At 39.7% G+C, this 576,716-nt stretch overlaps 2 protein-coding genes, 1 non-coding gene and 1 pseudogene across 5 annotated transcripts; 2 read left to right on the plus strand and 2 right to left on the minus strand.

Annotated features, from left to right (window-relative positions):
* Window positions 1-117,468: 117,468 nt before the first annotated feature.
* Window positions 117,469-352,387, minus strand: ANO6 (anoctamin 6). 3 transcript variants are annotated; one of them, XM_005206409.5, is made up of 21 exons: window positions 352,152-352,387; window positions 298,784-298,843; window positions 256,168-256,247; window positions 210,992-211,120; window positions 194,827-194,892; window positions 193,772-194,059; window positions 193,437-193,550; window positions 190,148-190,263; window positions 183,027-183,161; window positions 171,138-171,243; window positions 166,450-166,510; window positions 158,146-158,288; window positions 154,373-154,450; window positions 147,976-148,201; window positions 146,772-146,941; window positions 146,463-146,560; window positions 139,952-140,082; window positions 132,566-132,771; window positions 128,099-128,298; window positions 126,063-126,168; window positions 117,469-120,578 (listed from the first exon to the last, which is right to left on the minus strand). In XM_005206409.5, exons 1-21 carry the CDS (start codon window positions 352,222-352,224, stop codon window positions 120,369-120,371), a joined length of 2,796 nt encoding a protein of 931 aa, XP_005206466.1. In that variant the 5' UTR covers window positions 352,225-352,387; the 3' UTR covers window positions 117,469-120,368. The 3 variants fall into 3 exon arrangements, with proteins under 3 accessions (XP_005206466.1, XP_002687401.2, XP_059742903.1); XM_002687355.6 differs by lacking the exon at window positions 298,784-298,843; XM_059886920.1 differs by lacking the exons at window positions 117,469-120,578; window positions 132,566-132,771 and having other exon boundaries at window positions 126,080-126,168.
* Window positions 199,490-199,563, plus strand: TRNAR-ACG (transfer RNA arginine (anticodon ACG)). Its single transcript has one exon. It is a non-coding gene; the product is annotated as a tRNA-Arg (tRNA).
* Window positions 234,543-235,767, minus strand: LOC784769 (mitochondrial fission factor-like; annotated as a pseudogene).
* A 181,993-nt stretch (window positions 352,388-534,380) lies between the features above and the next one.
* On the plus strand, window positions 534,381-571,575 carry DBX2 (developing brain homeobox 2). The gene is given in 4 exon segments (NM_001075461.1): window positions 534,381-535,101; window positions 551,796-551,891; window positions 563,452-563,639; window positions 570,997-571,575. Coding segments are annotated over 4 exon segments (1,023 nt in total). The 5' UTR covers window positions 534,381-534,701; the 3' UTR covers window positions 571,336-571,575.
* The last annotated feature ends 5,141 nt before the right edge of the window (window positions 571,576-576,716 follow it).

Consider the following 576,716-nt stretch of genomic DNA (forward strand, 5'->3'; position numbering starts at 1 on the left):
ACATAACTATTGTGAATATTAAATGCATTTGCAAAGTGTAAAATGCTAAACAAAACATATATGCATTTATCAGTGGTTCTCACCTTAGGGTGCTTTGCCCCCAGTAGAACCTTTAGCAATGTCTGGAGACATTTTAGGATGTCAGAACTTGGTAGAGGGGGATGCTGCTGGCATCTAGTGGGTAGAGGACAGGGATGCTGCTAAACATCCTATAATACACAGAACAGCTCCCACAACAAAGAATTACCTGGCCCCGAATGGCAATAGTACCAAGGCTGAAAAACCCTGAATTAAAAGACTCTGATACAAAAAGCACAAACTGAAGCTCGCTCAGTAGTCATCCTCTCTCTTCTCCTTTCCCACGTGCAGTGGTGCTTATCAATACTTTCCTAGTTTTCTCTCTTGTGGGCAAGCTGAATGAGGGAACAAAATGCTAATTGAAAGTGCGACTGCTTCACAAGGTTAGTAGGCAGAGGGAGCAAATTTGATAAACATACTTTGAATATTATTAATTAACAAATATCAGGTAGATGATTTTTGGTTGCTGGAAGGGCCAGGATGAGCAGTTATTCTATGTTTTGATTTCCATGTTCTGGTTTATCTTTGGTAGAATACCTAGTCCTTAAAGAAAACATCCTCAAACCCAGGGTGGTGGTCAGAGGAATCTGTTTCACCTTCTATAGGTCAGTGACTAAGTCATCAAGACAAAGTGTCTAATCTCTTTCCCTGTTAGTTGCTATTTTAATAGCAATGATAGCATCTATTGAGCAATTATAGGGTTCAGGGACTTTGTATACATTATTTTGTCTTCACAATAACCTGAAAAAGAGTTATATCATATTAGTCAAAGTTTTAGATAAAATTTAGAAATAAAACTTTCTGCAGTTGAAGCTCGCTTCTGCTGCTTGTTTAGTTCTCCTGAAATGGTCAATCACTCAATCAATATTTGCTCAGAAGTTTCTATCTGCAGAGCATTTTGAAAATTCAGAGAGACTTCTTTCAAGAAACATGAGCTTTGGCTTGAACACTACAGCCCAGATCTTTAAACTGTATAGTGAGACCTCCCTGGTGGTCCAGGGACTAAGATTCTGTGCTCCCAATGCACGGGACTTGTGTTCGATCCCTGGTCAGGGAACATGATCCCCCATGCCACAACATGCTTCAGTTAAAGATCCTGTATTATGCAATTAAGATCAAAGATCCTGCATGCTGCAACTAAGATACAGCCCAGCCAAATAAATACATAAATATTAAAAAAACTGTATAGCTAATACATTCTCTCTCTGCATATTTTATAATGATCTTGTAACATTCCAAAGAGCAATAAAATTATATCTATTTAAAATACACAATAGAAATTAATAACAGCTCATGAAAGCCATGTAAAATACAACTTATTACAAAGTGGCAATAATAAACCAAATAATAGCTCATATTAATTGAATGCATCTTGTGTATCTGGTATGGTTCTAAGCCTTTTACCAAAATGAATTTATCTAATGATCACAACAGCTCTGAGATTAATCCAATCCTTAGTCCTGTTTTGCAAATGAGGAAACTGAGGCACGGAAAAACCAAGTAATCTAATGTCACAGAGCTCGTATTTGGTTTAGTCAGGACTTGACTTTCAAATATTCTAAAATCAATAATTTTTCTGGGTATGATTAGAATCCATTTCCATTGCATTTTGTAGACAAACTCTTCATGTGGAAAAAAGGTTTTTCTCTTTTGTGTATGAACAGAGAAGAGAGGGCATAAGAGGTTAGAATAGATGTGCATTTCATTGGTCATTCAATGTGCATTCTCAAACACCTGCCACATTCAGGCAGTGTTCTGGAGACACAAGACACACGTCTTGGCTTCCATAGAGTTTACATCTCAATGGTGAAAGTCATCAGAAGCAAATAAAGTGGGAAAATGTGGGGAACACAGCATTTGACCCTTAGGGATATAACAAACCAGGGGTTTAGAGAGCTGTATGAAATGTATATTTTGTAATCAAGTAAAGTGTTACTTTGATAGATAACAGGAAGAAAAGTGTTCTAATGTCAGACCCATCCCTGATGCTGTATTATTAAAAGAAGGAAATTAAACTTAATGGCACCAAAGGGAAAATGGTAAAAACGATTTTCTGGTCACGTGTTATTAGCCATAATAAAATAGATAGAGGGATGGTAAGTGGGGGAAAGGACTGGGTTATTCATATCCTCAAGGCATAGCACAGTTTGCAGGAGATGAAAGCTGCTTCTTCTCTCCAGCTTAACTCTTTCCTGGGCTTTACATAACACCCAAAAATGTATTTGTGGGTTTGGTATTCCTGGGGGCATAAAGTCCACCTTAAATGATTCTCATACAAGCCTCAGAGTTATTTTCTGTTGTCCTTGGAGACAGAAAATAAGCTTTTACCTCTCTTCTGGATTCATTTTCAAAAATGATTCTTGGAAATGAGTTTTCCTTAGACACATTTATATATAATGACAGGCTAATATCTTATACACCATTACTGTATGTAATAACAGTGTGACAAAACCGACAAGAACTAGACTCTAGATGTAAGGCACTTAGCTGTGGAGGGAGAGTTATCCAGCAGAAAGGATGAGCATCATCATACTGTGTGGTGTCTTAATGGTTACTGAGTGATGAATGTGGACATCTCCTGAGGCAAAACTTCAAATAATTGAAATTTGTCCTTATGGCCCTACTTTTCTTCTCTGACACACGCTTTCTCACTGCCACGCCTGCCCTGCCATGGAGAAAAGTCCTAGTCCAGAGACCTGACACTTGGTAGATGATCGATAGCTATTACAGAATGGACAGATGGACTCGTTCACTGTAGGGGATAAGGAGATTTCTTATCACCTGTTTAAGTTTGGGACAGTGCTTATGGCAGGAGTGAAGTGTTAATGATGGGATTTTAGGGATTAGGAATTGGATGATTTCAAATGGAAAGGACTTCTTTCCAGTACCCTTCAGCTCCTTGTGCAGCGTAGCTCTGGGGAGGAGAGGTCGAGTGAGCAGACTGAAGCTGGGCTGTCTTGGATTGCATCCCAGGCTCACTTTCTAGCTATGTTGTCTGGTGCATTTTCCTCGGTTGTGATATGGGCTCGTCAACCTATCTACCTCATAGGGTTGTTTTGCAGATCAAATGAGTTAATTCCCATAGAGCCTGCCATATAGTTAGAGCTTGGCTCACGTTACCTCCTCAGTTGCATTGTATGTCAAGAGGATTCATGGATGATGAAGGTTCCAAAGAGAGTGAGCAGTGAGGAGGGAGCTCTTCCTACCTACAACCAGCACAGGACTTGTGTGGCACCCTCTCTCCTTCCCCTTCTTGTAAGAGCCCAATTACACGGCAAGTCATTTTCTCCCCACGGGATAGATAGGGACCATCTCCTCTTGTTCCTTGCTCATGCTACTCCACTTGCACTGCTTCCTTCTTTTCCTTAAACACACTGTACATGAGCCCCAGCTCCGCTACACCCCAAAGCCGGGCGTCATACTAGCTATTTCCTCTGCCCAGAATGCACTTCCTGAGACATCCCCGGGGCTGATTCCTTCACCCCTTCAGGTTTGTGCTCCAACATCACCTTCTGCTTGAGTCTCACTCTGACCCCCCTATAACAGTTGCACCCCCGTCTTACCCTCACTGTTCCTAATACCATTTACCCTGCTTTTTAAATAATTTTATTTTTTATAGTTGATTTACAATGTTGTGTTGTGTTAATTTCTGCTGTACATCAAAGTGATTCAGTTATACATATATATATATTATATATATATACACACATTCTTTTTCATATTCATTTCCATTATAGTTTATTACAGGATATTGAATATAGTTCCTTGTGCTATACAATAGGACCTATATTATTTATTATGCATATTGCTTATGCATTAGAAAGTAGGAAGTAAGCTCCTACAGGGCAGGGATTTTTGCATTTTGGGTTCATGATGTATCCCAGGTGCTGTGACAACAGTCAGCCATCTAATAGGCACTGGACAAATGTTTGGTGAATAAATGAATGAATGAATTACAAAACAGTTGCAAGTCAATAAAAATATAAAGTAAAAGGAGAGCCCTTGCAATCACCTAAGCTAGAAAATCTGGGGTTCATCTTTGAATCCTTCCCTTTCTTTCCATATCCAGCTAATCATGAAGGCCTGAGATGTCTGCCTCTGAAACATCCTTCAATTCACATGCTTTTCTCCATTTCTAAACCTGCTGCTTCATTCATTCTTACCAGCTTTTCTAATCCCAATATTCTGTCTTCTCTTTCAGTTCTTGCTACATTCTGACTTAAGAACTGTTTATGTAAAATGCAGATTTGTTTATGTCACTGCAGTGCTTAAAAACTTTCAATGCCTCCCTACCAATGCAGGATAAAACTCAAAGGGACTCTAACCTAACAACTCTGCCACTAACAAGCCATGTGAGGAAGGCAGAATAATCACCCTCCATGTACCACACACAGAAAGATGTCCATGCTGTAATCCCTAGAACCTGAAAATATGTTAGGCTGCATGGCAAAGGGGAATTAAGATTATAGATAGAATTAAGATTGCTAATTAATTGACATTAAAATAAGGAGATTATCCTTATCTGGGTGGGTCTAATATAATCATAAGAGTCTTTAAAAAGTGGAAGCATGAGAGGGAAATATGACTACAGATAAAGGTTAAGAGTGATGTAATAGGGAGTTTACTGGTTGTCTAGTGGTTAGGAATCTGCCTGCCAATGCAGGAGACACAGGTGCAATCCCTGGTCTGCGAGGATCCCAGATGCAGCAGAGCAACTAAGCCCATGCACAGGTACTGAGCCCAGGTGCTGCAACTACTGAAGTCAGCTCGCCTAAAGCCTGAGCTCCAAAAACCAATGAGAAGCCAGCACACAACAATGAAGACTCGCCCCCGCTCACCACAACTAGAGAAAAACCCACACACAGCAATAAAGACCCAGCACATCCAAAATAAAGAGCGATGCAATATGAGAAGTTGACCATCTGGCTTTGACGATGGAGGCCACCACCCAGAAGCTGAAAGTCAAGGAAATAGATTCACCCATGGAGCCTCCAGGAAGGTATGCTGCCCTACTGACACCTTGATTCTAATGGAGTGAGATCTGTATCAGAATTCTGACCTCTAGAACTGTAAGATAGTAAGTTGTATTGATTTAAGCAACCAAATTTTGGGCAATTTGTTATAGCATGAATGGAACATACTGTAACTTTTTTTTTCTTGCCTCTTTGACGCTATACTGTAAAATGGAAAGCATGATACCAACCTTTTAAGGCTATTGTGAGCATTGAATATGATGCCATTGACCCCAGAACAGTGTGGGAGTTGAGGCAACAATCCTCTATGAAATTTAAAATCTATATGTAATTTTATAGTCAGCCCTCTGTATCTGAGTTTCCACACCCACGGATTCAACCAACCATGGATCATGTAGTGCTAGAGTACATATCATTGGAAAAAATTCTGTATAAGTGGATCCTCACCATTCAAACACACGTTATTCAAGGGTCAACTGTATTTGCAAAATGCCTAACCATGCCCTACACATAGCAAGTGCTGAGTAAATGATAGCTTTTAACTCTCATCATCATTTCCTTCCAAGCCACATTGTCATTTTCCAACCTATCATTCACTCCTTGATATACCTACAGGAAATGCTTTCCTAGTGAACTTCTCGTCCTTTAGGACTCAGTTTAATAATTCCCTCATTGGACAAGTCTGTTCATCCCACTTCCATACCAGGCAAATATGATCTGCTCTCTGCTTCCTCAACTCCGTGATGGTACACTAACCACGTGCGGTATGTTTTACTATTCCTAGACGCTTGGGTGAAGGTGAGGCAAGGAAAGTGCCTAGGGTACAAAATTTAAGGAGACACTCATTCTCCAGTTTGTGCCAGCGTCTTGTGTACCTCACCCTAGTCTTCCTGGTTAGTCTCATTTTATTGAGGATGAAACCCAGGTGCAGGAGATGAAGTGTCTTGCTGTCAGGTCGTAAAGGAGACAAGGTCTATGTTCTGTCCTTACTACCCACAAGCTCTTAGAATAGATCCTGGCACACAGATGATGCTCAAGAATGAATAAGATGGGTAGCAAGTTGACCTGATATTTGATGTTGTAAAAATGATGGTGATGATGATGATGATTTTAGTAAATATCCAACCTCTACCGCATGTACTCTCAGTGCCCTGCATACAACTCTCCTTACAGCAACTGAATGAGTTAGGCACTATTGAATACTTGTCTCACTCAGAATAAGAAAAGGCTAGTCATCCACCTAACACAGCTCTAAAGTTTCAAGGATCTAAGTGTGTTTCAAAAACCTCTCTAAGGAGGATAGGGCTGTCTGATGTCAGCAGGGCTGAAGCAGGAATGAAATATTTGAGGAGGCACTGAAGCTGAAGCATAGCAGACATGTCAGCTGTGTTCTTGTGAAGTGTGTTTTCTCATCTGTTAGGAGTTCACTCTAATGCAACTTTACTTTGGGTGTAATAAACTGTATTAACTTTATGCTTGAGTGAGTTATCTCTCAAAATAGAAAAATGTGTATTTCCAGGAGTCTTCTTTCATTTACACATGGAAGTCTATGTGAGTTTAAAAAATGGATTTTAGGAGCCTCAGTGATGGCTAAGAAATTGCTATTTCAGTCTTGAAAATTGCCTTTTCTACCAGAAACACCAAGCAAGAAATCATACCATCTGATTTTTCTGGGTTGGAAAAACTTACTCAGACACCAAGATAGCCTCTGAAGTTTGATCCCCTTTCCTCTTGATGGTATGATAAAAATTAAATCTCAAGTTTCATCATCAGAATACCTAATACAGAGGAGAACACTAGAATCCAAACTGTATCATTACTTTTCAAGAAAGAAGGCACCCAAGGTTCTTATTTCCTTTATTGTGGTGAGATTCAGATAATTCTATTGAAGAGTGTGGTGGAAACTAGGCCTAAATAAGCTTGTGATTTTAATATTAGCTTCCTGTATGCAAAGAGGTTAATCTCCTATCTTTAGACCACAGATATGTTACTTAAAACAGCTACAATGATTTGTCTATATCCCTTAATTTGATTAGCCCAAGTTCTCCAACAATGCCCATTTATTCTTCCTCTTAAACAGTACAACTGTGGAAAGTCATCAAATTCTCTCCAGTTTGGGAAGAAGTGTATTTTTCCAATGATTGTCTTTTGCCCGTGATTGCATGTACTTGCCGTCAACATAATTTTTGATCACCTTGTGGTCATCTGCCACCTACTGGCCCTGCCTCTACTGCTTCATCCAAAGCATGTTTTTTTTTTTCCTTCTTTTTAAAAGCCCCTCTGACAATGCTATAGGATGTAATGGACTTTTACTGAAAGGCAGGGACTCAGTGAGAAATTAAAGCATGGAACAGGATGCAATCCAAAAATGAATATTAGAATTTATGGTTTCCAAATAGGATGTAGAAAGCTGGAAAGAATGTTGCTCCCATTCTACCAACAAGAAAAGCTTTAATAATTGACAAAACCATAAATTTTCTTTAATCTGTCAGAAAAATTGAGTTCACAGAGAAACTAGCCATCCTGAAGTCAAAGGAAGGCCAGGGTTCCCCAAGGAGAGGCAGGGTGCAGTCCTGGCACAGATCAGCAGCCGCCGTGCCAGCAGGTAAGAAGAATTAAGTTAAATGTTGTAATGAACTGCTAGCAGCTAAGGATGGGTTAGTGTGACAATACAGAACACCCAGACACCACATGAGCAAGGAAAATCTACATCTACTCATAAGCCCTTCTTTACCAATGCTCACAAGAAAGATTAAGTGTAGGTGGAAACCTGGAGAAAGGCAACATCTGTGATGCAGGATTAGAGGAGGAAAACAGTTCCTTCTATGGAAAAGCCATGAAGCTCTGCCTGGATCCTTTTTTATTTAGAAGGATGAAGTCATTAAGGCCCTGGAGGGAGAGCCTGAAACCCCTTAAGACACTGAACACCTCTGTGGTTGAAGGGTTAGTAGGAGGGGAAAAAGCCCTCCATTTCAAGGGAAGGGACAAGAAACCAACTGACCTAGGCCTTTAGAGGTCTCTTATGCCTCATACCTGGGTGAGAGGTAGGATTATTAAAAAAGTCTTACCTCTGAGATGCGGGGACACAGAGTTTGCTTGAGAGTGAGGCTGGATGCGGAGAAGGCAATGGCACCCTACTCCAGTACTCTTGCCTGGAAAATCCCATGGATGGAGGAGCCTGGTAGGCTGCAGTCCATGGGGTCACTAATAGTCGGACATGACTGAGCGACTTCACTTTCACTTTTCACTTTCATGCATTGAAGAAGGAAATGGCAACCTACTCCAGTGTTCTTGCCTGGAGAATCCCAGGGACGGGGGAGCCTGGTGGGCTTCTGTCTATGGGGTCGCACAGAGTCGGATACGACTGAAGTGACTTAGCAGCAGCAGCAGCAGCAGAAGCAACTTAGCAGCAGCAATAGCAGAGCCTGGATGAAGACAACAATCTCCTTCCTCTTTCCCCCATCCCCCACTCCCAACAAGGTGAAAAGCACCAAGAAATAAGCAACAGCAGTCTTCTTGGGGAGGGGCAGGCCCTTTCTAAGGTACAGGTCCAGAGGTAAGATGTAAAGCTGAACAGGAAGTTTTAGGAATGTTGAGAAAACCCCTCTGCCAAGCCAGTCTCCACATAAGTACAGGTGAAGCTAGAGGAGTTTGAAAAGAGTGGCACATTGAAGATAATCAGAACAGAGATAAAACCTAAACCCAGCTCAACCCCTGACTAGACCCACTATCTCCCTCTTAGCACCACGTCCACCTCCCCTACCACGCACGTGCGCGCGCGCACACACACACACACACACACACACACACACACACACACATACACAGCCCGAAGGCTGAGAAGGAGTAAAACTGTACTCATTTTCAAATTCCAGGCACAAATACTATTTACCTCAGTCTCTACTTTGTTATATATGATGTCCAGCATTCAGTGAAAAATTACAAACACGCAAGAAAGAGAACTCACTCTTAAGAGACAAAATTATCAACACAGTCAGACTCATAAATGACTCAGATGTTGGAACTATTGAACAGAGAATTTAAAGCAATTATGATTCATGTGGTAAAGGTTCTTTTGGAAATAATGCACAATATACACAGTCAGGGAGATCGGCAAACACATGGAAACTATAAGAAATAGCCAAATGGAAAAAGAACCTGAAGGTAGATCTATAGAATTTACCTAAACTGAATATAAAGAAAGAGAAGTGGGAAAAAAAGAAAACTATAACTTGGTATCTAAGATCTCTGGAATGATATTAAACAATCTAAGATATGTGGGGTTTTTGGAGTCCAAGGAGAAGAGAGTGAAGATGAGATAGAAGAAAACTTTGAAGAGATAATGGCTGAGAATTTCCAAAAACAGTGAAACAATTAAACAAAGAAACCCAGAGAATGACCAAAGGGATAAATTCATATCTAGACCATCATATTCAAGCAACTAAAAATCAAAGATGAGAAGAAATCTCAAAGGCACCCAGAGAAATAAAATACATTACATACAGAAGAAAAAAATAAAAATTCACACGTTTTAGCTTGCTAGGGATGCCATAACAGAATATCACAGACTAGGTGGCTTAAAAACCAGAAGTTAATGGTCTCAGTTCTGGAGGCTGAGGGACCAAGATCAAGAGGCTGGTAGAATTTCTTTCCTCCAAGATCTCTTGCCTTGGCTTTTAGATAGCCACCTTCTTGCTATGTCTCATGTGGTTTTTCCTCTAAGCATTTGCATCTCTGGGGTCGCTATGTCCACATTTCCCGTCATTTTAAGGGTACCAGTAGAATTGGATTAGAGTCCACCCCAATGGCCTGATTTTAACTTTATTTTCAAATACAGTCATATTCTGAGATAATGGAGATTAGAGCTGCAACATATGAATTTAGGAGGGACACATTCAGCCCACAACAATTGACTTCTCATCAGAAACTAGAAGACAATTGAGCCTATAAAGTGCTGAAAGAAAAATAGTCAATCCAGAATTCAATGAAAGTATCAAAAAACAGAGAAGAAATAATGAAGCAAAGTGTTTTGGTGAACAAAAAAAAAAGCTGAGAGATTTCTTTGCTGGAAAACCTCCATTACAGTAAATGTTAAAGGGAGCTCTTGAAGTTGAAGGAAGATGATATCAGATAGAAACCTGGATCTACATGGGGAAATGAAGATCTTAGGAAAGTAAATATGAAATACATTTTTCTTATTTTTACTTGCTCTAACAGGCAAATAGTATCTGTAAAAATGTAGCAATATAGTTTGGTTTAAAAGTAAGATATATGAAAACTTCTTTAAAAAGATGGGAGGAAAACTATGGGAGTATACTGTTGCAAGGTTAAGTTCTGATACTAAACATGAAGCAATCTTATTTAGAGTTGTATACATTATAAGCCCTAGGGTAACCACTAAAAATTTTCCAAAAATGCCAATTGTGGAGATATAAAGCAAGAAGAAAAATGCAGGAAGAAAGGAATCCAGAATAGACAAAGCAAATAGAAAGCAGCTAGCAAAATGATTGACTATCAATCATATCATTAATTACATTAAATGTAAATGATCTGAATACACCAATGAAAAAACAAAGATTGGCAGAATGGATTTAAACAATGACCCAACTGTCTATAAGAAACTCATTTCAATAATAATGACATGGGTAGATTGAAAATGAAAGGGTAGAAAAAGACAAACCATGCAAACACTGATCAAAAGAAAGTTGTAGTGGTTATATTAATCTCATACAAAGTGAAATTCAGAACAAGGACTGTTACCAGGGATAAAGAAGAAGATTATGTGATGATAAGGGGGTCAGTGTATCAAGAAGGTACAAAAATGAAAGTGTTAGTTGCCCTGTCATGTCTGATTCTTTGCAATCCCATGGACTGTAGACTGCCAGGCTCCTCTGTCCATGGAATTCTCCAGGCAAGAATACGGGAGTTACCAGAGATAAAGAAGAACATTACATGATGATAAGGGATCAGTGCATCAAGAAGATGTAACAATCCTAAATGTGTATACACATAAAAATAGAGCCTTGAAAATTGTTACAGCTAGAAGGAAAAATAGGGAAATTTACAATTACAGTTGGAAGCTTTAGTACTCCTCTCTCCTCCATAATTGGTAGACCAAGACAGCATAAAATTATTAAGGATATATAGTACTGAAAGAACTCTATCAACTATGACCTAATTGACATTTATCATACAATAAACCCTTCATGGGAAATAGATGGGGAAACAGTGGAAACAGTGTCAGACTTTATTTTGGGGGGCTCCAAAATCACTTCAGATGGTGATTGCAGCCATGAAATTAAAAGATGCTTACTCCTTGGAAGCAAAGTTATGACCAACCTAGATAGCATACTCAAAAGCAGAGACATTACTTTGCCAACAAAGGTCTGTCTAGTCAAGGCTATGGTTTTTCCAGTGGTCATGTATGGATGTGAGAGTTGGACTGTGAAGAAAGCTGAGCGCCAAAGAACTGATGCTTTTGAACTGTGGTGTTGGAGAAGACTCTTGAGAGTCCCTTGGACTGCAAGGAGATCCAACCAGTCCATTCTAAAGGAGATCGGTCCTGGGTGTTCTTTGGAAGGAATGATGCTAAAGCTGAAACTCCAGTACTTTGGCCACCTTATGTGAAGAGTTGACTCATTGGAAAAGACTCTGATGCTGGGAGGGATTGGGGGCAAGAGGAGAAGGGGACGACAGAGGATGAGATGGCTGGATGGCATTACCAACTCAATGGACATGAGTTTGAGTGAACTCCGGGAGTTGGTGAGGGACAGAGAGGCTGGGCATGCTGCAGTTCATGGGGTCGCAGAGTTGGACACGACTGAGCGACTGAACTGAACTGAACTGAACTGAAACCCAATAACTTTCCCTGGTGGCTCAAGACAGTAAAGAATCTGCATGCAATGTGAGAAACCTGGGTTCCATCCCTGGGTTGGGAAGATCCCCTGGAGGAGGGCATGGCAACCCATTCCAGTATTCTTGCCTGGAGAATTCCGTGGACAGAGGAGCTTGGCAGGCTGCAGTCCATAGGGTCATGAAGAGTAGGACATGACTGAGTGATGAAGCACAGCACACACCCAATAGCAGCAGAATACATTCTTTTCAATGCACGTGGAACATTCACCAAGATAGACTATATTCTGGGCCATAAAGCAAACCTTTAAAAATTTAAAATAATTGAAATCATACAAAGTAATTTTTCTGATCATAATGGAATTAAATGAGAAGTCAACAATAGAAAAATATCTGGAAAATCCCCAAATATTTGCAATAAATCAACACACCTCTAAGGAATCCATGTATGGATCAAGGAGAAGGTCATGAGGAAAATTAGAAAATACTTTTATTTGAATAAAAGTGAAAATAAAGTATATAGAAATTTGTGGAATGCACCCACAGCAGTATGTAAAGGAAAATATATAGCATGTAAATACCAATAAACACATTTTTCCTATTTTTCTTTCCCTATCATTTTGGCCATGACCTCTGATACTGTATCCAGTAGTAGGTAACACTGGTCTCCTTACCTTGTTCCTAATCTTAAAAAGGATGGGGAACACATGTATACCTGTGGTGGATTCATTTCGATATTTGGCAAAACTAATACAATTTTGTAAAGTTTAAAAAAAAAAAAAAAAAGTATGACTCTAAAAGTCCTTCATTAAGTATGGCATTGTGGGTTTTGGTATAAAACTTTTACCAAGGATTTTTTTTACTATGCATAGCTTGTTATCATTATTATTATTTTTTATCTTAGTAGGCATTAACTTCATCAAATGTTTTTCTGTATAAAGTGAAAGTCGCTGTCATGTCCAACTCTTTGTGACCCTATGGACTGTAGCCTTCCAGGCTCCTCTGCAAGGAATTCTCCAGGCAAGAATACTGGAGTGGATAGCCATTCCCTTCTCCAGGGGATCTTCCCAACCCAGGCATCAAACCCAGGTCTCCCACACTGCAGGTAGATTCTTTACTTCTGAGGGAAGCCCAAATTGAGATAATCACATTATTTCCCCTTTATTAATGCCACAAATTACAATAATATATTTTCCTATATTGATTTTCTGATGGTGTTCCTTACATTCTTGGCTATATTATTTTGATGTATTTTATTGTTTATTCTATAATTTTATTACATAACTAATTAATCCATTTTATGCATTAGATACATTTAACATTGTAGATGGTGATTGCAGCCATGAAATTAAAAGACGCTTACTCCTTGGAAGGAAAGTTATGACCAACCTAGATAGCATATTCAAAAGCAGAGACATTACTTTGCCAACAAAGGTCCATCTAGTCAGGGCTATGGTTTTTCCAGTGGTCATGTATGGATGTGAGAGTTGGAGTGTGAAGAAAGCTGAGCGCTAAAGAATTGATGCTTTTGAACTGTGGTGTTGGAGAAGACTCTTGAGAGTCCCTTGGACTGCAAGGAGATCCAACCAGTCCATTCTAAAGGAGATCAGCCCTGGGATTTCTTTGGAGGGAATGATGCTGAAGCTGAAACTCCAGTACTTTGGCCATGTCATGCGAAGAGTTGACTCATTGGAAAAGACTCTGATGCTGGGAGGGACTGGGGGCAGAAGGAGAAGGGGACGACAGAGGATGAGATGGCTGGATGGCATCACGAACTCGATGGACGTGAGTTTGAATGAACTCTGGGAGTTGGTGACGGACAGGGAGGCCTGGCGTGCTGCGATTCATGGGGTTGCAAACAGTCAGACACGACTAAGCAACTGAACTGAACAGAACATTGTAGAATTTGTGACTAATATTTTATTTAGGATTTTTGTACCTACATGCAGAGGCAAAGTGGAACCATAATCTTATTTTTATATTCTCCTTTCTGTCTCCCTCTTCAGCTGTCACCATCTTGTCATACTTTTTCCAACAAAGTTGCTTCTCCCATCTTCTTTCTTCCTCAAATCTAAAAATCTTTCTTCTGGGAATTTTGGTACAAGCAGAAAATTTTTCTTAGTTACTATGCTGAGAAATTTAGTTTCCTTAACCTCAAGTCTCATTCCAAGACAAACCCAATGTGTTGTCATTCACAGTCAAAATCCCATTAATGTGTTTCCCTAGGTTCCTTTTTTAAGCTCTCCAAAGAACCAGTGGAAGCTTTGAAATGACAGCTTGTCTTTAAATACTTCAAAATTCAAGATCATATTTAAGAACAGGCTCAGGTTGGAGAACTTTTGCTTTTCTTTCCAATTTACAGTCACTGTAAGTGGAAGGGGCACCAGATTTTATCCATTTCCAGAGCAAATACTTGGAGGTGTGCCCCGATCATTACGTCACAAACAAGTTGGTCATTCAAGTGGAAAAAGGATATAATGAGGAAAGCAGTCAAATGCTGAGTTGAAAGACTTGTTTTCATTTCTTTAAAAGAAAAAAAAATTTGTCTTTCATTTCTTGAATGGAGTGCATTCATTCATTCTTCCATTTAACAAGAATTTTAGGGCCTACTATGTGTCAGGCATTTTTCTAAGGCTGATGCTAAAAAGCAGAGAACAAAACAATAAAGGAACTGGGTTCGTGGCGTTTACCATGGAGTGAAAGAGACAGACTCCAACGTATACATACATAGTTTAAAACAAGGTAGGAGAAGGCAATGGCAGCCCACTCCAGTACTCTTGCCTGGAAAATCCCATGGATGGAGGAGCCTGGTAGGCTGCAGTCCATGGGGTCGCTATGAGTCCGACGCGACTGAGCGACTTCACTTTCACTTTTCACTTTTCCTTGGAGAAGGAAATGGCACCCCACTCCAGCGTTCTTGCCTGGAGAATCCCAGGGATGGCGGATCCTGGTAGGCTGCAGTCTATGGGGTCGCACAGAGTTGGACACGACTGAAGCGACTTAGCAGCAGCAGCAGTCGTAAATGCTTGTGAGGGAAAAATGGTAAAGAAACAAAAAAAGTGGCATGAAATGTGTTTATGAATTATGGTTTAGAAAGGGCTCTCTGAGGCCTTCTTTTTCAGTCCTTATTCTACTCCTTATTACATATCTTTCCTTCATCTCTAAGGAGTTGACATTTGAACCAATACCTGAATGAAGTGAGGTAGCTTGCCATACAGATGTCTGATTGAAGAGTTGTCCAGGCAGAAGGAAGGAGAGATACCCTGATGCGTGTGTATGCTTGACTCTTGTGAGGAACAGGAAGGTGGGAGGTGTGGCTGGAGCAACGTGGGAGAGGAGAGATGCAGGGTAATTGGGTTTGACACACAGGCTGGGGCCAGATGGTGTAGGACCTTGCAGGCTCTAACAAGAGGCTTTGAGGGTGCCTGCTTTCTCCGAAATGCCTTGGGGGACTATTCTTGGACATTTACAAACAGGAACATGCTTAACTGTAGTGTCCAGTGGAGTCTGGGTTTGGAGGACGTTGTTTTTTTGTGTGTTTTATTGTTACAAGAAGGCCTTTGTGCGGGTACAAGGGGCAATTATATGACCTGGGTAAATGCTCAGATTCATTGCTGGCCCTGAAAATACCCCAGGAAGGCAGAGGCCTGGGATCAATGTAGGTAAGGGCTGCTTCAGGGGGATTTGGATGAATATTATGTGCTTTAGTTCTGGGTGCTGTAAATGGGGTCACTCTGGAGTTAAAAAACAACAACAACAACAACAACATTATTTTTTTCATCCACATTACTACTGGTTTCCCTCTTCTAGCAAAAGAGACATCTGTTTCTATGTGTAGAAAAAGGCTTAAGGCTCTGAATTATAGTGTGGTAATTCATGCTTAACTGTTTGAATGGCTGCATAGCCTTCAGCCCTGAATCTACTAATGCATAAGATACTAATTATTAGACTATAGTTCACACTGTGTGAGTTCTTAGTGCTTGCTTTCTTGTAGGATACAGATAGCTGGGAACATATAGTGCCTTTGAATGACCTGCGTACTCACTCAAATAACGTTAGGTAAGCAGTTCTGCACTGAAGAAGAGAGAGTAAAGAGAAATAACAAAATGGCTTTTGAGACACAGCGATTGTTTCCCACAAAGTGCATTAACTAATTGACAGGAGTGGCAAAGGTACACGGCCCACTCATATGAGAATTCTCTATAGAAACTTTAGTTCCTCTAGTGAGGAAAAGGCCTTGTAAACAAAACATACAATCTTTAAAAGAGATTATAAAAAGCATTGACATTTGCCTGTGAATTCCCCTACAGATCTGTCAGGCCTTTCGTGATGGATTTGGGAAACCTATTATTTTGCCTTAGCCTAAGGAAAAAACTGTGGTAGCTTTTGATGGTTCAAAAACTAGAACTTGTGAAACCATGGGAATAATACGAATTGGTAGAAAACAATAACATTCTCACAGCTGGACCATCTGGTAGATTATTCAGACACAACCATGTACATCACTGAATGGCTCTCATAAAACACCAGATGAAGATAAGAGCTGGCATCTACTTCTAATTTTCCAAGGCTTAAATTGTCTTTAGTTCCTAAGTTCTGGAAATAAGGACTTCATTTGCACTGGTCTCAGCATCTTCCAAAATGTAATCTTTTAAAACAAATTATGATGCTAGTAAACTTTAGGCTGAGAACTTTACATCATTGTCAGTAAAATGTGTTCTTCATATAAATGTCATGTACTCTCTTATATACTGTATTAAGAACACCTTCTGCTTTTATTTATCTTGTTTTTTAAAGCTCTTCTTTCTTTAGCGACTCCTTTGTGGTACTACTATTATATAGCAGTCACTGTTCTAGATGTTTTGTGTAGTCAACAAACAGGTATTTATGAAGGGTCTCCTGCATGACAAAGGGCTTGGGAATGCAGCTGTGCACCAAACAGACTAGATCCCTGCCCGATGAAGTAGTTATTTTTAGCATTATTTTGTAGGTGAAAAAGCAGAAGCCCCATGCATTTAAGTAATTTGCTTTAAGTGGCAGAGTCCTGAGGAGCTGTCTGCTTTGAAAACCCATGTTCTAGCCATTATGTTTTGTTCTCTTGTTTGGTTTAATGCCTACAGTCTTTGAGATTCAATTCTATAATTCACATTTGGGACTTTGAACACCATAAAGCACACTGTTTGTGAAAGTGTTAGTCATTCAGTCGTGTCTGACTCTTAGCAACCCTGCAGGACTGCAGCCCACCGGGCTTCTCTGTCCATGAAATTCCCAAGGCAAGAATACTGGAGTCAGGAGCCATTCCCGTTTCCTACAGGGAAAACATAGGCAGAAAGCTGTCATTAAATGCAGCAATATTTGGGGGACTTGTCTCCTAGAGTAATGGAAATAAAAACAAAAATAAATTGGACCTAATTAGATGTAAAAGCTTTTTGCACAGCAAAGGAAACCGTGAACAAAATGAAAAGACAACCTGCAGACTGGAAGAATATACTTGCAAATGTAGCTGCTGACAAGAGATTTATTTCTAAAATACACAGACAGCTCATACAGCTTAATAACAAAAAAACAAATACCCAATCAAAAAATGGGCAGAAGACTTCAACAGGCATTTCTCCAGAGAAAATATACAGATGGCCAACAGGCACATGAACAAGTGCTCAATAATGTTAATTATTAGGGAAATACAAATCAAAGCTATATTGAGGTATCACCTTGCACCAGTCTGAATGGGCGTCATTAAAAAGTCTACAAATACTAAGTGCTGAAGAAAGTGTGAGCAAAGAGAACCCTTCTACACTGTCGGTGGGAATGTAAATTGGTACAGCCACTGTGGAGAACAGTATGGAGGTTCCTTAGAAAACTAAAAATAAAGCTACCATATGATCTTTCAGTCCCACTCTTGGGCATATATCCAGAGAAACCCTTAATTCAAAAATAGCCATGCGGACACCTCCACGCTCTGGTGCGGAGGGGCACCGGCTGCGGGAGAGCCCCGGCGGCGGTAAAAAAAAAAAAAAAAAAAAGAGCCATGCATCCCAATGTTCATAGCAGCACTATTTGCAATAGCTAAGACATAGAAGCAACCTAAATGTCCACTGACAGGTGAATGGATAAGAAGATGTGAGATATATGTATATACTCCATTCCATTGTGTATATATACACAATGGAATATTATGTGGCCATAAATATATATATACACACACATGTTTATAATGGAATATTACTGAACCATATAAAGAATGAATAATGCCATTTACAGAAACATGGATGGACCTACAGATTATCATGCTAAGTGAAGTAAGCCAGACAAGGAAAGGCAAATATTATGTGGTATCATTTATATGTGAAATCTTTAAAAAATGATACAAGTGAAGTTATTTATAAAACAGACTCATAGACATGGAAAACAAATTTATGGTTACCAAAGAGAATAGCAGGAAGAGAGTTAAATTAAGAGTTTTGGGATTAATATATGCACACTATTGTATCTAAAATAAGCAACAAGGACCTACTGTGTGGTACAGGGAACTATATTCAATATCTTACAAGGAAAAAGTCTGAAAAAGAATATATATAACTGAATTATTTGCTGTATACTGAAACTAACACAATATTGTAGATTAACTATACTCCAATAAAAAAATTGTTTTAAAAAAGCAAGAACAAAAATCCATGAGTCATAAAGGGGAGTGGGATGGAATAAGAAAGCTTTTTTAAAAATGAAGAATGCCAACTAAGTTGTAGACAGAATAGAAAATCACTATTTTATAACCCCACAACTTAATAACTGAGTAAGTTCAGTTCAGTTCAGTCACTCAGTTGTGTCCAACTCTTTGCAACCCCATGAATCGCAGCATGCCAGGCCTCCCTGTCCATCACCAACTCCCGGAGTTCACTCAGACTCACGTCCATGGAGTCGGTGATGCCATCCAGCCATCTCATCCTCTGTCGTCCCCTTCTCCTCCTGCTCCCAATCCCTCCCAGCATCAGAGTCTTTTCCAATGAGTCAACTCTTTGCATGAGGTGGCCAAAGTACTGGAGTTTCAGCTTTAGCATCATTCCCTCAAAACCCAGGGCTGATCTCCTTCAGAATGGATTAAGGATTAATAATCTTAAAACCACTGGGTAAAAGTTTTTGGGGAACTAGTTATTCAGAATATCACCCCACAGATTACTCACTTGTTATAAAGGGAAAAGTTGCCTTTCAGTTCAGTTCAGTTCAGTCGCTCAGTCGTGTCCGACTCTTTGCGACCCCATGAACTGCAGCATGCCAGGCCTCCCTGTCCATCAGCAACTCCTGGAGTTCACTCAGACTCACGTCCATTGAGTTGGTGATGCCATCCAGCATAATCTTTGCTGCTGCTGCTGCTAAGTCGCTTCAGTCTGACTCTGTGCGACCCCACGGACTGCAGCCTACTAGGCTTCTCCATCCATGGGATTCTCCAGGCAAGAACACTGGAGTGGGTTGCCATTAAGGGTCAAACTTAGCATCTCTAATGAAAAGTAAGCTCATTTTATATGATGCAATAAGGAATACACAGCATTGTCTATGTAGTACTTTTGCAATATTTTGACTCTAATCATGAGGAAACAACCAAATCCAGAATCTAAAAAAGATAAGCTGTGGGACAGTTGGCCTAGGTTCTTAACCAAAAAAAGGCCATGAAAAACAAAAAGACAGCCTATTATATATTAAAACAAACTAAAGAGATGTAATAACTAAATGTAATGCTAAAACCTTGATTGGATTCTAGATCAGAGATTTAAAAATAGTTATGAAAGACATTTTGGTGTCAAGTGGGAAAATATAATAATATTGGATTATATTTCTTTAATGTGGGATTATGAAGGAGACTATTTTATTCTTAAGATAAACTTGCTAAAGTATCTAGGGTTATGTGTCATGACTTCTGCAATTTAATTTTAAATGCTTCAGCTCAAAATTGTGTGTCCGTGTGTGTGTGTGTGTATGGAGAGAGCGGATTAAGCAAGCAAATGTGACAAAACATCAATAATCTGGGTAAAGTGTGTAAAGATTTTTGTATATTATTCTTTTAACTTTCTGTGTGTTTGAAAATTTACAAAATTAGAAGTTGGGTGGAAAATAAAAACACTGGAGTTTTAAACAGACAGAGTAAAGCAGCAATGTAATGCTTCTGGTAGCAAAGCTAAGCAAAGATCGGATTCCTTCCTTTGGTTCTAGAAGAAGGTGCCTACTCCACAATCCCTAAATAGGCATGTTTTTACTTCTATTGATGAACAGAGTTTAATTAATGTCTCTGAATCCAAATCTCTAGAAGTAGAACCTAGTTAATCTAATTTTGGTTTGAATTCAGTCTAGTTCTGGATGAATCACTGGTAATCAAGGTGTTTGGATCTTTTTTTAGATAGCAGAACCTTGTGGTGGGGCATGTCCCTGAACACGGGAGGAAGATTGAAGGTACTTGATGGTCAGTCTCCATGGAAGGGGCCCTGTGTGACAGAAGCAGGGCTCATGGATTTTATTGGAGTAAAAGATGAGTACAAGTTTGCCAGTTCAGTTCAGTTCAGTCGCTCAGTTGAGTCCGACTCTTTGCGACCCCATGAATCACAAAACGCCAGGCCTCCCTGTCCATCACCAACTCCCGGAGTTTACTCAAACTCATGTCCATCGAGTCGGTGATGCCATCCAGCCATCTCATCCTCTGTCGTCCCCTTCTCCTCCTGCCCCCAATCCCTCCCAGCATCAGGGTCTTTTCCAATGAGTCAACTCTTTGCATGAGGTGGCCAAAGTATTGGAGTTTCAGCTTTAGCATCAGCCCTTCCAATGAACACCCAGGACTGATCTCCTTTAGAATGGACTGGTTGGATCTCCTTGCAGTCCAAAGGACTCTCAAGAGTCTTCTCCAACACCACAGTTCAAAAGCACCAATTCTTTGGCGTAACTCTCACATCCATTCATGACCACTGGAAAAACCATAGCTTTGACTAGACAGACCTTTGTTGGCAAAGTAATGTCTCTGCTTTTCAATATGCTATCTAGGTTGGTCATAACTTTTCTTCCAAGGAGTAAGCGTCTTTTAATTTCATGGCTGCAGTCACCATCTGCAGTGATTTTGGAGCCCCCCAAAATAAAGTCTGACACCGTTTCCACTGTTTCCCCATCTATTTCCCATGAAGTGATGGGACCAGATGCCATGATCTTAGTTTTCTGAATGTTGAGTTTTAAGCCAACTTTTTCACTCTCCTCTTTCACTTTCATCAAGAGGCTTTTTAGTTCCTCTTCACTTTCTGCCATAAGGGTGGTGTCATCTGCATATCTGAGGTTATCAATATTTCTCCCAGCAATCTTGATTCCAGCTTGTGCTTCTTCCAGTCCAGCCTTTCTCATGATGTACTCTGCATAGAAGTTAAATAAGCAGGGTGACAATAAGCATCCTTGACGTAACTCCTTCTCCTATTTGGAACCAGTCTGTTGTTCCATGTCCAGTTCTAACTGTTGCTTCCTGACTTGCATATAGGTTTCTCAAGAGCCAGGTCAGGTGGTCTGGTATTCCCATCTCTCTCAGAATTTTCCACAGTTTATTATGATCCACATAGTCAAAGACTTTGGCATAGTCAATAAAGCAGAAATAGATGTTTTTCTGGAACTCTCTTGCTTTTTTGATGATCCAGCAGATGTTGGCAATTTGATCTCTGGTTCCTCTGCCTTTTCTAAAACCAGCTTGAACATCCGGAAGTTCCCGGAACAGGTATTGCTGAAGCCTGGCTTGGAGAATTTTGAGCATTACTTTACTAACGTGTGAGATGAGTGCAATTGTGCAGCAGTTTGAGCATTCTTTGGCATTGCCTTTCTTTGAGATTGGAATGAAAACTGACCTTTTCCAGTCCTGTGGCCAGTGCTGAGTTTTCCAAATTTGCTGGCATATTGTGTGCAGCACTTTCACAGCATCGTCTTTCAGGATTTGAAATAGCTCAACTGGAATTCCATCACCTCCACTAGCTTTGTTCCTAGTGATGTTTTCTAATGCCCACTTGACTTCAAATTGCAGGATGTCTGGCTCTAGGTCAGTGATCAAACCATCGTGATTATCTGGGTTGTGAAGATCTTTTTTATACAGTTCTTCTGTGTATTCTTGCCACCTCTTCTTAATACCTTCTGCTTCTGTTAGGTCCATACCATTTCTGTCCTTTATCGAGCCCATCTTTGCATGAAATGTTCCCTTGGTATCTCTAATTTTCTTGAAGAGATCTCTAGTCTTTCCCATTCTGTTGTTTCCTCTATTTCTTTTCACTGATCGCTGAGGAAGGCTTTCTTATCTCTCCTTGCTATTCTTTGGAACTCTGCATTCAGATGCGTATATCTTTTCTTTTCTCCTTTGCTTTTTGCTTCTCTTCTTTTCACAGCTATTTGTAAGGTCTCCCCATACAGTCATTTTGCTTTTTTGCATTTCTTTTTCTTGGGGATGATCGTTATCCCTGTCTCCTGTACAATGTCATGAACCTCAGTCCATAGTTCATCAGGCACTCTATCAGATCTAGGCCCTTAAATCTATTTCTCACTTCCACTGTATAATCATAAGGGATTTGATTTAGGTCATACCTGAATGGTCTAGTGGTTTTCCCTACTTTCTTCAATTTCAGTCTGGATTTGGCAAATAAGGAGTTCATGATCTGAGCCACAGTTAGCTCCTGGTCTTGTTTTTGCTGACTGTATAGAGCTTCTCCATCTTTGGCTGCAAATATAATCAATCTGATTTTGATGTTGACAATCTGGTGATGTCCATGTGTAGAGTCTTCTCTTGTGTTGTTGGAAGATGGTGTTTGCTATGACCAGTGCATTCTCTTAGCAAAACTCCATTAGCATTTTCCCTGCTTCATTCCGTATTACAAGGCCAAATTTGCCTGTTACTCCAGGTGTTTCTTGACTTCCTACTTTTGCATTCCAGTCTCCTATAATGAAAAGGACATCTTTTTTGGGTGTTAGTTCTAAAAAGTCTTGTAGGTCTTCATAGAACCGTTCAACTTCAGCTTCTTCAGTGTTACTGGTTGGGGCATAGGCTTGGATTGCCATGATATTGAATGGTTTGCCTTGGAAACGAGTTTGCCAAGTAAAGAAAACTTATTGAATAGCATATTCGGATACAAATAGATTGTGCTTAGGCATTATTCTCTATCTTTTTTAGAGGATACTGATCATAATTCATTTAACTTCTAGGTTATTGAGACTTCCCATTGACCAGTCATTGCTAAAAGAGTGGTACAATCTACATATTAATAAGATGTAACTCTCAGAAAAGAAAACAAAGAAGAATACCCATCCAAAATATGTGCATATTTGTTCATTATTTTCCCATTTATTGTTTTCTACTGATATTTTCTGATATGAAACACTCACAAAGGTAGAAATTAACATGCATGAGATAAAATTAATTATAAATTAGATCATATTTCCTTCTCTCACTCAATTGTTTTGTTATGTACTCTACTTTGCAACCACTGTCAGTGCTTGATGCTTAACACTGAGACTCATGTATGGGTATCTAGATGTATATTTCTTTAGCAACATCTGAAAAAGCTTTGTTTGTTTGTGTATTTATTTTTTATTTTTATTTTTTTAAATATAATCTTATTTATTTTAATTAGAGATTAATTACTTTACAAAATTGTATTGGTTGTGCCATACATCAACATGAATCCGCCACATTTGTGTGTATTTAGACAATACATTTAATTTTACTTATTCATGTTTGTATTCTTAAGTGAAAAATACTGCAAAAGTCTCAGTCTTGAAGACAACTCTGTGCTTTTGAACTATCAAACTGTGGTGCTGGAGAAGACTCTTGAGAGTCCTTCGGACAGCAAGGAGATCAAATCAGCCAATCCTAAAGGAAATCAACCCTGATTATTCATTGGAAGGACTGATGCTGAAGCTGCAGCTCTAGTTACTTTGGCCACCTGATGCAAAGAGCTGACTCATTGGAAAAGACCCTGATGCTGGGAAAGATTGAGGACAGGAGGATAAGGGGCCGACAGAGAATGAGATGCTTAGATGGCTTCGCTGACTCAGTGGGCATGAGTTTGAGTCAACTTCAAGAGACAGTGAAGGACAGAAAGCCTGGCATGCTGTAGTCCATGGGATTGGTCATAGTTCAGTGACAGAACAACTTTATCCTGACTAGGATTATGTTACAAAAATTCTGAGATGATTTGGGGTGAGCATTCTCAGCTCAGACTCCAGGAACATATGTACACTCAGCAACTGCACAGTTATGTTCTTTCTCACTGTATGTCTTCACTCATGTTATTCTTGTGTACAATTTTCTCACCATTTTCTTTCTGTCTACAAAAGTCCCACCCAAGCCAAAGGGCCTATCTCTATAGTTCATCTCCTCGTAGAGTTCTTTTCTTATCTGCAAAATATCTGTTAACTTTCTCCTCCCCTAAAATTTTGCCCTCAATTTCGCAAGGTGTTATGTTGTTTAGGTGTTATGTCGCAAGGTGTTTATTTCATATGAATCTTCAAAAAATTCTTTCTTTTTACTTTAAATATAATCTGAAGAAGCTTTTAATTTTATTTTTTAAAGCAGAAATGGAAACTTTTAAATTCATGAATTAATACTTCAGAATAAATTAAAGTTAAAAGTTAAATTTTTTTTTTTTAAAGTTAAACTTCTTTGTGACCCCCACTTTGGTGGTTTAGTCGCTATGTCGTGTCCAACTCTTACAACCCAGTGGACTGTAGCCCACCAGACTCCTCCATCCATGGGATTCTCCAGGCAAGAATACTGAAGTGGGTTGCCACTTCCTTCTCCAGGGGATCTTCCCAACCCAGAGATCGAACCCAGGTCTCCCGCATTGCAGGCAGACGCTTTAACCTCTGAGCCTCTACTCATAGGGTCAGAATAAATTATGTGTATTATTTTCCCCTATCAATATCTTAAGGTCATCAGTATCCGTGAAAGTGTTAGTTGCTAAGTTGTGTCCAACTCTGTGACCCCATGGACTGTAGCCCACCAGGTTCCTCTGTCCATGAAATTCTCTAGGCAAGAATATTGGAATGGGTAACCATTCCCTTCTCTGGTGAAATCTTCCTGACCTCTTTCCTCAGAATACAATAGGTACCTTAGCTTGCTTTCCTTCCCATTTATTTTCTGCTTCTCTCTCCCACCTCCCCTCCATTTTGGTATACACTATAGTTTTCACTGAGTTTTCCTCATAGCTCAGTGAGTTAAAAAAATCTGCCTGCAGTGCAAGAGACCCAGGTTCAATTCCTAGGTCTGGAAAATCCCCTGGAGAAGGAAATGGCAACTCACTCCAGTATTCTTGCCTGGAGAATTCCATGGATGGAGGAGCCTGGCAGGCTACAGTCCACTGGGTTGTAAGAGTTGGACACGACATAGCGACTAAACCACCAAAGTTTTCATTATGTACTTTCAAGGGTATATTACTTAGTCATTATTTAGTTTAGTGATCTGCAGACTTTTTGTACTGGATCTTAGTCAAAAGACCAAGAAGTGATTATCAACTTTTTGATCATGTGCCCATATTAGTAAACAAACAAACAAAAAATTCCACCTGTGACCATTTGCATGTACACACAATTTTAAATTGTTACCCTATATTAATAGATTGTGCACATTGTAAAAGTTTCACTAAGATGAGATTTTTTTTAGAAAGGATATTAAAAATAAATGTAAGTAAATGTTTTAATATCTTCTTATAGCACATCACCTGTATCCATCAAGGTATGGGCATGCACGATTGTGGAGGCTGGCTGGTCCAAAATCTATAAGGAAGCTGTCAAGCTAAAGACTCAGGGAAGAACTGATGTTGTAATTCAAGTCCAAAGGCAACCTTCTGGCAGAATTTCTTTTTCCTCAAAGATGTCAGTCTTTTTTCTTAAAACCTTCAACTGATTGAATGAGGTCTACCCACATCATGGAGGGTAATCTGCTTTATCATGGCATCCGGTCCCATCACTTCATGGGAAATAGATGGGGAAACAGTGGAAACAGTGTCAGACTTTATTTTGGGGGGGCTCCAAAATCACTGCAGATGGTGACTGCAGCCATGAAATTAAAAGACACTTACTCCTTGGAAGGAAAGTTATGACCAACCTAGATAGCATATTGAAAAGCAGAGACATTACTTTGCCAACAAAGGTTCATCTAGTCAAGGCTATGGTTTTTCCTATGGTCATGTATGGATGTGAGAGTTGGACTGTGAAGAAGGCTGAGCACCAAAGAATTGATGCTTTTGAAGTGTGGTGTTGGAGAAGACTCTTGAGAGTCCCTTGGACTGCAAGGAGATCCAACCAGTCCATTCTGAAGGAGATCAGCCCTGGGATTTCTTTGGAAGGAATGATGCTAAAGCTGAAACAACAGAGAATGAGATGGCTGGATGGCATCACTGACTCAATGGACGTGAGTCTGAGTTGGTGATGGACAGGGAGGCCTGGCGTGCTGTGATTCATGGGGTCGAAAACAGTCGGACATGACTGAGTGACTGAACTGAACTGAACTGAACTGATACCATTGTTAACCTCATTGAAAAATACCTTCAAAGCAACATTCAGACATGTTTGACTAAGGATCTGTGTACAGTGGCCTAGCCAGGCTGATGCATAAAATTAACCATCATACCACCCTAACCTCTTGAGTTGACCTGGCTTTCATTTGTCCCTTTGAAGTTCATTGATTTGACAAACAGTAGTATATATCTATTTATGCTATTTCTTTCTCTCTCCAGTTTTACTTTCTCATTGGATTGCTTCCCCTAAGTGTACTTTCAAAGTGATTCACATAGGAACTTCTTGACTATGCTTGATAATATTTTTATTATGCCCTCACATTCAAAAAGTACTTTATCTGGACGTAGAATGGTAGCTTCAGTGAATGCTGTTTTCTACACAACTTTGAGAACATTACTCCATTATCATCCTGTCTTGAGTGTTGTTGTTTTAGAGAAATCTAATAGCAATCTGATTCTTGCTTGTATGCGTGGTTTGCTTTTCTCACTAGCAGTCCTTTAGAATGTTCTCTTTGTCCTTGATCTTAAATTTTACTATGATGAATCTAGTTGTAAGCTTTTTTTTTCTGGTGTTTTCTATGAGTTCTAGAATCTGTGAGTTCTTTAAAGTTGGGGTCTTACATTTCTCTTTCATTCTTGATCATTATTTCTTCTAATAGTTCCTGCCCTGCCTTCCTACTCCAATCTACTTTTATCTCCTACTATGGCTTCTATTATATTGATCTTGACATTTTTATTACTTTCCTCCATATCTTTAAATTGTTTTTTATGCTTTCTCTCTTTTAGTCCTTTATGATGTTTTTCAACCTGGTTTTTTGGCTAACCGATTTGTTCTTTGGTTCTATTTATTCTGCCACTCAGTTTATTGAGTTGTTTTTTATATCAAGTGTCTTCAATTGGTTTTTCCTTCAAATTGCTTCTCCTGGCTCATGTTTTAATGCCCTCTCTAATGTTTTATCTATTCTCTGAGGATTTTTATTTTACATATTTTAATTCTTGTTCTATCTTGATATTTATTGAGATAATTCTTGTTCTAGTCGATAAAAATCAATTCTGCTTTCTCTTACACAAGTTGTATGATTTGTCATTTTTCTTTCATAGGACTTATGCTCCTTAGGTGTCTTATTTAATCCTCTTGGGAGTTCATGTTCACTGTGGTCTACCATGTACCTTGGCTGATGCTGTGTATGTGGGGACAGACAAGCAGAAAGCACAGGGCTTAGCTTGAATCCACCTAAATGCAAGGGGGGAGAGCGGGAATTAGGAGGTAGGATCTCTGGTATTGCAATCATTCTTTTTTCTTAATTGCTCAGCCGTATCTGACTCTGCGACCCCATGGACTGTGGCCTGCCAGGCTCCCCTGTCCATGGAATTCTCCAGGCAAAAATACTAGAGTGTGTAGCCATGCCCTTCTCCAGAGCATCTTCCCAACCCAGGGATCAAACCCGGGTCTCCTGTTTTGCCAGGCGGATTCTTTACCTTCTGAGCCACCAGGGGTCATTCTCTTTCATCTCCCCCTAAACACACACACACACACACACACAGACACACACACACAGACATACGCACACATACACATACAACAAGTGTTCTGTTCCCCAGGGAACCTCCCAGTAAAATCTTGCCACTGCTCTTTTGCCAAGGCTATCTCCCCATATTTTAATTGTCTGACCCATAGTGGGGATCAGAGAAGATGCATAGGGGCCAGCTAGGCTGCCTGTACCTGCTGCCATCACATCCCAACCAGGATCTACTGCTCCCCTGATTTTATTCCATCCTCTGGCTAGAGTTGGGCTGATGTTGCCATTTTCAACTTCCACAGTAGCCATAGGACAAGCCTAGAAGAATGTGGGGCCTACAAAAGAATTATGGGGCCTATCCATCTCTGTAGCCACTGCTGCTCAAAATCTAGTCTTTAACTGAGAGCGTTCAATTGTTTTCACTTTTTCTGGTTCAAGGGTTTTTGTTCTGACCTCTGTTTAGGCTGTGAATATTCTAAAGTTATACATAAAATTTGAGACTATATGGATGAGGTTTGTAACCTTTATCTTATATTGAAAGGAACCTTCATGCTTTGAAAAGATAAGCTTTAATACCCCAGTTATTACCACTCCTATTTGCTGTTTCACAAATGGATTTGCCAGAACCCCTGGGGGTGGACTCTTCTCTACAAAATGTGGGGAAAGATTACCTGTAGGAGGAGAAGGAGGAGAGAAATGCAGTGAACACAGGCCAGTAGTCTAGTGGTAAAGAGCATGGGTTTGGTGACTAGATTCCCTGGGCTTCCCTGGTAGCTCAGATGGTAAAGCATCTGCCTACAATGCAGGAAACCTGGGTTTGATCCCTGGGTCAGGAAGATCCCCTGGAGAAGGAAATGGCAGCCCACTACAGTATTCATGCCTGGAAAATCCCATGGACAGAGGAGCCTGGTGGGATACAGTCCATGGGGTCGCAAAGGGTCAGACACGACTGAGCAACTTCAGTTCACTTCTTCCCTGGATTTTGAATCTTGCTTTGGCCATTTATTCTGTGCTTATTCACAAATTACTTAGCCTCAGTTGTTGTAAAATGGAAATAATGATCTTTAATATATCTTAGGGCTGCTTTGAAACAAAAGAAAATTAAAAAATAAAAAACACATAGCCCAATGCTGGCATCAAGTATGTAATTGCGATCAGTTTTATTACTACTAAAGCTCCGAAGTTTCTAATTTAGGGGAATGAGAAGACTATGGTGCCATAAGTAATCATCTTTGTATTTTGTATAGGCCCACTCCAGTGCCTTCCACATCAGAGGAATTCTAAAAGGTTTGTTGAGTGGGACACAATTAAACCTCTGGATTGAATTCTGGAAGCCTATGCCCATCCTCGGATTCAGTTGACAAATCTTTTTCCAACTCACCCTCTCTACTTTAGGACACTCCATTAGACCTCTACAAACCAGAGAGTCTGGGAACCAAGCTGGGGGCATGATAGGATAGGAAGAGAAAAACTAGGGAGGTCCATGTTTATGCATTAGTCAAACTACTCTTTTAAAAACACCTAAAGGACTCAGATCATGAACTCCTTATTACCAAATTCAGACTTAAATTGAAGAAAGTAGGGAAAACCACTAGGCCATTCAGGTATGACCTAAATCAAATCCCTTATGATTATACAGTAGAAGTGAGAAATAGATTTAAGGGCCTAGATCTGATAGATAGAGTGCCTGATGAACTATGGAATGAGGTTCGTGACATTGTACAGGAGACAGGGATCAACACCATCCCCATGGAAAAGAAATGCAAAAAAGCAAAATGGCTGTCTGGGGAGGCCTTACAAATAGCTGTGAAAAGAAGAGAAGTGAAAAGCAAAGGAGAAAAGGAAAGATATAAACATCTGAATGCAGAGTTCCAAAGAATACCAAGGAGAGATAAGAAAGCCTTCCTCAGAGATCAATGCAAAGAAATAGAGGAAAACAACAGAATGGGAAAGACTAGAGATCTCTTCAAGAAAATTAGAGATACCAAGGGAACATTTCATGCAAAGATAGGCTCGATAAAGGACAGAAATGGTATGGACCTAACAGAAGCAGAAGATATTAAGAAGAGGTGGCAAGAATACACAGAAGAACTGTACAAAAAAGATCTTCACGACCCAGGTAATCACGATGGTGTGATCACTGACTTAGAGCCAGACATCCTGCAATGTGAAGTCAAGTGGGCCTTAGAAAGCATCACTACGAGCAAAGCTAGTGGAGGTGATGGAATTCCAGTTGAGCTCTTTCAAATCCTGAAACATGATGCTGTGAAAGTGCTGCACTCAATATGCTAGCAAATTTGGAAAACTCAGCAGTGGCCACAGGGCTGGAAAAGTCAGTTTTCATTCCAGTCCCAAAGAAAGGCAATGCCAAAGAATGCTCAAACTACTGCACAATTGCACTCATCTCACATGCTAGTAAAGTAATGCTCAAAATTCTCCAAGCCAGGCTTTAGCAATATGTGAACCGTGAATTTCCTGATGCTCAAGCTGGTTTTAGAAAAGGCAGAGGAACCAGAGATCAAATTGCCAACATCTGCTGGATCATGGAAAAAGCAAGAGAGTTCCAGAAAAACATCTATTTCTGCTTTATTGACTATGCCAAAGCCTTTGACTGTGTGGATCACAATAAACCGTGGAAAATTCTGAAAGAGATGGGAATGCCACACCACCTGACCTGCCTCTTGAGAAATCTATATGCAGGTCAGGAAGCAACAGTTAGAAGTGGACATGGAACAACAGACTGGTTCCAAATAGGAAAAGGAGTACGTCAAGGCTGTATATTTTCACCCTGCTTATTTAATTTCTATGCAGAGTACATCATGAGAAACGCTGGGCTGGAAGAAGCACAAGCTGGAGTTAATATTGCCGGGAGAAATATCAATAACCTCAGATATGCAGATGACACTACCCTTATGGCAGAAAGTGAAGAGGAACTAAAAAGCCTCTTGATGAAAGTGAAAGAGGAGAGTGAAAAAGTTGGCTTAAAGGTCAACATTCAGAAAATGAAGATCATGGCATCCAGTCCCATCACTTCATGGGAAATAGATGGGGAAACAGTGTCAGACTTTATTTTTTTGGGCTCCAAAATCACTGCAGATGGTGACTGCAGCCATGAAATTAAAAGACGCTTACTCCTTGGAAGGAAAGTTATGACCAATCTAGATAGCATATTGAAAAGCAGAGACATTACTTTGCCAACAAAGGTCCATCTAGTCAAGGCTATGGTTTTTCCTATGGTCATGTATGGATGTGAGAGTTGGACTGTGAAGAAGGCTGAGTGCTGAAGAATTGATGCTTTTGGACTGTGGTGTTGGAGAAGACTCTTGAGAGTCCCTTGGACTGCAAGGAGATCCAACCAGTCCATTCTGAAGGAGATCAGCCCTGGGATTTCTTTGGAAGGAATGATGCTGAAGCTGAAACTCCAGTACTTTGGCCACCTCATGCAGAGAGTTGACTCATTGGAAAAGACTCTGATGCTGGGAGGGATTGGGGGCAGGAGGAAAAGGGGACGACAGAGGATGAGATGGCTGGATGGCATCACTGACTCGATGGACGTGAGTCTGAGTGAACTCTGGGAGTTGGTGATGGACAGGGAGGCCTGGCGTGCTGTGATTCACGGGTTCGCAAAGAGTCGGACACAACTGAGCGACTGAACTGAACTGAACTGAAAGGGTGAGAAGGAAATGAAAATGTGTTAGTCGCTCAGACATGTCTGACTCTTTGTGATCCCATGGACTGTAGCCTGCCAATCTCCTCTGTGTCCATGGGATTCTCCAGGCAAGAATACTGGAGTGGGTAGCCATTCCCTTCTCCAGGGGATCTTCCTGACCCAGGTCTCCTGAACATGCAGGCATATTTTTTACTGTCTGAGCCACAGAGAAGCATCAACAAAAGGTGAATCATGAAAGTTTTATGTAGCCTAAGATAAAATGTATTTTTTAAAAATATTTTCTAATGTAAGTCTATGAACAAGCATTTTGAGCACTTCTTGTATTCAGAGATTGCTATGGGGAAAAAAGGGTAAAAGCAGCAAACACCAAAGACATTGAGAACTTGGTTTCTGTTTGTATGAATCAGGATGTGTTGGTGAGAAACAGGACTAGTAGGATGTGTGTATATTTAGAAAGAGATTTACTTTAAGGAATTGACTCCTGTGATCATGGAGACTGGCAAGTCTAAAATCTGCAGAGTGAACTGGCAGGCTGGAGGACCAGGGAAGGGTACATGCTGTGGTTAAAGTCCGAAGGCTATTGGACTAAAGACCCAGGAAAGAGTCGATATTCAAGGTCAATTCCCTCTTCCTCAGAAAAAGTCAATCTTTTGTTTTATTCAGGCCTTTAACTGATTCAATGAGGCCCACCCACACTATAGAGAACAATCTGCTTCATTCAAAGTCCACTGATTTAAATACTTATCTTATTATCCAGAATATGATCCCTCAACACCCAGAATAATGTTGGCCCACATATCTGGGCACCATGGCCCAGCCACATTACACAGAAAATTAACTATCACACTTTCTTAAAGTAGTTAAAGAGAAAAGCTTGTATTCACACACAGAGCAATAAAGAAGAGTGAAAAAGGGCAGGTTTTGGATTCTAAAGACTTGAGTTCAAATCCTGATTCCACCCTTCATTAACACAGTGGGGACCTTGGGGAAATATAACAGATGCTCAAATCAGGCAAATTTGAAATTATGGTGAATTTTCACTTTTCTAGTGAGAGGGCCTCAAAAATATGTTTTTGGTCAACTTAAATATACAAACATAAGAAAAAAGATTTAATTTGAAGATGTAACTTATAATATTTATATGTTTGGTTACACACACATGTTTAAATTCTGTTACATATGAAATAATGTTAATTTAGAGGTATTGCTTTTTTTCAGTCTCACATTTCATGAAATACTTAGACTCAAACTCTTCCCAGGTATCTTTGTCATTCCTTTGGCCACTCTCTGAGTTGCTGTACACCATCTTTTGGAGTATATCTTCCCATCAATCCAATTGTGAAAAAATGAAAGCTTCCTGAATCTAGTTGATGCTGTCACTAGAAAATGTATCCCACTCTGTAAGTATAAATTTGCATAACATTGGGAGAGTGGATTTTTAAATTCATTAGGTGAACCATAATTATGTTTTAATATAACCTCTTAGAGTGATTAAAAATACCTGAGTCATGAATTTTATTAGTGGTCCCACAGGAGTGATTAATAAATCTGGGTTAAATATCTTTGACTCTTAAAAAAAAAGTCCTATTAGATTACTTCCACAAGCATCAAAACTAGCACCAGTTATGATCATTTCAGGTAAATATGTCTTTCTCATACTGTTCTGATGTTCAAAATTCAGTAACTAATAAACAGTGCCCCATAATATGGGAGAACTTTCTATGGAACTGAATATGAAGGGACTTTTTCTGGTTGACAATTTGGGGAGAATATATTATTGGACATATATAGTATTTATTTTTATTTTATGGGGACAATGGCAATAATTACCTCATTGGGTTGTAAAGAAATCCAAATGAGATACTTTAAGTAAATTCATGATAAAATGCCCAGTGCATTGTAACTTCTCTAAAAGGTTAATTATTATTATTTAGAATAGCAAGTAGAAAGGGATAATGTGGAAGCAGTGACAGATTTTATTTTCTTGAGCTCCAAAATCACTACTGATGGTGACTGCAGCCATGAATTTAAGACATGCTTGCTCCTTGGAAGGAAAGCTGTGACAAACCTAAATAGTGTATTAAAAAGCAGAGACACCACTTTGCCAACAAAGATCCATATAGTCAAAGCTGTGGTTTTTCCAGTAGTCATGTACAGATGTGAGAGTTGGACCATAAAGACGGCTGAGCACCAAAGAGAAGAATTGATGCCTTCGAATCGTGGTCCTGGAGAAGACTCTTGAGAGTCCCTTGGACCAACTCAATGGACATGAATTTGAGAAACTCTGGGAAATAGTAAAGGACAGGGAAGCCTGGGGTCCATGGAGCCACAGAGTCGAGCGTGACTTAGAGACTCAGCAAGAATAAAGTGACAGTGTATTATAGATGCTCCCTTCTTATTCCATAGTGACTGAGAAACAAGAGGGAATGGACTTGGAATTCTTTTCTTCTTTCTCCAGTATAGATTAGTTTCCAGGCTTGGTTTGACTCTGCAGTCTTCCTCAAGTCTGTCAGATTTCACCAGTGTCTGTATGGCATCACGGATGTGATCACCAGTTGCATCCTCCTGCTTGTATCTCACTAAGAAACTATAAGAACTGGTTACACCCTTACTTATCTTGCTGTATTCAGACAGTTATATTTCCTAAGTAACAGCCCGCTACTTGTAGGCAGTTTAGACTTATACACCAGGATCAGAATTCTGGGAGTAAGATTATTGTGTGTGCTCAGTCACTCAGTCATGTCCGAGCCTTTGCGATTTTCATGGACTGTAACCTGCCAGGCTCCTCTGTCCATGGGATTTTCTAGCCAAGTATACTGAAGCGGGTTGCCATTTCCTACTCTAGGGGATCTTCCTCACCCAGGGATCGAACTCGTGTATCTTGTATCTCCCGCGTGGGTAGGTGGATTCTTTACCACTGTGCCACCAGGGGGTATGACTAGTTACCATGAAAATAGTTTTCCTCCCCAGAAAGGGTGCAGATTTCTTTTTTTTCCTCAACTCCATAAGCAAAACTGAGCTAGATAACAACAACTTTAGAAATCTTTTTTGTTAAAACCTCTCAAAATACAGATAAAGAGAGGAAAAAATCCCTGAAACAACACTGATAAAAGTAACAGTGGCAAAGTCATTATTTTAACACCTCTTTTGTTCCAGTTTCAAAGGGAGTGGGAATCACTCCTGTCACCCTGTTGGTCTATTTTTATCCTGAAACTATGAAAAGACCAGCCAATTACAAGAATGACAGCCAACTTGGAATTTTTCCCGTAACTGTTATCTTCTTCATCCCATAAATTTAAAGATCAATCTGAGAACAACTTGTGTTACAGTGTGATTCAAGTTAAGTGCGATTATTAGGATGAATCAGGAGAACCTGACAATGTGATTTCTTGTCACATTAAAGGAAGAACTATCCTTATGGTTCATAGAATGAAGGGTACTTTCAGGCAATTTGGCTCAAGTTGGAGAATATTTCACTATGAGAATGGATTTTAGTTTGACGTGGACAGCAGGCAGACAGATGTGTATCAAATAGCATCTACGACATGTGAAAATTAATTTTTCACTGCCAGTAAGATATAAATATAGTAATATTTCTCATTTTAAAGTTTCATTTACATCAACTAGGAATGCGATATATTAGGGAAAAAAATTCACAGTCTGTCAATAGTATTGCCTTGAGTCCTCATCTGTGGGTAGACGGACAAGAGTGGTTGGGATTCCTTTCTCTGAATATAAGCTTAAGTTGACTGTCCCTGCAACATTTACATTTGGTTGTCTTGGAAGCACACTTTTTAATTGAAGAATGGTTGATTTACAGTATTATGTTAATTTCTGCTATATAGCAAAGTAACTCAGTTATACACACATATGCATTCTTTTCTATATTCTTTTCCATTTTGGTTTATCCCGGAGACTGGATGTAGTTCCCTGTGCTATATGGCAGGATCTTATTTATCCATTCTAAATGTAATAGTTTGCATCTGCTATCCCCAAACTCCAGGTCCATCCCTCCCTCTCCCTCTTCTTGGCAACCACAAGTCTGCTCTCTGTGTCTGTGAGTCTGTTTCTGTCTTATAGGTAGGTTCTTTTGTGCCATGTTTTGGATTTCATGTATAAATGACATCATATGGTATCTGAATTTTTGTTTCTGACTTACTTCACTTAGTATGATGATCTTTAGTTACATCCGTGTTGCTGCAAATGGCATCAGCTCATTCTTTTTTATGGCTACGTAGTATTCCATTATATGTATATTAAACACACACACACACAAGCACACCACATCTTCTTTATCCATTCATCCATCAATGGACATTGAGGTGGTTTCTCTGTTTTGGCTACTGTGACTAGTGCTGCTATGAACAAAGGGGTGCATGTATCTTTCTGAATTATAGTTTTGTCTGGATATATGCCTAGAAGTGGGATTGCTGGATCAAATGGTTACTGTATTTTTTGGAGAAAACTTCTTACTGTTTTCCATAGTGACTGTACCAACATACATTCCCAACAATGTAGGAGGGCTCCCTTTTCTCCACACCTTCTCCAGCATTTATAATTTGTAGACTTTTGAATGATGGCCGTTCTGACTGGTGTGAGGTGGGCTCTCATTGTAGTTTTGATTTGAATTTCTCTAATAATTAGTGATGTTGAGCATCTTTTCATGTGGTTTTTGGCCATCTGTATCTCTTCTTTGGAGAAATGTCTATTTAAGCCTTCTGCCCATTTTGAAAGCATATTTTACTCATCATCCTCTCTCCCAAACTTGATCCTTTTCCTTCATTTCTTCCTTTGTACATGGCATTTTTATCCATTTAGTTGAACATAGATTAAACTCAGAAGTCAACTTAGATACCTCACTCTTTCTTACCTCCTTATCTAATCCATCTTAACTTTTCTGTAACTGTGCTTTTTTCTCCATCTCCACTGTTACCACTTTAGTTGAAACACTATCAGAAGTCACTTTTCTTACTGCCCTAGCCTTGTGTTTTAAAATGTACCTAGCATTTGTTTCAGTTGGGTATGGTAAGACCTGCTGATAGAGATGACTGTTGTGAAGGGTCTATAGTCACAGGTCTCTAGAAACAGGAAGCGTGACATGCCACGCAGGGGGCCCACATGGGGAAGCACCAGGACTGGTCAGGAGCAGAGGGAGTGAGGGGAAATTGTGGGCAAGAGCCTTTACTGTGGTTTCCATGGGAAGAAATGGGTGAGGCAGGGTAAACAGGCATAAGAAGTGCTACTTTGATTCCAGTGGGCTTTGAGACATAGCAGATATCCCTGGTTGTCTGACACCTGTTCCTCGGGCGACTGGGGCAGGTGGATAGTGGCCAGGCCTGTAAGAGCTGGTAAAGGTGGTTGGGGGTTGGACTTTGGTTTGGTTGGTTTGCATGTGAGAGGAACACTGGCAAGGGAGTCCTTTACTGTCTTTAGAAATTATCTCGAATTTCTAGATAATTCTAGAAATTATCTCTTCCTGGGAAGAGCAGTATTTCCAGGATCAGCAAAGTGGACGTTTGACTCAAATGTCAAAACCTCATAAACACCTGGTTAATACACCTTGTAACTAGTCTCCTTGTATCTCCTCTCCCTAGCCAGAGTGAGAGATCCTTTACTAATACAAGTATGAGAACATTTGCTTCTTAGTCCCAAATCCATCAACATTCCCCATTGTTCTTCCTAGGAATTGATGATATGGTCCCTACCTACTTATTAAGCTTCATTTTGCACCCTCTTCCTTTTATGAACCCTAGTCATGCTAGCTTGCTTTCAGCTCTTTAAATGTGCCACATTCCACCCGCCCCCCCACCAGCCCTTGGCGTGTACAGTTCTGTCTGAGTGGAACATCCTAACTCACTTCTTCCCTATGTTGCCACCTAACTGCTCTGGAGCTATCAGCTTGAGCATCACCTCCTCCATGAAGACTTGCCCCCATCCCTGGATTTGGAAATGACACATTCCCTGTTTTAGACTCTCACTGCATTTCCTGATCCTCCTCCAGTGTACTTGTACTTATCAAAGCTTGTGATTATATGCTGATTTGTCTGATTAATATCTGATTCCTTGGATTCATGAAGGCAGGATTGTGCCCATTTGATTCACATTTTGTTCCTGATTCTTAGCAGAGTGCCTTCATAAATGTAGAAGCCTTTAATAAATATATGTTGAATGACTGAATAAATGTCAATTCTAGTTTAGGATATAGACAATATATTCAACTTAAATACTGAGTTGGAAAAACAGAAAAGGTCTTCCTGAGACTGCTTTTTAAAAAGCATGTGAAGCCAATATATAATTGCTCTGAGTGATGTGTTATCGGAAGTGATGGGAGCCATATCAAACTGTCTCTACTGGGCATTGTGTGTCATGGCAATAAGACATCTGACATGATTTTGAACATGAAGGAAATAGATTGTGAAAAGTCATAAATATATGGAAGGTTTTCCCTTTCTCGTGAGGATCATCGGAAAATTGCTCTTAGTGGCCAGTGGCGTGTTTTATGGTTCACTCTTCAGGGAAGATAAGAAAACGTGGTCTGTGGAAAGATCTTTTTAGATCATATAAAGAAAGAGAAACTTTGACTTGCTTTTCTTTTCATTGTGCTTTATAAAAATTTATGAGAATGCTACACAATGTTAACCACTTCCCAGATGTTTATTATGAGGAAAGAATCCTAAAAAAAAAAGACAAAAACAAAAAAAAGCAAGCAAGCATCTATACACTGGATTAGTTAAAATTAGACTTGAGCTCTGGATACTCTAGAAAGAATGATAGGATTTCAAATTTTAAAAAATATAGAGATTGTCAAATGTATAACCTGGAATAACTAAAGTGCCACAGAACAGAGCAGACAATTCCCTGTCAAGAAGGCTCTACTATTCTAGCGGGAAATGTCAAAGTTTTTTTTTTTTTTTTTTTTATATAATTTCAGAAGGCACAGTGGAATTTTAAAATCTTTTTTTATAGAACAACTTTCTACTTCCTCACGTATCTACTTCTTCCTCTCCAGGGCTTATTTTCTCTTTGCATAGGGGAAGTAATACAAAATTTTGATCAGATGAAGCAGAGAATTGAAGTAATAAACCATGTTGGATGTTGCAACTGGATGATCATGATGGCTGTGGTATATACTTGACCGGCAGGATTCTTCTGTGTGTCCTGCAAAGGGTGTGAAGTTTTGTGAATCATTTGAAACACTTGAAATTAAAAGACTACACATTACCATTTATACTTTAATTGAAAAATGTGACACCCTGGGAGTCCTGAGCTTGTGTTTCTACAGCAGCCCTGTTGCTGTTGCTGAGTGGAGCCTTTAAACAGTGCACATGCTTGCCAGCGTGCCAGTATCCCTGCATGGCCCTTGTCACATGTTTGTATTAACTGTCTGGCCCTGCAGGCACTTGACTTTGTGATTCTTAAAATATACGATACAAGCAATTACATTAATTCTCCATTTGCTCTGACTGTAGTGAAAGTGAAAATGCCAGTTGCTCAGTCGTGTCTGACTCTTTGTGACCCCATGGACTGTAGCCTACCAGGCTTCTCTGTCCATGGGATTCTCCAGGCAAGAATACTGGAGTGGGTTGCCATTCCCTTCTCCAGGGGATCTTCCCGACCCAGGAATCGAACCCAGGTCTCTCACATTGCAGGCAGATTCTTTATCATCTGAGCCACCAGTGAAGATCTGACGGTACAGAGGGTCTTTTTTTTTTTTTTTTTTCTTTTAAAATCTTTTTTGAAGTGGACCATTTTTAAAGTCTGTACTTAATTTGTCACGATATTGTTTGTTTTATGTTTTGGGTTTTTTTGTTTTTGGCTGCCAGGCATGTGAGATCTTAGCTCCCTGACCAGGAATTGAACCGGGACCCCATGCATTGGAAGGCGAAGTCTTAAGCCACTGGACCAACAGGAAAGTCTTTTTATAACCGAATTCACATCAAGAGCTCCCTCCTGAAATCCAGAAGACTAGCACAATTTACAGTGAGCAGAGTACAGTGACTTATCTTGTGGATCACTTCTCTGTGAAACTTTAAATACCTAATTCCCTAAGATCTTATTTTCTTAAAAAATTTTAAAAACTCTTACAAAATTGTCAGATGTTTGTCTTCATATTTGTGGCAAAAGAAGAAAAATTACTGGGTTACTTAATTCCTAAGATATAAAAGATGACACGGTGGCTTAGTCACTGAGTCATGCCTGACTCTTGCGACCCCATGGACTGTTGCCCGCCAGGCTCCTCTGTCCATGGTTTTCCTAGGCTAGAACACTGAAGTGCATTGCCATTTCCTTCTCCAGGGGATCTTCCCAACCCAGGAATCAAACTTGGGTCTCCTGCATTGCAGGCGGATTCTTTATACTGAGTCACCAGGGAAGCCAAAGCTGGCATGCAATGGCTATTTATAATGTCAGAGGACCACTGCCCTATTTTTTGAATACTCTAAGTAACTTAGCTTGTGACTACTCTAAGAATATAAGAAAAATCACAAATGGGCAAATGATGACCTCAAAGCTAGTTCATGACTGTTTGTTTTACCTTTCATTTCTATATTCACTTTCAAATAACTGGCATTAAAGTTAGAATAATTAGGCAACCTAGAACAACAAGGCACTCCAGTACTCTTGCCTCGAGAATCCCATGGACGGAGGAGCCTGGTAGGCTATAGTCCATGGGGTCACTAAGCGTCGGACACGACTGAGCGACTTCACTGTCACTTTTCACTTTCATGCATTGGAGAAGGAAATGGCAACCCACTCCAGTGTTCTTGCCTGGAGAATCCCAGGGACAGAGGAGCCTGTTGGGCTGCCTTCTATGGGGTCGCACAGAGTCGGACACGACTGACCCAACTTAGCAGCAAAACAACAAGGAAGTAGAACCAAAATATGTACCAGGAGAAAATATATATAAATAAATCAAGAAATACACCATATTTGTTGCTCGTATTCCATGCGATGAAACCTTTCAAATGCTAGTGTGTCCCTACTCTTTTTACTTATTTACATAGTGATGAGAAGTTGAATTCATGAAAGTAGAAATTAGATTATTTTTCCATTGTATCTTTAGCACAGAGAAACTAGAACTTGATAAATATTCACTATAAACATATACACACACACAAATGAGCTATAGTCATTCTTGTGATGGAAAGATCAAGGTTATTGAAGTAAACTTAGAGACAAACTTAGAGGTAACTTAGAGTATTTAAAAAACCCTGAATTTAATAATTGGATAAATTGACTTGGTTTATGTCCCCAAACCCTTAAACTCCAAAAATGGATATCTATCCACCCTCATCCACAGACCTTTGATTCTATGAAAAAAGCACCTCTTCTTCTTGTGCCATTCTTTACATTTAACCTTAGAACATTCCTCTGTATTCAGTAGTATCTCTTATCTCAGTAATTGCTTACTGGCAAATTATTCTCAGCCTCATCCAATAATATTGTCAGCAAAAAACTTGTGTGCAGGGCTACTGATTTGGTTTGGTCTTGCACAAGGCCGTCTGGCCAAGAGAACTTGAAATCTGGTGTCTTGGTGGTTGTAGAAAACCTTACCATCTGATCTGTCTTTCTAATTGATCACCTTCCTTCTCCTCTTGTTACTTATCTTGTGCTTTGACCAGTGTGGCTGCCTCAGCCCATTTCTAGAAATTATTTGCTTAGGTGTCTACACAGACTTGAGCTTTCTTCTGTTTCTAATTCTACATGGAAGGAGGTTAGACGTCATTGCTTAATTCTAACAATAAGTAAAAAACTTAACCGATTGGAAAATCAGCAACTCTTCTAGGATCTGTTAGAAAACAGAAGATACAAGGCAAACTGCTACCTCCAAGTTTGGAGAGACAAACAGACTAATTTAAGGAGACACGGCTTACTGGAGCAGAGCCTCACAAGCAGAAACTGCTATAGGAACCAGTGCTGGCTCTGGAAATCCTGAACTGTAATGGGTAGATATTAACCAAACTGTATTAATAATTACTTTCAACAGCAATGTTCTAAATGCATTAATTGAAAGTGAGTGATTGCCAGAACGTATTAAAAAATAACATCTCTATATATATTGTCTACAAGAAACTACCTTTAAACATAAAGACTCCTATAGATTAAAATAAATGGATGGAGGGACTTCTCTGGTGGTCTAGTGGTTGAGGATCTGCCTTGGAATGCAGGGGACACAGGTTCTATTCCCGGTGGGGGACCTATGATCCCACATGCCACAGAGCCCATGAATGCTCCACAACTACTGAGCCTATGTGCTCTGGAGCCCACAAGTCACAACTGAGAGCCCATGTGCCACAACTACTGAGCCTGCACACCACAACTAGAGCGTCCACACCCCACAGTGAAAGATCCCACATGATGCAGCAAAGATCCTGCATGCTGCAACTAGGATCTGAGGCAGCCAAATAAATAAATAAATGTTTTGAAAAGTAAAGGGATGGAGAAAAATATGCCATGCTAATTCTAGTCAAAGGGAAGCAAGCATAGGCATATTAATTTCAAACAAGAAAAATTATGAATAAAGGGTTAATGCTCTAAGAAGATATAACAATTATTAACATGCATGCACATAAAAAAACTATATGCATAAAAACTGATAAAACTGAAAGAAGAAATAGATGAATCCACTATTATAGTCAAAGACTTCACTACTCCCTTACCAGAAATACACCAGCAGAAAATCAGTAAGGAGATAGCTGAACTCAACAGTATCTTCAGGCAACACCGTATAATTGAGAACTATAGTCTACTTATTCCAACAACAGCAGAATGTATCTTATTCTCAAGCTCACATGGAACATCAGCAAGGTAGATCACATTCTGGAAGATAAAATACACCTTAGCAAGTAAAAATTATAACATCTGGTTTCAAATCACAATAGAATCAACCCAGAAATCGATAATGGAAATATACCTGGAAAATCCCCAATAAGTGGAGATTAAATAAAATAATTCTAAATAACACAGGGATCAAAGAAGAAACTTCAAGATAAAACTTGAAATGCATTGGACTAAATGAAAATGAAAACACAACTTATCAGAATTTGGAGTATGCAGTGAAAGCAGTGGTTAGAGCAGACTTGATAGAAGTCAATGTGTGTATTAGGAAAGAAGAAAGACCTAAAATCGGTCATCTAAGTTTCCACCTTAGGAAACTAAAAAAAAAGAAGACCAAATTGAATCCAAAGTAAGCAGAAGAAAGTAAATAATAAGAATCGTAGGAGAAAACAGTAAAATTGAAAACAGGAAATCAGTGGAGAAAATCAATGAAACCAAAAGCTGTTTCTTAAAAAGATCAGTAAAACTGATATGCCTCAGACCAGGGTAGCTAAAGAGAGAGAGAGAGAGAAGACATAAATGAATAGCATCAGGAGTGAAAGAGGGACCATCACTACAGATCCCATGAACATTAAAAGAATAACAAAACAAATACTATGAACTATGCCCATAAATATGATAATCTAGATGAAATGGCCCAATTTTTAAATGGCAATCTGTTAAAGCTTACTGAAGAAGAAATAGACAATCTGACATCTATTAAATTTAATGAATAAACAGCAACAAGCCCAGATGTGTTCAGTGGTGAATTCTACCAAATATGTAAGGAAGAAATGATCACATATATGTACCAGGCTTCCCTGGTGGCTCAGATGGTAAAGAATTCACCTGCAACACAGGAGACCTGGATTTGATCCCTGGTTTGGGAAGATCCCCTGGAGGAGGGCATGGCAACCCACTCCAGTATTCTTGCCTGGAGAATCCCATGGACAGAGGAGCCTGGCGGGCTAAGTCCATGGGGTCACAGAGTCAGACACAACTGAGTGACTAAGCACAGCATATACACCACTGTGTATACAATTAATAACTGAGAATGTACTCCATAGCACAGAGAACTCTGCTCAGTGCCCTGTGGTGACCCAAATGGGAAGGAAATCCCCCAAATACGGGATATATATATGGCTGATTCACTTTGCTGTACAGCAGAAACGGACACAGCAGTGCAAAGCAACTGTATTCTATTAAAGAAAAAAAAAAAAACTGAACAGGAGGATGGGCTTCCCTGGTGGCTCAGCTGATAAAGAATCCACCTGTAATGAGGGAGACCTGGGTTCGATCCCTGGGTTGGGAAGATCCCCTGGAGAAGGGAATGCTACCCACTCCAGTATCCTGGCCTGGAGAATTCCATGGACTGTACAGTCCATGGAGTTGCAAAGAGTCGGACATGACTGAGGGAGTTTCACTTCACTTCACTTCAGGCTTAAGTGTGGCTATATAAATATTTACATTAAATATAAATATACTGATACTTTAATTAAAAGGATGAGACTGTCAGGCTGAATAAATAAGAAAAAATATTTTAAATGTAAAGAAACCAGTTGAAAATAAAAAGGTGAAAAAAGTTATATTATGCAAACACAAAACACACACACCAAAGAAATTGTACAGGTTCGGGGCCTAAATTTTTAAAGAAATTGAAGGAACAAACAGAAAACAGCAAGTCCAGATGTGTTCAGTGGTGAATTCCACCAAATATGTAAGGAAGAAATTATACCAGTTCTCTAAAATCTCTTTTGGAGAATAGAAACAGAGGGAATACTTCTGACTCATCAAATGAGGGCAGCATTATGCTAATACTAAATGGAAAGACATTACAAGAAATGAAAACTATTGACCAATATCTCTCACGGATAAATATAAAAATTCCTCAACAAAATATTAGCAAATTAAATTAAAAATGTATAAAAGAATTATATACTATGACTGGTGGATTTATCACAGGTATGCAAGGCTGATTCAATATTTGAAAATCAGTAAATATAATCTATTACATTAACAGGTTAAAAGAAAAAAAAAACACAAAACCATGTGATCATACCAATCAGATCAGATCAGTTCAGTTGCTCAGTCGTGTCTGACTCTTTGCGACCCCATGAATCGCAGCACACCAGGCCTCCCTGTCCATCACCAACTCCCGGAGTTCACTCAGACTCACATCCATCGAGTCAGTGATGCCATCCAGCCATCTCATCCTCTGTCGTCCCCTTCTCCTCTTGCCCCCAATCCCTCCCAGCATCAGAGTCTTTTCCAGTGAGTCAACTCTTCGCATGAGGTGGCCAAAGTACTGGAGTTTCAGCTTTAGCATCATTCCTTCTAAAGAAATCCCAGGGCTGATCTCCTTTAGAATGGACTGGTTGGATCTCCTTGCAGTCCAAGGGACTCTCAAGAGTCTTTTCCAACACCACAGTTCAAAGCATCAATTCTTCGGCGCTCAGCCTTCTTCACAGTCCAACTCTCACATCCATACGTGACCACAGGAAAAACCATAGCCTTGACTAGACGAACCTTTGTTGGCAAAGTAATGTCTCTGCTTTTGAATATGCTATCTAGGTTCGTCATAACTTTCCTTCCAAGGAGTAAGCGTCTTACAAATAGCTGTGAAAAGAAGAGAAGCAAAAAGCAAAGGAGCAAGGGAAAGATATAAGCATCTGAATGCAGAGTTCCAAAGAATAGCAAGAAGAGATAAAAAGCCTTCTTCAGGGATCAATAAAAATAAATAGAGGAAAACAACAGAATGGGAAAGACTAGAGATCTCTTCAAGAAAATTAGAGATACCAAGGGAACATTTAAGATGGGCTCGATAAAGGACAGAAATGGTATGGACCTAACAGAAGCAGAAGATATTAAGAAGAGGTGGCAAGAATACATAGAAGAACTGTACAAAAAAAGATCTTCACGACCTAGGTAATCATGATGGTGTGATCACTGACCTAGAACCTGGAATGTGAAGTCAAGTGGGCCTTAGAAAGCATCACTACGAACAAAGCTAGTGGAGGTGATGGAATTCCAGTTGAACTATTTCAAATCCTGAAAGATTATGCTTTGAAAGTTCTGCACTCAATATGCCAGCAAATTTGGAAAACTCAGCAGTGGCCACAGGACTGGAAAAGGTCAGTTTTCATTCCAGTCCCAAAGAAAGGCAATGCCAAAGAATGCTCAAACTACCACACAATTGCACTCATCTCACATGCTAGTAAAGAAATGCTCAAAATTCTCCAAGCCAGACTTCAGCAATATGTGAACCGTGAACTTCCTGATGTTCAAGCTGGTTTTAGAAAAGGCAGAGGAACCAGAGATCAAATTGCCAACATGCTCTGGATCATTGAAAAAGCGAGAGAATTCCAGAAAAACATCTATTTCTGCTTTATTGACTATGTCAAAGCCTTTGACTGTGTGGATCACAATAAACTGTGGAAAATTCTGAAAGACATGGGAATACCAGACCACCTGATCTGTCTTTTGAGAAATCTATATGCAGGTCAGGAAGCAACCGTTAGAACTGGACATGGAACAACAGACTGGTTCCAAATTGGAAAAGGAGTACGTCAAAGCTGTATATTGTCACCCTGCTTATTTAGCTTATTTGCAGAGTACATCATGAGAAACGCTGGACTGGAAGAAACACAAGCTGGAATCAAGATTGCCGGGAGAAATATCAATAACCTCAGATATGCAGATGACACCACCGTTATGGCAGAAAGTGAAGAGGAACTCAAAAGCGTCTTGATGAAAGTGAAAGTGGAGAGTAAAAAAGTTGGCTTAAAGCTCAACATTCAGAAAATGAAGATCATGGCATCTGGTCCCATCACTTCATGGGAAATAGATGGGTAAGCAGTGGAAATAGTGTCAGACTTTATTTTTCTGGGCTCCAAAATCACTGCAGATGGTGACTACAGCCATGAAATTAAAAGATGCTTACTCCTTGGAAGGAAAGTTATGACCAACCTAGACAGCATATTGAAAAGCAGAGACATTACTTTGCCAACAAAGCTTCATCTAGTCAAGGCTATGGTTTTTCCTGTGGTCATGTATGAATGTGAGAGTTGGACTGTGAAGAAGGCTGAGTGCCGAAGAATTGATGCTTTTGAACTGTGGTGTTGGAGAAGACTCTTGAGAGTCCCTTGGACAGCAAGGAGATCCAACCAGTCCATTCTAAAGGAGATCAGCCCTGGGATTTCTTTAGAAGGAATGATGCTGAAGCTGAAACTCCAGTACTTTGGCCACCTCACGTGAAGAGTTGACTCATTGGAAAAGACTCTGATGCTGGGAGGTATTGGGGACAGGAGGAGAAGGGGACGACAGAGGATGAGATGGCTGGATGGCATCACTGACTCGATGGATGTGAGTCTGAGTGAACTCCGGGAGTTGGTGATGGACAGGGAGGCCTGGAGTGCTGCGATTCATGGGGTCGAAAAGAGTCGGACACGACTGAACAACTGAACTGAACTGAACTGAACTGATCTAGGTTGGTCATAACTTTCCTTCCAAGGAGTAAGCGTCTTTTAATTTCATGGCTGCAGTCACCATCTGCAGTGATTTTGGAGCCCAGAAAAATAAAGTCTGACACTGTTTCCACTGTTTCCCCATCTATTTCCCATGAAGTGATGGGACCAGATGCCATGATCTTCGTTTTCTGAATGTTGAGCTTTAAGCCAACTTTTTCACTCTCCACTTTCACTTTCATCAAGACGCTTTGAGTTCCTCTTCACTTTCTGCCATAAGGGTGGATCATGGAAAAAGCAAGAGAGCTCCAGAAAAACATCTATTTCTGCTTTATTGACTATGCCAAAGCCTGTGACTGTGTGGATCACAATAAACTGGAAAATTCTTCAAGAGATGGGAATACCAGACCACCTGATCTGCCTCTTGAGAAATCTGTATGCAGGTCAGGAAGCAACAGTTAGAACTGGACATGGAACAACAGACTGGTTCCAAATAGGAAAAGGAGTACATCAAGGCTGTATATTGTCACCCTGTTTATTTAACTTATATGCAGAGTTCATCATGAGAAATGCTGGACTGGAAGAAACACAAGCTGGAATCAAGATTGCCGGGATCATACCAATAGATGCAGTAAAAGCATTTGACAAAATGCAACAGCCATCCGTAATAAAAACTTTCAGTAATGTAAGAATAGAGGGGAACTTCCTCGAGTTGATAAAGACTATTTACAGAAAACCTACAGGTTACATCATACAATGGTGAAAGTCTCAAAGCTCTCCCCCTCAAATCAGGTACAAGGCAAGGATGGGCTCACTTTTTTTTTTTTTTGAATCCTCCTTTTTTGGGGTCAGATACTCACTTCTTACCCATTCAATTGTAATGAGAAGATTTATAGAGTGCACTAGTCAGCAGGAGTTATGGGTAAGGCAGGATATAATGGTATCATAGTCCATCTGGACTGAGAGTAGGCAGCTTCCAAACAACAGAAATTTAATTCTGACATTTCTGGAGGCTAGAAGTCTGAGATCAGGGTACCAGCACAGTTAGATAGAGTCCTCTTCTGGGCTGCAAACTTCTCATTGTATCCTCAAATGGCAGAAGGGGGTAGAGTACTCTGTGGGGTCTCTTTTATAAGAACATCAGTCCCATTTATGAAAGCTCTGCCTCATGACCTAGTCACCCCAAAGGACCCACCTCCTAATGCTGTCACTTTGGGGGTTAAGTTTCAACTACGAATTTTAGGGAGACAAACATTCATACCATAGCAAATAATGTAGGTGAAAGTTTGAGCTGGGTGACCGCTCTAAATCTAGCTGGAGCTAAAAGACTACAGCTACTTCTCCCTCCAAGAATATAATTGATGGAGAACACCACTAATCTAACCCTGTATGGGGCTTGAGGAGCAATGCAATTCAAGAATGCAACAATCAAATGTGGACAAGGTTTCCATTCACTACTGGCAGACAGAACTATAATATTCAAATTATATTTGAATGATGATGATGAATGGAGATGATTTGAATGGAGATGATGAATAATGGCAGCATCATGACGAGTCAGACCATTAGTACTCAGAGAAGTGAGAATCATTGTGGACAGAGGAAAGTCTCCTCTGCTGTAGCAAAATCAATAGTGACTGACGAGATGGAAATTTGAAACTGGGCAATTCAGATGCTCTTAATGTGACTTAAAGCAGTGCTACTCAAGTGTGATTTGGGAACTGGTTGGAAGTGCACATTCTCAATCATAAACTTTGACCTAGTGAGTCAAAATCTCTGGTGATAAGGGACGGATTCCCCAGGTAATTTGGGTGCACACTCAAGTTTGAGAATTACTGGCTTAGAGGATAGAGGCTTCCCTACCTGATGGAAGAATTCTTAGAAGACAGGGTAGGGAGGAACCTGAGAGGAATGTGAGGGGGCTTGAAGAGACAGATCCTCAGAGAAAATAGCAATTTAAAAGTGGCACTCAGGATTTGTAAGGGGAAGCCCATTTACTCTTAAAAGGATGTTGGTATAAATAAGGAGCCGAGCTTCTGGAAAAAGAAAAACTTCTGCAAAAACACCTCTTTCTACCCCAGGAGACTCTGAACTGACTCACAAGGTCAGAAATAATGATGTCCTCCAGTTACGCCCACCTGTGTGGGATCAAGGACATGACTCGGCGGTTCATGGACTTCTAGACACAGATACTGCACTTACCAGTTAACATTCTGTGGGGGCCCCAGCAGGATTTGCCAGCTGTAGCAAATGCTCAAGAATTTCCTCTGTAACATGAATTTTTATGAAAGCTGTGGAATGTAAGGCTATATTTCTTTTTATAGGGGATGATCATTATAAAAATCTTTCTAATTTTCTCTGAGGGCCTGGGAATATGTAGATAAATAATTGTTTAATACTCAGAGTAGATGTTGTTTTTCATCTGCACAAGTTTATTATGTAGAATGAGATATCTATGAACCAGGCTGGGCACTCTCCTTTGAAGCCAGGCTACTTCACAGAATTTTTAAAAGCTACAGGTCACTGCCATTCTCTACTTGTATTTCCTGATCTACCTCACTCCCAAAATAAATTCAGAGGACATCGGATAATATCCCGTTGCCCTTAATACCATGAAAATAAACAAGATGACCCAAAGGCTTCCTACTTTGTATGATTCCATAAACATCAAACTGAATCAGAGCTTTGCTATTTCTACCAGTTACAATTATTATATCTTCATCAGTTCTTCAGTAACATTCTATCCTGGCTTGGCTAATAAAATTGATGGACTTTGACATGTAATATTCACAAATGCTAATAAAGCTATGATGATAGCTATGGTTATGATAAATTGTTTTTGAAGATGCATATTTGGGAGGATGCTGTATTGTAAAAATGCTACTCTTTAAGGCCATGTCTACATCTGTCTGCAGCTCAGTCTCAGAAAATATTGATTTTAAATTAAGTGTGACATTTAATCTTTTCTATCAAAACAGAAGACCATATGGAGACAAAAAGGGAGACAGAGGTTGGACTTTTGAAAAGAAATGAAAAGGATGTGACAGTAGCTCTATATAAAACTGGGTGGTATTTTAAAAGTAACCCATTCAAGAAATAGTGAATTTAGATGACTTATCTTTTTAAAAATTAGCTTATAATCTAACTTTTAAATTATGTGAACAATTTTAGTTGATGAGACAGAATATGGAGAGAATCAAATTGCATTTATAATTTATCATTTGAGTTTAACTATCTTTAGACAGTGCTGTATATGAGAGGACATAGAATTCTACTATTGTTTCTCCAAGATCCAAGTAATGGGATCTCAGGCCACAGACATGGCCAGTGGGTAGATTCAGTAGGTCAGTTATCTCTCCAAATCTACTTGATGGAAACCTAAAGTAATACATTATTTTACATAAATAAAATCTTTAAGAACCATATGAAAAATTTTATTCTTCCAGTCAGGCCCACCCAAAAACTTTGCTTTGGACAAAATGACCACTCTTTAAAGCCTTAATGCTGGACTATGAGTGACCATCATTAATAATTTGATGGTTCAGTGAAGTTCCGTGCAACATATTTGAGGGTGCAAGACCCAGATATATCATGCTTTAGGCCAGAATCCTTTGTATCAGACTGAGGGAAGCTGGAGCTGGCCATTTTCTCTTCCTGATAAAGGACATCTAGATATGAATTAGGGAACCATGGTACCAATATCTAATGATCAATCCATCAATACTTGCCAAACAACTCTACCTGGTGTATGGCCACATGGGTTGTACTTTCTGAAATTTGATCAAAAAAGTTATTGAATCTATACTAAGTGCTGTGTGCTATGCAGGCATCAAATACAATAAAATACACAGTAGGGTTTGATATAATCATGACAAGTTGCTGTTAGGTCCTCATTGTTTTCAAAGTACTGGCACATTCGTTCTCTCATTTGATCTTCTCAACAATCTTACCCCTCACAGTGGAGGATACTGAGGCCTGTGAGGGGTGGAATGGCTTGCAGTGGTCATTGGTGAGCAGTCTTTGATGACAGAACAAAGCCTAGAATAACTCGCATACTTTCTTGCCATCATTCTTATTTCTGCCAAACTAGCAATTGATTTGTTGCCATCCACCCTTTACTGATGAACACCAAGTGGTGGAAAACATCACTGACACAGGATATCCTGGTGGCTGGGCCACTCTTCACCGCAGACGTGAAAGATGCTGCCTGCCAAGTGGAATTGCCCTGGAAGGCGAGAGGTTTGCAGTATTAACAGGTGCTTGTCATAGCATCATCAATCACAGTCACAGCACTGCTCTCACGCTTTTAACCTTGCTCCAAAGCGTGATGCCTTTGTTAAGACTTGATCTTGAATGGAAGAAGAATGCCTCTCCTGAAGAGAAACTCGCTTTATCAAATGCATTTTCGGACAGGACAAAATCTACTCCCTGACTTTGTGTGAAGTCTTCTCCCTAGAGCAGACTGGAGATTCTTACCAAAGTCCACCAAACATTAAAAATTGTCTTCTTATTAACATTTAACCCCAAACCTAGGAAAACTCTATGATACTCTCTCTTTTATTTTGTTCCCTTTGCTTTTACTTCCTCTTTTTTTTTTTTTTTTGGCTTCACTTTGTGGCATGTGGAATCTTGGTCCCTGACCAGGGATGGAACCCATGTCCCCTACATTGGAAGTGAGGAGTCTTGACCACTGAACCACCAGGGAAATCCGTCTTTACTTTCTTATCTAAGCCATTAATCGGAGAAGGCAATGGCAACCCACTCCAGTACTTTTGCCTGGGAAATCCCATGGACAGAGGAGCCTGGTAGGCTACAGTCCATGGGGTCGTGAAGAGTCAGACACGACTGAGCGACTTCACTTTCATGCACTGGAGAAGGAAATGGCAACCCACTCCGGTGTTCTTGCCTGGAGAATCCCAGGGACGGGGAGACTGGTGGGCTGCCATCTATGGTGTCGCACAGAGTCGGATATGACTGACGCGACTTAGCAGCAGCTGCTAAGCCATTAATAAGTCCTTATGGCTCATTCTTCAAAATCTATCCCCTCTGTTTGACCTTGTCCCCTCCTCTCTCATGACCCTCTAAATTCAAGCTACCAATGCCTCAGCCTGCTGTTCTCTGTCAGGATCCATGGTTCTAACAATTCCTTCTCCCTTCATTTGTGGTCCTTTTAATGTCTAGCCTCCAAAAAAAGGGACCACAGAAACGCTTTTAAAAATTTGGACTCTGTGGGAGAGGGTGGGATGATTTGGGAGAATGGCATTGAAACATGTATAATATCATATAAAAATGTAAACCTTGTCACTCCCTATTTCCTGTTTAAAATCTTTCACTGACTACCCATTGATATTGAACTTAAAACCTGAATCCCTTATCTTGACCCACCCCAGGCCCTGACTACCCATCAGCCCTAATGGTCCCCACACCTCTCTCTGTGCTGTCACCACAGCTATTAGAAGGCTGAAAACACTCCCTGCCAAATGGCATGTCCTAATCACTGAAACCTGTGAATGTTACCTTCAGTTCAGTTCACTCAGTCATGTCCGACTCTTTGCAACCCCATGGAATGCAATACGCCAGGCTTCTGTTCAGCACCAACTCCCGGAACTTACTCAAACTCATGTCCATTGACTTGGTCATGCCATCCAACCATCTTATCCTCTGTCATCCCCTTCTCCTTCTGCCTTCGATCTTTCCCAGCATTAGGGTCTTTTCAAATGAGTCAGTTCTTCACATCAGGTGGCCAAAGTTTGGAGTTTAAGTTTCAGCATCAGTCCTTCCAATAAATATTCAGGACTGATTTCCTTTAGAATGGACTGATTGGACCTCCTTGCAGTCCCAGGGACTCTCAAGAGTCTTCTCCAACACCACAGTTCAAAAGCATCAATGCTTCAGCACTCAGCTTTCTTTATAGTCCAACTCTCACATCCATACATGACTACAGGAAAAACCATAGCCTTGACTAGATGGACCTTTGTTGGCAAGGTAATGTCTCTGCTTTTGAATATGCTGTCTAGGTTGGTCACAGTTTTTCTTCCAAGGAGCAAATATTTTTTAATTTCATGGCTGTGGTCGCCATCTGCAGGGATTTTGGAGCCCAGAAAAATAAAGTCTGTCACTTGTTTCCACTGTCTCCCCATCTATTTGCCATGAAGTGATGGGGCCGGATGCCATGATCTTAGTTTTCTGAATGTTGACCTTTAAGCCAAACTTTTCACTCTCCTCTTTCATTCTAATCAAGTGGCTCTTTAATTCTTCTTCGCTTTCTGCCCTAAGGATGCTGTCATCTGCATATCTGAGATTATTGATATTTCTCCTGACAATCTTGATTCCAACTTGTGCTTCATCCAACCTGGCATTTCACATGATGTATGTACTCTGCCTATAAGTTAAATAAGCAGGGTGACAATATATAGCCTTGATGTGCTCCTTTCCCGATTTGGAACCAGTCTGTTGTTCCAGTTCTAACTGTTGCTTCCTGACCTGCATACAGATTTCTCAGGAGGCAGGTCAGGTGGTCTGATATTCCCATCTCTATAAAGTAATGTTACCTTATATGGAAAAAAAAGATGTAATTTTTTTGCAGATGTGATTGTGTCTTGAGACGGAGAGGTTGATGATTATCCTGGATTATCTAGTGGGCTTTAAGTCCCATCATGATGTCCTTCTAAGAGGTAGATTCATCAGACAGATACCGAGGAGAATATTTGAAGATGCTAGTCTTAATGATTAGAGAGATTCAGACATAAACCAAGAAAATCTGGTAGCCACCAGAAGCTGGGAGAGGCAAGGAATAGATTGTCCCCACCACCTCCAGAGAAAGCATGGCTCTGCACACACCTTGTTTTCAGACTTCTAGCCTCTGGAACTGGGAGAGAATGAATTTCTGTTGTTTCAAATCACCAAGTGTGTGATAGTTTTTTACAACAGCTGGTAAAGAACCAACTGGCCAATGCAGGAGACTTGGGTTTGATCCCTGGGTAGGGAAGTTCCTCTGGAGGAGAACATGGCAACCCACTCCAGTATTCTTGTCTGCAAAATCCCAGGGACAGAGGAGCCTGGCAGGCTATGGTCCATAGGGTTACATAGTCGGACACAACTGAGCGACTTTGCATGTAGGAAACTGATACACCATCTTAAGGCTTTTATGGTTCCTTCTGCTTAGAACTTATCCTATGAAACCTTCTGCCTCTCTCGTGTTCCTGAGGACTCAGCTGAAATACTAGCTCTTCAGGGAGGACTTCAACCCAGACATTCTTTATCATGTCAACTGTTTTATATTCTTCATCACTGTTTGGAAATTATGTTTATTTATTCTTTGACTTGCTTATTATCTTACTCTAGCACATAAAACAGTATCTGACATGTAATAGATGCTTACTAAATATTTGTTAAAGGAAAGAAAAAAAGGAAAGAATATTGCTAACTGTTTGATAATAAAGAAAATGCTATTTAATAAATAATATCTAGGCTTTCAAAAAATTTTGGGCTACTATGGTGAATGTCAGGTGGTCTGGTATTCTCATCTTTCAGAATTTTCCAAAGTTTATTGTGATCCACACAGTCAAAGGCTTTGGCATAGTCAGTAAAGCAGAAATAGATGTTTTTCTGGAACTCTCTTGCTTTTTCCATGATCCAGCAGATGTTGGAAATTTGATCTCTGGTTCCTCTGCCTTTCCTAAAACCAGCTTGAACATCTGGAAGTGCATGATTCACGTATTGCTGAAGCCTGGCTTGGAGAATTTTGAGCATTACTTTACTAGCGACATGAGTTTGAGTCAACTCTGGGAGTTGGTGATGGACAGGGAGGCCTGGCATGCTGTGATTCATGAGGTCGCAAAGAGTCGGACACGACTGAGTGACTGAACTGAACTGAACTTATGGTGAATATCTTCTACTAGATAAGGTTGCCCATATACAGTCTTACAGATAAAATACAGGGCACTCCATTAAGTAGGAATTTCAGATATGCACAAATTATTTTTGTTTTAAGTATGTCCGCCTAAATATTGCATGGGGCATACTTACATTGAAAATTATTTAAATTTAAAATTCAAATTTACCTAGGCATCTTGTTTTGTTTGTCTAATTTTTACTACATCTGGCACTCTAACTATAAGCCTCTCTGTTGCAGATAGAGATTGTTATCCTGTCCAGGAGATGAAAGGATAAAATTAAAAAGAAACAGAAACCTTCCCTTGAAAATCTTGTCTCATGCAATTATTCTTCAACATCTTAGAACTACACAAATATCAATGTTTATTCTTCTCTTTTTGAAGGAAAACTAAAGAAGTTGTGCTTGTTTACTCACACCATCCAGAGAAAGACAAACACTCGTTCTGCTAGTGGAAAGCCCTTATGGTTTCATATATGAATCTGCATGAGTAACCCAGAAATGGGCACAGAGCAATTCTGCAGAGTGGATCTGTTTCCATATGTGAAGGCAATGTGAGTAGCTGGAATATGTTTTCATTTCCCGTATAAAGGGCTTTGGGGGAAGTTTGTGATGAGATTTTGTGCATTCATCTGTTACTCTCCATCCACTCCAATTTTATTCCCCAGGATCCTGGCTGGTAAATGAGAAAAGATGTGTTGCTAGAGGGGGTGATATATTTCTAGGACTTTCTGATCATGTCTACCTTAGAGACTAGGGCTCCCTCACCACCCATCCCAATGGAAGACAGCAGAACTGCAGAGCATACTCCCACTTGTCCAGGCTGAAAGGTAGAGTAGACATCTGGCAGCCCTGGCAAGGGCAGCTCCCTTGGACCATACTGACCCAGAGAGACTAGAGGAGCAACCCTGTGCCATGAGAGTGGAGAACACACATCACATGTGCAGTGGCTCTTGGCACACCTGGTCCACTCAGTGGAGAGTGTGACCTGATAATCGCAGTCTGATAAGCCAAACTCTTCCCATGGTGAGAAGAAGTCAGAGGAAGATGGGGGGGATGCTCCTCTCTAGCACCTCCTTGTCACAGAGAAGTGTTTGTGGACACTCCCTTCAAGGAATACTAGAAGAGGAACATGAATACTTCTCCCTAAAGAGAGGGGAAACTGCTTCAGGTAAAGGAGTTATTTATAGGACTAGGTTGTCAGTATTACTGATGAATGTGACTAGCCTTTCAGCCTGCTAACATAAGAGATTCACTGTGAGAACCAAAATGTTTACACTGGGCAACAGAACTATCTGAACATCCCCCAAAGCATACTCCAATAGCTGTGTTCACCTTGAAATTCCTTGCAAATCTAAAAATAAGTTCTGTGGTGAAAGGTTTGCCATCAATAAGAAAACAGAGGATGTCAGCCATTCAAATGAAGAGCCCCAAACGACCTGCCTCAGTTTACCTACTGTTACACAGCAGAGGCTTGCTTCTGCTCAGCTTGTCTCAATGAATTCAACCATCACAATATAGGAAACCATTCTAGAAGAAGAGGTTCTAACAATGACTAAAAATATAAATCTGTCACTAGGGGCAATCTTGTTTTCTTTTAAATTCACAAACAACATTCTTCTGAACCATTTCAGGAGAAAGGACAAAAAAAGTGTCTTAATAAGGACCCGCCCCCATTTTTCACAGATTTCCTTGGACTTTTGTTTTAAAGAAGACCAGAGGCTCTCACCGATACAGTTTCTTTTCAGCTCAGCACCAACTTAGAATAGGTTTTGTGATCTTTTTGTTTTCTAAAACACATTAACTTCACATTTTAAAGAAGATACTGAGCCCTAGTGGTTACAAATAGAATTAGGTATATTATCAAAGATTCAAACTTCAAGAACTGAGCCTGAGATAAATTCATTCTTCTGGATCATTGCTTAATATTTCCAATGGATAATTTGTCTAACACTACTCATATTCCTCAAAGTAGTAAAGGTAAATCTACTGGATGAACCAGTGAAATTGGATCATTTTATTTAATTTAAAAAGCCATAATATCTGGATTGAGGTATGGACAAGAAATTCCTCAAGTTTAGCTTCAAAATACATTTTATATTATTTTTCTTCTAGACATTTTAAGCAATATTTGAGATTCTTTAAAGTTTTACACATTGGAAAACTTTCTATAATGTTGATGATCAGTCTCTCAGTCATGTCTGACTCTTTGTGACCCCATGGACTACAGCACGCCAGGCTTCCCTGTTCTTTACAATTTCCCAGAGCTTGCTCATGTCCATCGAGTCGATAATTCCATACAACCATCTCATCCTCTGTCATCCCCTTTTCCTCCTCTCCTCAATCTTTCCCAGCATCATGGTCTTTTCTAATGAGTTGGCTCTTCACATCAGGTGGCCAAAATATCGGAGCTTCAGCTTCAGCATCAGTTCTTCCAAAGAACATTCAGAATTGATTTCCTTCAGGATTGACTGATTTGATCTCCTTGAAGTCCAAGGTACTCTCAAGAGTCTTCTCCAACACCACAGTTCAAAAGCATCAATTTTTATCATTTATCCTTATTTATGGTCCAACTCTCACATCCATATGGAAAAACCACAGTTTTGACTGTATGGACCTTTGTTGGCAAAGTAATGTCTCTGCTTTTTAATACGCTGTCTGGGTTTGTCATAGCTTTTCTTCCAAGGAGCAAGTGTCTTTTAATTTCATGGCTGCAGTCACCATCTGCAGTGATTTTGGAGCCCAGCAAAATAAAATCTGTCACTGTTTCCATTGTTTTCCCATCTACTTGCCATGAAGTGATGGGACCGGATGCAATGATCTTTGTTTTTTGAATGTTGAGTTTTAAGCCAACTTTTGCACTCTCCTCTTACACCTTCATCAAGAGGGTCTTTAGTTCTTCTTCACTTTGTGCCTTAAGGGTGGAGTAACAGGCAAGTTTGGTTTTGGAGTACAAAATGAAGCTGGGCAAAGGTTAACAGAATTTTGCTAAGAGAATGAACTGATCATAGCAAACACTCTCTTCCAACAACACAAGAGGTGGCTCTACACATGGACATAACCTGATGGTTAATATGAAAATCAGATTGATTATATTCTTTGCAGCCAAAGATGGAGAAGCTCTATACAGTCAGCAAAAACAAGACCAGAAGCTGACTGTGGTTCAGATCATGAACTTGTTATTGCAAAATTCAAACAAATTGAAGAAAGTAGGGAAAACCACTAGACCATTCAGTTATGATCTAAATCAAATTCCTTATGATTTTACAGTGGAGATGACAAATAGATTCAAGGGATTCAATCTGATAGACAGGGTGCCTGAAGAACTATGGATGAAAGTTTGTAACATTGCATAGGAGGTGGTGATCAAAACCATCCCCAAGAAAAAGAAATGCAAAAAGGCAAAATCGTTGTCTGAGGAGGCCTTACAAATAGCTGAGAAAAGAAGAGAAGCAGAAAGCAAAGGAGAAACGGAAAAACATATCCATCTGAATGCAGAGTTCCCAAGAATAGCAAGGAGAGATAAGAAAGCATTCCTAAGTGAAAAATGCCAAGAAATAGAAGAAAACAATAGAATGGGAAAGACTAGAGAGCTCTTCAAGAAAATTGGAGATACCAAGGGAACATTTCATGCAAAGATGGGCTCGATAAAGGACAGAAATGGTATGGACCTAATAGAGGCAGAAGATATTAAGAAGAGGTGGCAAGAATACACAGAAGAATTATACACGAAAGATCTTACTGATCCAGATAATCACAATGGTGTGATCACTCATGTAGAGCCAGACATCCTGGAGTGTGAAGTCAAGTGGGCCTTAGGAAGCATCACTACAAACAAAGCTTTTGGAGGTGATGGAATTCCAGCTGAGCTATTTAAAATCCTAAAAGATGATGCTGTGAAAGTGCTGCCTTCAATATGCCAGCAAATTTGGAAGTCTCAGAAGTGGCCCCAGGACTGGAAAAGGTCAGTTTTCATTCCAATCCCAAAGAAAGGCAATGCCAAAGAATGTTCAAACTACTGCACAATTGTACTCATTTCTATAAAGTATAATCAACTAATTGAAAGGATTAATTATAGGGGGTTTCCTTGTGGACCAGTGGCTAAGACCCTGCTTCCAATCCAGGGGACCTAGGTTGGATCTTTGGCTAGGGAACTAGATCCCACATGCTGCAACCTAAGATCCCATGTGATGCAACTAAGACCCAGTGTAGAAAAGGAAATAGATAATAAAACGGTTAATTATAAAAATAAATCTTATAGATTTCAAATTTTTGTTCCTAATTAAAAATAATATGTATGTTCATTGTAAAAATCTCAAAGTTTTTAAAGTAAAAAATACAAATTTACATTCCTTCTACTCCAACCCTATACTCCAGAGATACCATGGTTAATAGTTTGACATGTATCTTTTCAGATTTTGTTTTCCTATTCCCATAGAAACACATATGTGAATATATTTTAGTTTACTTTAATATTTATTATGAAAAATTTTGAAGCTGAAGAAAGTAGAATATTATAATGGGAACTTCCTTGGTGGCTCAGACGGTAAAGCGTCTGCCTGCAATGCGGGAGACCTGGGTTCAATCCCTGGGTCAGGAAGATCCCCTGGAGAAGGAAATGGCAACCCACTCCAGTACTCTTGCCTGGAAAATCCCATGGATGGAGGAGCCTGGTAGGCTACAGTCCATGGGGTCGCAAAGGGTCAGACACGACTGAGTGACTTCACTTTCACTTTAATGAGCCAATATATACCTATCACCCAGCTTCAACCACTTTCAATTTTTCGTCAATCTTGCTTTATCCATTTTCCCACTTACTTTTTCCCATCCCTCACTGGGTTATTTGTAAGCAAATCTAAGACATAATAATTTATTAACAAAAACCTCAGTATTTATGTCTAAAAGACAGGGACTTTAAAAAAAATATTACTACACCTAAAATTTTCTAAATAAATAATTCTTAAGTAACATGAACTACTTCATGTTCAAATATCCTAAATATTTGAAAATATAATTATATATATAACCATATGTATATAACTATATGTATGTCTAGTATATTTAGCACATATGAAACATAGTGCTATATTTCTGCAGGAAAAGTTAAACTTGAGGAATAAATAATAGATCAGTGTTGTTCAGATCCACTGGAAATTTTGAGCTTATGTCTTTTACTCCTACCTATTAATATCTAGAATTCTATTATCTGAGTCAGGCTTAAGACTCACTTCCTCCATAAATCACAAGTAACATCAAATATCTTTTCATATACATATTTTCCATTCATATATCCTTAGTGAAATGTCTCTTAATGTCTTTGGCCCATTTTTGAATTGAATTATCTTTTTGTTTGTTTCTTTGTTTCACTGTAGATTTTTGAGTGTTCTTTATATCTTAAGATATGAATCCTTTGTCAGATATATGGCTTGCAAATATTTTCCTCCATGCTCTAGCTGTTATTTTTGTCCTAACAGGCCCTTTCACATGGCAAAAGTTTTTCATTTTTATGTTGTCTAATAGGGATCACGCTTTTGCTATCAAGTTTAAGCCTTGGATCACCACAGTTACTCTTATGTTATCATCTAAAAGTTGTATAGTCTATGTTTTGCATTAAGGTCTATGATTAATTTCAAGTTAATTTTTGCATATGAATGAGGCATAGGTCAAAATAAACTTTTTCCATGTATATTCAATTGCCACAGTATCACTGGTTGAGAAGACTACCTTTTCAAAAATCGTTTCTTGCATCTTTATCAAAAATCAGTTGACTGCTCTTGTGTGGGGTTATTTCTGGGTTTTCTATTTCATTCCATTGATCTCTATACCTTTTGATTAATATAAATTTTGTGTAGTGTTTCTAAATATTTCCCACTATACAGCCTAGTCACCTTCCCACTATAATTCATTGCTGTCCTCAGCCACGGCCTCTTAATCATTGTATTCCTGGGGTAAGTTTATTTCATTTGTGAAGAAGATACAGAGAATCCTGAATATGATGGATCTGTTCTAATGGTACTGTGTGAATTTCTTTGTGAAAATATCTAATCTGTTTATTAAAAATTTTTTGAAGCTATTAAAAACAAGAAAAATTTGAGTTTATCTTCATGTCACTTCTTATCTGATGTTTACAAAATCCAAATATCTCACATTTCATTTCCCTTTAATGCCCAACTTTCTTTTTTTTTTAAAGTTAAGGAATTTTAAATCATGAGTTCATTTCTTTTTTTTTGTTTGTGTTTTTTTTTTTTTTGGTCTTTCTTTTTTTTTTTTTATTTTTAAACTTTACATAATTGTATTAGTTTTGCCAAATATCAAAATGAATCCGCCACAGAGGAGAGTTCAGGACGGGGAACACATGTAATGCCCAACTTTCAACAGTCTGAAGCTCCATTTGCCTGTAGAAATTCGATTCTTTCTCTCAGGTCTCTGAGAACACTCTCTCCTGCTTACCTGTCCCAACAGTGTACCCCAGCTATGTCACTTTAGCTGGTCATCTGGTCCTGACCTCTGTTTAGCTTTTCTATAGGCCCCTCTCACTGCCTTGAGATGGGTCTTCTTCTGCCAAAGTTCTCTCTATACTGCTTTGCTTCAGGTATAGGAACAGATGTGCAGGCCAGTCCCTACATTTCCAACATGGTAGCTGGGACCAGGCTGCCTACTTAACAAGACTTTATTAAAAACTGAAGTGTCGTGCAGAGGATTGTGGCATAGACCATTTGAAACACATGAAAATGCCCTTCCACAGGCCCCCTGCCAGACTCTCACTAGTCCCTGGCCTGCCCTGAAGTTGTGAAGGCTCCCTGCTCTTACCCTTGGGCATCTCTCCTTCTATAATTCAAGATACCAAACTCCTTGAAGCTCCAGAAAAGAAACTTTATTTTAGAGCACAGTTTAAGGCCCATCTTGAAGTAATTTTTTCCTGGGCAAGGTTAACATCTTGAAACATCCTACCTTTCTAAAATTTTTTTTCTTTTTTAAAAAATAATTGGAGGATATTGCTTTACACTATTGTGCTAATTTCTACCATACATCAACACGAATCAGCCATAGGTATGTGTGTGTGTGTGTGTATATATATATATATATATATATATATATATATATATATATATATATGTCACCTCTGTCTTGAACCTCTCTCCCATCTCCTACTCCATCCCATTGCTCTAAGTTGTCACAAAGCACGGAGTTTGAGCTCTCTGCATCATACAGCAAATGTCCACTGGCCATCTATTTTACATATGATAAAATATGTGTTTCATTTGTTACTCTTTCGATTGTGTGTGTCTCTCTCTCTCCTTTCCCCACTGTATCCACAAGTCTGTTTTTCTAAATATTAAAAAAAATTAATTACTGTATTTGGTTGTGCCAGGTCTTAGTTGCAGCATGTGGGATCTTTAGTTGCAGCATGTGAAATCTTTGTTGCGTGCAGCATGTGGGGTCTAGTTCTCTGACTAGGGATCCAACCCAGGCCCCCTGCATTGGGAGTGCAGAGTTTTAGCCACTGGACCATCAGAGAAGTCCCCAAACACCTATTTTTATAAGGAGAACTTATTTTTATTCAAAGGAGTTGGCCCTAAAGGTCCCACAAAAGCTATCTATAGTTTAGAATGTATAATAAGTAGCCTGATTCTACTGATATTTGCAGAACATAGTCTTAAGCCTCATACTTCCTTCTTCTCACATCCCACATCTGGGAAAAAGATGGAGCAAGTCCAGTTGCTCCTTCCTTCAGGATGGTAGGTGGTTCAAAAGATGAGAACCTTTGCCTTTGCAGGGACAGCCTCACCCCAGATCCATCCCCTAACCACAGTAACTGCTCAAAGTCAGTCCCATTTTCTTGCTGTCTTGAGCCATTTTGGGCCTGCCTGGGATGCCTGCCCTGCTTGCCCCAGAAAGCCTGCAATTGTGTAATAATAAATCTCTTCATACCCTTTTGGTGTTCTTGTGACAACATCAATCTTGACAGACAAATCACATTTTGGATGGGGGTCCATCCTGCTGTGGCTGGTTTGGATATCATGACAACATCAGAATATGTCTTAAAAACACACCAGAAAATAGCTTGAGTTAAGTTTTGGCAGTTCTTGGTCTTTTGGCAGTCCAGTGCTCTTCATAATCAAGAGGTAAAGATAAGATTTCGCACCTTGTTTTGGTTATGCAAGACACACAAACATTTCCAAGAACAAAAATTAAATTTCAGAGCTTATAGAGTCTAAATTTCTATTTAGCATGCACTAATCTTCCTAAGGGCTTCCCAGGTGACTCAGATGGCAAAGAATCTGTCTTCAGTGTGGGAGTTTGATCCCTGGGCTGGGAAAGTCCCCTGGAGGAGGGCATGGCAACCCACTCCAGTATTCTTGCCTGGAGAATCCCATGGACAGAGGAGCATGATGGGCTGCCGTCCATGGGGTTGCAAAGAGTCGGACCTGTCTCTTTGTGAGAGACTAAGCACAATCTTCCTAAAGGACGCAGTAGATGGGAATCAACTCTACTCACAAAGAAATGACCTTTTGCATTTTTATACAGATCAGAAACCCTGCCTCCTCTGGGATATCAACTTTACCTTTTTATAACCTACAGTCTTATTAAATGTGCCCCCCCGCCACATCAAATCCCTCCAAAAAAAAAAAAAAAAAAAAAACCAGAAGTACAACGTTAAATCAAATCTTTGCCTGTAAAGAAAAAGAAAAATACTTTGAAATTTTAAAATAGCAGGTCTGGACTTCTCTGGTGGTCCAGTGGTTAAGAATCCACCTGCCAATGCAGGGGACATGGGCTCACTCCCTGGATGGGGAAGATCCCTCATGCCACAGAGTAACTGAACCCGAGTTCTAGGGCCCATGTGCTGCAGCTACTGAAGCCTGAGTGCCTAGAGCCTGTGCTCCGCCACATGAGAAACATCACAATGAGAAGCTCAAGCACCGCAGCCAAGAGGAGCCTCTGCTCTCCGCAGCTAGAGAAAGCCTGCGTGCAGCAATGAACACCAAGTACAGCAAAAAATAAATACGTAAACTTAAAAAAAATAAATTGTGAAATGAAATAAAATAGCAGGTCTTACTCTGCTTGTGGGTTTCCTTGCCATCAGAGTAACAAGTAGGATAAAACCACCTCCACCAAAAGCTAACCCAAATTCCTTTATTCCTTGACCTTTCACGAAGTACAAAACTACCACATTTAACAAAAAGCGTTATCCTCTTCAGTGAATGCATTCTTAATTTCCCACCTTGTGAGTTTCCTTAAATGATTAATCAAGGCTTATTCAAAGTTGATATAGATAAGATTGAATTCTTTTAAAAGCAAGAGGCGTATAATTTAGGCATTAATTTACACAGAAATTCCAGAAGCATGAATATTCTCCAACAAAGTTGGCCTCTAATAGGTACTGTACCTTGAAGTCTGTCTGTAGAACTTGACTTACTTAAGCTATTACAATGTCATTTTGCTAGGAAAGCTAATGCCCGAACTAGGTAAGACATGAGAACATGGAGTTTAAGAGCTTTGCCCTTAACTGCCATAATCAAGATGCAATTAACAGAAGTAGTAGCCACAGAGAGGATAGTAGGGAGTCTCAGTCACAAAGATGAACACACACAACTAAAAATCATTAACCATGTAAGGAAAGTAACACCTTGAAAGAGATTCATCAAATAAACTTAAAAGTCAATACCTGAGTGTTAATAGAGTGCATAAATATATTTTAAAATGCCAAGATTAATATCTTCAGAGAATATATTATACCCACAAAACAAGAAGACCCTACAATTAAAAAGAGCCAATTGGGGATACTATAAATATAAATACAAAAATTGTCATGAAGATAAATGATGTATAAATTGTCAGCAGAAGAACAAGATGATTAAAGAACCAATTAGATAGTGGGAATATTGAAAATTATTAAGGAATTCTTCCAGATTATCAAGCAAGAGAGTAAAGATAATATATGAGAGAAAAATACAGACATGGAATATAAGCCCATAAATTTCAGTATCAGTATGATGCATGTAGCAGAATAGCAGGTGTTACAGAAGAAGAGAAAAAGAATTGAGAGGAAATAATCAAAAGAATAATAGAATATTCCCACCTAGACAGAAATCTTCAGTTTGAGAGTGTCCACTGGAAGCTGGGCAGATGACACATCACAGTAAAATTTTCCATGTCAAAGACAAACTCAAAAAAATTTTCAGTGAATAGCGAAAACAAAACAAACAAACAAAATGAACAAAATATCAGGTTATCTACAAAGGAATAAGAATCAGGATGTTATACCATAAAAACCATACCTCTTTCAGAGAACTAATTTTTTCTCCCCTTTCATCAAAAGAGTTATGAAACCTATCATGTTATTTGCTTTTTGGCCCTGGATGACAGGAAACTATCATAGTGATTAAACACTGGAGCCGTGTTAACCTAATGTGCTAGAGTATTTTAATTTTCTTTTTTGTTTGTTTCTGGTTGTCAGTAGCTTTGTCTATTTTACTAAGATTTTTTTATAAGTCTTACTTTTTTAAAAATTGTAATGAAATATGTAAGTACATAAAATTTACCACCTTAGCCATTTTAAGCATACAGTTCGGTTTTGTTAAGGATATTCACATCATTGTGCAACAAATCTAAAGGATTTGTTTCATCTTAAAAAACTAAAACTGTGTACGCATAAAAAATGAATTCCTTCCTCAATCTCTAGTAACCACTGTTCTACTTTCTGTCCCTATGATTTTGACTACTCTAGGTACCTCATTCACTGCTTCCACTTTTCCCCCTTCTATTTGCCATGAAGTGACTGGATGCCAAGATCTTAGTTTTTGGGTTTTGTTGTTGTTGTTTAATGTTGAAGCCCATGAAAGCTATGACAAACCTAGACAGAGTATTAGAAAAGGCAGAGACAAAAGGCAACAAAGGCCTGTATGGACAAAGCTATCTGTAGTTTTTCCAGAAGTCATGTGTGAATGTGAGAGTTGGACCATAAAGAAGGCTGATGGCCAAAGAATTGATGCTTTTAAATTTTGGTGCTGGAGGAGACTCTTGAGAGTCCCTTGGACAGCAAGGAGACCAACCAGTCAGTCCTAAAGGAAATCAGTCCTGAATAATTCATCAGAAGGACTGTTGCTGAAGCTGAAGCTTCAGTATTTTGGCCATCTGAGGCAAAGAGCTGACTCAATGGAAAAGACCCCAATGTTGGGAAAGATTGAAGGCAAAAAAGAGAAGGGGTAACAGAGGATGAGATGCTTAGACAGTATCACCGACTCTAGACAGCATCACCGACCCAATGGACATGAATTTGAGCAGTCTCCTGGAGATAGTGAAGTACAGAGGAGCCTGGCGTACTGCAGTTCATGGGGTCACAAACAGACACAACTTAGCGAATGAACAACAATCAGGTACCTCATATACATAAATTCACACAGTATTTGTACTTTTTTTCATGACTACCTTATTTCACTTATCATAATGTCTTCAAAGTCCATGCATATTTTACTGTGTGTCAGAGTTTCCTTGCTCATAGAGAAAGAATTGTGGATACAGCAGGGGAAGGAGAGGGTGAGATGAATTGAGGAAGTACCATTGACATATATACACTGCTATGTGTAAAATAGAATAGTGGGAAGATAATGTGTAAAATAGATAAAAATAGACATAATACAGGGAGCCCTGCCTGGTGCTCTGTGATGACCTAGATGAGTGGGATGGGGAGTGGGTAGGAGGGAGGCTAAAGAGGGAGGGTATTATATATAGACAGTTATGACTGATTCTCGTTGTTATACAGAAAAAATCAACCCAACATTGTAAAGCAATTATCCTCCAATTAAAAAAGAATTTCTTTGCTCTTTAAGGTTGAATAATATTATATGCATATACTACATCTTGTTTATCCATTCATCTGTTGAAAACTTGAGTTGCTTCAACCTTTTGGCTATTTTGAATAAAGCTACTATGAACTCAAGTATACAACTCTCTCTCCAAGACCCTGCTCTCCATTCCTTGAGGTATACACCAAGAGTTTGGGTTGTTGGGTCACATGGAAATTTTGTTTTCTAATTTCGAGGAGCTGCCATACTGTTTTCCATAGTGCCAAACCATTTTAGATTCCTACCAACAGTGCGCAAGAGTTCCAGTTTATATTCTCACCAAAATTTTATGTTTCTTTACTAGTAACCATCCTATTGGGTATGAGGTTTTATCTCACTGTGAGTTTGATTTATATGTTTTCTAACAATTAGTGATATTGAGCACATTTTTATTTTCTTCTTGGTCAATTGTATATCATCTTTGGAGAAATGTCATATTTGTATATCTCCTTTGGAAAAATGTCAAATGTCTTTGCCATTTTAAAAAATTGAAGTGTAGTTGATATACAATGTTGTGCCAATCTCTGCTGTATAGCAAAGTGATTCAGTTACATACACATCGACATTCTTTTTTTAAAATTCTTTTTCAGTATGGTTTATCACAGGATATATAGTTCCCTGTGATATACAGTGGTACCTTGTTATTTATCCATCCTATATATAATAATTTACATCTGCTAATCTCAAACTCTAGTCTTTCCCTCTCCCTCCTCCTTCCCCCTTGGCAATCACAAGCCTGTTCTCTATGTCTATGAGTCTGTTTTGTAGATAATTTCACTTGTGCCATATTTTAGATTCCACATGTAAGTGTTATTATGTGATATTTGTCTCTTTTTGACTTCACTTACCATGATGATCTTTAGTTACATCCATGTTGCTTCAAATGGCATTATTTCATTCTTTTTTATGGTTGAGTAGTATTCCATTGTGTGTATCTCCATGTATACAGACACACACACACACACCACATTTCTTCATCCATTCATCTCCTGATGGACATTTAGGTTGTTTCCGTGTTGCTCTTGTAAACAGTGCAGCTATGAACGTAGGGGTAATGTGTCCTTTTGAATTATAGTTTTGTCTGGGTATATGCCCAGGAGTAGGATTGCTTGATCTTATGCTTATTCTATTTTTAGTTTTCTGAGGGATCTCCACACTGTTTTCCATAGTGGCTGCATCAACTTACATTCCTACCAACAATGTAGGAGGATTGCCTTTTCTCCACACCCTCTGCAGCATTTGCTATCTTTAGACTTTTTAAAGATGGCTGTCCTGATGATGTGAGGTGGTATCTTATTGTTTTTGACTTGCATTTCTGTAATTGGTGATGTTGAGCATCTTTCAGTGTGCCTATTTACCATCTGTATGTCTTCTTTGGAGATGTGTTTATTAAGGTCTTCTGCTCACTTTTTGATTGTTTTTGTTGTTGTTGTTTGTTGTTGAGTTATATGAGCTGTTTGTATATTTTGGAGATTAAGCTCTTGTCTTTTGCATCATTTACAAATATTTTCTCCCATTCCATAAGTTGTCTTTTTCAAATGGCTTCTTTTGATGTACAAAAGCTTGGAAGTTTGATTAGGTCCTGTTTATTTATTTTTCTTTTGATTTCTATTGCCTTGGGAGACTGACCTAAGAAAACATTAGTCAGAGAATGTTTTGCTTGTGCTCTCTTCTAGGAGTTTTATGTCTTATATTTAAGTCTTTAAGCCATTTTGAGTTTATTTTTGTGCATGATATGAGCGTGTGTTCTAACCTTCTTTTGCTACTTTTTAATCAAGTTTGGGTGTTTGTTGTTGTTGCTGTTTATGCCAGTATCACAATATTTTGATTACTATAGTTTTGTAGTAAGTTTTGAAATGCAGAAGTGTGAAACCTCTAACTTTATTATTTTCAGGTTTGTTTGGACTATTTGGGTCCCCTTGAGATTCTATTTGAATTTTAGGATGGAATTTTCCATTTAAGAAAAAATGTCATTGGGATTTTGATATTGATTTTATTGAATTTATTGATCCTTTTGGGTATATACATATGCAATACATACATCAATATATATATTACATAAGTAAATATGTAAATATGTTTTTGATGTCTTGCAATTCATGAGTATATATTTCCATTTATCAGTGTTTAATTTTTTTTACCAATATTTTGTAGTTTTTAGTGTAAAAATCTTTTGCCTGCTTGGTTAAATTTATTTCTAAGGATTTTATTCTTTTTAATACCATCATAAATAGAATTGTTTTCTTAATTTCCTTTCAAAAATTATTTATTGTTGGTGTTTATAAACACAACTGATTTTTGCAGATTGATTTTATATCCTGTGATTTTGTTAAATTCATTATTAGTTTTAATAAGCATGTGTGTGTGTACATGTGCACACATATGTTCATTATCTTTTTTACATATAAAATCATATTATTTGTGAACAGAAATAATTTCACTTCTATCTTTCCAATTTGATGCCTTTTATTTCTCTTTCTTGCCTAATTGTTCTGGCTAGGACTGCCAGTACTATGTTGAATGAAAGTGATGAAAGTAAACACTCCTATCCTATTCCTGATCTTAGAGGTAAAACTCACAGCTTTTCACCATTAAGTATGATATCAACCCTGGGCTTTTCATATGTGTCATTTATCATGTTATTTTAATTCCTAGTTTGTTACATCTTTCTATCATGAAAAGGTGTCAAATTTTATCAAATGCTTTTTCTGCATTAATTGAAATGATCATGGGTTCCTCCCTTCTTTATTCTGTTAATGTGGTATATTCAACTGATGAATATTTGTATGATGAACACTTCTTGCATTCAAGGAGTAAATCCACTTGGTCATAGTGTGTAAGGCTTTAAAATGTACTGTTAAGTTATGTCTGCTGATATTTTCTTGAGGATTTTAGCAGCAGTATTCATCAAAGATATTGGTCTGCAAATTTTTCTCTTAGTGTCTTTGTCAGGATTTGGTGTCAGTGTAATGCTGACATCATAAAATGAGTGTGGTATTGATCCCTCCTCTTCAGTTTTTAGGAAGATTTTGTGTTTAGAGAATTAGTGTTAATTCTTCTTTAACTGTTTGGTAGACTTCACAAGTGAAGTTTTCTGGGCCTGGACATTTCTTTTTTGGAAGTTTTTGATTACTGATTCAATCTCCTAACTAGTTTTGGGTATTCAGACTTCATATTTCTTCATAATTCAGTCTTGGTAGGTTTTATGATTCTAAGAACTTGTCCATTGCACCTGGAATGTTCAATTTGTTGGTATGCAATTATTTATACTATTCTCTTACAATAATTTTTATTTCTGTAAAATTTATTTCAGTATCCCTTCATTCACTTACAATTTCCATTGAGTCTACGGTTCTGCAGTCTTCTTGCAGCTCTCAGGCCCCACCACTTCTTCCAGAGACGTCCAACATAATACCCAAACTAAGCTAGCATTCCCATCTGTGCTCCAAGTAATGTGAGAAAGAAACCAGAATTCCAGGCATCTCCCACACAATCCAGAACATTGCAAGTAAGCTCCACTCTTTCCTTGCTGTCCCAAGGGAGCAACCAGAAATTGGTCACCTTCCTCCCAACATACCACACTGCCATGAGCAGGAGGTGGGGCAAGAGTGAGCAGAAGTGCCATGAAATTTCCTGCCGTTTTAAGTGTGCCATTTTCTTGGTTAGGCATTTGCTTGTTGCAACTTTTTTTAACTTGTTTCTGGAATTCTTGCAAAGCTGTTTTGGTTTGTAGGTTGTTGTTTGTTTAATATTGTGGGAGAATGAGGGTGTAGAGCTTATAGTTCTTCCATCTTTTTGATGTCACTCTCCTGTATAAATCTTTTAAAAAAGTAAGTAGCCCTGTATCTTTTTTGGAAATATGTCATAAATAAACTGAATAAATAAAATTACATTCACATCATTTAAGAGGGAAACAATTATAGAATATTAATAATTTTGTGTTTCAGATTGTTGAATAGAAGAAATAAAGATTTTCTTGAGAGTTTAATGCCCAGAGAAAGGGCAAAGAGGTGCCAAAAAACCCAGTAAATTTCGATGGTTTAAATAGCTATAGACCCAGGGACCCAGAAGTTAAAAAAAGAAAAAAAAACTTCTAAATAATCTTCAGTTAAATGGAAAGTAATAAGATACTATTTAGTGACTGTGTTGTAACATTTGGAGATTACTGAATTGGTGCTTAAGAATTTTTATTTTGTAAAGTAGGCTTTGTACCAGTTAGGCATATGTTCATTTCCAAGAAAAAATATTATCCATCAATGGTTTAATAAATCTGGTTATATTTTCTAATATAAGAAGCCTGGAGATGATAGATTCAGGCTTCAGTTCATCAGTTCAATGACGCCAGAATGTGCGTTGCAATTCTTCTAGTCTTACACTCATGGGGGCTAATAAGTTCCCACTACCCCACATTCAAAGTTGGAAGAGAGAAAGTTGGTGCCAGTTATCAGACTGTCAGACTGCTGCTGCTGCTAAGTTGCTTCAGTCGAGTCCGACTCTGCTCGACCCCATAGATGGCAGCCCACCAGGTTCCCCCGTCCCTGGGATTCTCCAGGCAAGAACACTGGAGTGGGTTGCCGTTTCCTTCTCCAACGCATGAAAGTGAAAAGTGAAAGTGAAGTTGCTCAGTCATGTCCGACTCTTCTTGACCCCATGGACTGCAGCCTACCAGGCTCTTCCATCCATAGGATTTTCCAGGCAAGAGTAATGGAGTGGGGTGCCATTGCCTTCTTCAGGAATATACATAAATTTCCCAGGAACCCCCGGGAGACTTCAGGTTACAGTTCATTGGCCATAACACGGTCATACGGGCTTCTTTGCTACAGAGGATACTGAGAAAGTTAATCTCCACATTTTTCAGTTTATGCTGTGAAAAATGGCAAGAGAGGAGAGAAGTGGGGTGGGACTTACCCTGTTGGGTAATCAGATCCAGCAGTGTTTCCCCAGGGGTACTTAATGAGTAAAATCCAACTTGGTCCTCAGGTAAATAAGCAAGTAATTCTGTGCCTTTATTTTATCACAGACTTCCTTTCTCTCCAGAGCATTCTTACAGAGAGATGCATTCACAAAGTATATTCCTCAGTGTCGATTTTAAGACGAGGCTTCCTAATTTGGAACAAAAGCATATATTCCTTTTCACACCTACTAACAATTTTAATAATATAAATACAATTTTTATGAATTCATTCAATCAACATTTATGAGGTATGGAAAAAGCAAGAGAGTTCCAGAAAAACATCTATTTCTGCTTTATTGACTATGCCAAAGCCTTTGACTGTGTGGATCACAATAAACTGTGGAAAATTCTGAAAGAGATAGGAATATCAGACCACCTGATCTGCCTCTTGAGAAACCTGTATGCAGGTCAGGAAGCAACAGATAGAACTGGACATGGAACAACAGACTGGTTCCAAATAGGAAAAGGAGTACATCAAGGCTGTATATTGTCACCCTGCTTATTTAACTTATATGCAGAGTACATCATGAGAAACGCTGGGCTGGAAGAAATACAAGCTGGAATCAAGATTGCCGGGAGAAATATTGATAACCTCAGATATGCAGATGACACCACCCTTATGGCAGAAAGTGAAGAGGAACTAAAAAGCCTCTTGATGAAAGTGAAGGTGGAGAGTGAAAAAGTTGGCTTAAAGCTCAACATTCAGAAAACAAAGATCATGGCATCCAGTCCCATCACTTCATGGGAAATAGATGGGGAAACAGTGGAAACAGTGTCAGACTTTATTTTGGGGGCTCCAAAATCACTGCAGATGGTGACTGCAGCCATGAAATTAAAAGACGCTTACTCCTTGGAAGGAAAGTTATGATGAACCTAGATAGCATATTCAAAATCAGAGACATTAGTTTGCCAACAAAGGTTCGTCCAGTCAAGGCTATGGTTTTTCCTGTGGTCATGTATGGATGTGAGAGTCGGACTGTGAAGAAAGCTGAGCGCCAAAGAACTGATGCTTTTGAACTGTGGTGTTAGAGAAGACTCTTGAGAGTCCCTTGGACTGCAAGGAGATCCAACCAGTCCATTCTGAAGGAGATCAGCCCTGGGATTTCTTTGGAGGGAATGATGCTGAAGCTGAAACTCCAGTACTTTGGCCATGTCATGCGAAGAGTTGACTCATTGGAAAAGACTCTGATGCTGGGAGGTATTGGGGGCAGGAGGAGAAGAGGACGACAGAGGATGAGATGGCTGGATGGCATCACTGACTTGATGGACGTGGGTCTGAGTGAACTCCGGGAGTTGGTGATGGACAGGGAGGCTTGGCGTGCTGCGATTCATGGGGTTGTGAAGAGTTGGACATGACTGAGCAACTGAACTGAACTGAACTATGTGATAGTAATTATGATAGACACTGATAATTCAGAGATGAATAAGATAAGATCCATAGCCTCAAGTAGCTCATAGTCCAGAAGTTAAACACTTTGAGTAGATAATTATATATATATAAATTATAATTTATTTATAAAAAGAGGATTAATGATCATATATGATAGTATGTTTATCCAGCTTGATGATAACATATTCTGAGTCTGTGGACGGGGCTTCCCAGGTAGCTCTAGTGGTAAAGAACCAGACTGCCAGTGCAGGAGCTATAAGAGATGCATGTTCGATCCCTGGCTTGGGAAGATCCCCTGGAGTAGGAAATGGCAACCCACTGCAGTATTCTTGCCTGGAAAATCCCATAGACAGTGGAACCTGACGGACCATAGTCCACAGGGTCACAGAGAGTCGGACACAACTGAAGCACACACGCATGCAGTCTGTGGAAAGCCTTTTGAGTTTGATGGTTTTGCTAGGAGATCTGGGGAGAAGGAAATGGCAGCCCACTCCAGTGTTCTTGCCTGGAAAATCCTAGGGACGGCGGAGCCTGGTGGGCTGCCATCTATGGGATCACACAGAGTCGGACATGACTGAAGTGACTTAGCAGCAGACAAAACTCAAAGTTCCTTAAGCAAATGTCCTTTTGTAATGACAGCACCTTTGTTTAATCTTTGTATTGTCCCTGATGTCACTGAAGTCTGTCAGTCTTTAATAAGGCTAGCTTACCCAACTTGATGATAATGCAGAGGTTTGAATTTAGGTACCACGGTGAGGGACAGGGAGGCCTGGTGTTCTGCAGTCCATGCGGTCGCAAAGAGTTGGACATGACTGGGTGACTGAATGACAACAACCGGTGATATACATGACAACTAAGAATGTGATCAGTATTTAGCTTTATATCTTAAAAGAACTGATGAGTTACTAGGTCTAGTTCACTTGATGTACCTGGGTTCTGAGTAGGAAAAAAAATATGAGTCAGAACCGCACCTGGCAGCCTAAGGCACTCCCTTGCAGAGTCATTGAGATCTGCTGCTCCCAAACAGACAAAAGAGAATGGTTCCACCTTTCCTTCACTTCTTTCAGCAGCTCACAACTGCCTGGAATCATGAGAAACTTTCATTTCTTTTTTTGGCTAGGAATATTTTCCCGTTTGCCCCATTGGGTTATAAGAGATTACCACATGGCATTAAACCTTGCTGTCCTTTACCTATACTTATAACTCTGTATCTCTATGGAAAAGTCCTTTATTTAGAGTAGAAATCCACGAACTTCAGTCCATGGGACAAATCCTGTAGTCATACGCCCTGTGAACCAAGAATGGTTTCTGATTTTTAATTAGTTGAAAAACACAAAAGGAGGATTTTTTGTGACATGTGAAAATTATATGAAATTCAAAACTCTCTGTCCACAAATTCATATTGAAGCACGGCCAAGTTCACTTTTTTACACATTGTCTGTGGCTGCTTTTGAGGTATAATGGCCTAATTAAAGAGTTGCAACAGAGATTGTATAATTTACAAAGTATAAAGTGTTTACTAAATGTTTACTAAAACTAAAATGTTTATACAATGTTTACCTTTATAGGAACATTTATAGGAAAATTTTGCCAGCCTCTGATTAAGAAGAAAAATCTCCACTTTTGCATATAGAGTAGGAATCTATAATCACACTGCTATACTTCACTGAGCAAATTGGGATTGTATATCACTATCAGTCTACCAGGTGTAGGGGCATTGGCATCATGGCACAGCACAGCAGTAATCAAACAGTTTTAGCAACAGAACTGTCTTTTGGAAGGGTCTCTAAGGTCCCTCGGGTGGCCTGTAGGTTCTGTAGCTGTATGTTTGCCTGAGTCTCAGCCTCATACCGTCTGTGTGTTAGTTAGGACTCTGTGTCATTGCTAGGAGGAGCTGTTCAACACCCAGAAGTTTCGTTGTTTCCATCTCAGTAAATGCCACTGATCATAAAACGAGTCAAAACCTATTGTCACCCATGACCACCTTTTCTCTCCTTTATCCACCCATTCAATCCACCACCAAGCTCTCTCAGGACCATCTCCTAAACGTCTTGCTCAAGTGTCCTTATCTTGCCCTTCATATGCTACCTCATTACCCTAAGGTTACTGGCATCTGGACTCCTGGAGAATCCTCCCGATGATATCATTATTCACTCCCACTCACCAGAGCAGAAGTCACAAGCAACCAGTTGTTGTTGTTTAGTTGATAAGTTATGTCTGATTCTTTGCGACCCCATGGACTGTAGCCCACCAGGCTCCTCTGCCATGGGATGTTCCGGACAAGAATACTTGAGTGGGTAGCCATTCCCTCTCCAGGGGATCTTCCTGACTCAGGGATCAAACCTGCACCTTCTGCTTGGCAGGCAGATTCTTTACATCTGAGCCACTTGGGAAGCCCAAGCAACCAGTATGGCCTTTTAAAAACATAGATTTGGTGCAAGATTCCCTGGTTTCATACCTCTTGAGTGTTTTCCCATTGACTGCCCCTTCAGGCCTCTCTTCTCTCTCTCTGCCTAGAACCCAACCCCAGTGGTCTCCATATAGCTCCTTTATTGAGGAGCGCTCTGTTCTCCCTCAGGGCCCATGCACACTGTTCCTTGCCTTCTCATTCCCTTTGCCTAACTATTCCATTTTATCTTTTAGTTCTTGGTTTTCATTTATAAAGTAAAATATTGAATACTTATTATGTTCCAGCCACTGTGTTAAGAACTCACACTACAGGTATAGAAAAGACACAAGTGTCCCACAGACCTTAGAATCTAATAGGGGATACATATGTGAAGCAAATTATCCTCAAATAATGCATTAATTACCAGTGTGATAATCTTGATGTTTAGTCGCTAAGTTGTGTCCAACTCTTTGCAACTCCATGGATTGTAGCCCACCAGGCTCTTCTGCTCATGGGATTTTCCAGGTGAGAATACTAGAGTGAGTTGCCATTTCCTCCTCCAGGAGATCTTCCTGACTCAGGAATCAAACCCGTATCTTTTGCGTCCCCTGCATTGGCAGGCAGATTCTTTGTACCACTGAGCCACGTGGGCTTAGAAAACTGATACACAGGAAGATTCCAGAGAGTAAAACAGGGACCTTAGTCTAATCTTGGGGGCACAGAAAAACCTTTATGGAAGTGATATTTAAGCTAAACCTCATAGAATAATTCCTGAGATGAGAGAGAAGAAAATTCCAAGCCAAGAGAAAAGCGTGTACAAAGGTCCTGAGGGTAACAAGAATTGAAAGAGGTTCAGTTCCAGAGCATGAAGAGTAAGAGAAACAATAGCTTGTCATAAGCTGAAAATAGGGGAGGGTCCGACCATACAGGGTCTCATGGGCCCTGTTAAGCATTTTGGCCAATTCAGGTAATTTACACATACATGTTTCCTTCCTCCAGAAAGCTTCCTTCACTCTCCAGTCTGGGTGAGGCAACCAGCCCCATCCACAGCGCTGACATTTAAATACATTGTCCCATAGTTTCTTTTCTTTGCTGGCCTCACTGCCATGCCTTGTTTTCCCTGCTAGTCCAAGAGTTTCATGAAGGTAAAAACCATGTCTGTCTCGTTCATTGCTATTTCCTCTGCGCCTGGCACAGTGCTTGGAATATAACAAGAGCTCAGTGCATACATGTTGAATGAATGACCCTCCTTCTTTTCTGTCTCTCTACAATCATGGGCTCTCCTAGCGCTTCCCAGAAGTATGACTGTCACCAGCTGTTCTGGCAGCGGCCCTACTGATGGATCATTCACCTTCATATTGGGGTGACCTTTTGCCTGCTCTCCTGATTTCCATCCTCTTGCCTCTCTAGTCCATCCTCCTCACTGCTACCTAAACTACTATCCTAGAGGAAAATTTGGACCATGTCTTAAAAAAATTTTTTTTAATCCCTAAACACCCTCTCTCAATCCTACTGCATGCGGAATAAAATTCAAACTCCTTTGCTGCTGTTCTTAGACCCTCCATGAATCGGCCCTGACCCATTTTTCCAGTCCTACATATTCCTTCTTTCACATGTCCTGAACTCCAGTCATAGCAGACTTTCCCTAGACCTTCAGGTATGCTCCACACTGATCACTGTGTCACCAGGAATTCTCTCTCTCTTCTCTGCCTTTCCACATTTGACTCATCCTTTGCCACCCACCTGAATCCTAGCATTCTGTTCTTTTGAATCTATTTCCATAGCCCAGTGGTTCTCAAAGTGTGATTCCTGAGACCAGCAGCAAACGTGTTAGATATGGGAATTCTCAAGTTCCACCACAGACTTACTGGAAAATGCAAAGGTTGGGGCAATCTGTGGCTAAACAAGTCTCCCAGGTGATTCTAATGCACACTAACATTTGAGAGTCACTGCCCTGAACATATTGCTGTATTTCTAGTTTAGGGTTTTATTTCTACTTTATTATTTTTATTTCATAGATAAGAAAAATGAGACTTAGAAAAGTTAAGTACTTTTGCTTAAAATTGCCCAGTTAGGAATAGAATTTTAACCCAGTCCAGGGGATCTGGACTCCATTTAGTTTAGGAGTTTAGATCACATTGAGTTCTGGTTAGTTGTTTATTTGTCAGCATCCCTTATTAGAATAAGTAGCCTAAAGGCAAGGACCACATCCTATCTATTTTATCTCCACCACAATGAAATAAAGTGGTAACAAAGTACCACTGTGTTGGATAGTTGAACAGTCCTTCTACTCCTTACACAATTTAGGGGTTCCTCCACTGCAAATCTCCCAGATTCCTGGGAGAAATATCAATAACCTCAGATAAGCAGATGACACCACCTTTATGGCAGAAAGCAAAGAATAACAAAGAGCCTCGTGATCAAAGTGGAAGAGGAGAGTGAAAAAGTTGGCTTAAAGCTCAACATTCAGAAAACAAACATCATGGCATCCGGTCCCATCACTTCATGGCAAATAGATGGGGAAACAGTGGAAACAGTGGCAAACTATTTTTGGGGCTCCCAAATCACTGCAGATGGTGACATGAAATAAAAAGACCCTTACTCCTTGGAAGGAAAGTTGTGAAGAACCTAGACAACATATTAAAAAACAGAGACATTACTTTGCCAACAAAGGTCTGTCTAGTCAAGGCTATGGTTTTTCTAGTAGTCATGTATGGATATGAGAGTTGGACTATAAAGAAAGCTGAGTGCCGAAGAATTGATGATTTTGAACTGTGGTGTTGGAGAAGACTCTTGAGAATCCCTTGGACAGCAAGAAGGTCCAACCAGTCCATCCTAAAGGAGATCAGTCCTGAATGTTCAGTGGAAGGACTGATGATGAAGCTGAAACTCCAATACTTTGGCCACCTGATGCGAAGAACTGACTCATTTGAAAAGACCCTGATGCTGGGAAAGATTAAGGGCAGGAGGAGAAGGGGATGACAGAGGATGAGATGGTTGGATGCCATCACTGACTCAATGGACATGAGTCTGAGTAAACTCTGGGAGTTGGTGATGAACAAGGAGGCCTGGTGTGCTGCAGTTCATGGGGTCACAAAGAATCAGACATGACTGAACGACTAAAATGAACTGAACTGAACCTCTGCAAATAAATTTATTTGGAAAGGAAGAATATATTATATTTACTACATTTTATTGTGTTATTATAGGGGAAGCCCCTATAATGTGGCTCAGTGGTAAAGAATCCACCTGCAATTCAGGAGACACAGGAGATGCTGGTTCGGTCCTTGGGTCAGGATGAGCTGCTGAAGGAGGAAAAGTAAACCCACTTCAATATTCTTGCCAAGAAAATCCCAAGGACAGAGAAGCCTGGCAGGCTACAGTCCATGGGGTCACAAAGAGTCGGACACAACTGAGCAATCGAACATATTATTTTATTAGTACATTACATTACAGTATACTATGTTACATACATATCTCACTATAGCAATTCATTCACCTGTAACATTCTTGATGATGAATCCTGGACTTGAATTTTAAGAACTTGATAAAAAGAAATTGTTCTAAGGGGAAACTGATTTGTCTTGCCTAATTAGACTTTAGGATTTTCAGCAGTGCTTTGTGGACTTTAATGTGAATATGAATAACCTGGAGATCTTCTAAACTATAATTTCCTGACTTAGTAGGTCTGTAGGAGGCCTGAGAGTCTGCATTTCTCACAAGCTCCCAGGCGATGCTACTGGTCTGAGTGGACCGCAGAGGAAATTTTACAGACTATCTTCTTGCAAACTGGCTCTGTAGTTTCTTCTGGCAGAGTTTAGTGTATGGTACAACTTCTTTGTGGTATTTTTAATCAAGCGTGGGTCAAAGGCTCCAGCCAATGGTTTTCAACCATAGCTGCACTTTTGAGTCACCTGGAGGTGCTTTTAAAAAACACCAGTGCCTAGGTTCTGCTGAGAACTAGATTTAATGAAGCACTGCCCTAGGCAATGAAGTAAAACAGATGCATAAACTTCTCTTATGTTTTACACAGCAGATCTATGACAAGTCTGCCCTTGAGAAGTTTTTCAAAATGATAAGATGGTACAATGCATATTATGAAGGACTTAACATTTAAATTATTAAAAGGAAAAATAAAAGGCAAACCTTGTTTTGCTATAAAATATGATAGATTACCTGCTTCTTAAGATGAAAACCAAACTGTAGCCCTGCTATTATGTGCATCTGTCTCTGCAGACACTTCTAAGGAAATTGTTATTAAGAAGAAGAGAATTCTTGATTACTTGCCTGGATAATGAGGTAGGTCATCATTATTTGTGTAGCATGGTGAGTTTTCAGATATTAAGCTGTAGATTGGATTATGTTCCTATCCTTTATTCCCTTCCTTGTTATAGAATTCAAGACTTCCAGGCAGTGCCTTCCACAAGAGTAAGGAGAGCATATTTTCTTGTCTCATTGATGTTGGGCAGGGCCAATGAAATGTCAGGACACGGAGACTTGAAATGTTCTTAAGTGGTTTTGGTTGGCTTCTTGTACTCCTGTCATTCCACAAGATCACACCCAGGATAGCTGAGGTTCTGATCGACCCCTAAAAGATCTGGAGTACAGCTCAGACATCTGCATTTGTTAGATATTACAAACAGGTAATTCACTGACCTCTGGTTTTGAAGGACTAGAAAGTAAAACAGATAATGTAAATGCATTTTCTCCAGTACACTTAAGATCTCAGTCCATTAAACTTCTGAAATACACTTCATCTGATGATTTTCTATGATGAAGTTGTCACTGTTTAATTGTCAAATAAGGTGGTTAGGGTTCCATGAAGTCTAAGTATTTAATATAAAGATTTATTTTGAGAATGTGATTCTTTTGTTTAAATTGTTCTTTCATTTATGAAATGATGGAGATGGTTGGTTAGCTATTTTTTTGTTACTTAGAAAAATTAGAAGTTGGAAATTGAAAGTTGAAAAGGTTACATACATTCCTAACTTTGGTGGGATACAGGGGTGAGTGCAGACATTTTATGGTATAAGAATCCAAAAGCTAGGGAGCATCTTTACAAACTATTAACTTGACTCAGTGTGGATAAATCAAATGGAAGCAGAGGATTAGGCCATTCCGTACTTAAGGGTCCCTCCCAGTGGGATGGACCTATCCTACTGGGGTTAGGATAGGGTCCCTATCCTACTGGGGTTAGGATAGGGTCCCTATCCTAATGGGGTTAGGATAGGGTCCCTATCCTAATGGGATAGGCAAAATATGCCCTAAAAGAAACCCATACTAATTAGGTGCTATCCCTTAGGAGCATATTTGTCATTTGTGTGTGTGTGAACTTTGCGTTAAGGTCTTAAGTGGGTGAGGCATCTCTGCAGAAATCAAGGATGGATAGACTTTAGCTAAGCAAATGCAGTATTTACAATAAGCCATAGCTAATCATATGAAAGTATCAAAATCACTCTTCCTAATAGTGTTATGAAGTGTGATAAAAATTATAAGCTGTTAATTCCTCTTTCTGGGCTTTCTAGCTGACTGTCAAAATATAGTAATATCACCTGATGTATTTTGAGTATTAAAAAGATTGGCAACATCTTCACAAATGCTCAGGACTGTAGAACTGAGACAAATTGTACTGGTTGGCTATGAAAGCTTCCCCTGTTTACTTTTTGGAGTGGCATGGACTCCTTCAAAGCCAGGAGGCAGACGTGGTGTGGCAGAGCCCACTGCACAGGGCCAGGCAAGACCTGGCCGCCTCTGTGTCCTTGGACACGTCACTGAATCTCTCTGAGACTCAGTGTATCTGTAAAAGGAAGGGTTTAGACAGGTGGTTTTTAAGAAATTTACCAGATATGAAATTCTATGATACTGTTTTACATTTGTATAGTAACGTCTCCAAGTGAAGAAAAAAAAAATGAGGTTGTTATTGTTGTTCGGTTGCTCAGTCTCTGTGACCCCATGGACTGCAGCACACCAGGCCTCCCTGTCCCTTACCATCTTCCAGAGTTTACCCAAGTTCATATTCATTGCATCCGTGATGCCGTCCAGCCACCTCATCCTCTGAAGCCCTCTTCTTCTTCTGCCCTTAATCTTTCCCAGCATTAGGGACTTTTCCAATGAGTCATCTGTTTACATCAGATGACAAAATATTGGAGCTTCAGCATCAGTCCTTCCAGTGAATATTCAGGGTTGATCTCCCTTAAGATCAACTGGTTTGATCTCCTTGCCTAAGTTTGGCCAAATTATTCCTCCCCACTTTCTTGGTAAAGGCAATATTTTTGCAAATGAGGAAACAGAGCCACAGAAGGGTAATTAACATGCCCCAAATCACACAAAAACTTTATACTTGGTCTTTTGAATCTAGAACTTTGAAATATATATAGATCTATTTTTCCAGAAGAGCATCTCCCAAAAAGTGCCCATTATCTAGATTTTACTTTGGGCAGATATTAAAATTATTTTTACCCTTTTCACATAGATTATTAGATCTGGGGGAAATTTTCTGTTTTATAATGAAAATAAACTATTTCTAAGTACTAAGTATCCTGACTTTAAAAAGTCTTTACATCTTCTCTTTAAAAGATAAAAACCAATTCAATAAGCTAAGCAACAACTTCTTGTGTTTTTTCCCCAGTTGTTATTACAAGTACATGTATGTATATGTGACAGAGGGGAAGAGGTAACCTTGTTTAAGATAATCTTGTTTCTCCCATCACTTTTTACTTGAAGTCATTATAATATAGGAATTACCTGAGATCTATAAAACATTGCCCAGGTGAAACCCTGCTGCCCTCAGTGTTTGGATAAAGAGATTGAAGCTCAGAGGTATTAACTGTGCTTCTCAAGGTTAACTGACTTTCTCAAGGTCACACAGAAAATTATGGTCAAGGCTGGGATTAGGATCTAAGCTTCCTGACCCAGATGCTTTAATTCCATTAGGATGTTGTTCTTTCCCAGAGGCAGTTTAGATTTCCAATTCCTTTGCAGAACTTAGAGACTCTGAGGAAATGCACCCTTAATAATCACAGAGGCACAAGTGGCATTTCCAGGAACAGATGATAGGTTTTGAACAGGAAGTTAGGAAATTTAGAGCATAAATTCACAGGAAAATAAACAAACATGGAAGGACAGCCTGGATTTTCACTAAGAATCGAGCCAGAACTTTCACATGGATTCAATTTTTTCCCCCTGGGTTGACCATTCCACTTCCACCAAGCATTTGTTTTTAGCCTGGTGCTCATCCTGGGACTAATTCAATGGCATAAAGACCTTGTTTCTTCTGGGTTTTGGAGTTTTTTTTGTTTTTGTTTGGCTTAGTAAAAGCAGATTTCTGCATATTTCATAAAAACTCCTTTGACAGTACCACACAAATAGTATTCAAACAAGTTTCCCAACCCTAATTAGAATATTGTTTTATTACATTGCACATTTCCTAAATCTCACACTAATTAAATGTATATTGTACTTACTTATTACCAACGACTATCTGTGCTCAAGATTTATGGTCGTGTACCGTGGTGGTTGACGACTGTATCAGCATTTCAATTTCAAATGTGTTTCAGAGGTTCAGGGCTTATCTGGAAAATTAATTGCAGCTGAAAACCTGGCACAGCCTATTCTTCTAAAGACCAGCCTGGGGCCCTCCTCCAGCTCCTGACTTCTTTTTCTGGAACATCTGCAGGGGGAGTGGAGTGAGGAGTGGGAGAGAGGGGAGGGAAAGAGAGACGATGGGGGAGCGTGGAATGCCATCCCATTCTCAGAGCTTTCCTTCCGATCTCTGGAATCTGTCTGCAGGGGAAATGAACATTCTTGTCTGCCTAATGCACACAGTAAGTGAACAGAGGCCCTGCTTCCCAGCTCTCCATTAGCAGGAAGGCCATGTGTTGGCTGCTGAAAACACTGGTGGCTTTTCCCCTTTATTATTTTTTAAGCAAGGATTTCAGCTTTTTGTTTGTTTGTTTGTTTTTGTTGAGCTCAGCTGTGGGCATTCAAGATATGGATATATTTATCGGCTAAGAATCACACAGATGACCCTTGAAGGCAATTGGATTTTTCCTGCCAGTTTGTCTCTCGACTTTTCCACAGGGACGTCAGGGAACAATAACATAGTTACCCTGGCTAGTGGACTTGCAACACAAGTATTCGACATTTTTGCTTTATAAGTTGTTCTGTTGTTGTTGTTTATGGGTTTTTTTGGCTGCACCATGCGATTTGCAGGATCTTAGCTCCCCCTTGACCAGGGATCAAACCCAGGTCCTCAGCAGTGGAAAGGTGGAGTCCTAACTTCTGGACAGTTGGGGAAGTCCCTGCTTTGTAAATTTAATTATACTCTATGAGTATAAAAGAACAGTTTGAAAAAAGGGACAGTTCACATATTTTTGTTTTCTTACTAATTTACCAGGAAGGTCCTGGTAGTAGACTAGGAAATATCTTAGGTTATCATGAACATTGAAAAGCAAAGAATCCCTGTTAAATTCAGGGGACATTTGGTTACAAGCAGCAGAAACTAATGGACAACAGTTTAAGCAAATGGAATCTGAGACCTGAAAGGACAGCTGAGACTAATGAGAGTCTGGAATTGGAAGCTAGAAGGTGTTCATGAAACAAAATTCCAGTTCTTTTCATCTCTCTGTCTCACGCCCATGCTTAGCTTCTCTTTCTCTCCATGGTGTATTTTGTTTCCTCTCTCCTAGGACATCTGCTTTGCCCTCTGCTTCTTCCTGTGGTCTGGCTGTCTTGATTTACTCATCCATCTGCATCATCCCCAAACTCTTAGCCTCGAGGGTCTCCACTTCCACTCTCTGCTCCAAACTATCACTGATTACTACAGTTTTACTTTCTCAGTTTAAATTATTGAGAGGCTTTGATTAACTCAGTTTGGGTCAGATGTACAGCTGATGCTGAATCAGTTTTGATGGCAGTGGTGGCACCACGATCACTAAATCCATTGCTTACTTTTGTAGAATCTATGAGGGCAGCATTGCCAAGGAAGGGAAAGCTGGCTGGGAATCTAGCCATCCATCCCAATTGTGACAGAGTAGGATCCAGTGTTTCTTTCTCTCTGTCTGTCTCCCTCTCACACACAGAAAATGGCTCAATGACAAGTAGGTGGCGTCTCAAAGAAATATGGCTAAAACAAAATACTTGAGTTCAATTGTTCTTAGTCATTTCTCTCTTAAAGAGCATACATACCCTAGGAGGGCCTGTTAAAAATGCAGATACCAGGGCTTGCTTCAGAGATCCTGACTGAAACATGTATCAGAGCTTTCTAATAAGCTCTTCAGGAGAGCCCACTTAGAGTGGTCCACACACCTCATTTTGAGGAAGCCCTGGTTTCTCACTGATTCTTAACATGTGTTCAGGTGTAACAGTGATAGTGGTGAAGGAATTTTTGGACACTTAGCTATGGTAGGGCATAAGGACTTCTGACTCACTCGTAATGACTGTAACAGATTAAGTAGTGAAAATGAATTGCATCTTACATCTAAGCTTCAACTGGGATTTAGTGATGTAGGTGTATCAACAGTTCAGGGGTCTAGTCAAAGAAACCCCAAGTGCTCTCATTTCACTAGACGTAGTTCCTGTCTGTAAAATAAAAGGTAAATTAATTATGAAATAACACGATTGTATTAATAATGCCATTCCAGTCAGCACTGTAGTGAAACATACCAGAACTGATTTCATTAGCTTGCCTGAGAGGATTGACACTAACCTGAGGATTGATACTAAACTGCCAGGATTCTTCCAATCCGTGAAGATGGTATATTTCTCCATCTATTAGTGTCCTCTTTGATTTCTTTCACCAGTGTTTTATAGTTTTCTATATATAGGTCTTTAGTTTCTTTAGGTAGATATATTGCTGGGCATACACACTGAGGAAACCAGAATTGAAAGAGACACGTGTACCCCAATGTTCATCGCAGCGCTATTTACAATAGCCAGGACATGGAAGCAACCTAGATGTCCATCAGCAGATGAATGGATAAGAAAGCTGTGGTACATATACACAATGGAGTATTACTCAGCCATTAAAAAGAATATATTTGAATCAGTTCTAATGAGGTGGATGAAACTGGAGCCGATTATACAGAGTGAAGTAAGCCAGAAAGAAAAACACCAATACAGTATACTAACGCATATATATGGAATTTAGAAAGATGGTAATAATAACCCTGTATACGAGACAGCAAAAGAGACACTGATGTATAGAACAGTCTTTTGGGCTCTGTGGGAAAGGGAGAGGGTGGGATGATTTGGGAGAATGGCATTGAAACATGTATAATATCATATATGAAACGAGTCGCCAGTCCAGGTTTGATGCATGATACTGGATGCTTGGGGCTGGTGCACTGGGACGACCCAGAGGGATGGTATGGGGAGGGAGGAGGGTGGAGGGTTCAGGATGGGGAACACATGTATACCTGTGGCGGATTCATTTTGATATATGGCAAAACCAATACAATATTGTAAAGTTAAAAAATAAAATAAAATTTTAAAAAAAAGGAAAAAATAAAAATAAAAAAATAAACTCTCAGGAGTGACATGAGAGAGGTGCTGCCAAGTCGCTGCAGTCGTGTCCAACTCTGTGCGACCCCACGGACTGCAGCCTACCAGGCTTCTCTGTCCATGGGATTCTCCAGGCAAGAACACTGGAGTGGGTTGCCATTTCCTTCTCCAATTCAGAGGGGTAGCAGTGCCATTATTCCAACCTCACAGGAGCACCATCAGGAAGGATAATTTAATTTCTCTCACCCTTTTTTCTAGGGTTTCATACCTTCCTGAAAATGCTCATTTTGAAGAGCACAGATTTATAATTTTTTATTCCCAAAGTTAAAAATACTCTTCACATTCGCCAGCTTACTGCTTCATGTGTGGCTTTGGGGTTTGCCATTGGGCCAAATATCTACCTTACAACACCCAGGGTTCAGCATGCTTTATTGGATGGAAAAAGCAAAGCGGTAGAGGAAGAATGAAATTAAAAAGAAATTAAGATATGAGGTGTATACAGCCAAGTACATCATCTTTTTTCCACATGAAGCACAGAGGGTGGTTTTTCCAGGCACTCACAGGCACATGGCACCTGTGTTCATTTAAATGATTACACATTCAACAAAATTTGAATGTGTGATGTGCAATCATTTAAATCACTCATTATACATTAAAATAAACCAACACAAACACAACTCATTTTCTGCTACTTTTGAGAAACTAAGTAAATTAAATGAAAGAACAAAATGAAGATGATGCCAGGCTGAAGATCATTCTTTGACCATGATCAAACTTTTAGCGGTGGTGTGGGGTCAGAAAAGGAGTAAAAGAAAGGAGAGTGTCTCCTCTTGCCCAGAGTCACCACGCTCCCAGACCACTCCTCCTCACGAGGACCATATAGCACAAAGGGAAACAGTAGGAAAAAACAGTTAGGAAAAAAGGCAAGTGGAAAGAATATAGTCTTTTGGAGAAGTGCAGGTGTTTTCCCCAGCTCTCCCATTATAATCGTCTATGGTTGCTGTGTCTTCTTTTTTTATGGTTAATGATTTCTACAACCTACTTGAATGGGGCTTCTGTCCACATAAATACATAGACACTATTTCAAGGTTTATCGTCTTGCCAAATACAAATGTCCCTTTCTTATCTTTCTTGACCTGTCAGCATTTGAATGAATGAGCCCCTGGCTCCTATCTGAAACATCCTCTCTACCTTCCACAGTCAACATGATTCTAGTTTTCCTTGTGATAGTTCAAAATCTCTTCCTCCCCCTTCCATGATCACTGTTTAAATGATTGACAAGTGCCAGACTTTGGTTTGCAGTGGTCTTCTTTTCTCCTCCTGGGGGATCATGTTCAGTCTTACACAAGCATGCAGATGAATCCAGACTTACATGTCTAAGTTGAAAGTCATCCCTGAACACACAGTCATCCCTGAACCACCACAAACATATATCCAATGTTTCCTTGATATCCTGTCTCAGAAGTCTTATTAAGATCTGAAACTTAAAACCTGGTAAAAACAGAACTCTTTGTACTGACTTCTCTAAACAGTTGGGCTTCCCTGCTGGTTCAGTGATAAAGAATCTGCCTGCCAATGCGGGAGACGCAATTTCGATCCCTGGTCCAGGAAGATCCCCTGGAGAAGGAAATGGCAACCCACTTCAGTATTCTTGCCTGGAGAATCCCATGGACAGGGGAGCCTGGTCTGCTACAGTCCATGGGGTCACAGAGTTGGACACAACTTAGCTCCTGAACCACAGCTCTAAACAGTATCTTCTTCATCTACCCAGTTGCTCTGGCAAAAAAAAAAAAAAAAAAGTAAGAGTTTTTCTCAACTCCTGTTTCTCCCTGTATTCATTCTACATCTCATTAATTAGCAAGTCCATTCAAGACTACTTCCAAAATGTTTCCCAAAGCCATTAAGCTCCATTCACTCTGATGACTATGTTAGCAGTCTAACAGGTTTCTCTCCTTCCAGCAGTAGACAGAATATTCTTATTCCTCATTTTTCCCTATCTTTTCTGAAATCCCTCTTGTCAATCCACCATCATATTTTCCCTGACTAATATCCTAACTCTGCAAGAGGTCCTCTAAAAATACAAATTAGTTTTGATGTTTCCTATAGTAGCTTCCTATTACATTTAGGATAAGATTTGAGATTATCATAGCATACAAAGCCTTGAAAGATATATTTCCAAATTCTATGACCACATTTTCTACAATTCTAATTTCACAGAATGTTCTTTGAAAAATTTAAATCAGATTTTATCATTCCCCAGATTAACAAACTTCAAAGTAGGGTAATCTTTGCCACATTGTACAATGCTATATCTGTTAAGAATCTTTTTGGCTCCAAGTAGTGGAAAAACTGATCAATGACTACTTAAACAAAAAGGGATTAATTTACCTCCCAGAACAAGTAATCCTGAGTAGGAAGTTGGTGCTATTGGTGCAGCTGTTTAATGATTCCACAAAGTACTTAGTTTCTCTCTTTTTTCTCTTATTATGTTAGTATTTGACCTTATTGCCTATTGTCTCATGTACCCAAGATGGCTCTTATAGTTCCAAACATCACATGTACCACATCCATGTTCAAGGTAAGAAAAATGTAGGAGAGATAGGATTGCTGCTGCTGCTAAGTCGCTTCAGTCGTGTCCGACTCTGTGCGACCCCATAGACGACAGCCCACCAGGCTCCCCCGTCCCTGGGATTCTCCAGGCAAGAACACTGGAGTGGGTTGCCATTTCCTTCTCCAATGCAGGAAAGTGAAAAGTGAAAGTGAAGTCGCTCAGTCGTGTCCGACCCCCAGCGACCCCATGGACTGCAGCCTACCAGGCTCCTCTGTCCATGGGAGTCTCCAGGCAAGAGGACTGGAGTGGGGTGCCATTGCCTTCTCCAGCAAACTCATTCCTGATATAGGGCCTTTGCACTTATTATTTCTTCCAGTTGGAATGAGTTTTGCTGATTTTCACACAGTTTGCACCTTATAATTATTAAAGTTACAACACAAACATCATCTCAGGGAGTTGAGTTATTAATTCAATGTAGTTGTTCTTGTTGTTTAGTTGCTAAGTCATGTCTGACTCTTTATGACCCCATGGAGTGTAGCCCACCAGGCTCGTCCATCCATGGGATTTTCCCGGGCAAGAAGACAGGAGTGGGTTGCTATTTCCCTCTCCAGATGATCTTCCTGGCCCAGGGATCAAATCTGTGTTTATTGCATTGGCATATGGATTCTTTTTCCTCTGAGCCACCAGGGAAGCCCCAATTCAAAATAGTACATCCTGATATTTCATGATAAGTATCTGTTTGTTTGTTTTCTTATTGAAATTTTATTAGTTTGGTAGAGCTGCTGTAACAAAGTATCACAGACTGGTGACTTAATGTCTTATTTCAGGCTGCTGTAACAATAAATACCACAGATGGTAGTTTACTAGACAGAAATTTGTTTCTCAGAGTTATGGAAGCTGTGGAGTCCAAGATCAATGTGCCTGCTGATTTGATTCCTGGTGAGAAGCCCTTTCATGGTTTGCAGATGGATACCTTTATGCTATATCCTCACAAACCAAGGAGATAGAGAGGAAGAATCCTGTGTTTCTTTTTATAAAGACACTAATCCCCTCATGGGGGCTATACTCCCATGATCTGATTACCTCCCAAAAGCCCCTCCTCCAAATGTCATCACACTGGGGACTAGGTTTCAATGTAGGAACTTAGGGGTCATTCAGTCCATAGCACTTAAACAATTAAAATTTATTAACTTGTAGTTCTGGAGGCCAGAAATCTGAGATTAAGGATTTGGCAGGGCTGGTACCTTCTGAGTGCTGTGAGGGAAGGAGCTGTTTGGGTCTTTCCCCCCTGGTTTGTAGACAGCCATCTTCTCCCTGGGCTTTCAAGTCATCTTCTTTTTGTCAGTGATCGTACCCAAATTTCCCATTCTTATAAGGACATCAGTCATGTTGAATTAAGTTTCATCCTAAATGACTGCATTTTAACTTGATTACCTCAGTAAAGACTCTATCTCCTAATAAGGTCATATTCTGAAGGACTGGGCTTAGTAATTCAACACACAAATTTGGAGAGAGGGCACAACTCAACTACAACAAACAATAAATATGTGCTGAATGGGTAGATTTTGACCATAGCCACCACTTGTTGAATGCTTGTAATGTGCCATGTCCTACATGAAGTACTTTATCCTATCTTCTTTAATTAGCACAATGATCCAATGAAGAGGGTACTACATGTGTTCTTTTAGAAATGCAAAAACCATAGTGAGAGAGATAGTGAGTAGCATAGCAGGAGTGTGGAGGCAAGGAAGAAAACAAAGGCTGGGATGTCGCCAGCAAAATGGTAAGGAAACATCCTTTGAGACCTCTTCATTACCTTTGATTGGTCACATTGGATCATAAGTAGACAGAGTCTAAAAGAGAGAGTTTATATAGGGGTCAACAAATTTGTTTCCTTAAAGTACATATTTTAGCTTTCCAAGTCACATGGTTTCTGTCACAGCCACTCTGCCATTGTAGTATGAAGCAGCCATAGATTATACATAAACAAATGACTGTGGTTGTGTTCCAATAAAACTTTATTTATAAAAGCCAGTGGCTACCCAGATTTTGCCTATGGATCATAGTTTACTAAAACTTCGGAAAAGGAAATTTTCACTTGATTTTCTTTCCTTTTGTTTTCCCCAATGTAATGTAAATCTTATGAATTTAGAAAAACTGTGCTGACTTGATGTCTTTGAGATGCCCAGCATTTGCTTCTATTTTTTAGAGAACATTATACTAAACGATACAAAATCTGTGAGGAACCTTCAAGCCATAAACGCCCTCCTTAATGTTCTCTTCTCTGGGAAATTCTTCATCACTTCCTGTTACAGTGTGAACTTATGTCCTCAGTGGTGGCGGAAGAGAGGTGTGCAGACAGGGGAGAGATCAGAAGACAGAGGTACAAAGCCTATCAGTCTGGAGTTTCATTCCTGGCTGAGCGATGAATGAACATGTGGTTTGGGTGCCACATTTCAATTCACCATGAGTTGTCTTCTTTCCTGATAAGATCAGAAAACAGGTTTTACATATCTGAGGATGTATTCCTTATTAAATCTTGAGATCATCTGGATAAATACACTTGATAAAAGGGCAGTGTAAGAATGCCCTGATTTAGGGGTGCTGAAGAATTCTCCCCACACCTGAATATTTATATGTTTTGAACTTGTGATTCCCTGTGCCCTTCATCAGCCTAATTTTTCCCTTCTTTTCATGATCTACCCTGCCTCACTCTAGTCTTTAGAGTTCTTCCTTTTTCAGATTTAGACTCATAACAAGATGAAGTTTCCATTTGCTTTACCCTCCATCCACCATAGCAGTGTCCTTAAGGACCCAGGCCTATCTCATTTTTGAGTAGTTTACCACGAAAACAACCTGGGAAACAGAGAAGAAATAATAGAAGTGAGCATGGGGGTTAGATGTCTGATAAAGATCTTACAATAGTGGACCCTGATCAGACTCTGCCATGTTTTCATTCTCTTACTCTAAGGGGGAAAAAAACTTCATTTTTTCCTTATTACAACAGTAACTTATGGGCCTATAATTCTGGCCATATGGTAGGCTAAATATCCTGAAAACCCACCCAGTACAAAATCCCTTAACATGCTAGATAAAATACAGCAAACATTCTTTAAACACAGAGCTGAAATCATAAGACTATGAGAGAAATCTCCAGGAGCCAAAAACAAAGAAGGAGCTAGAAACCTCTGTGGCAAGTTCATCCTGAAGCACTGGCTTTCCAGGGAACATTTGCCAATTCTAATAACCAAGAGGCTTTCATTTTAACAGTTGAACAGGGGATAAAAAATGAAGCTTTAGATCCATGCAGATGGGGCACTGGAGCTTATCAAGACCTCAAGAAATACATTAAGAATGGACTAGAAAAAAATCACCTGCCGGCAAAGAGAAATGACAAGGACATTTATTTGTCATGGTCTAAAATGGTTGAAAAAATGGTCCAGGTTGAAAAAATTTTTTTCCTGATATAATCAAGGCCTTTCCACGTGAGGGCTTGGGAACTGAATTTATATTACCTGAATGACTAGGGAACTCTAGACTGAGGAATTAAAGTGGTTCTTGTTTGAGAGGACCCTGGGGCACCTAGCAAAAGCAAATGAACATCCCCCAAGGAGACTTGTCTCCTTACTCAGGCTCTGCAGGATTCTTACAGATTAAACCCAAATATGACTTCACATTTCAAAACACATAGTAAATACACCACTTTGTGTGATAATGTTAGCAGAAACAGCACAAAGCTAATTAGATACCCAAAACCTGATATTGAATGATTAGACACAGGATATCAGTTAAGTAGATACAATATGTCCTTTTGCCAGCACTGATTTCTACACATTTATAGTTATAGTTTCTTGTTTAAAATCAAGAAGTATGAAGCCTCTAACTTTGTTCTTCATTTTTGAGATGTTGTAAATATTTAGGGTTCTCTGAAATTCTATATGAATTTTAAGATGGATTTTTCTAATTCTGCAAAAAAAGTTTTTGGGATTTTGACAGGGATTATATTGAATCTAAAGATCACTCTGGGTAGTATTGACATATTAACAACTTTATATCTTTGAATCCATTAACATGGGATGTCTTTCAATTTATTGATGTCTTTAATTTCATTCAGCAATAATTTCTGGTTTTCAGTGTACAAGTCTTTCATCTCCTTAGTTAAGTTTGTTCCTGAGTATTTTATTTTGATGCTATTATAAATAGAATTATTTTCTTAATTTTTTCTGATTTTTCACTGTTAATGCTGCTGCTACTGCTGCCAAGTCACTTCAGTCGTGTCCAACTCTGTGCGACCCCATAGACGGCAGCCCACCAGGCTCCACCGTCACTGGTATTCTCCAGGCAAGAACAATGCATAGACAGGCAACTGATTTTTGTTTAATTTTGAATGTTGTAACTTTGCTGAATTCATCTATTAGTTTTAATAGTTTCTTTGTGGAGTCTTTAGGGTTTTCTCTGTATAAGATCGTGTCATCTGTAACCACAGATAATTTTACTTCTTTTCTAATTTGAATGCCTTTTGTTTCTTTCTCTTGTCTAATTGCTTGGGCTAGGACTTTTAGTATTATGATGAATGGAAATGAGGAAAGTTGTAACTCTTGTTTTACTGCTGATCTTATAGAGAAAGTTTTCAGTCTTTCATCATTGAGTATGATGTTAGTGCTGGGCATTTCATATGTGTCATTTATTATGTTGAGGTAGTTACCTTTTATTCCTGGTTGTTGAGTATTTACATCATGAAAAAGTGTTAAATTTTGTCAAATGCTTTTTTTTTCCATTGATTGAAATGATTATGGATCCCCTACTCTCCTTCATTTTGCTAATGTGGTGCATTATGTTGATTAATATTTGCCTGTTGAACTATCTTTGTACTCCAGAAATAAATCCCATTTGGCCACAGTGCATAATCCAGTTAATGTGTTGCTAATTCTGTCTGCTAATTACTTTCTTCAGGATTTTAACAGCAATATTTATCTAGTCTGATATTGGTCTGAAATTTTCTTGTAGTGTGTTTGTCAGGATTTGGTATCAATGTAAATGCTGATCTCACACAATGAGTTAGTATAAAAAATATTCCCTCCTCTTCGGTTTTTTGGTTTGTTTGTTGTTTTGGAAAAGTTTGAGGAGGATTGGTTTAATTTTGTGTGTGTGTGTTTCTAGTAATTTTTCTATTTCATCTGAGATATCTAATTTGATGTACAATTGTTCATGGTACTCTCTTATGATGCTTTTTATTTATGTAAAATCTATTATAATGTCCTCTCTTTCATTTCTGATATTGAGTTCTTTCCCTTTTTTCATCACTTTAGCTAAGATTTTGTCAGTTTTGTTGATCTTTTTGAACAACCAACTCTTGGTTTCATTGATTTTCTCTATTTTATTTATTTCCCATTTTGTTTATCTCTTTTCTAATCTTCACTCTTTATTTCCTTCTGCTAGCTTTGGGCTCAATTTTTCCTCTTTTTTAGTTCTTTAAGGTAAAAATTTGGCTTTGGCTTGATATTGTTCTTATTTTTTAACATAAGCATTTACTACTATGAATTTCCTGCTTAACACTATATTTGCTGAATCCCATAAATTTTGGTATGTTGTGTGTTTTCATTTTTATTTGAGTCAGGATATTTCTAATTTTCCTTGTGGTTTCTCCATTAACCCAAACATTAAACTGTGTTGTTTAATTTCTACATATTTTTAGATTTTCCATTTTCCTTCTGCTACTGATTTCAAATTTCATTACTGTGTTATTAGAAAAGATTTTTAGTCTAATTTCAATCTTTTAAAATTCTTTAAGGCTGTTTCACCTGACTTATGGTTTATCCTAGAAATTGTTCCGTGTACATTTTTAAAAAAATTATTGAAAAATAGCTGGTTTACAATGTCATATTTCAGGTGCACAGCAAAGTGATTCAGATATGAATATATATATATATATATATATATATATATATATATATATATATATACTTTGTACAGTTCCCTGTGCTATACAGTAGATACTTCTTGGTTATCTATTTTATATATGCTGCTGCTGCCTCTAAGTCACTTTAGTCGTGTCTGACTCTGTGCGACCCCATAGACGGCAGCCTACCAGGCTCCCGTCCCTGGGATTCTCCAGGCAAGAACACTGGAGTGGGTTGCCATTTCCTTCTCCAATGCATCAAAGTGAAAAGTGAAAGTGAAGTCGCTCAGTCTTGTCCGACTCTTAGCGACCCCATGGACTGCCCCCTACCAGGCTCCTCTGCCCATGGGGTATTCCAGGCAAGAGTACTGGAGTGGGGTGCCATTGCCTTCTCTGATGTTATATATAGTAGTGCATAAATGTTAATCCCAAGCTCCTAAAAGTTTCACATATATTTTAGGAAAACATATATTCTGCACCTGTTGAGTGAAGTTTTCTATATATATCTTTTAGGTTCAGTTCAGTCGCTCAGTCGTGTCCGACTCTTCGCGACCTCATGAATCGCAGCATGCCAGGCCTCCCTGTCCATCACCAACTCCCGGAGTTCACTCAAACTCACGTCCATCGAGTCGGTGATGCCACCCAGCCATCTCATCCTCTGTCATCCCCTTCTCCTCCTGCCCCCAATCCCTCCCGGCATCAGAGTCTTTTCCAATGAGTCAACTCTTCACATGAGGTGGCCAAAGTACTGGAGTTTCAGCTTTAGCATCATTCCCTCCAAAGAAATCCCAGGGCTGATCTCCTTCAGAATGGACTGTTTGGATCTCCTTGCAGTCCAAGGGACTCTCAAGAGTCTTCTCCAACACCACAGTTCAAAAGCATCAATTCTTCGGCACTCAGCCTTCTTCATAGTCCAACTCTCACATCCATACATGACCACAGGAGAAACCATAGCCTTGACTAGACAGACCTTTGTTGGCAAAGTAATGTCTCTGCTTTTGAATATGCTATCTAGGTTGGTCATAACTTTGCTTCCAAGGAGTAAGCATCTTTTAATTTCATGGCTGCAGTCACCATCTGCAGTGATTTTGGAGCCCCAAAAAATAAAGTCTGACACTGTTTCCACTGTTTCCCCATCTATTTCCTATGAAGTGATGGGACCAGATGCCATGATCTTTGTTTTCTGAATGTTGAGCTTGAAGCCAACTTTTTCACTCTCCACTTTCACTTTCATCAAGAGACTTTTTAGTTCCTCTTCACTTTCTGCCATAAGGGTGGTGTCATCTGCATATCTGAGGTTGTTGATATTTCTCCTGGCAATCTTGATTCCAGCTTGTGTTTCTTCCAGTCCAGTGTTTCTCATGATGTACTCTGCATGTAAGTTAAATAAGCAGGGTGATACTATACAGCCTTGACATACTCCTTTTCCAATTTGGAACCAGTCTGTTGTTCCATGTCCAGTTCTAACTGTTGCTTCCTGACCTGCATACAAATTTCTCAAGGCAGGTCAGGGGGTCTGGTATTTCCATCTCTTTCAGAATTTTCCACAGTTTATTGTGATCCACTCAGTCAAAGGCTTTGGTATAGTCAATAAAGCAGAAATAGATGTTTTTCTGGAACTCTCTTGCTTTTTCCATGATCCCGCAGATGTTGGCAATTTGATCTCTGGTTCCTCTGCCTTTTCTAAAACCAGCTTGAACATCAGGAACTTCACAGTTTACGTATAGCTGAAGCCTGGCTTGGAGAATTTTGAGCATTACTTTACTAGCGTGTGAGATGAGTGCAATTGTGCGGTAGTTTGAGCATTCTTCAGCATTGCCTTTCTTTTAGGTTCAGTTAGTCTATAATATTGTTCAGGTCCACTATTTCTTTATTCATCTTCTGTCTGGTTGTTCTGTTATTCAAAGTGGGATGCTGAAATTTCCCACTATTATTGTAGATCTGTCTACTTCTCCTTTCTAACCTGTCACTGTTTGCTTCATAAATTTTGGAGCTCTGATATTTCCTGCAAATATGCTTATAATTATATCTTCTTGGTGAATTAACACTTTTGTTATTATACAATGTCTTTATTTATTTCTTATAGTAGTTTTGACTTCAAGTTTATTTTGTCTGATATTAGAATGGCATCCCCTGTTATCTTCTGGTTACTATTTGCATGGAATATCTTTTCCATCATCTCATTTTTAGCCTGCATGAGCTCATGGATGTAAAGTTGGTCTCTTATAAACATCACATAGTTGGATCCTCTTTTAAAGTCATTCTGCCTATCTATGTTTTATGATGGGGTAATTCAGTCAATTTTGGTTTTAAGTAGCTGCTGGTAGTGAAGGACTTATTATTGCCATTTTCTTATTTGTTTTCCAAATGTCTTACAACTTTTTTTTTTTTTTGGTTGCTTATTGCCTTCCTTTTATCGTATTTGATTTTTTAAAGTAGTTACACATTTTGATTCCCTTCTTATATTCTTTTGTTTTGGCTGTGCCATGCAGCACGTGGGATTCTAATTCCCTTACCAGGGGTCAAACCTGTGACCCCTGCAGTGGAAGTGTGGAATCGTAACCACTGAATCACGAGGGAAATCCTAGATATTCTCTTTATGGTTTCCATGGGGATTATATGTAACATCCTAAAGATATAATGGACTTCTCAGGTGACATTAGTGGTAAAGAACCTGTCTACCAATGCAGGAGACTTAAAAGACGCCAGTTCAATCCCTGGATCTGGAAGATCCCCTGGAGGAAGGCATGGCAACCCATACCAGTATTCTTGCCTGGAGAACCCCGTGGACAGAGGAAACTGATGGGCTATAGTCCACAGGATCACAAAGAGTCAGACAGGACTGAAGCAACTTGTCATGCACAAAGATATAACTATATTATTTTCATTGAATTATAATTAACATACAATGTTATATTTGTTTCTTGTGTATAACACTGTGGTTTGATAGTTTTAAAAGTTATTAAATAATCATATAACTATTTGAAACTGTTACCAACTTAGACACATACAAAATCTACTCCTTTATCTCTCTGTTCCTGTTATTTTTCACAAACGAAATCTTTATATAATGTATGTTTATATATATGTATATAATATATAAATAATGTATAATATATGCATATTATATGTATACGTATCTATAATGTATACATATTATAAGTATAATTTATGTTAAAGCTTTATGTAATATGTATATTGAAATAGATTTGTGACTTTTTTGTGTATTTTCTTTTAAATCTGTAGAATAAAAAAAGTATAGTTATAAAATAAAATTATGGTAATACTACTTTTTATATTTGTCCATGTATTTACCTTTAACAGAAAGGTTTATATTTTTGTGTGGCTCCTTTGTTTGAACTCGAAGAGCTCTTTTAGCTTTTCTTATAGGGCAGGCTTGTTGTTTAGTCACTCAGTCGTGTCTGACTCTTTGTGACCCCATTGACTGTAGCACACCAGGCTTCCTTGTCCTTCACTGTCTTCTGGAGTTTACTCAAATTCATGTCCCTTGAATTGGTGATGCCATTCATTCATCATATCCTCTGTCGACCCCTTCTCCTGTTGCCCTCAATCTTTCTCAGCATCAGGGTCTTTTTCAGTGAGTCAGCTCTTCACAGCAAGTGGCCAAAGAATCAGAGCTTCAGCTTAAGTATGAGTCCTTCCAATAAATATTCAGGGTTGATTTCCTTTAAGACTGACTGGTTTGATCTCCTTGCTGTCCAAGGGACTCTCAAGAGTCTTCTCCAGCACCACAGTCTGAAAGCATCAGTTCTTCCATGCTCTGCCTTCTTTATGGTGCAGCTCTCACATCCACACATGACTACTGGAAAAGCCATAGCTTTGACTACACAAACCTTTGTCAGCAAAGTGATGTCTTTGCTTTTTAATACACTGTCTAGATTTGTCATAGATTTCCTTCCAAGAAGCAAGTGTCTTAATTTCATGCCTGCAGTCACCATCCTCAGTGATTTTGGAGCCCAAGAAAATAAAATCTGTCACTGTTGCCACTCTGTACCCTTCTATTTGCCATGAAGTGATGGGACCAGATGTCATGATCTGTTTTCTAAATGCTGAGTTTTAAGCCAGCTTTTTCACTCTTCTCTTTCACCTTCATCAAGAGGCTTTTTAGTTCCTCTTCATTTTTTTGCATTAGGGTGGTATCATCTGCACATCTGAGGTTGTTGGTATTTCTTCAAGAAGCCTTGATTCCAGATTGTGCTTCATCCTGTCTGGCATTCTGCGTGATGTACTCTGCATAGAAGTTGAATAAACAGGATGACAAGACACAGCCTTGTACTCCTTTCCCAATTTTGAACCAATCAATTGTTCCATGTAAGGTTCTAACTGTTGTTCTAACTTGACCCACATACAGGTTTCTCAGGAGACAGGTAAGGTGGTCTGGTATTCCCATCTCTTTTAAAAAAATATTTATTTACTTATTTTAATTGGAGGCCACCTCTTTAAGAATTTTCCATAGTTCGTTGTGATTCACATAGTCAAATGCTGTAACATAGTCTTGAAACAGAAGTAGATGTTTTTCTGGAGTTCCTTTGCTTTCTCTATGATCCAGTGAATATTGTAAATTTGATCTCTGGTTCCTGTACCTCTCCTAAACCTAGCTTGTACATCTGGAAGTTATCAATTCTTGTGCTGTTGAAGTCTAGCTTGAAGGATTTTGAACATAACCTCAGTTGTATGCGAAATGAGTACAATTGTGCGGTAGTTTGAAAGTTCTTTGGCATTGCCTTTCTTTGGAATTGGAATGAAAACTGACTTTTTCCAGTCCTATGGCCACTGCTGAGTTTTCCAAATTTGCTGGCATATTGAGTGCAGCACTTTATCAGTATCATTTTTTAGGATTTGAAATAGTTCAGCTGGAATTCCATCACCTCCACTAGCTTTGTTGCTGATAATACTTCTTGCTATTCTCTGGAACTTCACATTCAGGCAGGTATATCTTTCCCTTTCTCCCTTCCTTTTTGCTTCTCTTCTTTCCTCAGCTATTTGTAAAGCCTCCTAACACAGCCACTTTGCTTCTTGCATTTCTTTTTCATTGGAATGATTTTGATCACTTCCTCCTGTACAATGTTATGAACCTCTGTCCATAGTTCTTCAGGCATTCTGTCTACCAGATCTAATCCCTTGAATGTATTCATCACCTCCACTGTATAACCATAAGGGATTTGATTAAGGTCAGACCTGAAGGGCCTCGTGGTTTTCCCTATTTTCAATTTCAGTCTGAATTTTGCAATAAGGAGTGGATGATTTGATGCACAGTTAGCTCCAGGTCTTATTTTTGCTGACGTATAGAGCTTCTACACTTTCAGCTGCAAAGAATATGATCAATCTGATTTCCGTATTGACTATTTGGTGATATCCATGTGTAGAATCACCTCTTGTGTTGGTGGAAAAGGGTGATTGCTATCACCAGTATGTTCTTTTAACAAAACTCTGTTAGCCTTTGCCCAGTTTCATTTTGTACTCCAAGGCCAAACCTGCCTGTTATTCCAGGTATCTCTTAACTTTCTACTTTTGCATTCAAATCCCCTGTGAAAAAAAGGATATCTTTTTTTGGTGTTAGTTCTAGAAGGTCTTGTAAGTCTTCATAGAACTAGTCTACTTCAGTTTCTTCAGCATCAGTGGTTGGGCCTAGACTTGGATTACTGGGATGTTGAATGGTTTGCCTTGGAAATAAACCAAGATCATTCTTTTGTTTTTGACACTGTACCCAAGTACTACATTTAAAGCTTTTTTGTTTAAAAGGCTATTCTTTCAAATAGCCTAGAGGGCTATTTCACTATGAGGGCTATTCCCTTTCCTTCTAAGGGATTCTTGCCCAAAGAGGTAGATATAATGGTCATCTGAATTAAATTCGCTTATTCCAGTCCATTTTAGTTCACCAATTCCTAAAATGTCAATGTTCACTCTTACCATCTCCTGCTTGACCACCTCCAATTTACCTTGATTCATGAACCTAATATTTGAGGTTCCTATGCAATATTGTTCTTTACAGCATCAGATTATACTTTCACCACCAGATACATTCACTGAGCATCTTTTCTGCTTTTGCCCAGCCACTTCATTCTTTTTGGAGATATTAGTAATTGCCCTCAACTCTTCCCCAGTAGCATATTGAACACCTTATGATCTGAGGGCACTCATCTTCCAGTGTCATATCTTTTTGCCTTTTCATGCTGTTCATGTTCATGGGGTTCTTGTGGCAAGAATACTGGAGTGGTTTGCCATTCCCTCTTCTAGCAGACCACATTTCATCAGAACTCTTGACTATGACCCATCCATCTTCAGTGTCCCTGCACGGCATGGCTCATATTTTCATTGAGTTATGCAAGCCCCTTCACCATGACATGGCTGTGATCCACAAAGGGGTTCCCTTATTACATCTTTTCTCTTTAATCACTTTGGTACATGATTTATAGCATGTTTAGCACATGCAGTTAGAGAAATATCATACAGAATAAATGGAACTCCAGAGCATCTTTTTTATTTTAATTTTTGTAGTTTATTGAGATATAATTGATAATAACATTGTGTAAGTTTAAGGTATATAACATGTTGATTTGATATGCTATATATTGCAAAATCATTATCACCATAGTGTTTGCTAGCATCTCCATTATGTTATGTAATTACCATTTTTTCTTGTGTATGTGTGTGTGTGATGAGAACATTTAAGATATATTTTTCTTAGCAACTTTCAAGTATACAATACATACTATTAACTATAACCACTGTACTGTACATTAGATCCCCAGAATCTATTCATCTTATAACAGAAAGTTTGTACTCTTTGACCAACATCTTTCTACTTCCCCCATCCCCAGTCCCCAGTCACCACTATTCTAACTTTCAGTTTCTATGTATTTGGCAATTTTCAGGTTCCACAGATAAGTGATATCATATAGTATTTATCTTTCTCTGTCTGACTTATTTCACTTAGCATAATGCCTTCAAATTTCATCCAAGTTGTCACAAGTGATGGGATCTCCCTCCTTCTCATGGCTGAATAATATTCCTTTGTACCATACCTTCTTTATTTATTAATCTGAGGAAAGACAGTTATGTTGTTTCCATATTTTAGGTACTGTGAATAATGCTACAGTAAACATGGGAGTTCAGATATCTCTTTGAGATCTCGTTTTAATTTCTTTGGGATGTATAACCAGAAATTGGGCTGCCGGATCATATGGTTTTTAATCTTTTGAGGATTATCTATACTGTTTCCTGTAGTAGATTCACCAACTTCCCACCAAAAGTACCTGAGGGTCACCTTTTTTCCATATTTATTATTGCCAACATTTATTATTTATTTCTTCCTTCCTTCCTTTTTTTTTTTTTGATGAAAGCCATTTAACAAGTGTGAAGTAATATCTCATTCAGTTTTGGTTTGCATTTCCATGATGATTAGTGATGTTGTACCTTTTCATGTCCTAGTTGGCCATTTGGATGTTCTCTTGGGAGAAATGCCTATTCAGATCCTTTGCCCATTTAAAAAAATTTAATTATACTTGATTTACAATGTTGTGTTAGTTTCTGGTGTACAGAAAATTGCCTTTGGTTTTCTTTATGGTTATTTTTGCTATGCAAAAACTTTTAAGTTTAATTAAGTTCCATTTATTTATTTTTGCTTTTATTTCCACTACTCTAGAAGATGGATCCAAAAAAATACTGTGACAGTTCATGTCAAAGAGTGTCCTGCCTAAGTTTTCCTTTAGGAGTTTTATAGTATCCAGGCTTATGTTTGTTTAAGTTTATGTTTGTTAAGTTTAAGTTTATGTTTGTTAAGTTTGTTTATGTTTGTTAAAGCTTATGTTAAGTCTTTAATTCATTTTGGTTTATTTTTGCGTATAGTGTTAGAGAATGTTCTAATTTCATTTTTTTATATATAGTTGTCCATTTTCCCCAGCACCACTTACTGAAGAGACCATCTTTCTTCTATTGTATATTTTTCCTCTTTTGTTTTAGATTAATTAATCATAATGGTATTGATTTGTTTCTGGGCTTTCTGTTCTGTTCCATTGATTTATATGTTTGTTTTTGTACAAGTACCATACTGCTTTGATTATTGTAGCTTTGTCGTATATTCTGAAGTCAGGGAAAACAATTCATCCAGCTCTGTTCTTCTTAATCAAGATTGCTTTGACTATTCAGGGTCTTTTGTGTTTCTATGCAAATTTAAAAAGAATTTGTTTTAGTTCTGTGAAAAATATCATTGGTATTTTGATAAAGATTGCATTGAATCTGTAGATTGCCTTGGTTAGTTTTTTTAACAAAATTGATTTTTTTTTCAATCCAAGAATGTGGTATATCTTTCTGTTTGTGTCATCTTATTTTTTTCATCAGTGCCTTACAGTTTTTGGAGTACTGATCTTTTGCTGCTTTAGGTAGGCTTGTTTATATTCTTTTTGATGTGATGGTAAATGAGATTTTTTTCATAATTTCTCTTTCTGATATTTCATTGTTAGTATATAGAAATGCAACAGGTATCTGTGTATTAATTTCATAACTTGCAACATTACCAAATTTTTTCTGGTGGTGTCATTAGGATTTACTATGTATAGTATGTCATCATCTGCAAACAATGACAGTTTTACTTATTCATTTCCAATTTGGATTCTTTTTATTTGCTTTGCTTTTCTGATTGCTGTGGCTAGGATTTCCAAAACTGTGTTGAATGAAAGTGGCAAGAGTGGGCATCCTTATCTTGTTCTTGATCTTAGAGGAAAGGCATTCAGCTTTTCACTATTGTGTATGATGGAGAATTTTAAAAATCATAAATGGAAGGCAAATTTTATCCAAAGTTTTTTCTGCGCGTATAGAGATTATCATGTGGTTTTCTTCAATTTGTTAATGTGATGTATTTCATTTATTGGTTTGTAGATATTGAAAAATCCTGGCACCTCTGAGATAAATTCCATTTGATCATAGTGTATGATCCTTTGCAGGTGTTGTTGGATTTGTTTATCTGGCTTCCTAGTATTTTGTTGAGGGTTTTTGCACCTATTTTGTTGTTGTTCAGTTGCTCAGTCATGTCTGACTCTTTGCAACTCCATGGACTGCAGCCTGCCAGGCTTCCCTGTCCTTCAGTGATACTGACCTGTAATTGTCTTTATTTCTTTTTTTGATTGTCTGGTTTTGGTTTCAGAGTGGTAGTAGCCTCATAGAATGAGTTCAGAAGTGTTCCTCTGTCTGCAATTTTTTGTAATACTTTCAGAAGAATAGATGTTAACCCTTTTCTAAATTTTTGGTAGAATTGACCTGTGAAGCCATCTGGTCCTGGACCTTTGTTTGTTGGGAGTGTTTAACTTACTGATTCAAATTCAATACTGATAATTGATTTGTTCATATTTTCTATTCCTTCCTGGGTTAGTCTTGGGAGGTTGTACTTTCTAAGAATTTGTCCATTTCTTCTAGGTTGTATGTTTTATTGGTATAGAGTTGCACATAGTAGTCTCTTACAACCCTTTGAATTTATGTGGTGTTGGTGATAACTTCTCCTTTTCCATTTCTGGTTTTATTGTTTTTGGCTATTTCCTTTTTTTCTTGATGAATCTGGCTAAAGTTTTTTCAATTTTGTCTGTGTTTTCAAAGAGCCAGTTTTTAATTTAATTGTTCTTTTCTGTCAACTTTTTCTATTTCATTTTACTCCTACTCTGATCTTTAAGATTTATTTTCTTTACTAACTTGGGGTCTTATTTGTTCCTCTTTCTCTAGTCTCTTTACATGTAAAGTTAAGTTGTTTAGTTGATTTTTTATTGTTTCCTAGGTTAGACTTGTGTCACTATAAACTTCCCTCTTGGAACTGTTTTTCTGACTCCCATAGGTTTTGGATCATTGTGTTTTTGTTTTTATTTGTCTCTGGGTATTTTTTACTTCCTCTTTGGTTTCCTCAGTGATTCACTGGTTGTTTCCTAGTATACTGTTTAGCCCCCACATGTTTATGGGATTTTTTTTTGCAGTTTTTTTCTAATAGTTAATTTCTAGTCTTGTAGCACTGTGCTTGGAGAAGATACTTTGATACGGTTTCAATCTTTTTAAATTTACTGAGACTTGTTTTGTGTCCTAGCATGTGATCTATCCTGTAGAATGTTCCATGTGCACTTGCAAAGAATGTGTATTCTATTTCTTTCAGATGAAATGCTCTATACGTCAATTATGGCCATTTGATCTAATGTTGTTATTTAAGGCATAGGTTTACTTATGGATTTTCAGTCTGAATGATTTGTCCATTGATATAAGTGGTGTGTTAAAGTCTCCTACTATTATTTGTGTTACTGCCAATTTCTCTGGAGAAGGCGATGGCACCCCACTCCAGTACTCTTGTCTGGAAAATCCCATGGATGGAGGAGCCAAGTAGGCTGCAGTCCATGGGGTCGCTAAGAGTCGGACACGACTGAGCAACTTCACTTTCACTTTTCACTTTCATGCATTGGAGAAGGAAATGGCAACCCACTCCAGTGTTCTTGCCTGGAGAATCCCAGGGGTGGGGGAGCCTGGTGGGCTGCCGTCTATGGGGTCACACGGACACGACTGAAGTGACTTAGCAGCAGCAGCCAATTTCTCATTTAATATCTGTTAATATTTGCCTCATATACTGAGGTGCTCCTGTGTTGGATGCATCTATATTTACAATTTTCATATCTTCTCACATTGACCCCTCAATCATTATGTAGTGTACATGTCCTTCTTTCTCTCTTGAAAAAGTGTTTATTCTAAAGCCTATTTTGTCTGATATAAGTAGTAATACTCTGATTTTCTTTTGATTTCCATTTACATGGAGTACTTTTTTCCATCGCCTCACTTTCAGTCTTTATGTGTCTCTAGGTCTGAAGTTTATGGCATCCAGTCCCATCACTTCATGGGAACTAGATGGGGAAACAGTGGAAACAGTGTCAGACTTTATTTTTTGGGGCTCCAAAATCACTGCAGATGGTGATTGCAGCCATGAAATTAAAAGATGCTTACTCCTTGGAAGGAAAGTTATGACCAACCTAGATAGCATATTGAAAAGCAGAGACACTACTTTGTCAACAAAGGTCCGTCTAGTCAAGGCTATGGTTTTTCCAGTGGTCATGTATGGATGTGAGAGTTGGAGTGTGAAGAAAGCTGAGCGCTGAAGAATTGATGCTTTTGACCTTGAGAGTCCCTTGGACAGCAAGGAGATCCAACCAGTCCATTCTAAAGGAGATTGGTCCTGGGTGTTCTTTGGAAGGAATGATACTGAGGCTGAAACTCCAGTACTTTGGCCACCTCCTGTGAAAAGATGACTCATTGGAAAAGACCCTGATGCTGGGAAGGATTGGGGGCAGGAGGAGAAGGGGACGACAGAGGATGAGATGGCTGGATGGCATCACCGACTCTATGGACATGAGTTTGAGTAAATTCCGAGAGTTGGTGATGGACACGGAGGCCTGGTGTGCTGCAATTCATGGTGTCGCAAAGATTTGGACATGACTGAGTGACTGAACTGAACTGAACTGAACTGATGCTCTCATTGACATCTTGTTAATTGTTTTGGATTTATTTTTGTAGGTCTCCCCACGCTGCCGCCGCCCCCTCACCTTTTTCGTTTCTTTTCTTGTGATTTGATGACTATCTTCAGAGCTGTCTTAGAATTCCTTTTTCTTTTTTGAGGGTATATCTATTATAAATTTTTGTTTTGCAGTTACCCTGAGGGTTTTATAGGAGTATATGATTGTTTTATGTTGCTGATTTTTTATTTTTGAATGTCTTTTTAAAAATCTTGTATTTATATTTTCTTCTGCTCATGATTATTGTTTTTCATATCATATTTTACATCTATTTGTTTTGTGTATCCCTTAACTACTTATTGTGGATATAGTTGATTCTAGGACATCTGACTTTTAACCTCCCTTGCAGTTTTGAGTGTGAATGATTTCTTACCTTTACTGTATGTTTGCCTTTACTGGTAAACTTTTTCATTTTGCAATGTTCTTATTTCTAGTAGTAGACTTTTCTTTTTCACCAAGAGAACTTCCTTTAACATTTGTTGTAAATTTCATTGGATGGTGCTGAATTCTTTCACCTACTGCTTGTTTGTAAAGCTGTTGATTTTCCCACCAAATCTGTATGAGAGACTTGCTTGCTTGAGTACTCCTGGTTGTTAGGTTTTGCCCTTTCATCACTTTAAATACATCATGCCACTCCCTTCTGACCTGCAGGTTTATCACATTTATCAATTTGTGTGTACTGAACCGTATTCACATCCTAGGATATATTCCACTTGATCATGGTGTATGATTCTTTTAGTGTGTTGTTGAATTCAATTTGCTAAGATTTTGTTGAGAATTTTTGCATCTTTATTTATCAGGAATTTGGCCTGCAGTTTCTTTTTCTTGTAATGTCTTTAATTGGTTGTGGTATCAAGTAAAGCTGACTTTAGTTCAGATCCATAAGGAAGAAAACACATAGGTCCTCTTTCCTAACATGAGCAACTGGTTCCTACAAAACCCTGGGAAAATGCCCTTCTTCCAATAAACAGGAAGGGCAGGTCTAATTTGGTCCTGCAGGGTCTAAGCAAAGCTGGACAAAGCCTCAAAAGCCATTATGGCAGCAGCTTCAGTATGCATCTCCCCTGGAGCCAGCCCTATAGAGCTTCTGAAATCCTTAAACCCATCAGTGTGGCCACTGAGACCTTTGTAAAACTAATTAGGTAGTGTTCCCTCCTCTTCAATTTTTTGGAAGAGTTTGGGAGGTGGATACATGTTAATTCTTTTAAGTATTTAGTAGAATTTACCATTAAAACCATCTGGTGCTAGACTTTTCCTTTGTTGTGAAATTTTAAATTATTCCGTCTTCTTAGTTACTATTGGACTTTTCATATTTTATATTTCTTCATGATTCAGGTTTGGTAAATTATATGTTTATAGGGATGCATCCATTTCCTTTTGGCTATCCAATGTGTTCGCAAAAAATTATCCATTGTAGTCTCTTATTCTGCCTGGAGAATCCCAGGGATGGGAGAGCCTGGTGGGCTGCCGTCTACACAGAGTTGGACACAACTGATACAACTTAGCAGCAGCAGCAGCAGTCTCTTGTTCTTTATTTATGTGACATTAGTTGTAATGTCTCCTCTTTCACTTCTTACTTTACATTTTTGGTGTTCTTTTTTCATAGTTTACCTGGAGGTTGTCAACTTTATCTTTTCAATAAATAGCTCTTAGTTGTGTTCTTTTTGTTTTCTTGTCTCTGTTTCATTTATTTCTACTCTGAGCTTTGTTGTTTTCTTCCTCTGATAACTTTGGGCTTAGTTTTTATTTATTTATTTTTCTAGTTTCTTAAGGTGTAAAGTTAGTTTGTTTGAGATCTTCTTCCTCCTTACCTCCCTTCTCCTTCCCTCATTTTTTCTTCCTTCTTTCCATTCTCCCTCCGTCCTCCCCTTTCTCTCTCTCTCTCTTTCTCTGTTATAGATATTTATCACTATATACTTTCCTCTTTGAATTGCTTTGCAGTATCCAATAGGTTTTAATATGCTATATTTCTATTTTTGTTCATTTCAGGATACTTCTGGATTTCAAAACATTTCTTCTTTGACCCAGTGGCTGTTCAGTAGCATTGTTTAATTTTCATATATTTGTGAATTTTCCAGATTTCCTCTTATCACTGTTTGCTAGCTTCATACCATTGTGGTTGGAACAGATACCTACCATGACTTCAGTCTTAAATTTTGTAAGCCTTGTTTTGTGACCTCTCATATGATATATATGAGAATGTTCCATGTACACTTGAGAAGGATGTCTTTCCAGCTGATGTTGGATGAAATGTTCTGTGTATGTCTCAGATTCATTTGGTCTAAAGTATGGTTCAAGTCCAGTGTTTCCTTCATGATTTTCTGTTTGGATGATCTATTCATTATTGAATGAGGGGTATTGAACTCTTTTACTATTAGTTTATTTTTCTTATTTCTCCCTTTAGATCTATTAGCATTTGCTTAATATATTTAGGTGCTCTAATGTTGTGCACATGCACACACACATATATACAATTTTTGTATCTTCTTGATGAATTGATCCCTTTATCATTACGTAATTACTTTGTCTCATTACTGTTTTTGGCTTAATTTCTATTTTGTATGATATAAGTATAGCAACCTGTGCTCTCTTTTTGCTTCCACTTGTACTGAACATCTTTTACCATCCCTTCACTTTGAGCCTATGTTTGTTCTTAAGGCTAAAGTGAGTCTCTCGTAAGTGATACATACTTGGGTCTTGATTTTTAAAAAATGTATCCAGCCACTCTATGACTTTTGATAGGAGAATTCAATCCATTTCTATTTAATTATTGATAGATAAGGGCTTTCTAATCCCATCTTGTTTTCTGGCTGTCTTATAGGTTATGTGTCCAAGATTTCCAACACCACTTGCTGAAGTTACCTTTTGCCATTGTATATTCTTGCCTCTTTTGTCAAAGATTAATTGATGATAGGTGAGTGGGTTTACTTCTGGACTCTCTGTTCCATTGATCCATATGTCTGTTTTTGTGTCAGCACTGCACTGTTTTGATTACTGTGGCTTTGCGGTATTATCTGAAGTTAGAGAGGGTTATCCTCTTGCTTTGTTCTTTTTCCTCAGGACTTCTTTGGTGATTCTGGGTATTTTATGGTTCCATATAGATTTTAGGATTATTTGTTTTAGTTCTGTGAAAAATGTGTCATGGGTAATTTGATAGAGATTGCATGAAATCTTGAGAGAGTCAATTCCTAGGCGGGTTGATAAGAAGTCTGGGGGTCCCTGAGGAGAGAGGGATCTGGGGTTCTCGAGGAGATAGGGGTCTGGGATTCTCAGTTCAGTTCAGTCACGTCCAACTCTTTGCGACCCCATGAATTTAGCACACCAGGCCTCCCTGTCCATCACCAACTCCTGGAGTTCACTCAAACTCATGTCCATTGAGTCAGTGATGCCATCCAGCCATGAATTCTCAAGGAGGAGGAAAGGACACATTTTTTTTTTCTCTGCATTCCCTAGTCATAGTCACACAAAACAGTCTTTTTCTTTTTTCTTCCTGGGACTGATGATTACACAAAAAACAACTCAGTTTAAACTCTTTACTAGGGATTATATGGGCTTCCCTGGTGGCTCAGATGGTAAAGCATCTGCCTGCAATGTGGGAGACCTGGGTTTGATCCCTGAGTTGGGAAGATCCCCTGGAGGAGGAAATGGTAACCTACTTCAGTACTCTTGCCTGGAAAATTCCATGGATGGAGGAGCCTGGTAGGCTACAGTTCATGGGGTCACAAAGAGATGAACACAACTGAGCAACTTCACTGGTTCACTGGTTTAGGGATTATATAATAACAATGTATCCTACTTGAGGACAGTTTCTCCTTCCTGAAAACCTTCTGACTAATACTGATATCTTAGAATGTATATTATGGGAGTAGGTCTGGTAGGATCTTTCTCTTGTTAAGTTCTAACCCTGTAATCCTAAAATGTAAATTGTGGGAGTGGGTCTGGTAAACTTTTTACAACCTGAGACATTCTTTTGATTTATTGTAATAACTAATTAAAAAGTATATAATTCCCTTGCTAAAGATTAGCGAGGGGGCACTCTCCACCCACCTTCTGATGTCTGTGTCAGAAGCTTTCTCTGTCCCTTTTCTTACTTTAATAAAACTGCTACACAAAAGCTCTTGAGTGATCAAGCCTGGTCCCTGGTCCCGAAGCTAAATCTTCTTCTTCGGAGATCACGAATCTGACATCGTTCACCATAAGCTATCAATTTGTAGATTGCTTTGAGTAGTATGACAACTTTAACAATATTAATTCTTCCAATTCAAGCGCATGGGATATTTTTCTCTTTCTTTGAATCACCTTCAACTTTTCCTTTATTAATGTTTTATAGTTCTCAGCATATAAGTCTTTCACTTTCTTGGTCAGGTTTATTTCCAAGAATTTTATTTATTTTGATGCAATTTTAAAAGGTATTTTTTTATATCTCCCTTCTGATATTTCATTTTTAGTATAAAGTAATATAACCAATTTCTGTATGTTAATCTTGTATTCTGCTACCTTGCTGAATTCATTTATCAGTTTGGGTGGTTTTTGTGTGGAGACTTTAGGGTTTTCCATATGCAGTGTCAATTGTGATTTCCATTTTAACCTTATTCTACATTCTGGGGTATTTTTCCTAAATTTCTTGAATGGAAAAACTTGGTATCAGGGAAGGTAAGGCATTCATTCATTCATTTATTGATTGATTCATTCAGCCAGTATTTATTGAAATTCTACTGCCACATCTGCTTAGAAACAATGAGTAAGTACACTATCCTCCTTTTTAAAAATATTAAAAGATCATTTTTAATGGCAATTCTCCTTGCATATGGTTTATAGGATCAGTATTCAATCATGTTTTTCCAATGGGCCTCTTAATGGCACCAGGATATGTAGTTCTGGCTACTTTTGGCATCTAGCCCACTAATATTGTTGGTCACACTTCTTCCTCTGGGACCCCAGGATTTCCAAAACAGGCTGGAATCCAAAATATATACAGAAATATGTGCTGAGTGTGGCAGATACACAAAAGAAATTGCAGCAGTTCTCATCAAACTGTGCAGCCCAGGACAGACATCTGGGAAGCAAGATCAAGAGTTCTGCAGGTTTCAGGCAAGGATAAAAGGTTTGTCAGAGCAGAAGTACCAATGCAGTCTTGTGCTGGAGCTGGGCTTTAATAGAAGTCATTGATAGTGACCACAAGATGCATTTTACATGCATTGAGAGTTGAAAGGGCACACTGTTTTTTTTTTTCTGACACTGTCACACTTGGAGTTTTACTGTCCAAATCCAACACGAATGTGATGTTTGGCTCTGACTCATATTTTTTATTAGTATAAAGCAGTAGTTCTCATCCTTGTTCTCATCATCAAGTCTCTTCACAATCTTAAAGTATTATAAAGCAGTTTTTGGAGCTCCAAAAAGCTTTTATGTGAATAACATCTATTAATATTTAATATATTAGAAACAAAAACTGAGAAATTTTTAAAATTTACTTAATTTAAAAATAAAACCCTATGGCATGTTATACATAAAATGTTTAAATGAAAAATAACTATTTTTCTAAACAGGAGAATCTCTCTCTCTCTTTAGTCACTAAGTTGTGTCCGACTCTTGCGACCCCATGTACTGTAGCCTGCTAGGCTCCTCTGTCCATGGGATTCTCCAGGTAAGGAATACTGGAGTGGGTTGCCATTTCCTTCTCCAGGGGATCTTTTGATTCAGGGATTGAACCCAGGTCTCCTGCATTGCAGGCAGATTCTTTACTGACTGAGCTATGAGGGAAGCCCTAAAATGAGAGTATAGTATATTGTTTTATAGTTTTCATGTCTGGTTTACAGCTGGATGCTCATAACTGCTTCTGTGTTCAATCTGTGGCCAAATCTCATGTTCTGTAGCCTCTGGAAACTCCACTGTACACTTGTAAGAAAATGAGAGTGAAAAGGGCTAAAACTATTTTCACATAATTATGAAAATAGCTTTAATTTTGTAGACTTCATGAAAAAGTCTCAGACTCTCCTAAAGGAATCTAGACCACACTTTGAGAACCATTCTTCTCAAATCTTATGGCTGACAAGGTGCTTTCAAACTATGTCAATATTTCATAGACATTTCCAGCCAAGTTCCCATGAAGAAAGGAAAGTATAGGTATGACCTAGGGGCCTAGATGAAGCAGCTCACCATAAACATATAATTCCTTTGAAGATTGCTATTTCAAATTAAAAATGCACTCACATTTTGCATTCAATGCCATAGCATATCTGTGATTATTTTGATAGAATAATTTCTCCCTTAATCATTGAAACACTCACCTCCAAGAAGATGCCTTGTATTCATCCTGTGTTTTTTTTATACTTCCTGGCACACTGAATTCAGTGTGACACACTAGGGACTTCAAAATGACACTTACTGGTGGAACTATTTAGGCCCATTTCATGGTAGGAAGCTAGAGCTTAGGTTAAATAATTTAGTAGCAATAAAGACCACTCAAGAGGGAGAGGGCTTATGTATACCTCTGGCTGATTCATGTTGATGTATGGCAGAAACCAATATAACATTGTAAAGCAATTATCCTCCACTAAAAAATAAAGAAAAGAAAAAGACCAACTAAATGAGAAAAAGCAAAGCCTATTTATTCTGAGCTTGCTGTAGCAAAGGAATTAGTACTGTCACATGTGTTTTGGCAGAGACTCAAAGGCAGGCAGAGGAGTGGTATATAGTGGAAAAACAGGAAGACTTCAGGTGCGCTCTGATCGGAGGCAATTCGTATGGGGAAGCTGGAGGTGGGTAATAGAAGAGGGCATCCTGCTTGATTGGTGAGAGGTGCATATTTGGCTTTCTCTGGTTGGTCCTAAGACAGAAGTAGGGATAAAAATTAGGGAAGCTGTCAGTTATTAATCAAGTCCTGGATATTTGGGGCTGATTGTTTCAGAGGCTATTGTTTGGCATCCTGGCCTGTCACTAGAAAGAAAATAGTCTGACTTCCTACAAGTCTGGTTGGCTTCCTAGACTGATTATTACAGATAAAGAGTTGGTTTCCTAGGCTGGCTGCTGCAGGTGGTGGGTCAGTGTTGTATTTTTATGTATGGTCTGGCCATTGTCCACTTGCACCTTCAGCCTCCCAGTAGAGGGGTCACATGGGAGATCGTGGGTTTGTGAAAGGAATCCTCTAAAGAGATGAGCAGGAGAAAGAAGAGTTTGTAGTTCCTCCACGTATGATTTCCTGGTCATGGTTGCAAAACTGTAGTACTTAGAAAGGAAACAGACTGAACAAAACTTATAACTGTTATTTCAGATAGTTGAAAGCATTTCATTAAGTTTGCAAATGGAGCCAAACATTCAGAAGTCTTTTTAAAACTGGTAAAATTTGCTAAATTTATGAAAAGAATAGGATTTGGGCTCAACTTCAAAGTTTAAAGAAAAGAACTAGCTTTTATGATCTGAAACCTCAACACACTGACTATACTTTGAAAGACAACAACAACAAAAACCAAAGAACATCTCTGAAGTCTCTTTTGGGCAAACAGACTGCCCTTGGTGGTCTTAACTCATACTTCCTGGGACCTCTGGGGAGTGGCCTGGCCTGAGCTAGGGTAATAGCAGGACTTAGGTTTCCTGTTCAGCCACCTTGTATAACTTGAGATTTTCTTCTTTTAACATGTGTATTTCTTTTTTATTTGTTTTAAATTTATTTTTTATTGAAGGATAACTTCTTTATAGAATTTTGTTTTCTGCCAAACCTCAACCTAAATCAGCCATAGGTATACATATATCCCCTGCCTTTTGAACTTCTCTCCCATCCTCTGTCCATCCCACCCCTCTAGGTTGATACAGAGCCCCTGTTTGAGTTTCTTGGCCATACAGCAAACTCCCATTGGCTATCTATTTTACACATGATAATGTAAGTTTCCATGTTACTCTCTCCATACATCTCACACACTCTTTCCCTCTCCCCAAGTCCACAAGTCTATTCTCCATGTCTGTTTCTCCACTGCTGCCCTGTAAGTAAACTCTTCAGTACTGTTTTCCTAGATTCCATATATATGCATTAGAATATGATATTTATCTTTCTCTTTCTGACTTACTTCACTCTGTATAATAGGTTCTAGGTTCATCCACCTCATTAGAACTGACTCAAATGCATTCCTTTTAATGGCAGAGTAATATTCCATTGTGTATATGTACTACTTCTTTATCCATTCATCTGTTGATGGACATCTAGGTCGCTTCCATGGTCTGCTACTGCTGCTAAGTCACTTCAGTCGTGTCCGAACCTGTGCAACCCCATAGACGGCAGCCCACCAGGCTCCCCCTCTAGCTATTGTAAATAGTACTGCAATGATTAATGGGATACATGTGACTTTTTCAATTTTGTTTTCCTCAGAGTATATGCCTAGGAGTGGGATTGCTGGGTCATACAGGGTTTTATTCCTTTTTTTTTTTTTTTTAAGGAATCTCCATACCTTCTTCCATAGTGGTTTTATCAATTTACATTCCCACCAACAGTACAAGAGCATTCCCTTTTCTCCACACCCTGTCCAGCATTTTTTGTTTGTAGACTTTTTGATGATGGATGGCCATTCTGACCGGAGGCAAGTGGGCCTTAGGAAGCATCACTACGAACAAAGCTAGTGGAGGTGATGGAATTCCAGTTGAGCTCTTCCAAATCCTAAAAGATCAGATCATGCTGTGAAAGTGCTGCACTCAATATGCCAGCAAATTTGGAAAACTCAAAAGTGGCCACAGGACTGGAAAAGGTCTGTTTTCATTTCAATTCCAAAGAAAGGCAATACCAGAGAATGCTCAAACTACCGCACAATTGCACTCATCTCACATGCTAGTAAAGTAATGCTCAAAATTCTCCAAGCCAGGCTTCAACATTATGTGAACCATGAACTTCCAGATGTTCAAGCTGGATTTAGAAAAGGCAGAGGAACCAGAGGTCAAATTGCCAACATCCATTGGATCATTGAAAAAGAGAGAGAGTTCCAGAAAAACATCTACTTCTGCTTTATTGACTATGCCAAGGCCTTTGACTGTGTGGATCACAACAAACTGTGGAAAATTCTTCAAGAGATGTGAATACCAGACCACCTGACCTGCCTTGAGAAATCTTTATGCAGGTCAGGAAGCAACAGTTAGAACTGGACATGGAACAACAGACTGGTTCCAAATAGGAAAAGGAGTACATCAAGGCTGTATATTGTCACCCTGCTTATTTAACTTTTATGCAGAGTTCACCATGTGAAATGCTGGTCTGGATGAAGCACAAGTTGGAATCAAGATTGCCAGGAGAAATATCAATAACCTCAGATATGCAGATGACACCACCCTTATGGCAGAAAGTGAAGAAGAACTAAAGAGCCTCTTGATGAAAGTGAAAGAGCTTGAAAAAGTTGGCTTAAAACTCAACATTCAGAAAACTAAGATCATGGCTTCTGGTCGTATCACTTCATGGCAAATATATGGGGAAATATATAAAGTGGAAACAGTGGCTACTTTTATTTTGGGGGGCTCCACAATCACTGCAGATGATGACTGCAGCCATTAAATTAAAAGACGCTTGCTCCTTGGAAGAAAAGTTATGACCAAGCTAGACAGCTTATTAAAAAGCAGAGTCATTACTTTTCCAACAAAGGTCCGTCTAGTCAAAGTTATGGTTTCTCCAGTAGTCATGTATGGATGTGAGAGCTGGAATATAAAGAAAGCTGAGCCCTGAAAAATTGATGATTTTGAACTGTAGTGTTGGAGAAGACTCTGAGCGTCCCTTGGACTGCAAGGAGATCCAACCAGTTCATCCTAAAGGAGATCAGTCCTGAATATTCATTGGAAGGACTGATGTTGAAGCTGAAACTCCAATACTTTGGCCACCGGATGTGAATGACTCATTGCAAGATACCCTGATGCTGGGAAATACTGAAGGCAGGAGGAGAAGGGGATGACAGAGGATGAGATGGTTGGATGGCATCACTGACTCAATGAGTTTGAGTCAACTCCGGGAGTTGATGATAGACAGGGATGCCTGGTGTGCTGCAGTTCATGGGGTCGCAGAGTCTACTGAACTGAACTGAATTCTGACTTGTGTGAGGTGATATGTCATTGTAGTTTTAATTTGCATTTCTCTAATAATGAGCGATGTTGAGCATCTTTTCATGTGTTGTTAGCCATCTGTATGTCTTCTTTGGAGAAATGTCTATTTAGGTCTTTTCCCACTTTTTGATTGGGGTCTTTTGTTTTTCTGGTATCAAGTTGTATGAGCTGCTTGTATATTTTGGAAATTAATCCTTTGTCAGTTGTTTCATTTGCTATTATTTTCTCCCATTCTGAGGGTTGACTTTCCACCTGGCCTTTAGTTTCCTTTGCTGTGCAAAAAGCTTTTAAGTTTAATGAGGTCTACTTTGAACATGTATATTTCTTTTAAAATCACGTACTGTCATAATTTTTTAAAGTTACTTAAAATTTCCTTGTAATAAAATCATGTTGGCAGTGAGATCATGTGTAAGTAAACAAACATCTGGCAGAGTACCTGATGGGGTCAGATAGATATCAGTTATTGAAGATTTCACCATTTTCCCCAAATAAGAAGGAGGTGCTTCTAAAGAATTTCTAGTTGCTCCTTTACTGGACTTAAAATATTTGAAGGGACAAGAACATCATCTGTACCTGTCCCAAGAGCATCATTTAAGAATCAGAGAAAACACTTTACCCTGTTTGTCCAGTTATGGACACTTTTTGACTTAGTTTTATTGGAAGCCTAATGAGATTTAAGCTGGTCCAAAAAAAAAAAAAAAAAATCAAAGGATGGAATGAATTAAAATCTGGATTCTATGTTGTATTATAGGATTAAAAAAAAAAAGGTTGGTTTTCTAATGAAAAATTCCTTTATATTCTTTCCCATAATTTTCCCTTCTGTACTCAAAGGCCACAGCAGATCCAAACACAACATTTCTGAGCCTTATTAGAGATGTGTCCTGTCTGGGTGACACTGCCTCATGTCAGGTGACATGCCCCAGGTTTAGAATGCTGCTGCTGTTGCTAAGTCGCTTCAGTTGAGTCCAACTCTGCTCAACCCCATAGATGGCAGCCCACCAGGCTCCCCCGTCCCTGGGATTCTCCAGGCAAGAACACTGGAGTGGGTTGCCATTTCCTTCTCCAATGCATCAAAGTGAAAAGTGAAAGTGAAGTTGCTCAGTCGTGTCTGACTCTTCTCGACCCCATGGACTGCAGCCTACCAGGCCCGTCTGTCCATGGGATTTTCCAGGCAAGAGTACTGGAGTGGGGTGCTATTGCCTTCTCCGGGTTTAGCATGCAGAAGCACCTTTATACCTTTAACAGGAAGCACCTCTTCCTACTAGCTGATGCAGCACAACACTGGCACATCTGGTCTCCAGTTGGTGCCCTATGAGGGCCTCAGTCCCAGCAGTTTCTGCAGAAGCCCTGACTGAAATCCTACCCCTCATTTTCCCCAGAAAAATCATATTTTAAGTAAGTATAGGTTATAAAAAACATAATTTTACATATATGCCACATAAAAGTGCACATGTTATCTGAGTGACATAAAACCGGTAAACAGATACACATTTGCTTTCTTAAAAACATTATGACAGTTGCATACAGAGTAGGCCACAGTATTGTTTTAAAAATGAATTTATTAAAATGCTCATAATTATAAAAAGAATATTAAAATGCACAGAAATTTGCAAAATATTACAAACTTTACATCTTATGCCACAGTGTATGAAAAGCATCATGAATATTTCAGTTTTACTTAAGCTGTTCATACATTTTAACTTTTCAAACATCTTAAAATATAATATGGACACAAGAAAACGGTACAAGAAGTGTTTCAACAAAGAGCATGTCCTGCTCCCCTATTGTGAATTAATGTTTTCTGAAATTCAAGATGCACGTGCAATTATAAGGGAAGACTTTCAGTGATAAACAGTTTGCAAGATGGTTTTGTTTAGTTTTCAAACAAAAACGAAAGCTTTCCCATCCTATTGACATAACTAAAATATCAGGGATATTTAGAGAAAAATCTCCTGAGTATTTTGGTCTAATGCTTTGATCTGTTAAAATTCACAGGCATCACAAAAGGATACAAAGTAAAATTTCTCTAGTGGTTAACATGGGGCAGGTCTAGGGCCAGATTTTCCCTTCATGGGTCCACTGCCACACCCCTCCATTTTGCCAGGGGGCTGCCTCTGCTCGCATTTACAGATCCAGCCCACCAGTGCCTGCAGGCACAGCCCCACATGTTCATCACCGGCAAGTCAGCACTAGACTTACATGAACAGCGTCGGTGTCACAGATGACCCTAGGTCTCCATTGCAACCTGGCCATCTGGGGAGTATTGGCAGTGTCGTACTTCACATTTGCTGCCTTTAAACACATAGAGGTTTTTTTCCCTCCTGTCCACAGAAGCACATTTTGAACTATGAAGACGATTTATGAAAACAGAAATGCACAATTCAAGTTCTATTTTATATACAAGGAGATAAGGCAAGAACATTTCCTTGTTTATAGTTCCACACACAGCGAGTAACTGCCAAATCCAACACTAGGAGATAGTCCTACACTTCAGAGAAGAGAAGAGGTAATACGAGAGGAAGAGGCACCACTTTCAGGAGCAGCGTCCCAGGTGAGCAGGGAAGGGACGAGAATGCTTCCCCGCTGGGAAGAAATGCATTTCTCGCTCCGTCTGTGACTAGACCTCATGTGGCCTGTCACGAGCACTCTTTGATCACACATACCCTTAACATTATCAAGAAAGTTAGTGAAATGATCCTGATCCACTGGGACAATTCAAAAGTCCAGAATACTGTTTCGCTGAATCCTACATTAATACTTTTTTACCCCCGTGGTTTGTTAACATTCATGGCAGGCATTTAGAACTATGACCTGGAGTGAAGCTGCCATAGCAGCTATTATAGCAAGCCCGTCAATTTGCTCACTGAAAAGTGTTTCCTTGTTCTTCGCTGCTGGGATTCTAAGTGCCTCGGCTCCTGTGGCACCTGGGCATTGAGCAGCATCGTAATGGGTGGCGAGTGGCCCATTTAGAGAGAGCGGGGTGCCAGACGCTCTCTCTGCACCCAGCTCTGCTCTGTCACCAGTAACTGGTGAGGGGTACAGGCCCTGTGTCTTCTCTAGAGCCTATAGAGGGCTAGGCATCCAAAAGGCAGTAAAGTGCAGTAAAGTGTGCTGAACTGAATAAACCGAGGGCAAGATGTGCACAGTGGGACAGGAGTTCAACAGGAAGTTACCTACAGCTGACAGCAGGGCTTGTGACCAAACCAATTGGTTTTTTTTGACCCTTAATTGCCTGATTGGCTCGATAGGAGGCTGAAAATTCAAATCAAATCCAGTCTCTTTTCTTGTTTGGGAATAATCTGGGTATCCCCCCGTTTCTCCGTCTCCCTCCCTAAAAACACTCCCTGGGTGCAAACATGCAATTACAAACAAGTTACTGGGCAGACAGTGAGAGAAGGGAGGATGTGCTGAGCTACCTTCTCTATGGCAGATGCTTTGGCAGGCTGATCACCAGGGTGTGCAGAACCCCTCTTAGGAACACGGTGAGGTCACACCGAGGAGACCTGCTGTTCTCTTGACGTGCGCAGCACTGTGCTGTTACGGTGGCTGTGAGCCAATCACAAGGGTCCTTGCAATACTGTACTTCCTAGATCTAACAGTAAAGGACAACTGGTGGCAACTCGATAGGCTCATCTTTTCCAAACCATTATGTTGATAAATATGTAATTTTAATCACTTGATTTCATTTTTTTCAAGATACGATGTATCTTTGGATGTAAATTAATCATCCTGATCAATAGCACAAATATGCTCAGAAATGCAATCTTCATTTCAATCCATTAAGAGTATTTCTCTGAGACGGAAAGATAGGCCAAGATGAAGACTGAAACTATTTCCTCTTATTACCTGAGGTTTCCTTTTCTATAGGAACATGATAATACACCTAAATATTGTAAAGTCTTGGGTCTATCTGCAACTTAATACAGCATTCAAACTGAATTCTGTGTTAGATATTTTTAATCACACAAGAGCTAGCATGTCTAGCCTTTAATGATGGTACTGTAATGGAAGGATAACTCTGGAACAGGTCTAGCAAGAGTGAAGAAACAAAACAGTGCCTAAAAATAAAAAAAGATCATGTGCTTCAGAACAGAAAGGAATGAAAATAATCAGATGAGGAAAAAACTCCACTCTGCTTTGCTAGATGTTGTTTCTTTAAGCACATGAAGAGAATTCCTGTGTATGATTAAAATTCCAATTTATCCCAAAAAGTAACATTTTTGGTCTTTCTGGTGATTAGTTTTATGCCCTTCTTCAACTCAATTTTACATTTTCCAGTTCCTGCATCACTAGCTGAAACTGAAAAATAATCTGCATGAAAATGGCGATAGTTAAGACTCCTATTTGCCAAAGTGATTTAACTTAAACATTCTCATTAGTGATTCATAGTAAATTTTGACAGAGCTAAATTCTTTAAAGTGCTTCTCAGAACATAAAGCTCTTAATCGGATTTTGGTCGTAAATTGTTATCTACGACTGCTCCTATCATCTTCTCAGCTATGACTCCTATATTTTTGGTCATGTCTTTGAGGTGATTCTCATGAAGAAGCTTCTGGGTTAGGTATTTTTCTCTCTTGATCTTGCTCTTCGTGCTTTTTGATACATCTGGAATTGTATATGAAATGAAGAACTTCACAGAATAGATGATATGCTGAGGGAGAGAAAAAAAAATGTCAGTCAGTCACAAAGAGATGGAGGGGAACACAGAGTTTCTTCCATTTATTTTTGCCGGTCGTTACAGCAGTGTATCAGGCAGGGTGGTAGGTGTTCAAGCTCTACCTCCATGGTGTGGTTCTGCCATGGATCTACATTTTGTTACTTCATAAATTTCAACCATACTATTTGCTATGTAGAGAAGAATATATCTCCCTAACATCTAGAACGTTCACCATGGCACAGATGATGTTATGACATTTTTATGTGTGTTTCTTTCCTGTCTTCTTCCCAGGCCTCATCCCCAAAGGTAAACACTAACCTATCTATCTGAGTATATGTAGATCATTTTCATTTATTTTTGAATAGTTTAACAAAGTATGTATATATCCCCCAAAAAACATCTTGTTTAGTTTTACTCACTTTAAGCCTTATGAAAACAGTAATGGTACTGTATGGTATAATCTTTTGAAAATTGCTTTTTTCTATTCAAAGTTAATTTTTAAGATTCATCAACGTTACTATGTATAACTATAGTCCATTTTCACTTCTTTATAACATGCCACTGTGCAAAAATACTTTATTTGTTCCGCTATCAAAAGGTATTGGTCTAGTTCCTAGGTTTTGGATTAGAAACAATGATGTTGGGAACACTCATACACTTGGATTCTGGAGAATACCTGTGAGAGTTTCTCAAGAGCGGCAGCTGGGGTGGAACTGCTGAGACCCTACGTTACATGAATGTTCGATTTTACAAGATGGTACCAAATATTTCCACAACAGCGGCACTACCGCCAGCAGTGTGTGGTGATTTCAGTCACTCTGCACTGTTGTCTGCACTTATTATCATCACTTCTTTTTTTTTTCAAATGAACATGATGACTATGCAATGAACTTTATTTCACTTTGAGCTTTCCTCACATTTCCCTGATGACTAATGAGCTTGAAAACCTTTTTATTTATGCACCATTCAAAAACCCTAACCTAGCAAGAGGACAGAGATAATACAGAATAGACATAATTAAGAACAAATAAATTACACATAGCCTTAAAATGTGTAAGAACTATGGGGAAAACAAGAGATATAAGCTAAGTAAAGCAGAGTAACAGTTATGAAGAGTGTTATGGTGGGAGATAAAGTTTATATAGATTTTATGTAGATCAGTTTAGACAAGCCTCACTGAGCAAAGACTTTAAGGAAGTTAGGAAGTTAAACATCAGGAGAAAAGACATTTTAGGCAGAGGGAATACCTAGCACAGAGTCCACATGGGGGAAGCCTACTGGGTGTATTCCAGGGAGGCTGAGTGAGTTACCATCAGGGAAGTAATAGAGCGTGGCTAGATTGTGCTGGGCTTTGAATGCTATTATAAGGACTTTGGCTTTTACTTGAAGTGAGCTGTGAAGACAACAGGGAGTCCAATTAGTAGACTGCTGCCCTAATTTGAGCAAGAAATGATGGTGGCTCCAACTTGGGGGCAGCTGCAAAGCTGGTAAGAAGTGGTCAGATTTGTGACATATTTCAAAGCAAAAGCTAACAGGATTGGATGTGAAATAAGTGACAGAGAGAAAACAAGCGGGGCTTCAAGAATTCTGGCCTGAGCAACTGTTCAGATGAACTGCCATAATTGAGGGGAGGGGCAGAAACTGTGGTCAGAACAGATTTAGGGCAGGGTAGGGGGAGAATATTGAGTGGATTTAAGAAAATATGGGAATCTAGGGCAGTAGATTTGAGGTATCTGTTATATATCCATGCAGAAAGGTCAAATATGCAGTTGGATTGATGGGTTGAACTCAGTAGAGAGGTTTTCCTGGGATATCCATTAATGAATCACAGGCATACAGATGGCACTTAAAGTCTGCAGACTGCATGAAATCACCAAGGCTGTGAGTAAAGAGAAAAGACAACCAAGGAATGAGCTCCAGGATCATTAAGAAGAAAAGGAAGGGCTGGCAAAGAAGCTAAAAATGGGACTGCCTAGTGAGGTAGGAGGGAAGGCAAAACATGTGTGTTCCTGGGAGCCAAGTGAGGAAGACTTTCAAGGAGGAGTGATCAGTTGTGTCAAATGTTTCTTTAAGTTAGGTGGTGTGAAAAATGAGTATTTTGAGATGAGAGAGAGATTAGTGAGTGGGAATGATAGAAATCATATAGTAGTAATAAGGCAAAAACTGAAGTCAGAAAGAGATTTAGTTAGGTTTATTTCCCCCCATTTATTTCTGAGGTAGGTAATATTTATGGATATGAGTATTTTCTATTAAACCACGCTTGTGTTTCTGGGACAAAGCCAATGTGGTATGATGTTATCTTTTGAAAATATGTTGCTAGATTCAGTCTGCACATTTTAAAAAGACCTTTGCATTTTATGTATTGAGTAAGACTAACTTATAATTTCCCTTTCTCATTCTATTGTCTGATTCTAGTATCTAAAAAGAGATGGAGAGTATTTCCTCTAACTTTCCACCTGATCTCTGGAGGAGTTTGTATAAGATTGAAATAAAGTATTGTAGAAAGTTTGGTATCATTCTCCTAGAAAGCCTGGCCTGGTGTTTTCACTGTGGTCAAATTTTCCAGTTACTCAAAGTTTTGCTATCACTGGAGTTTACGTTACCATCTTTAGCATTTTGAAGATATTAGACCCCTCTCTTCTGGCTTCTATGCTGTTGTTAAAAAGTCTACTCTCATTCTAACCTGAACTTTCTTTGTCATCTTTTTTTCTCTGGTTACATAAGATCTTCTCATAGGTGTGATGTATTTTCCTTACAATGCATGCAAAATAAATGTGGGCTTCTTCAGTTAGTACTTCTCCATTATCCTTTTTTTGACTTTTTTTGAAAGTTAGCTTTTCTCCTTCTGTCTTAACTTCTTTTTTTGTATTTCCGTATCTTTCTGTGATGTGCTAGTGACAATTTTTTTCAGATTGGTCTTTCATTTCACTAATTCTCTCAAGCTGAGCGCAGAAGAATTGATGCTTTTGAACTGTGGTGTTGGAGAAGACTCTTGAGAGTCCCTTGGACTGCAAGGAGATCCAACCAGTCCATTCTGAAGGAGATCAGCCCTGGGTGTTCTTTGGAGAGAATAATGCTAAAGCTGAAACTCCGGTTCTTTGGCCACCTCATGCGGAGTTGACTCATTGGAAAAAACTCTGATGCTGGGAGGGATTGGGGGCAGGAGGAGAAGGGGACGACAGAGGATGAGATGGCTGGATGGCATCAGTGACTCTATGGACACGAGTCTGAGTGAACTCTGGGAGTTGGTGATGGACAGGGAGGCCTGGTGTGCTGCGATTCATGGGGTCGCAAAGAGTCGCACATGACTGAGCGACTGAACTGAACTGAACTGAAACTTCTGTTTTATCTGTATGTGAATATTTTCATTTCAACAACTATCTATATTTCTAAAAGGTCTATTTAATTACTTTCCAAAATTGCCTTGTAATTTTTTATAGTTTCTTATTGTTCATTTTGGCTTGGTCATTTATTTAAACGTTTTCATATACAGTTAATATATATTCCTTATCTGATAATTCAAACTCTTAAGAGTTCCTGAGAGTCCCAATCAGTTTTCTCAGGTTTTATTGGCTAAATCTCATTCATTTTATTATTTAAAATTTTCCCTTTGTCATTGTTAATCGTTGATAATTAGTTCATATTTGCTTATCCCAATCTGGGGAAAAAAACTGAGGTCTAAATTAAGGATACTTTTCTTCAGAGAAGATGTACATTTCCAACTGCTCTGAGACAAATCTAGCCTTTTGTGTGGTCCCTGGCTGAATCTAAGGGTCTGAAGTTCAGCTCTTCTGGCTCACTCTGACCCAAGGCTTGGTCTCTTTGAACCATTAGTTGGAGGCCTAATAACAGAACTTGTTCTCAGAGCACTCCTGGACTTCAGAGGTGCTCACTACTCTATCTTAAGCCATTATCTTTTTTTCCTCTTTTTATATTCTCTTTCCTTCTAGTAAGCTTAAAACTGCAAAGGAAATTATGTTTCTAGCTGGTTCTAAATGTTTTATAGTGAGATGGCCCCTCACAGTATCCAGTCCATCATGATATCAAATGGAGCCGTCTAAACACTGGCAACTACATATTTGAATATAAACTAGTAACTCTTGTCAACATATCAGACACTGCACTCTACTTGTGATACAGTAAACTAATGAACTACTTTCCTCAGTTAATTTTTGATAACTGTTTAAAAAAATACTAGAAAAATTATCTAAGCCAAGTAGCCTGTCCCCAAACCAAATACCTCCTGTTTCAGCCTGTTTAGCTGCTAAGAGGAACCATGCGCTTAGTTCTAGTCACTGAGATGCAGGTGAAGGTCTGCTCCAGGGGCTTCTGGCAAAACTTTTTCTTTCCTAACATAGGAACAGGTATGGCTAGCATCACCCTTTTTCCTTCTTCCTGCCTAGAACATAAATGTGTTATTTGGAGTTGTGGTAGTCATATTACAACCACAGAGTGACATATAATGAAAGTAAGCCTACAGAAGACAGATACATTCCTTATACCAGGGATTCGGAGTTGATCCAGGAGTACCCACCTGCTTCCAGTGAAATCTGCTATGTGGGAAAAAAATCAACTCTTACTTGTTTAAGCCACTGTAGATGGGTTTTTTTTGTTTCTTGCAGTTAAACGAAATCCTAACTGACCACACCAATCAAGTAACTTTTGAACCTTTAGAATTTAGTAGTAGTTATTCACTCAGTGTAAGAAGTAAAGTTGGCTAGATCAATTTCAAATTGAATAGCTGCCTTAGTATTTTTCAGAGCTGGTAAATTTCAGGGATGTAAAAAACTATTCTAAGAAGGTTTAGTGTGAAAATGCAATACAAATAAACTATTATAGCCATAAAAGTTTCTCCAGGAAGATATCTTACTTATCTTGAATAAACTTCTTCATAGCCTAATACGGAGCCCAGTTCCCCAAATAAAAAGGCCTTCAATTAATACTGAACTGAAAGGAATTGAATCTCCCTAAGCCCACATGCCAGAGAAGGCAATGGCAGCCCACTCCAGTACTCTTGCCTGGAAAATCCCATGGATGGAGGAGCCTAGTAGGCTGCAGTCCATGGGGTCGCTAAGAGTCGGACACAACTGAGTGACTTCACTTTCACTTTTCACTTTTATGCACTGGAGAAGGAAATGGCAACCCACTCCAGTGTTCTTGCCTGGAGAATCCCAGGGACAGGGGAGCCTGGTGGGCTGTGGTCTATGGGGTCGCACAGAGTCGGACACGACTGGATTGACTTAGCAGCAGCAGCAAGCCCACATGTTTTTAACTTTACAGCAGATAACCAACTTGATTTAATTACTGAGAGCATTATGGGTATTCTCAGGTCAAATATAACAAATGTTATAGAAATAATCATTAGCAAGAGATAAGACATATTGTGTATTTTAAGTCAGAAGTGACAACACTTAAAAGTTAATAAACAGTCTGCAAAAACACTGCCTTATAAACTATTTCAAAGTGAACTTTTCTTACCTCCATGACAATGATAAAAGCCAGCTTGGCTGCAATCACATGCCAATAATAGATGTTGTGTTTATACTCTTGTGGGTGTCCAGGAGGGTACCGGAAATCACGATACCTGGAAAAAAGATGGGGGCATTTAAGGAGATCATTCTTTCTAATCAAAAGTAAACAAGGGCCCATTAAAAAGGTCATACTTAATGCAACACTCTTTTAAATTGGTCATCTCATAAATTTTCTCCAAGGGTTTCTGGGTTTGTTTTTTTTTTTTTTTTGGCCATGCCATGTGGAGTCTCAGTTCCCTGGCCAGAGACTGAGCCTGGGACCACGGCAATGAAAGCCCTGCATCATGACCATGAGGCTACCGGGGAATGCCCAGATTTTCTCTGGGAGTTTAATTTGATGACAAAACCCTGAAATAACTACTCTAGTAATATTTCATGTAACTTACAAGATGGTAATGATGGTTTCCATCTTTGTAAAAAAAGAACAGAAATATCAAAATTTATCCCTGCTTCCTCAAAAGAGTGTAACTAAAACAAATTACCATATTTTCAGAAACATACTACAGAGAATATTACCTATTTTTTATAGTTTTCTTACCTAATTTCCTTGTTGTCAGACATCATATGCTATTGCTTGAGTGTATCTCCCTTAGGCAGCAAATCTCTAGCTTTCCACCTGTAACCTATTAGACCTGGAAGTTTAATTACTCTTTAGAATTATGTAAAGTAAGAGTAAGCCAGATGCAATGTGTGATTCTGAAGAGGCTTTTCTATGTGTAATCTAGAAACATTTATTTGGGGCTTATTTATGGTTTTTTCATTGTGTTGTAGAGAATGTGAATAGGAGACAGCTTTGAGGAGTTTAAATTTTAAAGTCTCTTTAGGTTTTAGACTTTGATTGAAAAAAACAAAACTACGATACCATACAGTCAACAAACTTATCAATTAGTAACTTAGTTGATATACACTGTCCACAGTTGATCTTATCAGCCATTAAAATCAATGCAGAGAGCTTTGGAATACTTTTAGAGAACACTGCTAGGCTGGGCTGAGGTATCAACTGTTTTTGTCTCTGTATTGCTTTGTTAAGTGATGATACTATTTTGTCATCATTCAGTACCGTCAGGTTGTGGTTGAATAAAATATTAGTTGTAACAACTGAAATATCTTGCCTTTTGGAACTCTCGGAGTTTCTTAATTTCTAAGATGTAAGACTTTCCCCCGAATAAGTCTTTCGGTAATCATTTGAAACTCTCATTTTAACATCGTGCCTTATGGGGGTTTCCCTGGTGGTACAGTGGTTAAAAATCTGCCTGCCAATGCAGGAGACAGGGGTTCAATCCCTGGTCCAGAAAGATCCCACATGCCATGGAGCAGCTAAGTCCCTGCACCGCAACGTCTGAGACGGTGCTCTGCAATAAGACAAGCCACCACCACGAGAAGCCTGCACACCACAAGGAGTAGCCGCCACTCGCCGCAGCTACAGAAAGTCCAGCAGCAGCAATGACAGTCCAGCACAGCCAAAAATAAGCAAACAAATCTTTTAAAAAGTTATAGGTATACTTTACAATTTGTAAAAAATAAAATACAATCCTGCCTTTAATACAATCAAGACTTTAAAATTTAAACTCCTCAAAGCTGTCTCCTATTCACATTCTCAACAACACAATGAAAAAACTATAAATAAGCCCCAAATAAATGTTTCTAGATTACACATAGCAAAGCCTCTTCAGAATCACACATTGCATCTGCTTACTCTTACTTTACATAATTCTAAAGAGTAATTAAACTTCCAGGTCTAATAGGTTACAGGTGGAACGCTAGAGATTTGCTGCCTAAGGGAGACGCCTAAGGTTTGGCTTGAAAGTTCTAATCTTAATCTATAGTAACTTTTATATTTTACACTTTTTTAAGTCTGATTGAAAAGAAAGCGAGGAAAAAAGAAATCTAGCAACTTCACTTAAATACCAAATAGAATGATATTACAATGAAAGTCCTTTAAAAGAAGACATGTATTTTTAAACACTTGGAAGTAGAACTTGCCTGCACGTGTCATATTTAGACCCAGCGTATGGGTTTTCCTTGACTCTGCTTTTGAAGTCGGCAGTATTGAAGATGGAGAGGCTTATGTTGATGTATCCTTCCATTGAGTAGTCTGGGTGGTCCCCATATGGCGGGATGGAGAAGGACCAGTAATACACCAGGCGGGGGATCATGTCTGATGTGAATGCAATGATCATGGCCTGTGTTGGAAGAAAATGGTAGAGAGGGTATTAATTTAGAGCCTTTATAGCTAGGGTTAACAGACATGCCAAAATTACATTTTCATCAGTTGAGTTTTTTAAATTAAAAATTCAGGAATTGTCAAATGGATATAAGTAGTGAATGTCCTAAAACTTTCGAGCAGCTGCTTTAAAGTAGTTTGTTTGCTTTTGGTCTTTGAAGGGAATGTCCAGCAGTTCACCTGCAGTTCAAAAGCAAAGCCCTGATAGTTGCCTATTATGTATCTTAAGTACAGTAAGAATAATTGTAGACTAGGGTATTGTGGATAACTCGAGAGCCACTTGCATATGTTACATGTAATATATTTTTTAAAATAGAATATAATAAAATTCAATCAACCCTGGAGCACTACTTGATATAATTTTTATGATTTAGAAAGTCCTTTTGCATGTGAAATACTAAGATCAATATTATGGAAATAATCTGGCTTTATATGATTCCTTTGTAGATAAATAATTGATAAAAATTGCTTTTTTAATCATTGTCTCTTAAAAATAGAATACTAACTGATAACAAATATTTTCCTTCAAATTTATACTTTCTCCCCTATAGTATCTTGACTTGTTGAGATAACTCAACCCCACAGTCTGATTTAAACTTTCAGTATATACTTATGTCTGTTGCTTCATTAGAGAGCAAGAATTCTTTACTATTCAATAAAATATAGTAGCAAGAAACTGTGTTGGGATTGTTCTATTCACATAATCAAGCAATGATATCTATTTTGTTAGACTTAGTGTCTAAGCCTTTCAAATTCCAAAAGGTTAAATGGATAAAGACAGAAAGATTATAGTTATCAAAAAACTTTAAGAGAGTTTAGTGTGTTTCCAGATTAAAGGAATAAATATGGATCAGTCTTAAATCTGAATCTGTGTCAGGAAGACTTTCATTAGGATCTAAAGCTATTATTAATTACATGAATTCTCTCCAGAGTTCAAATTTGGGCTTCAAACTCTCCAACATGTAACACTGGTGTCACGGAAGGAGAAAGTAATGAATATGCTTCAATCCAAATTCTATGTGAGTAAACAAAGCTAGATGTTTCAGTCATTTCTGAAGCAGAAGAACAGACATGTTTTGCACAACACGATTTTAACAGTATTCATCTGAACATATGGTTTAGACACAGTGAGACCACAAGCCAACAAAGATCTCATGCAAAGCAAGAAAAACAACTGAGGGGCTTTTCTATTGCAAAATTTCCCCTACCAGAACCAGCTTTGTCATTTCCTCTGATGTAAAGTCTCTCTGGGTGTGTATTCTTGCCTGTCGGTGAAGGTGGTGGTGGTGTAAGGCAAGACTATTTTACTTCTCCCAGAGTTCAATAGATTAAAATTTCCTGTTATCATTTAACTCAACTAGAGCTTTTTACAGAATCACCTGCAGATGTGCTTCAAGAAGCTATGCAAATTCCAATACGGAAGATAATTCTATTGTCTTTTGACAAGATACTTTTTCCTCCTGAATTCAGCTGCTCTAAGACACATCGCAGGAGCACAAATAAATGCAGTGTGCTTCATTTCCCATGCTGTTCCAAACACAATTTTCCATTTATATCAAAATAAATTAAAATTGGTCATCAATAGCAGATGCTCTGGCATGACACAACAATGTCAATTCAGCTTATTTATTGAACCAGCAGCTTTAAAATGAATGATTTTATACCAAACTCTGGCTTGATGCCCTTTCAAATCCTGAGGAGCTGTTCTCTTCTTCCTCCTTCCTAAAAGTTCCCCTATTATGGAAAGCTAGCTGTTACTGAGCATGTGAGGTTGGGAAGGCACAAATTAGGTATGTGAGGGGATAAAATACATGTTTAATTCTTATAGAATTATATGCAAGCGGACCTGCACCTTGGAATCTCTAGCACCTTAATACGGAAAAAAGGACTGTCCATAGTTTAATTAGGCTTCCCTGGTAGCTCAGATGGTTAAGAACCTGCCTGCGATGCGGGAGACCTGAGTTCAACCCCTGAGTCGGGAAGATCCCCTGAAGAAGGGAATGGCAACCCATTCCAGTATTCTTGCCTGGAGAATTCCATGGGCAGAGAAGCCTAGTGGGCTACAGTCCATGGGGTCGCAAAGAGTTGGACATGACTGACCAACTAACGCTAGTCACTATAGTTTAATTGATAATTGAATAAACAATTTTTCTAGTGTATAATAAGCCAGCACCTGAATTATAAGAACAAACAACTACTGGATGAGAACCAGTAGAACCAATCCGTGGGTACATGTGTGCCCACCCACACATGCAGGTAGAGCAGCCTTGAAGATACGGCCAATATTCCATCTGCATTAATGGTGAGGAGCCATGCTTGGTTGACGAGGAAAAGGTGCCTCATACAATTAAGACAGGATGCTTGAGTAATGGGGAGTAGGAGTCAATTGAATTTTCTGGTTAGCTGAAGGTCAAACAAAAACCTTTTAGTTCCAAACCCTGTTGCTAAAAATTTCCTTAAAGCACGTAACTCCACGTTCCAGCCTGGCTTCATGTCATATAGTATATTGAACATGACAGACTCATACTTTTCTGACTGTGGAGCTTGAAAGGCCTCACTGTCGTATTTCTGAACATCAGCCTGTTTTGCAGCGCGGTGGATGCTGAAGGTGGGGGCTATTTGGGTGAATGGAGATGGATGTAACCTCACAGTTGTTTTTGTGTGTGTGATTTACCAACTTTCTCCAAAAAGGAGAGACAGCAAGTGATCCAAATAAACTGAGGGTTCTTGGGGGGTGAAAGCTGGGTTCCACATAATTTACTGTGTAAAACTGTGACCATGGTCTAGACAGTGACATATTGTAAAATTCTTGTGCCTCTAGTTTCGACACCCGGCAAAGCTTATGGAGTTGCTGTAAATGATGCTGTGTGATGAAGATGATAACAGAGTGTGTGCATGCATGCGTGCTAAATCACTTCAGTTGTGTCTGCCTCTTTGCGACCCTATGAACTGTAGCCCACTAGGCTCCTCTGTCCATGGAATTCTCCAGGCAAGAATACTGGAGTGGCTTGTCGTGCCCTCCTCCAGGGGTGATTAACAAGAGTAGCTGCTAATATCCCAAGGACCAGGCTCTGTGCATCCCATGCACTGACTCACTGAATTCCCCATACCCCCTTTGTGGTATATAATAGTCTGAAAATATGTGACAGGAAATTATTCAATCTACAAATTGTAAAATGAAGCTCCGAAGTGTTAAGGTCTGGGCAGACGCCCCTCAGCCGGGAGCCTGACTCACAGGCACTGCCAGACTCTTTTCTCTTTCTACAAGGGCTTGTGGGAAAAGGCAGGGGACTCAAGGCAAGTGGGACTTGATTAAGAAGTTAAAACTGGAATATTATTTTGTTAACCTGGGAGTGAAATTGGCAGTGGAATAAGGCAGGAAATAACCTTGAGTGTCTGGATATTTCTGGGGAAGGAGGTTCCCTGATGGGCTGGCACTGTGAACTGCTCTGCTTGACAGCTCCCTGCAGACCTGTGGGGGCAGCAGTAGGGAAGTAGACAGACTGTTCAGACTGGTCCATAATCAGTACAGATTGCAACAAGTGAGTTCTATTCCCTCATCACTCAGACACATGCAGGACACGAAGGTGCTTAGCTAATGACTAACACTGGACAGCGAAGACCAAGGGTGGGGCGAGGAGGAGAGTTGGAACCTGCCCTAAGTCCACTTCCTTGAAGAACCTCTGTCCCATGACACAAGGAAGGTAAGGAATGACGGGGAATGCACAAAGCACATACTTCTTCATCAAGTAGTTACTAGTTTAAATTGATAATTTGGAATATACAGTAAAATATGGTGGAATGACTGTTCTTATTTTAGGGTCTACAAACTCTAAATGGATAGATTTCTATTTCCATTATAAAAGTACTATTTGATAATTCCTTTTATAGTCATGCGAGGATTAAAAGAGTTAGTACCTACTGTTAATACTATTACCATGTTTCTATTGAATAAAACTAATAAATGAGCAACAAAAGCATAATAGTCACTATTCTTAGCAACGGCCTCTGTAAGAGGTCTTGTAAGTCACCAACAATAATTATAAACAAAATATATTAAAAAATAATAACAATTACATTTACAGCAACTATGTTGTTCATGTGATTGAAAGTATTAGCGTCTTCCTCCACATTATGAAATACCAAACACTGGATTCCTTAGGCAGCAACACTAATGCAGTTTTGGACTTTTCAAGGTTTTTACCCTGCGAAGCCTATTTACTCACATTGGTCACCACAGCCAGAATTGCTATTCCTTGCATGATGGGCTGCCATGCTCCGATGTCCTGGGCTTTTTCTGGCACCATGCGTCTATACTGGGTAGTCAGTTTCCACGCGTCCACTCTTATTTCCAATATATTGTTCACCAGAGCCAACAGAGGGGCCAGTGGAAAAGAGGCCACAAATAAGGTGACGAACCCAAACTGAATAACTGTCAATGGAACGGACACACATCATGGAGTGGTGGATGGATGGAAGGACAACACGTATTCCTTTACTCTTATAAAGAGAAAGGCAAACAGTGAACTCAATCCCAAAGAGAAAAGACTTTCATGGTAATAATAATGTTCAACAGTGAAAGAATCAAAACAAAAGACAAATATAAAGTCTCTGGAAAGAAGTCTAAATATAGCCTGTTTACTTCACAAATATACACAATAGGAATAACATATTTAAAAATCTTTAATCAACTACAATTACTTGTTGGCAATAAACCTGGGGCACTTTAAGTAAATTATTCATTCCCAGTGTAGAAATAGAATGTTGGGAGAGGATTTGTGATTTAGGATTAAAAAAAAAAGAAAAAGAAAGAAAAGGGATATTGTGGAAATATCTAAAGTTAAAAAGAAATAAGAAATGTACCTTTGGGAGAATGTTTAGAGAATGTTGGAGGAAATATACGGAAAATAGGCAAATGAGCAAGTTCCCCTGAGTCTGTGAATGCAAGGGCAGCACACTCTGAGAATTTGTGATACTACAAATCATGGAAATGTATGCAATAAGTGTCTTAATAAGTCAAAATATAATCCTTCAGGAGCTTTTATTTTGATATTGTGGCAGTGTGTGTGGTCCCAGTAAGTTAAAATTGTGCTGGTGGCTTAGAGATTCTTTTCTCTTTGTCTGAAACCTATGTGGCTTTGCTATAGGTGGGCAGCAGAGATCTGGGGGGGCAGAGGGGCTGGACCACAGGGAGGGAGCAGTGAGCTGTGATAAGGCCAGGGATCTAACTGGCAGACCTTCGAAGTAAACTACCATAGGTATTTGTAACCGAGACAGTGGATGAGAGGAAAATTTGCAGCCCCTTTAGGACTACTGCTCAGCCAAGGGGCATGGACCACTCTGGCCAAGAAGGGCAAGACTGTGGAGGTATAGCTGGGTAGGAGAAGCTGACATTTGCTTCTGATCTGAGAGGCCAGAATGTATTGCAGAAAAGCAGTCAGGGTTGGAAAGACTTGGCGGATCTACAGGCCAGGCAGGTGCCACTGTATTCAGGGAAATCAGACAGGCAAGGACCACAGCTGGGGACATCACAGAGCGTGGCACCCACAGTGATGCCAACACCCATGACTCACCCAACCCTAAAGGAACTCATCTGCCTCCAGGGGCCAGGCAAGTAACAGAAATGTGTGGCATGGGTACAGTAACTGGCAAAGTGGCAAGTGGATGTCCTAATGAAAGGTACCATATTGGAATGAGGGCCCCATGCTGCCAGGTCCCCTTCATACTCAAGAGAAGTCAGAAATTAGGACTTTATTAGCCACAAATCCAGTTAAAAATCCAAAAGAGAAAAGACATAGTTTATAATGAGAACAAAGGCACAGACTACTTAGAAATAAATTAGTGAGAAATGTTAAGATGGTATGATAACTGACTTAAAAATAGAGAAAAACAAGTAATGATGAATGAATGGTATGATACACCATACTCTTAATTGGAAAGATTCAAGTTTGGGGACATATTAAATTCCTTCCCCAAAAATAAAATTTAGAATTTGAATGCAAATTTAGTTAATACTTCCAAGTGGATTTAAGGAACAAAAGCTGAAAGTTGAGGCTAAAGTTCTTCAAAAAATGTATACAAGTACCCAAGTGAAATAATGTGGAGGGATGTTTAAAGTAACAGTGTTAGGGACATTTCTGCAAAAGGATAAAATAGGACCACCTCTAACAGATATTAATGTATATTATAAAGCTATGGCAATGGAAACAATTCAAAACTAGTGCATTAACAGACAGTACGAATTAAATAGAATAAATCTCAAGAACATATGGAGATATTCATGGGATTTCAATATATTATAAAAATGATGTTTCAAATCATTAGATTCAAGTATTGAAGTAATTAGCTAAATCATTAGAAGAGCTGGTATGGAGTCTTCACTCTTGATATCAAAAGGAATTCCAGATGGATTAAACTTTTTTTTTTAACTAAAAAAAAAAAAAAAAAAAGCAGAAAAAACCAAGATAGTTTAATCTCTTCTGATATTCAGGTGAGAGGAACTTTTCTAAACAACTTTTGAAACCAAGAACAACCAAGGCCTATCAAAGTAGCAAGGCAAAAAACATCCATCGAAAAAACAAAAATAACCCTCGCCTGAAACTTGCTCATGATCCTGAACTGCCCTCTGATATGCTTTCTTTTTTATTTATAAGTCACGTTTCTTGAAGAAGTCCCAACATTGATTACTTCTCTGCCATTCCAAGCTCTACGTCTTCTGCGGCCCTCACCATGGCACTGAGACTCGTCTTGCTCACTCTGTTGGTGGCTGCACACGCCAAAGCCAATGTACAATTCAGTCCTTGTTTATGATTACTAGGCAGTTCTCTCCCACCCCACGCAGCTGTTGACATGGCCAAATATTTTCTTCTCTGTGGAATGTTTTTCCCTGTTGATTTTTGTCTACTTAAATAATTTTTAAAAACCAAGGTAGAAGTGTGTGTGTACATATATACATACGTACACACACACACACACATTTTACTTTTAACTGCTGGATAATTACAATATTGTGATGGCTTTTTGCCATACATCAACACGCATCGGCCGTAGGTATACATTTGCCCCCTCCCTTTTGTACCCCTCCTCCCACAACACATATTTTTAAAGACTAACTATAGTGCTTCTTATATTTTTCCCCATAGTCCTAGCAATTATGGGGCCTTGAGCTCTTGTTTTTTTCCTCCCTGTCCATTTTCATTATGCTCCTTTTAGTCAATGTTCATATCCCTCTCAAGTAAGGTTATAGATGTCTCTTTGTTCACACAAGTCTCCGCCAGTTTTCTCCCAACTGTTCTGCTGTTCTTCTCTTCGTGGATTTCTTTCCCACACTTTACCCTTTAAATGCCCCCTTTCTCCAGGGCCTCCACTCTCCACTTGGCAGGCCTGAATCATCCCAATGGCCTCAGCAATAGCTTGTCTTAGCTCCTGACTGGTGAATCCAACTTAATAATGGACCTCACCTCTCTGATGTCTCATAGACACCTCACGGTCAAAATATCCAACTTAGAACCGTTTCCTCAAAACCAGCTCCTCTCCTTGTATTCCATCCAGGGGACTTGTATTCACTCTCCTGGAAGTTATCTCAACAGTTCTATTCCTCACCTGCCACACTAGTCATCTCTGTAACACCTATCAAATCTGTCTCCTTCACCTAAGCCCATAGACTCCACTTAGGTGCTTTTGTCAGGTTATGGTGTGGCCCCCTTATATATCCTCTTCCCACCAAATATGGGCACAACATAAAATATTATCTTTCATTCTGCTGCCAGAATAATTGGATCTTCTTCACATACACATTATGCAATTTTCTTGCTTACAAATATTCCAAAGTGTCCGTATTTCTTTAAGGATAAGTTCAGGTGTCCTGGCTAAGCACACAAGACCCATGAGGGTACAGCCCTTGCTCACCTGATACTTCCACCTGATATTTCTATGGCTCCTTTGTTCTAGCCATACCTTGTTTACTTGCCGTTCTCTGAACTGGCCAAGCTGTTTCGTGTCTTTGTACCTGTGACTGCCTCCATCTCTCTGCATGAAATGTCCATTCTCTCTATCACACTTTTGATAGCTACCTTCCAATCACCCTTCCAAAATCTAGTTTATCACCTGTTCTAGAAGTCTGATATGTGCTCACCTGCTTAGCAACCCACCAAGCACTTGCTATCCCTCGCTTGGCCCTGGGAGGCCAGACACCAAGTTTTACTTGGCTTGGTATCCCCAGCAACTGATCCAGGGTTTGGCACAGCAGTTGCTCAATGTTTGTGAGATGGATGGATGGATGAATGAATGAATAAGTGATTAAGAGATGAGAGGCCTACAAATAGGTTCCATTTTGGAACGTTTATCCTGCAAAGATGAGGAAGCATCAGGGCAGGTGGTAGGCAGAAACAGAGCAGAGACGGGGGAGTGGGGGAAGACAGGCCTGGCTCTGGAGAGTGTAGGGGATGCCTGGGTGGGTGTTGCACTGTAGAGGGAAAGAAAGGAGTAGGTACAAGGAGATGTTGAAGAACCAGTGATATTAATTACAGTAAATTAAATGGAGAAAATAATTCATGAAGGTAAGATCAAGTGAACATGCAAGGATGGAAGAGGCAGTACCAGAGACGAGCAGAGCCCACTTCATCACGTCCCTGCATTTCATTTATTGCACCTGCACACTGGGAAGGCACCACTAAGGAATCAAGAGACTGGTGTTTATGCTGTATAGTGTTCTAAGTACAAAACGGTACCCTATGGCTTTTAGATTTTAAATCTGACAGACAATTCTTTCACCTATGTCCTGTGTCTGAGTTCTCAGAAGTCAGGACCATATACTTAGGGAAGCAATTTTGGATAACAACCGAGAATTACTCTAATCATCTCAAAGGATGGCGGGGAATTCACTATCAAAATAAAAGAATTTCACTAAAAAAAAACATAGGCCATACAGAATCTGGTGGGGGCTGCTGGGGCAATGCTACTATTCACCCAGTTAACAGCTGTATTTGTGTGTGTTGAACTCCAAGCTCAAGTCACTTAAATAAATATTCATGAGGGTCCAGGCAGCAGTGCTCCAGGTGAGGACTGGAAGATGCAGAGGCCCGAGTGCTACTTCCAACAGGATCAGTCCAGCTTGGGAGAGAAGCATGCACACAACCACATACCGTCAGGACAAGAGTCAAGTGCTACTGATGCCCAGAGAAGAGAGCAGGAAATCTGTTTGAAAAGTTGATGGCTCCTGCTGAGGCTCGGGAGGAATCTTTTCAGGTAGAAAAGGGAAAAGTTTGTCCAGGCAGAGGGGAGTTCTAGTTCCCTTCATGGGGACCAGAGCTGGTAGCTGGTCGCGAGTCCTAACCAAGCATGAGGGGAGGCCTCCAGGGTTGTCTGTCAGAAGACGGTCCCCTTCAGCAGCTAAAAAGGTAGATGGTGCTATCATTAATGAGTAAACTGTGGGGATGAGCTCACCACCACAGGCACTCTGTGTTAACTTTAGAGCAACAAAAATAATTCAAAAGGCATGTGGAAATTCTATCTCCCATAAACCCAAAGAACAAAACATAGATTTCACTCTGGTTCCGAATACAGAATAACAGACTGCCTATGCTTGGAAACTGATTACTTTTCTAATTCATTAGAAATTATGTGAATAATAGGAAAACAATTTAATAAATCTAAAAAAAATTGGGGGAGGGATAAATTAGGAGTTTGAGATTAGCAGATAACTACTGTATATAAAATAGATAAATGACAAAGTCCTACTGTATAGCACAGGGAACTATATTCAATATCCTGTAATAAATCATAATGGGAAAGAAAAAAAATTTAAAAATCTCTCTATAACCACTGTTATTTCATCCTGTCTCATGCAGGCGGGTGAGGCTGAATTATTATCTTTATTATTTTTTTAATATAGTTTCCTGCATGAAAACAGCAAAACCTTGTTGTTTATTTTATATAAAGTAGTATGTATCTGTTAATCCCAAACTCCTAATGTATCCCTTTCCCTTTCCTCCTTTGGTAACCATAAGTTTCTTTTCTATGTCTATGAGTCTGTTTCTGTTTTATAAATAAGTTCACTGTATCATCTCTTTAGATTTCACATATAAGTGATATATTTGTCTTTCTCTGACTTACTTCACTTGGTATGATAATGTCTAAGTCCATCCTTGAGAGGCCAAGTTATTTAGCTGGTAATTATTTTAATGAGACTATGAAATTCTAAAAGTCCTATCAATTTCTCCCCAAAGCATGACCATATAACTTTTGCTTTCTATACCATTTATTTGACTAACTACAGAAAAATAATTTTTTTCCAAGTTTTTTTGGTGTTAAAATAACAAATGGTATTCTGCCCCATAATATTGTTGTTATTAATGCTGATAATGACTCCAGTAAGAAATATTTACAATTATGACTCATTTTGGAATACAGATAATTGTCTTGTAGTCCTTTTGAAAATAAACAGAATAAAGAAAGATAGCGTCTACATTATGGACTGCGGCTACACCCTTAATTGAACCTGGTCATGAAACATAACAAAAGCAGAAATGAAATTCAAATCAGACTTCTTGCTGCAAAGCATTGTTGACTAAAGAAACTACAAGAGGAACCATTCAGAAGCAGATGCGTTTCCACATATAATGTATATTTTTAAAAGCAATTATTTTATATATAGAATGTGACTTAATAAAAACTTCCCTCTATATGCAGACTTATAAAGGAACCACAAAGGGGTGTCTCTGCAAATACACAAACCCGCATGCATAAATGCAAAACCTGTCAAAATCCTTTCCTGTTTCCCTAAGCTTAAAAAACTGTAATTCAATGCAATGGTGAGCTGAAAGGGCACAGATACAAAACATGTCCATTGTTAGCCTTCTATTAGATAAAAGTGTGTCATGCATAATAGAAAAGATGGTGTTTCCAATGGAAATCTATTTTGAGATGCATTCATTTAAAGGCAACCGACAGCTTAAAATCAAGTTCAAGTGAAGAGAAAGAGAGCCTAAGCAAATACTACAGAAACAGACAGAGACATCCAAGAAGGAGGGAGCCTGTATTAAATCTTAATTCCAGACCAGCAAAACAGTTTCAAATTCAAGCCAGTGATTTGCCATGAGGTCACTCAAGGAATTAGGCAGAAACCACCAACCAGAAGCAATAGATACAATGTCAAAGGCAAGTGTGAGATGTGGAGGGGGTTGGGGGGACCCTGTGACCCTTGTTCCCATGGGCTACTTGCACAGGCTTGCTCACACGAGTCTGTTCAGAAGGAATCAGCCAACAGCTGTGCTGCATGAACTCCAGCCAGGGCTGAGTCACAGCTAATAATAGCTCTGAGTTCATCTTTAGACAACAGCCTAAGTATCCTCAGAATTAATGGTGAAGATGTACCTCAATGAATATTCCATTTCATCACTGTGTAATACATTTTCAGCTTTGTGTAACACAAATATTGACAAAGATACACACAGTCACTGTATTTGAAAGCCTGATGGTATTTTACCTAGTGGAGAAAAATGGACTCCATTTCAATAGGCTAGATAATAATTTGGCTCTATAATCGATGCTTTGGGGATCCAAAGCATGCTCCAATATATTTCATGCAACCCCAAATTTCACTAGTGACTTACTCATTTCAAGATATTCATAAAATAACCCCAGTTTGCCCATGGGCTGCAGATGGTAGTCTTGTTCCCATCGTGGGGTTCTCTTTTCTGCTCCTGAAACGGTGCGACACCGTCCAAACACGTTCATGACCCAGCTGCCAAAAAGATCAAATTATCAGTCAGAATACTGTCAGACCAAGAGCATAAAAGTATTACTGACATTTTGAGCTGAACACATCATCTTTCCAAGAATTCAATTTCTTGTTTTCATGCTAAATTTATTTTTATTTCTGCCTCTCTATCCCAAAATATTTTGAAGAATAATATTGACTACATACCTGGTTTTATCTCAACTGTAACTATGATTTGTCCTCCTACCTTCTATTCATGTGGGCATTTTAGTTTTTTCAAAATACTTTTCCCCATTTGATTAACTTTAGCTCCGCCCCCTGCCCCCACCATTTTCCTGCTCTTATCCAAAGTGATCTTTGCAGACTGAAAATTACCAGAGAAAATAAACAAGGCATAGAGGCCAGAGTGCGTGTGTGCTCAGTCACTTCTGACTCTTTGCCTGGCAAAATACTGGAGTGGGTTGCCGTGCCCTCCTTCAGGGGATCTTCCTGATCCAGGGATCAAACCTGCGACTCTTGTGTAGCAGGCAGATTATTTACCTGCTGAGCCAGGTAAGTCTGGAGGCCCATGTGGTCCAGGGCAAAGAGAAAAGTCAGTCTGTTGATTGTGGGGGTTGGAGCCTAAGAGACCACAGTGAGGTTTTGGGCATTATTTTACACTGAAGGAAGTGGGGAATCATTGAGGGCACTGTGCAGAAAAGTGACATCCTTTGACTTTGGATAAGACAGATCCAAGGCCCTATTTTCAGCTGAACAAATTAAAGACCAAAGATGTGACATATTTCCTCAAAGTCAGTGCAGAGCTTGGAGGAATCCTGGCCCAGTGCTGGAAGCTGCCCCGCAGAGCAGTCCTGTGTTTCCTCTTGGGTATGTGTTTTTCTTTCTCAGAAGATTCTGGGCCAGCTGAATGCCCCACCCCCTCTACCCCTTTTAATGGCAATTTCTCTTGAAAAGAAATTGGAAACAGTTGGCATTGAAACAAGGTGTGCAGCTCTAGCTTATAGGGCTGTTGTCCCCTGAAATAACAGCTGGCTTGTGGTTTACTTGTCGAGTTCATCAGAAGATGCACCACAACAGCAAAAAACGTAGCATCTGGTTAAGCTCTGGCTGATTACACAGCACATTTATAAGGACTTCACTGTAAAGACCACTGTATGTGTTGCACGTGAACACCTGTATGTACACACATACCCACGCACCCACACAGAGTGTAAGATGTGAATTACAAATAGCTGACCATGCTGGGTTTCCCAGTGCTCCTGATCTCAGTGTTAACTGCTCACTGACACTTCCCCAGGCTTGCTAAGGGGAGATTTCTCTACAAGCAACGGTGCCGTTGGCTTCACAATCTTTCCCTACTTCTTTCTTCTTTGACATTAGGGGAAGAGCAGGAGGCTGTGGAAGTGGAGGGGATATGGATTCAGACATATCCCTGTATCTGAATCCACACTTCTTATTCGTTATAACGTTAGTCAAGTTTACATAAAATGGGGTGATAAAACCTACACTGCCCAGGGTTGTTGTCAGAATGAAATGACTCAGAACAGATGAGGATTTAGCAAACTTCCTAACACATCAAAACCCCCTGTGTGAGATTTTCTTTTGACGAACAGAGGCTAATTGGCTGAGGCCAACAGTAAATGAGAGCGAAGTTATTTAGAGTCTTGGCTTGCATCTCACTTCAGCACTTACAAGAATGACGTGGAGCACTTGTTGCTGGTGTTACTTCCGAGGCCGCAACCCGGAGCTCTGTAATCAAGTCTGAGGTTTGGCCGGGAATGCACCGTTCTTCAGACATTCCAAGGGCCCTTGTGGTACACGTGGCAACAAAGACCACACACATCCATCTCCCTTCGTGACACCCAAACTCAAGATCACTGGGTTCTACTGGTTTAGTTTTTGCTCTGCCCTCACACTTTCAGCCTCAGCCTCTCGCGAAATCCTCTCCAGGCTCCAGAGAAAACGGTCTTTCACGGTCAGGGACCCAAATCCATCATGACTTGGATTCAGGATGAAACTTCTGTCCTGGCAGCCACTTGCATGACTGACTCATCTGGCGCTTGTTCCTTGTACTGTATTGCCTCCCACCACCAATCCTATTAGGTCAAATCAGAAGTCCCGACTAGCCTGCTTTTCTGAGCTTCATACTCTGAGCCTCGTGCTCAGTCTGAGTTGAATGGCTCATCTGTAGCAGGAAATCTTGGTTTGAACTCCATCTGTTATTGTTCGTGGTCTTTTGAGTTTTTCTATTGGGTTATGATTCTAGTACAGGAATATCAATTTAATTGCCCATGAGAATCACCTATAAAACTTGAAAAAAGTATAGACACACTGGATGCTTCTTCCCCTGGTCAAGGCTGGGGAAAAAGATTCTTCCTCTAAGCGTGGGTTACAAAGTAATTTTCTTAGGAATGGACCATGCATATTAGTCAAACACTATCATAAAAAAAATTGCCCTTTATTGAGTATTTACTACATGTAAAGTGTGGTATGAAACACTTTACACCTCATTTTGTCTTTGTCTCTTTATTACCACATTTTATCCATATATTATAGATCATCACCATTTCTGTGTAGGATATTTCCACTTGCTAATTTTGAATACAAGCATCCTTCACTATCTGAATCTATTTGACTCCTGAGTTTACTGTTCCTGAATTTTAAGGCTGAGCGTGTAGAGTGAAGAATACCCGTACTTAGGATTCTCTTATTGTATGTCTCTCATTCATTCTCTAGTCAAATTATATGTTGACAAGAGATATTTCCTCTTGTAAAAAGTCTGCTTTTTCTTATTATCTAAATAGTGAGTGTTCACTGTGGAAAATACAGAAAACATATAAAGGAAGAGAATTACAGCCATCCATTATCTAAACACCAAAGGACAATGCTAAGGCGTTTTGGATGTTTAACTCTGTTTTTTTTTTAACATTTTATCATAAAATTTCTTCAGAGTTAGTAGCTTAATGCAGGAACTGTACTAGTTTTTTGTCAAGTGCAGAATAAAACTCCCAGGAATGCTACAATTATCAAAAAAGGAAGTGAGGCTGGGAAGGCCAAAGGGCTCTAGGCTTGTTCTCTGGGTCCAGTGAACAATTCCATTAATTTACTGACGTTTGTATTTGAAGCACATGAGTCACTCATTCACTCAGCTGGCTCTACTGAGGACCTACTAAATGCCACATGCTCATGCATGTGCTAGAGCGATCTCCCCAGCCCCCTAAAGGGAGCTAGATCTGCTTCTGAGAACCCTAGGCAAGGACCCCAAGTGGAGCTGAGGGTGGAAGCAGGTAGGTTTATGGTGAAATTCATTTCATGGGTCACTCAGACAGTAAAGAATCTGCCGGCAATGCAGGAGACACAGAAGAGATGTGGGTTCGATCCCTGGGTGAGGAAGATCCCCTGGAGGAGGGCATGGCAGCCCACTCCAGTATTCTTGCCTAGAGAATCCCCATGGACAGAGGAGCCTGGCAGGCTGCAGTACGTGGGGTTGTAAAGAGTTGGACATGACTAAGCAACTAAGTATGCATGTTCCTTTTGACATATTTAAATGGTGTGAAAATAGCCACTAACTTTTATAAATTTTCTTTCTCCTTTCTATGTGTTTTTGGAATAGGTGTAGTTCTGATAGCAAAAGAAACTGATATATCTATGTTAGAATGTTGTATGAAAAAGGAAGGAAGGAAACTGGCACCTTTATAAAGAGCAGAAGCTATTCTCTAAATGGCCTAATTTTTAAAAAAAGTCATCTATTTATTTGGCTATGCTTGGTACTAGTTGCAGCACACGGGATCTTTGATCTTCACTGTGTCATTCAGGACCTTTGTGGCAGCGTGTGGGATTTAGCTCCCTGACTGAGGATAAACCCTGGCCCCCTGTACTGGATGCATGGACTCTCAGCCACTGGACCACCAGGGAAGTCCCGAACTTGCCTAACGTTTAGCACTCCCAGTTTTCAGAGAAGGGAAACAGAATTCAAAACACATTACCTAAATATTCTAGGTGAGTAATAAAAATACTTGAAGGCAAAGTTCAGCTCACAAGAATTTACAAAAATCTGTTTCCTTAAAGTGAAGGTATAGACAAACCACTGATACTATAATGTATCCTTTATTTTTAACTATTTCACATGAACAAATTCCATTTTGTATGAATTTCTCAGTACTGGTTTAGGAAATATACCCTTCTCCTTGATTGTTTAAATCAGAAAGTAGCTCACTGATGAATTATTCACTAACACTCAGTGTTAGGTAACTAACCTATTTCCTTCAGAAAATGCTTTTTTTTTTTTTTTGGTAATCTGAGTTAAGCTTTTCCTCTATTTGATACATTCATTTTCATATGGAAACATAGTATTATTTGCACACAACCTACTTTTACTCATCTGGAAAAAATCTAACTGTGAGCCCAAGGTAAGGATTGTCTACTGCACAGTAGGGCAAAAAAGTATTCATTTCACAGCTAAGATCAGAATCTGTTTTTGAGGGGGATGGATGGAACTGGAGAAAAGAGGATGTCCTTATTTACAGACAGACCCTGATAATTCACACTGAAGATAGAAGATAAAGCTCCAGTGAAGAAATGTGGAAGGACATGCTGAAACCCAAAAGGTTTTGCTCTTCAAAAACAGAAAAGAAAAAAAAAAAAGTCAAGAAATTAACTGCTCTACAAAGAGAATAAACAGAAACTTGGTAATGAGGGAGAGAGAAGAAAGGTTAGGAGAGGGAGAAGAAAAGATGAGAAGGAAGCTGGGTGTGGTGGCAGGAAGACAGGGCAGAATGTTCGTATTCTGGAGCCTACAGAGAACGGTAATAAGTAAACAGCAACAGCAAGATCCTAAGTAGTACAGTGGGATGAAAGACTAAAGAGATGGAGTTTGCATTTCGAGAGTCAAGTTGCCTAAGTTTCTCCTCCACGCCCCAAACATCAATAAGGCCTGCTCGTGTGAGTGGTTTTGGAGGACGTTGAGAAGGTTGCATTCAGCATTCAGGCTGGCAAGAGCACAGTACCGATGTGGGAGCAAGACAAGAGAGGGATCAACAGTTTTGTGACAACAGAAACTCAGAGCCAGAAATCATCTTGAAAAGGGTAGTGTGGCAGGCAGGAAAATAGTCTTCCCAAAGATGTCCAAATCCTAATCCCCAGAACATATGAAAATTATGGGTGCAGATGCAGGTAAGGGTGCTAATCAGCTGACTCTATGAGAGACAAGACTTGATTATCCAGGGGGGCCCAGTGTACTCAAAGGGTCATTAAAAGTGCAAGATGGAGGCAGAAGAGAAGGTAGAGAGGGGTGTGGGAGGGAGGTGTAACCACAGAAAAGAGTCAAAGACAGGCAACCTTGCTGGCTGTGAGATGGAGAAAAGAAGTCCTAGGTCAAGGGATGCAAGTAGCCTCTAGGAGCTGGAAAAGGCAAAGATACAGATTACCCTAGAGCCTGGAGGAAGCAGCCCTGCCAGCACCTTGATGTTAGCCCAGTGAGACCTCTGCAGACTTCTGAGTTTCAGGACCCACAGGATATTAATATTCAATTTATTATTTTGTGGGGCTCCCCCCTCATTTTCTTCCAATAATCATTAACTGTGGGGATATTTGTTAAAGCAGCAATAGAATGCTAAGACAGTAAGCTGAAATATGTAGAAATTGCAGATGGCATTGGAATTGTCCACTCTGATATGGGATTGGGTTTCATTGAAAAAAAACAGAGTGACCTTAGCTAACATCTGTTCTCATTTCCAGGAAAAGAACTGTAAGTCAAAACCTTTGTAGTTATTTTTGACAACTGTCTCCTAAACTGCTACATAGCATGGTGCTTTAGGACCATAAATGAACCTCTGTTCTTAAAAGCACATGGATTTGGAGCCATGGGGTTTTACACTTGAACCCACAGTAGCCTCTTATTGGCTGTGTGAACTCGGGCAAATCATTTAACCTAATTAAGACATAGATTCTTTACCTGCAGAAGGGAAATAAAAATAAGCATTGTTTGCATGATTAAATGAGAGAGTATATAAAGCACTTAATACACTGACTGGCACATACTTAGAACTCAACAAATTATTATTACTGATTTTTAAATGCATGTATAAAAGGTGGAGAAAGTTGTAACAAGCTGTGAAAAAACATAGTCTGAAGCTCCAACAAGGGCCATCTCTCAGAGGGCTATGATCCATCAGCCCCCAAGGATGGGCTATTAGGCAGAAACTATAGCAGATGGGGATTTATGTTTAATAGAAAGGTTTTAAAATATCATTATTAAACACTGAATACGTGCACACTGTTGGCTGGATAATAAGCAGAGAGTCTCCTCCACGTTAGAGGTGGGCATGCAGCAATGTGGACATGCAGGGAAGTGAGTGTGATGGGTGGGCCGTTCTATCCTCAAGATTACACAACTCGGTACTCACGGAAGTAACACTTCTTGTATGTTATTCCAGATTGCTTTTCCTCCCATGATGATTATCAGCTGCGTTGTCAGTTCAAGTAGACACCCACCTGGGTCACACTGAAATATTAAAGAGTCCCATTTAAATTTTAGATGGATCTAACATGAAATAGTCATTAATTTTATTTATTTTTCTAAAATTCTAGTTTAGGCTAAAAAAGATTGTAAGGAATATACAATGAAAATGTAAAGAATATACTTTTCATTGGGCAACTAAGAGAAAACACGCAACAGCTTAAATTGCCAAGAGAACATAACTCTATATTCACACCTCTTCATTTCTGTATTTTCCCAGCCAATAAACTGGATCTCCTGGATAACCCACAAATTTGCCCTTAAAGAATGCGATGTAGAAACACGAAGAGTAGTAGTTGACAAACTGGAATAAGAACATCTTCATGGTTAAGCTGTTCTCATAATCAGTCTGGGTCCTTGGGAGTTCTGTAGTTAAAAGAAATGTTAAGATTTTAAAATTGCTAACAGCTTTGAGACCCTAATCAAAATCATACTGATACATGAGTTAACATGATTAAAAAAATACAATTCAGTTTCCATTTCAGCTGTTCTGAATTTCTTAATGTAGCTACAATGTTAATTCCAAGTTTACACATTGTTGAGTTTCCCCCCTAGGAGAAACAATATCCCAAAGGGCAGAAAAGTAGTCAACTGTTCCTTAAAATTTATAACCACAATGATATCAAATAGGCAAGCACTATCCTTTTTCAGTGTAAGACAGAAAATTAATGTTGAACAGTATGCTGAATGACATTCTCTTGTCTTCCTGAACTGCAATAAGGTAGGTCTGTTGGAAAGGGAAAGTTTGCTGGAAGCATTTGGGGGAAGACAAAATGGGTTGTCCTCTGAGTTTAGAATTTAAATCAGTCTTATCATTTTCAGAAGATGACCACTGAACATAACATTTTGGAGAACGACCCAGCCACATGCAGTGTGTAGGAAGCACTTAACTCTGGCTACTAAGCAGCTGCCTGGGATACAAGCCAGAAAGAAGAAACATTTACAACAATCGCCAGAGCTGATGAGAGTGGAGCTATATTAATATGAACAGCGTGGGGGGAAGACACATAACAATCTAACGGTTTGTCCTCTCGGCAATGCGGGAACAGATTTACCACTGGCATTATGACCCTCTTCCACTTATTTGCAATAAAGAGACTATTTACTTTCAACAATAGGGTACATAATACAATGTAATTGAAAATATTATTCAGCACTGATCTGTTTACACAGAGCTTGGACATCATAATGACTGTCTTTGCTTTGTCCCTTTTACTAATGCAAACCTGGAGATAATTCATTTCTTGGACAGGCTGGATAAAATATGTTTACACTTGAAATTTTCTAAAAATTGTAACATACCGTAATTGGAATGCCTAAAATATACAGTCCCTGTTTTTACTTGGTTCTAAAAATGGCTTAGAAAAGACCCATGTTATAGATATATAGCAGGACCTTACCAAAGTTAGTAATCATGATTGCCACTTTCTCATATATAGTGTTCAGAATCATGATGATGATAAAGCTGATGAGGGAAGCAGTGATGGATGTGGCCATCTGTGGAGTTACATACTTCTGGATTGGGTCTGTTCCATTAGAGATCTTGCGAAGGTTTACAGAAAATATAACGAACACTGAGAGCCTGTAGACAATGATCCCAATAACGGAAGCAATGATCAACAGGATCTGAAAACACAATATATTAACACATCAGTGTGAGACTCGTCAATAATTACACTTTTACACTTAAAAACCGGCCCCATGCTGAAATGGACAACATGTGTTGCAAAGTGATGTAAATCTCACATAAGTGCCACAAGAGGGGTGAAAATCAGAATGTTAAATTTCAAAGAAAGCAGAAGCAATGATAGTAAGTCAAAAGAATTGGCACACCCACTAACGGGTGATGCTAACAGCAGGAGCCGCTGTGAGCAGGGAAGGAGGGTCTGTGGGAACTCTGTACTTTCTGTGACTTTTCCTGTAAACCTGAAACAGTTCTAAAATAAGAAGCCCTAACAAAAAGAGAGAAATAGGGAGAGTCTTTACAGTATCTTCAAAATGGAGTGGTAGCATGTTCTGGTAGAAGAAAAAAAAATCTGTGATTGCAGAACCAGTGAAAATATCCCTTCTAGGTATGGAATTACTTAGGTTATAAATGAGCGGTTTTTGCTTAGTTGTAGTCCATGGCAACCCACTCCAGTATTCTTGCCTGGAGAATCCCCATGAACAGAGGAGCCTGGTGGGCTGCAGTCCATGGGGGTTGCAAAGAACCAGACACTATGGAGAAACTAAGCACAGGACAGCATAGCCCAAGAAAAGGATATGTTTCCTTCCAACAGAGAACCTCTCACTGACTCGAGGGGGTGGGTGAGCAGGTGCTGGTTGCTGTCTTCATCCCCACAGCTGAGGAAACCCTGAGGAGAAGCAGTGAAGCTGCAGAGGTGCCCCGAGGTCACTACCGGAAACGGCAGCAGGCAGCTCTCTGCTGACAAACGCTTCACACGCGTTTTATACTTGGATCTTGAGATCTTAAACCGGCAGTTATTTATACCTGCACCTGCACAAGATTCATTTCCCTAATCCATTGTAGTTTGACTGCACAGACCCAGGATCAGTGGGGGTGTCAAACACAGCAGACACTTCCTCACTAGGTGGGTTTTCTCTGGCCTCTGAACGGGGCACGCTGAAGGTTCCATTTTTAAACTGCATTCCTTTGAATCTACCTTCTTGGACACATTCCGGAAGCATGTATTCAGTGTCTCTGATGGCCTGTGATGACTGCCATGATAGAGAAAGCTACAGTGAATGTGAATTACGGGGCCAAGCAAATTATGTTGTTTACAGTCACAGAGGGGAGCTGGTTTCTACCATTTGGGGGCATTAGAGGGAGCGATCACCAGCCTGGCCGCACTCCAGAGTTCAAATCCCAGCTCCTCCGCCTAGTGCAAATTATTTAGCCTTTGGGGCATTCAATTTCCTCACCCATATAATGGGGGGATAATAACAGCAACTAATCGATAGGATTATTGTGAGGCTTCAGTGAGTTACTACAGGTAAAAACAGAGCATTAAGCCCAGGCACATGAAAAGCACTATCTAAAGTTTAGCTATGATTATGGTGGCCCAAAGAGTTAAAAAGATGTTTTCCTTACTTTTGAAGCCATCAGTTTGTGGGTAAAGCATTCTACTTCCTGCTCTAAACTCTCTCATTATCTCCTTTTCTTCACAGTTAAGGCTTCACACTTGTGAAAGGAAATAATACTGTGCGTGTATGTGTGAAAATTAGTTAAGGCTGAGAGAAATGTACAACACACACAGGCCACTCACTGAAATAGTTTTTTTTAAGTCTGCTAGTAATTTTTAAAATTCAGTAATCATTAATAGTTGAGATTCTTTAAATGCTTACTATTGCTTCAGCATCCACATATTTTTTAAAATCCTCACAACTGTCCTGTGAGGTAGGTAGTATTGTATTTCTTTTTACAGATGAGGAAATAGAGCCACAAAGAGATGAAGCAATAAGCTCCCAATTAAGCAACTAGTGAGAGAACTGAGATTCTCAAGTCCAAGAAACAGGAAATTCTATATGGCACTGCCTCCTACATGGTTGAATTCTAATTCATTTCAGAACTTTTACAACCTTGACATGTTTCCATTTTTCTTTAGAGCACTTAATGGGTTCAATACTTCTTAAAGAGACAGGGAAACTTTTCATCCTTCTTCCAGTTTCTTACATTTCATTTTTTCTGATCATGACTTTAATGTATGTTTTTAGAGCAAATTGGAAAGTACCCTGATTGTGGACACTGGACACTGGTTGCTTCTGCTGCCTGGGATCTGTTCCCTGTCTTAGAAAAGCACCTAGTTTTGTTTTAGGGTAAATAACCTCCTCTCTTTTTTTATTCTAGTGGTTTGGGCTCTACTGCCCACCCTCCCTGGGCTCCACACGTAGATCCCAATTGGTTTGAGATAAGTGTCTCATCCTATTGGCTCAGCACCTGATTCAAGGATTGGCAAATAACCTACTAAGAGCCACCGAGATGTGAGGACATAATGCTAGTACCCACATGATAGATGAGCTTCCTCTGTCAACATGGGAAACTGTTAAGTAGACCTTTATTGGCTTGGATGTGACGTGAGATCTGAAGACTGCAGCCATCGTGTGCCCTTGAGGGATGCCTAGAAGCACTATACTGGGACGCCACTGGACACAGACTGAAGTCAGAACACAACCAGCCTTGACATCATCTGGGCTACAATACCCTTGACTGAAGTCACACCTCAGACATGAGATTTTTCAGTTATAAGAACCAAGAAATCTCACCCATTCCCATTTTTTGATTATTGTTTAAACCAACCGGAGACTGATCTTCTGTCACCTACAATTGAAAGACTCCAAATATCAAAATGAATAAAAGATAAAAATAGGAAAGAATGCATCTATATGTAGGCCTAATTCCTTCAGAACTATGTACTCTTTGCATCTAAAAGTTATTTTACATATTAACTTTGTTCCTAAGCCCATCATAATCTTAACATTTTTAAAGGTCATAAAGTATTTTTGTGGACATACTTTTTCATGGCTGTCCAATATTCTACTGTATACAAGGTGGAAGGAGGACATTTTTGGCAGAGATTTTATATATGTATATATAATATTTATATATGTACATGAAATATATATAAAAATGTCTGAGTAAATCCATGCTGATTTTTATCATTTTGAAATACTTCCTGATTAAAAGTTTTTAAAAGCTGAATTAGTAGATTAAAGCATAAGAATATTTTTGACTTTTGATATGTACTGCCAAACTGCTTCCTAAGAAGGCTAGAGCAGTGTATAAATCCAGTAGTCTAGGTATGAGAGTAGATGCTCACTTGGCACTTCATCCTTAGAGTCTTATCATCTGAGAGGTGAAAAACTGTATTTCATTTTCATGTGCGTTGATTGAATTACCACTGAGGCTTGACATCTGCCATTGGATCTTTTTCCTTTCTGAATGCATATTCATCTCCTCTGCATTCTTAACTCCCGAGATTTTTGGTGTTATCTTAGAAGTGCTCTGAAGTCTTTACGTATTGAAGGAACTAGCCCTTTGTCCTATTTGTTGACAAATATTTCCTCTGGATGTTCTGTTTAAATTTAGGGTGCTTTTGATGCATAGAAACTGGGAAATACTTTCCTCTGAAACTTCTTCCACATCTAGAAATTGTATATAACAACTGAGCGACTGAACTGAACTGATATCAATATTTACTTCTAATTTTTTATGATGTTACCTTTTTAATGTTTCTTTTCTGGAATTTATCACAGAATGTGGTTTAGAGTATGATTTCAATCTTTCCTTTCTTTTTTTCCCAAATAGCTAACAATTGTTTCATTGCCACTTACTGAATAATCTTTACTGATCTCCCTGATTTGTAATGCCTTCCTTTTCATATGTTAAATTATTATTGAGCTCATATCTGGGCTTCATGTCCTATTCTCTAACCTGGTTATCCTTAAGCTAATGTTGTACCATGTGCTCAGTTGTGTCTGATTCTTTGTGACCCCATGGATGGTAGCTTGCCAGGCTCTTCTGTTCATGGAATTTTCCAGGCAAGAATACTGGAATGGGTTGCCATTTTCTTCTCCAGGGAGTCTTCCCCACCCAGGGATTGAACCTGTGTCTCCTGTGCCTTCTGAATTGCAGGCAGATTCTTTACTGCTGAGCCAGCAGGTAAGTCTCTTGAGCTAATAAAACTCATTATGTTACTAATATGATTTTATTAATAATAAGCCCCCAAAAGATGGACAGAAACAGCAAGGACCTAACAGAAGCAGAAGAGACTGCGAAGAGGTAGCAAGAATACACAGATGAACTGTGCAAAAAAGGTCTCAATGACCTGGATAACCATGACGGTGTGGTCACTCACCTAGAGCCAGACATCCTGGAATGTGAAGTCAAGTGGGCCTTAGGAAGCATCACTACAAACAAAGCTTTTGGAGGTGATGGAATTCCAGCTGAGCTATTTAAAATCCTAAAAGATGATGCTGTGAAAGTACTGCACTCCATATGCCAGAAAATTTGGAAAACTCAGCAGTGGCCACAGGACTGGAAAAGGTCAGCTTTCATTCCAATCCCAAAGAAAGGCAATGCCAAAGAATGTTCAAACTATTGCACAATTGCACCAATTTCACATGTTAGCAAGGAAATGCTCAAAATCCTTCAAGCTAGGCTTTAGCAATAAGTGAACCAAGAACTTCCAGATGTACAAGCTGAATTTAGAAAAGTAATAGGAACCAGAGAACAAATTGCCAGCATCCACTGGATCATAGAAAAAGTCAAGAGAATTCCAGAAAAACATCTACTTTTGCTTAACTGAGTAGGCTAAAGCCTTTGACTATGTGGATCACAATGAACTGTGGAAAATTCTTAAAGAGATGAGAATACCACACCACCTTACCTGTCTCCTGAGAAACCTACTTCCAGGTCAAGAAGCAATAGTTAGATCTGGACATGAAACAACAGAATGATTCAAAATTGGGAAAGGAGTACGTCAAGGCTATATATTGTCCTTCTACTTATTTAACTTATATGCAGAGTACATCACGTAAAACGCTGGGCTGGACGAATCACAAGCTGGAATCAAGACTGCCAGGAGAAACAGCAACAACCTCAGATATGCAGATGATACCCCTCTGATGGCAGAAAGCAAAGAACTAAAGAGCCTCTTGATGAAGGTGAAAGAGGAGAGTGAAAAAGCTAGCTTAAAACTCAACATTCATAAAACTGAGATCATGGCATCTGGTCCCAACACTCCGTGGCAAATAGATGGGGAAATGTGGAAACTGTGACAGATTTAATTTTGGGGGCTCCAAAATCACTGCAGACAGTGACTGCAGCCATGAAATTAAAAGATACTCACTCCTTGGAAGAAAAGCTATGATAAACCTAGACAGCATATTTAAAAAGCAGAGACATCACACTGCCAACAAAGGTCCATATAGTTACAGATATGGTTTCTCCAGTAGTCATGCATGAATGTGAGAGGTGGACCATAAAGAAGGCCATAAAACTGATGCTTTCGAACTGTGGTGCTGGAGAAGACTCTTCAGAGTCCCTTGGACTTCAAGGAGATCAAACCAGTCAATCCTGAAGGAAATCAACCCTGAATATTCGTTGGAAGGACTGATGTTGAAGCAGAATCTCCAATACTTTGGCCACCTGATGGGAAGAGTTGACTCATTGGCAAAGATCCTAATACTGAGAAAGACTGAGGGTAGGAGAAGAGGGCGACAGAGAATGAGATGGTTAGATGGCATCATTGACTCAATGGACAGGAGTTTGAGCAACTCTGGGAGATGGTGAAGGACAGGGAAGCCTGGTGTGGTGCAGTCTATGGGGTCACAAAGAGTCAGACACAACTTAGTGACTGAACAGCAACAATATGATTTTATTAATAATAAACACAAAATTACTTTAAGTTCTGATATTTTAGAAGCACTGTCTTTTTATCTAGAATCATTTAAGATTTCATGTCTTTTAGAAGTTTTATTTTTGATAGTTCCTATTATCTTTATATTAAGGCTACTCTTGGAAAATTTTAGAATACTTGATGCCTCCCATCTGGTCTTTCTATTAGAAACTGGAAAACCTGAACCATGGATCTGACTTAAAGAATAGAGGTAAAAAAAAGCTGGAAGAGCCATGCGTAGTGGGAGTTACTGTGAAACCTTGAGAGCCACTCCATGTGGTGGCTTAATTGTTCTCTGGAATCAATCTTTTTTATGAGACTGCACAGTTTCCAGCTCGACTTTTCAGTTTTCTCAACATTTAAAATTAGATACTGAAAAACACCCGTTGCAGACTCTTACCCAGAAAAAGACAGCACTGGCACAGAGGGTTACACGTATACACTTTCCCCATGTGGTAAAGGGAACACGCTCTTCTTCCTAATTAAAAAAGAAAAAAAAGTCAATCAAGGATTTCAACAAAATCATTTTTCTCCTAATTGGTTTGCTGTATCCTAGGTTTAATTTTTTGTATGTAAATGTTCACAGAAATTTATTCATAATAACACAAACTAGAAGAATCCCAATTGCCCATCATCAATCTATTCAAAGGATAAACAAATTGTAGTATATGTATGTAATGATAAGTTACTTAGTAAAAGGAGAACTAAGAATACACCAAGCAGTTTGGGTGAATTTCACAAGGATTGTGATAATTAAAAGAAACTAGACACAGAAGACTATATCCTAGTCATTTTCATTTATATAAAAATTCCACAAAAAAACAAGACTATAGGAAAAATCACTTTTTCCTATGGCTATAGGAAAAAATGATCAGTGCTTGTCAAGGTGAGGATTTCAGGGAGGATCTAGAATCCAAAATTATTAATATACAAGGGGACACTTGGCATAAAAGAATTGCTCTATGTTTATGTTTGTGGTGGTGGTTACCTTCCTGTATATGTACACGTTTCAAAATTTATCATATTGTACATTTAAAGTTGATAAACACACATACATACACATATAAACATATACACACACACAGTGAGTGTGGAGAATCCTTAAAAAACTGGAAATAGAACTGCCTTATGATCCAGCAATCCCACTGCTGGGCATACACACCAAGGAAACCAGAATTGAAAGAGACACGTGTACTCCAATGTTCATCACAGCACTGTTTATAATAGCCAGGACATGGAAGCAACCTAGATGTCCATCAGCAGATGAATGGATAAGAAAGCTATGGTACATATACACAATGGAGTATTACTCAATGGAGTATTACTCAGCCATTCAAAAGAATACATTTGAATCAGTTCTAATGAGGTGGATGAAACTGGAGCCGATTATACAGAGTGAAGTAAGCCAGAAAGAAAAACACCAATACAGTATACTAATGCATATATATGGAATTTAGAAAGATGGTAACGATAACCCTGTATGCGAGACAGCAAAAGAGACACAGATGTATAGCACAGTCTTTTGGACTCTGTGGGAGAGGGAGAGGGTGGGATGATTTGGGAGAATGGCATTGAAACATGTATAATATCATATGAGAAACGAATCGCCAGTCCAGGTTCGATGCATGATACAGGATGCTTGGGGCTGGTGCACTGGGATGACCCAGAGGGATGGTATGGGGAGGGAGGTAGGAGGAGGGTTCAGGATGGGGAACACGTGTACACCTGTGGCGGATTCATTTTGATGTATGGCAAAACCAATACAATATTGTAAAGTAATTAGCTTCCAATTAAAATAAATAAAAAAAAATAAAAAATAAAGATAAAATCATTAACTTATCCTAGCCCCTATAAACAGCAATGATACAAAATTAACATTTGACTTCCAGGAAAAATGCATTCTTGGGTGCTCTTAAAAAACACACGGTCTCAAAAGCCTAGGCTTAATTTTTTAAAAAAATTAGTTTTCAAACTCAGCCTCCTTATTCAAAATTGCATGTTTTTTGTTTTTTGTTTTTTTTTTGGTTAACAATTTCAAACATACACACAACAAAACCAGTGCAGTGTTTATTTTACTAACAGTTTCTGAGAAGGCAAGTGTGAATAACATACTGTTTAACTGCTATGATTTGAGCTCAACAGTCTGGGTGTCTGACAACGCTATTCCTGAGCTTGTCTCAGATTTCAGAAGTGACTGCAGTGATAGCAAAGAGCCTGTGCAGGACAGAAAGTTTCGCAGATACCTGCAAGTACCAGGTATCCATTGTAAGTTTCCTGACTGAACTTTTGTATTAATACAGTGTAACTCGAGTTTTTAGCATTTCTATTTTATCGTTTATATGAATATACTGAGATTGTTTTTAGAGACCCAATCAACCATGTCATCATAGCTGTAAACATATACATGGCATTTCCTTTGTTCCAGGTGTTATTCCAAGTAGGTTCTATTCCTTAACTTCATCAGCTTACCACAATCATATGAGGAAACAACTCTTGTATTTCTGTTTTACAGCTGGCTAAACTATGGCACAGAGAAGTTAACAAATTTCCAATATCACTCAGCTAGTAAGTTGTTGTGTTAGGATATGAATTCCATACGTTTTATCCCCAGGGCCTCACCATAACACTGCTGGCCTCTCTATACAAAGGAGGGTGTGTTTGCAATAAAAGCAAAGTGAGGAATAAGAAGGGAAAAAATGAACCTTCATCTTTAATTTTTTACCAAGCAATGCTACAATGGAAATTTAACTTATTAGCTGGCAATTTTAAATTTAAAATGGGTAGGTTTAAATTTCTAAAATATCTTTTCCTCAGTATTTTTCATACGTTGCCAATAACATAGCCGTTTGTTTTTCAGTACTCAAAAACATTATGCACATCTGATTTTGTCTAAGTTTCAGCCTTCTTTTCTGAATGTACAATCTTCCACAAATACATGCTTTGACCCCCGTCTTTCATTGTAAACAAGAGAACTATTCATAATGGAAATTATTTGAAGCCTGTTACATTATAAAATACAACTGTCACCTTCTGTTGGGTAACTGAACCTCACTTTTTTCCCATTTATAAAATGAGGGGGTTGAACTGCTCTCTCCAGACCCTTTTAGTGCCAACATTCTGTAAATCTGTGATTCAATTTATAAGTCTATAGCTGGAGCCATTTTCAGATGCTCTTGGTAAAAAGCATTTTCTTCCCAAGAGTTATTCGTATTCAAAACCTACTGTCCTTATACGGATGACTGCAAATACAATTGGCTCTAAATTTTCTATGTTGATGGAAAGAAGCAATAATGCAGATGATTTTAAAAAATCATCTTTCACTGACTTTGAAATGTTTATACAAAGAGATAGTCTTATTTTTAAATTCTGCAGCAACCATAAAAGCAGCATGTTTACCTTTCTAGTTATACAAAATGCCTAACATGGGGCCTGAATATAGTGGGATCTCAACAAATGTTTCCCCTTTTCATCCACTCTCCGGTTTTAGGATAACAGTCACACTGTTCTGTGCACATTCCAACCGGAAGAGGGAGCAGTGGCTGAGGCTTAGTGCAAGACAGCTAGTCTGATGAAAAGTGAGCTGTAGGGACCTCCCTGGCAGTCCAGTGGTTAACTTTGCCTTCCAATACAGGCTGTGTGGGTTCAATCCCTGGTCAAGGAGCAAAGATCCTACATGTCTTGTGGCTAAAAAACGAAAACATGAAACAGAAGCAATATTGTATCAAATTCAATAAAGGCTCAAAAAAAAAAAGAGAGAGAGAGAGAGAGGGCTGTAATAATGAAGGTACATGTGAAAAATTGAGAATCAACTATGAAAAGCAATGTGTCTATTTTTTTTTTTTTTACTGGTATGGAAAGATACAAATCAATACATCTTTTATACATTTCTTTCAGAGTTTATGTATTTTTCATTTTACTGTTATTAAGAAAGAAAGGACCACAGTTGTCTCCTGTGTCCACTATTCTGAACCGTGCTCCTTCACTTTGGCTGTACATTAAAAATCACCAAAGAAGCTTTAAAAAAAATTTTGTGCCAGAATGCATCATGAGTGTACATAGACAGAAGCTGGGCATCAACATTTTATAAGCTCCTCGGTGATTCCAGTGTGCAACCAAGTTTGAGAACCCCAGCAATATATAGATTGAACTGCACGCAGACGACATCCTACTTACCTGAGTGATCTCATTGATCACCACGTGAGTGCACCGTGCCTCGTATTCTGGTCGGGCTTGCTCTTCCTGCTGCAACTCAACGGTGTCCCATTCGTACTCCAGTTCTGCCTGGCGCCGCTTCCAAAACTCCAAAAACAAGGTTACTAACAAAGAGAAAGAAAAGCATCATGTGGCTCTTCAAGGATCAGTGATGCTTCAGAAATCTGTACTGAATAATAGTAATTACAACACTTTTGTACATGGTCAATAAAATCCGATTTTAATTATAGATGACACTAATACTTAAAAGAGAAAAGTGAGCTAATGTTTGTTTTTTAAGGAAAATGTTGATAATTTATCCAACTTGTGAAACCAGGCTATATCATGGGGAGGGTAGTAGTGTGATGGTCAGAAGGAATGTGATCGTGTCTACCACTAAAGCATCTGCTACTAGCACATTACTGCCAATAAAAAAACAAAGGCAACTATAATAATTCAAAGCAGTCCATGGTCCATCTTTTAGTCTGCTTCTCCTTGCATTCCTCTCCCTCATTCCCTCCAAAGGGCCTGGGGGATGAGAATACTTTAGTGGTCCCCAAATCTTTATTTTCTACCGCCCAAGTCACCCCAATTAAAATAATGTTCTTAAATATGGAAATATATTTTTCAATTTGTATAAAGTATGAGTAAAACAATTTTTAGAAATCTTTATTATTTTTCAAGACTAGCCACTTCAAATACTAGACAGAAACAATACTAAGTGTTCATTGAAAATATGGTTTCAGGGTAAATCCCCTAGGCACTTCTTCCAATCAGACCGTTACCATTAGCCTTTTCTGCACAGAAATTCTGCAATAACCAGTTACACCCACAAATATTTCTGAGTCTCTACTGAGAATAAAGAGGAAAAAAGATACGGTGTCTGCTTCAAGGAGCTTCTAAGTGTATAGGAATGACAGTGAAGTGCTACTTACAGTGGACTTTTAAGAGGGCTGTGATCTAGTTAAGTGCTGGGTGGTCTGGGCACAGAGTCACAATGTATCAATAGCAAGGCTGTTCCGGAGGAGAGGGCCTCTGGGGTGAGTTCTGAGATGCCACAGAGCTGATCAGGTGAAGGTAGAATGTCAAGGCCATTTCCCCCAGGGAGCTGTGTGTGCAAAGGCAAGATGCTAAAGAGACACAGGAGCACTACTTTCCAGGAAGTTCAAATAGTCCAGAACTGAGCCCAGAGTGTGGTGAGATGGGTGGGGCCGCCAGGTGGACAGATGGCAGGGGAATATCACAAAGGACTCTGTGTGCCTTAAAGATGGAGGAGACATCAAAGGCGGTCAAGAAGGAGCAGAGGCAGCTAGACCCAAGGGCCGGTCCAGGATTCTTCAGCTAGGAGGTGAGAGAAGATGGCATCTTAGCAGGTAGACAGATTGGATGCAGGTGTGATGAAAGGGGACGATCAAGGATGCTTGCCAGGTTTCTGGCTTTGGCAGTGTCCTGAATTCTAGTGTCACTCCCTGAAATAAGGGCAGGAAAAGGAGCAAGTCTGAGAGAAGACAACTGATTTGGTTCTGATCAGCTGCCTGCGGGCCCCAGGAGAGATGTCCGGTAGGCAGATAAAAGTCTAGAACTCGGGAGAAAGACCCAGACTGAGCAGAGAATTTGTCCTGTTTCCAGCGGTAACTGGGGTAAGAGTGGACGAGCTCTGCATGGACTATGGAGGGGCAGTTCTCACTCTGGCTGCGGGAGAAGCACTGAGAGCTCTTAAAATGTTTTGAACCTGGGCACCACCCTCAAGGTTCTGATTTTATCGGTCTGGCATTGTTTCTGGTCTTTGGAAAGCTCGACGGGGCAGTCAGGGTTAAGAATCAACCTGCAGACAACAGGGAGCCTTTGGGTAGAGGGCAAACAGAGGCTGTCTTGAAATCCTGCAGACCCTGCCACGGGCAGCTGGACATGCGGGGGAAACCTCGGGATGCGCCATGAGGAAGGTGAACGCAATGCTTCCCGATGGCAAGGACAGCGGAAATGCTCAAAACACCCACCTCCTGGCAGTGTTTGTTCTGACTTCACTGATGTTCCAACAACAGTGAGTGAGAGTAGAGATAATCTGGACTTTGGAATCAAGTCTGAATTCTGGTTGTGACAATCACTAGATGTTTGACTACCGGTTACAATGTTTCCACAGCCTGAGCTACTGCTTCCCTCTATGGAAAATGGGGGAAATAGGAAGGAGCTTACAGGCTGTCCTGAGCTAAATGACATAACATTTATAAAGACCCTCATGACCCTCTGAGGTAACTGCTATTACCACCCCCATTTTGGACATCAGGAAACAGAGGCACAGAAAACTTCAAATACTTGCCTGAGATAAGGAGTCAGGTATCGAACCAAGGTATGCTTGGCTTCAGAGCCCAAGCCCTTCTTACAAATGAGCCTAACTGCTCCATATCCCACCTCCCGCTGGCTCTGTTCCAGCACCCACTCTGCTGAGATGTCATCACTGCTTGCCTGCCCAGTGTCTGATTCTCCTCCTCCAGGACATAGAGCTAGTAACTGCCCTCTGTCCCAACACTGCCTCTGTGGGTACACTAACCCTCATGATGCCACTGCTGTGATCACCTCATGTTCACAAGCATATATGGGTGGCAGCCTGGCTTTTTCCCACAGATGCTGCTGTCAATGGAGGCAAAGAGCACAAAGTGGGGGAGGCCACTAATCATCTGTGCGGTTGGGAAGCTAGAAAGATTTCAACCAGTCCCCAGAGTGGCTCCTGCTTTCAGGACAGGCCCTTCTCCTTTTACATGCCCTTCCTAGAATGAAGGAGTTTGTTCCTCATTTATGGGTAAGACAGCACTTTGTGACTCCTTGACCAGAACCTTCAAAAACAAACCATTTTGCTGAAACAGAAGCATGGTACCACAGCTCAGTTACTCTACAACCTCATCTGGGTCAGGGCAAGGGATCCACAGTGGTGAGTGTTCCGTACAGAGAGCGATGCCTCCACCACTGAGAACCTGCCCAGCCATTCGCACTTTTCCCCCATCCGGGGGGAATGAAGTATCCATGGGATGAAAGCCTTGAGGGCACCAGCTAACTGTGGACTAAGCTGTGACTGACTGGCCCTGCTCCCCATCTGACCCATGCTCACCTCACACGCAGATACTCCAAAAAGAGACCCCAGCTTTGGAGAATGAGCCAACTCTCCTCGGGCTGCACATGAAGCAGAACCAGCACCCACTTACTAAAGACCCCTGGGCTCATATGACCACACACCTTATCTAACAGAAGACCCCTACTTTTTAATTTGAGAATCCTATTTCCAACATTGCATTACACCTTCCACCCATGAAGTTCTTTCCACTCTGTCTTCCCCTCTGCAGCTATGAAATCAGTCCAGAGTGAGTGTACACTCTGCAAAAAAGGCACACACTTTATTCCCTACGCTGATCTACACTTGTGCACGTCACAATGGATAGCACTCACACATCCTGACCTTTGTCTGCTCCTGCATTTATCATTTACGATGTCCATGAGGGCAGGGATTTGGTTTAGCCCATGGCTGAAACACTAGCAAACAGCAGGCACTGGGTAAGTATTAGCTAAATGAATGTACTGTGGGAAGTCATTCCAAAAACTGGAGGATGGCCACTGCCTGGGACAGCTGAAGGATGTAATCATCTACTTGGGGAGCCAAGCTCGCTCCAGCCGCTCCCTGCTATGCCTGACTGACCACTGTCTACCACTCTCTGCTCTGCCCATCTTGAGGGCCTGGAGCAGCTGAGAGGAGGATGCAACTGTTGATGGGTGAGGTTGTGGTGGCTCCGGCCCTTTGAGTGCTGGGAGTTATTCAGGAGAGAGATACAGAAAATATCACATGTACCATCCTGTCCCATGGTTCACTTGACCCAGGACCACTCACCAGGGGACATGCTGGCCCTTTCCAACCTCAAGAAAGGGACTGTGGGTGGGTGAGAAGATAGTATCTTTCCTTTAATAGCCACTTTACAAGGCTAGCCTGGAAAAAGCTCTCGAAAGCCACTTTGGATACTTTCCCTGTGTTTATGGAATCTCTCTAAATTTTGTCACTTTAATTGAAATATGAGAAATACAGCTATTTTTGAAATTTTTATTTTTTTTCAATGAAGAAAATTCTTATTTTCTTCTTCTAAGTAAAGAAAGTTACTTTTCACTTCATTTGAAAGAGCAGCTTACTTTCACGAATTTATATCTTCAAGCATAACTATTTTGAAAAAAATCTGTGATGCAGGACATGAAAGCCCTACTGTGTTTTGGGACCCACAAGCAGGTGGATAAAATGAACAGGACTGATCTCGTGAGGCTGGGCTTCCTTACTCCTGATCCAGAAAGAAGGGTCTATACCTGCATAGGTGAGGTAGGACCAAGGTTGTAGAACCATTATTTTCTAGCCCATTTCTCAGATCCCCAGATAAGATAGTGTAATTATATCAAATAAATACTTCCATATCCTTTTAAAAGTCTGTTACAACTTTATTACTATTCCCTGCATTTTGTCACTGATTTAAGGGCTGACGACAACCAAAGTACCTACAGAGCTCTGATTCTGTGATTGTCACTTTTTGTCTTTGGGGCCTCTAGTAATTTGCTGCATCTGCCTGAGTGTCATTTTCCTCATCTTTAGAATGGGAGCGTAACAGCCACTCATTTGCTCAGTAACAATCTAGTGACAGTATTAGCAGGAGATGAGTTATGAAAACTTCTCTTCTCACAAAAAGCAAGAGAAGCAATTTAATCAGTTGCTATAAGGAAAGGACAGTGAATACCCTTCCCCTTCCTCCCTGAACTTGAACATAAAATGGATGCTTTTTACCAAATCCTGAAGTTGATGCATTCTGAGTGGAAAGTGGTAGAACTTCTGTGCAAGCCTGAAATGGCCTGATGAAAAATAATGCTGCTGCTGCTGCTGCTGCTAAGTCGCTTCAGTCGTGTCTGACCCCATAGATGGCAGCTCACCAGGCTCCCCCATCCCTGGGATTCTCCAGGCAAGAATACTGGAGTGGGTTGCCATTTCCTTCTCCAAGGCATGAAAATGAAAAATGAAAGTGAAGTCGCTCAGTCATGTCCGACTCCTAGCGACCCCATGGACTGCAGCCTACCAGGCTCCTCCGTCCATGGGATTTTCCAGGCAAGAGTACTGGAGTCGGGTGCCAATGCCTTCTCTGGAAAAATAGTGAGTGGGCAGCAAATCCTCGGAACCTTGGAGGGCTGCAGGAATGGGTGGGAGTTTCTTAGTTCCTCATGTCATAGAGCTGAGAACTCAGCAGGGTCTATGACATGTAAGGATATTATACAGCTAAAGAAAATATCCATCTGATGGAAGATTCCAATACACAGTGTAGGTGGTTGTATCCAGCAATGTCTAAGGACAAGGCCCACTCTGTAGCTGGGATCGTTCTGGTTGCTTTAACAGTTTGCTGCTAAAGGCCTGGCAGGTTTTATTGGGTCTTGAAACTATTCAGACTTCTGTAATCACTCACAAAGGTAGATGAGTTTGCTTAGCCTAGATTCCTACTTCCTAACTGAAAGACTACAAGGCTGAAGATACATTTCTCGGGATAAATAACAAGGTCATACTGTATTGTACAGGGAACTATATTCAATATACTGTGATAAACCATAATGGAAAAAATATGAAGAATTCCTGTATATGTATATTTGAATAACTGTGCTGTACAGCAGAAATTAACACAATGTTGTAAGTCAACTATATTTGAATAAATTTTAAAAATTGTAATTCTAAAAAAAAATACATCTCTCAGACTCTCCTGCAGCTAGGATTCCAGATGTGGTTTTTAAAATGCCCATCAGATGCACCTGTGTGTCATCAACATCAGAAATGCAGCTGGATGGAGACAGAGGTGGTCACAGGAGTTGCATCATTTTGCTAGTGTGGATGCTGCCACAGAAGCAGAGACCTGAAACGAACAGTTGTAATAGTCACTTTCTGATCTCCAAGTGAAGCTAGTCAGGGTGACGGCTTCCTGAAATCCCCCTTCTTATGAGCTAGGTGTCTGAGTTTTTCTAGGAATCACTAGGCCCACCCTAGAACTCAAAGGTGAAAATTAAAAATGGCAGTCATGCAGCCAGCCAAGAGGCTGGTGGGGAGCATCAAAGAGAAGTAGGTAAGAAACGACAAGGAATGGGGAGGGGAAAAGGCTTTCAGAAGCTCTACTTCCACCGGGAGTAGTTGGTGTTTAGCACTCTAGGAGTCAGTAGGAGCAGATGTACTGGCTTGGCCTAAAAGGGGGGATATTTTTCAAAGAAGTACATGATTTATGCAAAATTTATTATACAAGGTTTTCTCCTTTCAACTTTTATAGTTTCCAGGGAGAAGAAAAATACTCTGCAACATACATCTGGGCACAAGAGATGGTACAGGAGTATGATGATGGTGATATGAAAACTTCAGTTTTGCAATTGCAGGCTTTCTGTAATGAGGTTCCCAGCAGTAGTTCTCATCAGGCAGAGGTAACAAGAAAAGCAATAAGGCATTTAAAATAAAAACTTCATCATACACACACATATCCTTAAAGATACACATATGGTGCCGTGAGCAGGGCTGAAATGTTTTCTGCATTCTAAAATCTGATGAAATAAAATCAGCAGCTCAATATGCCTGTCACTTCTATAAACATGGTGTAGTTTAATGATCACAGAAAGCAGAGCTGGTTAGGAAATTTGAAGCTTTTCTTTTGTGTCAAAGTAATTTTTGCTTCATTTAAGAAGTCTCTTTTAATTAGGGCTATCAGCTCTATTAATATACAGAGTTCAATAGATGTGTTTGAATTTTATAGATTATGAATTAGTGTTGAGACTGAGGTTTGGGCAGTTTAGTTAAAACTGCCTCTGCCCACATGTTCAGCACTCACCCTCTTACAAGGATAAAAAAAATGAAAGGTGTATTTCACAGTGAAGGAGACAGAGAATCTTAATATATGAACTTGATCTTTATTCTTCCGTGTGGCAAATATTAGCTACTGTTTGGTCTCCAGCCAAAACATGCTAAATGTCTGAATGACAATGTGACTTATTAGGTACATTTGGCTATCTTACAGTTTACTTCATGCAGGAGTGGCAACTAATATCTCTTAAAAGTGTCCAAAGTAATTGGCCTGCCTGTTTTGTGATTCATTTGGGGACCCTTCATAGGCACAACCACTGCAAAAGGGAAATACCACCAGGGACACCTATAAACAATGGTGTCTGTATGTAAGGAGCATGTGTTGACAGGCTGTCTTCTCCAAAATAAGAAACTTGGTTCCGTTTCCTCCCCCACCTAGCTACACCCTGAACTGTTTTATCCCAGACTCACACAATGAAATTGGAAATGCATTATCTTTGAAAATGAACATTTTTTTCTCCTATGGTAGAACATTCACATCAATTAAACATGTCAAAGTCTGTATAAAATGATAATTGCCTCATTACATTAATGATGCTTTTCAAGATAAATAATATATAGTGTTAAAGCTTCTATATACAAATTATATTCTTAAGGATCACATCTGTCCTATTTATTAAACAGAATGTTGTTATGATAAGAGTAGCAGCATGTATTCATTATCTAGTTACTCATACAGAAGTATATAAACAAGAAAGCTTACCTGGAATCCCCACGTTGCTGCTTTTCCTGAACCCCTACCCCATGAAAATTAGGTTGGATCACAGCTAGGGATGCTATTACAACAACAGCTGCCAGTGAACCATGCCTCCCTGTATTATCTAAGCCCTTAAGCTGTCCTCCCATCTCTTCACATTGTTGTTGGGTTGACCATGACATGCTTTGGTTGATGGAACATTTGCAAACTAGATGCAAATGTAGGCTTAAAAAATGCCTGGTGTGTACTTTTCCTTTCCTGCTTCTCTTTGGAACCCTGAACTGTCATGTGAAGAATGCTGGTCCAGCTCCTGGAGGTTGAGAAACCATGCAGACCAAGACGAGGTGGCCCGGTTGAGCCCTGTACAACCCTGCTTGGCGAATTTCCCACCTGACACGAGAACCATGAGAAATAATACATGTGGGTTTTAAGCCACTACATTTTGAGGTAGTTTTTTTATGCAGTAATTGATACAATGGCCCTAAGAACTATAAATGTGGAGTTCCAGGGGAGCTGAAGCTTGGGCAATCCAAGAGACTGAAAGTGGGTTGTTTTGATAGTCTCTGTATATAAAACCGTATAAAGATGTTAAGTTCAGTACTTATGTGATTTTAGGGTTTTTGTTTGTTTGATTTCAGTTAAGAGGCAAAAGGAAACTGAAAAAAAAAAAAATATATATATATATATAACTTACCCCACACCCCCATAAATACTGCAAAGACTAGGGTTCCAAAACTGTCAAAGATGCACAATTTCTGTAAAATACAATAATGACATTTACATGAATTATCTTCTTCACCTACTAAATTCATCAAATATGCACTGCTTTGTATATCTTACAGTCTGGAAATTTCTTTTAAATCTGTTGCCTAGTTTGACAATCACCATATCTACTACATACTTACAGACGAGATTTCTCATTCTCCTGAAAGCACATAGCTTTTACCAGACTACATTTTCCAAAGGAATCTTTCTGTGTCTTGATAAAGAAATAAGCACAGCTGCTAAGATTCCATTTTGCTGAAAGCCTCTAACATACTTTTGAATAACAGCCTCTTTTTATGGACGATCAGAGTGAATTTGAGGAAACAGAATGGCCCAAAGAGTACAATGAACTCCAAACAACTTTGAGATTTATGATTTGCATCTTATCATCCCACCCTGGTCAGAGGGCAAGTTCCCGAATTCCTGGTTTTCTTGTTAAGAGAAGCACAAAACTGGCGTTTACTTTAAGATGGCTCTCCTCCAGAGCTTGTTTTCCTCAAATCCAATGATGACTTTTCTATCATGGCTGACAGAAGCTTTCATCAGGATAAAGATGCAAAAGTGCTTTTGCTGACATTACAAAGGGTACAATGATCACGAATGAATACACTACATACTCTATTTACTAGCTTACTAATTTTCAAATTTTTGCTAATTGTCTCCCTCTATTAATTCCTGAAAAATTTTCCAATTAGCTACCAATTTTTCATCAGTGAGCATTTTTATATCTCCTAAAAAGGTCTATAAAATTAGTAGAAAAAGTGGCAAACACAATATCAACTTTATGAAAGAGCTTATGAAAAGTAAAGAAGACATGCTAGAAAAGGAAGCTATAGGCTAAAAATAAATAAAAGCAAACTCTTCAGTGCCAAAGAAAATTCAAAGCTGCTTCTAAGTAAAGAACTTGACTTTTTAAAAGTTCTTTCTGGGTTGCCCTTATACTGATGCAAAATGAATAAACTTCCATCTAAATGAAATATAAGTTAAGGTTATTTTTGTAAAATAATATCCACCTACCCATCTTCCTTTTTTTTTTTTTTCCAATAATAGGACTATTTAATTAAACATATGAACGTACTGATTTTGTACAACACGCATTTCTTCCTTTCCTCTGCCCCAGGAAGCCAGCGCTCTAGAACCCCATGTTTATAAAAACACACTTTGGCAGCTACTATGCAAGGTGAAAAGAGTGCAATTCCCAAAGTAACAACACGTAACCAAAGTGGGCAACAGAAAAAGGCAGAGGGGAGTGGGCCCAGTGCTGCCCATCTTCTTTTTTTTTTTCTTCTTTTCTTTTTTATTTCTTTCTTTTTTTTTTTTTTTCTCTTTATTAGGTTGGCACTAGTTTTTTTTTTTTTTTTTTTTTAATTTAATATATTCCTTACAAATTTAAGAACCCATCCTGAACCCTCTCTCAAGAGGAAACGATTTAAGAACAGAAACTCTTGAGCATTATTTAAGCAGTACTGCCCAACTCTCTTGGTAGCATCTCTCTTTCAATTCCATTTATCTTGATGTTGTAACTAACTAATCTGTTACTTCTTTAAGAAATTCTGCCCTAGTTTATATCCTTTTCAGTGGCCCACATCCCTTTGAGCTTCAAAAACACAGAAGTCGCTCAGTCCTGTCTGACTCTTTGCAACCCCATGGATTGTAGCCCACCAGGCTCCTCAGTCCATGGGATTTTCCAGGCATGAATACTGGAGTGGGTTGCCGTTTCCTTCTCCACCCATCTTCTTATATATCCTTTTCCAAATCATGTAGATGCCCCTCAATCACACATATATTTCCTGAGCAGAAAGAATAGTCCCAAACTGTCATTCAGTTACTCCTCTCAAAAATCCAGCTTAAGGAAGACAGAATTAACAAATGAGTGATCAATCTGGGGAACAATGCTCCCCACCTACTCTAGTCCTAGGATTACACAGAACACAGATTTCAAATCTTTTAGCTTGGACTCTCTTGAACCATCTTTTCCAAGCTCTCTTTTAATGTCATGTCTCACCCTTCATTGAAAAATTATTAGAGGAAAAGCCCTATGAAATACAGTTCTGCGTGTTATAATGTTAGTACTGAAGATTCTGTTCAGTGTTACCTCTCTTCTAGGAATCAGTGCAAACTTCTCTCTATGTGATACCTCCCTATTTGCCCTGATGCCTCTACCCTCCCACTCAAGTAAGAGAAAATCTTATTATGCTGACAAAAAGCCACTAAAAGCACATCTGTCAATACCAGAGAAGTGGGAGGGAAAGGAGCAGCAAGAAAAGGCAAGTGTACTGCTAAGGCCAAGCTCACCGCAGCTGCTGAGCTCAAGACATCTTGCAAAGCAAGATGTGTCTGGCACTCCTATGAGAGAGAGTTAGGTGGCTCGGAGGAAGTTACCATTTTTGCCATATGGGTAAGAATCAAGGAACTGAAAGTGTAAGATGGTTGGCCTCTCTGCTCTACATGCCCCAGAAACAACATGGAAGCAGGAAGTAAGGCGGAAGATAAGCAAAGAGTTTTCTTGGTAAGAAGCTTAGCTTAGCTTGCTTGGCAGGATGGCAGAGAGGGAAAGCTGGCTGTGCTAACAGTGGCCCCGAGTCAGCACACTGCTTTAGTCATGTGGAGCAGGAAGGCAGAGAGAGCTGTACATGCGGGCATGATGATTTTAAGTGGATGATAGAAATCTAGAAAAGTGACAATTTGCTATGCTTTCTTCCTGCAAAGGAACAAAATCAAAATTATGTAACAATGCATTTCAAAGACCTAAACGTTATAACTTAACCATATTTCCTCTTTATCTTGCCAGCTAAAAAGCTAAGAACTTTAATGCTCAGTCACAAAACCAGTATCAATCCTGATTATTTCCATAACTGTTTCTTCATTTCCTTGATCCTGATTATCTATTTCTAATTTATTAATAATTCTGGCATATATATCTAGTGAATTTTCCATCACTTTCCAAAAGGAAAGAAATGACTATAAATAAATGAAGAAATGATTGAATTAACCAACAAACAGGAAAGGTGTTTCTCTTTTTTCCTTTTTTACCTTATTTTTTCATTTCATTCTTTTATTTATATTCTTTTATACACTTCCCTCCCTTTGTAAATCACTCTGAAAAGACTCAAAGGATTTTTTTTTGAAACTGGAAGAGAATGATTCACTTTTTTTCCCCAAAACATGAGAGTATGAAAATTTCTTAAGGAAAATGGAATTTCCATTTGTACTCTGTGGAGTACAGTTTGCCTCTGGTCTTATCCCCCGCACTTGCCTTAAATCCTGTGACCTGGGGATACACACTAAGGCCCTTTATGAGTCAACAGTACTGGAAGGCAGCTTCTCTCTTACTACCTCCAAGTCTTTCACTTTGAGCGACCTCTGATGGTTATTTATAGTCTAGAACTTGTGTTGGTTGAAGGGGAGTGGGCGATGAAATCTAATTTAACTCATAAGGTATAAAAATACATGTGTTGACAAGATCCTGAGATCCTCTTAATTAAGTGGTGGAGCAATTTTTCTGAGTTTGATTCAAGAGTGAAGTGCATGGTCATACAGTCAGCCAGTGAGGAACATGGTAATAGCAAGGAAGGCAGATGTGTTGTCATTTTCTGGCTTGTCTCTCACTAGGCGGGTGGTTGAGCAAATTATTTAATCCTGCAGATTCAGTGTTCTAATCTGTAAAATAGAGGTAACACCTGTTCTGCCTGCCTTACAGCACTGTTTTGTATGTCAAGTGATAATACAGGTATGAGTATAACTTGGCGAAGTCTGAACTATAAAGTTGCATCACTATATTAGCTGTGTATTCAGTTAAAGTAAGACTTACATGGAGCAGATCAGAATATTCTGAGATGATAGAAATATTCCTAAACTTTCAGAGCAGAGTGAGGGGACAGAGAGATCAAGACAGGGAAGAATTCTATGAAGGTCAAAGTTATCAGGAAAACCTTCTGAAGCAAGCCAACCATCTTTCTTCCTGTCTAGCCTTTCTGGCATGCCTTTCAGGAAGCTTCCTCCAGTCTCAATGCCTTTGCTAAACCTCCTGGATTTTAAGAAGTCATATAGCTCAAGACCATCTATCTGCATGTGTAAGGGGAACCAGATGTGTTTGGTAGGAATGTTTAGAGACAAAGTGAATATCTGTTACCATTTGAAGACAAAACCTTTCTTATGCATTTTTATAAATACAGTCTAAATCTGATCTGCAAAGTCTTTAAAAATCCAAGGAGAGTTTCAGCATACTTTCAAAGTGGAAAAACAAGTACAGATTTCAGGTTTCCATTCACTTGAATTAAGGAAAATACTTATAACAGTAAACCTATTAAATAGTATTTATGAGATAAGACAGGTTTGAGAAATCTGCTTTGATTACTTGAAACACTCAAGCAGTTTCAATTCCACAGTTCTTCACTGACCTTTCAGGAGATTATTGATAAGGCTTTTAATTTCAATGTATTATTTATAAACAAGGAATAGCACATGTATTTTATATCTATCTTTGAAAATGAAGGCTTAGCTGAAAATTACCTTTCTAAATTCCTCAAGAGGAAAAAAATTTAAGCACTATGTTGTACTAAATATATTAGAAGGCAAAAAAAGCTTTCATTACTTGTAAATGTTTGAAAGAAATACCTTTGAGGACTCGCAAGTAACATTGAGTGACCAGAATGGACACTCATTATCACATTGAGGACACATTATGATCTGGCCGCCAATATTAGGATCACAAACTTCTTTGCTAAAGAAAAGAGAAAAATAAAGTTTAATTTTTAAAAATTTAATGAACAAGACTTTTTATCAGAATGATAAGATCCAACATCCATTCATGATAAAAAACTAACTAAATTCTTATAAAACTAGGAGTGGAAATGAACTTCATTAACCTGATAAAATCTTGCTGTATAAAACCTATAAAAGACATTATACTTAACAGTAAAAGGCTGAAAGTATTTCCTTTACATCAGAAACAAGATAATATGTCCCACTACCACCACTTCTTTTCACTGGTTGTGATACCACTGCCAACATAGTTAATAAAAAAAAAATAAACAAAAAAAAACAAAGACAGGGGGAACGGCAAGGAAAAAAACCTGCTATCCCTAATAAATTACATAATTGTTTATACGGACAACTCAATAAAACTTGCAGATAAATTATGAGAATAAATGAGTTTAGTAAGTTTGCTGGACACAAAATCGGTATATAAAATATATATATATATATATATATATATATATATATATGTATATATATATATATATGTAGGGTCCCAAAAAAGAAATTGTGTCTCTAAAGATCTGCCACAGTTAAGAATTTTAATTTTTTATAACTGTTTTTCAACAACTTAAAAATATGAAGAGCCCAGGAACAAAAATCTAATTCAAAATGTACAAAATTTATATGGGGAAAATGTTAAAATGGTTGTAAAAGAGTGAAGAACCTATATAAATAAGTAAATTATCATGTTCATCATTTGGAAGAATCAATACTTGAAGATGTCATTTCTCCCTTATTTGAGCTATAAATTTAATAGAAAAGCAAAGCCTCAGAACAGTCAGGACATCTCCTAAAGAACAAGGTGCTACTGGGGTTGTTTAGTTGCTAAGGTCTTGTGACTCTACAGACTATAGCCCACCAACTTCTGTTCATGAAATTTTTAAGACAAGAATACTGGAGTGGGTTGCCATTTCCTTCTCCAGGGGATCTTCTCAACCCAGGGATCAAACCCACATCTCCTGAATTGACAAGCAGATTCTTTACCAGTCAATCACCTGGGAAGCCCTTTAAGTTAAGAAAAACTGAGCAAAAGAGAAAAACAGAGTTCAGCAAGAGACCTCTGCATACACCAAAACTGATATATAATAGGCACCATCGACCCAGCAAACCAGTAAGGTAAAAACTGATGTTTGAATAAACAGGGCTGCTGCAGTGGAATATCCATACAGAACAAGGTGAAAGAGAACCCCTAAATCCTATTACATATAAATCAAATTCCAGGTGGAAAATAAAACTGCAAAAGTACCAACTTACAGAAGAGTATCTAGATAACCTTGGGGTAAAGGAAAATACTACTAAAGAAAAACAAAAAAGCATAAATCATAAAGAAAAATATTAATACATTCAAAATCTTTTAAAAGTAAGAACCTCATTAAAGCACTACAAAGAGAGGGGGAAAAAAACAGACTGGCAGAAGTTTTGCAATATACAGGAATGACAAAGGACTACTCACAAGTTTAAAAACTCCAACAAGTTAGTAAGAAAAACCCAGCAAACTATTAATAACAACAGGTTGCACACTGCTCACTCTAGGAGAAGCTATGCAGATTGACTTCAATGTGAATGGGATTGGAATTGCAGAATTAGTTAGCACTGCAAATAACTCAGTAAAAAATAACTGGGCATGAGAAACACTTCAAGAATATCTGAGTAAAGATCTTGGAAAACATGCCCCTCCACAAAGCAAAGAACTTGACAAAATCTGTCAAAATTAACCTCTGCAGAACTGCAGAAACTAAACAAAGGTTTCCAATAGTATGAGAAGTGTTTATTTGAGAAAAAACAACTAAATATTTTCCATAAAATAGTGAGTTTTGTGGCATTTTAACTTGGCTTATCCCCATCCCCATAACCTCAGCTTCATGTTGCCCATTAAAGCCAACAGTCTCACAACCAAGGTATCCTCAGTTCAGTCCAGTTCAGTTGCTCAGTCATGTCTGACTCTGTGACCCCATGGACTGCAGCACGCCAGGCTTCCTTGTCCATCACCAACTCCCAGAGTTCACTCAAACTCCATGTCCATCGAGTCAGTGATGCCATCCAACCATCTCTTCCTTGTCATCCCCTTCTCCTCCCGCCTTCAATCTTTCCCAGCGTCAGGGTCTTTTCCAATGAGTCAGTTCTTCACATCAGGTGGCTAAAGTACTGGAGTTTCAGCTTCAGCATCGGTCCTTCCAATGAATATTCAGGACTGATTTCCTTTAGGATCTCCTTGCTGTCCAAGGGACTCTCAAGAGTCTTCTCCAACACCACAGTTCAAAAGCATCAATTCTTCGGTGTTCATTCAGGTTTCTTTTGGTTCAACTCTCACATCCATACATGACTACTGGAAAAACCATAGCTTTGACTAGATGGACCTTTGTTGGCAAAGTAATGTCTATGCTTTTAAATATGCTGTCTAGGTTGGTCATAGCTTTTCTCCCAAGGAGCAAGCATCTTTTAATTTCACGGCTGCACTCACCATCTGCAGAAAGCTCAAGAAAATAAAGTCCGTCACTGTTTCCATTGTTTCCCCATCTATTCGCCATGAAGAGATGGGACTGGATGCCATGACCTTCTTTCTTTGAACGTTGAGTTTAAAGCCAGCTTTTTCACTCTCCTCTTTAACTTTCAAGAGGCTCTTTAGTTCTTCTTTTCTTTCTGCCATAAGGTTGGTGTCATCTGCATATGTGAAGTTATTGATATTTCTTCCGGCAATCTTGATTCCAGCTTGTGCTTCATCCAGTCCAGCATTACTCATGATGTACTCTTTGGCTTTACAGATCCAGATAAACTGATAGTGAACATAACAACTGCCTGATGGAATGCTGAAGACATTCCCCAACATGCAAACACAGAGCCACCTGGCAAAGACTCAATAAAATGATTGATTCCAGGCATTTAAAGAAATCACTGTCCAATCATTAGCAGATAACTAAGCTTTTGTATACAGACCTCGTGGCCGTGCATGATAAACAATATAACTTTACAGAATTTGTTCAGGAAACTAACTAAATAAATCCTATCATCAGCAGCAATGACAATAGAAGCAATAATAAGCTCTGAGGAGGGGTAAAATCTGGTTTTCAGATTGACCACATTATAATTAAAATGCCCAGTTTTCAACAAAAAATTACAAGGTACATAAAGAAACAGAAAAGTTTGGCCATGACACAGGGTGAAAAAGAAGCCAATAGAAACTCCCTGAGGATGTCCAGACATTGGACATACTAAATGAAGACACAAATAAGCAATTATACATATGTTCAAAGAACTAATAGAAATCACACCTAAAGAAATAAAGTATGTGAGCAGCTTACTGTACAGAGAATATGAACAGATAAAAATTACTTGAAGACCAACTAGAAATTCTAGAGATATAAATATAATGAGTAAAACAAAAAATTCACTAGAGAGGTTCCTTTGCAGAATGAACTGGATGAAGAAAAAGTCAGCTAACTTAACATTAGGTCTATTGAGATTATCTTGTCTGAGAATCACAAAGAATAAGGAATGACAAAAAATGAATGTAGCCTCAGAGATGAGTGGGACACCATCAAAAATACACATAATAGGAGAGCCAGAAGGAATGAGAGAAAGAAAGAGGCAGAAAGAATATGTGAAGAAATAATGGCTGAAGAACTTTCAAAATTTGATGAAAGCAAATTAATATAAATTAATTTGTATATCCAAGAAGCTCAACAGGCTCAAAGTAGAATAAACAGAGAAATCCAGACATAAGCACATCAGACTCAGTGTATCAAAAGTCAAGAACAAAGATAGAATTCTGATAGTCGAAAGAGAAAAGTCATTCCACATATACAAAGACTCTTCAGTAAGATAAGCAGTTGATTCCTAATCAGAAACCATGGAAACCAGAAGGCAGTTGGATCATACTGTCAAAATGCTAAAAAAGGAAAAGATTGTCAACCAAGTAGTCTATATGCTGCAAAACCATTTTTTCAAAAACAGAGGAGAAATGATGACACTCCTACAAAAATAAAATCTGAAAGACTCCTTTGCTAGCAGACCTGCCCTACTAGAAACACTAAGAAGAATCCTTCAGGCTTAAATGAAAGTACACTAGGCAGTAAGTCAAACTCACTTGAAAAACTAAGGATCGCTGGTGAGGTAACTACATAGGTTAAAAAACATATATAATATATATAAATACATTTTTACATAATATATATTTATATATATTAAGTGCAACAAGGTGCAGATACCCAAATAACACAATCAGCTATATATTACTATATTGTAATAGGTTTATAATACTTTCACACAAATAAGACATAAAAAACAAACACAAAAATAAAACAAAACATTTTTAATCTTACAGTAATACAGTACAACAGCTGGCATACAGGGGCTGGCATCGAGTAAGCAGATAAAGATACTGCACTACTGTACTTACTGTACTCTATACAGTACTGTAAGTACGGTAAAGTACTGTAAAGTACCCAAAAGCACCATCACTTCTAGACAACGCATGCCTGTGACAATGTATCCCAGACATGTTAACTAACTTACATGACTGGATATGCAAATGCACGTTTGCATCTTTGAAAGCTCACAATTTGAATGTTCATATGTAGGGGACTTACTGTAGTAAAATGGCAGATTTAACTCCAATGTAATGCCAACTTAATCAGAAAGTGAAGTGAAGTGAAGTCACTCAGCTGTGTCCGACTCTTTGCGGCCCCATGGACTATCCAGTCCATGGAATTCTCCAGGCCAGAACACTAGAATGCCTTTCCCTTCTCCAGGGGATCTTCCCAACCTAGGGATCAAACCCAGCGTCTCTCACATTGCGGGCAGATTCTTTACCAGCTGAGCCACAAGGGAAGCCCTAATCAGAAAGTACTTTGATGTAAATAAATTAAATATTCCAATCAAAAGACAAAAGGCAGAAATAAATGGAATACAGAATAGATAAGCAACAGAGAAAAATCAACAGTTGGTTCTTTGAAAAGATCAATAAAACTGACAACTTTTAAGCTAGACTATTCAAGAAAAAAAGAAAGAAGATTTAAATTCCTAAAATCAGAAATGAAAAGAGGAACATTACTATTGACATTACAAAAATAAAGAAGGGAATGTAAGGGATTACTGTTAATAATTATATGCCAACAAATGGAATAATCTAGGTGAAATGGATAAGTTCCTAGAAAAACATAAATGACTGAAGTTGACTCAAGAAGAAATAGAAAACCTGAATAGATCTATAATGAGTTAAGAGACTGAATTAATAATCAAAGAAATGTCAAGGCCAATATAGCTTCACTGGTGAATTTTATCAGCCACTGAAAGAAAACTGATACCAATGCTTCACCAACTCTTCTAAAAATAAAGGGGGTAGAAACCTATCTCAATTTATTCTATGAAACCAGTATTACACCAATACCAAAACCAGACAAAGGCATCACAAAAAAACTACAGACTACTATTTCTTATGAATATAAATGCAAAAATCTTCAACAAAATATTAGCATATCAAATCCAGTAAATCAAATCAAGTGGGCTGTATCCAGGAATGCAAGGATTGTTCACTGAACAAAAACAAATTTATATAATATGCCATACTGATAGAATAATGGATTAAAAACAATTAACAGAAGAGAATGTCCTCAGCTCGATAAGGGGAAAAAAACACACATAGCAAAGATTATACTTAATGGTGAAACTCTGAACAGATTCCTTCCAAGTTCAACATTGTACTAGAGGTTCTATTCAGGGCAACCAGGTAAGGAAAATAAATTAAAAATCTCCAGATTAGAAAGAAATAAGGAAAATCATTTCTATTCCAGATGACATGATATTGTACATTAAAATCCAAAGAAATTTACCAAAAATCTGCTAGACTTAATAAGTCAGTTCATCGAGGTTATAAGCTGCTGCTGTAAGTCAACTTCAGTCGTGTCCGACTCTGTGTGACCCCATAGACGGCAGCCCACCAGGCTCCCTCATCCCTGGGTTTCTCCAGGCAAGAACACTGGAGTGGGTTGCCATTTCCTTCTCCAGTGCATAAAAGTGAAAAGTGAAAGTGAAGTCGCTCAGTCATGTCCGACTCTTCGCGACCCCATGGACTGCAGCCCACCAGGCTCCTCCGTCCATGGGATTTTCCAGGCAAGAGTACTGGAGTGGGGTGCGATTGCCTTCTCCGGAGGTTATAAGACAAATCAATATATTAAAAGTAATTATATTTGACTTTTTTCTTGTTTCTTGAGGTATGCCTGTATTGCTATGAGCTTTCCCCTTAGCACTGCTTTTACAGTGTCCCATAGGTTTTGGGTTGTTGTGTTTTCATTTTCATTAGTTTCTATGCATATTTTTTATTTCTTTTTTGATTTCTTTTGTGATTTGTTGGTTATTCAGCAGCGTGTTGTTCAGCCTCCATATGTTGGAATTTTTAATAGTTTTTCTCCTGTAATTGAGATCTAATCTTACTGTATTGTGGTCAGAAAATATGCTTGGAATGATTTGCACCTAGATGTCCATCAGCAAATGAATGGATAAGAAAGTGGTGGTACATATACACAATGGAGTATTACTCAGCCATTAAAAAGAATACATTTGAATCAGTTCTAATGAGGTGGATGAAACTGGAGCCGATTATACAGAGTGAAGTAAGCCAGAAAGAAAAACACCAATACAGTATACTAATGCATATATATGGAATTTAGAAAGATGGTAATGATAACCTTGTATGCCAGATAGCAAAAGAGACACAGATGTATAGAACAGTCTTTTGGACTTGGTGGGGGTGGGGGATGATTTGGGAGAATGGCATTGAAACATGTATAATATCATATAAGAAACGAATCGCCAGTCCAGGTTTGATGCAGGATACAGGATGCTTGGGGCTGGTGCACTGGGATGAGCCAGAGGGATGGTATGGGGAGGGAGGTGGGGGGGGGGGGTTCAGGATTGGGAACACTTGTATACCTGTGGCAGATTCATGTTGATGTATGGCAAAACCAATACAATGTTGTAAAGTAATTAGCCTCTAATTAAAATAAATACATTTAAATTAAAAAAAGTAATTATATTTCTATACATTAATGAATAATCTAAAAATAAAATGAACAAAATAATTTCATTTACAGTAGCATCAAAAATAATAAAAATACTTAAGATTAAATTAGAGAAAAGAAGTGTGAAATATATATCCTGAAAAATACAAAATATTGATAAAAATTAAAGATGACCTAAATAAATGGAAAGCTATTGTGTGTTCGTGAATTAGAAGCCTTAGTACTGTTAAGATGGAAATAGCTCTCAAAGTGACCTACAGATTCAATGCAATTCTGGCTTTTTTGCACAAATGAGAAAGCTGATTCTAAAATTATAGAAATGCAAGGTACCCAGAAAAATCAAAGCAATCGTGAACTTACTAAAAAGCTGTAACAATCAATATAGTGTGGGACTTGCATGAAAGACTGCCATATGTATTGACAGAAAAGAATTGACAGTCCCTAATAAACTCATGTTTATGGCCAATTATTTTTGCACTTTATTAATACTTTGTACTAGTAATTAGTAATTAATACTTTGGCCACCTGATGTGAATAGCTGACTCATTAGAAAAGATTCTGATGCTGGGAAAGATTGAAGGCAAAAGTAGAAGAGGGAAGCAGAGGATGAGATAGTTAGACAACATCACTGATTCAAAGGACATGAGTTTGGGCAAACTCTGGGGGATAGTGGAGGACAAGGAAGCCTGGTGTGCTGCAGTCCACGGGGTTGCAAAGAGTCGGACATGACTTAATGACTAAATGACAATAACGATTTTTGACAAGGGTGCTAATGGGGAAAGATTATGTTTACAAAAATGGTGCTGGAACACTAGAATATACACCTGGCAAGAAAGAAAGTTGAATCTTTATTTTATACAGTTTACAAAAATGAAATCATAGACCTAACACTAAAAAAAAAAGAAACTTTTGGAAGATAAACACTGAGAAAATCTTCATGACTTTGGCTTACCAATGCTTTTTAAGATATTACGGTAAAAGTACAAACAACAAAAGAAAAATCTCAGGTAAACTGGACTTCATTAAAATGAAAAGCTTTTGCGTTTCAAAGGACAACATCAAGAAAGTGAAAAAGAGTCCATGGAATACAAAAAAATATTTGATAAGGGGATTTTATCACAGTAGATCAGTTGGTAAAGAATCCACTTGCAATGTAGGAGGCCCTGGTTCAATTTCTGGGTGGGGAAGATCCTCTGGAGAAGGGAATAGGTTATCCATTCCAGTATTCTTGGGCTTCCCTTGTGGCTCAGCCGGTAAAAAACCCACCTGCAATGTGGGAGACCTGGGTTTGATCCCTGGGTTGGGAAGATCCCCTGGAGAAGGGAAAGGCTAACCACTCTAGTATTCTGGCCTGGAGAATTCCATGGACTGTATAGTCCATGGGGTTGCAGAGAGGTGGATGTGACTTTCACTTTCACTTTTTTACCACAAAATACATAAAGAATACTTAAAACTCAACAGCTGTACTGAACACTTGTAAGAGATACAAGTGGCAAAATAAGCACATGAAAAGATGCTCAACATCACTGGGAATTAGGGAAATACAAATCAAAGTCAACAATGACATACCACTTCATACCCATTAGAATGATACACACACACACATACACATTTACTTGTTTGCTTATTTATTCAAAATTCAGCAATAACAAGTGTTGATGAAGATGTGGAGAAATCAGAATACTTATTCATAGCTACTGGGAATGTAAAATGGTGCAGTCACTTAAAAAAAATGCTTTGGCAGGTCCTCAAAATGTTAAATCTAGAGTTATCATATATCCCAGCAATTCCATTTTTTTGTATATTCTCAAAAGAATTGAAAAAATATATTCACACAAAACTTGTACATACTTGTTCATAGCTATTCATCATAGCTAAGAAATGGAAACAACCCAAACATCAATTGATGGTTGGATAGATAATGTGGTATATCCATACAATGGCATATTAAAGTAAAGTGAAGTGAAGTCGCTCAGTTGTGTCCAACTCTTACTGACCCCATGGACTGTAGCCTGCCAGGCTCCACTGTCCATGGGGTTTTCCAGGCAAGAATACTGGAGTGGGTTACCATTTCCTTCTCCACAATGGCATATTATTTGACCACAAAAGGGAATAGAGTACTGATGCATGCTATACCATGAATGAATCTTGAGAACACTGTGTTCATGCATGCAAAGCTGCTTCAGTTCAGTTCAGTCACTCAGTTGTGTCTGACTCTTTGCGACCCCATGAATCGCAGCACGCCAGGCCTTCCTGTCCATCACCAACTCCCGGAGTTCACTCAGACTCACGTCCATCGAGTTGGTGATGCCACCCAGCCATCTCATCCTCTGTTGTCCCCTTCTCCTCCTGCCCCCAATCCCTCCCAGCATCAGAGTCTTTTCCAATGAGTCAACTCTGCTTCAGTAGCATCCAATTCTTTGCGACACTATGAACCATAGCCGGCCAGGCTCCTCTGTTCATGAGATTCTCCAGGCAAGAATACTGGAGAGAGGTGCCATGCCCTCCTTCTGAGGATCTTCCTGACCCAGGGATCGAACTCACATCTCTTACATCTCCAGCACTGGCAGGTGGGTTCCTTACCACTAGCACCACCTGGGAAGCCCCCTTGAAAATGTGCTAAGTGAAAGATGACAAAGATGGCACCACATACTGCACACGCAGTGTGGTTCACTTATAATGAAATGTCCAGAAGAGGCAAATATGTAGAGACAGAAAGTAGATTAGTAATTGCCAGTGGCCAAGGGAAATAGAAGTTAGGGAATGACTTCTAAAGGATACTGGTTCCTTACGGGGTGATGAAAATGTTCTAAAATTAGATGGTGGTGAGGGTTACAGAACTCTGTGGAAGTACATCAAACCACAAATTGTAAACTTTCAAAGGCTGTATTTTATGGTATATGAATTATATCTCAATAAAGTTGCTATTTTAAAGTATGTATAAGCTTTAAGCCTTTTATGGAAGAGGAAATACCTACAGTATCTTCCACTTATGCACAGATATTTTCAAAAGCACACAAAATTATATTTTATAGGGGTACAAGTACATATGAAAAAGAACATACAGTGTATGATAAAAATAAAAATTTAGTATAGTTATTATTTCCAAAGTGGAAAGTGAGGGGATACAATTGAGCAAAGAACTTCCTGGGTAACAGTTATGTTTTCTTCTTAAACTGGGTAATGGATTATTCTTCCTTACATCTTAAATCTATCTTCTATTCTTGTGAATCTACTCAGTTCATAATAAAATTAACTGTAAACACATATAGGAAGTATGTGGGGTGACTGTATGGTGACTTAATAAAATAAATTATAATGAGAAGCACCACCATGCAAGAACTATATAAAAATGCTACTTTTTCACTCTGAAAGCTGAGATACCTTTTTTTGGTTGGAACAATGGAGAAGCCAAAGACAAAATCAGGGAAAAAAATATCAACATTCAGCCTTTAGCTCTAAACTCTTTTTCAGTGAAGAGAGACAAGTACTTCAAGGACCACCTGCAGCTTTCAAGCTAACAGCCATAATGGGCACCAACACTCAGAATCCTTTGTTAAATAGAATGGATAATTACGCCTGTACATCAGAGCTGCCATGTACACTTCTGCCTCTGGAGTCAGGCTCATACGCTGCAGGCTAGAAAAATTTGGTCATCAGCTTGTCACTGTTGCCCAGAAATTCTGATCTGGCTGTCACACCTGGATAGAGGCCAGAGGAACAAGAGAAAAGGCCTGGTTCAGTGCCACACCCATTCTGGAGGTTGAGGTCACCAAAAGCAAAGGACCAGTAACATACTTCAGATCAGAGATGGTGAAATTCAGTGTTTTGGCATCCACGTTTCCCTTCACACAGTATAGCTGGTATTTTAGTTTCAACGTCAAGCACAAACTCATTCTTTATTACTTTTTTACCCCTCTAACACTGTGGGTTTTTTTTTTAAAGTAAACAAAAAGTATCATTTACTCGAGTTTTATGATATATACTTAATATATACAACAAAGTCATAGACTTCCCTGTGGTCCAGTGGTTAAGAATCTGGCTGCCAATGCAAGGGACATGTGTTGCATCCCTGGTCAGGGGAGATTCCACATGCCAAGGGGCAACAAAGCCTGTGTGCCACAACTAATGACGCCTGAATACCCTAGAGTCCGTGTTCCATGACAAGAGAAGCAAAAGTGATGAGGAGCCTGCAAACTGCAACTAGAGAATAGCCTCCACCTGCTGCAATCAGAGAAAGCCCACATGCAGCAACGAAGACCCAGTGCAGCCAAAAATAAGTAAATTAAATAAATCTATAAGAAAAAAGAAGTAATTTCTAAAAACCATAGAAACAATGGTTTTACCAGTTTTGCCATTGAAACCCTGATGCAATCAGAGCTGCTCTAGGTTCACATCTGTGGGGCTCAATGAAGCATTCCTCAGGGGGCCAAAAGTTCAAAGATGTTCCTCTCTTCAAACCTCCTTTCTTTTTCAAAGTATTGCCTTAAAATACTGGAGTGTTTCCTAAGGGTAACAGTCTTGTCAGAGGCTGGGCTGCATTATCTAAGAAAAAACTTTTTTTTTTCCATTTCACTTAGTTATTATGCTCATGACAAAAGAGATGTATCATCCAAAGCATAAGTGTTTTGTAATGAGTCTTCTTTTACTAAAACAGTCTAAGACCCAGAAAATAATTTTATGTCTAAGCAGCTTTTCAGCACGGTAACAAGGAACAGAGAGAGGTTACCTCCATGTACAGTTATCCTCAGTAAAATATCCATAGAGAAAGCAAGCCACTCCCACGATGGCTGCCAGGAGAAGCATCTGAGTGTAATAGCCCAGCCAGGCAAAATAGATCCCAATCTTCTCTCCATAATATTTCCTGAAGGAAGACAGAAGTTATTTTCAGAGGAGACATATGATCCGTCTGCAGCTTTATCCTCATATTAATTTCTGATTATAAATAAAGGGGGCTTTAAACTTAAACCTCTGACTCGATGCACATTTAAAAACATATCCATTTTCGTAGCAGGCCCCCGGTTCTACTGTGAAATAAGACGTAGTTTACATATTATGGAAGTACTGACCACTGGTTAACCTCCTGCAGCAAAGTAAACTAGAATAACACAAAGAGGGGAAATTGCTGAATATGGAGCAGATAGAGGATATTATCATCACTCTTCATAAAGACTGGCAGATCTGGTAAGTTTCCCCAAAGATTATTCTTGCCATTTATGAAACGAATGAACATGAACCGTTTGTTCAAACCTGTTTTTGCTTTATTTTGAGAACTTTCTTGGAGCACATGTAATGTAAAATCACAAATAATAAGTAAATGCCAATAATAATAATACTAACTATGAGTGGAATGTCTCTCTAGCCAAACTATTTATAAAACTCCTTTCGAGAATGGGAAAGGGCAGGATGGATATGACTGAGTAATCTACTGTCCCGTATTCTTTGTATGCAGCATTTCTATTTTTCCTAAGTTTTAAAAACTCTTCAATGTTTTTAAATTAATCTGGAGTAAATGGAAGAGAACAGGTAGTCAAAATAAAAAAAGAGGCAGGGCATGAAACAGGGCCAGACTGTTCCTGAAAGGGAGACAAACACAGACAGGCAGAGAAAGGGTTTAGGGATGAGGACAAAGCAATAAGATGGCTGTTTAGGCAACTCTGGCATATACCCTTCCTTGACTCACTTTTCACTTCTGGCTCAGTACAGCCTGTAGATTGGTACAACCTGTAGATTGCCTTAGCTCTGAGGCCTCTATGAGACTTCTGGCTCAGTCTGACACTGAGCTGAGCTCGGTGGGGACTGAGCTCTGAGAACAGCCTGGAGTCTGGAAGACTTCACAGAGGAACATCCCTGAGCTGGACCAGCCCTCACAGGGTAGTTCTGAGACCAGCTCCCTAGTCAGAGGCCTGGGCGTGGGCCACATCCATGGGGAAAAGGAAGGGCTGAGACCGAGATGGGATCACGAGCTGGGAGGAATGCAGTGCGTCCATTCTCATGTGACTGGGCTTTGTGGTCTGGCTCATGGGTGGCAGGCAAATGACAGCTCAGGAGATGGTGTCTGGGAGAGAAAATCCTGGCAGCGGGTTTGAGACATTTTGGACTCTTGGCTATTAGGCTCTTTGTAATACATTTCTATCAAACATCTGCCCTGGAAATGCCACAGTTAAAATTGGAAAGAATGCTAGAAGTTGCCCACTCGAACTGCCCAGTAGTAAAAACACCCTGCAAGAGGGCTGGTCACTCTACTTGGATATCTACAGTGACAGGGGGTCCAGGACTTCCCATGGCACCTTTGTTACACTGCTTAGACAAGAAGCTGAGAAAGAATTTTTGAATTCTAAACAGAAAGCCTGTCTCCTGGTTCTTGTTGAAAGGCTGGGGAAAATGAGGATCCCTTCAAATGTAATATCCTCTGATCATTATCTTTCTCTGCCCCAAACATCCCAATTCTTAACACCAATTTTTAAAACATTCAGCTTTGGTTTTAAAAAAATCAAAGCTATAATAACTATACAGTCAATAAAGAGTCAGTTCTAGAACACTAGGTATAAAAAGCAGCAGCCCTCAAGAACCACTCCCATTTCCTGGCGAGAAATAACCACTTTCACTTCTTATAGCTGACTCTTAGAATATTTACCTCCACTTCTGTAAATAATATACTTGTAGTGTAGTTCATAGGAGAGGGCAATGGCACCCCACTCCAGTACTCTTGTCTGGAAAATCCCATGGATGGAGGAGCCTGGTAGGCTGCAGTCCATGGGGTCGCTCAGAGTCAGATACGACTGAGCGATTTCACTTTCACTTTTCACTTTCATGCATTGGAGAAGGAAATGGCAACCCACTCCAGTGTTCTTGCCTGGAGAATCCCAGGGATGGGAGAGCCTGGTGGGCTGCCGTCTGTGGGTCGCACAGAGTCGGACACGACTGAAGCAACTTAGCAGCAGCAGCAGCAGTGTAGTTCACTGACTTCTCGGTTTTACACATCACCTCCTGATGCTTTACTTTGGACGAGAATTGAGCTCTCTTTCAACCCCCGTCTCATCTACACACCCATAACTCCTTTCCTGCATCCTCTTGACATAGTTACAATATAATTTTGGTTAGAGTAATAGCCTTGCTTTGCATTATTAAGATGCCATAAAGACTGTTCACAGCTGCATCAAGTCATCTGCTGTGCTTACTTTCTCTTTTCTGCACAATATCTCGTTTTCTCTGGAGTTAATAATTGTCTTGGTGGTTCACTGTTTAGTTTTCTGTGTACTTAGCAACAATTCAGCCCCAGACTTTCCTTTCAGGTGTAACTTTCTCACTGCTTTCTAACACATAAGTCAGTCTATCAATTTCATCTCCTTGAATTAATCTCTTCAGTCTCCTGCCACCTGGATTAATGGCTTGCTAGTAGTCCTGCCACAGAGCTGTTACCTGGGCTCTCCATGCCCCTCTTTTAGACTGGGAACCCCCATTTATCGAACCCATGTATTTCTCTTTCTGAGTGGAGTACCTCTGTACTTCCTGCATTACTTTGCACATTTAAATTATGAAAATTTCCTCACACTGAATGAAGAATTTGGCCATATATGGGACAGTGAGTTAAAAAAAAAAATCATCTTCCTTGGCAATATGAAACTGTTGCTCTCTTTTCTTGTACCTTGAAGTGTTGATGCTGAGAAATTCAAAGCTATTCTGAGTCTTGCTCCTTCGTATGAAGCCTGATTTTCTTTCTGGAAGCTTGCAGGACCTTCTCTCTGCTCCAGTGTTTGAGAGGTCACATTTCAGTGACTTGATGGCTCCCTGTCCATTCTCCAAGCTGGGTGCTCTGCATGCTGTGTCCACATAGAGACTCAGGGTGCTCAGTTCTTCAGTTCAGATATTTGTCTTGAAATATTTCTCTCATTTCCTCCTCACATTTTCTCTGGTCTTATTTTTAGCATTCTTATTTTTTGTTCATTGTGCATCCTGGACTGATTTTTAAATTTTTATCTTTTCCCCTGTGTCTTCATATTTTGACTTCATGTTTGGTACAATTTCTTCAACATCATTTTTTAATACTGCTGCTGGTTTTTTTCCCCCCATTCTGCTCATTTTTGATTCCTAAGAGCTACATGTTACTCTCAGAATGATCCTTTCTTTACTTTTCTTTAAACTAGAACCCTGTTTTTGTATTGTGGATATCATGTATTCTCTTAGCACTCTGAGTGAGTGTTATAGGAAACTTGCTTTTTTTTTTTTTTTTTTTTTTTCTGTGCAAGGTCTGTTTCCTCCAGGTGTTTTTTCCAGTTTGCCTGACTTGCTTTTTGGGAAAGAGTTCATTTTCCCTCTGCTAATCCCTGGGAACCAGAGAGGAAGGTTTAACATCCTGAGTGCTCAAGGGGTTACTAATGGGAAGTGTCAACTGCAAATTGACACTTGCCATTGACTCTTGCCATCTACCTCTACAAGGATTAAATCATGCAGCTGCTGATGTTTGGCATCCCCTGAAAGGTGCTCAGGGTAAAGAGCAGAAATGAGGCACTCTGTGCTCTGAGGAAAACTGGCAGAACAGGTCTTCAGATAGTTAAATCTTTTCAGAAGCTGATTTTATGAGCTCAATTCTTATATCTCCTCATATCTAGAAAAGCACTAAAATTCTTCATGGTGAAGATGTTTCCTCATGACTAGCAGAAACATTCTGCAAAAAAAATATGTGCTTGACTGCATGTATTCCCCCTTCATCAAAATCACATATATATATATGGACCTCTCCCACTGCCTCTCTGGAGCAGTTTCTCAGAGCTGAGATGCTGTCTCTGGGCTCATTTTGCCCCAAATAAAACTCAACTCCCAACACTCATGTTGTACATTTCATTTTTAAGTTGACAGAAGCATCAAAGGGGACAGGTGGGCCAGGGGCAGGGAATAGTTAAATGTATTTTCCTTAGCAAAAGGTACTTAAAATCCTGGGGAAATTGTTTTCTTCATAGAACCCCTGCCCCCAAACAAAAACCCACAAAGAATGATTAAAAAGCCATCAAACCAATCACTCTGTCAACAGATGCTATAGGTTTAGTACAAAATGAAAATAATGGAATAGAACCCTCATGTAAATATCAGCTTCAAATACTGACATGTATATAAACATCCTTTTCCAAAATTTTATTCTACAGGGTATCTGAGTTAATGAGAGAAACTGTCTCTTTATGATTCTAATCCAACTAGTAAATAAAGGAAGAAATCATACTCTAGTACTTTGGCTACCTGATGTGAAGAGCTGACTCACTGGAAAAGACCCTGATGCTGGGAAAGATTGAGGGCAGGAAGAGAAGGGGGCGACAGGATGAGGTGGTTGGAACCACGGACTCAACGGACATGAATCTGAGCAAACTCTGAGTGATAGTGCATAGGGTAGCCTGGCATGCTGAGGTCCATGGGGTTGGAAAGAGTCGGACACAACTTAATGACTGAACAATAACAAATGGCCAAATAAAATCCCCGAGGAAATGACAAATCTAGACAACATTCATTAATGGCTGCTATCATCACAGAAAAGATAGACAACCGGACATTATATACCTACTGACAGAAATATGAAATTCACACAAGTTTTCTTGTGCAAAGTTCAATCTCAATCAGATCAAGCCTTGAGATGAGGATCAAATAACTTCGCTAAAGCAAATACACAGGACAGAGAAACAAGTAACACCTCAGGGGAGAATGAAATCAGCCAGATAGAAAACAGAGAAACAATTACGAGGAAAACAAGAAAGAAATTGGAAAATTATAGATTAGAAGCTATTTGAGAGATGTTACTTGCAACATCTGGACCTTGTTTGGATACTGATTACAACCAAAAACTGTTAAAAAATGTATTTTTGTGACAGGAAAACATGAATACTGATTATTTTACGACTTTAAACAAAAGGAGTATTCTGGTTATATTTAAAAGAGATCTTGTCCTTCTATCAATGAAATGTTATGTTATTTGGAGTTTTCTTCAAAATGACCCAGTAGGAGGTAGAAAAAATGAAGAAACAACGGTGACTATGAGTTTAGAATGTTTGGAGATGGGTGACAGACACAGGCAAACTTGCTGTATAATTTATTCTCTCTACTATTGTATATGTTTAAGATTTCCCTTGTGCTCAGTCATGTCCGACTCGTTGTGGCCCCATGGACTGCAGCTTGCCAGGCAAGAAATTTTCCAGGCAAGAACACTGGAGCGGGTTGCCACTTCCTACTCCTGGGGATCTTCCTGACCCAGGGTTCAAATCCATATCTCATCTCCTGCAGTGGTAGGCATATTCTTTACCACTAGCACCACCCGGGAGGCCCAAAATTTCCCTTAATAAAACGTAAAACAAAATGAAAATTCTTCAGTGTTTTAAAATTCTCACTTTTAAGGTTAAGAGGTTTTCCCCAAGTTCAGGTGGACAGGCAATGAGACATCATGGGAAGAACAGGCACATGGTTCCGGGCCCACCTTGACCCTCCTCTTCTCCTCATGCCACATATCCAATCCATAACCATGTCCTGTCCACCTGACTCCCCAAACACCTTCCATATTTGCCCCAGGACTTCTCATCTGGTTTGTGCTAATAGCCTCTTACCAGCTTTCCCTGCTCCCTGCCTCCCCCATCACTTAGTCTCCATAGTATCTTTGCAAAATGTGAGTGAGATACAATTACTGAAATGGTTAAAATATTGCAGCAGTTTTTCACTGCACTTGTCTACACTCCTTTCCACGTTCCTGATACCCTTCTAACCTTGTGAGTCATCTTTGTCTTTCCCCTTAGCACTGGTTTTCACTATTTCCTCAAGCTTAACAAGTGCTTTTGTGCCTTGAGGCCTCTCTTCCTGATATGACTTTTTCCCAGATCCTTAAAATACTGGGCTTTTTTTTTCCCCCCACTAGACAAATCTCAGCTCACATGCCAGTTACTCAAAGATAACTTTCTTGACTCACTTTCTTCCCCACTTCCCAGTTCCTCTCCATCTCATCACTGTGTCATTTTCTTCATTTCACTCAGAAATGTTGTTTACTTATTTATGTGCTTAGTTGTTCTTGATCTATTTTTCTCCAACAGCCTTGCCCAAGCAACGTAAGTTTCTGGAGAGCAGCCGACACTGGTGCTTTGAGAAGACACATGCTGGACATTATGTTCCTGTGCTGTTGGAAATGGTATGCAATAGAAGATACAGGAAAGCAGTGAAAACTGGCATCTCTTATCATGGCTCAGGTCGTAAAGAATCAACCTGCAACGTAGGAGACCCATGTTCCATCTCTGGATCAGGAAGATCCCCTGGAGAAGGAAATGGCTACCCACTCCAGAATTCTTGCCTGGGAAATCCCATGGACAGAGGAGCCTGGCAGCCTACAGTCCATGGGGTCACAAGTCAGACACAATTTAGCAACTAACCACCACCATCATACAATTTAAGCTAAATCTAACAATTACTCCTGTTTAATGAAGAATTTGGTGGGTCTTCGGTCCCAGTTCCTGGGAGGTAACCTCATATGCCTTGGAATTTCCCAAGATAAGACTGACTTCGTTATTCACGGTAGACCCTAAATAGTTTGTGCTAATGAGATGATTCAGGATGTGGACTGGCCAGGCCAGAAAGACCAATCACATGATTGGAACCATGTGATATTGCAGGACCACTGGGAGAAAAAGGGGCTGGAGATGAAGCCATGTGGGCAGTGACTCAATCAATCATGCCTAGCAATGAGGCCCCAATAAAAATTCTGGGCAACAAAGTCCAGAGCTGCAGTGAGCTTCCCTGGCTGGCAATACTCTTAGAGGACTGTCACACTTGAAACCACAAGGGCAATCCTGAGCCCTTCCCACTGGAGTGCTCATTACAACAACTCACCTGATAAGATCCAAGGGCTGCTTTTTGTATATGCTTCGAGGATGAGCCCATTCCCTGTACAGAAGGTACCGCTCATTGGGGCAGCTGAGGTCCTCCGATGGGGTGCTGAAGTTGCACTGGGAAGAAGCAGCAAAGAAACGAGCATCACAATCGGTATGTGTTTGCATTTGCGTGTTCTGTTGGCTAAATGTGGCCCTAACATGTCACAGTCATTTGTAAATGAGGGGTCTCATTTGCTGGAACAGACCGGGCCCCTCTGTCCATGGGATTTTCCAGGCAAGAGTACTGGAGTGGGGTGCCATTGCCTTCTCTGGGAAATACCATGTAGTCCTTAGGAATTCTCAACTGGGAGTAATACTAATGCCTGGAGGGCCATTTGTGAATGTGGGTAGAAAGGAATGCTTGGATGTTACAATCCCAGGGACCACCGCAGGTACCTTGTGAGAACCCCGAGGATACTTAATGTACTGTAAGTGGACCAGCTCTAAATAATGAAAACCTGGGCTAGCTCAAGGGCCCAAACTCTCATGGCAGAGGAACGCCTGACAGCCCAGTCCCCTCCTTGGACACCCAGAGCAACCAGCTGTTTAGTGACGGCGTCAGTTCTAAAACCCAGGCTTTTTTGTCCCTCAATTCAGCAGTAATTCTGTGAAAATACAGAATATAAACAACAAAAAAAGCCTGATGTGATGTTATACATTTAGCTTATTCAAGAAACCAAACTTCCTGCCTCTGCTTAAATGCAATCTCTCTTCTGTCCACCTGACTCACCTTCCTTCCCTCATACTAGAATCAGAATTACCTGGCTCCACCACTTGCTAGCTGGATGACCTTCTGGAAGTCAGTTAGCCTCTCCATTCATCAATTTCCTCATCAATAAAATGGGGATAATAATTCTACCCACCTCAAAGACTTGTTAAGATGATCGACTCAGCCACAGCAATGTTCAAAGTCCCTGGCATATAATAACTACTGACAGATGTTATTATCAACCAGAAAATTATTAATATTAAAGTTTTAACATGAGTCCTGACCTCTACTTGCCTGCCTTCTAAATACCTCATGAGATCATCCCTTAGCCTGGACGTGGGACCAGCGCAATTACAGGAAGATTTAGTGGAAAAGAACTGGGCATGGGCAGATGTCCACTGAGTACTACACAGCCTTGACATCCCATACTGATAATCATGACAGCTATTTGCAAGTGTACCCAAGTTTATATCATGCTCACTGCTAGTCTTGTTGGTGCACAAATATAAAATACACGGACTGTCAGGTTGGACTGCTCTGTTGGGTCTTTTAGCAGGAAACTCAGCATCTGCTTCCCCATCCAGCTCCCAGTTCTCTGTGCATGTGTATCAAGGAGCATGCCTGCTATTCCAGTTTTATTATCTTACACAGTACATTTCAATACTGTCTTCATCCACAAATACATGTATTTCACAGTAGCGATTATCAATGAGTCTTTGCTTTGTTTGGCCTTTTAGTTCAGTTCAGTCGCTCAGACTGACTCTGTCAGACTCATGTCTGACTCTGTGTGACCCCATGGACTGCAGCAGGCCAGGCCTCTCTGTCCATCACCAACACCCAAAGTTTACTCAAACTCACGACCATTGAGTCAGTGATGCCATCCAACCATCTCATCCTCTGTCGTCCCCTACTCCTCCTGCCTTCAATCTTTCCCAGTATCATGGTCTTTACAAATGAGTCAGTTCTTCGCATCAGATGGCCAAAGTATTGAAGTTTCAGCTTCAGCATCAGTCCTTCCAATGAACATTCAGGACTGATTTCCTTTAGGATGGACTGGCTGTATCTCCTTGCTGTCCAACGAGTTTTCTCAAGAGTTTTCTCCAATACCACAGTTCAAAAGCATCAATCCTTCAGTGCTCAGCTTTCTTTACAGTTCAACTCTCACATCCATACATGACCACTGGAAAAACCATAGCTTTGACTAGATGGACCTTTGTTGACAAAGTAATGTCTCTGCTTTTTAATGCTGTCTAAGTTGGTCATAACTTTTCTTCCAAGGAGAAAGCATCTTTTAATTTTACGGCTGCAGTCACCATCTGCAGTGATTTTGGAGCCCCCCAAAAATAAAGTCTGACACTGTTTCCACTGTTTTCCCATCTATTTGCCATGAAGTGATGGGACCAGATGCCATGATCTTCGTTTTCTTAATGTTGAGCTTTAAGGCAACTTTTTCACTCTGCTCTTTCACTTTCATCAAGAGGTTCTTTAGTTCTTCTTCACTTTCTGCCATAAGGGTGGTGTCATCTGCATATGTGAGGTTATTGATATTTCTCCTGGCAATCTTGATTCTAGCCTGTGCTTCATCCAGTCCAGCATTTCTCATGATGTACTCTTTGGCCTCAGAGATCCAGATAAACTGATAGTGAATATAACAAAGTAACAGAGCAATATAAAACAGGATTTTATTTATTTTAATGACAGACTTTTAAGAGCTTAGGTAAAACATCCTTGCATTTATAGAATCATTAAGCTTCTACAGCAGTCACATTTTAAAATTTTCATTTCATGAGTGATCTTATCAGCTAGAGGAGTGCTCTTGAATTTGAGGAGTTGCTGTCATCTCAGTACGCTGTCCTTAAAAAATGTCAACACTCTGCTGTATTGCCATCCTGACAAGAACCCTGACAGATGCCTTTTTAGAAGCCCTGTGATATTCCAGGACACAGTTTGAAGATGGTTATTTCAGAGGAGAAAATGCCTGCCTGAATTCCAGAAAATGGTAAATGAAATGATCTAACATATTTTTCTTACAAAGAACCAATACTTTTCTGGTTGATAATAATATCTGTCAGTAATTATGAAAACAGCTGACAGATATATAGTACTTATTATGTGCCACGAACTGTTCTAACATCCATGTGGATGAACTGATCCTCATAACAACTCTACGAGATAGGAATTATCATTATCCCCATTTTACTGACAAGGAAATTGATGAATAGAGAGGTTAAGTGACTTTCACAAGATCCTCCAGCTCGAAAGGTGTTTGAGTCTGAGTCTATGCTCTTAATTGGTCCACACATTAACTCTGGGAAATGCTGTCTATTCATTCGTTCACTCATTTTAACTAAGGGTTTTTCCCTGTGCCTGGGATTCAGCAGTAAACAATACAACACGATTCCTGCCCTAAATGAACTTACAATCTTGCAATATGTCCTCTTCATTTTACCAAGGAAGAAACAAGTTCAAGAAGGTTAGCCTTTCCCTAACATTAGAATACATTTTAGATATTTTATTTCATTTTTGCCATTTGACTTACATCATGGAGAGGGAAAGCGGCCTTGTAGATTCCAGAGTTTACGAGTTTGTTAATCCCAAACTTTTTAACATTGTCCCTTACTTGGTACATTATCCGAGAAAGAATGAAGTAAACCTAAAAAAGATTCCAAAATAGAGTGTGTAGTTTATACAGTGTAACTAGCCAATCATTGCTTCCTGTCCTAACAGGAATCTGTAGGTGTATTACTTTTCTTTCTTTCTTTTTTTGGGGGAGCTTATAAAACCCAAACCAAACCAACCAAATTAAACCACTAATTATTCAACAGTAGGTTTTAAATCACCCCAAGACAGCAGCTAAATTGGGTTTAGACTTACAATGCGGCTTCTGGTGGCTGGATTGAAGAATGTGTCTCTATCTTGAATGTAAAAGTCATTCATGCGGTTCTTCTCAAACGGGGCAGTGAAAAACTCTTGCTCTGGCTTGATGATACTTTCATCCACTTGGAGGAGTTTGGTAAACCAGTTGAAATTATCAAAGGCTGAGGACCGGGTTTTCAGATCATTGGGTTTCAGAGGCAATTTGATGTGCATTATCTCTGCGTAGGTACACAGCACCTCCCATGGGGCATGGACTTTTACAAATACGAGCTTGTCATCCACAAGCTATATTGAGAGGATAAGCATACAAACCAGGGAACCAAATCAACTACCGACATTTTCACAAATTGAAAACAGATTATTCTTATGTTGTAGTTCTTTCATAAAATCACCAATATTTTAGATGAAGAAAAGCAAATGTGTTACTAGTCCAAATTAGTAACTAAACATAAAAACATTATATTGTAGTGTTATCGTAATGACAAGTTTTAAAATTTCTTAGACCAAGGAGAAGGCTGTTTATTATATATCTGTTCAATGTCATTATGTGATCATTAAAAAGGATTTAAAAGAACTATATTTATTAATATATAAATGCATTTATTATATGATAAAGAGAGAAAAGCAAACTTTAAAACTGTGAAATGATAATTTCCTTTTAAGGGAAAAATGTATATATTTGAGTAAAAGAACATATTTAGAAGGACAAGATTATTTATGGATAAAGTACAGATGATTTTCAATTCCACTATTCTTACATTTTCTAATTTTGGGGGGGGTAAACTATCATTTGTATTATATAAAAATCTTTAAAAAGGTTCTATTCATACATAGATTTATTATTAGATTCTTTGGCTATTAAGAAAGATCCATGGTTTTTATCAGCAACAAACATATACTCTATAGTGCAGATTCTGACTGACTCCCGTCCCAGCCTGCACTTAAGGCGTGGCTGGGGTTACATGTTTCAAATGCCTTTCCAGCACTCTGAGTGACAGGCTAGTTCCCAGGAGCAACAGTCAGCTGGCGGTTGGAAAGGGTCTGACACTTACGGATCTGGTTGCTTCTAGCTGCAGACCATCACAGATGAGGTTAGATTCATATGCTTGTCTTTTTCTCTGCCAAAAGAAATTGGAAATATGTTAGGCCTTCAGTTTTACCGGGGCGGGGGGTGGGGGGGAACCTATGTGTTTTTTTAATTAAAAAAAAAATCAAACCAATTTGAACTTAATGAAGAGATACATTTGCTCAAAACAGCACAGAAGCAACGAGGTGCTCTGCCTGTTGGTGGCGTGTGGGTTGAGACTCCTCAGAGGCAATGCTGTGAGAATAACTGGATTCTCCTGCGACTCTGGAGGACCCTTGGTTGTCCTGTAGGTTTCTGGCCACTTGAGGTACATAAAAATCTCCAGCTTTGGCACAATTTCAAAGACTTTTTTTGGCTTATGACAGATTGTATATATAAGTGGAGGTTTTGGAGTCCTGCTCACCCATGGAATATACCAGAGTTACAGTCCAGATCTGACATTCTAGATTATTATAATTTTGTTTCTACATCAGACATTGAAATAGTTTGGTTTTGGATGTATATATTTCATCTTTACATGCCTTGACCAATTTTAATAAAACAACACACAATTTTGGTAAAAGGTAAGAAATTTTTCTCTTTGTAAGATTGAAATGTTAGTGAAGCTATAAAACACACACCTAAATCTACCAAATGAACTGATAATACATCTGACAATGTTACAGGGCCATTTATATGAACCACATAGTGAAACATATCTCAACTAAGATGTTAAAAACAGAGGGAGTAAAGGAAGAATATATTTCTAAAAAACAAAAACAAAACCACATAAAATATAAACTAGAATTTCCATCTTTAGTAATCACAGGAGGTGAACTGGACCAATTCTCCCACTGAAGACAACTAAAAATGCTGCATTAAAATCAGTTTTTAACTTCAGCAGTTAACAGGATAGAGAGGAATTACTGGGCCAATGTTCTGTATCTAGTGGGTTGGGCAGTCAGGCCACTGTGCCCATGCTCTGCCCACTGTGGACGGACAGAGAGGGAGCTCAGCTGCTGTGCCACATACAGCACCTAGAACATAGAAAGCACCTAATAAATTAAAGTGGATGCTGCATGTAAAAAGGTCCAAGGTGAAAAAATACACCTGGCATTTGACTTAATGTGAGTGCCAGTGGAATCCCTAATATATTTTGTGGAAGTATGAGAAACAGAATATTGCTTTATTTTCATATATTTAATAAAGTTATATAGTATTAATACTTACTGTGCCAGACACTGTTCTAAGAGCTTTACAAATATAATACGTTTGTTACACATGAGCACAAAATAGTCACTTAGAGAAAAACATCAAGTGCTATACACAAATAAGCCAAACTTATTATTAGGAAAGGCCAGTGAGATGAGAGCTAGGGGGTGAGATGGGGGTGTGGAGGTACAGCTTTCCCATTGTTCCCAGCAGGTGGCTGCCCCCTCTGCCCGCCTCCCACCCCCTATCTCTGCAGTGCACTCTGCTAGGATTTTCAGTCTTCTCTACCCCTCATTCACCATCTGTCCACGTCAATTGGGAAGGTGGTTCAGACCCACTCTGCTTGGTACCTAAGCAGTATTTCTTCACCTTAGACTCAAACCCTCATACTTCAATTCCTGCATGGCAGCCCAAGCATTGTTCCAGATGGAGTCTTTCTTTACTATTGTGTAAAAGCATTTCTGATCTTTCCAGCCACACCTGACAGAGTACTCAGCAGGAGTACATGCCCAATACATGTTTGTTGAAAGAATATACTCAACAAACATTAATTTGTTCTACAAACATTTCCTGAGAGCACTCTTCAAAGTGATGAAGATTCAAAGAGGAATCTGAAATGGTCTGCTGCAGAGGATCTACAAAGTCAGCATCCAGGGATCTAGGACTGTGTCCAATACAAAAGGACTGGAACACTCATTCATGGGTCTAAGGCACTGTAATGGACGCCCGTCATTCTATATAACCACTCAGCATTTCCACTCCCGCCAGAGCCCCACGTCCCCTACAGCGAATAAAAACAGACACACCTATTCCTTGTCTCCCATGAGTTCGCTACTGGCAAGTGAGTAGCTATTAAGCAGACCACTTAAGACTCTAATCAGAAGCTGGAGATGCAAAGAAGTCAGGCCAAGCAGAACTCCTCCTGGGGCGGCTGGGAGAATGGGAGCCAGTGACAGCAGTGGCAGAGGTCTCAGCAGGAGCTTTCGGGGAGGACTGCTGGTCAGAAGTGACCAGAAGCAGTTCTGGACCATGGGGAGCAACCTTGCTTTGTCCCAGACCAGCTGTGAAATGGAATTTGGAGCACTGACTCTGGCTGCCTCGTCTCCAGGTTTTGTTTGTCCGAGTCTTCCAATGAATCTGTGAGCTCCCTAATATTCTTTACTAATAGACTCTTTGTTTCTTTGTCTGCTTAAATTAGAGCTAATTTCTGTTACTTGCCAGCAAGAATCCTAATAGGGTAATAACGATGAACTAGGGAAAATCTGTTAGGCTAAAAGCAAAATCACTGTGCAGTATAGGGAGGGGTGTTCTGTGCAGACCGGACACTCTGACTTCCTCTCTTTCTGGGGAGATGCCTCAACCTGAGGTTGTACAAATGGCGACCCAGCTTGTCCCACTAGAGGTCATAAGTAGAATTCAACTGTCTTTTGGAGTCAGGCAGCAATAATTTCAGTTAGGATGTGAAAGCTCAGACTCAAGGCTTTTAGCTCACATGAACAAATGTCCTTCTAGTTAGATGACTAGGTGGTTGTTGTTCAGTCACTCAGCCGTGTCCGACTCTTTGCAACCCCATGGACGGCAGCACTCCAGGCTTCCCTGTTCCTCACAATTTCCCAGAGTTTGCTCTGACTCATGTCCATTGAGTCAATGATGCCATCCAACCACCTCATCCTCTGTCATCCCTTCTCCTCCTGCCCTCAATCTTTCCCAACTTTTCCAGTGAGTCAGCTCTTCCCATCAGGCAGCTAAAGTACTAGAGCTTCAGCATCAGTCCTTCCAATGAATATTCAGGACTGATTTCCTTTAGGATTGACTGGCTTGATCTCCTTGCAGTCCAAGGGGTTCTCAAGCATCTTCTCTAGCAACACAGTTTCTAGAAGGCTAGGAGAATCAGTTAAAAGGGCAGCTTCTTGGGTGGCTTAATGGGTGTGTGAACAATGAAGTGATGGTAGTAAGAAACCATATACCTGTGTTAACTCATAAAATTCCACAGTTCCCACCAAAAGCATACCGTGATGCACAACTGTCCCCTTCCTGGCCCCCCTCCTCCACTGGGGAGTGGCTCCAAAAGTTTGAAGGTGCTCCTTGCATTCGACACTTCACTTCAGGACGCTTCAAGCGCTGTGGTCTCCTTCCTCAGACAAATGCAGCCACTCACAAAAAGTCCTGTGCATGCCGCCTCTCTTAGGAGGACACCATCTTTCTCCTGGGTATCAGGAGATCACACCTTTTTCCTGTTTTTCCTGAGTTTGCTTCGGCAATACCTTCTCTTTTCAGTCCTTTATCTTCATTGCTTTTATTCAGCAAACAAACACCTTAAATGTTTCTTTTCTTAAAGAATATAAAATCCTCCCTCAGGCCTGGCTGCTCTTTAAAGGGCTATCATTCCTGTCCCTAGGGATGTCTGTCTTTTAATCTTGATATCCTTAGCACTTAGAATGGGCCTAAAGTGGAAGAAACAAGCAACAGATGTCTGATGAAAGAAGGAATGAGTGGATGGTGCATGGATGGCTACCGGTTTTGTGGGAATTGACTGAGGAATGTAGTGTAGCAACCAGGCGCCTCTTTCCTGAGCTCCCCTTCCCCCACAGCGCTCCAAGAACTTTTACTTAGGGGCATTACAGGACATAATGGAGAAAGAGAGATAGAGTTTAATTCTGGAACGTGCTAGCACCAAATAGCTCCAGGGTACCCAGAGCAGGAAGACATCTCTTGATCCCCTGGGAGTCTAAATTACCAGATGACAAAAGGGGGCCAGTTCAGAGAACCTGCAAAGAACTAGCCCCACGAGAGGGCAGTTGCATCATCACGCATACCAAACACAAACTACTCCTGCCTTGGCTGTATCCGCTGCATCAGCCATGACCGTGACAAGCGGCATGGTGCAAACTAGACATGGTTAGATTCCGAGTCAAAATTTAAATCCTGGTCCTGCCATTTGCTAGCTCTGTGACGTTGGGCAAATAAACTCTGCAAGTATCAGTGGCTTCATCTCAAAGGTGGTGTAAGAAATAGCTTCATAAGTATAAAGTCCTCAGCATAAGGCCTGACACATAATAAGCCCATAATAAGACATGTTAACCATTGTTATTTCCTTTCTCTGTCTTCAAATATGCTCAGCCTCCTTTATTCCTTAAAAAAAAAAAAAAAAAAGTCCTCTCTACCTTGTAAGCCTCAGAGGCTCACCTCTTTTATCTAATGTCAAACACCATAACAAAAACAAGCAACCCTAATCATTTAGCTTCCACAGTGTACACCCAGTGACAGCTTAATCCCTCCCACAGGATACCAATGACATTATTTTACCAGAACTCCAGGAACTGGATCTTAAATCTGAGTCATTTAGCTCACTCTCCTCTTGACTCTATACACTATATTGTCCCAGTCCTCAGGTTACCTTCTTTGATATATAATGGATGTATATATCCTTCTGGACTTCCCTGGTGGCTCAGTTGGTAAAAGTGTCTGCCTACGATGCGGGAGACCCAGGTTCGATCCCTGGGTCAGGAAGATCCCCCTGGAGAAGGAAATGGCAACCCACTCCAGTACTTTTGCCTGGAAAATCTCATGAATGGACGGAGAAGCCTGGTAGGCTACAGTCCATGGGGTCACAAAAAGTCAAACACAACTTAGTGACTTCACTTTCATATATCCTTTTCATTCTCTGAAGAAAGAATTAATACTGTTAAAATGGTCATACTACTTAAAGTAGTATGACAGATTGAATGCACTCTCTATCAAAATACCCATGACATTTTTCACAGAACAAATAATTCTGAAATTTATATGGAAGCACAAATGACCCAGAGTCGCCAAAGCAATCCTGGGAGAAAAGAACAAGACTGGAGGTATAACCCTTCTAGACTTCAAACTATACTACAAAATTAAACTAATCAAAAAAAAAAAAAAGCAAGGTATTGGCTCAGAAACAGACACACAGATCAATGGAACAGAATAGACAGCCCAGAAATAAACCCACTCGTTTATGGTCAATTAATTTATGATAAAGGAGGCAGAAATATACAATGGAGAAGAGAGTGTCTTCAATAAGTGGTGCTGGAGAAGCTGGACAGCTACATGCAAAACAATGAAATCAGAACATTCCTTCATACCATATACAAAAATAAAAACTTAAAATGGTTTAAAGACTAATTTAAAGCCCTAAGTATAAGATATGACATCATAAAACTCCTAGAAGAAAATACAAGCAAAACATTCTCAGACATAAATTATAGCAATATTTTCTTAGCTAAGTCTCCCAAGGAAAAAGAAATAAAAGCAAAAATAAACAAATAGGACCTAATCCAACTTAAACATTTCTGAACAGCAAAGGACACCATCAATGAAAGGAAAAGACAATGAAAAGAAAATGAGAAGAGAGATTTGCAAATTATGAGGCCAAAAAGGGGCTAATAACCAAAATATGTAAACAGCTCACATAACTCAATATATTAAAAAGAAATGCTGATTTTAAAATGGGCAGACATTTTTGCAAAAAAGAAGACATACAGATGACTAACAGGCACATGAAAAGATGCTCAACACCATTAATTATTAAACAAATGCAAATCAAAACCATAAGGAGAAGGTCTCCCTGGTGGTTCAGTTCCACGTTCCCAATGGAGGGGGCTCCATGTTCAATCTAAGGCTCCACATTCCCAATGGAGGGAGCTCAGGTTCAATCCCTGGTCGGGGAACTCGATCCCACATGCCACAACTAAGAGGCTGCATGCCACGACTAAAGATCCTGCATGCCACAACAAAGACTGAAGATCCCACATGCCATAACTAAGAGCTGGCACAGCCAAATAAATAAATAAAAATATTTTTAAAAAACACAATGATATATTGCCTCACAGCTGTAAGAGTGACTAATATTAAAAAGTCAACAAATAACAAATGCTGTCAAGAATGTGGAGAAAAGGAAATTCCTGTACACTGATGATTGGAATGTAAACTGGTACAGCCACTGGTGAAGCCAGTATGGAGTTTCCTCAAAAAACTAAACTACAATTACCATGTTATCCAACAATTCCACTCCTGGGTATATACTGGAAAGAACAAAAACTCTAATTTGAAAAGATACATGCACCCCAATGTTCATAGCAGTACTATATACAAGAGCCAAGATGTGGACACAATCCAGTGATTGTCTTAAGAAGATGTGATACACACACACTTGTGAGCTCAGGTACACACACACACACACACACACACACACACACACACACACACACACAGTGGAATGCTACTCAGCTGTAAAAAGAATGACATATTTCCATTTGCAACAACATGGATAGACCCAGAGATTATTAGGCGTAGTGAAATAAGTCAAAGACAACTGCTACATAATACCATTTATACGAGGAATCTAAACTATAAGTGAATACATATACAAAACAAACTATTTATTCACAAATTGTTGAATGTTTTAGTTGTTTCTAATTTTTCATAATTACGAAAATTCTTGTAGAATAAGTTTTGTGTATCCTCCTCAGAATAAAGTCCTAGATGCAGAATTGTTGAAAAGTGCATACAACTTAAACTTCTTTAATAGATATTGCTGTACTGCCACTGAGAAAAAGTTATACTATAGCGTATGCAATTTTAGTTCTTATTTGGTTCTTTACAAAGACCTTGTAAGATATTTACCTGATATCTCTTGATAACTGGCAGATCTTGGAGTTGGTTTATAATGCCCTCTGTTTTATTACTAACTATAAATACTTAAATAGTTGAACCAAGGAAAGGGCATTTTTATTTGCTTAAACATGTTAATATATCACCTTGGTGTTACTTTAATAAGACAGTTCTTGTTATTTCCCTTTGGCATGGCAGTTCACAAAGAACTAGTGGAATATTTAAAAAATTGATCAAACCAGTTTTCTTGGTTTGTCAGGTTGCTAAAGTAAATTAGCATATGTGCTATATTTGTCAAACAGGAATACATCAGGAAAAGACTGCTTACTTAAGAAAAGATTGCTTAAATCTATTTAATATGAGATCATCAGCTTTACTGCAGTGTAGAATTTATACTTGGATAAGTAACCGTGTTCCTGACATTTAAAAAAAATTAGGGTAGAGCTGTCTTCCATGTTAAAAATGAAAGAAAATTAATATTGCATATTGAATGACATACTCATTTCTTAATAAATATTTGCTGAATAAATGAGTATCTGAGGCCACACGGTTTTTAACTAAAAATTATCTATGTACCTTATTGGAAACCTTACAGGTAAGAATCTAAACCTATGTTTATAGTCTATGGTGTGTATTCGGCAGCACAAAATGATTAAACCAGACTGACTGGCTCTGAAAAAAGCCCAGTCATATGCGAGATTATGTTGTAAGTTCCTCTGTCTCTAGGAGAGTAAATTCTCTGGCACTGTAACCTGGATCTCTCTCTTTCTTTTCAACCTACTTCTAGCAAAGCCAAAGAGACTATAATCACTGAGGATCTACGGACATCACAAAAAGAGGCACATGATTCTGCTACTGTCAGTGGAGAATGGTACTTGGGGTTCAAAGTAGAGAAGGACAAGAGCACTTATCCCACCCCAGAAACTGAAATTTTATTCATACCTCTTATGGGAGGTTAATAAAGCTGTCAGAGAAATAAAGAATAAAGCAATCAAAATCACAAAGGACAGACTGGCATAATTAAGGCAGCTTTCTGTCCCCTAAGCACCTGAGATTGCACATCTCATTTGGCTTAATAAAGTCATTGTTGGGAAGGACTTGCTTGTGAATTATACAGTAATAATACTGATTTTAAACACCAATTTCTACCATTTCCTTTATGTTGCTCTGCTTTATTGCATAAAAAGCAGGGGTTGCAATGTCTAAGAAGATTGCTAAATACACTCTGATGATAATATATCAGCATAAATCAGTTGAGATTAATGAAATAGATTTATTTCAAATATTCTTCCAGCTTTGTCAGACAAAATACTGACGCTGCTGTCACTGTACTTCTCAACTTGCCAATCTTTGTTACGCCTATGGAGTTGGGTAAGAAGTAAACCAAAGGGACTTAATTTGTGCAAAAATATTTCTTTCTAATTACTCAAAGTGCTTCTTACTTGGTAAGGTCTGGTAAGCAGGAATACATTATTTAATTGGGACTTAAATTCACGTGTTGTTGATAAAACATTGAATGTTAGTGGACTGATGTAGGTGACATATGTTCATAAGGAGACAGAAAACAGACAAGCGTCCTAAATGACAAGCATAGAAAGGAAGTGAATATGTAGCTGAAGCTTATTTCCAACTTTTCTTTTTAAATTAGCATTTTTGGTGTAATTATGAAAATAAATAAATGGTAACTTAGAAATTTTCCAAGAAGGAAAAAAAAAAAATCACCTGTTATCAATCCACTGCTAGGATAACTCGGAGAAGGCGATGGCACCCCACTCCAGTACTCTTGCCTGGAAAATCCCATGGACAGAGGAGCCTGGAAGGCTGCAGTCCATGGGATCGCTGAGGGTTGGATACGACTAAGTGACTTCACTTTCACTTTTCACTTTCATGCATTGGAGAAGGCAATGGCAACCCACTCCAGTGTTCTTGCCTGGAGAATCCCGGGGACGGGGGAGCCTGGTGGGCTGCCGTCTATGGGGTCGCACAGAGTCGGACACGACTGAAGCGACTTAGCAGCAGCAGCAGCTAGGATAACTACTGTAAACACTTCAGGGCAGTGTTTTCTACCTGCTTCTATGAACAGCCTGAAGCGCCCTAGTTACAATGCAGATTCTAGGGCCTCTCTTCTCTACATGTTGGCTCAGTACATACAGGACAGGCCTGGATAATCTAGTTTTAACATGCAAAGCAGACTATTCTTATCATCAGGCAAATTTAAGAAATACTATTTTCTTTTTTCCCCCAAACTTTAAACTTTTTATTGTGCATTGAGGTTTAGCCCATTAACAATGTTGTGGTAGTTTTGGGTGAACAGTGAAGGAACTCAGCCATACATATACATGTATCCATTCTCTCCCAAACCCCATCCCATCCAGGCTGGCATGTAACGATGAACAGAGTTCCATGTGCTATACAATAGGTCCTCGCTGGTCATCCATTTTAACACAGCAGTGTGTATGTGGCCTTCCCAAAGTCCCTAACTATCCCTTCCCTCCCAGCAACCCTAAGTTGTTTAGGAAATACTATTTTCTTAGAGCATATCTTTTCTGTGCACATAAGCAAGCACTTCTTTTATGATTATTTATTTTCTTCATGCCTGTTCTGTTTGAGAATTTGGTATAGTTGATGTTGCCCAGCTCTTTACCCTTTTACAGAAAATGAGGCACAAGTACCTGTTTGTCTAGGGCAAATGACAGCTGTTTCATTCAGAACTAACTCAGAAGGACTAATCTGGAAAAGGATTTTTCTCTTCTCCACCTCTTTCTGAGATGAAGTAGAATAAACAGATTTTACTTTTCAGAATTTCACTGTCCTCTGCATTTGTCTGTTTTTAAGGATTAGACCCAAGGACACATCCCATTTTGGAAATACGAAGCAAGATTTGGATTCACTTCTCCTGTGCTGAGTACACAAAAATAAAACCAAATATGCTTATACCAGCAACACATCTTGTAGTTGTAATTTGAAACTGCTGATTCTAATTTAATTTATTCCTTTTAACCTACAATCTTAGTTCAAGCAAGTGGAGTGTAAAGGAAGGAGATACAAATATAAAGAACTTCCTGCTTTAGTTTAAAATATTAAGGAGTTAAAGCCAAACCTGATTTCATATCCAAAAACAAAAGACAGAACATCTACCAAAAGTTATCTGAGGAGGTGAAACCACCCAACAGGAGTTGTCACCAGCATTTAACCCAGCATAATATTTTTCATGGACTATTTGTGGCAAAAATGTCATTTTTAGGAAATTTTTTATACTATTCTGATTCTTCATAATCCCCTTCTGCCATCCCTTTATTTCTTCAATTTGGAGAATACAAGTCGATGTTAAGTTGACTCAATCACACCTTCTCCTTTAGGAGACTCCATGGGATAAATTTCTTTCTGGGGGATATTAGACCAGAAAGATTATATTTCTTTTGAACAACCAGTTTGGTTTTTATTGTGCTGAAACTTTAAACCATGGTGTTGATAACATCCTCTATTTTCTTTGGCTACTAGGAAACTCAAGAGGCAAATTTGCAGCTGAACTCTAATTTCTGAATAGGACTTTATGGTTAATAATAAGTCATTTTGCTTATTACTTTGATACATAGCTTCATTTTATTTTTCTGGCTTTTACATTTTTGTTACCATGATTAGTTCAGTTCAGTCACCCAGTTGTGTCCGACTTTTTGTAACCCCATGGACTGCAGCACGCCAGGCTTCCCTGTCCATCACCAACTCCCGGAGTTTACTCAAACTCACGTCCATCGAGTCAGTGATGTTATCCAGCCATCTCATCCTCTCTTGTTCCCTTCTCCTCCTGCCTTTAATCTTACCCAACATCAGGGTCTTTTCAAATGAGTCTGTTCTTTGCATCAGGTGGCCAAAGTATTGGGAGTTTAAGCTTCAGCATCAGTCCTTCCAATGAATATTTAGGACTGATTTCCTTTAGGATTGACTGGTTGGATCTCCTTGCAGTCCAAGGGACTCTAAAGAGTCTTCTCCAATATCACAGTTCAAAAGCATCAATTCTTTGGTACTCAACTTTCTTTATGGTCCACTGGAAAAACCATAGCTTTGATATCCTCATCTAATTACTTTTATTTATGTTATATTCTGTATGTGACCTCAAGTATTTTTTAATGAATTATAAATAAACTATGTTATAACATAGTATTAACATAAGTAGAAAGCTAGTGACTATAAAAATGATACATTGCATATTAAAGCCAATAATGAATGATGTTTGAATATTCTATACTGTTAGCTATCATCTTATGAGCTACAAAGAATCATATACTTTATGCACTAAGACTTACTGATAAAGCAATGATGCAAAGAAAGCACATTTGATAAATTTAAAAACCCAATTATAAAAGCTCATAGCAATATCAACTAGAAGAGAACTCCTAACTTTGTAAAAGAAAACTACCAAAAATTTATAGCAAATGTATATTTAATGATGAAATTTTAGAACACTTGCACCAAACTCAGGAACAATATGAGTGACTAGTATGTGCTGCAGGTTTTATTCAAGAGGTCTTAGCCATATCACTTGGACAAGATAACAAATGGAGTATAAAGAAAGGTACAGTGAAGCTGTCAGTTGGAGACAACATGGTCTTCCTTTGAATAAACTTAAAACAAGCATCAGAAACTACTGGAACTAAAAAGTTTCTCAATGTAACTAGATCTTATAAAAAAAATCAATAGACTTCTTTCTTAACACAAAATACTAAATCACAAGCAAAAAAATAAAAAAATTAAATGTGTCTGATAACAGCAACAAAAATGTAATATAATAGTTAATAAAAATGTATAAGATCCTCAGACATTATTATAAAACTTTACTAAAGTATGTAAAATCTTAATACATGGAATAGTGCACTGTGTTCACTTTATTAGAATTTTCAGTTGAACTTTTAACCATTTCCAAAGGGATTTCATCTAGCTTCTATGTAAACCGTTCCAGCCTCATGATAACTCGTATAAAACAACGGATAACAGTTTTAAAAGCTCAAGGGATCTATAAACAATTAGTCAGTTCTTCCACATTATTTGAAGGTTTGGGTGTAACTTAAACACTTATTTTTTGGAAAATTTCTTACTCTGTACTCTCTACTGGCCAGATCCACTAACAAATTCTTAAGGCCTGATATACAAGATAAACTTATACTTCCATAACTTTTCATCAACTTCAAGGAAATATTTTTTCTATCAACTTTTAGGGATGGATTCTGCTGATAAAAAAGCATTACATTCAGGATGACTTATACTGTTCTTGTGCTATCTAGACTTTTCTATTCTCTTTATCATCATCTGCATTATATCATTACTTGGTCATAAACACATCTGTTTAGAAGGGAGGCCAAGTGTCAGACAAAATGAAATTCAGAACAGATCAGTTATGTCATCCATTAACAATTCTAGATAAGGGAAATGGGAGAAAGAAGAATGACGAACAAAACTGAGCAGGAAGAGTTGGAGAAACATATGGAAACATATTTCATTTAAAACACTTTTGCTCTTCACAGTATGGAGCAAACTTATTTAGATATATTTTAATCATGAGATGTGCCAGGCATTGCTGGCTGCCTATTCAACAGTCATCTTCCCCTTCTTCATTACCAAGAAAAGCTGACAGTTTTTCAGATACTAAGTGATCAGATGATTTAGGAAATGAAAGACTAGTCTTGATTAGTCTGTGCTAATGATGGTAGTTTCATTCATCTTGCCAGTGGTTGGTTTAGGAATAGGCCTGTGAGAGACAATCAACAGTGAAAGGAAGTCTGCCATTCTAGGGGAGATTTCTTCCCCTTTCTAAAAGCGGGCCGAAAGAAAGGGCGTTCCTTCTTACTGCCACTGGTGTCTGGAAACACAACAAACATCATGAAACGAAGTGAAGACAGTTTAAGAACAGCCAACATTTGAGGATGGCAGGGTGGAAGGATATAATGAAGCTCGAGTCCTGATGACCCCATTAAGCCAATAAATTATCTAACTCAGAAATGCTCCTATCTCCACACTATTTCTTAAATGAGAGAATTATTTCCTTTTAGCACTTAAAACATTTTGAGTTTGGTTTCCCTGTTACTTCCAGTAAAAGACATTCGAACTGACTCCACGCCATGGACAGCAGTACGGCCTAAACAAACACTTATTCTTGGAACAACTTATGATCGACCCCATCTGTAATATAGACGGTTTATGCTTTTCCAAAGGGAGGTGTGAGATTCTGAGGTATTTTCACTAATACAAGTGGACAAAGTTATATGATATTTGGAGGTCTGGCTAGAAAAATAATTTCTCTTTGCTCATATGCAGATGGAGACTTTTACTCCTGTATGTTTCTGATGCTCACAGCACCATCAGTTTTATCTTTCTCTACCTCTAACAAGAATTTAACAATACTTTTTAGATCAGCCCCTGCAAAGTCAACCTTGGGGCTGTTTTAGGAAATCAATATGATTTAGACATAATTTTTTTTTCCTCTCAAAGAAAAGAGAATTTTGAAATTGCCTTTCCTTGGCATTGTCCTAAATTCTGAATACGGCCTGATAGAGAGTATGATGGAACTTGCAAATGATTTTCCAATTAATAAAAATGTGATTCCAAAGCTGAGCTTCAAATTCTAGTAGAATCTAAATTAAGTAACATGTATAAATAGTCTCAAAACACTTAAAAGCATAGCTTATAAATAAATACCAACATCATGGTACATCAATCCATGAGTTTAGATACCAAAATTAATGATGGTTTTTTTTTCTCTTGATTTATGAAAGTTACTTCAGCACCTTTGTTTCTGTATAACTCAAATGCAGACCTTGTTAATAATGTAACCAGCTCTAGGCTCCTTTACCATGGGACAGAGCCCTTATATAAAACTAAAACTGTTTCCTCTATACTGTAATGGATTAGGTTTGTTTAACTTACTTTATATAGTGCTCAATTCAGTTCCATCAGCATATGGATGCCTAATAAATATTTGATGACAGTGACCCTGACTGCACAGAAGATATCTTAGTGTTCACAGGAAAATGATAAAATACTCTAAGCTAGTTTAGTAACAAAATTATATAATAATCAGAGAGTGATGCCTTTTCATACCAGTGTATACCCCAAATAAAAGAGAAGGTACAAAAATTAACATCTAATTCTAACATGTGCTGAAAATTTATGTAGCTGTATACTACCTAAATTTCTGTATACTATTCTGTATACTACAAATTCTGTATACTACAAAAATTTCTGTATACTATTTTATTCAATCCTAAACATAATTATCTGGACTAGGTATTGAGATTCCTATTTTCCAGAATTTAAGATGCCTCTAGTTGTATGGTGAGCCAATACTTTATGTGCCAATAAAAATTCATCCAATGAAATTATGATACACTTTTTTAAAGATGTACCCTGATTTCAGAGATGTTAAAATGTAAAAATAAAAGGCATCTCCAAATAATAATAAAATATGAGGCTGATGAGAAAATTCATCCAACTCAACACAGTTAGCTGGAATCTGTGGCAAAGACAAGCCGCTGATGACCAAAAGTTAATGTTCCCCGTCCATAGCATGGAATTCCTACTGAGAAATGTCTGTCCAGCCAGAAACTATACTTTCCACCTTCCAGAGTTCTGACCAAAAGAATGTGAACCCAACTGATGAGGTCAGTTCCAACCCAGACAGGTAAAGAAGCATGAGTGCGTTCTTCATCCTCTCCCTTACTCTACCTACCATTTATTGATGCCCAGAGTGATCTCAGAAACGACCTGCTGAATATGGCAAAGCCTTTGTGTTAGGCTGGGTTCCTGAATGACTGCAAGCAACAAAGCCCTGCCCATACCTCCAAGACACTGTGCCAAACAGGGATGCCATGACTGACTTGAGCCATAAGTAAACTTTTATTTTATTAAGCCACTGTAATTCTAGGCTGGTGTTGCCTCAACTAGAATTACTCCAAACATTACAGTAGCAGAATCAGAATCTGAATATCAGGTTCCAAAAGCTGGGCTCATTCTGTGACACTATGCAAATACAAGCCTCCAAAATTACCCTTTCCAAAACAAACAAAACAAAAAAATAAAAAGGACTGTTTCCTTCATTTTAAGTAGGTTTCATTCTTGGTTTGAAAAATTAGACAGAAATCAATAGATTTGAGGATGACATATTTTAGAGAGAAAGCCCAGAGAGGGACAGATGAATAGTTGCGTATTTGTAACAGCACAAATGTGAGAAAAAACAAAACCAGAATGAAGAAGTGATTTTCAAAGTGGGTAAAAGTCACACTTGTATATTTTCTTTTTTGTCTTGTTTTAGTCTGATACAGTTTGGTAAAGAAGTTCCAGGAAGTTGTTATATATTTAGCAGGTTAAATGGCTTAATATCTTGAGATAAAGATGGCCGCCTTACCTGAAAGAGCCTGATGCAAAGGAAAAGTAAAGCCTGACTGGCAATGAATGAAAGGGAAAGGAAGGGAAGAAAGTGGGAGACGTCAAGAGCACGGGTTCGCGATTCAAGACAAGAGTATGAATTGTAGCTCCACCAGTTCTTACATTAGAGTCCATGAACTTGGGCAATCGTTTAATCTCTCTAAGGGCCGATTTTGTTATCCAGAATGGTATGAAAATAAAAGGCACCTTATAGGTTGTTCTGGAAAAGACCCTGATGTTGGGAAAGACTGAAGGCAAAAGGAGAAGAGGGCTGCAGAAGATGAGATGGTTGGGATGGCATCACCAACTCAATGGACATGAGTTTGAGCAAACTCTGGAAGACAGTGGAGGACAGGGAAGCCTGGCGTGCTGCAGTCCACGGGGTCTCAAAGAGTCAGACACGACTGAGAGACTGAACCACCACCACCACAACAAGGTTATTCTGAGAATTAAATGAGCACATGCATGCAAAATACACAGACCATCCATGAGTTAGCATACCCTGACACTGGATGGTTGGTATTATCCCTGTTGTCGTTATTTATTATTAGCTTCCTTTCATATCTAGTTGCAAATAGCCAAGTGTGCTTTTAGTGTAAATCTCTTTTACAGATAGAAAGGGCAATTCCTTGGAAGAAAATCTGCCTTCAGCTTAAGAGCCTGAGGAAGTTTCTGTTTAAAACTCAAAAAAAAAAAATTTTTTTTTAATGTTTTTTGTTACCATGCCTTGAGGGAATGATGAATAGAGAAAATATAAAGGTATGCCTGACTTGATATCTCAAACACCAGTTTCACTTCATTGCTTCCACAAAAACAACAGTTTATTTTTTTCATTTTACAATATTATAAAGAATAAAAATAAAAAAATAGGAAAATAAACTTACTCTTTGTTTTTCATTTGAACCCTTTTTATTGGTCTCTTTTCTACTTTCATCTTCATACACTAGAACAAAGTCAATTCTTCGCTGACCATCATTGAAATAGAGGGAGTCAGGTTTTCCATTAAATTCTTCCTGTGTGGAAAAGAAAAATAAATTTTAATATAGTTTCTTGAAAAGTGTCAGTTCATAAGTGCTTATTTTGTAGCTTTAGTAGGTACATCAGAATGTTTACAGAAAATGAAATACATCCTTTACTAGTCACTTGACCAAGAGGGCATGACCAACATGATCTTTGCAAGCATGGTCTGTTTTTGCTGAAAGAAAGTCCTTGAATTGAGCAGGTTAGCATTATTCTTGGAGAAGGAAATGGCAACCCACTCCAGTGTTCTTGTCTGGAGAATCCCAGGGACGGAGGAGCCTGGTGGGCTGCTGTCTCTGGGGTCACACAGAGTCGGACACGACTGAAGCGACTTAGCAGCAGCAGCAGCATTATTCTAAAATATATGGGGAAATATCAGCATTCTGGATTATCCCAGAATTATTCCCACAAGAACAAGAAAAGGAGTTTCAAGTTTGGAAATAAACACAGTAACCAGAGACACCTATCTGAAGGATTAAAGTTCTTTTAACAAGAGAAAAAATATCTAAGGCATAGCACTGTTTATGAAAATCTCAGGGCTTCCCTGGTGATGGTAAAGAATGGTAAGAATGGTAAAGAATCTGCCTGCAATGTGGGAGACTCAGGTTTGATCCCTAAGTTGGGAAGATCCCCTGGAGAAAGGAATGACTCCCCACTCCAGCATCCTTGCCTGGAGAATTTCACAGACAGAAGCCTTGCGGGCTACAGTCCAGGGGGTACCAAAGAATTGGACACAACCGAGTGAATGACTGCATCCTACCTATGTCATATTATCTAACCTTTTCATCAATTTTCATGACTTCTCTCTGAACCACATCACTTTATAAAAAGTATCATTTTATAACCTTAAACAAAAGCGAAAAACTGCTTTGATACACACAAAATACACAGCAGTTGTTGGTATTTGTCTCCAAATCCACACAAAATACCCACTCACTCCTAGCAAAAAACAAAAATCCCAGAAACAAGAACAAATAAATGAGCCTTTAATTTAGAGCTTAAAAGCCTTATGGCATAAAAACAAAGTCATAATGCCAGAACAGACCTAATACAGCTTAAAACAATCTCTTACCATATGGATTTGGATAGTATTGTTTTATTTGCTCTAAGGAAAAACTTGAGTTTGTGTTTCTCACATAGCTGGTCAAGATGCTTATGTGAATTTTGCTTTAGTATTGAAATACGTTTTAACTAAGTAATACTTTTTAATTTTTCAAGTTTATTCCATTAAAAATTCATGGGAATGTAGGACTTTGCAGTCATTTGCTGAAACCACTTAATTACTAAGTGTGATTAATTCTCTGCACTCAGCATCATTTAGTACATAAATCACCTTATTTTACCACAACCACTTTCTCCTTTTTGTCACGCTTTTGATACGATGTGGTTTTTTGCCAAATGTATACAATTTGATGGGGAAGCCCCAAGTGGCTCAGTGGTATGGAATCCACCTGCCAAGCAAGAGACATGGGTTTGAGTCCTGGGTCGAGAAGATCCCCTGGGGAAAGAAATGGAAACCCACTCCACTATTCTTGCCTGGAAAATCCTATGGACAGAGAAGCCTGGCGGGCTCCACAGGGTTGCAAAGAGTCGGACACAACTTAGCAACTAAACAACAACAACAAATACCACCTGATACTTGTCTTTCCTTTCTTCTTTCCTGCCACAGAGCATCTGAAGATTGTTAACAGTTATTTGAAGTTCCTTTCATTCAGCAAGATATTTCACCTGCAGAATGCACTCTGGCAATGTAAGCTAACTTGCAGCCCTTCACCGAGGTTGCATTTGACCAGGGACCTTCACTGTGAACAGTGTGACCTGTCCTGAGGCCTTGCCCAGCCGGGGCACTGAGGGACCACGGAAACAGACACATCAGTGTCCAAGGCTGAGGCCACTACTCAAGTCTTTTATTTGCAATTTCAGCTCTTTAACATTGGTAAACTTTGAGAGTACTTAAAGTTATACAAGACACAAAAAACAAGATTATGGTCACCAGAGGGGAAAGGGTGGGGGAATAAATTAGGAGTTTGGGATTGACATATATACACTACTATATTTAACACAGATAACCAACAAGGAGCTACTATAGAGTACAGGGAACTATACTCAATGTTTTGTAATAACCTATAGGGGAAAGAATCTGAAAAGAATATATATATATATATATATATATATATTTATCAGATCAGATCACATCACTCAGTCATGTCCGACTCTTTGCGACTCCATGAATTGCAGCACGCCAGGCCTCCCTGTCCATCACCAACTCCCGGAGTTCACTCAGACTCATGTCCATCGAGTCAGTGATGCCATCCAGCCATCTCATCCTCTGTCATCCCCTTCTCCTTCTGCCCCCAATCCCTCCCAGCATCAGAGATTTTTCCAATGAGTCAACTCTTCGCATGAGGTGGCCAAAGTACTGGAGTTTCAGCTTTAGCATCATTCCTTCCAAAGAAATCCCAGGGTTGATCTCCTTCAGAATGGACTGGTTGGATCTCCTTGCAGTCCAAGGGACTCTCAAGAGTCTTCTCCAACACCACAGTTCAAAAGCATCAATTCTTCAGCGTTCAGCCTTCTTCACAGTCCAACTCTCACATCCATACATGACCACAGGAAAAACCATAGCCTTGACTAGACGAACCTTTGTTGGCAAAGTAATGTCTCTGCTTTTGAATATGCTATTTAGGTTGGTCATAACTTTCCTTCCAAGGAGTAAGCGTCTTTTAATTTCATGGCTGCAGTCACCATTTGTAGTGATTTTGGAGCCCAGAAAAATAAAGTCTGACACTGTTTCCACTGTTTCCCCATCTATTTCCCATGAAGTGATGGGACTGGATGCCATGATCTTTGTTTTCTGAATGTTGAGCTTTAAGCCAACTTTTTCACTCTCCACTTTCACTTTCATCAAGAGGCTTTTGAGTTCCTCTTCACTTTCTGCCATAAGGGTGGTGTCATCTGCATATCTGAGGTTATTGATATTTCTCCCGGCAATCTTGATTCCAGCTTGTGTTTCTTCTAGTCCAGCGTTTCTCATGATGTACTCTGCATACAAGTTAAATAAACAGGGTGACAATATACAGCCTTGACGAACTCCTTTTCCTATTTGGAACCAGTCTGTTGTTCCATGTCCAGTTCTAACTGTTGCTTCCTGACCTGCATACAGATTTCTCAAGAGGCAGGTCAGGTGGTCTGGCATTCCCATCTCTTGAAGAATTTTCCACAGTTTCTTGTGATCCACACAGTCAAAGGCTTTGGCATAGTCAATAAAGCAGAAATAGATGTTTTTCTGGAACTCTCTTGCTTTTTCTATGATCCAGCAGAGGTTGGCAATTTGATCTCTGGTTCCTCTGCCTTTTCTAAAATCAGCTTGAACATCAGGAAGTTCACGGTTCACATATTGCTGAAGCCTGGCTTGGAGAATTTTGAGCATTACTTTACTAGCGTGTGAGATGATTGCAACTGTGTGGTAGTTTGAGCATTCTTTGGCATTGCCTTTCTTTGGGATTGGAATGAAAACTGACCTTTTCCAGTCCTGTGGCCTGCCGGGAGCCGGCATATTGTATATTGAGTGCATATTGCATATTGAGTGCATATTGCATATTGAGTGCAGCACTTTCCACAGCATCATCTTTCAGAATCTGGAATAGCTCAACTGGAATTCTATCACCGCTGGGAGCCAGCATGAGGAACTCTGCCCATGACAAAAGGTCATGAGGAAGGAGGCTTGGCATACGCAAAGGCGGGATCGAGCCTCAGGAGTCCCCCTGGAAATTCTCGAACATCTACCCCCAAAACCAGAGTCTGCCTACTTTCTGCTTTGTGCTTTCACCTACACCTCTGACTTTACGGGGGGCTGTCCCCCACTACCTCTCTCTGAAAAAAGAGTTAGCTTACAGCTCCAGTTAATAATTCCCGGGCGTGACAGTGTTTAACCTACAAACTCCTTTGGAAATCCTCTAACCTGCCTGAATAGGTTTTTTCGGCCACATGTGATTGTTCAGAGCCTCCCAACTGTGAGAGGCAGGAGATGTTCTAAACTGTCTAAACACAGATTCCTTTGAGTAGTTAAAAGATTGATTAGAAATTGTATTGGTGAAGGGTTTTTTCACTTATTGGGCCAATGTTTGCTGCTAAGTCTCCATACTCCTTACCTACTGTGTCCTTGGCAGTGTATTGATTGATATGTGGGTGTATAGAAATGTAAGTAGTAGCCTTAATGTTTGTAACCTTGGACCCTTAATTCTTTTCTTGATTGAGCCCATCTCACCTTTGCCCTATAGGAATGCAGCTTTGTCCAGTGCTGTTTTGGAGGCTGGTGCCTGACTTTGGAATAATCACCTTAAGAGAAAGATAAGTTTCTTAAAATGTTAACAGGCCTCCTGGCCAGAAGATGATGTAATTCACCTGAACTTTTGCATATGACAAGTCTGAAAGCCTGGCTTCGATTAGGACCAGGAACTGCTGTCCTTGCATGACTCCACCCCTTCCCCCATTATCCTCTATGCACAACTTAAGGTATAAAAACTACTTTGGAAAATAAAGTGCGGGCCTTGTTCACTGAAACTTGGTCTCCCCATGTTGCGCTCTCTCTCAAATTCTGGCTGAGTCTCCATCTGGAGCATGGAACCCGCCATGCTTGCTAATTATGCCTGGGCTTCTAAGATCCAACCGGGGAGGCCTCAGTGTCTCCTCTCCTTCGGGAGAACGGAAGGATGCCTGCGGCCTACGTAAGTGGTGCAAACTTCTTGTCTTGAAATTTTATTGGCCTCCCGCGTAAACCAAGCTACTCAGCCTCTTTTCTCCACTGAATTTTCCTACTGAGCTATCCTCATCCTATTACTCTTTATATCTTTGATAAATATTTAAATAAATAGGTCGCCGAGGCCGTCCCCGCTTCGAATACCCTGGATCAGCCAGGGCTGGTCCCCGGCAGTGGCCACTGCTGTTTTCCAAATTTGCTGGCATATTGAGTGCAGCACTTTCACAGCATCATCTTTCAGGATTTGGAATAGCTCAACTGGAATTCCATCACCTCCACTAGCTTTGTTCATAGTGATGCTTTCTAAGGCCCACTTGACTTCACATTCCAGGATGTCTGGCTCTAGGTCAGTGATCACACCATCGTGATTATCTGGGTGGTGAAGATCTTTTTTGTACAGTTCTTCTGTGTATTCTTGCCATCTCTTCTTAATATCTTCTGCTTCTGTTAGGTCCATACCATTTCTGTCCTTTATCGAGCCCATCTTTGCATGAAATGTTCCTTTGGTATCACGCCCCCATGCCCGAGGCCAGGGGCAGCGACGAGAGGAGTTACCCCGCTTCCCAGGTCAGGGGTGGGGGCCGGGAGGAGATACCCCATGGCCCAAGCCCGAGGCCAGGGGCGACGGGCGGGAGGAGCTACCCCACGCCCCTAAGCCCGAGGCCAAGGGCGGCGGCCAGGAGCACAACCCCATGTCCAAGGAGCCGTGGCTACGCGGGCACAGGAGGGCCTAGAGGAGCTATCCCACATTGAAGGTCAGGAAGGGCGGTGGTGAGGAGATACGCCTTGTCCAAGGTAAGGAGCAATGGCTGCGCTTTGCTGGAGCAGCCGTGAAGAGATACCCGACGCCCAAGGTAAGAGAAACCCAAGTAAGACAGTAGGTGTTGCAAGAGGGCAGCAGAAGGCAAACACACTGAAACCATACTCACAGAAAACTAGTCAATCTAATCACACTAGGACCACAGCCTTGTCTAACTCAATGAAACTAAGCCATGCCCGTGGGGCAACCCAAGATGGGCGGGTCATGGTGGAGAGATTTGACAGAATGTGGTCCACTGGAGAAGGGAATGGCAAACCACTTCAGTATTCTTGCCTTGAGAACCCCATGAACAGTATGAAAAGGCAAAATGATAGGATACTGAAAGAGAAACTCTCCAAGTCAGTAGGTGCCCCATATGCTACTGGAGATCAGTGGAGAAATAACTCCAGAAAGAATGGAGCCAAAGCAAAAAGAATACCCAGCTGTGGATGTGACTGGTGATAGAAGCAAGGTCCGATGCTATAAAGAGCAATATTGCATAGGAACCTGGAACGTCAGGTCCATGAATCAAGGCAAATTGGAAGTGGTCAAACAAGAGATGGCAAGAGTGAATGTCGACATTCTAGGAATCAGCAAACTGAAATGGACTGGAATGGGTGAATTTAACTCAGATGACCATTATATCTACTACTGCAGGCAGGAATCCCTCAGAAGAAATGGAGTGGCAATCATGGCAAACAAAAGAGTCCGAAATGCAGTACTTGGATGCAATCTCAAAAATGACAGAAGGATCTCTGTTTGTTTCCAAGGCAAACCATTCAATATCACAGTAATCCAAGTCTATGCCCCAACCAGTAACGCTGAAGAAGCTGAAGTTGAATGGTTCTATGAAGACCTACAAGACCTTTTAGAACTAACACCCAAAAAAGATATCCTTTTTATTATAGGGGACTGGAATGCAAAAGTAGGAAGTCAAGAAACACCTGGAGTAACAGGCAAATTTGGCCTTGGAATACGGAATGAAGCAGGGCAAAGACTAATAGAGTTTTGCCAAGAAAATGCACTGGTCATAACAAATACCCTCTTCCAACAACACAAGAGAAGACTCTATACATGGACATTACCAGATGGTCAACACCGAAATCAGATTGATTATATTCTTTGCAGCCAAAGATGGAGAAGCTCTATATAATCAGCAAAAACAAGACCAGGAGCTGACTGTGGCTCAGACCATGAACTCCTTATTGCCAAATTCAGACTGCAGTTGAAGAAAGTAGGGAAAACCACTAGACCATTCAGGTATGACCTAAATCAAATCCCTTATGATCATACAGTGGAAGTGAGAAATAGATTTAAGGGCCTAGATCTGATGGATAGAGTGCCTGATGAACTATGGAATGAGGTTCGTGACATTATACAGGAGACAGAGATCAAGACCATTCCCAGAGAAAAGAAATGCAAAAAAGCAAAATCGCTGTCCAGGGAGGCCTTACAAATAGCTGTGAAAAGAAGAGAAGCAAAAAGCAAAGGAGAAAAGGAAACATATAAACATCTGAATGCAGAGTTCCAAAGAATAGCAAGAAGAGATAAGAAAGCCTTCTTCAGCGATCAATGCAAAGAAATAGAGGAAAACAACAGAATGGGAAAGACTAGGGATCTCTTTAAGAAAATCAGAGATACCAAAGGAACATTTCATGCAAAGATGGGCTTGATAAAGGACAGATGTATAACATGGAATCACTGTGCTGTACACCTGAAACTAACACAACACTGTAAATCAAGTATACTTGAATTAAAAGCATAAATTAAAACTATATTTTTAAAAAGTTGTACCCACATGCCAAGGCCTGTCTTTTTGCATTTCAGCAATGGAGTCCTTAAGTCCCCTCTCTTCAATTTCTCTTTCTTTCACTGAAGATGTTACTATTGGTGACAACCTGGGCAGTTACTAGAGGAAAACTGTGCGTAGAGGAAAAACTCTGAGGCCAAGGGGAAGTGAGGTAGGGTGGAACACAGTCCCCAAAACCTGGTCATCATCACAGATGTCTGTGTACAAGAGCAGCTCGTGCTCTGGAGCCCACGTTCTGCTGCCTTTCCTTGGTGGCATCCGCAGGTGCTCACTGAAGTCAGGTTGTGAAGAATGACACACGGAAAGAGAATGATGTCTGCATGGGGCCCCCGGCATTCCTCCCTGCATGGCCCTCGCTCAGCACATATGTTGGCAGCCTGCTACCAGACAATCTGGTCTGCCGGCATGTCTCTCCTGTGTGATAGAAGACCATGGCCCTTTGTTGGAGGAAAACCCCACTGGCTTGGCAAAAGCTGCCTGTGTGAAATAACTAGGTCAGACTCTATGGCATTATTAGAATGCAATGCTGGGGGAAAGGAGCCAACTCTGTACTGCTGTGAAATCCAGGTTTCCCATCTCTTGGCAGAAAACAACTGGGAAGAAGGGAGGAACAAAACGCTGGGCTGGAAAGCATTCCTAACAAAGAAGGAAACTGTCCCCCATCAAAGAGGCTGACCTATGAACACATCTGTGCTGTTTAAAAAAAAAAGGCTGGATTGTTTTAAGTTATAAGTTCCACTACAGGACTGACTCATCCAACAGGTATTAAAATGACAGAAAACTAAAAACCAAAACAACCCTCTTCTAAAGTTTTGAAGTAAAGTTTCAATAGTTTCCCAGATAAATACTGATCATCTTAAACAACTGATTAATCAGAAATGGATTATTCTAGTCCTGACTCTCGAGGTCAACTCAAAATTTGATCTTTAGTTTTTCTCTACCAACTCAAATGCCATCAAGGTGAAAGACAAAAAAAAAAAAAAAAACCAACCCCTGAAACAATCTTTCCAGTTCAGCAGCTTCAGTTTAAAAACACTTTAACAGATGGTTTAAAATTTATCAGGTCAAATCATCTTAGAGATCAGAGCTTATATATGGGAACTGACTTCTCTGCCAGTTCAGTTCAGTTGCTCAGTCGTGTCCAACTCTTTGCAACCCTGTGGTCTGCAGTACGCCAAGCTTCTTTGTCCATCACCAACTCCTGGAGCTTGCCCAAACTCATGTGATCAAGTCAGTGATGCCATCCGACCATCTCATCCTCTGTCAGCCCCTTCTCCTCCCACCTTCAATCTTTCCCAGCATCAGGGTCTTTTCTAATGAGTCAGCTCTTCGCATCAGATGGCCAAAGTACTGGAGTTTCAGCTTTAGCATCAGACCTTTCAGTGAATATTCAGAGTTGATTCCTTTAGGATTGGTTGGTTTGATCTCCTTGCAGTCCAAGGGACTTGCATTTTCTCCAACACCACAGTTCAAAAGCATCAATTCTTTGGCACTGAGACATCTTTATGGTCCAATTCTCACATTCAAACATTACTACTGGAAAAACCATAGCCTTGACTAGACAGACTTTGTTGGCAAAGTAATGTCTCTGCTTTTGAATATGCTGTCTTGGTTGGTGATAGCTTTTCTTCCAAGGAGCAAGTGTCTTTTAATTTCATGGCTGCAGTCACCACCTGCAGTGATTTTGGAGTCCAAGAAAATAAAGTATGTCACTGTTTCCACTGTTTCCCCATCTATTTCCCATGAAATGATGGGACTGGATGCCATGATCTTCAAGTTTTGAGTGTTGTGCTTTAAGCCAACTTTTTCACTCTCCTCTTTCACTTTCATCGAGAGGCTCTTTAGTTCTTCTTCACTTTCTGCCATAAGGGTGGTGTCATCTGCATATCTGAGGTTATTGATATTTCTGCCTGTGATCGTGATTCCAGCTTGTGCTTCATCCAGCCCCACATTTTGCATGATGTACCCTGCATATAAGTTAAATAAGCAAGGTAACAATTTTTATAAAGCAAGGTAACAATATACAGCCTTGACGTACTCCTTTCTCTATTTTGAACCAGTCCGTTGTATCATATCTGGTTCTAACTGTTGCTTCTCCACCAGGAAGCTTATTAATTCTTATGTTCATCAGAGTAACTTACTGTTACCCTAAGGGTCTTAGGCAAATGTCTTGAATGTCAAAAAAGTCAAAAGTCTCTAGTTGTTGCTACTTCTTTTGTCCTGGAAAAATAATGAATAAACTTCTGATTACAGTTTGGGGTCTATAATATGCTTTATCTGTTCATAGCCATTGCCTTCTCTGGTCCCAAGGATACTAGATGCCACCAATATAGCATTCATTTACTCATGTGCAGCAATCTGACCCAAAGCTGTAAAGACTGCAATGGTTAAAAAGACTAGCCATGTTTATTTGTCATTATATCAAAATAAACAAAAACCAACCAGCCAACCACTGCAGAAGAATGACCTGATCACCTCTGTCTTAGGCTGTTAGCAATCATATTTTACGCTTGAGAAGAAGAAAAGACATGCTTGTTCTGAGCAAGGGGTGAGCTAAGAAATAAGGTCCTGGCAAAGCAATGTAGGAAAGAAGGGATAAGAAAGGTCAGGTATGATGTACCCACGTGATTCTTTCCAGGTCTCCCTGCTCTCAGCTGGCTTCTTTCCTCCTTTTATTTGCAGGGCATCTCCTAGTGGTTCAGACAGTAAAGAATCTGCCTGCAGTGCAGGAGACCCAGGTTTAATTCCCAGGACGGGAAGATCCCCTGGAGAAGGGAATGGCAACCAACTACAGTATTCTTGCCTGGGAAATCCCTGGACAGAGGAGCCTGCCAGGCTACAGTCCATGGGGGTCACAAAGAGTCTGACCCAACGGAGTGACTAACACTTTCACTACTCTCACTTTCCTTCAATGGAAGAGCCTTTGGGCCCTTTAACCAAATGCTTAACCAAAACAGGATAAAAATGTAACCAGCAAAATTACTCTACCAAAATCTGTGGATTCAACCAAACTCAGGTTAAAAAATATTAAAAGAAAATTCCAGAAAGTTCCAAAAAGCAAAGCTTGAATTTGCCATGTGCTAGCAACTGTTCACATGTTATGCAGATTGTATCCACAGCTACTGACAAGGCCTTTGCATTGTACTAGGTATTATAAGTAATCTAGAGATGATAAAAGGACATGGGAGGATGTGTATATGCTATATGCAAATACTATGCCATTATATCTAAGGGACTTGAGCATCCAAAGATTTTGGTATCCACAGGGGTCAAAGCCGTCCCCTGTGAATACCAAGGAACAACTGAAATTCCTTGGTAGGAAAACTTCTCTTAAGTAATCTCAGAATCCAATAAGGCATTGGACTTCTTGAACAGGATGCTTCGGGTACACGAAGGGTCACATGATGCCTGCTGCTGCTACTGCTAAGTCGCTTCAGTCGTGTCCGACTCTGTGCGACCCCATAGACGGCAGCCCACCAGGCTCCCCCGTCCCTGGGATTCTCCAGGCAAGAACACTGGAGTGGGTTGCCATTTCCTTCTCCAATGCATGAAAGTGAAAAGTGAAAGGGAAGTCGCTCAGTCATGTCCGACTCCTAGCGACCCCATGGACTGCAGCCTACCAGGCTCCTCCATCCATGGGATTTTCCAGGCAAGAGTACTGGAGTGGGGTGCCATTGCCTTCTCCCACATGATGCTTACATGGTGGAAAAAGAAGGGATGGGGACGGAGAGAACTTTGGGAGACAGCTACCTGGGTGACACTGCTCCATGGCATTTATGCCAGTTAGAGATAAGCAGCTGATCTCACAAAGCACCCTCCTGGAACCCTTGGCATCAGCACTTGGTGAGTCCAGGACTTGCTCCTCAACATGTGTCCAACCTCACAGTTCTCAAGTGTCTTTAAATAAAAAAAGTGAAAGTGTTAGTTGTTTCTCACTCTTTGCGACTCCATGAACTGTAGCCCACCAGACTCCTCCGTCCATGGAATTCTCCAGGCAAGAATACTGGAGTGGGTTACCATTCCCTTCTCCAGGGAATCTCCCTGACCCAGGGATTGAACCCAGGTCTCCTGTACTACAGGCAGATTCTTCACCATGTGAGCCACTAAATAAGTAAACAAAACGTTTCTGCAAATAAACTCTGCAAAACCCAAATTGGAAATCCTATTTTACAACAGAGGCCATCTACTCCTAGAGTTTAAAATGCAAATGTTAAATGATTTGCCCAACATCTGGATACAAAGCAATCAGATTGTTATCTTTGCTCAAACTCTTGTTTATGTATAATGATGCTAGAAACTTGCCTTACAACAAGTGATATTATCTGACTGTATCAGATTAAAAATTCTAGAGAATTTCCATACCCTCTATTCCTGCCCTGACAGGGTTGTTGTTTACTATGAGATGAGAGAGTATTCCAGCTTTATTGAGATTAATGGTCTCAACCTTTACAGAAAGTAGGACACAAAAAGCCTTATTGTCTAACAATGATAGTTGAGGAATTACATTATGAAAAGTAAACAATATCAAAACATGTAATTAAAGAGCAAGTGATACGTGAATATGGAAAACACATGTGGCTCTCTATAGTCCTTAAGACTAGCAAAACAAAGTAGTTAGTTAATTCCAAGAAGAACACAAAAGACAAAAACAAACTTTAATCATAGCAGAAAACTAAAATGAAAATACAGGATTTTCTGTTTTTCAGTAAACCTTGGATCTCTGCCCATAGCAAGTTATAGGGAAACAAAAATTTAGAAGCAAAAGCCTTTATGTAAATATTTAGATCCCATGAAATCTAGAACATAGTGAAAATTTATTTATATGCCATGTAGTTATAAATGAGGTATCAATATATTCTGGTGTTTTCCCTAACTGTAGCAGAGTCCAGGCAGATTCAAGGCATAAGAATTAGTGGAACATTTTTTTTTTCTTTAAACAATTGTGCAAAATTAGTGCAAAGGATAGCAGAGACTGGATTAATTCTTATTCCTTTTATTCAGGCCACCTCCTTGGCCCGAAAGAATACTTGACAGTGAGAAAATGCAAAGTACAAAGAAAAACGCCAAGAACTGCAGGTGTGGAGGGCTGAATGTGGAAGGTGGAAGATTAGTATTGTGAGAAGCAGGGACGGGAGTAACACGTTAGTCCCAGGGCTTACTTCCACTTTCACTACCAGGAGTAAGGATAAGTAAACACACGGATGTACAAGGGAGCCAAAGGGAAGTCAGTCAAGTCAATGGCATGTTATGGGGATTAGTCAACATGTTTCTGATGAGACATTCAAGAATGTGTGGGCTTCCCTAGTGACTCAGACGGTAGAAAAATGTGCCTGCAAGGCAGGAGACCCGGGTTTAATTCCTGGGTTGGGAAGAGCCCCTATGGAAGGGAATGCCTACCTCTTCCAATATTCTTGCCTGGAGAATTTCATGAACAGAGGAGCCTGGCAGGCAAACAGTCTGTGAGTTGCAAATCAAGTCGGACTTCACTGAGCGACTAACACTTTGACTTCCCTTTTCATGAACGTGTGAGGGGAAAGAAATGCAGTGGAAAAGTTACTCATTCAAGGAGGAGGTCTCTGTGACAACTACAACTCTGTTAGAGTCCAAGAACATCCCTTGTTAGTAACTCCATGACAATCAGGGGAAACTCGACTCAGGAGTGACCCAGAATGACATTTGTACAAACTACACTGTCTCCTTCTCCACTCAAACACACCATCAACTTCTGAAGGCCGGTGGCCAGTTCTTGTTCACCCTGAGTTCTCTGCTGCGTCTTCGCATTTAGCAGGAGCTCGGTTTGCTTTTCTCCTAGGAAAAAATACCTTTCTTTTTTTCCTGATGATAAAAGTAATATATACTCAGTAACAAAAAAATTCTGAAGATATAGAGAAGTATAAAGGAATAAAAGTCATATGTAATCCCATCTCCCAAAGAGGAGCCACGCTTGTCAATATTTTGGATCTCTCTCTCACACACATGCACATTCACTAAGAGAATACCATGCTATGCACACTGTTCTAAAAACACCCATCACAACCATTTTTTTAGCTTGATATAAAGCTCTACACCATCATGTTTAATAGCTGCAATACCATCTAAACAGTTCCTCCACTGATGAACATGTATAAGCTGCTTCCAATCTGTTGCTTTCATAAACTGCTGCAAGGAGCATCTTTGTACATATATATCTGTGTACATGTTCAATCACTATTTCCTTAGGCTAAATTCTACAAGATTTTAAGTTTTGGAAGTTTTTTGATATATATGTTGCCAAACCATCATCCAAAATATTTATAAAAATGAACACTTCCACCAGTAGAGTATGAAGTGCCTTTCCCTCACTGGATTTCATTCTTTCTCACTTTTCCCATGATAGTAAAAAAAAAAAAAAAAAAAAATTCATTTTCACCTTTTAATTAGAGAGCACTAACATTTTTGTGGGTACTGCCCAACTGAATTACTGCTTTTCTGAAATGTCAATTACTACTTTCAACTTGGGCTTCCTAGGTGGTGCAGCGGTAAAGAATCTGCCTGCCAATGCAGAAGACACAAGAAATGTGGGTTTGATCCCTGGGTTAGGAAGATCCCCTGGAGTAGGAAATGGCAACCCACTCCAGTATTCTTGCCTGGAAAATTCCATGGACAGAGGAGTGTGGTGGCCTAGAGTCCATGGGATTACAAAGAGTCACATGACTGAGTGCGTTGACATACACACACACACACACACACACATTCTTGACCTAACTGAACTATCTTATTATTTATAACACATTCTTGACCTAACTATCTTATTATTTAATCCCTTTCCAGTAGGTTATCTTGGTTTTTACTCATGAGATTCTAAAGACCACACTGTAAGTAAATGCTAATACAGAAGCAGACCATATAGTTACTTCCCAAAAGAAAAAGAGAGAAAGACTCTAGGGCGCTGTCCACCAACTCTGTCCTCAACAATGCTGATGTGTTTTCTGAAATGTAGACATTTAACTGGAATGTGTGAGAGTAGTTTGAGAAGGTCACTGCCCCCTGGACACACTTTCCATTACAGTTTATACGCCTCCTATGCAACTACCAAATATGAGGATATATTTTGACTCATATTTCTTTAGAATATAGAACTTACTGCTTATTTAGTTTACAAATGATTTCTGTTGCTGGTTAAAAACTGATGCACAAATTCTTAAAAACAAAAAAAAAAGACTTGCTATTTTATATTTGTAAATGGCTATAGTTTCCAAATAGTACAATTGACTACTTTCAGTCATTTCCCATCAGAAATATATGTAGTTCATTTATAAATAATATTAGATTTTGCCATGAAAATGCTGCTACTGCTGCCGTTTCTTTTTTTGTTGTTATATTGATAAAGGAACGTTCAATGCCGATAGCTCCCTAGTTTGGTCTATGTATTTTGCCTTTGTTTGCCTGTGTTAAAATAAACTCTGGAGTTCTATTATTAGAACATCACGTTTCAAACACAGGATGAGGGTGGAGGCATAATGCCTCAGGCATAACTGTGGTTCAATATTTCCCTCTAGCCTCTGCCAAGGAAGCAGTAGTTTTAGCAAACAGAGTTCCCTATGTTTTTAAATATTACATTCTTAAAATTTATGAACCAGGCTAGAGGAAATATGAAAATAGAACTATGACATGACATTTACAATAAAGCTTCCTTAAAAGGAGTTAAGCAACCAAAGCAGATAATAAGCTTTCCACAGTGGGAAGATGCTTATTAGTTTAGGAGCCTTCCCAGAGCGGAGGGACTCTGAGTTAACTTTTCCTTATACCCACAGTTGCAGTTGGGGTTGGGATTTGCGTTAGCACGATTTCAAACTTGTTTTGCTTTCCTGTTTCCCCACAGGCAGTCCACCATTTTTATAACTTTTGCTTAGCCATCCTTAAAGGTGATCTGCAGAAAACAAGAGGAAAAAAGAAAGGAAAAGGAAGAAAAGGAAAAGAAGAGGGAAAATGTGAAAAAGTCTGGAGTGGCTGTTTTCATACTTCCCCTTTTCCAGAAGAAGCCATCATCTGCTTGCACTGTTCTCATCCAGTAGTGGTAACATTAGAGAAAGGAATGTGGGTGAGATTAAGCTATAAGATATTCCCAATAAAGTCAGGAATGATAAAATGATGGATATGATGAAACAAGACAAGTGTGTGCAATAGGACATTTTTAAGAGAATGATTATCTTCCTGGAGGCTGACCTCTAATTTGATATCCCCTAAGTTTTACTATTCTATTATAGATTTAACAGCATTCCAATTATCTTAAACTTTTTTGAACCTACTAACATTTTCAGTTCATGTCACCTCTCAAGGAAGATTATGCAATAGATTTTCGATGCAGGCATGATGGCTGTCCTAAATGACATTTTTTGATCTTTAAGAAATAGCTCCCAATCTCATACTCTGGAATCAGAACAAAAATAATATTGCTATAACCAAATCCTTCATGACTTAATGGACTAGCACACTATCCCATCTACAATTTTAAGATCCTTCGACTTAACAATAATTTTAGCTTGACTTTATTACCATAGGTTTTCCACCGCTTACTCTCTAGTTACTCTTAATTAATCTGATTTCAATAGCATACTTAATTTCAGTTTTTGGAAAATTAAGTGGTTATGACTCAGAAATATTAACTGTTAGGCTAATTAATACACCAAATCCACAGTTGTGAACTGCCCCCTCTTTTCTCAGTAACGTGAATTGCATGGGACCTGGGTTACCACTGATATTTCATGCTTTTGAATGAAAGCCTATCTCATAAAATGTGAATATGATCTGAGAATAAACAGAAAAGGGAGTTTCAAGATACTGTTCTTCAGATTTTTGAGCTGAAGAAGATACATAAGGTGTAACTGAGGGCGTAAGTAAGGCAACAGGTGTTCATCTCACTAGGTTCACATGTAATTCTTCTGCAGACTCCCTCAAAATGACAACCCATCATTCCCAGAGAGCTCTTTATCTTCCACAGGAGATTCCCCTGCGCCGTCTAAGAACTGCCCTGAGTTATTTTTGGCTGCTTAGGGTTTGCAGCACAAGCGTCCTGTCTTCCACTATGACTCCCCTATTGGACTGTTATATCCCCATGTCATAACATGTGCCTTGGGCATAATCTTCTCAGACCATCTCTCTGGGAACCGATGTTTGCAACCTCATTCATAGCGAGAGGAAGAAAAACAAATCAGAGCATCTGGTGCCCAGCAAAGCAAGGACGGTGCCAACTCCTGTCAGCTGGTTAATGCTTTATAAAGATAGTATTTTTTCGGTTGTAACTCAAGACGCAGTTTACAAGAATGGCTGCTCTTCGTGGCATCAAAATGAGGATGCAGAGATGTTTCCAAAACAAAGTTAAAAAACCCAAGTGACTCATTTAAAACAATGGCACAAAAATCTATTAATTGACTACAAATAATAAATAACACCTTAAAAAATCCTCCTCCCAATCAGTTATTGGGAAGTCTTAAGAAATAAAGTGTTCTGAGGAAATGAGTATTCAGATGAACTTTACACCAATTAAAAGGTTACTTTAACCTTTTGTGCTCAAAATTTCCCCAAATGTAGTACATAACATTTCTGATCTTTAGAGAGGACACTGCACACAACTACTATTACTACTACTACATTATAAGTAAGGAGGTAAAAATGGAGAGAGAGCTTCAATTAAAAATAAAAAACATGGGTTGTGGTATCTGGCAGAGCTCGGTTCAAATCGCAACTCAACTATATACAGCTAGCTAGCTGTGTGCCTCTGTGTATATACTTTATCTCTTTAAACTGAATTTATTTACCTGTAAAAAGGGGGGAAATCATAGAAAGAAATTCAGGGTTCTTAGGAAGATTAAGTGAGATGTGCATGTAAAGCAACTACACAGAGCCCAGAACACAGTAAAAGCTCAATAAATGTGAGATCTTGGTGTTCTTTACTTAACATGAAATAGTTCTTTATTGACTACTTAATTGATTATGTTAAGTGCATTCACATACTTTACAGTCATTATGAACTTTCACCTGCATCTTGCTGTTTCTCTCTGCTACCACTCAGATTACAAAGTCTCTTCTTTTGTTATGAATTTACCAGTTTTTAATAGGTATTCCACTACTCCTTTATGATAGTGATATACTGCTATCATAGATATACTGCTTCTATCTGCTTTGGGCAACCAGATTAACCAAATTTGTTGACTTTCTTTGAAATGGCCGTGGTGCTTTGGTTTTGGATGTCAGAGGCTTTTTAGCTTTCTTCAGATTCTGAGTAAACTGTGACTGAAACAAAGGGATCCATCCCAGAAATGAATAAAATATGGTAGAGTTAACATATATTACTCCTCTTATCCCAATCTCTTTCAAAAGAGGTCCTATGATATCTGGCATCAAACAGAATGAAAATAGTAAGATTAATGAATTGTAAATAGAGACAGAGATGAAAAATAAAAAAAAAAGAAATTCCTCCATCTACAACAACATGGATGGACTGAAGAGAGCATCATGCTAAGTGAAATAAGTCAGACAGAAAAAGACTAACGCTGTATGCTATCACTTATATGTGGACTCTAAAAATAAAACAGGACCAAATTGCCAACATCCACTGGATCATAGAAAAAGCAAGAGAATTCCAGTAAAACATCTACGTCTGCTTTATTGACTATGCTAAAGCCTTTGACTGTGTGACTCACAACAAACTGTGGAAAATTCTTAAAGAGATGAGACTACTAGACCACCTTACCTGTCTACTGAGAAACCTGTAAGCAGGTCAAAAAACAACAGTTAGAACCAGATATGCAAAAACTGACTGATTCAAAATTGGGAAAGGAGTATGTTACGCTGTATATTGTCACCCATTTATTTAATTTATGAAGAGTACATCATGCAAAATGCTGGGCTGGATGTATCACAAGTTGGAATCAAGACTGCTGGGAGAGATATCAGCAACTTCAGATAGACAGATGATATCACCATACTGGCAGAAAGCAAAGAGGAACTAAAGAGCCTCTTGATGAGGGTGAAAAGAGGAAAGTGAAAAAGTTGGCTTAAAATTCAACATTCAAAAAACTAAGATCATCTCTATCTGGTCCCGTCACTTCACGGCAAATAAATGGGGAAACAATGGAAACAGTGGCAGATTGTATTTTCTTGGGGTCCAAAATCACTGCAGATGGTGACTGCAGCCATGAAGTTAAAAGACACTTGCTCCTTGGAAGAAAAGCTATGACAAACCTAGAGAGCATATTAAAAAGCAAAGACATCACTTTGCTAACAAAGGTTCATATAGTCAAAGAAACAATTTGATGCTTTCAAACTGTGGGGCTGGAGAAGACTATTGAGAGTCCCTCGGACAGCAAAGAGATCAAACCAGTTAATCCTAAAGGAAATCAACCCCGAATATTCATTGGAAGGACTGATAATGAAGCTGTAGCTCCAATCCTTTGGACACCTGACACATAGAGCTGACTCACTGGAAAAAAAATCCTGATGCTGGAAAAGATTGAGGGTAGAAAGAGAAAGGGGCAACAGAAGATGAGATAGTTGAGCAAACTCTGGGAAATAGTAAAGGACAGGGATGCCTGGCATGCTGCAGTCCATGGGGTCGCAAAGAGTCAGACACGACTTAACAATTGAACACAGCAGTGAATACGACAAAAAAAGAGAGTCACTCACAGAGAACAAACTAAATGGTTACCACAGGGGAGAAGGAAGGCAGGGAGGCAAGAAAGAGGTAGGGGATTAAGAGGTACAAACTACTATGTATAAAATAAACAAGCTACAAGGGAATACTGTAAACACAGGGAATATAGCCAGTATCTGTAAACGGAGTATAACCTTTAAAAATTATGAACACTGTGTTGCATACCTCTAATATATAATATTATATACATCAACTATACCTTAATATCGGAGAAGGCAATGGCACCCCACTCCAGTACTCTTGCCTGGAAAATCCCATGGACGGAGGAGCCTTGTAGGCTGTAGTCCATGGTCACTAAGAGTCGGGAACGACTGAGCGACTTCACTTTCACTTTTCACTTTCATACACTGGAGAAGGAAATGGCAACCCACTCCAGTATTCTTGCCTGGAGAATCCCAGGGACAGAGGAGCCTCGTGGGCTGCTGTCTATGGGGTCACACAGAGTCAGACACGACTGAGGCGACTTAGCAGCAGCAGCATACCTTAATAAAAAACAAATAAATAAATATAGATGGAGAATCAGGGCTATCGAACATAGGAGGAAGAAATGCTAACCACAGGAACAATTTTAATTGTTGTGATTTTAACAGGAGACTGGCACAAGGCCTCCTGGCAGCAGAGCAAGAAGGAAGTGTGTTCAGTGATACAGTCCTTGTTATCAGAAAAAAGGAAGCATTCTGATTTTTCAGGGAGGAGAAAGCTTCATGTATGATCTTACACAGAAACACCCACTTTTTATCCATTTTCCTAACAATGTCCTTGGCAAGGAACTGGGGTTATAAAATACAATATACTGGTAACCTTTTGACTTTTTTGTCCTTAGTTCTCATATTGCTTCTACTTTTGAAGCCATTAGTCTGCATTTCACTTAGTTTCATCTATTACCATCACCCTCGCCCATGCTCTTGACCTTCGCTAACTAGATGACAATGAATATCCCAATTCATCTCCTAGTATCCAGTTGTCTTGTCTGCCAATTCAATTTATACACTGTCACTATATGGATGTTCCTGAATCAACACATTCAAATCACAGATTCAAAAACCTTGTTACCTACAACGTCCTCTGGAGAAAGTGCAAACTTTTCAGATAGGTATTCAGATCTCTCCTAATCTGATTCATCTCACATTGTATTTATTGTCCCTCTCCATTCCTAACCCTCCAACCCAACCGTGCTTTCTCGTCAGACCTTGACTGTATCATGCTGCTTTCTGTCTCTCCTCCTCTGCTCACATGATTTCCCCTCTGGAAACCCCTTCCATGCTTCTTTCCACTGATCCAAATCCTAATTTTCCTCAAAGGTGTAGCTCAGTTCTTCTCTCACGAAGCCTATTTCTAACAACTGGCTTCATGTTTCTTTCTCCGGCACCAGACTACTGTCCATGCCAATGGATGTGGGTTCTGTGGACCTCTGGGGATTCCTGAAATCCTTTGAGGGGGCCCATGAGGTCACAAGCATTTTTATACAATACTAAAATGTTATTTCTTATTCTCATTGTGTTAACATCTACAATGACGGTACAAAAACCAGCACCGTAGCACATCTCAGTAGTGGCACCAAAGCGTGCAAGTCATCATCGTGCTCTTCACCACCAACTCACAGTCTGCAGGACAGACTCCCCTCTCACCCCTGTATTAGCCATCCTCCCTTCTCTCTCCCCACTGGTAACCACTTGTTTGTTCTCTATTTGTGAATCACTTCACTTAGGAATGTTCTTCATGAAGCTGAAACAATTACTAACTTTATGAAACCTTGACCCTTGAGTACCTGGGTTTTTAATATTCTGTAAAGAAATGGAGGTACTCAGAAAGCACTCCTGCTGTGCATCAAAGTATGATGGTGGTCTTCAGGAAAATTGCCGAGCAATTTTTGAGTTGTCGGTTTTTTCCACAGACCCTACTTTCACTTGACAGACAACTGACACAAAACGCAGTTATCAAGCTTAAGTGTTTGGCAGATATTTTCCCTAAAATGAACAAAGCGCAACTGTCATTTCAAGGAAAACAGCTGACAATATTTGTTGCTAATGATAAAATTCACGCTTTTGAGCAATTAACGTATTAGAATTTAAGACAACTTGTATTTGCCACTGGGAACTTGACAGGTTCCCAATATTTAATGGATTTTCTTATGAGATTGATGAAATGGAGATTGGAGATATTTTTTAAAATATTTTATATCATAAAATGGATATCATGAAATGGATCAAAATTTGTAAAAGTTAGTTAATTCAATGAACCAATATTTTCCAACTGCCCAATGCACAATAATAAAATCATGCTTGGATAAAGATTCAATCAAAATGCAAGACAGACTTCACCTCCCACCCCTATATTAGCCATCCTCCCTTCTCTCTCACCACTGGTAACAACTAGTTTGTACTCTCTATGAATCTGCTTCTTTTTCTTTTATTCACTAATTTGCTGTATTTTTTAGATTCCACACATAAGTAATATCATACAGTATTTGTCTTTGTCTGTCTGACTTACTTCACTTTAGCCAAATACCATCCAAGTCCATCCAGGTTGCTACTATGCCTTAGCAATTGTAATTAATGTTGCTGTAAACATCGGGGTGGATGCATCTTTTCAAATTAGTGTTTTTGTTGCTTTCAGGTCTATACCCAGGAATGGAATTGTTGGGTTATATAGTAACTTTTAGTTTTTTGACAAACCTCCATACTCTTTTCCACAGTGGCTGCTCCCACCAATAAGACAGGAGAGTTCCCTTTCTCATATCCTTCCCCACATTTGTATTCCTTTATTTTATTTTATTTTATTTTTTTTGATGACAGCCATTCTGACAGGTGTGAGGTGATTTCACTGAAGGTTTGATTTGATCCCTGATGAATAGTGATGTTGAGCATCTTTTTCTGTGCCTAGGCAGCTACTCGTAAACTAATGAAATTAGAACATTCTTTAACCCCCCACACAAAAATAACTCAATATGGACTAAAGACCTAAATGTAAGCCTGGATACTATCAAACTCCTAGAGGAAAATACAGTCAGAATACTCTATGAAGTAAGTTGCAGCAATATCTTTTTGGACCCATATTCTAAAGCAAAGGAAACAAAAGCAAAAATAAACAAATGAGGCTGAGTTACACTTAAAAGCTTTGCCAAGGACAACCTGCTGAACAGGAGAAGATGTTTGCAATTGATATGACTGATAAGGCATTAATAATCAATATATACAAACGCTCATACAACTCAACATCAAAAAACAAACAATCCAATTTAAAAAATGGGCAGAAGAAAAGAACAGGCATTTTTCCAAAGAGGTAATGCAGAAGGACAACAGGCATATAAGAGAGATGCAAGACAGGCTTTTAACACACAAAAGCTCACTGAAATGGTTTTGCATTCCATATTATATGCAATGTTTAAGAACTACTATTTATTGAATTTTAATGTGGCATCAAAGAAGAATATTGACATTGACCTAAAAAGGCTTTAAAATACTCTTTTCTACCTACCTATCTCTGTAAGGCTGCATCTATGTCATATACTTCAACCAAAACAACATATTGCAACTTTTAACTAAAGTTAAAAGCCTCAAATAGAAGAAACAGCTGTCTTCTCTTAAAGAGATCTGTAAAATATGCAAAATAATGCCACTCTTCTTGCTAATTTTTGTTTTAGAAAAGTCAATTTCATAAAATATTTTCATATGTAAAAAATTTTCATATTTTGAGTTTCTTATGGATTGTTTAATTATTTTTTTCAGTTCTAATACTATCAGTTATTTAATACAGATAGATATATCCATGTTAAAGATGCTCTTGGGGGTCAATATTTTATTAACAGCGTAAAGTATAAGAATATAAAAAGTTTAGAACTACTGTTCTATAGCATTCATTCTGGCTTTTAATTTTAGATTATATAAATTGTAACAGTATGATACCATATAGAGTATGTGAAGTCGCTCAGTCATGTCCGACTTGGCGACCCCATGGACTATACAGTCCATGGAATTCTCCAGGCCAGAGTACTGGAGTAGATAGCCTTTCCTTTCTCCAGGGGATCTTCCCAACCAAGGGACCAAACCCAGGTCTCCCGCATTGCAGGCAGATTCTTTACCAGCTGAGCCACAAGGGAAACCCATATACAGTATAATGCCACCTATTTTTATGTATACATACTATAATTTTAATTGGATTATAATGTGAAGGAAAAGAACTGTTTTTAACCTATAACAACTAGGAAAGTAAGCCAACAGATACTTGCTGAATTGCCTTGAGATAACATATTCAAGTCAAAGTGTTTAATAGACAAGGTTCTGCCTTGTCAGTTTCCAAAGGCTGTTCCAGGTGGTCTGGAAAATTTAAGATTATGCTCTATCCCAATGCAGTTGTCAGCTACTATATTCCATTAACATGTTTTCGTTTGTTTGCTTGTTTTTGGCCTTACCATGTCGCTTGTGTGATCTTAGTTCCCCAACCAGGGACTGAAACTGTGTCCCTGTGGCAATGAAAGTGCAGAGTCCTAACAGCTGGATCTCCAGGAAATTCTCACTAATGTTAACCCTTATTGACATTTTTTTTTTTTTGAAGTTTGCAAATTCTTTATATTTCCAGCTGTTGAGACAATTTCTGAGAGCTGAGGTTACCTCTAGCGGCGAAACCAGAGCCAGCTATTAAGCCGCCAGAATGCTACAGTAATTGAATACATGACCATTTCTCTTTCAGCCCATTCTTTGTTCTCCTCTTTCAGAAGTTGTAGACGTCTATTTAGTTTCTCTGTCGTCTTAATCAAGCTGCATCTACAACCGTCATGTCTTCTGAAGTTCCTTCAATCATTGCATCTATATTTGAAATGCCATACCTGACGTTGTCATGATGAGGATGAGAAGTGGTGGCAGCAGACCCACCACGTGACACAGGAATGGAGTCAGTTTTGACCAGCTGTCCATTTTGGCGAAGAGCATTTTCACTCATAGAGCGTTCTCCTTTTAGCCTGCCAACTGCACGGATTTCATCATTTTGAGGGGTTGGAGCAGGTCTTTCTAAATCCAGAAAATCTAGCGGTCTTTCACTCAGCGTAAGCACACGAGGTGGTGTTTTTAGAGCCAGAGGCTTAAAGGGAGTTATTTGACTGTATAAGGTCAAGATCTGCTGGTCTTGAAAATGGAATGTCTTCATTATTTCCTGCTACCACAATTCTCTCTGGAATTTGCATAATCACATTAGCATTTGAAACTCCTTCTTGAAATCCTTGTTCCAGGTCAGCATTTGGTGGTGCTACCTTTAATTTTTCTGGGACCCTCATTCGCTGACTAATACCTTCGGTGTATTCCATTTCATACTGAATTCGACTAATTTCCACCATCTCAGCAGCAGTGGGAGAAGAAAAGGCTGCCCCACTCACTAAATGTGTACCAATTACTTCTTGCTCTTTGGCATTATTTGCTTCTGTGCTTCATATTAAATCCATTAACTTGCCTCAGTATGCACGTGCTGGATTTAGAGCCACTTTTGTCCCCCTGGGCCCGCTGGAGGGTCCGCCGGCTCCTGGGGTGCTCGGGTGGGCGGTCTCAGAGGCCATCGGCCGAGCGCACGGAGGCGCCCGGGCAAATCACCGGCCGGAGACGCACGCAGCCAGGGGGGAAAGAAAACCCTCAATGACATTTTGAATGACTATGTTGTTCCATACAAGTATTTTCCCCTATCTCTGCACCTGTAGTTTCCATCTCCTAAATTTCCTTCTCTCCCTCTCCACGATTTCTGACTCTTCATGGAGCCCTTTCCTGACCTTCCTTGTAGCTTGGGTCTCTCTCTGACTTTCTCTCAGAGCACCTTATATTCATCTTTAAATGTCACCTCACAATTTTAATTGTGTAATTATTTGATTAATGTCTGTCTCTCTCACTGGAATATATGCCCCAAGGGATATTTCAGTGAAATTTTTCAATTGTATCTATTTTACAGGGTTATAGAAATATTAAATGCATAAATATTATTAAATAAATCAACTGAAATTAATTAACCCTTTATCCTATGACATTTAGTAATATGATAGCTAAAGCATCAGGAGGAAAATTTTATTACACATTACAGAAGAAACAAATTGATGTGTTTTCTCTTTTTAGACAAACTGCTCAGAAAGTAGATCATGGATGGCAGAAGTGTGCACAGAGGGACTGTGTGAGTCCCGGGAAGAGAGGTGGCAATGCTTCTGAGGGGGGCAATAAGACAGGGACAGGCTGAATCAGCAGGTCAGACATAAGGGGCTGGGAAGATTCTGAGGTTTCCAGCCCAAGTGGCTGAAAGGATGGAGATTACTTTTACCAAAATTCAAAAAGCTGGAAGAGAAATACAATTAGAGAGGGAAGATTATGAATCAGTAATATTTTCAAGTGGAGATGCCACGGGTCTGGGGTTGAGAGAGAGCTGAGGCTGCAAGTATAAACTTGGGAGGTGTTAACACAGAGCTTATAATCGAATCTGAGGAAGTGAGTGAGAAGAGCAGGTGAGTTTGGGTGAGCTCTGAGGACATGGGACAGACAGGAGGGGCTTGGGTGAGAGAGGAGCAGATAGTGGGAAGGCAGAGAAGTGGTGGGAAAGATGGAGAGAGGGGCAACCACATGGTAAACTGACTCCCTTCTCCCCCACGCCCTTCTTTCCCTTCCCACTTTCTCTGTCCCCCCCACCCACCCCCACACAGGGACTACCAGAGGAGGCTACTAACTGGACAGCTTATGTTCTGTTTCTCCTTCTTATGCCCCCTACATACTCATGCCACACTGGCTACACTGTTCAATACAGTAGCTACTAGCTGCATGGGGTTATTTAATTTACCTGAATTAAAATGAGACAGAATTACATATGCAGTTCCTCTGTCTCACTAGCCACTTTCAAGTGTCTCCACAACCACGTGTAACTAAGTGGACAGCACAGACACAGAACAGATGGAAACACGGTCAGAGCTGCCCCTAGACATAGCTTTGTCTCCTCAGTTCAAAAGTCCAGACCCTTAGCTGGAGACTGCTACAGTCTACCCGAAAGTAACTTTTATATTTTTTTTAACTTTTGATTTTATATTGGGGTATAGCCGATTAACAATGTTGTGACAGTTTCAGGTGGACAGCAAAGGAACTCGGCCATACGTATACATGTAACCATTCTCCCCCAGACTCTCCTCCCATCCAGGCTGCTGCATAACATTAAGCAGAATTCCCTGTGCTATACAGTTGGTCCTCATTGGTTATCCATTCTAAATATAGCAGTGTGTACATATCAATTCCAAACTCCCTAACTATCCTTTCTCCCCACTCTCCCTCCCTGGCAACTATAAGTTCATAGAACTAACTTTTTAACTTCATTTTCTTCCACTTCCCTAGATCAACCTTGTGCTGGATACAAACTGAGCATACCTCACCCTCTTCCACTTTCATTTCTTGACTTAGGCTGTGCTATTTGGATACCCTCCAGTAAAATATCTACTGAGACGGTTGGGTTTATGCACCACCTTGCCTGGGTTCTGTGCTATGCTGTGCTTAGTTGCTCAGTCATGTTGGACTCTTTTTGACCCCATGGACTGTTGCCCACCAGTCCTCTGTCCATGGGGATTCTCCAGGCAAGAATACTGGAGAGGGTTGCCATGCCCTCCTCCAAGGGATCTTCCCAACCCAGGGATCGAACTCAGGTCTACCACATTGCAGGCAGATTCTTTACCATCTTGAGACACCAGGGAACTTAAGCAATCAGACACGAATCTAAGAGTTGCTATGAACTTATTTTGTAGATGTGGTTAACTGATGTGGTAATCAGATTACTTTAGGGAACAGAAATTATTCTCAATGATCTAAGTGGGACTCAGGTAGGCAGCTGGCTGGCCTTAAAAAAACTGAGGCCTCTCTGAGAAAAAGAAATTCCGTCTCGAGACTGCAGTGTCTGCCCCTACCCAGGGGTTTCCAGCCTGCCCTTCCTGCCTCTCTGCCCCACAGATTAGAACCCACAGTTGTGGAAGCAGGTTCCTTGAGATAAGTCTCTTTAATAAATATTTCTCTCTGTGTGTGTATTAATACAGATACATACATGTACATTTGTGTATATACATGTATGTGTATGTGTGTGTGCTAAGTTGCCTCAGTTGTGTCCAACTCTTTTCCACCAGGCTCCTCTATCTATGGGAGTCTCTGGGCAGGAATACTGGAGTGTGATGCCATTCCTTTCTCCAGGGGATCTTCCCAATCCAGGAATAAACCTGTGTCTCTCAGGCCTCCTGCACTGGCAGTCAGGTTCTTTACCACAAGCACTACCTGGGAAGCCCATACACACGTACAGACATAGCCAAACACACACATACACATATGCTTACACGCGTGTGTTTGTGTCTAGATATTCTATAAGTTCTGCGTTCTGGTAAAACCTTGACTGGTACAGATTTTAGCACCTGATAAAATGTACTCTTCAAGGTTGCAATACATACCACCTTCTTCAAAAATACAAACCTGATTTTTCAAAGACAATGATGCTAGACCTGGCTGCACATTTGAGTCACCCTTGTAAACTTTATATAAACATACTCAGGTTCTGTATATAAACATAGGCAAGAGCAAGATTAGTACATGAAGGCGGAGCGTGGGCGTTCATGTTTTAAAAGAGGTTCTCCGGTAATTTTGACACACAGCCAAGGCTGAGAACTACAGTCCAAGCCGAACTCCTCTGGCACTTTTGCTGTAAGTGCCACTGAAAATCATCAAACACAGCACACCATTTTACATTCTTTCAACCAGCCAACCAACCAGCATCAGTTACATGATTTAACATCTGTCAGATAATAATACAGTGTGCAGGGGATACAGGCAACAGTATACCCACTCTTGATCTTGAGGGCAAACCCTGAGATATACAGCTTAATATTATTCTTTGAAGCACACTGATTAATGAATTATTATGTGATGGGATACATAAAAATTTTACTGCAATATTTAGAGAAGCTGATAGTGGTTATTCAAAACAGTGCATAATTTAAGTAGCTCTTATTTCAACTGAAAACTCTATCAGCAAGTGTCAATAAATGCTCTATATATGTATTTATTAACAGACTGTACTGTTGGTATTTGTGATACTGCCAGGCATGATTAATTCTCAACCCAGAGATCGTTTGGTAGGCACCAAAGTGTCTGTAACTACTTTCTTAGCAGCAAAAGCTACAAATGCTCCTGTGAGCTCGATCTAAGGACAGCAAAACCAATTCCTGAGATCAACATAGTCTGATTTAATCTGCAAGAGCAGGAGGAGGGTTTGGCTACACTGAAGAATATGGGTTGGGGCACTGCAAGGCTGGCTAGCCCCGTGCCTGCAAGATGCTTTGCCGACTTGCAATCCATAAATGTTAGATAAGACTTCTCACTGTATTATTATTTTATGAACACACTTTTCAGATAGCTAAAATGCTTTTCAACCCCTGTGCAGTCACTGAATGACACTCTTGTGAGGAAATCTACTGCTGATTTTTCTGCTTTTATACATTCAGAAAACTAAGATCATCACATCTGGTCCCATCACTTCATGGCAAATGGATGGGGAAACAGTGGAAACCGTGGCTGACTTTATTTTTCTGGGCTCCAAAATCACTGCAGATGGTGACTGCAACCATGAAATTAAAAGACACTTACTCCTTGGAGTCCCTGGTGGCTCAGATGGTAAAGTGTCTGCCTACAGTGCAGGAGACCTGGGTTTGATCCCTAGGTCAGGAAGATCCTCTGGAGAAGGAAATGGCAACCCACTCCAGTATTCTTGCCTGGAAAACCCCATGGATGCAGGAGCATAGTAGGCTACAGTCCATGGCGTCGCAAAGAGTCAGACACGACTGAACGACTTCACTTCACTTCACTTCACTCCTTGGAAGGAAAGTTATGACCAACCTAGACAGCATATTATTATTATTATTTTTTTTAGACAGCATATTAAAAAGCACAGATATTACTTTGCCAACAAAGGTCTGTCTAGTCAAGGCTATGGTTTTTCCAGTAGTCATGTATGGATGTGAGAGTTGGACTGTGAAGAAAGCTGAGCACCAAAGAATTGATGCTTTTGAACTGTGGTGTTGGAGAAGACTCTTGAGAGTCCCTTGGACTGCAAGGAGATCCAACCAGTCCATTGTAAAGGAAATCAGTCCTGGGTGTTCATTGGAAGGACTGATGTTGAAGCTGAAACTCCAATACTTTGGCCACCTGATGCGAACAGCTGACTCATTTGAAAAGACCCTGATGCTGGGAAAGATTGAAAGCAGGAGGAGAAGGGGACAACAGACGATGAGATGGTTGGATGGCATCACCGACTCAATGGACATGAGTTTGGGTGGACTCTGGGAGTTGGTGATGGACAGGGAGGCTTGGCATGCTGCAGTTTATGGGGTCACAAACAATCAGACATGACTGAGTAACTGAACTGAACTGAACTTATACATGAGGAGACTGAGCTCCTAAAAGGAAAATCAACTTTTTCCCCAAGGGACTGAGAGCAGAGCCGCGAAGGGATGGAGGGCTTCCGATCCCCTGGAATTCCATCATGCTTAATTTCCTAGGGGTGCTTTTAGGACTTTCTTTTATGAAAAAGAAAAAAAATATTCAAAAATATAAAAACACTTTTCAAAGTTACAGAAGTGCGTCCTCTCTCAACTTTCTTACTTCCTCTTTCACAAGATAGTTTATTTAGTTTACTTGTTAAAAACACTTGAGGCTCATGAAAGTTCATGAAAGGGTGGTGATACCATTAGCATCAGTAAATGATCTGTCAAAACTTTCATCATGTGTTTTTATTCTAATGGATTTGGACTTCACAGTCAAATTTTAATCCAGCTTCAAGTATGGCCTTGACTTGATATGTTTTAATTCATATTAACATTGTAAAGATCCATATTATTGGTTTGTCCATTATAATTAATGAAAATTCTCTTCAGTAGCCATTACAATCTGTCAGATCACATTAATCTACATTTCAAAAAGTGGCTTGGGAGAAGGAACTGTAAATACATTTTCCTTTTTTGAAGGAGCCATTAGGGTTTTCAGGGTAAAAGCATATTTATAGTTGTTGGTTTTTTTTTTTTCCCTCAAACCAGAGACAGACTTAAGGAATATATTTGAGACTTGAGTAAAAATGCACTTTTTATTATTATTGTTGAAATAAGAAAAACTACAGTTAAGTATTAAGACTTCAGGAATGAAAGAATTTTAAATCCTCTTTCCAGAGCCCTTAAGCCTTCCAAATTAATGAAGAGTTCAAAATGCGGGAGGGTCAGCTACAGCTGAAATCTCACTGAGCTCCCCTTTTCAATTTTCTAGGAATCCTGTGAATTCATATTGTGTTTACATTTCCACCAAGTTCTGTGTTTCTCTTTAAATTTTTATTACAACTTTTTTACATTAGCGCTGTTTTTTAGGTCACGGCACGGTCAGGTCATTTACTGGCAGACTTTCAGCTTTAACTCAATTCTTTTGCTTTTGTGGGCTTTTCTGGCCATTACTGCGATATGCTTCTAGATGACTTATAATCAAATGAGTTCCATGGTAAATACTGCTATCACATCTTTGTTCAGAATGCCCAGGGCTCCCTGCTTTCCTCATGCATGTTTTTGTCAAATTAATTTTGACATTCCCCAGATAACAGATAGCTTGCTGAATTTCAAATGGGATGCACTGTGGGAGAGCCATTCACAAAGCATTTTACAGTCAAGGGCTTCTGAAACCAGGGAATAAAACCAGGTAGAATGAACACTGCTCTGTGGAGGAAAGGGTTTTAATTAATTACGTCATTTGGCTGCTGATGACAATAGGCTGAATTAGGGAACTAAAAAATAGAACAAAAGCAACTCAGATGCATCCATGAGCCAAATGTAACTGACTAAATGGTACATTCCCAGAAACAACCTCTTTCCCTCCTTCCCCACTTTCCATCAACTACCAAGTCCTGCAGCACATAAAATATGCACGCCCTTCCTTTCCTTCCCTACTGGCTTGGCCAAGTATTCATCATCTGCCGAGACTACTACCTAGTCTGTCCGTTTGTGAACGACTCCAAGGTAGCTCAATTATGAGACCATCTTTCTACTGAAATGCAATCTGTCTGCCTATGTATACCTTCTATCCCTAGGTTTTAATACCATATTTTGCACCATCATCTACCTATTACCACTGTCAAAGTATGTACCTGCCGTCATTTTCTTGCCTGGGTCAGGATCCACCACCATGCTCACCTTTCTCCTCTCCATACATTTTCCCTTCAAATGGAGCACCCAGATGGGGAGGTGGCTTCACCAATATTGAACAGAAAAAGTCTAGTAATTTCTTGGTTTTGGATAGATAGGTGTGAATACAACCCAGATTCACATAAAATTTCTGACATCGTTATTACATGCTCAATTCATACTGAGTTTAATTATAGCCTCCATGCGATCAGTTATTGGCCTCAGCTCTTGTGATCTTTCCTTAGGCAACTGATACTTATGAATTAGGAGCTGGAGCTGACTTTAATTCATATTGATTTTTGTCTCCTCTAGAAATTGATTTCCATCCTTATTCCGCAGTCTTGGCAAGATCAATTGCCCAGATAAGCACACTCTCACTAGGCCCACATTTCTTCAATCTGTATTTAAAAATGATTATTTTCCCACACACCTCGCTAAACTCAAGACACAAAATGTCTGCAGCTTTCTCCTATTCTAAAAGCCTAATAATGCCCATGAAAAAAAAAAAGGAAAGAAAAGGAACATGCTGTCAGTTTGACATGACTTATTTTTACTGTTTTACTGAACTCAAGTTGGTTCCTGATGACCTTTTAACAGTCACAACCCATCTGCTTAAAAAAAAAACACCTCAGCCGTAATATCCCTGGAGATAAATGCCCCAGCTTCAATGTCTCCATTTATCAGAATATAGTCCATCATGCCCAACTTCCACCCAACCCCATGCCTTTTTGAAGACCATCATATTTGTCCCTCTTTCTATTCTTCTGGCACCTGTCCTGGTCCCCATATGACCTCAAGATTATCAGCTGTGGTTCCATGAACAAATTTATAAGCTCTTTTAATGCCCTGATAGATACATAATTTTTCTAGTCAGGAAGCTTAAACTGCTTTGGAAAAATTGTATTCCTTTCTAAAACTGTCTAGTGTAGCGTGGGCTTCTATAGCCCCATATTAGAACTTGAGCCATTGCAATCAAAAGATTAGCAGAAAACCTTCATTAGCAAAAAAGACAAAAGTAGTAATATAGAAGCTGATGAGCTCTTTTTTTCTCTGTCATCTTGTACCATTAAATTTTCCTCCTCAGGTGTGGGACTCCTCACTGCTTCAGGGTTTAATATAACTCAAAGTCTTTCCTTCTCTTTCATGATGCTAAGCATTTGTTCACAGGCCTCAGCTCACTCACTCACTCTGCACCTTAGTTTTATTTGCCCTTCTTTAGTAATAATGGAAAAAAATAAGGTTGGAGTATTCCAGAGGATCAGTGCTAATGCACAGAATGAACACTTCTTAGCACTCTGTGTTCAGCTGCGTTTAGCAAGTCTGGCCTGGCTGGGTATAGAAGCTTACTCACCATTGATGACTGTTTCTCTGGGAAAATACACTCTGCATTCCAGAGAAGTGACTCAGAAAGAAATTTCTCAGATTTTTGTGTCTTGGACTGCCTTTTGCTCCTAGGCCCCAACCCTAGCAAATCCACAGATGTAGCTTCTGAATCAATCACATAAAACATATGAGTAGATCCTCTTCCTCCAGATTCAGGAAAAACACCATCACTTTTTTTCTCTTGAATGCACAAAAAGCTTTCAACACCGAAATGCCCTGTGAATTTCTACCACAGCAAATGGACCAATTTAGGAAATCTTACTGGTCTATTTACCTTTGATCTCATTTCCCTTTTTGACCATCCTTATGCCAAATTAACATTCCTTTGTTTGGGTGACACCCCTGCTTTTTAAAAGGTTTTTTATTTGAATAGAGTTGGCATACAATGTTGTGTTAGTTTCAGATATGGCAAAGTGAATTAGTTGTGTGTGTGTGTGTGTGTGTGTGTGTGTGTGCATAGGTTTCCCAGGTGGTGCCAGTGGTAAAGAACCTGCCTGCCAATGCAGGAGACACAGGAGACCCGGGTTCAATCCCTGAGTCAGGAAGATCCCTGGGAAGAGGCCATGGCAACCCACTCTAGTATTCTTCCCTGGAGAATGCCAAGATCAGAAGAGCCTGAGGGCTACAGTCCATGGGGTCACAAAGAGTCAAACACGATTGAAGCGACTTAGCGTGCACGTACACACACATACATATACACACACCTTCTTTTTCAGTTTCTTTTCAGTTTCATACGGATAAGGCAATGGCATATAAGTTATCACAAAATTGTGAGCAGAGTTCGCTCTGCTATACAGTAGGCTCTTGTACTGTGTGCTAAGTCACTTCACTTGTGTCTGACTCTTTGTGACCCTATGCACTGTAGCCCACCAGGCTCCTCTGCCCAGGGGATTCTCCAGGGTAGAATACTGGAGTGGATTGCCATGCCCTCCTCCAGGGGATCTTCCTGACCCAGGGATTGAACCCATGTCTCTCGCATTTCCTGCACTGGAAAGTAGATTCTTTAACACTAACACCAGTAGGGAAGCCCACAGTAAGTCCTTATTAGTTATCTATTTTATATATATTAGTGAATATATGTTAATCCCAATCTCCTAATTTGTCACTCTCTGCCCCATCCCACCCCAATATCCCCTTTAGTAACCATAAATTTGCTTTCAATATATGTGAGTCTATTTCTGTTTTGTAAATAAGTCCATTTGTATTATTTTTTATTAGATTCCACATATAAGTGATATCATATTTATCTTTCTCTGACTTACTTCACTTAGAATGATAATCTCTAGGTTCATCCATATTGTTGCAAATGGCATTATTTCATTCCTTTTTTATGGCTGATATTCCATTGTATATATGTACCACATCTTCTTTATTCATTCCTCTGTCAATGGACACTCAAGTTGCTCCCGTGTCCTGGCTATTGTAAACAGTGTTACAACAAACACTGGGGTACATGTATCTTTTCAACTTACAGTTTTTTCCTGGATATATGCCCAGCAGTGGGATTGCAGGGTCATATGGTAGCTCTATTTTAGTTTTTTTTGGAACCCTCCATACCATTCTCCATAATGGGGGGGAGGGGGTATCAAGTTACATTCCCAACAACAGTGTAGGAAGGTTCCTTTTTCTCCACACCCTCTTCAGCATTTATTGTCTGTAGACTTTTCAATGATGCCCATTCTGACCTGCGTGGGGTGATACTTCACTGTAGTTTTGATTTGCATTTCTCTAAGAATTAGTGCTGTTGAACATCTTTTCATGTGATTTTTGGCCATCTGCATGTCTTCTTTGGAGAAACGCTTTTTTAGTTGCGCTTTTTTTGTCTCCTTTAGTTTAGTGAACTTAGTGCCATAAAGCTACAAGGCAAAGCCGGTCTGTTTCTTTATTTGCAGAAGGCACAAGAGAATAGAAATACTTGAATGGAAGCTTTATTCCCAGTCTTCTCAATCCTGAAGATCCTGGAGTCCGAGGCAGTCTTTGGGACTTAAGTTGGGTTTCTCAGGATTTCCAAGGAAGACCCTGGATTGACCATAAAATAAACCTTATTCTCAATAGACCCAGCACCAATTCAGTTGCCTCAGGGTCATTTAGACCAGAAAAAAAAAAAAAAAAAAAATTGAAGTCTGGATTTGGGGGGAGAGTGCAGGAAATAAAGATGAAAATTGATCCTTGAGCCCACTTTGAAACAAAACTTGACCAACCATTTTGAATCAAAACATGGAAACAAAGCTGCAGACTCGGCTGGCTCTGATTTTTCCCCCAGAGCATTCACACCTCAGGGGCAGAAAGACTGACAGTTCCCTGGTTCTCTGTGCCACTTCCAGATCATCACTCTCCAGTGTTCTTGGGGGAAGAAATAGTTCCTTTTAGGTCCATGCAAGTAGAATACACCCCCAGGCTTGCCTAGAGCCTGGCATCCCCTACCTCTTAGCTGCTGCTTCTAGTTCAGTGCAAATCTGGCCCCAACTCACATCGTCCCTCTCTGTTCCAGGTCCCCCATCAGACCAGAAGCACATCTGCATCCACAGATAAGACCAGTGCACACTGGCCTCTCAGTAACTGGACTCTTCATCTCCAATGTGCTTCTCCCTTTCATGTATTAACCTCCAAGGTCCCACCCTGGACCTTGTCATCACTTGAAACATTTTCTGTTCCAAAGTCACCTACTCAAGAACCCCTCTTTCTGAAGACAACAACATCTTCTCATTTCACAGTGACCACAGAGGTCCCATGACTTTTCTTAATTAATCTGCTGATCCTTTTTCTTCCTTTTTTCTTAAAGTTCCATAACCAGGTCATCCTTTCAGTAACACTCTTACCAGAACCCTTTCCATCAAGGTCACTGAGCAAAGCTCCGACTCTGGCTAAAGCTAGCTATGTGCTTTCTCGGTGTCTGAGTGATGCTGGCGAGAAGCCGCAGCAGGGCAGCTTGGCCTCATCATAAATTGAGGGTCCTCAGCCCCACATGGGCCTTCAGAAAGCCTAGCACTTTTTCCTCAGTTTCTCCAGGTCAGCTTGGTCCCCAGTTCTCCACAAGTACTTCAAAATGCTGACTCCTCACACTTAGCGTTCTCTTCACTCTCAGCAGCTGAAACTTGAAGCAGTCAGATGGGAACTCCCTCAGCTTCTCTCCATCAAAGCCATAAACCAACAGCATCAGCCCACTGCACCTGTGTCTCAGGAGACAATGCTCTTCCTACAGAATGCTGATTCCTTTATATCTACAAACCATCCACGGCCATTTTCTAAGTTGTACTTTCCTCTAGAGTCAACAGTTCCTCTCATGTGGATCCTTCCTATCACCATTAAAACCTGCTCAAGTTTCTCTATTTGACAGAAAAAACCCATCCCTGGCCTTCATATTCTCCTCTAGTTCTCTGAGCCCTTCAGAGTCAAACCCCTTCCTTGAAAGAGAGCTCAGTATTTTCTACCTCCTTTTCTCCTTCTCGTTCCATGATCCGCCCTAACATGGATTATAGGAGCATCTCCACGCTCCCGAGAAGCAGCTCTATCCGAGGACACCAGTGACCTCAATGCCTTTTCAGTATTCATTTCACTCAGTTCAGTTGCTCAGTTGTGTCTGACTCTTTGTGACCCCATGAACCGCAGCACACCAGGCCTCCCTGTCTATCACCAACTCCCAGAGTCCACCCAAACCCATGTCCATCGAGTCAGTGATGCCATCCAACCATCTCATCCTCTGTCATCCCCTTCTCCTCCTGTCCTCAATCTTTCCCAGCATCAGGATCTTTTCAAATGAGTCAGCTCTTTGCATTAGGTGGCCAAAGTATTTGAGTTTCAGCTTCAGCATCAGTCCTACCAATGAACACCCAGGACTGATCTCCTTCAGAATGGACTGGTTGGATCTCCTTGCAGTCCAAGGGACTCTCAAGAGTCTTCTCCAACACCACAGTTCAAAAGCATCAATTCTTCGGTGCTCAGCTTTCTTTATAGTCCAACTCTCACATCCATACATGACCACTGGAAAAACCATAGCCTTGACTAGACGGACCTTTGTTGACAAAGTAATGTCTCTGCTTTTTAATATGCTGTCTAGGTTGGTCATTTCACTCAGTGGCTCTCAAATGGGGACAGTTTTGTCTCCAGGGGATATTGAGCAATGTCTGGAGCTATCTGGCTGGGGAGAGGGTCCTTTGCATCTTGTGGGCAGAGGCCAAGGATGCTGCTAAACATTCTATAATGCACAGGAAAGCCCCCATAACAAAGAGAAATCCAGACCAAAATGTCAGCGGTGCTGAGGTTGACAAACCCTGAGATGACGACCCCTACAAAACTCGTAAAACTAATCACCACTTCATCTGTTTCTTAGCTTCCCTCTGGCCATGCTCCAGATTTTCTTTAGCCTCTCCAGCGCTCTCCTTTTGCAGCCATCTATTGATTCTCGAGTCACTGCCCCTTATTCCTTGGAGACTTAAGCCCTGGCTCACTGTTAACTTCTCCAACACACTACTCCAGACATAATTCTTAGGGATTTCTCTCTCCACAAATGTAATCCTTCCCACACCCTTTCCCTGTGGCTCCACCCTTTCTCAGCCTTGCATTCCCGAGCTCACAGCCCAAGCCTGTTCTGTACCACTTACTGCAACTTCACCTTCAATTATACACATCTGACTCTCCAACTCCAGCCTCCTATCTTTCCAGTTCACTCTCTTCAATACCACAAATTCCAAAAATTACCAAACCCCACTACAGACTAAATCTATTGATCCTACTGTCTCTTCTTCCTCATGTCTGTGGTCTCTACTGTTACAAAGACCCTGCAACTCTCTCATCCTTATCTTCTTTTGCTGAACTGACCCCCAAATAAGTTAAATCAAATTCTACCTACTCCACACCTGCTCCCCGCAAGCTGGACTTGAATAGGAAAAACAGCTGACCTCAAGTGGGCTCTTAGGGCCGCCAGGCCATCACGTTCCATTACGCAGTGCATTCACTCTCAGATGACTGTCTCATAACTTCTCTCTCTTCAGACCTCTTCATCTCTTTTCTTCCTCAACCTTAGCTAGGCTTTGTTTCCCATTTCATTGGTAAATGGGAAGCAATTAAGTAAAAACTTCAACAAGCTCCTACTAGTAAATCTACTGAACTGCTCCACCTGGGCCCCAACAAGCTGGCCTCCCTCCTGTCCCTAAGAATGAACCGTCTCTACAGCTATGGGGGGACACCCACCCTACCACCCCTTCTTGCCCTGTCAAGGTCATCATTCCAGAAATTCTTCCTCCTCACTCCTGTCTGATTCACCAGGGAAGCCCTCCCAAGGGTTACCCCTGAGAACTCAAATGTTGTCTGCCGTATCAGTAAACAAAGGATGTTCCATCACATGGCAGCCTCCTGGACAGTGAGCCCTGAGGGAACTCGGGATGGAGACAAACTGCCCACTGCCAAGCCCATCGGACAGCCAGCCGCTGCAGAGACCCCCGATGGTGCACCTGAGGAGACGCAGGATGAGAAAACAGAGGATACTGGCCCCAGAGAGCTAAGGTGCATATCAAAGGGGTAGTTCCAGTGAGCCCAGACTCTTACCTTCTCTTACATAGCAAAGCACTAAATTCGTTAATTTGAGATGTCTGGTATTTTCTCATTAAGACTGACCACTAGGTCTTTTGTTGCAAAAACTTCTGTATATCTTTGCTTGCCCGCTTGACTCTTCGGAGCAGTATCTGAGAGTTATTTGAGTTGCTGTCTCCTGGGCTTGAAGTCTTAAGAAAGTCCACTGAATAAAACATAACTCTCAACTGTTAGGTTGTGCACTTTTTTTTCCCAGACAACATCCTCAAATAAGTTCCCAACTCAGAGTAAAACCAAAGTGTTTGCAATCACCTGTAAAGTCCCCACTAGCTACTATTCTCACCACCCTTCACTCTACTCCAGTCACACTGGCCTCCTTCCATTTCCTCAAACATTTCACCAACTCCCACATCAAGACCTTTGTGCATGTTCTTCTGTGTGCCTGGGATGCTCTTCATCTAGATTTCCAAAGAGTCTGCTCCAGCACCCCTGCTTCAGGCCTTTCCACTCCTCACCTTCTCAGGGAGATATGCTTGTACACCTTGCTGAAAACCATAACCAACTCCCTGCACAACACACACAAATAATCCTTCCTTCTCTGAAGGATTTAATATCATCCTGTGTATTTTATTTTGTGTTTTATATCTGCACTACCAAAACGCAAGCTCCACACATGCAGAATGCTTTCTGTTTGTCCACCATAGGCCTTAAAATAGTAGATACCAAGTAAATATTTGTTTAATGAGTTAATATCTTAACTCTTCAGGGTCACATCTATCTTCACCTAGTTAAAGACAATCAAATTTGAATTTCAGGAAATCAATTGTATTTTCTATTAAGTAGTACAGGCATGCTCAGCCATGGCTGAATCTTTGCAACTGCATGGACTGTAGCCCATCAGGCTCCTCTGTCCATGGAATTCTCCAGGCAAGAATGCTGGAGTAGGTTGCCACTTCCTTCCCCAGGGAATCTTCCCCACCCAGGGATCGAACCTGTGTCTCCTGCATTGCAGGTGTATTCTTTAACCACTGAGCCTCCAGGGAAGCCCTAGTGGTAGTATCCTCTCTCAAAAAGAGAATGCAGTTAAACAAAATTCCAAATAGCGTAAGTACTCTTCCCACATCCTTCTCTCTGCATAATCATGAGTGCTGAACTAAGGAAACATACCTGCTCCACTTTAATTCTCATCTTCCTGAGTCTGTCTTTTCTAAATTCTGTGGTTTCTCATCATCTTCCCTGATTTATCCTGTTATAATCCTATACTCTTTTGCCAGTCTAGACTTTTTCGTATTACTTATGCCAAATCTGATAGAAGCTAAACAAAGGAAACATCATCAACTGACATGAGATAAGGGATAATAAGAAGCCTGAAAGTGAAAGTCCTTCAGTTGTGTCTGACTTTTTGTGACCCCATGGAATTCTATACAGCCCTTGGAATTCTCCAGGCCAAAATACTGTAGTGGGTGACATTTCCCTTTTCCAGGGAATCTTCCCAACCCAGGGGTTGAACCCAGGTCTCCCACATTGTGGGTAGATTCTTTACCAGCTGAGCTGTCAGGGAAGTCCTGCCTCTAAAACATCCAGAGAGTCAGACAGAAATCTCAAGTTCTGGAAAAACTTGAACTATTTGAAACTTGAAAAACTCAAAAAAGAGGCTCTTATTCTCAAGACTTAAATCTTAAAATGTAATTTTTTAGCCCTGTTATTTCATTCCATGTGCTTCCATATTGACTGCAGCCTGGTTTCTATCCAGCTTGCTGCTGGATAGATCCGTGATTGCTAGATGAGAATTCCTCTCCATACCCTATCCTTCACCCCATGTATACTCAAGCAATCAGGCCCATGTGAGTTCCTGGGTTAGTGCCAACAGAGGCAGGGTTTCTACAGAGAGCCTTGACCACTACCCAAACTTTCTGCCTATTAGCCCCCAACCCCCAGGTTTTTTCCTACTCCTTGGGGTTTGGAATCAACCTGGGGTCTGCTGGGCAGTCATGCCTGCTGCATCCCTGCACTGAAACATCATATCGCCTTTGCTCTCAACTATATCTGGGAATGGGGACACTAGTGGGAGCCTGGGATGCCCCATGTCTGTGCTGCCATTCTGCAGGGCCACCCTTATCTGCTCCGTCACCATGTGAATGGTTCCCCATCCCTGGTTCTAACCAGACTGCCTAGTGCTGTAGTCTCCACTTCTCAGTGTGAACTCTACACGTTTATCTGGGTCTCTGGTACTCAGTCCCCAGCCTCACTTTGGTTGATCCCCTTCTTCAGACTCTGATACCTGTTATCTTGCACCCCATCTACATTCAGGGTCCGGGTCCCAAAATGATAGTCACCAATCACATGGTCACAGAGCATCCAACCATGCCACCATTTACTCGATGAGATTCCTCTGGAACTAACTGCTTTGAAAATTCCTAATGTGATGAATTATAGTTTACTGACACAGTGAACAGAAAATGTCAGCAAAGATAGCAATGTCAGAGACAAAAAACCAGCATGGAGCTGTACAGCTCAAATGTACACTATGCTACACGTCGATTATACCGCCATGAAAACTGGGGAAAGAACAGAATGGGAAAATATTTGGGATAAAATATTAAGTTAACAAAGCAGTCATAATGCAGATTTTTATTGTGCTTGAACAAAAAACCAAACCACAACTGAGGTGGTTTTCCACCACAATGAGGTCACCAAGGGACTCTCTGAAAGGTCAGTCTTTAGCCAAGACTCTTTCACTTTGACCATCACCCACACATGCATCTCACCTCAGAGCGGCTCGATGTCCAGTTTCAACATGTTCCCAGCTCCTCACAAGTTTGGGGTGAAAACAACTCATGCACCAGTGTCCACATCTCCACTTACCCCTTAACATGTCAGCATGGTTCAGCTAACCTCACCCACTTCAACCTGCAGAGTGGAGTGGGAGGTAGGGACGAGCAGCACGACATCACGAGACAACACGTGATCATGAGATCACAGCCCTACAAGGTGGCCGCTGTCTGCAGGCACAGGAGGGGTTCATGAGAGCATTTCCTACCCACGATTTACACAGACAATACAATGGTACTTTGTTCGACTAGTCACATTACAGACACCTGGGCTGGGAAGGAAACCTTTAATGTCCTTATCATGCGGCAAGGAGCACTGTTTTCAGGACTTGTTTCAAGTGAAAGAAAGACAACAGCTGAAGGAAACAAAGTAATAGCGATAATAATTCTGTGCTCCCCCTTGGTCAAACGATATAAATACACTCCACTGTATAAAAACACAGCTCTGGAGCCTTCTAAAATCTGAACTATTTGAGGATAAGGCCTGAGTAAACATGGTCTAAGACTTACTTTATTTCAGTTCAACTCAGCAAACTGCGGCTGGACCTTCCAAAATGCCACCCTGAGAAGAACAGAATACGGATTCCTCAGTTCCTTTTATTCTACTCTGCCTTTTCTGCTTTCAGTTTTGCTTTGTCTTTGGGCTCATTTTGCTCCAAAATTTGCACCGCTGTCACTGTCCTAATTTAAGATTTTGGTTTGGGTCAACTTACCCGACTCTGTCCTGGCATGTTCCCAATCGGCCTCCCTACCCAACAAGAGCCACCCATTCTTACTGATGCTGTAACTTTCTGTCTACAAAAGAGGCTTCCCTTAAATATCACACCGGGTTCCCCTGAGAGCCCTATTCTCAAGGTGGCTTCTATATCTCCTGTTTTTTTTACCATGGAGACTGCAGTTTGGGGAATAGATGTTTACCGTGGAACTGGGAGAACATGGGCTAGACTGATGCTGAGGAAAAAACACAAACAGCTATACACGTGCTACGAAAGATGCAGCAGGTAATGAGCATCAGACATGTGAAAGTCTATCAGTTCAGTCACTCAGTCGTGTTGGACTCTGTGACTCCATGGACTGCAGCGCGCCAGGCCTCCCTGTCCATCACCGACTCCTGGAGCTCACTCAAACTCATGTCTATCGAGTCGGTAATGCCATCCAACCATCTCATCCTCTGTCGCTCCCTCCTTCTCCCACCTTCAATCTTTCCCAGCATCAGGGTCTTTTCAAATAAGTCAGTTCTTTGCATCAGGTGGCCAAAGTATTGGAGTTTCAGCTTCAGCATCAGTCCTTTCAATGAATATTCAGGATTGATTTCCTTTAGGATAGACTGGTTGGATCTCCTTGGAGTCCAACGGACTCTCAAGAGTTTTCTCCAACACTACAGTTCAAAAGCATCAATTCTTTGGCACTTAGACATCTTTATGGTCCAATTCTCACATCCATACACGAATACTGGAAAAACCATAGCTTTGACTAGACAGACCTTTGTTGGCAAAGTGATGTCTCTGCTTTTTAATATGCTATCTAGGTTGGTCATAACTTTTCTTCCAAGGAGCAAGCATCTTTTAATCTCATGGCTGCAGTCACCATCTGTAGTGATTTTGAAGCTCAAGAAAATAAAGTCTGTCACTGTTTCCACTCTTTCCCCATCTATTTCCCATGAAGTGATGGGACTGGATGCCATGATCTTAGTTTTCTGAATGTTGAGTTTTAAGCCAACTTTTTCACTCTCCTCTTTCACTTTCATCAAGAGGCTCTATAGTTCTTCAATTTCTGCCATAAGTGTGGTCATCTGCATATCTGAGGTTATTTATATTTCTTCCAGCAATCTTGATTCCAGCTTGTGCTTCATCCAGTTCACGATTTATCATGATGTACTCTCCATATAAGTTAGATAAGCAGAGTGATAATATACAGCCTTGACAAACTCCTTTCCCGATTTGGAACCAGTCTGTTGTTCCATGTCCAATTCTAACTTGCTTCCTGACCTGCATACAGATTTCTCAAGAGGCAGGTCAAGTGGTCTGGTATTCCCATCTCTTGAAGAATTATCTACTGCTTGCTGTGATCCACACAGTCAAAGGCTTTGGCATAGTCAATAAAACAAAAGTACATGTGAAAGTCTATAAAACACAAGAAAATCACAGATTCCTCCCTGAACACAATGTGAACACACAATCAGAGAAAGATACTAGCCAGGACATGGAGATCTTATATCAGCCACTCAAATAAGGAAACTCTGATTAACAATTTCAGCACCATCATGTGGTCTACAGAAATGACTCTAGATATTCTTTAAGGCATGACAGTGGAAAACAAAAATATGGAGACTTAACCTAAAAATCTCCTTTCAGTGTGGGTATTGTAAGACTCATTGTTAAGACAAGGGTCCCCAAAAGGAAGCATAGCCTATGATCTTCGAGTTCCACCCCTGGTCATTCTAGCCTAGTCTCACCAGTCTTCACACTTTGATAAGGGAAAAGTGGTGGGTTAGCAATGAAGGTGGAAGAAGATTAGCAGTGTAATTCCCAGTAGACTGTAGCAAAGACACTGCTGAGGCATGCCAATTTCAAACATCATTGTTACATACTGAAGTCTGTTTTATTTTCACACGGGGAACTGGTGTGGACAATGTATGTGTTTACCAGGCATACTGACATCTTACTGCACACAGCTCTTTTTAGAGCTGCACACACATTGCTTAAAGATTATCAGTGAAAAGCAGTTAAGAAAATAACAGAAAAGGGCCAGCTCCATAAGTCTGTGTGAGTATCATACTCAAACATGAAAAAAAAAAATCTGTGTCAATTCTCCTTTGGGGCCGTAATAGCAGAAATCGGAAAAACCAAAAACTGCTCTGCTACTTTAAGATGTGGGAATATTGGTGAGCAGTCACAATTTTGCTTCGCTGAAAATCTCGCTGAATGTAATAGGGAAGTCATTGAATACTATGTCTTTCTATTATATCCAAGTGATTTTCACAGTAGGCAATCTGCTAGTACACCACAGGAGCCCCACACTTTGAAATAAAACGGCACTGTGGATAGAGTCTCATATGTGGCCCCTTTTCAGTCCAGAGCCCTGCCTAGTTTCCTTACTCTTGGCTGAATGGCGGGGGCGATCCTTAAAGAATCAATGAGAAGAAAGAAACCACATCATGAGGTGGGGTGGGCTTTTTTTTTTTTTGTCACTATCAATAATAACTGTGCTCTGCCAATTACTGGAGAGGTGATTATATATCGTATTTCAAAAATAAATTTGAAAAACAGATTTTTTTCCATTGCTAATGTGGTGGACAAGCCATGTGCAGCAGGGGGCAAAAAGTAAATCTAGGTGTCTCCTGGCATGCTCTGCTCACACATCTGGTGCAGTAACGTGGTACATGAGTCAGAGAAACGCTTCTTCCCATCCCCCTCTTCAAAGAGCGCAATATAAAATCCAGTCAAGGACATTCTGTACCAAGCATCCTATGTGCTCCATTTTCTTTAACAAGGCATGAATACAATCCCAGTAGCACCTAATAAGATTTTTAATTCCTTGAGGGTAGGAACCATGGCTGATTTTTAATGAGTCTAATTTAGTGAGAGCGTTTAGTCCCCCTCTTAGCAGAAACAACCAATAGAATAGCCCTACAAGACGTACCCATACAGGTTGTGTGACTGAAAACTCCAGAATGAAACATGAATCGGACTGGTCAACGTCCTGGATGTGCTCACTAGACTGGTTTCCAGGGTTATTGATAGCAGAAACTGTAGTAAGGGTGTCAGTGAATAAAGGGGGAGTTTTAGAAACATGATACCATTTTACTGCAGAGTTCTCATTCGTCATTACAAGCAGCGTGAAGAGCGGGCTTACGGTGCATGATGCTAAGACACTACTTCAGGAACCTGCTCCCCAGAGGACCAGAGCTTTGCACACACATTCCTACCAGCCAGACCTGTGCCAGACCTAGAGCCCCTGAAACCAAGAACTCAGTTTAAGACAAACAAACCCTCTTTCTCTAGGTAACTGATACAAATTTAAGATAGAGTAAGTAGTACTCACAAACTCTGGGGTTCGGAAGTCCTGCTGACTTTTCAATGATCCAAAACCAGAGACATTTGTCTGTTCAAGGTTTTCCAAGGCTGAAAAGAAACAAACGGAAAAATAAATGAGCATGAACTTTCATTGACTTACATACATTTTTTTTTTCACTTTAAGTCAGCAGCATCAGATTAACAACCGTGCCTCTGGCACACTTACAAATTGACATTATTTAATGCTTTCAGGTACCAGGACACTCAAAATCTTCAGCAGCTGTTTCATCTATTGGACAATGCCATGTTTATATTAGGTCTTAAAATGCTCTGGGCTAGATCTACCATGGAAAATCATTTAGCTTCTACATGTAAAGACACAGCAACTAAATGTTATACAATTCTAGTTCAGGAAAACTTTAGCCTACTGATGTCCTTTTTTCCTCTACTATGTCTCAGGAATCTGATGTGAAATCATTTTAGGGTAGCAATTTCAAAATCTGCTGAAAAGCACTATCTAATAGAAATATACTGGGAGCCAAACAAAATGTTCTAGTAGCTACATTAAGAAAAATAAATAGGTAAAATTATTTTTAGCAATAAGATTTATTTAACCTGATATACCTAGATTATCATTTCAATGTGTATATTCAATATAAAAATTATTAGTTAAATACTTTACATTTGTGGTTATTAGTCTTATACTCACAACATCTCAGTGTGAACTAGCCACATTTCAAAACCTCAATAACTTCATGGGACCAGTGGTTACTACAGTGGACAGCACAGTAGAGAGATAAAGAAGCCAAATTCAGAGAGTGGGTCATTCTGCAAGACACTAGTCTCCTCTTGTAAACAAGTTCTCGATGTGAATAAAAGGGACTGTTCCAGATTAAACCACATTAAGAGAACAAAACAATCATCTGAAGTGTTTGGTTCTGGGCTGGATCCTGCTTTAAACGATCCAGATATGAAAGACTTCCAAACAAAATCAGGAAAATTTGAATACTCATTAAGCATTGGATTATATTAATATCAATAAGTGTGATTTGCAATTTTGGCCATGTAGGAAAATGTTCTTAAATAAACTAACATAAATAATCTTAAATACTATTAAGCATTTAAATAATCTCATGTATCAACAGATCCAGCCTCCTCAATAAATCAATGACATGAAATATGTAGAGTATTAGAGATTTGAAGAACCCTAAGGAGCTTCAAACAGTGTTCTGTGACAACCTAGAGGGGTAGGATGAGCTGGGATGTGAGACAGGAACGTATGTATACCTATGGCTGATTCACACTGATGTATGGCAAAAACCAATACAGTATTGTGAAGCAATTATCTTGCAATTAAAAATAAATAAATTAAAAAAAAATAGAGAGCCCTAAGGAACAGAACTCCAGTGTGTGTTTTTTCCCATGCCAACAAACAATTAATTCAATTCTGACATGATCTATCTGAACTGCACAGCGTATGTACAGCCTCAAGACTGCCCCCACTGCAGATGCCAATTGGAAGTCCAGGTTGCTACCTGTGTTTCTGACTAAACAGCTATATAAATCAGAGGTTCCCACCACCCTCTCCTCAGGTTCAATTAATTTGTTAAGAGTGGCTCACAAAATTCAGACACATTTACTCACACTTACCAGTGTGTTACCAAGGATGTTATAAAGGCTAGAGATGCACAGCCAGATGAAGAGGTACAGGGGAAAGGGGTGTGGGAACAGGGGCAGAGCTTCCACACCTTTCTAGGTGCACCGCTCTCCCCACATCTCCACGTGTTCCCCAACCTGAAGCTCTCCAAATCTGGTCCTTTGGGGTTTTTATATGTGTATACATGAAAGTCACTCAGTTGTTTTTGACTCCGTGAACCCACGGACTATACAGTCCATGGAATTCTCCAGGCCACAATACTGGAGTGGGTAGCCTTTCCCTTTTCCAGGCGATCTTCCCAAAACAGGGATCGAACCTTCCCCCACATTGCAGGCAGATTCCGAGCCACAAGGTAAGCCCAATGGAGGCTTCATTACAGAGGCATGATTGATTGATGATCAGTGGCCACTGGCAACTGATTCAATTTGTCTTCTCCCCTACCCAGGGGCCAGGGAGGTGGAACTGAAAATTTATATCCTCAAATCACTTCGTGGGTTCCCCAGGTAGCCAGCCCCTTGGTTACCTAGGGGCTATCAGAAGACCTTACTAACATAATAAAAGGCATCTTTATCCCTCTCATCACTTAGGAAATTCTGAGTGTTTTTTTAAAAAGGAGCTCCATGGGAGTTCCCCAGAGTCTAGTGGTTTGGGTTCCAGGCTCTCACTGCTTTCATCCCTGGTCAGGGAACTAAAATCCCACAAGCCACAAGGTACAGTCAAAAATAAATAAATTTAAATAAATAAATAAGTTGCCCTTGGGACTTCCCTGGTGGTCCAGTGGTTAAGACACTGTGCTTCTAATGCAGGGGATGAGGGTTCAATCCCTGATTAGGGAAATAAGATCCCACATGCTGCACAGCATGACCAAAAAATTAAAAAAAAAAAAAAAAAAGCTCTGTGCCAAGAACCAAGGAAGAGTAAATATACACTTATTACAAATCACAATATCTCAACAACCACTAGCTACATGTGGTATTCAACTGGATCCTAACTTCAAGAAACTAGCTGTAAAGGTTTTTGTTTATCAAAACTAGGGAGACTGAGCATGGAATAAGCATTAAGTTATGTTAAATTACTTTTAATGTTATGAAATGTAGTGACTTTTAATTGCATAGTAATTTTAAAAAATCCATTAGAGGATTTTGCGAACAAAAAGGCTAGGTTCCTACAGAACCAGAAAAATTCCCTTCAATGGCCCAAAGGACAGCTGGGTATGTATAGGTGAGGGTCACTAAGAGATCTCTAAGTGACTGTTTAACAAAACCAAACTATCAGTCAACAATTCAGCTACTTAGCTTTGGCACTTCACTACCCCAATATCGGGATTAGATCTCAGGTTCACTCAGAATCTTGCCAGCTATAATCCTATGAATTGTAATCCTATGGATTGCAAGAAAATGCCAGTAGAAGAGGACACAAACGATTCTAATGCTTCTGGAAAACTGAGTTCATCACAGTGAACCAAAGCAAAAACAAGAAACAGATGAGGGGAGCCAAGCAAGGCTTATAGAGCTGAGATCTGAGCCAAAAGTAAGGTGCCTGCTCCTGAGAACTCTGGTGGACGACAGCAAGTACCGCAGTCTGTTACACTCAGGGAACTGGAATAAACTGGTTATTTCAACATCAGACCAAGAGTTGTCCAACATAATTACATGCTTGCAGATCACCTTTAAAAGCTGTCAAAATATATGTTTAGACTAGTTGGCTATGAGGATGGGTTATCAACTGGTGTTTTGTAGTTTGGTTTAGAGCAAAAAGAAAAGATCTAACCTTTTCACTGAAGTGAAATAGATATTGAATAAATTATATCTGTGGTATTTATGATTCATCTTTTTTTTCTGGCAGAACTAGCAAGTCAATGAAACATAATACTACAGGTATTTTTTTTAAATGATTACCATCAATCTGATGGAATGACTTGATTTTGCATCTTATCTGTATTCTTTTATAAATAGATGCTCAGTTTATCCATTATGTACCTGGGGTCAGCAGATGGGACAGAGCTGCTATCGGTGATTTTTTCTTTTAAACGAAAGGATAAGCTTAAGAGAGTACAAATTTTGCCTAAACACAGAGAAGAAAGCAGATGTATTACCCAGATGTTCTATCAAATTTAAGGCATCTATGCAGCTTGACAGTATTTGAGGGAGAATATATAGAACTATTTATAGTTTCAGTTATTCTGCTGGTAATGGAAACTAATAGATTCACTAGTTAATGTCAATGCAAAGGAGAAACTGTAAATTTAAGTGAATAAAACAGAAACAGTTACTGAAACATCATCTAGGTAGAACAAAGCTGCAGCTGTTGCTCTCATGACCTAATGCAGTACTGAGAAGCAAATGATTTATTATGCTAATATGATAATTATACTTCCCTACTAAGGGGCTCCGGTTACTGTTTGACATTCTCATTTCTGGTAATCTAACATAGTTGAAAAAGTTCATTTCTCAGCAAAAATAAAATAGTCAAAATCAAGGTGACACTTTGAGGGCTTTTTATCAAAATAGGTGCAAAATCAGAGGGAAAAATTCTAAAAAGGCAAAATGTTCATTTTGTTTCCTTCTTGATATAAGTCATTTTAAAATGTAATATTTGGGAATGCATTTTTAGCATTGCCATAATGCCTCACTTTGTACTACAGAAGTACCTCCTTGAATGGTATCATGATTAGCTCATTTAGTTCTGGCACTTGGAATATAAAAAGCATGTGGGACTTCTCTGTTATCTGTTCATCAGAGCTGCTGAGAAAACTGGTTATTCTATGAAAAGTCTTTGCTTTGACATGTCAATAACATTTTGTATGGATGTGAAATTAAAGTTCAATTGGAAATCAGGTTCAACAAATATTCATTGCCCGGTTTACACATATTTTGCACAATCATTGTCTTCTTAGGCCCTGGGGATATCAAGAAGAACCAAAGTTGCCTCTTCTTGAGTAAAGGAATTTGAAGCATGATAAATGCTATTTTTAGGATAATTAGTTAAGTGCTAGGCTAGACAGACTAATGGAGTATTGTAGGACTACCAAAGAAAACACAATATGCACAGATATCAACTGATTTATTACTGGTAAAACTCAAATAATTGAGGATTTGGTCAAAAGAAATCCACTATTTAGTTTTCCTAACTTTATGAATCACATAACAATTAGTTTAAAATTAAAAAAAAATAGTTTTAAAATTTTTATCAATGCAGTTACTATAGTAAGATTAAAGGAATAAAGTCATTGGTGGTACTAGCTGTGACATCCATGAAGGGCCCAATAGAAATGTGTAGAAGTCCACTCACAATAATGGGTTAATAAGAAAACAGTAGAAACCTCAGCAGAAAGTTGCAGGTCACCTGATTACTTGTCCATCGATCAGAAATGGAAATCAGTCCAACTGCAAAATGAAGAGAAAACTTCTACAGCAAAGATGAGTAAGATTTACTTAAAATGTGTGATAAAAAGATCCATAATCTACATTTTATAACTTAGATAATCTATCATCCATCAGAAAACACAAAATGACCTCACGAGAACCTCATGGGTAAGACCCAGAGTGCCTGCTAAGCACTGCCCCTGCAATAAAAGTAATCAGAATTAGGCATACACACAGCATCAGTACAGCCGGTCATTGGGTTCAAATGACATATTCTTTATGGTGACTGGTCATGACTGAAATCATCAGAGAGACAGCAGAGAAAAACAGACCACAGCCAGGTGCAAAGGGCATGAATTAAGGAGACTGACTGGGTTGATCTGCAACTTAGCTGCATGATCCTGGGCAATGACCTATTCTCAGTTTATCTGAAACTAGTGATAAAATTACTTCCCCTGGTTATCCCACAGGTTGCGCAAGGAACACGAATGACAATTCAAAAACATGTTGTAAAAAAATAAAACATGATCTAAACATAAATTAAGTTCCTGTACACAGAACCTAATCATACCATGTCATGATATGATTATATCATGTATAACCATTATATCATATATAATTATATCTTTATATCATGATATAAAGAAATGTAAACAGAATCTTCCTGGGTGTATTATAAAATGTCTGGCACTTCTAAAGGTTTGATCTTACTTCATCTTCTTTTTATCCTTGTTTTCGCAGATGATGAAAAATTGCAGGTTATTAGTTGCCTGAAATCAACCACTAAAACTGATATAATGGGAATCTAATTCCAAAATTGTACATCTTTTTTAATATACTAATGTCTCCTAAACTGCTCTAAATAATTCCAAGAAGCTCTCTAATGCTAAATATTAGTTGATAAGAAATTAAATTAGCACTGTGAGTATAAGTCAGAAGTTTCTTGAAAAGCAAATAATTTAAAAAATGCAGTGAAATTTATTGATATAGCATTCACAATTAGAAGAATTAATAGAAAAGCTCCACAAAATAAACAAATACAATATTCTGACAAGTAATTAAAGATATTCATGTGTCAAGGATGGAGCTAAGCAATATGAGTACAAATATCGGGATGAAGATGGCATAGAAATTGTCCTCAGGAATCCCATGATTTAGTGAATGTACAGTTGAAGAAATGTTAAAAGAATGGCCCATATCACCTTAGGATATGAAGACACATTCACATATTCAGATTGGGCAGGATGTCTAGTGATCTGCCAGGTAGTCCTATACCTGAAACTCTCTTTGCCCACTGGACTACAAGTCTATGAAAACTGGATATTGGCACATATCTAATATTTGACCTGAATATCAACACCCACCAGCCACTATTTTTAAAGCAACCACACACTTGGACCACCATTTCCTGTCACTCCATAATATCCAGATATAATGCAGGCTTGCCCAGTCTCCATCCCCACACCACCTAAGGCTAAGCCTACACCCTACGTCTATCATCCTATGGTATCATACTTGGTCTCCAGGTTCCAGTGTCTCTTCCTCTGGCCTCAGTTTTACAGGATCTACTGAATTTTGATAACAGGTAAGTGAAAATCTCTTTTCCCTATTTCCAGAGGCTGTAAATTTACAGATTATAGGCCTCAAAATATTAACTGCAATTCTAAAATGGGGCCAAAGAGTCATTATCAATGAAAAGAAAGTTAATAATGAAATATAAAATACAAAGACAGGAGAATTTCTTTCCAGGCTAAGATGGCTGTGCTCTACTACCCAGGGCAATGGGCTTGATTCATAAAACCTCTACGCAGTATAACCCTGTGGCTTCAGGCACATCCATCAACCCATCAACCTTAAGTCTCAGTTTCCTTACCATTAAAATGTAGATTATAATACCTACAGGCTCTGGTGGCTCAGATAGTTAAGAATCTGCGTGCAATGTAGGAGACCCAGATTCTATCCCTGAGTTGTGAAAATCCCTGGAGAACGGAATGGCTACCTACTCTAGTATTCTTGCCTGGAGAATTCCATGGACAGAGGAGCCTAGCAGTCTACAGTCCATGGGGTCGCAAATAGTTGGACATGACTAAGTGACTAACATTTTCACTTTCTATAATACCTACATCAGAAAGTGAAAAATAAACTAACTGATACATATATAAAAGTGACTTGAAGACTGTTAAATATTAATACTATGTAACTACTTTTTAAAAATTTCATTCTTTAATAAATTTTGTCATCCTTTACCTTGTTAGGCACCCATTTTTCCTTCTGACTTTTTAGGCTGATTATCCCTACCAATCATTCTCTTTTTTAATATAATAAAAGAAATTTAAACATAGAAAAAGATAACACTAATTCAGCAAATATTTTTGAATGACCTCAATGTGAATCAGGAAATGTTTCCTCACTTTCCTGAATCTGGATGGATCAGTCTCTTACCACAGCTTTTACGAGCATATAAACTCAACGACCATACTATTTAAATGAAAAAAACTGTGGAATTCTCCTCTAATCATTCCTGGAATGCAAATTCCAAATTGAATTTCATGGATTCATTTAGAGTTCTGTTTTTCTCATCCTCAGAAAGATAAAAGTGTGCACCCCGACCTCTCAGATAATTCTGGAAGTGAAAAAAAATAGCTAGTGAGAAGAAGGAAACAAAAAAAAAACACTCACAGATATGTAAAATTTGTTAGGGCAAGAACTTTCCTTTTTTCTTGGAGTCATGACTGGGACCTAGTACTATTAACACCTACCCATCAAGTAATTTAGAAAATTAATAAATACACTCACTACATTATGGTAAAAACTGCCTTGTTTCAGAGTTCTCCCTGTTGTATCTGCCTTCTTGATTAATGTATTAGCATCAATTCAACCACCCAAACTAGAGTTGGGCCGTTTTTTACTTTTCTTTTCCCCATTTTTGATATTTGGTCAGTCATCAAGTTTTATCCTTTTTATATTCAACCTTAAAGTACATTTGGTCTAGAATGCACTTCCTCTCAACTCCATTTTACCTTTTGTTTAAATTTTTATTTTAATGTCACTGTTTATGTTAAGGTTAAATTAGTTGTCTGAACCTCATGGTCTTACAACATTTTGCAGGTCTCAGTTCAGTTCAGTCACTCAGTCATGTCTTTATGACCCGTGGACTCCAGCACGCCAGGCTTCACTGTCCACCATCATATTCCGGAGCTTGCTCAAACTCACGTCCATCGAGTCGGTGATGCCATCCAACCGTCTCATCCTCTGTCATTCCCTCTTCCTCCCACCTTCAATCTTTCCCAGCATCAGGGTTTTTGCAAATGAGTCAGTTCTTCACATTAGGTGGCCAAAGTATTGGAGTTTCAGCTTCAGCATCAGTCCTTCCAAAGAATATTCAGGACTGATTTCCTTTAGGATGGACTGGCTGGATATCCTTGCAGTCCAAGGGACTCTCAAGAGTCTTCTCCAACACCACAGTTCAAAAGCATCAATTCTTTGACACTCAGCTATCTTTATAGTCCAACTCTCACATAATTACATGACTACTGGAAAAACCATAGCTTTGAGTAGAAGGACCTTTGTTGGAAAAGTACTGTCTCTGCTTCTTAATATACTGTCTAGGTTGGTCATAGCTTTTCTACCAAGGAGCAAGTGTCTTTTAATCTCATGGCTGCAGTCACCATCTGCACTGATTTTGAAGCCCAAGAAAATAAAGTCTGTCACTGTTTCCCCATCTATTTGCCATGAAGTGATGGGATTGGATGCCATGATCTTTGTTTTTTCAATGTTGAGTTTTAAGCCAACTTTTTCACTCTCCTCTTTCACTTTTATCAAGAGGCTCTTTAGTCCCTCTTCACTTTCTGCCATAAAGGTGGTGTCATCTGCATATCTGAGGTTATTGATATTTCTCCCGGAAATCTTGATTCCAGCTTGTGCTTCATCCATCCCAGCATTTCGCGTAATGTCCTCTGCATATAACTTAAATAAGCAGAGTGACAATATACAGTCTTGACATACTCCTTCCCCGATTTGGAAACAGTCTGTTGTTCCACATTCAGTTCTAACTGTTGTTTCTTGACCTGCATACAGATTTCTCAAGAGGCAGGTCAGGTGGTCTGGTATTCCCATCTCTTTCAGAATTTTCTACAGTTTGTTGTGATCCACAGAGTCAAAGGCTTTGGCATAATCAATAAAGCAGAAGTAGATATTTTTTCTGGAACCCTCTTGCTATTTTGATGATCCAAGGGATGCTGGCAATTTGATCTCTGGTTCCTCTGACCTTTCTAGATCCAGCTTAAAGATCTTGAATTTCATGATTCATGAATTGTTGAAGTCTGGCTTGGAGAATTTTGAGCACTACTTTACTAGTGTGTGAGATGAGTGCAATTGTGTGGTAGTTTGAGCATTTTTTGGCATTGCCTTTCTTGGGATTGGAATGAAAACTGACCTTTTCCAGTCCTGTGGCTATAGCTGAGTTTTGCAAATTTGCTGGCATACTGAGTGCAATACTTTCACAGCATCTTCTTTTAGGATTTGAAATAGCTCAACTGGAATTCCATCGCCTCCACTGGCTTTGTTCATAGTGATGCTTCCTAAGGCCCACTTGACTTCACATTCCAGGATATCTGGCTCTAGGTGAGTGATCACACCATTGTGGTTATCTGGGTCATGAATATTTTTTTTGTATAGTTCTGTGTATTCTTGCCACCTCTTCTTAATACCTTCTGCTTCTGTTAGGTCCATACCATTTCTGTCCTTTATTGTGCCTATCTTTGCATGAAATGTTCCCTTGGTAACAAAATCACTAAACTTTGCAGGTCTAGTATTAATAAAACCCGTTGTATCACTATGGAATAAAAAACTGAATTACTGTATTACTAGCTATTAATATTAAAATACAGTATTTTTCAGTTGGTCTTCTCATTAAAGTATAGAAAGATGTAAAATTGAGTGATTATTTTAAATAAATTAATTTGCAGCTTATACTGAACAGAATCTCAATCACACAGTAATGTGTGTGCATGCTAACTCACTTCAGTTGTGTCCAACTCTTTGTTACCCCATGGACTGTAGCCCTCCAGGCTCCTCTGTCCATGGGATTCCCCAAACAAGAACACTGCAGTAGGTTGCCATGCCTACTTTCTCACAAATTGGCTACCTCTAAGAAGAGAAAATCTGGGTGAAAAAAAGAGAGAGAAAAGCTATCCATCTCATTATCACACTGTATGACCATGACTTGATTTTGTTCTCCACTTGGTCTATGAGCTCTTAGAGAGCAAGCCACTGTCTTAAGCTACTTTATTTCCTCAGAACCTGGAACAACACTTAGTATATTAAGAATGCTCCATCGGGCAGTGAACAAATGATGGAATGAATTATAAGCATTTGTCAGTCTAGAAAAGTTACTAGCACTCAGTTCCTCAAAATGAACTTAATTATCTATGTACTAATAGAGATATTTTATATTTCCAGAAATATATTGCAGTGAGCCACACTGAGATATATCCACATACAAAACAGGCCAACAGGAGAATGTCCCTTCAAGACAGCAGTCTTCTAGTGTTTGGACAACATTCATAAAAAGAAGGGACTCTGCCTCTCCTCCACCCTGCCCACTGATCCAGCAAAATATCAGCCAGAAACATTTCCTACCTGCAGCACAGAAGACACCATGGAAGAAGGAAACGGACAATTCGGTGAGTCCCTTGGGCATCTCATCCTCCCAGCCTTACCCCAAGTGGCAACTCTAAGGATTTCCTTCATCCACAAATAACAATACTACTCCTGAGAAGAGCTCCAGGAAATACGATTTCTCCGTCTTGTTAAGTTCCCAGTGATGCTTGGTGTTGTTTTAGTTCCTCTCAATAGCCTTTCCCTATTCCCACAACCCTCTCCCAATAAGTCAGCTCCAAAGATATTCCTGGAAGGTAAACATGCCTCTTTCTGAACTCACATTATTCATTCTCACATCCCAACCAGATGAGCTAATGCTTTTCTAGGAAAGCCCAATATATATAACAAACCTATCAGATTCTAATTGAGTTTATTAGTTTCTTCATCATCTAAAAAAGTTTTATTGTAGTAACATAATATACATCACAAAAATTGCCATATAAATCATTCTTAAGTGTACAATTTGGTGGCGTGAATTCTGTTCACAATGTTGTGCAATCATAACCACTGTTTCCAAAACTTTTTCTTTTTTTAAAATCACCCCAGAGACTCCGGGAACCATTAAGCAACAACTCCGTATTTCCTCCTTCCTCTAGTTCACAGTAACCTCTAATCTACTTTGTCTCTCTGAATTTGCCTATTCTAGATGTTTCATATACATGGAATCATGATATTTGTCCTTTTGTTCACTTAGCATAATCATGTCAAGGTTCATCTATGTTGCATTGTGTATCAAAACTTCTTTCCTTTTTTTGGTTGAATAATATTCCATTGTAGGTATATACTGCATATTGTTTATCCATTCATCTGTTGATGAACACCTGAGTTGTTTGCACCTTTCAGCTATCGTGAATAATACTGCAATGAAACAATAGTGTATACTTATTTGTTTAGGCCTCCTGTTTTCAATTCTTCTGTGTATATACCTAGTAGTGGAATTGCTGAGTCATGCAGTAATTTTATTTTTAGCTTTCCAAGGAACTACCAAATTGTTTTCTGCAGTGGCTGCACCATTTTACATTCCCATCAGCAATGCAGGAGGGTGTCAACTTCCCCATATTCTTGTCAATACTTATAATTTTCTGTTTTTTAAAAATCAGCCATTGTAGCATATGTGAAATGATGTCGTGATTTTGACTTGCATTTCCCTAATGACAAATGATGCTAAGCATCTTTTCATGCACAACTGACCATTTGAAGATCTTTTTTGGAGAAAGATCTACTCAAGTCCTGTGCTCATTTTTTACTTGGATTGTTTGTCTTTTTGTAAAGCTGTAAGAGTTTTTTATGTATTCTGGATATTAAAGGCTCATCAGATAGATTATTTCCAAATGTTTTTCCCACCATTATTTTGTTCATTTCCTTGGTAATACCCTCTGTTGCACTGAAGTTTTCATTTTGAAAAGTCCAATTTATCTATTTTGCTGTTGTTGTCCATACTCTTGGTTTTTATCTAGGAATCCACTACCAAATCCAAGGTCATAAAGGTTTACCTCTATTTTCTCCTAACAGTTTTATTGTTTTGGCTCTTATATTTAAGGTTTTGATCCATATTGAGTTAACTTATATATGTGATGTGAAGTTGGGGGCCAACTGCATTCTTTTGGCATATGGAATCCAGTTATCACAAAAACATTTGTTTAAAAAAAGACTCTTTTTTCCACACTGAGCGAACTTGGCACCACTTTCAAAAATCAATTGGTCGTTTCCGGGCAATTTCGTAACTCTCAATTCTGTGCTATTGGTCTATGTGCATGTATCTCACTGTTTTGATTACTGCAGTAGCTCTCTAGTAAGTTTTGAAATCAATAAGTGTGAGTCCTCCAATTTCATTCTTCTTTTTCAAAATCGTTTTGGCTCTTCGGGGCCCCTTGCAATTCCACATGACTATGAGTCAGCTTTTTCATTTCTGCATCCTTTATCATGTTAACAGATGTATTTTTACATCTGAAAAATTTTAGATTTAATAACATGAACAACAGTCAGTCTTAAAATTGAACTAATTTTTATTTAACTTTACCAATTTGGTATTATTTTTTAAAACTCTGGCTAAGATGGTTGATGCTCTGTAAAGGACAAGTGGTATCAATTATAAAAGTATGTTCCAACAACAGCTTGGAAAGCTATCACTATACTCCACAGTCCAACTGCTTCAAGTCTCTTAAGACCCCCAGGGTTCCCAATGGAACACCACCCTGAGTTTGCTGTTGGCTATGGTTCAGCTAAAACTTGGTTCTAGTCATTGATCTGTCAGTTCCCAGATTACGGTGATTATACATGTCCTGGGGATGAAAGAAGATACCACACATACATTTCTATTGTCTTTAAACGCAAAGCACATGTAAGTCATAACTCTATGCTTAACCTACCACAGTAGGCCTGATTTCAAAATCAGTTTTTTAAAGCCTAGGAGAGATGAGAACATAGAAATACAAGGGAAAAAAAACCCACTATAGGTCCACATTCCCTTATCTAAAACTTTTGATGCCAAAGTTCAGAATTTTTCAGAATTCAGAAAGAAAATAACTCTTCTCTGTATATATTGTATATTACTATGCAACCTCAGTGGGGCCTGGGACAGCATCTCTTACTCAACCATGATCATGTTTTGCAGCCAAAAATGTGAACACTCTAATGGGATGAGTAAAAAACATAAGGAGTCTCATGTTGGCCGTGGTCAGGTTTTTTCCATCAGATCTGACAGGTTTTGTAATATGAATTACCAGAAAAATTTTTTTCTAGCACTTTTTGGATTTTTGAATTGTGAGTAAAGATTTATGCAAGTTTAACTACTAAGAGTATATTTAGAACAAAATAACAGAAAAGCTCTATTACAGCAGCTTGTCAGATACACATAGAGCAAAGAACTTGCAACTACCTTAGAATGAAAGACTATGAAGGAAAGATTCCTAGACTTTCATCACTTCTCAACATCTCACAAACTGGCTGTGGTAGTGGTTTAGTTGCCAGAAGTTGTGTTAACTCTCTGCGACCCCATGGACTGTAGCCTGCCAGGCTCCTCTGTCCATAGGATTTCCCAGGCAAGAATACAGGAATGGGTTGCCATTTCCTTCTTCAATCTCACAAGCTCAGTGTTTAGCAAATCAAAATTTCCCCCAGTAATCAGCTACAAATAAACTCTAACCCAGAAAGTGAACCCTAAATTTGCATAAAAGGAAAATCAGAATTGATATGTTGTTTCTAATTATCAAATTTACAGAAAATAGTTATTAATACCTAACATTAGCAAAGATGCAAGGACAGATATTGCCACCGCTGGATTGTGTAAGTTGCTTGGTAGCAATTTGACAAATGCAGCGACAGTTTCAATACTAGTCATACCCTTATAAATTCTAGAAATAGAATTTATAATTCTATTTCTATGAAACAATACTTGCTTTCTTAAATCAACTAGGACACAGCTCTATGATACATAATGCAATTATTTAATTTTGGAGGAAAATACTCATGACATGGAAAATTTTAACAATGTATTTAACGTGAAAAAGATTATAAAATGAGATTTTAGTACATACCCAAAATAATTGAAAGCAGGAACCCAAACACTTGTACACTAATGTTCATGGCAGTGTTATTCACAGCAGCCAACAGGTAGAAGCAATATAAGTGTTCACCCACGGATAAACGGATAAACAAAACAAACAATGCAACTTTGTTTAGCCTTAAAAGCAAGTTCTGACACATGTAACAACATGGATGAATCCTAAGGATATTATAAGTGAAATTAGCCAATCATAAAAGGTCAAATACTCTATGATTCCACCTACATGAGGTCCCTGAATAGTCAAATACAGAGGGAAAGAATGTAAATGGTGGATACCAGAGGCTGGTGGGAGGGAGGAACGGGAAGCCATTGTTTAATGGGTGCAGAGTTTCACTTCTGCAAGATGAACAAGCTCTGAAGATGGATGGTGGGGATGGTTACACAACGTGAACCTGTTTTATGCCACTGAACCATACATTTCAAAATGGTTACAATGGTAAACTTTACGTTATATATATTTTACTACAATGAGAGAAAAAAAAAAAAGGGTAGTTTAAAGTCTGCCAACAATTGTGGATAAGGTTGTAAGGCAGTAGGGACTGGGAGTTCTTAGATGAGCAGAAATAAGATCTGTGTCATGCTCTACCCTCCTTAGCAGAAACCTCTCTAAAGGGACCTCCCTGGTGGTCTACTGCTTAAGAATTTGCCTTCCAATGCAGGGATGTGGGTTCAATCCTTGGTTGGGGAATCAAGATACCACATGCCATAGGGTAACTAAGCCTACAGACCTCGAGCTCTAGAGCCTGCAAGCTCCAACTACTGAGCCCATGCACTGCAACTAAAGAAGGCCATGAGCTACAACCAAGACCCAGTGTAGACAAAAAAAATTGAAGAAAAAAAACAAAAAAAAACCAAAAACTCTCTCAAGTTCAAAATCTGTGTCAGTGGTGGTGGGTATAGAGGGCTCTCATGGTGCTCTTATCACCTGGCTTGTATTTTAACTCTCCCTTTTGCCATGAAACATTTCCAATTAACTGTAGAGGGTATTAAAAAACCCCAAAAACCTCCTATATACACTATGATATTTAAAATTTGTGTGGAGGTAAAAATAAACTTAAGCAAAAGATAATGGGTGGCAGAAGATCAGGAGTTTTTTCAGTTCAGTTCAGTTCAGTCGCTCAGTCGCGTCCAACTCTTTGCGACCCCATGAATCGCAGCACGCCAGGCCTCCCTGTCCATCACCAACTCCCGGAGTTCACTCACACTCACGTCCATTGAGTTGGTGATACCATCCAGCCATCTCATCCTCTGTCGTCCCCTTCTCCTCCTGCCCCCAATCCCTCCCAGCATCAGAGTCTTTTCCAATGAGTCAGCTCTTCACAAGAGGTGGCCAAAGTACTGGAGTTTCAGCTTTAGCATCATTCCTTCCAAAGAACATCCAGGACTGATCTCCTTCAGAATGGGCTGGTTGGATCTCCTTGCAGTCCAAGGGACTCTCAAGAGTCTTCTCCAACACCACAGTTCAAAAGCATCAATTCTTCGGCACTCAGCTTTCTTCACAGTCCAACTCTCACATCCATATATGACCTCGGGAAAAACCCTAGCCTTGACTAGACGGACCTTTGTTAGCAAAGTAATATCTCTGCTTTTTAATATGCTATCTAGGTCAGGGGCGGTGGCCGAGATGAGCAACCCCATGCCCGAGGTCAGGGGTGGCGGCCAAGAGGAGCTACCCCATGCCCGAGGTCACGGGCGGTGGCCGAGAGGAGCTACCCCATGCCCGAGGTCAGGGGCAACGGCCGAGAGGAGCTACCCCATGCCCGAGGTCAGGGGCAGTGGCCGAGAGGAGCAACCCCACATCCAAGGAGTGGCGGCTGAGTGGGCACAAGAGGGCAGAGAGGAGCTACTCCACGTTCAAGGTCAGGAGGGGCGGCCGTGAGAAGATACCCCTCGTCCAAGATAATGAGCAGTGGCTGCACTTTGCTGGAGCAGCCGTGAAGAGATACCCCATGTCCAAGGTAAGAGAAACCCAAGTAAGATGGTAGGTGTTGCGAGAGGGCATCAGAGGGCAGACACACTGAAACCATAATCACAGAAAACTAGTCAATCTAATCACACTAGGACCACAGCCTTGTCTAACTCAATGAAACTAAGCCACATTGTGTGGGGCCACCCAAGATGGGCGGGTCATGGTGGAGAGAACTGACAGAATGTGGTCCACTGGAGAAGGGAATGGCAAACCACTTCAGTATTCTTGCCTTGAGAACCCCATGAACAGTATGAAAAGGCAAAATGATAGGATACTGAAAGGGGAACTCCCCAGGTCGATAGGTGCCCAATATGCTATAGGAGATCAGTGGAGAAATAACTCCAGAAAGAATGAAGGGACGCAGCCAAAGCAAAAACAATACCCAGTTGTGGATGTGACTGGTGGTAGAAGCAAGGTCCGATGCTATAGAGAGCAATATTACACAGGTGTTTTTTACTTGTATATATTTTTCAAAATTTCCACAGTGAACATAATATAAATGTGAACATGTCAAGAAGCAGCTCAGCCTTAACATGCTCAAACCAAAGTTGTTGATTTCTGCCCTGCACTCTGCCTTCGCTCTATAAAAGACTTGTGAATAGTGAATTATCAATAACCACAGAGAACACTAAACAGGGTTAGTTGCTCAGTCATGTCCAACTCTTTGGGGGCCCATGGACTCAGCCTGCCAGGCTCCTCTGTCCATGGAATTTCCCAGGCAAGAATATTGGAGTAGGTTGCCATTCACTTCTCCAGGGGATCTTCTCAACCCAGGGCTTGATCCTTGGTCTCCAACATAACAGGCAGATTCTTAACCATCCGAGCCACCAGAAAAGCCCTCTACAAAAGACTTGCTATACCCCAAGTCTCCCCCATCTCAGTAATTTTGTCAAATTAATCAGACCAAAACTGTTAGAATCATCCCTGACCCCCAACTCTCCTACTGAAAGGTTGTTGTTGAATCACGCGAATACACCGGGATTCTTGGCCCCCGGAGGAGAAGAATTCAATCCGGGGCCAGAGACGAGGCTTGATCGCTCAGAGCTTTTGTGTAGTAAAGTTTTATTAAAGTATAAAGGAGATAGAGAAAGCTTCTGACATAGGCATCAGAAGGGGGCAGAAAGAGTACCCGCTTGCTAGTGTTAACAATGAGGTTATATAATCCAAAGAATGTCTGGAGGTTGTAAAGACCTCCTCCGACCTACTCCCATAATTTACATTTTAAGATAACACTGTCCTCAGGCAAGATACATCCTTGTAAAGACCAGGTATACTCCCATAATTAACATTTTAAAATAACAGAAGGTTGAATCCAAAGACTGTCCTTAGGCAGGATACATTATTGGTATATAATCCTAAGGAATGTGGAGAAAGAAAAAAAGTTTGTCTTTTTTTCCTCCTTGAGAATTCCAGACCCCTCTCTCCTTGGGGACCCCTAGACTCCCTATCAACCTGCCTAGGAAATGACTCTCTCACTACCCCCACATTTGGCTCCTCAATAAATCACATTAGTTGAATTTTCACAATCTACCCAGAAATCAGCTACATGTCACCATTCCCATTGGGCCTAGACAATAGAGACTAACACTTGGAAAGTGCTTACTATGCTCCAGCGCCTGTTTTGTGCTAAGTCCCTTTTATATATGAACCCATCTCCTCCTCACAACTGCCCTAAAAAGGTAAAGATAAGTACTATATAATAGTTTCTTTTATACTGATGAGGAGGCATGGAGAAGCCAAGGATTTTTCCCAAGATTACACAGCTCATAAGCAGGACAATCCTAATTTGAACCCAGGAGCTCACAGGCTGTGCTTGTACCTGTATTATACTAGCCTTGGATACGGAGAAGGCAATGGCACCCCACTCCAGTACTCTTGCCTGGAAAATCCCATGGACGGAGAAGCCTGGTGGACTACAGTCCATGGGGTGCTAAGAGTTGGACACGATTGAGTGACTTCCCTTTCACTTTTCACTTTCATGCACTGGAGAAGGAAATGGCAACCCACTCCAGTGTTCTTGCCTGGAGAATCCCAGGGATGGGGGAGCCTGGTGGGCTGTGGTCTATGGGGTCGCACAGAGTCGGACACGACTGAAGCGACTTAGCAGCAGCATCAGCAGCCTTGGATACAGAGAAGGCAATGGCACCCCACTCCAGTACTCTTGCCTGGAAAATCCCATGGATTGAGGAGCCTTGTAGGCTGCAGTCCATGGGGTCGCTAAGAGTAGGACGAGACTGAGCGACTTCACTTTCACTTTTCACTTTCATGCATTGGAGAAGGAAATGGCAACCCACTCCAGTGTTCTTGCTTGGAGAATCCCAGGGACAGTGGAGCCCGGTGGGCTGCCGTCTATGGGATCGCACAGAGCCGGACACGACTAAAGCGACTTAGCAGCAGCAGCAGCCTTGGATAGCTTGCTTTCCTGCATTATTCAAGTCTCTGTAAAATACCCCTGCCTCCGAGACACTGTCCATCAAATCCTAAATTACACAGCCCCAGAGTAGAGCCCTTGCTCACCTTTCCTTTAGTACTTAATAATCACTTATTACAGATTGTAAGTGAGGGCTTCCCTCATAGCTCAGTTGGTAAAGAATCTGCCTGCAATTCAGGAGACCCCAGTTCGATTCCTGGGTCAGGAAGATCCACTGGAGAAGGGATAAGTTACTCACTCCAGTATTCTTGGGCTTCCCTTGTGGCTCAGCTGGTAAAGAATTTGCCTGCAATGTGGGAGTCCTGGGTTCAATCCCTGAGTCTGGAAAATCCCCTGGAGAAGGGAAAGGTTACCCACTTCAGTATTCTGGCCTAGAGAATTCCATGGACTGTATAGTCCATGGGGTCGCAAAGAGTCGGACACAACTGAGTGACTTTCACTTCAGTTCTTCAGATTATGTGAGTTCCACGAGGGCAGAGATTGTGCCCTGTTTGTAGCTGAATCCCAAGCACCTAGGATAGTGTCTGGGCCACAGCAGACGCTCCGCAATTCTCTGCTGAATGACTGGCCAAACGGATGTCTGACCTCTCCAAGACTGGCTGCCTGCTGGAGTCAGACAGACCCAAATTCAAATCCAGACCCATCACTTCCTAACTCGGTGACTTTTGGCAGCTTAACCAACCTTTCTATGCTTCAGAGTCTACACTGAAAAATGGGGCTAATAGTATTGATACTTCCTCTTAAGGCTGTTTGGCAAAAGAAATGAGCTGTAAAATGTTTAGCATGGCACCTGCACAGAGTAAACATTAGATAAATATTAGCTACAAGTATTATATAATGAGAGAGGGGAAAATGTTACCTTTGAACCTTCCTGAAGCTCTTTTCAATTAAAAAAAAAGGAATACAGCCTTTGGAATATGTCACAGAATAAGAATGCTGACAGCAGTTTATTAAATCTTTGTATCAAAAAATTAGGAAGGTGTTTGTAAATTCAGTCTAATACTGAAAATGAAGAAATGTAAATCCAATTTTTATGCATTCCCTACTATATTAGTATTTATATATTTCTGTGCATTATTTAAAGTTTGAATATATAGACACATTTTTCAAGCCACCAGTTGAATAGCAGGCTGAGACAACAAAAATTTCTTCCAAATGCATCAGTTTTTAATAGTTCAGGACGTTATCTTAGGCTAAATAGAACTGAAGGTCCACGCCATGAAGGTGACTGAATTCCCATCTAAAGAGCCTCTAGTGCTGCCACAGCTCCAGGAAAATGGGATAAGAAAATAAAGGACAGCCCAGCAACACAAGCCTCATCCTCTTCCTCGTTCACCCTCTAATAGCCAGGGCTGCCCAAAGGTGGGACACCTAGACCTGGGCCCTTCTGTTGAAGGAGTGGCAAGGGCCATGACCGTCCTAACTGAGGACCTGGAAACTGTACTATTAACAGGTGGCTGTTTGAAGGAAGCTCCGATTTTGGATGTGAAGGGAGGAATCATAGCAAGAAGTATCTGCCCGAGTCCCAGGGTGCTGAGCTCTTTCTGCAGGACTGCAGCCCTAGCGACGAGGACTGCTCTAGATGGGCCTAGGGACGTGGATGATTCCCAATCCTCACTCTCACAGTCTTCTGAGCACAGTGCTTCTTAGCTAGGAATGTAATGCTTTAGAAGGTTTGAACCCATGCTCTTTGCTCCACAGAAGAATAACCAACTCCTCATGTCTCTTCGTTCATTAAGCTCTGATTGTGTAACTTGAAATACTAGTTCAGTTGCCAGCTGGTACAGACCTCCTCCTCCTCTCCCTGGCAGCTGGGGGTGGGGCATGGTGACAGGGGAGGCAGGCAGATCCAGACAGGAACATTCCACCCCAATTTAGGAGCTCTTTTAATGAGCTGGAAAGCTGTTTCTTTTAGAATCCCATTAGGGACTTCAGCCTTGTGATTATCCTCCAGCTGGCCAGAAGCAGCTAAGATGGCTCAGGCATTTCTACTCTAGAAAATATCACCAGATAGTTCTTTAATGAGACGTCCAAAACAAAAAGATCACCTGAACCCAGGGAAATCACCTTAGAGAAGAAAATATTTAAAATTTCTCAATATATGTATTTAATGTGCTAATAACAGAAATCATAATACAAATGACTGCCTCTCCCCAAGCAGTGATTAAGAATCCTAAGACTTGTTCCAGGATCAAATGTCTTATGTTACTGGTGCTCTGTGAGCTTATCTCATGCCTATTTTTTTTCCTGGTCCTTCCTGTCCCTGTAGCAAGTTTATATAAGCATAGTTAGTTCACACAAAATAATACCTATCATTTATTTAGCATGCAATGTGAACTAAGCACTACAGCTTAGTAAAAACAGCCATTAAGACACTGGCATGTGGCCTTTAGGTAAATAAACACACAAGTGACATCCAGAGAGAACAGATGCCTGCACAGGGTTGGGGAACAGAAGAGATTCCTGAGCCGCTTGGCTGGGCTGGAGGAGGCTGCCTCTAACATGAGCCCTGAGGAAACAGGAGACCATCTAAGAGTCAGCTATGACAACAAAATCCACACTGGAACTAAACTGGAGGTGAAAAAGCTCCGTAAGTGGGCGCCTCGTGAGCTGACCACAAATCAAAAAGGTCAAGGTTTTTAAGTGTTGTCTTCTCTTATTCTACGTATCAATGAACCATTTCTCAATTGAATTGTGACATGCGATGGAAAGTGAATTTTATATGATGACTGGTGACAACCAGCTCAGTGGCTGGACCGAGAAGAAGCTCCAAAGCACTTCCCAAAGTCAAGCTTACACCAAAAAAAAAGTCATGGTCACTGTTTAGTGCTCTGCTGCCCATCTGATCCACTATAGCTTTCTGAATCCCAGCAGTGAAACCATTACATCTGAGAAATATCCTCAGTAAATCAATGAGATACACCGAAAACTGCAATGCCTGCAGCCGGCATAGTTCAACAGACAGGACCCAATTCTTCTCTATGACAACGCCTGACTGCACATCGATACTTCAGAAGTTGAGCAAATTGGGCTACAAAGTTTTGCCTTGTCCGCCATATTCACTTGACCTCTTGCCAACCAACTACCACTTCTTCAAGCATCTTGACAAATTTTTTTCAAGGAAAATGCTTCCACAACCAGCAGGAGGCAGAAAATGCTTTCCAAGAGTTCACTGAATCCCGAGGTGCAGATTTTTATGTTACAAGAATAAACAAACATTTCTTGTTGGCAAAAATGTGTTGGTTGTAATGGTTCCTATTTTGATTAATAAAGGTGTGTTTCAGCCTAGTTATAATGATTTCAAATTCATGGTCCAAAACTGCAATTACTTTTTCATCAATCTAAATAACATAATGACAGTAGTAGTGGGAATAAACAGAATTAGATGAAGTTCAGTGATATTAAGGCCTTAGAATCAACAGGCTGATTGGAAAGAAAGATAAGAGATACCTAGACCAGGAGTCCTGACTGACCTGGGCATCTGGGGTCACTAAGCTAGAAGGCCCTTTAAGCTCTGTAGCTCCTCTTTCACCAATTTCAGTAGGAAATCTTAACCTTCTATTTGGGAGAGACAGTGGAAAACTAGATGCTTTCAAATGAAAACATCACTGAGTTCTATTGCCCCATTAACCAAACTACATTCATTTGTTCATTCAAACAGCAAGTATCTGCTGCATGTCTGCCACATACCAGCACAGGGCAAAGCTCTGGGGATGAGAGTGGCTGCAGACCCTGCCCTCCGGCCCTCTTCACTGTGCCCACCCTCCTCAGCCTAGAGCCTCTCTCATGGCTTGGTTTCCATTCCCACTCAGCTTCTCATGAGTGAACATTCAGCCATTCAGCACTTTTTTCCGTGATTTCAATCTACTGGTATTTGCCCCTTATGGACATTTTTCATGCTCAAAATTCTTCCATCTTAAACAAACAAACAAACAAACAAAAAAAAAACCCTTTTTCCTTGGCAACATAGCAGGATCAAAATGTCAAATGTGCATGCCCTCTGCCCCCACTTTAGGAATTTGTTAAATGGAAATTTGTATACACATATGAAAAAATACACAAGTAATATGTACAAGTATGTTCTAAGGAACATTATGTGAGGGAGCAAAAATGTCTAAATAAAACTCAAATATCCAGAGAATACTACAGCACAACAGAATACTATATATCTGCTGCATGTAGCCACATGCCTAAAATACACAGATTGTACACCTGAAACTATCACAACATTGCTAATAGCTATACTCCAATATAAAATAAAAAGTTTAAAAAAATAAATAAAAATAGAAAAAGAATATATGGATAAGATTCTAAGAATACAAGCTTCAGCAGACTATATAGCAATAAACCCAATTTTTAAAAAGTGTATGTATGTGGTAGCACATGCACCGAAAATTCTGAAGGATGTGCCTCAAATTATAAACAGTGGTATAAATGTGACTATGTGAGAGAAATGAGAGAATGTGATTATGGACGTGAGTCTCAGTCCTATTTTTTTAATTTAAAGATTTTATCGTGAGTACATACTGTTTTAGTAAGCAGAATAAAACAATAAAGACAAGACACTACCATAAAAAGGAAACACAAGTTTATCGACCTTTCCCACTGCATCTACTGCATTATACTACTATTACTACTAAGTCGCTTCAGTCGTGTCCGACTCTGTGCGACCCCATAGACGGCAGCCCACCAGGCTCCCCCTCCCTGGGATTCTCCGGGCAAAGAACACTGGAGTGGGTTGCCACTTCCTTCTCCAATGCATGAAAGTGAAAAGTGAAAGTGAAGTCGCTCAGTCGTGTCTGACTCTTAGCGACCCCATGGACTGCAACCTACGAGGCTCCTCGGTCCATGGGATTTTCCAGGCAAGAGTACTGGAGTGGGGTGCCACTGCCTTCTCCGCTACTGCATTATAACAGTCCAAAATCCTTACTTACTCCCACCAGGGCACTGGGTGAGTTGGTGGGCCTCCGGTGGGGATCAGCCTCTACTACCTGGCACCTGGCTCTAGCTAAAGTCATGCATGAGGCGCACACAGATAAACTTAATGTGCTTTTTTTCCCCCTTACCTTAGTGACATCTGAACAGCCATTAACATAACTGACCATGTGACCGTGATCTCTTATGAAGATTCTCATCCCTTGCTTTCCTTCCCTTGGAGATTCTTACATCTCTTCTGGTCTCTTCTGTTGGTGCCTCTGCCCTAACTGAACGTTCACTTCTAAAAATATCCAGGGCTCTATCTGAGGCCCATTCCTCTGTAATGTGCCAGTAGCATCTGTTAACACCTCTAGGCCAAAGTTTCCAAGTGCATCACTCTATTTCTGATGTTTTTTTTGAACACCAGGTTTATACATCCAACTGCCTATGGGATGACTTGACTGAGAAATCTCCCAGGCATCTCAGATGCAGTGTTCATACAGAACTTATGTTTACACATGCGTGTGAACACACACAGAGCTATTCTTTCTCCATTACTTCTGGTTTCAGTAAATGGCACCACCATCTATTCAGCTCATCCAGTCAGACGCCTGCGTGTCCTCCCGGACTCCCTTCTCCGCCTCATCCCCACAGCCAACATCACCAGCGTATGGTGCTCTGTGTTTCTTGATGCTGTCTTCCTCTCTCATCTTACACTGCTAAGCCTCCAGGAGCCCTTATCTGGACTATAGCACTAATCTCCTGACCTGCCAGCAACTTTTGCCCCTCCCAATCCTTTCTCCCTAGAGCAGCCAGAGACCTTTGAAAATACAGTTCTGACCAAGTACTCTTCTACTTTAAACCCTTTAGTGGCTTCCCATTAAGAAGAGATTTTCAAATTTATGACAACAGGCATGTGTTATTTCTGTAATGGGGGAAAATAAGAACAATAATTTTTAAAAGAAGTGTGGTTAAAAAGAGACTGTAAGTACAATGAGAGCAGGGGTCATGTCTATTTAATCTGATGCAGACCCTCAGTGCCTAGTCAAGGTCTCTGCATTCAACTGACCCTAATAAATACTGGACTACTGAACATAGAATAAATGAATAAGATACAGCAGAACTTAGAATGGCCGTAGAGTTGAGGAAGGTATATTTTTATTTGTTGTGCTTTGTTTTGTAAGATGAAATATATATTCCCATGGTATATATTATGTATTCATATACACACACATGTTGATAGGCAAGAGTGAAAGAAAAACAGGTAGGAGGGAGCACTGATGGAGAGAGGGGGTGAACCTCAATCAGAGAAGCAAAGATGAGTGTAAACAAAAATTTACATGTACATTACACACACACACACACACACACACACACACACACATTTATATATGGAAAAGAACAAAAAGCAGTTGAGAGCATCTCCTGAAGGCTTCCACTTCCTCTCTGGTTTACGGAGATGCTCTACTAAGCACGAGGGGAAAGGGTGTGACTAAGGACATGAAGAAAGCAGTGAGGAGTAGAAACCTTATCTGTGATTGATGAGAGCCATTAGGTGTGTGTGCTTCAGTTTCTTTTCTGCTGGCTTTGCCCTGAACTCCTTCAATGCTCAAGATCGTTTTTCTTTTTGACCTCTTGCTCCTGAGAAACAGTTCCCCGGAGTCAGTACGAGAAACAAGTGTTTCATAATAACTGGAGGACTTTGATGAAATAATTCCTACACCCCAACCAATGAAGATCCTCTCTTAGTAAGCGGAGGAGGGGTGGCTCTCTTTGCTCTAAGGAAGTTTGGTCTCTTGAGACACAAGTCACTGGCTTCATGGACCACATTTTCTCCCTAGTCACTGTACTGACCACTGCTGAGCACACTGGGTTAGCGATCACACCCGTCAGTCAAAACCATACTGACGTGAAATGTCCACTCTGTCTTTCCATCTGACTGAGAAACAGCAACATGGAGCAGAGAGGAAATATAGATGGGCTATTATCTACTCACACATGGCTGGGATGGGAAGGGCACATTTCCTTGTGGGTTACAATCAAGACAGTCATCCTTGCCACAAGATAAAAGGGGAAAAATAGACTTCTTTCTTTATTATCTTTCTTGTCCTCCTGGCTCAAAACTAATACTTTATCTACTTATGAGAACTTGAATCCAAGTATGCTTTGGAGTTGAACTGCTATCGCCTGAAAATAGCACAGAGGGAAAAAAAAAATCAGAATTTTTAACCTTTTAACAGTTTCTTGTTCATGAAATATGGGCTGCAATTTTACTTGAGACTTCAAAGATGTCAGAGTTACAGAAACTGACAAATACAAGGAGAAGCTTACATTCTGGATTTTTTCAGCTGGCTGCTGCAATTTTGTTACTAAATCTAGTGCTCAGTTACACGTAAGTATCCATTTAGAGATAAAACAAACTTATGGGTACAAAGAGACCTGACAATTATCTATTTCAATTCCCTGGTCTTCTAGATGAGGAAATAATGATGACAGAGAATGCTCATGATTAAATGCATGCATGCATGCATGCTCAGTCGTGTCTGTCTCTGCCAATCCATGGACCCACTAAGCTTCTCTGTCCATGGGATTTCCCAGGTAAGAATACTGGAGTGGGTTGCCATTTCCTCCTCCAGGGGATCTTCCCTACCCAAGGATCAAACTCACCTCTCCTGAGTCTCCTGCATTGCAGGAGGATTATTTTATCACTTGAGCAATTGCGGCAGACCCAAGATTAAATGGTTTGCAGCAAATCTGGGGATAGACCCCAAGTCTCCTAAATCCCAGCCCAGAGAACATTCCACCACACACCAGCCCCCAACTCTGACTGCAAGTAAGGAAAGAAGTGAATTTGGTGAAACTGGAGATTCAGAGCATATGTAGAAATCTGTTTCACAAGCATGATCAAATGCCTCATTAACAATTATTTAAAGAAGTACTAAACATATGCATTTAGTTCTGTTCCCTCTTCAAATACAAGAACATAAAAGAGATAAAGACAGAAAACAGAACTAGAGAGAGTAACACAATTTTGAAAGATGGAGAGCAAACAGACAAACGGCAACTGGCTGAATAGACTAGAGAAAGCTCAGTCCCAAACTGGGACCACTTAGAAACAGCCCCATTTAAATGATAAATCCCTAAGACTCCGAGGCTGGTGGCACCAGGTTCCTCTGGAACTGGTGGTAGAGGTGGGGCAGGGCAACGGCTGAAAGTCTGCTTAAGAAGTTTAAGACCCTCAGTACTCTCCCTTAATCCCTGAAGACAAGTAATTGTTCAACCCCCCAGGTGCCACCTGGGAGAAGACTAGAAATGTATCTCCTGAAAACAGCCAATAAAGGATCTTTGGACTAGAGGAGTCTAGGCATAGTTGGGAAAGGGATTCCATACTGAAGAGATTACATGAAAAATTACTGCTCAACAGAGAGGCCACCAGCCTTCAACTTGGCTTTCTGACTAGTCATATTTTCACTGGGAATCTGATTGCTGCTGCTGCTGCTGCTAAGTCGCTTCAGTCGTGTCCAATTCTGTGTGACCCCATAGATGGCAGCCCACCAGGCTTCCCCATCCCTGGGATTCTCCAGGCAAGAACACTGGAGTGGGTTGCCATTTCCTTCTCCAGGGAATCTGATTAGGCTCATTTAAAAAAAAAAGGACATAACTATACTAACAGCAAGATTTCCAAAATAAAACAAACAGTGTAGCTTGGTCGCCATAGAATGAAGCCCCAAACTGCCAAACCCCATTCACTTTCAAAGCTAATCTAAAACAGGAGGAAACAGAAAGACTTCCCAGATATTAAGGTAAGCACATAGTAGAGAAACACCAAAGCAATTTAGAGGAAAGAGAAAGTCACAAAAAGATGAAATCTAAAAATAAAATTAAAGACTCAAGCATCTTCAGAGATCTGAGAAAAGTATATTCATGAAATAAGGACAAGATGTTATTAAAGAAAGAGAAACAGAGAATGAAAAAGAGCTCACAGACATTTAAAATGAAGGCAGATTAAAAATTCAATAGATGGCCTGAAAGAGAATTCAGGAATGTCCAAGAAAGTTGAACAGGATGACAGAGATGAAAAACAGGAAAGATAGAGAGTTTAGGGGCCAAATCAGGACAGCTAATATCCAAATAACAGTGTTCATAGTCAAAGAAAAGAAGTACTTGTGATTTTCAAAATCAAAGGACATTTTCTCCCAGAATTAAAGGACATTGTTTTTCCTTTACAGAAAGGACAGAAGTAGGATGTGGGAGAATGGGGTTTCCATAGTAAAAAGGCCAACTGGGTTTCCAGCATATAAAATGCAGACAGACCTACACCAAAGTACGTGCCTGAGTGGGTGCTTCGTCGTGTCCAACTCTCTGCAACCCCATGGACTGTAGCCTGCTAGGCTCATCTGTCTATGGAATTTCCCAGGCAAGAATACTGGAGTGGCTTGCTATTTCCCTCTCCAGGGGATCTTTCTGACCCAGGGACTGAACTGGCGTCTTCTGCATTGGCAGGTGGATTCTTTAACACTGAGCCATCTGTAAGCGCACCCAAGGTACATCATAGTAATTCCCAGAGAAAGAGCTTTCATATGAAGGATTTTAAGTCAGAATGACAGGAATTTCTCAAATGTAACTATGGATGGCAGAAACTTCAAAATTCTGAGAACAGGTGATTTCTGCCTTAGAAATATAAACTTAGTCAAGCCATCAATTAAATGCCAGTGGAGAACAAAGGCAATGTCGGATCTACAAGTCCCAAAAAGTTACCTCTCACATCCACTTTTTCATAAGAAACTGGAGAATGTGCTCCACCAAAATGAAGTCATAGACAAAGAATAAGTTATAAGTTCCAGAGACTGACAGCTCCAAAACAGTAGAGGCAAAAGGAGACCTCAGAAGGGCAGCAAAAGGGAAGCCTCAGCTGTTTTATGACTGAGAAAGCAACTGAGACAGATCAGAGGCTCTGGGAGGAGTTTCCCCCAAAGATGAACCTGGTAGATCCTCTATGTCGGCTAATTTAGGGAGAAGATTTACAACTGGGGTAGAGTCTGAGGCTGAATATGCATAAGTCCATAAAAAATTAAGAGATTAAAAAAGTCAGTATCCGCTGGGCCGTCTTGAGAGGAAAAGTAATCAAACGACATTACAGGGCTCTTCTGTAGAAAGTATCACGAGCTATAACAAACACTGCCTACTGATCTCACCAAAATTACAATACAATACAAATTACAATATAACACAGCTAAGAGGGTGGGGGCTGGAAAGTGTGTGAGGAGGGGAGGGGGCAAGGGCAGATGAAGGAAGCTAAATACTCACTTTTTCAGCAATTGATAACTCCTCAAAATAAAACAAATAGATAAGTAACAACACAAATATGTTAATTAAAGATATAGAAGTAATTACTAAAATAATGAGATAAAGTTGAAAACATGTGCCTCTGGGGAATAGAAAATGAAAGAGGAGATGCTGCTATTTTTCATAACAAATCTTGAATATTAATTTTCTAATTATGTAAAATGCTATAAACTATACAAAACTTTGACAAAAATAAAAGCTTAATTCTTTTCCATTAGAAAAATGTGGTGGGGGTGAGCGGCGAGAGCTCATGTTAAACATCTCATGACAGACACATATCACACAAGAATCCATGTTCCAGCACCTACTGTGCATCAGTGTTGTGAGAGAGGCAGAAGATGCAACAGCTAATAAAGCAGAAGTCTCTTTTCAGGGAAGTTATATTCCATAATAACAACTAAACATAAATCCTTTATAAGTAACTGATTCTGCTTAGGGATAAGGAAATACAGTGGTCATGGTAGAGAATAATAGAGAAAATAAGAATTTTTGAGTAGTGCGGTCAGATCAGAGGAGGTTCCCTGAGGAGTGATATTTGAGACCTAAGGGATGAGACAGAGTTGGTTATGCAGGACTAAAGGAAGAACACTCAGAAAGAAAGAGCATTCAGGATTGGGGTGGCAGGGGGAGGGGAAGGCAGGCGGGGAAGCAAGCCAAGGGTTCTGAATCGGAAACCTTGCTGTGTTGAAGGATATGACTAAAAGCAGTCAGTGTAGCTGAAGACTGAAGGAGTCAGAGGCTGAGGAATGAAGTGAGGCTGAAGAGGAGGTGGGGGGAAGGGACACACGCACTGCCGGGTGAGCAGAGAATGGCATCTCAGTGTTTCTGAGTGCTCTGCCGATCTCTGAGTTGGGAACGGTCTCCTGGAGAAGGGAATAGCAACCCACTCCGGGACTCCTGCCTGGAGAATCCCATGGACAGAGGCTCTTGGTAGGCTACAGTCCATGAAGTCGCAGAGTTTAACATGACTGAAGCCACGAAGCATGCATGCACACGCCGTGGCAAGACGAGACACAACAGACCAGTTGCTAGACACTGTCAACGGTGAGTCAGGCTGCCGCTGGCACCAACCGCCACCTGTTTCCTAAAGGTGTCACTTGCTCCACAGATCAGCAGTAAGCACTGGTCCTGAGAAGGGCTTGTCCCCCAAACAGCTCCCATAGGGCAGCCGGAGACCTCACCTCACTACCTGTGTGGCTCCCTTTCAAATAGCAGCTTGTGGAGGGCAAGAAGCTTTTCATTAGGCAAATCCAGTGTTGGTGCAAAGACTCATGAGGTAATGCCAGTGAGGGGTCACACTGTGGCAGAGCAGACACAAAGCTGTGTGACCTTGGGCACACATGTAACTTCTCTGAGCCTCCGTTTCCTCACCATATTGTGACAATGAAACGGAGGACAAGTCTTTGCTCAAACTATCATACAACTGAACTCATTTCACATGCTAGCAAGATAATGCTCAAAATCCGTCAAGCTAGGCGTCACCAGTATATGAACCGAGAATTTTCAGAAGTACAAGCTGGATTTAGAAAAGGCAGAGGAACTATAGATCAAATGCCAACATCCATTTATGATCAAATGCCAGATCATAGAAAAGACAAGGGAATTCCAGAAAAACACCTACTTCTGCTTCATTGACTATGTTAAACCCTTTGGCTGTATAGATTAAAACATACTGGAAAATTCTTAAAGATGGGAATACCAGACCACCTGACCTGCCTCCTGAGAAACTTGTATGCAGGTCAAGAAGCAACCATTAGAATCGGACATGGAACAATAGACCGATTCCAAATTGGGAAAGGAGTACATCAAGGTTGTGTACTGTCAGCCTGCTTATTTAACTTCTATGCAGAGTACATAATACAAAATGCTGGGCTGGATGATTCACAAGGTGGACTCAAGACTGCCAGGAGAAATAACAACTGCAGATATACAGATGATAACATGCTAATGGCAGAAAGGGAAGAGAAACCAAGAAGCCTCTGATGTAGGTTAAAAAAAAAGAGAGAGTGAAAAAGCTGGCTCGAACCTCAACAGTCAAAAAATTAAGATCATGGCATCCAGTCCCATCATTCGTGTTGCTTGCTAAGTCACTTCAGTTGTGTCTGACTCTTTGGGACTCCACGGACTGTAGCCCACCAGTCCATGGGATTGGATTGTGGATGGGATTCTGTCCTCTGTCCATGGGATTCTCCAAGCAAGAATACTGGATTGGGTTACCATCCAGGGTATCTTCCTGACCCAGGGATCGAACTCACATCTCTTATGTCTCCTGTATTGGCAGACAGGTTCTTTACCACTGAGCCACCAAGGGAAGACCTTTGGTCCCATCACTTCATGGCAAATAGATGGGAAAAAGTGAAAGCAGTGACAGATTTATTTTCTTGGGCTCCAAAATCACTGCAGACAGTGACTACAGTCACAAAATTAAAAGACGCCTGTTCCTTGGAAGAAAAGCTATGACAAACCCAGAGAGCATATTAAAAAGCACAGACATCACTTGGCTGACAAAGGTTCATATAGTTAAAGCGATGGTTTTTCCAGTAGTCATGTACAGATGTGTGAGTTGGACCATAAAGAAGGCTGAGCACTGAAAAATTGATGCTTTCATACTGTGGTGCTGAAGAAGACTCAAAGAGTTCCTTGGACAGCAAGGAGAGTAAACCAATCATTCCTAAAGGAAATCAACCCTGAAAATTTACTGGAAGGACTGATGCTGAAGCTGAAGCTCCAGTACTTTGGCCACCTGATGCCAAGAGCCATCTCACTGGAAAAGACCCTGATGCTGGCAAAGACTGTGAGCAAGAGGAGAAGGGATGGCAGAGGATGAGATGGTTAGATAGCATCACTGACTCAAACTCCAGGAGATAGTGAAGGACAGGGAAGCCTGGCATGCTACAGTCAATGCAGTTGCAAACAGTCGGACACAGCAACTGAACAACAACAAAGGTACTGGAGCCAAGGAGGACAATTAAGTAGAAACCCAGGATAATACCCCATTTCTGACACTTTGCAAATGGGGAGGATGATGGTATTAAGATGGGATGTGGAAAGGCAGGTTCAGGGAGATAGGATCTGGAAGTGAATCAAGAGTTCTCCTTGAGCACAAGGCATCCGAAGTGTCCAGGAAGCAGTCAGATGTGGGGCCTGGAGGTCAGAAGAGGTCAGTATTGGACACATACGTACAATGGGGAGTCATCAGCTAATTGAAGGTGTGTAAAGCCCTGGGACGGAGCAACCCACTCCAGTACTCTTGCCTGGAAAATCCCATGGATGGAGGAGCCTGGTAGGCTGCAGTCCATGGGGTCGCTGAGTCGGACATGACTGAGTGGCTTCACTTTCACTTTTCACTTTCATGCATTGGAGAAGGAAATGGAAACCCACTCCAGTGTTCTTGCCTGGAGAATCCCAGGGACGGCGGACCCTGGTAGGCTGCCGTCTACGGGGTCGCACAGAGTCGGACACGACTGATGTGATTTACCAGCAGCAGCAGAGCCCTGGGAACCAATAAGCGTGCAGAGTGAGAAGCAGGTCTAAGCCACAACTTGAAGAATTCTCCACATTCAGAGGTCCCCAAAAGGAGATGCCAGCAAAGGATCAAATGGCTAGTAGGTAGAAGGGAATTTCAAGAACAGAATGGAAAACTGTGCTAAAAGCTAATCAGGGATCTAGAAAGACAGGATGGGAATGTACTTATTGGAGGCAGAGACACATAGAACTTGAATGACCCTGAGAAACCACACAAGAGTGATGAGAAAAGGTATTAGACCATCAAGGGTAAGGTAACATGAGTAATAAAGAGCTATAGTACATCTAGACGTTTTAGAAATTCTAAAAGGGTACAGAGAAAATGGGGGGAGAGACAGACAGGGATATTAGGGTCTAACAAGATATCTGGCTCTTTAATTTTTAATACAGGGCTACCAAAGAACTAGGGGGCTTCCCAGGGGGCTCAGCAGAAAAGAATCCACCTGACAATGCTGGAGATGCCAGATACCCAAGTTTGATCCCTGGGTCAGGAAGATTTTCTGCAGTAGGAAATGGCAACCCACTCCAGTATTCTTGCCTGGAGAATCCCATGGACAGAGGAACCGGGAGGCTACAGTCCATAGGGTCACAAGGAGTCAGACACGACTGTCATGACTGAGCACACACACCAGAGCATTAATTCCCTATTCCTTCAGTTGTTCAGAAAATGTGTATTAAGCACCAGAACATCATCCTTAGGGATCTTTCCAATATGCCAGAGGACAGAGGCAATAAACAAATACCCATTTGCATATTTCAGATGGGGAGAAATGTTTTGAAAACAAGTAAAGCATGTGAAGAGGACACAGAGTAACTGATATTTCAAATGAGTCAGAGGGCCAGCTCGGAGTGGGTGGCTTTGAGAGAGAACTGAATGAAGTGCAGGAGAAGGAATTCTAGACAGGAGGGGTTTGGGAGGTGAGAGGGGATGACGACAGTGTTCTGGGGTAGGGCTAGGGGGTGCAGCTTGTCAGGGAACAGAGAGAGTCTGGTGTGTCCAGGGCACTTCAAGAGACAGGCAGTGCTGGAAGAGATAAAGTAGGAGACAAAGCTGAGAGTTTGAACTGTACACTATTTGGAGGGAATCCACTGAAGATCTTATAAAAGTCTAACACAGAAGGATCGCTGTGACTGTGTCTGAACTTGGAGCGAAAGGTACACAGCTGAGGCTCACTTAGGCAGTGGTTGCAGAATTCCCACAAGATTTGGTGGTAGTCTGCACTTGGATTTAGGAGTGTGGGTGGGAGGTTAGGAGCACTTGCATTTGGAATGGATGCTAATGGCTCACATATGAGATTGGAGAGAAAGGCAGGGATCAAAGACTTCAGTTTCTCAGCGGGGCAACTGAGATGAGAAACAACAGGCATGCAGGGTTAGAAAAGAAATCAAGAACTGGGTTTTGCACGTGTCAAAATTGAGATGGCTGTTTGACAAACAAGTAAAGAGATTAAACAGGCAGCTGCAAAGCAAGGGAGAGATAGGAACTGAAGATAAGTCTGTGAAGTCAACATGTCAGTTTAAGGTTTTTGAGGCCCTGGAAGTGAAGATCACGGAGGAATAAGTTAAGATGGGGAATAGGACAGAGAACAAAGCCCTTGGGGCTGCAAAGTTTGAGGACCAGGAATGGGGAAAGACAGATCCAGCAGAAGAGACAGAAGAAATGAGGGAGTTGTAAGCAGTATCAAGATGGAGAAGCATCACGGAAACCAAGGAAAGAAAGAATTTCAAGAAGGAGGGAGTGGTCGGCCAAGCCCAGGCCTGCTGAGATAAGCACAAGCTCCAGAAGAAAGCACAGGGGCCTCTGTGACTCATGATGAATGAACGATGCTCTGAGATAACATTCCTGGAATAGGGACACTTTTATCAAAGTTGTAAGCAGATACACAGCAATCAAGCTGTTACTGTTCTTGTCTTACTGACAAGGAAACTAAGGCATAGAGGTCAGGTCTCTTGCCCACCATCACACAGCATATAGTACGGCCAGGGTTCTCCAGCTCAGGAACTGCAGGGCAAAGCATAAACTATCAATCATTTTGCTTTGCTGCCTCCCTCAAATCAAAGGCATGATGTCTGAGTGAGATCACAAAATTATATCTGACACTGTATGTCTTGTGGCTAAAAATAGCCACTGCTGACCATTCCTTTCCTCCCTTTAAAATCATGACAATGAATACAGTGGAACTCTTGAGGGTCACTACAATAACGACATGTCATTTTAAAACCAGAACTTTTTAAGATATTGTGAGGACGTGCTTTTAACTGTGTCACGTAAGTCTGTAAATGTTAACTTACTGGTGTTTAATAACAACTCTAGGGGAAACTAAGGCCAGCCTTCTTCCACCAGCACAGAAAATGCTCAGAGTTAATAAACAGGCTCTTTTGGAGATATCGTCATTCTCATGAAAGGCCATGTTAAGGGAAAAATACAAGGACTCTGGAATCAGACAGACAGGATTCAGATTCTGGCTCTGCTCCCTAGTGGAGAGGTGAGTACAGACCTCTTCACATGCAAAAATCAATGTGAATAATTCCTAATTTGCTGGGCAGTCATATTTGATGGCACAATATGGATGAAAACATGGTGTCTTACATATTTAGTAGACTCTTCCTTTCCCTCCTTCCCCTTGGATGTACTCCTGAGCCTTCAAAATTGGTGAGACAGAAGTTGGTTACTTAGCAAAAACCTATATTGGTTTAATTTTTCATCCAAATAGCAGCAAAGAAGAGCCTGGAAAAGTGGTGCTTTAAAATTTCTTTAAAATTTTAAAGAAATTTAAAATGGTTCTTTTAAAGAACCACTTTAAAAGTGGTTCTTTAAAATTTCTTACCTTAAAAAGTTATACAAATGTTGACTTTTATTCCACAATATAATGAAATTATAATATAAAATGTTGTGTATTTACCTCCAGCTAAGTAACTTAGCTTTCTCCAGAAATTTTTAAGGACATTAGTTTGAGGAAGATTTCCCAATGAACAGTGGCTTCACTTATACTCTGCCACATGCCACTTACATGGAATATGAAAACTCTGAACCTATGAAATCTTAGTAAGACTTCAGAATGGTTTCATACACATGGGTCATTACTGGCTACTGACTGCAACCTCTCTACATCCATCTTAACATCTACCCAACAATGTAGCCCAGTTGGTAGCTAAGTGGCTAAGTCACATCAGTCATGTCCGACTCTGTGTGACCCCATAGACGGCAGCCCACCAGGGTTCCCCGTCCCTGGGATTCTCCAGGAAAGAGTACTGGAGTGGGGTGCCATGTTGGTAGACTTGACTCCAAAAACTTTAAACTCTAAATTCTCCAAATGAGAAAAACAGCAACTTTCTGCTACCCTATGTGGAGCCTCCAGGCCACCTATAAGGTAAAAAGATACGGACTATATTCTAAGACAAATTTCTGTAATGGCTATAATAGTAAACATAAATAATGAAAATCTGGAACCAATTTTCAAATAACAAGGTAATAGGATAAACATGACCTTAAGCAAACTGAGATGACAGAAGAGTGATGGTTTTTCATTGTTATTTTCATTTTTTATTTTTCAGGTACATATATATATTTTTTCAGATTATTTTCATTATGGTTTATTATATTGAATATAGTTCCATTGATTTTTATGTCCATTTCTGTGCCAACACCATTCTGTTTTGATTATTATACCTTTGTAGCACTGTCTAACGTCTGGAAGGGTTATACCTCCAGTTTTGTTTTTCTTCAGTACTGCTTTGGCAGCTCTGGTTTTTTTGTGGATCAATATAAGTTTTAGAATTATTTGTTCTAGTTCTGTGAAAAATGTCCTGGGAATTTTGACAGAGGTCATATTAAATCTGTAGAGTGCTATAGGTATTAGGAGCATTTTAACAACGCTACATCCTCTTCCAATCCAAGAGCATGGTATTCCCCTCATTTCTTTGAATCACCTTCAGTGTCCTTTATCAATCTTTTGTAGTTTTCAGCAAAGAGGTCTTTCGACTTCTTTGTTAAGTTTACACCTAGATTTTTCTCTGTGTGTATATGTATGTGTTTGGTGTGATTATAAATGAGATCTTCACTTTTGCTTTCTGATATTTCATTGTCGGGCAAAGAAATGCTACAGGTTTCTATATATTAATTTTGGATCCTGCTACCTTGCTTAATTTATCAGCTCTAATAGTTCCCATGTGGCATATTTAGGCTTCTCTATAAAATACCATGTTATCTGTAAATAATGACAATTTTACCTCTCCGTTTCAATTTGGATACTTTCATTTCTTTTGTTTGTCTGACTGCTGTAGCTAGGACTTCCAATACTATGTTGAATAGAAATGGTGAGAGTGGGTGTCTTTGTCTTATTCATGAATTTGGTAAAAAAGCTTTCAGCTTTCACCTTAAGTATGTGGGTTGTGGGTTTGTAATAAATTGCTTTTATCATGTTGAGAAATGTCCCCTCTATACCCACTTTGGTGAGAGATTTTTATCATGACCGGATGTTGAATTTTATAAAAAAATGTTTGGCCTCTATTGAGATGATCATATGATTTTTGTCTTTTCTTTTGTTAATGTGGTATATCACATTGATTTGTGCATGCTGAACCATCCTTGCTACCCTGGAATGAATCCAACTTGATTATGGTGTATGATCGTTTTTTTTTTGGATTTGGTTTGGTAATATTTTGTTGAGAATTTTCTCATCTATATTCAAAGGTATTTACCTGTCATCATTTTCTTTTTTCATGGAATCTTTGTATGGTTTTGGTATAAGGGTGATGGTGGCTTCACAGATGAATTTGGGAGTATTCCCTTCTCTTTAATCTTCTGGAATAGTTTAAGAAGGACTAGTTTAAGTTCTTCTTTATATGTTTGGTAGAATTCCCCAGTGAAGCGTTCTGGTCTTGACTTTTGTTTGTAGGGAGCTTTATTATTATTATAGATTCTATTTCATTTTTAGTGATTTGTGTGTTCAAAGTATCTTTTTTCTTGATTCAGTTTTGACAGGGTATATATTTCTAGAAACTCATCCACTTCTTCTAGGTTGACAAACTGTTAACAGCATTTTCTTCAGATTTTTTGTATTTTGGTGGTATTACCTGTCTTTTCCAGTGAGTCAGTTCTTCACATCAGGTGGCCAAAGCATTGGAGCTTCAGTTTTAGCATCAGTCCTTTCGATGAATACTCAAGATTGATTTCCTTTCAGATTGACTGGTTTCACCTCTGTGTAGTCCAAGGGACTCTCAAGAGCCTTCTCCAACACCATAGCCCCAAAGCATCAATTCTTTGGCACTCAGACTTCTTTATGGTCCAACTCTCACATCCATACATGACTACTGGAAAAACCATAACTTTGACTATACAGACCTTGTCAGTAAAGTAATGTCTCTGATTTTTAATATACTGTCTAGGTTGGTCATAGCTTTTCTTCCAAGGAGCAAGCATCTTTTAATTCATGGCTGCAGTCACCCTCTGCAGTGATTTTGGAGTCCAAGAAAATAAAGTGTCATTGTTTCCATTGTTTCCTCATCTATTTCTCATGAAGTGAGGGGACTGGATGCCATAATCTTCATTTTTTGAAAGCTGAGTATCAAGCCAGCTTTTTCACTCTCCTCTTTCACTTTCATCAAGAGACTCTTTAATTCCTCTCTGCTTTCTGCCATAAGGGTGGTGTCATCTGCATATCTGAGGTTATTGATATTCCTTCTGGCAATCTTGATTCTAGCTTGTGCTTCATCCAGCCTGGCATTTTGCATGATGTACTCTGCGTATAAGTTAAATAAGCAAGGTGACAATATACAGTCTTGACATATTCCTTTCCCAATTTGGAACCAATCTGTTGTTCCATGTCCAGTTCTAACTCTTAAACTGCTTCTGCTACATCCTATAGACTTTTGTAAGGTTGTGTTTTCATTGTCACTGAACTTGAAGAATTTTCTTATTTTTTCTTTAATTTCACCATTGATCCACTGGTTTTGCTGAAAAATGTTGTTTAGTCTCGATGCATTTTGTTTTCCTGTTTTTCTTTCTGTGGTTGATTTCTAGTTCCATTCCGTTGTGCTCAGAAATGATGTTTGAAATAATTTCTATCCCCTTAAATTTGTTGAGGCTTGTTTTGTGTCCTAATTTGTGGTCAATCCTAGAGACTGTTTCAGGCGCACTTGAAAAGAATGTGTATTCGGTATTTTTTGGATGTACTGTCCTGTATATTAAGTAAGTTAAATTGTGTCATTTGATATCTCTGTTGACTTATTAATTTTGTCTGGTTGATCTGTCCATTGATGTCAGAGCAGTATTAAAGTCTCCAACTCTAACTGTATTTCTGTCAATTTCTCCCTCTATGTCTGTTAGTATTTGTTTTACAAATTTAGGTGCTTTTATGTGCTCTGCTTAAGTCACTCAGTTGTATCCAAATCTTTGTGACCCCATGGACTATAGTCCATGAGGCTCCTCTGTCCATGGGGATTCTCCAGGCAAGAATACTGGAGTGGATTGCCATCACTCCTCCAGGAGATCTTCCCAACTCAGGGATCGAATCTACGTCTCCTGCACTACAGGCAGATTCTTTACCATCTGAGCCACCAGGGAAGCCCAAGAGTACTGGAGTGGGTAATCTATCCCTTCTCCAGGGGAACATCCCAACTCAGGAATTGAACCGGGGTCTCCTGCAATGCAGGCAGATTCTGTACCACCTGAGCTACCAGGGAAGCCCAGGTGTTTCTAAACTGGGTGTACATATGTTAATGAGTGTAAAATTCTCTTCTTGTATTAATCTTTATTGTTATGTAGGGTCTTTTTTTGGTATTTTTAAATTATTTATTTTAATTAGAGGCTAATTACTTTACAATATTGTGCTGGGTTTTGCCATACATTGAAATGACTCAGTCACAGGTATACATGTGTCCCCCCATCCCATTTTTGTCTTTCTTTATGGACTTTGTTTTGAAGCCTACTTTGTCTGATATGAGTATTGCTAACCCTATTTTCCTGCAGATTCTATTTGCATGAAATATCTTTTTCCATCCCCCAACTTTCAATCTATGCGTGTCTTTCAGCCTAAAATGAGTCCTTCATAGGTAGTATATTGTAGGTTCTTGTTTTTTTTTTTTTTTAATCCAATATGTAACTCTATGTCTTTTGTTCAGAGCATTTCATCCAAAGACATTTGAAGTAATTCTTGATAAATATATAATTGCCATTTTAAACCTTATTTTCTAGTTGACTTTGTAATTCTTCTTGTTCATTTCTTCTGTTTGTCCTTTTGTGATTTGATGGTTTCCTCCTGAATTATTCTTGAGTTCCTTTGTTATTTATTTTTGTGAATCTACTATATAATTTTGATTTGTGGTTACCTTGGTTTTTAAGTATGGTGATCTGTAACTATAATGACTGGCTTTAGACTATTAGTCATATAAGTTCAAACACATTCTAAAAGATTTTTTTTTACTCCCTTCCCTCCACATTTTGTGATTTTGAGGTCCTATTTGATTTCTTCTTGTTTATCTTTTCTATTAATTGTAGTTATAACTACTTTCACAAAAAAAAAATTCTGATTTTTCTTTTTAATCTATGTACTGGCTCAACTAAATGATCTTCAGTCATTTTATATATTTGCCTTTCCTATTATGATTTTTCCCTTTCCTATAGATTCTTGCCTCTATTTCTATGCAGGAGATGCTGGAGACATGAGTTTGATCCCTGGGTCAGGAAGATCCCCTGGAGGAGAAAATGGCAACCAGCTCCAGTATTCTTGCCAGGAAAATACCATGGACAGAGGAGCCTGGCAGGCTACAGTCCATGGGGTTGCAAAGAATCAGACATGACTGAGGGACTGAGTACATCCATTCCTGCATAGGGTGTCCAATATTTTTGGTGCTGGGGCTATTTCTGGTATAAATGCCTGCCACATCTTTCCTCAGAGCATGCTGGGCATTATCCCCTTGATAGGGGGTGTGACTGACATTCTAGTGTCCAGTTCCTGCACTGGATATTGGGCAGTGCCTCCTCTTTGCTCCATGGCTGTCACAGCCCTCTCAGTTGTGAGGTCTGCTCCACAGCTGTTGGAGCAGAAATCCTGAGGGTCAGGTTCAATAAAGCTCCACTGCCCTTAAATATATAATTTGCCCCTAAGGAGGTGAGCGCTGAAGCAAGTGAGACGAATGTCGTCACAGTGGACCTACGTGCTTCCCACGCAGGTATCCACAATTTTGCCCAAATTAGCCCAAGGTCACATTCCGTTCTCTGGTATATTCATCCCAGACCTAGTGCTAAGCTGGTGGAGGGGCCAGAGCACTGTGGCTCCAAAAACTAAGGTGACTGAACCGTGGCCTGGGACCTACGTTGCCTCTGTGTCAGGTCTCTTCCTAGATCTGTCCACCCCAGATCTAGCTCCAAGCTTTGGTGTGAAGTGGGTGAAACACTCCTACTGAGGAGGAAACTGCGACACACTCCTGCCCGGGACTGTCCACCGAGGACATGGGATTCTGTGATGCCATCAGCCATGTCACACGCGCATGAACAAAGTCCACTGCTGTTCAAACCTGCCCCCACTCTTGGATGGCTAATAAGCTCAGATGTCAGCCCTACCCCCACCCTGTACATGCTTACAAAAGCATAAACCACCAGAGCCGAGCCCCGCTATGAGGTAGCTATCAATAACAATGGAGCTCCACTGGTGGACCCATACCCTGCCCTGCTCGCACTAACAATGGACCACACTTCAAGTCCTCCAGGCTGTCACCATGAAGCTAGACCAAGTCTTCTCCCAGGGTCCCTTCGCTGGAGTTTTAGGACTTTAGCACATACTAGCTGCCCCACCTAGCATGCATTTCAGGCTTGGAAATGCAGCGAGGTGGCAGTCCTCAGTGTCAGTGCTGGACTCACTCTGTCCTGACTGCTAGCAGGCCAGCATGTGCATGTTCCTCAAGAGCAGAGTCCCCGCCCCCCCAGCTGCCTATCAGTCCTGGCAGGTGTCCCAGCAGACAGAGGAGTTTCACAAAGCAACCTGCCTGTGCACACACTCTCTCCTTTATAGATCCCTGCCAGGGGAGCTGGTCTCATTATTTTCAGTCCTACTCAGTTCCATGGGGATCTTTCTTGAGCAGCTCTGGTCATTTAAAGAGATCTTCCCCGAGTGTCTGGCTGGTTTTTTGTGAGAATTATTCTATTTGTAGATGTAATTTTTGATATGCTTATGTGAAAAGTGAGTTTTGTATCCTATTCTGCCATCTTGATCTCCCCAGTAGTCTTTTAATCAGTTGAACAGACTTTAAAATACTAACCCAGAGAAGCCAAAGGATTTAATTCAGCTATGCTAGTAGATGTGGTTAATCAGTTACATACACAACATGATAAAGAAAATTAAAAAAAAAATTTTTTTTATAAAAGAGTATTATTTTCAATTTGTCTTAAGGTAACGCTAGGTGCTCCCTTTCACTGATGCTACACACACTTGTGTGTAGGGCTTCCCTTGTAGCTCAGTCAGTAAAGAATCTGCCTGTAATACAGGAGACCCAGGTTCGATTCCTGGGTTGGGAAGATCCCCTGGAGAAGGAAATGGCAACCCACTCCAATATTCTTGCCTGGAGAATCCCACGGACAGAGGAACCTGGTAGGTTCCCAGTCCATGGGGTTGCAAGAGTCGAACACGACTTAGCAACTACACCACCACCACCAACCACCACGTACACTTGTAAGTATGTTATTTGGAAGTCCCTAGATGTTATAAACACGCTTTACCCTGAGCAACAGGTAAAGTCACAGAAATCTTGCTTTCATTACTTTTTCATCAAAATCTCCTTGATAAACTCTCCCCCTCCCAAGTCTCTCTCTTGCAAGGCAAGGGTGGGCAGTCTTTGTGTTTGAGATCCTGACCCACAGCAGAGTGGGCAGTTGGAGAGGAAACAATAACATTTGCTCTCAGAAGCTACTTTCAAAAGGAGTAGATTATTTTTAACAACTCATGAGGGCTAACTGGCAAATAAAGAGTTAGGGAACTTCAATTCACCAAATATTATCCTCAGACTGTCAGCTCTAGAAGGACAAGGCTGCTGTCTTTGTCCTTTTGTCAACTTGCTAGCGTGTGAAGACACTACGGAGCATGCACTTCTTCATCCTATGCCAGCAAATTACCAAAAGGACAAGAAAGACATGGATCTTGTCCTTCTAGAGCTGACAGTCCAAGGGGAATGGTAAGGAGGGTGCTGTTAAATATAAAGGACGGACATCTTACCCAGGCTGGATGGGAGAGTGGGAGGAGCCATTAAAGGCCTCTTGGAGGCAGGAACATTACCTAAAGGATGAGGAGGCATCAATAAATAAAACAAACAAATATACCTGGGCCAGGCTAGGCAGCAGACAAACCAGTCAAAGGCATCAGACCTGAATTCCAGACGTGCCTGCACAACAACCAGGATCCGACCTTGAGCAAGCCATCTGACCTTTCCAGTTTCCTTTCCCTCATCTATGATATGGAATGGTTAGATTGTGTCAGTTGACCTTAACCCTTGCAGTGCGTCAGAAATCGTCTGGGAGCTTTCTAAAAATCCTGGATCCTGGATCCCCCACAAAATGTGGTTTTGATTTTGCAACAGCTTTCCAGGTGATCCTTACCTGCAGTCCAGGCTGAGAACCACTGGGTGAGATGAGCCCTCAAGCCTGCGGTTCTCAACCCTTAGTGCACCGTCACATCCTCCCAGTGTAGCCTGCGTTCCCAGAAATTAAGCAAGACTCTCTGGGGTGGGAGCCTGGCATCAGTATTTTTGAAGGTTCCCAGGCTGATTCCCCGGTGTAGCTCAGGTTGAGAACCACTGTTCTAGGCCTTCTCGCAACTTCAGTTTCCGATATGGCCAGTGAAAGATGGAAAAGGGAAGGAAAGAAAAGCCCATTTCTCCCATAAGAATAAGACTTTTTGTGTTAAATTAAAAAAAAGAACTGAGTGTCAAAAGCTACCAATAGATTTTATACAGGGTTGTACCCCACAGTAAGGTTGATTTTGGATATGTGTATAATTCACGTTGATGCATGACAGGTAGACAACGTCCATCCCAAAATGCTCTCAGTTCTAAATTCAAAATTCCATGAACTGCGTCTTTAAAATGAGTCCATGGTGTGTTCTCTGCAATACTCTGAATCTGATTTGCATGGTTGACTGTAATATGAACATTACATTCCCTACCCCCAAGGTTACTTAAATCCACTTATTAGGCAATGCTGAACTAAACAAACAGTAATTAGAAACGCTCCAGACTACCTTTTAAATCTGTTGCTAAATTATATTTTGCCTGCACCAAGCTCATACACACAGCATGTCTACAAGCGTCATGAAACCAAAGTCTCAGAAATATTTACATTAATAAGAGCATAAGCTACCTCTGGGCCCTCACGTGGGATTCTTCAGGGATGTAAGGGCTACTTCAGATGAAGGCTGTTCATTACTGTTATTTCCCACATCTGGGTAAATAAAGCACTGCCCACATGTGGTTAGAAATCCCAGGAGAAAATGAACTCTCTGGAGGTCTGGAAATGAAGAGCACTTCTGATAGACTGCCTCATTTCCTGAAATGAGTCAGAAATGAAAGTAATTCTTCAGAAAAGAACATCTGCATGGTGGCACAGCTTATAAAATAACACCAGATGATACCTGTGGCCAGGAGGCTGGGTCTGGGGACAGAGAGAGGGCCTAGAGAACAGGGCTGGGGCCCCTGCTCTGCACTTAATCTTGGAGCTGCTGCTGTTAGCTTGGAGGGTCTGCAAATCCAATGAGCGGCTGGTCATCCTGGTCTCAGCTGTAAATCTTGATCAGCAGCAAGACTGTTCGCATTCCATTAGAAAGCTGGCCCCTGTCCAAAGGGTCGGAGCAGCCAGAAAGGATTCATGTGTCATTGCGGACACAGAAACAGCAATTCTTGCAAGAAAAATGGTTTTGCTTAACTAGAAATAGCCTATGACTGTTGAGCTGGGAGAGCCTTTCCCCCTGAGGAGGAAGGACCACTGTACAGAGATGATCCAAGGCCACCCAGAGAAGGTCCTCCCTTCACATTATGCAGGAAGAAGAGGTATTAGCATAAGGTCAGGGACTGGAGGGTGAGAAAGACAAGCACCTTTCACAACAACAATCCCAGTAAAAACCAAGAAACAGGAAGGTGATAAACATTGGCTGTTGTCACCAAAATCGGGTGCCAGTTATTTTTATTAAGTGAACTGTTACTATTCTTTCCACAATGCGTATTTAAAAGAACCCCATTGTTTATAAAGCGGGGGGGTGGGGCGTGGTGGCTGGGGAGGTTGGAAACAACCTGAGTGCCTATTAATAAATGACTAGTTAAATTAAAATCTGGTATGCACACAACAGAATATTGGATAGCCACTTAAAAGAAGGCGAATTCAGAGCATGTGACATAATATGTACTCTGGATGATACATTAGGGCCGAGAAAAAAATGCTCCTGGACTCCATATAGTAAACATGTATTGGTGTAAATGTTTTTAAAGAAGCTGCCTTAGAGTAGGAGGAGGGGGCTAGGAGGGTGTCATTCTTCCTTTTACAACCTCAATACAGTCTGAGTTATCTTTTCCTGTACCTACCACCCCAATGCTTTTAAATAACAGGCATTAACTAGGAAGGCTATTTTTGGTTTTCTCTTTGTACTAGTCTATAAGTAATTTTAAATGAATGCTATTTTAAATAGATATCATGGGCTGAACTGTGTCTCCTCAAAATTCATCTGTAGAAGCCCTAATTCCTGATACCTCAGAATGTGACTCTATTTGGAAACAGGCCTCTAAAGAGATGATGAAGTTAAAACGACATTGCTAGGGTGGGCCCTACTCCAATCTGATCGGTGTCCTTAAAAAAAGAGGAAATATGGGTGCGGAAAGACCTTGGGAATGTTCACACACACAGGAAGGACCGTGTGAGGACACAGTGAGAAGATGAGGTCTGCAGGTCAAGGAGAGAGGCCCCAGAAGAAACCAAATCTGCTGACACCCTGACCTTGGGCTTCACAGGCTACAGAACTGTGAGAAAATAAATGCTAGCATTCAACCCTCCCAGTCTGGTATTTTGTAGGGAAGTCCTAGTACACTAACACAGTACAAGTAGACCTTATTTTATCGCATTTCATTTACTGCACTTTGCAGATACTGCTTTTTTTTTTTTTTTTTTAATTGAGGGTCTGGGGGAATCCTGTATTGAGCAAGTCTGTTGGTACCATTTTTCCAAAACAGCATTTGGTACTTCATGTTTCTGTGTCACATTTTGCTAATTCTCACAACATTTCAAACTTTTTCACTGTTGTCATATTTGTTACAGCAATCTGGGATCAGTGATCTCTGACATTATTATTGTAATTGTTTTGGGGCGCCATGAACTGCACCCACATAAGACCACAAATGATACATACTGTGTATGTTCTGACTGCTCCATTGACCAGCTGTTCCCCATCCTGCTACTTTGCCCTGGGTCTCCTTATTCCCTGAGATACTTACCACAATATTGAAACTAGGCTAATTAATAACCCTACAAGGGCCTCTTAAGTATTCAAGTGAAAGGAAGAGTCAAGGGATGCGGCAAACTCCATTGCTGGGTTATTTTAAGAAACTGCCACAAGAAACCACCACCCTGATCAAAAGGCAATCATCAACATCAAGGCAAGACCTTCCATCAGCAAAAAGATGCTAACTTTCTGATAGTGAAAATCAGATGACTTTCTGACTTTTAGGTAATGGTTAGTATTTTTTAGCAACAAAATAGTTTTAAATGAAGTTATACACATTGTTTATAGGAAACAATGCTATTATATACTTAATAGACTACAGAATAGTGTAAAATTTTATATGCAGTGGGAAATCAAGAAATGTGTGACTTGCTTTATCACAGTATTCACTTTATTGTGATGTTTGCTTTGTTGCATTCTTTGCTTCACATGGTCTGGAACTGAGCCCACAATATCTCCCAGGAATACTTGTATATACACAAATAGATGGATGCAATTTAGACTAACGTAAAATGGAGAGAGGTACCCACAAGTCTTCAGTGGTCAAAACCCCACCATGTCTGCAATGATGTAGATGGCCTCATCTGACATGTGAAGAAACTGAGGCTCACTGTGCTTCTGACCAAATCAGGGTGACCCCGTTTAGTGACTTCAGCCAGGACTAACAGGTTTCCCACCTCAGTCAGGACTCAGACCATCTATGTCATTTATCTTTTACGATATTTTTAACAACTCCCATAACTCAAAGGACTACCTCAAAGTTCAAGATATTTTACTAGTGTCTTTTAAAGGCTTAGCTTATATTCAACAGGCTTTCTTCTTGCGCCGATAACTAATGAAGAAGAAGGTGTAACCATAATACTATTAATCAATTAAAAAAATAAAAGATGTGGTATCTGGGTTTCTAAAAAAAAAAGTCCAGAGAAACAGCCATATGACATATTTAGGCGCCCATCTAATTTTTTATACTTTAATACATGTGGTCTCAGGTCACAATGCAATATATTTTATTAAAAGTATGATATTCCAAGACTAAAATTTATGAAATTTAATATATTTTTATAGATTAATCAATCCTTCCTTTAAAAACTAGAGTTTAGTAATCAAAGATAAGCTGAAACAGACTTTACTTATAGATTCCATAACCCAGAAGTAGGCTGAGATTCAGGCACATGAAAAGAAGATCAAAACTTGAAGGCAGATATCTGGTACAATCAGTGGAGGTCTCATTCAGAGGAAGGCAGACTCACTGTTGCTTTGACTGGTTAGGGAAAGTTTCACCAAGGGCAAGAGTTGGAAACCAATTTGGGATTAGACATGTAGAGGCTAAGGAGAGGTAACGTGTCCAGGTCTGCCTGGGCACTGAGTATAAAATTTTGAACCAAGAACTGTGTACCTAAGATCCTAACAGAGTGCTTGGCACACAGGGGTTTGCCTGCGTGGGGGCAGTGGGGAAAAGACACAGTATCTCACCCCGGGGTCTGTGAGGCAGGTCCTGTAAGGAGGTTGTGGGACATAAAGGAAAAGAAGTTGGGGCCAACCTGTAGACTGATTAAAGTCTGGGGAGGCTTTAAAGGTGTTTCTAAAAGAGAATATTAAAGAACACAGATGGGTCCAGCACTGACGTACAGACTGGACCAGAGGTGGTAGGGAAATGACAGGAATCAACCAATGGGTTACTCAAAGGAGATAATCAGGTGACCTCCTGGGAACCGTCTCAGCTTCCTAATCTATAAAATGGGCATCACACTACCCTATCTCCATACCTATGCCTGTGAACACTAAAGTGGGCACAACACATGGCCTGACAGTAAGCACTTAAGAAAATGCAATTGCTGTTATCATCATGAGTATTCCATGCTAGAAGCTAGACAAAGAAATGAGTGAGAGAAAAGCGCCATGTGCAGAAGCAGGGTATGTCTCCTTGGATTCTCAAGTCCCTTAAACAGAGGATGGATATGGCTATTTTGGAAGTGCAGTGTACAGTATTCATTCCTCATTTCTCAAGAACTTAATATATCAAATACAGGAGACCTAACACAGGAAAATCAGATGTCTGAAATGATCTTTAAAAGTCAAGATACTCCAAAATCAATTTTTAAGTTGATTTTGTATAAAAGTAATTATACAGGTTAAGGCTAATCAGTTTTCAAACACTAAATTAACAGTTCAGTTCAGTTCAGTCGCTAAGTTGTGTCCAATTCTTCACGACCACATGGACTGCAGCACATCAGGCCTCTCTGTCCATCACCAACTCCCGGAGTCCGCCCAAACTCATATCCATTGAGTTGGTAATGCCATCCAGCCATCTCATCCTCTGTCATCCCCTTCTCCTCCTGCCCTCGATCTTTCCCAACATCAGGATCTTTTCAAATGAGTCAGCTCTTCGCATCAGGTGGCCGAAGTATTGGAGTTTCAGCTTCAACATCAGTCCTACCAATGAACACCCAGGACTGATTTCCTTTATGATGGACTGGTTGGATCTCCTTGCAGTCCAAAGGACTCTCAAGAGTCTTCTCTAACACCACAGTTCAAAAGCTTCAATTCTTCTGCACTCAGCTTTCTTTATAGTACAACTCTCACATCCATACATGACCACTGGAAAAACCATAGCTTTGACTAGACGGACCTTTGTCAGCAAAGTAATGTCTCTGCTTTTGAATATGCTGTCTAGTTTTGTCATAGCTTTTCTTCCAAGGAGCAAGCATCTTTTAATCTCATGGCTGCAATCACCATCTGCAGTGATTTTGGAGGCCCCCAAAATAAAGTCAGCCACTGTTTCCACTGTTTCCCCACCTATTTGCCATGAAGTGATGGGACCAGATGCCATGATCTTAGTTTTCTGAATGTTGAGCTTTAAGCCAACTTTTTCACTCCCCTCTTTCACTTTCATCAAGAGACTCTTTAGTTCTTCTTCACTTTCTGCAATAAGGGTGGTGTTATCTGCATATCTGAGATTATAGCTATTTCTCCCGGCAATCTTGATTCCAGCTTGTGCTTCATCCATTCCAGCATTTCTCATGATGTACTCTGCATGTAAGTTAAATAAGCAGGGTGACAATATAAAGCCTTGACGTACTCCTTTTCCTATTTGGAACCAGTCTGTTGTTCCATGTCCACTTCTAACTGTTGCTTCCTGACCTGCATATAGGTTTCTCAAGAGGCAGGTCAGGTGGTCTGGTATTCCCATCTCTTGAAGAATTTTCCACAGTTTTTTGTGATCCACACAGTCAAAGGCTTTGGCATAGTCAATAAAGCAGAAATAGATGTTTTTCTGGAACTCTCTTGCTTTTTCCATGATCCAGCAGATATTGGCAATTTGATCTCTGGTTCCTCTGCCTTTTCTAAAACCAGCTTGAACATCTGGAAGTTCACAGTTCACATATTGTTGAAGCCTGGCTTGGAGAATTTTGAGCATTACTTTACTAGCATGTGAGATGACTGCAATTGTACGGCAGTTAGAGCATTCTTTGGCATTGCCTTTCTTTGGGATTGGAATGAAAAATTAACAGACTTAGCTATAAATCCAAAATAAATATTTTCATAATGAAAATGCCAATGCCTTTTTAATTAAGGATGGAAGAGACAACATAAAAGACTTCAGATAAATGAAGAATTGTTCTTTTCTCTCATAAATTAAAGGACCTGATAACTAAATTATTTTGAGATACTGATTACCAGAAATTGTTTAGAATCTAAACTACAGAATTTTCCAACTGCATAATAATTTTCACCTCATAGTGGGGCTGACAGCCTCAGACCAAATTTGGTGCTCTGGCTCTTTAAGATCATTTTCTGGACCACAGCTCTATAGTCCATGGGGTAGCAAAGAGTCGGACATGACTGAGCGACCTTCACTTTCACAGCTCTATATTATGAGTCAATAGGTAGACGAAATTCTACTGAAGATAGTAGCATTGAGTCCAACACAACACAGTGTGAACTTTTTTTTTTTGGTCAAGTTGACCTTAGAGGGAAGAGTTATTACACATAAAAAAATATGCCCACATTTACATAAATATGGTTCGCTGGTGCCTTAGACAATGGTAAAGAATCGGCCTGCAATGCAGGAGACCCAGGTTCTATCCCTGGGTTGGGAAGATCCCCTGAAGAAGGGCATGGTAATCCAAAGAAGTATTCTTGTCTGCAGAATTTCAGGGACAGAGGAGTCTGGGTTGGAAAAGAGTTGGACACAATTTAGCAACTAAATAACAACATACATATTCAATACTAAAAATGAGTAAAATCTTGGAAGAAAACAGCAGAGAACAAAATCAGGAATTTAGGAATGGGAAGAAAAAAGCGTTCTTGTAAAGAGAAAAACAAAGGCTTAGACAACATGGTCAGGTAATGGGGCGACCACCAGATAAATCAAGAGAACGAGTTGAATTTCTCTTCTTTGTCCACCCAACTGATCTCCTTTAGAATGTGTAACTTCTCTAAGCCCTTGACTCTTCATGTGTGTCTGAACAGGGCAATACTGCACCATATCCAAAAGTCTCTTGTAGCTTGGATAACAGACCGGAAGTTTTCTGTCCAGATGATAAACAGATGCTTTTTTTTAATAGGCTATTTTTATTGCACAGTGGGTTTCAAGTGTACTCGTCTAGAGTTTCACAGAAGAGAGCCAAGCTTGTCAGCATATACACAGAGCACAGCCGTGAAGCCTAATCCAAACCAAAGCCTCTGAAATGAGTACAAACAGCCAGACAGTCCAAATGTTCCCTGTGCAATGTCCACTTCGGCCATGATCCCTCTGCCTCTGCACTCCCATGCTCCTCCCAGTGAGATAACGCTCTTCACTCAACCCCAATGCTTCACACAATCCTGCTGAGTGCAATAAGACATATGTTCATTAAAAAGCTGGTAGAGTTCACCAGGTGCAATAGGCAATGAAAATGTTAGGTCACCATTCTCTACCTTGAGAATGGCACAGTGATTGACAACAACCAGAGATCTAACAGAACACGCTTATGACCCTGTCACAAGCAGTAGTCCAGTAGTTCTCTTCTTCAAAATCTTCATAAGATAATCTGAAATGTGAACAAATATTTATACCTACACTTATGTCACAGTATTTACTCATAACAGTAAAATAATCTGCCACACCTTAGAGATACAATAATCAAGGGATGATTGTGTAAATGGTACCTCAACTTACCACTGAAAGAGGAGAGTGAAAAAGTTGGCTTAAAGCTCAACATTCATAAAACAAAGATCGTGGCATCTGGTCCCAACACTTCATGGCAAATAGATGGAGAAACAGTGGAAACAGTGGCTGACTTTATTTTTGGGGGCTCCAAAATCACTGCAGATGGTGACTGCAGCCATGAAATTAAAAGACACTTGCTCCTTGGAAGGAAAGCTATGACCAACCTAGACAACATATTAAAAAGCAGAGACATTACTTTGTCAACAAAGGTTCATCTAGTCAAGGCTATGGTTTTTACAGTAGTTATGTATGGATGTGAGAGTTGAACTATAAAGAAAGCTGAGCACTGAAGAATTGATGCTTTTGAACTGTGGTGTTGGAGAAGACTCTTAAGAGTCCCTTGGACAGCAAGGAGATCAAACCAGTCCATCCTAAAAGAAATCAGTCCTAAGTATTCATTGGAGGGACTGATATTGAAGCTGAAACTCCAATACTTCGGCCACCTGATGCAAAGAGCTAACTCATTTGAAAAGATCCTGATGCTGCGGAAGACTGAAGGCAGGACAAGAAGGGAATGACAAAGGATGAGAAGGTTGGTAGCATCACCAACTCAATAGGCATGAGTTTTAGTAAACTCCAGGAGTTGGTGATGGACAGGGAGGCCTTGCGTGCTGTAGTCCACGGGGTCACAAAGAATCAGACATGACTGAGCGACTGATCTGAACTGAACCTCAACTTGTAAACTCTCCTCCACAGCCCCATGCTTACCCTCTACAATAATCAAACTGCTAGCTGGTAGACAACCTCTTCAGTAGACTTAAGATCCAGGAGGCAAAAATTGTTTTGTTCACAGCTTCACCCATAAAGTCTACCTCACAGTGAGCACGGTAACTATTTGTGACATGTTTGCTAGCAAAGGTTTCTACATCAATTCTGCCTTGTGGAGTATCTTGCAGCTATTAAATGTGTTTAGGGAAGCATTTTTTAATATAAGGAATGCTGATGATGAAAAGATCCTAAAACACAAGAGCAGTGAATATATATAATGCCACTGAATCATACATCTGAAATTGGGTATGTGTGCTTAGTCGCTAAGTCTTGTCTGACTCTTTGAGACGCCATGGACTGTAGCCCACCAGGCTCCTTTGTTCATCGGATTTTCCAGGCAAGAATACTGGAGTGGGTAGCCATTCCCTTCTCCAAGGGATCTTCCCGACCCAGAGATCGAACCTGCATCTCCTCCATTGGCAGGTGGGTTCTTTATGAGCTACCTGGGAAGCCTGAAATTGGATAAAAATTAATTTTATGTATTGTATACTTTGCCACAGTGAAAAATAAATATTAGGAAATGCTTATGAGGCAAGTTAAGTGAAAAGACAGGATACTGTGTGTCTAAACTCTATATAAAATTCTGTGTTTTAAAAAAACCAGAGAGAAGTACATTAAGGTGCTCATTATGGGTGATTTTTGTTTTATTTACAATTTTCTGTTTTTTTTCCCCAAAATATCTACAATGGTCCACTTACAGTTGCCCCCTGGTCTCTGTGGGTGACTGGTTCCAGAATCCCCTCAAGTTACCCAAATCCAGGATTCCCAAGTCCCTCATATAAAATGGTGAAGTATTTGCATATACCTCCACATATCCTCCTATATGCTTTAAGTCATCTCTAGACTACTTTGCTTTGCCAACAAAGGTCCATCTAGTCAAGGCTAGGGTTTTTCCAGTGGTCATGTATGGATGTGAGAGTTGGACTGTGAAGAAAGCTGAGCGCCGAAGAATTGATGCTTTTGAACTGTGGTATTGGAGAAGACTCTTGAGAGTCCCTTGGACTGCAAGGAGATCCAAACAGTCCATTCTAAAGGAGATCAGCCCTGGGTGTTCTTTGGAAGGAATGATGCTGAAGCTGAAACTCCAGTACTTAAGACTCTGATGCTGGAAGGGGTTGGGGGCAGGAGGAGAAGGGGACAACAGAGGATGAGATGGCTGGATGGCATCACCAACTTGATGGACGTGAGTTTGAGTGACCTCTGGGAGATGGTGATGGACAGGAAGGCCTGGCGTGCTGCAATTCATGGGGTCACAAAGAGTCGGACACGACTGAGCGACTGAACCGAACTGAAGACTACTTATAATACCTAATGCAGTGTGCTGCTAAGCTGCTACTGCTGCTAAGTCGCTTCAGTCGTGTCCGACTCTGAGCGACCCCATGGACTGCAGCCTACCAGGTTCCTCTGTCCATGGGATTTTCCAGGCAAAGAGTAATGGAGTGGGTTGCCATTGCCTTCTCCTAATGCAGTGTAGATACTAAGTAAACAGTTGTTGGCTTGTGGCAAATTCAAGTTCTGCTTTCTGGAACTTTCTGGAAATGTTTTTTGGAATAGTTTTGATCCATGGTTGATTGAATTTGTGGATGCAGAGCCTGTGGATATAGAGGGCTGACTGTATAACACTCACAATCAGAAAAATATGTGGTATGGCAGCTGTTGGGGATAGGAAGGTTTGGATATCAACAGGTTTCGTCTGGATGGGAACCATTCACCTTGCTATGATCCTTGATGTGCTTGTATACTGCATACCATCTGTGCTTGCCTACACTGTGAAGACAACTCAAAAGGCATGCAAACAGGATTAAAATTTTTAACTTTATTATACTGAAATGTCTTTTTCTTCTTGCTATGCTAGAAAGCACATATTACAAATTTTCTTCTCCCTAAGTATATTTTGTCCTGGCTGAGAATAGCAACAGATGATTGTTTTTGGACATTCAAGTGCCAAACTGGATCAAATGCACGGTTGTTCTCAGAGGTGAAATCTTTCTGGACCTGGGATGGGCCAGTCTGGAAGGCCTCATAGAGAATGAGGCATCCAGAAGGCCTCAGTAAACATGAGATTCATCACATTTACAGATAAATTAGAAGAAAGGCCTCTGGAGTTGCACTAACTCAGGACTGAAGTTAACATATAACAAAGACCTAGGACTGCCACCTGTGATTGTCATCTTGAGTGTTCCTGGCCTCAAATAAATAGCAATAACAATACCTGCCCCTTGAGTATTAAATGGGATGATATCAACAAATCCAAGACATAGGAAAACCCAGAGCAGAGCCTGCGGTCAGTAGGTGCTCAATCTGTATCACTGGTTTTCTTCTATTTCCTTCTTTCGATCAAGTGTCTAATCTGGGAAAGCAACAGTATAAATGAAATAATCAACTGTCTATAACTCATCGAGTTAACATGACTGGAGTACAGGAAGATAGTTTCAACAATCTTTTAGTTTATCCCATTAATTCAGAAGCCCTCATGATATAGTTCAAAACAATTTTCTATTCTCTGTTCCTTAGTAATGTGTGCTAAGTCACTTCAATTGTGTCCAACTCTGTGCAACTCTATGGACTATAGCCTTCCAGGTTCCTCTGCCCATGGAATTTTCTAGGCAAGAATATTGGAATGGGTTGCCATTTTCTACTCCAGAGAATCTTCCCAACCCAGGCATCAAACCCACATCTCTTGTATTGGCAGTCGGGGGGGGGGGGGGCGGGTGGGGAGCAGGCAGGGTCGGGGGAGCGGGCGGGGTGGGGTCCTTACCACTAGTGCCACCTGGGAAGCCTTCTTTAGTAATAGGAAAATATTAATCACTATACTCTGTGTACTTCATACACCTGAGATCATGAAGCCACCCTTCAATTCCTTCTTCAATGTTCCCATCTTAAAATCTTTGATTGCTTTAAACACGCTGTGGCTCCTCGGGGCCTTTGTGAATTCTCCCCACACTATAAGGAATCCTCTGAATTCTTTCACACAAGGCAGTCACCTGTTCTATGCATACCAGTGTTGCCCTTGGAAAATACAACTAATCATTATGTTTCTGAAGGTCACTTGACTTGGGGTAACTGATGGGGGCGTGTGGGTACTCCCGAGACAGATCCAAGTGTGACCAAGAGTGCCCTCCACGTCTGCTTCCATTGTAACCTTTGTCCCTTCCTTTGCTTCATCATTATCAACAGTGTTCAGCAAGCTGATAGCTTCTGAGATTGTATCAGATTCAACAATGCATCAAATCTCTTCCTTCAAGAGCAGTCTTATCTATGCAGAATATCTGCTCTCTTTCTTATCATCTCTTTTTCTTCAGTGCCTCACAGGGCAAAGGAGGAAAGGAACCAGGCAAAGATAATGGAGATCTTCAGTTGTTCAGGTTTTCCTTTGTGCAGGCTAAACTCTGAACCCTACTACCCTCAGGCTAGAAAGCTCAAGTGCATTCTCTCAATAAACACGTCCTGGGCCTAGCACTAAAACCTGGGCATTCAAAAAGAAGCTAGTCTTGACTTGTGGAAGAAAAGAGTATTACCAAGTTCACCACAGTGCGACATGTTCTACAACAGAGGTATGCCCAGGGTGTTACTATAGCTGAAAGGAGCAGGAGAGGAGGACACTGGGCCTGCCCGGACGGAGTCAGGCAATTCACACACCTCTTTACTGGCTGCTGAGCAATGAAGGAGCTGACCCTACAGTGTCTCTGGGGGGTTAATGATGTTGCAGTCTGTTAATGCAGTCTGTTTAACACCACTGTCACTGAACTGCTTTGGTTACTGCATATACATGCACATTCTCCTCACATATTCACCTCTTTATTTTCAGAATAAAACATATGGTGCTTCCATTCCCTTCCGAGGCTTTCAACCTCATCGTGCTTCCTGCCCTGGAGAGTTGCTTTGACTATCAGGAAAAGAACACTGTAATGACTTGGATGGAGCAAACAAAGAGGGAAGAATGGCCTGCTTGCTGAAAGGAACTAGAAAAGCGGGTGTGGAGCCACTACCAGAAGTGCCGATGGTGACCAGGCCCTCGGTGGTCCCAGCTGGTGAGTGACTGCCCTGTGGGTGCCCACATGCATCCCCATCAGCTGCAGCTAGGTGCAGTTTATCTTCTGATCATTTTTCATCCCCCACCCCTGGCCTCACCCATTTCTAGTGGTAGAATACTCATCAAGAATGGTTTTTAACCTTTCACAGGCCAAGCAACTCTTTGGAAAAATGGTGAATTTCTAGGATCCCGTCTCCAGAAAATTTCTCAGAAGCACATAAACATAAAATATTATACACACATTTTGGAGATTCACAAACTCCTGAAGCCCATACATGGATTATGAGGAGGGGCATACTGTTCAGTTTGAATGTTTTTGAATTTCTATCTTGTGCCAAGCACCTTGGAGAACCCACCTCAGACTCAACTTGTCACCATTCTCAGTGTCGAACTCTTTTCCATGTCCAGCTACATTATCGGCAACCAGAGGGTACGTATGGGTTGTAACTTAATCATCTTTTATTTCCAGCTTCTAGTAAGTTCCTTATTCTGGAGAAAAAGAGTCCACTGAATGAAACAGACACAAATTCACATAATTTTATCACTGAGATCCTAATGGTCAACATTATGGGATGAGTGACTTTAAGCTAAATCCCAGAGTAGGGACAGAAGTAAATAAGAAAAGTTAGAGGTGGACGTTACAGGCAGAAGAGCACACAGACAGGAAACAGCATGTACAAGAAATGAAGTAATTCAGGATTCACGGTGACTAAAAAGACAGGCAGGAGGAACCTGTTGAGTTGAGGAGGAAGCAGTAAAGAAAGCTGAGGTTATAGAAGGCACTGAAGGAGGTGTAAGGGAGCCCAGATTTATTTTGTAAAGGTAGGAAGTCACTGAAAGACATTTTTTTCCTTTCCCACTTGAAAGTAATAGATGATAGTTGTAGAAAATGGGGGAAGTCATAAACATTTAGAACCCTACCATACTGAGCAAACCACTAACACTGTTCTTTCATCATATATACGTATGGTTGCCTAGTGGTTAGGATCACTGGCTTTCAGCCTAAGTCATGTCCAGCTCTTGCGACCCCATGGACTGCAGCCTGCCAGGCTCCTCTGGAGATGGAATTCTCCAGGCAAGAACACTGGAGTGGGTTGCCATTTCCTTCTTCAGGGGATGTTCCTGACCCAGGGATCGAACCCGGGTCTCCTGCATTGCAGAAAGTTTCTTTACCAACTGAGCTACCAGAGAAGCCAATAACCTAGATTAAATCCCTGGTTGGGGAACTGAGATCCAGCAAGTTGTGCAATCAGAGAGAAGAAAAGAAAGAAAAAAAAAAGAGAGAGAGAGTAAGAACAAAAGTGCACCCAGATTGATACTTTAAGTAACACTAGGGTTTCAAGTCAAGCAGAGGAAGAAGGAGATCAAGAAGGAAGAAACAGTCAGACACAGAGCAGAAAGAATACTAAGACCATCCTGCCCTTGAGCTTTTTAGGAAGAATATTTTTTTTTTTTTCAATTTGAAGGTCGTTCAGTCAACTTCAATGATTAAACAAAATCAGATTAAAAAGTCCATGATGAGGATAAGAATTTACATCCCCTGGCTGCCTCTCCGAGCTTTACCCACCAGCCATATGGAGTTGACAATTAATATTCAGTAGGAAGTAGATTTATAATCATGTGCCTGCCATTCAAATGTGAGAAGAAATGTTTTCTTCTCAGTACACCCAATAATACATTAATACATCTCCAGTTTAAAATACATTTATGAATAACATTATACATTTTATAAGTTTCCTGGCAAGAATGATAATAGAACAATCTATTTTCACAGCTATGTGAAACAAAAAAAAAGGAATGAAAGGTTCAGTTAATCAAGGAATTTAATATGCTTTATAATAAATATCAAACAGTCATTACTTGGCCTATACAAAGGGTGGCGGAGGTCAAAAGACAATTATAACAGCAAGAGTTTGTGCCCATATTTATTCTCTGTCAGTTGCTTACATTTGCATAAAAAGTCTCCTCTACTCATGAATTTTTTACCACATTAGAATGCTAGAAATCAAATTTGTTTTTTCTGATTTATATATGGGCAATAATAATAAGATTTTGTAGTGATTAACAGTAGGAACAATCAAATAAATGGAAAACACCAGCCCTTCCAAGGTACCAACACAACGACCAAAAGACAGATATGAAAATAAATTACCTTCACTGCCTTAGGTAAAGACTGGAAGGCTCAGAAAGCCAGGAAAGGGACAGAATTTGAAAGGATTACTGTGTCAGTTTTTGATACAGCCAGGAAAGGCCAAATACTGTGAATTCTTCATCTTCTGTCGTTTTTGCCAATAGTAGGTATGTGTACACAACATATGCACACTCAACTTGATGGCAGTGTGATCATAAAAAGAGAGGCAATAACTTCAAGATTATAAGTGGCGAGATGTGGGCTAGAAGGAGATGCAAGCACTATCTATCCAGGAACTGAAGGAGTCACAATTTCCTCTCTTGATAACCACGTGGAACTAGAGGTCACAACTAGTAGATACCAAAATGTAATAAAATGACTTGTACAAGTGAGCTTATTTACAAAGCAGAAATAGAGTCACAGATGTAAAACATAAATTTACGGTTACCAAGGGGGATACCAAAGAGTCAGGCATGCCTGCATGACTAACACACAAGGGGGATGGGGGAAAGAGAAATTGGGCGATTGGGCTTGATATATAGACACTACCATATATAAAATGCTATTGTGTTATTATTTAGTCACTAAGTTGTGTCTGACTCTTTGCAACCTCATGGACTGGAGCCCACCAGGCTCCTCTGTCCATGGGGTTTCCCAGGTAAGAATACTGGAGTGGGTGCCATTTCCTTCTTCAGAGGTCCAAATCCAGGGGTCAAATTCTGTGTCTCCTGCATTGGCAGGCAGGTTCTTTACCACTAAGCCACCAGGGAAGTGCCCCCATATATAAAATAGATAACTAATAAGAACCTACTATATAGCACAGGGAACTCAATACTCTAATGACCTATAAGAAATAGAATGTAAAAAAGAGTGGATATATGTGTATGTATAACTGATTCACTTTGCTGAACAAACTAACATCGTAAATCAACTACACTCCAATAAAAATTAACTTTAAAATAAATAACTTTAGGATGATCTTCCTAAACTGAGAATCCTATGATTCCATGATGATTCCTTTAGGAATAACATCTGTCACATTTACCTCCAGCAACATTTCTGCTTTTAATGAAGGAAAGAATTTCAAAAAGAGGCAAAATATGGTAATGATGGCTAATCATCTCTGTGTTCAAAGGTGAGCAAGATTAAGGGCTTCCAATATATTAAATACTCAATAAATACCAGAATAATAAAATCAAGGAAGGAAAGAATAAACAACTAAATGATGGGGTGGGGAGGACGGGCGGGGGGGCGGGGGGGACAGGCGGGGGGAAAGGTGCTAAAAATTAAGAATACTCTAGTAAGCAGGAATAAAGTTTTATTGAGTTTGATGATCTGGACAGGCAACTTAATTTCCACTGTCTACAATGTAAGAAACATCTATCATGGCAAGTTTAAGTAAAAAATGAGCTTACTCTAGTATGTAAAGCAGTTACTAGTTTGATAACTTAAATCTTGCCAGGGTTATTAAATATGATTATCTCATGGCATAATATTTAGATAAAAATATACACTAAGATCACAGAACTAGGAAACTTTATGCATTCAAATATATTGAGTTTATCTGTTTATAGAAGAACTTGGTCATAATGGAATTTCTACTTCATCTTCAACTGATAACTGGGTTTCATTGTTTGTATTTATAATTTTGAAAAATATCCACTATTCATTTAATCATAAGTATAGCTACTGAAGGAAGGAAGGAGCAGGAAATGGCAACCCACTCCAGTGTTCTTGCCTGGAGAATCCCAGGGACGGGGGAGGCTGGTGGGCTGCCGTCTATGGGGTCGTACAGAGTTGGACATGACTGAAGCAACTTAGCAGCAGCAGCAGCATAGTTACTGAAAAGAGTTAAATGTCACCATTTTATGTTCACTCCAAAGTGTGATAAACACTTGATTAGTCAAACTAAAAAAGAAAACAAAACAACACAAATTACTGATACTAAACTACACTTATTTTCAAAAAAAAACTTAAAATCTGACAATAAAGAGAGTTGGTTCTTTAAGTACAAGTCATTTTAGCATTTTCATGCCTTCAACGAACCTGCCCAGTCCTGTGTAGCCCGGTCTTCTGGGAAAGAGCTTGCACCATGGTCAAAGAAATGGCCTCTGGAGCCAGGCGGCCTGGGTTCAATTCCCAGCTCAACCACTCGCTGATATTATGACCTTATGACCAAGTTACCTCATCATTCTGTGTCTCAGTTTCTTCACCTATAAAAATGGAATTATAAGAACACCTAACCAACCAAAGCTGTGTGAGGAGTAAACACATTAACGTGAAGGACATAAAAGAGCTCCTGCCACACAGCCGTTGTTCAGTTGCTCAGTCGGGTCTGACTCTCTTTGTGACTCCATGGATTGCAGCACGCCAAGCTTCCCTGTCCTTCACTGTCTCCCAGAGTTTGCGCAAACTCATGTCCACTGAGTCGGTGATGTCATCCAACCACCTTATCCTCTTTCCCTCTTTCTTCTCCTCTTTCCCTCAATTCTTCTCCTCTTTCCCTCAGTTTTTCCCAGCATCAGGGTCTCTTCAAATGAGTCGGCTCTTTGTATCAGGTGGCCAAAGGATTGGAGCTTCAGCTTCAGCACCAGTCCATATAAAGAATATTCAGGGTTGATTTATTTTATGACTGGTTGGATCTCCTTGCTGTCCAAGGAACTCTCAAGTCTTCTCCAAAACCACAGTTCGAAAACATCAATTCTTCGGCATTCTACTTTACGGTCTAATTCTCACATCAGGATGTGACTACTGGAAAAACTATACCTTTGACTATATGGACCTTTGTCAGCAAAGTGATGTCTCTGCTTTTTATCACGCCGTCTAAGTTTGTCATAGCATTTCTTCCAAGGAGCAACCATGTTTTAATTTCATGGCTGCAGTCACTATCCACAGTGATGTTGGAGCCCAAGAAAATAAAGTCTGTCACTATTTCCATTGTTTCCCCATCTATTTGCCACGAAGTGATGGGACCAGATGCCATGCTCTTCATTTTTCATATATTGAGTTTTAAGCCAGCTTTTTCACTCTCCTCTTTCACCCTCATCAGGAGGCTCACAGTATATACTCAATAAAGATTGGCTTATTATTATAGTTTATTACAATTATTGTTATCATCATCATTATTAAAACTATTACCTATTTTGTGGGCTTTCCATGAAACAAAAATCAACTCAGGTCTGAGTACTCTGGTCTAACTAATAAGCAGTTCTCACAGAATACCATATGTCCACCACAGCATAATTAGTGTCTAGGATCTGTACATGCTTTCGGTGAACTGTAAGACACTTATTAGTCAAAGGCTAGTGAGGGGTAGATACAGGTCTGGACTGGGTATTCTGACTCTTGATGATGCTCCTATTTCTCATGGTGGTTTCTAATCTTGCTAGGCTTTCAGTAAACCACAGCAACAGGCTCAAAAACAAAGCTATAAGTAAATAAATAACCCACCAACGAACATATTTCTCCACAGACCACAATAAAAGCAAGGGAGATATACTGAAAACATCCAGTTGCAAGTTTTATGGCCTCAATTCTTTGGCCATGTGTGTTCTCCATGTGAAAGTAAAACAGGAAAAGTAGTCATCCCTCAGCCAAAGCCATGTTCTAGCACGCACCACCTGCAGGCAATCACCAGTAACACCCCATGTTTCACTCCTACTTCTTGGCCTACTTCCAAGAGGTGTGGCCAACTGTGTTACAAATCTGAATTTCCAGAATCTTGGAGTAACCTTCCCCAACTCTTCAACTATAACTCATAAGTCTTTCCCTACTGACTTCTCCTTTCTGTACCATCCAGTATGCATCAACCCCCTCATTCGTAAGACAGGTGAGTGTTCTGGAATAATAACATGCAGAGTTCTGAAGTGCTTTTGAAAATCTAAAGTGTAAACCAATATCACTAGCCTCATTATAGGAGTTATTAACGTACAATTATGCAATCAGCAAGCTGGGGTGGATGGGGGGTCAGGTATTATCTACACTCCTTATTGTATAGGTAAGGAAACTATGATACTGCTCATTTAGAGCCAAAATAACAACTCATTCAAAGCAACTTAATGTGTTCATATAACTTTTAAGGCACTCATTAAAGAAAAATTTATTTATACACTTTGACACTTTAATGTTGTGAGAGGCTAATCATCTAAATCCAGGTTGTTAATAATACTGTATACCTTATAACTTGTAATCATGTGCAGATTTAGAATAATACTTTAACTTTCTAAATCCTGGGCTTCTTCCATGGACCCACATTTCACATTTTGTCATTACTAATGGCATCAATGTACTTCTCAAAAATTATTTTCAAACAATGAATAACTGTGTGTTTAAGCTTTCTGAATTCTGTCTTCTCTTCTCTGCAACTGGATCAGGGCAGGAACTTGGACGGACATGAGATGCACGGTCTGGACTCCTGACTTCAACCAAGAAAGCCCAGCGGGACACAGCAGGGTAAGGACATTTTACAAGATGGTAAAAGTATCTGCCTGCAACGCAGGAGACCTGGATTTGATCCATGGCTTGGGGAGATCCCCTGGAGAAGGGAACGGCTACCCACTCCAGTATTCTTGCCTGGAGAATTCCATGGACAGTCGAGCCTGGAAGGCTACAGTCCATGGTGTGGCAAAGAGTTGGACATGACTGAGTGACTTTCACTTTCACACATCTTTTCCTAAGATGTTCTCTGCCTTTAACAAGATGCACATATCCTCTTACATTTACTAAAGGGAACTTTTTCATTATTATATGTTTGGCAACCTATGCACATGCTAAGTCGCTTCAGTCATGTCCGACTCTTTGTAACCCTATGGACTGTAGCCCTCCAGGATCCTCCATCCATGGGATTCTCTGAGGCAAGAATACTGGAGTGGGCTGCCATGCCCTCCTCCAGGGGATCTTTCTGACCCAGGGATCAAACCTGTGTCTCTTATGTCTTCTGCATTGGCAGATGGCTTCTTTAGTGCCACTTGAGAAGCCCAAGGTAAGTCAAAAGTAAATTCATAGACAAATAAACAAGGAAAACATTTATTTTTCAATTCTGTATTTCTTACACACAAATTGAAGTTGGTAGAATCAGACTATGAAAACATTCAAACGCTTTTAAGGGGCAGAAGAAAGCTAATTGTTTAAAATATACAGCAAGTTTACATATACATGGGGAAATATCCAGAGAGATATAACCCAAGACCAATTTTAACCAGACAATATAGATCATGAAAGATCAGTCCACTCTGATTAGCTGGGGCCTGTGCCATACTGGTTCTTACATATTTTTTATTTAATTTATATTTTATTAAACATAAATGTTTAACTCCTGATATAAAGAAAATGTTGGTAAACATTTGTAGCTGCTATCATTTTGAGTCTTCCTCTGTGTTTTCTCATCTTCTTCCAGTGACAATGTAATTTTTATGCCATTAAGCAAATGTGATGTTAAATAATCCACACTATAGAATGTTCTCTACTCGCTGAAAGGATCTTAATTTATGTTATGCTCATCTATAGAACATCTCACTATAATAAAGCAAAGAAATTTTTTTGACAGAACAAGGAAGGGTGGCCACTTTTAAAAACAGACACAGAGAGCTTTTCAAAAAAGCTAATTACTAAAAGACAATAAGTGTTAATAAAAGGTTAATCAATAAAAGGATAATAAAAGTGTTGATATCTTCAGTATCTGCAGAGAATAAAGCAAGAACAATACAATGGTAACTTTTTCCCCTGAGCAAGTCTCATGAGAAAGACATCCACATCTGAATGAGCCAGGAATCCCATTATGTGAAGTTTCCACAAATCCCCAAAGCTAACTTAGAGAAAGAGATTATAAAGATCAGGTCCTTACTGTAATTTGTCCCCTAAGGGACAAAATTTTTATTTATATTTAGGTGTGTCAATGAACAAACCATTAACTATAAAGTGTAATGAAATAAGACAACATAATATTTTTTTAAAATAATGTAAATGTTGTTTCCCCTACTATTTCCTTGGACAGAGGAGCTGGCAGCCTACAGTGCAGAGGGTTGGAAGAGTTGGACATGATTTCCCAACCACCACCATCACCACCACCATCTCCTAGTTCACTTTGAGTCTCAGTAAAAATGGGAGAGTTCTTTGGGCTCACAGTGGGTGAATGAATGCCCTGCTGTGGTGGCTGGTGCAAGGGCCCTGCTCTCAGGTTTTTATGGGCCTGGGTAACAAAATCCCTTCACAGCAGCAAAATGAGTATTTAATGAGGACACTGACTGTCAGCCAAATTTCAGCATGTGCCTCTGTCCAGGAAGCAAAGGAGAGATGTCATTTGTTATACATTATAGCTAATAAAAACAATAGCTTAAAGAAATAACCAAAATATAAGATTAAAATTTTAAAAATCACTTCCAAAAAAATAAGCATCTTTGGAGATACAGATAGGTTTGTGTTTAGAGATTTCTAACCACTTTCCTATAATATCTGGCTATTAATTTCTTTAAACCCTTCACAACATCACCTGTTATGTTCAGAATAAATACAGGTATCCAGGAGAGATGAGTTCAAAGTGTTTCATTTAAGTTCAATATTACAGAAACACGATGCATCAGATCACGCGGTTTGGCTGTTGAACAACAAATTACCCTCAGTTTTCCAAATGCTGAAATAATCTCTTCATGGTTATTTGTGTGCTCAACCAGATAAAGCCAGAACCTCCCCCCAGGTTCTCTGCTTCAATTAACCACACAGAAATAAGAAGGCTGTATCCTTAACGATTAGAGAAATGCAAATCGAAACTACAATGAGGCACCACATCACACAGGTGAGAATGACCTGCATGAAACACTCGAAATAACAAACCCTGGAGAGTAGAGAAAAAGGAGCAAACCCTCCTATACTGTTGACATGAATGTAAACTGCTGCAGCCACTATGGAAAACAACAGCATGGAGGTTCCTCAAAAAAATAAAACGAGTTACCATACGACCCATCAATCCCATTCCTGGGCATATATTCAGACAAAGCTATAATTCAGAAAGATACACGCAGCCCTACGTTCACAGCAGCACTACTCACAGTAGCCAAGACATGCAAACGACCTACATGTTCATCAACAGACGAATGGATAAAGATGTGGCACATACAGACAATGCACTAGTACTCAGCCATAAAAAGAATGAAATAATGCCATTTTCAGCCACATGGTTGGACACAGAGATTACTATACTAAGAGAAGTAAGTCAGAAAAGAAAGACAATACCATAGGATACCACTTACATATGGAATCTTACTGTGATACAAATGAATTTGTCGATGAAAGAGAAACAGACTCACAGACACAGAGAACAGACTTGCCAAGGCAGAGGGGGTGGGGGGAGAGATGGATTGAGAGTTTGGTATTGGCAGACACAAATTACATACAGGATGGATAAATAAGATCTTACTGTAATAAGCGATACTGAAAAATACAGAAAAGAAGTATATATGTATAACTGAATCACTTTGCTGTACAGTAGAAATTAACACAACATTATAAATCAAATACACATCAATAAAATAAATTTTTTTAAAAAAGAAAAAAATAAGTTTGGGAAACACCTTGTTCATTTCACCCCATGTCAAGCCTTTGGAAATATGCTCTCAAGCTCCACTTTTCAAGATCTTAGTACTCTTTATATTGTATAATAATAATAGTAAAGTTTAAACAGTGGTTGAGGGACCTTAAGATGTAAACTGAACAAATAAAAGTTTATAAAAATTAAAAGAACAAGAAAACATTTCCAGAGAATGGTCAAGAAAAAAATGAATGAGCAACAGGGTATTAATTTTGGTCATCAGCATTCTCTCCTAGGGCATAAGGATGATTTTTCTATCCTGCCAAGATTTTGAGAAGGCTAAATTCAAAACAGCAAGTTTTTACAAAAAGGATTAAAGAGCATCAGAATAAAGAGATTGTTAGTAGTATATGACCTAAGCAAGTTTTACTCTAGTTGATGACAATAAAAATTTTTTTTAACCACAAAAAAAAAAAAAAAAACAGCAAGTTTTACAACAGGTGAACAAACTTTACTATCCGTAGTGAATGGGACTATAGCAACTTTGAAACATGGCCGGCCATTAATCCTCTGAAACTTGTCTCATTAGGTGATGGAGGCTGTGTCCCCTCCCCTTGAATCTGTGTGGAATGGTGACTGCTTCCTCCAAATCGAGTATGATGGAAACAGTGCTTGTGAATTCAAAGGTCATGCAGGTCCCTTCTCATCCACGGGAACATGGGGCTCTGAGCCCTGAGTTCCCCTATCATAAGCCCCACTACCCTGAGGCTGCCAAGCTGATGGACAGCTCCAGCTGAGATCAGCCTTCCAGACTCCCTGCCAAGGTTAGACAAACATGAGTGAAGCCGTCTAGGACATGACTATCTGCCAGCTGGGCACTACTCACCGAGCCGTGGCTGAATGTCTGTGTAAAGTCACATGGCTATTGTTCTAAGTCACTAAGCTTTAGGAGAGTTTGTTATGTAGCAACTTGTAGAGAATCACAGAATTTAGAAGGTGCTTTTGAAGATCTCCAGGTGAAACACTCTGTTTGCTATTTGCTTTCGAGGAAACAGATCCAGATTAGTTAAGTGTCCAAGGTTTCTTGTTAGCAATTGGGTTAAAACTAAAAAACAGGTTTTGGGGCTCCCAGGTCTGTTCTTTCAAAGAAACCACCTTGGTTTCATCACATCCCATCTCCACATTTTTATTCTGTTATTGTGGGAACTCAAAGAGTAGTGTTAGGGCCATGTCCTTAGAAGTTGTGTCTTCCATTAAAAATTAAGGACAATCTGACATATTTTCTTTCTCATGCCTTTATCTTAAACAATTTCCTTGGGTGAAACTGGAAAGAATTACTATTTGGAGAGTCTGAAATAAAAATTCTAACCAGAATTTACTTCAGTAATGTGGATAGTAGTGTTAGCTTCAAAAGGTATGCCTAATATTTCAGCTCTATTCTCATTTCATGTGAAATATCTTCAGGGTAAACCTTGGTGGCACTTTTGATAAAAGAAATTTTCACATATTGTGATACAGGAAAGACATTCTGGCTTCTTCATGAGTTAACTTGAATTTGATACTAATCAGAACAGCCTGTTTGTAGCCTATCAAACACACATTGTACATCTGCTTTAATTATTAAAGAAAAGGCACAATGACCAGAAGTAAAGAATGTCCATGTCAAAAATAAAGACTAAATGCCTTCCTTCCTGGGATGCAATGTTGGTCCACCTTCGATAAGACTCCCTTCCCAGTTGCCAAAGCCATACTGATATACTGTGTATATGGTAATCTGGTTTTTTGTTGAAACCTTAAAGGACGGTGTCCTGGACTTGTTTGATGTTCTGTTCTGACAAGATACAAAGCAAGGCTGAAATCCATTCATCTTCAGAGCAGTCTCTCATAGTTATCTGAGAAGCTGTCTTCCAGGCTGTAGTCCTCAGTTTGGCCCCAGTAAAAATCTTTCCTACTTCTATTATAGATAGATCATTTTCACTGACATTTTCTTCTAGTATTTATATAGTCAATGCTTTGCTCCAACTTGTTAAGATAATCAATGACCTGTGATTAGCACTAGTAACCCAGTTCTTGAGCTTTACTTATACCTTTTCAGTTAGCTGAACTAGATGTTAAAAGTCAACAAACACTAAGCTTCACAAGGGGCCTTTTGTGTGGTATTTTCACAAGTTCTTCAGGTTCCATATGAACCTGAAGGTACAGATCAACAATCTGCTCAGTCAGAAGATTTCTCATTAAATACTTCAGTCTTTTGGATGCTCTGGTTCATTAAACTGTTAATTAGCAAGGAAAAGAAGACAATACAAAGATAAAGAAACAGGCACTGGCAGCCATTTAAAAGGAAAAGTAGACAAGATACTGACGTGTAGGTAACTGGCACTCTGTAAGTATCTAAAGGTCACTGTAAGTACCAAAAGGTCAGACAGTCAAAAATAACTGAATCATCTGGAGGATCCTCAGTATCATTTTCCTCCAGAAGAAATTTACTCTACAATTCCATGAAATATCATCCAAATTTTTGAAAATCAAGTTTAATATTTGACCAAGTGCCTCTTCTTTCCTTAACAAACCTATATCCTCCATGCCTTATCCCAAACAAACAAAAAAGAGATCCCTAAAATGCTTCAAAATGGGAATATCTTGCCTTGCCAATGCATTTGTCCTGGGGGAGAGGGGAACCTTCTGATTTTGCAAACCTTTATAAACTGGCAGAATGCTTAATAAATCAAATTCAAAATGTCAGACTGTTACAGTTACTTACTCTTGGCCCAGGATGTTACAGCAGTTGGGATAATGCTCTGTATTAGCTTCAAATTTAGAATTTTTTGAAGCAGTTTCACACCTACTCTATCAATTCATTCCTACAAAAAGTCCTATGTGGTACCACCAGTAAGTATTATTAGAGTTTTAAGACAACCTAAAGCTCAGTGAGGCTGAGCTCCATCACCAGACTAACAATCCTTCCATCTCCACAACAGACGCATTCTCAAAAGTGTTATAAACGGCAGGTCTTACTTTTGGCTTAAGGCTGGCCCAATGAGCCCCGACCGGATATCCTTGGAGTAGCATCAGTCAATGAAAAAATATTGCCTGCCATATCAGTAAACAAAGAGTGTTGCAGCCATCAAACCATCACATTACAGCTGTCCTATGGTGAGCCCTGAGGAGCCTCAGGATAGAAACTGGATACCCATCATCAAGCCATCAGTCAGTGATGTACCCCAAGGAGATTCAAGATGAGAAACCACAGGATGCTGGCCACAGATAGCTGAGGTACATATCAAAGGAACGATTTCAGTAAGCCCAGACTCTTGCATCTTCCCATACATAGCTAGTGGAGGTGATGGAATTCCAGTGGAGCTATTTCAAATCCTAAAAGATGATGTTGTAAAAGTGCTGCACTCAATATGTCAGCAAATTTGGAAAACTCAGCAGTGACCACAGGACTGAAAAAGGTCAGTTTTCATTCCAATCCCAAAGAAAAGCAATGCCAAAGAATGCTCAAACTACTGCACAATTGCACTCATCTCACACGCTAGCAACGTAATGCTCAAAATTCTCCAAGCCAGGCTTCAGCAATACGTGAACCGTGATCTTCCAGGTGTTAAAGCTGGATTTAGAAAAGGCAGAGGAACCAGAGATCAAATTGCTGACATCTGCTGGATCATCAAAAAAGCAAGAGAGTTCCTGAAAAACATCTACTTCTGCTCTATTGACTATGCCAAAGCCTTTAACTGTGTGGATCACAATAAACTGTGGAAAATTCTGAAAGAGATGGGAATACCAGACCACCTGACCTGCCTCTTGAGAAACCTATATGCAGGTCAGGAAGCAACAGTTAGAACTGGACATGGAACAACAGGCTGGTTCCAAATAGGAAAAGGAGTACGTCAAGGCTGTATATTGTCACCCTACTTATTTAACTTATATGCAGAGTGCATCATGAGAAACTCTGGGCTGGAAGAAGCACAAGCTGGAATCAAGACTGCCAGGAGAAACATCAATAACCTCAGATATGCAGATGACACCACTCTTATGGTAGAAAGAGAAGAATAACTAAAGAGCCTCTTGATGAAAGTGAAAGAGGAGAGTGAAAAAGTTGGCTTAAAGCTCAACATTCAGAAAACTAAAATCATGACATCCGGTCCCATCACTTCATGGCAAATGGGTGGGGAAACAGTGGCTGACTTTATTTTTGGGGGCTCCAAAATCACTACAGATGGTGACTGCAGCCATGAAATTAAAAGACACTTACTGCTTGGAAGAATAGTTATAACCAACCTAGACAGCATATTAAAAACCAGAGACATTACTTTGCCAACAAAGGTCTGTCTAGTCAAGACTATGGTTTTTCCAGTGTTTATGTATGGATGTGAGAGTTGGACTGTAAAGAAAGCTGAGTGCCAAAGAATTGATACTTTTGAACTGTGGTTTTGAAGAAGTCTCTTGAGAGTCCCTTGCATTGCAAGGAGATCCAACCAGTCCATCCTAAAGGAGATGAGTCCTGGGTGTTCACTGGAAGGACTGATGTTGAAGCTGAAACTCCAATACTTTGGCCACCTGATGCGAAGAACTGACTCGTTGGAAAAGACCCTGATGCTGGGAAAGATTGAGGGCAGGAGGAGAAGGGGATGACAGAGGATCAGATGGTTGGATGGCATCACTGACTCAATGGACATGAGTTTGGCTAAAATCCGGGAGCTGGTGATGGACAGGGAGGCCTGGGGTGCTGCAGTCCATGGGGTCGGAGTCGGACATGACTAAGTGACTAAACTGAACTAATACATGGAAAAATATTAAATTCCTCAACTTGAGATATCTGGCTTTCTTTTTTTTTTTTTTTTTTACTTTTTATTAGAGGATAGTTGATTTACAATGTCAAGTCAGTTTCAGGTGTACAGCAAAACGAATCAGTCATACGTATACATATGTCTACTCTTTTTAGATTCTTTTCCCATATAGGCCATTACAGAATATTGAGTAGAGTCCTCTGTGCTATACAGTAGGTTTTTCTCAGGTATCTATTTTATACATGGTAATATGTATATGTCAATCCCAATCTCTCCATTTATTCCTCCCTACCCACCTTAATCCCTGGTAACCATAAGTTTGTTTTCCACATCTGTAACTCTATTTCTGTTTTCTATATAAGTTCACCTGTACTCTTTTTTTAGACTTCACAAATAAGCTATATTGATTGTCATACTGAGTGAAGTAAATCAGACAGGGAATAATGCACAACTTTAAATGCTGAGATTAACTAACTATAGCAGTAAATGCTGGAATCATCAAAATCCTCAAGATAAAAAAAAAAAAATCCTCAAGATAACGTTACAGGCCATGACTAACACATATTTTTTTTAATTGGAGCATAATTGCTTTACAATGCTGGTTTTATGGGTTTTCTCCAACAGTAATCTTTTGATGTCTCAACTACCTGGTCTTTGCTGCAAAAACTCCCATAAACAGTGGCTCCTGCCTTACCTCTTTGGAGCAGTCTCTCAGAGTGACCTGAGGGGTTACCTTCTGGGCTTATGTCCTCAGTTTTGTCCACCAAGTAAATTATAATTCTCAACTTTCAGGGTGTGCTTTTTTTTTTTTTTTCCAGTTGACACATTCTAAGACTGACTCAGTGGGGGACCCATAATACCAGCTATTGGTATAACCGTTTGCTAAAATGCCTTTTGCCAGTGTCTTCTTCCGTATTCCTTCAGGTCAACTGACTCCAAATTCTTTTTTTCTTTTCCAAAAAAGTTTACTTACATGAAACACATTTACTTTACTATCTCATGTATGTTCCCTATAGACACACACACACAAAAATGCAGCCACACTATTTGGCAAAAGGTTTGTAAACTGAGCAACACAACAGTGTGGTCACAAAAGTTCAGCGTAACATGCAGGTGGGTTTCATCATCCATCAAACAGATGTCCTGCCAATGCTACATGACTGTTGTAAGAATCAAGTAAGACTCAAGTGCTGTGTTAACTGTAAGTGCCACAGTTACACAAAGTGAAGTCATAACCATTACATATGCCTGCCAAGGGGGGAAAAAGGTAACTTTATACCAGTATTTATCAAACTCTTTCCTTCATTAACTCCAAGGACTCACTATTATATCCAGATCAGACATTATATCCTTCTACCTAGGGAAAAATTAGCAGGGTTTTCAAGCAGAAGAAACAAAATTAATGGCAATGAGATTCCTTATGAAATAAGATCCATAGTCCCCCAGTACATTAGCTAATCAAACATGTATACTGTTCGTATTTCATTTCCATTTTGGTATCCATAACTATACTGTCTAGGAATCAGCATAATGATTGAGCCTAAGTTCCAATTCTGCTTTCTTCATTTACTTGCTGTGTGACTTTAGTGAATTACTTACCTTTCCTGACCCTCTTTTATCATCCATAAAAAGGGTATTGTAATAATAGCACTTATCTAACAGTGGAACGAAGCAGAACTCTGTGGGCCCTCCACGCCCAAGTACAAAGGCCCATCCATGTCTCCTGCCTCTTGTTTGTAGAGAATCTGAAGTCTCCCAGGCCTCCCTGAGTCACAAAGGACCAGGCTCAAGCAACTAATGATTAGGTCAATAGAATCACAGTATCTGATGCACATACCTGAGTTGTTTTACAAGTACTTTAACTGACATCACAGGAAAAGGGCTGACTGCATGATGACCAGACCACAGCCATAACATAAGCTTCCCCATCTTGAGCACTGTCAGTGGCTAGCACAATTCCTAGGACTGGCCTTAAAAGAATGGGATTAACACTATTGCCCATAATAATCTACATTTTTGTGCACATCAAAATAATCATAGCTTGTCCTGCCTGTATAGGGTACAGTCCTATGTCAATACTTCACACTCAAAGAAAATGGTATCCTGTGTCAGCAGGAAGAAGTTACTGAAGACAGATCTCTGCCCATTATCCCATGGAAATGGAATGATATTCTGACAAGTGGGGGTTTGTAAGCAACTTCAGGGAGGAAAGAGCTTTTTGCAGAAAAGAGCTCTCTGCAGGAGGCTTCTTTGTCTTGTCACTAAACCTTAAACCAGACACTGGCAGGCTCTACTCATCTCAGGTCCAAGCACACCTTTCAAATCTTTCAATCACACAATAGTTTGCCTAACTTGTTAGGTCTTTCCACAGACCAAAGAAGTAGAAATGAAAAATAAGTAATTAACAGATAACCAGATCTCTTCCCCAGTTCCCCCTTCAGTAGTCTCGAGAACAAACTGTGTGAATAAGATAGAATCTAAAGAAAAAATCACAAGCCTGCACACAGTGGGAAATGGAGATGACTCTGACCCCCTATTCAACGATTAACTGAGATTACTTTCCTTTTTCCTTTTAAAAGCTTTTATAGCTGAGGGACTTTCCTGGTAGCCTAGTGGCTAAGACTCTGTGCTCCCAATGCAGGAAGCCTGATTTGATCCCTGGTCAGGGAACTAGGTCCTGCACGCCGCAACTAAAGACTCCTCATGCCACAACTAAGACCTGGCAGAGTCAAATTAATAAATAGATAAATATCTTTCTTCAAAAAGCTTTCATGGACTAGCAGAATCTCTGAGGGTGGTTTTAAGGGAACATTGAGTCCACTATCTCCCCAGATGGTCAGCATTTTGATTAAAAGCAACTTTCCTTTCTATCAACATTTCTTTCTCCCTCCCTCTCCCTCTACCGTATTGATTTTCAAGCAGCTAGCAGCCAGACTTGATTTGGTAACAGTAGCATTATTATAACCAGTAAATGTATTAATACCTATAAAATGTGTAATTATACATGGTGCTTAATATATGTTCCTCTTTTTATACAACTACTTAGTGTTTAACACTGATAGGCATACAGCAGACAATTAAATTCCAGTTGATGGATTTCATTAGAAAGCAGGATGGAACAAATCCACATGGAATCATCTGGTATACCATCACAGGCAGCAAGGCTGTAACAATCAGACCAACCCAACCCCTGCTTGGTCTACTTTTAAACATTCTTAGGGAAAAATCTATATTTGGAACACGTTAAGTGTTTAACAATCTATACCACTATCTTAATTATAGGAACGAATTCCCTGAATCTGCTAGGATTCCCTCTTTATGCATTTTCCATAGCTGGCCTCTCTACATGATTACAGGCTACTGGTCAGCTTTCTTTTTTAAAGCCCACAACCTCAGCCCCATTACTCTGCCCTCAGGGTTAGCAATGTTTATTTTGTTTGAATTCCCAAGTGTAGAAATGTTTCAGGCACTATACTGACCCAGGTTAAAAAAATCCTGAAAAACTCAAAGAGGATTACACTGGAAAGTGCAAGAAACCCCAAAACCACAAAGTAAACTTCCAATAGGTTTCAGTCTTGTACTCATCGGCACCAAGGAATGTCGCTCATACAACAATTCTGATCAAAACTATTTCCTGAAGAAGGTAAATGAATATATTCATTTTTATTCATCCCTATTACAATATTATGAAAAGTGAGCCCTAGTACAAACTGAATAAAGTCCCCCGAGGAATAAAATCAATTATAGACGTACTGTGTACTTACACTCAGACTTGGAAATTCAGCACTTTTAGCTAATTTCCCTCTTGATATTTTCAAATTTAGTTCAATAACCAAGTACTGCTTATTAGTAATATTAATGTACCATATGCTATCTCTGTCATCTTAACAATCTTCTTGGTTTTTTTTTTTTTACTAAAATGTCAATCTAATCCTACCCAAGAGAATCTATGCAAAATTACAATGAACATATTCATTCTATAGACATAATAATTAGCCATGAACCCACGCATGAATGCCTATAATTAATTTCTTGTATACATTATAATAATTTTACTTAAAATTATAAAATTTGCATAATTTGGCTAATATAAACAGCTACTAGTCTGAGGCACTGTACAAAGTCCTTTAAGTACATTTTCTCATTTTATCTTTACAAAGAGAGAAAATAGTTCAGGGAATCACCAACTTACTTAAGTTTGCACAACCAGTAAGCATCAGAGTAAAGATTTTAATTCAGTCATCCTAATATCAGAAAACCTTCCCAACAAGACTTTTCTGCTGCTTTACACTGGAGAGGTATTTGAAAAGCATTTGTGGTAACACAGTAAAAAATCAGATTAAGCCAGGGAAATATCTTTTCTATAAAGAGCTGTCAACACCACCAACACAAGGAAAGAGAGGAGGGCTCCAATGAGCCTCCTCCCTCAAAGAAAAATCAGTTTTACTGTTTTGTTTGTTTTTAAGACAGAACTATAGAAAAGGTATTATGACTTCAATTTTTATATTAAGAAAAAGCAAACATAAAACTATTAAGTTACTGTGACTATTAAAAATTACACTTCAGTGCTGTGAACTGATTATTTCACCACAGTTTTAGTTTCAGAATTTAATGATACAAAAGTTCAAAAGAAAGTTTTCTTTATGTGGCTTAAATACCTCCACTCTTGGGGGCTCATCAACAGACCCTGTGACTCATGTCCACAATGGTGATTACAGAGGTGGTTATATAATCTTATCAGTGTTATCTGGTGGGATTTCTAGGGCTAAGAAGTTACCTGAATGCTTTCTTTCTGTGGATGATGCGGTAAAAGGTGGGAAACCACCACTAGCCTCAGCTACAGTGGGAGAGCTGGTGCAGCTGAGTCCCTTCCATAAGACCCGAGGGCAAGGTTGGCTCCTGGAACTAAAACCACCCCTGAGCTTTTCACTTCTTGTACGAATAAACTGCCTTGATTATTCAGGCCATTTGATTAGACATTCTGTTCCCTGTGACCAAAGATTTCTAATTAAAACAGAAAGTCAAAAGTCAAGAAACATAAAAAACACATATATAAGAACATCCTCTATTCCTTCCCTAGTCTTCCCCCAGTACAGCCACACAAGGGAATCCACTGTCATGAACACATTTGAAACCAGGTGGACCTTAGGATTGCCAGTGTGGGAGCAGATGATGACAGCACATTCCGAAAGGCAGCACTGTTCGTGAACTTACAGCCTGTGCAGTTGACAAACCTTAATGCACGACTTCTCTACCATAATCCTCCCCGTCTCACTCAACTGGCAATTCAGTCCTTTTGGATCAACAAGTCCCTTAAGAGTCTGATGAAACCACAATGAGGCACCATCTCAGGCTGGTCAGATGGCTGCCATCAAAAAGTCTACAAACAATGCTGGAGAGGGTGTGGAGAAAAGGGAACCCTCTTACATTGTTGGTAGGAAAGCAAACTAGTACAGCCACTATGAAGAACAGCGTGGAGATTCCTTAAAAAACTGGAAATAGAACTGCCATATGACCCAGCAATCCCACTGCTTGGCATACACACAGAGGAAACCAGAATTGAAAGAGACACGTGTACCCCAATATTCATCACAGCACTGTTTACAATAGCCAGGACATGGAAGCAACCTAGATGTCCACTGGCAGATGAATGGGTAAGGAAGCTGTGGTACATATACACAATGGAATACTACTCAATTGTGAAAAAGAACACATTTGAGTCAGTTCTAATGAAGTGGATGAAACTGGAGCCTATTTGTGATTATTTCTATAAAACACAGGACAAAAAAAAAAAAACCCTTGGTACAATCTCCCTTTTTATACTATTCCTACAAGAAAATAAGCTTCCAATTTAAGTTACTTAAATATTTCTTTACAACACACTCTTCCAGGGGATTAAATGAAAGTGTACTATGTCTGAATCTCTCTTATTTAACTGCAGTAATGAATTACACCAAGAAGTGCATCTATAATCACTCTAATAAAACCAGAATGCAGGTAAACTCAATCACTCTTTTATATTTGAGGAGAGAGAGTCATAGAAAAATAAAATGCTTTATTCCAGGTTGTCATGAGCAGATAACATTAAGAAAGTGGTGCTTTTAAAAGTTCAGAATGTGGGACTTTCCTGATGGTCCAGTGGTTAAGAGTCCACACTTCCACTATAAGGGGCACAGGTTTGATCCCTGGTCAGGGAACTAAGATCCCACATGCTACATGTTCTGGCCAAAGTAAAAAACAAAAAAAATGAATGCACGGATGGACAAGGTGACTCCTATGTACAATAAATTCATTTAGACTTCAAAAAGTTACAAAGCAATTTGTCACCATATTTTATTATCCAAATAATCTCTTACTACTTGTGGACAAATAAAGTCACGGATTATGGATTTTCTACATGTGTTTACAAAATATTAATACATACATTTCTATTCCAGTAGCAGATTAAAACTCAGCAGTCACATCAGCTTTTTTCAAAGGCATGTGAAACACTGTAACCTTAGATATTGTATAAAATTTTAAATTCTGAAGGGAATTTTTCTCAATCTCTTTTCAGCTTCACATGTGAAAGCTTAATAAAATGAATGACAAGGACACACACTAGTGTCATCAGAAGTCTGATAATAAACCTTAAACAGTCTGCCTATTCACAGCATTTATCACTTTTCTAAAACAATTAAAATGTGAACCTGATGTCTTCTAGGTTCTGTGCCAACAAGGTTAGGGCTGTCTTGCCTGTGTGTTTACCTTAGCTAATTTCCCTACCAAACGCAGGTTAAGAACCCTCTTTCCATCATATATAGCCTCTGCCATTTCCAAAGACAGCCTGGCCCAGGGAGATTCAGGATGAGGCTGTGGAGGCGGCCTGGGAGGAAGCAGGCCTGAGAGCAAGTGCCTGGACCAAGCCCAGGGCAGGAACCAGGAGGCAGGCCACCTGCCAGAGGCTGTGGTGACCAAGGAACGTGAAGGCAGACAAGCGCGCTGGCTCAGAAATGCCATCAGCACCAGGGAGGGAAGGGGAAAGCTCAGAGTGCTTCTCTACCTTTTAGATCTTCAGCACATTTTCAAATACTGGAAATTTTGACCGGGGACTTTTCTTAAAAGTGTACATGCACAAGACTGAGAAAATATCCACCTTTCATATCAAAGAACAGGGAAAGAAGGTTTCCAGCCCCAGCTATCACACTCTCAGCTGAGTACCAGCTCAGCTCAGTTATCCCGATGCTTAACCTGGTCCCTCCTCAGCCCTGGGAATTGCTTTTGAATAGAACTGTTTACTGCCAGGCCCAGAAGGTGGTGTGCCCACATTCCAGTAAACACTTGATTTCTTTCTTAGGTGCTGGGCTGAAGTTACATCTCCTATCTCTTATTGCAGGAAACTGTATCCCACTCTTACTCACAGTCAGCATGCATGACTAATGAAATGGAGTGAAAAGAAATACATTTTGATGGAAAACTGCCAAGATTTAAGGTACCACTGGTAAAACAGCTAAAGAAAGGGACAGAGATACAGCTCGTGTTATCAAATCTGAGGATAGACGCAGGCCTATGGGGGCCTGGCAAGGGGCAGGGGGCACCACACAGGAGGAGGAAGGCCTTCACTTCCCACGAATGGGAGAAATGAAGAGATGCTGATGAGACTAAGACAGGACCTGAACAGCTAGAGAGACTGGCGTTCTAGGCATGCTTCTGAGAAGAGTTTAGGCAACTAGGGATAAAAGACTGAAACGAAACACAAGCACAAGTTGACACTGCACTGATACTAAAAGTTCAGTTATAAAATCCTGCTTGCCTGGAGTCAGAATTGGTTCCAGACTGCGGAGTGGCTGGGCCAGGAGGTGGGAATCAAGGGCGTGGGAGCAGGGGCGGGCTGGGGGGAGAGGGGGATTGGTATACTGTGAAGGTTGGAATCCGGCGGAATCTAACAGCCTGCTTTAATCCAAGCAGTGTGGATGACTAACAGTGGAAACCAGACTCAAGAAATCATGAGTCACCCTTAAGAGGAACCAACGTCAGTGTCAATAACTTCTCTGGGAACTTGGAACACATGTGCTAGAACAAATATTTTGGAACTGAATATCTTGCACCAACATTGAATCACTCCTTCATTTTGGATAGATCACTATAAATGTCCTTGTTTTCAGAGCTCTTCAATTACCAAATGAGGCTAATAATATCTGTTTAGATATTTTTACCAGTAAAAAAAAGTCAGTAACAACTGACCTTTTAGAAAAATGAATTATTACACTTGAACTTCTTACCCTGGAGAAAAGTGCCCACAAACAGTCCACTCTGGACTGAAAAATTGTTAGTGGGCTAATGCTCAGAATGAACACGCTGTTTGTTTTCAAACCACAGCAGGGTGATTAAAATCTGAATTTCTATAAAATGAGATATGAGTTCATTTTCCTCACACATTCTCTCCCAACTTAAAGAAAACATTCGCTAATTTCCTATTACAGGCAAGGCATTGTATGAGCTTCTAAAAAGATTACAAAAGTACAAAAATAACTAAGTTCAAAAAATATTTGACCTTAGAGTAAAGACAGAACCAAAAGGTTAAGTATTGTTAGTTTGCTCTTTATCAGAGATGTAATATGTTAAGACTTAAATCAAAATATTTTTCCAGATATTCTTACAGTTAAAATATACTAGACATTCATCCACAACATGAACGAACTTCGAAAAGTACTATGCTAAGTGAAAGAAGTCAGCTACACAAAAGACTAAATTCTCTATGATTTCATTTATATGGAGTTTCAGAACAGGTGAAACCAATTTATGTAGTAGATATCCTTAAGTGTTTGCCTGGATTGTGGGAGGGGGTGGTGACAGCTTGAAGTGAAAGGGTGATGAAAATGTCCTCTGTCTTATTTTGGGTGGGTGGTTATACAATTGTCAAAACTTACCAAACTGAACATTTAACTGCATCTTACAGGATGTGAAATATGTCTTTTACATGTTAAAAAAAAACACTACTGAACTAAGTAAACATGACCAGGAGTGGAGCGTTCAGATAAAAAGCATGGCAAAGGGTTAATGGCATCTCTAGATCTCTAGATCTCAATGGCATTTATAAGAAAACAGTCTCCATCTGAAAGGAACTAGTTGTAATGGATATAACAATAAGTTTAACAATACAACCATACTGCCTACTAGATTTCAGTCATGTATGAAAGATTCTAACACAGAAAAACAACAGGATGTTTTAAGAGTAAGTGGAAACAATTTGCATCTGTTTCTTTCTGCCCTACCAACTGAAAACACAAAAGTAGTTTTAATTTGCATCTTCCATACTACTCCAGTAATTCAGTTGGTAAAGAATCTGCCTGCAATGCAGGAAACCCAGGTTCGATTCCTGGATCAGGAAGATACCCTGGAGAAGGAAATGGCAACCCACTCCAGTATTCTTGCCTGGAGAATTCTAAGGACATTCCTGGCAGGCTACAGCCCATGGGGTAGCAAGAGTCAGACACAACTTAGCAACTAAACCACCACCACATACTACTCTACTATCAGGGTGCTTTGGCTATTCACAGGGAAGGAATTCTAGAGAATGTTTCTTTTTTATATTTATTTTAGGTTCAATATTTTTTTATTGATGTGTAGTTGATTTACAATGTTGCATTAATTTCTGCTGTACAGCAAAGTGATTTTTTTATATTCCTTTCCATGGTTTAACATAGGATATTGAATGTAGTTCTCTGTGCTATACAGTAGGGCCTTATTTATTAGAAAATGTTACAGGAGACCTCCTGCAGTGCAGGAAATCCAGGTTCAATCTCTGGTTTGGGAAGATTCCTTGGAGAAGGAAATGGCAACCCACTCCAGTATTCCTGCCTGGGAAATTCCATGGACAGAGGAGCCTGGCAGGCTGCATGCAGTTCACGGGGTCACAAGTGTTGGACACAACTTAGTGACTCAACTGCCACCACCACCACACTAGTTATAGGATTTGTCAGGGGGAGAAATTCTTGAATATGTACCTCAGAGTCTCTGTGGGGCTTTTCTACCATCATACAAATTCTGATTCATGCCTCAGGGGCTTGGTTGACTCCCAGCTAACATTGGTCACTTCCAAACAGGAATGAGTCACACCCCTCAGCTGGTGGGGCAGGAAGACAAGAGAACCAGTTTCTGGCTGAGAATCTAGAAAAGGAATTCTTGCTAGCTCCCCGCCCCTCTAAGTCAGGAGAGGAAACGGTGAGGCACAGGAACAAGAGGTACGTGCTCCACCTCCCCATCCATCCTCCTCCTCTGGAAGCTCAAGGAAAATACACAGAATTGCTTGGGCCATATCTCACCTTCTCCTTCAACTTCCATCAGAGCACTATGCTAAACTGAGCTAAAAAGAAAGAGAAAAGTTTTGCTCCTGTCCAATCCAGTGCTTGGGCTTCCCTTGTGGCTTAGCTGGTAAAGAATCTGCCTGCAATGTTGGAGACCTGGGTTTGATCCCTGGGTTGGGAAGATCCCCTGGAGAAGGGAAAGGCTACCTACTCCAGTTTTCTGGCCTGGAGAATTCCATGGACTGTGTAGTCCATGTGGTCACAAAGAGGCGACACGACTGAGCGACTTTCACTTCCACTTGACTTCTCTGGTGGCTCAGATGGTAAAGAGTCTGCCTGCAATGCAACGCGGGAGACCCAGGTTCGATCCCTGAATTGGGAAGATCCCCTAGAGAAGGAAATGGCAACCTACTCTAGTATTCTTGCCTTGGAAAATCCCATGGATGGAGAAGCCTGGAGGGCTACAGTTCATGGGGGTCACAAAGAGTGGGAGATGACTCAGTGACTAACACTTTCACTTTCAATCCAGTGCTAACATTTTAGCCAATCTACCCAGGGGTACACAGACACAGGCCCACTGGCACAGCAACAATGCTACTTGCTCACTTTTGCAAGGTGCATTTACAGCTACTGAAATCCATACCAACAAAGCTCCCATATGGAGGATTCCCCCCCAGTACAACTGGAGTTGTAAGCCTGAAACCACGTGTGCTGTTGTACACATTAATCTAATGCACATCTTGAACCTTCTCAAAGACGTGCCTTTTAAAGACTGTAGTCTAAGGTCGTGCTATTTTTAGAATTATGAGAACAACAGCTGCACTTGTCAGCCATCCCCCAGGGAGGGCCCAGTCCTCTGACCAGGCTTCGGATATGCCCCACTTCTGTTCTTGGCTGTGCTGTCCTGGTTCTGCCTCTTTTTTCACAATCTTTAAGTATAAATTTGATGGTGACTGGTTGGCATGTTTGTCTTCCCTGCCAGCGGGCCTATTCATTGAGGGCAGAGGCTGTTTCTTCTGTCTTGTGTATTGAATTCCTAGTGCCTAGCACAATGCCTGGCACAGAGAGTGTGCTGAATAGACATTAGGTAAATAAATGGATTTCCATGTGCATGTGTGGGGGGGTAGCATTTGATTATTAGACTATAAGCTCTACCAGAGATGGGGTCTTCTCTACCTGGTTCTGTGCCCTTAGACCTTAAACAGCACATGAACTATAGGAGGTCTTCAGAAAATATTTACCAAATTAATAAAAATTGTGAGATGAGATCAAGTCAGCTCGGAGCTAAATGAAATCTCGGCACATGACTTTTTAAAAAAAGCAACAAACCTGATCTGATCTATGAAGGCCACTGCTAGCAATACTATGATCAGCTTTCAAAGGGATTTTTGTGTATGTGCCAAATAAGTTAGTCAAGACTGTGATTGAACTCTTCAAAATAAGCGTTTTGAAGTACAAAACAAGCCACTAGCCACAGTTTTGAGGCAACTGTAAGCCTCAAGAAAACCATGATTACCCCATTGCTCAAAAGCCATGTGCTCTGTTGCTCACCATTAAGAGTGGATGGCAAGGCCTGTTAGAAATGTTCCCGTCTCCTCTGTGACTTGGAAGCTGCAATATGCCTGTTATAGAAGCATGTACCCAGAGAGCACCAAACACTATCTAAATTTAAATGGAGGCAGGAAATATGAGCCAGTCAGGCATCTTGTGGAGGGAGCATAGGCTGAAACCCAGGGGACAAGAAACACAGTTCTAAGTGCAGTAACTGAAGGATGTAACTCTGGCTTTTATTGAAAAGTCACTTCTAGGGAAGACTTACATATAACGCAAATAACAGTAAACTCTATTTGGGGATCAAAGCAGCCTCCCCCTTTTCCTTTGCTCTCGCCTACCCAAAAGGAATGGAATGTCTAAGTTTTCTTAGGTCTGATGCTGCTGGAGGGGGACCTGGCAGTGTTCCATTTCTAACAAACGAATATGGGCTGACTCATTCCCAAACGTCAAGCTTATAAAATGAGGAACCTTGTTTCATATACCTATTTTGCAAATTATATATGGTCTATTTCCTTATTTTATATCACTAAATTTAAAGCAATTCAAACCATAAGGGTAACAATTTCTTTACGTGTTCATGTTTTGTCATTTTGAGCTGTGCCACATCCATCTCTTTCAATAGGTTTTTTAATTTGACTTCAAATTTTTCAATAAAACTCAACTAACAGAAATTTTAGTCTTGTGGGAAAATTAAACATTTTAGAATTTTCCCATTAAAAATAACTGATCATTCACATGATAAGTAAAATTACATATTTATTTAAAACTACGTATCTTATTAAATGTTTATTTTATTAAAAGTTCACATGATCAATATCAACAATTACCTTTTAGGCCTTGATGAAAGATACTTTCAAAAATCTTAAATTTGTTGGATTAAGAGACACTCCTATTTCTTATACATTTTTTTAGTGTAAAGCTTATCAAAGTATCACTTAAATTTCATTATGAATTTTTATCCTCTATTCTCCTACCTTTCTTACTAAAATTATATATATTCATGATATAATTCTACTGTGAAATGCATCTACTGGAAAATCCAACTTAGGTTATGCTAGTCACTTATATTTCTTCCAGTGGCTCAGTAGTAAAGAATCAGCCTGCAATGTGGGAGACCCAGGATTGATCCCTGGGTTGGGAAGATCCCCTGAAGAAGCGAATGGCAACCCACTCCAGTCTTCTTGCCTGGGGAATTTCACGGACAGAGGAACCTGGAGAGCTGTGTATGGTCCAGAGGGTCACAGAGGGTCAGACACAACTGAGAGACTAACACACTTTTTATATTTCTCCATTTTTAATTGTTTGATAATGAATGCCACTATTACTTATTGGCCTATTATGTGCCTGGAACTGTCCCTCATCCTTTTGTATGTCAGTTTTAAACTTTATAAAAATCTTATAAAGTATATAGCATTACCCCTTCCGTATTATTATCTCTACTCATTTTTCTGATCTGGAAACCGAGACTCCAAAGTTACATGAGCCTATCCAAGGGTCGATCTGTATCCAACATCCCACCTTTCCAATTATACCATATCACTCTTCAATAATCAATATCTTTCATTCATTGCCTAACTCATTCACCGAGATTGTATTGATCACCTACTCTGAGCCAGGCATTATGCTGCTCACTGAGATAATAGCTCTCAAGATGCCCTTAGTTTAATGAAAAAGACAAAAACAACAATGATGAAAAAGACAAAAACAACAAGCTGTATAAATGGAAGAGTAGTAAAATCTCTAATAAAAAGCAAAAGAGATACACCTGTGTTAAAATACAGGAAAAAACAGCTATCCACAATACTAACATCATCTCCTAATTATGGAGGACTTTATTCTATGAGACACCACAATCCTGCAAAGTAAGCTTTTTAAAATTATGTCATTTTTTACATAATCACCTTTGAATAGGTTCTATATTTTACAGAGGAGGAGAAAGTTACATTAATCACTCAAGGTCACCCAGCTAGTGAATTTATAGGTTAGAATTTGAACTTCTATCTGCATAAAACTTAAGGTTAAGTAGTGGTGGCCTCCATCTCTGCAGACCCAGGCTAAGGGCCTGATGAAAATACAGGGGCAAGACAACAGACCCTGAGGAGATTAGAATGACAGCAGGAGAAGCTGGTGTGGGATAAATTAAAAGGACCACAAACCAGCAGAGTGGCCCCTTTGTCCTTCATTACAGACATTCGCAGTCCAATAGGAAGCAGGTCCACAGCCTTGGCCAAGGTCAGGCTATCTGTAAAAGATGGTGGAAATAACCTTTCAACACAGGGAAAAGTCATCCTCTTTTACCTTCAACATAAGTACCTCTAATGAAAGTGAAGTTTTCATCTGCAAATCCAAGCCTCAATTAAAGACCACTTTTACCTGATCCCTAATACCCACACTTATCCAGGGCTTTGTTGGTGGTTAGGGATCCTGCGGCCTCGTCTCTCCTCCCCTCTGGATCAAAGTAGATGTCGATTCCCAAGGCATCCCCCAACCCTGTGAGAGTGGGTTTAAGTATGCCGGGCCAACAAAGGCCGAGAAGGTCCTCTCTCAGAGACTCAGGGATAATCTCCGAAGATATTAAGAGAATGTGGGGCCAAGACTGACAGTGCCTGCAAACACAATGGTCAGAAATTGGGAGAGGGCTGGTGGGAAGAGTGTCAAAGAGGGTTTTTGGTTTTCAGTTGTGCTAGGCCTTCTTTGTTGCACTCAGGCCCTCTCTAGTTGCCATGAAGAGGGACTTCTCTTCATTGTGGTGCATGGCCTTCCCACTGTGGTGCCTTCTCTTGTTGCCAAACACAGGCTCAAATGCATTCAGGCTTCAGTATTTGCAGCACATGGGTTCAGCAGTTGTGGCACACGGGCTAAGTTGCTCCGCAGCATGTGAAGTCTTCCCAGGCCAGGGACTGAACCCGTGTTCCTTGCATTGCAAGGAAAATTCTTAACCACTGGACCATCACAGAAGCCCTCACAGAAGTTGTTAACATGAGGTCAATAATCATTCCTTCACTGCCTTGTGACTGCCCTTTCTCCAAGGAATGCTGAACTCTCTGAAATGCTCCAGTATCTACCATTCAGTAGAGACAAAGTAATCATGGAGAACGCTGAGCACCAATAATCTCATCATCAATCATTCCTTCCTCAGTCCTCCTGTGATCTTCTAAAAGCTCAATTTGTAATAAAAGCTATTCACCTCTTACTTAAAAGTCTTCTTCCTCTCTTCTTGTGCATACAATTACATGGTGACACACGGGGGCTGACGGCAATTGGGAGAATGGGAAAAGCCACAGGTGCTACAGATGAAAATACCATCTTACACTTATGAGTCATTTATCGGGAGCCCACAAAGTGTCAGCTGTTGGAATCTTTTGCTAAGATTCCCTGAAAGAGATTCCCCCTGAAATAGGTTTCCTGGAATCTGAAGAACATTATCATCCCATCTGAAGATCAGTAAGGATATAGGAAAACACATAGTAATTATCTCTTTGCAGAAACCACATGCTATTCTTCAACTCTTTTATCTTTAAGTACATGTGTCTGCAGCACAGCCACGGTCATGATCTCCCTTAACCTGACACTTAGTGGGCAGTTCCTGCACGCATAATGTGACACAGACAGCGGGGAAGGACTTGGGGCTCTCCGAGGTTAAGAGCAGCCGTTCCTATGACTGCTGTTAAGGAAAAGAATTCATTATGATGGTGATATTGTAACTGCCACTCAGGTAATATGAGTGAAAATGCCCTATACCCAGCACCGTTGGGGCTTCCCAGGCGGCACTAGTGGTAAAGAACCCGCATGCCAACGCAGGAGACATGAGACGTGGGGGAGATCCCCGGGAGGAGGGTATGGCAACCCACTCCAGTATTCTTGCCTAGAGAATCCCATGGACAGAGGGCCTGGCTGGCTGCAATCCATAGAGTTGCAAATAGTCGGACACAACTGAAGCAACTTAGCACACCAGCAGTATACCAGCCTCCTTGCCTCTTCTTAGCAACCCCACAAGGCCGAAAACACAGGCTGTGAAGTCAAGAAACTTGCTCTGGTTGATAGATTCTAGGGGGCCAAAGCCAACCGCAAATTCATGTCTTCTGACTATAGGCCTGTCTTCCCTCCTCACGACTCTGTATTAGCACAGGCTTCATAGGCTCTTTCTTCCTTTTGCTTTAAACTGTCCTCTTTAGGGAATAACTCACCCCAATGAACCCAAGAGGCTCTGTCTTTAAAATCTTCTACTTTCCCTAAGGAGCATCTATGATCAGTGAGCTTACACTCTTTCTTCACTATCTGTATTACTTAGAAACAAAGGTGGGTTTGATTTGTTGGTTTTTCTTTTTTTGCTTGTTGGCTTTAGAAAAATAAAAGTATCTTATGTTTTACATAGATTGAGCATTCAGGACTTGTTTAATAAGTAACAGCAGAAGGAAATAAAACAATACAACAAATGAATGCAATTGTTTAAAATCATAATATAAATTATAACAAAACATTTAAAATAATGTTAAGGGTTTATATGTGGGGAGGTTGTATTATTTTTGTTTTAAACTTAGTGGGGAATAACTTCTATTAGAAACTTTGCACAAATCAGAAAAAAGTAAAAATAAAAACATGTTTTAGTTTATGTCCATGTGATGCCACAAGAAAAATCTCACCATCATCTTGTCTGTGCCAAGTCAAAGATTATTTTTCAAACATCTAGATAGAATGTCTGAAGAAATCATAAAAAATAAATTATAACACAATGTTAGTTTATATAAAACAAGCTTTATAAACAAACCTATAATTTGCATAATTGCACTTTGTGAAAGAACATCTATTTACATGACTTTGACCTCTGGCTCAAGTTCTGCCAAAGTTAAAATAAAAATTATAGAAAAGAGAATTTTAATGACTAATATCCTTTTTTCCCCCAATTTCAAGTATTTGTACTTTCAAATAATGTAGGAAACAGTAGAGTTTCAATGTTCTAGATTGAAAGCATTAAATATAAAAGTAACATCTGGACTTCACAAAAGAATACATTTTCTTCCATTTGTATTTTTGGCTGCTGAACAACTTACTGTAGCAAGTTCCTTCAATTAATATTCAGACATGTAGCCAGGGCAGTAATAAGTACCATGGCAGAGAAAGTTGCCTATTAACCCTTCAACTTGTCTTCTGTGCAAAACATTCCATCTGATTTGGGGCTGAACAGTATTTGGATTGCTCTTTGGCACATGTCCAAAATATTCTATTGTTGACATTTTCATCAAGCAGTCTTTAAACTGGCTACTTCTTAAGACGGGTGCTAAATAATTTTAGTTGCATTTTAAAAGGCAAGACAAAACTAAAGGAAAAGCAATAATGACATAAAACAATGACTACCCTGTATTAAATTCTCACAATCTCTACATTTACATACGAGTTACCAATCAGTCAAGAAGTATATTTCCTTGGTTGAAGGTGACTGGAAATATATTCTTCTGTTCTAAAACTAGTGATTTTTGCATAGATCTAAACCCTGAATGATTTGTATCAAAAGCAGATCAACCAGCTTATAACTTGTAACAAAAAAAGCTTCGCATTACAATCTAAAATACCATCTCTTAACAAATATTTGGACTCTGGGAAAAGCATTATGATACTTAGGTTGTAGGGTACAAAGGAAATAAGATAGCACTTCTCCTTCTAAGGCTATAAAGTTTGCTAAAATGTGCTAAAGTAACTGGAATGCAAAACACAAAGTGATGTGTATGATAAAAGAAGAAAACCTAAAGAATTAGCTACAGTGGAAACTTCTATAAAATACAGTGATTTTAATTTAACTTGCTACAAGTAACACTGAGAGTGCAAGACCATCCTTTAACTAAACATTAGACTGGGACTTCCCTGGTGGTCCAGCGGTCAAGACTCCATGCTTTTACGGCAGAAGGAACAAGTTGGATCCCTGGTCAGAGAACTAAGATCTCACATGCTGCTTAGCATGGCCAAAAAATATAAATAAAGCTAGACTGTGGAGTTCTTAACATACTATAATCTTCCTCCAAGAATGTCAGAATTTAAATAGCATCTCTGAGGGTAATCTTTACAGGAGTCTAAATTTCTTGGTTTCTAAAAGAAAGAAAAAAAAAAAAAAAGAAACACATGGCCATCAACATATGTGATTGTTGCAACCTCTTGAGAAAAAAAAAGGGGTAGGGTGTGTGTGTGTAGAACTCTTTCCCTCTTTTAGAGCTGCTTGTGTCAGATCCAAAGAACAATGAGACAGGTAAGAGAAGACTGGGGAATCTTTTGGAAAGCAATTATTTGACTTGAGAGTTAGGACATGGAAGATACATTGTGACTGTGGATTTGAAATTGAAGATAACAAAAGGTTTACGTAACAGGGTAAGACTGACTATGCTCAAACAAAAGGACTTTAAGAATAGTTTGCTTTTTAGCCATCATACCCTGGTAGAGAATACACACATACACATGCACACCATATACGTAAGAGCCGCTTGTCAGAGCAAATAAGGCCAGGACAGCATCGAGGATGATTTGCTGAGAAATCAGGCCACATTTAGGAATGCTCAGAACACTCCACTATTTTAGTTAGCCCCATCCCCTCACCTATCTGGCCATTCCTTGAGGGCCAGCACTGCCTCTGTAGAGCCATCCTGGATTGTTCTAAGCAAGGTTACATATTTTGTCCTTGGTGCCACCATGACACTGGTACACATCTTGATCCCAGTCTAGCATTAATCACAGATGACTGCAATTATCTATTCACATATCTGCCTCCTTCCCAGATAGTGAGGAACTGGAAGGTCAGGGACGGCAGAACCTAGCAGAGAGCCTGGAAGAACATGTACAATCAGCACTTTTATAATAGATGATTGTGGGCATCTCCAAGTGCCAAAGAAAAGAACTGCACAAGGGCCATAAAAACCACTAACCATTATGCTTATTATTTACTTAATTAAATTTACTTAACTTACATAAATTTATTTATTTTAATTATTCAGAGCAATTAATTTCTTCTTCCTTTCAACAATGATTTACTTGGTTTCCACTGAAGATATCAAGCATCACTCTAGGCACTGAAAGTAACCCAGTCGTGTCCGACTCTTAGAGACCCCACAAACCATACAGTCCATGGAATTCTCCAGGCCAGAGTACTGGAATGGGTAGCTGTTCCCTTCTCCAGGGGATCTTTCCAACCCAGGGATTGAACCCAGGTCTCCTGCATTGCAGGAGGATTCTTTACCAGCTTGAGCCACCAGGGAAGCCCAAGAATATTGGAGTGGGTAGCCTATCTGTTCTCCAGAGGATCTTCCTGACCCAGGGTCTCCTGCATTGTAGGAGAATTCTTTACCAGCAGAGCTACCAGGGGACTAACTTAGAACAGAAAACACACAAAACACCAGAGAAAGTTTATTACATTTTAGAGGAGGGTGAGGAAGAGAGAATTTTCTTAAATTATAGGAATGGAATGTCTATAACATTTGGTATATTCTACATGACCTAGTCTCAGCCCTCAAGAAATTTACATTATTTGTTGGTGGAATTAATGCAAAGATAATGAATAACAAAAATACAAGGTGAGTGCTAATTATGCGGAATAGAAGAATTAGGGGTGTGAGCATGCTCTGGTGGCCACTTTGGGCTTAGAGAGATCAACAACAGCTCTCTGGGATTGTGATGGGTTTGGAAGGAGAGGGAGCTGCTGAGAAAGAGAAGGAGAGTCTGGTGTTGCTGGGAAGGGGAATGGTCTGAGCTACAGCAGAAGAGAAAAATGTAAGGCTTGCAGAACAATGCAAAATTCTCCCCTCCTGTACATCTGTTCTCCTCCTGCTGCTATTACTTTCCACCTAATCTCTCAGCTCAAGTCCCCTGCTGGAAGCCTTCAGTCTCCAAGACCTTAAAGGTGCTGCCTCTCTCACAAGCTCTCAGTTTCACTTCTCTCTATTCCCATGACCACCACTGGCCATTTCTGAACCTGACTACCAGAAAGGCTTACCTCAACCATCTTCCCTCTCCAACCCATTTCCCAATGCACTGCCAGGGAGACCTTTCCAAAAGCAAATTTGATTCTATCACTCCTTTCCTAATCATCTTTCATGAGCTCCAGATCACCTACAGCTGGGGTCCCCAACCCCAGGGCTACACACCTTCCTTTGCATTACTGCCTGAGTTCTGCCTCCTGTCAGATCAGCAGCAACATTAGATTCTCAAAGGAGCATGAACCCTATTGTGGTGAACTGCGCGTGTGAGGGATCCAGGCTTCATTCTTCTTATGAGAATCATCCTAACTATCATCCCCCACCCCATCCATGGAAAACCTGCCTTCCGCGAAACCAGTCCCTGATACCAGCTGGGGACCACTGACCTACAGGGTAAAATCCAAAACCCTTAAAATGTTTGGAGGATTCTTCATGGTGCCACACTTTCCTGGCTCTGCAGACTCGTCATTGCTCTCCTCCACCACAGGCAATACTTGGAACTCCAGACTTTCTGCCTGCCTGCTTCTTCAACACCTGGCCCAGCAGTCTCCTCTGTGCAGCCGTCTCCTGTCCTCCATGGTTGTGGACAGACTTCAATAATAGCACTTACTGCAAATGGCTGGTTCAGTGGAACCTACTCTCTACGGCCAGGACATGCATCTTACTCTCCCCACAACAAGCTCAGCACTTAATCCTCCAACTAGCACAGGTTTGCTCAACTAATGGTGACAAAGCAAAACCGGTACAAGAATCAGATTTGCAAGTGACTAAAGGTAAAGTTTGTAGTGAGGGGACAGAGATAGTGCAGAAGATATGTCTATATAAAAATGCAACCGTAAAAGGAAAGCTAACAAAGATACTTGAGAGGTACAGCTGGACCATCGCCTCTCAAAGCTAATAGGCCTCTTCCCACCCATCCCCCACTCCAGTGAAGGACTATTAACCATGGGCTCAGAGAGTAAACTCTACCATAGGTAGTCTGGAATCCAAAGCAGTCAAAAAATGTCACCAGCCCTTTCAGTAAATAAAGATGTTACTGCCATAAACTCATCAACCATTGCAGCCACCCCATGATGAACTCTGAAGGGAATTCAGGATGGAGGGAAAACAGGATACTAGGTCCTAGATAACAGTTAAGATGAATATCAAAGGAATTATTTCAATAAGCCCAGATTCTTGCATTCTCCCATACACAGAAAAGCACTAAAACCTCTAACTTGAGATGTCTGGTTTTTGTGATTAGCAGGAATCTTTTGATGTTCAACTACATGTTTCTTGTTCTTCATGCTTTTAAAGCAAAAAAACTCCTATATATCCTGGCTCCTTCCTTGCCTCTTTAAAACAGTCCCTCAAAGCTACCTGAGAGGCTGTCATCCCAGGCTATGGTCCTCAGTAAGCTCCAGAACAAAACATAATTCTCAACTTGCAGGTCATGCTTTTTCTTCTAGTTGACACAACCAACCATCTAAACAAAAACCTTTTGCCTGAACTATCTGAAGTGTTCCTGATAAGCCTTTTTGGAGAACAAGTTTCTTCCCTCAGCTAAGTCTGAACAATGCAAATGCAAGAAACAAAACAGCATACTAGATATCTACATTCTGACTATAAAAGATATTTCTATCACTTTCTACACCAACAGGAAGAGATGTTAATTCAATTCACTGCTTAATGAGGTGGCAGGATGTGGGGGTAGTGCAGGCAAGGCAGCTAAGGACCAGCACACCAGGCACACAGAACCCACCTCAACTGTGATCTCCATCCGCACCAGTGCAGTAAAGGCCACGACCCAAATACCTCCTGCCATCACTGCCCGGATGTGACATCTGTGGTTCGTTGTTAGAAATGATTTAGAAAATAAGTGGCATTTTGCAAAAATGCTCCCGTGCCATTAGGCTGTTTCACAGCCCTCTGGCGAATATTTCATGCTAAACAAGGAAGCAAGCCTTACACTTAAAGCACTCAACAATGCTTTGAAAGTAAGCAGAAACCCACACGTCTAAAAAAATGGGGGACAGTGCAAATCCCAGTCTGCTAGAAGCACACTTCTAGTAGAAGTATCTAGTTTAAATAGTTTTTCTTTTTGTCTCTTGCCAATTAATTGATGACAGAGTTTTACCCAGGAAATTGCGTCAAAATAACTCTTCTGCTCTGAATTATAAAGTTAATAGCTATAGAGAAGTTTCATAGAAACCTTCAGTAACTGAGTGGGTTTTAAATTATTACACAACTCTCAGTAGTGACAAGTGATGGGAGAAGTATGTTAGTCAATAGGTTTAGCAGAGCCCTGCATTACAAAACTAGAGGTAGAGGTTAAAATTATAATCTTCATATCACCAGAGTCTTCTCTCCCATAGTTGGCAATTATAATTATTTCATAAAAGGTTATATACCATTAGCCTACTTCTGGTAAGCTCTAAAAAAGCTTATTTTACAATGACAAACTTTCCACTGGTATGGTAAACATCTCCTGATATAAAACCACTGCAACCCACATTAAATTTGTATAACAACTCCAGATTGTTGAAACCTGGTATTTGTTGACTGACACAAAATATGTTGACTTGACCCCGATATACAATAAAGTATTAATATCAGTAGACTCTGAAGGGTGGGATGAAAGAAGAATAGAGATGTTTATTTTCTTAAATACACCTACACTGCTTGACTTGATACAACCATCAGGTAAATACAGAATAGCCCAAGTTAGGTTTTTTCCCCCTAAAGTGAAATCTCTTGATGGCATGGTTAACAAAGCTCAGTCTTGCTTACTTTAATTTTTATTTGGGTTTTCACCCTTCTTTATTTACAACTGTCAATGTAAACAGTGACACCTCACTATAACAGGCAAAAGTGTTTTCCTATGAAACAGATTGTGCTAATTTTATTATAACTTTTTAAAGTTTGCTCCTATCATTCATATTTGTATGTAATAACAATTTGGGCTTCCCTGGTGGCTCAATGGTAAAGAATCCACCTGCCAATGCAGGAGATCCAAGCTCAATCCCTGGTTCCAGAATATCCCCTGGCAAAGGAAATGCCAACCTACTCGAGTATTCTTGCCTGGAGAATCCCATGGACAGAGAAGCCTGGTGGGCTACAATTCACGGGGTCACAAGAGTCAGACGCGACTTGGTGACTAAACAATCAGTACTAGTATACTGAGGAAATTGGGTCAAGCTGGAGGAGTAGAGGGATATGTGCTCATCTTCTCCTGCCTGAGCACCAACTCACAACTAGCTGGTGAACAAGCATTGACAGGAAGACACTGGAACCCACCCCAAAAAAGATACCCCGCATCCAAAGACAAAGCAGAAGACACAACTAAATGGTAGGACAGGCACAATCACGATAAAAGCAAATCCTGTATCTGTAGGTGGGCAACCCACAAGCTGGAGAACAATAATACCAAAGAAGATTTCACACTGTTGTGAAGGTTCTAGGCCCCACATCAGGCTCTCCAGCCTGCAGATCCAGCCAAGAGACTGGGAATCCCCAGGGAATCTGACTTTGAAGGCCTGCAGGATTTGATTACAGGACCTCCACAGGACTGCAGAAAACAGGATTTATTACCACAGCCTGCTAAACAGTAGTATAAGAACCGGACAGCTGGAGCGACAAGGTGGAAGGGCATCAATCTGCACAGGTCTTGGAAGTCAGAAAACCTGGGTTTGAATCTTAATAAGCTGTGTGAGAAGTTAGGCAAATCAACCTGTGAGCTTCAGTTTTCTCTCCCATAAAAATGAACACATTACTATCTGCTCCCTCCATATGGATGAATACCTTATAAATTATTCTCAAGTAAATGAAAGTATGGAGTATATAATACCTTCTATTCAATTTGGCTTTGGATTTAAATGAGCAGTGCCTACAATAGCTAAGATATGGAAAGACAATAATTATCTGTCTCCAGGTGAATGAACAGAGATGATGTGATATGTATAGGTATGCTGCTGCTAAGTCGCTTCAGTCGTGTCCGACTCTGTGCGACCCCATAGACGGCAGCCCACCAGGCTCCCCCATCCCTGGGATTCTCCAGGCAAGAACACTGGAGTGGGTTGCCATTTCCTTCTCCAATGCATGAAAGTGAAAAGTGAAAGTCAAGTCACTCAGTCGTGTCCGACTCTTCGCGACCTCATGGACTGCAGCCCACCAGGCTCCTCCATCCATGGGATTTTCCAGGCAAAAGTACTGGAGTGGGGTGCCATTGCCTTCTCCATGTATAGGTATACATACATGCATATAGTATGGGATATTAGAGCCATGAGAAAGAAGGAATCCTGTCATTTGCAACAACACAGATGGAACTTGAAGGCATTATGTTAAGTGAAATAAGTCAGAAAAAGAAATACTGTGTAACTTACATGTGAAATATCTTAAGAAGGTGAACGCACAGAAACACTAAAATGAGGGGGAGAGTGGGGAGATGTTAGTCAAGGGTACACTTCCAATTATAAATTGAGTAAATTCCAGGTATCTAAGCATAGTGCTTAAGAGTTAATAACATTGTATCTTATACTTTGAGATTAGATCCTAAATGTTCTCACCACAAAAAAGACATGGTAATTAAACGACATGCTGGAGGTGTTAGCTGTCTGGTGGTGATCATTTTGCAATATATAAATGTATCAAACATGTTTTACCTTAAACTTATGCATTGTTAAATGTCAATTATATCTCAATAGAGTTGAAAACAACAGAAAAATAAATACATGAGCAGTACCCAAAATGTGAACGAAAAACCACACCGAACTCCTAAAATTAAGTTACTACTAAAGTTATTACAGAAGACTATATTAGAATATATTCGAGAAGAGTGTTAGTACGTATGCAGGAACTGTTACGTTATTGAAACTGATTTGGCGTCCAGGAAACTGAGTCGGAGTCTGCCTTGTAATTTAATTGCCAGTCTTCCGGATGGGCTCTATCTGTCATCATTAGATGATAGTGTTCTCTTTAGGGACCTGACTTTGTCTCCACTCCAACTGCTTTCCCCTTCCTCACTTCCTCCCACCCCTTTCGGTTAACTCTTAAACAACTCTCCCTCGGCTCCGTGCACCACTTCTACAGAATTTTTAACCAGAAATAGGGCACGCAGGGCTTCCCCCCCGCCCCGAGCTACGGGGCCCCCTGGACGGGTAGGAAATGCCCAACAGTCCACCCTGCCTCAGGGCTTCCTCCACCGCATCACTTCCCCCGCCCGCGCCGCGGAAAAAGGATCCCGGCCCACGCCCAGCGGACTCAAATCAGTCCCGGGCCGCCCCACCCAGCCCCAGCCCTCCGAACTAGGGCCGCGCGTCTGCTTTCACCTAGAGGTGGCTTCAGGCGGGTCACACCCCTGCTCTCCTAACCAGGGCGCGCTCCTTGAACCCCACCCTCGGGCTCGCAGCCCGCGCTGGCTCCCCGGAATCCCCCGCGCCAATTCGAGCCGGAGAAAATGACCCAAAGTTGGTGTCCAAAGTCAAGACTTCCCGCGCGGGGGGGGGGCTTCCCTGTATCTACGATGCCCGATCAGGGCCCTCGTCCCTCGCCCTTCCCGAAAGTGACACGGAGACCCGCGCCTCCCAGGCCTTTCCCGGGGCCGCCCTCTCGCCCGCCCTCCGCGAGCTGAGCCGGGAGGCGGTCGGTCAGCGGCTGAAAGCGACCGCATTGCGGCCGCTGGCGGGCGGCGCGGGCTTCCTTCTCCTGGTCCCTCTAACCCCCGACCTGCTGCGGGTCCCAACAACCTCCCTCGCCGAGAAGGGTGCGGCGCCCACGCGCAGTCCCCGAGTCCTTCCTGCCTGGGCTGAGGATTTCGGGGACGGGCGCCCGGCCCCGCGCCGCAACCCCCCTACCCTGTGGAAACCCCTCGCTCACCGATATCCCCATCTTCTTCGTCGTCCTCCTCCAGCTCCATTTCTAGCAGAACGTCCCTGGTCATCATGGGCATGTCTCCCCCCGCAGCTCGAAACTTGGCGCGAAGTTGGGGGCTCCTTGGAGTCCGGAACTTCGGCTCTCTGACCCGGCGGGCGCCCTGGCAGGGACGGCAGGGCGCGTCTCACTCCCGGCTCAGGGGCCGCTGTGCTCACTCCGCTCTCGGTGAATCCGGACCCGAGTGGTGCGTCCAAGACAACCTCTGGCTGCCGGAGCCGTCCGGGCCACTGAGCATGCCCAGTGAGCGCCGTGGCTCGCTGCGGAGTGATTGAACTGCCGCGGGTTTAAGAGCTCCCAGAAGGAAGTCAGGGGAAGAGAGAAGGGAGTAGCTGGTATTCACGCTGTGCCGGCCAGTCAACTCGCCGAAGGGGGAGGCGAGAGCGTGGACTCCGAACGAGGCAGCTCTCTGTTTCAAGTTCATATATGGGCACGTCCTGGGCTGGCTTTCTTTGATATCTGCTACGCGAGAGGGGAGAGACGCTGCTGCAGCTCCCAGGAAAGACCCTTTAGGCGAGCGAGTCTGGATGGTGTTTAAAGGGGAAGTGGAGCCCATGGTGGATCTTAAAGTATCAATTACTCTGACTCCAAGTGGGGAAACATGTATTCTGTAGGGGAATGGGGAGGTGGCAATTACAGAGAAGAGGCCAAACTCGTAGATAAGAAACAACAGAAGAAAACAAGACCAAGAGAGCGAGATCCAAAGACACGTTCACAAGAAGCAGGATTTCCACATCTAGTGGGGTTAGGTTAGGGAAGGGAGAAGCTTCCCCTACTCCCGCCGGTAGGGGCGCATTCTGGGAGTGGTCGGATGATTGACAAGAGATCATCTTGAAAGCTTCATCCTCCGTGTCACAAGGGCAAAGGAAGCGAAGACCTACATTATGGTTAGGTGTGAATTCTACTCTGGAGCAATGGTTAGGCGTGAATTGTACTCTTGAGCAAATGTGAAAAACCATCGTAACCAGAGGAAACAAAGTCCTGAAATAAAGTTGAGGCAGAGAGTATAAGAATGCATTCCTGGTGACCAGAGGGAGCAGTAAGACAAATACAAAGGGATTTCTGCTTTCAGACAGATGGGGTAATTTGAACTGCGGGTTCCTGGGGTTGTACATCAGCAGAACTTTTTTCCAGAGGAGCTGGTGTGTTCCCGTGGGTCCATTTTGACTTCTCCAAAGGGCTGCTGCTGCGGCTAAGTCACTTCAGTAGTGTCCGACTCTGTGTGACCCCATAGACGGCAGCCCACCAGGCTCCCCCGTCCCTGGGATTCTCCAGGTAAGAACATTGGAGTGGGTTGCCATTTCCTTCTCCAATGCATGAAAGTGAAAAGTGAAATTGAAGTCGCTCAGTCATGTCCGACTCTTAGCAACCCCATGGACTGCAGCCTACCAGGCTCCTCCATCCATGGGATTTTCCAGGCAAGAGTACTGGAGTGGGGTGCCATTGCCTTCTCCACTCCAAAGGGCTAGAAGGTGCATTTGAAATCCTTGTTATATTCATTGTTTCCCTAAAACTTATTGAAACTTTTTGTATTTTTTCCACTTAAGTTCAAAATTGTTATGATGATGAGAATAAATATTCAGATGACAAATGTGCATTTTATTCTCCTATATACTTATTTCTCATTTATTCTTATGAAAGAAATAAAGCATTGAGATCAACTGTCAGTGGGAGTGGGAAAACAGCTATGAATATGCATTATAAGACAAGAAGAAATTACTTTTAAGAAAATATCCAGGAAACATATTTGCTTCTTAAGGAAACTTTTGGTGGAAAATTATTTTTAATATAAAGAGAAACCAACACAGCATTTTAAAGATAGGAGGCTGAAGGAAAAAAATGAGGAGAAAAGATTATTTTCTTTTAGTAAACTTTGCCCCTAATGCTTATAATATGGTTCCTACTAAAATGGAAATTTCAGAAGTATTTTGGTTACATGTGAATGTGATTAACATTCACAATTTTCATTTAAAAAATGCGTATAGTAGTTTTTATGTGCTAGGCACAGTTCTAAATGTTCTGTTGTTGTGCTTGCTTGCTTGCTCAGTTGTATCTGACTCTGCGATCGGATGGACTGTAGCCCGCTGGCCTCCTCTGTCCATGGAATTCTCTAGGCAAGAATACTAGAGTGGGTTGCCATTTCCTACTCCAGAGGATCTTCCTCACCCAGGGATCAAACCCAAGTCTCTTGCATCTCCTGTATTGGGTGGCAGATTCTTTACTCCTGTGGCACCTAGGAATCACTCTAAATGTTTTACATTCAGTGGTTACTCTTCATAATAACCCTAGGATTCACCACTCCTTCACTCAAGCACAGAGCCATTGAGTAGCTTGTCCAAAATCACACAGGAATTAAGTGGTTGAGCTCGGAGTCAACAAGCAGCTTATTCCAGAATCTGTGTTCGTAAGTCACTTTGTAAACCCCTTCAGAGACATTTTTAAGCCATTTTTTAAAATCACTTTTTTTCCCACCAATTAAAAAAAAAATATTTATCTATTTATTTCTTTGGATGCATCAGGTCTTAGTTGCAGCATGCAGTATCTTTAGCTGCTCCATGTGAACTCTCAGTTATGGTATGTGATATCTAGTTCCTTGACCATGAATTGAACCTGGGCCCCCAGCATTGGGAGAATGGACCATGAATCAAACCTGGGCCCCTTGCATTGGGAACATGGAGTCTTAGCCACTGGACTATCAGGAAAGTCCTTCCCCACCAATTCTAAAGCTTTAAAATCCTCATCAACTCCCTGCAATAGTTCTTTCACCAAATAGTCTAGTTCTTTGGGCCTAGGATTTTGTTCAGTATTAATCAGTAGTTAGAAAACTCTTGTGATTGATTTTCCATTAGGTTTCACTGAGTCATTTGAAATTCTCTGCAGATTTAAAGTTTACATTTTTCTTGCCTGATAAATGTTGCAGAGACATTGCTAGACTTATATGTAAAGGTGACTGTTGCTAGAAGGGAAATGAATTATTTACTTTGGTTATCTGTAAATTTATTATTAGTAGTCAGTTATTTCATTTAATCCATTTTATTTCCTACAGCTTCTTTCATGCATTATTTTTTTCAACTGAGTAATATATGCTTCAAAAATAATCAAGGTAACAGGCCTGGGTAAGAACCACACCTTTGACTCTGAAAAATTATCATCTATATCATGAATAGTTTATGAAATAAAATGTGCATAACAATCCGTGGCCAGGTGATGGGACTGGCAAAGCTTTTCCAAGTCAGGGATCATAAACCAAGTATCTTCCCCTTCATTGGTCTTCTGATTAATTGCAAGCTTTGTCTGGCCACAGAATGGCCCATCTTTCTCTGCCCATGCCTTAAATGTTGGTACTTTTCTGTCTCCCATCCTCAGACCTCTGTTCTTCTCATTTTTCCCTACTTAACTCATTCAGTCTTATAACTGTATTATCTTTTCCTAGCAGGGCTAGTTTCATGGGCATACCAACAGTTCATTCACACAGGGCTCTGCACTCAGAAGGGCTTAATATACTTGAGGTCTTGAGGTCTTAATGCTCTGTGGTTGCTAGCTTAAAGATCTTACTAACAGTATCTTTGGGTTTTTGTTTTGTAAGTGAAGTCCATTGACAGAGTGGAGGATGCCTCCTGCCACCTCTCTGCCTCCCTGGGATAGGTTCAGCTGCCAACTCCTCTCATTTTCTGGCATTTCACTCCTAATCACTCCCCCCTCACCTCATCCAGGACCAGGAAGAGACTTGGGCACAGGTGCAGGGAAGGTGAGGTTCTTTTGTGTGCAGGGCATGGTGGCAGCTGTCCTGGACTGTCAATGCCACAGTGTACCTAGGGGTGACTTGTTAGGAATGAGCCTCTGACACATGCGCAAGTGCATCCTAGCCTGAAATTTTAGTCTCTTGGAGGTGTGCATCTAATGTGGTTTAGAGATTAGGGGCCATAGGAAGGGGCTCAACTTCTCTACCCCCATCCAGAGCATTCAGTTCTACAGATTTTTGGGAGGAGGACCAAGCAGCTCATGGATCTCAAAGGCTCTTTGAACAAGGGACCCTGAATTTGCATTTTGCACTGGGCCCTCGAAATTGTAGAGTTGGCCTTGATTTCAGGATATTTATTTCCAGCTCAGCTTTCTGTGTTGCACATGGTGTATCTGCCTACTTGCTTGAACATCTTCACTTGGATATTTGTTAAGACATTTCAGATTCAGCAGGTTTAAAACTAAATTTATAACCTCTGCCCCATATCTGTTTCCCTAAACTAAGAATGGCACTACTAGTTACACAAGCCAATGATTTGAGCCTCACTTTGACTCCTTCCTCTCTCTCTTTTCCCTCCTATTCAATCAGTTGCTAAATCCCATGGCATCCGCCCTATTTTCAGAATACCTCAAGTACATCTTGTGTTTGTTGCCTATTGTTACATTGTTGCATAACCACACAGCCTGACATTTTAGCAGAGACTTGAAGGAAGTAAGAAATCAAGACATAAAACTGTCTGAGGGAGTAGAGTTTTAGGCATAAGAGAAACCAAATATAAAAGTTCTAAGTCAGTTCAGTTCAGTCACTCAGTCATGTCCAACTCTTTGCAACTCCATGAACTGTAGCACATCATGCTTCCCTGTCCATCACCAACTCCCAGAGCTTACTCAAACTCATGTCCATCGAGTTGGTGATGCCATCCAACCATCTCATCCTCTGTCGTCCCCTTCTCCTCCTGCCTTCAATCTTTCCCGGCATCAGGGTCTTTTCCAGTAAGTCAGTTCTTCACATCAGGTGGCCAAAGTTATGAAGTTTCAGCTTCAGCGTCATTCCTTCCAATGACTATTCAGGACCGATTTCCTTTAGGATTGACTGATTGGATCTCCTTGCAGTCCAAGGGACTCTCAAGAGTCTTCTTCAACACCATAGTTCAAAAGCATCAATTCTTTGGTGCTCAGCTTTCTTTATAGTCCAACTCTCACATCCATACATGACTACTGGAAAAACCATAGCTTTGACTAAATGGACCTTTGTTGGCAAAGTAATGTCTCTGCTTTTTAATATGCTGCCTAGGTTGGTCATAGCTTTTCTTCCAAGGAGCAAGCGTCTTTTAATTTCATGGCTGCAGTCACCATCTGCAGTGATTTTAGAGCCCAAGAAAATAAAGTCTGTTACTGTTTCCACTGTTTTTGTGTCTATTTGCCATGAAGTGATGGGATTGACGCCATGACCTTCGTTTTTTGAAAGTTGAGTTTTAAGCCAGCTTTTTCACTCTCCTCTTTCACTTTCATCAAGAGGCTCTTTAGTTCTTCTTCACCTTCTGCCATAGGGTGGTGTCATCTGCATATTTGAGGTTATTGATTTTTATCCTGGCAATCTTGATTCCAGCTTGTATAGTTCCATGGAGAACCACAAAGAGGTCATGGCAATGGTGGCATAAAAGCTTAGCCTCAAAGGTAGTGACTTAGAGTGAGGTGGAAGCTACAACATCTTTTGTAACTCATACATTATCATTTCTGCTGTTGGTCATACAGATCAGTCAGCTCTAATCATTGAGGGAGCTTATACAGAGGATGAAGACCAGAGGTGGGGATCTTCAGGAGCTATCTTGGAAGCTGGTTGCCACCCATCTCCATTGTCACTGTTCTGATACATACCACCATTCTCCATCCTTAGTTCCTGAGAACTAACTATTTGCTGGCCACTTTCCTGGATGTTGGGGATTTAATAGAAAAAAAAAACAAAACAAAAAACAAAGACAGATGACATCACTGCCCTCATGACCTTCCATTCCAGTGGATGAAGACAAATAAGACAAATGTACTTATTTATTTGTCTCTTTCAGGAATCAACAGTTATAACCCTGTATGGAACAACTGATAGGTTCAGGTCTGAGAAAGGAGTATGACAAGATTGTTTGCTGTCACCCTGTTTATTTAACCTATACACTGAGCACATCATGAGAAATGCCAGGCTGGATGAGTTACAAGCTGGAATTAAGATAGGCTGGAACTATTTACAGTTGCTAGACATGGAAGCAACCTAGATGTCCATTGGCAGATGAATGGATAAGGAAGTTGTGGTAGGTACATATACACAATGGAATATTCCTCAGCTATGAAAAGGAAACACATCTGAGTCAATTCTAATGAAGTAGATTAAACTGGAGCGTATTATACGGAGTGAAGTAAGTCAGAAAGGGAAAGATAAATACTGTATATTAACATATATATATGGAATTTAGAAAGATGATAACAATGATCCTACATGCAGGTCAGCAAAAGAGACACAGATGTAAAGAACAGACTTTTGGAGTCAGTGGGAGAAGGCGAGAGAGGGATGATTTGAGAGAATAACACTGAAACATGTTTGTTACCATATGTGAAATAGATGACCAAGGCAAGTTAGATGCATGAAGTAAGGCGCCCAAAGCCAGGGCTCTGGAAGAACCCAGAAGGATGGGGTGGGGAGGGAGGTGTGCGGGGGGTTCAGGATTGGGGGACACATGTATACCTGTGGCTGATTCATGTTGATGTATGGCAAAAACCATCACAATATTTTAAATTAATTATCCTCCAGTTAAATTACTTAATTTTAAAAAAAGATAGGCTGGAGAAACATTAACAGCCTCAGATATGAGGATTATATCACTCTAATGGCAGAATGCGAAGAGGATCTAAAGAATCTCTTGGTGAGGGTAAAGGAGGAGAGTGAAAGAGCTGGCTTAAAACTAAATATTATATATATATATAAAAAAAAACTAAGATATGGCATCCAGCTCCATTACTTCTTGGAAAATAGGAGGGGAAAGGTAGAAGGAGTGACAGATTTCCTCTTCTTGGGCTCTAAAGTCACTTTGGATGGTGACTGCCACCATGAAATCAGAAGACGGTTGCTTCTTGGCAGGAAGGCTAAGAAAAACCTGAACAGTGTGTTGAAAAGCAGAGACATTACTCTGCTGATAAAGGTCCATATAATCAAGGCTGTGGTCTTCCCAGTGGTCACGTACAGTTATGAGACCTGGACTGTAAAGAAGACAGAGTGCCAAGAACTGATGCCTTCAAACTGTGGTGCTGGAGAAGACTCCTGAGAGTCCCTTGGACAGTAAGGAGATCAAACCAGTATCTTAGGGAAATCAATCCTGAATACTCATTGGAAGGCCTGATGCTGAAGCTGAAGCTCCAGTATTTTGGTCACCTGATGCAAACACCTGACTCATTGGAAAAGTCCTTCATGCTGGGAAAGATTGAGGGCAGAAGAAGAAATACCTGTCAGAGGAAGAGATGGGTGGATGGCATCACCAATGCAATGGACATGAACTTGAGCAAACTTTGGGAGATTGTGAGGGACAGGGAGGTCTGGTGTGCTACAGACCATGGGGCCACAAAGAGTCAAACACAACTGAGTGACAGAAAAGCACCCACTGGGATTCCCAAATAAGTACATGTGTTTTATTTTCCTGGGCAAGAGTAATAGGGAATGATGGTTAGGGGATGGATTTACAGAATGGTTAAGGAAAACCTCTCTACTAAGGTGACGTTTTTAGCAGAGATCTGAAGAAAGTGAGGGAATAAGACATGTAAGTATCTGAAAGAACAGTTTTAAGGAGAGGTAAATGCAAGTGCAAAAGCCATGATGACAAGTATGTTTAGTGTCTTCAAGAAAAACACAGAGGCCATGGTGAATGTAGTGTCAGTGATGGAAGAGGAGAGAGGTAGGAGGTCAAGCCCGGTGGGGAAGGGGGGAGTGCTGCAAATCACTTTTGCCATCAGAAGACTTGGGCATTTACTACGAATAATGTGGGAAAACTTTGGAAAGTTTTGAACAAATGGATGGCATAATTGGACTTATATTTAAAAGGATCCTTCTGACTTTATCAGACTATGCAAGAGGAAGCATAAAAGAAAGAAGACAGAACTTCATTTTAAAGACAGAACTTCAAAGAGACAAAGTTCTTTAATTTTGACAAGGGGTGATAGTCTTGAACCAGAGTGGTAGTGGTAGATGTGAACTATAGATATTTTTTAAGGTAGATCTTCAAAGAGTTTCTGATACAGTGAATATGAATATTAGAACAAAAGGGAGTTAAGGATGACTCCAAAGTTTTGATGTGAGTAACTAGGGGAATGGAGTTGTTGTTTTGAGATGTGGAAGGACTAGAGGGCAGTAAGGGATAAGGGAGTTTGAGTTTGGATCCATAAATCTGAAGTCAATATTAGATATCCATGTAGATGTTCAGTAATCATGGGTCTGGAGCTTGGAGGAGAAATCTGCACTGGAGATATAAACTTAGGTCTGGAAAAGACTGCTTGGAAAATTAATCTATATAAAGAGAAAAGTCCATGGGATTGAGCTCTAGGACTCGCCACTCCAACACTTGCATTGTGAAAATGAGGAAAAACCAGCAAAGGAAACAGAGGGAATGAGAGTCCAGTGAGGAATGAGGAACAACAGAAAAGGGTGAGGTTCACTTAAAATTTTTTCAAAAAAAGGAGACATGGGGAACCCAATGCTAAACCCTTCGTAGACGACCTGCTTCTGGATAGGGGTTTCATATATAGCAGAGCCGCTCCCTTGCTGCAATCTATTGAAAGTCAGCCCTTGACACAAGGGTTTGAAGAAAAAAAAATTTTTTTAATAAAATAAAAATGAGAAAAAAAATTTTTAAGTAGAAAAAACATTTTAAAAATGAGATAATAAAATTAGAAAAAAAAATTTTTAATGGATAAAATGACCTCCTGTGTCAAATAAACCTGATAAAATGACTTTGTAAAGACTTCCAATTTTTCTGTAGCTGGAATAGTTTTCTTTGGGTGTGAAGAGAATTGGTCATTGGATTTAACAATGGGAGGTCAACAGTGACCTCAGTTGAAAATAAGTGGTAGGGGACAAAAGTCTGAAACTAGTTCCCCAATATGCTTTTTCCAAACCACAAGTAAGTCTGAAGTTCTCAACAGGCACTTGACTATGTGTCCTACAATTTACTCAATCCTGACACTATTTACCTAGAGAGAGCATCAGGCCACATAAGTTAAGTGTTTAGTCCCACAAAATCGCATCCCCTCCTCCATTTCAGATGCCAATCACAGGTCCAGGTTGTCACCTAAGCTTCTGGCCAACCTGACGGACTGGAGGTTCCCACACCCCCAACTTGGATTTGATTAATTTCCTAGAACTGCTCACAGAACCCAGAGAAACATTTATTTACACTTACCAGTTTATCAAAAGAATTTCTAGAGGAAACAGATAAACAATCAGATGAACAGGTGCACAAGGCAAGATCCAGAAGCACCCCAAGTGCAGGAGCTTTGGTCCCCATAGAACCCCGAAACTCATCAAATCTTGTTTTCAAGATCTTTTATAGAGCTTAATCTGTAGCACTTTCCTTCACCTCCTCAGAGGTTGGTTGCTGGGGCTGGAAGTTCTAACTCTAATCACGTGGGTGACTAGCCCCATCCTAAGGCTACCCAGGAGTATCACCCTAAGTCACCTCATTAGCATAAGCTCAAAAGGGGATCCTCAGGAAAGACAAAGGACACTCTATCACTCAGAAAATTCCAAAAGGGACTTCCCTGGTCATCCAGTGTCTAAGGTTCCACATTCCCAAGCAGAGGGCCCAGGTTCGATCCCTGGTCGGGGAACTAGAGCCCGCATGCCACAGCTAAGACCTAGTGCAGCCAAATAAAGAAAAAAAAAAAAAAGGAAAGTTCCAAGTATTTGAGGTTTGTGCTAGGAATTAGGGACAAAGACAAAGTGCATTTCTTAACATACCACAAGTGCACAGGGGAAGGAGGAAAGAGGAAGTGATAATGATGACTGCAGACAGCCCTCCTGAGGAGATGTCAAACTTTCTGAGACACATGAACTCTAGACTTCTATATCCACCTCCACTTGGATTCTAACAAGCAGCGAAAACTTCGTACCCAGTGTGGAACTTCTGATCTTCTTCCAAACTCTGGTCTACATATAATCTCCATCTCAAATAATCAGTTCATCCTCTGCTTGTTCAGGCCCCAAACCCTGGAATCACTTTCAATTCCTCTCTTTCTGGTATACCCCATATCCATGCCATCACATTCTTTTAAGTCTATTAAAATATACATCTAGAATTGAACCACTAAACACCACCTTTACCACAAACATCTCCTCTAACATCATCCTCTCTTCCTTGAATTATTTTTCTACCTCGTTTCCCCGCTTCCACCTTTGTCTCCCTGCAGTCTATTCTCAACACAGTAGTCAAAGTGATGCTGGAACCATCACCAGAGTCAGATCATATTGCTCTCTGCTCAACAACAGCTCTTTATTCTAACACTAGGAAAATCGAAGGTATTTACAAAGCCACTCTATTTAAATTGCAAAATCTCCAGAGTCACTCCACATGGTTGTGCAGGATGTTTATTCTATACAGGTGCCTGGTCAAGGGAAATAAAGTGAAGCCTGAATTCTACCTGAGGCTTTGCTTGCCAAATCATGTGCCTTGGTATAAGGCTCTGTCTGTACAATGTTTCGTAGAGGTTGTTAACACACCTGGATACATCTACACATGTACTCCCTCCTTCTTACTTTGCTATATTTTCTCTTTATTTCCTAGCTCCCTCTTGTACATTATTTGTTTACTTATTTTGTTTATTATCTGTGTTCACCAACTAAAAGATGAGTTCCATGAGAGTGGTGGTTTTGTCTTTTGTTCATTACTAGATCCTCAGCACATAGTAGGTATTCAGTAAGTATTTCTGAAATTGAATTGGGTTTTTTTGGAAAAGGTAGTGGGAAAATGCATCAGTAGATAGAAAGGTATGTGGGCCAAAAGAGGGAAAATTTTTCATGTGGGAGAGAAAAGGAAAAATTGCTGACATAATGTCCTCAGGTAAGTGAAAGTGATAAGCTCTGCTAAATCATGGAGACAATGACTGTACAAAGCAAAATAAAACTTCCATCACAAAAACCACAGGAAAGACATAGCATATGAATGCAGATGCAGGTGTGTTGGTAAATGTTTAGGTAGGAGCTGTAGAAGCTATCATTTTCCCCTCAAATGTTTATTTGGAAAGCTTTCAGACATACAGAAAAGCTGAAAGAATAGTGTAACAGACATCTCTACATTCATCACCAAGTGTCAGCAATTGCAAATATTCTGTTCTATATGTTTTATCTGTCTTTCTGTGTATATTTCACTGACTCATGTTATTCCTGGAGACCTCATAACGTATCATCCCTACATAAATAATATATTCACAAAGAAGATACTTCTCTCATACCAACAAATACGTAATCCATATTTAAACCTCAGAGATTTCAATGGTCAAGGCTTTTTATACATCTTATACGTTTCACACATGCAACTGATTATATTCCTTGAAATTTTCAGGAGAAGAGAATGTGAATGATTTTTTTCCCCTAATGCTATTCAATGTCTAGCATTTGTTGTAAACTGGACATTAAGTGTGGAGAAGGCAATGGCACCCCAGTCTAGTACTCTTGCCTGGAAAATCCCATGGATGGAGCAGCCTGGTAGGCTGTAGTCCATGGGGTCGCTAAGAGTCGGACATGACTGAGCGACTTCCCTTTCACTTTTCACTTTCATGCATTGGAGAAGGAAACGGCAACCCACTCCAGTGTTCTTGCCTGGAGAATCCCAGGGACGGGGGAGCCTGGTGGGCTTCCATCTATGGGGTCGCACAGAGTCGGACACGACTGAAACGACTTAGCAGCAGCAGGACATTAAGTGAGAGGTTATTAGATTCAAGCAAAATATTTTTGGCGAGAATCTGTCATAAGAGACGCTGTTGTTTCCATGTGGCATTACAATAGGAGGTATACACTTGCAGATTATTCTACCATTATTGGTACCAAGTTAGAACACCAAGCTACATAACAAATGCCAGATCTTTCCATTAGGTCAAGGCTTGAACCCACACAGTGTGACTCCAGAGTCTTTGCCTCTAACCACCTTACTGTAGGGCCTCTTGAGGTAAGAGCACTGGCCCCAAGGACCAACAGCACATACACAAATAGCAAGGCTAGGGTGCGAAATTGATGGCTCCACCCACTCCACGTGGAAATGACCTGTCAGTTTATAATCTTAACAAAGGGCCCTGGGAACTCGTAGCTCCTGGTGAAGGTAAACTCCTTCACGTGTTCTCTATTTATTGAAGAAAAGACAAATACATGTGTCAGCTTCCAAGCTAGTACCAAGGATTGGGTTGATTTGCTCCAGGGAAGAGAGAACTCAGATTGTAACTGATTTTCTAGATTCTATATCGATTTATTATCATTCCCCAAGATCCATCTTTCTTATGTACAGAAAAATGAGTAAATGAAGTGGGAAAGTGGCCTTTGATAAGGGTATTAATCTCTTTGATTCTGTGATAACCTGAGTTCTGAGGGAAGAGTGTTCTAATATTGGCAAAGCAGAAATTTGAGATTAGAATTGTTTTCTTAAGGGCAATTTAGGCCAGATTACCTGTAGCTCTGCTTAAAAGCAATGAATTAATCCAGATAATTTTTTTAAATATTTATTTATTTGAGCTTCCCTGTAGCTCAGTGGTAAAGAACTTGCCGGCCAATGCAGGAGATCAGGGTTTGATCTCTGGGTCAGGAAGGTGCCCTGAAAAGAAAATGGCAACCCACTCCAGGATTTTTGCCTGGGAATCCCATGGACGGAGGAGCCTGGCAGGCGGGCTACAGTCCATGGGGTCACAAAGAGTCAAACACAACTTAGTGACTAAACAACAACAATAAATCTATTTATTTATTTACTATTCTGGGGTGTATGGACTTCCCACTGTGGGGCTTCTCTTATTGCAGAGCATGGGCTCCAGGCACATGGGGCTCAGTAGTTGTGGCGCACAGGCTGAGTTGCCCTGGGGCATGTGGGATCTTCCCAGACCAGGGGTCAAACCCATGTCCCCTGCATTGGCAAGTAAATTCTTAACCACTGAGCCACCAGCAAAATCTGATAGCTTTTTGGTTACTAAATTTTCAGAGGTAGGTATTTTTGATTTTATTTTGCTAGGGAAGCTCGACAAACGGACTTCACTTGAAGAGGTTGGAACAAAGTGAGTTAAGTGCCTCCCCTCTGGAAGTCTCCAAAGCCCCAACACAGGGCTGCTTCACTCTCCTGCAGTGGCAGAAGGATCACAGCAACAATTAGGATAAGGATTACCCACAATACTGGCTTAGAGTGGAATCACAGCATCAGGACAGTTAGATTAGAGGTGGGCAGGACACTTTCTTAAAAAAGAAACTTTCCTACTTGGCTTTTGTTCTGTTTGTTTTGTTTATGTTCTTTGCCTATGAAACTGAGTGGAGGCTTCAGCTTGGCCTATAGCTGGTCGTCAGCTGCTGTACAGGATGGAAAATACCAAATATCCCTAAATGTTCACACAGCCGGTTTGATACTACAGAATCTAAGTCATTGCTGGTGAGGAGGGGGATTTCTATAACAAAATTTCAAAGTTCTTTTGATTTTAATCCCATTTTTAATGTTTGTTTGGGGCTGTGCTGGTCTTCGTTGCTGCACACTGGCTTCCTTAGTTGAGCAAGTGAGGGCTACTCTTTTGTTGCGGTGCGCTGGCTTCTCATTGTGGTGGTTTCTCCTGCTGCGGAGCCTGGGCTCTAGGGCTGGAGGGCTTCGGTAGTCGCAGCCTACAGGCTTTAGTGCGTGGACTTAGCACTGTGGTGCATGGGCTTAGTTGCCCCATGGCATGTGGAATCTTCCCAGACCAGGGATCCAAACTGTTTTATGAGTGTAGTCAACTCATAGAATTATCTAAGCCTTCTTGGAATCATTTAATGAGTCTGCTGCTGCTGCTAAGTCGCCTCAGTCATGTCCGACTCTGTGCGACCCCATAGACGGCAGCTCACCAGGCTGTCCCTGGGATTCTCCAGGCAAGAACACTGGAGTGTGTTGCCATAGTCAAATGGCCTGCAAATCTGAAAATATTCACCTTTACAGAAAGTTTGCCAACCCCAGTTTATACTCTCCCTTCTCTTGACCCAACATTTGGAAGGTGCATTTTACTTCTGAGACAAAGCTGTTTCAGCAGGTAAAAAATCTGCACTAATGGGTATCTATAAAGAAACATTTATTTATGTGTTGATTTTCATGTGTTATTTTCAGCAATTACACATTTTTGCCCTGTAGATTATCGTGGAAGAAATCACAAAAGATGTCCTAGAATTAGCAGCCAATTTAAAGTAAGTGCTCTACTGGGACGTTTTTGACAAGTGCTAAATGTCATTCTGCTTGCATAGTACAGGCAACGAATACCTGCCCACGAATGGAGTGGTGAGTCCAGCTCAACATTAAATTTTCCCCCAAAACTGGACTTGAAGCCCGTCAACATTCTTGAATTAAAAAAAGCCAGATACTTGGGTCTTGGCTCTATCCTCCAGGCGTTGGGGGAAGTCAGTTCTCATCCACCCCGAGCAGTACACACGTCCCCTTTCCTCCACTTCTTGAGTTCCTTGGCATAGATTCTGGTTGGTAATGCTGAGATTTGTTACTCGCTGTGATGTCCTGGCCAGTCCTCCTTCACCTGCATTCCGTTCTTAGTATCTTCCTCAGACTTCTTCAGGGGTCCCAACACTTCTTCTTTCTGACAGGCTCACAGGGCGACTTCCTCTGTAGTCTGGGCTGCAGCCTGAAAGTTCTGAGACTTTCCGCTAGACACCTTCATGTTTCTTTCTGTATTGGCAGGGTTTTCTTGTGGCAGTAGCTCTGCACAGATATCTCTGTTTTGTTTTCATTGGCACCTCTGCTTGAATATGGAAGTGCCTGAGACCAGATGGTAGGGGAGGCAGTGGCCAGGGACAAGAAACCTGGGGTGAACACCATGCACTGGACTGAGAGTGGATTACATTGCAGACTGAAAGATTTTTTTTTTTCCCTTTAACTGTGATAAAAACCATGTAAAGTAAAATTTACCATCCTAAGCATTTCTAGGAGAAGGCAATGGCACCCCACTCCAGTACTCTTGCCTGGAAAATCCCATGGATGGAGGAGCCTGGTAGGCTGCAGTCCATGGGGTCACTAGGAGTCAGACACGACTGAGCAACTTCACTTTCACTTTTCACTTTCATGCATTGAAGAAGGAAATGGCAACCCACCCCAGTGTTCTTGCCTGGAGAATCCCAGGGATGGGGGAGCCTGGTGGACTGCCGTCTATGGGGTCGCACAGAGTCGGACATGACCGAAGTGACTTAGCAGCAGCAGCAGCAAGCATTTCTAAGTGTAGGTTCCATAGGGTTACATATATTCACGTTGTGCAACAGATCTCTAGAATGTCTTCTTGTAAAACTGAAACACTATGCTCATTGAAAAACTCCCATTTCCCCTCCCCCTAGCCCTGGCAAGCACCACAGAACAGAAAGTTCTATGAATTGAGTTACTTTACATACCTCATGTACATAGGATTATATAGTGTTTGTCTTTTTGTGATTGATGTAATACAATGTGCTCAAGATCTGAAAACTATCAAATAATTTCTGTTTACTTGTGCATGCTGCATGCTAGTGTGCTCAGTTGCTTCAGTCGTGTCCTACTCTTTGCTATCCTATGGACTATAGCCCACCAGGCTCCTCAGTGCATGGGGTTCTCCAGGTAAGACTACTGAAGTGGGTTGCAATGCTCTCCTCCAGGGGAGCTTCCTGACCCAGGGATCGAACCCTCATCTCCTGCATTGCAGGTGGATTCTTTACCCACGGAGTAACATGGAAACCCCTAAAATAGAAAACACAGGTCAGTAGCAAGCATAAGAATGTGGAAGGATGTTTAAACAAGGAGAAGGTTTGGAACACTATCTAAGAGAGCTGGAAAGTAAATGTACTAGTGAAACAGCATAGGATCACACTAGAGACCCATATGAGGTCAAGAATCTAAAGTAAAACCTGTTAGCATGCTCATATTTTTTTTTCCAGGCACATTCTGATACTCAGGTCCATGTATCAAATAGGTGGACAGTTTGATATAACTAGGATGAGGTTTTGGAAGGTAAGTTCAACAGAGGGAAAGAAGGGGTGGAAATTGATGGTATAATCAAAGGAATGATTCTTCATTCCGCTATTTTTCTCACATCCATATCCTATCTGTTCAAAGATCTAATTCATTCTACTTCCAAAATGCATTAAGCATCTTGTTATCTCCCATGATGCACCCTGATCCAAGTAACCATCATAGATGACTAAAGCCGTCAGCAAAATTTTATCTGATCTTCTTAATTTCCCTTTTTGCTACCCTACAACCCATTCTTCATTCAGTGACTAAAGAGATTCTTTGAAAATCTCTAGATGAATATATTCTGTCCCTGCTTAAAACCCTCCACAACTGAGGAAACTGGAACACTCCCTAGATATTTAATCATATTAAGACATAATTATGAGGTAGTTACATACGGATGTGAGAGTTGGACCATAAAGGAGGCTGAGCCCTGAAGAATCGATGTTTTCAAACTGTGGTGCTGGAGTAGACTCTTGAGAGTCCCTTGGACAGTAAGATCAAACCAGTCAATCCTAAAGGAAATCAGTCCTGAATATTCATTGGAAAGACTGATACTGATATTCAATACTTTGGCCACGTGATGCAAAGAGCTAACTCATTGGAAAAGACCCTGATGCTGGGAAAAACTGAAGACATAAGGAGAAGGGGACAACAGAGGATGAGACAGTTAGATAGCATCAGTGATTCAACGGACATGAGTTTGAGCAAACTCTGGAAGATAGTGAAGGACAGGGAATCCTGGCATGCTGCAGTCCGTGGGGTTGCAAATAGTTAGACTCGACTTAGTGACTAAACAACAACAAAAACAATGAATTTTTAAAGTGTGATAGTAGTATTGTAGTTAAAAATTTTTATGTGCATACAACTTTATAGATAAATGATATGATTTCTGGGACTGTTTCAAAATAATCCAGAAAGAAGGGGTATTGATACACAAACTGGTCAGGGACTGAGAATTGATGCAAGGTGATGGGGAGGGGTCAGTATGCTCTTATCCTTATTTTTTGTGTTTTAAATTTTATTTTTTTTTAAAGGAGGAAAATCCTTCAGTGTTTTTTTCATCCTCTCTTCTCTTCCCTTATTTTTGTCTTTAAATAAATTCATTGCTTTCCTTCCCTTTCCTTCCTTAGAGGTAGCCATGGCAGACCTCTCCCTAGCATGGAGCTGTATCAGAGAAAGAAGGGCTGGAGAAGGTGCTTCGTGCAGCTGGGGCACATGCTGGGTTGGCACAGGAAACCGGCCAGAGCTCCAGGTCATTTCTTCTTCTCAGTCATCCTCCCAAGAGTGAGCAGTTATGTGTGTGCATTCTTCGGGAGTGGACGCTTAGTTTCTGACAGCCCTCCTCTATGTCCCACTGGTTTTCAAGTCAGCTAGGATGACTTTTCTTCCAGGGCTGGGCTTCTCATTATGTGGCTTGAACCCCTCATTTTTCAGGGAGGATCTCTGAGCCCATGATATTCCCCTTCTCTTCTACATCCCCTGCTAGGAGCACAGGTACCTACCTGATTGCTACTTCTCCCTTCATACCTGATCCCATGTGAATCTTACTTTCCTGCCTTGGCTGTAGGAAAACCTTTCTGCCAGTCTCCAGCTTGTTTACAGTGAGAGCGGCTCCACATGTAGATGCATTTTTTGTTGTTGTCAAACTTTTTATTTTATATTGGAGTATAGCCGATTAACAATGTTGTGATAGTTTCAGGTGAACAGCAAAGGGACTCAGTCATATATGTAAATGTATCCATTTTCCCTTAACCTCTCCTCCCATCCAGGCTGCCACATAACATTGAACAGAGTTCCCTGTGCTATATGTAAGACATTGTTTATCCATTTTAGATGTATTTTTAATCAATTATAAAATGTTTATTAGTAAGATACAATTTCTGTGCATGTGTTAGTCACTCAGTTGTGTCTGTTTGCGACTATGACATTTTCCAGGCAAGAATACTGGAGTGGGTTGTCATTCTCTTCTCCAGGAGGATCTTCCCAATCCAGGAGATGAACCTTGGTCTCCTGCATGGCAGGCAAATTCTTTAGTGTCTGAGCCACCAGGGAAGCCCTACAATTCCTGGGCAATATATAAAATTAATCTTTTGGAAACCATCCCCCTAACAGAGGAACATGATTTTTGATGTTAAGAAACATACAAACTCCTCCCTAATACAAGTCCCCATTACCAACTCCATTAGTGGGGGATACTCCTTTAGAGCATGGAATTGTCATAACTAAGATGATGATCCATTTGTCTTCCAGTGTATTTTTGATGTGCTCATGGGGGGAGGTGAATTCAATATCCTCCGTTCTGCCATCTTGCTCGCCTCCCAGAATGCAACTAATAAGTGTTGAATGAATGGTGAAATTAGGAAACCACCACTTGGCAACCCCAGTGATAATGATTCAGGCATAAATCATCAATGGATCCAATAAAACCAGGCAGTAAAAGATTATTGAGGAATGGGATATTTACATAATCTGAAAGTTTTTCTTTCACAAGATAACTTATTACCTGGGTTAAAAATACTAATTTTATAGTGAAGAAATAGGAATAGATCCTCCTTAATCAAAATCAACATTATAGGAATGAGACAAATTAATGTCATGAACTCTCTTACATGTTAGCTGAGAAGAATACAGCACAACTTGTGTGAATTTCCTACCAAAAAAGCATAATGTGAATCTAATTTTGAAGAAACCTCAGAGAAATCCAAACTGAGGGGCATTCTGCTGAATAGTTGGCCTGCAAGCTTTCAAAATGTCTAGGTCTTGGAAGACAAGGGAAGACAGAGGAACTATTCCAGGTTGAAGTAGATTAGAGAGATATGACAATTAAATTCAACCCATGGTTTTACATTGAATCTTCTACCTAAAGATGACAATTTTCTATAAAGTATATTATTAGGAATATTGTAGAAATTAAATGGGGTCTCTTAGCTTATAGGTTTGTATCAATTTCCTAATTTCAGTAGTTATGGCATGGTTTTGAGGGGCACATGGGCGGAAGGTATATGGGAGTTATTTGTATATTCTTGCCTCTTCTCTGAATTTTGAAAGTAGTTCAAGATAAAAAATGAAAAAATGATAACAAATAAACAAATCCCAAGCAAGAGGGTCCAGTGTCTTATTGCCACATTTAGCTGGACAAATATATTCCCTTACTTGGCTCTGCTGGTCACTGCCTTTGTCTCCCTTCACTTTACTCTTGTTGGAACCACTCCAGCCACTTTTTCTTCTTTCACTTCTACAAACATGAGTCAAATGGGTTTCCATGTCAAGGTTTTTATATTTGCTGTTCTTCCTTCCTCAAAGTACTCCTTCCAGTCTTCACACGGAAGACTTCTTTTTCATTCAGCTCTCAGTTCAAATGGATCCCATAAGGCTCTTTTATCTTCTGCACTGCTCTTGTGAAGCTTCCTTGTTTATTTGTTTGTTACTTATCTCTGTTCAGTAAATGTAAGTTCTCTGAGGGCAAGTACTTTGTCTATTTTAACCCCCTGGTCTTCTCGGATGGTGCTAGTGGTAAAGAGCCTGCCTGCCAATGCAGGAGATGTAACAGACGCAGGTTCAATCCTTGGGTCAGGAAGATTCCCTGGAGGAGGGCTTGGCAACCCACTCCAGTATTCTTGCCTGGAGAACCCATGAACAGAGGAGCCTGGCTGGCCATGGCCCATAGAGTCACAAAGAGTCAGACATAACTGAAATGAGTTAGCACACATGCATACACCCAACAGCTAGGATAATGCCTGATGAATAATAGCTGCTTATTTTTCATCATTGTGTCTGACTGATTCTGAAAGGTCTGTTGAATCATTGACATACAGAGACTTTAAAACAGTCTTTCAGTTTAGTATTCCAGTCCTTTGACATGTCCTGGTTAAAAGAGAAAAAAAATAAAAAACTAAAAAGACGAAAAGAGACTTTGGTGGTTAAACACGTGAAGGAAATGCCCCACTCTGTGCCTCCCTTAAAAACTCACAGAAGCCCTACTGAAATGAATTCTGCTTCCCTTTATTTACCAAAACATGTCTTAATTGTATTTGAGCATGGGATCCTTTTTTTCAATTTGGTATGAGAATATAAAACACTGTGCTGGGATCTTTCTGTACTCCATTTAATATGCTCCAGTAATGGAGGCAAAACCTATGGTGTATACATATGTGAAGTGAAGTGTTAATCTCTCAGTTGAGTCCAACTCTTTGTGATCCCATGGACTGTCACCTGCCAGGCTCCTCTGTCCATGGGATTTTTCAGGCAAGAATACTGGAGTGGGTAGACATTTCCTTCTCCAGGGGATCTTCGTGACCCAGGGATTGAACCTTGTTCTCCTGCATTGCAGGCAGATTCTTTACTATCTGAACCATCAGGGAAGCCCGTGGTGAAAAAAATGAAAAAAAAAAAAAAAAAAACCTGAACATATTAGAAGATGTCTCCTGTTTGACCTTACAGTGAAGCCATGGATGCCACACTGTGTTCACTGCCATCTGGGGCTGCCTCGTCTTTGACACCCAGATGTACTATGTCCCTCCCTCCTCCAGCAGCTCTCCCCAGTAAAGCTGTCACTAGACGCTGTGCCAAAAGGTCATGAGAGCAAGCGGGGGATCCCAACCTAACTGCCAACACCAGTGGAAGAAGTGTGCAGGCAATAAGGAAGTATTGCTTATCTCCTGGATTCGAGAAAAGAGAACTCAACAAAGCAACATAATTAAAATGAATTTTGTAATCAATAATAAAGTTTTTGCTTAGTAATTTATGAAAGGTGTAATGTTCTTAAATAATCATAACTGTATTACAAATTTTATACTATTTTTGGAATGAATTTTGATAGTATTCATTCTCTTCCTACATGCAGATTGCAAGTGTGGATTACTAAGGAAGTTTATTTTATACCCAACTAGTACCGCATTGGAGAAGGCAATGGCACCCCACTCCAGCACTCTTGCCTGAAAAATCCCATGGATGGAGGAGCCTGGTAGGCTGCAGTCCATGGGGTCGCTAAGAGTCAGACACGACTGAGCAATTTCACTTTCACTTTTTCAGTTTCATGCATTGGAGAAGGAAATGGCAACCCACTCCAGTGTTCTTGCCTGGAGAATCCCAGGGACTGGGGAGCCTGGTGGGCTGCCGTCTATGGGTCGCACAGTCTGACACGACTGAAGTGACTTAGCAGCAGCAGCAGCAGCAGTACCGCATTTGGCACGGTTTGGTTTTACTAGCTGTTTGGTACTTTCATATCTCCTCCAAGTAGAAAACTGACTACATTTTAGAAATGAAGTGTTAAAAGGAAACGTTACATAGCTTCTTCTCCACGAGGAATTTCTCTAATCTAAATCTGCTTCCCTTTACTCTTCTGTCCTTGGGCTATACCCAAGCTGCCCTATCCACTCTTCCCCTGCCCGACTCCTGTCTCCCATAACAGCAGTAAGAAAACAGAAAGGAGGCTTAGTGTTTGCTACCAAATGCCTACAAGTTGCAAGATCATTGCTTTCATAAATTTTTTTTTTCCCTTTTTCACTAAGTCAACAATTTAAAGTCCCTCCTCCCCAAGGTCTCCCTTCCTCAAATACATTTCTGTTCCCTTATTATCTTTCCATATATGTTCTAATTTGAGAAAAACATTTTTTCTATCAAGATATAATACAAATCTTAAAAGACCCAAAGTTCAGGTGAGGGAAGGTTGTGTAGGGTAGGATCTTCCTTATCTGTATACTTCATCACCACTGGGGTAGCTGTGGGGGTAGACTTGATTTCTAAGTGGGAGCAAAACTGTACAGGTACAATCATTGCTCCAGAAAAGCAAGTGGGATTGAACGCAAATTCTACCACTGTTCTTTGCAGCTACAATTTCTCACAAAAGAGTGTTCACCAGTTAAGACTCATGATGGCAAAATCTAAGAATATTTTTCTATCCCCACATCCAGGGGCAGAACTGGAAGGGTACTGAGATGGTTTCCAAACACTCACCCTGAACAGAGTCCACCTTTGTTATTCAGGTTAGACAAAAAAGGAGTGAGTGGTAAGAGAAGGAAGGGGTGAAAATGAAAGAATGAAGACAGGAAGAAAAAAGTATTAAGTCCTTATCATCATGAATATCTGAGACCCAGTACAATATTTACAGATAATACTTGAAGAACCTTATGAACCTGGGCATACATACAATATTAAATACAAATAAACATTAATTTAGTTTATTTGAGTTGAGTGGATCCTAAGAAGAAATACAGAAGGATGGTCAATTTTAAGTTTATGTTTTTCAAGTTAGTAATTCAGAGACAGCATGGAGGAAGCGCTTCTGAATCTAAAGAGAGAAAAAATTTTCATCTGGAATTTTTCATTCTCACCTGATTTTTAATATGCAAATATCACTGCATAAGCATCCAACTATAATGTACTTAAGCCAATATCTTTCATATCAGTTGCAAAAAACAACATACCTCTAAAAATAGCAATGGCTTATAAAAGTAGAGACTTTGGGAGGGAAAGTACATTGGGAAGAAAAACTCTGCCCCTTTCTGAATTCTGAGTCTTGAGTCAGTTATAACTAGCTCTTTATAATCAAAACCTCAGCAGCCATCAGCACAGAGAAACTAGTTCCGCTTATCCCCTCGCTGAAGAGCAGCAACTAATCTGGTCGAGGATCGGTGACTCTTCTGTTGCTCTGATACTCATAATAAAAGTGTAAAGGGTGTTGCAAATGAACTCCAGTTAGAACATGATAGCTCTGCTGGTGGCTTCTCTCTTTTTTCTTTCCTCTCTAGAGTAAATACCACCCAGGATTGAAGGCTGGAAATTTGCTAGTCTGGCTATTTAGCAAAGATCTTTTTCGAGAAAATTCTATAAACTTTTTTTCCCATAGGGATCCCAAAAGTTCAAGTTATACTATAAGATCATTGGAATAAGATGGGAGGGGTACTTTAGAACAGTTTATACCCTCTAAAAGTAACTAGTAGGAAAAATGACCACTGCTATAGGGTTATATAGTACCTAGAGAAGTTTGTAAAATATACACAAATACTTGAAATGCTTTCTCCTTAAGGTTGTTTTTCTTTCTCTATTAGTGCTCAAACATATTTCTTGTCTCAAAGTCTGCTCTCAAAAAAAAATTTATCTAGATTGAACGCGCAAACATCTTAAAATGTGGAGCCACTAAAGTCCAGGTTTGGGGCAAATATTGACTCTGCTACTTAAAAACCAAGCCAGCTTGGAAAAGTTGCTTAACTTTGCATGTCAGTTCCCTCCTTCCTTGGGTTGGGGGGAGGGAAGAGAAGTGATGAAGATCAAAATAGCCAACTCATTTTATAATGTATCAATGTTCTCTACACTCAACAAATATTGAGTCTTACTGTGTGCTATGCACTTGGGATTCACTGGAAAAAAGACACAGTACTGGCCCTCAAGAAGCATATGGTCTTGCTCCTCAACAACCAAGGTCTGAGATATCTGGACTTAAGGAAGAATGACATCAGGCTCAATGGTATACTACTCTTGCCATTAAGCCATTAAGAAACAGAAGCGGAAAGCCAAGGACATGCTGGAAAAGAAACACAGCAATAGTGTGGATATGATGAGAAGGCTGGAGGGCTGGTGGTGAAAAATGAAATCTTGAAGACAGTTTAGACTAGAATTTTGACTGCCTATAATGGGACATCAAGGATGAATTGACCTGGTGACCCCCTAGATAATTTTTTTCCTGATGACAAATTAGGAGATGGTTGCCTATTCTGGGAACCATTCTGAGTCTAGAATGGCTCATTTAGTTCTGGGAAATTGTGGAGGGCATGACATCCAAATCAGCTACCTTGGAGATATTAAGGGTCACATGTTATACATAGATTAGTCACTGAATTGCAGGCACCACAGTAAGGAGAATTCCAGCTCAGCTGTACACTTAGCTTCTAGATGTCTTTGAATATGCCATGTTAATTGTCTCTGGAATATATCTTACCTACCTACTGGGGTATTCAGTTCAGTTCAGTCACTCAGTTGTGTCCGACTCTTGGGAGAAATTAATTTAAAATGTGCATAAATGCAAAAAAAAAGTTGCAGAGGGGGGAAGCTTACAGTGTGATGAAAACTTCTGAGAGCTTTTTAAAAGTTTTTTAATTTGCTAGGGACTTCCACACATACGGAAAAGGTGATGGCACCCCACTACGGTACTCTTGCCTGGAAAATCCAATGGACAGAGGAGCCTGGTGGGCTGCAGTCCATGGGGTCGAGAAGAGTCGGACATGACTGAGCGACTTCACTTTCATTTTCACAACGTCAACCCACCCTCACAACTGCAGGGCTATCACTAGAGATTCCTGAGCACTCACAGCTTGGAATTTATCTAGGGCCTATCTGGGGCCAGTATTGTGTTAGACACTGGAGATTTAACAGGGAACCTTGTTGCTGGACCGACTGGACTTCATCTGATTAACTCAATGATTTCCTGAGTTTACTCAAACAACACTTGGAGTGTCTTAGACTGGAGTGTATTTTGTACTGTGCAAAATATACAGCTGTATGATTCAGCTGTATCATTAACCCTGACATTCAGTCTCTGTACTTTAGATTCACTGAAAAAGTACAAGAAACATGTGTTCCTAAGTTGTTGAAGGGAAGGCAACAAATATTTATCATGCTCCTTTCATTTGCCAGGCTCCAGTCCTCCTGTGTATTTCTCACTTAGGCTTCACAACAAATATGAGGTGTAGGCATTATCCTGTTGACACAAGAATTGTTGAAATGACAGTCTGAATTGCTGTAATGAAGAAACCAGAAAATATAGTGGCTTAATTAATTAGTGAGTGAGTCAAATTTGCTCAGTCGTGTCCGACTCTTTGCAACACCATGGACTGTAGCCCACCAGGCTCCTTTGTCCATGGACTTTTCCAGGCAAGAATACTGGAGTGGTTTGTCATTCCCTTCTCCAGGGAATCTTCCTGACCCAGGGATCAAACCCAGATCTTCTGCATTGCAGGCAGATTCTTTATCATCTGAGCCACCAGGGAAGCCCTTACTTCTGTTTATTTCTTAACAGCCCCAGTGTGAGCATTCCAGGTTGCTGGAGCAACTATACCCTATAGGGTTATTCTGGAGCCCAGATTCCCTTTCTATTGCTACTGCCATCTCCTGCATGGCCAAAGCTCAGTCACCAATATACAAATGTTCCAGGTTATGGGAAAGGAAAGAAAATAATGTGTTGGCTAATGAATTTGTTGTTTTTTTTCCATAAAATGGCTCTAGGAGCACTTAGTTTTCTTTAACTTCAATCAAAACAATTGTTAGATTGTATTGTGACAGCTGCCATATCAGCATACATTTAAAACATTGTCAAAATTGGTGAATTTTGTGTAGCCATTTTAATATTGGTGATGGAAGAAAAAAAAAACATTTAAAGCATATTATGTCTTACTATTTCAAGAAAGGTAAAAATGCAACTGAAATGCAGAAAAGGTTTGTGTAGTTTATGGAAATGTTGTGTGACTGATCAGATGTGTCAAAAGTGGTTTGCAAAGTTCTATGCTGGAGATTTCTCACTGGACCAATCTCTACCATCAGGTAGACCAGTTGGAAGTTGATAGCTCTCAAATTAAGACATTAACTGAGAGCAATCAACATTATACCATGTGGGAAATAGCCAACATACTAAAAATACCCAGATCAAGTGTTGAAAATCTTTTGCGCCAGCTTGGTTATGTTAATCACTTTGATGTTTGGTTCCACATAAGTTAAGCGAGAAAAACCTTCTTGACTATATTAAACCTTCTTGACTGTATTTCTGCATGTGACTCTCTACCTAAACATAACAAAAATGTACCATTTCTAAAGCAAGTTGTGACAGATAATGAAAAGTGGATACTCTACAATAATGTTGGATGGAAGGGATCATGGGGCAAGCAAAATGAATGACCACACCAAAAGTTGGTCTTCATCCGAAAAAAGTGATGTTGTGTACATGATGGGGGTGGCAGAGAGTCCTCTATTATGTGAGCCTTCCAGAAAACCAAAGGATTAACTCCAATAAGTACTGCTTCCAATTAGACCAACTGAAAGCAGCATTTGACAAAAAATATCTGGAATTAGTCAACATAAAACACATAATCTTCCATCAGGATAACAGAAGACCACATGTTTCTTTGATGACCAGGCAAAAACTGTTACAGCTTGGCTGGGAAGTTCTGATTCATCCACCATATTCACCAGACATGGTACTTTAGGGGTTCCATTTATTTCTGTCTTTACAAAATTCTCTTAATGGAAAAAATTTTCAATTCCCTGGGAGACTGTAAAAGGCACCTGGGACAATTGTTTGCTCAAAAAGATGAAAAGTTCCGGGAAGATGAAACTATGAAGTTGCCTGAAAAATGGCAGAAGGTGGTGAAATAAAATGGTGAATACTTTGTTCAATAAAGTTCTAGGGGAAAATGAAAAATGTGTCTTTATTTTTACCTTAAAACTGAAGGAAACTTTGGCCAACCCAACATATTGCACAAGTGGCTTTGTCCTGAAGGTGATAACCCAGAAACGGGAGCAATCTTTTCTGCTCATATCCTTCTAATCTGAATTTAGATGCATGGCCACATCGAGTTGCAAAGGAGGCTGAGAAATGTAATCTATAGATGGGTAGCCTTGGACTCTGCAAAACGTAGTGCGTTCTACTTTATACAAGATAGTTAGTGGGAAGTTGCTCTATAAGACAGACAGCCCAACCTGAAGCTCTGTGATGACCTAGAGTGGGGTGATGGGAGGGGAAGGAGGCTCAGGGGCAGGAGAATAAATCTAGAATTATGACTGATTCACGTTGTTGTGTGGCAGAAACCAACACAATGTTATAAAGCACTTTTCCATCAATTAAAAAAACTTTAAAAATAGAGTGTTTATGTTCAATTAAAACATAAATTGACAATGAACATTTAGAGTAGTTAGTAGACTCTGGCATAGGTAATAGGTAATGAAACAGGAATTCAAGCTTAGATTTACTTGAATCCAGTACCTTGCCACTCTCCCTTAAACACAAGAGCTAAAGAAGTCTGCCTCACCATCCATTTATCTGCAGAGGAGAATAATAATAATATTTTGCTATTATAGTTTATGCATGAGCAATTAAAATTAGGTGTCAACTTTTCAGAAACATAGGAGCATTTTTCTAAAATATTAATTTGTCTTCCTATAGATGCCAATATCTCCCTCTCCCACCCCTTCAGTTTTCTTGGAAATATCTTAAATTTTAAGCAGCCTGGCCTTGTGACTCATGTGAACTACTTGTTGAATAAGTTACAGAAGAAAGAAAGGAAAATGCGGTAACTTCAAAAAATTTCCATTTCTTTGCCAAATCTGTCAGAGGAGATACTTTAAAGATAATACAGTGTAGCAAAGTATAGGTTTGGTCAAAACTGGATAATGTGTAAAATGTCAATAAGTGAAATGCCTTTCTTTAAAAAATGGTTTCTTTGCTCCCATCACACTTACAAACAGAGATCCTTGAAACTACTTCTGAGGATAAAAAAGGAATAAACCATGTTTTCGTATCTTTGGCAAAGAAAGAAACAGTGGTTTCTTTTTAAAGGGAAGAAAAACTGTCTGTAGTTCAGAATGAAAAAAAGATGCCATGTTCATTGTAAACTATTGTTTCTATAAGTGAGAAACCATTGTTTGTTTTTACTTATTTTTTTATCTTTATAAGTAAATTCAATTCTTATATAGAATGTATAGGGTGAACAAATAGCAACCTTTAATGCTGGCCTTCTCAGTGTAAAACACATCCTTTTTTGTTTCCCTTTCCCTCTGCACTTGATGGGTAATCACTAAGCATAAGGTAGTTGTCTGGATCACAGTCACCACAAATCCTTTTTCCTTCTTTTACTTTTTTTTAGTCCCTGAAATCTTGGACCTCTATCTTTGATCCAATCATTCTAGAATGCTTTTGATAAGAGCTTCTAATTGGCAAATGTAACATTTGTGCAATCCTACTACACTTTGCTTTCTTGGTGGCTTAGATGCTAAAGCATCTGCCCGCAATGTGGGAGCCCTGGGTTCGATCCCTAGGTCGGGAAGATCCCCTGGAGAAGGAAATGGCAGCCCACTCCAGTATTCTTGCCTGGAAAATCCCATGGACAGAGGAGCCTGGTAGGCTACAGTCCATGGGATCATAGAGTCAGACATGACTGAATGACTTCACTACACTACACTTCACTTCACTACACTACATGCAGCTTTGATTCTACTGACGACACTTTTTCTTTTTGCAACTCTCATTTTTTCAGACCTTGACTTCTAAAATATTTTGCCCTTGACCCTCAGTTCTCTCTGTCTTTCTCTCCAACAGCCCATTCCCCCATCTGATCTCACCTCTCCTATTGCTTCAACCTGCAGCTTTACACTGTGGTTTAGGATTTAATATCAAGTTCCTGGACCATGGAAAGAATGAATTTGCTAACACATGTCTTGTGTCAGATCTCTTTCCTTTTCCTGCACTTAGCTTCCACCTGAATCTATTCTGCACTGTATTCCTACTCGAATCTTCTTAAAGCACTACCTTCATTCAATCAATCACCCTCAATAAATCTTCAGTAACTCCCTGATGACTAAAGTCCCAATACCTTACTCTACTTTTAATTTCAGCATATGCCAGACATGCTTTTAACCATTAGGTGAAGGTATCTTTCTCATCCCATAGCAAAGTTCATGAACTTCTTTTTACATTCACAGCTACCACCATAGTCAAGCAAGCATCAGCCCTTACCAAGATATTTCTAGTAACTCCTGTTTCTATTTTTGTCTTACTGTACTACACTCTTCAAAGTGAGAAGGGTCTTTTAAAAAGTGAATGGCTTGTGCAATAACTGGCCTATGTGCTGACAGTTTTGGTTTTTTTTTTTTTTTTTTGAGTTACTGATTCAACCTCCTTACTGGTAATTGGTTTACTCATGTTTTCTATTTCTTTCTGCTCAGTCTTGGAGCTTGTAATTTGTAGAAATTTGCCCATTTCTTGAACGTTGTCCATTTTATTGCCATATAATTGTTGTAGTAATCTGTTATGATCTTTTCTATTTCTGTGGTGTTGGTAGTAAAATTGGTTTATTCATGTTTTCTATTTCTTTCTGCTTCAGTCTTGGAGCTTGTAATTTGTAGAAATTTGCCCATTTCTTGAACATTGTCCATTTTATTGCCATATAATTGTAGTAGTAATCTCTTATGATCTTTCCGATTTCCATGGTGTTGGTAGTAACTGCCCCTTTTTTATTTCTGGTTTTATTGATTTGGGCCTTCTCTCTTTTTTTCTTGGTGACTCTGGCTAAAGAGTTATCAATTTTGCTCATCTTTTCAAATAACAGCTCTTAATTTCACCAATCTTTTCTATTTTTAAGTGCCCCCCCCCGCCTTTTTTTTTCAGTTCTGATCTTTATGAATTCTCTCCTACTTACTGTGGGTTTTATTTGTTCTTTTTCTAGTTCCTTTAGGTGTAAGTTTAGGTTTTTTGAGATTTTTCTTTTCTCCTGATGTAGCCTTGTATCATTATAAACTTCCCTTTTAGAACCAGTTTTGCTGAGTTCCAAAGATTTTGGATCATTATATTTTCATTTTTACTTACCTCCAGTTATTTTTAAAATTTTTTCATTTGATTTTTTTTAGTGATTCATTGACTGTCTAGTAGCATATTGTTTAGCCTCCATGTGTTTGTATGTTTTGAAGTGGTTTTTTTCTTGTAGTTGGTTTTTAGTCTTTTAGTGTTATGGTTGGAAAAGATGCCTATTATAATTTCAATCTTCTTAAATTTACTGAGATTTATTTTATGGCCTAGCATGTGATCTGTCCTGGAGAATGTTCCATGTGCACTTGAAAAGAATGTGTATTCTGCTTTTGTTTGGAATGTTCTACATATACCTATTAAGTACATCTGATATAATGTATCACTTAAAGTCAGTGTTTTGTTATTGATTTTCTGACTGGTTTGGTCCATGATGTCAGTTGGGTGTTAAAGTCTCCTACTATTACTGTGTTATTTTTCAGTTTCTTCCTTTTTGTTTGTTAATATTTGCTTTATGAATTTAGTTGCTCCTATGTTGGGTGCATATATACTTACAATTGTTTTATTTTCTTCTTGTATTGACCCTCTGGACATTATGTAATGTCCTTTTCTCTCTTATTACATTCTTTGTTTTAAAGCCTATTTGGTCTGATATAAGTATTACTGCCCTGGCTTTCTTTTAATTTCCCTTTACATGGAATACCTTTTTCCATCCCCTCACTTTCAGTCTATATGTGTTTTTACATCTGGAGGTGGTGTGTAAGCCTGCTGGTGGGCAGGGGTAGGGCCAGGATTCAGGGGTTCCTGGGGCTGATGCCTGCCCACTGGCAGGTGAGGCTGGTTCGAGGGCTAGTGCTTGTGCACTGGTGGGTGGATCTAGTTCCATGATCTCTGGCTGCAGGGTCCTGCAGTTCCCAGAATAGGTTATCAGGGCCAGGTCCTGGTCCGTCTGGTGGGTATAGCTGGGTCCTGGGGCAGCTGTGGTCTCAGGTGGTCTTAAGGCATCAAGCCTGTTGGTGGGTGGGGCTGTGCCCCTGCCTGGCTAGCAGTTTGGCCTGAAGTGTCCCAGGATTGGTGTCAACAAACCGGTAGGTAAGGCTAGGTCCTGGAGCTAGTAAAGTTAGAGGGAGCAACCCAATCTGGCAATTACCAGCAGCAGTGTCCTTGCGGTGGAATGAGCTCCCCAAATTGGCTGCCACTCATGTCTATGTCCCCAGGGTGAGCTTCAGCTGCCTCCTGTCTCTCTGGGAGCCTCCCCAAGATGAACATGTGGGTCTGATTCAGGTTCCCTTCAAATTATTGTGTCTACCCTGGGTCCCCAAGCATGAGATTTTGTTTGTGCTATTCAAGAGTGTAGCCTCTATTTTCCACAGCACTCTGGGTCTCCTGAAAGTAATTTCTGCTGGAATTTAAGCCAAATGTTTTAAGGGCTTATCTTCCCAATGTGAGACCCTTAGTCTTGGGAGGTCAAAGTGAGACTTGGACCCCTTACTCTTTGGGAAGAATCTTTGCAAATGTAATTATCCTCCCATTTGTGGCTCACCCAACCAGGAGCATGGGTCTTGGATATAATGTGACTTAGCCCTCCTATCTGTCCTGTTATGGTTCCTCCTTTATATCTTTAGTTGTTGAAGATATTTTCTGCTAGTTCTCTGGTCTTTCTCATCAGTAATTGCTCCATAATGCCTATAATTTTGTTGTGCCTGTAAGAGGAGGTGAGCTCAGGGTCTTCCAGCTTGGCCATTTTGGCCACTCTCTCTTTATATTTAATTTGGTATTTGTAATGTTGTACTCTTTTTCTTAAAGAAGGATCTTCATATTGTTTGAACTTCAAGCCCCATACAATCTAGCTCCACCTTTGTTAACTACTGTTTTCTTGGGACCTGGAATTGTTTGCATCTTATAATAAACACTCAGTAAATGAAAGAAAGATGCCTTGCATTTTATAGGAATAACTAATATGTCTTCCCATTCCAGGGAGGTAATTTCCACTCCTCTCACATTTATTCTGTACTTTGCTTCTGCATTAAACATCTTAAAATACCACCGTCATCCTGCCACTTCCCTATTCTAAACATCTCCAATAACTCCAACATCAATGGAGAACAAAATTTAAATCTCTTAGCCTGCCATTCAAGACTTGAGACAACCTGAGTTACCTCCTACTTCTTGTCTTCATGAATACCGCATTATAGGCAGACAGATCTATTTACCACTTCAGGAACATCTTTACTCCTTCTATTCCCAAGTCTTCACATTAGCCATTTATGTTATCTGGAGGAACTTTCCTCTAATCTTAGTGATCTGGAAACCTTATTCCTATGCAAGACCCTTTTCCATGAAGTCTGCCCAGATGCCAGCAGATCCAGTGTTCTCTGCCTTTCCTGAACTCTGGCCAAACATGCCATTCTATTATTCAGAATTGTCTTTTATTACTAGTTATCTTCTCTTGTCTCTGGTTCTATCTACACATCTGGATTATTCAAGCACTTTTCTCATGGACCATAATCTCACTGGAGCTATCCCCAGCTTAGAAGCCTCAGTGGAGACTGAAGAGGTCATAGGGATCCAGGGCTACCCAGATGGTGCTAGTGGTAAAGAATCTGCCTGCCAATGCAGGAGACACAAAATATGCAGGTTCAGTCCCTGGGTTGGGAAGATCCCCTGGAGAAGGAAATGGCAACCCACTCCAATATTCTTGCCTGGAGAATCCCATGGACAGAGGAGCCTACTGGGCTACAGTCCATGGAGTTGCAAGGAGTCAGACACAACTGAAGTGACTTAGCACACAGCACAGCACTGGAAGAAATAATAGAATTTTACAACTTCCTTAGAACCAAATAAAATCACCAAAAATATAAACAGAAAAGAAATAAAGTCTTGTAAGAATGGCAATATAATACTTTAATCTAAGTTCCTAAACCATAAACTCTTCATGGGCAGCTATAAACTGGAAAAGTACCTGGAGCGGGCTGCAAAATTACACTTCCAAAGATATTACAGTATAGCAGTTGGTAATGTGATGATCATGGTGGTGGTGATGATAATAGCAATGTGAAGAAAGCTCTTGTTCTTTAAGCTGTATAAGGCATTGGTATTGCTTAATGGGGTCCTGCATGAGAAGAATTTACTCTTTTATTGCTTTCTATGTAGGACACCAAAGGAAGCAAACTTTTTCCAAAAGAAAGAACACTTTATATGTCATTTTTAAGAAAATGGCTACATTTTCCCTGAGGCATAATGGAAGACTCTTCTCCAAACAATACACTTCTGGAAAAGAAAGTACTTTTAGGAAATGAAGAGCTTTTGTTTCCTGTTAACATCAGGCTTCTTTGTATTCTTTTATGTGTTTCAATGATACGCAAAACAACAGTACCTTAGTAGAAGTTAAAATTATAACTTTAAAAAATCTACTCAAATATTATACTTTATTTCAGTTTAGACTCATTTCCAATTGTGCTTAATCTTTTCCAGCTTTGTTATTGCTTTCTCTTAGAGTTTCCACTGTGAAATGACATTTTTGGTCTCTTTTGCCCTCTGTTGAATTGCCCTGGTAATAACAGTAACTAGCAAAATGCTAGTTCTGTAGCACATGGGGGAAGACATAAATATTTGATTTCAGATCAGTGGTGTGTGTAATTGTTACTATAGAGAAAAATTTTGATTGCTGTCCAAAACTGGAATCCTATTAAAATTTGATTTCTGGGTCTTCTTCATATATATAAAGTACAGGACATTTCATAGCATATAAGTTAACCCTTGGCTCATCCTGTGACAAACTATATTTTATTTCTACAGGGATTGAAAAAGAAGAAACACAACTCATGTGCAAGAATACTATTTATATATTAGAGAGTAATATTATCTTTAATTTTTTTAGGGTTCCTTCAAAGAATCCTAAAAGTCAAGATTTAAATATCAAAGGAAACTGTAGATTGTCTACTCTAGATATAATTATAGACTCTCAATTTTTTGCATATCTTTCTGTTACTAATATTGCTATTTTCTACAAAATCAAAGAAAAGCAAGATAATAGAAAAAATAGATATTTTAAAGCAATTATGTATCAGCTTGGGTTTCAGTTCAGTTCAGTCACTCATTCATGTCCGACTTTTTGCGACCCCATGAATTGCAGCACGCCAGGCCTCCCTGTCTATCACCAATTCCCAGAGTTCACTCATACTCATATCCATTGAGTCGGTGATGCCATCCAGCCATCTCATCCTCTGTTGTCCCCTTCTCCTCCTGCCCCCAATCCCTCCCAGCATCAGAGTCTTTTCCAATGAGTCAACTCTTCGCATGAGGTGGCCAAAGTACTGGAGTTTCAGCTTTAGTATCAGTCCTTCCAAAGAACACCCAGGACTGATCTCCTTCAGAATGGACTGGTTGGATCTCCTTGCAGTCCAAGGAACTCTCAAGAGTCTTCTCCAAAACCACAGTTTAAAAGCATCAATTCTTTGGCACTTAATCACTTGAAAAAATTGAATCAATACTACAAAACTAGGAAAGCTATTATTTAACAGCAATTTAATCATAATTCATAAATCATATTTACAGAATTTCATTCTTAAAAAAGAAACAAAATGTGAATGTTCTTAGGGCAAAATGGCAGAAATATATGAAGTTTTACCCCAATACTTAACATCACAGTTGTAAGTGGGATTTGGCTAATGGCTAAGTCATCTCATTAGATCCAGATGAATGAAGGACTAAAGAAGTAGATAATCCTGAAGCTTAATTTTGTACATTAGTTCCTAAGTCTCTCAGCTGTACCCAAAGCTGTTATGATAACACAAATAAGTGATCTATCTTCCACCTCTTCTAGGTCCCCTTCTTTGATAGCTGTGCTTAGTCGTTCAGTCGTGTCTGACTCTTTGTGACCCCATAAACTGCAGCCTGCCAGGCTCCTCTGTCCATGGGGACTGTCCAGGCAAGAATACCAGAGTGGGTTACCATGTCCTCCTCCAGGGAATCTTCCCAACCCAGGGACTGAATCCAGGTCTCCTGCATGGCAGACGGATTCTTCACCAGCTTAGCTATCAGGTCTCAATTTTATAGTCTGTATAATGAGAAGGATAAGACTTCACAGAATTTGGGAGGCAGTCCTAAGATGGCAGAGGAGACCACTTTCTCCCCCACAAATTCATTAAAAGAACATTTGAACGCCAAGTAAATTCCTCAAAACAACTTCTGAATGCTGGCAGAGGACATCAGGCACACAGAAAAGCAGCCCATTGTCTTTGAAAGGAGGTGGGAAAAAATATAAAAAATAAAAAGAAAGACAAAAGAGGTAGGGATGGAATCCAAATGGGGAAGGGAGTCTTAAAAAAGAGAGACGTTTCCGAATACCAGGAAACACTCTCACTGGCAAATCTTTGAACCTCAGAGGGCAACATAACTGGGAGGAAAAAATAAATAAATAATTAAAACCCACAGATTATGTGCCCAACGGTAACTCCCAGTGGAGAAGCAGCACAGACGCCTGCATCCACCACTAGCAAGCGGGGGCTGGGCAGGGAGGCGTTGGGCTGCATTGCTTAGGGTAAGGACCAGGCCTGAATTTCCCAAAGGCAATCTGAGGGAACTAACTTGAGATAGCAGCCTAGATTGTGGGATAGCTATCCCGCCAAAGCCCTAACCTAAGACACTGCCAGGCTCACAGAACAAAGGACTGAGCAGAGCTAGCCAGCTGCAGACGGGCCCATCCCCTGCCAGAGAAAGGCAGGCGAGGGCAGTCAGAGCCAAAAGGGGGCAATCGCGGCCCCAGAGAGGCATCACCTACCAAACTGCAAGCAGGCTTTGCTGCTAACCAAGACTTCTTGGGATTCTGGATGGTCAACATCTGCCGGAAGGGTCGCAGCCAGAGATCAGCTCCCCAGAAGAGACACATGGCACACCTGAGAAGGTGCGCTGGTTGTACACCCAGAAAACTGAGCGGCAGGGATGGGGGGAGGTGATAAGTTGTAGCAACCGCAATCACCAAGCACCTGGTCACCTGAGCTACTCAGACCAGGAAAAGGCACAAAACACAGGCCCATTCAAGTCTGTGCCTTTGTGGAGTACCCGAGAACCTGAACCTGAACGGCTTAGAACTGGGAAATGCACTCGACCCAGGGCCCGCCTCAGTTTCCAGCAGAGCAACCTAGAGCCTGAGCAGTGTAGACTGGGAAAGCATACATGCCGTGAGCAGGGGAGGGGGAGTTTGGAGAGGTGGTGCAAACCCAGTGTGGCTGAGACACTGGGAGCACATGCCAGTGTTATTTGTTTTCAGTGTTTCTCCCTCCCCACAGCACGACTGAACAAGTGAGCCTAAAAAAGTGTCCACCACCCCACTCCTTGTGTCAGGGCAGAAATTAAACACTGAAGAGAACAGCAAACAGAAGGAGCTAAAACAGAGGGAACCACCTTGAAAGTGACAGGTGCAATAGATTAAAACCCTGTAGTTATCACTGACTACATAGGAAGGGGCCTATAGATCTTGAGAAGTATAAGCAGGATCAAGGAACTATCTGAAAATGAACTGACCCCACACTGCCCACAACATCAGAGAAAGTCCTAGATACATTTTTACTATTATCATTTTTTAAATTAAAAAAAAATTTTATTTTTGAGTCCTCTATTACTCCTTTAATTTTCATTTTTATAACCTATTATTTGCAGAAGAAAAAGACCCTATTTTTTAAAGCAAACTTCATATATATATATTTTATAATTTTTGTGAATTTGTGTTTTTCTTTAATATTGTATTTTTGAGAATCCAACCTCTACTCTAGATTTTTAATCTTTGCTTTTTGGTATTTGTTATCAATTTTGTACCTTTAGGAATCCAATCTTCAGTACCCATTTTTACTTGGGAGCAAGATTACTGGCTTGACTGCTCTTTCCCCCTTTGGACTCTTCTTTTTCTCTACCAGGTCACCTCTATCTTCTCCCTCCTCCTTCTCTTCTCTACCCAACTCTGTGAATCTCTGTGTGTGTTCTGGACTGTGAAGAACACCTAGGGAACTGATTACTGGCTGGATCTGTCTCTCTCCTTTTGATTCCCCCTTTTATCCTCCTGGCCACCTCTGTCTCCTTCCTCCCTCTTCTCTACTCTGTATAACTCCGTGAACATCTCTGAGTGGTCCAGACTCTGGAGAGCACATAAGGAAGTGATTACTGGCTAGCTTGCTCTCTCCTCCTTTGATTCTCCCTCTTCTCCTCCTGGTCACCTCTATCTCTCTCCTCTCTCTTCTCTTCTCCGTGTAACTCTGTGAACCTCTCTGGGTCCCCCTCACTGTGGAGAAACTTTTCATCTTTAACCTAGATGTTTTATCATCGGTACCTTATAGATGGAGAAGTCTTGAGGCTACCGTAAGAAGAAGACTGAAAATCAGAGGCAGGAGGCTTAAGTCCAAATCCTGAGAACACCAGAGAACTCCTGACTCCAGGGAACATTAACTGACAGGAGCTCATCAAACACCTCCATATCTACACTGAAACCAAACACCACCCAAGGGCCAACAAGTTCCAGAGCAAGACATACCACACAAATTCTCCAGCAACACAGGAACATAGCCCTGAGCTTCAATATACAGGCTGCCCAAAGTCACTCCAAACCCACTGACATCTCATAATTCATTACTGGACACTTCATTGCACTCCAGAGAGAAGAAATCCAGCTCCACCCACCAGAACACTGACACAAGCCTTCCTAACCAGGAAACCTTGACAAGCTACCCATCCAACCCCACCCACAGCAAGGAATCTCCACAATAAAGAGAACTCCACGAACTGCCAGAATACTGAAAGGCCACCCCAAACACAGCAATATAAACAAGATGAAAAGGCAGAGAAATATCCAGCAGGTAAAGGAACAGGATAAATGCCCACCAAACCAAACAAAAGAGGAAGAGATAGGGAATATACCTGATAAAGAATTCCAAATAATGATAGTGAAAATGATCCAAAATCTTGAAAATAAAATGGAGTTACAGATAAATAGCCTGAGGACAAGGATTGAGAAGATGCAAGAAATGTTTAACAAGGACCTAGAAGAAATAAAAAAGAGTCAATATATAATGAATAATGCAATAAATGAGATAAAAAACACTCTGGAGGGAACCAAGAGTAGAATAACGGAGGCAGAAGATAGGATTAGTGAGGTAGAAGATATAATGGTAGAAATAAATGAAACAGAGAGGAAAAAAGAAAAACAAATTAAAAGAAATGAGGACAAAAAAAAAAAAAAAAGAAATGAGGACAATCTCAGAGACCTCTGGGACAATGTTAAATGCCCCAACATTTAAATCATAGGAGTCCCAGAAGAAGATGACAAAAAGAAAGACCATGAGAAAATACTTGAGGAGATAATAATTGAAAACTTCCCTAAAATGGGGAAGGAAATAGTCACCCAAGTTCAAGAAACCCAGAAAGTCTCAAACCGGATAAACCCAAGGCAAAACACCCCAAGAACATATTAATCAAAGTAACAAAGATCAAACACAAAGAACAAATATTAAAAGCAGCAAGGGAAAAACAACAAATAACACACCAGGGAATTCCGATAAGGATAACAGCTGATCTTTCAGTAGAAACTCTTCAGGCCAGGAGGGAATGGCAGGACATACTTAAAGTGATGAAAGAAAATAACCTACAGCCCAGATTACTGTACCCAGCAAGGATCTCATTCAAATATGAAGGAGAAATCAAAAGCTTTACAGACAAGCAAAAGCTGAGAGAATTCAGCACCACCAAACCAGCTTTCCAACAAATGCTAAAGGATCCTCTCTAGACAGGAAACACAGAAAGGGTGTAACTCGAACCCAAAACAATAAAGTAAATGGCAAAGTAAATGGCATATTTATCAATAATTACCTTAAATGTAAATGGGTTGAATGCCCAACCAAAGACAAAGATTGGCTGAATGGATACAAAAACAAGACCCCTATATATGTTGTCTACAAGAGACCCACCTTGAAACAAGGGACACATACAGACTGAAAGTGAAGGGCTGGAAAAAGATATTCCATGCAAATAGAGACCAAAAAAAAGCAGGAGTAGCAATACTCATATCAGATAAAATAGACTTTTAAACAAAGGCTGTGAAAAGAGACAAAGAGGGACACTACATAATGATCAAAAAGATCAAGAAGAAGATATAACAATTATAAATATATATGTACCCAACAAAGGAGCACTGCAATATGTAAATGCTAACAAGTATGAAAGGTGAAATTAACAATAACACAATAATAGTGGGAGACTTTAATACCCCACTCACACCTATGGACAGATCAACTAAACAGAAAATTAACAAGGAAACACAAACTTTAAATGATTCAATAGACCAGTTAGACCTAATTGATATCCATAGGACATTTCACCCCAAAACAATGAATGTCACCTTTTCCTCAAGCACACACAGAACCTTCTCCAGGATAGATCACATCCTGGGCCATAAATCTAGCCTTGGTAAATTCAAAAAAATTGAAATCATTCCTAGCATCTTTTCTGACCACAATGCAGTAAAATTAGATCTCAATTACAGGAGAAAAACTTAAAAAAATTCCAACACATGGAGGCTGAACAACATGCTGCTGAATAACCAACAAATCACAGAAGAAATCAAAAAAGAAATCAAAATTTGCATAGAAACAAAACGCAACAACCCAAAACCTGTGGCACACTGTAAAAGCAGTGTTAAAGGGAAAGTTCATAGCAATACAGGCATACCTCAAGAAACAAGAAAAAAGTCAAATAAATAACCTAACTCTACATCTAAAGCAACTAGAAAAGGAAGAAATGAAGAACCCCAGGGTTAGTGGAAGGAAAGAAATCTTAACAATTAGGGCAGAAATAAATGCAAAAGAAACAAAAGAGACCATAGCAAAAATCAACAAAACCAAAAGCTGATTCTTTGAGAAGATAAATAAAACTGACAATCCATTAGCCAGACTCATCAAGAAACAAAGGGAGAAAAATAAAATCAATAAAATTAGAAATGAAAATAGAGAGATCACAGCAGACAACACAGAAATACAAAAGATCATAAGAGACTATCAGCAATTATATGCCAATAAGATGGACAACTTGGAAGAAATGGACAAATTCTTAGAAAAGTACAACTTTCCAAAACTGAATCAGGAAGAAATAGAAAATCTTAACAGACCCATCACAAGCACAGAAATTGAAACTGTAATCAGAAATCTTCCAGCAAACAAAAGCCCAGGACCAGACGGCTTCACAGCTTAATTCTACCAAAAATTTAGAGAAGAGCAAACACCTATCCTACTCAAACTCTTCCAGAAAATTGCAGAGGAAGGTAAATTTCCAAACTCATTCTATGAAGCCACCATCACCCTAATACCAAAACCTGACAAAGATGCCACAAAAAAAGGAAACTATAGGCCAATATCACTGATGAACATAGATGCAAAAATCCTTAACAAAATTCTAGCAATCAGAATCCAACAACACATTAAAAAGATCATACATCATGACCAAGTGGGCTTTATCCCAGGGATGCAAGGATTCTTCAATATCTGCAAATCAATCAATGTAACACACCACATTAAAATGGAAAAATAAAAGCCATATGATTATCTCAATTGATGCAGAGAAAGCCTTTGACAAAATTCAACATCCATTTATGATAACCCTCCAGAAAGCAGGAATAGAAGGAACATACCTCAACATAATAAAAGCTACTTATGACAAACCCACAGCAAACATTATCCTCAATGGTGAAAAACTGAAAGCATTTCCCCTAAAGTCAGGAACAAGACAAGGGTGCCCACTTTCACCACTACTATTCAACATAGTTTTGGAAATTTTGGCCACAACAATTGGAGCAGAAAAAGAAATAAAAGGAATCCAAATTGGAAAAGAAGAAATAAAACTCTCACTGCAGATGACATGATCTTCTACATCAGATCAGATCAGATCAGATCAGTCGCTCAGTCGTGTCCTACTCTTTGAGACCCCATAAATCGCAGCACGCCAGGCCTCCTGTCCACCAACTCCTGGAGTTCACTCAGACTCACGTCCATCGAGTCAGCGATGCCATCCAGCCATCTCATCCTCTGTTGTCCCCTTCTCCTCTTGCCCCCAATCCCTCCCAGCATCAGAGTCTTTTCCAATGAGTCAACTCTTCACATGAGGTGGTCAAAGTACTGGAGTTTCAGCTTTAGCATCAGTCCTTCCAAAGAAATCCCAGGGCTGATCTCCTTCAGAATGGACTGGTTGGATCTCCTTGCAGTCCAAGGGACTCTCAAGAGTCTTCTCCAACACCACAGTTCAAAAGCATCAATTCTTCGGTGCTCAGCATTCTTCACAGTCCAACTCTCACATCCATACATGACCACAGGAAAAACCATAGCCTTGACTAGACGAACCTTTGTTGGCCAAGTAATGTCTCTGCTTTGAATATGCTATCTACATAGAAAACCCTAAAGACTCCACCATAAAATTACGAGAGCTAATCAATGAATATAGTATAGTTGCAGGATATAAAATCAACACACAGAAATCCCTTACATTCCTATACACTAATAATGAGAAAATAGAAAGAAAAATTAAGGAAACAATTCCATTCACCATTGCAACGAAAAGAATAAAATACTTAGGAATATATTTACCTAAAGAAACAAAAGACCTATCTATAGAAAACTATAAAACACTGGTGAAAGAAATCAAAGAGGACACTAATAGATGGAGAAATATATCGTGTTCATGGATCAGAAGACTCAATATAGTGAAAATGAGTATACTACCCAAAGCAATCTATAGATTCAATGCAATCCCTATCAAGCTACAAACAGTATTCTTCACAGAGCTAGAACAAATAATTTCACAATTTGTATGGAAATACAAAAAACCTCAAATAGCCAAAGCAATCTTGAGAAAGAAGAATGGAACTGGAGGAATCAACCTGCCTGACTTCAGGCTCTACTACAAAGCCACAGTCATCAAGACAGTATGGTACTGGCACAAAGACAGAAATATAGATCAATGGAAAAAAATAGAAAGCCCAGAGATAAATCCACGCACCTGTGGACACCTTATCTTTGACAAAGGAGGCAAGAATATACAATGGAGAAAAGACAACCTCTTTAACAAGTGATGCTGGGAAAACTGGTCAACCACTTGTAAAAGAATGAAACTAGAACACCCAAAAAAGATGTCCTTTTCATTATAGGGGACTGGAATGCAAAAGCAGGAAGTCAAGAAACACCTGGAGTAACAGGCAAATTTGGCCTTGGAATATGGAATGAAGCAGGGCAAAGACTATTTAATAGAGTTTTGCCAAGAAAATGCACCAGTCGTAACAGACACCCTCTTCCAACAACACAAGAGAAGACTCTATACATGGACATCACCAGATAGTCAACACCGAAATCAGATTGATTATATTCTTTGCAGCCAAAGATGGAGAAGCTCTATACAGTCAGCAAAAGCAACACCAGGAGCTGACTGTGGCTCAGACCATTAACTCCTTATTGCCAAATTCAGACTGCAATTGAAGAAAGTAGGGAAAACCACTAGACCATTCAGGTATGACCTAAATCAAATCCCTTATGATTATACAGTGGAAGTGAGAAAAAGATTTAAGGGCCTAGATCTGATAGATAGAGTGCCTGATGAACTATGGAATGAGGTTTGTGACATTGTACAGGAGACAGGGATCAAGATCATCCCCATGGAAAAGAAATGCAAAAAAGCAAAATGGCTGTCTGAGGAGGCCTTAAAAATAGCTGTGAAAAGAAGAGAAGCGAAAAGCAAAGGAGAAAAGGAAAGATATAAACATCTGAATGCAGAGTTCCAAAGAATATCAAGAAGAGATAAGAAAGCCTTCTTCAGCGATCAATGCAAAGAAATAGAGGAAAACAACAGAATGGGAAAGACTAGAGATCTCTTTAAGAAAATCAGAGATACCAAAGGAACATTTCATGCAAAGATGGGCTCAATAAAGGACAGAAATGGTATGGACCTAACAGAAGCAGAAGATATTAAGAAGAGATGGCACGAATACACAGAAGAACTGTACAAAAAAGATCTTCACAACCCAGATAATCACGATGGTGTGATCACTGACCTAGAGCCAGACATCCTGGAATGTGAAGTCAAGTGGGCCTTAGAAAGCATCACCACGAATAAAGCTAATGGAGATGATAGAATTCCAGTTGAACTATTCCAAATCCTGAAAGATGATGCTGTGAAAGTGCTGCACTCAATATGCCAGCAAATTTGGAAAACTCAGCAGTGGCCACAGGACTGGAAAAGGTCAGTTTTCATTCCAATCCCAAAGAAAGGCAATGCCAAAGAATGCTCGAACTACCACACAATTGTACTCATCTCACACGCTAGTAAAGTAATGCTCAAAATTCTCCAAGCCAGGCTTCAGCAATATGTGAACCGTGAACTTCCTGATGTTCAAGCTGGTTTTAGAAAAGGCAGAGGAACCAGAGATCATATTGCCAACATCAGCTGGATCATGGAAAAAGCAAGAGAGTTTCAGAAAAACATCTATTTCTGCTTTATTGACTATGCTAAAGCCTTTGACTGTGTGGATCACAATAAACTGTGGAAAATTCTGAAAGAGATGGGAATACCAGACCACCTGATCTGCCTCTTGAGAAATTTGTATGCAGGTCAGGAAGCAACAGTTAGAACTGGACATGGAACAACAGACTGGTTCCAAATAGGAAAAGGGGTATATCAAGGCTATATATTGTCACCCTGCTTATTTAACTTATATGCAGAGTACATCATGAGAAACGCTGGACTGGAAGAAACACAAACTGGCATTAAGATTGCCGGGAGAAATATCAATAACCTCAGATATGCAGATGACACCATCCTTATGGCAGAAAGTGAAGAGGAACTAAAAAGCCTCTTGATGAAGGTGAAAGTAGTGAGTGAAAAAGTTGGCTTAAAGCTCAACATTCAGAAAACGAAGATCATGGCATCTGGTCCCATCACTTCATGGGAAATAGATGGGGAAACAGTGGAAACAGTGTCAGACTTTATTTTGGGGGGCTCCAAAATCACTACAGATGGTCACTGCAGCCATGAAATTAAAAGACGCTTACTCCTTGGAAGGAAAGTTATGACCAACCTAGATAGCATATTGAAAAGCAGAGACATTACTTTGCCAACAAAGGTTCGTCTAGTCAAGGCTATGGTTTTTCCTGTGGTCATGTATGGATGTGAGAGTTGGACTGTGAAGAAGGCTGAACGCCGAAGAATTGCTGCTTTTGAACTGTGGTGTTGGAGAAGACTCTTGAGAGTCCCTTGGACTGCAAGGAGATCCAACCAGTCCATTCTGAAGGAGATCAGCCCTGGGATTTCTTTGGAAGGACTGATGCTAAAGCTGAAACTCCAGTACTTTGGCCACCTCATGCGAAGAGTTGACTCATTGGAAAAGACTCTCATGCTGGGAGGGATTGGGGGCAAGAGGAGAAGGCGACAACAGAGGATGAGATGGCTGGATGGCATCACTCACTCGATGGACGTGAGTCTGAGTGAACTCCAGGAGTTGGTGATGGACAGGGAGGCCTGGCGTGCTGCGATTCATGGGGTCTCAAAGAGTAGGACACGACTGAGCGACTGATCTGATCTGAGAACACTTTCTAACACCATACACAAAAATAAACTCAAAATGGATTAAAGATCTAAATGTAAGACCAGATACTATAAAACTCCTAGAGGAAAACATAGGCAAAACACTCTCTGACATAAATCATAGCAGGATCCTCTATGATCCACCTCCCACAATATTGGAAATAAAAGAAAAATAAACAAATGGGACCCAATTAAAATTAAAAGCCATTAAAAAGAATACATTTGAATCAGTTCTAATGAGGTGGATGAAACTGGAGCCTATTATACAGCGTGAAGTAAGCCAGAAAGAAAAACACCAGTACAGTATACTAACACATATATTTGGAATTTAGAAAGATGGTAATGATAACCCTGTATGTGAGACAGTAAAAGAGACACAGATGTATAGAAAAGTCTTTTGGACTCTGTGGGAGAGGGCAAGTGTGGGATGATTTGGGAGAATGGCATTGAAACATGTATATTATCATATGTGAAATGAATCGCCAGTCCAGGTTTGATGCATGATACAGGGATGCTCGGGGCTGGTGCACTGGGATGACTCAGAGGGAGGGGATGGGGAGGGAGGTGGGAGGGGGTTCAGGATGGGGAACACATGTATACCCATGGTGGATTCATGTCAATGTATGGCAAAACCAATACAATATTATAAAGTAATTAGCCTCCAATTAAAATAAATAAATTTATATTAAAAAAAAGACTTCACAGAGTTGTTCTGAAAGTTAAATGTAACAATATCTAGAAAATATTAGGGAAGATTTGGCCAGAAGAGACTTTTGATTAGTGTTAGTCATTATTAGTATCATCACGATGATTATAATTCTCAACATTGTCATTATTTTTAGCATTAATAACAAAAATAACAGTGATAGCGTTAACAGGGAAAATTGCCCTAGACATTTGCTGGAAAAGAAAGCTGAGAGGAAGTTTGACTTCTTTGCATGCTTCTTCCCAACTCAATATTGTGTTTGAAGCTGTGACCCAGAATAGGATTTACAGGATTCCTTGGCATCACCCAGGAACACCGTCTGGTCCTATGCCTCCTATACATTTTCTAAGCAGGGCTTAGAGCTATTTAGGTATTGATCAGCCAGGAGCCACAGAGGCCTTGAGCTGTCAGCTAAGCAATTCTTTATTTCTGACATGCACAGTCCTGGTTTAGGCCAAGAAGTAGAACAAGAGAATTATTTGACTTAAAAATTTTTTTCACATGGAAAAATATTGCATAACCCTAGGCCCCGAAAGTCAAACAGGATGAGATTTGTACTGTCAACACACATGTATAATTCTGCAGTAACAAGTAGCATTTTACTTCAAATATAAAAATTTATAAATTGGAAGTGGATTTTTTTTCCTTTCCTTTTTTTCTTTTCTTGTTGAAGATACCAGCCATCCACATTCACTTACCATTGCCTTTTTTCTTTTGGGGGGTCAGGAGAGGGAGATGTGTGGAAATATATTGTCTTCTCCATGGAGCATTAGCTGTTCTTTCAGATGCTCTTTGCGGATGATATATTCAAGTAAAGAGGAAGACTCTGAATTTGGAAATGATTTTCTCCAAGAACAAAGAAACTGTTATTAATATGTAACTGGAGACACTTGGGGAATCTGAGCAAGGTGACTAGGGTTGAGTCTCTAATGCCAGTTATTATATAATCTCTCTAAAGAAAGACTAACTTATAAAGGGAAATGAACGCTGAAAACCAAGGAGGCTAAAATAATCAATGTGTTTTCTTTTTCTCAAGAGACAATATGGAATCTGAAATACTGGTATGACTAGTATTAACTAGAATATAAAAGGAATGTTTTTCTAAGGAGGTGGGACGGAATACCAAGCTTTTATGATTTGAAATAATCTCTTCTTCAGTCTTACTCCCTTACTCTCTTTCCTTTTTTTCCCCCTTGTTTTCAAAAATTTAGTTAATACCTATTAAATGGCTGCTACGTGCAAAAGAGCACATAGGCACCTTGGTCACATAAATGTGACACCATCCCTGGTCAGCTTGGATATTATGGTAACAGGAAAGAATGTGTGTTTTTTCACAGCAATCTAATTAATTAGGATTTTGATTTATGCATCAATCAGGGATGATTTGGTTAATGTGAGTCCCAAAGAGGCTGATTATCTAAACACATTGACCAAATTGAGCTTCTGAACCTACAGAGCAGAAGCTCAAAGCAGGGAACCAAAGAAGCAGAGAACCAAACCTGGTCCCTGGAGACCCACTGAGGCACTGTGACCCAGGGTGCTGCCTCTGGTTGTTCAGTGGGCATCCTTCTCTCTGAAAACGCTAGCTCGTTCTCATTAATTTCTCCATGAGGGAGTTCCTATGCCAATTCATGCATATCACCATTCAGATACCCGTGTTGAAAAAGAGGAAAAATGGACTTGATTTTTGTTTTAGTTTTTAGTGGCAGTATATGTTGACCTGCCCCTCATGGTATGTATGTGCAATTCTAGAAGGATAAGATGATGGGTAGAATGTACTAGAAACAGAGGAAAGTGAGGGGAATTTTTTAAATTGCAAAAATTGGCATTGAGGCACTGGATATAATCCAACAACCAAAGAAAGTATTATTAAAACAATGATTTCACAGCATCAATCAAGCTCTTTAGATCCCACATTTTCAATAATTTGTTCTATAATATTTTTATTATTTTATATCCTGAAATTACCCAAGTTGTGGGTCTAAATCTAACCATGTGATTATAAATTTCCTGAAAAGTCATGAAGTCCTTCACGAATTATTCATTTACTCAAGATTAAGTGTTACATTGGCTATTATATTCTGTAATAAATCCTAATATTGATTATTTGTACAGATGATTTACACATTTAACTGCAGTTTAGCTCGCTGTTTGTTAAGTCTTAAACCCTTAAAAGAAGAGAAAAAAAATTGCTTACGATAATATATTTTACATGGATTAAATGATTTAAAAATAACTTTAAAAGAAGTAAAGTCAATTGTATCTACTAAGAATAGCAAAGTAATGCTCAAAATTCTCCAAGCCAGGCTTCAACAGTACGTGAACCATGAACTTCAAGATGTTCAAGCTGGATTTAGAAAAGGCAGAGGAACCAGAGATCAAATTGCCAATATCCGTTTGATCATCGAAAAAGGAAAAGAATTCCTAAAAAACATCTGCTTCTGCTTTATTGGCTATGCCAAAGCCTTTGACTGTGTGGACCACAACAAACTCTGGAAAATTTTTCAAGAGATGGGAATACCAGACCACCTGAACTGCCTCTTGAGAAATCTGTATGCAGGTCAGGAAGCAACAGTTAGAACTAGACATGGAACAACAGACTGGTTCCAAATAAGCAAAAGGAGTACGTCAAGGCTGTACATTGTCCCCATGCTTCTTTAACTTATATGCAGAGTATATCATGAGAAATGCTGGAATGGATGAAGCACAAGCTGGAATCAAGATTGCTGGGAGAAATATCAATAACCTCAGATATGCAGATGACACCACCCTTATGGCAGAAAGCGAAGAAGAACTAAAGAGCCTCTTGATGACAGTGAAAGAGGAGAGTGAAAAGGTTGGCTTAAAGCTCAACATTCATAAAACAAAGATCATGGCATCTGGTCCCATCACTTCTTGGCAAATAGATGGGGAAACAATGGAAACGGTAAGAGACTTTATTTTGGGCGGGCTCCAAAATCACTGCAGATGGTGACTGCAGCCATGAAATTAAAAGACGCTCGCTCCTTGGAAGAAAAGCTATGACCAACCCAGACAGCACATTAAAAAGCAGAGACATTACTTGGCCAACAAAGGTCCGTTTAATCAGTTCAGTTCGGTTCGGTCACTCAGTCGTGTCTGACTCTTTGCGACCCCATGGACTGCAGAATGCCAGGCCTTCCTGTTCATCACCAACTCCCGCAGTTTACTCAAACTCATGTCCACTGAGTCGGTGATCCCATCCAACGATCTCACCCTCTGTTGTCAGCTTCTCCTCCTGCCTTCAATCTTTCCCAGCATCAGGGTCTTTTCAAATGAGGCAGTTCTTCACATCAGGTGGCCAAAGTATTGGAGTTTCAGTTTCAGCATCAGTCCTTCCAATGAATATTCAGGACTGATTTCCTTTAGGATTGACTTATTGGATCTCCTTGCAGTCCAAAGGACTCTCAAGAGTCTTCTCCAACACCATAGTTCAAAAGCATCAATTCTTTGAACTATGAAGCTCAGTGTTCTTTATAGTCCAACTCCCCATGTATAGTCATCCATACATGACTATTGGATAAACTGTAGCCTTGACTAGCTGGATCTTTGTTGGCAAAGTAATGTCTCTGTTTTTTAATATGCTTTCTAGGTTGATCTTAACTTTTCTCCCAAAGACTAAACGTCTTTTAATTTCATGGCTGCAGTCACCATCTGCAGTGATTTTGGAGCCCCCCAAAATAAAGTCTGACACTGTTTCCACTGTTGCCATGAAGTGATGGGACCAGATGCCATGATCTTTGTTTTATGAATGTTGAGCTTTAAGCCAACTTTTTTACTCTCTACTTTCACTTTCATCAAGAGGCTCTTTAGTTCTTCACTTTCTGCCATAAGGGTGGTATCCTCTGCATATCTGAGGTTACTGATACTTCTGGCAATCTTGACTCCAGCTTGTGCTTCATCCAGCCCAGTGTTTCTCATGATATACTCTGCATATGAGTTAAAGAAGCATGGTGACAATATACAGCCTTGACATACTCCTTTCCTTATTTGGAACCAGTCTGTTGTTCCATGTCCAGTTCTAACTGTTGCTTCCTGACTTGCATATACGTTTCTCAAGAGGCAGGTCAGGTGGTCTGGTATTCCCATCTCTTTCAGAATTTTCCACAGTTTATTGTGATCCACACAGTCAAAGGCCTTGGCATAGTCAATAAAGCAGAAGTAGATGTTTTTCTGGAACTCCTTTGCTTTTTCAATGAGCCAGCGGATGTTGGCAATATGATCTCTGGTTCCTCTGCCTTTTCTAAATCCAGCTTGAACACCTGGAAGTTCACGATTCACATATTGTTGAACCCTGGCTTGGAGAATTTTGAGCATTACTTTGCTGTGTGAGATGAATGAATTGTGCAGCAGTTTGAGCATTCTTTGACATTGCCTTTCTTTGGGATTGGAATGAAAACTGACCTTTTCCAGTCCTGTGGCCACTGCTGAGTTTTCCAAATTTGCTGGCATATTGAGTGCAGTGCATTCACAGCATCATCTTTTAGGATTTGAAATAGCTTAACTGGAATTCTATCACCTCCGCTAGCTTTGTTCATAGTGATGCTTCTTAAGGTACACTTGACTTCACATTCCAGGATGTCTGGCTCTAGGTGAGTGATCACACCATCGTGATTATCTGGGTCGTGAAGATTTTTGTACAGTTCTTTGTATTCTTGCCACCTCTTCTTACTATCTTCTGCTTCTGTTAGATCCATACCATTTCTGTCCTTTATCGAGCCCATCTTTGCATGAAATGTTCCCTTGGTATCTCTAATTTTCTTGAAGAGATCTCTAGTCTTTCCTGTTCTGTTGTTTTCCTCTGTTTCTTTGCATTGATTGCTGAGGAAGGCTTTCTTATCTCTCCTTGCTATTCTTTGGAACTCTGCATTCAAATGGGTATATCTTTCCTTTTCTCCTTTGCTTTTGGCCTCTCTTCTTTTCATAGTTATTTGTAAGGCCTCCTCAGACAGCCATTTTGCTTTTTTGAATTTCTTTTTCTTGGGAATGGTCTTGCTCCCTGTCTCCTGTACAATGTCATGAACTTCCTCAGGGACTCTTGTCTATCAGATCTAGTCCCTTAAATCTATTTCTCACGTCCACTGTATAATTGTTAGGGATTTGATTTAGGTCATATTTGAATGGCCTAGTGATTTTCCCTACTTTCTTCAATTTAAGTCTTAATTTGGCAATAAGGAGTTCATGATCTGAGCCGCAGTCAGCTCCTGGTCTTGATTTTGCTGACTGTATAGAGCTTCTCCATCTTTGGCTGTGAAGAATATAATTGATCTGATTTTGGTGTTGACCATCTAGTAATGTCCATGTGTAGAGTCTTCTCTTGTGTTGTTGGAAGAGGGTGTTTGCTATGACCAGTGTATTCTCTTGGCAAAACTCTATTAGCCTTTGTCCTGTTTCATTCTGTACTCCAAGGCCAAATTTGCCTGTTATCCCAGGTGTTTCTTGACTTGGTATTTTTGCATTCCAGTCCCCTATAATGAAAAGGACATCTTTTTTGGGTGTTAGTTCTAGAAGGTCTTGTTAGTTCTAGAAGGTCTTCATAGAACCGTTCAACTTCAGCTTCCTCAGCATTAATAGTTGGGGCATAGACTAGGATAACTGTAATATTGAATGTTTTGCCTTGGAAATTAACAGACATCATTCTGTCATTTTTGAGATTGCATCCAATTATTGCATTTTGGACTCTTTTGTTGACTATGATGGCTATTCCATTTCTTCCAAGGGATTCTTGCCCACAGTAGTAGATATAATGGTCATCTGAGTTAAATTCACCCATTCCAGTCCATTTTAACTCTCTGATGCCTAAAATGTCAACATTCACTCTTGCCATCTCCTGTTTGACTACTTCCAATTTGCCTTGATTCATGGACCTAACATTCCAAGTTCCTATGCAATATTGCTCTTACAGCATCGGACCTTGCTTCTGTCACCAGTCACATCCCCAACTGGGTGTTGTTTTTGCTTTAGCTCCGTCTCTATTCTTTCTGGAGTTATTTCTCCACTGATCTCCAGTAGCATATTGGGCACCTACTGACCTGGGGAGTTCATCTTTCAGTGTCCTATATTTTTGCCTTTTCATGGGGTTCTCAGGGTAAGAATACTGAAGTGGTTTGCCATTCCCTTCTGCAGTGGACCATATTTTGTCAGAACTCTCCATCACGACCTGTCTGTCTTGGGTGGCCCTACACAGCATGGCTCATAGTTTCATTGAGTTAGACAAGGCTGTGGTCCATGTGATTAGACTGATTAATTTAGTCAAGGCTATGGTTTTTCCAGTACTCATTTATGGATATGAGAGTTGCACTATAAAGAAAGCTGAGTGTCAAAGAATTGATGCTTTTGAACTGTGGTGTTGGAGAAAACTCTTGAGAGTCCCTTGGACCACAAGGAGATCCAACCAGTCCATCCTAAAGGAAATCAGTCCTGAATATTCATTGGAAGGACTGATACTGAAGCTGAAACTCCAGTACTTTGGCCACCTGATGTGAAGAACTGACCATTTGAAAAGACCCTGATGCTGGGTAAGATTGAAGGCAGGAGGAGAAGGGGATGACAGAGAATGAGATCATTGGATGGCACCAATGACTCAATGGACATGAGTCTGAGTATCTCTGGGAGTTGGTGATGGACAGGGAGGCCTCATGTGCAGCAGTCCATGGGGTTGCAAAGAGCCGGACACAACTGAGTGACTGAACTGAACTGAAGAATTGCAAAATGAGTTCCATCTATGTGGTTTAAAACTCTTCTCTATTCTTATTTGACAACTTTTATCCAGTACTTAGGAATGATTAGTCTTCCTTAATTACTCTGACCCTACAGTGGGAATAGGAATAAGAGCACAAACAAACCCTGACACATTTCTGCAGAAAGCTCACCTTGGACTTGGTTAATGCATGCAAAAGAGCCTTCAAGGGCTTTCTTTTTTCTGGTCTCTTTTTCTCTCTGGCACAATTCTGGAAGTGATCAATAGATTGTCTCCCTTTGAAGGCCATGGTTCTAGTTGAAAAAGACTTCAGCCAGGAGTAGCTATCTATTTTCTTTGTGCCTGAGGAATACATGCTCATTAATTTAAAAAGAAGTTTTATTTTAGTGCTGCTACGTTGCTTCAGTCACGCCCAACTCTTTGTGACTCTATGAACTATAGCCTGCCAGGCTTCTCTGTCCAAGGGATTCTCCAAGCAAGAATATTGGAATGGGTTACCATGCCCTCCCCCAGGGGATCTTGCCCACCCAGGGATCAAACTCACGTCACTTTATATCTCCTTTCATTTGCCCCTAGCACCACCTGGGAAGTGCACAATGCTAATATTAATATTAATATTACTGTTAAAAAATTAACTATGTCAACCAGGTAATCAGCTTGAAAGTGAAAGTCACTCAGTCGTGTCCCACTTTTTGCAACCCCTTGGACTACACAGTCCACGGACTTCTCTAGGCCAGAATACTGGAGTGGGTAGCCTTTTCCTTCTCCAGGGGACCTTCCTGATCTAGGGATGAAACCCAGGTCTCCCACGTTGCAGGGGGATTCTTTACCAGCTGAGCCACAAGGGAAGCCTTATGGATATAAAATACTTCCTACTAAAAAACTGGCTATGTCAACTGATTAATCAGCATGTAAATATTAAGACTAAATTGTGTTATAGCACACCTTGTTTTGAAATATAGTCTAAATTTTAGACTCATTAAGTTCACACACACAAAAAAAATTACAAAGAAAACAGGTAAGTGCAATCTCAAAACAGTTAAAATTGAGGGACATGCTATGTGGCTGGCACCATGTCAAATGCTTCATGTGTTAACTCATCTAATCTTGATGACAATTTTGGAACATAGATACTATTATTCTTCCCATTTTAGAGATGAAGAAGGTGGAGTCACAGAGATATTAAGTAATTTAATCAGCAGGTATAGCAAGCCACAGCAGCAAGATCTGACACCAGGCAGTCTGGCCAGAACACGTTCACCATTCAGCTGTGCAAAGTCTTGGTGATACAAACTCATAAATACTAATTCAGAAGGGAAGTCAGGGATCATTAATTCAGATTCTTTTTAAGACATGTAATCACTGTTTTCCAAGGCCTGTGGGAAAAAATTAATGTCAAAAAACAGCACTTGTGGGCAGTGCGTATGCCATACCAAGAGCAGACAGTGGGCTTTAGCTGTCAGACGTCAAATGTTCTGGTCCCACCAAGTCTGTTTGTGGAAGACAGATGCATCATACCCAGATGCTATGCAACAGTTGTCACCTTATGATGTTCTGGTTGCTGCTTGCTTTTCCTGTCAGCCTGCCTAAAGGAAGAGAATGCTCTGACCACGGAGAAATGAGTGTTTTGATCCCTGAGATGTCCAAGTCTTCTTATAAATTATCAGACTGATATTTATTTGCAAATGCCCTGCAGATAAAATTGGCCACATATCCAGCTTTAGATGTAAGGGAAAGTAGCACACCCTTGGCTGTACTCAAAGTCACTCCCTTTCCCATCTTCTCAATGTCCTTGGACCCAGACACTGAGCCTCGGAATGGAGCCTCCTCAGGAGCTTCCATCTTTCCTCAAATATACATTGGTGTATATTCCAGCCCATGTCCCCCAGCATGTCAGGCTCTCCAAGTGGATCACTGTCTCAACAACATCCTGAAATAACAATGCTGCTGCTGCTGCTGCTAAGTAGCTTCAGTTGTGTCCGACTCCATGAGACCCCATAGACAGCCACCAGGCTCCCCCCGTCCCTGGGATTATCCAGGCAAGAACACTGGAGTGGGTTGCCATTTCCTTCTCCAATGCATGAAAATGAAAAGTGAAAGTGAAGTCGCTCAGTCATGTCCGATTCTTCGCGACCCCATGGACTGCAGCCTACCAGGCACCTCTGTCCATGGGATTTTCCAGGGAAGAGTACTGGAGTGGGGTGCCATTGCCTTCTCCAAAAACAGAAATCGATATATAAAAATTCTGGCATGGCTCTGATAAGGAAACAGAAGCTCCTTGTTTAGATGACGATTAAGGAGCATTGATGAGTTAATGAAGAGCAGGACCAAACCCCAGGGTCCTGATTCCCAGTTCTGTGCTGTCGCCTAGTGGTCTAATGTTAATAGCCCTCTTACCCATGGTAGAGAACAGCAGTGTTCTTCCCTTCCTCTTTTCCTTTCCCTCAGAAGAACTAGAATAAATGAACGGATTCACAGAACAGCGCAGGAGTTGGATCAGAAAGAAATCTCCTAATTTTAATAGAAATGAAGACCCTATCAAAAATTCTTCTGATTTAACTAAAATGGCATGACTGCTTTACAAATAAATTTAAAAGGCTCATTTGAGGATTATTTGGTGCTTTAAAGGAGATCGGTCCTGGGTGTTCTTTGGAAGGACTGATGCTAAAGCTGAAACTCCAGTACTTTGGCCACCTCATGCGACGAGTTGACTCATTGGAAAAGACCCTGATGCTGGGAGGGATTGGGGACAGAAGGAGAAGGGGACGACAGAGGATGAGATGGCTGGATGGCATCACTGACTCGATGGACGTGAGTCTGAGTGAACTCCAGGAGTTGGTGATGGACAGGGAGGCCTGGCGTGCTGCGATTCATGGGGTCACAAAGAGTCGGTCGGACACGACTGAGCCACTGAAGTGAACTGGTGCTTTAAAAGGTCAGAACAGTTAGGATACTGGCTTTTGAAACACATTGTTGTGTGTGCCCCCCACAAATTATTTTCAAGGGATAGGCTAGAATCTTAGAATTCTGCCTTTATAGACTATACTGTTTGTGAATTTTTATCGACTTTGAAGTCTGTGAGAAGGAAGCAAATATTGGTACATAAAATGCCAAATAAAAATATTGTTTCTCTTTAAACTGTTTCAGAGGAATGGACTGCATTTGGTACGTATTCTTTTCATTCTCTCCTGATATGTTCCTAATAATGTATGTGCTTGCAAATACCATGTGACAGTATGTTCAGTAGAATTGGCACTTTCAATCTGAAGTTTCAGTAATGTGTCCAAAATCTTACATATATCTATATATACACACATATACTCACACGTATCTATGTGTGTATATCTGATTATATATTAATTACTGTATTCTACAAAACATTACACAGGTATGTGAGGGGGAAAATATTCTGCTCAAAAGCAAATCCACATATTGTGATTCGGGTTAAAAACTTGAGTGTAACCTTTCCAACTTCACAAGCCAAGAACAAATTATCAGTGCCTTGTTTCTTCAGTTTATCCTAAGAGACAGAGGGTTCTGATCACTTAAAACTTGGCAAAATTGAGGTTTAAATCAAGTTTCACAAAACACTTGCTACAGCAATAAATTTGAACCCATGAGGAAATAGCAATTCTGTAAATGCCAACTCTTGATTGCAATCTACAATATGGTCTGGGATCGACTGTTGTTCACAACAGGTGCAACAGATGGTGTCGCCCTCCGGCAGTCCCCAAGATGCCTTTGTTCTGCCCTTTTACTGTTGTTGCTGTTTGGTCACTAAGTAATGTCTGACTCTTTTGTGACCACCCCCAGGCTCCTCTGTCCATGGGATTTCCCAGGCAAGAATCTTGGTGTGGGTTTCCATTTCCTTCTCCCTTTTAATCAGTGGGCAAAAAGCCACCACTTAGTTTGGTGAATTGTGTTCATCTTGGAGGGCAGAAGACTTTACTTTTGTCTCCATTTTCAGTGGCTTGGTGGTCTACAGTGAAGCAGCCAGGAAGTGTTGAGGTCATGCTGCTCTCTCTAGGCTAAGAGAGAAAAGAATACAGCATTCTCTGCAGTGTTGATTTGGGATCTGTTGAGATGGGCTGGGTTTTGTGTGTTTTTGTTTTTGTTTTATAAACTCGTTGGAATGTAATTTCCTCTGCTTTGGAAATATTGATGTCTGTCATATGGGATGGGAGACTTTTTACCTATTCAGTCATGGTGACGTTTGCAGAATGCTCTGAGCAAAATCCGCTAAAAGGAGGAGTGCTGAAAATATATGATAATGAAGCTCCAATTTAACATGATAGAAAAATCCAGGTCATTTGTCTAAATGGTCAAAATAATCTCGAGGAAAGTGAGTAGAGGCTTAAAAACAGGATTTATTTAAAAAGTGAGAATTTAGAATCCCTGATTTGATGTCTGAATGGTGACTTAAATGATTTTAAATACATGAATTGTTTTAATAATTTCAAGATGTAGACAAGCACCTATTTTGCATACCCATTACTTACAGATTATAGCAGGGAGGCTTCAGGATATGAACTACACAAAGAAAATCTTTCTTACCATAAGCAGTACTATACTTCATTGATTTACTAAAGGAACAGGCAGTGCAGGGACACAGCACAGAATTTTCGCATAGTTAAAATGCCTAGTGAGTTTGCAGGAATCCCTTATACAACTTGCTTCATGGATGTCAAATAGCTTTTCCCTAAATGCTTTCAGTAATAAGAAAATCACTATCTTAAAGGGCATGTCATTCTGTTTTCAAATAACTTGAATCATTAGGCTATTCTTTCTCATTGTAAGGTGAAATCTATCCCTGGAAATTTCCATTCCTTGGTATTCTCTCTGGAGCTATAAGAATAAGATTTGTTTCCCTTCTGTAAAATAATCCACTAGATACTCAAAGTTCACCATTATCAATATATTTAACCCAACTCTCTCCTCCTTCCTGGATAAATACCCTATTTTCTCGAAGGACCCATGATTTAATCAATAATTTTTTTCTTACCCATCCTTTCCTGATTGCGTTCAAATTTAATGTTTGAAATCTCTAATGTATTTGCCTTTTCATACTGTTCATGGGGTTCTCAAGGCAAGAATACTGAAGTGGTTTGCCATTCCCTTCTCCAGTGGACCACATTCTGTCAGACCTCTCCACCATGACCCACCTGTCTTGGGTGGCCTCACACGGCATGGCTTAGTTTCATTGAGTTAGACAGGCTGTGGTCCATGTGATCAGATTGGCCAGTTTTCTGTGATTATGGTTTCAGTGTGTCTGCCCTCTGATGCCCTCTTGCAACATCTACTATTTCACCTGGGTTTCTCTTACCTTGACCATGGGGTATCTCTTCATGGCTACTTCAGTATTCTTGCCTTGAGAACCCCATGAACAGTATGAAAAGGCAAAATGATAAGATACTGAAAGAGGAACCCCCCAGGGGGGTAGGTGCCCAATATGCTACTGGAGATCAGTGGAGAAATAACTCCAGAAAGAATGAAGGGAAGGAGCCAAAGCAGAAACAATACCCAGTTGTGGATGTGACTGGTCATAGAAGCAAGGTCCAATGCTGTAAAGAGCAATATTGCATAGGAACCTGGAATGTTAGGTGTGTGAATCAAGGCAAATTGGAAGTGGTCAAACAGGAGATGGCAAGAGTGAATGTCAGCATTCTAGGAATCAGTGAACTAAAATGGATTGGAATGGGTGAATTTAACTCAGATGACAGTTATATCTACCACTGCAGGCAGGAATCCCTTAGAAGAAATGGAGTAGACATAATAGTCAACAAAAGAGTCTGAAATGCAGTACTTGGGTGCAATCTCAAAAACGACAGAATAATCTCTGTTCGTTTCCAAGGCAAACCATTCAGTATCACGGTGATCCAAGCCTATGCCCCAACCAGTAATGCTGAAGAAGCTGAAGTTGAACAGTTCTATGAAGACCTACAAGACCTTTTAGAAATAACACACCCCAAAAAATGTCCTTTTCATTATAGGGGACTGGAATGCAAAAGTAGGAAGTCAAGAAACACCTGGAGTAACAGGCAAATTTGGCTTTGGAATATGGAATGAAGCAGGACTAAAGGCTAATAGAGTTTTGCCAAGAGAACGCACTGGTCATAGCAAACACCCTCTTCCAACAACACAAGAGAAGACTCTACACATGGACATCACCAAATGGTTGACACCGAAATCAGACTGATTATATTCTTTGCAGCCAAAGATGGGGAAGCTCTATACAGTCAGCAAAAACAAGACCAGGAGCTGAGTGGCTCAGATCATGAACCCTTTATTGCCAAATTCAGACTTAAATTGAAGAAAGTAGGGAAAACCACTAAACCATTCAGGTATGACCTAAATCAAATCCCTTATGATTATACAGTGGAAGTGTGAAATAGATTTAAGGGCCTAGATCTGATGGATAGACTGCCTGATGAGCTGTGGAATGAGGTTCGTGACATTGTACAGGAGACAGGGATCAAGACCATCCCCATGGAAAAGAAATGCAAAAAAAGCAAAATGCCTGTCTGAGGAGGCCTTACAAATAGCTGTGAAAAGAAGAGAAGTGAAAAGCAAAGGAGAAAAGGAAGGATATTCCCATTTGAATGCAGAGTTCCAAAGAATAGCAAGGAGAGATAAGAAAGCCTCCTTCAGCAATCAATGCAAAGAAATAGAGGAAAACAATAGAATGGGAAAGACTGGAGAGCTCTTCAAGAACATTAGGGATACCAAGGGAACATTTCATGCAAAGATGGGCTCGATAAAGGACAGAAATGGTATGGACCAAACAGAAGCAGAAGATATTAAGAAGAGATGGCAAGAATACAAAGCAGAACTGTACAAAAAAGATCTTCACGACCCAGATAATCACGATGGTGTGATCACTCATCTAGAGCCAGACATCCTGGTATGTGAAGTCAAGTGGGCCTTAGGAAGCATCACTATGAACAAAGCTAGTGGAGGTGATGGAATTCCAGTTGAGCTATTCCAAATCCTGAAAGATGATACTGTGAAAGTGTTGCACTCAATATGCCAGCAAATTTGGAAAACTCAGCAGTGGCCACAGGACTGGAAAAGGTCAGTTTTCATTCCAATCCCAAAGAAAGGCAACGCCAAAGAATGCTCAAACTGCTGCACAATGCATTCATCTCACACGATAGCAAAGTAATGCTCAAAATTGTCCAAGCCAGGGTTCAACAATATATGAACCGTGAACTTCCAGATTTGAAGCTGGATTTAGAAAAGGCAGAGGAACCAGAGATCAAATTGCCAACATCCGCTGGCTCATCGAAAAAGCAAGGGAGTTCCAGAAAAACATCTATTTCTGCTTTATTGACTATGCCAAAGCCTTTGACTGTGTGGATCACAAGAAACTGTGGAAAATTCTGAAAGAGATGGGAATACCAGACCACCTGATCTGCCCCTTGAGAAACTTATATGCAGGTCAGGAAGCAACAGTTAGGACTGGACATGGAACTACAGACTGGTTCCAAATAGGAAAAGGAGTACATCAAGGCTGTATATTGTCACCCTGCTTATTTAACTTATATGCAGGGTACATGATGAGAAATGCTGAAATGGATGAAGCACAAGCTGGAATCAAGATTGCCAGGAGAAATATCAATAACCTCAGATATGCAGATGACACCACCCTTGTGGCAAACAGCAAAGAAGAACTGAAGAGCCTCTTGATGAAGGTGAAGGAGGAGAGTGAAAAAGTTGGCTTAAAACTCAACATTCAGACAACTAAGATCATGGCACCTTGTCCCATCACTTCATGGCAAATAGATGAGGAAACAATGGGAGTAGTGAGAGACTTTATTTTGGGGAGGCTCCAAAATCACTGCAGATGGTGACTGCAGCCATGAAATATAAAGACGCTTGCTCCTTGGAAGAAAAGCTATGACCAACCTAGACGCATATTAAAAAGCAGAGACATTACTTTGCCAAAAAAGATCTGTCTAGTCAAAGCTATGGTTTTTCCAGTAGTCATGTATGGATGTGAGAGTTGGCCTATAACGAAAGCTGAGTGCCAAAAAATTGATGCTTTTGAACTATGGTGTTGGAGAAGACTCTTGAGCGTCCCTTGGACAGCAAGGTGATCCAACCAGCCCATTATAAAGGAGATCAGTCCTGGGTGTTCATTGGAAGGACTGATGCTTAAGCTGAAGCTCCAATACTCTGGCCACCTGATGTGAAGAACTGACTCATTTGAAAAGACCCTGATGCTGGGAAAGATTGAAGGCAGGAGGAGAAAGGGATGACAGTGGATGAGATGGTTGGATGGCATCACCGACTCAATGGACATGAATTTGAGTAAGCATGGGAGTTGATGATGGACAGGGAGGTCTGGCGTGCTGCAGTCCTTGGAGTCTCAAAGAGTTGGACATGACTGAGCAACTGAAATGAACTGAACTGAATTTTTGTTTTCTCTGTTTTTTTCTTTTAAAAATAAACAAACACATGCTCAATCTCCATTACCTTCTAGCTTTCTTTCTATTTCTCTTCTTTATTCAAGTTTTTGAAAAAATATTTGCACTCATTTTCCCCACTTTCTCACTTCCAAAGCCACTGCAGGCTGGCTTCTGTCTTGATATCCTGCTGAAATTGTTTATGATTATATCACTGATGACCCTTGAAGGTGAGTTGGTAAAGTGGTCTGAGAATGGGCTATGGTGTCAGACAAATGTGGTTTCTCAGATCTACCACTCGCTGGTTGTGTGACCTTGGCTATGTATTTAATGTCTCTCAATCCCAGTTTCTTCATTGATAAAATGGATTGTTGTGAGGACCAAATGAAATGATGTAAGAAAAGTGTCCAGTGGCACAGCCCACGGTTGGTGATCAGCTTCTGTGGTCGTCATCATGATGTTCCTATAACTGCTCACATCAGTGGGTGTCAGATTGCAGTGCATATCAGAATCTCATGATACCTTTCTTTTGATTTCTATTTGCATGGAATACCTTTTTTCCATCCCCTCACCTTCAGTCTGTTTGTGTCCCTAGGTCTGAAGTGGGTCCCTTGTAGACAGTATATGTATGGATCTTGTTTCTGTATCCATTCAGCTAATCTATGCCTTTTGTTTGGAGCATTTAATCCACTTACATTTATGGTGATTATTGCTATGTATTTTCCTATTGCCATTTTCTTAATTGTTTTGGGTTTATATAGGCCTTTTTTCTTCCATTCCACATTTGTTCTCTTCTCTTGTGGTTTGATGACCATCTTTAGAATTGAGTTTGGGTTGCTTTTTCTTTTGTGTGTGTATCTTCTGTAGTTTTTTGGTTTGCATTTCCCTTGATGCTTATATGTGGCATCTAAAAGATATGGTACAAATGAACCTATTTACAAAACAGAAATAGAGTCTCAGATGTAGAAAACTAACTTCTGGTTACCAAAGGGGAAAGAGGGAGGGGAGGGATAAATTGGGAGATTGGGACTGACATATACACAGTACTATAAATGAAATAGACAACCAATAACAACCTACTATACATAGGCGAATCTACTCAATACTCCAATGACTTACATGGGGAAGAATCTAAAAAAGAGTGGATATGTGTGTATATAAATATATAACTAATTAAGTTAGCTCTGCAGCTGAAACTAATACAACATTGTAAATGCACTACATAATCTAATAAAAGTTTTTTAAAAAGAATTGCATGGTAGGTTTGTTAAAACAGATGTCTGTGTCCCACTCCTAGGGTTTCTGATTCAGGAGGTCTGGGGTGGGGGGTAAGAAAGTTCATTTTAAGCAAGTTACCTGGTAATGATGATGCTTCTGGTTCAAGAAGCACACTTTGAGAAGCATTCTGGCCTCAATCTTTGCCTTTCAAGTGTACCATCAGCATTGACACTACCGAGGGGCTTTTTAAAACTGCCGCACCCCAGACCTCTTGAATCAGATTCTGCATGTTAACAAGACACTAAGTGATTCCTTCACATGTTAAAATTGGAGAAGCACAGGCCTACCATGTGATATTTCTTGGTTCTTACAGCAGTTGATCAAGTAATACCTAGTGCATTGTTTCTCCCTTCTTTTAGTTATTTCTTTAGCTTTTCAGATAAAATTTTCTCCTGGTTTTCTTCCTATCTCTTCGATTATTCATTCTCAGTCTGATTCCCCCACCTCTGTAGCTAAAATCCTCTCTTCGGTTCTGCTGCTGCATCTTCTATTTCCACTCACTGTTCTTGTATTGTTTAAGATTAGATTCAACAGCAAGTAATAGTAATGCCCCCCCCCCCTTCCCCCGCCCAAAGACAGTGGTTTAGACAGGATAAAATACCACTTCTTTCTTATGTTTAAGTCCAGATATGAGCAGTCCACTGTTGTGTAATGTCTCTGCTCCTCCAAGCTTTTGATTACTCACTCCTTTTACTCTGGTTCTTCATCCCTCATGGCAGCCACTCCTGATGTCACTCTTGGCTTAAATACACTCATCACATCTGCATTTCAGTCACCAGATAGCAGGAAAGAATGCAGAAAAAAAGGGGCAAAGGACACCTCTCAGCTGTCTACTAAGGAATACCACTGGAAGCTGCCACCAGATACATCTGATTATGGCTCATTGGCCAGAACTTAGTGACCTGGCCAAATGTAGCTGCACTGGAGAGTGAGAAATGTATATTACTTGGCTCAGCTAAAAAGTGAGGATGTGTTTAATATGAGATAGATCAACTAGCAGCCTGCCACAGGTGCCACAATTCACCTGTTTATTAGCCATCCTGCTGCACATAGAATACACTCAACTTCTCCCCAGGGGAGATGTATTAGCTTGTGAGGGCTGTCATAAAAACGTGCCACAGGCTGGGCAGTTTAAACACTAAAAGTATATTGTCTAGCAATTCTGGAGCCTGGAAGCCTAAGCTCAAAGTGTTGGTAGGATTGGTTCCTTTGTAAAGTTATGAGAGAAAGAGCTATTCCAGGTCTCTCTGCTTGGTTTGTAGGTGATCATTTTCATGTTCATATGGTGTTCTCCCTGAATGCCTGTCTATGTCCAAATTTGCCCCTTATGTAAGGATATCAGTCATATTGGATTAGAGGCCCAACCTACTCCAATAGGACCTCATCTTAGCTTATTACATCTTCAATGACCCTATTTTCAAATAAGGTCACATTTTGAGGTATTAGGTGTTAGGGCCTCAGCAAATGAAACTGGAGGGGACACAATTCAATCCATAGCAAGATATAGTTGCTATTTTCTATGCAGTTATTGAAATCAACCCCAAATCTAGGATACCTTGGGTCAAATGTCCATATCTGGTCCACATGTTGAGGCTGGCATGCTGGAAGAGGAGATAGAAGATATTGCCATCATGACTGCCTATATCTTCCAGATGGTTAGTGATTATGTTCAAGGTGGTTCCCTTGGAAGGGATGGGGTTGGACCCATCTACACCACTGATGTGATGGCTAAAGCTATCAATCCTGCCATCTGCCTAACATCTCCCCTTTCTCTCACACAAACATATTTGCAGTACTTGCTGCTTTCTCTTCTTTTCTTTTTTTAATTATTGAGTCATTTGTTTTATTTATTTATTTTTATTGAAGCATGATTTATAGTATTATATTCAGTTCAGTTCAGTTCAGTTCAGTCACTCAGTCGTGTCTGACTCTTTGCGACCCCATGAATTGCAGCATGCCAGGCCTCCCTGTCCATTACCAACTCCCGGAGTTCACTGAGACTCATGTCCATCGAGTCAGTGATGCCATCCAGCCATCTCATCCTCTGTTGTCCTCTTCTCCTCCTGCCCCCAATTCCTCCCAGCATCAGAGTCTTTTCCAAAGAGTCAACTCTTCACATGAGGTGGCCAAAGTACTGGAGTTTCAGCTTCAGCATCAGTCCTTCCAAAGAAATCCCAGGGCTGATCTCCTTCAGAATGGACTGGTTAGATCTCCTTGCAGTCCAAGGGACTCTCAAGAGTCTTCTCCAACACCACAGTTCAAAAGCAGCAATTCTTCGGCGCTCAGCCTTCTTCACAGTCCAACTCTCACATCCATACCTGATCACAGGAAAAACCATAGCCTTGACTAGACAGACCTTTGTTGGCAAAGTAACATCTCTGCTTTTGAATATGCTATCTAGGTTGGTCATAACCTTCCTTCCAAGGAGTAAACGTCTTTTAATTTCATGGCTGCAGTCACCATCTGTAGTGATTTTGGAGCCCAGAAAAATAAAGTCTGACACTGTTTCCACTGTTTCCCCATCTATTTCCCATGAAGTGGTGGGACCAGATGTCATGATCTTAGTTTTCTGAATGTTGAGCTTTAAGCCAACTTTTTCACTCTCCACTTTCACTTTCATCAAGAGGCCTTTGAGTTCCTCTTCACTTTCTGCCATAAGGGTGGTGTCATCTGCATATTTGAGGTTATTGATATTTCTCCCGGCAATCTTGATTCCAGTTTGTGTTTCTTCTAGTCCAGCGTTTCTCATGATGTACTCTGCATGTAAGTTAAATAAACGGAGTGACAATATACAGCCTTAACGAACTCCTTTCCCTATTGGAACCAGTCTGTTGTTCCATGACCAGTTCTAACTGTTGCTTCCTGACCTGCATACAAATTTCTCAAGAGGCAGATCAGGTGGTCTGGTATTCCCATCTCTTGAAGAATTTTCCACAGTTTATTGTGATCCACACAGTCAAAGGCTTTGGCATAGTCAATAAAGCAGAAATAGATGTTTTTCTGGAACTCTCTTGCTTTTTCTAGTTTTTTTTTAATAGAATATTGAATATAGTTCCCTATGGTACACAGTAGTACCTTGTCATTTATTTTATTAATAAAATAGCTTGTACCTGCTAATCTAAAACTCCTAATTTATCCCTCTGCCATCCTCTTTCCCTTCTGGTAACCATAAGTTTGTTTTCTATGCCTGTGCGTCTCTTTCTGCCTCATAAATAAGTTCATCACATTTTAGATTCCACATATAAGTGATATTCTATGGCATTTGTCTTTTTGCTTATCACTTCACTTAGCATGTTAATCTCCAGATATATCTGCTGCTGCTGCTAAGTCGCTTCAGTTGCGTCCGACTCTGTGCGACCCCAGAGATGGCAGTCCACCAGGTTCCCCTGTCCCTGGGATTCTCCAGGCAAGAACACTGGTGTGGGTTGCCATTTCCTTCTCCAATGTATGAAAGTGAAATGTGAAAGTCAAGTCGCTCAGTTGTGTCAGACTCTTTGTGACCCCGTGGACTGCAGCCCACCAGGCTCCTCCATCCATGGGATTTTCCAGGCAAGAGTACTGGAGTGGGGTGCCATCACCTTCTCCGCCAGATATATCTACGTTACTGCAAATAACATTATTTCACTCTTTTTAATGGCTGAATAGTATTCCATTGTGTGTGTGTGTGTGTTGTGTATACCACATCTTTATTCATTTCTCTGTTGATGGATATGTAGGTTGCTTCCATGTCTTGGCTATTATAAATAGTGCTGCTATGAACATTGAGGTGAATGTATCTTTTCAAATTATAGTTTTCTTCAGATTTACACCCAGGAGTGGGACTGCAGGATCATATGACAACTCTAATTTTAGTTTTTTGAAGAACCTCCATACTGTTTTTCATAGTGGCTTCGCCAATTTGCATTCCTACCAACAATGTAGGAATGTTCCCTTTTCGCCACACTCTCGTCAACATTTATTATTTGTAGACTTTTTAGTGATGGCCATTCTGGCTGTGTGAGTTGGTAACTCATTGTAGTTTTTATTTGCATATCACTAATAATAAGTGATGTTGAGCCCCTTTCAGATGACCTATTGGTTATCTGTATACAGAGTAATTTGTACCTGTCAGTCACTTTCCCTGTCTTGCCCCTCCCCTTTTCCTCTCCCGGCTGGTAAACCACTGGTTTGTTCTCTGTATCCGTGAGTCTGTTTCTGTTTTGTTATGTTCATGTTTGTTTCATTTTTAAGATTCCTCATGAGAGTGAGAACATGCAGTATTTACCCTTCTCTGTCTGACTTATTTCACTAAGCACAAAGCCTTCTTGATACATCTTCACAGAGAAGACTTTAGGGACCACCCTGTCTGCAACAGCCCTTTCCTCTCACCACTTTCTAGCCCCTTACTATGTTTCATTTTTCTTTTGAAAAATTTATCACTGCCTGACACTGTATTTTACTTATCTGTTTTTTTCTCTATATCCTCACTAGAAGGTAAATTCTATGAGGACAGGAATTTTGTATATTTTATTCACTTCTGTAGTGCAAGCATCTAGAATGCAGTGCTCAGTAAATCATTAAAGGAATGAACAAATCCTTCAGGATTTTGTTTCCCTTACGTAATGCAGATTTTGTAATCTGTAGATGAATAATATCCTAGAGTGAGAGAATGAGTATCCTAAGTTTTGCCTCTATTATATTATACATAGAGTTTCTATTATATAGAAATATAATATTTCTATAAGTTTATGCTTCTGTATAAGTTAAATACATATGTAGGCATAATGGCCATTTGACACTTCACCTGGTTTGCAGATTCCTCTGTTTTCCTATCTTATTTGATAAGCATGTACTAAACCACAGGTTCTCATTAGAACAATGTTTTCAAACTACGAGTCATGACCCATCTGCTGCTGCTGCTAAGTTGCTTCAGTCGTGTCCGACTCTGTGCGACCCCATAGACAGCAGCCCACCAGGCTCCGCTGTCCCTGGGATTCTCCAGGCAAGAACACTGGAGTGGGTTGGCATTTCCTTCTCCAATGCATGAAAGTGAAAAGTGAAAGTGAAGTTGCTCAGTCGTGTCCGACCCTCAGCGACCCCATGGACTGCAGCCTACCAGGCTCCTCCACCCATGGGATTTTCCAGGCAAGAGTACTGGAGTGGGTTGCCATTGCCTTCTCCGAGCCATCAGGGGTCATGAAATTGATTTAATGTATCACAACCATTATTAATAAAATGAAAAGAAAACAGATTATATGTCAGAGTTTGTCGCCTGTTTCTAGAATAAATACTGTTTTGTGAAATTTCTCCTTTGGTTTTATGTATCTGTGTACATATGTACTGGGTTACAAAGTATAATGTATTTCTTACTTTGGGTAATGGTCGAAAAACAGTCACAGCTTCTGTCCTTGAGTGACAGAAATGCAAGCTTATCTTAATGTAATCTTTAGTGATTGAATTTTAACTCACTTCTTCAATTCAGGTCTTCTGAGGCAAGAACAATGGATTTGGTTAATACTTTTTGTTTTTCAAAACAACCTTTGCCCTTGAAAATCTTAAATTGTAGCAAGGAAATCTTATATTGTACCATACACAGTATGAGAGATTCAACCTGAAGCAAAATCTTATAGGAATCCAGAGCAAAAAAAGCATTGAATTTTGCCAAGAGAGTTCTCTAAGAAATATGTTCACAGTTTAGGAGATGTAAAGTGCTATGATATATATATATATGATATGTGATATATCATATATATAATATATATATGATATATTATATATATGATACATGATATATGATATCTAGCACTCATGACAAAAACATGGGAAACAAGTTTTGTCTCCTTCATGCTTTTGATTTACTCCATCCTGGGTGGAGGAATGGTCTTGGACGACCAGCTGTGCATGAGTACTCAGTCACTCACTCATGTCTGACTCTTTGTAACCTCATGGACTGTAGCCCACCGGGCTCCTCTGTCCATAGGATTCTTCAGGCAAGAATACTGGAGTGGGTTGCCATTTCCTCCTCCAGGGGATCTCCCCAACCCAGAGCTAGACCCTGCGTCTCCTGCATTGGCAGGCAGATTCTTTACCGCTGAGCCACCTAATCTATTTTGCTTGGAGCTTGATAGCATTTGGATGCATTTTAATATCATAAATATATTCTCTTTTCATAGTTTTGTATACAAAATCCTCCATAGGAATAGTCAGATAACATATTTGTTCTGGTACCCATGGGAATATAATAACAATCTTAATGTAGATTTTAGGCATTGCAGTTTAACTCATTCTTTTCCAATTCAGAGTTATTTTCATTTATGGAGGAGAAGTCCAATTATGTGTTTTTCTATACGATATCTATTGCTTTCAGCACCCGAGATTAGGGCACCCATACTTCCTGGGTTTTTCCAGGAAGGTTATCCTCACCATCATACAATTGCATTCTTTTGTAAAACAATGAAACATTAAATATTTGACAAAGTATCACCAAGCGTTTATACATTTGTAAGAATTTGATATAGAAGAATCACAAACATGGGAAATCCTTTATCAGGCTAAGTCTTGATTTGGGATCTCTCAATCATGGTCAATACACTCAACAGTACAATTTATCATGTGTTGAATTGTTACTTGATGTCAGTGTATATGAGCCAGAGCTTTGGGTTGCAAGTTACAGAAGCTGGGACTCCAGCTGGTTTTAGAGTGATGGGAACACGGACTTGGCAGTCACTAGTTTGTTCTATCTTCTTTCTGCTCTTCTCTGCATATTGCTGGCTTTCATGACACAGTGGGAAACATGTCAATAGCTTTTCTCCTCATTCTTGCCAATGTACCATTGAGGAGGGGCCAAGATGCTCTCTAGTCCCAAGTTAATAAACAAACAAACAAAAACTATAGCCTAAGGAAAAGTTTGAATGACCTTAACAGATATCATTTTACCCATCCCAGACCAGTAAATTGCATGCAGGGTGTGGGATACACTTTCTGTCTGATAAGCATCTGTCAGTCAATCAATGGTGCTGACTAGTTGGGGTTTGTAAGAAAATGGCAATTTCTTTTTTAATCATGTGCCTAATTCCAAAAAGAGGTATTATTTTGAGTGGATCTGAACTTCATTTCTTACTTAGATGTAATGCTAAGTATCTTACGCATATTACTTCAGAGAATCCAACCACATATGCAAACAATCCTTAGGATTCAACTCAGCTTATTATCAAATTGTTTTGTCTTCAGGTATAAAAATACAGGTGCTTTGGGGCCCCTCTATGTGGGTCATTCTGGAAGAGAAGTCTGATAAAATCTACCCTACCTGGTCTTATTTGCTAGTGGTTTGCAGTGATGGAAGAACAGATTTTAGATGATATAGCAAGTACTATCAAAAAACACTGTAAGAAGGTTTACCTTGAAATTTTCTGTGCAAAAATGCTGATTTGACCTTTTTTTCCCATATGGGCTGACCCATTCTCTGCTGTTCTTAGCAGTTTCTCTGAAGGTTACAGAGTCTGTTGCTTACAGTTGCTTTAGCAGAGAGTGGCCAGACTGAGCTCCAGCCTTCAGACAGTTTGTTAACCCCTTATCAGTGAGTTAGAAATCTAATAAGGGTTACTTATTTTATAGACAGGCATTCCTGTTCCAGTTCAGTTTCGACCAGAGGAGCTGATGAAAAGGAAAATTCTTATTTCCTTCCTTTTTTCTTCCCCTTGTTTCCTTCTTTGCCTCCTTCCACTTTCCATTCCTCCCCCTTCTTTTCTTGCAATTACCATTTATTGCAAATATGGGATAATAGGTTGATTTTTTTTTTAAATGCTACCTGGTATGCCCCTTCTTCCCCTATCACAATTCTAGACTCAAGGTATTTTCACTTTACTTTTCTCCCTTAGCAATATTTTAATTAAAAAATTTCTTTAACATTAAAAAATAAGCTCTGGTGTGATATGACTTCTTTTAATATTTTATTTACATATGGGAAATCATAACTCAACTTGTCAAATGTTATTGCTAGAAATACAAAAAGGAAAAGGTAGATTGTTAACTGTCATTTCAGACTCGTGACATCTTTAGATGTATTGTAGTGACAAGGATAGGAGAAATAAATTGAATTCTAGAAAGACATGAATATTGTCTATTTGAGCAAAACAACCTGCAATTGAAGGACTTTAAAATACAACTTTATTGACTTTATTTGCTATAAATAAATACTGCGTAACTACTCTTTTAGTCTTCTCTAATCAAAGAACTGTGAGTGGCTCAAGTTGTCTATTCAAGTATTTACCATATTTAGCATGTACTAGTCATGAAGGAACAGAAGTAAATAAGACTGACATTGTCCTTGATATGATGGAGCTATTTAGTGTAAGAAACATTAAATACACATTCCCCAAGTAACAAATTACAATTTGTATGAATGTCATGAAAGAAACGCACAGTGTGAGGTGGAAATATGTAATACGGGGATGATTCCTAGTCTGGTGTTTGAATGCGGAAGCATTTTAGGGCTGGTGTTTCTGAGGCAGGGACATATAAAGATAGACTGAAGGTAAGCAAAGGTTGGCTAGACCAAGAAAGAGAAATAATATCCCATTCAAGAAAACAACATGTGTAGAGACTCCAGGCTGGAAAAGGGGTTTGGCAGATTTGAAGAACTGAAAGAGTGATTACAGCATAGTGTGGGGAGGAAAAAGAGGGAGCATGGTATAAGGGCATATTAAAATTTTTAAGTTGATTTTACTGTCACTGTATCAGTTAGCTATTGCTGCATAACAAACAACCACTGAATCTCAGGAGCTTGAGACAGGAAGTGTTTATTTCTTGTTTACACATATCATTTGAGTTGGGTTGGTTTGGCTAGAGGCTGCAGGTCTGATGGTCAGCTAAGAGGCTCTGCTTCATATGGATTGTTCTAGAGCAGTGGTCTAAGGGTCAGCGACTGAGGAAGTTCTCTTCATGGTGATGGCAGAAGCACAAAAGAGCAAGCCTGGAAGCAAACAATAGGCAAAAATTTGGCTGTCACATGACTAATATTTCATTGGTTAGAGTAAATCACATGGTCGTGCTCAACATCAAGGGGGCACAAAATGTAATCTTCTGAAGGAGGTGATAGGAGAGGGAGTGAGGATTTTTTTAAAAATAATATAATCTCCTATACAGGACACAACAACTATAACCTGGAAGTGGAGTAAACAGATTTGTTTTTAAAATGGGCATATTAGGGAGTGTGGAGAACGGATTAGAGGCTTCAGGAATAACTGTAAGAAAACAAATTAGGAGATTATCATGTTATTATAAGAGACATACAATGGTGACTTGAGCTAGGTGGTGCTAATGGAGATGGATGTGATGGATTCACATAATATATGGATATAGATTGTAGTTATAATAAGATGTGCTTAGAGTACAGGAAATGTCAAGACCAACACTCTTGTCTTCGTCATAAACTCCTGGGTGGATGGACATACTTCTCATTGTGATAGAAAAGAAGATCTTTAAGGGGCAAGATGATGAATTTAGTTTTGTACATATTTAATTTCAGTAGGACAGTTTGATATCTAAGTCAAACATCATCTATGTCATCCTTATGAATCACATTTTAATCACCCCGTGTTTATTTTCATAATTTCTCCAATAATAGTACATGTTGTACTTATATTTCTAGTAACTAGAAGAAATTGCGAGTGGATATTTCAATAGATACATTTAACAAATAGCAAATAATTTTATGTTTTTGAGATAACTTAGTCTAACTCCTTCACTTGACAAATAAATTAAAAAAGACCTAGAGAAGTATTTTATTCTCTCTTATTAGATGCATTATTTATGAAATCATAGCCTACATGGGTCAATCACTAAACAAAATTTTTTGTTGGACATTTTTGGAACATTTGTATTTTATTCATAATTTGTGGTATGAAAATAATTTTAATAACAATTATGAACATTAACAATATAAAATATTTCTTAAGTGCTATATGCAAAGCATTTACAAAGTATTTTTCAAGAATTATCTCACTGATTCTTTATTAAAAGAGTGCATTTATTAAGAAACCGAGACTTACAATGGTTCGTAAGTTGTCTGATGCCCATGTTCTTAACCACGATATTATTTTGGTCCCTGACTTACAGCAGTTAACAACATGATGAGAGGGACCAGTAATGCACAAACATAGAAAACTGTAGAGAAAATATAAAATACTATTTATTAAATAGTACGTTTGGAGGTTACCAACTAATAACTGCTATAAAATTGCATAGATTAGAGAATTCAATTTAGAGGAATAATAATGTAGGCTTTATGTGAAGTTCATTCACTTTGGAATCAGGATGGATATGCTCGCCCATGAACTACTCTAAAGTATGGTTTCTCACTGTTACCCTTCCAGAGAGTTTGCATGTGCTGAGCAGATCCATCCAATAACCTCTTTAAGATTATCATCCTGATTTTGAGATAATGCTTTCAGCTTTGCCTGACTTTCCCTTTTCTATCACCCTTGTGGCTCGTGGCTTGTTCCTCTTGTATAAAAAATTAGCATCTTAATCTGTGCTTTAGATTCTTGTTTCCTAGAAGATGTGGGTGAAGACAATGTTTAAGGTTTCAACTCCTTGACAGTGACACAAAGTTTTCATTGCATGCACTGATTTTTAATTTTGTCAAGGCAAGAGGATAAAGCATAAGCTTCTCAAAGGTGGTGAGCTTCTCAAAGATGGTGGGCTTCTCAAAGGTGATGGATGGGATCAAGTCATTTAGAAGTGAGTGAACACTAAAAAGTACCAATAATCCATATCACAGTGGCACTTAATTAGTTTATATTTTTTCCTCAGCACATTTGGGGGGTATAAATCACCTACTACATTGTTTGTATAAAGTATGAGGATACATCATGCCCACAATAATGCAAATGACTTTGTAATGTGAGGTATATATAACTTGGGGATCCCCAAAACTCCAAAGTCTTTAGGATGCCGCAGTCATTTTAACTATCTTGGGATGATGGAATTCTGTATTTTATATGGTAGAATTTTGTGGATCCCATTTAGAGCACTATGGCTGAGTTTTAGTGTATTTCATTCAGCTGTGACATACTGAAATAAATGGGCATGTTACGAAGTGGAATGCAAAAATATATGTGAGTTTTAGAAGACAAAATTCAAGACTTCAAAGAAATAATATGCTTGGCATAGGCTGCTTTGAGATAACATGCCCAGTTCCTCCTGGAATTCTTGCTTGTTAGGAATAATTACTTTGGAAAATTGAGAAATGCTGTGTGGGTGTATGTATAACTTTCTCCCCATCATATATATTTGTACATCTATAAAGCGAATAAAAATGTTATTTCAAAAACTTCCCTCATGTCTGGGCATGTAGCAGAATTATCTTTCAAAGGAAGATTACTTTTTAATTTGGAAGAAATCATTGCAGTGGGCCTCTTGGTTTGCTACGTTAAGTAAATCCCAGGGGCCAGTCTGGAAGGGAAAGGCTGAAACTCAGAAGGTTAAACTCCTTCCTCTAGGAGTGTAAATAGCTGCTGTCATTCCATGTAGCTTGTCAACTTTTACAGATTATTATGGGGCTCCCTGGTGTAGCCCCTACTGGTTGGGCTTAAGGGAAAGGAATGTGTGGGCTGTGGACATGGAGGGAGAGGTTGGGCAAGAGCCAGACCCTCATTTGAACTGACGTTGGTTCCAGCAACACAGCAGCTGGCTGGGGGCCTATGGAGAGCCTGCCAAGAGAGGACCCTACTTCCAGGATATGATAACAGTGAGAGTTGATAACCCAGTTGAAGCTCTGTCTCTCTGCCCTGCAAATCTCCTCTGTTCTTGAATCCTCATTTGTGCTTTGTGGAATAAAGGGGGTCTGCGTTTGGGGGCAATGTGCACCTGTGAACTGTTGGGTAGGCATATAAAAGTGATGCTGCTGCTGCCAGAAATGATTAGGGAAATTAGGGGAGCAGAAGTTTGCATAAGAGGACAACCACAGTGGAGTGTGAGCATTTTCTGGGTATTCTCAGAATTATGCAGAGGAGTTTAAGTTGGCTTGTTTGGATACAATAAGTATCGAGTCATTTCTGTTTGTGTTCTCTGTTAGATGCAGCTCTATGGCAGAGAACATATCTGTCTCATTTACCATTTTATATCCCAGCACATGGTATTGAGCATGGAACACTACAGATGCTTAGCAAATATTTGTCAAATGAACGAACAGTATAGAAGCTGGAGATTCACTGGGGCTCATCATATCTGTAAGCTGGAGATCTTAAAACACCTTGATGGATAGTTTTAACACAGTCAATGGCATGAAATAATTTATCAAACTTGGAAAGCTACAAAACTTGCTAGGAATTATGACTGATGTAAAAAGGTAGCTTGGCCTGATAGGGGAATAAATTTCAGGTTTTTTAAGCCAAATATTGATTTTAAATGTTTTAGGAGGATTTGATGTTAAGAGAGTAGGAGGACCCAAGAGCAAAAGCACATGGCCCCAGTGACTTGTCAGAGCCTTGGCTGGCCTCCACAAATGCTTACTGTAGGAAGCATTTTTCAAAAATCTTATGCTTGTTTGAGGGCAATCTACAGTTGTAGGATGTTTAGAATTTTTATTTCTTTTCTCTCTGTATCTTTTGGCATGAGAGAATGGGAAAACTAATTTTTCTTTCAAAAATGGATTAACACATTCAAGATTAACACACACACTACTACTATATATAAGACATATAACCAATAAGGATATAGTGTGTAACACAGGGAATTCTACTCGATTTTCTGTTATAACCTATATGAGAAAAGAATCTGAAGATGAAGGAACATATGTATAACTGAATCACTTTGCTGTACACCTGAAAATAGCACATCATAAACCAACTGTACTCCAATAAAATTAAAAAATGAATGCATTCTTTTGAAAATTAGTTTTCAACTACAAATAAATACTGGTTCTGAATGAGAAGTTTGAAAGAATAAAATAACTAATTCTAGACAACAAATTCCTTGAGGACAGGACATACCTTGAGTATGAGGAAATACTCACCTTTAAGTCCTCAGTACTGAGCATTCAGGACTTCCCAGGTGGCACTAGTGGTAAAGAGCTTGCCTGCCAATGCAGGAGACTTAAGAGAAGTGGAGTTGATCCCTGGGTTGGGAAGATCCCCTGGAGAAGGGAATGGACACCCAGTCCAGTATTCTTGCCTAGGGAATCCCAAGGAGAGAAGAGCATGGTGGTCTATGGTCCATAGGGTCACAAAGAGTCGGACACAACCAGAGTGACTCAGCAGACACACACACACTGAGCCTTCAGTCTTGGCAATAATAAATTATTCAGAAGTATTGCTTTCTCTTTTCATGAATGAAGAAAGACAGTATATTGAAAAATCAGTCAAACTGCTTATTTTGGTTAGCATAGAGACCAAAAATGTTAATAATTGATAGATTATTTTGATGTTGTAGATATAGCCAGAAGAAGTTAATCAAAATCAGTCAAATATTTCAATTAGGTTTCATCATAATGTTTATTTCCAGCCTATCTATCTCCATAAGAAAACCATAAATACAATGAAGCAAAACATACAAAACAAAAGCCAAACAAAGAAAATTACATTAAGAAAATTTTTTTGAAAAAATTCATAGCAGTTAAGCAAGACCCTTAGCTCTGAGTTTCCTGTCAGCCAATGCCAAGAGGAAGACATGAAAGAATACATACGTTTCCTTGTCCAGCAGAAGGAAACAGCTTATTTCATCAGGAGAGACAAAGATTTTCCTGCTTCTGATATAATTTATAATATGGGTCTTTGTAAAAAAGTGAGAAAAAGCAGGGACAAGATCTTTAATGCCAATATTACAAATAAATATGAAAAATCAAGAACATAATTAAATCATGGTTCTATAAAAGCTATTACTGAGGGTGAGATGAGTAGATTTATGTTTCTAAGGAATGATGTGGCATAAAACTTGGAGAGGATTAAGAACTGAGTATTTTCTGTCGCCCTTAGTTCTGGGTATCTCAGAGTTCTAGGGTCAATAGCAATGCATCAGAAGTCATTGGTGGGAGGACCCTGTGTGATTTGGGGGGCCCAGGAGGACCAGGCAATGTGGGAGAATTCTGAGCCTTCACCCCAACTCTGCTTCAACCAATGATGGTCCTCAAATCCAGGTTTTACATTTTAAGTTTTTTTTTTTAATAAATTTTCCTTTGAAAGTTCTGCTAGGAGATATGCAAATAGATTACATACTTTTATTGATGAAGCCTGTTCTGAATACATGATTTAAGAAGCACCCACCTGCCCTAACCCACTACATCTCATCAACTTTCCCTGCTTTGTTTTTATCAACAGCGCTTACCAACATTTAAATTACTATATAGTATATTTCTTTGTTTTGTGTTTTGGTTATAATAGGAAACAATCCCCTTGAACTTGGTGATCCAAGGACAAGCTAATAAAGGAAATATTAAGCAAGTGTGGGCAAGGTTTACAGAAACCTGTGAGTGTTACTGTAGTGTCATGGGGCCACAATGGTGGTCATGGTGGTGGGGAGCCATTGCCACTCCTAGGAATGGAGAGGCAAAGTGAAGGAGCAATTTCTAGAACAGAGAGAGAAATTTAGAGAGGATAGAGGCAGGAGGAGGGCTGCCTTTGAGAGAAGGATGTGGCCATTCCACAATGAATAAATGCCCCAACTTTACTCTCATTTTTTGTCACAAGTGCCTCCCTTTGGCCAAATGCAACCAGAGGTCAGAGGGTGAGTCTGTTGTGTGGTCTGTACGGACTCATAGATTGGGGTGAAGAAGGTTAGAGAATTGATCAGGTGATGTGTACAGAAAATAGACACTGTATATTTTTTGTCATCTTTCTCCTCCAACTAGGACCTCAGTTCTGTGAGGGCTGGAATTTTAAAAAAAATTTTTATTGGAGTATAGTTGATTTACAATGTTGTGTTAGTTTCTGCTGTACAGCAAAGTGAATCAGCCATATACATATATATATAAATATATATATATATGTATCTCCACTCTTTTTTTAGATTCTTTTCCCATATAGGTCACTACATTATATTGAGTTTCCTGTGCTATATAGTAGGTCCTTATTATGAAAGTTGCTCAGTCATGCCTGACTCTTTGTGACCACATGGACTGTAGCCTACCAGGCTCCTTGGTTCATGGAATTCTCCAGGCAAGAATACTGAAGTGGTTCGCCATTCCCTTTTCCAGAAGATCTTCCCAACCCAGGGATGGAACTCAGGTTTCCTGTGTTGCAGGCAGATTCTTTACCATCTGAGCCACCAGGGAAGCCTAGGACCTCATTAGTTATCTATTTTATATATAGTAGTGTGTATATGTGAATCCCAGTCTCCCAATTCATCCCTCCCCTCTTTTCCTCCCTAGTAACAATAAGCTTTTTTTCTTACATCTGTGACTCTATTTTTGTTCTATAAATAGGTTCATTTGTACCAGTTTTTCTTAGAGTCCACATATAAGTGATACCATATGATACTTGTTTTTGTCTGACTTACTTCACTCAGTATGACAAACTCTAGGTCCATCCATTTGCTGCAAATGAATTCGTTCCTTCTTTTTTATGGCTGGGTAATATTCCATTGTATATAAGTACTACATTTTCTTTATCCATTCCTCTGTTGATGGACATTTATATTGCCTCCATGTCCTGGCTATTGTAAATAGCGCTGTAGTGAACATTTGAAAGCATGCATCTAAGGCTGGAACTTTTATCTGCTTTCTTCTCACTCTATCCCTGGTGCCCAGAACAGTGCCTGATTCATGGTTGGTGCTGAGTAAAGATTTCTTGAATGAAACAATATCAGTTGTTTTTAATGTGAGTTTAAAAACAACTACAACAGTCCAGCAGTTTTGAGGCTATGTTGGACACAACTGAAGTGATTTAGCAGCAGCAGCAGCAGCATAATATATCACTGTGCTTCTGCTGCTGCCACTAAGTCGCATCAGTCATGTCCGACTCTGTGCGACCCCATAGACAGCAGCCTACCAGGCTCCTCCGTCCATGGGATTTTCCAGGCGAGAGTACTGGAGTGGGTCACCAGTGCCTTCTCCGATATCACCATGGGAGACACTTTTTGAGTGAATTTTCTTTGTCTCCCTGATTTATATGAGTTATAAGTGCATGATGCTCAATAAATTATACATATGTGTACATATAATTTATGTGCATGGTATCCCAAATGGTATATTTAAAATTGTTATATTATTAACATTTTGAAATGGTTTTAAACTAGTAAATTTTGAATAATCATATTTAGAAAAAGAATTTTCTGCACGAGCATTTTCTGTATATTAACATAATTCAAATCATTAAATCATCTTTATTTCATATGTGCCTGATGTTGCTGAGGACTGCCTTATCTTCTTAAGTCCTTTACATTTTAATGCAGAAATAATCATAGCATAAAACGTCAAGCTTAACAACATTTATACTACTAAACTGGTAAAGATTTATCACAGAGACAACTGTTTTGAACACCCTTCTACTAGGGCAAAAAAAAAGAGAAAGGTCAGTGATTTATTTGAATGGACAGATGGGTCATAATGTATTCCTTCAAAGTGATCTAATTTGGTCTCTGTCAGGCTGACTCAGAGTGCAGTGTCCTTCACTGGCAGAAATGCGGCCTCCGGTGGAGGAATTTCTCTAGCCACTCACTCTGACTCCGGGGGCTGGACAGGGGTTGAGGTCTGCTTCTTTAGGTACTGGGATCTTACACAACCTAGGAATTACAAAAACCAGGAGCAACACCTTGACTCGCCTCAGGGACTCTCTAAGAAGAGTGCCATCTGTCAGTGTCAGAGGAGCTGAACTCAATGTGGCCAGAGTGACTGAGAAGATGAGCAGGTCTCTGCTGTCCTGGCAGAATCTCATGATGTCTTGAGACTGTGGCTTCACAGGTGATGCTTCTTCCAAGGGAACTTGGTGATGTTGCACCAGGTCACCGTCACAGTGAGGGTGGCAAATTGTGTTAACGCTCAAAACATTTGCTGCCCCTCTATGGGATGCTGCACCTTGAAGGAGGGTTTCATGTTCCCTAGCTGTTGGTATCCCCTGAAGGAGGGCATGGCAACCCACTCTAGTATCTTGCCTAGAGAATCCCACCTACAGAGGAGTCTGGAAGGCTATAGTATATAGGGTCGCACAGAGTCGGACACGACTGAAGCAACTTAGCATGCGTGCACACACGCTCTGTTGGTATCGGAAGTGGCCATATGATTGCTTTGTTGATGGAGCGGGGACAGAAGCTTTAAGAATGAGCTTGTGCTCTGTCATGCTTCATTTGCCTTGCCACAGACTTAATATTCCCCAGAGTGACTGCTTCATTCGCTCGGGTCCTAGAGTGAAGAGGACGCGGTGCAGAGATGAAGCCAATGCACAGTGGGCATATAACACAGATGACACCTCTGTTGTTGTAAGGTGCTGAGATTTGGGCTCATTTGTCACCACAGCTTAACCTAGCAGACCCAACCGATACAAGGAAGTCACACCTCTCACTGTCCCTATTTGCCCAGCCTGTGGCAAGAAATGGCTGTTATTGTGGGCAGTCAGCTTGTAGGGCTCGCCCAGCTGGTGAAGGTAAAGCAAGAACTGTTGGACAAATGGATAGTAAGCAGTACACAATGCTTTGCTTCCTGAGAAACAATTTGAACTTGGAAGTTGCCTGAGCAAGGGTGTGCTGGTTTGTTCCAGAGGCTGACTGCTCATGCTGGTCTCTCTGGGCTTCCTAGATGATGCATTGGAAGGGGGCCAACCAGGGAACTGTTCCAGCAAGACTAAACCACTGGCACATTTGGGCTGTTAAGTGCTACCATGATGCAACAGTAACACCTGGAATTGGCGTTCCTGAAGAACAAGTATTGGAAGCAGCAGGAGGCAGGAGCATTAATAACTGTCAAGAGCAGGGCAGACTGGCTGACTTAATGGGTGAGCTCAGTCCACTCGGGGCCTGACGTGCCCCATCACTCTCCCTTCCACAGTCACTCCCCTAGGAGACATATAAATCATCCGATGACCTAATAAAATAATAAGGTTTGTCTGAGTTTTGACAACAGAAAATAATAGAGGACCTCAGATTCAGAGGGAGAGATATAGGAGGCGTTTTAAAATTGCTTTCTCACTGGAATAGAGGAAGTCTAGAGATGGATAAAAAGTTATGCTCTGTTCACACAAAATTGTCAGTTTTCTGAAAATGCCCACAAATCTACAACACTTTACAGAGCTACAGAAAAGAGTAAGGTTAAGTGACACTTTTCTGCTGGATATTGTCTCTGTTAGGTATTGATACCTGAATGGTCTCTTTCTGGCATGCAATTAATTTACTGGAAGTTAAACTTTTTTATTCATTGTTGCATTGTTACATGTGTTTAAGTGAAGCAGGGCTGAGTTTGCATTCCAGCTCTGCTTTCTAGATCCATGATTTTGGCAAAGCACTTAATTTCTCTGAGTCACTTTCTTCAATAGTGTTTTTGTGAGGAATTAAATGAAACTGCAGTGTATTAGGGTATTTGGCATAAAGCCTGACACTGAAAAGCTCAATCTTTGTTAATTTCCTTTAATCTTTTAGAAATATTTAAAGGTGGGAGGGGAGGCATTTGTGCTTCTGCTTCAGGTTAGTCCTGGAATGTAGATTAGTGTGATGCATTTGGTAATCATTATATTTCAAGTAATGGGCAACTACTGAGTGTCCCATTTGCTCTATTAAGTGAACGCATGGCTGATCCAGCCCAGGGTTCTGTTCTAAATATCTATTGATATATTGCATTTCCCTGTAGCTGATTCCTGGATATTCTGTTTCAATGACACTTTTTCTTATTCACTAGGAGCTGGTAGGTTGTGTTAACAGCTACGTGTGTGCTAAGTCACTTCAGTTGTGTCCGACTCTTTGTGACTCTATGGACTGTAGCCCGCCAGGCTCCTCTGTCCATGGGATTCTCCAGGCAAGAATACTGGAGTGGGTTGCCATGCCCTCCTCCAGAGGATCTTCCTGATCCAGGGTTTCTTGTGAACCTGCATCAGCAAGCGGGTTCTTTACCACTAGCGCCACCTGGGAAGCCCAGTTAACCTCTATTGAATTCAGTATTTGAGTTCCTATCACACACAAGGCACTGTAATCTTTTCTCTAAGGCTCTCCTTGGCCCCTGCTTTCCTGACTTCTCTCCATTTAACAGAAGAAAAAATGATGCTATTCCTTTCTACCTGTGTTCTCAATTCTATTTTTTCTAGACCTTCAGGGAACTTGCTTTGTTAAATTATTTCTTCCTTTGATTACTGTCATTCACCTTTTTTTCTGCTGCTTCCTCCTCTGCTAGGGCAGAAAAGAGAAGGAAAAACACCACCCAAAATACCCATAAGGAGCATCTTCATACAACTCAGTCTCCTTCCTCAGGAAGCCTTGGACAAGCTCCAGCAAAGGTCCAGACACTATGAAGAGTGCGCAGGGTGTTGAGGGCAATGATCAGGATAATTAATTGCGACTGGTGGAGCTGACCCCTTTTCTCTCCCCCATACTGTGTAGTTGGCAGCAAGCAAACTCACGGCCTCCAGATTACAGTTCCGACCACTTCTGAAATAAAGTGAGTATAATTCTTGGTGCTGGTCTAGCATGAGCTGTGGATACAGAGAAAGAGTTGCAGTTGTCTGGAACTCACAATTAGGGGGAGGAAAGAGGGAAGGGAACAAGAGACTTTGGCATGTTCTCATGGCATAAAATCTTAATAGAGTTCAGTAGGCTTTCTGACAGAGGGGACATTCAGCCGGATGTCAGCACCAAAGAAGTGCAGGGAACTCCCCCTTCCAGTGGACTAGCCACCGGTACTCCCTGCATTACGGAAAGCTGGACCCCTCTTCCTTTCAGAGGAGGTGAAGAGTTGCAGCATTTGGGTGTTGAGTTTTTAAACAGATCCAGTATTGTCATTGTCTTTTTTGGACAGCTGAAGAAAATGTTCAAGTAATGGGAAAGAGCCCAATGTACTACAATTTTGTGCGATTTGTTTTGTCATATTAAACATTCTGATATCTTCACTTCTGATATCTTATTAAAAATTCTGGTATGTGAATTTAAAATATAAAATGAACCTATCTGCAAAACAGAAATAGACTCACAGAGAACAGGCTTGTGCTTGCCAAGGGCGAGGCGGGAGGGAGGGGTTGGTAGACGCAAACTACTACATTTAGAATGGAAAAGCAACAAGGTCCTAATGGATAGCACAGGAAACTATATGGAATATTCTGTGATAAATCACAGTGACAAATAATTTTAAAAAGAATATATATACCTGTATAGATGAGTCACTTTGCTGTACAGCAGAGACTGGCACAACATTGTAAATCAACTATACTTCAATAAATTATTTTTTTAATTCTGATATCTTTTTTCTCTTTTAAATTAATTTTTATTGGAATGTAGTTGCTTTACAATGAGATAGTTTCTACTGTCTGAAATCTTATTTTCTACATATTTAAGTCCTAAAATGTCAGGTTCAGGCTATTCAAGAAACATACCTATACTGTACCAATCATTCAAAATCATAAAAATATTTTAAAATTAATAAAATAAATCCTATTCTTTACTGAGACAGTTTTGACTTCTGTAGATTGTTTGTATCTCCATGCACATCTTTGAATCAGCTTGTCAATTACTGTCTTAACCTTCTTACCCCTTAATCTAATACTCTTGACCCACTCATCCATTTTGTTGAACTTGAGTTCTAAAGCAAAAAACAAAATGCAAATATGCCAAATGTAAACAGCATGCAAATAATGCAAATATGCAAATGATGTGCCAGTGATGTGGAAAAATGCTCGCTTCCGCAAGTAGAGCACACAGAGAAGACAGGTAGATGATGTCATGACTTTAGAGGCAGATGGGCTTCCTACCAGCTGCTGAGTATGGGGGAGAAAATGGAGTCTAACTTGTCCAGCTCCTTTGGATTAGGTCTTTTAATTAATGAAAATGTGCAAATATGCAATTAATATGAAAATGAGTTAACAGAGAAGAATTTCATACTATTATTACCTGAGGTGAACTGACATGACCTTTAAAAAAACACAACAGTTTCTAGATAGTGATGGGATTTCTGTAAAAATCATTATTAAATATAATATTTCAAAGTGGGGAAATGTATGTGAACAAAATGGTTTCATTATTTTTCTCATCTAAAATTGTCAAGCTACTGGAACATAATTTGATAGACCCCTGGAGACCACCAGTTATCTATAAGCCACACTGTAAGAAATATTAAACGTCTAGGTGACAGTGGAATTCCAGACAAGGTGGAATTTAAGGTTGAGAAATACTGCAGTGGAAGAATAAAGATGTATAATTTTCAACTAATTACAGGAAATGAAATGATTAAAGAACACTATTTCATAAGCATTTTCTCATGTCATAAAAATCCCTTTAGACCCTACTCTTTAATTGGCTGTTTAATTTTCTATTGTGCTGTTGGGCCAGCAAACAGAATTCAACAGTATAGAAAAAAGATTTTCACACCACAAGAATGCAGCAATGATGTTATTAGAATTTTTATTAACACTATAAATCAAATCAATAGACTCAGAGAAAAATAACATCAATGGATAGTGAAAAGGTACTTGATGCAATTCAACAAAAATTTCATGTTTTCCTATATTCTTAATAGTTTTTGTGCACAAGAGACTTATATTTCCTTGAAAGTTGGAAAGAACTAGTAGGAAAAATCCTGAAAGTTTTCTATTTTTTAAAGTAATGATTTGGTAACCCTCCATTTCTTGGTTATAGATGATTATTCTTCTATGCAGATTTTGTTGATTTTCTTAAATTTGTATTTTCACAGAAAAGTGTCTGTTTTTTAAGACTAAATTTTATAGGCAAGGAATTAGAAATGGACCACTACCATCATTAATTACTCTTTTTCTAGCTGTTATAATAGCTTTTTTTGTCCTTAGTTTTGTTTTTTTGTGGTTTTCAACTTTTCTTGATTAGATTTTCTAGAAGTTTATCCATTATATTTTTTCACCAAGAGATTCTTCATTTAACTGTTCAACCTACTTTTCAAAATTCATTAATTACTGTTTATTTTTATTATTTTTCTCTTCTTTACTTAGATATTTTATTAGATAATTGAGTATACTTTATCTCTTTCAACTTGAGTTGGGATTATTTATTTTCATTTATAGTTTAAATAATAATAATTAAAATTATGCATTTGCCTTCAGAGGAATTTTTTTTTTTTTCAGACAGAATATTTTAATTTACTCCGTTGTACTTAATTTTTTTTAAATTCATGAACATTAAAAAGTAGGAAATAAGGACATTTAATATCTTAGAGTTGGGAATTCCCTGGTGGTCCAGTGGTTAGGACTCAGCACTTTTCACTTCAGGGACCTGGGTTCTTTTTTTTTTTTTTTTTTTTTTTATTTTTAAACTTTACAAATTGTATTAGTTTTGCCAAATATCAAAATGAATCCGCCACAGGTATACATGTGTTCCCCATCCTGAACCCTCCTCCCTCCTCCCTCCCCATACCATCCCTCTGGGTCATCACAGTGCACTAGCCCCAAGCATCCAGTATCATGCATCGAACCTGGACTAGCAACTCATTTCATACATGATATTATACATGTTTCAATGCCATTCTCCCAAATCTTCCTACCCTCTCCCTCTGCAACAGAGTCCATAAGACTGTTAATTCATTTAACAATTTTATTGAAAGTCTACTGTGAGCCAGGCAATATTTCAAGTGCTGGGAATTTAATACTGAATAAAACAGACAAAATCTCTGGCTTTGTGACATTTACATTTTAGTGGGAGAAGGTGGAAATTAAGTAAAAGATAGAGTAGATTATGTAGTATATGAGAAAGTGATAAATTTTAGGGAAAAAAGAAAGCAGAAAGGGTAGAAAAAGAATTCTAGGGAGTAGAATTGGTAATTTATTATATTTTGAGAATTCTCAATTTAGTACCTTAATTTTATTTTAGTCCCAGTATAAATTTGCATGCTTATTTTCTGCTTTTCCAGTCATCATTGAGAAGAATACTCTAAATTTTATAATTGATTTTAAAACTCTTATTTATTTCTAGTTTTCTTGAATTTAGTTAGAGACTGTGTACAGAAAGGTTTTGTGTTGGTGTATTTGTTGATATTTCCTTTGTAGCCATTTAAGTTAGTGTTATACCTAGCAGCAAGTACCAGAAAACACAATCAAGGAAGAGGTTGACTTATGTTCCAGAACAAGGGGCTGACTTATATCCTGGAACAGTAGGAAGTTCAGGACAACCATGAAGGAAAAAAGCTCTCTCTCTTCCTGCTCTCCTGATCTGCAGAGATGGTGCTGCCATCTTGGGCATTCCATGTATGGGCTAGACAGTTAGGAAGAGTGAGGCAATGAGGCAGCCCTAGGAGATTCATGCTGCTGGGTCTTTGGCCAGAACAGAACCACATGGGCACCCCCAGCCACAAGGGAGAACACAGATAGGTTTCTGTTTAGTTTCTGGTCTCAAGTAATAAAATTCAGAATGACTGTTTGGTAGGCCAACCTAGTGAATACAGTACACTATCAATTTTTATAAACATATTAGAAAACTATATTTTTTTCCAATTAAAAATTTTTTTAAAAACGGAAATATAGATAATTTACCATGTTGTGTTAGTTTCAGGTATATAGGAAAGTGATTCAGTTTTTTTTATATATATATATATATGATTCAGTTATATATCTATATATATGATTCAGTTTTATATATATATATATATATATATATATATATATATGAGAAGGCAATTGCACCCCACTCCAGTGCTCTTGCCTGGAGAATCCCATGGACAGAGGAGCCTGATGGGCTGCAGTCCATGGGATCGCTAAGAGTTGGACACGACTGAATGATTTCACTTTCACTTTTCACTTTCATGCACTGGAGAAGGAAATGGCAACCCTTTCCAGTGTTCTTGCCTAGAGAATCCCAGGGATGGGGGAGCCTGGTGGGCTGCTGTCTATGGGGTCGCATAGAGTTGGACACGATTGAAGCGACTTAGCGGCAGCATATATATATATATATATATATATATATAGTTGTTGTTCAGTCCCTTAGTCATGTCTGACTCTTTGCAATCCCATGTACTGCAGCATGCAAGTCTTCCTTGTCCTTCACCATCTCCTGGATCATGCTCAAACTCATGTCCACTGAGTCAGTGATGCCATCCAACTCTCTCGTCTTTTCATCCTCATCTCCTCCTGCCTTCAATCTTTTCCAGCAACAGGGTTTTTTCAGTAAGTCAGCTCTTTGCATCAGGTGGCCAAAGTATTGGAGCCTCAGCTTCAGCATCCGTCCTTCCAATGAATATTCAGGACTGATTTTCTTTAGGATTGACTTATTGGATCTCCTTGCAGTCCAAGGGACTCTCAAGAGTCTTCTCCAACACCACAGTTCAAAAGCATCAATTCCTCAGCACTCAGCTTTCTTTACGGTCCAACTCTCACATCCATACATGAACACTGTAAAAGCCATAGCTTTGACTGGATGGACCTTTGTTGGCAAAGTAATGTCTCTACTTTTTAATATGCTGTCTATGTTGGTCATAGCTTTTCTTCCAAGGAGCAAGTGTCTTTTAATTTCATGGCTGCAGTCACTATCTGCAGTGATTCTGGAGAGCAAGACAATAAAGTCTGATACTCTTTCCACTGTTTCCCCATTTATTTGCCATGAAGTGATGGGGCCAGATGCCATGACCTTCATTTTCTGAATGTTGAGTTTTAAGTCAGCTTTTTCACTCTCCTCTTTCCTCTTCATCAAGAGGCTCTTTAGTTTTTCTTTGCTTTCTACCATATGGGTGGTGTCATCTGCATATCTGAGGTTATTGATATTTCTCCTGGAAATCTTGATTCCAGCTTGTGCTTCATCCATCCCGGCATTTCACATGATGTAGTCTGCTATAAATTAAATAAGCAGGGTGACAATATACAGCCTTGACGTACTCCTCTCCCAGTTTTGAACCAGTCAGTTGTTCCATGTGTGGTTCTAACTGTTGCTTCTTGACCTGCATACAGGTTTCTTAGGAGGCAGGTGAGGTGATCTGGTATTCCCATATCTTTAAGAACTTTCCATGGTTTGTTGTGATCCACACAATCAAAGGCTTTAGTATAATCAATGAAGCAGAATAGATGTTTTTCTGGAATTCTCTTGCTTTTTCTATGATCCAACGGATGTTGACAATTTGATCTCTGGTTTCTCTGCCTTTTCTCTTTTTTTTTTTTTTCCCAGTTTTTAAGCATCTTTATTGAGGTATAATTACACAACATGAAAGTCATCTGTGTTAAATTTACAATTTCATGAATTTTAGCTTGTTAACAGAGTTGCACAAATGTCACTATAGTCAACTTTTAAAATATTTCCATCACCCCCAAAAGATCCCTTGTGTCCATTTACACTCAAACTCAAGAAAAACACCATTTTCTCTCCCTCTAGATTTGCTTTTTAGGGGGAGTAGTCCTCTGCCTTTTCTAAATCCAGCTGGAACATCTGGAAGTTCTCAGTTTAAGAACTGTTGAAGCCTATCTTGGAGAATTTTGAGCATTTCTTTGCTAGTGTGTGTGTTACTATTCTTTAGAGCTCTGCATTCAGATCTTTCCTTTTCTCCTTTGTCTTTTGCTTCTCATCTTTTCTCAGCTATTTGTAAGGCCTCCTCAGACATCCATATGCCTTTTTGCATTGCTTTCTCTTGTGGATGATTTTGATCACTGCCTCCTATACAATGTTATGAACCTCCATCCATAGTTCTTCAGGCACGCTGTCTATCAGATCTAAACCCTTTAATCTATTTGTCACTTCCACTGAATAATTGTAAGGGATTTGATTTAGTCATACCCAAATGGCCCAGTGATTTCCCCTACTTTTTCCAATTTAAGTCCAAATTTTGCAATACAGAGTTCATGATCTGAGCCACGGTTAGCTCCAAGTCTTGTTTTTGCTGACTGTATAGAGCTTCTTCATCTTCAGCTGCAAAGAATATAATCATTCTGATCTTAGTATTGACCATCTGGTAATGTTCATGTATAGAGTTGTCTCTTGTGTAGTTGGAAGAGGGTGCTTGCTATGACCAGTATGTTCCCTTGGCAAAACTTTGTTAGCCTTTTCCCTGCTTCATTTTGTACTCCAAGGCCAAGTTTGCCTGTTACTCCAGGTATCACTTGACTTCCTGTTTTACATTCCAAAATGACATTTTTTTTTTGGTGTTAGTTTTCTAAAGGTGTTGTAGGTCTTCATAGAACCATTCAACTTCAGCTTCTTCAGCATTAGTAGTTAGGGCATAGCCTTGGATTACTGTGATATCAAATGGTTTGGCTTGGAAATGAACAGAGATCTTTCTGTTGTTTTTGTTTTTTTTTTTTTTTTTTTAACTCTTTTTTTTTTTTTTATTTTTTTTATTTTTTTTTATTTTTTTTTTAAACTTTACATAATTGTATTAGTTTTGCCAAATATCAAAATGAATCCGCCACAGGTATACATGTGTTCCCCATCCCGAACCCTCCTCCCTCCTCCCTCCCCATACCATCCCTCTGGGCCGACCCAGTGCACCAGCCCCAAGCATCCAGCATCATGCATCGAATCTGGACTGGCAACTCGTTTCCTACATGATATTTTACATGTTTCATTGCCATTCTCCCAAATCTTCCCACCCTCTCCCTCTCCCACAGAGTCCATAAGACTGTTCTATACATCAGTGTCTCTTTTGCTGTCTCGTACACCGGGTTATTTTTGAGACTGCACCCAAGTACTGCATTTCAGACTCTTGTTGACTATGAGGCCTACTCCATTTCTTCTAAGGGATTATTGCCCACAGTAGTAAATATAATGGTCATCTGAATTAAATTTTCCCATTCCAGTCCACTTTAGTTCACTGATTCCTAAAATGTCAATGTTCATTCTTGCCATCTCCTTTTTGACCACTTCCAATTTACCTTGATTCATTCCAGGTTCCTGTGCAATATTGTTCTTTACACCATTGGACTTTACTTTCACCACCAGATACACCTACAATTGGGCATTGTTTCTGCTTTGGCTCAGCCTCTTCATTCTTTCTGGAGGTATTTCTCCATGCTTCTCCACTAGAATATTGGGGACCTCCTGACCTGGGGAGTTCATTTTCCAGTGTCTTATATTTTTGCCTTTTCATGCTGTTCATGGGGTTCTGAAGGCAAGAATGCTGAAGTGATTTGCCATTCCTTTCTCCAGTGAGCCATATTTTTTTTCAGAATTCTCTACCGTGACCCATCTGTCTTGGGTAGCCCTACATGACATGGCTCATAGTTTCATTGTGTTAGACAAGGCTGTGATCCATTTAATAAGTTTTGGTTAGTTTTCTGTGATTGTGGTTTTCATTCTGTCTGCCCTCTGGTGGATGAGGATAAGATGCTTGTGGAAGTTTCCTGATGGGAGGGCCTGGCTGTGGGGAAAACTGGGTCTTGCTCCTGTGGGCAGGACCATGCTAAATAAATCTTTAATCCAATTTTCTGCTGAAGGGTAGGGCTGCATTCCCTCTCTGTAATTTGGCCTGAGGCCAAACTATGGTAGGGTTAATGGTATAATCACAAACTCCTTCAAAAGGACTTATGCCAGGACTTATGTTCCCAGGACTGTTGTATTCAGTGCCCCTGACTCAAAGGCAGGCCACTATCAACCCATGCCTCTGTTGGAAACTCCTGGACACTCACAGGCAAGTCTGGTTCAGTCTCTTGTGAAGTCACTGTTCCTTTCTCCTGGGTCCTGGTGGGCACAAGGATTTGTTTGTGCCCTCCAAGAGTTTGTTTCCCCACTCCTGTGGAAGTTCTGTAATCAAATCCCACTGGCCTTCAAAGTCAAATTCCGTGGGGTTCTCAGTCCCTTTGCCGGATCCCCAGACTGGGAATATCATATATATATATATATATATATATATATATATATATATATATATATATATATATATATAATATATCTTAAATGTGGAATCTAAAAAAATTAAATGAATCTATTTACAAAACAGAAAGCCACAGATGTAGAAAACAAACTTATGGTTACCAAGGGAGAGTGGGATAAACTGGGAGGTTGGAATTTACATATATTCACTCAGTTCAGTTCAGTCGCTCAGTTGTGTCTGACTCTTTGTGACCCCATGAACTGCAGCACGCTAAGCCTCCCTGTCCATCACCAACTCCCAGAGTCCACCCAAAGCCATGTCCATTGAGTTGGTGATGCCATCCAACCATCTCATCCTCTGTCGTCCCCTTATCCTCCTGCCCTCAATCCTTCCCAGCATCAGGGTCTTTTCAAATGAATCAGCTCTTCGCATCAGGTGGCCAAAGTATTGGAGTTTCAGCTTCAATATCAGTCCTTCCAATGAACACCCAGGACTGATCTGCTTTAGGATGGACTGGTTGGATCTCCTTACAGTCCAAGAGATTCTCAAGAGTCTTCTCCAACACCACAGTTCAAAAGCATCTATTCTTTGGGGCTCAGCTTTCTTTATAGTCCAACTCTCACATCCATACATGACCACAGGAAAAACCATAGCCTTGACTAGACAGACCTTTATTGACAAAGTAATATACTCACTGCTGCTGCTGCTGCTTCTGCTAAGTCGCCTCAGTTGTGTCGGACTCTGTGTGACCCCATAGACGGCAGCCCACCAGGCTCCCCCATCCCTGGGATTCTCAAGGCAAGAACATTGGTGTGGGTTGCCATTTCCTTCTCCAATGCATGAAAGTGAAAAGTGAAAGTGAAGTCGCTCAGTTGTGTCTGACTCCTAGTGACTCCATGGACTGCAGCCCACAAGGCTCCCCTGTCCATGGGATTTTCCAGGCAAGAGCACTGGAGTGGGTTGCCATTGCCTTCTCTGAATATACTCACTACTATATATTAAATAGATAAATAATAAGAACAGGAAACTCTACTCAATACTCTATAATGACCTACATGGGCATGCATGTGTGCCAAGTTGCCTCAGTCCTTTCTGACTCTTCACGACCCTATGGACTGTAGCCTGCCAGGCTCCTCTGTCCATGGGATCCTCCAGGCAAGCCCTGACCTATAGGGGAATACAGTCTTAAAAGGAGTGTATATATGTATATATATGGGCTTCCCTAGTGGCTCAGCAGTAAAGAATCCACCTGCAATGCAGGAGACATGAGTTTGATCCCTCGTTGGGAAGATTCCCTGGAGAAGGAAATGGCAATCCAGTCCAGTATTCTTGCCTGGGAAATTCCACGGACAGAGGAGACTGGTGGGTTACAGTCTAGGGGGTTGAAAAGATTCAGACATGACTTAGCAACTGGACGACGGCAAATGCTTATGTATAACTGATTCGCTTTGTCATATAGAAGCAACTAACACAAAATTGGCAGAAGGAAATGGCAACCTACTCCAGTATTCTTGCCTAGAGAATCACTCGGACAGAGAAGCCTGGTGGGCTGCTGTCCATAGGGTCGCACAGAGTCAGACACGACTGAAGTGACTTAGCAGCAGCAGCAGCAATACAACATTGTAAACTAACTATACACCAATAAAAACTGATTTAAAAATAAAATTTTCAGATTCTTTTCCATGATAAGTTATTGGAAGATACTGAGTATAGTTCCCTGTGCTATACAGTAGCTCTTTACTGTTTACCTATTTTATATATAGTAGTGTGTATATGTTAATCCCAAACTCCTAATTTACCCTCCACCTTGCCCTCTTGGAAACCATAAGTTTGTTTTGCATGCCTGTGAGTCTGTTTATGTTTTGTAAATAGTTCATTTGGATCATTATTTTAGATTCCATAAGTGATATCATATGATATATTCTCTCTCTGCTTAACTTATTTTACTTAGTATCATTATTTCTAGGTCCATCCATGTTGCTGCAAAGGCAACAGTGAACTACATGTTTTTTATAGGGCTCCTTTTCCCCTTGCTAAAGCTGATACTTTGGCCACCTCATGTGAAGAATTGACTCGTTGGAAAAGCCTCTGATGCTGGGAGGGATTGGGGGCAGGAGGAGAAGGGGACGACAGAGGATAAGTTGGCTGGATGGCATCACTGACTCGATGGACATGAGTTTGAGTGAACTCCGAGAGATGGTGATGGACAGGGAGGCCAGGCGTGCTGCGATTCATGGGGTCGCAAAGAGTTGGACACGACAGAGCGACTGAACTGAACTTTCCCCTTGTATTGCAAATGCCATATGTCATTGTTTATTTTTTTGTACTTGATCAGTAAAAGGTTAAAAATGATCTTCTAGAATAACATGTTTTTTGTTTCTGCTTTTATTTTTACTAATCATTATTTTCTTTCTTCTTCTTTTTTTTTTTTGGCCCTACCTTGTAGCTTGCGGTTCCCTGACCAGGGATTGAAACCACGCCCTATGCAGTGAAAGCACTGAGTCTTAATCATGGGATTGCCAAGGAATTCCCCTCATTACTTTCTATATTTCAAAGCTATTTTATTTACAGCTTAAAGGTTAATGATACTTTTTTATTGTGAACTGATGCCTTTTATGTTATTTATTTCTTTTTTACTTGAACTTTGCAAAATTTATCCTGCTTCTTCTGCTTTTTTAATTTCCCCTTGGCTAGAATATCTTGGTCCATCCTTGTATTTTAACCTTTGTCATTTTGTTTTAGGGCATCTCTTATTTGCATCACATACTTCCTCGTTATTACAACTATTTGCCCTGTTCCTATGATGGGCCTGGCAGTTCTTGATACTGGAGAGATAACAGGAAAGAGAACAAAGGGTGCAATTGTGGGACCATTACATACATTGGACAAGTATAACCCTTGGAATGTAATTATTGAGCAACTTTATTTTTATTTATTGGCATCCCTTCAAATTTACTCATGGAGTTAATTCATCTTTATGCTGATTTCCTTTCCTCCTCTAAGTTTCAATAAAATTGAGTTCAAAAGAAAAACTACATTAGAAGATGGGAAGGATCAGTAACAGTGCCCAGATTTTCTCAGAGGGTTAATTTGTAAAAGGCCTGAGTTGGGGAAGGGGGTTGTCTTTAAATAGTGTTTAAATTTTAATTATTATTTGACATATTAATTATTACCTGAAGGTAATGAGGAGAATCATAGATTTTGCATTAAATTTCACGTCAGGAAGAAGGAAGAGCCAGACCCATATGCATACACTTCTCTCTCCTTTTCACGTAATCTGGGGTCCAGATTGCATTTATTATTAAATTATAATTTTTACAAACCTTCTCTTTTGAATTGTTCTTACCCTATCAATTTGATTTTGCACTATATTTTCAATGATTATTTAGAATGAGTTTCATTTTTAATTTCTTTTTAAGTTGCACCACATTTTTTATTTTTTTTGCAACCACATTTTTTATATCACATATTTTCTCTTCTAAATTTTGATTTTTTTCTCTGTAGGTTAGAACATAAGTTTTTACATATCTGAGATAATGTATCTATGGCCTAAGTAAATTATAAGAAATTTATCAGGTTATTACATTCTTGAGCCTCACAGTCTCTCCCTTGTAACTTGTGATCTTTGATTCAGTGTCTTCTGGCATTAGTGGTACATGAAATTTGAAGGGAAGCTGGCTTTGTTCCTCAGTAGGAAACTAAACGGTTTGTGTGAAAGGCTACAGAAATTTTTCATTATCCTTGATGTTCAGGAAATTTGCCAGAATAGTTGACGGTTAATTTAATTTATTTTGTCTGGGATGTAGTGTGCCTTTTAAATCTGCATACTTAGCACATTAATAAAATTTTCCTTAGTTTTGGTTCCGATCTTTAGTTTATTGTTCCTGTAGATTTGCAATTAGATTGAAGAAGAGTCTCCATCAAATTTAAATTCAAATACATGCTGCATAATTTTTCCACATTCATTTATTTTTGTATAGAAATATTTGAGTAATAAGAGTGATTTAATAATTTAGGTAAGTATTTTTTACATACAAAGCCAAATTTTAAAAAGTATCTAACAACCTTTAATGAAGTCTAAAATTCTAGATAGTATTATCATGACAATTCAAGATAAGGGTGTGGTAGGAGAGACAAAAGGACAGTTAGAGTATGTTACAGTACTTGTCTTATTTAGGAAAAATAGATCATAAGTTTAAGAAATTTACAGAAAAAGAAATCTAAGAATGAGTACTCACCAGAAAAATAAAAATAGAATGCATAATTTTCACATCAGACAAAATTTTACTAAGTAGAAGACAGAATATCAGAAATAAAGTACAGTAAAGTATAGAATAAGATAGCAGAGTAAGTTTGAACACAGCACAAATTAAAATGAATATAAATGTGTTGAACCGATGATGGTTCACATACTCTCGGATAGAATAAACAACAACCAAGATCTGGCAACATTTGCTCCATATGTTACTGGGGACTTGTGCCAGACTCATTGTGTGTAACAGGAAATAGGGACTGCGGTAGGTTCCCCAGACTGTAAAGATAAAGCTAGGACATCTACCAGACCTTTATAATTTATGGAAGGTGGTTTATATGGGGAGGCAAGGGAAGATGAGAAGAAGAGAATGGCAATCCACTCCAGCATTCTTTCCTGTAGAATTCCATGGACAGAGGAGCCTGGTGGGTTATATGGGGTCTCAAAGAGGCAGACACGAGTGAGCAACTAACACACACACACACACACACACACACGAGGGAAGATGAAGTGTTACTTGCTTAGTATGGAATTCATGGGTGAAAGTGAAAGTGTTAATCGCTCAGTTGTGTCTGACTCTTTGTGACCCTTTGGACTGTAACTCATCAGGCTCCTCTGTCCATGGAATTCTCTGGGAAAGAATACAGGAGTTGGGTAGCCATTCCCTTCTTTAGGTTCAGTCCACACCTAGGGACTGAACCTGGATCTCCTGCACTGCAGGCAAATTCTTTACCATCTGAGCCACCAGGGAAGCCCCGTGGAATATGTGGGTAATTCTATCTAATCCTGGATTTCAGTATTGGAAAGCCTGTTTTCGTCTGGACCCATGTTATATTTACCCATTGTAAATATAACACTGCTCTTGACTGTCAGGCAGATGCTAAAGGGAAAGGAAGAGGAAAGGGCTATTTTTTGTTTGTCCTGTGTCACCAAGCAGATATCTTCTCCATCAGTCTGGTGGGGGAGTTATGTGAGAGGGCAAAGAGAGGCCTGGAGTGTTCCTTTAGAAAACTCCCTCCACAGGACAGGAAACATTGAGAGTAAAAAGAGGTTTTCCTTATATTAGTCTCTTTTTTAAAATGCATTTAAAAATTGTGGTAAAATTCACATAATATCAAACATACTGTTTTAACCATATTTAACTGTACAGTTCAGTGGCACTAAGTACATTCAGACTGCTGTGTAACTCCCACCATTATCCATCTCTCCAATTTTTCACCTTTCTAAACTGAAACTCTGTTCCTGTGTTAAGCACCAAGTCCTCTTTTCCTTTCCCTCCTCGGGCCCTGGCATCTACCAATGTACTTTCTGACTCTGAATTTGACTGTTTTAGGTATCTTATGTAAGTGGAATCAAACAGTATTTGTCTGCACCTAATGTATGCAGCAGCAGCAGTATATGTTGGAACACATTATTAAGCTTAACAATATATGTCCTACAGATTGTACCTTCTTCCCCCACCCCCTGTGCTACACAGTAGGCTCTCATTAGTCATCTTGTTTATTCACAGTAGTGTATATATGTTAATCCCAAAATTTCCCAATTCATCCTCCCTCCTCTTCTCACTCTTATTCTCCTTTTGAAGTCGTTTCTCATACTTTCCTACTTCTCTCTCAATCTTCTGGCTTGCTTTAATATCTTGTCTGCCACTTGGAGGACCCCAAACAGGGTCTTCTGCTTTTCCTATCATTCACCTGTGCCTTTCATCTCATGTCTGGTTGGGTCTCTATTGAACCATCATTTGCAATCTTGTGTGTTTATCCTCCTCTTCTTGGACTTGAGGACTTGTGAGGTGCATGCAGGGGAAGTTAGAGGAGATAGTACCTACAGTGCAAATTATGACCACAAGCAAGCACTACAAAAATCACTTCACTACCCAATCTATTCCTTAAGCAGGCTTGTGAAGTTCTTGTATGTATGTGTGTATATGTGCTCAGTTGTGTCCAACTCCTTGCAACCCCATGGACTAAAGCCTGTCAGGCTCCTCTGCCTATGGAATTTTCCAGGCAAGAAATACTTGAGTGGATTTCCATTTCCAATCAAGGGGATCTTCCCGTCTCAGGGATTGAACCTGAATCTCTTGCATCTCCTGCATTGGCAGGTGGATTCTTTAGCACGTGTGCCACCTGTGGAGTTATTAGCACTCTTATTTTATAGAAGCAGAAACTGAATTTTAGAAAAATTAAATATCTTTTTCTCAACCACTCTCCAAAGTGGAAGAACCAGAATTCTAAGCTAATTTTTTTTTTATTTTTAGTCCTTTGCTCTGCCTGCTATAACATGGTTCATTTTTAAAAAGTGTTTCTTTTTCAGCATTTCTTGACTTGCTAGCCTCTTTCTCTTTAGCCTTCAGATAAGAGAATGCCAGAGTAATTCTAGAAAACAGACATATGCGAGAACATCTTTTCTTATATGTTTGAGAGAATCCATACAAAAGTACTTTAACAATTAAGCATGCACACATTCTGTCCAAGTGTGCACACATTCCGTGTTAGTTGGTGCTGTTATCTTCCCAATGCCCAGTCCCTGATAACCCACATTTGACTGATTATCTCTTTAATCCCCACTTGTCAAGTTTGGAAAGTGGGTTGGAGCAAGTGGAACAGTCCATTTCCTAAAGATTCTTCTTTCAACTGGTAAATCTCTCTGGGAGGACAGACATTATTTCCATCACACTTTAGGTAGAATAAATTGGTCAACCGTGCTCTTTCCAGCTGGAGATCTTAGTGCTAACATCAGCTTCACTTTCTCCTCATCTACACTCTCATCTGGACCCAACTCCCTTAGTTTCAGGTTCCATATTGCCCAGTCCCAGAATTATCTTTTCAAACCATCAATTGACCTTTTAATGAAAAGGTATCATAGAACATTTCAAACATACACAAAGGCAGAATAGTAAAATAAATCCCTCTATATCCATCATTCAGCATCAATAGTTATCAAAACTATACAATGTTGCTATATATATTTTCTTTGCTGAAATATGTAAAAGAATACCCCAGGCTTCATGTCATTTCACTCCTACACACTTCAGAATGAGTTGAGCTCAGGTTTTTAAACATCATCAACACTCCTCTAAGAAGTATGGATCTTATTCTCTATGTTCATGATTCACCAAATTATTTTGTAAACACCCCATGCATTTGGTGTTCAAATTTCCAACTCAACTATATAAAATAATTTAAATGAATCCATCGGTTGTGTTTACTTCAAAATCTATGAGGAAAAAAAGTCTGCATAATTTAAACCAGTGGATCAGTGGCCAACAGTTACGTGGCGTAATGGCTCAGCTGGATGGAGGGGTAGGAAAATCTAGTTGGAATGGCTGCTCCCCAGCTGACTCCTGCAGAGCAGGAGGCCCTGACCTCCCTTCCCCAGCCTTGCCTCCAGAACGACTGCCATCGGCTCTGCTCCCTGCTGCACGATTGGCTCAGCTGTGCAGCAACAGGCTGCCAGCCACAATGAAGGCATTCTTTAAGGTCAGCTGGAGTCCCACCTGCTCAAGGAAGGCTTTCACAGATACAGTTTCCAGTTGGTACTCTCACTTTCTTTCCTTTTTAAAAAATTTGGCTGCCTTGGGTCTTAGTTGCAGCGCGCAGGATCTTCACTGCAGTGTGCCTGCTTCTTCAGTTGCAACACGGGAGCTATTCTTTAGTTGTGGCACTTTGGCTCAGTGGTTGCAGTGCTTGGGCTTAAGTTGCCTTGAGATGTGTGGGATCTTATTTCCCTGACCAGAAACTGAACCCTTGTCCTCTGCACTGGAAGGAGATTCTTAACCACTGGACCACCAGGGAAGCCCCCCAGTTGGTAGTCTCTTTAGCACACAATTTAGCCACTGTTTCGCACATATATCTTGTCTTCCTAGGTAGACTGCAGCTACATCAAGATAGAAACCATGTTTCGTTTTCTGCCATGTAACTACCTGTACTCAATAATGATGGCAAGCAGGTGCTCAATAAATATTTATTAAGGAGCAAACGGAGTTCAATTTGAATTTTCATTTGGGCTGAAGTTTTTAGTGGCCATTTTTCTGCTCAGCATCAAGGCATAAAAAGAGAGAGATAGAAAAAAACCTGCAGAGGCCCTTCTGTCTGAGAATGTAGATAAAAGCCAAGTTGAGTTGGCCCTCACCCATCTACTTGTTCAGCTTGCCCTACAAGTCCTCTTAAATCCTGCCTGTTCTCTGCTTGAACAACCTACAAATGCTCTTTTCTTTTTCTTCCCTTGCGCAAATGACTAGGGCAATTTTCTGTTGTTGGCACACATTGTGGTATGACCACATGTTTAAGAATCATGAAACCCTACATGAGAGATCAGTCCCTAGATGAACCTTTACCCAAATCAACAGGCTCATTCCTGCGGCAGCACCATGGTGCCACCAAGTGGACTGTTTTCAAACAACTCAACTCATCGTGAACTGGCAAGTCAATTTGGAGTTGGAGCACGGGTGGCCAGCACATTTAGGGAACTGCAGCTTTTATTCTCTGCATTAGTATGCCTTGAATTTTTGATGAATTCTGAAAACTGACTTACTTAAACTTCTTGAAATTTTATTTTCTTTAACTTCTGCTTGATTTCTTTAAGAAAATTCCTAACGAAAGTGTCATGGCATACAATATCGTGTGTGCTTACCTTTTATTTTACTATATTTTGGGGAAAAAATCAGATCCTCATGATTTGGGGGAGAACTTTTAAACACTATATCTCCTAGAGAGGTCTATTTAAAGGCTATGACCACATGTTTAAGAATCATGAAACCCTACATAAGGAATCAGTCCCTAACTGATGCCCGTTGCCTATGTACAGTTTTGATGTTTAAGATTTTCTGGAGTTAGACTATCTTATTATTCAGAACAGCAAACAAATGGTGCAGGAAGAACTGGACACCTGTATGCAAAAAAAACTGAATCTCAAGTCGTACCCTGCAGCACATACAAAAATTAACTTGAAATGGATATGATTGTCACAGATATCTCAAGCCTCAGCTGACTGCCCAATTTGAGAAAATCCTTAAAGAAATTAGATAACTCTAAGATGCCTTACTCTCTCCTACTCTCCAGAGGCTAAAGATCTCTTACCTGTATTTTTTTCAGTAAAGTCCCAAATAATGAGTTTTCTTTCTTTAAAAAAGTATTTGGTTGATTTAATATTTAATTTTTCTAAAACTGCCTCTTTACAGTAGTGTAGTAGGGAAGTGTATTGGACAAGAAACCAGAAACCTTGTATTTCATGCCTCTAAGCACCTGATTATGGGGAAAATCACTTAATGTGTCTAAGTCTTTGTTGTATTATCTGCAAAATGATAGTAGTCAATTACCTGAATATGTTTAGTTATTCTAAGGTTCAAGTGAAATAAGGTTTGAAGTTGTTGTTATTCAGTCCCTCAGTCATGTCCAACTCTTTGCAACCCCATGGACTGCAGCACACCAGGCTTCCCTGTCCTTCACTATCTCCCGGAGTTTGCTCAAACTCATGTCCATTGAGTCAGTGATGCCATCCAATCATCTCATCCTCTGTCATCCCCTTCTCCTCCTGCCCTCAATCTTTCCCAGCATCAGGGTCTTTTCCAATGAGTCAGTTTTTCACATCAGGTGGCCAAAGTACTGGAGCTTCAGCTTCAGCATCAGTCCTTCCAATGAATATTCAGGGTTGATTTCCTTTAGGATTGACTGTTTTGATCTCCTTGAGGGACTCTGAAGAGTCTTCTTCAGCACCACGGTTCGAAAGCATCAATTCTTTGGCACTATTTAATATTCCTCAAATCATTCTGAAAAAATGTTATAAATAGGTAATCTGGGTGAAAATATATGTATATTCTCTGTGCTATTCTTATTTGTGCAACTTTTCTGTAAGTTTGAATTTATTTCCAAATAACAACAATTTTTAAAAAGTGAGACAAATATTTTAATGAAGTCTTCCATTCATTCTCATCATTATTTTCAGTTATTATAAAACTAAACATCTGCATGGCTCCTAACCATTTACAGAGTACTTTCACACATTTTATTTATTTAATCTTCATTAAGAAAGTGCCATTTTAAATGCCATTTGGAGCAACATGGATGCAACTACAGATTATCATACTAAGTGAAGTAAGTTAGAAAGAAAAAGACAAATATATATGATATCACTTATATGAACTTATCTAAGAAACAGAAACCCTGGACTCACAGACATAGAGAACCGACTTGTGATTGTCAAGGTGGAGGTAAGAGAAGATACGTATTGGGAGTTAGGGGTTAGCAGATGCAAACTATTATATACAGAATGGATAGAAACAAGGCCTAACTGTGTAGCATAGGGAACTATATTCACTACTCTGTGATAAACCATAATGAAAAAGAATGTGTGTGTGTGTATATATATGTATATGCATGTGAATAACTGAATCACTTTTCTGTAACAACAGAAATGAAAACAACATCTTCCATAAGATCTTAAGAAAAAACCTGAATGAACGTTTTGGCCAACTCAATAAATCTATTGTACTTCAATAAAATAAAAATTTTAAAAGCCTGATTTAATAGATAAAGAAACAGTCAGAGGCTTCTTGTGAGGCCTTTACTAAGTCATCTTTATATTTCCACTGCCTTACCCAGTGAATGAATGAAGGGAGGAAGGCAGGGATGGTGAACTGACTTGCCCTAAATTTTAAACCTAGAGTTGCATGAACAGGACTGAGACTCAGCGTCTGGGATCCTCTTGCTATTTTGTGGCTATCAGACATCATAAAACACACTTAAGTCTTAGACCAGGATTAGCCATTATTTAATTACTCTTTGATGATTCACAAGTCACATACTCTTACTGTGCCCTAGGCTAACTTTTATATATGCCATTTATCATCCTGTAGCTAAGGGAAATAACAGTTGGAAAAAATGTTAATCAAATCCTGGAAGAGTGAAAACTACCCTGTAGTAAATTCCAATATATTGCCTTTATCAGTGATGCTGCTTAACCTAACAGGAAAACAACAACAAAAAAATCTTACATAGACATTTTCTTAAACATGAGAATAAAGAAGATGCTATCAAGATACCTACACTGCTTATTTTGATGGCAAAGCTCACCCCTAATATGAAATTTTGTGTACTCTTACTTGGAGCTCTTGAAATTTAAAAAATATTTTTAGTATTTTTCCCCCCTGCATTTAAGGTGAAAATCCTGGAGAGCTAAAGGAAATTTGCTCTAACAGGTGAAGAAGAGACATGTTACCAGCAGCAGAAATAGTTTCTGGGAACAGGTTATTAATCTTCTTGGTTTTAATCCCTGTGAAATATTTTTGACGTTAGCTGAATTCAGTTTTTTTTTTAAAGTGTAAAAAGTTATACTAATTAAAAGCAACAGCAGCACAAGAATAAAGAAAAACAGAAATGTTAAGAACATGAATGGAATCCTAGGCTGCTGGTACTGCAAAGGATTTCCCAGTCTAAATGTACCTATCTGGTGAGAAGAAAATTTGGTATCAGTGGCAGTTGTGGGAATACATCATGACCAGACTTCCTTTCATGACTGGGCCTTTAGTCAGCCTGAATTGACTTCTCTTTTGTTATGTGAGTACTGAATCTAAATCTGGACACTCATGTGTAGAGAGGTGCTATGGTTGGGAGATGACAAGGGTGTCATCTAGGGAGGATAGTTGTCCACTTGACCCAGCCTGAAAGGTGATTAGACAACTGATTATGGCTTATTAATCACCCCTCCCTAATCGGGCCTTGGGACAAATAGACATGGCCTATGACCCCTCAGTCTACATTCAGCTCTCCATCTCTTTTCCATGTTGTATCATCCTGCTCATCAGTGAACTGAAAATCAGATGCAAGTTGATTCTTAATGCTAAGGCAAAAGAAAATGGTTTGCAGTTATCCTCATACAGATTTCTATTGGCATAATTCATAGCAAGAGAATCTCCTCCTGTGAGTTATCCATCCTCCATGAATGCTCAGTTTGGTAGATTATGTGAGCAGATTATGTGATTATGTGAGCAGACAAGCCTACCATTGTCATTTTAGGAACAACAAATTTACTCCTCAATTCTTTAGTCAGTATATTGTTATTGAGCACATTTACGGACTGATGGTTCAAAGATGAATAAAGCTGTCTCTCTGCTTTGGGGAAAACATGATCACCAAAAAATGATGTGCACTAAGATAGAATGGGGGTGAGCACAAAGTTCTACAGTACAATTTTTGAAGTGAAGTTGCTTAGTCGTGTCTGACTCTTTGCGACCCCATGGACTGTAGCCCACCAGGCTCCTTGGTCCATGGGATTTTCCAGGCATGAATACTGGAGTGGGTTGCCATTTCCTTCTCCAGGGGATCTTCCCGACCCAGGGATCAAACCCAGGTCTCCTGCATTGTAGGCAGATGCTTTACTGTCTGATCTAACAGGGAAGCCTAACAGTACAATTTTTAGTAGGCTCCTAATCTATTCTATGATAGTTACTTGACTCTTTTATGGAAGTCAAGTAAAACCTCCGGAGAAGAAGATAACTAAGCAGAGCATCGAAGGACTCATAAAGGATAGCCACAATAAGGAAACCCAAGGGAAGAAGGGAATTCAAGTGGAGGGGCTAAAATATGTAAAGGACACGAAAGAGAACAGGATAGATTAAGGAAATAGCAAGAAGTTGGTACAGCTGGAGTTAAGAAAGTGTCAGATCATGAAGTTAAGGAAAAGTCAAATCCTTATAGGGCACTTCAAGAAGTTTGGATTTTATACTGATGGTTTTAAGACCACACTGAAGGGTTTAATGGATTGACATGTGGGTGAGTCTGGAAGCAAAATTCTAGCTAAGAGGCTATTGTGCAAATGCAGACTAGGAAGCATGGTGGCCTGGCCCCAACTCCAAACCCAACATGGCACACCTTCTTACAGCTGTGTGCTGTGGATTGAATGTTTACTGAGAAAGAAGAAATGGGGGTGGAGAAATCTGGAACCCATTTGTGCTCTCCATCCTTTTAAGAATTGTTAAATCATGTCATATTCAGTTTTAAAGAATCGCATACTTAGAAGGCTGTGGTCTCAATAACGTAATCTGATAGAGGGTAAAAGTCTTGCTATTCAACACTGAAACACTGAGTGCTGACCCATGAATACCTAAAAGATGGATGAAACCAGGTAGAAAAATTACTAGAAAATTATGGTGTCATATTTCACCAAAACTTGTTATTATGTCTTCTCATAGTTATTCATATTACTCCATGAATTCTACATGGAGTATCTTCATGAAGTACATGTATTCATCAGTTTAGTTCAGTCACTCAGTTGTGTCTGACTGTTTGCAACCCCATGAACTGCAGCATGCCAGGCTTCCTTGTTCATCACCAACTCCTGGAGCTTGCTCAAACTCATGTCCATTGAATTGGTGATGTCATCCAACCATCTCATCCTCCGTCGTCCCCTTCTCCTCCTGCCTTCAATCTTTCCCAGCATCAGGGTCTTTTCCAATAAGTCAGTTCTTCGCAGCAGGTGGCCAAAGTATTGGAGTTTCAGCTTCAGCATTAGTCCTTCCAATGAATATTCAGGACTGATTTCCTTTAGCATTGACTGGTGTGATCTCCTTGCAATCCAAGGGACTCTCAAGAGTTTTCTCCAACACCACAGTTCAAAAGCATCAAATTCATATATTCATAGGTTAGAGCTGAAAATTATTCCTTTGTTAATTCTTAGTTTTGAATCAAGAAGACTGTATTATGTTCATTTTAGCACACTCAGAACCTCAGACAGGGACTGCTATATAGTAAGTGCTTAATAGGTGGTTGAAAATCAAGAATTAAAAACACATTGACTAGAACTGATTTTCTAGGACCTTTGATGATCTTCATGAAAATTCTAAAAAACTTATTTAACACCAAATAAAATATTAATTGGAAGTAAAATAAATAAATACCATATTCATTGATGATAAATACAGCTTTTGAAGTGTTTAATACAGTTTACAAAAAAGCAGTGGGAATCGTGTGGGTGTAACTGAGTGAAGAATTTGGTCTTTTGTAATTCTGAGCTATTTGAAATGAGAAGGGTTGAATAGTTTAAAAAATGGATGGGAAGAGCTGGGGGTTTAATTGCACCCTGCAATTTTCTTCTCATAACTGTGACTACAGAAAGAACACTTTCTAATTTTTTCTAATGTTCACAAAGATGATTCTGGATCAAGGACTGTGAGAACCTTTGAATATAAGAGCTAGAAAAGCTTAAATGGATTCATGCACCTACCTCTTCATTGCATCCAAATTTTAAATATAATCAAATAATAATCAATATATATATCACTATGTAATTGTAATTTATAATTATATAAATCCTTTAGCTTTAGGGAAAAAAATCACATTATATACTTTTTAAATACTAGTATTTCATTTTCCTTGGTCATTTTGAGCGATGCTTTGTAATATGAAGCCTTTATTTTTGCAATAAAAGCAAAACTTTTCAGCAAGTAGAGTGCAAATTATGCACCTTGTATCCTTACACCATAGTACAGTCATGAAATTTATATTATACCAAACAAATTATTTACTAAATGCATGCTAGTACTTTCTTTGTCTTTTTCTTTGTATTTTAGTCATGCAGATAAGGAAGAATATTTTCATAGAGATTCCTTACTAAATACTTGTTAACAATAGTGACCAGTCACTACAGGCGAAGCCCATACTGTGCCTATACCCAGAGCATATACCTTTGTGTCTATTATCCCAGGAGGCCTCCTCTTTTTTTCTTTTTTCTATTATAAGATGCAGTTTTATTTTTTTTTTAAGTTTCATTCATCTAAGGAGCTCTCTTCCATTTTTTCCTGTTGTCCATATTGTGCTTTAGTTTATTTCCTAAGAATTCCAAGTAGAGGAAATGGAGAATTTTGGTTTAAGTGGAGGCACGGGAACTTGCATTTTCCTGTTGGTGGCAGCACTGCCTTTGTTTTCTTTGTCCGTACAAGGAGGGCTTGCATTGAGAACAATCATACTAAACATGCAGGGGAGCTTTGAGTACAGAATGTTTTGAACGAATCAGAAGAACAAAAATGAAACTACCTTATATGTACAGTAAAGCAACTTCATTTTAAGAAAACCAAATGAATTAAATCCGAAAAAACAAATTTACATTACAAAAACATTGCAAAATCTTCAACTAGTGAGTTTTTTTTTTTTATCAAATATACATTTTTTATACTGATAAAATTTTTACTTAGTCATTCTACAGAGTACTGTATGATAATAAAATATTTTGTGATAATAGAACATTTTGCATTTGATAGGATTTTTTAAGTTCTCAAAGCTTGTGACTAGTTCTTATCTCACATCTTCTACTGACAATGTGTAATATTCTATAGCACAAGAAACACAGCATAGTATCGAACGTGTAACTTCTAATTCAGCACCCCTTTCACAAAACTCCATTCCTATGAGGTGTTTTTTGTTTTTAGTCTGTTGGGCTTTTTTTAGTAGAGGCATATGTCTATTAAAAATAACATAAAATTGTTTTGAACCCCTGGCTATATTAAAATACTGTGCATTTAGCAGAATATTGAGATATATCATTTAAACTCTTAAATAATGGACGTATTGTAACATATTTTAAAGTTACTTCCCTTTTATTTGAATATGTTTTAAGCAAATCTATAACACGCTGTATGGAAAATTTAGGAGATACCAATCTTCTTAGTATGTTAATGAACATTTTACTGGTATTTTATTTTATATTCTGGAGTAATAATTTGACATTACTTCTATGTGTAATGAAAATTATTGGCTTATCAATTTATGCCAGGCCCCTGGATTTTTTTTTTTTTTTTTGAGGAAATAGTATAAGCATGTCTTTGATCCAATAGTTTAAAGAAATAAGCATAACACACAAAAAGAACGAGTAGAAAATTTGCCCTCAGCACCACCACTTTAATTTTACAAGAGGGACAGAATCTAATTTTATTCTGTTGAGAACAAAAGGGGGTGGAGGTGTGCAAAAGCACCAAACACTGGTGATTTGCATCCAAGATCAGTCATTAAATTGAGTGCTTTAAACAAATCTGGTGTAACTTATTTTTCATGTAGCTGGTGCTCAATAGTACTGACTGATCAGTTAATTGACTTTGATAAGTTATTAATTTGGCTGGTTTAGTTCATAATTTGTTTTCCTATTTGCTGCCTGATTGGTCCATCTCTTATCAATTAGCTTCAGACTAGGTTTTTTTCCTTGAAACTAACCTTCTTCTGTTGTTCCATATATTTTTTTCTGAAATGGCTTTCTTTTCAAAAAAGGGCTTTGTTTTTGAGCAGCAGAGTTGAGAACTGTGACCAGGTTTCCTGTTAAGAAAAATAGTAGCTGCTCTGGGACTAGGAAGTATATCAGTGCCACTGATGTAGGGAGGCAGCCAGCCAATTTCTCACAGGTAATTTGCTTCCTTTGTCATCTAGTGTCTGGGTGTGTGCTCAGTTCCTCAGTTGAGTCCAACTCTGTAGCCTCACGGACTGTAGCCCATCAGATTCCTCTGCCCATGGAATTTTCTAGGCAAGAACAGTGAAGTGGAGTGCCATTTCCTACTGCAGGGGATCTTCCTGACCCAGGGATTGAACCTGTGTCTCTTGTGTCTCCTGCATTGGCAGGCAGATTATTTACCATTAGTGCCACCTGGGAAGCCCTCTGGACAGTAGTTCTTAACCCAAAGGAAAGTGTGGAGTATCTACATGGCCCCTTGCCTCTTGCTCTGCCCTGTCTCCCAGTTCTTGAGTCTTCTAGCACTATTTGCTTTTCAATCTGTCCACCTTTCCAAACTTCTCCTGGCCTCTAATGCTCTACTTAACCTTGACTACTCCGAGGTGGTGTCCCATTTTCCGAAACCATTTCCATATCCTTGTCTCAAGATCAAAAATTTATTTTGATAGAGATTTTGCTACCTGGTTGTTAAAAGAGTAGCAATTAAACCAATTCATAACAACAACTGCAGTAATCTTTATAAGGGTATTAACATTTTAGAAGAATACGTTTTTAAACCAAAAAATAAAGCTGTAATGACAGAAGTTCATATCAGTAAAGACGTGTTTAAGCCAGGAATCTTCAGGTTCTTATTAAGTGGAGGTTTATTCTCATTCTTATTCTATCTAGATCTTTTAAAGAATGAGAGACAATTTGTTGCGATAAAAGCTAACAGTTTGCCTATACACCGGCACCATACTTGGTCAAGTTCTACTTGGGCCTGACAGCCTTGTAAATGGTTAAGCACACTTGTAGTTTAGTGAAGAGAATCTCAGTAATTTAATTTATCACCTTCCTTCTCTGATATGAACAAAAGAGGTGACTAATGTTGTAGAATTTGCACCAGAGATATATCAAGGGAAGTTTCTGTTTTTTGCTGAGTGTATGGCCTTGGGCAAGTTTCAGAAACTTTCTAACCTACAGCTTTGATATTCACCTCATATAGTTGATGTGTGTGATTCCTGGACAGGGAAAATTGCTAAAATTCTCAAGTATGTGTTTAAATTTGAAGTAATTTGCATCAGAGTGCCATTATTGTTATTGTTGTTTTTAACTCATCAAAATAATTCTAAAGTTAATATGGAAGAGAAAGTGTACAAATATTCTCAAGAAAATTAAGAAAGATACAAATAGTGAAGGGGAACCTGTCATATCAGCCAGTAAAACTTCCTGTAAGAGTAATACAATCAGAAATTATGAATATTGGCTCAGGAATGAATGAATTGATCTATGAGACAGAGAGTGCAGAAACTGATTCAAGTATTCTTTAAAGTAAAAACTTAGTGTATGGGGATGCTAACATTTTACTTTAGTGAGAAGAGGGAGAATTACCTTATAAACAGTGTTAAAGTAAAGGAATATTCACCTGGAAGGGAAACAAAATATATTTGTATCTTACAACAAGTATAAAGAGAATGTTAGAATATAATGAAGGTGATTATGAATCTTTAGGGTAGGGTTGAGGGATTTATGGGCAAGACAAAAATTCATAATTCATAAAAAATGGACAGACTTGACTCCATAAAAACCTAAAATTTCTGAACGGTAAAATATACTATTACAAAGTTGAGAGGCAAATGATAGACTAGAAAATAATATTTGCAGCATTTATAACAAGGTGTTAATTTCCCTCATATATAAGAACTCCTGTGAATGGATAAAAAACAAGAAATATAATTTAAAAATAGGTCCTCAAGATGATCTAGCAAATCTCAAAAGAAGGATACAAATACCCAATAAATATTTTGAAAAGATACTGTACCTCAATGGTAGTTAAGGATATTAATATTAAATAAATAAAAGATACATTATTTTTTAGGTATCAGGGAGATAGAATTAAAGAAAAAACTTTTCAAATTGACTTTGGCAAAAGGGTGGAGAAAATTGATATCTCTTAAGCACTCTTGGTGAATGTGTGAATTGTTAAAACATTTTTGAAAATCATCTGGTAACATGAATTTAAATGTGCTTATCTCTGACCTAGAAATGCATTTCTAGGAAGCTAACTTACATAAATCAAATCAGCAGTTTTAACGAAAAAGCTGAGTGAAACTTCATATTGCTGCTTTTAAAAATGGACATTTTCAAACCCTGGGAATACCCTGAATATTCACCAATATTGACAAGTGTTTGCATAGATTATTATTCATACATACTATAGAATATTGTGCAAATATTTACATAGGTTTATAGTTTACAAAAATTTCCATGATTTATTACAAAATGAAAAAACCAAGGGGCTAAGCAGTATGTGTAGTATGATTGGATTTTTATAACAGAAAAAGACTATATATGTGTGTGTCTAAACATAAGATGAATATGTGGTGTGTATGAGCATGTGTGAGTGAGTGTGAGTATGTTCATGTGTGTGAAGACATCGAAAAACTTATGTAAGGATACATTACAAATGTTAAAAGCAGAGGAATGGAATTGGATTACAGGGAGAGACCACTAATTTTTTTTTTTTTTTATTTCCATGTTGCTTGAATGAGTACACGAAGCTTTATGACTTATGATTTGAATTGTGTCCCCTCTCCAAATTCATAAGTTGAAGTCATAACTCCCAGTACTCAGAGTGTGATATTATTTGGAATTAGTTACAGATGTAAATTGGTTAAGCTAAGATGAGATCATATTTGAATAGGTGTCCTTATCACTGCTGTCCTTATAAAAAGGGGAAATTTAGATACAGAAACAGCCAGGCATAAGAGAAAAGACAATGTGAAGAGATACAGGGAGAAGATGGTTATCTGTATGCTGAAGAGAGAGGCTTGAAAGTCATCTTTTCCTCACAGCCTCAGCAAGGGCCAACTGTTGCTGCCAGCACCTTGATCTCAAACTTCTAGCCTCTAGACTCATGAGACAATAAATTTCTGTTGTTTAAGCCACATTGTCATGGTAGCCCTGGCAGATGAAGATAATTGCTGTGCAAATTAAAAACCAATACAGTAGGACTTCTCTGGTGGTCCATTGGTTAAGAATCTGTAGGAAACATGGGCGGAGAAGGCAATGGCACCCCACTCCAGTACTCTTGCCTGGAAAATCCCATGGACAGAGGAGCCTGGTAGGCTGCAGTCCATGGGGTCGCTAAGAGTCGGACATGACTGAGCGACTTCCCTTTCACTTTTCACTTTCATGCATTGGAGAAGGAAATGGCAACCCACTCCAGTGTTCTTGCCTGGAGAATCCCAGGGATGGGGGAGCCTGGTGGGCTGCCGTCTATGGGGTCACACAGAGTCAGACACAACTGAAGCGACTTAGCAGCAGCAGCAGGAAACATGGGTGCAGTCTCTGGTCCAGGAAGATTTCACATGCCGTGGAGCAACTAAGCCCAATGTGCCACAACTACTGAACCTGTGCTCCAGGGCCCTCAAGCCACAATTACTGAGCCCACATGTGCATCTACTGAAACCTGCGTGCCTAAAGCCTGTGCTCTGCAACAAGAGAAGCCGCAGCAATGAGAAGCCTGCGCACTGCAGTGCAGAGTAGCCCCCACTCTCCACAACTAGAGAAAGTCCATGTGTAGCAGTGAAGACCCAGAGCAGCCAAAAATAAATAAAAATAAAAATTAAAAATCTGTTGAAAAGAATCTGCCTGCCAACGCAAGGGACGTGGGTTTGACCCCTGGTCCGGTAAGGTTCCGCATGTCGCAGGGCAGCTAAACCTGTGCACCACAACTGCTAAAGCCTGCGCGCCTCGAGCTTGCATTCCACAAGGCACCGCAGTTAGAGAGTAGACCCTGCTTGCCACAGCTAGAGAAAGCCCGTGCACAGCAGCAAAGACTCAACACAGCCAAAGATAAAAGAAATAGAAAACAAAAAAGCACAGAAGCTTAAAAAAAAAAACAAAACCCAATATAGTATTTTTGAAAAGGCAAGGAATAAAAAGTTTATTCATTTAAAAAACACTTATTAAAGGTATTCCATTTGGAGAATCATGGATTCTAATACATAGATTGTATGGATCTAATACAATATTGTAAAGTTTAAAAATAAAATAAAAAAATAAAAAAATAAAGGTATTCCATATTAATTCTTTTACTTAATTTTTTAGAAATGTTGAAGGAAAAGATATAGTGACCACATTTTATAGAAGCTCAGTAACTTTTTCAGAGTCACATAGTGAATACATTTGTGGGTAGGAGTCCAGCTGACTTCAAGTGCCTGGGGAACAGTCGCTTTTCTCTGCTGAATCCCACTGCTGAGTGTTTGATCTCTTCATTGCCCATTTCAAATCTAAGGTGAGCGTTCAGGGAAAAATTAGTTCTCCCCTTCGCATCTCTATAATGTCAACATGAATTGCAGAATAAAAATGTCAGAATGACATTGCCCATAATAAATGATACCCAAGTGGAATGATTTTAGGGCATCTCGCTTTATTGTATCATCTTGAAGGGAAAGACAGTGAACAATGGTCATAGGCTTTTCTTGGTTGTTCTCAACATTTCATGTTCATTTTTATCTTGCTAGGTATATAAACTGGAGAGCTTAAAATCCAGGAGACTGGAAGAAAGGAATATTTCACAAATCGTAAGACTTAATCACAGATATATGTTTGGCTCAATGACATGTTTCAGAGTTTTATCAAGGATAAATCAAAGAGAAAACATCCATGACCTTGTGATACAGACATTATACTTTCCATATCTTTTAGTGTAGGATTTCTTTGTTGCTCTAATTGCTTAGGAAGGGAACTTTGATTATCTTATCTGTCAGTTCTAGTGATAGTAATTATCCATGTTTAGATGCTTATTGTTTTATTGTATCATTTATAGAGAAACATTTAATTCACCCTTAACATCCAGCTCAATTATCACTTTCTGTCCTACTCTCTCTGGTCAATTAGTTGTACCCACCTCTTTGCACAAGAAACACATTTTTATTTTTTTATTTTTTATTTTTTTCTCTAATTTTATTTTATTTTTAAACTTTACATAATTGTATTAGCTCTGCCAAACATCAAAATGAATCCGCCACAGGTACACATGTGCCCCCCACCCCGAACCCCCCTCCCTCCCCCCTCCCCATACCATCCCTCTGGGCCATCCCAGTGCACCAGCCCCAAGCATCCAGCATCATGCATCGAACCTGGACTGGCAACTCGTTTCCTACATGATATTTTACATGTTTCATTGCCATTCTCCCAAATCTTCCCACCCTCTCCCTCTCCCACAGAGTCCATAAGACTGTTCTATACATCAGTGTCTCTTTTGCTGTCTCGTACCCTGGGTTATTGTTACCATCTTTCTAAATTCCATATATATGCGTTAGTATACTGTATTTATGTTTTTCCTTCTGGCTTACTTCACTCTGTATAATAGGCTCCAGTTTCATCCACCTCATTAGAACTGATTCAAATGTATTCTTTTTAATGGCTGAGTAATACTCCATTGTGTATATGTACCACAGCTTTCTTATCCATTCATCTGCTGATGGACATCTAGGTTGCTTCCACGTCCTGGCTATTATAAACAGTGCTGCGATGAACATTGGGGTACACGTGTCTCTTTCCCTTCTGGTTTCCTCAGTGTGTATGCCCAGCAGTGGGATTGCTGGATCATAAGGCAGTTCTATTTCCAGTTTTTTAAGGAATCTCCACACTGTTCTCCATAGTGGCTGTACTAGTTTGCATTCCCACCAACAGTGTAAGAGGGTTCCCTTTTCTCCACACCCTCTCCAGCATTTATTATTTGTAGACTTTTGGATCGCAGCCATTCTGACTGGTGTGAAATGGTACCTCATAGTGGTTTTGATTTGCATTTCTCTGATAATGAGTGATGTTGAGCATCTTTTCATGTGTTTGTTAGCCCTCTGTATGTCTTCCTTGGAGAAATGTCTATTTAGTTCTTTGGCCCATTTTTTGATTGGGTCGAAGAAACACATTTTTAGATACAGAGTATGTAATGTGTTCTCAATGACATGAATTCTCTTGTATTATTTATATATCAGAATCTCTTGCTAAATTACAAATTCATTAGGGTTTGAGGCCACTCAATCTCTATGTTTATTAGCATTTTAAAAACTTTCATGTAAGAAGTGACCACGAGAGCAGAGGGAATTAAAGGTACAGGACGGGTCAGGAATGAGATGGTGGACAAGCGTCTTCACTACCTGGGCCTTCATCGTTCATTTATCACATGTACTTCACCTTCAGTTGGCATGATCACAGCTCAGTAGTTTGCATTCCCTCCTCAGAATGTACTTTTTCCTTTCTTCTTTTGTCTCCTTTCTCTGTGGCAAAAACAGTTATTAGTAGTAATATCAGTACCATTACTAATACTGGTAATACTAACACATAGCATGCATTGTGTCTGGCATTGTCCTAAGTGGTTTCAGTTCAGTTCAGTTCAGTTCAGTCGCTCAGTCGTGTCTGACTCTTTGTGACCCCATGAACCACACCACGTAAGGCCTCCCTGTCCATCACCAACTCCCAGAATTCACCCAAAGCCATGTCCATTGAGTCGGTGATGCTATACAACCATCTTATCCTCTGTCATCCCCTTATCCTCCTGTCCTCAATCTTTCCCAGCATCAGGGTCTTTTCAAATGAGTCAGTTCTTCGCATCAGGTGGCCAAAGTATTGGAGTTTCAGCTTCAACATCAGTCCTTCCAATGAACACCAAGGACTAATCTCCTTTAGGATGGACTGGTTGGATCTCCTTGCAGTCCAAAGGACTGTTGCGTCTTCTCCAACACCACAGTTCAAAAGGATGAATCCTTCAGCACTCAGCTTTCTTTATAGTCCAACTCTCATATCCATACATGACCACTGGGAAAACCATAGCCTTGACTAGATGGACCTTTGTTGGCAAAGTGATGTCTCTGCTTTTTAATATGCTATCTAGGTTGGTCATAACTTTCCTTCCAAGGAGTAAGTGTCTTTTAATTTCATGGCTGCAGTCACCATCTGCAGTGATTTTGGAACCCAGAAAAATAAAGTCAGCCACTGTTTTCACTGTTTCCCCATCTATTTGCCATGAAGTGATGGGACCGGATGCCATGATGTTTGTTTTATGAATGTTGAGTTTGAAGCCAACTTTTTCACTCTCCTCTTTCACTTTCATCAAGAGGCCCTTTAGTTCTTCTTCACTTTCTACCATAAGGGTGGTGTCATCTGCATATCTGAGGTCATTGATATTTCTCCCGGCAATCTTGATTCCAGCTTGTGCTTCATCCAGCCCAGCGTTTCTCATGATGTACCCTGCATATAAGTTAAACAAGCAGGGTGACAATATACAGCCTTGACGTACTCCTTTTCCTATTTGGAACCAGTCTGTTTGTTGTTCCATGTCCAGTTCTAACTGTTGCTTCAAGACCTGCATACAGGTTTCTCAAGAGGCATGTCAGGTGGTCTGATGTTCCCATCTCTTTCAGAATTGGCCACAGTTTATTGTGATCCACACAGTCAAAAGCTTTGGCATAGTCAATAAAGCAGAAATAGATGTTTTTCTGGAACTCTCTTGCTTTTTTGATGATCCAGCAGATGTTGGCAATTTGACCTCTGGTTCCTCTGCCTTTACTAAAACCAGCTTGAACATCTGGAATTCATGGTTCACATATTGTTGAAGCCTGGGCTTGGAGAATTTTGAGCATTACTTTACTAGTGTGTGAGATGAGGGCAATTGTGCGGTAGTTTGAGCATTCTTTGGCATTGCCTTTCCTAGGTGGTTTACCTGTGCTAAATAACTTAACTCTTAGAAAAAATCTCTTTGGTAGGCACTATTACTAGCCTCATTAAAAATAGGTGATAAAACAAAAGTATCAATACCTGCCTGATTAACTTGCCTGCAGTCATGTAACTCCTAAATGACAAACCTATAATTCAACTCAGTCAATCTGGTTCCAGAGTCTGTGCTCTAAAGCACTACGTCTTTACCAGGAATATCATACCTGTAATTGTAATGTGGTAGAAAAGGGGGATAACATTCTTTCTTCCTATCTATCTGTGCTCAGTCATATCCGACTGTTTGTGGCCCCATGGTCTGCAGCTCACCAGGCTACTCTGTGCGTGAAATTCCTCAGGCAAGAATACTGGAGTGGGTTGCCACTTCCTACCGCAGGGGATTTTCCTGACCCAGGGACTGAACCTGTGTCTCCCGCATCTCCTATCTACCTATCTATCTATAGCTGTTTATGTTAAAACATATAAATGCCTCATTTAGTTGCCAAACTTTAGTACAGGGCCAAGACTTTTTCTTTGAGAATGATGCTGCTGATTCAAGTTTCTGCTGGTTCATCTTGCATTATCTCTGTTCCTTCTGCATTGTTCTATAATTTTAGTTTTGGTTTCATTAAACAGGAAGAGAAATTTAAGCGCATTTGCAAAGGAATCTAGGCTTAAAATCCATCTAGATGTTTTTTTTTTTAATTTTATTTTATTTTTAAACTTTACATAATTGTATTAGTTTTGCCATATATCAAAATGAATCCGCCACAGGTATACATGTGTTCCACATCCTGAACCCTCCTCCCTCCTCCCTCCCCATACCATCCCTCTGGGTCGTCCCAGTGCACTAGCCCCAAGCATCCAGTATCGTGCATCGAACCTGGACTGGCATTTTAGAGTGTTCTTCCAGTGATTTATAGGTGTCTTACCTACACCTAATGCAACACCAATTTCATTTTTTATAGTGACTAATTTATGAAGCCTTTCCAAAGCAATCATTTTTATAGACAAATCATTCTCTTCCTTATCATGCAAAAATAGAATGTTTAATATTTAATTCAATTCAGTAATTACAGTAATAAGTATAATTGGCATAAACACTGGAGAATAAATGCCCCTGACTTTTGATAAGCACTTAAGTCATCAAGTGAGAGGGCAAGGCTGGCACATTCTAGAGGGCGGTTACTGCCACCAGCAACCTGTAGCCATGATCATCAGGAAGTATGTTTACAAAGGGAATGGGAGGGAGTGTCAGTAAATCTGGTGTTGAGTGGAGGTGGTTGAGCAAGTGCTAATGTGTTCTGTATCTTCTGAAGCCTCACTCAACTATTTCCTCCTCTGCAAGCCTTCTCTGGGAGTCTCTCCACCACACACAGAGGTGGTCACTTCTTCTGTGACTACAGTACATTGTTTATGTTTCTATTATATACTTATCGGAGAAGGCAATGGCACCCCACTCCAGTACTCTTGCCTGGAAAACCCCATGGATGGAGGAGCCTGGTAGGCTGCAGTCCATGGGGTCACTAAGAGTCAGACACGACTGAGCAACTTCACTTTCACTTTTTACTTTCATGCATTGGAGAAAGAAATGGCAACCCACTCCAGTGTTCTTGCCTTGAGAATCCCAGGGATGGGGGTGCCTGGTGGGCTGCCGTCTATGGGGTCACACAGAGTCAGAGACGACTGAAGGGACTTAGCAGCAGCAGTATATACTTATAATTTAAAATATACTTTTCTCAATTGTTTATGGTGATAAAATACATGCAGTATAAATTTACCATTTAATTATTTTTAAGTCTACAGTTCTGTGGCAGTAAGTATGTTCACTTTGTTGTGCAACCATCATTACCATCAGTTCAGTTCAGTTCAGTCGCTCAGTTGTGTCCGACTCTTTGTGACTCCATGAACCACAGCACGCCAGGGCTCCCTGTCCATCACCAAGTCTCAGAGTTTACCCAAACTCATGTCCATCAAGTCTGTAATGCCATCTAACCATCTTATCCTCTGTTGTCCCTTCTTCTCCTACGTTCAATCTTTCCCAACATCAGGGTCTTTTCCAGTGAGTCAGCTCTTCCCATCAAGTGGCCAAAATACTGGAGTTTCAGCTTCAACATCAGTCCTTCCAATGAACTGATCTCCTTTAGGATGGACTGGTTGGATCTCCTTGCAGTCCAAGGGACTCTCAAGAGTCTTCTCCAACACCACAGTTCAAAAGGATGAATCCTTCAGCACTCAGCTTTCTTTATGGTCCAGCTCTCACATTCATACATGACTACTGGAAAAACTATAGCCTTGACTAGATGGACCTTTGTTGACAAAGTAATGTCTCTGCTTTTTAATATGCTGTCTAGGTTGGTCATAACTTTTCTTCCAAGGAGTAAGTGTCTTTTAATTTCATGGCTGCAGTCACCATCTGCAGTGATTTTGGAGGGCCCCCCCTCCAAATAAAGTCAGCCACTGTTACCATCCATATCCAGAACTTTTTCCATCTTGCAAAACCAAAACTCTGTGCCTATTCAACAATAACTCCCATTTCCTCTTTTCCCAGACCATGGCAACCGTCATCCTACTTTCTGCCTCTAGGATTTTGAGTGTTTAGATACCTCATACAAGTAGACTCACACAGTATTAGTTTTCTTGGTGTGATTGATGTATTTTAATTAGTATAATGTATTCAAGCTTCTTCCATACTGTAGGATGTGCTAGAATCTTCTTCCTTTTTGGGACTGAATATATACATTGTATGTATATACCACATGTTGCTCATCCATTCATCTGCCCACAGATGTCCAAGTTGCTTCCACATTTAGCTCTTGTGAATATTGCTACTATGGGCATGGGTGTACAGCCATCTCTTTGAGATCCTGCTTTCAATTCTTTTGGGCATTAGATGTATCTTTTTTAAAGGTAGCTCTTCCCCAGTAGAATGTGAACCAAATTTTCCCTCTTCAGTGGATATCACATTTCCTGACACATAGTACTGTAATAAAGGCTTATTAAGTAAAACATACTCCACACATAAGTGGAGGTTGTATCTAAGACAGATCTAGAGCTATGATTACTAGCTGTTTGCAATTTTGTACCTTGAGAACTATTCAAACTTGAAGTGAAATTGCTTTGTGAACTTTACATAATTTCTGTCCTAAATCCTAAGGTTTGCTTTCCTCCTTTCTTCTTTTCTCCATAGGTAATGGTGTATAGACTTGAACAATGTGTTTTCCTTCTAAAACTAGGTCTACTTAATTTTTCTAACTGTAGCTTCCTATATTTAAATTCAAGGTGACAGAATTTCCCCAGGAAGTCACAAAACACTATTAATTCTTGATGTCTGTTTACAGAAGAGTCTAAGCCTTTAGAATACAACATGAAATCTCATATTTTTTACTTAACGTTTGATGCAGACATGTTGGATAACTACTGAGTGTTTATATCAGTTAACTGATCATCATTACTGCCACTCAAAGAGTCAATTTCTAACTGCTGAAAAGACTGTATGTAACTTCTATAGGGAAGGCATACGTTTTAGAGTTTAAAAAGAAGAGAGAAAAGAAATGCTTTGAAGCATAGGCTCACACAAACAATTTAGTGGAGAAACATTTCAATAGAGAAAAGGAGCCAAACTTTGATGAGGCTGATCACTGTCAGGAGCTGTTTCAGCTAAACTGCTGACCTAGTGAGGTCGATGGTGTAAGTGAAGTGTAATTAATCATGCTTTTAATGGGATAAGTCCTGCATTTCTTCTCCTTTGCTGCTATTCTAAGGAAAGTATATATTTTTTACTTCAGTCATGGTATAGTAACTTTATTTTTACAATGACTTCCTGTATGTACATTTTTACTGGTATAGTCTACAAGTAATTGTTTGAGATAAAGAGATTAAAGGAATGGAAAAAGAAAAAAAAAGAAAAAGACCAGGAAACACAGTAGCCTTATATTTATGAGAATTCTTCACCAATAAAACCATTTTCTTTTTGGTTTGTGTTCAGATTGTAGTTATCTAGCCAATTGTTTTTCCATTTCAGTCTTATTGGGCTAGAACAATAAACTTATCTTTAAAATTTAACATTTTATTATTTAGCAAATGATATTTTTGTATAAATATATTTGAAAGGATAAGGGCCTGATTTTAGTAATGTGCTTATATTCTCATTCAAGGAAACAAGCTGAGGTGGACCGCAGAAGGTGAAAAAGACCTTCAGAGGTTTCCCTCATGTTCTAATCACAGAAAACTGAAGAAATCTGTCAGCAAATACTTTTTATTTCTCTGCTCCCAAATTAAAATTATATAAGATTTCCCTAGTTTTAGTATTTAATTTTAATATGTACATAAAAATCTGGAAAACACTTATACTTTGTGGTATTTGTCAGACATATCCCCAGGCAACAGTAAATTGGTTAATTTTTCTGCAATCCCTGTATGTCCTTCTTTCTAGCCAATCCTCCCTTTCTTACCCCAATACGCACATCACACACTGCCCAGCAGTGACCCAGAGAAGAAAGGAGAAAGGGTTATTATTTACAGAGCTTGCAATCTAGTTGGGGAGACAGGCAATAAAAAATTAATTTCTAACATATGTCAGGAAAGGATGAGTCCACCGAAGAAAATTAAATCTGGAAGAGGAATTAGAGAACCATGAGCATCAGAATGTGTTTTTTTAAAAAACATTGATTTTATTATTATTTTCTAATAGTGATATCAGTACATTTCCAAATTAAAGTATCTCTTATTTATCTTTAGATAAATACATATGCAAAACATTAAAAATGTAATCATCTCAGCCATGTTCATAGATAGGAAGATTCAATATCGTCAAAGTGTCAGTTTTTCCCAATGTGATCTATAGATGCAATGTAATCTCAATCAAAATCCCAACAAGTCATTTGTGGATATTGATAAACTGATTCTAAAGTTTATACAGTGAAACAAAAGATCCAGAATAGACAACACAATGTTGAGGGCAAAAAAAAAAAAAAAAAAATTGGAGAACTAATGCTACCTGATTTAAAGACTTACCATAAAGCTATAGTAATTAAGACAGTGTGGTACTGACAAAAGACAGGTCAATGTAACAGAACAGACAGCCTAGAAATAGATCCAGACATTTAGTCAACTGATATTTGATGACGGACTAACAAAAGTACAATGGACAGAAGATAGGTTGTCAAGAAATGGTGCTAAAACAACTGGATATCCACATGCAAAAAAATGGATCTAGACACAGACCTTACATTCTTCAAAAAAAATGAACTTGAAATGGAATGTAGAATTAAATACAAAGTGCAAAACTGTAAATCTCCTGGGAGATAGCATAGAAAAAAATCTAGATGGACTTGAGCAAGGTGATAACTTTTTAGATACAATGTCAGAGGCTCAATCTGTGAAGAAATAATCAACAAGCTAGATTTCATTAAAATTAAAAACATCTGCTTCACAAAAGGCAATGTCAAAAGAATGAGAAATCAAGCCGCATATTAGGAGAAAATATTGGCAAAAGACGTACTAAGTAAAGAAAGGATCACTATCCAAATATACAAAGAACCATTGAGACTCAAGAGTAAGAAAACAAATAACCCGATTGAAAAATGGGCAGAAGACCTGAACAGATGCTTCACCAAAGATATATATATATGATAAGCACATGAAAAGATGCTCAACATCATATGGCATTAGAGGAATGCATAATTAAAATAATAATGTGGTACCACTACACACCTACTAGAATGGTGAAAATCCAAATCATTGAAACACCAAATGCTGGTGAGGATGTAGAGCAACAGGAACTCTCATTCGTTGTTGATAGAAATATAAAATGTTACAGCCACTTTGTGAGACATTTTGGCAGTTTCCAACAACTCTAAACATATTCTCACCATATGAGCCTGCAATTGTGTTCTTTGATATTTATCCAATTGAATTGAAAACTTATGTTCACACAGAAACCTACACATGGATATTTATAGCAGTTTTATTTATAATTGCCCCAAACTTGGACTTAACCAAAACATCCTTTAGTAGGTGAATAGATAAATGAACTGTGGTACATCTCAACAATAGATTATAATTCACTGCTAAGCAGGAATGAGCTATCAAGTTATGAAAAGATATGGAGGAATCTTCAGTTCAGTTCAGTTCAGTCACTCAGTCGTGTCCAACTCTTTGCGACCCCATGAATCCCAGCACGCCAGGCCTCCCTGTCCATCACCAACTCCTGGAGTTCACTCAGACTCACGTCCATTGAGTTGGTGATGCCACCCAGCCATCTCATCCTCTGTCATCCCCTTCTCCTCCTGCCCCCAATCCCTCCCAGCATCAGGGTCTTTTCCAATGAGTCAACTCTTCACATGAGGTGGCCAAAGTACTGGAGTTTCAGCTTCAGCATCATTCCCTCCAAAGAAATCCCAGGGCTGATCTCCTTCAGAATGGACTGGTTGGATCTCCTTGCAGTCCAAGGGACTCTCAAGAGTCTTCTCCAACACCACAGTTCAAAAGCATCAATTCTTCGGCGCTCAGCCTTCTTCACAGTCCAACTCTCACATCCATACATGACCACTGGGAAAACCATAGCCTTGACTAGATGGACCTTTGTTGGCAAAGTAATGGCTCTGCTTTTGAATATGCTATCTAGGTTGGTCATAACTTCCCTTCCAAGGAGTAAGTGTCTTTTAATTTCATGGCTGCAGTCACCATCTGCAGTGATTTTGGAGCCCAGAAAAATAAAGTCTGACACTGTTTCCACTGTTTCCCCATCTATTTCCCATGAAGTGATGGGGCCGGATGCCATGATCTTTGTTTTCTGAATGTTGAGCTTTAAACCAACTTTTTCACTCTCTACTTTCACTTTCCTCAAGAGGCTTTTGAGTTCCTCTTTACTTTCTGCCATAAGGGTGGTGTCATCTGCATATCTGAGCTTATTGATATTTCTCCTGGCAATCTTGATTCCAGCTTGTGTTTCTTCCAGTCCAGTGTTTCTCATGATGTACTCTGCACATAAGTTAAATAAGCAGGGTGACAATATACAGCCTTGACGTACTCTTTTTCCTATTTGGAACCAGTCTGTTGTTTCATGTCCAGTTCTAACTGTTGCTTCCTGACCTGCATACAGATTTCTCAAGAGGCAGGTTAGGTGGTCTGGTATTCCCATCTCTTTCAGAATTTTCCACAGTTTATTGTGATCCACACAGTCAAAGGCTTTTGCATAGTCAATAAAGCAGAAGTAGATGTTTTTCTAGAACTCTCTTGCTTTTTTCCATGATCCAGCAGATGTTGGCAATTTGCTCTCTGGTTCCTCTGCCTTTACTAAAACCAGCTTGAACATCAGGAAGTTCATGGTTCATGTATTGCTGAAGCCTGGCTTGGAGAATTTTGAGCATTACTTTACTAGCATGTGAGATGAGTGCAATTGTGCAGTAGTTTGAGCATTCTTTGGCATTGCCTTTCTTTGGGTTTGGAATGAAAACTGACCTTTTCCAGTCCTGTGGCCACTGCTGAGTTTTCCAAATTTGCTGGCATATTGAGTGTAACACTTTCACAGCATCATCTTTCAGGATTTGAAATAGCTCATCTGGAATTCCATCACCTCCACTAGCTTTGTTCGTAGTGATGCTTTCTAAGGCCCACTTGACTTCACATTCCAGGACGTCTGGCTCTAGGTCAGTGATCACACCATCATGATTATCTGGGTCATGAAGATCTTTTTTGTACAGTTCTTCTGTGTATTCTTGCCACCTCTTCTTGATATCTTCTGTTTCTGTTAGGTCCATACCATTTCTGTCCTTTATCGAGCCCATCTTTGTATGAAATGTCCCCTTCTTAAATGCATATTGTTAAATGAAAGAAGCCAACCTGAAAAAGCAACATAGTATTTGATTTCAACTGAATTGAAATATATGATGTTGTGGAAAAACCATGGAGACAGTGAAAAATGATTGGTTTTCGGGGGTTAACAGGAAGGGATAGAGGAATAGGCAGAGCATAGAGGAATTTAAGGTAGTGAAGCTGTTTTTTATGATACTACTGTTATGGATACATGTCATTACACATGGGTTAAGACCCACAGAATGTACAACACCAGGAGTGAAAATGTAAGCAATGGACTTTGGGTGTTAGCTGATGTTGGTTAGCTACATCAGCGAACCAACTGATGTAGGCTCATCAGCTGTAACAATCATATCACTCTGGGGTGGGATGTTGCTAGTGGGAGGCTGTGTGAATGGAGGAAGATGAGGATATATAGGAACTCTGTGCTTTCCACCCAATTTTGCTGTGAACCTAAGACTACTCTAAGAATAAACTCTATTTTTTAAAAAAATCATTGTTTTGAGCATCACTGTCCTTAATCTCCTAATGTTCAGTGTCTAGAAAATCACTGTTTCAATCATATATATTTATGATGGGAGGGTTAATCTGGCCCCTGTTACTTCATCTTAGCTGGAAGTGAAAGTGTCTCTTTTCCAACATCTGTGTTGGTCTCACTTCTAAAATTAGATCCGAAGAAACAAATTACACTTACTTTAGTGTAAAAATTACACTTTATATGTTTTAAGCCAGAGAGTATAAATGCAAATTTCTCTAAGAGCCATTAATTTAAGGAAACATTTAAAAACACTTCACTAATAGCCATAAGTAGGCTTTGTCCCCAGTTTCATAAAAGGCAGCCTTGAGCATCACCCCCAACCCCCACTCAGTTCAGTTCAGTTCAGTCACTCAGTCATGTCCGACTCTTTGCGACCCCATGAATTGCAGCACGCCAGGCCTCCCTGTCCATCACCAACTCCCGGAGTTCACTCAAACTCACGTCCATCAAGTCAGTGATGCCATCCAGGCATCTCATCCTCTGTCGTCCCCTTCTCCTCCTGCCCCCAATCCCTCCCAGCATCAGTCTTTTCCAATGAGTTACCTCTTCTCCAAACTCCAAAGTACTGGAGTTTCAGCTTTAGCATCATTCCTTCCAAAGAACATCCAGGATTGATCTCCTTTAGAATGGACTGGTTGGATCTCCTTGCAGTCCAAGGGACTCTCAAGAGTCTTCTCCAACACCACAGTTCAAAAGCATCAAGTCTTTGGCACTTAGCTTTTGTCACAGTCCAACTCTCACATCCATACACGACCACAGGAAAAGCCATAGCCTTGACTAAATGGACCTTTGTTGGCAAAGTAATATCTCTGCTTTTCAATATGCTATCTAGGTTGGTCATAACTTTCCTTCCAAGGAGTAAGTATCTTTTAATTTCATGGCTGCAATCACCATCTGCAGTGATTTTGGAGCCCAAAAATATAAAGTTTGACACTGTTTTCACTGTTTCCCCATCTATTTGCCATGAAGTGATGGGACCAGATGCCATGATCTTCGTTTTCTGAATGTTGAGTTTTAAGCCAACTTTTTCACTCTTCTCTTTCACTTTAATCAAGAGGCTTTTTAGTTCCTCTTCACTTTCTGCCATAAGGGTGGTGTCATCTGGATATCTGAGGTTATTGATATTTCTCCCGGCAATCTTGATTCCCGCTTGCGTTTCTTTCAGTCCAGCATTTCTCCTGATGCAGAGTTCCAAAGAATAGCAAGAAGAGATAAGAAAGCCTTCCTCAGCGATCAATGCAAAGAAATAGAGGAAAACAACAGAATGGGAAAGAATGGAGATCTCTTCAAGAAAATCAGAGATACCAAGGGAACATTTCATGCAAAGATGGGCTCGATAAAGGACAGAAATGGTATGGACCTAACAGAAGCAGAAGATTTTAAGAAGAGGTGGCAAGAATACACAGAAGAACTGTACAAAAAAGATCTTCATGACCAAGATAATCATGATGGTGTGATCACTCACCTAGAGCCAGACATCCTGGAATGTGAAGTCAAGTGTGCCTTAGAAAGCATCACTATGAACAAACCCCACTCAGAGGTGCCTTATTTCTCTCTCTGTACAGTGCCTTAGGATGACCTGAATCTCCACAATTCCTTTCACATCCTACTTTACTCCAGTCTGCACACTTTCAGTTCAAACAATCTGCTCTGGACTGTGTCCTGTTTTTTTTTTTTTTTTGACTAATATATACTGGAGAGAGAATGGATATTATTGGGTAAATATACTGTGTGTGCATTTTAATGGGCCTTCTGTGAATGTTTTGTGCACAGAAATGACTCCAATGATGGAAATTCTAGGTATTTTGGCAGGTTCGTGGAAGTGATATTTTAGGTAGGTCAGAGTTTTGATGTTCCTGCATCACACACATTTGGCTGGCTTGTACTATCCCTTCTTTAGGGTCAAACCCATAAACAGATACATGCTTCCAGATTTCTCTTTATTAATAAATGTTAGTTGGTTTCTACTTCTAAATTTCTCTGCATTGCCTTTAAAAATAGCAACAAGTGAAAGTAAAATGAGTATGTCATTCTTTCCCTTCCTGTTAGTCAAAGAAAACAGTCGAAGAGCTGTGACAGCAATTAACTATGTATCTTAAAGAGTCCAGGAGTATTTCCAGTCTATAAATGTCCATTCTTTATGGCCTTGAACATTGAAACTAGTTATCTGAAGCCTAAGAGGTTTTTCGTTTAATTGAACCTGGTCTGATTTTACAAATATGAAAGTGACATTCAAGTAACCTTTGGAAATTAGTGGATGGGGAAGAGGACTGAAAATCAGATCAATAAAGTAAAGTAAAATGGGGGAGCAGAGTTACTATCTGCTGAAAGTGACTTGCTTTGTGGTCCAGTGGTCAAGAACCTACCTTTCGATGCAGCAGATGTGCGTTTGATCCTTGGTCGGGGAACTAAGACCCCACATGCCTCGAGGCATTGTGCCATGCTAGATATAAGCCCACATGCTGCAAGCAAGATCCAGCACAGTCAAAATAAAAATAAATAAATAATATGAAGTAAAAAGTAAAAAATATATAAGCTGTTGAAAGTACATGATGGCATATGTGTCTTCTGATCTAGTTATTAATAGTCTGACAATATACTGCCTGAATCGGACATTACTGAGTGACTGAAATGAACTGATACTGCCTGAACTTCCTGAATAAACACGATTTGCTACTTTTGTGGTAATCAAGTCATGGAAAAAAGAGGAGTTGGTAAGTAATGAGTTGTTGGTATCTATCAACAATAGCATGGCTTTATCTTTGGTATTGGGAATAGTAACATGAAGCAACAGAAGTAGAGTGTGTGTGTGTGTGTGTGTGTGTGTGTGCTCAGTCATGTCCGACTCTTTGTGACCCTATGGACCGTAGCCTGCTAAGCTCCTCTGCACATGAAATTTTCCAGGTAAGAACACTAGAGTGGATTGCCATTTCCTAGTCCAAGGGATCTTCCCGACCCAGGGATCGAACTCACCATCTCTTGAGTCTCCTGCCTTGGCAGGCAGATTCTGTACCACTAGTGCCACCTTGGAGGCCCAAAGATAGAGTCCTTGTCTTCAAATGATTTATAGCCTATGTGAGTCAGATTCAAAGAAAACTATTTTACCCAGCAGAGAATAAAAACATGGAAGGTGCATAAACACATAAATATTTTTACTGGCTCATACCTTCAGATCTTCCATTTTTACCCATGTGAGAGAGTGATGATGCTTTTAAATGTTAACTTATGAACAAAAGCATGGAGTGTGGTGCTCTTAGGCCTCAGGTCTGTGGCTTACATTGCATCATTTGAACTGAAGTTCATTGTAATAACAGACCAGGTTTGTTGTGATGAGCCAGCAACTACATGGACCAACGAGTCTGCTTAAAGTGTCCTATATTTACACAAGTTGTTCTCTTCATGACATCATACTCAGTGTGGTTATGTTTTACTTATTTCAAACCAAGGGACACCAGTTTTATTTTTCAGAAACCAGACCACTAGAGGAGAAAAAAATCTTCTGTTTCACTTAGAGAAAGTATATATTTAAGTGTATGAACTGTATAAGCAACACAAAAAGTAAGTACATTTTATTCCCATTCAATGAATATTAGATACTGAGAGTATCCTGTTTATTTCTATGGGCAAGAGATTGTCAATGTCTAAAAATTATAGGTAGTCATTGCAGTTGCATAATTTTCTATTCTAATATTCTTTGTGGTTGGGAAGCAAATTCATGTATTGTAACCAACTTAAAGATGTGTTACAGGGTTATTTCATACATGGCAGATTTTCAAAGTCCTGCAATGATGACATTGATGTAGTGCTGCTACTCTGTTATAACCTTTGTATATTCTTTAAGTGTAACAAATACTTCATTCATTGCTTGCCCTAAACTTTGCATTTGGTGACATTCTTGCTGCTGTGTTAATATCAGGTCTATTAAGCTGGACCTCATGGTCCATTACCCTTTCTTTAGATTTGACCCCGTGACGTTTAGGGGTCTTGAGCACAGTGTGAAAAAGCAAAGGGTTTTACTCTCACCCAAGGAGCTCATTAGGACTTTATAGAAACACAATAAATACTCACACAGTACTAACATTTGCACTGAGGGATGCTCACCAGACGCACAGCCTGGTGTCAGGAGGTGTCCATTGTTCCCTTTATCTAGGCCTGCACACTAATTTAGCCCACTAACTAAAGACAGCACTCATTTGTAATCTGGCATTTTTTTCTTTGAAGGAAAGATTCACTTACTGGTATCCTAGCTTTGTGGGATTTTTTTGGTACATTTCCCTGTCTTGGTTCCTTTCTTAAGGCTCTCACATACATTTTAGACTGCATAATTAAAATCAACTCCCACAGTTCATGAAAGAATTACACTGTGAACTGCTGGCAGCAATATCTGGACTGGAGGCCTTCATTTGGTCATAAACTACATTGTAATACATTAATCCATTTGCCTTATTAAACACAGTTTAATCCAGGAAAATACTATTAGATCAGTTTAGGGGAGACCTGTCATCCACAGTACTACTTTAGCTTTAATTTTAAGGTCTAGTTGCATTAACTCTCTGATATGCCTTCTAATATTTTCAATTTTATAGTAAAGAGTTATGTCATTACAGAGGCCAACATTTGATTTCATCATATTATTATGCCCAACCACTGCCATAAGCCGGTTTCCCTCTTTTAATTGTATTTCAGTCTGAAAATGTCATGTCTTCCAGGGGCTTGCTGGCTGCACAAAATGGGATTTCTACCCAGAAGTAGAAGTAGCCTATTAGTGCAAAGGAAGGCTCCAACTCCACTATTCAAATTAATCAGATTTTCTTAGGCAGAATGCCTCTGGAATCCCCTACAAACACTCTTCTCCTCCCTGCTACATTGCAAATTACTTAATGAAAACACTGGATTATAGGAAACAAAAGGGTTTTTTCACTGATGTCAGTCAAGCCATGATGGCTTTTTTTGTTTGTTTCTAAAACAAGAAAATGAAGGGACAATTTTGTTTCACAAAGTCTGGATGAATCATCTCACTGCATAACTTTCCAAGGAAATTTCACTGAAGACCTGAAAAAAATACTGGCAACTCAACAATTTCCAATTCAAGTTCATGTGATAAGATTCAAATATAAGCCAAAATGAATCATCTTCTTTTACCAACCAGCTACTCTTTTTTTTTTTTTTTTTAATGTTTTCTTATTATGGTAAAAGTCACATAATATAAAACATACTTTTTACCCATTTTTAACTATACAGTTCAGTGGCACTAAGTACATTCATATTGTTGTGCAACTTTCACCATCCTCCACCTCCTGAATCTTTCACCTCACTAAACTGCAACTCTGTCCCCATTAAACACTAACTCCCCATTCCCCGCTCCTTCCTCCCCTCCCTCCAGCCTCTGGCATCCACCAATATACTCTTTGACTCTTTAAATTTGACTGTTGTAGGTACCCAACCAACTCTTTAAAGAGGAAACTGATGTAGAAGATGGGGTATGCTTTGCTTTGGCCTATGCCAAGAACACTCACTAATCCTTTGCTATGTATTAGGGACTCAGTTATTCATATTATAGATACAAAAATGAATAAAACTACTCTAGGTTTCAACAGCCTAGTGGGACAGATTCAACTAATCATCACACAACACAGAAACATGCACCAATAGTGGAGGCTGTGCTGAGGAGGGGAGAGATAGGGAGATAAGGAGGACAGGAAGGAATTTATAGTTCTATTGGTGACACTGAAAGATTTTAAGGATCCATTAAAAATTTTTAAATTTTAAGGATTTTGATGGAGACGAGGGAAACCACTCATATGGTCAGATCAATGCTTCAGGAATATAATTGATGGCAAGGAGGAGAATGATTTGGGGAAGTAAGTAATTCATTCCTGGCTAGATGTTATTGTAAGAATCCAGTAGGCGGTCCCTGATGGTCCTACCTAGAAAGGTGGTTAAGGGTAAGAAGTCACATATTTAAGAGACATTTAAGAAGTAGAATTAATGTAACTTAATGATCAAACTCTTATGGAAATGAGCAGTGAGAGATAAGAAAAAGAGATAAGCCTAAAATCTCTAGGCTGAATGATTCCCAAGTAATTCCCAAGAGTAGGTTTTTGGAAAATATAGTAAGTTTGATTTTGAACAAGCTGAGCTTGAAATACTAAGTGAACAATGACTTTAGGTTATTGGAAATACAAAACTCAAACTCAGGAAAAATGTCAGGTAAAGTTTTGGAACCATCTTCATAGGTGTGAATGTTGAAGTTGTAGGAGGAGACAAAATCATTCAGGAGAGAGGTGAAAAGGAAGTAGATTTCCTGTTGCATATCATCCAAATGACAGAGCTTTCTGAGGTGTTGCATTGAGAAACAATTTGAGGTCACCTTCAGGTATGGTAAAGCATCCGTCTGCAATGCGGGAGACCTGGATTCGATCTCTGGGTTGGGAAGATCCCCTGGAGAAGAAATGGCAACCCACTCCAGTATTCTTGCCTGGAGATCCCATGGACAGAGGAGCCTGGCGGGCTACAGTCCATGGGGTCGCAAAGAGTCGGACACGACTGAGCGACTTCACTTCAGGTATGGTGGAAAGAGTGCCATTAATTATGGGCAGGATCTACCATTGGTTCTGGAGATGTGAGTGACTACCTGGGACAGATGTTAGCCATCCCCGGTAATCGAAGGAGGAGATTCAAGAACAAGTCCCCACAGGCCACCAGTTTCTCAGGGATGGTGGGAAACTTGTGGCTGCAAAAGTAAACAACAACTGTCAGAGTTAGGAGAAAAATGAGCCAGTACACAGTACTGTACTTATCTCAGTATCTCAGACATCATACCCAATAAATATTTATGGAAGGAATAAGTGAGTTAATAAAGTGAAGTGTTGACAGCTATACTGCAATTGGAGCAACATAAAAAGTCAGCACATAATTCATAGCAACACTAGCAATATACCCAGGTGTTGTTGGTTAAGGATATTAATGTTTTGGTTAATTTCTCCATAAGAGCTTGCTTTTTTCCGACTTTTCACATTAAGATGGAACTTATTCTATTGTATAACCAATTGGAATGTTTGGAATAATTATAAAATTATCAAAATAGTAACATGGAAAAGTTTGTATGATTTGATGTAGAGAATTAAATTGAGAAATTAAGTGTAGAAAAATAGTGGTTAATGAAAAAAGGAAATGAAGGAAATACCTTCACATATCCAGGGAAGAGTGAGCTAAATTCTCTCTTTTATACCCTAAAAGACAAATTCTTAAAAAAAAAAAAAAAAAAAAGATGCTCTATCTACCTAGATAATACACAGATTCAATCAATTACTTGTAGCTTGCAGCAGGCAGGTAAATATCACTATTCTGCTATTCAAGTATTTTTAATTTTAAAAGACTTTGCTCGTGAAATTGGGGCCTAAAAATAATTATCCACTCACCCATTCAACACTGTACTTTTTCTAAAGTATTAAACCTATGGATGACACTGGTCAACTTGTTATGAGCATGTGGCAGAGTAAACAAAAGGATGCAGGCACTTAGAAACAAGTGGAAGGTAGTTGTTATCATGAAGAGACAACTTTTTGGAGTTGTATTATGTCTGCTGAATTGTGATAGTATATGCATAGCAAGTGCCAACACAAACCCACGAATAACTAGAATATTCAGCAATTATAATACATGGGCTTCCCAGGTGGTACTAATAGTAAAGAACCCACCTGCCAATGCAGGAGACATAGGAGACACGGGTTTGATTACTGAGTCAGGAAGATCCCCTGGACGAGTGCATGGCAATCCACTCCAGTATTCTTTCCTGGAGAATCCCATGGGCAGAAGAGCCTGGTGGGCTATGGTCCATAGGTTTGCAGAGAGTTAGACACAAAACCAGGAATAACTAGAATATTCAACAATTGTAATACGTAGGATGAGATAAAGTCCAAAGAAGGAAGCCATCCCCTTTATTTTATCACAGGAAGGAAGATACTCTGAAAAGCTTCTTTGGAGAATGTAGGATCTACACTAAGTCTTAAGGAAAAACACATATAGTTTTAGTTCATGGGCAGTAGAAGTAAAGGCAAGGCAGGTAATTTGAGTGAGGGCAAAGGAAGAAAAGTCTGGTAAGTTCTGGAAGAGGGAATGAACCTGTTGAGCCAGAGAATCCACCTAGGAATCTTGAGTCTCTGACTGCTCTTAACCTCCCCGTCTTACTCAGGCCACCTCTCTATTTCTCCTCTGGCTTTGGGTCAGGCTTTGGCTGTCTAAGTTCCTCCCAAAGGAGAGAGAAGTCTGAAGGTGCCTTCATGTCTGCTTCCATTTCTCATCTCTCCTGATGTGCTGAGATGATGCCAGCACAAGGTTTTGTAAGCCAGCTTCCTCCAGCTGTTGGAACAAGAATTTACTGATGTAGTCTCAAAACCTCAGAGGACCTAAAACAAGAGAACACTGACTAAACATGGGAAGGCCGAGCTAGTTATCTTACATGTGTTATGAGGAGGCGCTAGAGGAGGGACTCCAATATTTCTGAACTTTTGTAGCTTTCAGTGTTGGAAAATATGATTTGTCTTTGGATAAAGGTTTCAGTTTTTTTCTGCGAATCATAGAGTTGTTTTGTTTTTTTTTTGGAAGCTGTTTAATCAGGCAGATGTGATGCACTCTACTTATTGTTTTAAGAGAAGCCCTGAATGGGCAATCTAAATGCGGCTGTTTTTGACTGAGAGGCAATGCAGCCTTGCTTTGATTAAATGCTGAACTTTTGACTTTCATTTCCCAGAATTTGGTATAAGTTTCTTGATGACAAGATCTTTATTTTGTACTTATTTATATCTGCCACATTTTATTTTATGTCGCTTACTACATGATTCTGTGTTGAATGAACATTGCCTGTCCATCTACTTGACTCAGAGTTATTTAAACACATCACATTGAGATAGAGGAAGCTCTGAGAAAGATTTTCATTATCCCTTAAGGCTTTTAATAGCTTTAATAAAACTTACTTTTTAAAATATAAAATTAATTCATATGTCACAATAGTCAATAGTTAGATACAACCAATTTGTCCACTAACAAATAAATGGATAAACAAAATGTGGTGTGCACATATAATGGAATATTATTCAGCAATTAAAAAGAATGATATTTTGATACATGCTCCAACATGGATGAGCCTTGAAAACATCATGCTAACTAAAAGACATCAGACACAAAAGGTCACATCTTGTGAGACTCCATTTACATGAAATGTCCAGAACAGGCAAGTCTATAGGGACCGAAATAAGATTAGTGACTTTCAGGCACTATGGAGAGTGGGGTGTGGGGAGCAAATGCTTAATACGTACAGAATTTCCTTTTGAGGCAATGAGGAAGTTCTGAAACTGGGTAGTAGTAATGGTCGCACAACACTGTGAATGAACTTACTACCACTTAATTGTACACTTTAAAATGATTAAAATGTTAATTTTATGTTACATCTATTCTACTACAAAAAATAAGTTTGAAAATTAATTCATGATCTTTTTAGAAAATTTATCCTCCACTAAATTAAACTCCTTGAGAGTTAAAGTTGACAGATAAAATATTATATTTATACTACAAAATTATCATTTGCTTAAAGTTCAATTTTAATTGGAGGTCCTGTATTTTTTATTTGGCAACCCTGTTTGGAGCAGGAAATGGCAACCCACTCCAGTATTCTTGCCTGGAAAATTCCATGGACAGAGGAGCCTGGCAGGCTACAGCCCATGAGGTCACAAAGAGTCAGATATAACTGAGCAGCTGAGTAGATATTAATTTATATGCACTTATTATAGATCAGAGAGATGAATTCGTTACCTACCACTTTTTTAACAAATATTGTTTTCAGTTTATTGTTAAATTTTGATTGTTCCTTTTGTGAGAGAGGTTTTACTCAAGAATAAGACTGCTGGTTTATCTGTCACTGTATCTTATGATTTCCTTTGGCCTGAAATATAGTGGCAGGGTCAACATCACCTTCAGTTCTCTGGATTTTGGAAGAAGACAAAAATAATGAATGCAGAGAAAAAGCAAGATAATTTGATTATTGGAGAGCAACATTAGCCAGCTGGCTTCCCTGCCTGCTAGGGTTTTGTTTGTTTCAACCATAGGCTGAAGCCTCTACCTGTTTCACTGTGTGTAGCTTTTCCTTACTGAAAAATAAAAATTTTCTCAATTTTTTTATTTTTAAGAAAATTCACTTTACTTGTTTGATTCTGTGTCTCATTCAGTGTTTTGGGGAGCTACAAAGTTTCACGGAACTTACACAATTGGAGAATTCAAATGCCTTATACCTAAAGTTTAGAACTGCCCTTTAGGACACTCAAATTGATATACTAAGAACAACTCAGCTCAGACAAACTGACAGTCTTGTAACAATAGGCCAGTGTACAAGGTGACCACTGGGGTGTGTGTGGGAAGAAAATACAGCTTCTAGTTACATTTAGTGTAGACTGCATTTTAAAGGTTTTATTATTTATCCACCTTATAATATCTTTCAGTAAATAAACATAAATTGGAAGAATGTACTAATTTTTTAAAGATAAAGATGAACAAAAACGCCTTGGAAATGACTGTAAGAGGTGATTGGAAAGTGTAAGCATTGCATTAAAGAGGTATCAAAGAAAAGAGTAAGAATGACTGTAGAACTGAGTAGGGCTTCATTCACTTCTATTGGTCCTCACAAAGCTGAATGGATCCCAAGGTTATTTTTTGTCAGATTATTTTCCACTTCTTTAGAGAGTATCTGAATAAAATCTGATTGCACTGAGGAGACTTACTGAGGCAGAAAGTCTGAACTCTGCCAATGGTGAATCATTAGTAATTTTACAGTAAAAAACCTTTATAAGCTCAAACAGAGTGATGTTATTTTAAACCAAGTCAACTAAGTTTTATTTCTAAGAGATGTCTTGCTTAGCAATTAAGGCAGACAAATAAGTGAACAATTAGGCTTCTGGAATAAGGGTTCTGATTTTTACTGGAAAGTGAAAGTCTGACTCTTTGCGACCCCATAGACTATCTATATAGTCCATGGAATTCTCCAGGACAGAATACTGGAGTGGGTAGCCTTTCCCTTCTCCAGGGGATCTTCCCAACCCAGGGGTCGAACCCAGGTCTCCCTCATTGCAGGTGGATTCTTAACCGGCTGACCCACAAGGGAAGCCCTGATATTTACTAAAGTGGAAGTGAAGTCGATCAGTTGTGTCTGACTCTTTGCAGCCCGTGGACTGTAGCCTACCAGCTCCTCTGTCCATGGAATTTTCCAGGCAAGAGTACTGGATTGGGTTGCCGTTTCCTTCTTCAGGAGATCCTCCTGACCCAGGGCTCAAATCTGGGTGTCCTGGATTGCAGGCAGAAGCTTTACTGTCTGAGCCACCAGGGAAGCCAATATTTACTAAGTACATTGCATTTTGTGAATTATAATTTTTTTTATCATTCTGCATGTTTTTATCACAAGTCTAACCTCAGCACGCAACAAGATATCCAATACTTCTCTCATTCCCTCTTCTGATTTTGTCACAGGCAAAACCTAGGGACATGGTGTCTGCTTTGAGCCAGTCCCTTCTCCAGTGTCTGCTCTGGCTCACAGTGACTGCTTCATTTCCCTCCTATCCTGCTGAGGTGGGGTCCCTAGCAGCCATGTTGACTGCCTTGCTTCCCTCTCATCCCACTGAGGCTGGGTCCCTGGCAGCCATGGTGAGAACTATAACCTTATCTTTCAAATAAAGCTTTTATTATCTTTACAGTGCTGACTGCAACATGGTGGAAAGCTATATTTCTCCATGCATATTAAAGGAGCAGATGAAATGAATGACAAAAGAGGGGGGAAAAATGATACAACACAGAGTGAAGGAGAGGTGGGGAGAGCAGGATGATGGATTTTCTCCAGATTCCCTTTTACAGTACTCAGTATCCTTGTCTTCCCTTGAATTCCGAGAATCCCCTTGAATTCCCCTGAATTCTGTTGAATCATTACACCCTTGTAATACAGTCCTCTTTATTTTTGTTTTTTAAAAGCTAGCTATGATTGGCTTCAGATGCCAGCGAGCAGAGTCCTAGGGAGCCTACTGTGTATATCTTGGTCTTCACAACTGTAGAACATGGAACTATGTGCTGGCAGGGAGAAAGCTGTTCATTCTTCTGTTAGAAGTCACGCTGAACACCCAAATGTGGCCTCTGCTTGGCTTAACTCAGCAGTCACAGTTTCCCCACCAGGTCTTTCACATACCTGTTCGTAGTCTGTGTGATTGATAAGATTGTAGTTGCTAAAGGGCTGAAGTCGCTGACTTCATCCTGATGACAGTTACATTTTAGTGTATCACATGGCCAGACCCTTACTCTCTGTGATTAAACAATTGTATTGCTTTGAATGTGTCTGTAGTTCTGTGGGAGCATTTTTCCAGTGAAACTGTGGGCTCTTGGGATTCTTTTTTTTTTTTTCCTGCAGAAGTTGAGGAATGGAGATTTGACAGTGGCCAGGCTTGAAGATCATAAGGGTTTCTTCTCTGATGAGGTCATGATCATAGGTGATGATAGCACCCTCAGAGGAGCACCCTCAGAGGAGCAATAAGTTCCTTAAGGGCAACTGGGAACTCAACTTAGGTGTGACTTGGGTGCATAGGAAATTACTTTGTAGTCAGAATGGTGAGCTCTGAACATACTGGTTACACTTCTGCAAATAAGAAACTCTGCTTAACTCATCAGCAGACAGCTGCTCACATAATTTGATTTGAAGAATACTGCAAAGTTTCTCTCTCCAAAAAAAAATTTCCTCAAGGAGGACATCACCCACCCCTACAGGAAATTCCAACCCTCTTTGATCAGACAATTTAAGGAGAGCCAGGGTTTGTCCCCAGAAGGTTAGTGTTAAACTGCAGATGTTATCTGGGAGCAGAGGAGAATCCTGGGGGTTCTATTGATCTCATTGTACAATGGCAAGCATTGGTTTATTATTAGACTAACAAACCGTTGCCTAGGAAACTAGAAGAGAGACGAGGTGGGGTGAAAAGTGCGGATGAGGGATAAGGTGAGAGTATGTTATCAAATAGCTTGGGCTAGACATGCATCCTCAGGGCCAAGCATGAAAGGTTGGCACAAACAGCGCCCACACAATGACCCTATTGTGGTTGGGATGCCAGAGAAACAATGAAAGAAACCAAGGGCAGTGTGAAAAAACGTCCTGGGTGAGGATACAAAAGCAGAATGTCTCAAAGACCTCAAAGGTTTCCCTTGGCTATCTTGTTGATCAAAACAACCAGCTATTTGAAGAATTTATATTAATACATGAAAAATTTCTCCTGGGTTCCTCATATAGCCACTATAATTGTAAGACTATAAGACTCAAGCTATAAATTTGTTCTTCTGCTCTTTTTTTCTCCCAAAACATTACCTTCCCCTTAACACCAAGAGGATTCATGGTGGCTATACACATATAGCCACGGGACTTCCCTCATAGCTCAGTAGGTAAAGAATCTGCCTGCAGTGCAGGAGACCTAGGTTCGATTCCTGGGTTGGGAAGATCCCCTGGAGAAGGAAATGGCGCTCACTTCAGTATTCTTGCCTGGGAAATCCCATGAGCAGAGAAGCCTGGCGGGCTACCATCCATGGGGTCGCAAGACTCAGACACAACTTAGCGATTAAACCACCACCACCATACACATATTGCAATAGCAGAATCGGATGTGAACAGATTCACACCCACACTAATTCACTATTGCCCAGAAGTTAACACTGACAGTGGTGAAACTGTCACGTGTTTGGACTGGGGATGCCAGATTTAGCAAATAAAAATATAGGACCTTCAGTTAAACTAGAATTCCAAATTCAAATTTACCTGAATGTTCTCTATTTTACCTGGCAACTCTACTTTGGAACTAATTAGGACTGTCTTTTTCTCATAAACTTATCATAATGGGTTGCCATTTCCTATTTCTGGGTCTGGAAGATCCCCTGGAGGAGGGCATGGCAACCCACTTCAGTATTCTTGCCTGGAGAATTCCATGGACAGAGGAGCCTTGTGGGCTGCAGTCTATGGGGTCGCAAAGAGTTGGACATGATTGAGTGCATACACACACACACACACACACACACTTACAGAAAGCAACTAAAACTGGTAATTAAAGATTCAATTCAATTCAGAAAACAAATACTGAGCAGGCATTTCCTTTTACAAAGTATTTATTGTGTAGATAAGCTGTGGGGAAATCAAAGGTGATAAAAATACAGTCACTGTTTCTCATATGCTTATAAGCATGAGTGTGAATAACCGTCATTACAAGGCAGAAGGAAAGATGCCAAATACAGTGTGTCTTAAGACCCCAGAGGAAGGAGTGATTAAATTTGATGGAAAGAATTTGGGTAGGATTTTTGTGACGAGAGAAGTAAAGAAGGGTAATCTAGGCTAATGGAACAGTAAACATGAGCAAAAACTTGGAGGAATGAATAGTCATAGTACATATTTGAGAAGTGGTGAGTAAACCAATGTCTAGAGTGCAGAATGTACAGAGAAATTAGATGAAGTTGATGCTGAAAAAGGTAGGTTAGGGTTGGATGGAGAAGGGTCTCGGATGTTGTGCTACAAGTTTCATGGCAAAGATGTGGAGGTGTAGGAAGAGCCTAAGTACTTACTCTGAGAGGAGCATAATCCATCCTGTGTTTCAGGATGAAACACGTCTAGCAAAGTAATGATGTTTGGTGAAGCAAGCCGTTTAGAGGCAGAGAGCTAGCTTATCAGGATGATTGCAATTATTAACAAATGATATCTTAGGATTTTAGTAAAATGTAATCACTCTCTCTTTAATGTGCTGAAAAGCCTACTTTCTGCTTCTGAAGTGAAAAGAGTCCTCTCATTGCCACCTGTTGTTGGTCCTGGCCTCTGATGTCTCCCTCGATCCATATCAGCATTTCTCTGCCTGCAGGGCTTCCCGGGTGGTGCATCCACCTGCCAGTGCAGGCGATGCAAGAGGTGTGGGTTCAATCTCTGGGTCAGAAAGATCCCCTGGAGAAGGAAATGGCAAGCTGCTCCAGTATTATTCTTGCCTGAAACATTCCATGGACAGATGAGCTTGGCAGGTTGCAGTCCATAGGGCTGCAAAGATTTGGACACGACTGAACACAGCACAACACGGCATAGCTGGCAGCTCTGTGGATCACACGCTGCAACACTTCCCTACACATCCAAGTGGTGCACAGGCCTGTTCCTGGGATAACGTATTCCTGGACATCTATGGACTCACCACTCTGTTACCAAGTAAGGGATGTTCTTGTGATGGTCACAGGGACTGGGAGAGTCATGGATAGATTACTATCCAAGAACATCTTCTTTCCATAAATTTGTGATTTCAGGTTCTTTATAGAAGTGATACTTTTATTTTACAATTATGCATGTATCCTCAGAGTAATAATAATGTAATCTTAATTTGAGTTTTTGTATTGACCACATTTATATCTATAATAAGAGATAAAACAAATCAAAACACATAATTATAACTAAAACTCACTGGACACAACATTTTGCTGTATTGAGATGGGAATACCAGACCACCTGACCTGCCTCTTGAGAAACCTGTATGCAGGTCAGGAAGCAACAGTTAGAACTGGACATGAAACAACAGACTGGTTCCAAATAGGAAAAGGAGTACGTCAAGGCTGTATATTGTCACCCTGCTTATTTAACTTATATGCAGAGTACATCATGAGAAATGCTGGGCTGGAAGAAGCACAAGCTGGAATCAAGATTGCCAGGAGAAATATCAATAACCTCAGATATGCAGATGACACCACCCTTATGGCAGAAAGTGAAGAGGAACTAAAAAGTCTCTTGATGAAAGTAAAAGTGGAGAGTGAAAAAGTTGGCTTAAAGCTCAACATTGAGAAAACGAAGATCATGGCATCTGATCCCATCACTTCATGGGAAATAGATGGGGAAACAATGGAAACAGTGTCAGACTTTATTTTTTTGCGCTCCAAAATCCCTGCAGATGGTGACTGCAGTGAAAGTAGAAGAATGAAAATTATGAAATGAAAAAAATGAAATTAAAAGACACTCCTTGGAAGAAAAGTTATGACCAACCTAGATAGCATATTGAAAAGCAGAGACATTACTTTGCCAACAAAGGTCTGTCTAGTCAAGGCTATGGTTTTCCCAGTGGTCATGTATGGATGTGAGAGTTGGACCGTGAAGAAAGCTGAGCAATGAAGTATTGATGCTTTTGAACTGTGGTGTTGGAGAAGACTCTTGAGAGTCCCTTGGACTGCAAGGAGATCCAACCAGTCCATTCTGAAGGAGATCAGGCCTGGGATTTCTTTGGAAGGAATGATGCTGAAGCTGAAACTCCAGTACTTTGGCCACCTCATGCGAAGAGTTGACTCATTGGAAAAGACTCTGATGCTGGGAGGGATTGGGGGCAGGAGGAGAAGGGGATGACAGAGGATAAGATGGCTGGATGGCATCACCGACTCAATGGACGTGAGTCTGAGTGAACTCCGGGTGTTTGTGATGGACAGGGAGGCCTGGCGTGCTGCGATTCATGGGGTTGCAAAGAGTCGGACACGACTGAGCGACTGAACTGAACTGAAGATATCATTAAAAAGCCATTTTAACTTATTAATTCTGTAAAGATTAAGAATAAATTACACGAAATGCTGGTTTTGATATAGTCTTATGTACTACTACTAAGATGAAAATTGGTAAGACTTTTATGGAAGGCCATTTTTCAATAACTGAAAGTTTCACGCTCCAGAATTTCTAAATTATATGTGAGGGAATTCATGCCAAAGAAATAATTTAAAATATATATCAAAGATTATGGTATAATTACATTCATTACAATGCTAGTATTGGGAAATGAAAAAGACCTAATTGCTTAACAATAAGAGATTTGTTAACTGTTTTTTTGAAATTTACTCTACAAGGATATTTGGTTAGGAAAATAAAAAGTTATGACTTTCTTGTTCATTCTTTAAATTTCTTTGGAAAAGTTATCAAAACGTTTAAAAATGTTCCCTATGTTAACTAAGACACTACTTATTTTTCTTTACACTCTATCCAAACAGTGGAAGAATAAATATGGCTAAAGATTTAGCAGTTAATTTTTTGTTTCTTCAATTAGCAGTCATTATTCTTCAAAGCATAAATTTTAGAAACTATTATATAAGTATTTGTATTTATGTAATTAAACCCATCAGATAAGTCTTATATCATTAATGATTTATTCTCTTCAAATCTTTTCTCATAGGTTTGGTTTAGGCTGCAGTGAGCCAGTTTTTTTTTAAAAAATCTTTTTTTCTTTAAAATGTGTTTTATTTTTCAATGAGAAAAGAGATTTGAGTATCTAGCCAACTCATTAAATTCTTTTTCCTTTGCTTAAAAGAAATACCAAGAAAATTTTTTCTTGAATTCTATTGCTGATTTGATTTTCTCCTATTGAGTCTTTAGCTTTTATTCCCCTCTCAACACGCAAATTTGGTTTCATTTGGTCTTTTCAAGTCTAGTGGGCTCTCAGTCTAAATTTTTTTTTATCTACCTGACAGTCAAAAGAACTCCTGGTTTCTATAAGGATTAAGTCAGGAAGCAGTTTCTAACTACAACAAATTGAAACGTTTGCACAAGGAAGTGTTGCTTTTATAAGTGATGGGAAACTTCAAATTTGATTACAAGCAACCTTTGGCTTCCTATCTGTTCAACAATAGGCCATGTTGTTAAGGGCAATTTCCATGCACAGCATGTGGGTCCCATTTTTTCCATCCTTAGACATGGTTGTTTACTGTTCAGCACTGTTTATGCATTTTAATCAGGCTTTTTCAGTCTCCCTTAATAAATCACTACAAAGCGAATGTACCAAAACAAGAACTATTATGCAGTATTGGTTGCCCTTACACATTATTTGTTGCCCTGGAGTTTCACTCAGTACCCAAATTTAAAAAATAATGACCACAAGAACAAAATCCATAGCTAAGAGTATTATAGTTGGAATTGCAACATTTCTGGCTAAATACCCTCTTAGAGCACCATTCTTTAACAGTAGGAGCCTGACTTTAAAATTCAGTTCAAGCAAGAATGACTTAACAATTGGAACCTGCCATCAGTCTTGGGGACTGAAAGTCTTTCTGATGGGATGAAGCTGACAGCCTAGTTCCTGCCTGGCAGGCATTCACATGAAATGTGCCTGTATTAGTACAGATAAATGTTTAGACATTCAGGTATCTTGCTGTCTGAGAAGAGTATTACCAGTTAAGGCAATGGTAAGCAGGAGAAAAAGGAGTTCTCAGGCATTTATGCCTGAGTGAGAAAAAACAATGACGTGTTAGCATCATCTGGCAAGCAGGCAAAAGAAAGAGTGTGGCCTATCTCTCTTCCCTTTTTAAAGCTAAACTTTCATTTGCTTCTAAACAAAGACAAAAGCACAAATTTCCCTCCAAGAATTTTTTGTTGTTGTTGAATTAAGTAGGTTTTTTTAACTTTGGTTTCCAGCATCAAAGACAGGTTATAACAAGCTATAATATTTTAAAGCCCAGGCCAGAGGTAAGAAAGCCTTAAAGGAAAAAAGAAAGCAAGGAGCATTGTACAATGTAGATTTGCATTTTAAAACATGACAGCACTTAGAATTTAGATCCGCTGATGTATTTCAGAATAGTCACTGGAAAATTAACAGCATAAATATGTATTACAATTTCTTGGGAACTCGGGAGGAAAGTTTATAAAAAATAGGAATTCCCAGAAAATGTTTTAAATGAATAGATGGTCCCCAAACCAAGTAATTATTTGGAAATGTGAATGCTAACCTACTTTACAAAATATCTTGTATTTCCCTTTGACATTACTGTGTAAAATCCACTTGAGTCCCATGGAATCCAGCAGAGGCAGGCGCTGTGCATAATTCCTTACAAACCCAGCCAGCCGAAGTGCTGTTTTGGACATGGCCGGGAGAGAATATTTCATGAGTGAGAAATCGGACTGTCATCTGTTTAATTAAGAGGCAGAATAAAGTGTTTAAGGACCTTTTCTGAAAGTATTCATCATGAAAGCGACAGCCACACTTTTAGAGGTGTTTTTTTATTTTTTTTTATTTTTAAACTTTACATAATTGTATTCGTTTTGCCAAATATCAAAATGAATCCGCCACAGGTATACATGTGTTCCCCATCCTGAACCCTCCTTCCTCCTCCCTCCCCATACCATCCCTCTGGGTTGTCCCAGTGCACTAGCCCCAAGCATCCAGTATCGTGCATTGAACCTGGACTGGCAACTCGTTTCTTACATGTTATTTTACATCCTTTGCATCCAATGGTATAGTACACAAGTATTCTGCCTGAAAAACAGAAACGTGGCATTTAATTGACAAGTTGTCTAAATTGTAGCAAAATCTCCAGAAATTCACTCTTTACCTCTTTCTTTTTGACTATAAATTTTTAGTCCTTTTTCTTTTCTGAAAAAAAATTTTTTTTTTCTTTCCAGCCCAGGTCCTCAAGCATTGATTCCTTTCCTCAAGATGTCTCCCTGGCTGCTGGTTGCAGTAAGGATAAAGTAACCTGGAAAATATCTTTTCACAACAACTCAATTTGTCTTTCAGGAAATTCATCACAATTCTCTTTATTTCTTTGTCCATAGAACTTTGAAGCACAGACTTTTAATTTGTGACCCTGATCCAGCCCCTTCTCTTTAGTGAATAAACGCACTTATGCATGGGTAAAGGACTATATTTCCCAGTCTTCTGTGGCTAAGTGTGATGATGTGACTATGTTTCAACCAATAAAAGACAAACAGGAGTATTGTGTAGACTCTCCAAGAAGTCTTCCTAAAAGGAGTTTCTTTAGCCTCCATGCTCACCTCAAAATCCAACTGCTTAGAATATACATGTGATGTTGGAGCTCTAGCAGCCATATGGACCCTGAGGATTAGAATCACATCCTATAGGTGGCAGAGTGGTATACTGCAAGGATTCTGAGTCTTGGATAACTTTATGGAACTTTGAGTCCAGTCATTAGCAGTGTTAGGTTTTTCTGTTATACACAACTGAAATAATCTTAATGGATACACCTAACTGAAATAGAGGGAAGTTTTTTTAAATGGTGATTTTGATATAATTAGAAGAAATGTATTAAACTATTTTTTTAAAAAGGTCACAAAAAAAGACAGCTTAACACAGATGGAATTTTTATGCTCAGGAATTTTCCTTTTGAGTATATGTTTTTGATAGCTAAGTATCTATTTGAACCTGTAAATGTTTATGATTTGGACAAATTCTCCCTCTGGCCTATGGTAAAGTCATTGATTGGCCAACTATATAGAATTATTGGCATAAGACTTTGAATCTAATGCTGCTAGACATCTGGGGAACATGTTGGAGATGTAGGGTTTATATCTGGTTTGGTAAGTACAAAGCATTTCTTTAAAGTTCTGCTTGCCTTAATAGTTCTGTCTTGGACTGCTCATGGCTAAAAAGAAACACATTTCCCAAATACATTAATCAGAATGATGCTATGATTATTTTATTATTATTATTGTTGCAACATTTACTGAGCACTTACTACATATAAGTACTTTACTAAGAATCACTTTATCTGTGTAATTTTATTTAATTCTTTCATCTATAAGATAGAGATATCATTGTTTTTATCATTTTACAGCTGAGGAGATCAAAGCCCAGAAAGTAAATCAGCAGTTTTAGGAACTGGAAGATAGGCAATTTAGACTTATCTCAGACAACTGGAAAAGTTGGGAGGAACCCCCAAAACATTTGCTTGAACATAACATTGCTGATACTGTTCATGGGGTTCTCAAGGCAAGAATACTAAAGTGGTTTGCCATTCCCTACTCCAATGGACCGCATTTTGTCAGAACTCTCTACCAAACCCATCTGTCTTGGGTGGCCCTAAATGGCATGGCTCATAGTTTCAATGAGTTATACAAGGCTGTGATTCATGTGATCAGATTGGTTAGTTTTTTGTGATTGTGGTTTTCAGTCTGTTGGCCCTCTGATGGAGAAGGATATACAAAAAAGATCTTCACGACCCAGATAATCACAATGGTATGACCACTCACCTAGAGCCAGACATTCTGGAATTCGAAGTCATGTGGGCCTTAGGAAGCATCACTACTAACAAAGCTAGTGGAGGTGATGGAATTCCAGATGAGCTATTTCAAATCCTAAAAGATGACGCTCTGAAAGTGCTGCACTCAATAACCGGCAAATTTGGAAAGCTCAGCAGTGGCCACAGGACTGGAAAAAGTCAGTTTTCATTCCAATCCCAAAGAAAGGCAATGACAAAGAATGTTCAAACTACTGCACAATTGCACTCATCTCACACGCTAGTAAAGTAATGCTCAAAATTCTCCAAGCCAGGCTTCAACAGTACATGCACCGTGAATTTCCAGATGATCAAGCTGGATTTAGAAAAGGTAGAGGAACCAGAGATCAAATTGCCAACTTCCACTGGATTATCGAAAAAGCAAGAGAGTTCTAGAAAAACATCTACTTCTGCTTTACTGACTATGCCAAAGCCTTTGGCTGTGTGCTGCTAAGCTGCTAAGTCGCTTCAGTTGTGTCCGACTCTGTGCGACCCCATAGACGGAAGCCCACCAGGCTCCCCTGTCCCTGGGATTCTCCAGGCAAGAACACTGGAGTGGGCCGCCATTTCCTTCTCCAATGCATGAAAGGGAAAAGTGAAAGTGAAGTCACTCAGTTGTGTCCAACTCTTAGCGACCCCATGGACTGCAGCCTACCAGGTTCCGCTGTCCATAGGATTTTCCAGGCAAGAGTACTGGAGTGGGGTGCCATTGCCTTCTAGCTAGCCTTTGGCTGTGTAGATCACCACAAACTGTGAAAAATTCTTGAAGAGATGGGAATACCAGACCACCTGACCTGCCTCTTGAGAAATCTGTATGCAGGTCAGGAAGCAACAGTTAGAACTGGACATGGAACAACAGACTGGTTCCAAATAGGAAAAGGAGTACATCAAGGCTGTATATTGTCATCCTGCTTATTTCACTTACCTGCAGAGCACATCATGAGAAATGCTGGGCTGGATGAAGCACAAGCTGGAATCAAGATTGCTGGGAGAAATATCAATAAGCTCAGATATGCAGATGACACCACCCTTATGGCAGAAAGTGAAGAAGAACTAAAGAGCCTCTTGATGAAAGTGAAAGAGGAGAGTGAAAAAGTTGGTTTAAAGCTCAACATTCAGAAAACTATGATCATGACAACTGGTCCCATCATTTCATGGAAAATAGATGGAGAAACAGTGGAAACAGTAACAAACTTTATTTTTTTGGGCTCCAAAATCACTGCAGATGGTGACTGCAGCCATGAAATTAAAAGATGCTTACTCATTGGGAGAAAAGATATGACCAACCTAGACAGCGTATTAAAAAGCAGAGACATTATTTTGCCAACAAAGGTCCATCTAGTCAAGACTATGGTTTTTCCAGTAGTTATGTATGGATGTGAGAGTTAGACTATAAAGAAAGATGAGCACGGAAGAATCGATGTTTTTGAACTATGGTGTTGGAGAAGATGCTTGAGAGTCCCTTGGACTGCAAGGAGATCCAACCAGTCCATCCTAAAGGAAATCAGTCCTGAATATTCATTAGAAAGACTGATGTTGAAGCTGAGACTCCAATACTTTGGCCACCTGATGCAAAGAACTGACTCATTGGAAAAGACCCTGATGCTGGGAAAGACTGAAGGCAGGAGGAGAAGGGGACAACAGATGAGATGGTTGGATGGCATCATTGACTCAATGGACATGAGTTTGAGTAAACTCTGGGAGTTGGTGATGGACAGGGAGGCCTGGTGTGCTGCAGTCCATGGGGTCGCAAAGAGCTGGACACGACTGAGAGACTGAACTGAACTGAACTGAACACTGCTGATGAGGTAGTGAATAATTATAGCCTCCAATCCAGAAGAATACAGAAATAGAGAAATATGAGTTTAGTATTTGAGGAAGGGTATACAAGAAGATGGGAACAGTTTCCCTGTTGGAGCTTGAAAGTTTGCAAAGGATGGCTGAGGAGTACTTTTGATAGGTTCATAGGACTAGGGCAACAAAAATTGGAGTCAAGGACTTGTTAATGTTGAGTGCTCAGGTGAATACTTTGGCTTGGGACCCTGAAGGGCTACACTCTACTAACAAAGGTGAAACATAAGCAATCCAGCCCTTCTGTGTGTCCTAGAGAATTTCAGTTCTTGAAATTGATTAAAGGTAATTCTTGATTGCTAAAATCCTTAGATGCCTGGCAAAAGCAGATGGAAAATCTTCTCTGGAGAATGGTAACATTACCCCAGGTCTCAAAATCATTTCACAAACAAATTTTTATACACAATGTGTGGTACACAATAAAAGATAACATGACACAAAATGAGTTAGTTAGCATAGAGAGAATTAGTAGAAACAACAGATCAAAAACAAACAAACAAACAAAAAAAAACCCCAGAAGCTTCAGATATTAAATTAATAAGACACTGTTTTTAATATAACTTCCTTGCCAAGTTCAAGGATATAAAAAATAAAATTAAAAAATTCAGTTGAGAGCTAGAAACTACAAAAAATATTGACATTTGACCCCTGCAAAATATCCTTATCCAAATAATTTTATAAGTAAAAAATATGGCAATTAAAATCAAGAAGTTAATGAATTGATTAAACAGTGTATTAGACACAAATGAAGAAAGAATTGGTGAACTGAAAAGAGAGTTCAGAAGAAAATATCCAAACTTCAGATGGAGAGATAAGGCAAAAGGTGATGAAAAGAAAAAGGAGAAGGAAAACACAAGGAAAGAATGTAAGGGTATAATCTATATTTAAATGAAGTACCAGAAAGAGATAAGAAAATGAAAAGAAGCAATATTTGAAGAGAGAATGGCAGACTTTTTCCAAAAGTTGCTGAAAGACAACAAAGGTTTAAGAAAGAACAACAGGTTTAAGAAACTGGATATAACTGGATTCAGGATAAATAAAATGATATTCATATCTGGATACATAATAATAGAAATGAAAAAACAAACAATTAAAAAGAAGGAAAATAGCCAGGGGAAAAAAAGATAACCACTAAAGTAATAACAGTCTGAGATGTGATCTATCAACTGTATCAGTGAAAATCAGATGGCAATTGTATGAAACCTCTAATGTGCCAATCTAGAATAATTTACCCAATCAAAATATCCTTCCATAGTAAAGATAAAATTTTAAAAATGGAGAGAACTTATTACCAGCAGATAGTATATGAAACCTGAAACTTCCTTTGCTAAGTCACTTCAGTCGTGTCTGACTCTATGCGACCCCACAGACGGCAGCCCACCAGGCTCCCCCATCCCTGGGATTCTCCAGGCAAGAACACTGGGTTGCCATTTCCTTCTCCAATGCATGAAAGGGAAAAGTGAAAGTGAACTCGCTCAGTCGTGTCCGACTCTTAGCGACCCCATGGACTGCAGCCTACCAGGCTCCTCCACCCATGGGATTTTCCAGGCAAGAGTACTGGAGTGGGGTGCCATTGCCTTCTCCGGAAACTTCCTTTAGGAAGAAGGAAAATGATGGTAAATAAAGAGTCAGAGACTAAGGAAGATAAAAAGGAGAATAGAAATGATAAAAATTTGGATAAATATAAGTAAATACTAACTTTATAAAATAATTATCATGACTCAAGTAATTAAAAATATATATGGAGTTGAAACATGACAGTTTCATATATAGCTTATATATTGGGAACAGAGTTAACGGTGTTCAGTATTCCAAGATTGTTTCATTATCTCAGAAGGGAGTAAAAGCATCAACTAAGATTAGATTTTGATAAATTATGTATGAACGTTGAAACCTCTGAAAAATCACTAAAGAATAACAAAAGAACTAATTTCCAAGCTAGTTGAGGAAAACTATGAAATAATAAAAATAATTGATCCAAAATAAAGGAAGAAAGGAGAGAAGGAACATAGAAGAGACAAGATGAATAGAAAAACTGAGTAAAATGGCATATTTTTATTTAAGTAAACCAATGCTTACCTTAAGTAGTAATGAATTGAACATCCCAATTAAAAGAAAAATATTGTCAGGCTGAATTAAAATATACAACTATGTATCTTTATAACAGATTCATCTAAAGCATGTGTGCTATATATTCAGAAAAATTAAAGGTAAAAGAACAAAAGAGGCTCATTTTTACAGAAAGATAAACAATTATAAAAATGTATGAAATTAATCGTAGCCTCAGGAACTTCTTCAAATGCAGGGTGTGCAGGTTCAGTCCCTGGTCAGCAAACTAGGATCCCATATGTTGTGCGGTGTGGCTAAAAAAAGCGACCTCAAAATATACAAAGAAAAAAATTGACAAAACTACTGGAAAAAAACCCCATGATTATAATGAGTAACTGTTATAAGAGAGCAAGCAAAACATAAAACAAAATGAAGCAAGGATATAGAAGAATTGAACAACACAATTAACAATATAGACATGATGGAAATAGATGTAACACTTTACCCAACAACTGCAGAATGCACATTATTTTTAATCACGTACAGAATATTTACAAAGATTGACCACACACAAGCAAATTTCAAAAAATTTCAAAGGATGTTTTCACACCAAAATCGAGTAAGCTAAAAAATATGATGAAAAGATAATTTGAAAATCCCAACATATTAGGCAACTAAAAATACACTTGTAAGTAATCAATATGTCAAAGGAGAAATTATAATACATTGGAAATTAGAAAATATTTTTAAACTTAAAATTTTTGGTAAAAGCAGTGCTTAGAAAATATGCAGTCTTAAAATGCAAAATACTTGGAAAAAATTCTGAAATTCATGACCTAAGTATCTATCTTAAGAAGTTAGAAAATGAATAGCAAAATTAATTCAAATAAAGTAAATAGTAGGAAATAAAATAGAAGCAGAAACTAATGAAGCAGAAAGCAAAAAGATTAAGAAAAAATGTAAAAGACTTGACTAATATGCTAAGAATAAAAAGAGCACAGTTTTGTAAATCATGCAGATATAAAAAAGACAGTAAAAGGGTGTTAAAAATAATTTTATACCAGTAGAATAACAAATGAGGGGAAATAGGTATCAACACATTTCTGAAAAACATATTTAGCCCAATACTGACCCAAAAAGAAAATTTGAATATTCTTACAATTGTTTAAAAATTAATTTTAAACTCAAAATTTTCCTACAAAGTTCCAGGCCCACATAGTATAAGTGGCAAATTCTAAAATATATTTAAAGAAGAAATAGTTCCAGTTTTGTAAAACTCTCCCAGAAAAGTAGAAAAACACTTTTGTGAACTCATTTCCACAAGTTAGTATAACTTTAATCCAAAAGTCTGACAAGGACACTATGAGAAAGGAAGATTAAAGTCAATCTTATTTATAAACATGGATGGACATAACAAATCAAATTCAACAATAATATCCAAAATATATAATAGATCAGTTATATCATAAACTGGTTGGGTCTTCAAAAATTCTAGATTAGATACAATTTGCTAATGAATTAGTATAATTTGTCACATTAATGAAGTTAAGGAGAAAAATATCATTGCAATAGATGCAAAAAAATGAAGCTTCCACTATAATTTAAAATTCTTTTAGTAAACTAGGAGTGGTTTATTGATAGAGGGTTTCTAAAAACCCTTAGAGATATCATCAAATTTGATGATGGTTAAAGGTTGAAAGCTTTCTCTTAAAATGAAAAACAAGACAAGGGTATCTGCTTACCATTGTTTATCTGTCTAATATTGAAATGGAGAGTATACTAGGGAAACTCTTATGTGCATGTAACAGAAGGCCCTATAAAATATGGGTTAAATCATGAGAAAAAATTTTAATCTAACATAACAGTTCAGTTCAATTCAGTTGCTCAGTCATGTCCGACTCTTTGCGACCCCATGGACTGCAGCACACCAGGCTTCCCTGTCCATCACCAACTCCCACAGTTTATTCAAACTCATGTCCATTGACTCAGTGATGCCATCCAACCATCTCATCTTCTGTCATCCCCTTCTCCTTCCACCTTCAATCTTTCCCAGCATCAGGGTCTTTTCCAATGAGTCAGTTCTTCTCATCAGGTGGCCAAAGTTTTGGAGTTTCAGCTTCAGCATCAGTCCTTCCAATGAATATTCAGGACTGATTGATTTCCTTTAGGATGGACTGGTTGGATCTGCTTGCAGTCCAAGGGACTCTCAAGAGTTTTCTCCAACACCACAGTTCAAAAGCATCAATTCTTCGGTGCTCAGCTTTCTTTAACATAACAGGAACTCTGCTAAAAAGTGCCTGGATTTTCCCAGAGGCTTAGTAATGTCATAAAGGATCCAAACTCTCCTCTGTTCCGCTCAGGTTGGTTCTTTGGCTTACCCTTTCATATTTTTCAAGATGACTGCCACAACTTCAGGCATCAGAGACAAAACAATATTTGGCCAAAGAAGAACTGCATTGCATTCATTACCTCCTATTCTCTATTTAACAGCGAGGGAAACCTGTCCTAGGATATCTCTAGCAGGCTTTCTTTACAGCCCATTGGATAGCATTGGATCACAGGCCAATACCTAACCTCAAGGGAAGCCACAAGAATCATCGGTATTTTTGGCCTCTATAGGGATGTAAAGGCTCTGTCAACCAGAAAAAGGCAAAGGAGAATAGGTAGAGAATGTCTTTTGTATAGTGAACAATAATGTCTGCCATAGACAGCTTAAGTAACTCACCCAAGGTCACATTTCTAGTAAGTGGCAGAGCTGGGATTTGAACTGAAGCAGCCTGACACACTCTGAAAGCCTATATATTCTTGGCCTAGTATATGACTTTGAAAACAGTGTACTTTAACTTAATTCTCCATCCAGAACCCATAAAGTCATCTGAATACATTGACTCTCAGTGCTACCCTCAAAGTCTTTATAGTACTCTATTACAGTATTCACAGAAATTGACAGTCATTGAAAAGCTTAAATAAGCTAAAATTCATCTGTTTTTTCACAGAAAAGTTTTAATTTCACAGAGAACTTTTTTAGAAATAATTATTTATAACATTTGGGAATTTTAAAATCAATCTATTATGTGTTTGAAAGAATGTGAGAACAGCTCATCAACTTTGAAAAGCAGTAATATCCATACAAATCACATAAAAGGTTTATAATAAGATTAAGTATCACTAAGCAGAAAAAGAAACACAAAATACAAGCACACATTTAAAAATAAAATGGGTACATCTTAAAATAAATCTTTTCAGCAAAGTTAAAGTAGTAGAAGATGCTTATGCAGGAAAAAAAGTTTTTAAATTGTGAAATCATATTTTTACTTTATAGAACACAAAATTATATGAATACTATTAAAATTACATTATAACAGAACAATTGTACCTATTTATCACCTGTTGTAATAAAAGCAGATACAGCTAATTGATTTAAAATACCCTCAAGTAGTTTTAATTATATAAACAAAAATTAGCTTCTATAAACATGTGTGTGTGCATGTGTATATTTAAAATTGGTAAGCAAAATAACTTCATGAAATTAAGTTACTCGGCCCTAATCATTACTATGAGGCCAGCATCTTTTAGCTTCCATAGTCTATAGTTGTATTTTTATACTGAAACAAGACCACATATTGCAATAAATAATAATTTTTTTTCCAATTTCCAGTACAACTTGGGCAGTATTTTATCTTCACATCTTTGTGGGTATTTCTATGGTTTACAAGTCAAAAATGACTACTCAGCTCTATGCTGTCTATCTCCAAAGGCACTGGCCAGTCTTGCTTGAGATGAGGGAGAATGGGGTAGAAACAGGAGGACTCCTCTACCTGGGTCCCTGCAGGTTATTTTCCACCATCCTAGGTACAGTGCTGAAGTCTGGAGGCCCCAGGGTGAATAAAGGGGAGAACTCAATAAATGGGTCAGTACATTTCTATTGACCTTTGACAACAGTTCTAGGTACTATGGAGAATAGAAACCACCCTATATCTGTGGTTCAGGGGCTCACAATCTATTGTGGGAGACATAATTATATATAAGTAAATAAGTAAGTGGCAGATTACATTAGGCAATTATAGTGATATGTGGAGAAATGAATCCTGACTTGGTAAGAACATGGGGAAATTTCCTAGAAGCAGCAGGAGAGAGTAGCGATAAAGCCATACTGTGCAGTAGGATCAGTTTGAACTAACAAGTATATTGGTGTGTAGAAGGTTTTAAATTGAATGGGTAGAGGATTTCAGAGGAGTATGCTTGAGATCAGACTGGAAAGGTAGGAAACAAACTCCTTACTAAATCCCTTTTATTAATATGTCATGTTTCCCCAATAGAAATCATCACAGGAAGTCTAAGCCCTTACGGTCTTCATGTATTGCCCGAACACTTGCTGTCCCTGTACATCCAATAGTCTAACCCAAATCCCACCCATCCTTGATCTCCAAATCCTTCCATGATGCCCTTTGGAGCTTCTCATTGCCATCAGCAAAGTCCCCTCTATCCTTGATTTCTTTCTCCGAAGGCTCCATCCACATACTTGCTCTAACACAAATCTTGTACTTCTCTAAGAGTAGAGCATCACCCAAGCCTTCTCAAGTGATGGCTGCTCCCACCTCCATCTTGCAAATCACTGGACCTGAAAGTGAGATGGTTGCCCTTTTACTCCTTTTTGTTATTTCCCAACAACCGTTCTTACCTCCTTGCTTAAAAATTCCTCTTCTTTTGATGAATTATATTGGTTTATCACCCTTCACTCCACCACACTGCAGACATCCATGATCCTTCTGGTCACTTTTCCTTATTCACTGAAGATTTTAGCACATCCCTCACTGCTTTTCAAACGTCTACACATGACTCAATGAACTGTCATCATTTTTGGTCATTTCTGTTTCCACACGACTGTTTCATCCCAAATCCTGAAATTTCAGTTCCTCCCTGACCTTCTTCCTGCCTGTGATCTTGTCTTCACTCCTCCTGGTACCTACTTCCATAAAACTTGTCATTATCATACACCCACCACCACCACCACCACCATCCAAACCATCTTATTAATCAGTTTAGGCTTCTGTCACAGAATGCCATAGACTGGGTGGCTTAGAAAAAACACGCATTTCTCACAGTTTGGAGGCTGTGAAGTTCAAAGTCAAGTCCCAGATCAAGGTAGATCCAGTGTTTGGTGAGGGCACTCTTTCTGGTTTGCAGAAGGCATCTTCCTCTTGTATCTTCACACGGCTGAGAGAAAAACCATCTCTCTGGAATCTCTTCTTATAAGGATACTCATCCCATTCAGGAGGGCTCCATCTTCATGACCTTATTCATTTCCAAAGTCTCTACCTCCTAAGACAATTACATTGGGAGTTGGGATTTCAAAGTATGGATTTTGAGGGGACACAACATTCAGTCTGTAGCACTCCCAACAGCAAGCGTTCTACTCTCTAGAGAGCACCACTTAATATCCTTTTAGTTCAGTTCTTCAAACACTAAGATTTTCACAATTCTTTGAGCCCATGGGAACTTTTTTGAGCCCATTGACCTCACCAACTTTTTCAGTTCATCACCCACCTATGTACTCACAACTCTTTTTACCCAGCTTAGGTTCCATTGTTAATTATTTTAAGTCCCTTCAATCTAAACTTAGCTTCTTGCCCTTCTGTCCCCCTGCTGTATTCACTGGAAAAAAATACAAACCATGTTTAAGTCAAATTCTCCATCTTCTCTGCTCCTGGTGCAGCTAAACCCCAAATCATACAGAATGCTCTCGTTTTAAATTTACAGCCACAAATCTTAAGTGGGATCTCCAACATCTGTCAATTCACTTCCTTATTTTCTGAGAATACTTTACAAAAAAATAAAAAAACAGTTTCCTTTGTCCTCAAATGTAAAATTGACTCCTGCTCCACTCATTCACTGTTGGTATCTTTATTTATTTCATTACATGGAAAAGTAATTGGTTAAGAACTTATTTTAAATCTATTAACCAATGACATCTGCACTTACAGCTTTTGCCTTTCCACCTGTTGAAATGGATAAATCGTCTAGACTCCCTTGTAAGTCAAGTAATCCAGTTGTACATGGACCAGTAGCCCAGGTATGCAGGTGAGGATCTTCTCACCTACCCTCAGACTTGGCTTCTGTCATTAGCCCTTCTTTTTTCTGAATTATCATTTTTTCCGTAACACTTTTCTTATTTTTATTAGTGCCTTAGAAAATGAAGCAAAACAAAAAACCTTACACATTCCCATGCAGATACTGCTCCCCTTTATAATAAAATTCTTCAAGAGATGTCCTTAAATGCATTGCCACTCCTTCATCTCCTATATTCTTTTTTTAAAATTATAGTTGATTTATAATGTTGTGTTAGTTTCAGGTATACAGCAAAGTTATTCAGTCATATATATTCTTTTTCAGATTCTTTTCTATTATACGTTATTACAGGATATTGAATAGAGTTCACTGTGCTATGCAGTAGGCCCTTGTTGGTTATCTATTTTACATACAGCAGTGAATATCTGTTCATCCCAAACTCCTAATTTCTCCCTCACCCTTTCCACTTTGTTAAGCATTAGTTTGTTTTCTATCCCTGAGTGTACTTCTGTTTTGCAAATAAGTTCATTTGTATCATTTTTTAATATTCCACATATAGGTGATATCATATGGTATTTGTCTTTCTCTTTCTTCACTAAATATGATAATCTCTGGGTCCATCCATGCTGCTGCAAATGGCATTACTTCATTCTTTTTTATGGCTGATTTATATTCTATTATATATATATACATATATATATACCACATCTTTCTTATACATTCATCTATTGGTGGACATTTAGGTTGCTTTCATGTCTTGGCTACTATAAATAGACTTCTATATTCTTTGACCCATTACAATCAAGCTTTAGTCTTTAGACCAGGTCTAAAACAAGGTCCCTATAAACTCAGTTTTGTCAAATGTAGTCATTCCTTTTAAAAAGTGTGTTTCCAATTTAAAAAGTAAGGATAACTCGGCAGTAGAGTTTGGTCGAGAAGAGCCTTGCTACTAAGTATGATTCATGAACAAGCAACATCTACATCTCTTGGGATCCTACTAGAAGTGCAGACTCTCATGTCCCATCCAAGACCTTGGGCAACCTCTCTGAGCCTCAGTCTATCTCTAAAATGGATAACAGTCAAGTCTCAATCCCTGCCTTACTCAGTCTTGCTGCAGAAGCTGACTGGTTGGTTCTTCCTTCTTCAACTGCTTTGTTTACTTGGCTTCTAGGATGACACATGGTCCTAGCTTGCCTCTAACCTTAACTGCAACTCTTAGTCAGATTCTTTTGAATTCTTCTACGTCTTGACCTGTAATTGTTGGATTGCTCATGATATTCTTTTTCACAGTTTCCTAACCATCACGAACACACAAACTATAAATATTTCCATGATGTGATTCCTGAAGTCTCTGGACCATCACTTGAAGCTTCAGGCAATACTGTCTATTTGCTTTTTCACGTGTGTGAGTGTGTGTGTGTGTGTGTGTGTGTGTGTGTGTGTGTGTGTTCCATCACCAGGTTGTTTCCAGTTCTTTGCATCTCCATTGACTGTAGCCCACCAGGCTCCTCTGTTCGTGGAATTTTCCAGGCAGGAATACTGGAATGGGGTTTTCATTTCCTCCTCCAGGGATCTTCCCAACCCAGGGATCAAACCAGCATCTCTTGCATCTCGTGCATTGGCAGGTGGATACTTTACCACTGCTCCAGCTGGGGAGCTTGTTTTTCAAGTGTACAAGTAGTATAATTTTTTATGTGGGCCACTGCATGAAAATGATTAGAAAGTACTTTCAGGATGATCACACCCAATTGCTTGGTTTTAAATACCACTTATAGGGAACTCCTTGGCAGTCCAGTTGTTAGGAGCGCCCACTTCCACCACAGGGGGCAAGAGTTTGATTCCTGGTTGGGGAACTAAGATCCCCATGCCACGTGGCATGGCCAAAATAAATAAATAAAAATAAGTAAATACTATTTATATATTGATGATTTTCAAATTTGTATTTCTAACCTCAACTTTCCCCTGAACTCCAAGCTCCTGTATCTAGTTTCCTATGAAATACCTTCACTTCTATGTCTAATAGGTCATCCCTAACTAAAACTACCAAAACTGATCTCCTCGCACCTCATGGAATCTCATGGCATTCAGGGAAAATGAAAAAAGGAGGAATTCTTGACTTACATATTTACAGAAGCAAATATGGGAACTAAATTCAAAACAGTCCCCAAATATGACCACTTCAGGGGTTTCCTCATAGCTCAGTGGGTAAAGAATCCGCCTGCAACGCAGGAGACCCCAGTTTGATTCCTGGGTTGGAAGATCCTATGGAGAAGGGAAAGGCTGCCCACTCCAGCATTCTGGTCTAGAGAATTCCATGGACTGTATAGTCCTTGGGGTTGCAAAGAGTCAGACACGACTGAGTGACTTTCATCTTCAGTTTCATGACAACTTCTCATTGCCTCTACTACCTCTACCCTATTCCACACCACCATTACCCTTACTTAAATGTATACGATTCCCTTCCAATTTCCCTACTTAGAGGATTGAGTGACTATTGGACAATGTAAACAAATCACCTAATTGCCCTGCTCCTGACTTTCCATTGGTTGCCCATCACTTAGAATAAAAAAGTCCTTTGGATGCTTATTAATCTATACATGATCTGGCTTCAGGTTCTCTCTCCAAGATCAATTCCCCTCTCTCCCCAGCCAACCACGTCCCATCCATACTGGTCTCCTTGCCTGTGTGCGTGCTTAGCTGCTTCAGTCATGTCCAATTCTTTGTGACCCTACAGACTGTAGGCCACCAGGTTCCTCTGTCCATGGGATTCTCCAGGCAAGAACACTGGAGTGGGTAGCCATGTCCTTCTCCAGGTGATCTTCCTGGCCCAGAGATTGAACCTGCATCTCCTGCACTGCAGGTGGATTATTTTACCCACAGAACTACCTGGATAGCCCCACTGTTCTCCTTGCTGCTGCTGCTGCTAAGTCGCTTCAGTCGTGTCCGACTCTGTGTGACCACATAGACAGCAGCCCACCAGGCTCCCTCGGCCCTGGGATTCTCCAGGCAAGAATTCTGGAGTGGGTTGCCATTTCCTCCTCCAATGCATGAAAGTGAAAGTGAAGTCGCTCAGTCGTGTCCGACTTGTAGTGACCCCATGGACTGCAGCCCACCAGGCTCCTCCATCCATGGGATTTTCCAGGCAAGAGTACTGGAGTGGGGTGCCATTGCCTTCTTCCACTGTTCTCCTTACTGTTCTTCAAAACCAAGTGTGCACTCATCTCAGGCCCACGTTCCTTAGCTGCTAATCCTTTGTCCTAGATATTTTCAAGATTTGTGTCCATTCAGAAATTTGTCAAGATATTATCACCTTCTTAGATTGGCCTTTACAAAAGTTCCAACCAAAATAACTTGGCACTCCTCCCCTCACTTTGCTTTATTTTCTTAGTAGCGGTCAATTTTACCTGCCAACACAATTTATATTTATTTATTTTTTGTTGTTTGTTTTCACTTGAGAAAGTTCTGAGACACAGGAAGCACTTGTTTTGTTTACTTCTGAGTTCTCAGTACCTAGAACAATACCAGGCTACCAATGCAGCTCAGTAAATGTTCATCTAGTTAATTTTGAGTGAAGAAATGTTGTATGATACATTGGCATGGAGGTGTGGTTGGAGAAAATACAGGTAAGAAGCAAGGAATGTGGCTGGGATGCTTTTTGCAATAATTCAGGTCAGGGATAAGACTTGGTGCTAAAACAGAGCATTGGAAATAGTTTTCAAAAGAAAGCAGGAAAAAACATACAAGCTTGAAAACCCAACACGAGTCATTTTGATGCCCTCCTGGGATTAAAAAGTTGAATGAGGTGTCATGATGAGGTGACACTCAGGTAGTTAAACATTGTATTCAACATGTATATTATCATATATAATGTGGCATATATGGAGAGAATAATACAAGTTTCCTCTTTGAGAAAGAAAAAATATGAAATCAGAAATCTGAGTCTCCCTTTAAGAACCAAATCAGCTTTTATTAAAGGGAGGTGATGAATTAAAGAGTACTTTGTTTATTCAGATACTTTCTTGTAAAATGTGTATGTATTAAGGAGGCTAAATTTGGCTAGCTAACTAAACACATTTTAAGATTAAATTTGAATGCTCTGTACTTTATCATAAGTGACATATTTCTTTGTTAAATTTCCTGCCATTCAATGTAAAGAAAAAGGAACTTTTTAATTAGATGTTATCATCATTATAACAGAGCTTGTCTTTTATAAACTGTTGTTCTTAGCTTTTTAATAGATGCCAAGATTTGAGAAATATAAATAGTAAAAAAGTAATAACAATGGCTACTGCAGGCAATAGGAATAGTCTATAAATTATACTTATTAATGGTTACTTCAGAAACAATGGAATTTAACATAAATTACTTTATAAAAATATTTTCCTGTCTAGAATTCAGCTCTTCAGTCTCCAGCACTCTAAGAACTTCCATACAATTCCTTGTATCTGAAACAGCAGTTTGATTTACTGATACAGCTTTTTGCAGCAAGTTCATATTAAATAACATGTTCATCTGTTTCAAAACATGTTATAAAACACAATAGTAAGCTTTGTTTTTTTTTACTATTCAACATAAGCAATGTACCTACGGGTAGGAATGAACAGAACCGACAGACTGGCATCATGCACATGGAGCTGTATATTCACATGAACAGAATTGATGACCAAGCTGCATTCACCTGGAGCTTAATAAGGTGCAGAGGACAGCCATTAAATGAAAAACAAATCATCTGATTACACTTAAATACAATCTTTGGGGTACTCTGAAAGTGGATAACATGAGTTTAACCTCAGCTGACTGTAAGATTAGGGAACTCAGGGAAGGTTTCCCAAGGAAATGACACTTAAGCTCAGACTAAAAAGGCAAGCCTGCATTTTCTAGGTGAAGCTGAGAATGAGGCTTTCTGGCAGCAGGAAGAGAATGTGAAAAGGCTCAGGGATAGGAAGGAAAACAAAACACCTTCAAAGGAACCAAAGAAAGAGCAGTAACCCAGGGGAAACTGATTGAGATGCCAGGAGGCAGATCATCCAGGGCTTAGAAGAACATGTACCATTCTGAAAAAGAGAATTGAAAACCATGAAGAGTTTTAAGCAGGTGAGTTATATAACTAGATTAATACTTTATAAAAATATTAATCTGGTTCCTATTGAAAAACAAAGCATTTCCATTTTTGGTATATGGTGTCTTAAAATCCCTACTCCTATAAAACAATTAAAAATTATGGGGTAAAATATGACCTGTTCACTTGAAATATATAGCTTGGGTTTCAGTTTCAATTGCTTAATTTGCATCTTCCCAAAGTCTCATCTTAGCAAGGCTGGAAAAATTGGAACAAGCAGCCACAAAGTATCTCTAGAGTGATACACATTAAAGTCAGATCACAGTGGGGGCTTCCCTGGTGGCTCAGACGGTAAAGCGTCTGCCTGCAATGCGGGAGACTTGGGTTCGATACCTGGGTCGGGAAAATCCCCTGGAGTAGGAAATGGCAACCCACTCCAGTACCTTTGCCTGGAAAATTTGATGGATGGAGGAACCTGGTAGGTTACAGTCCATGGGATCGCAAAGAGTCAGACACTACTGAGCAACTTCACTGGTTCATAGTGGGTTTCTCTAAGATACAACTCCATTAAAAATGACCTCATGATCAAATGCTGCAATACATAAGGAAGCAATCTAGCAAAAGCAAATTTCATGTGACACATTAAAAACAGATATGGAAGTTTAGGATCTTCAGATAACAGAATTATTAACAGAACCCATAAAATAAGTATTCTTAAATTGTTTAAAGACATTTAAAAGAATGAAAATATAAGAAAAGATCACTACAGTATTACAAAAGACCATGAAGATTTAAAAATAGAATTTTAAAAATTAAAGTTGAAAATATAATCATTTAAGTAAAAATTTCACTAAATCAAATAGCAAATATTTAATTTGTTGAAATAGTGTCTAGAATATAGATATAAGGAAATTACCTAGAAGACTGAAGAAATGAAAAGATGAAAATGTAAATAAGAGAAATGGAAAATCAAGCAAAAAATGTCTGGAATTGGTCCAATAGGATTTTAGAAAAGACAGATTAAAGAACAGTTTGAAGAGAAGTTACATTTAATGAGATAATAGCTGAGAATATTTTAGAATCGATCCACTATATGAATCATCATATTCAGGAAGCACTACACATTCTGAAAAGGATTTTTCAAAAAGGGTAAAAAGTAATCATTAGATATATTATAGTGAAAACTTAAAAGCAAGCAAGCAAGAAAAGATAGATTATAGACATACATTAGAGATATTACAGATTCAATTCCAACCACTGCAATAAGCAAATATTTTAATCAAGTGAGTTTCACGAACTCCTTGGTTTCTAAGTGCCTATAAACATTATGTTTACACTATACAAACTAGTATATGAAGTGTGCAACTATAAATTCAAGGTTTGTGGCAAGCTTGAATCAGGCAAATCTATTGGTGCCATTTTAAAAACAGCATGTGCTCCCTTTGTGTCTCTGTCACATTTCGGCAAACTGCAATTTTTTAGACATAATGCTATTGTATACTTAATAGACTACAGTGTGGTGTAAATGTAACTTTTATATTCAGTGGGAAGCCAAAAAATTTATGTAACTTATTTTATTGCCTATTCACTGTATTGTCACCACAATGAAACTGAATCCACAATATCTCTGAGGTATGACTGTAATTCTTTTAGTCTGGTAAAACAATCTATTTCTTAACTAACAAAAGGCAGTCTGGCTATTTAAGAAAGACATAGGAAATTGTTTCCTTAATTAGGAATTATTAAGGCATTATTTCTTTAACTAGGCCTAGCTTTGAGAAATCTTCTAGTAAATATACTTTTACTTATATTTATTTGTCTCTGTTGGCCTTCCCTGGTGGCTCAGCTGATAAAGAATCTACCTGCAATGCGGGAGGCCTGGGTTTGATCCCTGGGTTGGGAAGATCTCCTGGAGGAGGGCATGGCAAGCCACTCCAGTATTCTTGCCTGGAGAATCTCCGTGGACAGAGGAGCCTGGTGAGCTATAGTCCATGGGGTCGCACAGAGTCGGACACAACTGAGCGACTATGCACATTTGTCTCTCAGTTGTTTGATATGTTCGTCCAGAGTCTTAAATGTTCCTGTACTTCTAGATTGTCCAATTTGTTGGTGTATAACTGTTACAGTATTCTGATTTTTTTTCCTGTGTTATTGGTTGATATTCTATCTCATTTCTTACTTTGTTTATTTGGATCCTCTCTTTTTTCCCTTAATGAGGCTGACTATAGGAATACTAATTTTATTTTTTTTTAAATTACTGGTTTCATTGATTTTTTCTATCATTTTTTTTGTCTCTTTTATTTACTTTTTTTCTGGTCTTTACCATTTCCTTCCTTCTGCTGACTTTGGGGTTTGTTCCTTCTTTTTCTAATTTTTTAAAATTGTAGGTTAGATTGTTCATTTGCAATTTTCTTGTGTCTTGAGGCAGGACTGTAGTGCTATAAAATTTTCTCTTAGAACTGCTGTATCCTATATAGAACTAACACCCCAAAAATATCCTTTTCATTATAGAGGACTGGAATGCAAAAGTAGGAAGTCAAGAACACCTGGAGTAACAGGCAAATTTGGCCTTGGAGTACAGAATGAAGCAGGGCAAAGGCTAATAGAGTTTTGCCAAGAGAATGCACTGGTCATAGCAAACACCATCTTCCAACAACACAAGAGAAGGCTCTACACATGGACATCACCAGATGGCCAACACCGAAATCAGATTGATTATATTCTTTGCAGCCAAAAATGGAGAAGCTCTACAGGGTCAGCAAAAGCCAGACCTGGAGCCAACTGTGGCTCACATCATGAACTCCTTATTGTCAAATTCAGACTTAAATTGAAGAAAGTGGGGAAAACCACTAAAACCATTCAGGTATGACCTAAATCAAATCCCTTATGATTATACAGTGGAAGTGAGAAATAAATATAAGTGACTAGATCGGATAGACAGAGTGCCTGATAAACTATGGACAGAGGTTTGTGACATTGTACATGAGACAGGGATCAAGACCATCCTCAAGAAAAAGAAATTCAAAAAAGCAAAATGGCTGTCTGAGGAGGCCTTATAAATAGTTGTGAAAAGAAGAGAAGTGAAATGCAAAGAGAAAAGGAAAGATATACCCATTTGAATGCAGAGTTCCAAAGAACAGCAAGGAGAGATAAGAAAGCCTTCCTCAGTGATCAATGCAAAGAAATAGAGGAAAACAATAGAATGGGAAAGACTAGAGATCTCTTTAGGAAAATTAGAGATACCAAGGGAACATTTCATGCAAAGATGGGCTCAATAAAGGACAGAAATGGTATGGACCTAACAGAAGCAGAAGATATTAAGGAGAGGTGGCAAGAATACACAGAACTGTACAAAAAAGATCTTTACGACCCAGATAATCACAATGGTGTGATCACTCACCTAGGGCCAGATATCCTGGAATGTGAAGTCAAGTGGGCCTTAGGAAGCATCACTATGAACAAACCTAGGGGAGGTGATGGAATCCCAGTTGAGCTATTTCAAATCCTGAAAGATGATGCTCTGAAAGTGCTGCACTCAATATGTCAGCAAATTTGGAAAACTCAGCAGCCGCCACAGGACTGGAAAAGGCCAGTGTTCATTCCAATCCCAAAGAAAGGCAATGCCAAAGAATGCTCAAACTACTGCACAACTGCACTCATCTCACACGCTAGTAATGTTCAAAATTCTCCAAGTCAGGCTTCAGCAATACGTGAACTGTGAACTTCTAGATGTTCAAGCTGGATTTAGAAAAGGCAGAGAAACCAGAGATCAAATTGCCAACATCCACTGGATCATCGAAAAAGCAAGAGAGTTCCAGAAAAACATCTATTTCTGCTTTATTGACTATGCCAAAGCCTTTGACTGTGTGCATCACAGTAAACTGTGGAAAATCCTGAAACAAACGGGAATCCCAGACCACCTGACCTGCCTCTTGAGAAACCTGTATGCAAGTCAGGAAGCAACAGTTAGAACTGGACATGGAACAACAGATTGGTTCCAAATAGGAAAAGGAGTACGTCAAGGCTGTATATTGTCACCCTGATTATTTCACTTACATGCAGAGTACATCATGAGAAACACTGGGGTGGATGAAGCACAAGCTGGAATCAAGATTTCAGGGAGAAACATCAATAATCTTAGATATGCAGTTGACACCACCTTTATGGCAGAAAGTGAAGAACTAAAGAACTTCTTGATGAAGGTGAAAGAGGAGAGTGAAAAAGTTGGTTTAAAGCTCAACATTGAGAAATGTTCATGTCATCTGGTCCGATCACTTCATGGCAAATAGATGGGGAAACAGTGGAAACAGTAACAGACTTTATTTTGGGGGGCTCCCAAATCATGGCAGATGGTGACTGCAGCCATGAAGTTAAAAGACGCTTACTTCTTGTAAGGAAAGTTATGATCAACCTAGGAGGCATATTAAAAAGGAGACACATTACCATGTCAACAAAGGTCTGTCTAGTCAAGACTATTGTTTTCCTAGTAGTCATGTATGGATGTGAGAGTTAGACTATAAAGAAAGCTGAGCACCAAAGAATTGATGCTTTTGAACTGTGGTGCTGGAGAAGACTCTTGAGAGTCTCTTGGACTGCAAGGAGTTCCAACCAGTCCATTCTAAAGGAGATCAGTCCTGGGTGTTCATTGGAAGGACTTATGTTGAAGCTGAGACTCCAATACTTTGGACACCTGATGCGAAGAGCTGACTCTTTTGAAAAGACCTTGATGCTGGGAGGGATTGGGGGCAGGAGGAGAAGGGGATGACAGAGGATGAGATGGCTGGATGGCATCACAGACTCAATGGACATGAGTTTGGGTAAACTCTGGGAATTGCTGATAGACAGGGAGGCCTGGTTTGCTGCAGTTCATGGGATCGAAAGAATCGGACACAACTGAGCGAGTGAACTAAACTGAACTGATATAGATTTTGGAAAGTTGTGTTTTAATTTTAATTTTCTCAAGGTAGTTTCTGATTTTCTTTTTGGTTTCTTTGTTGACCCACTAGTTTTTTAGTAACATGTTGTTTAGTCTCATGTTTATTTTTTTCCTATTTTTCTTTCTGTAATTGATTTCTAGTTTCACATCAATGCAGATGTAAAAATGCTCGATATTATTTCTATCCTCTTAAATTGGTTGAGACTTGTTTTGTGACCAATCATTTGATTATCCTGGAGAAAGTTCTGTGTGCATGTGAAAAAATGTGTATTCTGCTGTTTTTGGATAGAATGTGTGATAGATATCTATTAAGTCCAATTGGTCTTATGTGTCATTTAAGACCACCGTTTCCTCACTGATTTTCTCTCTGGAGGATATGTCCATTGATGTAAGTGGTATGTTAAAGTCCCTACTATCATTGTATTACTTTCAGTTTCTCCCTTTATGTCTACTAATATTTGCCGTATATATTTACATGCTCCTATATTAGGTGAATGTTATATGCTCTTCTTGTACTAATTCCTTTGTAATTATATAACACTCTCCTTTGTCTTTTGTTATAGGTTTTGTTTAAAAGTACATTTTGTCTGACCTGAGTATTGCTATTACAACTTTAATTTGTTTCCACTTGCATGAAATATTTTTTCTATCCTCTCATTTTCAGTCTAAATTTGTCTTGAGCTCTAAAGAGTCTCTTGTAAGGAGCACACTGATGGGTCTTGTTTTTTCATCCAATCAACGACTATATGTCTTTTGATTGGGATATTTATTCCATTGATATTTAAAGTGATTGTTGATAGGTATATACTTAGTGTCATTTTATTACTTGTTTTTTGGTTGTTTTTAATTTTTCTCTGTTTTTTTCTTCTTTTAGCTTTTTCCTTTGTAGTTTGATGATTTTCTTTAGTGGTATGCTTGTGTTCATTTCTTTCTATTTTTGTGTGTATTGTAGGTTTTTGACTTGTGATTACTATGGGATTCAGAGTGACTGAACTGAACTGATAACAATATTTACTTGTTCTAAAGTGATTTAGAAGGCAATGGCACCCCACTCCAGTACTCTTGCCTAGAAAATCCCATGGATGGAGGAGCCTGGAAGGCTGTAGTCCATGGGTCACTGAGGGTCTGACACAACTGAGCGACTTCACTTTCACTTTTCAGTTTCATGCATTGGAGAAGGAAATGGCAACCCACTCCAGTGTTCTTGCTTGGAGAATCCCAGGGATGGGGGAGCCTGGTGGGCTGCCATCTATGGGGTCGCACAGAGTCGGACATGACTGAAGCGACTTAGCAGCAGCAGCAGCAAACTGATTTTAACTTCAAATACATTTTAAAAGATCTACCTTTCTGGCTTACTTCACTCTATATAATAGGCTCCAGTTTCATCCGCCTCATTAGAGGGAGAGGGTGGGTTGATTTGGGAGAATGGCATTGAAACATGTATAATATATATGAAATGAATCGCCAGTCCAGGTTCGATGCATAATACTGGATGCCTGGGGCTGGTGCACTGGGACGACCCAGAGGGATGGTACGGGGAGGGAGGAGGGAGGGGGGTTCAGGATGGGGAACATGTGTATACCTGTGGCAGATTCATGTTGATGTATGGCAAAACCAATACAATATTGTAAAGTAATTAACCTCCAATTAAAATAAATAAATTTATATAAAAAAATAACAAAAATAAAAAATAAAAGATCTACCTTTTTTTCTACTGCCCTCTCCTGCATTTTGTGTTTTTGATGTCATATTATACATCTTCATATTTATCCCTTACTATTATTATAGCTGTGGTTGATTTTACAATTTTTATATCTTTGTCCTAGCTTTTCAAAATGGTTGATTCACAACCTTTACTATATATTTATCTTTACTTTTGGGGTATATCTTTACTATATATCTATCTTTCCTTACTTATAAATCTTTGTTATTGTAACCTTTTCTTTTCCACTTGGAGAAGACTCTATAGCACTTCTTTATGGTTTGGTTTAGTACTGAGGAACTGTTTTAGTTTTTGCTTATCTGAGAAGTTCTTTATCTCTCCTTCAATTATGAATGATAATCTTGCCATATAGAATATCCTAGGTTATTGGATTTTGTATCAAGTCTCTTGCTTTTGTTCTGCAAAGTTCTTACAGAAAACTCAGCTGATAGTCTTATTAGAGTTCCCTTCTATGTGATTGTTTTTCTCTTGTTGCCTTTAGAATTCTCTTTTTAACTTCTGGTATTTTAATTATGTCTTGGTGTGGGTCTTCTTGGGTTCATCTTATTTGGGATTCTCTGTTTCCTGTACCTGGATATCTCTTTCCTTCTTCAGGATCAGGATGCTTTCAGTCATAATTTCACTGAACGCATTTTTGACCATTTTCTCTCTTGCTCTTCTGGGACTCCTATAACGCATAAGTTGGTATGCTTGTTGCTGTCCAAGGGGTCCCTTAAACTTTTCTCATTTTGTAAAAGTTGTTTTTCCTTTTGCTATTCTGATTGGGTGAGTTCCATAATTCTACCTTTTAGAGCATTTATGCATTCTTTTGTGTCATCTAATCTGATGTTAATTCTTTTAGTTTATTTCTCATTACAGCTATTTTACTCTTCAGTTCTGACTGGTTCTTTTTTTATATTGTCTAGTTATTCTCACTGTGTTCGTATATTATTTTTCCAAGTTCAGTTAATATTCTTATTACTGCTTTGAACTCTTTATCTGATAAAATTTTTATCCCTCTTTCATTAGGGTTTGTTTTTTTTTAATCAGGTTTTCTTTCTTGTTCTTTCATTTAAGAATATCTTCTGTCTTGACATTTTGTTTAACTTTCTCTGTCTACCTATCCTAGTCTTAGATAGGTGCCCCTCTATGGGAGCTTTTGATGCAGTCTGTGTGTGCCCACTGGCTTTGGAGGAAAGCTAATTATGAAGTGAGCACAGGTCACATCTTCCCCGGGGTGTGCTGTCAGCTACCACCTTGGTGGGAGGCAGCAACAAAGATGGAGGGGCTAGAGCTACAGCCAGGTGTGATCCAGGGCTTCTCTGATGCCCAGTGGTAGTCCCTATCTTATCAAGTATAAGGGCAGGGCTCGAGGTGCTGGAGCAAAATCCCTAAAGGAACTGGATTTCTCTTATGTTGGTGATTGCAGTCTCTACCTTAGCTGATTAAGTGGCAGTGGGCCTAAGGGCATGGGACTCACTTCTGTGTTGGTTTCACTTTTTCCCTGTTGTGTGTGCTTTGGTTAGAGGTTGGGTCAGGACCACAGGGGTTGATGTCACACTACTGAGCTGGTTTCACTCCTGCTGGCAAAGTCAGTCTCTGTCCTGGAGCTATGTGCACTCCTCCTAAATGCAGGTAGGGATGTGTGTGCTGGCAATGGCTACCTTCTCTCTGATAGGAGATAGGGTCATGTCCAAGCTGGCTCTGTTCCCTCTAAGTTTACACACTGCCATTGGCAATGGCAGCCTTTGCCCTAATGGAGAGCAGCACTGGGAGCAAGATGGGCAGGATCATGTGCTTGGTACAGGCTTAGAGGCATGCTGGGGCTGTCCTAACAAACCAGCCAGAGCACCAGCAGTTTTCAATGTGCTGCTTCTGCATTGTTGCTGGGAGTAAGGAAGCATGCGTATGCTCTTCAAGAGCAGAGTCTCCATTTCTTAGTAGCTTCTGGTAAGCCTCACTAGTTTTCAGTCCAGCTAAGGAGATTTGCCTTCCAGGTGTTGGACCCCAATGCTGGGGTGTCTTATATGTGGCCTGAACCCCTTGCTCCCTGGAGAAGATCCCTTAACCTGTGGTATCCCTCTCCTTCCCTGGGTCCCCCAACAGGTGTGCAGATTCCAAGCAGATTGCTTCTCTTCCCTTCCTCCCAGATTCCATGGGAATCTTTCTGTAGGGCTTTGGTTAGAGAAGACCCTTTCTGCCAGTCTCTAGGTTGTTCCAACAAGAGCTGCTATGCATGTTGCTGTATTTTTGATGAATTCATGGAGGGAAAGGAGGTCAGTGTCCTCCTAACTCTGTCATCTGGCTCTCTACCTGCCCTGACATTAAGCCTAAATTAATAGGATTCTCCCTGGTGGCTCAGAGGTAAAGAATCTGCCTGCAATGCAGGAGACTTAGGTTTGGTCCCTGGGTTGGAAAGACCCCATGGAGGAAAGGGCAACCCATTCCAGTATTCTTGCCTGGGAAATCCCTGGCAGGCTGCAGTTCATGGAGTCAGGGTCACAAAGAATTGGACATGACTGAAGCCAAAAAAGGTCTGTCTATGGTTTTTCCAGTGGTCATGTATGGATGTGAGAGTTAGACTGTGAAGAAAGCTGAGTGCCAAAGAATTGATGCTTTTGAACTGTGGTGTTGGAGAAGACTGCAAGGTGATCCAACCAGTTCATTCTAAAGGAGATCAGTCCTGGGTGTTCATTGGAAGGACTGATGTTGAAGCTGAAACTCCAATACTTTGGCCACCTCATGTGAAGAGTTGACTCATTGGAAAAGACTCTGATGCTGGGAGGGATTGGGGGCAGGAGGAGAAGGGGACAACAGAGGATGAGATAGCTGGATGGCATCACCGACTCGATGCACATGAGTTTGGGTGAACTCCAGGAGTTGGTGATGGACAGGGAGGCCTGGCGTGCTGTGATTCATGGGGTCGCAAAGAGTCAGACACGACTGAGCGACTGAACTGAACTGGAGTGATTAAACACAATAACAACAATAAAATAGGGTCAAAATGCCAATTTAATATTTTGTGAAAATTAATAAAAGTTACTAACTTAGTAAGACTAATCAAGAGAAAATAAAAAGAAAATAAAAAGATTTATTTAAATCATATTATGAATAAAAAGAAATATACTTAGAAATTTCACAGAATATAAACATAAAAAAGTATATTATATTTTTTGCCTATAAAATTGCAGTTAATACATTTCTAGGAAATACAACTTACTAAAGGTGACTCAAGAAAAATATAGAAAACCAGTGTAATCCAGTAGTTAAAATCTCCCTCCACCAAACACACACAAAAACACCTGATCTATTAAGTTTACGGAAAAGTCTTCACCAGGCTTTCTTAAAAAATAATTTCAATTCATATAATTCCAGAAAATAGAAAAAAGAAGAGAGAATCTAAAAAGGGCAACATAGGAATGCAAAATCATTGGCCAATCTGACTCATGAATATAGGTGCAAAAATTCTAAACAAAATATCTGTAAACTAAATCTAGCTATGTATACAGCAGAGTTGAGTTTATCTTGGGAATTAATTGTAGTTTTGGTCTCATGGATCTCTTTAGCAGTTTATCATAGGTAAAGCCTATGGAACTATTCTCAGAAAAATGTTTCATAAAGTAAAGTCTATAGGGTAAAAAAGGAAAATAAGTATGTTGAAAAACAGTTATCAAAATATAGAAAAGGAAACCCGTGATATAGGAAATATATAATTTTCCTATTATATATTAAATAATGACAGGGCCTAGTAGTGAGTCTAATAACTATCAAAATTTTGAGGTAGCAGTAAGTGTAAGTCATATTTCAAGATATCTACAGCAAATGCATTTTGATATAAAAGTATTTGTGACTTCTATTGGCACAGATACTGATTGTTTCATTGTGGTTTGTTGCTTACATTCATAATTGAAGGAAATGCTAAATTTCAGTTAAAGAATAATGAGAAGAAAGATACAATTTTTTCCCACCTAAGTTATTCTGAGTTCTGCAATGAGCCTGAAAACCCCAGGTTAAAATTATAGTTCAGATAGGAATCTTGGCTAGAGACATTTGAGGAATCTCATCATGGAGCTAGAGGTTGCACAGAGATGCATATTTAGAGCAATCAATGAGAGTGTAAAGTATTAGAAAAGACATTCCTATGGAACACTAAAATTTAAGAGACCCTAATCCTATCAGAGTTGGACTGAGAGTTGGACTATAAAGAAAGCTGAGTGCCGAAGAATTGATGCTTTTGAACTGTGGTGTTGGAGAAGACTCTTGAGAGTCCCTTGGACTGCAAGGAGATCCAACCAGTCCATCCTAAAGGAAATCAGTCCTGAATATTCCAATGAATATTCATTGGAAGGACTGATGCTGAAGCTGAAACTCCAATACTTTGGCCACCTGATGCAAAGAGCTGACTCATTCGAAAAGACCCTATTGCTGGGAAAGATTGAAGGCAGGAGGAGAAGGGGATGACAGAGGATGGGATGGTTGGATGGCATCACCGATTCAACGGACATGAGTTTGAGTAGACTCCGGGAGTTGGCAATGGACAGGGAGGCCTGACATGCTACATTCCATGGGGTTGCAAAGGGTCAGACATGACTGAGTGACTGAAATGAACTGAACTGAACTGAATCCTATCAGAGGAAGGGACACTGATGAATAGAATGAGATGTTCAAAATGTAAGTGGAAAATTAGAAGAGACTGGAACCAAAATGTTAAAGAAGGAACTGTTTCTAGGAGAAGGAAATGGTTATAAGCATCATCAGCTTAAAAGAAATCAAGAGGATTTCAAGAAGGATCCACTTTGACCATTGGGTGTAGAAAAAAAAAATCACTGATGACTCAGGCATGATCAGGTCTGTAGGATAAGAGAGGAAATCAGGTTACAGTAGTTTGAGAAGTGAATGGGGGTGGGGAGAGAGTTAGAAAGTAGACAAGCCTTTCTAGAAGGTAAACTTGAAGTCAAAAAGAGAGAGAAATGCTAGAGAAGAATCTCTAAAGTTAATGATGAGCTTTGTTTTGTCAGATGGAAGAAACCTGAGCATGTTTAAATATAGATAGAGAAGACTCCAAAGAAAGGGACATATTAACTGGACATCCAAGATGTTTCATTCACACGTCTACTTGTCTGTATGTGTCTTAGTGTCTATCTGTATCTCTCTGATACTGCCTTCTGCCAGCTCTCCTCTCTCTAAACGGCACTGCATTTTCTAGATCCTCTTCACATGGCTTGAGCTTGTCTTGCATGAAGGTCTTTGGAAGGCACACTTCTATGATGACTTGTTTCCAAGAAGCAAGAAGCAGGAAGCACAAGTTTCCAGCCAACTAAGGACTACACTCAGCCCCACTGTCCCTCAGCAACATCTGGGGTGATTGTTAACGATGCTGATGCTAATTCTGAATCAGAAAGTGTTGAGTGGTGCCTGACATCTGATTTTCAGCAAGCTCTACACAGGCTTAGCATATCCAGGTTTTGAAATTACAGGGTTAGGAAGCTAGAAGAGAAACACTGATTGCTACAGTTGGTTCTCAACGTGAACCCTCCCCTCTCCTTCCTTGTCAAACCTCCCTTTCCTTTTAAAGATCACAAATTTCCATTTTGATTTCATGATTGTGTGAAACACTCCTTTGTTTTAGGATCATATTTCTTAAAGGAGAAAACCTCCTTTCTTTCTGACTGATTCAAAATTACCAAATCAAACTAATCCAAAGTTGAACACAGATTTCACCTGTCAAACATCCTCTTACTTAGGAGACTTTATTTACATGAAGAATTTTAAATGGTCAACTTTTCCTTTGAATCTCATGTTTCTATAAATCAGCATCCCATCTCTGTTTTTTACCACTCTCCTACTGTCAGACTGGCCTGACCGTCTATGGACTCACTTTTGATTCTCTGGTTCCCTTACAAAATACAAGGATGGCCTCTTCTCTTCCTCCTCATAGTACATGTCAGCAAAACCTCAAACTATCCATCTTCTCCTACTCTAACTTGAGCAGCTGGAAAGGTACTATAGAAAATCATATCATCAGGCTGACTGATTGACATTAGAAACATGAACACAAAGCTCAATCATGCCAGGCAATCTTAAGACTACCTGTAAGTTCAGTTTTGTACTTTTCAAAAAATAGTGTTCTATTTCATGTCTATACCTCCAAATCAGTTTGCAACATCTCACTTTTCTGAATATGTGAAAGCCATCCAGGAACCTCCTTATCTTTCTACCATCAAATTAACAAGCTGTCTGCAATGATATCTGCAATGATATCTTTTCCCAGGTTTTTCTATGTATTTACAACAGAAGTTGCCTCCTTCTTCCCACCAGAGAACCATACTTGCATGAGTAACCTGGATTTCAACATCTCTGTTCTTAAGGACAGTTCTTTGGTTTTTCTTCTCTCTTGCCTCAAGAATTTCTTTTTCTACTGGATTATTCCTATCAGCATACAAGCATGCTCTAGAATGGACTGCCTTTTTTTTTTTCCTTAACCCCTCCTTACTTCATATATCTCTCTAGCAACTGCTTCATTTTAGACTCTTCCTAGCAAAAATTCCTTTTTTCTTACTTTTAATTGGAATATAATTGCTTTATAATGTTGTGTTAGTTTCTACTGTACAGCAAAGTGAATCAGCTATACATATACAGATATCTCTTTTTTGGATTTCTTTCCCATTTAGGTCACTACAGAGCACTGAGTAGAGTTCTCTGGCCATAGGTAGGTTCTCATTAGTTACCTATTTTATACATAGTATCAATAGTGTATATATGTCAATGCCAACCTCCCAATTCAACACACTCCTCCAGTCCCCCATGGCATCCATACATTTTTTTCTCTACGTCTGTGCCTCTATTACTGCTTTCTAGCAAAAACTCTTGAAAATGGCCTTCATAAAGTATTACTTAACTCTCCTGCAATTCATTCTTTGTATCAATCCCTTATACTTAATAAATACTTTTCCATTATCTTTCTAACCCTTTAAGCACATTGACTACAGTTGACCACGTCTGCATTCTGAAATCACTCCCCTTTCTCAGCCTCTGTGTGTAATACCACATTCTCCTAGCAGGGGACAGCTTCTAAAATAACTCCCAATGATCCCCACTTCTGGTAGTCATGCCTTTGTGTGATCCTCTGACCCTGAGCATGAGCTAGACCTAGCAACTTGCTTCTAAATGAATGTGTGTGTGCTAAGTCACTTCAGTCATGTTCGACTATTTGCAATGCTATGGACTACAGCCCACGAGGTTCCTCTGTCCATGGGATGTTCCAGGCCAGAATACTGGAATGGGTTGCCATGTCCTTCTCAGGGGGATCTTTGAACCCAGGGATGGAACCTGCATCTCTTATGTCTCCTGCATTAACAGGCAGGTTCTTTACCACTGGTGCCACCTGGGAAACGAATAGAACAGAGCAAAAGTGATACTTCTGAGACTAGATTACAAAAGGCTCTGGCTTCCAACTTGCTCACTCTCCCTGGTTTGCTCTTTTTCATATTGATGGAAGCTTGCTGCCATGTTGTGAACTTCCCTATGGAAAGGCCCATATGGTTAAAAAAAAAAAAAAAAACAAAACTAAAAGAGGTCTCTGGACAGCAGGCAGTGAAGAACAGAATCCTGCCAACTACGACTGGGTGAGCCTGGAGGCGGACCCTCCCAGTGAGTCTGGCAGCGACAGCCTCAGCCAGCACCTCAGTGGCAGCCTGTGAAAGACCCTGGGCCAAGGACTCAGTTAAGCTGAGCCTAGATTCCTGAAACACAGGCATCACGAGAAAATAAATATATGTCCTTTTAAGCTGCTAAATGCTAAGGTAACATGTTGCACAGCCACAGGTAACTAATAGAGGGGAGTTGCCCTCAGTGTTCAGCAAACTACAGCAATGGGCCAGATCTAGCCCACCACTGGCTTTTGTCCTATCTGTGAGCTAAGGGGCTTCCCAGGCGGTGCTGGTGGTAAAGAACCTGCCTGCCAATGCAGGAGACCTAAGAGGTGTGGGCTTGATCCCTGGGTCAGGAAGATACCCTGGAGGAGGGCATGACAACCCACTCCAGTGTTCTTCCTGGAGAATCCCCACAGACAGAGGAGCCTGGCAGGCTACGATCCATATGGTGGCAAAGAGTTGGACATGACTGAAGTGACTTAACATATACACCCATGTGAGCTAAGGATGGTTTTCATATTCTTATATGGTTGAATTTGAATAAAAAGGATAATAACATTTCATGAATTGAAAAAGTTACATGAAATTCAAATATGCCCATAAATAGAATTTTATGGAACATAGCTACATTGTTTATACTGTCTTTGGTTCGCTTTTGTATTACAACTGCAGAGTTAAGTAGTTGTTCAATGACTTGAAGATAAACTATTTACTATCTGACCCTTAACCGAAGACATTGTCCACTCTTTTTCTATCTTCTTTGTGGCTCCACCTCTTCTGGACTATCTCTAAATGTTGTACTCTGTCTCCATCTCTCTTTCTATACACACACACATATAGAAATATTATGCACATTCTAACATATGATAACATTCTATATTAAACATATTAGATGTTATATATGTTACTCTCTTCCTATTTGATGCTTGTGCTTCTGTATCTAATAAGCTTCTCAAACTTAACATGTCGAACATAGGAGCCCTCTGCTGCCAGCTACCTCCAAAAGTTGATTTCTTCTGTTCTTCCCCATCTCAGATGATGACACTATCATCTACTAATCTGATCTAGATAGACACTGAATAACCCTTGATTTCTCTCTGTTGTGCATTTTGTACATACAATCCAGCAATAAGATCTATATATTTTATTTCCAAAATATATTTTGGAATATACTCAGTCCGTATCAGTTAGTTCCCTAAACACAGCATCCATTTCATTTTTTTCTTATAATTTATCAACGTGCATGTGTGCTTAGTCACTTCAGTCATGTCCAACTCTCTGCGACCCCATGGACCATGGCCTGCCAGGCTCCTCTGTCCATGGGATTCTCCAGCCAAGAACACTGGAGTGGGTTGCCATTTCCTTCTCCAGTAATAAAGTATGAAGTGAGTGAAGTAGCTTGGTTGCATCTGACTCTTTGCAACCCCATGGTCTGTAGCCTACCAGGCTCCTCCGTCCATGGGATTTTCCAGGCAAGAGTCCTGGAGTGTGTTGCCATTTCTTCCTCCATCATTTATCAACAGTATATACTTATTTTACTTAATTAATAATGTATTCTCTATCTCTTTAACTAGAATTTAAACTCCCTGAGGAGAGACCATCTCTGTCTTATTCACTATCATAGCTCTAGGGCGTTGTCCACTGTAAGTACCAGGGCAGTTGATAAATATTTTTGAATAAATAAAGTGGGAGATACTTGCTATGTGGCTATAGTTCAAAAGGGCATTAATTCACCTTTAAAAAGTTGTACTTATCTTTTGGTTAACTATAACTACATTTAACAGAAGGAAGCAAATAGCTTCAACTCTTAAAAAATGGGTAATGCTATGAGGAAATTAAAATTGAAAAAGACACATGTACAACAATGTTCTTTGAAACATTATTTATAATAGCGAGGACATGGAGTTCGATTCCTGGATCAGGAGGATCCCCTGGAGAAGGGATAGGCTACCCACTGCAGTATTCTTGGGCTTCCCTTGTGGCTCAGCTGGTAAAGAATCCACCTGCAATGCGGAAGACTTGGGTTTGATCCCTGGGTTGGGAAGATCTCCTGGAGAAGGGAAGGCTACCCACTCCAGAAGGGCTTTCCTCATAGCTCAGTTGGTAAAGAATCCGCCTGCAATGCAGGACACTCCAGTTCAATTCCTGGGTCAGGAAGATCCCCTGGAGAATGGATAGGCTACCCACTCCAGTATTCTTTGGCTTCCCTTGTGGCTCAGCTGGTAAAGAATCTGCCTGCAATACGGGAGACCTGGGTTTGATCCTTGGGTTGGGAAGATCCCCTGGAGCAGGGAAAGGCTACCCACTCCAGTATTCTGGCCTGGAGAATTCCATGGACAGTCCATGGGGTCACGAAGAGTTGGACACAACTGAGTGACTTTCACTTTCACTTTCAGGACATGGAAGCAACCTAGATGTCCATCGACTGATGAATGGATAGAGAAGCTGTGGTACCTTTATACAATGAAACACTACTAAGCCATAAAAAGGAACACACTTGTGTCAGTTCTAATGAGGTGGATGAACCTGGAGCCTATTATACACAGTGAAGTAAGTCAGAAAGAGAAAACCAAATATCATGTATTAGTGCATATATATGGAATCTAGAAAGATGGTACAGATGAACCTATTTGCAGGGCAGCCTTGGAGACACAAAGAGAACTGACCACAGACACGGGCAGTGGAGAGGAAGGTGAGGGTGAGATGAATGGAGAGAGTAATGTGGAAGCATATACACTACCATATGTAAAATAGATGGCCAATGGAAATTTCCTGTTTGACTCAGGAAATTCAAACCAGGGTCCTGTAACAACTAAGAGGGGTGAGAAAGGGTTGGAGGTGGGAGGTGGGAAGGAGGTGAAAGAGGGAGGGTATATAGGTACATCTATGGCTGATTCATGTGATGTATGGCAGAAATGAAACCAATATTGTAAAGCAATTGTCCTTCAATTAAAAAAAAACAGTGATAAGGGGAGAAGATTGTTCCTCTATTTTTAACTAGAGTAGTTCACTAAACAACATATTTTGGGAGAATAGTTATGTTATCGTAATGACTGAAGAAGTAAAGACAGTAATTTATACAGAAATATTTGTGCTATTGTGCAAAATATCTAAAAATCTGATGTCAGTGATCTGTGCCATACAAAAACATGACTAAAAATTATTCAGTGCTATCTCAGTTTAACAATTATATTAGGCAAAGCAAGAAAAATCCAGATAATTAACAGAAATAAATGAAAAAAGCTGCATGGGTATCTAATAATTGCATTATTATGAGGTTTTGTTACTACTCACACAAACCAAAGATAATTCCTTCTATGGTCAACTGAGTTTATCATATTTTCTTTTGATTTTATTACCCAGTAGTAGTATATGTATGTTTTGATTTCTAATTAATGCAGAACATTATGTGATTAGGATACTGCAGTGTACTTTCAAACTATTCACATGTGCACACTGTCCCTCCTTACAGGAGGATTTCATTTGCTCACACTATTGAAGGCAAGCATGGCCACATGACTTGCTTTGGCCAGTGAAAAGTTGAGCAGGGGTGACATGCACCCACTTTGGGCAGAAGCTTTAAGGGTCAGTATATGCTTTGCTATACTTTCTTTTCTTTCAATCAAAAGGCCAGAAATACTTCAGATGGAGGTTGCTCCATCGGTTTGAATTCTTGAATAAATTCTACGTGGAGGACAGCTACGGCCCACCAGAAATGGACATAAGCTTTCAGTGCTCTAAGCCATTACAATTTTACAGTCATGTGTTACCACAGCAAAACCTAACCTACCCCTATCTTTGAACATTATATACATTTGTAACAAATACGGTAAGATCGTACATTGACAGAGTGTTGCCTAGGAGAAGCCATTTTGGATTAGTAAGAAGTCAGAGCTATAGAATATTTTAAAGAAATCAAAACTCATTATTTGCAAATCTAACATTAACCTAACCAGAAGACTAATGAGTAGTTACACTCTATTAAAAAGGCGAGACTTTGGCAGAACATGTTTAATCAAACAATGCAATCTATAATGAAACATTGCAATGTAAGAAGAAAGGAAAGACCCTGGTATGTCATTCAGTTAAGTGGTGTGCCATTTCACACGTTTATCGCTGGTCAAAGTGCGTAGCTAAAGAAAGAACGTGTAGCTAGAGCAAAGGTGTTGGATTGGGGCTGGGGGTAATTAGTAGATGGAATGATGGAGAGAGTGTAGCAACTGGAAAAACAGGGAGAGTACTGAGGTGACATAAGGAATGTCACTGGAGAATTGTACCGTGTGATTTATATGGTTGACTTTCAAGCAATGCTTACTCTAGAAGCTTTGTAATATTACTCTAGTTTCCAAATAAATCAAAGCTATGGAACTCAATAGAGGATGGGTGGAGGGCTAGAAACAAACTCTAGGGATTAATTTTTGTTTACTGCCCTAAAACACTTGTTATATTTCACATGAAACAAATTCTCACCAGAGAAATGACACTCTGAAGCAAGGTAATTAACATATCTAAATTTGGTCCAGAGAGTTTGATTCATAGCCTTAGGTGGAGCTTCACCAAGGGATTAAATGCTCTGTGTGTACTTCATAATTTTGGTAGCAGATGCAAACAACTTAATACTCATTGGAAGGGACTACTGGAAGGGTCTACTGTGGTGTAAACATTGGATAATATGACAAAATTCACCATGCAGGGTGCATCCATCCTTTTGTCCAAAGCTGTAATTCAGGGCCAACCAGAAAGCTTTGCAGGATTTCAATATGAATGAGAGGCACCTGTGTCTGTGAGGACACTGAGCTAATGAGAGACGGTTGAAAAGCCGCTGCTCAGCAGCACTCAGGGTAATTTCCTCAAAATCTTTCAGTGGTTCTCACATTTCACTTCAGGCCAAACAGTACAAGCGGAGATGTGGTTAGAAATGATCAATGAGCGAGGAATGCCAGAGAAACTGAATGGCCTGGAAAGAAACTGGGAAGTCTCCCAGTTACAGAAGAAAGTCAGTAAAATAGAGCTTGGAGGTAGAATGCAGGGCACGGAGATGAACAATGCCCAAGGCATGGCAAAATAATATACCAACGCCAACAGAGCCAGCCAGGAAAGACATGTGCAGGAAAAGCAGGACAATCAGAGCACAAGTCCTGCCAGATCAACACTGAAAACATATTTATAAATGTGTGTCAGACTTTTAGAATTTATTTCAAAGATCAGAGAAGTGTATAGGAATGAGATGGGGTGGAAGGAGAAGGAGAATATTTAGAATTCAATTGAGTAGTGATTATTGAAGTGGTTGAATATGCCTACCTCTTAACATATTCCTGTAGTTTTCTTGAAAATATTTTTTTCCTCTGCCTCAAGGATTAGGATGTAATCTGTCCAAGACTCTGAGTCAGGAGTGGGTATTGAGCTACAGTTAGCAGTTACTGGGGAAAACCTGTTTTTCCTTGAGTAACCCTGTACCAGCGAGGTTTCCAGGTTACTAAAAGGGCTACGATGGGTTCCTGAAGCTTCCCTTTTGAGAACAGAATCTAGCTCCTCACTGTGACTTTTTTTTTTTGGTTGCACCATGTGACATATGGGATTTTAATTTCCCTACTAGAGATCCAATCTGTGTCTCTGCATTGGAAGCATGGAGCCTTAACCACTGGACCACCAGGGAAGTTCCACATCGTTTTAAAGATGTTTGATTGTTGGAGTGGGTGCTCAGCGTCTACCAATGAGAGGTCAGCAGTTCATCCTAGACTTCCACCATATCTGTGAAACAGCTATGAAACAGCTTCTCTTTCCACCAAGCACAGAGACACTCCTGCTCAAAGGGAAGAATTGTGCTGATTATGGAGGGATGGGAAGAGCTTCTTCAGATGCCATTGCAGAGGTCCAGGTCTTAACAGAGCTGTTGTAAACATGTGTTTAAGAGAAGAGATTTACCCGTTTGTTGTATTTGTTTACTACTTAAAGGCTTTGAGGAGACAGACTAGATGGATATACATACCACAGAGGAATTAAATTTAACATAAAAGATGTAAAGTGAGCTAAGGAAAGGATGGAGATGAGGGAAATGCAAGCTAAGAGAGTTACTGCCATTGAACTCTAAAATTAGCTCAACTTCTTGGCATTGAAAACACATTAGGAAACACAATGGCTATATAGTTCTCACGGTCTGATAAAATTAAGCACACTGGTTCCTTACAAGAGACAAGACTTCCTCAGGCTCTACATTCACAGGTGCCTTCTAGATAGCTCTCAAATTCTCCTCCTTTCCATCATCATTGCCACAAACCCAGCCCAGACTCCTGACTGAATTACTTTAATCATCTCCAATCACAGTCTTCTCCAACTCTTAGCATAGCCTCCGTATCGCAGAAGTGGTCTTTTTGAATGCAAATAGGAGATCACATCTCATTGCTTTTTAAAAACTGACATACAGTGTTCTGTTTTAGGTGTACAGACATAATGATTTGATATAGGGATATACTGAAAAATTATCACCATGATAACTTTTGTTAATATCTATCATCACACATAGTTATAATTTTTTTTTCCCTTATGCACACCTCATTAACGACAAAGTCCAAAATCCCGAGTGCTGCATACAAGACACAATCTGGCCCCAGCCTACATCTCTAGTCTAATGACAACATACGTCTTACTTTTCCCTATGAACTCTCTCCCCTCGTTGCAACCTTCTTTAATAGATAACTCACACTCACTATTTTACACAAGGCTATCGCATAGGTTTTACCCATCTGAACTTGAAGGCATTCAAGTTCTTTTTTTTTTTGGACCAGATTTCAGCATAGGCCAAGGTGGTTCTTTAAGGAATGACAGCTCTGTAGCAAAATGGCTGAGACTCAGTGTATTGTCAATTATTAGGTTTTTGTGTTTTTTTTTTTTTTTCATAAATATCAGTAGCTTTTAATAGCTACTTGGGCTTCCCTGGTGGCTCAGATGGTACAGAATCCACCTGTGATGCCAGAGACCTGGGTTAGATCCCTGGGTTGGGAAGATCCCCTGGAGGTGGGCATGGCAACCTACTCCAGTATTCTTGCCTGGAATATCCCTATGGAAGGAACCTGGCGGGCTACAGTCCGTGGGGTCACAAAGAGTCGGACACAACTAAGCGACTAAGCACAATAGCTACTTAAGCAAATTAAGGAATACAGAGCCATTCCTATAACCTCACTACCACCACATGTGAAAGCAAGAGTCAGGCTGAATTCTACAACACACTTAAACATTTATGTGCAGGCAGGTACAGAGACAGTCACATAATATGTTTTGGAAGCTCAGTGATGCCAGCTCTTGATCCTTTCAATTTCACATTCTCTAAGAGAGATTTGCTTGAGGAAATGTGACAGTGTTCTAGTCCTGGGATGCTGCTAATCTCAGCTGGGTTTGGGCAATACGTTCTCTAAATTAGTAGCTGAAGACAAGAGTGGTTCAGAATTAAGCCTTACACTCCATTCTGGAGGTTACAGGCTTTCATGTAAAGGTGTAAAGGATTCCCTCCACATCTTAAACACTACTTATTGATCTCCTGAAAAATAATTTGTGATGTCCATTGTACTAACTAAAAAAAGTCCGGTGTTAATTGAAGATAAAGATAAATGTTGGGAAAGGCAGTCTTTCATCCTCCACTTGGCTGCATAACAATGGGCCTGGGGCCTGGAGCACTTCTTTCCCAGGAGAGAAAGAGCCCACTCAGCCTGTGCTGGGCTCATCGCCTCTCTTGGCTCCATCAAACAGCCCCATCTCTTTTTAACCTTCAGCCTCTTGTCCGTAGCACCTCTTTTCTTCTCATCATATAGACATAGTCATCTCTTCTTTTAACCCATGACTTTCTTTAGCTTTTCCCCCATGTTTCTTCAATCTCTACTTTCCTATTTTCTATGGACCCTCAATCATCCACAAACAGGTTTCTGCCTCTCTCTGCTCTCCATGAAAAAGTCTCTTGCCCAAGTCACTTAGAATCAAGTTATTTTTTTGGTCTGAAGCAAAGAGTTCAAGTTTACAGAGTTGCATATTATTAACTAAGGTAGGTGAGGATTTGCCGTGGAAATCAACTCTTTAAATTTTAAAGGTATTACATAATAAAGATTGATTTTTTTGCTTAGTAAAAGAATCCACCTACCAATGCAGGAGATGCTGGTTCAATCCTTAGGTCAGGAAGATCCCCTAGAAGAGGAAATGGCAACCCACTCCAGTATTCTTCCCTGGAGAATCCCACAGACACAGGAGCCTGGTGGGCTACCATCCAAGGGATCGCAAATAGTCAGACACGACTGAGCACACTAGCACACATGCTAGGTTTGTCATAGCTTTCCTTCCAAGGAGCAAGCGTCTCTTAATTTCATGGCTACAGTCACTGTCTGCAGTGATTTTGGAGCCCAAGAAAATCTGTCACTGCTTCTACTTTTCCCCCTTCTGTTTGCCATGAAGGCATGCGACCAGATGCCATGATCTTAGTCGTTTTTTAATGTTGAGTTTCAACCCAGCTTTAATGTATTAAACACTGGATAAATGGTGGCTATGATATGGGAATGGTGGTGATGATGTAATCTCTCTATTCCTTGTTAATTTCAAAGGTTACTGATTCACACCTTATTTCTAACCACTGTTCACTTTTAAGACAAAGTAGGGGAGACTTCTGGAAGTTTTCTCACACTTTTCCCTTCAAATTTCAAGTCCTTTTTCAGATGTTATTTGTTTTTCCGCCTCACTAGGCTGTGAATTATTAATACAAAGCAAGGACCAGATCTTTCTCTTCTCTATATATTCCCAGGACCACCACTAGGGCTCAATTTATATGAAATGCTCTGTAAAGGTGTGCTGACTCAATCAGTAAGTGAATGAATATTAGTAACACGTACCAGGCTTGCCAGTAATTTCTCTGTCATTTGGCAACATGTGGGGGTGTGGGCCTTTAAAAATCTTTGGACATACCAAGTGTAAATGAAACACAAATCAACCAGGTGAATTTTCAAGAAGAAATCTATGTAACAAACCTGGCCAATATTTTAGGAACAAAATTATTCTTAGGGTAAAAAGTAAAACAATACATGTGACCCCAAACTTTGAAGACATCCTTTAAAAACCACATTCTAAATAAATGCATCTAAATTTGCATAGGAGAGAGGCAGTGGGAAGTATGAATTGACAGAAGTCACAGTTTGAACTTATTATTATCAAGGTAAGACAGTTTCCAAAATGAAGTTGCCTTGTGGTTAACTGGAACACTTAAAGACACACAAGCTTGTTTCATCTGTCCAGTCTCTATTTAGCAGACTGTTAATAAATTGAAAAATACCCACATTTCTAGGGAAAAATAAAAAAAAAAAAAAGTAGCTGTAATCCTAAGGAATTCAGAGTTCTCACCCTGGTCTCTCTGAAGAGTCCCTGGCCACCTTTGCTTTGGTGGTGGCTTTCTTCCTGGAATTTGGACCCAAGCACCTGTTACTTGCCATTTAATCAACTCCAACTAAGATCCCTTTTCCTAAATCAAAATTTATTAGATCACCTCTTCTAAAGTGACTCCTAAATCAAATTTTACCAAAAAAGTGACTGGACATGAATTGCTGGAAACAGAAATTTTGTAAGGGTCTTCCAAAAAAACCTCATTTCCTTTCCTCTTAAAAACAAACAGGGGCCACATTTCATACACAAACAACGCATTCTTTAAAAGGTGCCTTTTCATCTGCACAAGTCTCAGTAACACATGTGACTTTCTCTGATGATTATACCCCTCCAGGACACTAGTGACTCCCATTCACTTCCCCTGGTGGCCCCGAAGTGACGTCAACCCCGGAGAGCCAGGGGTCGTCCAACAGGTGGTCCGCCGAGCGCTCTCCAAATGTGAGCGCCGTCCGCGCTCTGTGCCCGGCTCCAAGCTCCCCCCGGGCTCCGCAGGCTCACGGACCACGGCCGGGATCCCCTCGCCCCCGCACCCCTCCTCCTCCCGCTACGCGTCCCCTCCCCTCGCCAAAGTTCGGACTCTCGGGTTGCCCTTATTGTTGGCCGCGTCTGTCACTTTGTGGACTGGGTGACACGAATGGATGGGTTGGACACACCTTCCAGCCTACTAGAAAAAAAAAAAGTCCGGATCTGCATAGACAGCGGGAGGGACTCCCCGGAGCCCTCAGAGCCTACGCCGCGGGCCGGGGAAAAGCACAGCTCCCCCTCCCACATTCACTCCTCCCCGCCTTAAAAAAAAAAACAACGCTCCGCGCAAATAAATAATATCGTTCTCAGCCCGCCAGGGTCCTCGGTGTCCTCGCTTCCCTGCCGGCTGAGCGCGTTCCAGCGCGGCGGGAGGAGGCGGCGGCGGGAGGCGAGCGCGCAGAAGCCCCGGCGCGCATCATGCTCCCCAGCGCCGTGGCGGCCCACGCCGGCGCCTACTGGGACGTGGTGGCTTCCTCCTCGCTCCTGAACTTCCCCGCCGCTCCGGGCTTTGGCAACCTGGGCAAGAGTTTCCTGATCGAGAACTTGCTGCGGGCTGGGGGCGCCCCGCCGCTCGGACTCCCACCGCCCCAGCACCACGGCTCGGCAGCGGCTCTCGGCGCGGGCGCGCAGGTCCGGTCCCTGCCGGCCAGCCCCGTTCCCCTCAAGTTGTGCCCCGCGGCAGAACCAGTCAGCCCCGGCGGGGCGCCCTACGGCACACGGTGGGCGTTTCAAGTGCTCAGCCCCTCGGCGGACGGCGCCCGGCTGCCGGGCCGGGCTCCGGGGGACCCGGACTGTGCCTTCCAGCCACCAGCCCCAGGTGAGCCCGTTCTCCCCTCCCCAGCCGCGCCCTGCGCCTCCCGGGCCGCGGGCCCACCCGCTCCAGTGCTCAGGAATCCTCTCGGGCTTCGAGCTTCCGAGAGCATCTCGAGCATCAATGGAGATGCGGCCTCGGGAGTGAGGAGGGTACCACCGCTAATCGTGATGTTCCTCCCCATCCCATCCCACCAAGCTTCCTCTTCTCCCCTTCTTTCTACAAGTGGTAGGGCTACCTTGAATTTCAGGCCTTTCTGTAGAAATCCTGAAGTCACCTCGGGCCTTAGCCGAAAGCGCAGCCCCGCTCCGCTTCTCTGGGCTCGCTGGACCTATTCCACTGGGTTTCCAAAATTCAGCGTCTCTACCCGCCCGCTTCTGTCTCGGAGGCCGAGAGATACCCGCTCCCTGGAAAGTTCTTGGCTTGAAGAGCCTCGCGCTCCCGCTTTGGGGGCTTTTGCCTCTCAAACCTTAGCGTCGGTCGGGGAGGTTGGAGAACACGCGCAAAGATCTTTGGAAAAAGAGTTGCGCCAAGTTTTGGCTTTCTCCACTCTTAAATTTTGGATTGCTAAGGCACAAGAAAATCGACGCCGGCTTTTTCTTCGGGCTGAGCTACAACAGTTGAATTGGCACCTGGAGTAGGAAGTTCACCAAATAAATGAGAATTTACCCCAGCTGTTTTAGTTTGCTTGTTTTAATTCCCGCATAAAACCGAAGTGTTGTGACTGGGAAGAGAATGCGGACAGTGTAATTCTATATTAGCTAAAACTTACGGAGGGGCTGCCGAAGTTGGCCTTGAGAAGGGGAAAAGCGTCTTAGTGACTCAAAAGTTGAGATCCAGTCGGATTAATTTTTTTTTTTTTTGGCTGCGTCCTTAGACGATCTTAATTCATTCTTTTAATCCTGATGGGTTTGTCCAGAATGACTAATCGACGCTTTTTCAGCAGATTTCATTGTCCCAGCAAACTGCCGGATCAAATTTATTGCTAATGACTTTATAGAATTGAACATGTTTAGAACCTGTCCTGGTCTTTCACTTTGAAATGGTTACTAACAGAATGGAACAAATATAATTACATGAGTACCGGTCTCATTCACACAGTGTAAAACCTAAATTCTAAGCAGCATTTTTGCACCCTGGGAGAGGAACAAATGCAGTTAAAGGCAAAGTTTATGTGCCTTGGAAATCTGGGCCACTCTCTCCTTTTTGAAGTATTCGGAAAATTAGAAACATGTATAGCTGGTCCGTTTAGACAAGCACTAGTAAATAATGTCTCATAAAAATAACATTTTCAAGAAAATTTAGTGATTTCTGTGGTTTTTGATGGCTTGGCATTACGTTCATAGATGTTACTTTTCAAGTATTCTTAAGTTGCTCTTGATCATGATTGGCTACTCCAAAAAGCTAATTTCAACCTTTGTAGATTTTACAGGTTAGATTTAAGTAAACCAAATGCAAATCAAATACAGATATTTCAATACCTCTGAAAAATTATTTTGTATACCTACTCTTTTCATTCAGAATATTGCAATTATTCAGTAAAGGGTTTAACTACATTATTTTTGTTTTCAAGAACATATTCATTCTGTACACTTATTGAAACATCAAAATGCAAAAATGCTTTTTGGAATAATTGAGAATGTGAGAATTTAAATTTCACTTTGAAGTATTTTAATATAGCTTTAGGCCCGTATATCTCCTAATATTTTATTCAGTCCTTATTGAAGATTTGATGCTTTCTGAAGTTAATTTTTATTTGAACAAATAACTTTTTATTTTAAAAAATCATTCTTGTAAAGAGTGCATTTAATTTTTGAAACTCGAAAAATATCTTAAGAAGAAAATTAAAACCCTGTAAATTTGTGCCCACAAATATGCTTAAAAACATTTTTTAATAATTTGACAGAGAATACAGTTTTGTGAGCGCTGCTCCAGTTTTGTCCTTCCAAATGACAGATTCTTGTCCTGCCAAATGTTGTGGGAATTCTTTTGTACCGTGTAGAATTATAAAGTTATAATGAGTGCTGACAGTGTTCGCTATCACCTGAAAATTAGATGAGGATGAAATAGTGATTGATGTTCTATAAAGAGTGGAAAGGAGATTTAGAGAAGGTACTGTTTTTAGAACGATAACAGTATTTCTCTCTGAAACATCAGTGAACAACCAGTTCTGATCTGTGCATTAACTTAGTGGATCACTGGATGTGATTTTTAATGATTTCAGTGTAATGATTACCCGTTTTTTCCCTCAACCTTAATTTGTTGAGTGCACCAGTCTAAATATCGAGTAAGGAAGCCTCAGAGTTGTTTTTAAGTGCATTGGTGAAAGACAGCACCATTTAACTAGGGGATTTATGCCACTGCATGCATTTCTGCTTCATTATTTCTGTTACCCACTATTAATTATACCATATAGTTCATTCATTCAGCAAATGCTTACTGACTGTCTCCCATGTGTCCAGACTTTGTTCCAGGCCATTGGGATAATCAGGGAACAAAACAGATGACCGTCTCTGCCCCTGTGGAGCTTACAGTCCATGTTCTGTCCTACTTTATGGTTTACCAAGCATTTTCATAATTGTTAGCTGCTTTAATCCTCATAATAGGCCAATTTTTTCTACAATGATTATTCCACTTGCTAACTTTTTTTGGTCTGAAGTATCAATTAAAAACCCTGTGATCTTGTGATAAAGAAAAATTTTGCCCCCAATTCTGTGACCTTGTGAAAGAGAAAACTATTGCCCCAAATATTCCTTACACTAGTTTTTCCCTGAATAAGAACTAATGAGGGCTTATGGGATAACCAGTTACATGTATCTTCATAATAAATCAGATTGGGGTGTTATATCTGAGCCCATAGGAAATTGGTCTTTCCCTTCATCTCGTTGTGTGTCTGAAAGATGGTGACAGTTAAACAGTAACACAGGTTTACAGATTATGAATGAAATTTAGCTGTCTGTGCTTCATTCCTAAAAATTGGCAAGTCTTTAAGTATTTAGAGTTAAAAAAAAAAAAGGAACACTCCATAGCTATATGTTGTCAAGTGGTGTATATAGAGTAGTTTAAAAACTTTAAAAATCAGAGCACATTCTCCAAGATTTGAGAGGGGCATGTTTACTGTGATCACAGGTAGTGAGTAGATTCACCTCCAGACATTGTATGTGAAAAAGAGAAGCTTGAATGTCATAGTGTATTGGTGGAAATCAGGTCTGTCAAGTAAATCCTAATAGTCATCAGAGACCCTTCCCCAGAAGTTCATTCATGTCATCATTTGGTGGCTGTTGTACTAGATTCAGATATCCATGCTTTTGTATATTAAAGAAGGTCTTGAAAATGTGAAAATCTGAACAATTTAAATTTCTTTTAGTTATGCAACCTATTTTCTTCAAAGTGGAATAAATAGCCTTGCTTTTCAGTGACATTTGTTATTTTAAACATTTTAGATAATGTTTGAAATAAAGATAATTTCCTGAATGTAATTTAGTGATTATTAAATCTACTTCTTGTGCTGCATATAAAAGGATTAGAAAGCAAGTTTTTTTATTCTGAAGAGTTGAGTTAAACTGTCCTTTTTTAAAAAGTAATTTTGTCCAGTAGGTTGTACCATATAGTAGTACAAGCATGGAATCAGATCCATCTTATTTTTTCTGGTACCCTGTTAAGTTTCTTATTACTAGTAATACCTCATGTGCACTCATTTTCTTGTCCACCTCACAGTGCCAGCTAGTATTTACTTACTAATCTTGACTCTGTCTTAAACTACCCAAACTTGTATTTTGTGTCCCAACTGGTAGTTTTTTTCTGTTTTCACTGAGATGTAGTGAAAGTGTGACATAAAATAGCTTCTCTTACGCCTTTGGCACTTTGAGGATGGAGGAGAAAATGGAGCATCTTGTATTCTAGGTGGGGATTCCAGTCCAGTTGAACATTTTGCGATCTAATTTATGAAGCTAGAGTTTGTTATTTATTTTAGCTAATGCTATGCTCTAGTTTTGTTTTGGCAAATTAAAATCACAGAATCTTGACTGTTGATAATGCTGACCCAGAACCAAGACAAAGACAATGGGGGATCTAGAAAAGGATAATAATGGGGCCCATGCTAGTAGTTCCTTGCTCAGACCATCACCCTAAAAACACCCTTTGGTGGAATTGTAGATAACACCCATCAATATTCTTATTACACTTGTATTTTTTAAATAAGCTGCTTAACATATATTTGGATTTATATTAACATATTAATAACTTTTGCATAGTTTATAAGGAATCAACTCTGAACAAATTACTATATGGTCTCAAACTTCATAAAGTTCTTCAGGTTCAGGAAGGTTTTGCAGTGAAGAGGACCAGTTGTACTAATAGACAGTCTTTTTACTTCCAGCTTTGGATTGAGAAAACCACATTGTCTCTATCTCTTGAGTTGAAATTACAAAATGATAGCAATTTATGTGCATCATATTTGCCTCTGACATTAGTATCTGTCCCTCTCCCAGTCACTAAAATATGCTTCTCTGCTTTGCTTTAACAGCAAGAAATCTCAATCTGTTCACATGTATTGAAGCTTTATTATTGAGGTTTAATAATAAAACGAGTAAATCCAGGGGGCAAGTAGGAACATTTTAGAATTTTCCCTTTACCTCTTACTCATGTTAGGGATTTGAGGATTATTTTAAGAGGCACAGTGGTTTGAATGCCCAGAAAATTGTGTATGGATTTAAGCAGAAGTAATTGGAGGATCTAGAGAGTTCAGAGTCATCAGGATGCCAAAGGATGCCAAATGTTGTTATATGTTGTAGATGTGTGACACCATATGTTCTGGACAGTTTAAAAGAATTGTCAACCGTGATTTTAGCTATGTTTGTTTACTATCAGTGTGGCTCAGATACTGAACCCAACACTGTACATTAGAGTCTGGTGTATTGCTCTTGGAGTGTGCCACCTCCTTCCTCCCCTTTGCCCAGCAGAAATAGCTCTTTTTGCTGTAAGAAAACATCTTATGGTTAGTTTTGTCATTGGTCAGTGGTAGAAATTGTAGCAACTTGAAAGTAAGAGAACCAATATAGGTAATAGCTGCATTGGTAAAATACTTTGAGCTTCTTTGCTATGAAAGTTTTTACAGAAGCAAAAATGTTACCATCTTTCAAATATTTAAACAAATGTGTTCTTACGTTAGAATTGGGAGGTAAATACATTATTTACTCTTCAAGCTACTTTCCGCCATCCTATTTCCTTTGTTGATATCATGCATAACTTTTGAATCTATCTTATTCTATCTTTTGAGGAGATTTGATTTGTGGTTCTTAAAAATAGTATTTGTCCACTTAATCATGGGCTAACAGAGGCTCCAAATAAAGTTTTTTTTTTTTTACCTTATTACCGTGATTTTTTTCCACAATGAAGGTACATAATTTTTAAGTCAGTTAAAGAACTTTGTTTTCATTCAAGTACACCTGGAGTCTGTCAGAAACAAAAAGGCAAATTGTAAAAAGAAACAGTATGATTTCTATGTAGGAATGCTTGTTAGAATTTCTCCTTCTTTAAGACTTCATTAGATCATGCTTCCGTTTTACACTCTCTTAGTAAAAAAATTGGATTTTTGCCTTAGCGTCTAATGTGCTTACCAGACCCTTGTATATTTTATTCCAAAATATTTTTATTTTACTTTCAGTAATGTTTCCACTTTTAATGAAATCTCTCCCTTTCATTCCTTTTAGCCTCTGGTCAGTACCTGATTTAGCAATGCTGAGTGATTCATCACTTTTATATAAAGTTACCATAACCGATTTTATTTTTAATAGCATTATTCATTTTGTCAGCCAGCTATTAGTTGGGAATGTTTCAGGGGCACACTCTTTATGTGAGTTATATGAACAGTAAACTTAAGGCACTAAAATTCTCTCTGAAGTCAGAGATCAAAAAGTCTCTATAAGTTTTTAAACTTTTGTTTCAGAATCAAAGCATCTGGGAAAAGGAAAGGGAAAAAAAAAGCAGGTCTTTTTTCTATATATTGCTAAAATATTTAATTGCCTTCTTGTTCTTAAATATTCCAAAGATGAACTGGGTTTTTCCCTTTTCTTTCACATGTTCAGACACCATGCATGCCATAGCCACCTTGATTTCGTTAATTCTGTGGCCATCAGAAATAGCATGTACAATATATACATGTCTAACGGTCCCCTTCTTGCTTGGAGAATCCCGTGGACAGAGGAGCCTGGCAGGCTACCGTCTATGGAGTCGCAAGAGTTGGATGTGACTAACCACACACAGCATGGCAGTCCTCTGGAGAGAGCTCAAAACTTCTTGTTCCTTAAAAATTTAAATCTCTAATTTTTAAAAATTAAATTATATGAAGGAAATAGCTATTCTTTGAGAAGATTTATGTACATTAAAAGGCAATAAAAACCATGATGGTTGGTGAATTTTTTTTTCTAAGATTTATTTATTTGTTTGGCTCCGCTGGGTCTTTGTTGCTGCACGTGGCCTTTCTGTAGTTGTGGTGAGCGGGGGCTGCTCGCTGGTTGCAGTGCGCAGGCTTCTCATTGTGGTGGCTCCTCTTGTTGGGGAGCACGTGGACTCTAGGGCTTGCGGGCTCAGTAGTTGTGGCACACAGGCTTGTTTGCTCCAGGGCATGTGGGATCTTCCAGGACCAGGGATCGCACCTGTGTTCCCTGCATTGGCAGGGGAATCTTAACCACTAGACCACTACCAGCAAAGCCCTGGTGAATTTTTAATAGACTAACCTAGGACTAGATTGAGTTTAGGTGTGTTGAGCCTGTGCTGTGCTTAGTCACTCAGTCGTGTCTGACTCTCTGCAGCCACATAGACTATAGCCCACCAGGCTCTTCTGACAATGGGGATTCTCCAGGCAAGAATACTGGAGTGGGTTACCATGCCCTCCTCCAGGGGATCTTCCCAACCCAGAGATTAAACCCAGGTCTCCCAAATTGCAGGCGGATTCTTTACCAGCTGAGCTACCAGGGAAGTCCGTATTGAACCTACTCTAGAGTTATATTAGGTCTGAAACCAAAAGACAGTCTGATCCTTCAAAGCAGGAAAAGAGTCATTTCTGTTTGCTTATTTCTTATTTTTTTTTTTTATTTCTACAGGTGCTTTTGCACTACAAATTGAACAGATGCAGCAGAGACCACATGACCTGCAAAGCCTAATGTATTTACTTTCTGGCCTTTTATAGTAAAAGTTTGCCAAAACTTTCTCCAAAGCAAAAATGCATATTGAGTCAATTTTAAAATAATATATAGTTTTCTGAGCTGGTTTTAGCAGCATTTCTTTAATTTTAAAACCTAGATTCAAGTCAAGATCTTTAAATGACTGATTATATAATCCTAAGCAATTCGTGTAACTGTGTTGAGCCTCATTTCAAAATGAGCACAGGTGATAGGCTCACCATGGGACTTTCAGCCACACATCTCAAAACCCTGTTGGTAACATACAGGGAAAGATGTAAAAGCCAGAGTTCCACCATTCCGCCACAAACAAAATGCATACTGGTAAAAGGGGTATTGCTGTGTAGGAAACCATCTCAGAACTTAGAGGAACAATCAATTATTTTTGCTCACGGTTTGTTGGGCTGTCTAGGCTCAGCTGGGTGGTTCTCACTTGGAATCTCATTGCAGTTATAAGTCAGCTGCGGTCATCTGCAGGCTCAGCTGATCTGGATGTCCAAGATGGATGTCCATGGACTCACACGGCAGTCAAGGATGCTGGCTGTTTACGGGGTGCTCAACTGTGAGCTGTTCTAGCATCCTTTGATGATTGCAGTGAACTGTGATTTCAGGGTACCCCAGCTTGATGAGAAGCCAGACTCCAGACACTTGTTGGTGTTGTGAGGATAGCGGAGAAGGTGTCAGTGGGAGTGTCCAGACAACTGGTTGTTACCTCTTGCCACAACATATGACCACAGCAGGATCCTTCCATATAGTCCCTTCTTATTCAACCACAGCTCATCCGCCATGGTTAGGTGGATGAGCTAACCAGATGAGCTAAAAACAAATGAACATGATTTGTTTTTTAAGTTGCTCTGATCATATAATCAAGTTATTTATGAGAACATTAATTATTCCTATTTGACTATCAGATCAAATAAAAATATTCAGTTTGTCCTTTAAGACCTTCATTCTATCAACTGCATTTAGCTCCTCTAACCACATTCCTTTTTTCAGTTATACATAAATATATATTTATATATATCCTCTTATATTCTTTCCCATTATAGATTGTTATAAAACATTGAGTATATTTCCCAGTGAACATCCTTGTGGGTTATCTGTTTATGTATAGCAGTATGAAAGTATGAAAGTGAAGTCGCTCAGTCGTGTCCAACTCTTTGCGACCCCATGGACTGTAGCCTACTAGGCTCCTATCTCCAAGGGATTCTCTAGGCAAGAATACTAGAGTGGGTTGCCATTTCCTTTTCCAGGGGAGCTTCCCAACCCAGGGATCGAACCCAGGTCTCCTGCATTGCAGGCAGATGCTTTAACCTCTGAGCCACCAGGGAAGCCCTGTATAGCAGTATATGTCTGTTTATCCCAAGCTCCTGATTTTTTCTTCCCTACTGCTATCCCCTCTGGTAACCATACGTTTCTTTTCTGTTTGTGAGACTATTTCTGTTTTGTAAATAACTTTGTATTATTTTTTTAGATTGTACTTTCAAGTGATATCAAATATTTGTCTTTGTCTGACTTACTTCACTTAGTATGATAATCTCTAGATCTATCCGTGCTGCTGCAGATGGTATTATTTCATTCTTTTTAATGGCTGAGCAATATTCCAGTGTGTGTGAGTGTGTGTGTGTGTGTGTGTGTGTGTGTGTAGCAGCCGACTCTAGTATTCTTGCCTGGAAAATTCCATGGACAGAGGAGCCTGGCAGGCTACAGTCCATAGGGTTGCTCAGAGTCAGACACAACTGAAGCAACTTAGCACAATACACGTGCACACACACACCCCTTATTTATCCATTCATCTGTCAGTGGACATTTAGGTTGCTTTCATGCCTTGGATTTAGTAAATAGTGCTGCAATGATTGTTGGGGTGTCCAACCACATTCTTAATGCTCACACCTTTGACCTTGGTCCAGCAGTCAGGCTGGTCTTAACCCGCCCTGTGTGTCACCATCATCCTTGCCTTCTTTCATTTTTTTCATGCCACCTTTCTTTCCTGGAATGCCTTATTTCTCTTCTTGTGCCATTCAGATACTTTCCCAGTCAAGTTTCCAGATCAAGATGCTTTTCCTGCTTAAAGCCTTCTTGACGGAGGCTTCCTGACAATACTCTTTACTTTTTACTTGCTCATATGTTTTAGTGCAGGTCTGAACCATGCTGCTTCTTTTTATTTGTTGTCTTAGAATCGATCCCAAATTATGTAATAATGGTAGGAATAAAGGCTAACATTTATTGAGTGCCTGGTGTGTGTCAGGCATTGTTTTGTGTTCTAGTCAGTGGTCTCATCCTGATTATGCATTGTAATCATGTGTGCAACTTTTGAAAAAATATTAATAGTATGTTGGTGGACCCACTCCTACCAGCCCGATTTAACCCAATTGCTGTGGGGTTCAGGCTCTGTATCTTTGAAAAGCATTCTAGATCATTCTCATGTGTATTCAGGGTTGGAAACAGTGGTTAGGGGAAGGTACTATTTTTTTTTAAGATCTTTTGGCCATGGGAAATGCCTCAGATTTTATAGAACAAAATTGAATTTGGAGTGTGGAAATATTTGTATTTCATTTATTTGATCAGAAGATTCAAATTTGTAAGTTATGGAACATTTAAAAATAGAAATTCTTCCAGGGAGGGAAGCTATCCTATTGTAATCTTTGTCATCCAGCACACATGCATTATGTGGCACTTGATAGATAGTAAATATTATTTGCATGGAATTAAAAGGACAGAATCAAACAAGTAGACACTGCACTTGACTTATTTTCTCATGAACTGTACCAGACTATTAAGACCTTTGCTTTCTGTCTCTGAAATACTCAAAGCAAAAAAAAAAAAGAAAATGTGGACTTCTGTCATTTTTTGATGAGCAGAAAGGTAAAGGATGACTTAACTTGCTTTGCCTTGTGATGGAAGGCATGTTTGCATGTGGATCGCATAAATGAATTACTTCCAGCTTGTGTGATAAAATAAATCATACCTTATTCAATAACTGATATTTCTTAGGTTTTATAACTCATGACAGATAGTTGTCATTCTTTAGAGATTTTTTTTGGGGGGGTCCTCTTAAGATAGTCTGTTCAATCATGTCATATATAAAGGTCAGAAGTTTAGATTTCTTTATTCTCAGTGCCCATATACCCAGCAATTGAAGGAGGTCATTCAAATCATCTTTTTGAAATTATTTAATTCCCTGTTATTCTTTCCCAGAGGTATGTTTTGATCCCTTGGTTGCCTTTGTAAGACATCTTGGAATCTTTTCTCTTTTTTCCTCCTCCTCCTTAAAATGTTCTGTCCAGTCGGCATAGCATCACAGTGGCTCCTGAAATGTATTTGAAGGTTTTATTAGTGGTCTTTAAGATTCTTCCTTTGAAATGTCAGCCCGCATCAGTTAGTACCACAGTTTGCTATGACAATAAAAAGAATGTGGTTTCACCCTATTTAGATACACTCTGTTCTTCTCCATTGATAAAGTGGAAAAAAAAATGAAATATTTTGCTTGCTTTCTAGACCACAGAATTTTGAAAATGATTTCTCTGTAACTAGGCTTGTAACCATCCTTGACTGTGGGGTGCTTTTGTCACAGAACCATCTAGTTAGGTTTAAAAAAAAATCAGGCCAGTTCACCATTAAGTTGGCTCTAAGTTCCCATCTTAATTAAACATTCAAAATAATTAATAGTTTGATTCTGTGTTTTCGGATAAGTCAGAACATGTGATTAAGAAGTGAAAAGTTCACAGAGTTTTCTCTGAATAAGCACGTTTAGTCATTTGGATTCAGACAGTTTTGTTCTAGAAATTTTAAATCATTTGTTTGTAACTTGAAACAGATTCCCACAGAACCCGGAAGGCAGATTTTTTGGCAGAATACAAAATGTGGAGTATCCTGAAGTGGTGTGCTCAGAGAACCTAGCATCTTGCTGCAGGACCTGACAGCATGCATCCCCCCCCCCCCCACCCCCATGGGGAAAGCCATTGGCTTTTCTCTTATGGAAAGCTGGGGAGATTTGGAAATGTCTGCCTCTTACTAAGTGACTGCCAGTATGTGTGCCTGACGTCCTTCTCTCTCATGGCTGCTGCTGCTGCTAAGTCGCTTCAGTCGTGTCCGACTCTCTGTGACCCCATAGACGGCAGCCCACCAGGCTCCCCCGTCCCTGGGATTCTCCAGGCAAGAACACTGGAGTGGGTTGCCATTTCCTTCTCCAATGCATGAAAGTGAAGAGTGAAAGCAAAGTCGCTCAGTCGTGTCCGGCTCTTAGCGACCCCATGGACTACAGCCTACCAGGCTCCTCCATCCATGGGATTTTCTAGGCAAGAGTACTGGAGTGGCCTCTCATGGCTAAGAACTATTAATACATATTATGCTAAAATACCTGTGTTTCCCCTGTCTGCTGAGAACAGTCATCATCACATTCCAGACGCATGCCCATTTGAGGATGAATATTAATAAATGAAATAGCAAGTGTTAACTTCATACCCATGTATGAAGTCTAGCGCCCACGTAGAGTAGGCATTCCTGTCATATATATTGTTCGGTAAGCTTAAAACAAATTGTTCCTAACATGATAAATGATAAAGGGACTGCATCTAGATTGCACTGATGGGCTTTGAAATGCATATCATGGTCTTGAAATTGCCTTGTTTTCTGCCCCTTTCAGAGAATCTCCCAAGTAGTTCTTAAATGGTTTGCTAAAGTTTTAACTTGTTACTTTGTTTTTATCATACTTGAGTTTCCATATTTTGCTCACTGCTTGAAAAAGTATGTGATTGACAAACATTAAAATGTAATATATATCTTTAATGCATTGCATTGTTTTAAATGGCTATTTCTTCACACCATTCAACATCCTGGCCATCACATGCTCCGTTAGATTAACATTTGACTTATGTCCAAGTAGGAGCATGTAAAAACATGGAGTACTTAATTGAAATTTCACAGTGATTTCCACATAAACCAGATGTATTTATGCGTAGAAATTAGGAATCAACTAATCTTCTGTGTAAATACTGTGTGTCAATTAGGTGATTTTAGATGGTGAGAAAATACTATGCAGTGGAGCTTTAAGCCTGGTTATGTCACATGGAGTTCTTTAGCCACTATAGAGTTGCTACAGTAGACATAGCAACTGTCATTTTGATTACAAATTTATTATATTAAGATAGAATAGTATGGAGGAATATAAAAAACTGTTCAATTAAACTTTTTCTGGTTAAATTTAACCCCAAGAGTCTATATCTCAGAACCTCATTTATCACAATTGAATTTAATGAACACTTGTCTCAAATGAACCGTACTTTTTTTTTTTTTTAATTGGAGGCTAATTACAATATTGTGGTGGTTTTTGCCATACATTCACATTAATCAGCCATGGGTGTACATGTGTTCCCCATCCTGGCCCTCCCTTCCATCTCCTTCCCCATCCCACCCCTCAGGGTCATCCCAGTGCACCAACCCTGAACACCCTGTCTCATGCATCGAACATGAATTAGCGATCTATTTTACATGTGATGATATATGTGTTTCAATGCTATTCTCTCAAATCATCTCACCTCGCCTTTTCCCACAGAGTCCAAAAGTCTGTTCTTTATATCTATGTCTCTTTTGCTGTCTCGCATATAGGGTCATCATTACCGTCTTTCTAAAATTCCATATATATGCGTTAAGATACTGTATTGGTGTTTTTCTTTCTGGCTTACTTTGCTCTGTATAATAGGCTCCAGTTTCATCCACCTCATTAGAACTGATTCAAATGCATTGTTTTTAATAGCTGAGTAATATTCCATTGTGTATATGTATCAAATGAACCATACTTTTAAAAAATTCTTTGGTTTCATTTTTAGGGCTGTAGGATTAAACTGAGAAACATTTTGGCTAGAATAGTAAAATTTGTAATTTGTACCTAGCCTGCATTGTTATATTGATATCAATAGTATCACCATATCATACTTATTTTCTACACTAGATATTGAGCAAAAAAAATTTTGTGTGTGTGTTTCCAACTATTATGATAGATGCTTACATGCACATATATAAATGCAACATGGCTGAGCCTTTTTCTTTTACCTCAGTTTACAAAATGCCAAGCAGCACAGTAGCTGTAACTTAAAATACCTATAGAGTACTTAGTTTGGAGGTGAAGTAAGTAAACAGAAATACTTGAGAATAAACATGAGACAACTTTTATTATATATATTAATATCTACTTTTCAAAGTGCTTCATATATTCATCAGATCAGATCAGATCAGTGGCTCAGTCGTGTCCGACTCTTTGCGACCCCATGAATCGCAGCACTCCAGGCCTCCCTATCCATCACCAATTCCTGGAGTTCACTCAGACTCACGTCCATCGAGTTGGTGATGCCATCAAGCCATCTCATTCTCTGTCGTCCCCTTCTCCTCCTGCCCCCAATACCTCCCAGCATCAAAGTCTTTTCCAATGAGTCAACTCTTCGCATGAAGTGGCCAAAGTACTGGAGTTTCAGCTTTAGCATCATTCCTTCCAAAGAAATCCCAGGGCTGATCTCCTTCAGAATGGACTGGTTGGATCTCCTTGCAGTCCAAGGGACTCTCAAGAGTCTTCTCCAACACCACAGTTCAAAAGCATCAATTCTTCGGCACTCAGCCTTCTTCACAGTCCAACTCTCACATCCGTACATGACCACAGGAAAAATCATAGCCTTGACTAGACGAGCCTTTGTTGGCAAAGTAATGTCTCTGCTTTTGAATATGCTATCTAGGTTGATCGTAACTTTCCTTCCAAGGAGTAAGCATCTTTTAATTTCATGGCTGCAGTCACCATCTGTAGTGATTTTGGAGCCCAGAAAAATAAAGTCTGACACTGTTTCCACTGTTTCCCCATCTATTTCCCATGAAGTGGAAACATTAAAAAATGTAACTCTTAACTCTGCCTAAACAGTGCCATATTATTATAATGTTGTTGCTGTTTAGTTGCTAACTCGTGTCCAACTCTTTTGCAACTTCATGGACTCAAGCCCACCAGCCTCCTTTGTCCATGGAATTTTCCAGGCAAGAATACTAGAGTGGGGTGCTATTTCCTTTTCCAGGGAGTCTTCCCAACCCAGAAATCAAACCCACCTCTGCATTGGCAGGCAGATTATTCTTTACCACTGAACCACCTGGGAAGCCCTATTCTTATAAGATATTAGGTTCAAATAAAGTGATTTATCATTTCTATGATGGCTTTTCAATCAGCATTAGAACAACTTATGATAACAATGACAATTTTTTTAAAGTTTTATAGAACTTACTGAATACCAAAATGGATCTCTTTCATACTTTGGTTAGTTGCCATGTTTTCAAAGTAGCATTGACATTTTATTATTTGAAAGTTCAGGTATTAAAAAACTAAAACCATTGACATTGACAGCTTTTCATCATATTGTTACCCCATGGACTATAACGCCTCTGGCCTCTCTGTCCGTGGAATTCTCTAGGCAAGAATACTGGAGTAGGTAAGCCATTTTCTTCTCCAGGAGATCTTCGCAACCCAGGGATTGATCCTTGGTCTCCCATATTGCAGGCAGATTCTTTACCATCTGAGCCATCAGGGTAGCCATATTATAGAAAAGACCCTCCATTATGGTTAATTTGCAGTTTGACAGCGTTAAGCACCATAAGACCATAAAATTATTTTATATACTTATATATTTATTTTGATATGTCCTTCAAAGATCTTGGTAAAATAAATGAATGCTTATCAGTTGGTTAAAATATGAGTGCGAAATTACTCTGTTCTTGAAAAAGGCGTGTATTTGCAGCAAAATTATATTCACTGTATATGATTAAGAAGTGAAAAAAGTTTCCATTGAAAATAAAGGGAGAATAGTGAAAATATTTATTTTCAAGTCATCCTCTAGATTTAAAAGTTATCTGTTATAGAAGATACTATGTTTCAGAGTGTCAGGGGAACAGGGAAAAGATTAATTCCTGATTTCCTATTTCTTAGTTTTAAGATTATTCGTTCATTTATCAAAAATCTATTGACTATTTAGAATGTGTCAGACACTCTGATGGTTATGTGATGGTAAAAGCAAGCTGCCCACCTAAGGAAATCTCACCTGTGTTTGTATTATATTAAAGCCTACTGTGCAAAAGGACATCTTGTATTAAAGGTACTACACTTAACCAAAGCCTGGCATAGAGTGCGTGAAAGTCAAGTTGCTCAGTCGTGTCCGACTCTTTGCCACCCCATGGACTGTAGCCTACCAGTCTCCTCAGTCCATGGAATTTTCCAGGCGAGTACTGGAGTGGGTGCCATTTTCTTCTTCATGGGATCTTCCGAACCCTGGGATCGAACCTGGGTCTCCTGAATTGCAGGCAGACGCTTTACCATCTGAGCCATCAGTGTATATAGTAAATGTTCAGTATAGGAGAGCTACTAATATTCTGTGACATCCATTATAGCCATTTTTCATGTGCTGAGGAACAGAGTTTAAAATTTCTTTTACAAGATATATCAAGTAATGATAACTATTCTGTATATATGTATTAAAAATGTTCTGAATAGCAGAGTTTAATAAAGTGAGCAGAGCAGAATTACATGGCAACTCCCTGTGCTATAAACACACGTGCTTTCAGGTTAACTAGATGTCACTTGAGATTAAATGTTGTTATTATTCTCAAATACTTTTAAGCATGTAAAATGATCAGAAAAACCACTGTTATCATTGAATTACTCAGTAAATTAACTGTTTTCACCTTTGGAATCCAGCTGTCTATATATTTCAAAGCACCTTCTGAAAATAAAAAGTGGAGTAATATAATCTCTTTAAAAACTAAACTGAAGCGTGTAACATACAAACTGTCTCTTGGTAAGTATTTTATCTAGAACTGTGTTGCTCAATGTGTTAGCCCCTAGACATACGAATCTACTTAAACTTTAAAAAACTGAAATGAAGAATTCAGTTATGCAGACATACTGGCCACATTTCAAGTGCTCAGTGGCATATATGACAAGTAGATACATATTGGACACAGAGAGACAGAGGATGTGTCCATCATCACAGAGAATTCTCCTGGGCAGTGTTGCTCTGGGCAAGTTTAAATAAAGCACTATTTGATATTTACTATTTATAACCACACAGAAAATGAACAATGAAGTTTGGTTTTGATAATTCGAGTGTTTATACCATAACTTCCAAACCAGGATTAAGTTATTCAGCAAGCTCTGACAGATGAAGACTACTTTATTTACTTTTAAATTTTATGTATTTATTTATTTTGAAGGATCATTGCTTTTCAGTTTTGTATTGCTTTCTACCAAACATCAGCATGAATCAGCCATGGTTTACCCATATCCCCTCCCACTTGAATGTACTTCCCACCTCCCTTCCCATCCCACCCCTCTAGCTTGTTAAGACTACTTTAAAATGACTTAAATTCCAGTAAAAATTGTAGCTAACTAAATGCTCCGAAGATGTAGGGCTTTACCCCGTGACTTTGGGAAAACTGGGATTTTGAATATTGTGTAAAAGAAATGGCTAATCAATGCAATCAATGCTTTCTCTGCAGCGCCTTCCAAGCCTTTTTTTCTGAGCGCCCCGCCATTCTACTCGGCGTGCTGCGGTGGGTCCTGTCGGCGCCCCGCATCCCCCACTGCTTTTGCAAGTAAGTTTTTATGCTTCATCAGCAATGCCTCAGTTACTCTGTAAACCAAAGCAGCAGGATTTAATGTGCTCTGGAAAACTAATTGGTAATGCAATGACAAGGAGCTAATTCCTCGCTAAAAATCACAGCGTTTCTATTCAGGAGGTTTCCAGAGATTTATCAGACCTCAGCACACTGTGCGATTGTGAGCAGTTTCTAACAGCATTGAAACCCAGGGCTGACACATCAAGGAAAGCAACTTGTTTTCCATTTGATATAAAAGATCTCAGAGGGACCCGTTTGGCTCTTGCTGAAACATGTAACGATGCTCATTTAAAGAAGAAGAAAGAAAGGAAGGAAAACTAAGAGATTGTGTAAAAATTTCCATTCGGTTTAAAATGTGACACAGAAAGTCACTAGGTGTCCATGGAAAATAATCTAAAATTGCCAAGATTGTAAAAGGAGATAAATACCATCTCTTATGATCTTGAAGAAAACCAGCCAGGGTTGTAGGAAGTGTTTTCAAGAGAACTTTTCTTCAAACATTACATCATTTTAATAGTGTCTGAGATAGAGGGAGAATGACAACCTTTGAAATTGAAGAGCACACACACATTCACATGCACAAAGAAAAAAAATGTCTAAGTGAAAATAAAAAGAAATAATATTCACAATAATCTTGAGATTTTTGGTCAACTAAGAATCTGTAGGCAGGAGGACTCAAGTTTGTGATAAAGAAGTCCAGCAGAGGGGTACGTGGACTTCTGCTGCGGAAGAGAAAACGTTGATTCAGGTTAACAGCTCTGTCAGGTGAAGAGTGAGCTAGGAGTACAGTCAGGCTGAAGTCCAGAGCTGCATCATGGTTGAATTCAGATCTCTGTTGCCTCTCTGCATGTGTTTTATGAATGTTTTAGGAGAGCAGTTGCCCAACAGAATGATTCCTGACAAGTGAGGCAGCAAATGCTGGCCGTTTAATGAGCTGCAGGCTTCTGAGCATCTCTTTAGGGGGCTGATACTTTCCCACAGGGCACTTTACATGGCCGAGCCCCGGCCACAATGGGTGGCAGACCCGTGACCAATCGCCACTTTCACTTGACTCATCCACACGCGACCTCACCACGATTTTTCACTGTGCAGATGAACTTTCGGAACCATTTCACAGGGAAAAGGCTCGGGCAAGGGTCAGTTGCCCTTTTGTATGGTCATAAAGTGAGGCTCTGTGTGTCAGCCTTTTCTCCTGTCTCACATTCCAAGTGAATTTCTGGACACCATTTAAAGCACTTGGCTGAAAAATAAAGCAGTGAATGAAACTGACTTTTATAGACTCGTTCCAGCTCATCTTCCCATATAACCCTGTCCACCTGAAAGGGGATTTAGTGGATGAGCTGAGTGTATACAGGGCTTGCTGAATACATAGGGCCCATTATCCACTGTGGGGATCGTTTATTAACCAGGACTGATACACTTCTATTTTGGAAGTGACCTATTAATTGTCCATTTAACTAGAATGTATTGATTCAAATAGAAAAATAGAAACCATGACTAAACCTTTTACTCGCTCCTTCAAGGTGGTCTCCTATGAGGGTAATTGAAAAATGTTGTACAGATTAAGGAAACATTTATCACCATATATTAGAGTATCGGAAAAGAACGGCTGGAGCAGAGACTTACACCCCAAACATCTGATAGCGCAGCGTGGTGGCATCTCTGTGGAATTAATCTTCAGTGTGATATCCCAGGGGTGGAGATTGAAAGAGTTCCCACACCTAGTTTCAGTGATTTCAGCTTGGTATAACACTGGTCTTCTACTTTAGAAAGTCTCTGGCAGTGCAGTTTAGGTAGGAGGCAATGGATCAAAACACTCCATGTGACAGGTGGACATTCATGTGTGTGTGAGTGTATTCATTTTATAGTAGTGTTTTGATGGATTCATTTTGATATTTGGCAAAACTAATACAATTATGTAAAGTTTAAAAAAAAAAAAAACTCAATGATGTGTGAAAAAAAAAAAAAAAAGAGTTTCTAGGCTGTAAAAGTATTCTGGTGCCCAGGCCAGTTTAATAAATAAAGCCCATAAAAGTGAGTCGAAAGTTATTTCCTAGACAAGTTCATCTTCTCGATTGTTTGAAAAAAAAAATCACTCTAAGCAAGTCTCTTTATTCTCCATCTGGTTCTCGGCCCTTCCCACTTTGTGCCTTTAGTATGGCTGTTGTAAATTGTGGTGTTTATTCCTGGAAGCTTATAAAGCCCTGTGTTTATCTCATTTATTTAATAAAACATACAAGTGGAAAATCAGCGCTGCTCAGACTGACATTTGTCTCCATTTCTAGGTTGCCATTTTAAAACAGCTTAGAGATGCCACCAGTGTTCTTAATAAAAAGGATGGCACCTCATTAGTGATAAATCTGAAGTGAATTTCTTATATTCTTATGTATACTGTTCATTGTATTAGGAGCAAATAATAATGAAATGGTAGATTTCAGCTGTCAGTAAGAATTTTACATAAATTCTCATGATACCAAGGAACAGTTGATAAAGCTTACAACTGCCCGGTAAGGTTTTTATTTAAGGCATTTTTTGGCTTTTCTTTGGAGAAGGCAATGGCACCTCAATCCAGTACTCTTGCCTGGAAAATCCCATGGATGGAGGAGCCTGGTAGGCTGCAGTCCATGGGGTCGCTAAGAGTTGGACACGACTGAGCGACTTCACTTTCACTTTGGCTTTTCTTCTTCTTGTTTTTAATAATAAGAATGATTTTATGCCCAGGAATTTAATTTTTTTTCCATTTGCACAAAAGAAGGAAAATGAACTGTCCAAGTAATTTTGTATTTAGTTTCAGCCTGGATAGCCAAAATTATGGTTTATACTCAAAATTTTAATAAGTAGTAAAATCAGTGGCCCTCATCATTGTTCCACAATATTGATTTCACTATTTCTAAAAGTTTAGGATTAGATCAACACATCCATAGCAAGAGAAATATCTTTTTGATTCTTTACATGATTCACTTGTTTAAAATTGATTTAGTTTTTCTTGTTAACCTGTTAGATTTATGATTGACTTGTTGCAATGTGGAAACAATCATTCATCCAGTGCCCTTCTCACATATAATAAATAGTTTAATTAGCTATTTAAGCGCAATCCTTACAGTGGGGAAAAATTAAAAGGCAGTGGTAAATTCTCCTCTTCCCCAAATCAGTGTAAGGAAAATCTTTGATAGTGTATTCATAAGGTTCCTTTCAAAATAGCATACAGCTCAGCTAAAATGAAATGGAAAGTTGTGGAAATTATGCAGAGAATGACTTTAAGAAAAAGACTACATGAAAATGTGTAGGTGTCTTAATTATGTAGAATATCTCATTGAATTAAATCATTATTTCTTTGTCTTTGAATACCCAACTTGAATTTAACCTTTCAAGAATTTTATGCATTAAAAAACAAAGTTTAAATTTGGAGCAGCATTATGAAGATATGAGTGAGGAAATACTATTCTGGAATAAATTGTTTTAGCTTTCTTGGTTGATGAACTTAGATTCTGCATTTAGAAATAATTTTACTATCTTCCCTTCCTTGTTAAAACTTAAAAGAATATAATATACTCTTGAAATTTGAATTTAGAATTGTGTTGAAGGCAGCAGGAAAGGGACCTTGTTATTATTGTAGGTTGGTCCTAAGAGTGTCACTTTCCAAGGTGGCGATGCTCTGTTGGGCACACACCTTGATAAACACACCTGTCCTGGCTGTGTTCTGCTCTCAGCTGGAGTGGTCAGTAGGTGTGGGGAACTGAACAAGACCTATGCATGCATGCTAAGTTGCTTTAGTCGTGTCTGACTCTTTATGACCCTACATACTATAGCCTGCCAGGCTCCTTTGTCCAGGGATTCTCTAGGCAAGAGTATTGGAGTAGGTTGCCATGCCCTCCTCCAGAGGATCTTCTTGACCTAGGGATCAAACTTGCATCTCTATGTCTCCTGCATTGGCAGGCAAGTTCTTTACCACTAGCGCCACTTGGGAAGCCCCATCAAAACCTATGGAAATCCATAAAAGGCTGCCTGAGAGCTTCTTTTATGAGGATTTAACTTTAGAACTCTAAGATTTTCAGAAGGATGCAGCATATTGTGATAATAGATAACTAGTCTAGTTATTGTGCTGAACATGTAAATGAGTTTGTGTGATGAGTTGAACGTAGGTTTTGACTTCTCAATAGTGAAGGGAGGGTACTCTATAGATACATGACAGTCAACCAGGAAGAAGGTTTAAAGGCATCAGAGACTCAAAGACAATAGCTTTTCCAAGTTGATGGCTCTATTCAACAATTCCACAGAGGCAGTGAAAAGTATTCAAGTAACATTTCTAGAATGGAGTTTTCTTTCTCCCCAAATGTTTATAAGTAGTAGTAGCCTACCCTGGGCTAGACAGAGACCGCCACCAGTTTATCTACTGCATTTTTCTCTATTGTTCATCACCCTGTATCATTCACAAACAGCACACCTCCATTTGAAGTGCCTTTTGTAAGGCTCACGTCACATAGGGATTCCCTGGGGGTGGAGGTGGTACAGGGGGCCCGTCGCAAGATGCTGGGGATTATACCTGTGAAAACTTTGTTATCCTAGGTCATTCTGACATTTTAATGACTCTCCCCACCTTCTGACCTCTTTCCACGACCATCTGTAACTTTGACCATCTTCGGTATAGTTTTAAAGGGTGTTGGTTGTGCTCACTCAGCTTGCATGTGATGTCTCAATTGCAGAAGTTGTCTTTTCAGAGCCTCAGTTTTTTTTTCCTATGGAAATGAGGATGCTAATATCTTCTTCTTGGGATTGTGGTAAAGATTTCATGACATACTGCTTATTGTTGGCACATATAGCATCACATACTGAGCCCCAAATATATATGGAAATCACACTATAAAATAATATACTGACATCTGCAAATTGGCAGAGTCTCTAGTACCTTGAGTTGATGGCCCTGGCTTCTAAAGCCTCTTATCTAGGCATGCTCTAATCTTTGTATCTGTTCATTGTTATTTTATAGTATTTATTTATTATTGTCACCTATAAGTTTCCATAAAAATCAGATTTGTGTCATGAATTTAGGAATAATCAGAGGTATTCGTTGCTTGTAACTTTTTAATAGCTCTTGAGAGACTTTTAAATCACCATCCAGTTCTTGAAGTCCCTATGTCTGTTTTGCAGGTGTAAATTTGAGCTCATATTCCTAGATTTAGAAGGTAGGAAAATGGGGTAAGTTCATCATTGGTTTATGGTTAGATCCAGAGAAAGCCCACAAAAGACTCCCAGGGGAGATGTGGAAAGAGGCAGCCATTGTGGAAGCAGCATCTTGTCTCATGCTTCTTGTAGGAAACTGAGCCACGTCTATTTATGCAAACAGTCATGATTCATGTATTGAGAGCAGAACTTTGGAAAACCAAGCAACTAGCAGACAAAAGAAGAATGGAATATTCTTTATATTTGCTGTGGCTTTTGTCCAGTGGTTGTATTTTTGCTATAGAGCACCGAATCCTGAGGACCAGACCAAGGAGTTAACCCTCTGATCCTCACAACTACTCTGAAGGTCTCTCTTTTAGAGATGAGGTCTGGTCTGTGTGTATTCTCACCCTTCACACTGGTGAGACTATTGTATTTGTAGATCTCTTTGATGGGGCTCTTCTTTCTATTCTTAACATAGATCAATAGAAAACATAATAGGAAAATCTGTGGGTTCCTATTAAAAAGTCTTAGGGGAATTTAAAAGTGTTACCCACATTGTTTTATGTAAACATTTAGATTTTAGTGAAGAAAGTACTAAATGAGTAGAATTATGACCCCTATCTACAAAACCTTGATTTATAACAAATGTAGGAAAAAAAATTTAAACTAGCTTATATTGGGCCATAAATTTGTTTGTATTTTTATATAGATTTAAGAAGTTGTATTATAAAATATGCGGCTTCCCAAGTGGCTCAGTGATAAAGAATCTGCCTGCCAATGCAGGAGATACAGGAGACCTGGGTTCAACCCCTGAGTTGGGAAGATCCCCTGAAGTAGGAAGTGGCAACCCACTCCAGTGTTCTTGCCTAGAAAACCCCATGGACAGAGGAGCCTGGCAGGCTACAGTCCATGGGTTACAGTAGTTGGATATGACTGAGAGACTGAGAATACACACACACATATATGTGCGTACATATATGTGTATGTATGTGTGTATGTGTACATCCTGGCTTCCCTCATAGCTCAGTTGGTAAAGAATCTGTCTGCAATGAAGGAGACTGTGGTTTGATTCCTGGGTCAGGAAGATCTGCTGGAGAAGGGATAGCTACCCATTCCAGTATTCTTGGGCTTCCCTGGTGGTCAGCTGGTAAAGAATCCACGTGCAATGTCGGAGACCTGGGTTTGATCCCTGGGTTGGGAAGATCCCCTAGAGAAGGGAACAGCTACCCACTCCAATAACCTGGCCTGGAAAATTTCATGGACCGTATAGTCCATGGGGTTGCAAAGAGTCGGACACGACTGAGTGACTTTCACTTCACTTATGTGTACATACATATGTGTGTATAACTGAATCATTGTGATGTACACTTGAAACTAACACAACACTGTAAATCAACTATACGTCAGTTAAAAATAAATAAGAAGTTGTATTAACTCAGAAAGTATTGACCTTCTGAAATGCAAGGTCCTCAGAAGACTTTCCACTGTGGCAAGGTATATCCTAAATTTGTTTGAATCACTCCTGGTCCTACTCTACCTCCCAGCTAATGTCCTGTGTTCCTCCTGCTCATCCCCTGCATCCTCTAGAAGCACCAAGCTCTGAGCTTCCTGGATTCACCGTGTCTCGCCCTTGTCCTCACCACACTCAAGCTTCTGCAGATGTCAGTTGCTCTCTCTGCCCCATTGTTGAGGTTTCCCACAAGAGGAATTGCTAGTCCTTTGGTAGCACATCTCTCTCAAGACTTACTCTGTTGGCCTCCAAAACTAAAGGGCTTCTCACCTGGTGCTTAAAAGTTCTCTGTGCGGTGGTCTGTGGGTGTTTCTCTCTTTGTACTATGTCTGATCCTAGCCTTCTCACACTTCTCCTTATCAAATATGAACATCTGAAGGATGGAGTGGGTTCATCAGTTGGGTTTTCAGTTTTCACTCAGTGATGATTCAATTACTTGGCTAGATTCTCCCCCAAAGGTTGCTACAATGTTTGCTTGTTTTCCTAATAAAACTGAATCAGAGGTAAAATGTAGAGTGGAGATGCATTATTTGTCTATAACGGTATGATGATAGCCTCTCTTAGTTTTTATTTTTGCTTTATCAGTCTTTTTTCCTCTGCATTTTTACTTAGCTTGAGCATGATATGTATCTTATATACCATATAGTGTATTTTTCTTGCTGCTGCCTGATCTTCCTAGTCATCTTTAACGGTTCTTTAAATTTTCACTTAGTAGGTATAACATGATGTGCTTATGCATTTCATTACCTTTGGGTATTTAAGTTTTTTCCCCTAATTTTAATATGTATGGCTATAATAATGGTAGATTGGATACATTTATAAATTAAGAATTACAGATCAAAATATGAAGTGAGAAGGGCACGCTGGAATTTGAGGACACTGTTGCCAGGCTATATCGGAGATGCCACGTGGTCCTGACCAAGGACAGGGAGCAGAAGCCCATAGTCACAAGCAGAAGCTCTGGCTGTGTTCATAAATGTTTCTTTCTTCACAATCTTGACCCACCAAGAAACAGTGGGGGACAGAGGAGAGAGCCAAGAATTTGGATTCAAAAGGTCTTGCTACCATTTAATTCTACCTTTTGTGCCACATTGAACCTTCACTGCTTTGAACACTTTTTCATCTGATCAGATGTCTTTAGTATATGATGATCTTTATTGTGGGCTCAGCACTGGAAGTTGTCTTGTGCTATTTCATCAAATCCTTAGAACAACTCTGTAAAGTAAGCTGAACGAGTGAGTAACTCTCTCCAAATCACACAGGTATGTGCCGAGGTCTAAACCTAGTTTTCCCATCCTCCAGAGTCCTCTGTCCTGAGGCTTCCTAGAGAGACACCATCTCAACAGATGAATCTGTGCTCTGAAATAAAATGCAGAGGGCTAATTTCTGTGGTATCTATACCAAGGATAGTTCAGAGAAGAAAAGCATTTAGAAATACATGAACATATTGAGATGTCCATACTATTTTTATCGATATTATTGACCAATATTGCGTGTGTGTGTGTGTGTGTGTGTGTGTGTGTGTGTACACCCCGTCATATCTGACTCTCTGTGGCCCTATGAACTGTATAGCCCGCCAAGCTCATCTCCATGTCCATGAGATTCTTCAGGCAAGAATACTGGAGTGGGTTGCCATACCTTCTTCCAGGGGGTCTTCCTCACTCAGGGATTGAACTGGTGTCTCCTGCATTGGCAGGTGGATTCTTTTACCACTGAGCCTTGACCAGTATTGCATAAACCTATTTAAGCCTCTGAGAAAGAAATAGTGAATCCAGTTGCCAAAGCCTGACTTTAAGATATGACCTTGGTGTGAGGCAGGCAAAAGTAACTGGTGCTATAGATGGAGAATTAACCAAGATCCCACACTTTGATGAATCGAAAAGGCATCAGTAAAACTAGAACTTTGTAAAGAATTGGGCTTCATTACATCCCAAGGATTATGGCATTTCTATGGAGATTTTAATTAGTGTTGTAGAGCTCAAAGAAAGAGCGAGAGGCCAGTGTTTCTTCTGGGAATGTCAGGATGAATGAGAATGAGACGTAACCCAGAGCTGAGAGACTAGCTGGAAGTTGTTTACGAATCTTTTAGACAAATAGGAAAGAAAGCAATTATATTACAAAGGTAGAATTGACAAGATTTATCCATTTATTGACATTTTTCTTCTAAAATACAAGTCAGTATTGTGTCAGTACTGTGTAGGTTTAAGAGCATTTGTTTTGGAATAAGTCTCTGGACAAAGTTCCTTAAGCTACCTAAGCTTCCTTTTATGCATCTTTAAAATGCAGAGAATAATAGCATTCGTGGCATAGTTAGGTTTGGAGAATTAAATGGAATAGTGCATATCAGCTGCTTAATACAGGGCAAGTATGAGGACAGAGGAAGTGCTCAGTGTATGTTTATTATTATCATGTCACATCCTGCTTAAACACATTCTGTTGATGTTCACCACCTATTGGATAATGTTCCAGACCCTTGTAGACCTCTTCAGTCTGATTCCACTCCATTCCATAACCTCTACACCACAGGTCCAGATGTCTTCAAGAGCCTGACAGGTATAAAGCAAGTTAATGAGGCTATGGCAAACTGGGGGATCACGTGCTTCCTGTAAGGGGCATCTGCCACTCACCCTGGTAACTCTTTGCTCTGTGGGAAGGTAAGCTCAGTGAGGTTACCTTTGAAAATATGTTGAAAACCTGAGCTTCAAATAAAACCTCCCAATTATTAATTATGAACAGCTAAATCAGAATTTTTTTACCAACAGTCTAAGACCAAACAAAGCACACCTCCAGGCTGGATATGGTTTCTAGCTTGTACCCTCTGCTTTAGGCCGTTCCTTGGCCTTGCTGACTGTTTACTTTTCCTTGTTGTTGATCAGTTGCTAAGCCACATCCGACTCTTTGTGACCCCGTGGACTGCAGCATGCCAGGCTTCCCTGTTCTTCACTGTCTCCCAGAGTTTGCTCAAACTCATGTCCATTGAGTCAGTGATGCCATCCAACCATATCATTCTCTGTTGTCCCCTTCTCCTCCTGCCCTCAATCTTTCCCAGCATCAGAGTCTTTTCCAATGAGTCAGCTCTTTGCATCAGGTGGCCGAAGTATTGAAGCTTCAGCATCAGTCCTTCCAATGACTATTCAGGGTTGATTTCCTTCAGGAGTGACTGGTTTGGTCTCCTTGCAGTCCAAGGGACTACTTTTCTTTGGCAACACTTTATTCCCTTGTGCCTTAGTATTTTGAAGTATGCCTGGGTTGGCCTTAGTTCCTTTTCTCTGGAACTGAATTGTTCTTTTAGACCTGATTCAGCCTGTTTTCTCTGAACTCATCACTTCATTTTTTGTAATGCCAGAGCATTTTTGAGATCATTCTATTCTAGTACTTAAGACATTCATTTGCTTCTTTATTTAGAAATAATTATTAAGCACCAAAATGCATACCAGCTACAACTGTAAGCTGGAGACCCTGCTCTCCTCGTGCTTGTATTCTGGAGTGATGTTCGTGTGTTGGTCCTGCCATGAGAAGGTGAACTCCTAGTGGCAGGGACCACGTACTTTTTGTCTGGTTTCCTCAGCAGTTAGCCCAGTGAGTCTGATACCCAGTGTCCTAGTGTCTTCTTGCTGCTGTAACAATTTCCATAAACCTGCATCTTAAAACAACACAAACTTACTGTCTTACAGTCACAGAGGTCAGAAGCCTGAAATGGGTCTCACTGGATTAAAAATCCAGGTGTCGGCAGGGCTGCATTTCTTCTGGAGGCTCTAGGGGAGAATTTGTTTCCTTGCCTTTCCAGTTTCCAGTGACTGCCTGCATTTCTTGGCTTATCACCCCTTCTTCCAATATTCAAAGGAAGAAGTGTGACATCTTCAAAACTCTGACTGTGACTTCCTTTTTGTCTCCCTCTTCCACTTACATTGGACCTACCTGGATTCTCCAAGATACTCTCCCAATTGCAAGGTCAGCTGATTAGCAACCATAATTCCATTTGCAACCTTAATTCCCCCTTGATATTTAATGTAGCATATTCATGTGCTCTGAGGATTAGGACATGGGCATCTTTGGAAAGGACATAATTCTGCCTACCACTACTAGAAAACTGAATGAACGAATGAATGGTGAATGATGAATGAAACTCACAGAGGCTGGGAACCAGTGTTGTGCCAACCAAAAAAAGGCAGAAAAAGTAGTGTCTCTGCCCTGAAGGAGTTGATAACCAACTGAACTGAGAAGGTAGGAGGTGATTGGAAGTCTTCCAAACCTTCCTTCTCATATTAAACATCTCCGACTCTTGCACGCTTTCCCTGACATCCCAGATTAAGGTTAGACCCATTGTTTTGTGTTCCTAAGGAACCCTCCTTAGGAATACTTCATCACACTTGTGATGCTAGTTCAGTAAATGCCTCCCCTTGATTTTATAGGTAATGAGTATGATAAAACATATGTCTTACTTCTCGTTGTGTGGTATTGAGCAGAGAGTGCCTGGCATATGGTAAGTGCTCAACAATTTGAGACAATAAATGAATAAATAAATGAAGAATTAGAGAAAATCAAGTATTTAAACCATCTATCACTTGTTCTACATTGGAGCTTTGTAACTGGGACCGTGGACTTTCGGAGATGGCATGCAAAATTGTGAAGGCAAGCGTCTGTATGTTGTTTTTGTTCCCCCAGTGGGGAGCAAAGAACTTTTATCAGATTCTCAATGGAGTCCATGACCAAAAAGAGGTTAAGAAGCACTCTACGTGTGCAGAGTTCAGAGATGAGATAATTTGGCCATGGCAAAGAGGTGGAGGATACGGTTCTGGGGAATATGAGTGGAATTCTCCTCCCAAAGCTAACGGAGCTTTTTGTATTATTTTTTCCCTCTAGGAGAAGAGAGTGTACTGCCTCTTCTGACCCAAGAATCTACTTCCAAAGTTCGGAGGGGCATTTTAAGAAGAGCTGTCTTTTCTGAGGACCAGAGAAAGGCTCTGGAGAAAATGTTTCAGAAGCAGAAATATATCAGCAAAACAGACCGAAAGAAACTTGCCATCAACTTGGGACTAAAAGAATCACAGGTACTGATGAGCAGGAAGATGTGTGATCAGCACACAGCTCCTGATTTCTGAAGGAATCCAATGAAATCCATTCATTTGGCAACTGTTCCTTGTACTAAGCATAATACAGGACCCCAAAGCATTATTGAAATGATTCTCATAATTTTTTAGTAAGTGGAAATATGTACAACAATTCCTGTTTGGAAATTGGTCCATTTGCTGAGAAGTCTAGGTTTTTGCCTGATTAATTCTTCCCAAATGAAAAGCAAAGGCTGTGGCATTTACATCATTACATTGTTTGCTCTGTTTTCAGAGAAGCTGGCTGCATAATTGCCTACAAAAGCAGGAACCAATTTTCCTGTCTTTTTCTTCATTTCCAATCCAACAGTCAAGGCATAAATGAATGACTCATAAGTACCTCTTAATAGATGTCATTATTTTGTACTGTGGGCTTATGTCAAGTACAGTTAAGTAATTTCACGTTTGCAATCTTTACAAACCTTTCTTGTACAATGACTTTTCATATAATTTTGAAAGAGACTTCCTGACCTTTGGGGAAGTGCAGCATACTTCATTTAAAGATTGGCCTACTTATAAATAATTAACAGTATAAGGCACTGGCATTTTCCTATTTAATCCTTGTTATGAAATATCCCCATTTTCTAGATGAGGAAATGTAGAGAAGTAAACAGAGATCCAGTGTCACAGAGTGAAACTGCTCTGGAGCTGAGCTCCCCACCCCAGGCACCCTGACTCTGGAATTTGCATTCTCTTTAACCTGGAACCACCATGTACATTTGTGCAGGCTGTTCACTGCACAGGGGCACTTGGCTCATGGGGATGGCAGCAGCTGAAATGCAGCAGGTACTCGTTTGTCTAACTGGCTTTCCTGGTGCAGGGCTCCATCTACCTGAATTTTTTGAATCAGCATAAAAGCTTTAAAGGGCTAGCAGAGGCTCTGTGTTAACCACCGTGTTCTTCTGTATTTCCCCTCAATACAAATGACCTGGTTTCTAACTTCAGATGTTACTAAACTAGTTATTTTTGGATGAAACCTTTCTTAACCTTGCTTCCTTTCCCCAGGGAAGTAATCTGTCCCCCTGACCCCTGACTTTTTGAAGTCATAGGAAGCAGTACAAGGTGTGGTTGAGGGTAGTTGGCCTAGATCAGCCAGTATGTGTTTTCCTCATGTGTGGTACTGGTGAGCCCATGCCCTTAATTGACTGCTCTGTGCCTCAGTTTCTCACTTTTATGTAAGACTCAGAGCTTCCCAGGTGGCTCTCATGGTAAATAATCTGCCTGCAATGTGGGAGACACAGGTTCAATCCCTGGGTCGGGAAGATCCCCTGGAGAAGGAAATGGCTACCCACTCCACTATTTTTGCCTGGGAATCCCATGGACAGAGGAGCCTGGTGGGCTACAGTCCATGGGGTTGCAAAGAGTCGGACGTGACTGAGCAATTAACACACTCTGTGCTAGGTAAGAGGGAAAATTGATAAGTATTGATTCAGGTAACACTCCTTGGATCCCAGGAATGTTTACAACCAACTGAGAAGACAAAGCAGAAGCTTACGAGCAATTAGATAAGAATATAAAACAATAATATAGGAAACAGTGCCTGGCAGGTTAGTTATACTGCCATATAGGAGCAGGATCAGTAGTTCTTCTAAAACTTATATATCTCTCTGGAGCCTTACACTAATTCCCACCTCTGGAAGGGACGGTCATATGACTGGTCCATATATCCTTGGGGAGTCTAGTGATGGGAATTTTCTGGTCCTCAGAGGAATTGTTGGGTCTGAGAAAGGACCACATGAGGGCTCAGTAGGCCTGGCCTGCATTGCATTGGCTTGGATGAGTGTGTAGTTTTGTAAGTTTGGGGGCCTCTGGTTGACTTGGAACTTGAGGTAGGTGTTGTTTAGTTGCTAAGTCACGTGAGACTGTTTTTCAATCCCATGAATAATAGCCCACCAGGCTCCTCTGTCCATGGGATTTCCCAGGCAAGAATACTGGAGTGGGTTTCCATTCCCTTCTCCAGGGGATCTTCCCCACCCAAGGATCAAACCAGCGTCTCTTGCAAATGTATTGGCAGGTGGATTCCTAGGTGTTAAAGAGCAACAATGGCTAGGATTAATCTGACAGTGCTCTGAGAAAGTGTGAAAATCCATAATAGTACATAGTATCTTCTTTAAAATGAACTATTGAAAAAGGATTGCATCAAGCCTATTCAATAATATTTATGAGGAGTTGACTGTAATATTTCCACTCTGAGAAAACAAACTGTTTCCATATTTTTATGTTATCTCTCAGTTCTTATCCATAGGCACATAGTTGTACATAGTTGATTATATTGGTTTTAAAATTCAAATGCCTCAGGAAAGAATGTTTTTTATCTCATTGAATTTGGTGAACAGCTCAGAAGTAGGTTAACATTTTCTTATTTCATATGTTGTCATTGTTGTTGTTCAGTCACTAAATTGTGTCCAACTCTTTGTGATGCCACGGACTGCAGCATGTTAGGCTCCTCTGTTCTCCACTATCTCCTGGGGTTTGCTCAAATTCAGGTCTGTGAGTCAATGATGCTATCTGACTTTCTAATCCTCTGTCATCCCCTTCTCCTCCTGCCCTCAATCTTTCCCAGCATCAGGGTCTTTTCCAGTGAGTTGGCTCTTTGCATCAGATGGCCAAAGTATTGGAGCTTCAGCTTCAGCATCAGTCCTTCCAATGAATATTCAGTATTGATTTCCTTTAGGATTGACTGATGTGACCTTCTTGCTGTCCAAGAGACTCTCAAGAGTCTTCTCCAGCACCACAATTCAAAAACATCAATTGTTCGGCTGTCAGCCTTCTTTATGGTCCAATTCTCATATCTGTACATGACTACTGGAAAAACCAAAGCTCTAAGTATACAAACCTTTGATGACAAAGCGATATCTCTGTTTTTTAATACACTATCTAGATTTGTCATTGCTTTCCTTCCAAGGAGTGAGCATCTTTTAATTTCATGGCTTTAGTCACTGTCCTCAGTGATTTCAGAGCCCAAGAAAATAAAATCTGTCACTGCTCCCACTTTCTCCCCTTCTATGTGCCATGAAGTGATGGGACTGGATGCCATGATCTTTGTTTTTTGAATGTTGAGTTTTAAGCCAGTTTTTTTTTTTTTTTTTCACTCTCCTCTTTCATCCCCATCAAGAGTCTCTTTAATTCTTCTTTGCTTTCTGCCATTAGAGTGGTATCATTTCCATATCTGAGGTTGTTGATATTTCTCCTGGCAATCTTGATTCCAGCTTGTGATTCACCCAGCCCAGCATTTCTCATGATGTACTCTGCATATAAGTTAAATAAACACAGTGACAATATATAGCCTTGTCGTACTCCTTTCCCAAATAAGCTTATATGTTTCTCATATATGCACAAACACACAAAAAACACATGCTAAGTCACTTCAGTTGTGTCCTACTCTCTGTGACCCTTTGGGCTGTAGCCTCCCAGGCTACTCTGTCCATGGGATTCTCCAGGCAAGAATACTGGAGTGGGTTGCCATTTCTTCCTCCAGGGAATCTTCCCAACCCATGGATCGAACCAGAGTCTCTTACATCTCTTGGATTGGCAAGTGTGTTCTTTACCACTAGTGCTGCTTGGGAAGTCCTGTTAAAAAAAAAAAAAGGTAGACTCTTGCATAATGATTACCACATCCCCTGACATTTGATGTCATTTACAGATAATAAAATAGCTACTTCTGTTATTTCTGTTTTACAGATGGAAGAAGCTGTGACCTAGAAGCACATATATGTATTTTTAGGTAAAAATGGGATCACACTCTGCACATATTTTGATGTTTTCCAGAGGACAGTACGAATCACCTGTGTGACCAGCACACAGCTCAGGCGGTAGAATTTGACCATGGGGCCAGGTGCCCCCGGCACACCCGCTCCCAGGCACTACCTGCTCCTTCCTGACTGAACTGCATGGATTAGTTTGCCCATTTTTGTGCTTTGTATAAATAATATCACTCAGTTCATATTCTTTGGTGTATGGCTTCTTTCACTGACCATATCTTGTGAGATTCATCCCTGTGGCTGTGTTGTAGCAGTAGCTCATTTACACTTATCACTGTGTAGTATTACATGGTACACCACGGTTTATCCATTCTAACGGTGGCCATTGGGATTGTTCCCATTTTTTGGCTATTATGAAAATGCTGTTGACAATGACTGTTGTTTTACACTTTGCTTCCCCCCTGCCCACATTCAAATGTCATGAGATACATCCTTGCATATCTGCATACATATTTACTTCATTTTTCTTTAGTGTCTTAGAACTGACCATTACATGGATATACTGTAATTCACTTAGCCATCTTCAGCTTTAAGTTACCTCCTAGTTTTTACTATTACATATATTTATGCACTTTAAAAATATTAAAAGTAAGATAGGAAACTAGGAGTGGGACTTATAGGTTAAAGTTTATGTACATTTTAAATTGCAATCAATTAAAAAATTCCTTTCCAAATATAATTTTGTATCAAGATATTGAACTGTGTCAGATTTCACTCCTACTAACGAACAGTCCCCTTTTTTAAAAATAGTCCCATTACTTAAATTTTTGAAAATGTTGCCACCTTCATTGGCATCTTGTATTTGTTATTTTTTTTCCTAGTTATCAGAACTTGGGAATCTTTTAATCACTTTACTGGTTATTTTCATCTGAATTTAGACTTCTCATGGCTATACCATTTCATTTCTATCATATTGTCTTTTTGTGGATGGATATGCAGCAATTATTTTGTCTGTTAATCAAAATATTTGAAATATTATGGTTAGTAACATTTTCCTGTTAACAGCTGTCACAGAAATCCCTTCCAAGTTTGTGGCTTTTTTTTTTTTTTTTTTGTGGTAAAATACACATAACATAAAATTTACCATTTTAACCTTTTGGAAGTGTACAATTCAGTGGCATGAAGTACATTCACATTGTTAGGCAGCCATCATCACCATCCATTCCAGAACTTTTTTAATCGCTCAAAACTGAAATTTTGCACTCATTAAACAATGACTCCCTGTTTCTCCCTACCCCAAGCACCTGGCAACCACATTCTATTTTCTGTCTCTGTGAATTTGACTACTCTAGGTACTTCATATAAGTGGAATCATACTGTATTTGTCCTTTTGTTACTGGCATATTTCACTGGATATAATGTCTTCAAGTTCCATCTGTATTGTAGCATGTGTCAGAACTTTCTTCCTTGTTAGGGCTGAATGATATTCAATTGTATATATAGACCACATTTAATTTATTCATTCATCCATCAATGGTCATTTGGGTTGCTTCTGCCTTTTGGCTAATATAAATATTGCTGCTGTGAACACTGTGTGTACAAATACCTCTTTGAGTCCCTACTTTTAATTCTTTTGGGTAATTCGTGGCTTTTTCATATGTTTATGGTCATCTTTATTTGTCCAAAAGTTTCTCCTTTTTATGTAGTCAGATCTAGCTTTTCTTTTGTAGCCTTACTGTTTTGTGTCATGCTTAAGAAAACATTCATCTCCCTAAGACTGTAATGATCATCTCTTATATTTTCTTCTAGAACTTTTATAGTTTTGTGCTTATGTTTAGCTGTTTTATCTATCTGATATTTTTATTGAGAGGCAGAACTTTTATGCATGTATGTGTGCTAAGTTGCTTCGGTTATGTCTTGACTCTTTGTGACCCTGTGGACTATAGCTCACCAGGCTCCTCTGTCCATGGGATTCTGCAGGCAAGATTAGTTTAATGGGTTGCCATGCCCTGCTCCAGGGATCTTTCTGACCCAGGGATTGAACCCAGGTCTCCTGCATTGCAGGCAGATTCTTTACCACTGAGCCACTGGGGAAGCCCAGACCTTTTATGATTTTCCCCAAGTACGTACATTTGTCCTAGTATCACTTATGGTACTCTTGTCCTGATACCACTTATGAAAAAACATCTTGTATGATTTTCTTCAAATTGAGATATTACTCAAAAATTTTCTAGACAGAAAAGCTAACAAGAGAAGAAAATAATTGATGTGATGGAAAGGCAAGAATCACTAATGGGAACACGTAACTGTCTTAGTAAAGACCCATTAGAAATACTTGGCAGATTTTCTGGGAGTAAATGCCTACTGCAAATAATAAACGAGTTTATGAACAGAACCAAATGCTCTGGTATGTACCCAGTAGTACTGTTTTCTTATGAAAAGCCTTGTAACTGAGACGGCTGTGTTTCGGACTCAGCTGCCTGCGATAAGCTTCTTTTGCAGCCATTTTGGACATTGCCACTCACTTTGAAAGAATGTTTTGCCAATCTGGAAAGACCGTCTCAGTTAAAGTTAGAGTTTTACTTCATTGGGAGAAGTATTTGGTTTGTACACTTTAATAATTATTTCTTTAGGTAAAAATTTTCCAGTTTTTGTTTTAAAAATAGAAAGCTACTCAGAAGGATGCAGTGTAATGCGCAGGAAAGCAATGTGATTGACTTTTCAACCACCAGGAAACCAATTGTGGTGTTTTCTTCTCAGGTACAGTTGATTACATAGTAGGTAAAGAGGGAAGTTAGTAGAAAAGACTCAAGTGGGATGGGAGCAGATATGGCTCAGATAAGAAACTACCATCATAAGCACTTTGAGGTTCGTTACAATCAGGTGTAATTTATTGAGCCTAATTCTTTGAAGTTGATAAGCCGTGGGAGTACTCGAACTTGGAAATTATAGTAAGCCTGCAATTTACCTAAGCATTATGAAATATAGTCTTAATTTAGTCTCCAAAAGTTTCTGATGAAGTTTGAATGTTTATAGGAGCCTCAGCACTGGAGTGGGACTGTCACTGAATCTAGTCTAAGTACTTTCCATTTTACAAACTGTGTGACCTTGAGCTAGTTCATTGTTTTGAGCCTCAGTTTTATGTGAGCAATAAGGACTTCTTGCAGTCACTGTGAGGATCAAATTTTAAAATCTATGTTGAGTGCCTGGCTTGACACCTGGCACCAAAAAAAAAAAAAAAAAAAAACCACTCAGATGATATTACTAGCTGATAACATTTCCTTTGGATAAATAATTTAGCATAGACTAAATGAGGTTTTAAAATATTGAAGAGAGTTAAACCAGTCTTGAAAGATGTCCGACTTATAGGATGTCACCAACTTAACCACAGTTGTTTTGTTTCGTAAGTGTGTGTGGAGATGTTATATTAAAGTAATTTCTCAGATGTTTCTGGACTGAAAACTACAAGGACTTTGCTAGGCTGGCTCTCATAATAAGGCATTCTGTGGAATGAACAGTGGGGAAAATTACAGTTTAAAATGCTGAATTGAAGCAATGTGGAGTTAAGTGATCATTTTGTTCAATTACTTTATTACTAGGTGAAAATCTGGTTTCAGAACAGAAGAATGAAATGGCGGAATTCCAAAGAAAAGGAAGTACTTTCCAACAGGTGTCTCCAAGAAGTAGTCCTTCAAGAGGACCCCCTCTCGCGATCGGCTCTGGGTTTCCCTTCTCCTTGTGCTTCACTCTGGGAAGTCTCCCAGCAGCACCCGAGTCCAGGATGGAGGGAGAATTCGCCTGAACCTTCAGAGAGACTAATCCAGGGGAGTCCAGGGGCAGAGGCACTGCCCCCAGAAGCAAAGTCACTGCAAGGTGCCTTGTATTTGTGTTCTGAAGAGGACGCAAGAGACAAGAATGCACTTACTGGCACAGTGTGAATGGACACAGTCTGCCACGTTAACTTAAAAGAACGCTTGATTAATAACATTCGGGCTCTAAAGCCTGCTAGCTTGTGCCTCATCAGTGCCTAATACCTAATACCTTAGGAGTGAAACATGGACTAATGTTTTAGGAAACCCTCTCCAGTGTTCTCTTATTTGGGTCCTAGACTCAGACTTAATTTGTAAGTGGAACAGAATCTCCTGGAAATTGCGATGAAGCTAAAAAAAAAAAAAAAACAAGAGTAATAGTTGACTCAGTCACTGCTCCGAGTTTGTGCATATAAGCTTGTGTCTCTATGTGTGTGTATATATATATATAAATAGTCATTAAAAATACATTAGTAGAAACTAGTTCCTTTCTATATAGTGCATTGAGCAAATTCACTTCCTTTTATATGAAGAAAAACCAACGATCGACTGAATGTTTTTAATTTTTTAAAAATTATGTGAAATTTGGACTTTAGTGCAAATTTTCATATCAATAGAACATGTTTTTAAGAATTCTCTTTTTTTCTGGCTTCTTTCAGTATCCAGCTATAAATGTTTTTTTAACAACTCAGCTCAGCAGTCCTAATTAAATGGGCCACTGTTAAGCATACACATTGAAAGTATGTATTTAAAATTAGTCCAGTAGGCAAGCTGGAAGAATTTCTGAATGTGACTGTTAGTATCCTTAATTTTCCAGGCTCTGGACTTCAGGCTGTCAGTGATGGAGGTACCTATTTAACTGCTGATTATCATATGATCTCTTTTCTGTAATGATGGGCCTTAATCAGGGTTTGCCAAATAAAATGCCTTTAAGGGCATGTCAGGAAAATAGAGGGCATGGCCCACCTAAAGATCTGTGAGTTTAATAATTGTTGAAATACTGTGATGGCTGAACAAATATCTGTGCCAAGAAGTCTGTGACCTCTGGCTAAGACTTCAGTGTCACAGTTCTTAAATGTTCCCAACAGGACTTCAAAACCCAACACAGATGGAATCTATAGGGATTTCTATTTGCACTTCTGGTTATAGACTAAATTTTCCACTTAGGTGGTGTACACGATAATATTAGGTTATTTTTATGTATTAACAAATACCACACAGATGTTTTATGTTTTTTGAATACTGTGAAATAGTATTATTATAAAATTTCATTTCTGGTAATGATTTGCTTAGTTCAGCTAGAATTTTTTATTCTAGGTCCAAGAAAAATTATGCTTCACTTTGAAGGAAATGAGGCAGAAAAAGGAAATGATGTGATTTTGAAGTAGGTTATTATAATCTGTGGGCAAGAAACATTATTAGAAGTTCATGATGTGGAATTTTGTTAGAAAGCTACACAGAGAGAGTGACTTCTAATTTGCTTACATTCTTAGCTATTGGCTTTGAGAGTTTAGAGTTTTTAGCAAAGGTAATATTTTCGAAGATAACAATTTTGTCAACATGAGGAAATTATTTTGTGTGAATGGAATTTGATTTGGTGTATGATAGCTTATATCTTTATCTTTTGCTTGCAAGTCATCTCAGAAGACTCAATCCCTCTTTGTGGGAAGTGAAGGCAGAGGTCTGCTGTCAACAATTTCAATTTTAAAACCTGTCTTAAAATGAGTTATAGTATGATTTCTTTTATTTATATAATGTTAACCTCATTTACATTTATTGGGTCCTTTCTATGTACTGGAGACTGTGCTAAGCCTTTAGGGTGAATTAACTCATTTAATCCTCATGACAATGACCTAATGAAGTATAGGGACTATTACTGTTAGGATTCTTGTTACCTAGACAAGGAACCTGGAGCAGTATGGTTAGGGTAATTTACCCGAGGTCATGAGGTTAATAAATGGAATTTGACCCCTGGCAGTCAAGTTTCAACTCTTGAAATTTAACCAACCATTTGGGGTTGTATACCACTGTGAATGTATTCACCTAGTTATGGGATGCATTGTAAGACATACATTTTGAAGACTAAAGTGAAATTTATTAAAGAAATTCAGAAATATACCGTACTTTTAAAAAATATTTATTTTTAATTGGAGAATAATTGCTTTACAATATTGTGTTGGGTTTCTGCCATATATGAACATGAATCAGCCATAGTTGTACATATGTCCCTTCCCTCTTAAACCTCCTCCCTACATCCCACCCCTCTAGGACATTTTACTTTTTAGTATCTTACTTGGGGAATGTTTTTCTCTTCAGTATCTTCTCTATTAACTTTGAAATGTTGGGAAAGTAAAGAATCATGAAAGTCTTCAGTTATGAAGCCTCCTCCATAGAGAATAGTCTCATAGGAGAACCTAAGTGTGAGATGAAAGAGTATTTTTCTCTCACTCTGCTAGAAATCATAGAGAGCTTATCCATGGATAAGCTGTTTCCATGGATAAGTGTTTCTTGAGAATAGCTTGAAAATCAAATGAAAGAAACCTGCGTCCTGGCCATCCAATTACCCAAGTTTTAGAAGTGGGACTCTTGGTGCTGAAATGATCTTTCCCCACGGTTTCACCTCGAATTCTGAGACCCCGTGGAGGCTCTGTCTGTATGATTGGCCTGATAATCATATACACAGATGCATCTTTTAATTGTTTTATACTTTGGATGTGTTAGGAGCTTCCTTGGTGGCTCAGATGGTAAAGAGTCTGGCTGCAGTGCGGGAGACCTGGGTTCGACCCGTGAGTCAGGAAGATACCCTGCCTAGAAAAGGAAATGGCAACCCACTCCAGTATCCTTCCCTGCCAAATTCCATGGATGGCAGGCTACAGTCCCTGGGGTCTCAAAGAGTCGGACATGACTAAGCAACCTCACCTATGGATGTATTAAAGGCTTAGGAAAAGAACATCTTGGATGAATATGAAAGTGAAAGTGTTAGTTGCTCAGTTCTGTCTGACTCTTTGCGATCTCCTGGGCTAAGCCCACAAGGGTCCTTCTGTCCATGGAATTCTCCAGGCAAGAATACTGGAGTGGGTTGCCATTCTCTTCTCCAGGAGATCTTCCCAACCCAGGGATGGAACCCGGGTCTCCTGCATTGTGGGCAGATTCTTTACAGTCTAAGCCACAGGGAAGCCCCTTGGATGGATATATTAGGGATATCTAGGAAACATGCCCAAACACATACGCATGGTCCACAGGCATATGCTTGTTGTACCTTGACTTTGCCTTCAATTTACCCAAATTGTTGGCGAGAAGTGCTGAGCTTCATAGTCTAATTGACAAGGGTCTCCTTTCTCTTTTAACTTGTGCTTAACCAATGTTCCCTCCACCTACGGTGTTCTTACACATGTATTGGGTTGGCCAAAAAATTTGAGTCTTTCTGTAATTTACAGAAAAACCCAAATGAACATTTTGTCAAACCCAATATTTTCCTCTGCTTTCAGAATGCAGATTACTTTTCTCCACATGATCACATGTGAGTATTTTTGCTATCTGCCTTCCAGACAAACACTATTATATAAAATACCAGGAAAATAGAAGCCTGAAGGCAAGAGTATTTAAAAAATTTTAAAAACATGCCAAATTACCCTAAGTGGAAAAGAAGAAAAAATTGTAAACACCATCCTTCAGCTTTTATGAAGAAAAATATAAAGCTAAGTATAAAGAGTTGGAAGTATACAGATTAGGAATGGTCATGAGGTCTGGAGATAGTGAAAGCCATGATCATTGATATTTAAAAGGCAATTCTATTTTCTTAGTGCTAAAGTGGTTTGAATGGGTAACCTGGTTATTCAAGCCAGTGGTTCAGTCTTTAAAAATCCATACCTGTAATGCCATACCTTCCAACCAGTTTTGTATATGTGCTCAGATTGGAATATACTTCGTACATGCTCTTCAAAAGTACCCACACCTCCCACTCCATCCGCTGAAAATCATACATATACTTACTTCACTTTTCAAATATGCTATGCTAAGTCACACAGTCCGACTCTGTGTGACCCCACAGACGGCAGCCCACCAGGCTCCCCCATCCCTGAGATTCTCCAGGCAAGAACACTGGAGTGGGTTGCCATTTCCTTCTCCAATGCATGAAAGTGAAAAGTGAAAGTGAAGTTGCTCAGTCATGTCCGACTCTTAGAGACCCCATGGACTGCAACCTTCCAGGCTCCTCCATCCATGGAATTTTCCAGGCAAGAGTACTGGAGTGGGGTGCCATTGTGTAAACCACACATGTCATTTCTGGCCCCCGTATTCCCCATTCTAACACATCTTTTGCAAAGGTACATACTCCCCAGCTTGCTCTGTAACCCATTCCTTGACGAACAGTGATTTTATCAAATTCTGCTAACCTTTAATAAAACAAAGCTCATTAGACACTGCTTCTGCACGCCTTTGAAATCCACAAAAATATTTTTTTTCTGGATCTCATACTTCTTAGGTATTATGTATGAGGCACTGTCTTCAGCTCTATGTAAATAAATATGAAGGAGCTCATGGTCCTTGCACTTGCCAAACATTTTTTGAAATCTTCCATGTTACCAGTGACTGGATCCAGTAGTTTTGGGGTAAAATAGTGTCCTCCAAAACCCTATCTATCTATTTGCAGAAGTAGTGGCCGTTTTGTTATTCACTTGCTCAGTTGTGTCCAACTCTTTGCTACTCTGTGGACTGCAGCACATCAGGATTCCCTGTCATTCACTGTCTCCCTGAGTTTGCTCAAACTCATGTCCATTGAGTCAGTGATGCCATGGAACCATCTCATCCTCTGCTGCCCCCTTCTCCTTCTGCCTTCAATCTTTCCCAGCATAAGGGTCTTTTCCAGTGAGTCAGTTCTTTGCATCAGGTGGCCAAAGTATTGGAGTTTCAGCATTGGCATCAGTTCTTCCAATGAATTTTCTGGGTTGATTTCCTTTAGGATTGACTGGTTTAATCTCCTTGCTGTTCAAGGGACTCTCAAGAGTCTTCTCCAATACCACAGTTCAAAAGCATCAATTCTTTGGCCCTCAGCCTTCTTTATGGTCCACCTCTCACATTCATACATGACTACTGTAAAAACCATAGCTTTGATTATATGGACTTTGGTCAGCAAAGTGATTTTTCTACTTTTTAATATGCTGTCTAGATTTGTCATAGCTTTGCATCCAAGAAGCAAACATTGTTTAATTTCACGGCTGCAGTCACTATTCGCAGTGATTTTTCAGTGCAAGAAAATAAAATCTGTCATTACTTCCACTTTTTCCCTTTCTATTTGCCATTAATTGATGGAACCAGATGCCATGATCTTAGGTTTTTTAATGTGGATTTCCAAGCTACCTTCTTCACTCTCCTCTTTCACCCTCATCAAGAGGCTCTCGAGTCTCTCTTTACTTTCTGCCATTAGAGTAGTATCATGTCTATATATGAGGTTGTTGATATTTCTCCTGGCAATCTTGATTCCAACTTGTGATTCATCCAACCCAGCATTT

Source organism: Bos taurus, chromosome 5, assembly GCF_002263795.3.
Source record: "Bos taurus isolate L1 Dominette 01449 registration number 42190680 breed Hereford chromosome 5, ARS-UCD2.0, whole genome shotgun sequence".
Taxonomy (NCBI): Eukaryota; Metazoa; Chordata; class Mammalia; order Artiodactyla; family Bovidae; genus Bos; species Bos taurus.

What these genes read in the sequence shown, in the direction of transcription:
- ANO6 (XM_005206409.5), bottom strand. Translation starts at nt 352,224, where the DNA reads ATGCCCATGATGACCAGGGACGTTCTGCTAGAAATGGAGCTGGAGGAG. An exon ending in CCGCTTTCCCTCTCCATGAT is followed by an intron (nt 190,264 to 193,436) that starts GTAAGTCAAATG and finishes GCTTCTTCCCAG; the next exon opens with TGCAACTTCAGCACCCCATC. An exon ending in CCAGTGCTGTCTTTTTCTGG is followed by an intron (nt 148,202 to 154,372) that starts GTAAGAGTCTGC and finishes TTGTGTTTTCAG; the next exon opens with ATCCTGTTGATCATTGCTTC.